The 561441-nt window shown below is 45.5% G+C and overlaps 9 protein-coding genes and 2 long non-coding RNA genes across 37 annotated transcripts; 8 read left to right on the forward strand and 3 right to left on the reverse strand.

Moving 5' to 3' along the window:
- Nucleotides 1-16095: 16095 nt before the first annotated feature.
- On the reverse strand, nt 16096-340682 carry ADPRM (ADP-ribose/CDP-alcohol diphosphatase, manganese dependent). Of its 20 annotated transcripts, XM_074342161.1 has the most exons (15): nt 340563-340682; nt 333867-334479; nt 332910-333022; nt 234265-234444; nt 145058-145223; nt 128276-128384; nt 126531-126591; nt 81000-81201; nt 69727-78016; nt 68446-68563; nt 62761-67617; nt 58520-58728; nt 24044-31640; nt 23270-23348; nt 16096-20613 (listed from the first exon to the last, which is right to left on the reverse strand). In XM_074342161.1, the coding sequence occupies exons 2-5, from the start codon at nt 334462-334464 to the stop codon at nt 145104-145106; spliced, it is 1011 nt and encodes a 336-aa protein (XP_074198262.1). In that variant the 5' UTR covers nt 334465-334479; nt 340563-340682; the 3' UTR covers nt 16096-20613; nt 23270-23348; nt 24044-31640; nt 58520-58728; nt 62761-67617; nt 68446-68563; nt 69727-78016; nt 81000-81201; nt 126531-126591; nt 128276-128384; nt 145058-145103. The 20 variants fall into 20 exon arrangements, with proteins under 20 accessions (XP_074198262.1, XP_074198269.1, XP_074198267.1 ...); XM_074342168.1 differs by lacking the exon at nt 69727-78016 and having other exon boundaries at nt 81092-81201; XM_074342166.1 differs by lacking the exon at nt 69727-78016 and having other exon boundaries at nt 62761-67579.
- On the forward strand, nt 231008-242331 carry PIRT (phosphoinositide interacting regulator of transient receptor potential channels). Its single transcript, XM_010966015.3, has 2 exons — nt 231008-231340; nt 241112-242331. Exon 2 carries the CDS (start codon nt 241251-241253, stop codon nt 241656-241658), a length of 408 nt encoding a protein of 135 aa, XP_010964317.2. The 5' UTR covers nt 231008-231340; nt 241112-241250; the 3' UTR covers nt 241659-242331.
- Nucleotides 255214-262900, forward strand: LOC123619920 (transmembrane protein 238-like). Of its 3 annotated transcripts, XM_074342177.1 has the most exons (3): nt 255214-255744; nt 255975-256914; nt 261899-262900. In XM_074342177.1, the coding sequence occupies exon 1, from the start codon at nt 255405-255407 to the stop codon at nt 255642-255644; it is 240 nt and encodes a 79-aa protein (XP_074198278.1). In that variant the 5' UTR covers nt 255214-255404; the 3' UTR covers nt 255645-255744; nt 255975-256914; nt 261899-262900. The 3 variants fall into 3 exon arrangements, with proteins under 3 accessions (XP_074198278.1, XP_074198279.1, XP_074198277.1); XM_074342178.1 differs by lacking the exon at nt 255975-256914 and having other exon boundaries at nt 261904-262900; XM_074342176.1 differs by lacking the exon at nt 255975-256914 and having other exon boundaries at nt 255216-255744.
- On the forward strand, nt 314075-326928 carry TMEM220 (transmembrane protein 220). 3 transcript variants are annotated; one of them, XM_045524838.2, is made up of 7 exons: nt 314075-314289; nt 314922-314951; nt 317363-317423; nt 319443-319566; nt 320870-320929; nt 322529-322578; nt 325669-325867. In XM_045524838.2, the coding sequence occupies exons 1-7, from the start codon at nt 314197-314199 to the stop codon at nt 325728-325730; spliced, it is 480 nt and encodes a 159-aa protein (XP_045380794.1). In that variant the 5' UTR covers nt 314075-314196; the 3' UTR covers nt 325731-325867. The 3 variants fall into 3 exon arrangements, with proteins under 3 accessions (XP_045380794.1, XP_045380795.1, XP_010964291.2); XM_010965989.3 differs by lacking the exon at nt 322529-322578 and having other exon boundaries at nt 314079-314289; nt 325669-326928; XM_045524839.2 differs by lacking the exons at nt 320870-320929; nt 322529-322578 and having other exon boundaries at nt 325669-326928.
- Nucleotides 340679-355394, forward strand: SCO1 (synthesis of cytochrome C oxidase 1). Of its 2 annotated transcripts, none has more exons than XM_010965988.3 (6): nt 340679-341007; nt 342638-342728; nt 344663-344860; nt 345732-345824; nt 349489-349604; nt 354484-355394. In XM_010965988.3, the coding sequence occupies exons 1-6, from the start codon at nt 340723-340725 to the stop codon at nt 354616-354618; spliced, it is 918 nt and encodes a 305-aa protein (XP_010964290.2). In that variant the 5' UTR covers nt 340679-340722; the 3' UTR covers nt 354619-355394. The 2 variants fall into 2 exon arrangements, with proteins under 2 accessions (XP_010964290.2, XP_074198275.1); XM_074342174.1 differs by having other exon boundaries at nt 340875-341007; nt 342635-342728.
- Nucleotides 355395-379840: 24446 nt separating this feature from the next.
- On the forward strand, nt 379841-400895 carry LOC105077559 (myosin-3). Of its 2 annotated transcripts, none has more exons than XM_074342150.1 (41): nt 379841-379992; nt 380860-380915; nt 381517-381728; nt 383416-383559; nt 383969-384125; nt 384584-384611; nt 384937-385045; nt 385599-385691; nt 386191-386254; nt 386337-386435; nt 387187-387290; nt 387368-387506; nt 387936-388054; nt 388140-388289; nt 388949-389119; nt 389244-389550; nt 389668-389738; nt 390353-390440; nt 390525-390642; nt 390991-391114; nt 391203-391339; nt 391423-391678; nt 391882-392124; nt 392210-392386; nt 392488-392633; nt 392711-392801; nt 393192-393581; nt 393668-393794; nt 394834-394952; nt 395111-395307; nt 395688-395871; nt 396549-396714; nt 396998-397122; nt 397730-398038; nt 398155-398358; nt 398444-398569; nt 399377-399547; nt 399642-399746; nt 399907-400002; nt 400106-400243; nt 400751-400895. In XM_074342150.1, exons 3-41 carry the CDS (start codon nt 381525-381527, stop codon nt 400775-400777), a joined length of 5823 nt encoding a protein of 1940 aa, XP_074198251.1. In that variant the 5' UTR covers nt 379841-379992; nt 380860-380915; nt 381517-381524; the 3' UTR covers nt 400778-400895. The 2 variants fall into 2 exon arrangements, with proteins under 2 accessions (XP_074198251.1, XP_074198252.1); XM_074342151.1 differs by lacking the exon at nt 379841-379992 and adding an exon at nt 380002-380055.
- LOC141573554 (uncharacterized) lies at nt 380067-458621 on the reverse strand. Its single transcript, XR_012499361.1, has 3 exons — nt 458072-458621; nt 452476-452571; nt 380067-381026 (listed from the first exon to the last, which is right to left on the reverse strand). It is a non-coding gene; the product is annotated as an uncharacterized LOC141573554 (long non-coding RNA).
- Nucleotides 385376-399382, reverse strand: LOC141573553 (uncharacterized). Its single transcript, XR_012499360.1, has 2 exons — nt 399233-399382; nt 385376-385759 (listed from the first exon to the last, which is right to left on the reverse strand). It is a non-coding gene; the product is annotated as an uncharacterized LOC141573553 (long non-coding RNA).
- A 3070-nt stretch (nt 458622-461691) lies between the features above and the next one.
- Nucleotides 461692-486063, forward strand: LOC105077560 (myosin-2). Of its 2 annotated transcripts, none has more exons than XM_074342181.1 (40): nt 461692-461767; nt 462000-462042; nt 463517-463740; nt 463832-463975; nt 465322-465478; nt 466221-466248; nt 466332-466440; nt 466648-466740; nt 467113-467176; nt 467300-467398; nt 467857-467960; nt 468490-468628; nt 468989-469107; nt 469196-469345; nt 470444-470614; nt 470741-471047; nt 471142-471209; nt 472309-472396; nt 472482-472599; nt 473249-473372; nt 473464-473600; nt 475014-475269; nt 476825-477067; nt 477182-477358; nt 477441-477586; nt 477689-477779; nt 477865-478254; nt 479346-479472; nt 480167-480285; nt 480427-480623; nt 481337-481520; nt 481600-481765; nt 481868-481992; nt 482147-482455; nt 482543-482746; nt 483276-483401; nt 483497-483667; nt 483747-483851; nt 483968-484063; nt 485779-486063. In XM_074342181.1, exons 3-40 carry the CDS (start codon nt 463537-463539, stop codon nt 485929-485931), a joined length of 5808 nt encoding a protein of 1935 aa, XP_074198282.1. In that variant the 5' UTR covers nt 461692-461767; nt 462000-462042; nt 463517-463536; the 3' UTR covers nt 485932-486063. The 2 variants fall into 2 exon arrangements, with proteins under 2 accessions (XP_074198282.1, XP_074198281.1); XM_074342180.1 differs by having other exon boundaries at nt 461733-461844.
- A 2399-nt stretch (nt 486064-488462) lies between these two features.
- Nucleotides 488463-512792, forward strand: LOC105077594 (myosin-1). Its single transcript, XM_074342179.1, has 40 exons — nt 488463-488573; nt 488825-488855; nt 490324-490567; nt 490659-490802; nt 490920-491076; nt 492137-492164; nt 492920-493034; nt 493129-493221; nt 493356-493419; nt 494104-494202; nt 494293-494396; nt 494550-494688; nt 494891-495009; nt 495098-495247; nt 496565-496735; nt 497483-497789; nt 497884-497951; nt 499051-499138; nt 499224-499341; nt 499991-500114; nt 500206-500342; nt 500440-500695; nt 502185-502427; nt 502520-502696; nt 502776-502921; nt 503170-503260; nt 503353-503742; nt 504350-504476; nt 506286-506404; nt 506566-506762; nt 507534-507717; nt 507997-508162; nt 508249-508373; nt 508767-509075; nt 509163-509366; nt 509696-509821; nt 509917-510087; nt 510369-510473; nt 510581-510676; nt 512531-512792. Exons 3-40 carry the CDS (start codon nt 490364-490366, stop codon nt 512681-512683), a joined length of 5814 nt encoding a protein of 1937 aa, XP_074198280.1. The 5' UTR covers nt 488463-488573; nt 488825-488855; nt 490324-490363; the 3' UTR covers nt 512684-512792.
- Nucleotides 512793-524943: 12151 nt separating this feature from the next.
- Nucleotides 524944-545338, forward strand: LOC105077561 (myosin-4). The gene is made up of 38 exons (XM_010965985.3): nt 524944-525162; nt 525263-525406; nt 525524-525680; nt 526740-526767; nt 527523-527637; nt 527732-527824; nt 527959-528022; nt 528707-528805; nt 528896-528999; nt 529153-529291; nt 529494-529612; nt 529701-529850; nt 531168-531338; nt 532039-532345; nt 533179-533249; nt 533822-533909; nt 533996-534113; nt 534439-534562; nt 534656-534792; nt 534921-535176; nt 535842-536084; nt 536386-536562; nt 536642-536787; nt 537036-537126; nt 537219-537608; nt 538103-538229; nt 538656-538774; nt 538902-539098; nt 540287-540470; nt 540551-540716; nt 540818-540942; nt 541211-541519; nt 542131-542334; nt 543591-543716; nt 543812-543982; nt 544072-544176; nt 544276-544371; nt 545171-545338. Exons 1-38 carry the CDS (start codon nt 524959-524961, stop codon nt 545321-545323), a joined length of 5817 nt encoding a protein of 1938 aa, XP_010964287.2. The 5' UTR covers nt 524944-524958; the 3' UTR covers nt 545324-545338.
- Nucleotides 545339-561441: the final 16103 nt, after the last annotated feature.

Here is a 561441-nt window from a genome sequence, read left to right on the forward strand (position 1 = left end):
GGAGCGGGAGTTGGGGTATCCGCGAGCCTTTGCCTCTCCCTAGTGGCGATGCTTGCAGCGGCGGAGAGCGGTCGGGCCCATTGCTACAGGTTCCTAAACTGAGACCAGGGGTCAAGTGGCTCCTCTGAGGTGACTGGGCTACGGGCGAGTGGGGCCTACGCTCTCCTCCCCTTCGACACTTTGCTCCCCACCCGGCCTCCCACGCGCACACAGGCACAAGACAGTCCCAGCGCTGGAGAGCGCCTCGTTTCCTCCGTCCTTTTCCCAGAGCGTTGGAGACTGAGTGAAAGAAACTGAGCCTCCGAGATTCAGCTTTGAAATCCCTCCGCAGTAGCTGAAGGGGTGCGGGGCGGGTAGGTGCGTGCAGGGAAGGGGGTTGCCTGCGTGGTTGCCAGTTGGGTCTGAGGAAAGGAGCCCTGGGTCTAACTTTCACAGCCATGAGGCCCCCCGAGGGGGAATTATAATCATGACTTTTGACACGTGTGTGTGTGTGTGTGTGTGTGTGTGTGTGTGTGTGTGTGTGTGTTGGGGGGGAAGAGGGGTGGGGTAGAGGGAGTGAGACGGGAAAATGAGAAAAAAAGCAAAGTCCAAAATTCTGCCTCCCATCTTGGCCTTGTGAGCAAGTGCCCAAGGGCTTAGGTTGAAGGCAGGGGATGGGTTGTCAGTGTGTGGGCAGGCTGTCCATTCAGTCCCACCTGTGACCCAAATCAGGGATCCCCTAGGCAGGAGAGTCAGAGCGCCTCTTAGAATTCAGGAATGGATAATTTGGAGCTGAAACCCAGATTCTTAAGGCACAAGAGGGAGATCTCTATCCTGGGATGGGAGCGTCACAGACTTCCCTGGCAGCTCCCCACTGGCTACTGTCTCTCCATCCCTGCCTCTCCATCCCTCCCTCCTCCTCTGCACTTCCGCCCACTCCCCAAACTCTCCCTACTCAGTTGCCACCCTCTTCTTAATGAGTCTGTTCGACAAACATTTATTTAGTTAGTGCCTACTCTCCACCAGGCACGGTGCTAAGTGCTAAGATAAAAGATGAATAAGATAGTCCTTTCCCTCAAGGAGGGGGAGTTTGTAGACCATGGGGGAGACACATAAAGGGTTACCTTAGCCATGGTGACGGCCCATGATAAAGCTGGGCACAGAGTGCCCCCAGAGGCACTCAGATGGACAAGCACCTGGCCTAAGCCTGGAGGGAAAAGGTGGGATCAAAGGCAGATCTCTCAGTGAGGTAAGGAGCGGATTCCTGAAGAATGATTGAGAGTTAATACAGCAAATAAGAGGGGAAGGACACTCTGGCAGAGGGAATATCATTCACAAAACCCGGAAGACAGGAAGGAAGTAGTGAGCAGGGGATACGGCAGCTGAGCATAAACTCGGGAGGGAGTCTTCCGAATAAAGCTGGCAGGAGGGTGTTGTATCCCAGGCCAAAGAACTTGAATTTATTCTGCAGTTGATGGGGAACTATTGGTGGGTTTTACAGAAAGGGAAGACCATCAGATTTATGTGTTCACTTGATCTCTAAGTCAACTGGAGCAAGCAAGGAACACTGAATGGGAGAAGAGCAGTGTGGAAGCTTTTCGGATAATCCAGGTAAAAGCTGATGAAGGGATGAAGTAGGTTACTGGCAGTTGGTGCCCAGGGTGGTCAAAGGGCAGGTCCAGGACAGCGTTAGTGATGGTCACGTTGAAGTGCCTTTAAGAGCTCTCAGGGGAGCTGTGCAGCACAAGGGTTTCAAGCTCAGGAGAGAAGATTTAAAAAGTATATACATTTGGGTATCATAAGAGTATATTCTTTACCTTCATACTATGCAGTTATAAAGCCAGTCCCTTCCTTTCCTCTTCCCTGAGCTTTCACCTCTCCTTCATTATTGCACACTTGCCTGTTCCATATCCAGGGGCCTCCTAGCCATGGACAGAAACCTGCCTTCCTCACATGGGACTCCAGGGTTCCATCAATAGCCCTGAATAAGGGACACTGCTTTGGTTCCTCAGAAATTTCTTTTTGAACGTGCTCAGAACCCCTCATACATGGCAGCACCAACCAACTCAGAAAATAATACATCTCAGCATTGAGTAAGGATCTTGCGGGTTCTCTACTGCACCCCCTACCGCGCTAGCTGTGAGACTGAGAGACCAGGGGTCTCTCTGACGCTTCTGCCCTCCCCGCCTGCCCTCCGCAGCCGATCAGGCTGGTTGCCTCCCACCTCCGTTTTCCCGCTTTCTCCTTCTAGTTTCCGCACAGGAACTGTTGACAGTATGGAAGTGTCTTTCCTTTGTGGATTTGACTTATTTAAAAGTACCATAGAAGAATCATCTTTTTCAACACCTATACCAACTTGAAACAGCTCAAAGGTTCTGGAGACAGTGATCCAATCCCTGGCTCTAGAAGACAGATCCTTACTGGGCCAACCGTAGTAGTCCCACTCCCCTCACCAGATCAGCTAAGCGTGGACATGTGATCCAGTTCTGGCCAGTACGAGGTGAGGGAACTGTTGGGGGATTCTGGGGAAAGTGCCCTGGCTCTTAAAAATAGTAGTAATTCCTCTACTTTTTTGAGTTTTATTTCTGTGGATATTATGACCATGTGGAGGTGAGGGAGTGGGGCAGGGGGGACAGAAATCAGTCATTAGTTGAAATTGTTTTTTTGTGGTTTTGTTTGTTTGTTTAGGGGGGAAGGCAATCAGATTTAATTAATTAATTTAATGGAAGTACTGGGGCGTGAACCCAGGACCCTGTGCATGCTAAGCACACACTCTACCAGTGAGCTACACCCCCCCCCCATTAGTTGAATTGATATTCAGTTTGATAGGCATCAGTGCTGCTTGCAGAGGTTAGAATTGCAACTCCTGGCCCATTAGTGAGGGGGAGGGGAAAGTAGTCAAAAATTGTGAGCAAAAATGATGCAAGTTATTTCTGAACCGGAGCATCCAGTCACCACTTCAAGACACTGTAGAGCTCTCGTTTTTCCTGGCATGGTGGTCAGCAACGCTCTAGGTGGGAGTGCGTTTGTCAGCCTGTAAGTGATGTCAGTGAGGAGAGCCCCACAGTTAGTCAAAACAGTGCCCCACCCTGGACATGTGGCGTGAGTGAAAATACACTCTTTCTTCTTAGAGCCACTAGAATTGGGTCTGTTATTGCAGCATATCTTATCCCATCCTGACTGATACACTGAGGAAGAGAGCTGGAAAGATGGAAGGAACATCTGAAGCACTGGGGGTGAGGATTTCAGCCTATGAACCTACGAGGTGGGGGAGGGGAGGCACAATTCAACCCATACACCTGCCAAAAGAACGGGTGATGAGCTCTGTACAAAACATGATGAAAACCTGTGTGCAGATGAAGAAGAAAGGAAAAGAGGTCACATTTGCCTCTGTCTTTGATTAGAGATGGTCGAGAATGGCAGTTTAGGTTGCGCTGGAAACGAGTGCTCCCTTTCTCACCATTTTCAAGACTGAAAGCAATTTCTCTGATGAAGGAAGAGAGATTCCAAATAGGAAGTCTTCCTCTGGCACTTCCTACCCAGAGAGGAAAGTCAGGAAGTTTGCATCACAAATAACTGGAACTCTGGAATTGTGGCATTTCAGAATTTGCGAGAATTGATATCCCCTACACACTTTGTTCTCAACCGGTATCTTGTTGGCCAGACATGTGAGGATAAGAATGACCTCAAATTATCCCCGTGACTAGCCTGGCCAAGGATTAACTCATCTCTTCATTTATTTATTCATTCTTTATCATTTATCTTACCCATGAGCTCTTCAACAAATATTTAACTAGCTCCTACTATGTGCTAGTCCATAATACAAATAAATACACTATGCTTTCTGACTTGACATCTGGAATCCTACATAGGGCCTCATAGAACTGCCTTTCCTCTATCACATATCAGATGTTATCAATTAAATGTTGGTGTCCCCCCAAAATTCATATGTTGAAGCTCTAACACCACCCTCCAAGTGCTGGTATGTGGAGGTGGGACCTTTGGGAGGTAATGAGGTTTAGATGAGGTCGTAAGCATGTCCCCATGATGGAATTAGTACACTTACAGGAAAAGGAAGAGGCCAGAATTCTCTCTGCTGTTCGAGGACACAGCAGGAGGGCAGCCGTCTGCAACCCAGGGGAGAGCCCTCACCAGCTGCCAGCTCTGCTGGCACCCAGATCTTGCATCTCGCTTCTCCAGTACTGTGAGAGATAAACCCCCATTGCTTAAGCCACCCTGTTTTTGGTATTTTGTCATAGCAGCTGGAGCTGACTAAGACACCAGAGATTGAGAGGAAAAAGTAAAAAGCTTCGAGAGGACTTCAGAAATGTTTTTCCCCTGAGCTGAGTGTCCTGCAACTCCCCAGGACAGAGATGCTTTCGGTTAGATCTTGAGCTATAATAGCAGGAGGATGTCCTAGCAGATTCAGAGCGGGAGACATTCTAGAAACACAAGTGAAGAGTCTAATGTGTGGGCCGCATGCGAGCTCAGTGTCTTAACAGCTTCCCAAGAAACGTCTCTCCTTAAGGGGTAGCTTTCCTACTGTGATCACCAAGGACTGTCACATGTGGTTTTCTCCATGTTTTTTGCAACATTATTAGCAATGATAGGTGAACGTGCATGCCTTTCATCCTTTCAAGTCCAAGGTGTAGATCCCTACTGTTCGAATTGGTCTGGCTATTGTGACTGTCTTAAGAATAAGGTCAGAGTACAGCACCAAATGACTGAAAGTCATCTGGGGTTTTTCCCTCCTTTTAATGTATGTAAAGCCAGTCTGTATCCCCAAACATGTATTGAGTCACAAGGTAGCCCGTTTTAGTAATATGTTTCTTGGGTAAAGTTGTTCTGAACTGTTTTCGAAGGATACATTTAGTTGGATCTGTGGCTTGTGACTTTTTTACCTAGCATTGCCTCCGGTCACTGCTCATGGTAGAACAGGCTACAACAATGTTGCTATGACGCCCTCCTCCTGGCCCACGGCAGACATCACTAATCAATTATGGAACCCTTTCCTGCTGAGACCAGGCATAGCCTCAGAAAGCCCTTCCACCCACAAAGTTCCAAATAGCTAGCAGGGATTAACTATAGTTGGAATTAGTACAAGAAATAAATCCTATTTGCCTAAGAGCTGTGAGAGGAGACAGTCCGAGTGGTTCAAGCACAGATCTATTACTTTATGTAGACGTGGTTTCAGAATTCTGTTTCAATGATACAGTTTTATTGCCCCAAACTGAAACACTTATGCAAGGACACCAGCATCATCAGTCATTATGCACTTTTTACCCAAAGACGTCACTCATTTACAGCCAGAAGAAACGCCCTCCGGGGTTAACACTTCCCCAAAAAAGTGATAATGAGGAATTTGCCAAATGAATAACACAGATAACCATCACACAGCCACTCCCAGACATGCCCATGTGGATTCTGTGCACCACTATTCCATTTTCTCTTTGGTTGCAATTTATTGATATTCTATTCAAAACCACCCTGAATTAACCCACAAAAATATATTTCCCTATTAAAACTAGGAGCCCTGTTACGAGCACATCATACACGGAGGTGGTACTTTCTTGGCATAGGGTTCATACCAGCCTGTGTTCTGTATCAGTATAAACTGCTTTTCATGCTTCTGTGTCCTACCTGTAGACCATGCCTTTTGTGTCTGTTGTCACGTGGGTCACCTTGAATCCTGTTTCTGACTTCCAGGAGGTTAAACATGCCATAGACAGTGGTATCTTCAGCAGAATAGGTACATGTGATTAAAAAAAAAAAAAACCCACTGAAAATGGTTGGTGTGGCTTTCCTTTTTCCTTTAAAGGAAAAAAAAAAATCGAATTAACTAATTGGATCTAACCCACTGATCTAATCCAATTGACTGGGCACAAATTGGTCATTAATACAGCCAAATGAATAAACAGCAATTCTGGACTCTGTGTCAGGATGTAGACGCTATCTGGACGGACCATCTGCTGGTGGAGTGCCAAGCTAAGGGTGAATCACTGAACAGACAAATGCTATCATTAAAATAACTGAGGTAACTGGGCTGAAAGGACCGATTTTGGTATTGTGACTCCCATCAATTTTCAGAATTACTAACAGGATCCTGGAATTACTTCAGTAAACAGAGACCCATTCTGACACCCTCAGTGTTGATCAGGACATCGCATAACCCCATCTGCAGACATAACCAGCGCGGAGGTAGGGTCTGCAGGAGCCAGGTAGCAACTAAAGGAGGCAGGGCTGGCCTGAAGATGCTTGGCAGGGGAGTTTCTGGAGATAGCTGGCCAGAGAACCCCTATTTTTCAACTTTTGCTTGAGGGTCTGGTTTTCTCATTTATTTTTCAAATCCTAGCTCCATACCTGGTAGCACCTGCTCCTTTTACCAGCCCCCAGCCCCAGCTCCATCTCGTAAGAAGCCCAAGCTTGGGGAGTAGAGATGAACTCCCTGCAAATCCTTCTATTGGAGGAGTCACCGGGGGCTGACGGACAAGGTCGCGGTGGAGCCGGTGTGGTGATGGAGGCCACTACTGGGTTGTAGACAGTACAGATCAGAGAGGAACTGGGGCCAGGGTAATCCTGAGACATAACACTGGAGGTGTTTTAGGGACAAACTCAGCGAAATCAAGCGTGGAGCGTGAAGTTGAGGATTCATTTAGAACCATGTAGTCGGCCCAGAGAAGTTACACTGGAGAAGGAGGCTGAGGCTGGGTGGATGAATTCAAGCAGGCAGACCTGGAAGACCTCAGAGCAGGAAAGGTGATGGGTCAGGGTCCATCTAGCAGCTGGGAATAAGGGCGTCTGTGAGAACCGACAGGCAAGGCAAGGCATTGTCACTGGGTCCAGTCACAGTGACGGGGACCCTGGCCAAGAAGTGGCTTACAAGCTGTCAGCACAAGCAGATATGGACTCCAATGACTGGGCTCTCCCAGGCTGGCAGGGGGGAATAGCGAGAGGTGCAGCCGATGTGTGGGATCGGCACCCCCAGGCCAAGTGTGCCGAGAGTCTGCGCCCACTTGGCCTCCATTAGCCCCGTAACGTTGACAGCACTCAGCTCCCTCCACATCACTGCAGACTTTATAAATATGCACAGCATGCTGCTGGCGCAATGATCGTGAATGAAAATGTCCAATTGGCCATTATTCTTACTCCCTTTCATTTTACCCTGCATATATCCCCCCAGAGTTTTGTTTTTGTTTTTGTTTTTGTTTTTGGCACATTTAATTTCAGGATCTGCCATTCCCTCTGAGAGATCATATATTCCAGGAGAAAAAAGAAAATTTGGCAAAAGAGCTTAGGAATTTGGTCTTGATTCTCACCTTCAAACTGCCTGTTGTCCAATCTCAGCATTTCCTGGTTTTCGGCTCTGCCTCCTTTACAGAGATTACACAGTGCTGGGTACTGGTTCTCAACTTGGGGATGGTGGGGAACCTCTAGAAATTATAGCAGAATTGTCTGTGTGTGTGTGTGCTATTTTTAGGAGACATTTCCCGAGACAATGAAATGAATTCAGACCCCAGAAGGAAAAATAAAAAATTAGTAAAGGGAGGGTATAGCTCAGCGATAGAGTGTGTGCTTAGCACGCACGAGGTCCTGGACTCAATCCCCAGCACCTCCACTAAAAGATTAATTAATTACTTAATTAACTACCCCCCCCCAAATTAGTAAAGAGTGAAAACCCTAAGAACTAAGTTCAAAAGACCTGAATTCCATACCTCAGGCTACTTCTTACTAGTTCATCGACTCGTATGTGACCTCCTGGGGCACAGTTTCTTCAGCTGTGAAATAGAGAAGGTAATTCTGGCCTTTCATACAACACAGGGTTGTGAGGATCAAATGAGATCATGGGTTAAGCATTGGAAGCTCAAAAGTTCAATGAAAGTGTTCATTTCTCTTACGCTGCCAAATCTCTCAGTTTTGCAAAAACCATAAGGGCTGGATCAAAAGTCAAACCAAACCAGTTCCAGCAGCAAGGGACGTGCTGTTTTTAAAGCGCTCATGTCCTCTAATGATACTGAAGTTTTTCCCGAATTTCTCACCAGCTTTGTGTACGGATGCACAGGGAACAGAAGCATCGTGGCAGTTTTCCAGTTTATTCCATCAATTATCTGGCTTTTGAAAGAGTGTGATTTATATTCTCGCTTTACTATTTCTTTATGGCCCCTACTCTCCCTTTTGGTGGCTAAAGGTTCCCGAGAGCAGAGCCCTGGCGTGGGCAGCTGCCCTTCAAGAACACCTGTCCTGAACTTAGCTCTGCGTGGCACTGCCGGTGTTACCGGCTCCGGCGACAGCCAGCGAGGGATAAAGGATGGAAGGGTTCGATATTTTCCCTCCAACAGAGAAGGGCTGCGACCTAAGTGGAGCCGTCGATGATTTTGGCGTCTGAGAGCAGTGTGGTCCCAGCTAACAAATTAAACAAGGAGCCAGATCAAAAGAGGCCAAAGTGAGGGCCCAGAGGGACCAGGTTGCACTTTATCACCGGGAGAGTAACACCTTTTCATTGCTTAACACAACAAATAAAGAGGCGGCAGAGCTAGCTTGCTTCTGATTTGCTCACGCGCCACATGGGTTTGAGAAAACAAAATCCTTTCCTCGCTTAATTTAGACGTTGTGATTTTGATTAGGAAACAAAAGGCCACGCAGGAGACAAAATGTGAAACAGAAGGAGGCTGCAACTGAGAAGGACCGAATTTGTGGGGAAGTCCCCTTAAACGCAGGCAGAGTAAAACGAAAATAACTTTATTCGTTCAACACGAAGAGAAGAAGAAAAAAAAATTTTGGTAGGACACGTGGACTGTTTACGAGGACTGTTTCGTTTTGAATAATACATTTGTCAACGTCATGGGTCCGTCCCCAAATTTGCTTCCTTCCTTCTATGGCTCGGTCATCCCGCTCTGTCAGCGAGCCTAGAACAAATAAACTGGAATGCTGAAAATACTGCTTTCACTTCCAAAGGAGACTACCTGAAATTACAAGCATTTAGAACAACATTAAATTTAAAAACCACAGCTCTCCAGCACCGTAATTTTTTACAATGTAAGCATGGCTGTGCAGGCGGCCGTGAGGCTCCGGGGCCCAGATGGCAATGGTAAAGGTTGTCTTTTCAGTCTGAACCCAGTTTCACATGGTAGTTGACTTTTATGGTTCCAGGGAATGATAATGATACATTATTATTAACTGAAGTCCAAACTTTATTCCGATTTCCTTAGTTTTTCTCCAGTGTCCTTTCTCTGTCCCAGGATACCCATCCAGGGCATCACGCGACATTTAGTTGGCTTGTCCCCTTAGGCTCATGGGAACTGTGACACTTTCTCAGATGTTCCTTGCTTCTGATGACCTTGGTGGGTTTGAGGAGTGTGGCTCAGGTGTTTTGCAGAATGCTCTTCCACTTGGGTGTGTCTGGTGACTTCCTAGCAGTTAGACTGGTGTTATGGGTTTGGGGGGAACAGCCACCCAGATGAAGCGTCACTCTTAGCATCTCAAAGATGTGTGTGATTAGCAGGATTTAACCATAAGGATATCGACCTTGGTCACCTCCACTGAGGGAGTGTTTGTCCGACTTCTCTGCTATGAAGTTATTCTTTTTTCTCTCTATTCAAACCATACCCTTTGGAAGGAAGTCACTACACGTGAGTCACCCATACTCTCTGCCTCCTTGAGTACGCCCCTTGGGGGCGTGTACATACATCATTTGGAATTCTTCTGCACAAGAGATGTCTTTTCTCCTCCACTAATTCATATATCCAATCATTTATTTACATCAGGATGGACTCACGGATATTTATACTTTGGGCTATAATCCAATACTCCGTTATTTATTGTCTTGCTCAAATTGTCCCAGCTTTGTCCACTGGGCGCTCTTTTAGTTGGCCTTTGTGTCCATGTGACACACCTCCATTGGGGTTTTGAGTTATTTTGTTTTTGAACACTTCCTTACTTTTCAGAAAGCATAGGACTGTCTTGTAAAGTTACATATTTCCTGCCTCAGCCCCCAACGCAGCCATTTCTCCATGAAGAAATGGTCCCTTTTCCTGAAGAATGGTCTTACTTCTCTTGATTTTTTTTTTAAAGTATTTATCTCCTTTCCCCACAACCCTCCAATGGTCACTCTAATTTTAGGAATCCGATTATTTCCCCGATTTTTTTTTTTAATGATTCTCTTTAGTGCCTTCAAACTCTACCTTACGGATGCCTGTCAGATGGAAGATTTCCATCACCTTCTGAGCCCCTCCTCTGAAATCTCTCATGGTTCTCCTGAACATCACGTCCCCCCTCCCCGGCACCTATGAGTGTCCGCCTGGAGGAGGACAAAGGGAAGGGGTGAGCTCAGCCTCCCTCCTGGGAGGCGTATTACTTTTAACTAATGCCACTGCCATCGCCTTGCTTTCCCAGCCAAATTAATGCAACAAGAATTGTGTTGGCATCTGCAGCAGCAAATGGAGAGGAACAGCAGTTTAAAAAGGAGGGGGTGACCGCCCCCCACCCCCAATCTGGATACACTCAGGAGCGAGGCGCAGCTCACGCGCAGTCTGCCAGAACTCGGCGAGTCTGTGGGTTGGAACCCGGTGGCTCCGGGAACACGTTTTCTCCGTGATGGCAACGATGCCTGCTCTCCATCAGCAGAGACTTCGAAGAAGACTTTCTCGATGTGTTCCTGGCCGCCGCACGTAGAGCCAGCTTAGGGGAGCCCCGGGGCGGGAAATGAGCACCCCAACACCTTGCCCTTCAGGTCCGCAAAGCAGAGGGATTCCAGAGAGAGCGCAGTCCTCTGTCTTCACTTCCACTCAGTTGTTCCTTCTTTGCTCGCCGCCTTTCAGGTCACCACCCCTGAGCAAGCTTATGAGTTCCTTTACGTGCGGCTCAGCAAACAGTTCTTGCGGGCCAAGAGCGCGTCCTCATCCGTGGTTCACACTAGAGATGCAAAGGCGTGCAGGGTGCGGTGCATGGGCCAGACAAGGTGGGTCTCCACCAGCATTCATCAGCCAGGTTATCTACGGAGATGCTGCGTCTTTGGTCAATCTTTTATTTTTCAAAAAATTATGAAACTTCTTGTTTATCATCTTTAAATTTCCCAAGTAACATGTGAATACGTTCTTCTTTTTAAAAAAACTAAAACATGACAGGTGAAGCTAAAAGTCTCTGGAACAAGTATACCATCCCCTCCCCAAACCCACCTAGACCGCTTTCTTCCCAAATCCTGAGGCAGCTGCCGTTTGGGGCTTGTTACCTATCTTTCCAAAGAAAAGTAGGTTTGTTTGGTTTTTTTTTTTAAAGATACTGAAATTCAGGACTGTCTTACTCGAAACAGGACAGCCGCAGATCCCCGCCCCATCTCTCCCCACTCTCTCCATTCTTTTCCGCCTGTCACTTGGCCTGGGTTGGTGATAAAATTCCAGGCAGCACTTGGAATGTGGATGATCCAAGCTGGCTCTTGTCAAAACGGAATAATCAGAATTGAAGGGTGAGGCTGGGCCTGGGGAAAGCACGCGGATGTCTTCGCTGATGAATCCAGGCTGGGCCAGGTTGAGGGGGCAGGACCAGGGAGATGAGCAAGGGACAGACAGCACCGAGAGCAGCAGGAGGGGAGGAGAGCGCCAAAGTGCGGGAAGGACCCAAGCTGGGGTGCAGGCCTGGAGAAGGGTGACCATGGTCCTCAGGCCCAGGACGGGCTGGAGAAGCAGGGCCCTGCAGGCGAAGCCACGGTCTCTGAGTGGACCATGGTGACAGGCGCCAGGCAACATGGTCCCCAAAGGAGAGGTCTGCCTTGTCCAAGTCCTCCTGCCGTGGATATCCTTTTATACTTTTTATTAACAGTACCCAGATCAGAAACACGATATCACCAGGAGCACAGACAACCCCTTCCCTTTCCCCATTGAAGGATGTGAGGCTTTCCTTGGCATCCCTGTCTGAGGGTTTTTTTTTTCTCCTGGTCTATAACAGCCCCAAAGGGGTCAGCAGGACAGAGAAAGGGGAGTTGTTTGTGTGTATGTATGTGTGTGTGTGTATGTGTTAGAGAGTCTCCTTTTCTTGTGTGATAGGGACAAGATTTTTAAAACATTAATGTGTTTTTCTCCTCTGTCTGTTTGTGTCCAAGTCCTGCTCCCTAATAGGCTCAAGGTGTGAACCCGCATCGGGGAGGACTGGTTTGATGGGCAGGGAACGCATAAGGATGGCTTGAGAAGGGAGGCAAAGAGGAAGATGTTCCCAGTAGTGAGCCGTGCAAGTCAACAGCAGGGTTGAGAGCGGGCATTTCTGGGACAGGGCGGATGTTCTAAACTCCCTAGCTCCCAGTTAACACCCTGAGCCAATCAGCTCCTAGAGCTTTCCGTGCAGGAAGTCTGAGCAGGTAGGAGAGAAGTCAAAGAAAAACTCACTCTCTCTGACCTGAATCATGGTGAGGAACTGAAGCAGAGAGAAAAGAGACGCAGGATGGGGACAGAGACTAGAGACTATTAAACAAGCAACCCTATTTCCCCTTCCAGACAGTCTCTGTCTATGTGGTTATAATTGACAGAATTAAGGCATCGTGGGGCATCACTGCCCAGCTGGGAAGGTGGAAGCATTGGTTGGGCTGCTGGCAGGTCTGGCTTGTTTCCCCGAGCTGCCCTTGCACCCCCTGGTGTATGGACTCGGCCCCAGGCGCCATGAGGCCCGCTGGGAGGAAGCTGAGGTACCCACATGGCAGAGGGTGAGAGGTGGACAGCCTCGGCCAGGGCCCAGATGGAGGAAACAACAAAGACGCAGGGAGGAATGCAGCATCGGCGAGAGAGGAGAGGAGGCCAAGGCAGCAGTGATGGGCCTGGGTCCCAGCTCAGCCAAGAAAGAAGACACCTGAGCTTCAGCCAGAGCATCAGCATCAAACACCTGCAGGGCATCTGGTGATGCGGTCACACCCAGGATGTGCTGGGGCTCCTTGGGGCAAATGACGTGCCTCCCCCTCGTGGACCCTTCCCTCCATCACGGAAGTGCAGAGGGATGATTGCTGATCTTCTTTTGTGTTTCCTGAGCCACAGATCATGGCAGCCTTGCGAGGTGAGCTGAGCACATCCTCCTCTGTCCCCTTGTGCTGCCGAGACCTCTGGCTCTTCCTCCGAGTGTTCTGTCCAAGTGCCTTCCCTGGGACAGGGGTTCTGGACCACTCAGTCTTCTCTGGCCTCTTCCCGGGCTGAGGGTTCTTGGTCTGGGCAACCCTGCTCAACAGGACAGCTCTGCCAGCAACCCAGGCCCTCAAAGTCTCACCATGGTATTGTAGGCCCAGGAAAGAGAAAGCATCTCTGCTTCTTAACAAGGCTCCTGCAGAGCTGTTCCTGACACTGGAGCGGAAACAAGCCTGAGATGGCTCACCAGGGAACGCTGCCGCCCTCCCAGCCTTCCTTTCAGGATTTTCCAAGTAGGCAGGATGTTTCTGCCTGAGCTAACTTGAAAATCACAGGGCATGACGAGGGAGAACTCTGCTCTGAGAGATGCCTTCCTCCAGGGCCTTCCAAGATACCGGGCACGGAGAAGGGGCAGCCAAGGCTCAGCTTCTACCCAAAGAAAGAACCGACGCAGGCCAGTCTAGAAATGAGTTGGGCACTGCTGGCTTGGATTGCAGGTGCCCACTTTTTCTGGAGAATAGCAGGCAGGCTCAGATCTCAGGCTGGGGGCGCTAGTCAGCTTGAGGGGTCCAAGACCACCTTGATTCCATATAATAATCTCTCTTCAATAAAAGCCCTTCTCTCAACATATAATCAAATCCCACTGCATGTTAATATCTCTGTAAGGCTTTGCATCTTTTCAAAATTCCATGTGCTCAATTTCTGGATCTTGAAACATGGTCCCTTTCTATAGCCAAGGCTGCGAGGCTGGGATAGGTCGGCTGGGCTGCCTTCAGGGTCCCTTCTTACTTATCACATCACATCATAAATACCTTCGATGGGAGAATGTTAAGTGTTTTTTTCTTTAAAAAGGCAGGTGGAAAGTGATGTGTGAGTTCAAAGGAAGGAAAGAGGCCACTGATTTGGGGAACTGGGAAGGTTCACATGGCTTCTAAATGGTAAAAACAACCAGCAGAATTATATTGTGACGGATTATACCATGCTGCCTAACTACACACAGAAATTTGTTCACTGTGGGGTCAGGAAGAGGTCCTTGAACTAAAAACGAAGGCAAAGTACAGAATCCTTAATCTGTAAAATGGGAAGACAATTTTAGTCTAGCATTTATAGTTCTCAATTTCTATTGACACTTTCCTACAGAATGTGTTAAAAGGGTACATTTTCCAAACATCCCATTGGAGTGGTATACATATTTCTTGATTTTTTGTTCTAAATTTTCTTAAAACTTATCATAAAAATTAACTCCTGCTCTGTGAAAGTCACTGTTAAGAGAATGAAATGACCAGCTAAAGACTGGAAGAAAATATATGCAAAGCACAGTCTGACAAAGAATACATTGAATATATAGAGAAACTCAAAACTCAACAGCAAAAAGCAAAAATCTCCAATTTGAAAATGGGCAAAATATGTGAACAGGCGCTTCACTGAACAGAACACACAGAAGGCAAATACATTAAAAGACGTCCAGCATCATTAGCCACTAGGGAAACACATGTTTGTCTGCAAGGGGGAAATATTTACTCAGCAAAATCAAAGACACGTGACAACCTGAAAAAACATTTGTGATTCAATCACAGGTGATTAGCTAATTTTCTCAACATGTAAAGAGTTCTTCCCATTCAATAAGAAAAAACCAATAACTTAGTAGAGAAATGAACAAAAGGCATGAACAGATTGTTTATAGAAATGGATAAGATGCTCTTCAAATACCTGGGAATTATGAACCTCAATTATAATAACATAAATGAGAATTAAAACCACACTGTCATGACTTGTTTTTTTAAACCACTCAGATTGGCAGTGACCAAAAAGTTTGATAACATCGTGCTACTGAATGTGTAGGGAGAGAGGCACTCTTGTCGACTACTGGTTGAAATGCAAGTGGTGTAACCTCTATGGAAGGCAATTAGAAATCTCTCAAAATTACAAATGTGCATTCCCTTTGACTCAGCAATTCCACTTCTGGGAATTTAGTCCTTTTCTAAACATATCCATGTACAAAATGATACACAGACAAGGTCATCTACTGCAGCACTTGTTTGAACATCAAAATAATGGAAACAACCTACATGCCCATCCACTGGGGATTCGTTAAAGAAATTATAGTACATTCATATCATGGAATACTATTCAGCCATGAAAAAGTATAAGGAAGTGCTTTAGATACTCACAGGAAATTATTTCCATGAATAGGAAGTGAAAAAACAATTCAGAAGAATGTGTATAATACATTACCATTTCTGTAACACTGGAACTATGTATATGCTTGTCACCAACTGTAAATGCTTAAAATTCCACAGCGAGAATATAGAAAAGATGAATAACTTCAGTTTGCCTCTGGAAGGGGAAGGTTTTTGCTGAGGATAAAGGGTGGAAGAGAGATTTTTTTTTTCTAGGTGCATCATTTCGTAACTTGGAGGTTAAACCATGGGCATTAAGTGTATATTCAAAAGTACACTAATTAAAATATTTTCTTAAAAAGGGAAGCTCCAAAAAAAAAATCTTTTCTAAATATAAATGATGACCAGAGTCTCTTAAGTCTCAAGGGGCCTCCACACCTCCTGCAGAGCTCTTCCTACCCCTGCATGGCTTCCTAAGAGACGGGCACTACAGCTGCCCTGTCTGCACTGGAAAAAGAGAAACGAGCCTTCGTGGGAGGCAGGGGCCAGTGGGGAGGGGAGGAGGGGTGAGTTGGTGACGGTGGCATCGGGGGAGCTGCATCTGAAAGAGCAGAAAAATCTCTTCACCTAAAGCAAAGCCGTTAGGACTCCTGGCATCCAGTGATGGGGGCTCCCTCATCAGACCTGCTCCATGTTGACAAGGAGAGAAAAGAATTAAGCGCCCCTGCCTGACTTTTTTCCTCCTGTTTCATTTTTCACACTGAAATTACTCCTACCCAAGATGACTGCAAGAAGTGCAATTGTTGGTTTGCAATCTCAGGAGATCCCTCTGTTGAAATCCCAAACTACTTCTGTATGCAGAGCGCGAGGAGAGACCCAGGAAAGAGACAGAGCACTCCAGATTGGTTAACGGCAGGTTTAGTAAACCGAGGAACTTACATACAAGGCTTATCTTGGACCTGTGGCCACGAGACGAGTAGACCTCTGCAGCTGCCCACCAGAATCTTAAAAGTTTATGTAGAGGCTTTAACTGGGCTCTGCCGTGTACGCAGTCCAGGCGGTTTTAGCCACACATCACCCTCTCAAGGCTGCATCCTTGAAAACAGCTCCCACTGTGGGAACAGTGGGCAGAATGTACATTCAAGGACGGGGCACGGTGAGGCGCCTCTGATTGCCCCCAGTCCAGCTTGCAGGTCCACCGGGGGTCATGTCCTCTCAACGGCTCCATCAACAATGTTTATGAGACATCTGTTCATTTCTCTTTTACCATTGAAGTGTCTAAACAACCAAGGGCAGCTCCAAGAGGAGCCCTCAAATTTCCAGGGCTGCTATGTCCTTCCTGCAGGGCTAGCTCACTTCCACGGGGGACTCTGGGGCTCTTAGGTGGCTGGATGCAAGAGGCATTAGAGTCCGAACCCTCGCCCAGCATCTAGGGTCTAGACCGTGACATCCAGACATGGCCAACTGCATTACTAAGGTGATCAAAGGCGATGCCATACCAGCAGTTTACTGTTGCAGACTCCATCCGTTCCTCTCCTGGATGCCTTCCTCTGAAGCTACTCATCCAGGAGAAGTCTGTCTTTAGTTACTCCCCCTTGAACTGTCTTCAGGGAGCTTGCTACATTTTCTTTTCTGATCTGCAAGGGGAATTCCTAAGGGTGTATTAGTGCAAAGGTGACTGCACTCACTTCTGGTGCTGCCTAGAAAGCTCGCTGGGTACTCTTCTCTGCAACCCCCTCACACGTGTAAATCTGTGATTCAATTTCATTATCCTGTTTTAGCCCTTGAGCAGCTCTGCTGTTACTGCGGCGGAAACAAGAAGCTACAATATTCACTGATGTATTTACAGAAGACGTAATAAAATCTGGCCCCAGAGGTCAGAGGGTTCCTATCCCATGGAAAGTAGTACGTGCTTAGGCATCGGGATTAAATACACACATCATACTAGGGTTTCAGCTCATTTGCCTAATATATTTGAAAATGACTCAATTTACTGCAAACTAAGATTTAGGAAGATCAGGTTTACAGGTTGACAAATTAGCATTTGTCTGCACATATTTCACTATTTTGCATAATTAATTCCTCCCCACAGTACACAGGCATTTTCCTCTACAACAAAACCAGCCTATTTCTCATTCCCTTCCTGTTAGCATCATGTAAATGGTATTGATTCAGAAGATGCATATTCTTTCCCAAAGCACCCCTTGGAACATGACTGAGAGTTTCATCCCAATCATTATCAGCTGTTTATTATCCAGCTTCCCAAATCTCATTCACAAAAGAAAATTAGAAAAGGAAAAGTTGAGTCATAAAAAACAAAGATGGTGCTGATGAAATGGGTTCTCCTGATTCAGATGAACTAAGTGTATCAGCTAGCGTTACAAGGACCAGAGAAGAAAGAAGCTAATTAAAACTGTCTCTAACGATAGAGAAGATACACCGATTCATTTGCCTGAAAAATGCATAGGTACAGCAGCTGAATAATGTCACCAGGGGCTTTGTTTTTTTATCTCTCACGACATTTTCTTCTCTGAGTTGTCTTCTCCTAAGGCTGGCTCTCCTCTTCATCCTAGGATAGCGTTCACAAGCCACACCGTTGCAGCAAGACAGAGGTGCCATAAAGATGGTATCAACAAAAGTCCCAAGTACTGCTCTGAGTGGATGGCTAAGGTCACGTGCCCACCACTGAGCCAATCACTGCAGCCAGGCAGAACAAATGCCCTGACTGGTTACATGCTTTTTCTCTGGAACTGGGGTGAAACCAGCTTCCCTAGGCCAACGTGCATCTCCAACCAAAACTGGGAGCCGTCAGAAAGAAAGCAGTGTTGCGGGGTGGGGAGACACACAAGGAAGCTACTAAAAATAAATTTTACTAAAGCAGAGAAAGGTAACCCTGAACTGCAGAAAAATCTGCATTTCTTTTATTCTGCAGTTTCTTCCCAGAGTAAGTCAAATTAGGCCAACCAAGTGTTGACAGGCACGCTCTTGAATGAATAGACATGGTTGATTGGCAATTAGCCTCTCAATTGTATATAAGCACACCAATCTTTTTTTTTTGTTTTTTAAGTAGGTACTTAAATAGCGTTTGCTCTTTGAAGGCAGGCACACCCAGTCATTTTATGAAGTACAGCTCATTTTTGTGTGTTTGAAATCTTGAGATCGCTGGGGCAGGAGTGGCAATGGTTGGCAATTGAGGCCTTGAGTGGAACAAGAAAGAGGCACCACCGCTTCCTGCCCTGCCTTCTCTCTTGTAAAACTGGGCAAAGCAAAGGGTGTGGAAGACTCAGCTAAGAAAGTGTGCAATGGGGGCTGCACAGGGACAACAGGTCTGAATTTCCACCGGATCAGGGAAGCACCTGAGATGTTCCAGCACGGCAGCCGTCTTGAGGAGTGTAAACATAATACCACAACGTGTTTAAATGATTGTTCACGTGGAAAACCTCTCCCTGATTGGAAATAGCAGGGAAGAGATGGTACCTGCCAGGAATGACTGAGTCTTTCTACTGCAGTGGAACATGGATAACTTCACAATCACTGACTAAGCAGCATCTGCAAGGATGCATCTGATTCTTTGTCCTTGCCCATGTCAGACATAACTAATCAATCAACACACACATTTCTGCTAAGCCTGGAAATGACTTCGCAATCTCTCTTGATAAAGTGCTCCGGGGAGCCACTACCAATTGATCAGGCTTGGAGGTAGAGATAAAACCTGCTTGATGTAACAAATTTTGCCTGATCCTTTCCCATTTTCATTTTCTGTGATGTTTCTCCTAAGGACAGAATCCCTCTGGGGGGCTCATTTATTCCCTGGGCTGATCTGAGGAACAGATGAATCCTCTTCTTCCTGAAGTTCACCATCTCTTTTCATGGTTCTCAGGTGCCTCCTACAGGAACATTTCTTCTAGGATTATTTTTAAGCATACCCAGTTATCCCCAAGTCTCTCCTTTTTTGTAATATGTAACTGCCAGCGATTGATTGATCGATTTGCCCTTTCTTTTTTGTTAACTACCATTCACGCCTCTCTTTGGGGTTTGTCCCTCTATACTCCATTGCAGGAAGGGATGTAGCCACACAATGCCCCTTTTTTAAAAATCCCCTCTTCATCTTCAGTAAACGCACCCAGCTTTCCAGGTCAAGTAAGATTCATTTTGTATCATCTGGACCTGTTATTTCTTAGTGCGAAATCAGTGCTCTCCCTGCATCAGAATTTGCTAGGGTGGGGTTCTTATCAGAAATAGAACTTCTGAGCCTCATTCCAAAGCCAACAAAGCAGAATTTCTAGGGATCTGATTTTCTTAGCCAACTCTCAAGGTGATTCTTAGGCCCACTAAAGTTTGAAAATAACTGTTACAGGAAGCAGGGAGTTGGGGGGAAATTGTGGTAAGCCTGCCCAGACAGAAAGAGTCTTAAAAGGTTTTAACATTGGTATATCCTGAGCACTATTGACTTTTAGGTGGAGCTCTGTCTGATCCTTCTTAAGCTTTCACCGACTCACTTCTGAAAGTCAGACTAGAACACAGCCAGATTAAGAGACAGGCCAATGGAACATTTATATGGGACACGTGTCTAAGAGTACCACCAAAATATCACCGAAAATAAAACAGAGTGGAGAATAATGGACTTACTAGAATGTTCTTAGGAAGAGCTGTGAGTTGGAAGGAACATTCTGATGAGTTCTTAGGGAGTAAACATCCAAGAAGCTTGCCCAGATAATAATAATACAAATAACACTGCTGGAGACAGTCCATGGCCTTCTAAGAAGATTGGGTGCAGTCAAGTGTAAGGCTGCATGGAAGGTTCGAGGTTCGGGCCAGAACTGAAAGGTCTGGATGAGAGAACAGGCTGGGGCTGCCTGCGGCCCTCCACCACTGCTTCACCGACTACACGATCCATCACGCTTAAAACTCAATGTACCAACGAACACTCTGAGAGGCACCCCCCTTTGTAACCCTCCTAAGAAACCTGTCTATTTCAGGGTGACCCACCAGAGCTGTCCAATTCTTTCATTTTCCGTGTTCATCCTTAAGAATCAACCCCCCGGGACCCTGCCCCCTTCTGTCCAAAGTCAGCCCCACAGACTTGAGAGACCACAGGATTCTTGCGTTAAACACAGAAATGGAAGCCAATGAAGACTCTAAAATCTCAATGAAGAGCTGTCTGCATCCCTGAAGAAGCTTCTGACAAGCATGACAGGCTTCCAGAGCTAGTGGAAGTCTTCCCTCGCCGCCCAGAAACCATCCCAGGCGCTGGTTCCCTGGCACATGTCCCACTCCTTGCGGAGGGCTTCGACCTGGACCACACGAGCCAGGTGGCCTTGCCTCATGGTGCTCTGCTTTGAAAGAGTTACTGCGTCCCCTCCACTGAGTCAAGCAAAAAGTTGGTATTTTCTGCTGCTCTGCTCTCCCCACCAAAGGGTCTGCAACATAAAAGACCGATACTTTAGATTCACAAAAATATTGAGGACTTAACGCCGTGGTTTTCATGCCGGCCATAAAATCTCGTGTCATTTTTTCTCTACCCTCTGATCCAGCCCTTTATGCTGCTCCAGTGTGTGTGTGAGAGAGGCGAGCCAGCCTGTGGCAACACAGGGAAACATACTCCTCTCCCTTGGGAGCATTCGTTTAAGTGGGCTTTTGCATAAATTTCCCCAGATAATTGCTTTTATGGGGCATTAGCAGGTGGTACACTCTTCACTTGCCCAGTACTGCTAAGCTCTCTAAAATACAAGATGAGCCCTCTTATCGCTGATTCCTTCTGTTTAGGAATTTACTAAGTTTCCAGTTCAAGATGGCGGTCTGAGCACCTGTTGCTACTTCCATAGTCTTCCAGGTTTACAATGAAATTGCACACACGCGTGCATGTGCGCACGCGCACACGCACCATGTAACAGAGCGGGGGAAAAGAAATAGATACCATCAGTAACTCTTAAATTTTGAAGTCTGGAGGATACAATATAGCCTTTATCTGATTGACAGAAAAACCAGAAGAAACCACAGTCCAAGGCTCTATTGTTAAACATCGGTCACCTCGGAGGAGACCAGAGAAGGTCCACATTAGAGTTCCCAAATGCAAGAATGGGCCACAGATCATCTTCAAGGTTTTTATTGAAGAGCTGCACTTCAAAGACTATTTCAGTGGGTCTTTTTCCCCTAAAACAGAGTGACTGGGAGCCACGGCTTTTATCTTCAGGCCAATGCTTGAAAACTGCTTTCTAGAGAAAGTAGTTGATCTGCTACTACGAGAAATGGGTGATCTATTACTATTATTGCTTGGCAACAAGCCACTCTGAAATTTAATGATTACAAACAATTATGTGTCATCATCTCTCATCTTTCTGCGGGTTGACTGGGCTCAGTTTTATGATCTGTCTCTTACGTAGGTGCAGGGATTTGGGGTACGGGGCTGGTGGAGTCACCTGAAGCTTTCCTCCTTCATGTGTCCAGTGCCTGGGCACAAGCCACCCAAATGGCTTGGATATCTGGGGCCAGGTCAGGCCTCTGTCTCTCCCTACAGCCTCTCCATGTGCCTAGCGTTGGCTTCCTCACAGCATGGTGGTCTCCAGGGAATTGGACTTCTTACACGCTGCATCTGACTTTCCCTGGAGCTAGCGTTCTAAGAGACAGGAGGTGAGAGCTGGTCCGGGCCCAGATCTGACTGTGCCACTTCCACTATATTCTATGGATCAGAATAATCAGAGACAGACTCAAGGAAAGTGGGGGTCAAGCTCCACCTTTCAGTAGGAGAAATAAACAAATGACTTACATCTATCCTGCCCTAGGAGAACTCCTGGCGAGGGTGTTGAGCACCGCAAGGAAAATAGCAAAACTGGAGCGGTCAAGGCCTCCATTCTCAGGAAGCGTTGCACTGACAGTTGAGGGGGCCCCAGCCTGCTTTCTTATTCTTGGTCCCCAAACATTAAAAGGGAGCCTGCCTATAATTGTGCTTGCTGACTGAAAGCTCACATTTGGTCCCTCTGTTTAAGGAAAAGGCCTGTTACGAAGGAGATGTACACAACTGCTGAGGGAATGCACACCAATTATCTACACACAGCAAAGTAGCTCATCATAGAAAAATATAAAGCACTTGTGAACAAGGACTGCAAGTGTTTTAAAAACTCAGAAGCATGAAAGAGGAAGAGAAGGATCAGTAAACACAAACTAAATAATCCCGGGGGGGGGGGGGAGAATAGAATTTGGGGAGAAGATGAGGATTGTTTAAAACCATTCTGATTTTTGTCTGTGGGTCTGGTAGATACTGTAACTACAAATTGAGAGCAGTTTCTTTTGAAAAGGTACCAGTCAGAGAATAAGAAAGGATTTTTCAAAATCAAGGTATTACTGCAAGAATAAAGATTTCACTAGAAAGGCTGAATAATCAATCGTACAGAGATGAAGATTAGGTTTTTAATCTGGGAAATAAAATCAAAGAAATCTCTCAGAACTTGGAGCAAAAAGATAAATAAAATGTAAGGGAAAAGTTAGGAAACACAAATGTCCAATCTAGGAAAACTGACAGCAATCTAAAAGACTTCTAGAAGGAGAAGGCAGACGCATAAGAAGATAAAGCATAATTACAGGCATTAAAGAAAAAAATAAAGCTCCCTGAGCTAAGAGTAGACCTGACTCTTAAGACCGAACATCTACTGAATATGGAGAAGGATAAATGAGGAAAAAAAGTCCCATATCCTGCTGAGACTTCCTCACTCAAAACATAAAGTGAATGTGCTTAAAGCTTCCAGAGAGAAAAGAGAGGTTGCTCACAGGGAAAGATGAGCATATTAATGTGTACTTCTGGTCAGCAACACTGAATTATGGCAGAGGAGCAAAATATTTAAACTTCTAAGGAGCAACTACTTTGGATCTGAAATTCTATACCCAGCTCAGCTATCAGTAGAATGAAGAGACAAAAAAAAAAAAAAAAAAAAAAAAGGAAGAAGAAGAAGTGTTTATGGGCAAACAAGTATCCAGCAAGTGTATCAGCTCTATTTCTAATATGTGAAGAGACTGCTTACTAAAGTCCGACCACAAAATGCAGAGGAACCGTTGGGGCGGGGAGGCTGGCATGAACCATACCTTGTAGATGCAGCTGAGCATCATTCAGAAGCAGGGGAAGCAAGAGAGACATTAACAGAGAATACACGGGACCGGAGTGCTTGGGAAAAAAAAAAAAAAAGATTGACAAATATGATTACCCAAACTTTCAGAAGTTTACAACAACAAAAATAAGTTTGAAATATAAGTAGCAAACCAGAAACGTATTTGTGCCATATATGACCATTAGCCGAGGGAGGGGAGACAAAGGAGGCCCCTTTTAGAGGAAGAAAACATACAATGGATATTAACCCAAAGGTGTGGTGGAGGTGGAGTCGAGAGATGCTGCTGCTCTGAGACCCTGGGGAGGAAGGACCTCTGTTCCTTAAGGCCCAGAATATTGGGGAGGAGGAGGGACTGCTCAACCCAGAGTCCTAAAGCTCCTTTTTTTAGAGGGGGGAAGGGTAATTAGGTTTGTTTATTTATTTGTATATTTATTTTAATGGAGGTACTGGGGACTGAACCAGGGACCTCTTCCATGCTAAGCATGTGCTCTACCACTGGGCTGTCCCCGCCCCTCAAATATCCTGGTGTAAATTCATAATCAGCTTTGGTTTCTCATCGTGGCGTAGTAGGAAGGGGGCTATTCTTTCACTCCGCCCTTGCAGTGCAGGATGGGGCCATGGTCTCCCTCTGGGTTCTCTCCTCCCACCACAGTTCCAGGCTTCCTTCCTCTAGGAGGCCAGAGAGGAATGAGGGGGTCATTGGAGATGACATGCACCCAACTGTAAAGCATCCTGGTCTCACTAGGCCCACCTTGTTCTATCCGGGGTTTGTTTTCGTCTTCGTTTTTTCGGTCGCCTGCATCGCTGCAGGTGCAGGCAAGGCTGTCCCGGGGTGAAGTGCGGCTTCGCTGTGGCCTCTTTCATTGCTGCCCTCTTCCTTGTTTCCTTTTGCATCTGCCAGTGGGCCACACCCTCGACCTTGCTCCTGTTCGGTATCACCGAGCTTGCCTGGCTGAGCCCTGGGCACGTCCTCAGCACTTGCCTCCTCTTCTAACTTTGGCAGCCCTCCGTGCGATGCCCTGGGATGACTGAGTGCCTCGTCCTGCTCCTGAAGGGCCCTGGGGTTCTGGGGGACGCGGCCCCTCCACCCTCTGTCAGGCACTCTGAACCACAGTCCCCACTGCCCCTCTGCTGAGGGCTTCTCCTGCAAGCTTCCTGCCTTTAGAAACCTCGGGAGAAGGGGGTGTCTGTCATCGAGCTCTTATCACTCCCAGGGACATGGTCACAGTCTCCCAGGGATCTTCTCACGGTGCCCTGCTCCGAGTGGACGCTTGCCCCTCCTCCCTGCTTGGACTGGCCTTCCCCCCAAGTGATGCTCTTGGAGCCCTCTTCCCCGCCTCCCACGGAGAAGGAGGAGTAACCACGCCCCACAGACACGACTTCAAGCCTCTAACTATTCTCCTGTCCATCCCTTTTTGCTAACCTCACTCTCATACCCTTCCAGAGTCCACCAGAGAGCTTCCCTCTTTGCCCAATGAATCTCCAAACCACAGAACATCACCCAGCTCCCAGGCCAGACCCCACCTGCCAGTCCCACCTCATAGCTACCCACTGGTTCTGCCAGGGATTCCTAAGGCCGGCTGTGGTGCTGTGGAAGGGAAAAGCCACACCCGCCTCTGAAATGTCGGAAGACTGTCTTGACTGCAGCCATTCAGATACTGAAAATGGTTTCATTCAGATTCCGTTTTCGCCTCTCTTTACATGTGAAAAGACAAGAGCATTAGTTAACATACGACTCGATGTGAAAAAAAACATAAATAGAAATCGTAACAAAAGTCTAACCTTTAAAGGGTTCAAATTTAAAATCTCTGAGAAAGCGAGTGATTATTTCATTGATGTGGTTTCTCTACCCACTCTCAAAACCTGCAGGTGTTAAATGAGCTGCACAAGGATTTCTCTCTGCTTCCGAGTCTGCAGTAGAAACATGCTAATGAGAATTAGAGGAAATTAATGGGAGAGGGTCCAGGAGGCCACAGGAGAAGTTCGGCACCCTTCCTGCGTGGTAAATTCACAGAAAAGCTGCTTTAATTTACCACGACCCAGGAGCTTATAAGTAAAAACAAAAAACAAAAAAATGTGCAAAGCTACACCCTTAACCATTCCTTTCTCCTAACACACAATTCTAAAAAATGCCAAAGGTAATGTCAGTTTCAAAAGAGCTGTTGGCCGAAACCTGTGTTCTCGCAACTGCTCAAAAGAAGAGCCCGCTCTATGTTCATGTTGATGGTGATGTGATTATTGTATAAGGCTGACTTCAGCAGGAAAGGCGGGGCTCTTTAGCAAGCAAAAGGTTTATTTGGTCCAAGTGGCTCACTTTACAGATTAAAAAACCTGAGGTCCAAGAGATTTAGATGGTACCTAAAGTCTGTGTCAGTGTTGGGACTTGAATTCATGCCTAGATGTCAAACCTACTCTGTTCCAGTGATGGTGACACAGGTTTTGACAGGGATGGTAATACTAGCTCTGATCCCAGGCCACTGATGCCAATGACCGAAAGGGTGGTGTAAAAAACGAATTATCACAAACTGCAATTACATAGAGCTGGGGGGCCGGAAGGGGGAGCTCTCAAGCCCTGAGATGATAGCAGAGCCCAATGGGAACAAGACAGACTCCCTGGCAACGACTCAGCCAACGAAAAGCCGTGGACTCTCTGCTTATTAGCACCCTCGCCACTCCCTTTTCCCTTCTAAAAACCATTCTCCTCCCCTTGCTGTCCAGGGACTTACACATAACTTGCCAGGGTTGCAGACCCCGGAATTGTGACTTTCTGCTGATTCTGAATAAACCCACCTTGGCTGGGGAGATACCCAGCAGTCTGTTCGTTTCGGGTCAACAGTGGTGACTGCTGAGCTTAACCTGAAGACCAGCACTCAGTTCATTACCAGCATTCCGCCAAATTCGGTCTGGCAAACGTTTACTGAATACCAGCTGTCCTGGGCACTGGCACTGAGCTCAGAGAATTCATGGTCTTAGCCAGAGAGGCGAGTGACCGGTGTCCACACGAGTACATTCAAGCCACGATGATACAGGCTAAGCGAAGTGCGAAGGGGAACAAAGACAAAGAAGCAATTCATTCCACGTCAGGCCAAGGAGGGTGGGGAGGCTTTCAAGAAAGAACGGAGGAAAGTAGGGAGTTTTTTTAGCAGAGATGAGGACCAAACTGGCTCCGAAAAGATAAGGTGTTCATCAAGAGAAAAGTGGGAAGACTGGGAAAGCATGAACAAAAATAGTCCTGAAAGGATGCAGCAAGTCTGGATAATGGGAGGTGAGTCCAATTTGCAGAAAGGCTGGAAACTCAGCCGGAGCTAAGCTGGGTTTGTATGACCTTCTGCCCCACGCTGGTGATTTTGTTCTTTATCTTGCAAATGATGGAGAGGCAATGGAGGATTTTTTTTTTTAAAGAATGAGAGATAGGATTTCTGTTTTAGAAAATGATTCTGTTGGCATGTCAAAGGATGGATGGGATGGTAGACAGTCTAAAAGCGGGAAGATCAAGAACCAGCAACTGAAATCATAGCAGAGAGAAGTAAATGCTCAACCAAAGCCATGTTGGTGGGGATGGAGAGGAGGACTGGGTTCTGAGCGACGTGTCCAAAGTAGAATCGGCAAGAGGATGTGGCATCCGATCACTCCTGGTGAGGGTACTGCTGATGCGATGTTTAAAGGAACGTTCGCAGAGATGGTGGAGCTGAGTCCGAGCCCGCCTTCCTCCCTGCATGGCGTGGACTGCCCGTCTGGCTCCTGAACATCGAACTTGGTTCTGCTCCTGTTTTGCCCTCTGCCTGGCACGCTCAGCTCCAGATTTTTGTATAACGGGATCCCCATCCTTCAGGTCCTGTTGAAGGTTTGGATTGTGTCCTCCCCAAATTCATACGTTGAAGTCCTAACACCTAGTGCCTTGGAATGTACCACGCTGGGAAGTAGGGCCATTGCAGATGCAGTTAATTAAATTAGCATGTGGGTCTCTAATGCAATGTGGGTGGTGTCCTTATAAAAAAGGGAAACTGCACCACCTTTTCTGCCCCAGCCCTGGAAGTCAGACAGTGTCTACTTCTCTCTACTCTCTTGGTCACAGCAGCCATAAGCCCATCCAACTGAAGGAGGGAGGGGGACCCGGACCCCACCTCTTGAAGGGACGGAGGTGAGATCATACCGCATAAGAGGATATGGGATGAGAGAGATTTTGCGGTAGTTATCTTTGGAAAATGAAGTTTGCCACAGATTCCTATTCAACATCTGATTTTTGGGTTTTGCTCCAAGACATTCTGATTTCTGGGTCTCAGTCCAAGATTGGAAGACCTTTGGGGGTTCCTGAGGATGCATATTTTAAACAAGCATTTCAGATGTTTTTGATGCTGAGGTCCACAGCCCCCTGTCCAACAACCCTCCTTCAGGCCTGGTTAACCTCTTGGCAGCTGCATTTAACTGCACAAGCCAGGTCACTGAATGGAAGATGGAGAGCTACAAGAAGCCAAAATGCCAGGGCTCCTAAATCTATAAAAATGAGCTTTTAATGTAACAATAAATATTGAGATTAACCATGACTATACTGACATACAAATTTCAAAATAGTATTGGAGAAATATTGCCGAAATGAAAAAACTGAAACCAAATTTGATACTCTTAATAATACAGCTGTTCTCAGTTTCTGCCTAATGACATCCTCCCAGGCCTAAATTGTCAATTTACTGTAAATCCCTTTCCAATATCGGAGAGTTTCTCAAGGTGCACTTGTGCTCTCTGTAATCACTGTGGCTGCTTTAAAAACCCCTCAGCTTGACATTTTTTTAGAGCAGCTACCCCAGTGCTCACCTGACCTTTCAGGTTAATACTAGTTTTTTTTTTTTTTTTTGCTCACATTCTCTGATTCACACACACCCCGGTCCTTCAGACAAGTCAAGACCCCACAAACCAATATAACCTCATCAACTTCAGTTCCTAGGATGACCTTACTCTGCATTTGATGTTTTTTGGCAACAGGTTACAAACCAATCCTAAGTCCCTCGCAGGCTTTTGTGAGAAATCACAATGGCTCACATCACTTAAAATTTTTTTAATGCTGTTAATTTCCTGAAAAAACTTGAACCTGATTTCTTTCCAGAAATTGTCCTTGAATTGATTACTTATTCCCCACCCCCACACACAACCATTCTTAATCTTGTAAAGATAATCTGAATATAGCCGTGAAGTCCTTAAGATTTAGAGTGGATTCCTCTCAGTTTGGTAAGAGCAGGGTGCTCTGGGCCGTGTATGAACAATTCCTGGAAACTGGCCGTTAGGAGACTGCGAGGCAGATCCGAGGAGCTCTGAAGATAAAGCTGAGGTGGGGAAGGGGCCAGGTCAGTTCCGAGGCAAGGGGATACAGGATCGGAGACCAGCACACATCCCGGGGTCTAGGAGAGGCAGCTGCTGAGCTGAGCATGGCTGTAAGGAGCGCGAAAGCAAAGCCAGGTAGACTGAGAACAGAACCAGGTAGCCAGGAAGGTCACAAGTGGCCCCTCTGTGGACAAGAAGCCTTTGGCATATGGCCCACCTGTCTCTGGGAAGTGGCTGGCAGTCCCTCAGTGGCACAGAGTGGCTAGCACCCTGATGCTGGTGGTGCCTGCTCGGAGCACGTGGGTGTCGGGACCCGATCTCTACAGGGCCACCTCAGCCTGGTGTCCAGGGGACTGCCGGGGGTGACTCAAGGCCAGGCGGCCAGACTCACAGCCCCAGTGCTTCCCTTGCCCTCCCCTTTGGCTTCCAGAACTATGACCTCAGGAGGGAAGGATGCTCATGGGTTCTGGAGACGGGGGCGTCGGGAGGGAGAGCATCCCTGAGTCAACTGCGGGATGCTGCCCTTTAGGAAGTTAATTAGGACTTGGGTTTTCTATGATAACGATTGTCATCATCATTCCTGCCGAGATTCCTTACTGCTCCGCGAGGAATTCTGCCAGCAAACCTGTGTTGTCTTCCTGTTTATTGTGCCAGCCTTCCTCATTTTCCCTCTCTTCCTTTCCTCACCCACCTGCTTTCCCCCTCCTCCTCCTTTTCTCCCATTTCCTCCTTTTCTCCACCCATCTCCGTTTACAATAACTGAGTCATAGAGCATAGAGACGAAGGGCAGTCAAACCAAGACTGCCTTGTCTAACCTCGACCCTTTACGCCTGATTACCCTGCATTCAGAGAGGGGGTGACAGCTGTGGCCACGCGGCTGGCTTGGGACAGATCCGAGCAGAATACCCAGCACTCCGGAGGCATCCGATGTTCTCTTTGTTGCTCCAAGCAGCTGCATCCTCCTGTCTTCCTTTTTTCTCACCGCCTGCCTGCCTTCCTCCTTCTGAGTCTAGGAAAGATGGGCAGGCTCCTGAGGACTCCCAGAACAAGAAAAGCTGTGTGTTTGTGGTGTGAACAGCTTGTAAGCGGCAAGAACCACAGGTCAGATACCACCTCTGGAAGCCCCCAAGGGCTCCATGCCCAAATGTGTCCCAACAAAGACCCACACCTCCCTTCCCTCAGGCACGGAGCACTGGAGGGGTCATTTCTGACTCACAAAGCGAAAATTGGTTGTTTGGTGATGGCTCCGGCCAGGAGCCACTGAATCCCAGCCATCAAGTTACTGACTTTATTGCAAATAGCAACTTTTCTGCTGCAAATGAAGCTGCTGATGAAACGCTGGTTTCCAGCTGGGTGCCTCCAACCGCGTGCGAATTGTTTGTAGGCAGGCACGCTGCAATGTGGGCCCCTTCTTGGTCATTTATTTTTCCTGTCTTTGCAGAGGTTGTGGGTGCTGGGAAGCACCCCAGAACTCACCCCTGCAGACCAAGGTCTCAGAAATCCCAGCATCTGCTGTTCCTTCTCTGCATGGTGCACAGTGATCGAATCCTAAAATGCCTGAATTGAAGGGGATCCCAGAAATCACCTCATGCCCTATTCTTTTATTTTATAGCTGATGAATTTGAGCCCTAGATAAATTAGAGTCTGGCATTTAGTAAAGTTCAGAAGCAACGCAACTTAGGAAGGAGGGGAAGGGTGGAAAGGTGGACTAATATTTGTTGACCTCCTACTATGTGTCAGGCGTAAAACTGTAATCTCCCTTCATTTTCTGCAGCCCAGCCGACTTGCCAGTACTTAGAAATGAAGGAGAAAGATCTTCCCCAGGTATGACATGACCTCTGTCCCCAGCCCTGCCCAGAAACTGCTTCTGCTCTCTTGGCCTGAATTCTCCTTCACATACACAGCCCACGAAGGTGTATTTACTGCAAGCATCATACAGACTGTTGGACACATATTAAAAATATCCTTAAGGAGAGAATGGACTACATGAAAAGACAGCAGGGTAAAATGAAAAAGGAGATGGTGAAATACAGCAACAAAACCAATAACTTTAACAGCAATTGAAGAAAAAAAGTAAACTGATTCTGTAGGAAAAAAATCGTGTAAGTGACATAGATCAATGGAGAAGTTCTCCAGGAATATAGAGGCAATGGGGAGAGAATTCCAATTAGCAAGATAATAGATAAACAGAACAGAGAATATAAAATCAGCATACAGGTAACTACTATTCTTGAATCAGAAAACAGTACAATTAAACTGGAAGCAATAATCAAAGATAGAGTAGAAGAAACTCTTTCCGAGATGAAGAGAGACCTGTGTGTACACAGAGCACAAGCGTCACTGCGCAGTAACAATGTATATGCCTTGTTTTAAACACTTAGAAAGAAGAGTTCAAAAATAATTGCATGTCGTTCATCTTCTTAGGCGGAACCACTGCTCACATTTTGGTGTACCTACTGGCCTTTGTCTTTTTCATAGCTTATTTGGCTATATTAGTATTTTGAAAGAATTTTTGAAAATTCTATTTTGTGGAAGGGATAAAAATAGGGACCAGCATGGGAGTGGAGGTGGCTGCCGGAATTAGAGCGACAGATACTTGAAAAATGAGGGGCCTCAGGGCTGGGACCCTTGGTCAACTACCCCTCCTCTCTTCAGGTGTTCCCTGCCAAAGGAAACTTAGACATTTTGAATTTTGTTCTGGAAAGTACCGACCCACAACCGTGGATCAGTTTTGTTTGTAAAAGGGAAGAAAAACACAGCGTAGTGGGTTAGTCTCCCCGTTGCAGGGTTGAACCACTTGTTCTTGTTTGTGGGCGTGTCAGTGTCCAGGTTGGGGGTCTCTTTGGCTATCTTTAGGAAAAGCACGGACAACTCTGTGTGGAGTGGGTCGGAAACCTACCTGCCTTAAGGTAGGGGGCGGGACGGAGTGAACCCTGAAGACCCCTTTCTGTTCTGTTGGCTTGTGTCTCCGTGGTGCCATTGGACCCACTTCCAGGCATTCACCGTAGTGTTACATCGCTGTGATTCACACGCTGTGTGGGAACAATGAGCAGGTAGGAAATCAGGGGGGAGGGAGCTCAGGTCCTAACGAGCACATCAGTTACAATAACGATAAACTCTCTGTCTTTCCCGCCACTGATCTTCACATTGCTCGGCTGTCGATTTTACAAACAAGCAGAAGGAAGGAAAAATCTGCTGTAATCCCCCCGCCCTTTTAATTACCAGTAACTTGCAGGTGTATGTCCTTTGAAGCTTTACCCTGTCCATATGTTCAACATGATTTTGATCATATGCTATAGTTTAAATTGTAGAGAACTCATTTGAAATTCCATCTATTTTTCAGATATGAAAAGTAGATGCTCACTGTAGACAATTTTCCAGAGTACAAAAATATAATGAAGAAAATTTTTAAAACCATCCGAATGTCCACCACTTAGACACAATATTGTTAGCATTGGGTGTATATCCTACAATAAAACCATTGTCTTTCCTGATTGTAGCAGGCTTATAAACCAATTGTAGCAATTCAGACAGCACAAAAATATGAAAAGTAGAGTGAAGTCCCTTGCCTTACACCCTTCCCAAAATGGGCACTGGTAAGTTTTCTGTCTATTCTTCCAGAATTTTTCCTAAGCATAGACATGTGTGTATATGTACGTGCATGCCTGTTTCTTTATTAATTTTTTACAAATTTGGATAACAGTGTATGTTCACTTTTCCCATCCTCTTTTTGTATTTAGCACCAAGATGTGGCAACACTATTATTTATTTTACAGACGTTCCCCCTGATTCATATTTAGGTTTATTCCTATATTTTTATTACAAACAAACTTGCAAGGAATATCCTTTTACATGTGGCTTCTCACACTTGCATAAATATCTTTGTAGGAACCATAGTGTCAAAACAATTTTAAAATGTTGATAAAATGTACATTCAAGGGGAGTGTTCCAGTCCCACCTCCACCGCCAATGTATGGTATTACCTGTTGGCACAATATAGGATCCTTAAAATATTTTTAATATTTGAAAATATGATCACTGAAGAATCGCAGGATTATTTTAATTTCTATTCATTTCATAACGGGTGGCACAGTGTATCTTATGTTTATAGCCATTTTCACTTGTTCTGTAAATTGCCATTCTTACTTTTTCCCACTTCCTTCTGGACTGTTTCCTGTTGTCTTACTTACATGGAGAAACACTCTATACATTATAGCTATCCACCTCCATTGAAGTTTTAAATAAACATAAAATTTCCACTCAAGTTCCTGGACAATGAAAATATCAGCATATTACTTTGTGGATAGTTTTTTTTTTGGTAGCAAAAAATGGAGATTTTTGATTTAGCAGTTCTGGTGTGCTGTGCAAATTGTGTACATAATTTAACTAACAAATGACATAACAAAACTATGCGAGATACCATTTTAAGTGCTCAACAAACTTAGCAAGAACTGTGAGGTGGTCAATATGGCACGAGAAAACATACTTTCTGGGAAAAATACATTTCTAAGCGTGAACATCCTTTCTGAAGGAAGCACGACAGAACCAAGTTCTCCCCAGTGGGATTCAGAATCCACCTGAACACAGAATGAACTGAATTCCTAGCTTAGGAACCAGGCTGAGTAAGGAAATTCTTTCAAGCCCCCTTTGTATTGTAATAAGATTAGCAAGGAGAGGAAAGGACAGACCCTCACCCCCTACATACACAGGCGCGCGCGCGCGCGCACACACACACACACACATCCCCACACTGAGGCAAGAACCAGAAGTCAGTGTTCCCTTAGATGCAGACTTTGAGTTTCTAATCCAGAGTGAAGTTATTGAAGAAGGCAGAAATGTGTTTCTACCTATTTTCAAGTAGACAGACTGACCCCTGGCATCACACAGGTGGTCTGCCAAGATTACTTTCAATCCTTTATGAGCCGCCTTGAGACACAGGGAAGATTTCCTCCCATGCTGGCAATAGGTTTGACTGCCAAGCTTGGAGGGCTTCTTTGCTAACTTCATAGGCATTTCAGCGAGGAAGTTAGAGTGATTGTTCAGGGCTGCCATCCAGAGCCATTTAATTTTGTGAGAGGCAGGAGGAATGAAGCAGGTGTATGAGTCCCTGTGTCTGTGCAGGGAGGTGTCCGTGTGAACTTGCAATTAAAGTGTAATATACATTCAGGAACGCCCACAGCTATACAACTCAATTCATTTTCACAAATGGCACCCAGCAATGTAACCAGCACCCGAATCAAGAAACAGAGTGCCCCCAGCACCCCAGAAGTCCCCCAAGGTCTCGCTTTCCTGACCTTTCACACCACGTGCTGGTTTTGCCTGTTTTTGACTTTTACAGAAATACTCGGCATTTCCATAACCTGTATTACCATTGGCCTCCTGGAGATGAATTAAGGCGGTAAACACACAAAGCATCGCACTACTTCGAGTCACCTTGTGAAAAGTTATAACCCTCTAGCTCCCCTCCAGCCTTCTCAGGACACCAGGAGAACATCTCAGGGGAAGGCCAGCCTATGTCTTTAATGCATCTCAAATGACTGCTACTCCCATTTTATTTTTTAACAAAGTGGCCACAGATCCAGCCTCAGAGCCTGCACCAGGAAACAATGTCTCAGTGTATCTAATACTATTACCTTGTATATGGGCAGTACCTTTGTTTTACATGTGCTACTAGTTTTCATTTAAAGTAGCAAAGATTTATTCCTTTATTTAAGCCAAATACGTGAGCTGATTTAAATAAACTTATCAAGCGTAGTGCAATTTGGCCAAAAATTATGCGAGTGTGGAACAGACTGCCTTAACCTGAAGAATTACGTCTTTAGTGGGGACGCATCAGCCTCCAAGGCCGACCGGTGGAGAATTTCTTCTCCTGAAGAAGCAGCTGTACCCCTTAGGAGAAACGAGAACTTGGGTTTAAGAATTAAATGGACTTGGGTTTGAGTGGTTTCTCCATTTGCTTGCTATTCAATCTTGAACAAACTACTAACCTATTTAACTTCAGATTTATCATCTGCTAATCGAGACTAACTCATCCTTTCTGATTAAATTAGATAAGGCATGTACAACGTGTAATTTAATGTCTTCCAGCATTCAGTAAATGCAGTCATTTTATTCGAACATCTCAGAGTGAGGGCGACCCCCTTCCCTGCTGACTGGTTCCCATTCTTCAAATCCTCATCTCAGTTTCCAGAGACCTTGTGCCTGGTTCCAGCACAGCCAAGAGCACATAGCACAGCACTCACCCAGCAGATACGAGGTGCTCAGGAAGGATGTCTTAACTGATCGGTGGGTTAACCCATTAGGGGACCTCAGGCAGAATGGTGGTTGAAATCCCAAATGGACTCATATTGGCACATCTCTTTGCTAGTCTACTCCGGAGAAGTCTTTAAAGTTGGTGTGATATTCCATCTGGTTAAACTCCTGTTTTGTTTTGTTTTGTTTTTCTCTCCATCACTTGGAATGGGGTGGTTTCAAGGTGGTGGTGGAACTTAAGCCTATGAGATGAAAATAGGAGATCTGGTCGACTTTGGGAGGGTCCCTCAGTTTTGCCCTTTTTGAACCTCCCAGGAAAAACTAACCACTCTTCCGTGTGGAACCGCAGACCCCATGGTGCTTCTAACATAATCACTGCACTCTGTTGCCGAACATGAGGGAGGGGTGGTACCTATTTCCACTGTTCATGTTTCCACAGAGGAGAGAATTTCTACTCCATTACACAATGATAAAAAGCACAGGACCGCTGGGGCCCAGGGAAAGCTATTCCAAAATATGCCAAAGTAACATTGATTATTTTGAGTTAAAGTTACTTAAGAACACAGCTGGTACAAAAGAGACTATTTGAAATAAGTCTCCCACGTGAAAGGTGCCCTCCCCGCCCCAGGAGGTGGAGAGACTCCCCTATCACCAGAGATGGGGAGTTCAGGACTGGGCAGGCTGTGTAGACCAACCTTGTTACTTCTGTATGATTTTACTACCTGAAGCCCAAACTCTGCTTAGATTCTTCCCTAACTAAGCACCCAAGCCTAAGTTTCTTTGTCATGTGAATTCCTATTGGAACAAACAAAAGAACCTAGAAGGGAAGGAGGAAGTTCTGACGGGATGGCTACGTACAGAATTTCTCCATCTTTCCAGTCTTTGTCATGAGAGGAGAAGGCATGACTGTCTGATTGGTGAGTTTGGAAGAAGAACCCCCGTGTGCTTAGCTCAGCCCCTTCTCTCTTCCTTTTTGAGAGTAGACTGTCTCGCCAGAAGCACACATTCTCCACATTTCCACGCTTTAGGCTTAAGAGAGAGTCCCCTGCGGGGGAGGTCTAAAATCGGTGCCCGTGACTGGGAGTGCTTGTATCTCACAAGGCGGGGGAATATTAAGACGATCACTGAGACAAACAGAAGCATTTCCCTCCAGCCCAGGCGACGAGACTTGGGGCACCCTTATCTTAAAAGGAGGGTTGTCAAAGCAGAAAGAGAACAACGGAACCGAATTTCCAACTTCTGGATTTGTAAAGCTAGGATTCAGGAATAAGACCAACAATTTTAAAAGAACATGCAACACTGCTTTTCCCACGCCCAGACTTGATGAACATACCATGCGCTGGGACCAAATGGGTAGGAGCTGAGCCACTCATGAGGGATGTCCATCTGATGCCCGAGTGGGCTCCATCTGTCCCCAGTACCAGAGTGGCGTGTGGGAGCTGAGTCACCACCTGAAGGTCTTCCCTTCCCATTCAAGTGAGAACTGAACGCCCCGTATGCCGCGGAGCTGCGAGAGTCTCCATCTCTCGGCCATCCTGTGAGTAATTTTCAGACGGCTGGCAGAACATTGCCTGCTGATTAGGAGTGATGTCCAGCTGCATTTTGACAGTCTGCACAGCCCTCCTCCACCTTGTCGTGTGGACAGTCCTGCTAGAGTGACCCAGGACTCTTGGAAGCCCTTTAAGATGGAGATAACGGTGGTTCGGACAAATAAGAAGGAATGATGGTGGTTTAGGAGTCAAACATGGTATTCTTAGTTAAAGCTCCAAATTGAGACGGATGTTGGACCAATCTAATATTCACCCCTTCTCATCCCAGGAATAAAACCCCATCACACATTGTTACACTTCTTCCTATCCCTTGAACCATCCAATGCAAAGGAATCGTGGATTTAAGAGACCCTCGATAGAACACATCTTTGTTGGGCTTAATAGCAGATGCTTGAAATTTAATGATGCTCTGCTTGTGGGCCGCACCTCTTTACTGATCGTTCTCCGATACTTAGTTCCTAAATCAACTCTGGCCAAGGCTGGACGCAAAGCTGTCTCCGTATCTTTGGTTTCACGTGCTGAGGTTTCCATGTTAGGAAACATAATTACTTTGTTAAAAGAAGAAACCAAGCTTTAGACATCCTCCCCGAACGCAGCAGGTATGTTGCTAGGTAGTGATATGTGCCTTCGACACCCAAATGAGGGCGTATTTGGAGAGGCTGGAAGTCATGAACATGTCAACACAGCCCATAGTTAAGGTATTAAGAACTCTGACTTTGTAATTTGACACTTGCTGTCTATAAGACCTTGAATAATTGATTAACTTCTCTGCCCCTCAGTTTGTCATTTGTGCAAGGGGAATAGTAAAATTTCTATAACAAAGAGTTGCTCTGAAGTTCAGTGAGGTGGTGTCTGTAAAGGGCTTAGGAAAGTCTCTGTCACAGAAGAAGTAACCAGTATGTGGTGGTTACAATTTTATAGAGTTAAGCCACACTGTCACTTTCTAAACACAAACCACCAACACTTAGTCCACTGAAGCGGTGACGGTTAGCTTGCTAGGAAGCTAGAACTGTAAACCACTAGACCACACGGCTTCCTTTCAGAGGCTAGGCAAAAAGAGGGTGTGGTGAGCAGCTGGAAGACCATCCTACGAATGAATCAGGACCTCAAAGTGCAAGTCCAGGCTCCCCGCATTAGGGGCACAGCAAGTCTGGGCCACGCCCGAGTGGCTCCGGACCAGAGCGGCGACCACTGGGCGGGGGCCACCGCCATCTTGGAAAGCCCACCCCAGCGGCCGACGTCGCCCACTGAGCAACCTGGCACTTTGCTGGGAAGAGATCAGTGACCTGCAACCAGCAGTGAGCGTCTGGCAGGCAGCAGACTGCAGAAATAGCTTGAGTCATTTCAGGCTCATTAATGCCATCTGCTCTGGCCATCTCGGCTTGGTCAGCTGGAGAGGACTCGTAGGTTACTGGCACCACGGGGACCTTTTAGAAAGTTATTTTCCTGCTGTTCAGCGATCACCACTTTATGGAAAGGACGTCCATGAAGCGACACCCATTGTCTGCCTAGGTTAGGAGTAGGCGGTCATTTACCGGCTGCAGTTCGGAGTGAACCACAAGGATCCACCCCACCAACACCCGCAGCTTCCCATGACTCCTCACCACCCGGCCACTGGACCTGCTCCTCCTCGTCCTGTATTTCCGACAACTCGGTCATGGCTTTGAGTGAAAGAATGAAAACAGGACATAGTTCTCAGAGGTCACAGTTAAACAAACATCCTGAGTATTTCTTTATCCAGGAGTAGTGCGCCTCTAGGCTTCTTTCTTTACACACTCCCTGCCAAGCTCATGGCCATTTAGTCGTTCAAAATACATTTTCTGAGTGTATCCTATATGCTAGATGCTGGTGATGCGGTCATGACCAAGACAGACGGGGCCCTGCTCTCATGGACCGTTTATTCTAGAGCGAGGCGTCTGAAACATGTAAATGCATGAATGAGATCAGCCTGGATGGTGAGAGAGGCAGTGCGGAGAGGCAGTATAAGCTGGGTCTCTAGGCTACGACGGCCCAGGTTCAAGTCCTGGCAACTTTACACGTTGGTCGGGGTGACCTTGGATAAGCTACTTGACTGCTACAGCATGTTCCTGGTCTGTGAACTGGGATTCTAGTAGGATCCCTCCCCTATGAAGCACTGTGGCTGAGACTTAAATGCCCACAAGGAGGTAGCCACGGGAAGAATGTGGGGAACCACTTAACCAGAGAGAACAGGAAGTGCAAATGTCCTGTGGTGGAAACAAGCTTCAGGGATTCTCGTTACTGAAGGAAGGCTCGTGTGTCTGGCATGTACCAACAAAGGGTAAACATGATCAAAGATGGGCCTGGATGAGGGCGCAGGCACCAGATCACGGTGATTTATAGGCATGCTGAGAACTCTGGATTTTATTCTAATTAATTAGGTTTCATCCTCTGCCTGGAGTGATTTCTCCTCACCTGGCCCCACATGTTAGAAAAAGAATGTACTCATCAAATACTCTGCTCTAATGTCATGTTTTCTATGAAGCCTTTGTTCCCATACCCACCAGAAAAATCAGTTTCTGCCTCCCTGGTGTTTTAGTCATTCCACTCTCTGTATATGTGTTTGCCTCCTGTATTCACTGTGGGTGCTCAAGGTCGGGGATTGAGTCCCATTTGCTTCAGAATCACCTATCAAAGTGTGTGGCACACATAAAGATTCTTTGGAAAACTGAGTGGATGAATAAATGCAGGAATGCATATGCGAGTGAGTGAATGATACCAGCTGGGGTCTTTTAGTCAGACCTGCTAATTGAAAATCTGGACCCAAAGTGAATGATCTACAGCCCAGGTAGATTTCACCTGGCAAAGAGAGAGAGAGAGAGACCCTGGAAGCAGCAGGAAGAATGAGCAGACACAGAAGGGAAGAGGGTTGGAATGGGACTCGGTGTCCTCCTCATTTCTAACCCCAGCTCTTAGGATGCGAGCTTGGGAAATGACTCAACAAAAATGACTCAACGAAAATCATAATGCTTCACTCATCCAGAAGCTAGACTTCTGACAACCCCAGTCTCTTTCGCTGGGACAAAACAAAACATGACAAAAACCCCAAATGAAAATGAAGCCAAAGAAACCCCAAACTCAAAAGAACCAGAAGGTAAAGGAAAACAATCTTAGCCCAGAGTAGTAATCACAAAGCCCATGACCTCAGAGCAATAGTGACTTCAGGGAATAGCTTATTTATTTCCTTCTCTTCCTTCTTTCTTCTCTTCCCTTCCTTCCTTCCTTCCTCTCACCTTCTTCACATACTTACAGAGCACGTACCACCTGTCAAATATGGAGCGGCTGCTGGGGCGAAAGCAACAAATGGGACAGATGTGTCCCTGTTCTCAGGGAATTTCTTTCTCTTTCCTTCCTGTCTCCCTGCCTCCCTGCCCTCCTCCTAACCTCCCTCCCTCCCTTGCATGCTTCCCTTATTTATTGCAGTAAGAAAAGGCAACGGATTCTGAACCTAAAGTTTCAGGGTTCAAATCCTGTCTGTGCTAATTAGTAACTCCTCCCTTCCCCAAGTTTTGAACGCTCTCGGTCAAACCCTGCCCCTGGTATGAGAAGTCATTAGGAAAGCATAAAAGAAGAGGACGTCGGAGGACTGGAGACCTGGGATGAAGTCTAGGCTCTGGCATCCAGACCTTGGGCAGGTCACGTGACTTCTCCGGCCCTCCGTCTCTCCACCTCTAAGGGGCCACCATTGTTCTTTTCAACACTCTCTGGCTCTGGGAGGTACCTTTCAAAGTGTTAAGTCGACTAATATCCCGGCCTCAGATGCTGTGGTATTTGATACAACTAACGGATGCCCCATCTGCCAGCCTGCTACAGCACCTCCAGGGAAGGGGCTTTAAAGATTTTAACAAAAAACAGGTCTTTTTCATTTCTCTGATGAAGAGACTGACTTTAAAGCCAGGAAGAGGGAACTATGTGCAATTTGATGGGATTCAGAACATCAAAGGCAGTTGAGTTGGTGTTTGGAACAATCTCTCAGGTCAAATCTAATTTTATCTGAGCTGATGTTTCCAAGCTGCGGTAATTGCTCGCAGCATAACCGCTAATTCCTTGTTCTAAGGCTGTAAGCACCGTGGCTGCAGGGCCTCCAGCAGAGGGTCCAGCTGATGGCTTTTGTCTTTGTGGCTCTTGGGGCTGGGGAAATGCGATAGATTTAAATCTTGGGAGCAATAGACGGACATAGCAGAAAGGACACTGGACTTGGAGTCAGGACCTCTGTCCTCAAATCCTGACTCTACCACAGAGCCTCGGAGATGCTTCTTTCTAAGGGCTTTTCCTGCTGCAGGGGACACTTTTATGCACTGGTTTCCAGAAGACTTGGTGATGGAAGAGGGATGGAGGGGAGTTTGGCGGTGTGGAGAGTGAGGCGCTACTTAGGGAGGGCAGAGCTGACAGATAGAGGCACCAATGGTACAGTGACTGCACACAGCCATTCCCCTGACTTAGACGGAAGGTGTAAGCCTAAATGTTAGGGGTCACTGAGAATCGTAGGAGGCTCCCGGTGTTGGGGAGAATGGACATGCGATGGTTACTTCAGTGTGTTAACTTGACCAGCTATTTGGTCAAACTTTATTCTGGGTGTCTCTGTGAGGGTGTTTTGGGATGAAATGAACATTGAAATAAGTAGACTGAATGAAGCAGACTGTCCTCCTTAATGTGGGTGGGCCTCACCCAATCAGTTGAAAGTCCACACAGAACAAAAGGCTGACCCTTCCCCGAGTGAGAGAGAATTCTCCCGCTCGACACTTCTAAACTGGGTCATCTGCTCTTCTTGGTCCTACAGCAGTCTGATGGCCTTTGGACTTGAACTGGGACATCGGCTCTGCAGATTTTGGACTTGTCCACCTCCATAAATGTGATTATTTTTGTAATTCCTTATCATAAATCTTAAAAAATAATTTCCTATGGATTTTGATTCTCTGGAGAACTCGACTAACACAGGGCACTGTATCTGCAGCAGATTCTCTTATGTTCAACAAGGGAAGTTGGAAGAGAAGTTTGCATTTGGAGTCCAAGGCCATCCCTCACTTGATAATCTGTTCTGAGCCTGGCAGACTCTATCCCCCAGCCTCTTGCCAGACATAGAAGGCAGCAGGCCTACTGTTAGCCAAGGCAGCAGAGACCCCCTAATCCTCATCCACTTCTTCCTGCCCTATCTGGGTAAGGAGGGCTTTTGTTTTCCCATCATCGGCATTCCCAGCCCATCGTCCAAGCTCCGAAGCAGCACGGCAGAAGCAGACAACTTCCCTAGCTCTCCCCGTCCCGTGCACGTCCCAGATTCCACCTGAGACACTCTGTGACTCTCACCTGGTCCCTGGCTTTCTGAGTGAAACATACACACAGTATGTGGGGCTGCCAAGGGGCCGTTTCCGGGCCATGCCCTCTACTGGCTCTGGGCTAAAGGCAGAAGGTGTGAGCAGAAGTAATTTTATTTGCAGGGGGTAATATTTTGATATTAACGTGTGTGATTTAGTCTGATTTCTCTTACCCTCTACCTTTCCCTTCATCACTGATGAATAAGCTTTCCACATCCAATGCGCGTAGGGTACCAATGGTGCGACATGAGCAAAGTAGTCAAATCCAGGGCTTTGGAACTTCGAATTAATCTACAGCAGGTATAGTAAGCTTGGGTATCATGTCTCCTTATTTCAAGACCGAGTGCTTCAGAAGAAAAACAGATGTTTTGAATTCTAGAAAGATTAGTTAAAAGGCAAGAGGTAAAACCTGGAGAAAAAGGGCAAATTTTATAAACAAGAGATAACAAAGAGGAATTTGGAGAAGAGCTAAATCCTGCCCAAAACTGAGCTGTAGGAGAGAAAGCAGACGTTTCAAAGCATCCTAGCTCCAGAAGAGTCTGCACAGCAGAACAAGCCTTGGGGAGGAGTGGTAACCACCCAGCAGATACTGCGGTGAGTCCTGGAGGGTCAGGGACAGACGTCCAGGACTTGGGAACGCCAGCCTCACCTCAGTCACCTCTACGGTGGGCCTCTGCTCACTCCAGGTGGGTACACACCCTGATCTCCATCCCCTCCATCCTCTCAAATGAAATCACCCTCGTGTCTGGAATGATGAGGAGGGATGAGCAATGACCCTAACATTAAGAGAGCATTTATATAAGTGAGATTAAATTTTAAACAGCAGTGAATGAATTGCCTTGAATCAGTAAGATTACGTTTTCTACTATCAGTGGGGATGGGAGTTTGAGATGAAAACCAATTCATTTTATAGATAAAGTTTTGTCTTTTGATCCCTCATTTTTTTTAACTACAATATTTATTCCTGTCTTGAATCTGTTGATGGGAAAAGTCAGATTCTGCTGGGCTGTGAGGTCTTGTAAATCACAGCTCTCCAAGGCTGGGATCATCTTCCAGAGGGAAGCTGGTTGAAGAGATCGGACAGACTCCAGGCTGTCCTTCGGAAGCCCACATTGTACGTCCACCATTTCCCCACCTATGATTGCTCTTGTTCATGATAACATTATTATTATCACTAGTTACTATTATTTATTGAGAATGCACCATTTCCCAGTCACTGTGCTAAGTGCTGTACTTAGATGCTTTGACACATTGGTTTGGGCTGCATCATACTTGGATGTTCCCATCTCTAGTCTATGAATGAATAAACTGACAAACATGCAGATTAAGTGGCAGTGTTTTGGATTCCACAACTAGGGGCTGGCAAATGTGGGATCGGAATTCAAGTATCTCTGACTCTAAATCCCTTGCTCAAAGATGACTCAGTTATATGGAATTGAATTGAACTGAATTGAATTGAATTGAATGACATGTATACTGGCCAGAACCATCTGAAGGATTCTCTCCCAAATCATTCTAATCTTTAGAAATGTAATGAATAATGTCATTAGTTTTGGCTGCCCATTGTCTACATCTCTTTCTATGCTTGAGAGATTTCCCACTGTTGGGTCTTGGTGGGAGAACTATTTGCAATAGCTTTTAGCCCACAGTGCAGGCTGAAATTCAAAGGCAAAAGCATCGGCAGCTCCGTAGGTCTCCCATTCTCCCATCATCCTAAGAGCAGCGCTGAATCAGGAAGGTCACATTTTCTACCATCTATGGGGATGGGTGTTTGAGATGAAAACCGAGTTATTTTATAGGCAAAGTTTTGTCTTCCCCTCCCTGATTTTGGGTGCACTGTGGGGTTATGCACCAGGAAAGGGACCTCACCTTCTGTTTGTCTTTTTACAGGGGAGGCATGAGGGTGCTTTTGCAGGCAACGAATAAACATGATGGACTTGGGAACCAAATCTGAGTTTAAATGGCAAACAGAGAGAATGCTCTTGTGTTCAGAGGAGGAGACACTCTCTGAGGCTTGGGGTATCCAGGTATGGCCTCCCCAAAATACGGAACTAGAGATGTAGCTTGAAGAATGACTCAATTTTGTTAAGGAGATGTTAAGTGGATTACAGAACATCAACTCCATGGGATATTATGTGGTCGTTAAAATCATAATTAGGAAAACTGTATAATAACTTGAAAGAAATGGTACACTATTAAGTGAAAATGGCAGAATAAAACTGTCTCCACTATGATTATGACTATATAAATGCCATGCTTTATGAAGGCAGGGTGGAAAGAAGGCTGGAAAATAAAAACAAAGGGACTGTGTCTCTGTGGTACAATTCTGGGTGAATTTTCTTTTCAATTTCTACTTTCTTTTGGATTTGTTGTTGTTGTTGTTGTTGTTGTCGTCACAATATCATTTTAAAAGCCATCGGGGCTGGGAAGGAGACGTGTTCCTAGCCAGAAAAACCACCTCGTCACAGAGTTAAGAACGTGAAGATAGTTTGTTTGTGTGCTCCCGTTTCTGCAGCTGAGTCTTTGCCTGTTAAATAGCTGTGCACAGACAGCACCGCTAAACCAGAAACCAGGACTGTTTTGTCGGCATGTGCCAGACAGGCACCAGCTTAGGCCAGCAGCCCGCTCCCTGACTTAGAGAAGGAGACACCAGAGTCTTGGCAAGTCCTGTCTACCTGGGCGGGGCAGGAGGAAGGGGGACTTTGGCCTCGAGGGGAAGGTGTTTGGCGGGTGAGGCTTAGCGTTAGGGGGCTGGTGGGGCTGAGGGGACGTGACCAGAGTCAACTGTCTTTGCTCTGTTGGTTTAGCAACAGTAATACCCTTTGTTCAGCAACACCTGCCCGACACCATTTTTCCAGAAAAATCGAGGGGTGAGGAGCTGTCTATCCAGCAGCCAACAAAGCTGTTTTCATTTTACATTAACTGGCCCCAAACTGGCCAAAATGGCCGTGGAGATGCCCCCTCTTCCCGCATCCCGTGCCACCCACCATCCACGCGGTCCAGGAGAGCATCCCACATTCCCGCAGCTCAAACGGGGCGCCCAGCTGCCATTCAGAGCCAAGAGAGAAGCCACTTGTGTGCAAATGAATTATGGGCCAGCGCGGGCTGTGAGGCACCTCATTTTTCTTATGGAGAGCAAACTTAGAAAGTGTCCTGGAGGGGGAAGGAGATGGAAATTCAAGGGTTCTCCAGCACTGGGGCTGCCTTTGCTCTCCTGGCTCACACGTCTGACAAGAACTTGAAAGGGAGAATTGCCAGGGGCAACCCAAGTCCTTGCTTCTGTCCCCATGCATCCCAACCTGGGCTTATAAATGTGGTTGCCTTCGTGTGAACTGGACACCCCGAGTCCCCGAGCAGCTGGCTCCTGCTCTCTCTCTGCTCCCTGAAACAACCCCGAACCCCACTGTCGGTGCCTGGGTCCCCTGGGTGATTGCACACAGGGCCACATGGGGAGGCACTAGGATTGATCAGGAGGCAGAAAGGGCAAAGATGCAGGGTCTTTGACGTCACATGGTTGAGTGAGACATACTAGATTACTTTCCAGCTCTACAACTCACTGCCTGAGTGCCTTTGGTATTGAGTAACCTCTCTGCACCTCTGTTTCTTAAGCTGTAAAATGGGAATAACATTGCTGTTGTAGGGTCGTTATGAGAAGTCACTAAGATAGAACACAAGTGCCTGGCACAGAGCCTAACGTGTGCAGAGGCCCAACAAAGTTGATTTCTTTTCCTTGACTTTGACAAGGCAGTGAAGGTGTTACAAACTTAATTAAACAGTGAAACGTATAGCACACAGGAAAATATGTGCAAAAAGAAAAGATGGACAGCTCAAAATTCCACCACAAATCACAAAGCACAGCGAAATAGATACACGATCTTGTGGTAACTCACAGCGAAAAAAAATCGTGACAATGACTATATATATGTTCATGTATAACTGAAAAATTGTGCTCTACACTGGAATTTGGCACAACATTGTAAAATGACTATAACTCAATAAAAAATGCTAAAAAAAATTCTATCACAAATCAATATCCAAACACCTCTGGACCCAACACGCAGGTCAGGACAAAACACATCATTAGCACCTGAGAAGCTCCACTCCTGCCTAAGCCCAAGCAGTGCCCAGCCCTCCCTCCGAAGGGAGCCATTCTGATTTCCACGGCTATCCTGTGCGTGTGTGTTACGTATACACATGAGATGTGTATTTAAGTATGCATGTGTGACGGGAGACAGACATATATCTCAGACACACGTGCATGTCTAAAGTCTACATTTTAGTTTTAGCCATTTCTTAAACTTTGTATAAATGAATTACACAGTATGCACTTTTGTTGTCACTGTGTCTGCCTTTTTTCACTCAACAGTATGTCGTCAGACAGCTTTAAACGTGTTTTCACTGTGAGATTCGTGTCGCTGGGGCTTCGTTTTCGTTTCGCTGCTGAGTGGCGTTTCAATCAATGGATATGCTGCAAGCGGTGCGCCCACTGTCGTGGCTGGTGCACGGGCGGTTGCACCAGATGGCGGAGCTGTGAACGTTCCCGTTACGTGACTGCTTATGCCTGTGTGTGCGCATTCCTGTTCAGTATAGAGTTAAACATGGAATTGCTGGGTTACAGGGAATGCAAATCCTCAGTTTTAGCAGAAACGCCAGTTTCCAGAAGTGGTTGCATCAATTTATACCTTATAAATTTATAAACCATTTGCTCCCTGTCCTCACCTATTTGGAAAAGTCAGCCTTTCAAATTTTAGCCACAGTTCTCATGGGTATGCAGCGGCTTTGCACTGTAGTTTTAATTCACATTTCTGTGATTTCTCACGAGGTTGAGCATTTTTTCATGTTTATTGGCTATTTGGAGACCTTTTGTACCTGTTTAAGAGCGTGTTCAAGAATCTCGCCCATTTTTCTGTTAGACTGTCCGCCTTTTCTTATGGACGTAAAACAGGTTTTTTGTATTTTTTTTTTAATATTCTGTGTGGAAGCCCTTTTTTGACCTTATGCAGCAAATATAGTCTTTCAGTCTTAGGGTTGCCTTTTTATTCGTTTTCTTAATGGTAACTTTTTATGAGCAGAAGTTCTTAATTTTTTAAGATGGTCAAGTTAACCTTTCCTTTGTGGTTAGCAGTGTGTGTGTGTGTGTGTGTGTGTGATATTTAAAAGTTACCCACCCTAAGATTATGAAGATATTATCCTTTAGATGTTTCATTGTTTTACTTTGAACACCTAAGATATTCACATATTCTAAATCCAACTGGAATTGGTTTGGAGCATGGTACTTGTGGTAACCACCAAAAGTTTCTTTTTCTGTCCTTTATTTTTGTATATGAATATTCAGTTGTTTCAGCACAGTTTGCTGAAAAGCCCGCCCTTGCTTCCTTCTCTGCGGTGCCACATCTGTCATCTGTCCAAACACACACGATTCTATTTCTAGGCTCTTTTTTATTCCATCGACCTATTTTGTCTATCCTTGTCTTAATTAATCACTTATAAGAATTCTTAATATCAAGAGTAGAGTCAGCCTTCCACCCTCCATCTCTGAAAATGTCTTAAGTTTCTTTGCAATTTGCTTTTCCAGATAAAGTTTAGGACCAGTTCCTAATTTTTCGCAAAAAAACAAAACAAACAAACAAAAAACCCTAATATTGTATTGAATCTATCAATTGATCTCGTAAGAATTGACATCTTAAAAATACTGAGTTTCAAACTTTCATGGAACATCGCTTCATTTATTTGGGTCTTTCTAAATGTCTCTTTGTACATTTCCTGCAGTGAAGTCCTACACAGCTTTTGTTACATTGATTCCTTGGTATTTGATATTTTTGGTGCTAATGTAAGGTGCATATTTAATTTTTTTTTCATTTTTATGGAAAGTATTATTTCTAATCTCAGAGGGGAAACACTCAATATTTTACCATTAAATAGAAATATATTTATATAATATAAATAAAAAAGATTATATACCTTTTATTAGCTTATATGTCTTTTATTAGCTTAAGGAATTTCCTTTCCATTCTTAGCTTGCTAAGGTTTTTGCTTTTTGTTGGTTTGTTTTTGTTTTTGTTTGGGGGGGGGTAATTTATTTGTTTTTTAATTGAGGTACCAGGGATTGAACCCGGGACCTTGTGCAGGCTAGGCATGCACTCTACCACTGAGCTAAACCTCCCCAGGTTTTTGCTTTTAAATTTAATGAACAGATGTTTAAATTTGCCAGATAACTATTCTGCATCTATTATGTTTCTCTTTATTTTGTTAATGTGGTATATTACATTGATTTCCAAATGTTTAATTAAACCATGCATTCCTGAAATAAACTCAAATACCTAATGATAAATATAACTCTTTAGATATATATATATATCTAGATATATAATGGATATATCTGGATAAAGAGTTATTACACATATATTATATATACAGTGCTGGCTTCAGCTTGCTAACATTTTCTTTTGGATTTCTGCCTCTTTGCTCACAAATGAGTATCTTCCTTTCTCGTACTGACCTTGTCGGGTATTTGGGTTAAGGTATTCAGACCTCTTGAAACAAACTGGGGAGCAGCCTCTCTTAACCTTTGTGTAAGACGGCCCTCTACCAGTGAAGCCATTTGCTTCTACAACTGCATTTGTGGAACGTTTCAAATTATGGTTTCACAATTTTTTATGGTTTCTTTAAGAGTTATTAGACTATTCGGATTTTCTATTTCTTCTTGTGTCATTTTTAACAAATTACACGTTTCTGCATTCATCTCCTCTAGAATTAAAATTTGTTGACATAAAGCTGTTCGTAATTCTCTCTGACTTCCTTTCGAGTGTCTGCATGTTCTTGGCGGTGTGCCCCGGTTTGTCCCTGATGTGTTTGTGTCCTCCTCCGTTTTCTCTTGGGTCAGTTTTATTAGGCTCCCCTTTCTGCCCCGAGTAGAGCTTTACTGATCTCGTCTGTAGGCTAGTTCTATTTCATCAATTTCTGCTTTTATGTTTTTTTCCCCCACTTTTCTTTAACATTTAATTTGTTAAGCTTATAACCTATTCTTTTCTTCAAGTTTCTTGAAGTGTATATGCATCCCACTAGACTTTTGTTTTCTGTGGTAAAATACATACATATAACCTAAAATTCACCTTTCATGACATTCACAATGCTACACAATCATCATCACTGTCCAGTTCCAGAATGTTTGCATCACCCCGGAAGGAAGCCCCGTACCTAGCAAGCAATCACTTCCTACCCCCTCTCCTCCCCGCCCCCAGGAGCCACTAACCTGCTCGCTGTCTGTATGGGTTTGCCTATTTTGGATATTTAATACAAATGGAGTCATGCAGTAAGAGGGGACTTAAACTTCAATAGCATAAAACGTAGGTTAATGGAAATCAGTGTTTTCCAGTCCATCTGTATTGCCACAACGCGTATTGTCATACACTGCACAGTACAATAGCCTCAAATGATTAAGGCTTTCGCCCATGACTGTATCCTTCCTCCAATAAAAAGTAAGAAAGTTAGTCACCCCTGCTTCCAAGTGGGGGCTGGCCGCAGGACAAGACCCCCAAACACCAATCACATGTTTTCCAAGTTCATGTCAGTGTCAAGTGTGTTATTTTAGGACACACACACACACACACGCACAGACAGAGCTTGAATTACAATCCAAGAATTACTGCATTTGTAGTTGCAGAACATACTGTCTTCTCTAGCTACTTTAAGCAGGGAGGAATTTATTAAAGGGTATTTAGTCACTTAGAAAAATCTTTGAAAAAGCTGATAGAACACGTTGCATATCCAGGAACAATTATGGGCGAGAAGCAGGGAGCAGAGCTAGTTACCACTGCCATGTAAAGGAAGCCGTTGCCCTTACCTTTCTCTGTAAAATGCATGGCACACACCTGCCTCTTAACTCCGTCTCAAATCCAAGTGTCACCTGGGCGCATCTGACTGGTGGAAACTCACTTAATTTGCTTGCTGTTATTGTGGTTGACTTTAAGTTATTGCCCCTTTAAACCCAGCACATTCTTGTCGGCTGCCTGGGGAAGGACACACAAGGCCATCACAGATGCCTGCACTTGCCTCTGGAGCTGCCCTGGGCCCAGGGATGACGCCAGGCTTCTAACTGACCGTACCTTTCTCCTGTTGGCCCCCGTCATGGCTGCTCTCAGTGATTTCGGATGCTGACTCTGCCCCTGAGACCAGCTCTGTTGGAATCGGTGACCTCATTTTAACCTGCCTAGTTGAGTCTTAGGACAGTTTCCAATGACTGCGGCTCAGTTCCCTGCACTGGAGCCCTGGGAAAGTCTCCTCCGTTACCTGGGACACCCCCAGGACTCGGAAGGACATCTCCAAACAGCCCCACACTATCATCAGCCCCTCTGGCAGGGGGAGGAGGGGGCCTGGCACTATTATTATTATCTCTAGTGAGAGAGAGTGTGCTAGCAAAGGAAAGCTCCCAAATAAACTGAATGGTGCCCCCCTGGATTTGTGCAACACGGCGGTGCTGGCGCAGTGGCCGCTGGTGGGAGAGAGAAAAGGAACTGGAAAGGAAGCCGATGGATGCGAAAGAAAGAAGCGGAATGAAGCTGCGATCAGACTCCGAGAGCAACACAGGAGCTTTAAGAGCTTTGAGGCCCCTGACACACTTGTTTGGCAGGCAGCAAGATAGAGTCCGTAATCCGTGCCCCTGCTCGCACGCCGCGGCCGTTTCAGCGAATGTCTGGGTGGGGTGGGAGGCGGGAGGGCGCTCGTCAGACCCCGCGTTCTCGCTGTTGTACCTGGAAGCGCCTTGCTTCTTTTGATCATTTTCTATTTCATGTCCTGTTTAGCACTGCCACATTTATGCTTATGCCTGTGATCTTTTGAAGATTTAAGCTCACGAATCTCTGTAAAGGTCAAAGAAACCTCATTTAAAGTTATCTCCAAAAGGTGAGTGAGTCTCTTTTCTTTTTCACTTGATAATAGTGTGTTTTTAAAAATAAGACAAGGTGTCTTTGATTTCCTAACTTTGAGAATCCACGTCAAATACATTTTCACGTGTGCACGTGTATTAATATATGTCAGACTGTGTGACTATGACGTGTTTCTTCTTTGTGGATCTGGAGGTGTGCCTTCATGCACGTGCGTGTGTGTGTATACATACGTGTATACTATGAACTCTTCTTATGAAGTAATGATATTGGCTTTTGTAACATGAACGATGGAATGACAAAAGGAGTGAACGGCTAGGGAGCGACCTTGCTGCCTGGGGGGCATTAGCGATGTCTGCAGACCTCCGTGGCTGCAGGTGGGGTGCTACTGGCATCTGGAACGCAGCAGCCAGGGCTGCTTCCAAATGCCCTGCAGGGCACAGGAGGCCCCCGCCGCAAGGAGGCGTTCGTCCCAAAGTGTCGACAGTGCCGAGGCTGAGAGACTCAGTTCTACAGGTAGAGACAGGAGTATTACTGGACAAATGCTTGCTGGGCACCTATGATAGGCAAGACTACTTTAACCGTGGGTCCAGAATGAGCACCGTTCAAACATCGTTAGTACGTGTTCCCTTTATTTAGTAAGGGCGTGTGTCAGGCAGGGTCCCAGCTGGAAGCACTGGGTGGGCAAACGGAAGAACTACGTAGAAAGGAATGGACGGGGGAGCACAGGGAGCTAAGGGAGAGCATTGGCTAGTAGCAGCCAAGGCGTCATACCTGCCTACAGAGCTCAGGCGTGCAGAGGACCCTGGGGCCTGGAAGGGGATGGAGTCTCCGAGTACAACCACCTTGAGGGGAGTGACCTTCAGTGACCTCTAACCACCTTGACTGAGGTGACCGCCAAGGGAAAGAACTCGGGGACCAAATATCCCGACTCCCTCCCACCTGCTGAAAGGGCCCCCCCGCGGGCCTAGGGAAGCTGGAGAGCACGCAGCTCAGCAGGATGGAGAGGGGTGGGAGGTGGAGGGGGCGCCAGCGGGGCGTGAAGGCAAACTGAAGGGGCCCGGGCAATGAGGAGTTACTTTACCAGCGACTCTCACTGAAAGCAGCCATTGGTAAAAGCCCGAAGGGAGGCCCAAGTCAGGGGCTCTTAGCTTTTGGAGGCGAGAGGGACTCTCAAGGAAGGCTCAGCGAAGGATGCGGCATTTGAAAGACAGCCTTGGGGAGTGAAGAGAGTAACCAACACGTCAGCCTTTTCCCACTTTGAAAGGTCACCTTCTTCTCATACACGCAGGGAGGGAGGAGGGCTCGGTCCGCAGGCCTCCCCGCCTCCCCATCCTGCCCCCCTTCCCGCAGTGCCCAGCTCCACTCCTGCTCTTGGACATTTTCCTGGAAGGCACTTCCCATCGGGGATGCTTCCCCCTGGGCTCAGCCACTCACCGAAGTGAACTGGGCAGGCCCTGTCCGCCTTCGTTAGTCTGTTCCTTTGTCCTTCCTAACACCGCTCTTTTACATACATAGAATGTATATGTGTGTGTGCGGTATACGTTCATATATATATAGTGCGTGTATATATATCTCAGCCGTTATGTAGGATTACAGCAACCAAAGGACATTTATGTAATAGAGGAGAACAGATATTTAAAACCTTAATATGATTTTCACACTAGTACAAGGGAAAAAAGCTCACAAAGTCAAACTCACACAGGGGACGCCCTTGTGGGCACCCCCAGCTCCCAGCGGTGCCCCCCGGTCTGGGGGTCTGGCCTCACTGTGAGCGCCCTTCTTCTCCTCTCCGTCCCGGGACTCTCTCCTGATGTTTCAGGAGGCCTGTCTGTCTCCCTGTGGAGACTGATCTCTACGGAGCAGCCACCTCCCTCTGTGCCGACAGGACACTCGCCCGGCGCTGAGTGGTTCCGTTTAAGACAACATCCCCGGAGAATCACGGCGGCCTCTGGCGCAAGTCCAGGCTGTGATGCCACCGCTCCCATCCCAGCCCCCAGGGGACTGAGTGCCTTAGTGAGCTGCAGACCAACCTCCTTGTTCTGTCCATAGCTCATTGGGAAGCCGTGGGGTTTCTTTCCAATTCTGCCTCCCCCATGCACACATACACACTTCCCAAGGATAAATATTAATTATCAGTGATATTACAGTCTAAACCCATTAGGTGGAAGAGAAGTATGTTCCTCCCATCCCCACAGCTTTCAAAGCCTCCTCTCTACGTGTAATTAACACCTTATATAATTTACTTTTGAGCAGTGTAGGTGCCCCCACCCTTTCACAATGTGACCCCCTAGGGCCTGTTGGAAATAAGAAACGGGCCCATTTTCCAGCTTTACGCCTCTTAAGAACGGCTCTCGTGACTACACAAGGACCTAACAGGGGGTCGTAATTACTTCCTGAGAGAGCTAGATTAAATTTCTAGCCAAGGGCGTTCTCTTCCCTAGACTCTGAAGGGAGAGAAAAAAGGGTAGTTTTTTGAGTAACAGAAGATTTTATGTTGAGAGACAGGAGTTGGAGCATGAGGACTGATATTCCAGGTGCAGAGAACAATGAGGGCTTAAGAACAGCGGCTGGAAATATGGGGCATAAACTACTGCATTAAATTAACATTGTTTAAAAATGTGAAAGTAATTAATTATGGGTGTGTGTGTGTGTATATATATATATATATATATATTATATATATATATATATAAAGCAGGTACGAAATTACAGGTGATGTTTAATTATTTCCTTTAAGGATCGATTTTGTGTTTTTAAAAATTGTATGTAGCTGATTTAGAGAAGGATATTAACTCACCGGAATAGAAACACAAAATCAATTTGTTTTTCCAGTTTCTGCTATTACTCAGGTTGCAGCCGACTCCTTTTCCCCCTTCACTCGATGGTGGCTTCCCTTCACGACATCCCAGGTGAATTCCATAACTTTTCGGCCCCTTTGGGTGATTCTATCAGTCTGGTTTCCTTTTTCAGACTCGATATTGTTTCTTTTAAAATCGGTAATTTCAGCAATCATTCCAAAGTCCTCCTCGCCCACCCCCAGCTCTTCCCCCCACTACCGCGGGGCCAGCCTCGAAGCTAGGGGCGTGGAACAGAGAGGGCGGTCCACACCAAGCTGATGCTGGGGCCCCGGGGAGGGAGAGGGCTGCCCAGCGGGAAAGCTGGCTGCTGTCTCCCCTCTAACACTGGGTAGCCAGTAGCCACTGAGTCTCCCTGTGTGTCACGTTTCCAGAAGAATGTTGGTGATTTCACGGAGATCTGTCAGTGTTTCAGAGACCCCTAGGTGGCCCTGCCCTTGCCCGTTACCCTGGATTCATCTCCCAGTTGCGATGTCTTCCTCCTCCTCTTCCCAGGACCCACTCCAGGCTGTCTACCGTCCCATCTCGTTTATGGGTCCCCCACACCACGCGAGCAGCCCCGTAGGCTGAAGTAGCTTCAAGCTGTCTAGAGTTTTCTACTTCCTGCCTGCTCGGGAAACATACATCTTCACCACATGGCTCCCCCACTGACACACCCTGTCTCAGTCATCTCCTCTGTCCTCCATCACCTCTGGCGCTAGGCTTCTTCTGGTCACCTTTGGGACAAGATGATCTCCAGTCCCCAACTGAGTGGAGGGAGAGAGGGTTCAGGCACTTTCCTTGATTCTCTTGGTTACGACGGATGCTCTTGGTTGCTCTCTCTCTCGGGTTTGAAAAGGCAAGAGCTACTTTTCACAAGCATGACACTCCTTGAAAATGCCACCTGCCCTCCCCCTCGCCTTCCTTTTATGTTACAGTTGTGTGTGAGGAGTGGGTGGGTGGTACTATCTTTACTGAAAGGCATCATTCCACATGCCCTGAAGGAAGGGGGCTGACTGCACAGTTGGCGATCCTCTCAGCTGAGAAGGTGGGCTACTCAGCAACACTTGTTTTCAGTCTGGAGCCAAGGAGCCAATTCCGATATTTGGCCACTGACAACATGGTGTTACTCTTATGACCATCCTTCAAAGATATGTGAACCCCCTTCCCAGGATGTCAAAACTGATGATGCTGACACAGGAGGGAAGGGGGCAGGGCACAACCATTAAAAGAATGACACAGAAATTGGGGATGGAACATAAACGTGTTAGAACCAACTTGGCCCAAGATGGCAGGAGACTTGACGTCCCGTAGACCTTGAGCCTCATTACATGCTCATTGTAATATATCAGCTGCTAAATGACACACCCACAGGCACACAGGTCCCATGCTGAACATAAAAGGCCAAAAAGTGGGTGGGGGCCCCATTCCTGGAAAACCCTGCCCTTTCCCCAAAATAGTTGGAATAACCCTCCCACTCATTAGCATATGAAATTGCCCAGCCCATAAAAACTAACAACCCTGCACCCTGGAGCTGCCTCTCCTGCCGCCTGAGACAGCCCACGCTCTGTCTGTGGAGTGTTGTCTCTCCCTGAATACATCCACTCTCACTCCACTATGGCCCGCTTTTGAAGTCTTCCCTTGGTGAGACAAGAACCTATTCTCCGGCAACAATGCTGCACATTCACCGGGAAGGTATGAAAAGGTTTATGACTTACAGAATTGAGGTCTCTGGGGAGAGAGCAGGGCAAGCCTCTCAAGTAGGTGGAAGATAACTTGAGAGGTGGAGGAAGGGAGCCCGGCCTGGGCTTCTAGGGCAGATAAGGAAAGGGGCCAGGGTGAGAGCTCCCAGGAAGATGCAGGCACTAGCAGGGTTTCACTCTCCTGCTGGTGCCAAGGAGCTTTCTTATCAGTCTCCACAGAGGTGCAATACAAGGGGTGGAGGGTGGGGTGAGGCTTAAAAGTAGTCAGTCAAACATGAAAAACAGGGGGCCAGATTCCTTATCAAAGTTACACAGACATCAGAGAAAACTCAGAGGATGCTGTTCTTTGAAGTGGTCACTGGAAAGCTGGGTCTGGTCCTCCAAGGAGCAGAAACCAAGACGGGATGAACTGGGCAAGGGTTTTTAGGAAAAATGCCTGTGTGTGGCAGGGGGAATAGGGAGCAGGCCAGACAAGCTGGGAGTGAGGTCATCAGATTGTGACACAAATCTGACAGTGAGTGAAGGACAGGGAAAGGCAGAGTTTGATGGAAATACCTTAAACTGCCACGTAGTCTATCAAAGGTTCAGTAAAATCCGGGGATGTTTTTGTGCTGAAGTTGGCCATCACAGGGGGCCCCGCCAGGCAGGCAGGGGTCTGCCTTGTGTTCCCGCTGCACACGGGTCTGGGCTGGGAGCAGCCTGTGGGCAGCCTGGCCTCCTTGTGCACAAGTGGTTTCCCCAGCTCTGCAGCTGGGCCCCTGTCTGCGTCCCTCCTACGGTGGGAGGGCTGTGACGCAGAGTCTCATGGTTACCCCACACCGAAACCTAGTCCAGTGACTGCTTCATTGCTAAAAACATCTTGGAGTTCCTTCTCAGGGAAACATCATTCCCGGAGAGTACAGAAGCGACAAAAGGGCAGAAGAGTTTGATCGCTTTTAAAAAGACCCTTTCCTCTTGACCAAAACCAACATCAGCCTGCTAGCGTATCCAGCTTAGTACTTGTCTGTGTGGACTTGGCTACTGCACATACACACACACACACATACACACGCTGCTAAGTGACAGAAGTCATTACTAATGATGTCCCAAGGAATGTGCCACAAGGCAATTAAAAGGAACAATTCCAGAAACATTTTAAACCATGGGAACATCAAAAGAATGATTATACAGCCTGCCAACGTGACGTCACTGAAGTGAACCATTCTCAGTCTAGATCGGATTTCAGGGATAATGGTGAAAATTAAAAATAGCCCTGCTTCATTCCTTCATTCCCTCTCTGCGTGTGCACAGGCAGAGGGGTATGTGCGTGTGAGAATTCTTCACCGTGAAGCTGAGGAAGGGGCCGCTTCCAAAGCTCTGTGCTTAACTTTGTATCTGTGCTTTTGCGTTCTTTTTTTTTCAAAGGGAGATCCCCGAATTTCATAACTTGTAGGACCCGCACTGCCCTCATCCCCCCTCCACGCCCAGCGGTGTGCACTTGAGGAGGCACATCCCGGTGTGTCTGTGTGTATCTCGAGGGCTTCCTTCCCCCCACCCCCGCACGTGTTGTGTACATGTGGCTCTCCGTGTGGGGTAACACTCTCCTTTACGCGTGTTTTTAAAAGTCTTTGGATTGCTTAACAAAAAGAAGTTAAAGGGTAAAAGAGGAAAAAACCTGGTTGGACAAATCTCTGAAACAAAGTGAGGGACGAGAGGAGGGACACTTTTCTTTCCCTCCCAGGGGCTCAAGCTTCAGGTTTCCAGGGCAGCCAGCTTTGGGAAAAGGATGTCTCTCTTCAGACCACTAGAGGGCATCAGCGTGCAGACAATTGTCAGACTGGGGCCGGGTGCCGAGCTCCGGGGAGTCAGAGGGAAGGGGACTCTCACATTCCTGTGACCACCAAGTCCCTTTTCCTTTTCAAAATGCCTCTTCCTCCTCTTGGGGCGTTTCTTTCTGGTTCTGAATCATTCTAGTATTTCCTCCCCATCTTCCCCTCTAATAAGGACACACACACCCCTCCTCCAGATCCTCTGTGGTCGTGACTGTCATCTCTGTAAACGAAGGTTAAAGGACCCTCAGAAGCATAGACCCGGGAGACATATGGGCCCTGGAAAGGACCCTGAACTTTTTATCAGGAGACCTGGACTCAAGCCCCAGATCTATTATTGGCTGTGTGATCATGAGAAAATCACTTTACCTCTCTGAACCTCCAGGTGCTTATCTGCAAAATGGAAGGGAGAGTCCTCTAAAGTTCACTGTGTCTGTAGGGAAGAGACTGGAACTAGCTAAGCAAATCCTCCTTTGAAGGCAAAGGCCTCATTCTTTCCTGACATCCCTAAAAGCTCTCCTTCTAAAATTCTAAAACCAGTTTCCTTAATATTGTTTGTCAACTTCTGATGAATACAATTCCAAATCAAGGACTTTGGGTTTCCAGGTCCAAATGTTAGGAACTTGGAAGTCATGCCTCCCATCCACACAACAGGAGCAAAGATGAACAGACTGAAAGTCAACAGCGCTTCTTAGATTCATCAGAATACTGACATCATAGGGCAAACCTTGGCCCCCAAAATGGAAGAGACAGACAGGTAGACAGAAGATCGCACTCCACTGGAGTTGAAGGTCAGGAGAAAACTCTGCAGGAACCAGTACCGGGTTCCTTTAATCTAATGTATCACATCAAACTTGCAACAACAACAACAAAATGACAAGGCATATTAAAAGGCAAAAAACAGAACAAAACAAAACAAAACAAAAATCCCACAGATTGAGGAGCCAGGGCAAACATCAGAACCAAATTCAAATACGGCAGAGATGCTGGAATTGGCAGACTGGGACTTTAAAACTACTATGATTAGCATTCTAAAGGCGCTAATGGAAAAAGTAGACAACATGCAAGAACAGATTGGCAGACTGGTCGTGTAAGCAGTGAGATGGAAACTCTAAGAATCAAAAGTGAAGGCTAGAGATCAAAACACCATAACGGAAATGAAGACTGCCTTTGACGGACTCCTCGGCAAACTGGACTCAGCCAAGGAAAGAATCAAGGAGCTTGAGGACATCGATAGAAACTTCAAAAACTGCAATTCAAAGAGGAAAAAGAAAGAAAAAGATAGAACAAAACACCCAAGGACCATAGGACAATAACGAGTATTGGGAATACCAAATTCAAGGCTTCCTCTCTCCTGTGCTCATGTGCTGCTCAGCTGCCGCGTCCATGACCACATCGCTCTACCCTGCAAAACCCGGCTGAGCTAGGAAGCCACGTTTCTGCTTGTAACTCCTAACACTGCCATACCTTATTAAACTGTCTCTGTTTAAAAGATGGAAGACTTCACAACGGGTGGGTGAGGATTTGAGGCAGGGAGAAGGGGGCTTACCTAGTTTCTCTGTAACCTCGTTGGCCTCAGGAAGTTGGGCTTGAAGTGACTTCTACCTTCTCCCAACTTCTTCTGCCTGAATCTCCTGCACCTCAAAAGACGGCTCATCCAAGCCATTGGGCTGTGACCAGTGAGACCTCAGAACTGGTATTTCTTCATGGTATAAACTGGAAAGTCTTATTTCACTTCCAATGGAGCTTTGCCTGGAGCTGGAGAGAAAAGTGGACCAGAGTTTGGAGCAGCACATGGAGCGGTAACCTCCCTGCTGTCCCTCCAAGGTCACGGTCTCGAGGTCTCCTGACTATACCCATTTGTCCTGTCCCATCACTTCCTCTTTATTTTAATCACCTTCATTATAAAGTATCCTCAAAGAAGGTCTGCCACCTTCTCTCCTCATTCCTCCCACCCCCACCCTGCATCCCATTTGCATCCTGCTTAGGATTCTTGGGTAGCATCCTTCTTGAGAGTGACATTCACGGCCATCTGTGACCAAGTGAGTGGATCTCTCACTGCACCATTCTGACCCTTTCCTTTCTCACTGGCCACCACGTTTATGCAACACTGAGCTGTTTAGTTACCACAACCCAAGGCATCTTCTTACTTCCTTTTCTCTATATGTATGCTGCTCCTTCTGCTGGAAAGATCTCTCCCCAGTCCTGGACTCAGTAATCAACATCATGCTCTAAGATTCAGCTCAAGTGTCGCCTCCTCCAGGAAGTCTTCCCTGAGAAGCCAGTCCAGGTTGCATGCCTCTCCTAGTTTCTCCTCCATGGCACTGGCATACATCTGCTACGCCACTTCCCTGGCCCACCACCGCTTCCTTAGTAGCTTTCAAGTGCCTAGAGGGCAAGAGCTGTGTCCCTTTCTCCAAACTTCTTGCCTAGTGCAGTATATGGAACAAGGTTTGTTATATGAATAAAAGTATGAATGAGTTGACAGAAGGTAACATCTCAAAAATAAGTTGTGAAAAACAGGTGACTGTGAATCATAAGAGAGAAGAGAAGAAGATAAAAAGCAGAAAAGTTCTATGTTCTATTTTAAACATAATAATTGGGATGGATTAATGTTTTGGTCCAGATTCAGACTACTAAGGAAATGCAGTTTAAGACATGCCCTTTGAAATGCACTTTTGAAAAACCTTAAAGATAAGAATCAGTTACGGCTTTAAACAGAATACGTCTCTCCAAATGCTAAATCCATTTATCACGCCAGAAAGCAAAGAAAGCATTAAACGGTGGAAAGCACAGAAAAAGATGACAGAAAAAAGATCAAACCTAGGAGTTGTATCAATAAAAGCAAATGGATCAAGCTTTCCTATTAAAAGACAAGACAGACGGGGTCAAAACCCCAAACCCGAGTATGTACTGTCTACAGTCTACACACCTAAAATAAAATGATCCAAACAGACTCAGGTAACAGCATGGGAGAAGACATGGCTGAAATATTAAAAAGGGGAAAATATGGAAAGTGGATGTTCCCATATTACTAGAAGACAAAAGACATTCTGTGAAACGGTTTTTGCTTTACTTTTTAATTAATTTAAAATTTTAATTAAAAAAAGTTAAACATGGGCACAGTGTACATTTTTTTTTTAATTCTAAAAGTATGTAACAAATATATCAGCTCGTTACCCCTCACTCCCATCCAATACTCTAAAGGCAACATTTTTCACCTTTTTTGGCTGTTTCTTGTATGTAGCTCCATTCTAAAATTAACGGATGTAAACCGACCTCACTTGGTCAATAATATTGACTTCTTATAATGCCAGCAAAGGGCTTTTTGACACCTATCTTACCCTGCTCTCATTCTTCTGATGGAGTCACAGCACAGTGTGGACGTCTGTCCACATCCAGGACTGTGTCCGTTAGGAACGTGCTTGGCTTGCCTGCAAGTAACAGAAAATACACCTAACTGGCTTTCAGGCAGTTGAGAGCTGATGTGATGGTTTTATGATGTTCTTAGGGGCCCAGGCTCTTTTTTTTTTTTTTTTTTCTTTCCTTCTGTTCTCCCATTTTTGGCTTGTGTTTTTTTTGTCCTCATGGTCACAAGGTAGCTGCTGCACCTCCAACGTTGTACCTATGCTTCAGGTAGGAGGAAAAAAGAAGGAAGAAGGGAAACCAGAGCGGAGAAGAAAAGGAAAAATTTCCTAGAAACCCTTAGCTCATGTCCCAGTAGCAGGCTCTGTGTCATACAACCAACTCCAGCTGCAAGGCGACCTAACATACAAGGATTTTTAGATAGGCACATTGCTGCCTGGACAAAATTGAGGTTTGGATATAAGGAAGAAAGGAGTGTAGACATCAGCAAGATAACCGACAGTGCCTGTCACAGGTGTTTTTATTACTGTCTCTGTGTAAACAGTGCTAACAGCTTAACCAGCAAATGAGCATTTTCTTTCTTGTGCATCTTTTTGTTTTGCCTGGAGTCAAAGCTTGTCTCATTACTTTTAATTGCTTATTTTTTTTTTCCTCTTGAACTTGTGGCTAACGTTTCCCATAAATATCAAAAGCTCTGTAAGATATTTTGAAATCCAGTGCCGTTCTGACTACTGATCTTTGTGCCCTGTTTCCCACCCCGCCTTCCATGTTTTTAGGCTATTCTCTTTATCCCAGTATTCTGCAATTTCACAATGGCATGAATTGACATATGTTATCACCTCTTGTGCTGAGCATCTGAGAGGAAGTGATCTGGGAGCCCCTATCCTTCAGTTCTGGAAAGGTTCATTGTGTTGTTCCTTTGGTAATATCTTCCCCTACACTTTCGTGACAAAATTAAGAATTGGATTCTTTGCTCTTATCTATTTCTTTATCATTTTGTTGCAATTTCTTGAAGACTCTTCAACTTTCCGAACTCTTTACTGAACTTTTCACTGTGGTTATCACATTTTCCATTTTCCAAAGACTGCTTCTAGTTCTCTGACTGCTGCCCTCTGTCCCCTTTATAAACAACATCCTATACTTGTTTCACAGATGCGCCGTATTTTATTATTTCTGAGGATGCTAATTACAATTTCTCTAAAATTTAAGAAATTAAACTTTAAAACTCCTTGTATTATTTTTAGTTCCTGCTGATTTTCTTTTTTTGTTTTTCTTTATTTTCTTCTTGTATCAGGAGTCTTCTTCAAGGTCTGGTGATTCTCTCCTGTTCATATTTAAGAGTGAAGCACTAAATAACTAATTAACATCGACATCAATGGAAACTATTGACTTCATTGTATGGTAAACAAGTGGCCACCTACCTTTTCCTTTGGGAACCAAATGTCCTAGGGAGTAGGTCTTTTCCCTGGCCATGCAGAAGGATTTAGTTTCTGCAGCCTAGATCCCAGAATTCTGAGGCTGGTAGAAGATGTTCTCATCATTCTATGAACAGACTTTTTACCTAATTCTCCTGTGTTCGGTTCTCCATCTCTCCTGGCCCTACTCTACCGTCAATGAGTCTGAGTTTAAAGGCTGTCAGTTTCAATTGTTAAAAAGTATTTGTCCCTTGCTTTATATTGGGGATAACTGCTGACTCTGTAGGATAGTGTGGATAGGGTAGAGGATGTTGGATCTAATTGCTTCTCATAAAACTTTCAAATAATCCTCCAGTTGTCAGCCCTACCTCAGCCCTGGCTTCTTAGGTATCTGCTTCCTCTAATTCCCAAGGCTTCCCGGCGCTCAGCCAGGCAGTGCCGCCTGCTTCTCATCGGCTTCCTGTCTGCTGTAAGTAGGATGGACCTTCTCTCATCACTAAGTTGTGCGTGGACCTTTCTCTCATTACTAACTTATTTAGCAGCCATCCATTCATGCTCCCTCTTCTCGTAAGCAGTATTGCTTAGGGTTGTAGAAGTCTTCTGGTTTCATCAAAGATGCAATTTAAGGTTTCAGTTTCTCTTGGTTGTTTGGAATGATTTTGAAAAGAAATGGAAACCAAACCACCTTGTGCCTATGATTTTAAAACTGGAAATCTCATTTTGTTTTGACAAAAGTTACAATTCACAGTGACTATGTCGCTAATACAAACTTTTGTCTGGGCAATAATGTTGCATCAGAATATATAAAAGCAAAATATTTGATATTCGTGCAGAAATGGACAGAATTAGAATGGCGGTGAGGAAGTTACCAAGTTTCTTTACATCGTTGACAGATCAACAGGCAAAATAGGGAGGATGAAGATCTGAATAATGTAACTGATTCGTTTGATTTAAAAGATACGTTTCAAACTCTGCACTTTCCAGAGAATCTAAGGAACAAAGTACAGACCTCAGCAGTGGATCCAAGACCATATGAGAATGTGTTTCATGATGAAGCTGGCATTTCAGATCAGTAAGTAAGGGGTAGATTATTCAACAAATGGTGTTGGGAAAACTGGCAAATGATCTGGAAATAAAGAGAAAGAGACTAATGATTTCTGTCTTTTAGTTATTGCTGCCAAGTCTTGGAAGGCAGTCTGAGTACAGGGGCTTTTCCCATTGAGTCCTCGTTCCCTGGTCTTTTTCATGCCACCACAGGGTACTTTCTAGGCACTCCAAAGAATGATCAGAATTAAGCCATTTGGCTTCATCTGGTGATTTAAATGGCTGCATTATTTTGAAAGCCAAAAGGCCTCTCCTACTTGGCCCCTCTCGGTTCACTGCCCTGCACGCACTTGATATCAAGGAACTGCACACTGCATTCTTCCACCAAGGGAGCTCGGAGGGGGGCAGCATACGGGCTGAGAAGGTCGGGAGCCCCCCGTGACTGAGCAAGGCCGCTTTCTATCGTCAAGCCCTCACAGCGCCGTCTAATGCAGTCCGAGGACTCTGGTGGGGCTCCTCCAGCAGTCCCACTGCCTTCTGAATGCTCCCAGCTCTGAAAGGGCCTGCCAGGGACTCTGCCTGCTTTCTGCACGCCCTCTCTTCCCATCCAGGAGGGATGTTCACAGTCTTTATCAACGGTTAGGACATTGTGTCATTGCCACCGACCAATCGGAATGATGCAGTACCAGTCAGTCTAGAAACCAGCTGGCCCCGTGCCTAGCAGGTGGACATCAGCTCCTCTGCTGGAGACAGTCCTACAGTTCTGCCAAAAGCGTCTCCCCAAACTTCTTTTTGTTGGAGGCGCTATATTCTTTTTTAACTTTTACCTCCTCCTTTATCCCTTTGAACATATCCTGTGGTCGTCCTTTCCTTCTCTGACATGTTGTCTTCCTGGCAATAATTTTCCTGGTTGGATTTACTATGAAAGTCCCTTGAGTAGCACATTTCTGGAGTGGGGGTGAGGGGCCACAGAGGCACCCACTGGCAGACTAGACCGAGGTGGGGCCAAGCACGCCTTCAATGGCTTTCCGCATTTGGGGAGCGGCTCTCCCTTGCTTTTCATAAGGCAGAGCTCTCTGTGAACAAACAGGGCTTTCTCTCTTCCCAGCTACTGTAAATCCTCTCTCCCTTTGATTATACCATCATCTCTTTAGGCTGAGGACGCATCCAGATGTTCTGTGTCATGATGGCCAAAGACCAAAGAGGGTGACAGTGGAGGACCCCACAGGAGATGTAGAGCCAAGCCCGGACGTGGCCAGTATTCTCTCTGCCCACACGTCACTGGCCAGAACAACATAGCACGTCCTCTTCCCACCTGTCAGGAAGGCTGGGAAATGTAATTCAACTTAGTGACAGAAGGAAGCAGTGGGTTTGTGACCATCTATCTCACCAGTCTCTGCCTCACTATTACCTCCATCCTGCAGGGGGTGGTGCACATTCTAAATTGGAGACCCATCTGTGATATTTCCTCTTTCTTTTTTATGCAAAAGAGCATTTTCACTGGGACAGCCATGTTTTTCTTTTAGGGTGGTTGTCCTTAAACCTTGATAAATCCTTGGAATTGCCGGGAGAGGCTTGTTAAAAATATAGATTCCTGGGGCCACCTCCAGGAATTCCCTTTGTACATAAAAGTCTGGAAATACGGCAGTCGGAAGGTTACAAACATTTTCCGAGGTTGCGCTGGCCGCAACGTGAATGACGGTGGTCTTTGGATTCTGTGTGATTTTCTTTCTCTTTGTGTGTACTTTCTAAGTTGTCTGACATGAGCACGTGTTACCTGTAGAAGCAGGAAGAGCATGGGCTGATCTGTTCAAGGTAACAGACGGAAGGTACAACCGTTCTCGCCAATCATGCCCGCTTCTCAGTCTCCTCATCAGGTCTCCCAGTCGCAGTTAGTACGCAGTACTCTCAAAAAAAAAATCTTTAAAAAAAGTAGCAGCTTTACTGAGGTATGATTTGCACACCACAGAATACACCCACTGTAAGTGAGAAAGTCAACTTTGGTAAATGTATAGAGTTGTGGGACCATCACATCCATAATTCAGATGTCCAACAGCTCCGTCACCCGAGGAACTTCCTGCCTGCCCACCTCGGCCCAGGCAGTCGTCCATCTTCAGGCTACACAGCTTTGCCTTCTCTGGGTTTCATATAAATGGAATCATGCAATAGTCTGACATCTTTCAGGTTCAACCATGTTGTAACCTGCATCCACAGTTTGTCCCTCTTAATTGCCAAATAGCATTCCAGTGTATGAATATATGATACTGCGTTTCTCCACGCACCAGCTGACGGACATTTGGATTGCTCCTACTTTGGGCTTTTAGGAATAATGCGCCTACAAACCCAGGCCTGTGATATCCTCTTTTTGGTGGCCCAGCTGCTCTTCCCCTGTCTTGTCCGCGAGGTCAGTTCTCCACGCACAGAAGCCAGAGCCATCCTCCGGGAACATCAGCCAACCACGTCCCTCCTTGCTCTCAGTCCTCCAGTGGCTTCCCTTGACCCAACAGCATCCGAAATCCTTACCACGGCCCTCCAGGCTGACGGGACCTCAGCTCCAGCTGTGTCTCTGGTCTTGTTTGTCACTGTTCCTGCTCGTGGCCTGTGGCCACGCTGGCCTCCTTGTCCTTCCCTGAACATCTCAAGGCCTTGGCCCCCGCTGTTCCTTTTCCCAGCACGCTACTTCCCTGAATATTTGTATGGCCTCCTCCATCAGTGCAGTCGGGTCTTTGAACCCACTTCATTTCCTGCAAGAGGCTCTTCCTGATTATTCCTTATAAACAGTCTCTCTGGCCCTCCTTACTTCGTACTTACTTACTTACCACTTACTTACCATCATTTCACTTCTGCTCTATTTTCCATCCCATCTCTCATCATTAACTGACCCAACATCGTATAATTATTTGTCTGTTTTCTCCCAGTCCTGCCCTATGACAGCACAGACTCATCTTTTTTTGTCTTTTGTAGTTCTTTTCAAAAAAGATTTCGTCTTGTTTACTTTTCTGCTCCCTGGCACGTAGAACAGTACGTGGCCCCTGAAGGTTTTATACTAACTTAAAAAAAAAAAAACACTAAATTTTTGAGGCTCCCAAATGATTTATTCTACGAATCAGTAGTCCTTATTATATATGAATACAAGAGTTCCCTCTTTACTTGCTGGTTACATAGTCAATAATAATCAAATAAAATGTCAGTCTGAACCCTGTGTCCTGTTCTAATCTCCTTTCTCTGTTGATATTTGAAAAGCTCTCTGAACGCATCTCTTCGCTCCGGCCTTCCCACTCGAAGGCATCGACAGGACAGCCCTGGTCTCCAAGCCTCTGCCGCGATCTGCTCTCAGGCAGTGCACCTGCGCCCTGCAGCGAGGGGGAGAAATCCCAGGAGTGCTGCTAAATCAGGAGATGAGCGTCATTACTCTGCATCCGCGCTGAAGCCTAGGCATGACTTACGAGACTCCTTTTAGGATGATTAAAAGAAAGAAAGAAGCTAATGAGAAGACCACACACTTCATTTGCAGCAAACATTTCAGGCAGCTTTCTTCCAAGATGTTTATACAAGAAACCCAGGGGAATGAAATGGGGTCTCTCCATCGTGATACCCAAGTCAGAAAGTTCAAGAGGCCGTATATTCTTTGGGAAGGAGGCGGGATGGCCAGTAGGGTTGAAACATAGAAATAAATGGTGTGTGGTGGTGGGTATGTGTGTGGTGAGGGGAGAGCTGACTCAGGAAATGCTGAGTGAGAATGAGGGTGGGTGGTGGCCCAGTGCTAGGGCAGCTGCTAGAATCTTCAATGGTCAACTATTGACAGGTTTTAAGCAAGGACGTGCTTTAATGAAACGTGCATTTTGGGAAGATCTCTCCAGTTGCAGCTTGGAGAAGGAGACAGAGGACCACACCAGAGACATCAAAACCAGCGACAAGGCCACGGTAGTAGTTCAGGAGGGACATAAAGGTAGCAATAAGGACAGAAAGAGACCTATTAAAGTGGCAGGAATGAGTTCATGTCCTGGGATTTGAACGACATTCTAAAGGATTCTAGCTTCCCAATAGGAGCACCTTGTCCTCCCTGGGAGAGATACACAGAAGATGGGGAATTGTGGCTTTAGATTTTTAGTTAGCCCTGCAAACCTGAAGAACTGTCTCAGGGCACTGAGGTCTACTCTCTGCAGATAAAATGAGTTTCTCCTTTTCCGCAGGTTCCAACGGTGTGGACATGCCTGGGTGGCCCCATCAGGACCATGACTTCTTAACATGACCTCTTACTCTGAGTTTTCCAAACCTACTCAGAGTAAACCCTGCTCTCACCACCTTCCTCAACCGTAGTGACGAGCCCCTTCAGCCAGGGACAGAGACACGCCAGGAGAATCCTCCATGACCCTGACAGGCAGGGCAGGGGACCCACCGGAAGTGACCAAAAGTTAGATGCAGACAGGTCACACGTGATACCAGAAGCCTGGCTGCAAACCTCGGGCAGCCTCTCCTCCGGAAGCACCACCCAGGCCCATCTTCTCCAGGGTCAGACCCGGGACCTTGCATGGATCTCCTTCTGGGCTGTGATTTCCTGCCTAGCACGTGCCTGCTGGAATAATCTGTCCTAAACCCACACAGTGACAGTTACTGAATTTTTTTCCTCTTTTGGAAGCAGAGCTTCATACCAGACAGCAGCTCCATGTGATGACTCTCCATCTGCCTGCTCCTCTCCACCGATTTCCAGCAGATTCCTTCTCCATCTTCCCCTGCCCTGCTCTGTGTCCCACGTCGCCCCAGGATCTCCTTCCATATGGTTTCTGTTGGGGTTCAATGGATGGGAAATAGGGGCAGGAGACTGAAAAATGGAGGAAAGAGAGGTCAGGATATGGCCTCCCGTCTTCCTCCCATCTTAGGCACTTAGTCTTTGACTTGCCCCCATGACCAGAGCTCCCTCCAGGGGGCCCCTCCTCTGCTGTTCCAACTCCCAGGGACTCTGCAAACATCATTCCTCCAAAAAGATATCTCTTGTTAATAGGGTGACTTTTAAAAAGTCTCTGGGTAACCTAAGGATGGAGGCTGGTTGTCAAGGTAACGAAACGTGTGATTAGAGGGTAGGAACTTTCAGTCCCACCCCTAGAGGGGCTGATGATTAAGTTCGATCAACAATAGTCGATGATTTAATCAATAATTCCTACGTAATGGAACCTTCATGAAAACCCCAAAAGGACAGGGTTCAGAGAGCTTCCAGGTCAGTGAAAACACGGAGACTTGGGGAGAATGGTGCACCCAGAGGGGGCGTGGAGGCCCTGAGCCCGTTCCCCACACCGTGTTCTATGTGTCTCTTCCACCTGGCTCTTCCTAAGTTACATCTTTTTGTAATAAACCATCAATCTAGTGAGTAAAATGTTTCTCAGTTCTGTGAGCTGCTCTTGGCCGGTTACACTAACCGGAGGAAGGGCCTTTGGAAGCTCCAGCCTAGAGCTGAGTAGTCATAAGCTGAAGTGACAACCTGGACTTGTGAATGGCATCTAAAACTGGGATTAGAGGGTGGGGGGCAGTCTTGTAGGACTGAACTGTGGGACCTGGTGCTTTCTCCAGGTAGACAGTGGCAAAATTGAGTTGAACGGTAGGACACACAACTGGTGGTGCTGGAAAATTGTTTGCGCTGTAGGCTCTCCCTCACCCCCAGCACACACGGGTGACCAGAATCTTCACCAGCCTTGAGGGCTGCCTCAGGTGTTGTTTCCAGGAATCTGATGATGCCACTTACAACTTGCAAGATCCACGGTTAACAGGAAGATCTGCTGAGACAAAGGAAGAAAAAGGTGGTCTTAATGATTTGTGAAGTTATGCAAAATGTGGATTAGCATCACTGCTTAACTCTACTAACCAAGTATGTTAAGTATGTTTTGAAGACAGACTTCTATATGGCAGCTTCCTGAATATGAGATGTGCAGGTGGTCTAATTTTGCAAAGGCACGCAGCATGAAAAACACATTTAAAAAATAAGGAGACAAGATTGTGTGGGATACTTACAGATACTTTAGCGTTTCTGTAAAGTTTTATTTTTAAAACATCCAAAGCAAATGGCAAAATGTTAACATTTGTCAAACAGCAGCAGCGAATACATGGATAGGTGTTATATTATTTTCTGCACTCCTCTCTGGGTTTGAAATATTCTATAATAAATGATTTTTAAAGATAAAAAAAAAATGTGCCCTATGGAGTTGGTCTTGGCAGCTGAAATCAGCAGGATCAGGTAATGACCACAGATGGAGACCACCTCCTCCCTCCTATTCAGAGTTTTAAATCTTTATTGTACCAGCTGTCAGAAAATGAACCATGGAACTTTCTTTGCAAAGAATTAGTATAAATTGGCAAGCCTTATCTTTGTCAGCCCTGGGGGGCGCTTGGTGGGTATGACACAGTTTGTCTTGTTTGGGTCTGCTCCAATTTAATTCTTTACAAGTAGGATCTGACTTATCTATGCGTATGTTTTCTTGCCTATGCAAATTTGGTATGGCTGGATATGTCATCTCATCTCATGACCATTTAAACTTTATGTGGTCTAGTTATTCTGTGGAAGGACTGATCATCTGTTTGGAATCGACTGTTACGTTATGCAGCACGCCTGAGGATTCTGCCTGTGGTATCACTAGAGTGACTGCTTCCCTCTACGGTAAGCACGATGCAGCTTATACAGGAAATGTCTTAACAAATGCATATATCAAACATAGAACTTCTGAAGGAAACTTCTTATTGAAAAAAGAAAACAAACAACAGTCTTAAGGAAGAACTGAGCCCAGCTTTTAGAACTGTTGAAGTCAAAATCTGCCTTGAAGTTCCCTGAGGCATGGATCCGGTAAGGTTAAGGGGATGCTCTAAGCTAGGTGTGGCTTTGGCTGCAAGTAACAGGATGCTTGGTTTGCAGAGGCTGATTCCTAAAGACACTTGGTTATCTCACAGAGTCTGCAGGTGAAAAGCCCAGGACTGGTGCAGCTGCTCGACCGTCTCGACACGGCCCAGGCTCTTTCCATCTTCCTACTCTGCCAACCCCAGCATGTGGCGTGTCATTTTTATGGCGGTAAGATGGTCAATGCAGCTGTGGGCAGCTTGACAGCTTTCAAAGGCAGGAGGCGGTGGCTGGGAGAAACGGAGAAATCTAGGGTGGAAGAAACAAACAAACAAACTCCTTTCCTCTGATGGCTCTTCTTTTACCAACAAAGGAATAACTTTTACAAAACCTTCCAATCAGACTTGATCCATGATGTGCCTGGGCTTGGTAAATTACTGAAAGAGCCCACATTTTCTTGGAGCTGTAATTTACCAAGCCCAGGATTCATAGCTTAAACTGATCTTTCTTAACCTTTGAGGCTACAGACAGGACCCAGTTTTGCATTCTTGGCGAGTCTCGACTACATTTCCCAGCATCCCTTTCCTGTGCATTTCTGGTTTCCCTTCCTAGGGCCCTGGTGACATTCACAGGGAACCTGAATTGCAACCTGCCAAGGGCATCAGAGCTGAACCACTCCTTTCAGGAATACTTATTAAATGCCTGTTATGTGCCCAGATCTGTGCTGGTTGTGAAAAGTCCTCTGAAGTACACTTGGAGACTTCCAAAGTGTAAATCAGGGATAAATTTGGTTCTTTTTTTAAAAATGTTTTTTCTGTTTGATCTGTGGGATGTATATATGGTGGAATACTATTCAGCCATAAAAAATGAATAAAATAATGCCATTTGCAGCAATGTGGATGGACCTGGAGATTGTCATACTAAGTGAAGTAAGCCAAACAGAGAAAGAAAAATACCACATGATACCATATCATTGCTCAAAGATAGATGTCCTGGTTATGTTTTGCTGAGGTTTCCTTTAGCAAAGAAGAATGTCTGATTTGTCCTTCCTTAAATATCCTTGATTCAACTCTTTCACTTTGTGCCTCTTTCTTTTTGTATTCGCTTTAGAATTTATTCTATGTTGTATTTTACGTGTCTTTTCAGGCTGCCTTAAATCCTCCTTAGTATCAGCTGGGCACACAGCACATAAATAGTCAGATATGTGTTCCCCAGGGATGGGCTCACGAGGCATTATCCTGGGTAGCACTGACACTCGATGTCGGTAAAATAATGAGAGAAAATTAAATTCTCGGCATTAAGAAGCCAGAGGGGTGGCCATTAAAAGTGATGATCTCAGAGGCTGTAAAACTGCAAAGATGCTGATAGTATAAGACGAGGAGGAAAGCTGGGAGCAAAGCTTCTTAGTCAGTACCGGTGAGAACATTCTAAACAGAAGCCTGGAAGGAAATATAAATGTACTCTATTTTGTGCAGATCTGAAGGATGCAGATTCGAAATAGTGTGATAGACAATTGTAATATCTCACTTTATGAAGTCAGACTTCATGACTACTCCGTTTTAAACTCTTTACTATGGAGAAGCTAAAACATACACAACACAGCAGAATAAGGTCATAAACCCCCATTCACCCATCACTCAGCTTCAACAACCCTGTCGGTCTGTTTCATCCCTACCCCGCTACTCTGCACTTTTCTTGAACATTTACTCGTTAAGTTTACATATATTGAAATGCATAATGCATGATTTTGACATCCATGGAAGCCATTCCTATGATTCCAGAAAGTTCTCTAGCATCCCCTTCCAGTTACTGCTACCACTGCTTCGAAGTTTGCCACAACAAATTCATTTTAATTGTTCTATAACGTCATCAAAATGAAATCATAAAACCACACTTTGTAGTGTCTCCCTTTTTTTGCTCCTTTGTTGCCTCCTTGTAGCTCATCCCTCCTTTCCGAAACAGGTTGTGTAAATTCAGTCTTATTTTTTCCTCAAATATTTGATGAAATTCCCCAGTGAAACCACTGGGGACTGAAGTTTTCTCTGTGCTGAGGTTTTTGATAATCAGTTTAGGTTGTTTGGTAGATAGAAAGCTATTTTGTGCCGGTTTGGGTGATTTGAGTTTTTCAAGAAACTGGCTCATTTCCTCGACATTGTCGCTTTCGTTGACATAGCCTCACGCATAGCATTTCCTTTCACTCATTTTGGTAATTACACAATCTGCAGCGATAAGCCCGCTTTCACTCTTGATATCGATCAATTGTGCTTGTTCCCTTTTTCTCCTTAATCAGTCTTGCTTGGGATTTATTAGTTTTATTAGTCTTTTGATCAAAAGAACTAACTTTCGCTTTCGTTAATTCTTTTCCAATTAAATTGTTTTCTGCTCTTATCTTAATTTTTTCTTTCTACTTATTTTCGGTCTATTTTCCAAGTCTTTAAAAATTTCTGAAAGTAGACATTTAGACAATTGATTTTAGACCTTTCTTTATGCCTAACATTAGCATTTAAAGCAATAAATTTCCCTCCAGAAAGACCAATAATGAGGGAGAGAGAAAGAAAAGCCAAAACAGCAAATTCCTCGGGTGAGCAAAAGGGAATGGCACTCAGAACAGCACTGGAAGCATTAGATCTGGGCTATTAGTGAAATGCTTTCCCTTCCCAAAAGGAAGGGAAAAGGAGAGATGGGTAAAAATGAAGACTTCCAGACTCGCTGCTGGGAAGGTGAGTGCATTTTCGGCTGATGGCTCACATGTTCCCAGTAAGCACGAGGGGAGATCAGCACCTGAGCGTGTGGGAGAGGAGAGAGTGGGGAAAGTGTGAGCAAAAAGGAAACTATGAAGCAGCCATCTCGCAGTGTGGAGAAGGGAATTTCACCAGGCAGAATGGAGGGCTCACGTGGGAATACTGGCTGTGATTTTTAAAGCGAAGAACTTATCCTGGATCTGTGACTTTCTACACGAAGTTCAGCTGCTCGTGAGATGGCATGGAGAAGGGCAGATATGTGGGTTCCGCCACGGCTGGAACTTACTAAGTGAGCAGGACAGTGAGATGGGGCAGGGGTTGGGGTGCCCGGCGGCGTTCAAGTTCTGAGAATATTTGCAGGGAAGTGATTATTAAACTCATGAACCATGGATTTGTAGCTGAGCAATTAAGAAAGTGAGGATAAGGTTTGGAAATCCCCATGAAATCAAAGGATTGTAGCACAGGGGGACACCAGAGTAAAAGACCTAGAAATGGTGATCATGAGGCCGAACTCAAAGTTAGGGCTTTGGGGGAGGTGTGGTTACTGAGGGGTGACAAGGAAGAGGAGTGACCATGAAGACAGCAGACGATGTAGAGCTGGCAAATATCCTTGCAGGTGAAAACCAAGGGACTGAGAGATCAGGGTGCTGTCTGGGTCACTGCTCTGGATGTTCCTGTCATCAAGAACGAGCTGGGAAGCCAAGAGCAGCGACGGTGGAGGTCACCGTGACCTTAGGGGCAGGGACCACAGAAGGAGACGCTGGCAGAGCTCAGAAACTGAGGCCACAGTGGGGGCCATGCAGTAGGAGCCGAGGGGGAAAGGGTGGGAGGGGCCTGGCCCATGCCCTTACCCAGAGATCTAAATTAGGGCTACAGAGAGCAAAAGAAAAACCCTTCCTGCAGAGCCCCGGGAACTGATCTGTTCCAGCTTAAGTGTGGCTTGGGCAATCCCCATTCATTCCCCTCTCTTGGAACCATCAACTCGGAAACATTTAGAGCAGACACCAAGGGAACATCTCCTCCCACGTACAGTCTGTGCTCAGTTCTGCACAGGAGACGTCCTTAGAGCCTGAACACACGCCGGAATCCTCCTGTGGCCCCGAGTGTGTGCTGGGGCTTCCCGGGGAGAGGCCCTTTCCGCGTGTGGAGGAGGCCGGCAGGTGGTCAGTGAGATGCAGCCCGTGGAACAAACCCGAGCAACGGGAAAGAGGCAGATCTTGAGGATGTGCGTGGGGAGCTCCGGTGACTGTCTCGCTGGTGTTCTTAAATGTGTTTCAGGAAGATCATTCCTCCCCGAAGAGCTTTGCTGTGTTTCATGAGAAAAGTGCCTCCTTGTGTCATTGTGATGAGTCACAATCAGAGGCTAAAAGAATTTACCAGAGACAAAGGGAAGCAGAAGGAAACATTTATTAGGTTACCCGGCCACAGAGAGCAGCGGGCCGCACAGACGGGAGGTGCCCGTGGGAGCCCCGAGGGTCGCTGGCTGAGGTCTTGTATGGGGAAGGGGTTGGAATACAGTGGGTTGGGGGCTGCGAGCAGGAACAATTCTCTGATTGGTTGTAGGTGAGGTAAGAAGTTTAGGGTCAGTGAAGGGGCAGTGGGGTTTATGACTCTGATGGGGTGGGCTGAAACACGCCAGCCTGAGCCGTTGTGAGATTAGGCATTCCCTAGGGCTGTCAGTTTGTTAGAGCGAACACACCCAGTAAAGAATGTACTTTATCTTTTGAGAGATGGCAGGTAGACATCTGACAGCCCAGGAATGGGGGTCGCCGGACTTTGAAGGACACCAGCTGGCCCCACATTGGCTACATGGTGTCTTTCGCAGAGGCGCATGTTGGTAAACAGGAATGGCGCTTGGAGAAATGAAGGCATTGGCGTTTGGAATGCTCGGTGAACCTCCAGGCATGATCCAGTCCAGACAGGTGCAGGAGATCAGAATAAGGGAAGAGGTGGGCCGCGTGGGTATTTGACACACACACGTGTGAGCAAACCCTGGGTGCAGCCTGGGGATACCCTTCCCACACGTGGCCTCCTCGGATGCTGTGTGACTGATAATGAGAAAGGGACATCTTAGTCGTCATCCAGAGTTCCCAGCACACAGCTCCGAACAATACCCTCAGAATTTCCTAAGTGATAAGAGCCATACAGGTGCCTTTTGTTATTTATAACAAGCCCCGTTTCAGCCAAACCAGAGTTTCTGTCAATGAGCTGACTTTTGGGAAGCCCCTAGGGATGGAGCTGGTTGCTAGGGGAACCAACCACGTGATCAGAGGGTGGGAACTTTCAGCTTCCTGTTCCTCCCCTCCCCTGACCTCCAGGGAGAGGAAAGAGGCTGGAGACTGAGTCACCAAAGAGCCGATGGTTTCATCCATCATCCCTGTGTAACGAAGCCTCCATAAAAATCCGAACTGAGGCTGTGAAGAGCTTCCAGGTTGGTGAACACGTGGAGATTCGGGGAGGGTGAGAGCCCGGACCTGGCGCTGAAGCTCCGGGCCCCTCCCACACACCTTGCTCTGTGTGTCTCTTCCATCTGGCTGTTCCTGACAGATCCTTTGAAACAAATCAGTAATCTGTTTTCCTGAGTCCCATGAGCCATTCTAGCAAAGAATTGTACTTGAGGAGGGGACTGAGGCTGAAGGCATCCAAAGCAGGAGCCGTCTTTTGGGACTGAGCCCTTAACCCGTGGGGTCTGTGCTAACTCCAGACAGACAGCTTCTGAACTGAGTTAAACTGGTGTCAGAGAATTGCTTAGTGTAGGAAAAACCTACACGCATTTGGTAACCAGAGGTTTTGAGAGTCTTCTGTGAGTAGACAGAATACACAGGCGTTTATTTTTTGTTTTCTGGGTGGTTTTCATTTTGTTTTGTTTTGGTTTGGTTTTGGTTTGTTTTTTCTGTACATCTCCCAAGATCAAACAGGAGGGAAGATTTAGTGATCAACCTTTGGCAGGAGACTGGGGCAGCGTCTTGAGATTAACAGGCAGATAATGGAACATTTGCTTTGGCCCGTGTTTTTAGAGCTCTACATTTCTGAACATAATCTCCTCTATACTATGACCTGTTATGAAAGTACTTTCTTCCACTCAAAAAATCCTGGAATTAACTTTGTCCTTAAGAGAACACAGAGGAATTCCTTGATCAGTATTTCATTTCTTTAAATCCCATCCACTTTGCTTCTTGGGTAGGCCCACCACGGGTCCTGCCTCTTCCCTGTGATGAGCATCTGGCTGTCAGTGCACTCTGAGGGTCTGAGTTTCTCGCACTTGGTGCTAGACGCACGCCACTCTTTGCTTCCTGCAGCCAGACCACCCCACAGCACCCTGGGCCTCCCCTGCCACACAGTAGAGACTGAAGGCTGAGCTCAGACTCCTGATGGACGGGACCTGTAGCTTTTCCGTATTCCCCATGCCCCACTCTTTGACATTGATCTCCCAGGCTGAGACCTACATTTTCCCTCATGTCACTGCAGTTGTATGCGTGGCGTCAATGAAAAAGCAATCAGTTCATCTGAGAAAGGAGTGGAAAATTCTATTCGAGCCAGGTTTGAGGATTACAATCCAGGAAAAGCACCGCAGAAGGCCCTGAAACTGTTCCACCTGTTAGACGTCAACAGTTACATAGACTAGAAGTCGCAGTTATAGCAGTTTTGAGACAGAGGGCTGTATAGCAAATGATGTATTATTGACAGCTTACGTAATCCAGATCTAAGTGTCAGCCCGGCCTCCTAGGAGATCAAGAGGAATGTTATCTCTAAGGAGTGGCCTTGTTGATGCTGGGAGAACGTTGCCCTTTCTGGCTGAGCAGGTGCTTCTGCCAATGCGGGAGGCTGGGTCAGTGATGCAGATACACGATGCACAGTGTGGGACAGGAGGCCAAAGGGCAGAGAATTTTTTTGTTTAAATTTTTCTTCTCTTGCCGTAAAATAATGCATTTTATTTCCCGCTGGCCTCTGGACTTGCCACCTCCATGTTTGTTAGGAAGACATAACAGATACATTAGAGCTGCAGTTTGGGAGGTAACAGTTACTGGGGTACCCAGTAACTTCAGGGTCCGCACGCGTGCTGGCGTGCCCGCGTCTCTGCCAGCTGAAAGGCATTGTGTCCTTTCCATGTGGGGATCCCTGCTGCCAGGGGGATGGCTGGGGTGGTCCCAGAAAGAACAGAAGTAGCTCAGTGACCAGGCAGCTGGTGAACTGCGCAGAAACTCGAGTCGGGAGCAGCACACATGCTTTTGGGTGGGTGAGTCCCCGTGTGCGGTTTTTCAGTAACGTTAAGTGAGGTGGCAGGTTGGCAGGCCGCACGTGGAAACTGGGGAGGAGAGGGAATCCCTACCAGCTGCACAAATAACATCGTGGTCCAAGAACTGGAGGACGTGGCATTGCCCCCGAACGGTTCTGTTGAAGATGTTGGCTGCATCCGCCGACCTCACAGAGCTGTGGTGAGAGAGCAGGCGCCTGGCACAGAGGGAATGCTCAGCAGAAGGACGGTAGTAATGATGTGGTGATCGTCATCAGCTCAGGGTCCTGCCCCCTGTTCCGGCCCTTTCAGAGGATGAAGGTGGAAACTGCAGCATAGTAACAATAATAATTATTATTATTTTGAGTGTCTCTGTAAGAACTTTCTGGTCTCTCTAGGTGATGCTAGCTTTTCCCAGGTTTGGGGGAACTGAGCCAAGTATGTTAGGTTTCAGATGAACCCTAGGCCCTCCTCTGGGAATATTGCTTGGATCCATCACTCTTGCATAATTACATTTGTTTAAAAATTGGAAACTAAGGTGGGAGCTGTGGGTTAGAGGGTTGGAGACCACCGGGTTCAGAGCCTGAATGAGACTTGGAATGTGCCGGGAGTGGGAGGGATTTGGGGCAGACGGAGGGGAGGTAACACATGGGGTTGATAACGTAAGGCAAGCTGTGCTGGGCGGGGCTGCAGGAGAAGGGGAACCTTTCACAGCCCGAGAGCTCAGAGACTTCAAGTCAGGGGTCGCTATTTAAGCACTGGCTAAGGGCAACACCTTCATGATGTTTTCTTGAAGCCCCTGCTGGAAGCAAGCACTCCTTCCTGAAAATGTTCAGAGCACTTTTTCCTTTTGTCAAGTGACCTTTTGCATTGCAGCCGTCTGCACGTCGCCCCTGTGGGAGGGAAAGTGCTAATGGCATCATTCTCAGTATCATTGATCTTCAAATCCCTGGAGAACCTAGCCTGGTGCTTGAACCAGTCACACAGCGGTTTCCTGTTTGGCCGGCATGGACTCCATCCCCAGTCCCCATTCTCGTTGGTTTTTGTTGTAAGCAGGGAGAAGTGACCAGGTGAGCTTCTCTTTTCGGTTGTGAGCACCTTACACTCAGATGTTCCAGTTTTCCTTCCTCTCTGTGTCCCCAGCTGTCACACCATCCTGGCCCAGACGCAGTGCTCTGGAACTGGTTCTTGAAACAATGTGTCTCCCTGGTGCACTGACCCGCCGATGTCTGGTACCCCCACAGTCCCCATCTGCCAGAGGAAAGCAGCTGTATCTCCCCGGAGCCAGAATCCCACCATTTCTCAAAATTTGGCTTTGCTTTGTGGGCCAGCCAGCACCAATTATTAAAAACCACTTTTCAGCAAAATCTAGAGCCATGATGTTCCCAGTCCACCGGCAGGGTTCCCTCACAACACAGCTTCCTTCCTATTGGCAGGGGAGAGAAAATGAGAAACATGGAAATTTAATATCTTCGCATTATGCTGATCTGATTTAATCAGAGATGAGGGTGAAGTGCAATAAAAAAAACTATAGTTTCATTAAGTTTATGACTTTCACACTGTTACGTCAATTACTCTGTTTCCATGGCCACCAGTGGAGCCTCCGCTTGAGATCATTTCCCCCACAGAGATGGGAACAGGAGGAAGTGGTAAGAGACAGGACTGAATTCCCCATTTACAACCTTTTCCTGTGTTGGAGGTTTCTGGAAAGGAGTAAATCAGGTTGCAAGAGCCTTGACTGTTCCTTCTCAGAGGAAAACCAGGCAGGGAATGGGAAGGCAGGAGAGAGGCCATGTCTGTCTTCTGGTTTTCCTTTGCCCCAAGAAAACTCTTACAGGCTCTTCCTGGAGCAATGCAGCCCGGGAGTATTGCCACGTGTCGAGCAGTCAAGCAGCAGAAGCGAGCAATAGCTTGGCGGCTGGCGTGCCGCGATGGGCCATCCTGTCTATACCCGTGTCCTTCTCAAGGATTCCAATTTGAAGTTAAATTTGGGGGAGGGGGTGGATGGCAGTTGCTTGAATGGTGGAGTAAAGGGCTGTCACTCCTTCCACACACTCCACGGGGCACCAGGGCGCAGGAATCACCGAAGCTGACAGGCTGCTAATGGGAAGTCTGGCTGGAGGCTCCCAGTGTTGCATGATGCGTGGCTGTTTGGGGGGAAGGGGGAGCTCTACGCAGGGGAGGGGGGACAGTGGCTACTTTGTCAGACGTGGCACCGAGCAGGCTTTTCTAGGCGCCTGCCCGGTACCCGCTCCCCTTCCTCCTTACAGGCTGCTCTCCTCCCAGACTCTCCTGCTAAGACTGCTCGCTCGGTGGCGCTCCAGTTGAAGCTTTTCTCTTGTCTGCTTCAGCCTGATTTTGAACTTCAGCTCTGGTATCTGCTGCCAGCCTTCTCTCAATCGCAGACTCCTGCGACCTTGGCTTCTTTCTTCCCCTCACACAACTGACCCCCATTCATACTCGCTCATTCATCTCACACAGGCTCCACGTTCGTAAAGACAGTTTTGATTTCCCTTCTGAGACTCTGGGCAAATCACAGAACTTCTCTCAGTACCATCATTATGTTTGATGGGGGAAATGATGCAGGTAATTTTGTATAATGCCTGAGACATAGTAGACACTCAATACGTTGTAGTTTTTCTTATTTTATCATTGCTTACTCTTTCATGACTATCCAGGTATCTTAAACACATCAGGGAGCATTTTTTTAGGAAGGCAATACTATAGAGTGGTCAAAAGTACAGCTTTGCAGAAAGCACATCCCAGGCTCAAATCCAAATTCCGCCAGTCTCCCAGAGGTCCCCCAGTGATTCTCTCCTCCTGTCATAGGAGTGTCCTCCCCCGGATCACGGCAGGCGTGTGTGTCTGACAGCAGATGGCAGAGGTGCCAGTGTGTGACTTCTGGGACTAGGTTATAAAGACACTGAACTTCCTACCTTGGCTCTCTCTTCAATTATTCACTCTGGAGACAGCCAGATGCATTGTTGCCAAAACAGTGGAGCAGCCCCTGGAGAAGACCCCAGAGTGAAAAACTAAGGCCTCTCTTCAAAAGTCAGCACTGGCTTGCCATTAATATGAGTGCGCTGTCTCAGACACAGGTCCGCCAGCCTCAGTCAAGCCTTCAGATGACTGTAGCCCCGACTGACATCCTGACTGTAACCTCATGAGAAGTCCTGAGCCTGAAGCACCCACCAAGCTACTCATGAACTCCTGACCTAGGAACTACGTCGGATGATAAATGTTTATTATTATTTTATGCCTCTAAGCTTTGGGATGGTTTGTTTTGGAACAATTGACAGTTGATATATTACTTATGTTGGTAGTGTGGGGGAGTTGCTTATAAGCCTTAATTTCCTTATTTGCAAAATGAGAATAACAGTGCCACTCACTCCAGTGGGTTTTGCATGTACCACACGCACAGCAGTTCTAAATGCGTTGCACAAGGGAGTGCTCAGTAAGCAGTCGTATCGACATAAATATTGTTATTTATGTTATTTCTTACTGTTGTTGATATAAATATACCCTGATCCTATTGTGCACGTAATACTGGCTCCTGAAGCACATTAAGAAGCTGACCTCCTGTTTATAGCAAATTCTGTCCACAACAGAAGGGACATTCATCACAAAAGACATGCTACTAGCTGATTCAGGAATAATCCGGGCTCCAAGGATCCTGGACCAAGGAACTCTGAGAAGCTGTAACATAAGAGGCAAAATGCTCAACTGCACTCTGACTTGTTAACACACCTGTATAATGGGTCACTATTTAGATAGCAGATGTGGTTGAAGCCCGGTGGTGGGAGATTAATCCCCTAAGCATTAAGGGTCTTTGGCAGCCCAGGAGTTAAATTTTCTTTAGGCTTTAAGAACTGTAGACAGCAGAAATATCCCACAGTCTTCACTCACTTTTAATAAAAAGGACAGCCTTTTGGTTTAATAATGGGCACAGCTAAAATTTAACCCTAGGTTTTTATACAGAGCAAACTGTAAAGCAGAAAAACATTTCACTCGCATTCATTTGGAACTCCTCTTTACAGGGTAATCTGTAATTTAGCTGATTAGGATGAAGTGTTTGAAGAGCCCCCTCTGTCAGCTTAGCTCCTGCAGATACCCAGCTGGCTCCTAGGTGCAGCTCGTCTGTGACTGCCCTTCAGAAGTGCAGTGCTAATTATTTCATTAGCTCCTACCCTTGGAATTTCTTGATACTTTAAGAGCTCTTCAGATGTCTTTGGCTGTTGGGAGCTCCCACCTCACCTACTCTGTGTGGGTGAGTGCTACAAAGTGGGGACCTGGCCTTTTCACCTTCGACTCTATTACAAACTGAGCAATTGAGGACCCCTTCCTTACTGCTCAAATGCACCCGTCATAAAATTTTAACTCATTAAGATACACACACAATTTGAACACACCTGGTTTTATGAAGATGTTGTTGTAATACATGTCATCATACACATTCATAAGTAGTTCCTCCCAGAACTGAAGATCAGAGACTTCTGCTCACCGTTGACTAGTTGTCGCTGAGGACAGGAGGGGTGGAAGAGATTAAGTGAAGTCCAAAGGTTCTTGGGTCGCAGAGGGGACAGCTCATTGCAGGCCAGGAGCTTGGCCTTCCTTCAAGAAGAATAACACAGTAAAATACTTAGGAATAAAATAAAATAGGCCAAGGAGGCAAAAGACTTATATGCTGAGAACTATAAAATGTGGATAAAGGAAATTAAAGATGATTTTTAAAAATGGAAAGATACCTATGCTCTTGAATTGGAAGAATTAATATTGTTACAATGGCCATATTACCCAAAGCAATCTATAGATTTAATGTGATTCCTATCAAATTACCCAGGACATGTTTTACAGAACTAGAACAAATAATCCTAAAATCTACACGGAATCACAAAAGATCCAGAATTGCCAAAGCAATACGTAGGAAAAAGAACAAACCTGGAGGCATATCCCTCCCAGACTTCAAACAGTACTACAGAGCCATAGTAATCAAAACGTTTGATATTGGCACAAAAACAGACATATGGATCAATGGAACAGAACAGAGAGCGCAGGAATAAACCCACACACCTGCAGCCAGTTAATCTTTGACAAAGGAGGCAAGAATATACAATAGAGAAAAGACAGTCTCTTCAGCAAGTGGTGTTGGGAAAACTGGACAGTCTCATGTAAACCAATGAAATTAGAATATTCCCTCACACCAGACACAAAAATAAACTCAAAATGGCTTAAAGACTTAAGCATAGCACAGGACACCATAAAACTCCTAGAAGACAAGATAGGCAAAACATTCTCTGACATAAATCATAGCAGTGCTTTCCTAGGTCTCACAAGGCAACAGAAACAAAAGCAGAAGTAAACCAATGGGACCTAATCAAACTTGTAAAGTTTTGCACAGCAAAGGGAACCATAAACAAAATGAAAAGATAACCTACGGACTGGGAGAAAACATTTGTAAATGATGTGACTGGCAAGGGCTTAATTTCCAGAATATAAAAAGCTCATACAACTCAATAACAAAAAAAATGAATAACCCAATCAAAAAATGGGCAGAAAGTAACCAATCAAAAACGGGCAGAAGACCTAAAACAGATAATTCTCCAATGAAGTCATACAAATGGCCAACAGGAACATGAAGAGATGCTCAATATTGCTAATTATCAGAGAAATGTAAATCAAAACTACAGTGAGTATCACCTCACACCAGTCAAGATGGCCACCATTAAAAAAATCTGTAAATGATAAATGCTGGAGAGGGTGTGGAGAAAAGGGATCCCTCCTACACTGTTGGTGGGAATGCAGTTTGGTGCAGCCACTGCGGAAAACAGTGTGAGTATTTCTTTTAAAACTAAAAATAGAGTTACCATATGATCCAGCAATCCCACTCCTGGGCATATATCTGGAAAAGATAAGAACTTTCCTTTGAAAAAGATACATGCACCCCAATATTCACAACAGCACTACATACAACAGCCAAGACATGGAAGCAACCTAAATGTCCACTGACAGATGATTGGATAAAGAAGATGAGGTGTACACACACACACACACACACACACACACACACACACACACACACACACACACACACACACGAATACTACTCAGCCATAAAAAAGAATGGAATAATGCCATTTGCAGCAACATGGATAGACCTAGAGATTATCACACTAAGTGAAGTAAGTCAGACAGAGAAAGAAAAATACCAGATGATATCACTTATATGTGGAATCTAAAACAAATGATACAAATGAACTTATTTACAAACCAGAAAGAGACTCACAGACATAGAGAACAAACTTATTATTACCAAAAAGAAAGGGGAGGGAGGGATAAATTAGGAGTTTGGGATTAGCAGATACAAACTATTATATATTAAATAGATAAATGACAAGATCTTTTTGCATAGCTCAGGGAACTACATTCAATATCTTGCAATAACCTATAATGAAAAAGAATATGAAAAAGAATATATATATATATAACTGAATCACTATGTTGTACACCAGAAACTAACACAACATTGTAAATCAACTATGCTTCAATAAAAAGGAAAAAAGGAAGCAGAAAACAGCCTGTGCTCTGGGGCTCTGTGAACCACCTGCTCTCTGTACCACCTCTTACTGCCCCGTCACAACACAGGGAAAACTGGAGATAATAAAATGTCTCTTTGCTTGTAGGAACTGCACAAGGAGCATCCACCATGTCATCTCCTGGCATCAATCATGTCATCCGGTGTCAGGGGATCTGTGCACTCATCTCGCCTCTGCCTCTAACCAGCCCATCATTTACCTCTGCAGTTTTGTTAGTGTTTTATGTAGAAAAGATGGAGACCTCTACCTGGTGCAGTTTCTCAGCTTCGGGCATGAGTCAGAGGAAGGAGAAAAGCACTCGTATTTAAATGCCACTACATGTCAGGCTTTTCATAGACAACAATTTCATGTCATCTGTATGCAATCTGTGAGATGAGTGGTTTGCCACTATTTCATAGATGAGAGTCAGGTTCAGAGTCCAGACCCCAGACTTGTGCCCTCTCTCCAGACAGCACTCTCCCAGCCTCTCCTCTGACCCTCTGGGACCAGATGCCTGCCACTCTGCAGGTGCCTAATCGGGGCTTTGCAGAGTCTGCTACTTTGATGCTTTCGTCACACCTATGCTTACTCTGTCATTACACCACAATATTTCATAATATTCTGGTTGAATACATGTGTCTCCCACTCCTTCGGGGCAGAAGCTCTTATTTACCTTTGCATGACCAGGGTTCATGGGACACGTTCAGTAAACATTTTAAAGTAATATTTGTTAGGTTATATGTGTTTCTTTAAACCTAGAAAATAGGAAGAAAATTTTAATGATTCTTAATCCCATCACTCAGATTCTACCACTGGTAACCTTAAAATAACAATAAAGGCATTACCTCTACATTAATTTTTAAAATCCAAATAGCACCAAAAATGAAAAATAAAAGTTTCTCTTCCTCCATCTACCCCAATTCCTTTGCCTAAAAGTATCAAACTAAAAAGTTTCTTTTCCTGGGTACCTTTCTAAAAAATGCATGGACATACACACATACATACACTTAGTAGTGTGTGTATGTGTATTGTTAGTATATGTATGGTCTAGAAAAAATCACATCTATAGACATACATTTTGCACATGAAATATATTGATCTGTACTTTGCTTTTTCACTTAATAGTACAATTTGGAATTCTCATATCTGGAAAGAGAGAGCTACATAAGATTTTTAACCCATGCAGAGCAAAGTATTTCATGAGATGGATATTCCATAATTCATTTAACCAGCTCTCAACTATTGAGTGATTAGGTTCTTTGCAGCTTTACCTCCCCCACCCACTGCTCCAGCTATTTCTACAATAACCATCCTTCTCCGAGCATCTTGATACCCTTTTGTAGCCTTATCCATGTCTTGACATTGGCAATGTTGATGACGTTTAAACTATGCCCTGAAAAAACACTGACAATCATTTGCCTAAAAGCTGATTCTGGAAACTGAAAAACAACCAAATGCACTTAACAGTATTATGATTGTGCAAGTCTTATTTACTGCAGAGCCAGACAGTGGTCTAGGATTACAATTCTTTCTTACACAGTACAATGGTCTGAGGTGTCAACTTGGTTAGGCTACAGTCCCAGTTAGTCAAGCAAACACAAATCTAGGTGTTGTTGTGAAGACATTTTGTAGATGTGATTAAAGTTCTTAATCAGTTGACTTTAAGTAGAGAGTGTCCTGGATAACTTGGGTGGGCCTGAATCAATCAGTTGAAGGGCTTTAAGAGCAGAGCTAAGGCTTTCCTGAAGAAGATGAACTTCCCCCAGGGACAGAAGCTTCATTTCACACCCAAGAGTTCCAGCTGCCTCTTCTGATGGCTTGCTCTTTGGATTTTGGACTCGCCTAGCCAGCCCCCCATATTTTCATAACCCCAACCATTGCAATAAATTTCTTAATATATCTCTCTTACTGGTTTTGTTTCCCTGGTTGAGCCCTGACAGATACACAGGTCCAAAGTCACAAATCTTGTAGCACTCAACATAGACTTATTTCAAGCATCCAGATCAAGTGGATTATCTTTTCTTATATTTCATCAATAGCTTAAAACTATGTTTCATTTTCTCTTACTTCCTATCTGGATTGTGATTTTTTTTTTTAATATGTTTGCTTTTCCTAAAGTCTCTAATTGACTTTTTTTTTCTTTTACTGAGAAAAGAAATATATACTTTCTTTACCATGTTGTTATAATCATCCAGCCACTAAATTATTCTATTGTTTGATTCATTTCCTTTTTTTTTTCATGAAGACATTCTTTTTGAAATTTTGGGGATATTTCTGTTTAATTTTGGCCTGCTGCACAGCTGTCATCCTGAAATTCCTGTTATTTAGGTTTCTCCATTTCTTGTTATTTACATCTTCTTTTTTGGCTTCTACTCATGTTTTTCTAGAGTAAATACCCAACCTCCTCAGAAAGGGACCATAAGAGGTAAATTTTAAGTTTAAGCAATTCAGAAAGCCATTTCCTCTCCATCTCCACTTGACTGATAGTGTAACTGACAGTAGAATTTCGGTTCAAAATAATTTCCCCCCCAAAATTTGCCTTCTAACATTGAGTGTTGCCAATAAAAAGTCTGTTATCTGGCTAACTTTGGTTTCTATCTATGACTCCTCTTTTTCTTTGAAATCTTTGAGGATTATCTCTTTACCCTTGGTATTCTGGAATTTCATGATATGCATTGATGTGGATCTTTCTGGAAACTTAACATGCTGTGTGTCAGTGTGGATCTTTCTGGAACTTTACATGATCTGTGTCAGCTTAGATCTTTCTTCATTTATGCTAGTCTGCACTAGCAAGTTCCCTTAGAATCCCCAAACTCATCTCATCAGCCTTGGAAATGCTGTTACTTCTGTGTATGACTGCCTTGTTTCTCTCCTCTCTCTTTTCTGTAGGCACTTTCTGGGACTTGACTTGGAAGGTGTGTCTTGTGAATCTTTTGTTCCCATGCTCCTTGTCCTTTCACTCAGATTTCCCACATCTTTGATTTCTTGCTCTGCAGCTTGGGAGGTATTAATGTTTCCTTCTAGCCTTTATTGTATTTTCAATTTCAGTGACCATGTGTTTACCTTCCAAGAGCTTTCATATTTTTAAAATCACTATTTTTATAACACACTTTTGTTGTTTTTTTCATTAAAGTATCTTCCCAAAATGATATAAGGTTACTAATTGGATCTTCTTTATCTTGGTTTTGACACTGATTACTCTGTTTGTTCATCCTTGATGTTTCTCTTTGGTGCCACAGTTTTTAATCATATGTTTAGTAAATGAGGGACTGGGTTGATTTTTCTCAAGAGCTGTCTATTGCTGTTATTTATAGTGATCAATTTTCCACTGGGTCTGTGCCATGAATGGGAAGGCTAACTGGGCATATATAATGGGAGAGGCTTGTAGGTGAGCAGGTTACTATATGGTGAGCAGGTGAGAAACCATATTTTTCCAGTCCATCCATTTTCTACCATCTCTTAGATGACGATTTCAAACATTTTCCTCTCTTCTCAAACCTCTAAGACCGCCTTTCCCATCCTGCTGTTGGCCACTGATCTCATTCCCTATTTCTTTGGGAAAAGAGCAGCCCTCAGTAGAACGTTCGTATGCGTTCACCACCACTACTTCTGTATACCCAAGGGTTCCCGTGCTCTTCGCTTAATTCTTTCCTCCAGTTATTATGGATGAGCTGTCTATTCATCAGCTAAGGCCAACCCTTCCACTTGTGAAAATCCTGTTGGTGCTAATGTCACTGAATATTAAGAGTCTGACTGTTTCTCACCACCCCCATGGCTACCGTCCTGGTCTAAGCCACCGTAATGGTTTATTTCAAGAGCCCCCTTTTTAGTTCGTGGTTTCTTCCTTATCACTGAGAGCCTATTCTCCATGCAGCAGACAACATGAGGCTGTCAAAAGTCAATTATAGCATGGCATTCGTCCATCAAAAAGCCCCCAGGGGCTTGCCATGTCACAGTAAAACCCCGAATCTTCTGTATGTATGTATGTATGATGTGTGACAATTTAACTCTCCATCACCTCTCCAAGATCATCATCTCCCACTGTCTCCCCCTCATTTACTCCAGTGCAGCAACAGTGGCCTCCAGGCTACTTCTGGAACACACCTGCCGATGTCCTGCCTCAGAGTCGCGACGCTTGATCTTTCTCCGCGTGTACAAATGGCTTTTGCTCCTTCACTTCTATTACAACTTCATTGAAAATTCACTTTTTAAAGATGAGTTTTTTGCACAGTGTTAGGGTTCTGGATCCCCACCATCTAAATTTTTTTTTTTTTAATTTTAATACGTAAATTTATACCATTAGCTTTATAAAAAATTAAAAAAAAGTTTTCTCTAAATTATCTTCATTTTACCAAATAGAGTCAAATTAAGACTGATTCGTTTGCAAAATAAGCCTGGTTTCAATACACTTGGCCTGATTATTTACATAAATATAATTAATCATATGGGCTCTTTTAAATTTGGCTTTGCTGGAACTTTTCATAAGGCATCTCAAATTGAATTTTTAAAAAGTTTGGGGGGAGGTAATTAGGTTTTAGTTATTTATTTATTTTCAGAGGAGGCACTGGGGATTGAACCCAGGACCTTGTGCATGCTAAGCATGTGCCCTACCACTGAGCTATACCCTCTTCCCATTAGCTTTTATTTATATAAAAGATTTATATGATCTTAACTCTATATTATCGTGTTATTTTTTCCCCTTAAAGTCTTCCCTTTATTTCTATTGTGCAATATAGGTCCTGTTTTCTTTGTTTTTTTTTTTTGTTGTTGTTGTTGTTTTTGCGGTGGGTAGGGGGAGACAGGTGTCATCCTTCTGGTTGTGGACGGTTTATAGTTGGCCCTTCTACGGTCTCTGCTTAAACCTTTCTTCCTTTACGTCTTCCAGTTTTCTCAGAGGATCTTGGCTTATGTATTTTCTCTTACGTATTCGCCTCCTGTTTTTACAAGTCCTTGTTCACTCCTGGGGATAATTAGCTCCCAGCGATTAGAATCATTCACTGTTCCCGTCTTCCTTCTGGTCTCTGGTGGGACGGAGGTGGTGGGGGGGAGTCTCGTCCCTCCAGCCTCGGGCACCTACATCCTGGAATGACTGCATAGCTCTCCATCTGCCTCTCCCCACACTGGGGGCAGTGAGTCGATTTTGTAGGATTGTCTCGTTTGTCCTTCGTTTTACCCCCTCCAACCTTGGGCAGTATTTCTGGGAAAAAGGACATGAGTGGAGGGGGTTCCAATCCTGTCATAATGCACCCAGCTGTGCAGAGTATTGGGAGCTTCCATTTTCTTTCCCTGACTGGCACTTTTCAAAGGTTATGGCTTGAAGTTTACTTTTATTGCTGATGGGAAGGTTTTTTAAATTTTTATCTGTTGTATTGTTTGGTGGAGGTAGAATTTATAATTTCCCCATAATGTTGCTCTTTTATCCTGGAAGAAAATCAATGTCCTTCGGCAGAAACAGTGGGGTGAAGTTGATGGGTGTGTCCTAGGTCTGTTTGCTCTGTTGGCATCAGATCTTTGACAATGGTGGGTGCCACCAGGGGCTCACAGTATCCATTTAGGTGACTTACGGTTGGTTTCTTTTGAGCAAGGAGAACTTTTTTTCCTATAAAGATAATTCTTTGTTAAGTCAATCTGTTTTAAACATGAAAATGCTTCCCATTGGTGCTTAAAACATACAAAACTAAGAAAAGTTAAGAGCAAAGCCAAAGAAATAGAAACAGAACTTGAGTGGATTCAAGATGGCAATTGTGTTTTGGCAACTCCCAGTATTTGAAAACTTTTACTTGATTGAAACCTGGCTGTCAAGTCCAGGGAGACAGCTGAGTTTTCCTGGCACCTTCTCCAGGTTTAGGTCCTGGCCTGCACATGGCATCTGAAACCCAAGGTCATTGTAGCTTTGCACGGATAGCGTCCATCCTGAGTTTTCCCAGAGTCTATGAGCGTTTAGTGTGGCGCAGCTTGCAGAGTGAAACTGTCACTCCCCAGGAGACAACTTCCTAGTCTGGGATAAAGTTTCAAATCTTCAGCTTTCACTTTTCAACTCACAGTTTTTCCTCTTCAATAAAATGATGTGGTTTTTTTTTTTCCCCTAAAATTCTTTACATCCCACATAATTTACCTGGATAAACAATTCAGGGGGACCTGATCCTTACCACAAATATTATTTCAGCAAAGGTTTGGTAAATGAGGGAGCCATTGAGTCCGATCATAATCTGACCCATAAAAGTTGAGGACCTACCTCTTCCTTTCTTTTTTTCTATACCATATTATTTGAATTTAACAAAAGCTTACATTTGGCCATTTAAAAATGGTATTCGATAATGCTAGCTGTATGCACTAAGAGTTTGTGTCTCCCCCAAATTCACATGTTGAAGCCTTAACCCCCAGCGTGATGGTATCAGGAGGTGGGGCCTTTGGGAGATGGTTAGGTTTAGATGAAGTCGTGGAGGTGGGACCCGCACGATGGGATTCATGCTCTCATAAAAAGAGAAAGATCTCCCTCTCTCCCTCCTTCTCTCCCCCCACCCCAGGTGCAGGCACCGAGGACAGGCCATGTGAGTGAGCACTGGCACAGTGAGAAGGCAGCCTCTGCAAACCAGGAAAGAGCTCTCCCCTCCCCCTGCTGGCACTGATCTCAACACTCCAGAAGTGTGAGAAGAAAATAAATGCCTGCTGTTCTACCGCCCAGCCTGTGGTATTTTGTTATAGCAGCCGGAGCAGGCTGAGACACTGACTCACATGGTCCTTATCACCAGAACTCCCAAATGTCCAGCCACAGAACTTCCTCTTCTTATGTCTGCACTGATTTTTTTAAAAACCAAAATGTGAGGATTTATATTAATCTCTTTATACGTTTCATAGTCTTATTTAATCTTTCTATTTATCTAAATCTTAAATCTTTTTATTATAAGTTTTTCATTGTTCCCAAGGGGAGCCTTGTCAGTTAGAGAGCTGAGGGAGGGGCCTGAGTTCCCAGGTCACCCCCATTGCCTGAACAAAGTGCAGTCTTAGATCGGGCTTGAAAACGAAAATCTGCCTAACCCGTCCCTACATGTAGAGTGAAATGCAGACTGGATAAGACAGAAATAGACGAAGCTAAGCCAAGTTCATTGAGAGATGGGTGTGCTTCTAAGTTCCTGGTTCTGCCTATCCTTCACCTGCTGAAATTCCATCACAAAGCATTCAAGTCGCATGCAGCCGAAACAGCTGACTTGCCCAACTGACTGTCTGGTCTCTGCTGTGGTAAAGGAGAGGGTAAAATGTGGTCCACGCTGCATGATGGGGTCAGAGAAAGGACACACCTAGCACACCCAGATTCTCACCTCAGCCCTGCTGTGTGACCTTATGCAAGTTAAACAACATCTCTGAGCATGGATTATTTGGAGCTGTACAGTGCAGGCTTTTGCTCTGAAGCCCCTTCCAGCCCTCAGCTTCTAGATTTCTGGTGTATAAATGTTCTTTAGAGAGATGGGATAGGAGATGCCAGCATGTCCCCTGGTGTCCTAGAGTTTGACCCAAAGGGAGCCAGGCAAAGGTGTACAGAGTAGCCTCCTCCCCTCCCCCTTTTCCATGCACAGATAAGAACTAGGAAAGGACTGGGTGATTCCGCCGCAAACAGCCCCACCTGCTCTCCACCCTGAGCCACCTGAGTCAGTTCCTGTCGCTGCCAACACATCCCAGCAGGTCCCCCGAATTTGTGGGGGGCGTAAAAGAGACGTGCACACATCCCAGCCCCTTTCTGCTGACTCTGGGCTTGCACAGCAAGCTGCAGCCATTATTTTTATTGCTGATGCCACTTCCTATCGAAACAATTTGGTGCTAATAAGCCCCTATAATAGTAAGCAATGGTTTGGCTAAATAATTGTCACTAAATACCATTCAAGGCTTTGTTGCTTCTTGAGCATATTGCTAATTATTCTGCATCTGAAATAACACCCAGAGGCCCACTGAATGCTAGTAAATAGGGTTTCTTCATGCTCCTGAAGCCCGAGGCTGGGTGTGATTAGGAATGCCAAGGCTCTAATCCAGTAAACAATGGCTGCCTCACAGTCTCAACTTCTACAAAATCACAGCCTTGTGCAATTTGTACCGGAGCTCAGACAAATCAAGGCATCTGTCTTGTGCCGGAACTGGTGGAGAAGAGTGGTGTGGGTGAGGGCCTCCTCGGGGCTACGAAGGAGGGCTTCTGGGGTGAGCAGAGAGGGGGTGTCTGTAGAGGGGTTGGAGTGAATTCACAGGGTGCGGCTGGCCCACCTCACAGCTGGACTGATGGTCTAGCCCTGGCTGGGGAAAGCGAGGCTGGTAATAGAATAGGGGTAATAAAGCTGGGGGGTGGGCAGGGTGGAGGTGGGGAGAGACTGTCCACACCCAGGGCAGTCTGTGCAGACTGTGTTTTCACCCGGTCAAGCAGGTGATTGTGCCTTCCGTCGCCTGATACGGTGCCACCCCGCACCCTCAGTCTCCCCGGGGCACAGGGAGTGTGGTGCCCACTCCTCTTCATTCTCAAGGTGCTTCCATTGGCCAGAACCCATGCCAGGACTCACAGGGATCTGATCGTGCCGGGAGTCCCAGGGTCCCATGGAGGAGCACGGGGTCACGGCACCCAGGTCCACTGCTACACGCACAGAACTCACAGCTCAGGAAAGGTCCAAAGGAAAGAAGTTAATGGTGGTTCCTTCTCAAGCCCCCAAAACTTAGGAGACTTGGAAACAGAGATGGAAGGCAGGCATACTGTTCTCTCTACATCCTTTCGTGCAGTTTAAAACTACAAAGCAATACAGGCATGGTAAAAGTGATGTTTGAAAATGTTACAGTGTGTGCAGGACCCTGGCTTAGTTGCACGACTGACACTTGAGGACCTGGCGGGGGAAGCACCCCCAGGGCACTGGAGCTTCTCATTTATCTGCAAAATTTCTACTCCATACATCCATGCATCCACCCAAAGTTTTTCAATCAAGTTTTTATTGAGTACCTGTTCTTCCAGGCCAATTCTAGGCCCCATGATTATAAATTATTCTTATAAGAAAGGCTTTTATCCTCAAGGAATTAAAAACTCAGTAAAAGAAAGAGAAGTTTGTGAATAATTATAATGAAATTTGATACATCCACCCATTCAGGTATGCACACAGGATCCTAGTGGTCCAGATAAGAGAGGACACAGAGGCAGACTTCCTGGAGGAGGTGAGGGATAATGGAGGGGGTCAGGATAGGCTGCTGAATGGTGGCACAACTTAGAACTTTGCTTCTCTGGAGCACTTAAAAGGCTCCTATGATTAGAAGAGACACCACTCAATTTCAAAATGTAACTGGAAGGAAACTGGTAAAAATTGAGGAAAATGACCATACGCCTTAATTGCTCTTATTTGCTGTTGGGATAGAGAAGAGAGCTGCTTCTCTGAGGTCTCACGTCAGGTATACAATCTGACTCCGGTGATGTGGAAGGCAAAGATCTCCTGGACACGGCAGAAAATGCTAGACAATCAGGGAATGGGGGGTCGAGGAGTCAGCTGCAGGAAGGGCCCCCTGGAGTAAACAGGGCCAGCTGCTTCCTCGCTTTGTAGGCAGCAAACACAGCAGGGGGCTGCTGGGGCATCAGGAAGAAGGTGCAGGAGGGAGTGAGGTGGAAAGTCAGCCAGAACAACCATAAGATGAGGGAGGTGACACTATCGGGCAGGGCCCTGCATGCCCTACATTTAAAAGGGAATTAGCACTCAGCTTCTCCAGTGAATATGCTGGATGCATCCTAAGAACCAGGGATAAAGCAAGAAGAGGTTTTTCAAACAGCGACAGCTGAGACACGTTCTTATTCAGATGGCTTTCTTGTTCTTCTGTGGCCATGAGAATTAGATTTCATGGCACACCAGTCAAACCTCATCCACCTATTCTGCTTGGGGGCGGAGGAGGGAGAGTGGAGAAGGGGAGTATGTGTGCATTTGGACTGAACTGGGGTCTGACATCCGGATTTAGGTTGGGTGCATTTTGCTTTTGAAGCAAAGGGTCTTTTTCTGGAGAGAAGTGCTGGAGCTGAAACCGTCCCCAAACCCTTCCCGTTGAGGTTCAAGTCACTGAGACACATCAGATGGTCTAGGGTACAAATGAGCACTCTACTCGGCCCTTGCAGTGTGAAAGCAGCCTCGGACAGCACGAGGCCCTCAGGGTCTAAGTTCTAGGGATTTGCTGTGCATCGTGCCTATAGTTAGCAACATGGTACTATGCACATGGAAAGTTCTTAAGAAGTTAGATCTCATGTTAAGTGTTCTTACCACACACACATACCTAAAAACAAAACAAAGGGACAAGGAAACTTTTGGAGGTGATGGAAATGTATATTGCCATGATTGTGGTGATGGTATCATGGCTGTAGGCATTTATCCAAATTAATCAAATTGTGTACATTAAATCTGTGCAGTTTTTTGTATATGAGTTACACCCTAATAAAGCTATGAAAAGAAGAACTAGAAAAATATGCACAGAAATGTGCAAAGATGTACTTAGAAGATTATTTTTTGCAGGATTTTCTACAAAGAGGAGAAATGGGAAACAGTCTACGTCATGCTGTAGAACCACATTTACTAAGATTCTCGTGCATCCTCTGCTTGGACAGAGTAATAGGTGGAAGGGGATGGACACACTGACGCAACAGCTCTGGTTCTTGAAAAGCACGGGCACAGTAGAAATTATAAGGGTTACAGAGATGAGTGTTGTTACTGCCATAGAAGCTCTACAGGAAGGAAATAACAGAATCAGGTCAACCAATTACCAACTGAGGGCAAGGCGAGAATGCCAGAAATTATCCATGCTAATATTTAAAGGGACTCTCATCTCCTGCAGGCAGAGGGCAGACTGTGCTGAAAATCAGGCCCAAGACTTCATTGTAAGAGTGGCAGAATTATAAAGAGGCTGAATGCACAACCCAGTATGTCTCCTATGCTGACTATTGAGAACTTTGAACCATTATATTCCTCTGAACTCTATGGGTCAACAGAAGTGGCTTTCTCCTCTTGCTAGAGGAGACCAACCTTGTTGCCTGGAGATCAGAGTAGAAAGTTTCTTGGTATAAGTATATTCTCCAATGACTGTGGACTTAACATTCTGGTGAGGATACTTAGAGCTGGGAGAAAGTATCTTGTTGGAATGGCTTCTTCTTGAAGCTTGGAAACAATGCAATGAGACAGAGATGTTAGAATTGCCTTGGCAGAGTTCTTGGGAAGATGTCAACAGACTTAGAGGCACACAGGCTAGAACAGATCTTAATGGAAGACCAGACAGCTCACCAGCCCACTGTGTTTCCTGGGAGGGTCCAAAGAAAAGTACTCCCAGTAAAGAAATAAGGAATGTGCTAGTGTAGAGGACCCCGGCCTTGCTAGCTTCCTCTATAGCCCAGGGTTGAGAGTTGGAGACACTGCAGCAGAACTAGGCTCCCTAAGTATCCATGAAAATGACAGAATGAATGCACCACCCAGTATGTCTCTCACGCTGAAGAGCAGGTGCAAGGTGGTGGCTTGTAACCACCAGAGGCGTGGTGGATTTAATGATCATAATGGACAGCAAAGCTGGAATAGCAACTAGGAGGATGCAAACTGCAGGGCCGCTCTGTGGCAAAGACCAACAGGCCATGGCATTATTGTTAGGGACCCAGCAAGGGCACTGCTTGGCTTATACAACCAAACTAGACCAAGGGCAGATGATCAGAATGCTGAAGTTGGCTGCCCAATGGATATAATGATCCTTCATCCAGTTTCCAGCTCCAAGCCAGTTCTCAGATCCAGAGTCCTGTAATTGAGGGAGAGATACTAGATTCTCTTGCAGACAGTTCTACAAAGACTCAGGAAAAATATCTAGTACTAATTGCCGCAATCCTTCTCCAAAGGGACCTACGTGGTGGGGAGAGAAATACCCACACAGTGTACACTGCGCCGTGCGCTGCAGAAAGGGAAGTAGCCACGTATTTCAAGAGCTGCTGGATCCAGGGTTTGAGCCGACACCATAGCAGAGAAACCAAAGCACCATCATGATGACCTTGTTAGACTGGGTGAATGAAAACTAGGTGATAAATGGAGTCTTGGCCCAAGTCCATTTCATAAATGCCCAACAAGTCTGCCACCCCACACTGCGACAATTTCCGTGGTTTCTGAGTGCTTAATTGGGTTGGATATACTTAGCAGCTGGAAGAACCCTCCCATTGGTTCCTGACCTGCAGGGTGAGAGCTATTATAGTGGAAAGAGCCAAGTGGAAGCCCCTGAAACTGCTCACCACTCCAGCCAAGATAGCAAATTAGAAACAATAACTCATTCCAGCTGCAATGGCAGAAACTAGGGCAACACTGGAAGACTGAAAGGTTGCAAAGGTGGTTGTCCCCCAATCTCCAATTAATTCACCGATATGGCTTTTGTAAAACATCAGACGGATGGTAAAGGATGTTGGTAAGCCAGTGTAAATATAGCCCATTAATCCAATTACAGCTGCTCTGTTAGGTGTCCCGGTATCTATGTCGGAACAGACCTACACAAGGGTAGGCTCTTGGTATGTAGCTATTATATTGTATTTCACCAATGGAATGGCTCAACATGTCGGTTTGGATAGAAATTAGAGTTGACACACTGAACCCAAGATAGGGGAGGTTCTAAAGCAGTGGTAGGGGAGTCTTCTCAGGGCATAGAGCAGTACCCCAGGCCATCAGAGAGAAGCGGCCTGAGATAAGGAGAGACACAGATTCCCTGGTGGTGGCAAATGTCCAGCTGGATATAAAAAGAATAGCTTTAGAACACAAGAAACAAATGCTTAGGAATTAATTTTTAAAAACACCATTGACTATGAAATACTTTGGAACAAATTTAAGAAGACACTTACATTTTAAAATGTAAGAAATCTTAACAAAAAACCATAAAACAAGATCTAAGCATAAGGAAATAACCAGAAAAAAAAAATAATGACAACAGCAAGCACTAATACAGCACTTACACGGCAGGTGTTAGAGTAAATGCCTTGCTCATCGCGGTTTGGGTGGGAATACTTAATGTCACCCGATGTCCATTGTCTCTAAATTAATGTTTGAACTGACTGTAATCAAATTAGGACCCCCATGGCATTTTTAAATTGTATAGACTACTTTAAATTTTCATTTGGCTGAATAAATTCCCGAGAACTGACAAGAAACAAGCAAAAGAAGCCTGATGCGGAGAGTTGTCTCAACAGCCAATGTAATCAGGGCAATATTGATTTTTATAGAAACATACAAGTAAAATGAAACAGAATTGAGAAGAATTAGTTAGACAGAGAGAGAGAGAGATAAGGTAGATAGGTAGACAGGTAGGTAGGTAGGTAGATTAGATAGATAGATTAGATAGATGATAGATAGATAGATAGATAGATAGATAGATAGATAGATAGATAGATAGATAGATAGATAGATAGATAGATAAGGTAGATAGGTAGGTAGGTAGATAGGTAGGTAGGTAGGTAGATAGATAGATTAGATAGATGATAGATAGATAGATAGATAGATAGATAGATAGATAGATAGATAGATAGATAGATAAGGTAGATAGGTAGGTAGGTAGATAGGTAGGTAGGTAGGTAGGTAGATAGATAGATAGATAGATAGATAGATAAGGTAGATAGATAAGGTAGATAGGTAGGTAGGTAGATAGATACATAGATAGATAGATAGATAGATAGATAGATAGATAGATAGATAGATTAGATGGATAGATAGATAGATAGATAGATAGATAGGGTAGATAGGTAGGTAGGTAGACAGATTAAATAGATAGATTAGATAGGTAGATAGATAGATAAGATAGATAAGATAGATTGGTAGGTAGGTAGATAGATAGATAGATTAGATAGATGATAGATAGATAGATAAGGTAGATAGGTAGGTAGGTAGATAGGTAGGTAGGTAGGTAGGTAGATAGATAGATAGATAGATAGATAGATAGATAAGGTAGATAGATAAGGTAGATAGGTAGGTAGGTAGATAGATACATAGATAGATAGATAGGTAGATAGGTAGATAAGGTAGATAGGTAGATAGGTAGATAGGTAGATAGGTAGGCAGGTAGGTAGATAGATAGATAGACAGACAGATAGATAGATAGATAGATAGATAGATAGATAGATAGATAGATAGATAGATAGATAGATGTAGTATTTAATTTACTGGGGGAGGGGAATCATGGTTTACTTAATAAGGATGCTTTATGAAGTCTACCTAGACACGTCTACCTAGACACGTCTGCCCCAGGAAGGCAGGTCCCACAGCAGTTTGTTATCCAACAGAGAGAGGGAGTAGGGAGAGCATGACCATGAGGGCATGAAGAGTTTTCACCCAGTGACCATCCCCACGAATATCTGTGGACCCAAAGGTGTCTCCCGATACTTTTCAACTAGCTTAGGGACTCTACCTTTTCTGTGCGAGGAAAGGTCTGGGGGAGGTAGAGGAGAAAAGCAAGAAGGGGGTTATCAGGAGGGTAAGCACGAAGGGAATGGTAAAGTCCTGCCTTCTCCAGGGGAAGAGGAGGAAGGCTCAGCAGAGGGTCAACACCATCACCTCAAACAGCCGAGTGATGGGGGAGGGACAGACAGTCAGAAAGAGACAGAGAACTGGAATCTCTGGAGCCATTCCAGCCTGAAGCGAGATCCACCTCCAGATGCCCCCAGTTACGTGGACCCGTTACCTTCCTTTTATTGCTTAAACTGGTTGAGTGGGTTTCTGACTCTTTTAACTCAGAGTTTTGAATAGTCCAGTCAATGAGACATGCATGGCTTGTACAGTGGAAGACAACCCCTTTCCATCACTCACACGGTGTAGACCAGGTCTAACTGCTGCAAGAAGAGCATCTCCTAGGTACAAGTGGTGGTGCCCTGCAGCTAGCATGGAGGGAGCCTGCGTTATCTGGGATGGGGAGGGGTGGGGTGGTGAGCAGAGAAGGCAGGAAAGAAAGGATGGAGGAAGCTTGGTTTCTACTTTGCCAGGAGTCAGTCTGTGAACTTAAACCTGGCTGGCAGTATTCTGCTAAGAAGTTAAACCTGGCTGGCAGTATTCTGCTAAGAAGTTAAATGTGCTGCCGTGAGCTTCTCCTGAAACTTTGAGAAACCCCAAACTTCCCCAGCCTGATATGCTACTTTTCTAGCTTCCTAAACCCGAGCCTTTAGAGACACAGGGACTTCTGCAGGCTCTTCCCTGACATTTGTCTTTCTTAAGGTTGCTGATCCTTCCAGCCTTAGTGAATTCACTAGTCCAGTAACAGGACCCATGTCCCTTTCTTTCATCCTTTTTCTTGACTTCTTGATCTCCCCTTAGAAACACAGAGCCCCTCATCTATGATGGAGAGAATTACAGGCCAGTGAGTCCTGAGCATACAATCTGTGCCACTAAAACGTGTAGTTTGAAAAGACCCTTCCCTGCGCTTCTGGTCAAGTGAGAACGTAGTCTCTGCCAAATGCTCTCTGATGTGGAGGAGCAATGCCACCCCTCTCTTCACCCCAGGAAGCATCTCTGTCCTGGGCCCAAACCAGGAGCCTGCTATTTCAGTGTGAGGTCCAGATACGCCTCCGCTGGCCCCAGTCATCCCTCTCTCTTGATTAATCCCACCACTGGTGCCGCTGCCACAGCCAAAGCCTAGCCAGAGCTGGCTCCCAGAACTGGGCCCAGAGCCTGATCTCCTCAAGTTGTGTTTTGGCACCAAATACTCATATTTATGCATTTACCAACTTGGCTCCAGATCAGGCACTAATGTGTTATCAAGTCAGTGCAGGTTTTTGTTAGTGTGATATTATTATATCCAAGGCCCATAAATGCCCAGATATTACCGAGGGACCTGTATATTAGGAACCACGGAAGAATTACAATTAATCATTACTTAGTAGATGGCAAGCACCTGATATGCCCACTGGCATTTTCTGGATTTTCTGGCAAAACTGAATAGGAAATGTGGCCTCCTCCCTCTACTGGATTTAATATGATCAAGCTTTCAAAGCTGGTCTCAAACTATTCACCCAACTGCAGGTATGGAGGAAGTAGATAAGAGAGATTTTTATCAGCTTGCCTTGCCCTGTCTGCTTGCCGCATACCAGAAGAGACAGCTCATGAATGCTCAGCCTCCACTCATACTAATTCTTCCTGATAATAACCCTGGCCTAATATTTTTATTTGTTTATCAATTATTTACTAAGCACTTAATATATGTCAGGCACTGCTCTGGGCAATGAGGACACAACAGGACAGAAAAAATTACTATCCTCATCAAGCTTACATTACCAGGGGAGAAACAGACCACAGTCAAATAAATAAAGCCAATAAAAATAATTAAAACGTGGAAGCTGATTTAAGAGTAATTAACATGGCACTATGCTGCTGAGTAATTGACAAGGGTGCTGGAGTAGCTTGGGTTGTTTGTGAAGGCATTTCAGAGGAGATATTTGATGTGAATCTGATGAGTGAGAAGGCATCTGTTGTGCAAGGAGCCAGGAGAGGTTCATTAGAGTAGAAGTATCATGTGCAAAGGTCCAGAGGTCAGGAAGACTTTAGCACATTCTCAGAATAGCCAGTAGGGCTGCAGCACAGAGGTTGAGAAGAAGGGGTCTATGAGTGAGGTTGGAGGAGGGGTTAGAGCCAGACCATGTGGGGCTGGCAAGGCCATTATGCATGTGGTTAAGACATCGGTGTTTATTCTAAGAGCATTGGGAAACCAGTGGGGAGTAATAAGCAAGAAAGAGAGAAAATCTGATGTATCTTTTAGGAGGATTTCTCTTGCTGCCATGTGGATATTAGACTACAGGAAAGCAATGAGGACACATGTTAGAAAACTAGCAGAAGTCCAGTTAGTTCCGGACTCTGAGCAACTGAATCAGCAATTTTTCCTCCCTTGAAGGTGAAGAGGATGGAAAAATTGGTTGCCAAAGAGGAAAGCATGGAGAAAACCCTAAAGGCTACACACACACACACACACACCCTGTTATAACTAATAAACGAATAAAGTTGCAGGATAGAAACTCAACATATAAAAATCAGTTGATAATTCCAATGAGTTATCCAGAAAGAAAATTAAGAAAACAATCTCATTTGCAATAACATCAAAAAGAATAAAATAAATAAGGAATAAACTTAGCAATAAACTTAACCAAAGAGGCATAAACTTTACTAAGGAGGCAATAGACACGTACCCTGAAAACTACATAACATGGATGCGAGAAATTACAGACAACACAGACAAGTGGAGAGACATTGTGTGTTCATGGAGTGGAAGGCTTACCATTGGTAAAATGTTTAGCCTGAGCTAATATATCACCGGGGTGGATACTATCAGAGGACAGAGTATGATCTTACCAAATTTGTGTTGATCAGCTTTCGTTTCACTTCCAGGTCAATTCATGCTGATTTCCCTGTAGGAGTGTCTTTCCCTTGCTCTCTCTCCTCCTTTCCTATTCTCTCTGGGGCTTTAGGGCTCCCATTTCCCTGTGGCTACTTGACATAAGGAATTCCCGAGCAGCCGTGACTCATTTTCGCTTATTGACCTATTTTCTTATTGAAGTGTAGTCGGTTTGCAATGTTGTGTTAGTTTCTGGTGTACAGCATAGTGATTCAGTTACACGTATATAGATATATATTCTTTTCATATTTTTTCATTATAGGCTATTATAAGATACTGAACATAGTTCCCTGTGCTCTACAGTAGGGCCTTGTTGTTTATTTGTTTTCTATATAATAGTTTGTATCTGCTAATCCTGAGCTCCCAACTTATCCCTTCTCACTCCCTTTTCCCCCCCGGTAACCATAAGTTTGTTTTCTATGTCTGGGAGGCTGTTTCTGTTTTATAAGTATTTGTGTCATTTTTTTCTTAGATTCCACATATAAGTGATATCATGTGATACCTGTCTTTCTCTGTCTGACTTCACTTAGTGTGATAATCTCAAGGTCCATCCATGTTGCTGCAAATGGCATTATTTCATTCTTTTTTATGGCTAAGTACTATTCCATTGTATAAATACACCACACCTTCTTTACCCAGTCCTCTGTCAATGGACACTTGGGTGGCTTCCATGTCTTGGCTACTGTCAGTAGTGCTGAGCAGCAGTAACTTCTAGATGTCCTCAGAGGAGCAGAAGCTCAGGGAAGTCAGCAAGAGCAAAGCCCCACCTCGGGCCCCTCATGGCATCTCCCAAAGAACTCACTCCCCACCCCCTCCTCTCCCTGGCCCAGGGGAGAACCACCAGGAGCCATCAAGACAGCTGAGGGACAGCTGGGCAGCAGCAACTACTTGACAAAGTGTGCTTCCGCCCCCTCCCTCCCTGCACGCACATCTCAACGTGCCAGGGGAGGAGGAGGAGGAGGAGAGAAGAGAATAGTTTTACTCTCCCCACACCAAGACCTCAGCCAAGCCCCGACCAGCTCCAGGGGAGAGAGGAGGTGAACATAGACTGGGGTGAGACTGGAGCCCTGCTGTTGAGAACACTGCAGGGACCCGCTGAGACTCACTATTCAGAGGCTGTGTTCTTCCCTACAAGTGCCACCCCCCAGCAGATGTGTGTGGTGGCAGGAGGGAGGGCTCAGGGGGTGGCAGGTATATGGTGAAGCTCAAGTCCAGGGCCATTGGAAGCTCTGGCTTGAAGAGCCTCACCATTTTATCCCTGGTGCTACCATAGCATTATTTCTCTGGCACCCACAGGTGAAAAAGGGACAGCAAGCATCGCGACAGAGAAAAGTCAGGAGCTGAACTAACCAATGACTATGCATCTTCTCCAGAACAGGGTTTCCACGTGCGGGCACAGCGCCGGGAGGATCATGTGCGTCATCTCTTTTGACCCTCCCAACAACCCGAGGAGGAAGAGACTAGAGCAATAAAAATTTGGTTCAGAGAGGTTAAGTAGTTTGCCCATGGCACGTGTGTTTTGTGTCCAAGTCTTAATTTATAAAGGTGACTGGGTGATGAGACAGAGATCAATGTCATTGGAAGTAAAATGGAATGCGACTCACTGTCCCTCTAGACACAGGAGGCAAGGCTCACCACGCAGGGCCACAGAAGGAACGGGTGGTTTTGATCAGGAAGCAGAAGCAGGAGAGAGGGGAAGGTTTAGGCCACTGTCCTTACTGGTTGTCTATGGGAAAAGCAAGTAGGGCGAGTGAACAACTTAGAATCGGCTGGTTTGAATCATTTTAGTGTGCTTTGGGCTACGGGGGCGGTCCCTAGCTGCCTGGCACTGGCCGCTGCATGATTAAGACAGAGCAATGTTGCTTCCTGGGTACACAGGCCAGACAGAGGAGGTACGGCTCCAGGCTGGTCACCCGGTGCATCCAGGCCACCTGCGGCACGAGTCCTTCCGCACGCCTAAAAGCTGCTAGCCCAGGCTTCTCCTCAGCCAGAAAGGCATTTTTTAAGATGTCAAAACCTCATAATATACAGGACATAAAACATGATTAAGACACCGTGAAGCTAGAGAGAGCGGAGCTGGGATTCAAACCCAGGTCTTCGCACGCTAACTTCCCTACGTCGTGAGGTTGTCCGCGTCGGCATCAGGACTGAGGTTCGCGGCCCGCTGTCCGGAGCTGACTTCTGCTGAGGCTCGGGGGAGCCCGGGTGGGCCTGAGGGGCAGGAGGTCGAGCTGGCCAGGACCCGGCACCACCACTGCTGGCACACCAACAACTAGGGCAGCAAGAAGCTCCATTCACGCTTGTCAGTCCGAGCAAATCCCCCAAGGGGCCGACGGGGCGCAAGTATCCAGGACTCGCTGAAGCTCCCTTTACCTGGTGTCTGGGCGTTTCTGTGGGTTACATGGAACTCATGAGAGTCCCCGGGGAGGGCTTGTGAATCTGCAGCAGATTCGGGGGGAGCCAAAAGTGACATCGTCCAGGAGGCGAAGGCGGGAAAGGCAAATTAAGCCGCTTGTGAAGACCTCCACAGGCTCGGGTGCTGGGATCGTCCTCTTCTATGTTCTGACTCTAATGAGGATGGAAGCGGGCAGTCACACAGCAGAGGAGAGTCAGTCAGAACCCACGGGCATCTCCTCCACAGGCAGAGGACCTGAGAGTAGTCCTCGTTAGAGAAAGACTAAACTGAGTTTCAAGGGAGCCATTAGCACATGCTGTCCGGCATGAGTGGCAGATAATGAAGGGCCTTTAAGTTTTCTTTTGTGATTTTAGACTCGAGTGGAAGAGGTCTGGACAGCCCGAAAACATTAATTTAAAGGTGCACACACTCACATGCACACACACACACAGCTTACACACGGTGACACCACCATCTTACCACCCAGATCTGCCAGTTACCAGGCAGGGCCAGTCAAGGTGAGACCCACACTGTTTGGACCAATTTAACTTCACAGGCAGCTGGAGAATAATATGGATTTCCATCACTCTTCTTTCTTTTTATCTTCTTTTAAGTATTTCTCTTTGACACTCACTCTTGCCTTGCACAGACGGCTCCTGTTGGCTCTTTCCTCTATTCGTTGCTCATTCATTTATTCATTCACTTATTCTAGACTCCAAATGAGTTTCTTTCTCTGTTCCAGGACTCATGCTGGAGCTGAAAAGACAAACAGGAGGCAGCTTCCCTCTGTGGTTGGGACATGGTGTTTAGCTCCAGGAGTGCTCTGCTCTCTGCCATGCAAGCATGGCTCTAATTGGTAGATGCTGTGTTGTTTGCCACCCAAATGTGATTTTACTTTGAACAGGATTTAAAATTGATGACTGAACTAATTTTTTAAATCATAAAAGCATTACACACACACACACACAACTATGTTTTCTTCAATCCCAAACACAGGCATTCTGCCAAGCACTGATGGGGATGGCCATTCTCCTTTGAAATTAATTATAACACTCATAATTAAATAAACTTGATTTAGAGCCATGCTTTTTATAATGCCAGTATTAACTGTCATGGTTTGGCTTCTCCTCCATTCCTTTCATTTCAGCATTTATGCTTGGAGGTTCTGAAGTGACAGAAAACCCAGAATATCGATGGCCAATATTTAAGAAGCTCCTCATTTTCGGCCAGGCCCTGCCCTAAACGCTTTTCATGCATTGCTTCATCTAATCCTTACTTTATACCTAGCAGCTATACACTGTCTTACTCTGTTTAACGGATGAGGAAACTGAGGCACAGAGAGGTTAAGCAGTCATGCAGCTAGTAATTTGGCAGAGCTGAGATTCAAACCCATGCTGCCTGGCCCCAAGAGCCCACTTCTTGGCCACTATGCTACACCAAATCACAAAGCAAAAGTAAACACTGCCAGTGCAAAGACTGTAGGGTAAATTAGCCCCCAGACAGGCAGGATTGAAAAATCTCTCCATAGCTCAAGCAGAAAACTGAAATTATAATAATTTGACAGATAGATCTGAAGCTTAGTGGGAAGTTATTTTTTCTTGTCAAAAGAAAGTGCTTCCCCTCCCCCGCTCCCCTGCCCACACGAATGCTTACTGCCATCACTACACAAACCTACCTATAAACTCTCCGTGTTTATGGGCCTTCTACAACCATAGCATTTAGAAATCAAATAAGAACAAAATATAGAATTAATCTCAAATTACTAACATAAATGTCGTGGGTTAGGTGACGCTTTGCTGAAACTAAATTGCTATATCCAGTGCGACCACGGTCCCAACTGCCACAGGAAGGGCCTTTTGAACACACGCATCTAGGCTGCCTGGTGCTATATGACCAGTCTGTCCTCCAAGCCATTCTCTCCACTAGGGCTTTGGCCCTTTTTTCACATAGAGAGCCAGGGCACCACGTGGCCTCGCTGGCTGGGAAGGCCTCCATGCTGCACGGAAGCACACTGTCCTTCTTGTAACCTACACAATGAAAGAAACACTGCTTATGGGGGCGTGGAAATTGCATTGTTCCTGAGAAAGGGAAAACCAATGCAACAAAACGAACTTTGCTCAGGTTCTCATCAGGGCTCATTTGATCCTGTTTGGCAGAGTTTTAATAAACTTAGTTATCTGGTTTCTCAATAGAGCAAAATGGAGGCAGCAAACTAAAAGAAGGGAGAGAGACCGCTGTAGGCAAGAGGACTGAAAATAGTAAGAAATGCCAGCTGAAAGCAAGAAAGAATAGAGTGGAGCCCGACAGGGCGGAGCCAAGAGGGGGCGGAGTCGGAAAAAGAAAGAAAGGAAAAACAATACCCATCACGGGCCGCTCAGGGACAGCCCAAATTGCTCCAAATACACCTGGTCCCATTATAGAAAAATACAATAACTACGCTCCCCGTGATGACTGAGTCATAAAGGAAAGTTTAGATGGTTCCCTTCACTCTATGTAAGATGTCAGAAAACGTAAAATGCACTTGTCAAAGATGTGCAATGAAAATGATGAAAGAAAGAAAGGGTTTCTGCACTTAAAGGGCAAGCTGCCTAAATTTGCCCCTTCGGAACAGACGAGCTCCTGAGACATCGTAATTGTGGAGAATTGTTACAATTATAATGTCTCATCTGCATGTATTCTCTCATGTTAGAACGTAAGGAACTTTAGAACAGCGTCTGCGAATTTATTCCTGGCTCCTGTAGTACCTAAAATAGACTGTCGTTCAGAGTGGGAACCACATGTTGTCATCATTGTGATCACTGCACACTGTCCCAGGCTCCGCACTCATGACTCCTCCTAACATGCCTGCAGAGTGGTCCTGTCCTTAGCCCCACGTGGTGGCTCTGTGAGCGCCCACCGGGCTAGGATGGACTACATTTCCCAGAATCCCCTTTGCTGGGCACTTCCGGTGGGGATGGGCCACCGGGGATCTTTTTCGCGCCAGAGTTTTGAGGGCGGAAGTGAGGAGGTGGCTGCCGTCTTGTTTTTACTCTCTTGCATCACTGATGAGCGGACTCACCACGTTGCCCTGGGGCAGCCTTTAGACTTGCAACTGCTCCACCTATCCCTGGGCCCGCCTTCAGCTTTGCCATTTCCTGGGGTCAGATGTGCATTTAGCTGTGTGATAAAAGAGGTACAGCTTCTCTTGCAGGACGTCCACTTCACTGAAGTTGGAGGCAGTGTGAACTTACGTGGATTCGGGTTGGTTCTTGTGGGTTCCTGTTAGTGTCTGTGGCTTCCAACTTGTCCTTGTTCTTCTCTGCTTACAGCTGCCTGCCTGCTCTGCAGATCTCAAGTACCAGCATCAGAGAGGAAGGCAAGAGCTTTGCAGAAACTGTTTAACTGGCTCCCACAGTTGAATAACACCGAATCCTTAATAGACAGATCTCCTGGTGTGGTTCTGCTTCTCTGAATCCTGACTGATAGGCCCCATTTCACAGATGAGGAAAGTGAGGCTCAGGGAGCATGAGTAACTTGTGTGAGGCCACAGAGCAAGTGAAGGGGTAGAGCCAGACTTAGAATTCAGTCTGTCCAGCACTTGTGTTCTTACTTATTAGGCTGTGTGGCCTTACTGATAAAAATTCACTAAATGAGTAGATTCAGATAAATAAAACATTGGAAATGGTAGGAGTTTCAAAGTCAGGAAGACATTTCATTTTCTTGAATACCTACTCGGTTCCCAGAGAGGCTGGTCCTGGAACTAGGCATACCAGTGGCTCTAGAATCTAGTTTATGAACTATCACCATGGGCCCTTTCAATCCTGTTTATGATTAAACAACCACCAGTCAAATCTGGCTAGAGCTGTAAGCATAGCTTTCTCCTCCTTTGAAAACACTTTTAGAAGCATCCTCACAGACACAACTGTCTAGTAGAATGTGAAGGCAAAGATAAACATGCATACATTAGTGTCAGAAAGGGCTCTAGGGCAGTGATTTTATTTTCCATTCAGCGTGCTTCAGTTAGTGAAATACATGACTAGTCACTTCTACTTAAAGTGACAATAGAGAAGATTAATCCAGACACACCGTATCTTCTGAATATAGGCATGCAATTTGCATACACCAATGTTGCTAAACTCTAAAAAGCAACTTGACATTTACTTTTATTTAGGATTTTTAGGGGGAGATGTACCTCACTTATCCTACTATGGAAATTTCTAATGTCAGGGAAGAGCTCTGACCTGGAAATCATAAGATCTCAGGTCTAATCCTGGATGTACCATTCAAAGCTGTGCAACTCTGGGCAAAGCACTTCCCGTCTCTTCCGTGGGTTGGCACATCTATGAAAGGAGAGTCCCTAAATCACATCCACGGGCCTTTGTGATGCTTTGTAACATCTTCCCAACTTGACTGATCATTAGTATTTGCCATCCAGTTATAGGATAATCAAATGAGAACTTAAAGTTTTATAACATATGTTCCTTCCAGAAAGCATATTAAAAATCAAATGAAAACAATTTCGTTGTATGCAAATCTAATTCCACAGTGATAAGAGCACTCACGTCACATGAACCTCAGTCTTCTAAGGACTGCTCCTCCACTAGGAGATCCTGCGAGATCTTTTTTTCTAGGAAACTGAGTAAAACCCTATCTGATTAATTCTTGAACTTGAAGGAAAGCCCAGGAAGGGCAAGAAATAAAAGAGATGTCTGTCTGTGTAATTTGAAGATGGGATTTCAAGTCTTTTGAGATGGTCCAACACCTGGAATTACATCAACATGTGGTTTCTTCTTGCTCATCTAATATGTGCCAGAACAGTAGTTCCTGTAATTAACTAAAACAAATATGAGGCGTGGTTTCTATCTGCAAGGAGCTTGTGGAATTTGTATTGATGAAACAGGATCTTAGAATTAGAACGGGCCTTAGAGAAATGGTCTAATTCAGTGGTCCTCGAACTTCAGCCTGCATCAGAATCACCGGGACGTCCTGCTAAAACAGATTTCTGTGCCCTACCCTTGAGTTTCTGGTTAAGTAGATTTGCAGAAGCACAAGAATTTTCATTTCTAACAAATTCACACATGATTGTTGATACTGTTGGTTCGGGGGTCATACTTTAAGAACCAGCAGGCTTGGAGGCTCCCCATCTGTACTCAAGGGCTTCTAATGAGGATTGTGAACAGTCCACCTGCTACTCCAGCTTTCACAATCTGGCCTTAAACTCTTAGAAAGTTTATAAGAAACCACCCATTGGGACACCAATAATAAAGAATAATTTTTACTAGCAAATTTCCTACAAAGGGTTTATTTTCCATGGTTTGGTTCCTAAAATTTCCTATTGAGTTGAGTCAAAATTGACAAGGTTTCTAGATTGCTTTAAACACTGTCTTGTTCATTTTAAGGGTCAGCTTCAGTTAGGATTGAACCACTGTCTTTTCTACCCTTAAATATTTTGAATCTGATTCAGACCAAGTCATTTTCTGCCATGCTTAAGCAGTGAGGGAGAGTCCACAGTCCATTCTGTGGTTGAATAGCTTTTTCCAAAGTGAACCCTAAACCCACCTCCCCATTGGTGCTTGTTCTCCCCTTTGGAGCATCACAGACCAAGTCTTTACCTTCTGCTACTTAGAAATTGTTTCAATATCCAAAGGGAGCTGTCAGCACCCCACTGTCCCCCAGACACATCAATCTATCTCTCTCCTGTCTAGAAGTATCACCTCTGGTTATGTCTTTATCTCAGTTGTGACTGTATGACTTCACCTCAGCTGTTCCTGAGCTCATAGGGGCTTGGGGTAAACTCAAACTAAGGCTAGGTTTATTTTTATCAATCCAAAAATACTTACCGAGGACTTCCTACATGCCAAGCACCATGGAAGATTCAGTTAGAGATGAGGAAAAAACATTCTCTGCCTCAGTCTTCATGGGGTTCACATTCTCGTGGGGAAAAAATGAGTCTGTTGTATACTGACCTTCTTGACCTTCTATTCTCTCTTGCAGAACGTGTTGAATTTTTCTATACCTTTACCATCTTAAAATTAAATTTCTCCCCACATTTGAGACTTATTTTACCTGGATGTTGAAGGCTGTGTAACGTGAGCTCCCTCATTTACCTATTCAACATTGCGTATTGAGCTACACTGAGATTCACTCAGGAGTATAGTGAAATAGAAGATCGCTGGAGGAATCCTTCAGGAACTTCAGAGCATGGTAGTCGAGGTGAACTACAAAACTGTGATGGTTTTAAAACATGACCCCAAAATTCTTTGACATTCCCACCAGCAAGAGTTGGGCTGGGGGGTCTGTGTCCCCTCCCCTTGACCCTTGATAGGCATGTGATGCTTCGACCAAAAGAGTACAGCGGGAGACAAAACTGTGTCATAAAAAGCAATGCAGTTTTCACCTTGTTCACTGGAGCATTCATGCTGGAAACTACAAGTCCCATATGAGAAGCCTGACTACCCTGCGGCTGCCATATTGTGAGCAAGTCCAGGCTACGTGTTAAATACCTGTGAGGGCATATCAGCTGAGGTTGTCCCAGCTGAGATCCTAGTTTGTGGTCAGCATCAGCTGCCAGTCATGTAAGTGAAGACGGCTCCAGATTATTCCAGCCCCCAGGGAACAGAGCCTTCCCAGCTGAGTCCCCAGACAACTTGGAACAAAGACAGATCATTCCCACAGAATCTAAGTTGTTTCATTGCACTAAGTTTTGGATAGTCTATTATGCAACAATAGTAACCAAAACAGAGACACATAACCGGGTCTGTACTCGCTGGTTCTCGTCCTTGTAAATTAGGATCAGAGCTTTTCCACATCTTTTCTGAATCTCTGTCCCCACTCCTTTTCTGTTTCTGTATCTGCTACCCTGTAATCAACCTACCCCTCTCTCTTACTCTCTCCCCACCAGCCATCTTCATCTTCAAATACACGTAGTTCTCCCCGAAATTTGTCAGACCCCATTGCCTCTTTCAGCCTTTGCCAGAGGAGGTGGTGAATGTCACAGGAACAGAACACAGAGTAAAACATGTTATAATTACGCACCTATAAGAGCCTACCCACTGCAAAAAGATGTCCAAGTCCCAATGGATGACCTGCTTGTCTCAAACAGCATTTGTAAAGCCATTTTTACAGTTCCATGGAGAAATGACTCGGTCCTATTCATCAAACAAATGATCATGAGGTAATTTAGAGACCCTATGATTCTTACTTAACTTCCAATATTCTGTCTGGGAAAACTGAAATGAATAGCCCCTTGTGAGGCCGGGAATCTGAGTGACAACTCTGTGTTCTGAGTCAGGACACTTTCAATCCTGTACTCAGATTAAATCTCTGCAGTAACCATAATGTCATCCAAACCACCATTTTTTTCCTTTTGCTTTCTGAGCATACAACACTAATGACCTTAGTACTCAACAGAAGATGAGAAAGCTTATATTAAAACAAGATCCCCTCTGGAAACTTGCTGGCATGCTAGCTGAAACCTGGGCACCCTACAGTTACCACTGGCCAGTCAGTGAAGAAATTGTGATTCAGAAGAAGGCAGAATTCATTGTCAGGAAGCCGTGGGAGTGATTCAGCAAGAGAGAAGCAGTGCTAGAGATACTTGCATTCACACGGTTGGAGTCCTGGTCAGAACATGAGAGAAGGGACCCCAGCGAAGCCTCTGGAAGGCTTTGCTGCCCAGAGAACTGTAATTCCACGAGAAGGGCAGGACCACAGTGGATGAGCTCCCCCTCCCCCAACATACAACACGAGTGGCTGCCGACTAACCTGCATCGGTTTCAAGAGGAAACAAAAATCATGCCAATATTGGTAGTTTTAGTAACAAAGGAAAGCCTGAGAAGAGCTTAAAGACCAGGTGGCAAACAAAGAAGCAAACAAACAAACAAAAAACCAATGTCTGCAACAGGCAGAAAAGGACCAAATTTATCAGCTCTCATGGATGTAGAAGCCTGACCCCTGGTGGTGTGCAAACCCGCAAGGTTCGTGCAGATCTATGCGCGTTGTCTTGATCATGGTTGTGGTTTCACCAGTGTATGCGTAACTCAAAATTGGTCGAATTGTACACTATAAATATGTGCAGCTTTTCATGTAACAAACATACCTCAATAAAGTCACGAAAAAGAAAAAAACACAGATCTGAACAACAACAAAAAAGAACTTGTTTATTGAAGTGCCTTTCTGCATCTCAAGATCTAAATGCACACAGTCCCTATCTCTTGATGGCTCCTGAGGGTACCACTCAGTCCTAGGGAAAGGTGGAATAAAATTAGCACCCGGCCCATCTCAATCTTTCCTCCAAAGCCATTAGACAGGATTTTTCTTAAAGGAAAGAGATTCTTTGTCTCTTTGACATTTGGTTGAAATATTGAAAATAAAGTATACGTAGCAGAGAGTGCCTGGCATATTCAATTCTCCATGTCTGTCAGGAAAGAAAGACAGGTACCTCACTGTAGAGTGTGATTTATGGCAACAAGAACATGAGAAAGTGTGTTTCTTTGTTGAAGTCAAAGGCGTCTTCCAATTATCGGAAAACAGGGCTTGTTTTTGAAGAGTTGGGAACAGGATGTGATGGTAGCAAACACCATGTACCTGTGAGGAGCGGAAGACAGTGTTTTGGGAGCGGTGGCCGCTCTGTAGTTTCACAAACCAGAAGGACTGTCACAGACAAGTCGCAGCACAGAAAAGAGAGCATGAGAGCATTGCAGTTCCCACCTTCGGTCCAGACTAAGCGTCCAAGCAGACCACCATGCTTTTCCTTAAACCAAAGCTAAAGCACCTTAGGGTTGAACAAAGCTATTTTTTCATGTGCAAATCTCCTCACTCAGTTAGTTCATTTATAAGCACTTGCTGAACTGTCTGGCAGGTGTCAAGGACACAGGCGAGATAATGGAGATAAACAGAACACATCCTTGACAACTCAGAACTCAGGTCTCACTGGGGAGACAGGAGAATCAGCAGTTACAAGACGACTTACCAGTGGTGAAGCAGAGATATGTGCAAGGCTCACTAGGAGAAATGACTCTCGCTGGAGAAATCCAAAAGTGCTTGGCACGAAAGAGGACCATTGACCATTGACTCAAGGATGAGTCAGAACTGGAAGAACAAAGCAGACATACTGATATGTTCTTGGCAGAGGATAGAGCACTGGGTGAACATATGTATTATGTTAGAAGCTTATGTGTGGGTTATGTGTTTGTGGATTAACACAAAACAAGGGAAAATGTGACGAACACCAGGGAGTTCTGTCCATCGAGGATAACCCAGGTGGGAGCAGCTTTGGTGAGTGAGAAGTTCCCTTTTGATGGGGAGGGGAGCAGTAACTAAAAGGGCAATGGAGAGTTGCAAGAGCAACCACACAGGGAGGCCAGGGCGTGGGCAGCTGCACCGGTTGATGGGCTGCAGACGGCAGCCCACACTCCGTTGTCCTGTGGACCAATATGGCTCACACAGATGTGGTGAGCCCTGGCATGGGACCACTTACCAACAAATGCCCAGCTCAGTGGCTTTATCCAGAAAAGACACTTCCCATTCATGAAATTGCTCTTCTGCTGTTGTCCATAGTTGGAGGTCTCAAGTCCTCAGGCTACCCTCCAGCTTAAGACCTCAATGAGATGATTGCAGAAGAATCTACTTATCCAGTTTGGGCGAACAAATTCTAGACACAGATAGAAGCTTTATTGTTCAAAGATGAAAAAATAGAAACAAAATAATATGGGACCTCTGAAAAGATCCTAAACACAGATGGATAGTATAATACTTACAAAGCAATAGAAGAACATTTTTTTGGGAAGATTTACTGCAGGAAACAGACATAAATTTTAGACACTTGTCTTGTATTGTCAACAATATTAAAACAAAAGACAACACAGTGAGATCAAAAGGCAGCTGCTAAGAGAGAGTTATAAAAAGGGAACTCAATGAGATAAGCAGAGAACATTACTTTCAAATATGTGAAAAGAGATTTTTTTAAGGCATAAAAAAAAAGAATCAACAGTGCAAAAAAAATCACATTAGTAAGGTGGAGGACAGTTCTGAAGAACTCACTCAGAATCAAGAGGAAAAGGAAAAATAAAAATATAAAAAGGGACAATGCCACAAATAGGTAGCCAAAAAGAGATCCAAAATACGGATTCATGGTATATTTGATGGAAGAAATAAGACAAATAGAGTGGAAGCAAGTACCAATGATTAAATAAAAGAAAGAATCTTAAACTGAAGACCTGAGCTGCAGGTCAAAAAATCAACGGATATTAGAGGTCCCACCAGATACAGATATGTCGTAAACTTAAGGGTGAAATAAGACAGATTTAACAGGTGACCTACCCTCCTATTTTCTAAAATCAGACCAACTTCTAAATTTTCCACTGAAACATTAATGCCAGCAGTTATCAGCAAGGTTATGGTGGAGAAGAGGGAAACCAAAATATTCTTGATGTACTTGTTTTAGTTAAGATGCTTCTTATTAAGAGACAAAAGCCCTGAGGAGGAGGAGCGAAGTGCTACGATTGGCAGTCTCAGCACCATCTCACAGAACAGGAGGGAAGCTCCCCGAAGGACTAGGGACGAAGGAGATGGGAAGTCAGGCCAGAAAGCCCACCCCCATACACACTGCGTTCCACTGTGTTCTACCCTGTGACCTCACACTCAAGTGCCCTTCTCCTTTGTGCGCACCTCCCCCAGATGCTCCTAACATGATGCTACAATCCCAGATAAAATCAATTCACCCACACGCCTTTTCTCCACAGGAAGACAACTCAGCATCTCCCCTGGCTACTGCATCCGTCTGCAAGTCCAGCATCTCTGGAAGATGTGCATTTCTCTCTATGAAGGCCATATGTGCATCCTCCAAAATCCTGCAGCCTCAGGCTAAAACGACAGATTTTGTCACTCCTAACAAGCTTAATGTTACAGTGATGGAGAGAAGGTAGGATTTACGCAGTAGTAACTAACGTAGAAAAGGGAAGAAGGGAAATTGACCTCAGTGGTCACTGGGCCGTGACAGCACCGGCTGGTGAGAAACGCAGAGGTCTCGAGCCCAGTAGTGGCACGAACAGGCTTCTCCGTCAGTAAATTGGATGGCCTGCTTTCTGCCCGCTTCGGCATCATCTTCACACCACAGCTGAGATGGGTACAAAGGAGGATTGGCGACAACACCCACTGAGCAGACCTCTGCCCCTCGGGCAGATAACACAGGCTGGGAGTTTTATAGGGGCTGAACAAACACAGGTCCCACTTAGCCAGGCTTGGCGTTTCTCTCATTATCATTCCCTTGAAACCTAGTTAAAAGAATTATATGATAAATGTCATTTCTGAAACTCTGTATAACTAACACTCATCTTAGTGAATGCTGTGGTCTCTGAATGCAGACCCTACCCATGGTGTTTCTGGCACTTAGGAACAGACCCATGTCATCATCCCACAAAGACTTGGAGCCGGACCTTGCAGACTCATGGCTGCTGCCTCTGACCATCACCCAACTGCCAAGCAAGAGCTAATGTGCTTTTGTTCCACGTGTAAAGAGAAAGTTTTAACTCTGACAAAGAATACACAGCAGAAGGCATTTGGGAGGGACTTGGTGGACCTTCAAGTGTTGTGATCTTACATCTCGATGAGTTTCCGTGCAGGCAGCTTCTCATATGGGCCCTGACGGTCACAATTTCCTGGTATTCACGCCCGTCCACTGAGCCTGGCCTGAACTTCCTGAGTGGCATCTAAGAGATCAGGTGATAAAGGACTGTGTCGTCTGTTTTGGGCACTTCCTCTCTTGCTCTCACCCTGGGGGAAGCCGGCTGCCATGTTTTGAGGCAACCCAGTAGAGAGGTCTATGTTGCTTGCCAGTCACATGAGACGGCTTGGAAGCAAATGGCCCCTCGACCCCAAGTCAAGCCTTCAGATGAGACCACGGCCCCAGCCAACACCTTCACTGTAGCCTTGTGAAAGCCTCTTAAGTCAGAGGCACCGAGCTATGCTGCCCTGGAATTATTACCTCACAGGAAAGGAGAGAGAATAAATGTGCGTTGTTTTAAGCTGCTAACTTTTGGGGTGATTCATTATGCAATAATAGGTAATTAAAACAATCTCTCACCCTCCTGCCCTGCCCTGCATTAACTTGAGTTGGGTGCAAAGAATTTGTCAGGGAGTCTGAAGATGTAAATGGCCACTGTCTTAAATAGCTGAACACCACAGACGGGGCCTTTCCTGCTTACGGGTAGGTACTTGGTACTAAAACTTGATCCTTTGTTAAGAAAATGTACTAGTCTACCGAAAACAAACCCAAAACCCAAAGCCAGCCTATTCCAACATTCTGACATCCTTCTAAAGCTCCAATCACAATAGGCACTTGGACCAAATCCTCAAACAGAAAGAGCTTTGGCTCCACAGGTAACAGTTTAACCAGTTGTTACACTGCTGCATAAGAAATACTGCCAAATTCCCAGCCAGGACTGGGGGTATCTTCACCATCTTAGAAACCACATCAGCGTAGCCAGTTCCCCATCGGGGTTCTGTACCACACTTAGACCAGCCTGAAAAAAAAGAAAGAGAGAGAATGTGTCCACTGAGATAAGTGGGAAATGCTGTGCATAAATCTCTGAGCACAGTTAAATTCAGAGGCTTCAGGGATCACATCGGACATCAGAATTCTCTATCCATCTCTCACCTTGACTCCACTTGCTTTTAACAGAGTCTCACCACATAGCAGTCACAGCGTCTCCTGGCTGCCCCAACTAACACGCTTCTCAGTATAACAATCTCGGGGGAAACAGAATTTCACTCCTTCAGTAACCCCCTAGCAGTCCCTGTGGTCAAGGATGGGATTCTCATAAAGACATAACAAGAGATATTCCCTTGACAGAGGGAGTTGTAAAGCCTGGCAGGCAGGCAGAAATGGCACACTCCACTTCTCTCTTACTGCCCGAGTGTGCTTCCCAGACCAGCAGCGTTGGAAATGGAAATGCAGCTCCGCAGCCTCCCCCCAGACCTTCTCGAGCAGCCTCTGCATTTAACAGGTTCCCCAGGTGATTTGCATGCACCCCACAGTCCAGAAGCGCTGCATTAGTAACACCCAAGTGGCCCCCCAGGCGAGAATGCAGTGGAAAACGTTTAAATGTCAGGACTTAGAAAGTATAATACCATCTATCTGCCCTGAAAGGTGGCGTTCAAAGACGTCCAGCCCTCTGAGAGAGACACAGTGAACCCAAGGATGGAGATGCTGAGATTTAAAAGGGCAAACCACGAGCATTCAAACTATTTTAAACAGAATTATGAGTAACAGGGTATCTGGGTTGAGCTGCAGGTCTGCTCTCTGAGCCTCAATTTCCTCATTTCTAAAAGAAGATGTTTCTTCAGAGGTGCTCAGCCCCAGCTGCACATTAGAATCAGCTGGGAAGGCTGACAAATACCACTGCCAGGCTCCATCCAAACCAGCTGAACCAGGATCTCCAGTGAGGAGGCCCGGACTGCCTTCGTTTAGGACTTTCAGGTGGTTCTAATAAGGATTCAGGTTTTCATCAAAGTCACATCCAGGGCGAAGTCCCAGAAAAGGCTAACATCTAGCTCATGCATGGCCTTTGCGAAAGCATGCTGGGTTTCATCCCTATGTTACAGCTGGTGTTTACGACTGCGTGGAAGGGTGGGATCTTTTCCCCTTTCGAATCCTTCATGTTCTTCAAGGAGCTGATGTCACACCGAAGGTCCGAGCTTTTCCCCTCAGGCTCTCAGTGGGCTTCTGCACGCACATTTCGGGGTGGAAGCTGAGCCCTTCCTCTAGTCTGAGAGTTCAGTGGCATCAAGGTGGCAAAGGAAAGAGGAAGGTGCTCCAGATAAAAAGGAAGAATTGGCAGTTCTCTGGAGGTGAGGATGGAGAGACAATCCAGAGAGGAGTAGAGGTAAGAACAGAAATGAGGGAAAGCAAAGATAGTAAAGCAATCCATGAGGTGACTGCTCTACAGAAGCCCACATTTTATTACAATATACAACGTGGCTGGTGTGAGTGGATATTCTGTGGAGACCAAAAAGGGGCTGACATTTATGAAGATGAGGATTTCAATCCAGCAGAGGTAGCATCTACAGATAACATTATTGAACTTTGAGGAGCCTAAGCCAGGACCTGCAGAAGCACTTTGGGAGGAGAGCAAAACTAATGGATGTCCATGGTAATTGCATCCAGATCTCCAAGGGCAGTGGCTCTCCAAGTGACAACTGCTTGTATCTTGCTTCCTCTCTGAATAAACTCATCTTGGCTCTACATAGCTCCCTTTATACTGTCATTCCTTCTTTCATGTGGGAGCCACTGATATGAGCTGGGGACACAGTGGAAAGAAAATAGACAGGTCACGGGGATTAATGTCCAGTGTGGAGGATAGTTATTAATTAAGTTTATAATTGTAAATTGAGGTCAGAGCTATGAAGGGAAGAAATGTGGCTCTATGAGAACAGATAAGAAAGGAATTCATGATGGAAAAGGTGGTCGGAGAAGGTCTTCATGAAAGAAAGATGTTTGAGTTGAGATCAGAGTAAGGGGGGGAGGGTGCATCCACGCCACAGAGTTCGGTCTTCAGCACAAGATCAACAGGAAGCTATTGAACATTTCCAGGCAGAGGGTGAAAAAAATCACTGTGCGGTGTGGAGAAAAGGGTGAGAGGCTCCGAGCAGATGTGGCAAGACTAATCACAAGGCTCTTCCCATAGTCCAGCCAGAGTGATGACTTGAATCCCAGCAACAGCAGTAGGGATGGAAAGATGTTACCTGCAGATTTAGCAGGTCAAATTGGCAGGACTTGGTGCTGGATTCAGAGTGAGGAGTGAAAGAGAACGAGGTTTCCTGAGTGTCTGGCTAGTGCCCCAGGGTGGATGGCACTGCAACTCAGAGGCAGAGTAGGAACCTAACATCAGATTATTCCCCTCTCCTGTTGTGCTGTTTCCATTTAGAGGTTCCAAATAAGCAAGCCAGCTAGTAAGAAGGCCAGCAGGTCCGATGGAGGGAGGAAACTCTTATGAGCTACATTTTGCCCCGTGGCTGCACATCCCACCTCTCAGGTAGCTCCTGACCTACACCCCCCAACTCCTGTCGTCTGAGATAAGGATGATGATACTCTTCCTGAGGGATTCCCTCGGAAACTCTTCAGAATTTCTAGGTGACCAAAGAGAGGCCCTCATTCTGTTCAGCCACAGCTTAGGCTGTGATGGTTTGAAGGCCAGGTCCATACCCTCTGGGAGGTACAAGTACTTGTTTATGGGATAAACCTTCTAGCCTGTTAACTACATAATTGTTCTCTTGCCTTCTGAAATATGGTCCAGCAGAGAAGGAGAAACCAGTATGCCAGCCTCTCCATCTCACTTTTAAGGGCATTAAAGTCCCACTCGGGCCACCATGTGAAAGCAGAATCTTACTCGCTGTCTTCCCTAATATTCCTACCACGGACCCTCCCAGGACCCTCCCAGGACCCTCCTCCACTTGGTGATGCAGATGAGAAGATCTGTGGTATTCTAAGGTGCAGAAGGCTTGGCCCCATTAGTCATGTCCTCCTTCCTGAAATATTTCTCTCACTTGGCTTCTGGGAGCCATTTCTTTGCTGATTTTCCTCCCATATCACAGGCTACCTCTAAATCTTCTCTGCTGGTTACCACTTTTCTTCTTAACCTTTAAAATTTGCAGTTCCCTAAGGCTAAGTCCTTGGACTGCCTTTTTTTCCCTCCTCATTTATTCCCACTCTCTGGTGTTCCCTTCCGGTCCTGTGGCTTTAAACATTATTTATAACCCGATGATCCCCTGGTCCTGATGATCCCCTGGCCTCAATATCCCTTAGTTATCCGGTTGCTTTCTTCCCATATCTCCATTTTTATATGAAGCCTAACATATTTAAACCTGAATTTTGATTTCCTGCCACCCCTAAGCATTTTCCCTTCACTGGTCTCCCCACCTCGGTTCATGATAACGCCGTTCATCCAGTTTTACTGACACCAGAAACACCCTCATCATCTAAGTGTAGTCTGTGCACAATTGCTGTCAGCTCTGCCTTCAAGGTTAATCCTGGATCCAATCACTTCTCTCGAGACCTCCACCAGGACCATCCTGTCCAGGGGACCATTATCTTTCTTGGACTCCTGCCCTGACCTCCCAAATGAACTCTCTGTTTCCATTTCTGCATATCCTCAAATCTTCACCTGGAAGTCAGAGCCATCCATCTACAATGTGAATCAGACTGTTGCTCCCTGCCCTTCACTGTCCAGTGAGTCTCGACCCACTTCCGTCAACTCGAATCTGACTGTGACCTAAGAGGCCCTCAGCCCACCTGTCCGGCCTCACCTCCCGCCCCTCTCCCCACCGCTCCTCAGGCTCAGCCACACAGGCCTCTTCGGTGTTCCTTGAACATCCCAAACACCTCCCACCTTCTGGCTTTCTTCTTCCTCCTGTAGGGAGGGCCCAGCTGCGTCTGCTGCCCCTTCAGGTCTCTGCTCCAACCTCACTGCCTCAAAGAGGCCTCTTTAAGCATTAAAAAAGAAACACTGAGCCCCCATTACTCTTTATAACCTTACTCTGCTTTATTTTCCTTCAGAGCACGTGCCACTTTCTGACATGATGATTTTCAGTTATTTACGTCTTTGTGAGTCTCTCCTACAAAAGCATGAAGCCGTGAGGACAGAGAATGTGCCTGCTTCACCCACCGCTGTGTCCCCAGTGCCTGGCACAGGGTCTAGCGCATCGCAGGTGCTCCAGAAACACTTCTGAGCAGATGAAGGAATGAATGAATGCCTAGTTCTATTTAAAGAAGGCTGAGGAAAGAAAAACCTATGGGACTCAAAGAGAGTACACAGGAAGATGCTCGCTCTTTGACGATGGTCCATGGGTTTTGGAACAAGTTGAGAAATATTAGGGGGCGGGCAGGCTGAGGAGAAAAAAGCAAGCTGTAATTTAAAAAAAAAAAAAAGATAGGGTTTACCTTGTCTTGTTGAAAGGAAAAGAAGGTAAAACCAGAGCAAAGAATGAGGATATCAGGCCAGAATACTTCCTGAGAGCGCGAACCCTCAGGTCGGAATGCAGACAATAAAACCAGGAGAAGGACTTTCTAAGAGAGTAAAACACATTATGAAAAAGCAGAGAGAGAAAGAGGAGACGGAAGAGAAGAAAACTACGACTCCATTGTATTTACAAAAAGCTGGGATGTCCTTAACTGAATGTTTGTGTGAATGGCTTTGGTTTTCCTGGCGGTGGGAGACGAGTTCCAATACTGTGTGAACACTATGGAAATTCATTTTGCAATTTTTTAAATGCCTGTGAGAAGCGAATGCAATAATAGATGTGCAAGTAGAAAGCATTCTGCAGATGAAAGGTATTGTCCTGAAAAGAATAAAAAGCAACACTGCTAGGACGTGAGAGTTAACTTTGGGGAGCTTGCTCAGAAGCCCAAGCAGCCCAGGACCCAGGGCCGTGAGCAAGGCCAGCTCTCCTGTAGCTGGTGAGCGAGGCAGCCAGTGACGACCTGCCGATGCAGCTGCTGCTCGTGGGAGGTGGACAAGGAAGAGAAGACGCACACCTCCTGGGGACCCTTGGCCCTTCAGAATGCTCAGAGCTAATCTTGCCTAAAGTATCAATATATTTTCCATGCCATCTCACCTATCCAGAAGGCCCCCCTTTGGCCATAACGGTTGTGAACCAGGCAGGTGAACAGATGCAGACAGGTGGAGTCAGGGAGCTGACTCAGAAAGCGCCTAAACAGGGACACTGTTCCTGAACAACCAGCAGATGACAATGACACCTCCTGCCTGAAGGACGGCTTCTGTCCTAGATGACAGGAGAACACTGTCCTCCCTGCCTTCTCTGTCAAATTTTGGCATTGAACTCTGAAAGGCACAGCCTGCAGCCCTGCTGGAAATGTAGCCGGAGAGTTTTACAGCAGCGGTGAAGGCACTTTGCAAAAGGGCTCTTTGAGGCCAGCTCTGACATCCCACAATGCCAAAGTCAAAGCTCCATCCCCTCGTCCATCCTGTGCATCTTTAGAGTGATCTGGAGGCAGAGCTGAGCTAGCAGCACCAGTCCTGATGCTCTCCATCCTGGAGGGAAGGAGCCATATTTTACCCAACAAAGGACAGTCCCCACCAAGGACCAGGGTCGGAACAACCAGAGAAGGCCCAGCCTCTGCCATTTGTTGGCACTTTCCTTTGCCTTGTGTCTTGGAGGCAGTGTCTTGGGCAGCCTCTCTTGCTCAGACATGGGGTGATGCCTGCCTCCTCAGTGTCCCCTCCCAAATCCCAGATGCCCACGCCTGCCTCCCTCCTGCAGCTCGAGCAGGTTCAGCCTCCCAACTGTCAGCAGAGGCTAGGACTTGGAGACTGAAGCTGCTTGCTGGAGTAACACTGGGTGACCTTATGTCCTCAATCAAACTCTCTGGGCCAATGCTACAGGCACAGCCCTGCTACCAAGTCACTTTCCCAAGCCTGACACCTTTTCTGGACACATTTCCAGGATGAGCAAATAAAATAGCATTCACCCTGCTACTTGGGTCCTGAGACAACACTGACAACTTCCACCCCAAGAGCAGAAGCTTTCCCCAGCACTCTCTGCTTGGGAATGAAAACTGATGAACCTAGTATGATAATCTCTAGGTCCATCCATGTTGCTGCAAATGGCAGTATTTCATTCTTTTTTGTGGCTGAGTAGTATTCCATTGTATAAATACACCACATCTTCTTCATCCATTCATCTGTGGATGGACATTTAGATTGCTTCCATGTCTTGGCTATTGTAAATAGTGCTGCTGTGAACATTGGGGTGCATGTATCTTTCTGAATTAGAGTTTTATCTGGATATACGCCCAGGAGTGGGATTGCTGGATCACATGGTAACTCTGTTCTTAGTTCCACTATGCTGTACACCAGAAACTAACACAACATTGTAAATCAACTATACCTCAATAAAGATAAAATAAATAGTACACTGAGAAAAAAAAAACCCTGATGGACCCAGGAAGATGCTTTCTTTCTCTGTGTGCTAGGACTCTTCTGGAGACAAACCAGGTATCTCTCCAGTGCGACAAAACAGCCATTCTTAGACTAAAAGGGAAGTTTTTGTTCCTGCTGCAAAGTTTATACAGTTCTTTTAGATGCCTGGGGCAGATGAGAAGAAGGATCAGGTTGGTATCTGCTTCTTTCTCTCAAATATCTTAGCAATGTGGAGCCTATATCAGTCAGAATAGGTTAGGTTATGCTGCTGTAACAAAAAGCACCTCAAATTTCATTAGGTTCAAGCAAGAAAAATGCATTTCTTGTTCATGTTGCACATCGCCTGAAGAGGGCTCAGCTCATTGGAGTCACTGAGGAACCCAGCCTAATGGAGGAGTCACTATATTAAACATTCTAGGTTATCATATCAGAAGGAAAAGAGATCTGGAGAGGCTCTTGTGAGAGCAATTAAATGCTCCAGTCTACAAGTGACACATGGCACTTCTGTTCACAGAGTATTGGTCAGAACTGTTAAATTAGATGCATCCAATCACAAGGGGTCAGGTGGTAAAATCATATCCTGCTCTAGAAATAAAGAGAACCAGAAACGTTTGGCAAACAGCACTAATGGTGACCACAAAGAACATGGGGTTAGGAAGCCAGCTCCTGGGTGCCAGTGCTCTAGGAAAAAGTTCACCCTTTGCTCCAAGCAGGCCCTCATCTTTTGCTATTCAGTTTCAAGCCAGGAGAGGCCCTGTGATGACCCTAATGGGAGGGTTGAGAGAGGAAGTGGTGGCCAGAGGGTCTTCCGTGGGAGAGATTTTGTTACCCTCCGGTGACATTTATTGAATGGCATTTACTATGATGGATGACTCGTGGAAGCATTGCATTTAAATGTTTATCGATCCCATAGTACACTGGACAGGACCCAGGAGATGCTCAGAACTGGGCACAGAGCCAGGCCAGCCAGCTGCACTGTATCACCTGGGGCTGACAGATGCCAGCATCCAGCCCACTAAGGGCACAGCATCTTCCTCAGCCCCGCAGGACACATGTGAAACCTTAAAGTTCAGTTCTCCCCGTGTAAAGGCGGGGCTGCATCGGCCCAGAAGGATGAGGCCTGTGACGAGATCTTGTTTGTCTTCAGATTCACACCAAGGGTTTCTTTTCTTTTCACTTTTCAGTTGTGCAATGAATGTCAGCGGTAACAGGTACAATGCCTTCTAGCCAATCCCTCCTCGGACACGTTCCCACAGCCTGGGAGCACATGCCACCTCCAGTCTCCCTCCAGGCTCCTCCGGAGCCTTCCAGGAACCAGAACGTCATGCCTAGTGAAAGCTCTCTATGGACCCTCTCTTCTAAGTGACGCCAAGGACCAAAGGACGCCAAAACGTAGAGTGGTGCCCTTTGTGCTGCTGCCAAGTGGGAGCAGTGATGCTGGAGACTCCAGGCAGCCCAGATGCAGCCACGCCATCCCTGGACTCAGAGAAATGCCTGAGAGGCAAGCAGCTCGGAGGTCACTGCTCAAGTTCTCGAGGATTCTGAAGGAAAAGGCTGCAGGTGCCTCGGCAGGGGAGGGGCAAAAATAAAATGCAAGTTACTCCTTCCACAAGATTAATCCTACCTTGCTTTATCGTTCAGACTCTCGAGGGAGCTTCAATTGAAAGGGGGTTTTACTGCTTGTCTGTGGTTGACAATAAATAGTTAAGTCCCAGTTTTTGACCTTGAAAACCTTTTCCTGTGATAATATTTGTAAGGACTCTTTGAGTTGTGACACACAGAACTTGAATGGGATTAAGAGGGAGAGAAGTGAATTAGTGGCCAAATAACTGAAAAGTCAACATATAGCTAGATCAGGGTGTCAACTCAACTGCTCATCAGGAATCTCTCTTCTTTCTGTCTGTCTCTCTCTCTGTCTCCACCTCCGTCTGTCATCTCCATCTGTCATCTCCATCTCATCTCCATCTCTATCTCTCTCAATCTCTCCCTCTCTCTCCTCTGCTTTCCTTTGTTTTTCCTTCATTCTCATGAAGCTAACTCTTCTCATGAACCAGCAACACAACAGGACAGGATACTCATTCTTAGAACCGAGCACCACCAGCAGAAAGAGAGCTGCCCTTATCCCCCTAGTCCGAGAAAACGTCCCATGAGTGCCTCCTCTCAGCCCAGCCCCAGTCCTTTGTCCATCCCAAGCCAGCAACGGGAGTCAGACAAGGCAGTACAGCTGACCAGCCACCTGAATCCAGAGCTGGGTGTTGAGGGCTTAGCCCCCTGGCGTGGCAGGGACTGATTCCTGCATGCTCCCGGGGGGAGAACAGATGGGTAAGCAGGGAGAAACACCTGCTAACCGCCACGGAAGTGCTGAGCCGCATCTCGCTCCCTCTCCGAGCAGCCATTAGTCACCGTTAAATGGCTCTTCTGTTTAATTCAGTAAGTTTACTGTTGGGCCTGAAGATGTTGAGCCCAAACAAAACACTGGCTGCCCCTCCCTAGCTCCTCTTCTGGGCTTCACGGTGGTCAAAAGACAAAAAAGTGAGTTTCTCTCTACGGGGATCCAAGTGTCTGCTCCCTGAGAGTGGGACTCTAGAAACTTTAGAAGGATATGCAGGACCGATGCTAACTACCAACCACAGGACTGGGCTGAGGTTTTTAAAAGCTTCCAGTTGTTTGTAAAATACAGTTGCTTTGTCCAAATTTGCTACATTCAAATTAAAATCTCTGCTTACCTAACTGTTTACAGAAACCCTCACAAATTAGATTAATAATTAAAAAAAAAAGACAAGACAACAAGATAATTAAGTCTGATTTGCTCCAGAGCAGGTTGGTGACAGCCCTGGAAACGTGCCAACACTAATTGACTGGCGATATTTCCCATACAGTTAATTGCAAAGGGTCATTGAAAGCCCTGAAACCCTCCCAGGCGCCCTCAGCCGAAGTGTGGAGAAGGGATTTAGAAGTGTGAAGGGGACCGTGGCGGGGAAGGGGGCCCCCGGGGACATCTGGTCCTTCCTCTCCTGGAGCGCTGTTGCCATCGGTGCTGTCAGATCCCGTCACCTCTCTGGCCTTTGGTCTTCTGGACGGTAACATGGTCATGGGCACTGAGGGAGGAGAGGCCAGGCCAGAGAGGGGCGACCAGCCCTTCTCTGTTCTCCCCCAGCTTTGATTAACCTGTGACCATGTGCAAGTCCTGTGCTGGAAATAGCAAGGACACAAAGATGTGCCTGCAGGTCACTTGAGCAGCAATGGGTAACTTTTAAAATGGCAAGAAAATGATACAAATGAACTTATTTATAAAACAGAAACAGACTCACAGACATAGAAAACAAATTTATGGTTACCAAAGGTAGGCGGGGGCGGATAAATTAGGAGTTTGGGACTAGCAGATACAAACTACTATACACAGAATAGATGAACAACAAGATCCTATTGTACAGCACAGGGAACTAAATTCAATAGCTTGTAATAACGTATAATGAAAAAGAATATGAAAAGATATGTATATATACATATAACTGAATCACTGTGCTGTACATCAGAAACTAACACATTGTATATCAATTATATGTCAATAAAAAAATAAAAATAAAAATGTATGTTTGGGAAAAAAATGGCAGAACAAATTCAGTGGGCTACCAGTAACAGGACACTGGCGCTGAGGAAGAGATGAATTAACCAGCAGGGAGAAAAGAGCAGGAGAATCAAGGAAGACTTAGTTGGGAAGATTCCCTTTCAGTGAGGCCTTGAAGAATCAGACTTAGGTGCTTGGAGGAAGGGAGGGGAGGGGAGACCTGCCTGAACAGGGAAACAGTAGGGTGTTAAGGAAAGACTGAACACGTGAGTGAGGCTGGAGTGTTCTGGCCACTGAAAGGGTGTCCTACTCTTTGGGGGCCAAGACCCTCCAACCCTGTCTATCGGCAGAACTCACATGGGACCAGGAATCTCACAGGAACCTGGGACGCCCTAGCCCGGGAGGCAGACATGTTTCAGGGTACGAAGCTGTTAGTGGCCAGGTTTCCTTGCTGCCCCCTCAGTGGGGATGTTCTTGGATCTCCGCCTTAGTGCTTGGTGTTAATTAACTCAGCTCTCCTCTGCCTCTGGATCCCCTCCCTGTGGCGATGAGCCTCGCTGACTGCCTGTCACCCTCACAATTTCAGCGCATCCATGGCTTCTGCCTCGTGAAAGCTGTGTATTGTCCTCTCTGCATTTTTTTTTCACTTTGGCTCCTTGCAGCAATGAATGATTTCCTACCTACACGTCCAGCTGAAATCCTCACAAAGGGGAACCTCATTAGTCTTGATGACAGATGACAGATACCCGATTTTGATCATGTCTGGTATTAGTTAAATCAGACACGTGGGACGGAATGTGGACGCCTGCCAGTAATTTGCTGGGGCCCTTTGTCTCAGCCTGGTGCTGTGGGAAAGGACTTCTCAGGAGGGGTTTAGTGTTAGGGTGATTGGCTTGTCTGTTGCAAAAAGATATAGGAAAGCTGTCTTAGAATGGGTGCCTGGATGAACCTGAATTCTAGACCAAAGATTCTCAAGCTGGAACGTGTACCAGCACCACCTGGAGGCGGCCCCCAGTTTCTGACACCGTAGGTCTGGGCTGGCCCGAGAAACCGCGTTTCCGACAGGTTCCCAGGCAGTGCTGATGCTGCCTGTCCCAGGACCATGCTTGCAAAACACTGACCTGGACTGATTCAGACTCCTTTCCTTGGGCCAGTCTGGTCTGCTGCCTGTGTGTGCATTGCCTGTGAATGAAGAACGGTTTTCACATTTGTAAATTGTTGGAGAAAAGCAAACAAAAAATACTTTGTGACATGACTGTTATATGAAATTCACACTTCAGGATCCATAGATAAAGTTTTATTGGAATACAGCCATGCTCATTCGCTTACACAATGTCTACGGCTGCTTTTATGACACGATGGCAGAATTGAGACGTGGCAACGGAGACCGCAGGACCCAGAAAATATTTGCTATGTGGATTTTTATTGATGATGTTAGCCAATTCCTGTTTTAGACTAAGGGGTCTGATATTATTCTAAATGTGTTGAGATTTATCTGAAGGAGAGATACACCTAGTCCTAGACATTCCCTTGAGGAAGTCTTTGACTCACTAAATGATCCGGTCCTCAAGTTTCTGCTTCCTGGGCTCAAGATCGAGTGACCACCTCCCCCAGGACTGTCTCTGGGCAAACCATCTGAGCCCCCAGGTGAGGATCTACCTCTTGGAAGCTGGGTCAGGGAACTGAATTTCTGACTTGTCAGCAGAGCTGATTCCTCCCCCAGAGCACAGCTGCCCTTCATACTGGCTGGTTCAATAGATCATCATCTATTTCCTGCTTAAAATAATTAGTGGGACTGTGGCCTGCTCCCCGGGCCAACCCCAAGGGAGGGGATAGATGTGAGCTCCGTGCTTCCTGGCCATCTGGGAGTTGTTACCCGGCATTCCCAGAGCAAACTTCTTGGAACCTTCTGGCTTTTACATGCCGACAATCTATGATCCGTGAACTAACTTAAGAGATGTACAGGGATTCGTGGCTTTCTATTCCTTCCTCTCCATCCTCTCCCATATTTGCAATGCTGATTCCCCACCTCCTCCTCCCCATCCTCTTCACTCTTTCCCCCCTTAGCTTGTTAAATTAAGACCAATAATAATAATAACTAACCCTTAGTGAATGCTTATTTTGTGGGGCTGTTCTCAGCCTTGAGTGTAGATACCATTATTAGTCCTCAAGAAAACCACGAGATTTGCAGCATGGATGGAGCTAGAGATTATCCTACTAAGTGAAGTAAGTCAGTCAGAGAAAGGCAAATACCATATGATATCACTTCTATGTGACATCTAAAAAAAAAATGACACAAATGAACCTATTTACAAAACAGAGAGACTCACAGATGGAGAAAACAAATTTATGGTTACTAAAGGGGAAAGGTAGGGAGGGACAAATTAGGAGTTTGGGATTAGCAGATACACACTACGTTATATAAAACAGATAAACAATAAGGCCCTACTATATACCACAGGGAACTATATTCAATAACTTGTAATGACCTATAATGAAAAAGAATGCACGTATGTATAACTGAATCACTATGCTGTACTGTGTATATGTATTACGTATATATACATATGTATATATGTACACGTTTCTGTACACCAGAAACTGACACAACATTGTAAATCAACTATACTTCAATTAAACAAACAAACAAAAAAGAAAACCATGAGAAAGGTGGAATTATTACCCCTAAAAAAATGAGGCACAGAGAGGTTAAGCAACTGTCTAACGTCAAACAGCTGCAATTGGGAGACCCAGGCAGGCTGATTTCCAGTCCCTGCTCCTACCCTTATGGGTCTCGCCCCTCGGCCATGCTATAGATTCACTGGTCCTGAGAAGAATTCTGTCTGGAGGATGAAAAGACGCTTACCTCAGTCTCTGTTTGAAATGTGAAAGATGAAAAATTCATCAAGCTTTTCAAGGCAAACATCTTTGTGACCTTGAGTAGACGAAGATTTCTTAAACAGAACATGAAAGAGCTAACCATAAAGGAAAAAAAAAAAGATAAATTAGTGAACGTTTAAGTTAAGAACTTCTATTTATCAAAAGGCACCATTAAGAGATTGAAAAGATAACCCTTTTCTTCCCTCCCTACAGGCAAAATATCTGTTAGACTCTTCATAGAAAAGGATATCCAAATGGCCATTTAATATACCAGAAAGTGCTCTACTCTATTAGATATCGGGAAAATGCAAATTAAAACAGCAATGTGATACACTCCACCTCCCCCAATTGAAAAACAAAACTACGCGTTTGTCTTTCAACAACCAAGTGTCGGCAAGGCTGTGGAGCAGCCGGCTGGTGGGAATGTAAACTGATACAATCCCTGTGGACAACCAGAGGCATTTACTGGTGCTTAACACAGCCACACCCGGTGACCTAGCCCTTCTAGTCTAGGTGTGTATCCCGGAGAAATGTGTGCATAGGGTCATCAAAAGAAATGTACCAAACATCTCATAGCAGCACCATTTGTAATAACTCCCAAGTGGGAAATACCCAAATGTACACCAATAGTAGAATGGATAAGTAGGGTTATACACACACAGTGGAATACTATACAGCCATGACACACCAGCAGCACAAGTACAGTATGGATTAATTACTCTTACAGGGTTGAGCAAAGGAAGCCAGACACAGTCTGCATACAAAGAAAGACAGTCTATGCTGTTGGGGGCGGATGGTGGTCACCCTGGTGGGATTGGGGTGGGGGAGGTGGCAGTAACTGGAAAAGGGGGCTTAAGGAGCCCCTGGAGTGACGGTCTTGTTCTTTCTTGACTTGGGGACTGGTTATACAGGTATCCTCAGTTTGTGTTCACTTTCCTGTATGTATGTTGATAAAACACTGATAAAATATTGCTGTTGGACACACAGGTATATTTCAGCTTGCACCTGATCCAACTGTCTTACGGTCATGACACGTTCAGATTTCCTAGCCTAGAGTGTATGTAGATATGAGAACCCGTTTATGGGTTTTTCATTAAGTGAGCAGTTATGCTCAGAAAAATCCCCAGTCACCTGCCTTGGAGTCACAAAGATACCCAGCCTGAAGGCAACTTCCAAGCATATTCCAAGCTGAGTCAAATCTCTCAGACATCTTACCCTATTCTGGTGATGCAGAGAGAGACTTCTGGAGTCTGATCCATTGCCCACATCCTAACTGTCAGCAATCTTCCCTTCTTTATTCCAGGAAGACACTCTCTTTCTGACTCAGCTAACAGGGAGACTATTTCCTGAGCCTTGGCTCTGCGTTGTGACATCCAAACAGACATGTGAACCAGAACCACCATTCAGTCCCTGAGTCTCGTGAAGGTGAGAGGCTGGAAACGAGCAGGTGTATCTGCCTTAGCAGCTTGGCTTGTTGGCCCCCACGGCTACCCTATTTTAAATGGGAATTAGTTGCCAATACTTAAAAATCAGATTTCGCCTAACATTCTAGGTTTTTGGCTTTTCTGGAAAAATCAAGTGCCATCCATCTCCCTGAGGCCCGTAATCAGCCCTCTCCCCTTGGCCACCTTCCGGCCTGGGCCCTGCAGATGAGGGGCTGCCACGAGCAACGTAGAAAGTTGAAAAACAGCAGCCAAACAAAACAGCATCCCTGTTCAGACGGCCTTTGTAAGAAATGACCTGGACGTTTCGCCAGTTGGGTCAAACAGTATTGATGATCCAGGCCCTGTGTTAGGTGTTAAGCCAGTTATTTAAGCATTTTGGCCTTAGTTTCATCATCTTTAAAGCAGGAGATGGAACTAGAGATTTTCTGCAGTCCCCTCCAACTTTAGATTTTTATCCATCTGTGACTTCAGTTAACCCCGGAGAAGCGGGACGTATAGGCCGGTCATTCCGAAACAGCACGCGGGAGTGTGTGCGTGCGCAACCAGCCCCTGTCACAGTCAGTGGGGTCCAGCGCTGAAGATTTGGGTCTAGGAGTCTCTTAGCAGCCCTAGGAGAAGGGATCGTGTAAGAAAACCTTCAACCTCCAGACTTCTATTTAAAGATGGTACTGGATGCTCTTATTCTAGAAGCCTCACCAAGTCTCCCCAGTTTTCACACCAGTCTCTGGAAATCCCCAACCACCTCCACTCCAGACCTACTGAATCCAAGTCTGAATTTTAACAAGATCCTTGGGTGACTTAGATGACATTCATGTCCCAGACATGCTGTTTCAGAAGATCTCCTTGGTTCTAGCTGTGGGTTCCTTAAGAATCCAGGACATCCCACCTTCATCGTCATCCCAGCCAACAATCAGGAGGCAAGGAGGACAGTCCGCGGTCCTGGTCTCAGTCTTCCTTCACCGATAACAGACGTCCCAAATGACGTTCACACTCACATCCCCAGGGTGGGTTAGCCCAGCTCCCCGGGGCTCCATCCTTTTCTCTCCTACTCAGGACAGCATCTTAGAATTTCAGCGAGAAGAAATGACTGCCTCAACTTACTGTAAATTTTCAAAAAGGCCATCAGGCGCATGCGTTCCTTCCACCACGACCATCAAATGACAAATGACTGTGACCCTCTTCACAACTGCTCATGACACACCAGTGGAGAGAGACACACAGCAGAGAAGGACTGGAGTGTGGCCTGGGGAGGAGAGACAGCTCGGGGAGGGCAGGGCAGGGCTGCCTGGTCCCCTTCCAGGCAGATGCTAATGAGCCTCCCCAGCCCTAACCTCCCTGCCAGAGAAGCCAGCCAGTAATGTGATGAGCTGTCGCTGTTCATTATGGGGACAGCCGAAAGGGTCAGAGGTATCCATAGGCATAAGAAGAGGGCTGTGCTGGGTGCAGAGGGCCTGGAGAAGGGGGGCAGGGGACAAAGAGAGCCCACGCCCAGGTCAGCTTCTGCCCTGCGTGTCTGCTGGGCAGCTCTTCCTCACATAGGCTCTGAGGAAAGGATGCTCGGTAAGAGGGGTTGCTTCCTGCACGCTGCTGGCTGGCATGGCCAGGGCCTGCACACTGGCCAACCAGGAGAATCACTCTGGGAGTCACTCCCACTACCCCAGCAGATCCAGGACAGGGACTGCTGGAGAGAAGAGAAAACAGAATGAGAGTGTGGATGGGGAGAGGGAACCAAGCTTTCCTGCTAGTCCTCAGAGGATTCCTCTTTCCTCCAGGTAAGTCAGAGCCCCCACCCCAGTGAGTCACTGGGTCCTGGATCTGAGGGCAAGACGCAGCCACAAGATGTGATCTGTTCCAGATCCCCGTCATCAGAAATAGAGTCAGTATCCTTTGTCACAGACGAGGCCCCTGAGGCCCCAGATGGAATGTATACGTATGCGTCGGAGAGGAGAGCCTGATGGGAACAGGTTTTGTTTGTGAAGAAACAGAATACAACGTTCAGGATGGAAAGTCCTCAACCATCCAGAGGCTGAGAGCGCTTCGTCAGAAATGAAGTCAGAAAAACTTCTTTCTCTGCCCTGATTTCCTTACATAGCTTTGGAATGGACTTACCTGGACAGAGTACACAGGAATGCTGGCTAAAGACTAATTTTCCCAAAGCACTCTGGTTGACAGAGTAGAAGGAAAAGAGTTTGGCTAGATTAGAGCAAAGATAAATGAGCAGAAATTATGTGTTGGTAGTTTATCAGTTGGAGCGGGAGAATTAATCCACGGCGATACGTGTGTCTCTGGATGTGCGTGGATGTATAATTCAGAAATGGCAGTGAGGCAGCATTAAGGTTGAGAAATGGTGCAATTAAAAGAGTCAAGAACCACCTCTGTGAAGGCTCCTGCATCATCATTAATTCAGCCACATTACCTTCCACAAACATCGCACGATGTCCTGTTTGCGGCTTCCAATGACTCACAGAGGAGGACCAGCTGCCGCTGGCGTCTCCAAGGCTCCTTGGGGAAATTAGTGATTTTCCTACTTGACCAGCCTCGAAGTTAACCAAGTCCTGCCCAGCACAGCTGCAACTGTTTATATAGTATAACTCTGAGCGAGCTGGCAGGAGGGAAAGATGAGAGGGCGTAGCTACCCAGTGGTGGCCGAGGTTTCTAGGTCTGGGGTACGGTCTGAGATTCTGCAGTTTTAACCAGGTCCCAGGTGGTGCTGACACTGCTGGTCCCGGGACCGCCTCTGAGGGGCGAGGGTCTGGAAGGCTCTGGATCTCAAGCCCCACCCCAGGCCTCCTGAGGCAGGGTCTGCATTCGCCTGAGATTCCCATGCTCATTCGTGCTCGGGAAGTGCTGTTTTAGAGGATCTCCTTGGTCTCCTTAGAAAATCTGCGCATCCCCGAGATGAGGCGCAAAGCTGCACGTGTGCACGTGTGAGCGTTCAGGACACAGACGGCATTCCCATCCTGAACCCTGCCGCTCATTTCCCCTTGCTGCTGGGTTCTCAACTGAAGGAGACCTCGTCGAGGGAAAACAGCGAAATGGGGAACTCAGTACAGGAAAGGAAAGACTAAACCAGGACCTGTGAGCCAGCATGCGACGCCCGCCCCGGGGCAGAGCTCTTCTGATAACACAGGCTGGTGCACAAGCCCCGAGAGCCCAGAAGGATTTCCTCGTCTTATAGAAATGCCAGGGTCTGTGGGGCACATCAAGCTCTCGGGCCCCTTCAGCCACTTGAGCAAGGACTGCCAGCCGCCTCACACTCCCAGGTCCAGCTGGGGATGCTGGAACCAACATGCAGGGTCTGGCCAGCCAGCCCAGAAAGGCAGGGAGCCCTTCTGCCTGACTCACAGGGACAAGGGGTTGGGGAGGGGAATCCGCCTTGCTGGGCACCAGAAGTAAAAGAAGAAAATGATCTCGGCTCCTGTCAGTACGGCCACTAAGGACCCCTGGAGCACAGGGGACAGCCAGGTTGCACCTCCTCTTGCCTTTGTGAGAAGTCTGCAGGTGGGGCTGGCAGGCAGATGCCGTGCCCTCACCCAGCGCTAGCCCAGGTGGAAGAGGGAGCAGAAGTCTCCGTTCCCACTGGGCTGGAGAAGAAACACTGGGAGGGAAGTTACCGCTGTAAAAATGCGGAAAGAGTCTATATTCTCACAGGGATCCACACAGGAGAAAAGCTTAAGATAATCTGATCCAGAGCCTTCCTTGGCTACCTACCACGTGGAGCCTACCATGACGGGGCAGCAGCCTTGAAAGACGCCCTCCACCAGCTGAGGCTGCCGGCAGGCCCCCAGACGCCTGAGCAGAGATGCCCTATTTGATATGTGATCAGCTGTGGGCTGGCAGCTCTACCACAGCCTCCTCCCTGCAGCCCAAGGATGTTCCCAAGGTGAGGGGACAGGTCATTAGCCCTCATGACATGCCCTCTTCCCCGCACCCCACTGTCAGTCACCCCTGCTGGCGCCTGTCCCCTCCTCCTCCCCGCAGTGGATATCCCATGAAGTTAACGAAGCTTGAGTTCCAGGGTCCCCTCTCCGGCAGAGGCCCCATAATGCTGGGAGACTCTGAGGGGCGCAGGGTGTTCCAGAGAGTGGGGACACCAGCTTGTAATCAGGAAGCATTTTGTTTAAGCTGGTTGGGCTTTTGTTTTGTATTTGTAAACTGCTTAAAGAGGTTTTAAAAGAAAGGTAGCTAAGTTCCCAAGGCTCTAGAAATTTGTTTTGACTGTCTTCTCCTTCTAAATGAATATTGGTTCTTCTACCATTTTTTTTCTTTTTCTTAAAGAGCGCCCCCCACCCCCAGTTATATAAACTGCAGGTCCTCGCTCCTGTACCTGTACCCTCCCATGCTGCAGTCAAGAAAAATAAAGAGTGGCCTCTCTCCACCAAAAGCTGAGAAGGTCAGCTCCAGATCCTCCTCCCCTCCTTTAAAAAAGAAGGAGTTTTTTCAGAAGCATCTTCACTTCTTAGCCATGACAAGAAGGATGGAAGGCAACAGTGTCCCTAAAGGGCTCCTGGCAGGTGGGCTGATACTCAGATTCTTCAAGAAGAATGCAGGTTCCCTCCACCCCCTTGAAAAATGTCTAATTAAAATAAATTAGAAGAAAAAACGGGCACCGTTCCCTTCATGGTGCTTGTGCTTTGAACGCCTTGTGTTTGTTTTCTGCTCTTTAAAACTCAAGCATGCAGCCTGCTCCCACCCGCATCAAAGTCACCTTAAGTATGCTCTCCCCCGCCACTTTCTAAAGACCCATCTTCCAGTCTTCAAATCACACTGTTCTGTCCAGGAAGTGGTAGAAAACAGGCCAGGACTCCCTCGGGGCAGTGAGTAGGGGCAGTAAGCCTGTGACCCCATGATGAGCTGCCCAGATCTGGGAGGGAGGGAGAAACTGCCTTGGGTGGCTGTTTAGGGGCCCTTGGATGCCCCAGACTAGAGTCTATTAGTCATCAGTGCCACCTGGGATCGGGTAACGCACAAAACTTAAGCATAAAACCTGCATTAAGCCCTAGCTGTTTACAATTTTTTCATTGTCTTTTTTTTGAGGGGGGTAATTAGGTTTATCCATTTATTCATTTTTAGAGGAGGTGCTGGGGATTGAACCCAGGACCTCGTGTATGCTAAGCATGTGCTCTGCCACTTGAGCTGTATCCTTCCCGTTTACTACTTATCTATCTGTCTGTCTGTCTGTCTATCTATCATCTATCTATACTAACTGTAACTAATTCACAGCACTGATGTGAATATTAAGGAAGATTACGCAAACAGAGGCTTTATAAACTCCAATGGTCTTATATTTTTAGGTGTAGCATTCCTCACAATTTTAGACCTTCCTCAATGACAAAGCAATGGTAGAAAGACTCCAATGTGTGATTTTGATCTGTTTTTTTTTTTTTTCTCATACTTAATTTCAGCATTCGGTCAGCTAGACATTCTACATAGTTGTCTCAGGAGACTAACCAAGTGGTTGTCCTGGTTTTGAGATGTGGAATGTGAGGTCTCAGGAGGAAGCAGGGAACGGTGGGATTCCAGGGACATTCTGCTGAGAAGACGCATAAGATGAGGGTTGTTCCTCCGTCTTCTGCTGAACTGCAGGCTCACGGAGGGCCAAGCTTTTGCTGCTGCATCATGCTGTGCCCAAAGCAGTGCCATCCCTGCCCCTGTTGTGATAAGGAGCACCAGGGAGGCAGAGGACAAAGTACAAATCGCCCTACCTGGGAAACGTGAGACACGGGTCCCAGCCCCTGCTGACGACACTGGCTGCCTTTGATGGAGAATCCACTCCATGCTTGGCACTGTGCTAGGAACATACCAAAGTGTACCCCGTGCAGTACTCACACCAACTCTACGTGGAACTTGATTATGTGCATTCTGCAGATTTCCCCAAGTCAGGGAGCTGGTCAACGCTAGAGACTGGGGTGGCCAGTGTGCCTTACAGTGTGGCGGTTAAGAAGGTAGGCTTTGGACTTAGAGAGACCTGCCTTTGATTCCTGGTGCTGCTGTTGGCTGACAACATAGCCTCATCTTTCTGGATCTCAGTTTCCTTACTTGCAAAATGACCAAATTGGATTAGGAAAGTCCCCGTCATCCTTTGACTGTAGGTTTGTTCTTTGAGGGCGCAGTGCAGGAGAGGTGAGTTTCTGGGGACTCCAGCCCATGCCCAGCAATTAGCCAGGACCCAGAGGTGTATCTTGTCTGTCTCGAAACTGTCACCAAATTGTCTTGTCAAAGTGTGCTCAAGGACAAGTGGCCCGTTGTTGCTGACACCACTCCTGGGACCAAGGGACTGAGTGCAGCCTCACGGTTGTCGCCCACCCAGTGGATGCCAGACAGCGTGTAAGCTGACGGTGTGGTGAGGGGTGGACTCCACCCTGCTGACCTAATGCAGAACTGGAGGGAGTGGCCGGAGGGGCAGCTATCAAGAGTTGTCTCCCCTTTTCTGGAAAGACTCAGAGATAAATTTCTTGGGAATAATGGGCAAGAACTCTTACTCTATATTTTAAGGGAACGCAGCGATGTTTATTCTGGAGTCAAAGGAGAAAAGGAGGGGGATGCACAGTGCTGCCTTCTGCAGATAACCATCTCTCACAATTGCCCGTGGGGCCTCGTGGTGCCTCCGGTTCACTGAAGGACATCATGCACGTTCTCTCTGAGGGAAAGGGCTGCGAAACAGAAGGGAATTCATTCCCTATGGCCCCAGAGACTGAATGAGGACCAATGAGTAGAAGTCACAGGGGAGGTTAGTTTCAGCTTTGCATAAGAGACGGAACAGCAGAGTAGCTATGTGCACAAGCTTTGGGGTCAACCAGCTGTAGGACATCAGGCCTGTAATGAGATTCACTGTACCCCAAATTTCTCTCCTATAAAATGGGGATAAAGTATTTAGCATTGTGTTAGAATGTATCACCTTTCGTTTCATTAGGATTAGAAAGAGCAATTTAACAGCGTGCTCTGACAGCTGGCAAGGTGGCCAGGTCAGGGGTTGACCTCTGAGTCTGGAAAGGTTTGGGTAAGTGATCATCAGGCAAGGAAGAAAGAACTCAGAACAGAGATGGGCCCTGTCTAAGCTCAGACCGGGCAATGCTTCTCTGTACAGGTCACCAACCGCGGGTCCCCTCTGGCTTTTGTTTCCAAAACAGAGGTCTTGTTTTCTTCTGCTTTGCTTTGTTTCCCAAAAAAGGGCAAGAGGGCAGGAAAATGAACCAGAAGTATAGAAATTCTTTCACAAGGATCCTCAGGGTAGCAGTTTCTGAGGTGTGTAAATGGGGAAAGAAAAGAGAAGAGCACCTGTCTCCAGCAGCATGTCTGCCTTCGGCTGGGCCAGGCGGGGCAGCCTGGTACAGCTGCCCACAGTGCTGAGTATCTAACGACTGTCTCTATGGCAACCCTGGCCAAGAGGTCCTGGCTGCAGACCGCAGCCGGGCACAGCGAACCTCGCCCTCACGGATGCCAGAAGACCCAGGCACCCCAACAGACATAAACCCTTGGTCTCCACTCCTTCTGAACTGAAGTCTCTGATGAGATGCTACAGCCTGTCAAAATAATTTTTTGAGGCAAAAATTGGTGTATCAGTTTCAGGTGTACGACATAATAATTGGATATTTATATATGCTACAAAGTGATCACCACAATCCGTCTAGTTACCTTCATCACCATAAATTGACCTCCTTCATCCATTTCTACCCCCGACCCTCTTCCCCTCTGTCGGCCCATCAAACAGCCCACTCTGCTGGGCACAAGACAGAGCAACAGAGCAAGAGCAACTGTTTGTTAAAAATTGCACTTCCATCTTTATAAAAAGTAATCTTACTATTCAACAAATTGTTTATAATATCTAAAAATTATAATACACAATAATTATATAATATATAAATAATATATGTATATATTTTGATAATTTGTATATTAAATGTATATTAAAAAAACCCCACCCAAATCTCAATGGCTTAACCCAACAGAAGCCTATTTATTGTTCATGCTCAAGCCTCCCTAGTTTGGCCAGGGCTCTGCTGCGCGTAACCACTCCACACCATCTCGTATGCCTCTATCTTAGTATAATGTTTCAGATTTTCTCTGCTAGAAGAAGAAAGGGATGGAAGGTTGACCCCTGGCAATTAAATTCTTTCACTTTTGTGGAAGGCACACTGGCTGACATTTCATAGGCTGAAGGCAGTCACATGATCAGCCCTAACATCAAGAGGGCAGGGAAACAAAAGGCCTCCTTGCACCTAGCAGGGAAGGGGCACCAGTCACTGGTGAATAACCAGCCATGCAGCGTCCCAACATGTGAATGTGCCATATTCGTTCTAGGAACTCCCCTGCCCTTGAAAAAGCTGACCACAGAGTTGACAATCTGGGCCAAACCTTAGGACAGATACTATGCTAGATGCCAACTTCAGTCAGAAATGCCAGAGTTGCGACCAGGGTCCATAACTGAGGATGTTACCGGAGTACCAGAGTTCTGAGCTACACCCACAATGATCAGAAAGCTGTGCAGGGACAGCGTATTCCCAGGAAGGAACTCTTTGCACCATCAGGTGACCATGAACTCACACAGAGTCTAGAGATGGTTCAGAACATACTTTTCTATTGAGCCTTGTATCAGTCCCTAGTGTCTTCATTGGAAGGACATCAGGTGTCCCTTCCCCCTCTGATCTCACCCAGCCCCGTTTTCTTTCCTCCCCCCATGATCCCTTTATTTTTTCTGCACCTCTGCCTTACCCCTCCTTCCCCACCAGTGTGCCAGCTCCATCCTGGAGAAACACTACGAGCTTCTCAAGCCCTAGCATTTCCCCTGGTGCAGCCCTGAACTGTCAGGGGCTGTTCTTATGGCATGCAACCCACCATAGACGGGTTTTGATATTTTTGATTCTTTAAAGTGGAGCATCTGCACCCTTTCTCTTCCTGATTTTGCCCACCTGTGAAGATGCATACAGGGCATATTAAGTGGTGCCTGACAATGGAAACTGCCAGCCTCCTGGGATCCAAATCAGAACATGGATGTTGAGTGTGGAAGAGTCAATTTAAAAACCGGATTCCTTGGATGTGTGATCAGTGGTTAAAGAATTAAAGTCACATTTGAAAGGAAGGTGGCCGCCCTACCCTTTGCTAATATGATTGGCCAGAGCGCAAGCCATTAACCAAGCCATATTTATACATGGTCATCCATGTATACATGACCATATACATGACCATATACACCAGCCAACCAATTTGAAAAGGATAAGCAATGATCCATTGGTAACCAATCTTTCCCCCTTCCCGCCTCCCATGTGGTAGGATTGATGAGTGAACGCAGAGCCTGCCTGAGACTGACAACGTCTCTCCTCCCTCCCACACTCCTCAATGCACTCATCCTTGCCATGTCGAGAGGGGACAAGACCCCAGGAGTTGGATGTTGGCTCTAGGAGTAGATGAAAGCACGATGTGAGTTTCTGCTCTTTTGGAGAGCTCTGCTTGGAGTGTTGGGTACACAGGGGTTCTCTGTTCCCCACGTAGCTTCCCTTTGTGTGTACCCCTTGTGGGGAAAAGGTGATGGATCAGATCAGAATTTAGGCAGAGCAGAGACTCTTGCCCAGAACAACAGCAGAAGCTACTCTGGACTTGACAATATGCTGTTCAGAGGTGGGTGAAGGCATCACGGAAGAGGTGGCATTGGAGCTGAGTCTTGAAGGATGGGTAGAAATTTGGCAGACAGATGAGGGTATTTATTCCTCAGGCTCCCTGAGAGGCAGGGAGGGGAGCACATGGGGCAAGGTTGCCCAGGAGCTTTCCTACAGCTACAAACACGAGCTCTGCTTCTTTGATGTTCTCACCATCTAATTTGAGTTGTCTAAGTGATGGATGGGATGGGAGGGCTGATTCTCAGTGGGTAAGGGATTCTGAGTCTGCTGGGTCGGCATGTTTTTGGCAGGCTGTCTGTCTTGATTTGTTGCTTTGAAGGGCCATTGCTCAGAAAGCCTTTGTTATCAGCAGAGCAGGGGGCTGCCGGGTCATGCCCGTTTCTGTGCTCTTTGCAGGCACGCCACGCCAGGCTCACAGCGTCGTTATCTTTATTATTCAGCCTATAGGAACTCCATGCCTGGAGGAAGGATAGATCCAGCCGATCACCGGGCAACTCTGTCCATTCAGTGTTTGGCAGGCTGGGAATTCTGAGATGGGTTGGACTCTTTGGGTTCAGTGCTGGGGACTTGTTGAGTAGCCTGTGCACTCAGGTGGAAAGTCAGACACGTGACAGAGATAACAGTAACAGCACGCGGGATTGCCGTGCAGTGTACTACATCCACGCATCCAATCGCTCACGCAGCAAGCATCTACCCAACTTCTATTCCGTTTCAGATCCTGGGCACAGGTAAGACATGGTGTCTGTTTTCCCCAGGAACAAACCAGTGAACATAGCGTGTGAACATGTCATGCTGGAGGGAAGCTCAGGGGCCCTCTCGAGCATGGAGGAGGGTTTCTGCCTTAGCCTAAGGTGGGGCGTGGTGACGGGGTCAAGGAAGACTCAGCCTCCAGCACCCAGCACACCCGACAGGACTGTCATGAGGACCCAGTGACTGTTTCAAGGATGCATAAACATTGTGTGGAGGTAAAGCAAAAGGGAAGAACAGATTTACTTTTACTGCTGCTCTGGCTAGGCAGCACGACAGAATCCTCAGACAAGTGTGATGGCTGCACACGTGGTTCAGTTGCCTGTGCCTCCTAACCCCAGTCGTGGGCACTTTCCCACGTGGTTTCACCTTTCCCAGATGCTTTTCTCTCACCCTTCTTCCTTACCAACCCTCAAATCACATTTTTCTCAACAGTAGCCTTGATCAAACTTCATATGGAAGTCTTTTCTGAGCATCCTGAGAGCAAGGTCTCCTTCCCTCCTCCCACATCGGACTCCAAGTGACCCCACCTTCCTGCTGGGAGGGGTGGCAGGATCTGCTCTCATTTTTTCTGGCCTCAAGTTCACATGCCTGCCACAGCTAACATGACTTTCCAACGTTCTTAATGTTGCCCTCAGTTTGTTTTTGTTCTTGTTTTAAGCACACCTAGTTTTTTTTTTTTGAAGTGTAGTTGGTTTATATAGCTAGTTTCATGTGTACATGAAAAAAATTTGAGGAGGGGAGGTCATTAGGTTCACTCATCTCTTATGGAGGTGCTGGGGATTGAACCCAGGACCTCCACCATGCTAGGCGTGTGCTCTACCACTGAGCTATACCCTCCATAACCTGTTTTATGAATGGAAATCTTACCTTCCCCACTCTATCACTGTCTACCTATTCAAGGGCAGGACCAATGCCCTTGGTTGCTTTTCTTTGCTCTGCACTGGCTGGCATTGTGAGAAGCTCTCAGTGTTTGTCGTCACTTTATCAGCACGGCTGATAAAAATGAGGCTGTTAATTCCATCTTTGGGACTTCATTTGCAATTAAATGGATGGTGATGCCTTGGTTATGGCTTAATTAATAAATTCAATAAACATGAATTAAGGATCTCCGATGAGTCAGACTCTGTGCTAAGCACTGGCTCCACAGAGATGAATGGCAGGTCTCTGCTCTCAAGAAGTTCAGTCTAGTAAGAGACGAACACATGCAAACAGATATTTATAATGCCGAGGGTAATTGCTAGAGAATAGGTTTGTTTAAAGGACTGTGAAAACCCAGAGGAGGGAACAAAAAACTGCGCTTGCTGACATGATGGATTATCTCGGTTTTGACGGATGCAAACAAAACTTCCAAAAAGGCAGAGGAAAGCATCCAGGCAAAATAACAGGGGGTGCACAGACACAGAAGCCCGGTGAGGCAGGAAGCCTTCTATGAACAATCTGAGCATCTCAGCGTGTCTAGAACATGGGCTATGTGATGGGGAATGAGGCCAGACTGTGAAAGCCCTTTTATACCAGCTCAGGAACTGAGACTTTCTGCGATACTGACAGAGAGCCAAAGGGGGTTTTTAACACAGGGGAGTGCCACGATCCTGTTTGCCTTTTAAGAAGATACCCTTTGGTCTCCTTCTGCCTAGCGGGCCAGGAAGGGCTGCCCAGAGGCCAAGAGAGGCTTGAGGATCGAATGGAGTGAGGAAGAGAAGCTGATGGCAGAGACCAGTTTAAGAAGAAGTTCTAGTTATACTGGGACTGCTCTGGCAGTGGAGAGAACCCAGCAACTGAAAGAGGAGGAGGCATGGACGAAACGGGGAACCATTAACAAAGAAAGAGGGAAGCTTACACCGGCTTTTTAAAAAGGCCTTTCCTATAAAAACTATATACATTAGCTAAACACAAATATCAGTCAGCTTGGTTACAGACACAAGCAAAACAAATTGAGAGAGTAAATGGCTGAGGACAACTTAGTCCCTTTTTCATTCACGTGTGACTATAATGGGTCACTGCATCGTTCGCCCTGGTTTCCTCCTAGTCACGTGTAGAATTAACCCATATCAAAACTTCCTTTACCAGAACCTGAAGGCTTGTCCACAGCTGTCCAGTTGCGTCCCAAGTTTTACTAGGCAGCTTCCCGGCCACCTTGGATATTCTTTCACAGCCTTCCTGACAAAAAGCCCTCTGGTTCTCCACTGTTGGTGGAGATGAGACAGATGGTAGAAAGCGTGCCAACAGGCTTCACAGGGTGGCGGTACCTCATCTGGGTCACCAGAATCCAAATTCCCATCCTCAGTTTTGCACCCCCCAACCCAATCTCCTCAGTGTTCCAAAGTTAATTGAGTTCAGAATGGCCGAGCTAACAATTTTGCCAGTTCATTAATTTACCAAGAGAAAACTAACGCCAGACTTACTCTGTTCTGACATTGCCACAAGAAGCCAAATTACAACTCAAAAGTTGAGTGGTGAGCAAGGAATCCCAGTAACAGGAGATGGATGTGTGCTCAAACAATTGATGCCACTGGGGAGAGTTGTCCGATGCCACCACGTCCCTCAAAGGAATGTCCCTACCTAGACACCCAAGCAGCACCCGTCTCCTGGTGGCAGTGTACCTGAGTTGTAGACAAAGCTTTGGGGAACGATATTCTCTGAGATGCTCATATTACTGACTGTGGAAGCTGAAAAGTAGTGGCCAATACCAAGCCTCAGAATTAAATCTGATTAATTCGATCTGTAGTCGCCACAGAAAGAGCCAGCCTGTGTCTGGCGTGTTCTAAGTGCCAGCCATCATGCTACAGCAATAAACAAGACAGGAAATCTGCTATCAGGAGTCTTAGAATCCAGTAGGAAGCAGACATGTTGGAGTAAGTTGTGACTCAGGGTCACGTTGGCTGGAATGAAAGCTTGTTCTAGAGGTGGTGGGCGCCAGGATGAAGGGCCCTAACCCTCCTAGGGGTCAAGGAAGGCTGCACAGAGGCCAGGAAGCTTAAGCCAATCCTACTTCAGTATCTGATTTCCACAATTAAAGAAAATGCATTTTTTATGACCATGTGTCATCAATAATACAATCGTATAGGAAACTGCTGTTATCCTTGTGCTGTGTTTCTTTTTAATTTTATACATTAAGATTTGTTCGTATAAATTCGGAATCATTCAGTGTCACATTGCTTTCGCTTAGCATGATAACATGAGTCGCTCCCACGCAAGGTAATAAAAACGCACTTAAAAAATTACTGCTTAATATTCCATCATCTTGTTGAACACTTAGGTTATTTTCAATTATTTGATATTATAAATAAAACTGTAACTGAGAGGCCCCTGGAGATTATGTAGCAGAATCCTCTCTCTTTGCAAAGGAGGGAATTGGGTTGCAGAGCATTTAAGTGATTTGCCCCAAATCACATAGCAAGCTAATTTAGGAGCTGGTTTAGACTCCTGAGGTAACACATCTGGGGAAGGAGGGAGGGAGGTGGGTTATCTGAGGGTTGATAAAAATGAAAGTTCCTGGAAAAAATGCCATGGGCAGGGAGACCGAGGACCCCAAAGTGGAGAGGAGCAGGGGATGTCGGGGTTTTGCAGATGCCAGTGAAGTCACGTGAAACACTGCCCATTCAGGATGCTGACACCAGCCTCTCAGCACACAGGACTGTGAGCAGGGTGGCCCTTCTCAAGAACCTTGAGAACACCCTGAACAGCATGGCCCAGCAGGTCTGCTGCCAGGAGTCCGTCCAAGGGAGTCGGCACACACATGGGTAGTCATTGAAACACTGTTTATAATACACACACACACACACACACACACACACACAGATAAACCACGTCAACAGAGCAGATGGATAGGGCCTGAATATAGGCCCTCAACAGACTGGGTGTTGCCCACCCTCACTGGGGAGGGTAACCTGCTTTACTCAGTGCGTTAGACAAATGACCCAGTTCCTGAGTTAGAGGAATCTCAGTCTTCCTCCTGTGTCCTCTCTACTGCTCACACAGAACACTCACAACACTTCTGGTCACCAACTATATATGTTTTTTTCCCCTACACCAACCGATTCTCCACAACACCAGCTGGGTGTCCTGCAATTTAACCCAATTCTGACGCTATCCACCTGGAGATAGTGTCAGATCCCTCAGGGTAAGGACTCTGTCCTGCAAGACTGCTCCCACCCTACATCAGGTGCCAAGTGACCGCACCTTAGACGCCAGTCACACATCCAGGTTGTCCTCTGTGCTCCTGACTGACTGGCTATAAACTGGACGTTCCCAAAACCGCCTCTCTGGGTTCAATTAATATACCAGAGCAGCTCACAGAACTCAGGGAAACTCTTACTTACGTTTACTAGTTTATTAAAGGGCATGAAAAGGACACAGATGAGCAGCAAGATGAAGGGCTACTAGGGTGAGGTCTGGGAGAGTCCCGAGCACAGGCGCGTCTGTCCCCACAGGGCTGGGGTGCCTGCCCCTCCTGGAGTGAATGCTGTTCACCAGCCTGGAGTGTCCCAAACCCCCTACAATTGGGATTTCATGGGGGCTTCCTCCGTGGGCATGATCAATCATTAACCCCATTTCCGGGCCCTCTTTCCTCTCTGGAGCCAGTGAGGGACTGAAAATTCCAAGTTTCTAATCATGGATGCGTCTTCCTTGTGACCAGACATCCAGAGCGCCACCTCGAGCCACCTCAGTGGAACAAGAGATGCCCAGTGCTCTTACCACTGAGGAATTCACAAGGGGTTTAGGAGCTCTATGCCAGAAGCCAGGTCCAGAGACCACTATGTATCTATGTTCTACTCTTTTCTACTCCCTCACCCAGGCCACTGAGTCGCACACTAATCTCCCCTGGAAACGCCCTCACAGACACACCCAGAATTAAAGCGTAGCCAAGTATCTGGGCTCCCTGTGACCCAGTCAAGTAGATGCATAAAGTCCACCACCACAGCGCCGAACGTCGGGGGAAGGTTAGGCAGACTGCGGTACCTTCACAGGACGCTGTCGTGTTCTGAGATCGCCTCTTTTTTCGGGCTCAGCTGGGCCTCCCCACGCGTCTCTCCATCCGGCTGCGGCTGACCTCGCCCAGTTCAGCCTCTCCCTCGGGCCTCCCCAGCATGCACCTGCTCTTTGCCCTCCGCCAGTGTAGCGGGATCTGAGGAGTAAGAAGAGAGACACACACGTGGGCAACCTGCACTGTTTAACTGGAAGAGCACTGCTCTTACGCAAAGAAATGAGTAAAGAGTGATAGAAACACTCACACTCTTTAATCCAGGAATCCCACTTAATGTAAGTAAATGCTTTTAAAAAACGAAACAAAACCAGATAGAGTTAAAACTAGGACTACTACCACACTGCATAATGGATAGCAATTTAAAGTCCAACAGTATGTCATCAGTAATTTAAAACACAGTGAGTGCCGGCCATAAAAAAGAATAAAATAATGCCGTTTGCAGCAACACAATGGACCTAGAGGTTATCATATTAAGCAAAGGAAGTCAGACAAAGACAAACATCATTATATCACTCATATGTGGACTCTGAAAAAAAAATGATACAAATGAACTTACTTACAAACCAGAAACAGACTCACAGACATAGAAAACAAACTATGGTTACCAAAGGGGAAAAGGGTTGGGGGCAGGAATAAAGTAGGAGCTTGGATTAGCAGATACACACTACTATGTATAAAATAGATAAGCAACAAGGTCCTACTGTACAGCACAGGGAACTGAATTCAACATCTTGTAATAACCTATAATGGAAAAGAATGTGAAAAAGAATAGATACGCATGTATGTATAAATCACTTGGCAGTACAGCTGAAACTAACACAACATTGTAGATCAACTGTATCACAATTAAAAAAATTAAATTCCCCTCCAAAAAATATAGTGGGTTCATATAAGATAGTACTGGGTAGCTTTAAAAAAAATACGTGATAAGATGAAATCTGGGGAAATTCTTCTGTTATAATGTGAAGTGAAAAGACTGGTTACATCTGTGTAAAAATTCACTAGCACAGGAGAAAAAACAAGACTGAGAAGAGAGACAAATTCTAGGAATTGTGTAAGACCCCTGCCGTTTCATAGGATGTTTTCTTCGGGACTGAAAACTTTCCCTAATGTTGTCACATTGGTTTTGCAATTAATAATTAAGAATGCTACCATCAGCAGCCATTACAACACGGTTAGTTTTGTGGCTTGAGACACTGAATGAAATGCATTTGAACACGGCCACTGCACGGCTGCCAGGCTTTGGACTGGAGGCCAGTGAGCCTGGCGCCCGCGGCTGGCCTGTCCTCTGCGGGGAGAACGTTTTCCCGCCGGCAGGCACAGCTGGAGCACAGAGAGACCGAGCCCGGCAGACAGTGTGTGTTTGTGCCTGTGAGTCGGTTGTGTCAAAGTACATTGTACTTCACGCCTCTATGCCTCCTGGCACCGAGAGACACACAGTTCCTTCCTTGCAACTTGCTCAAAGCTTTTGTTTTTGTTGTTGTCTAAATGCGGATGCCATCCCGAAATGTGGAGTTTTTCAATACCCAGAGGACACCAGCCGGCTCTGCTCCGAGCGTGCACTGAAGGAAAAGCGTCATTCTTGTTGCTTTCCATGCCGGAGTCTGCACCCCATGTTGTAGCTGAACGAAGCATCCAAGGACTGGATCCCACTACGGGCACTCATGTGAGGAACAGCTCCAGGTGACGTCCTGATAAGCTGCCCTGAGCGCAAGATGGACCAAAAGCTGGCACTTGGAGCCCAGCTCACCAGCTCCAGCCCACGTGGCTCAGACTGGAGCAGAAGGGGAGGTGGAGAGGGCTATCAAAATTCTCTAATCCTGCCTCCTGCACTTTGCACAAACCCTTTTATCTTCCCAACCCCATGAAGCTGTCAGCACCCTGACCCCTGCAAGGATAACAGACTTTTCAGAGGGCAGCAGACGCCAGAATCATCTTCCACGCGTTGTCCTGCTTGCTGCCTGTCAGTGAGCGCCGCTTCCCAGTCCCACCACACAGGAACAGTGCCTGCTATGCGCCCTAATTTCCTGAGATAGGTGCTAATATTACCCCAGTGGACAGATGAGGACGCTGGAGCCCAGAGAATTTAAGTAACTGGGCCAACGTCAAAGTCAACAGCTGGTAAGCAGAGATGCGGGGACTCCATCCTGGGCCGTCTGACTCCGGAGGCCACTCTGTGGGCCCCGCTCTGCTGCCCACTGAGCCGATGTCCACCTGTAAGATCCGCATCTGCCTTCCAGAGTCAGACCCAAAAGGGGGGCTGACTCCACCTCCACATGCTAACAATTCAAATACCGGGACATCATCAGTTCCTCCACCGTATCGCCCTTCCTCTGCACAGCCCCACACCTGCCTGCCTTCCTCAGTCGCTAAGCGGCTTCCCCTGGCCACAGAGCCCTCAGCACACCAAGCCCTACATCTGCTCGGTCTCACCGCTTCACAGCTCAGCTGAGACTGATCAAGCAGAATCCCATTTGTTCTCAGGTGTAGAATTATTTCACACGGGGACCTCTGATGGCCAAGTCTCCCGAGGATAAACCAGGTGTAGAATTCTCCGTCGCCTCCATCCCAAACCCTCCATTAGGGGATCGGAGGGTCTGAGATCATTCAGAAAGGGAGGAGAGAGCCGTTGATGTGTTAGAATCAAATTTCTCAATCTGATTTTCAAAGAAGACTGGCTTTTTATTTCCCTGGAGACCTAATATAACCACCAAGCGAGGAGAAGCAAAAAAGGGAGTAATAATTTGCAAAGTTCCCAAGCAGGAAAGAAGCCACTGCTATCTCGATTTTCCGTAGCATCCCTGTGAACACTGGCACTTGGCAAAAGTAGGAAGGGTGGTTGTTTTGACTGGATAAACTACCAGATGCTGCTGATAAGCTCTGACTTACCAGTGGGAGCCTCTCTACTAGAAGGCAATGTTAATGTACAGTTTATTTTGCCTTTAATCTTACAGATTCCACTAATTTCCATTTAAGTCGGCACCTCTTCCCTTCATCCCATTCATTAAGGTTGTTTCATACATTTGCAATAAAAATTCTTTTGTTATAGTCTGCATTCCACCCTGGGAGCCCCGGAAGGCTCAATGCTAAATGAATGTTTTAAATTTGCATATATTCAGATTACTCTTTGTATGTACTGTGAAGCTCTTTGAGTTTAGACAGATGTATGGTGCCACGGAGCCATCAGTACAACAGCATACAGAATATTCTCACCGTCCCAAAAATATCCTTGTGCTTCACCTCTTCCATCTCCCCTCCCCGAATCCTTCACAACCACGATCTGTTTGCAGCCTCATGGTTTTGCCTCTTCCAGAATGTCATCTATAACGATATGGTATACAGCCTTTCCAGATTAGCTTCTTTCACAGCAATACACATTTAAGATTCATCCATGCCTTTGTGAGCCTTAAGGGCTCACAGGGCTTTTTTCCCCCAGTTTTACTGAGGTATAATTGACAAATAAAAACTAGATCTATTTAAGATATACAACTTGAGGGAGGGTATAGCTCAAGTGGTAGAGCACGTGCTTAGCATGCACGAGGTCCTGGGTTCAATCCCCAGCACCTCCATGAAAGAAAGAAATAAGTAAACCTAATCACCTCCCCCTGCAAAAAAAAAAAAAAAAATTGGGGATATGATATACAACTTCATGTTTTGATGTATGTACCCATCGTGAAATTATCACCATAATCAAGCTAATTAAAATATCCATCACCTCACATGGTTATCATTTTCTTTCTTTCTACTTTTGTGTGTATGTGAGGTGAAAACACTTAGGGTCTATTCTTTTAGCAAAATTTAAGTACGCAGTATAGTTTTAGCTATGGTCCTGTCGCTGCACATGAGATCTCCAGGACTTACTCATCTTGCATAACTGAAACTTTGTGTCTCTTGACCATCAGGTCCCTGATTCCCCCCTCATCCTAGCCGCTGGCAACCACATTCCATTCTCTGCTTCTATGAGTTTGATTATTTTAGATCACACACATAAGTGAGGACATTTGAGCAGTACTTGTCTTTCTGTGTCTGGCTTGTTTCACTTAACATAATGTCCTCCGGGCTCATCCATGTTTTTGCAAATGGCAAGATTTCCTTCTTCTTTAAGGATGAATACTATTCCATTGCCCATGCATACCACATTTTCATCCATCCATTGACATTTGTTTCCATACCCTGGCTATCGTGAATAATACCGCAATGAACATGGCAGTGCAGGTATCTCTTTGAGATACCAATTTTATTTCCTTTGGATGTATACTCAGGAGTGGGACTGTTGGCTCATCAGGTACTTTTATGTTTAATTTTTTGAGGAATCGTATACACCAACAAATTGGATAACCTGGAGGCAATGAATAAATTTCTAGAAACATACAACCTACCAAAACTGAATCAAAAAGAAATAGAAAACCTGAACAGACCAATAAACAGTAAGGAGATTAAATCACTGATCAAAAACCTCCCAGCTAAGAGTAGTCCAAGATGAAACAGCTTCACGGATGAATTCTATCAGACATTCAAAGAAGAAGTACTACCAATCCTTAAACTTTTCCAAAAAGGAGAACATTCTCTTTCCCAAGAGCCCAACCCACGCTGACTTTTTATTTCCCTTGGGGGGCTGGAGTGATGAGAACATCTTTTCCCCCAATTTTCAGAACTGTGTTTAGACAGAGCCCTTTCCCTGGAGAGCCGACCTTTGTTACCGAGAAGCCTCTCAGTGTGGTTTACAACCGCTCATCTCTCCCTCCTTCTGTGAGGGTCATGAGGGGGTCTTTGTTGGATACCCCCCTCCCCCCGCCATGAGAAATCTAGCAAAACCCCTAGGACGGCCCATGAAAGTAGGAGGGTCCCTAATACACTCAACCCCCAACAGCTCGTCAACTCTGTCGTTTAAATATTCCTCCCGGTCGATGGCTCATGACTTCTGTCCCAGCTGAGCAGATCTTAATTACTGTGTCTCCCTGGACATACCCGAGTCTCCAGGTTTGAGGATGGGACTTTGCCCTCAGACCTCAGCTCTCTGATGGATCCAAATCTATAATGAAGTCAGGTTTTTTTTTTTTTTTTGGTCTATCTTTTTCTTATTTTGAGGATGACAGTGACACTTTGCAGGCTCTTTACATATTAGAGCTAAAAGTGGAAGTCTCTACACTATTTTTATACATCAACGAATCACTGTGAGTCACTAATCCACTTCTGTGCTTTTGGGATAAACACAATATGACCACAGAAGGCAAACGTAATGAATGTAAGTACAGTTGCCCCTCGGTATCTGTAGGGGACTAGTTCCAGGACTCCCCCGGACACCAAAATCTTCAGATGTTCAAGTCCCTTATATGAAATGGCATAGTATTTGATATAACCTACACACATCCTGCTGTATACTTTAAATCACCTCTAGATTCTTATAATACCTCGTACAATGTAAATATTATGCAAATAGTTGCTGGCATTCGGCAAATTCAAGTTTTGCGTTTTGGAACTTTCTGGAATTTTTTTCAAATATCTTCGGCCCACGGTTGGTTGGATCCACAGATGTGGAACCCATGCATACAGAAGGCTGACTGTAGTCACAAACACCAGGGAGCTACAGCGGTGGGATCACTTTACTCCACACGCAGCGATTTAGCGGATTTGGGCTGGGGCACACCCCTTTGCGGTGCTCACGCTGCCTTCAAGCTTTTAGTAACGTACAAAGGAACAGGATTTCTAAGAAAATCATAAATCACACACTTCCTTTTTGTGAAATACATGTTTTTCACAAATAAAAAAGGGTTGTTTTTTTTTCCCTTATTAAGTTTTCCTCTGAAACTGCCAAAACGTCTGTGGATGCTTGATAAAATCCTGGAAATTACACTGCGAGAGTCCTCACTGCATAGTCTCTGCTATTCTCCCTCGCAGCGCGGTGTCTTGTAAGTGAAGACTGCATTAAGGGGTTATTGCAAGAAGGCAAGGTGGTGGAGAATCAGGTGTTCGTTTACATATTCATTCACTTACTGTGTTATTATGAGGTTAGGCTGTATTCCAGATCCCCCAAGGCCCACATATACACCCCTTTGGAGGGGCACTGCACCTTATTATAAGTGTGACACCCTCTCTGTGTGTGTAGGGCTTACTGCAGAGGGAATTCATGTGTTCAAAGGTCTAACGAGCATTCCCTTTGCCTTCAAAGAGGATCACTTCTCTCTCTGGTTAAGCGTCAAAAAGTCATGATAATTGTGCCAACTGTGGCAAACTAACCAATCATTATTGGCCCAGCAGCCACTCATCACCAGCTCTCTTTACCACCATTTGTAGGAATCCCATGTCTTTTGAGAAAAATCAGCGCATATCACCAGCCTTCATTCCCCACCTGACTTCACGGGAAGAAGGGTTATTTCCTTTGCTAAAACTGGGCTCGGTGTTCTGTGAGCAAAACAGAGTGCACGGTCACTGGTTAGCATGGGGTTGGCTACCCTTTGCTCGGTGTGAGACGGGTATTTTCAAAGCCACTCACTTTCGAAGCTCCGCACTGGCCGTTGCCATCCTCACCCCTCATTCAAGTCTTCTTTTCACCTAGCTCTGCCCCACCCTTCACTTTTAGGGCAAAACGATATTGCTGGTATAAATCTATCTTTTTCTCTGGCTCTCAGCTTTCTTGAGGGAAGTGATGTAACTGCTTCTTATAACTCCAGTCTTTTTTGGATCAAGGAGAGAATGCGTTTTTAAGCTTGCCTATTAGTATAATGGGAATCTTTTGGTCCTGATTCATTTACTGAGAAGTTTAATTATGTTTGTCTCTATACATACATATATAAATGCATACATACACATGTGCATATATACACACATACACACGTACATACATACATACACACATACATACCCCCCCACCCATTATGGTTGCCACTGTCTTAAATGCATGATCTGAGTCTTCATTCTTAGGTCGTGCCCTCTGCAAAGTCATTCGGCAGAGTGAATGAGTCTAGTCTTTCTGTTCATCAAGCTGTGGGCCAGGGGATATATCAGGCAGAGGGAAGCAGATCCTTTTTATAATTTACCTTCCCAGAAAGCAACTGACAGAGCTGACTACATGTGGCCCTTAACGGATGGGTGACATCATGGAAACAAGCTGTGTAAATGGACCTCCCCCACTAGGACTAGGAGGAATGGGTTCTGGAAAAGCCAGGTAGTGATTTCAAATAATGAAGACATGGATGCGTCTCTCTTTCTCATTTTTATCTGTACAAATAGACAAGCTGGATGCATGTCTGCCCACCAACGACAGCATAAATTTAAGGGTACGTCTCTGCGCATTGATCTTGTTACAACGTCAACTACTGAAAGTGGTCTCGGTGGACAATTTGATAATCATCACCAAATCAAAAAAGAAAGCTTGACGTCCATTGCTTTAAAATCAAAATCATTATCTTTGGTAGCTTTGTTACCACTTACTTGATTATCTCCAACGCTTTTATTCAAAATTCCAATAATGATTTACCTGTGTGTAATTTACAACGAATTTACCCTAGAGGCTCACCCTAAAGCTACATTGCTAAATATTTGACTGCTTTGGAGAAAATATATACTAGTAGTGAGGAAAAAAATCAGTTTTATACAGACTTATTATAAAGCTATGATAATTAAGACAGATGGATATTTCCATAGGATACTCAAATAGAACAATGGAACAGAAAGACTAGAAACAAATCTACACTTGTAAGGAAACTTTATATGTAATAGTCATAGATTTGTGAATTAACAAAGGAAGATTATGAATTAAAAAATGGGGCTGGGCCTATTGATTTTTCATAGTTAAAAAATGAAATTGGAACTTCCCTCACATCACTCACGTAGATTGGCAGAAATCTGATGATGCCAAGTCTGCTGATGCCAAGGGTTGGTGAGGACAACAAATAGGACCGCTAAAACACTGCTGGTGGCATATTTTTTAATTGCTAAAAAAAAAGGTTTTTTCCTAGTGGATTTGAAGATGGGTGTGCCCTACAATCAGAAATTCCACTCCCTACCATCTGTCCTAGTGCAGTGGCTTGCCATCCTATCAGGCCAAATGTGTTCTTTTGACAATAAATCGTTTATAACACCCCTTTACTGGTCCTTATGAAATTCATAAATAATATAACTTATCTACACACATAATTTCAAAAAGTCATCATAAACTAGAGAGCCAAGGATCTGTTGTGAAGCAGACTAAACTGTGGCATGGTTTTTGAGCAGCTGATGGAGAATAAGAAGGAAGTTTTATTTTCCCCTCAGGGTGGGAACATTCTCCTTTGAGGGGCATTAAATCCCATGAAGAAGGAAAGATAATAATTCTAGAAGACGACTTGATTCTTCAATTAAAGAAACTTACAAAGTTATTAAAAAATCAACATGACGCCCCACTGTAATTTTAAAAGGAAATGGAGTATAATAAAATAATACGATTTCAGTATGGAGGTACTTTGTCTTTTTTAAAAGAAAATGTAATTTTTTTATGGTGGTAAAATATACATGGCATAGAATGTATCATTTTAACCATTTTCCGTGGCTCAGTTAAGTACATTCGCACGGTGGTGCAGCCATCACCACTGTCCATCTCCAGAACTTTTTCTTCTCTGTGATCTCAAACTCGGTACCCATTCAGCAGTAATTCTCTATTCCTCCCTCCTCCGGCCCCTGGCAACCACCCTTCTACTCTCTGGTCTCTATGAATCCGACTACTGTAGGTACCACAGGTAAGTGGACACACACAGGATGTATCCATTTAAGACTGGTTTATTGCATTTAGCAAATTTCATACTGCAGCATGTCAGAATTCCCTTCCTTTTTAAGTTGGAATACTATTCCATTGTGTATCTATTCATCTATCGATGGGCACCTGAGTTGCTTTTATTTTTTCACTTTGTGAAAAACGCTGCTGTGAACATGGGTGTACAAATGTCTGTTTGAGTTCCTGCTTTCAGTTCTTTTAGGTATATACCCAGGAATGGAACTGCTGGATTATATGGTAATTCTATTTAATTTTTTTTTGAGGAACCAACACACCATTTTCTATCGTGGATGTATCATCTGACATCCCCACTGGCAATACACAAGGGTTCCGATTTCTCCATATTATCACCAACACTAATTTCCTGCTTCTTCGAATACAGCTGTCCTAATGGGCATGATGTGATGTCTCACCGTGGTTTGGATTTGCACTTCCCTAACGGTTAATGATGTCGAGCATCTTTTCATGTGCTTGTTGGTCTCTTCTTTGGAGAAATGTCTGTGCAGATGTCCTTTGCCCATTTTTAACAGGGTTGTTTGGTTACTGTTCTTGAGTTGTTGTTCTTTATATATTCTTATGATTATGATTTGCCGTCATATATGACTGCAAATATTTTCTCCCATTCCATGGGAAATGCTTAATCTTGACTAAGCAAATGCAGCAGTTACTCAGGCAGAGACTGACACAGGCATGTTGAATGGGCAGCTCAAATGCCACCAGGGGAATTGCTGCTGGTGACATGATTTTCCAAAATGGTGAATACCTGGTAATGTTCTGATGTTCTGAATCAAAGTGCTTCAAAACAAAACAAAACAAAAAAACTCCATGGAAGTTACATTCTTGGAAAACTCATTTAACTACGTAAAATACTTCGTGTTTTTATGTAAAATAGCATTATTTTCTAGATAATTATAAACCAATTTCTCACCTGAAGTTCAGGTTGGACACACCAAAGTCACATAAGATGTCAGGGCAAGTCTTTGCTTATAAGGGAGAGAGAGAAGTAATTATAAAGCCATGCGTGGGAATGACACCAATTTCCAGAATAGCGGCTCTCTTTGGGAGTAGGGGGTGGGCAGAAGGAGAATCAGATCAGGGGAGAGTGTACAGGGGTGTAAACTTTATTCCTAATATTTTATATCGTCAGCTGGGCAATAGCAACATGGAAATTTAATATGTAACTTACATCTTTTGTGTCTAAAATGTTTTTAAACAAAAAACAAGAACAAAGATTCACGTAGTCTCTGCTTTCAGAGAGACCTGGTTTTGAATCTTGCCTCTATTACTTACAAGCTGTGTAATGCTAAGTGAATCACTGCACTCCCCTAAACGTTAGTTTGCTTCTCTGTAAAATGGGTCAGAAAGTGTATAAAAATAGAAGTTACGGCCTAGAAATGCTATCAGGATACATTTAAAGCTCTTAGCCTACTGCCTTGTTCTAGAATAATTGCACCATTGTGCCAAAGAGGAATAACCTCTGTTTAACACATCTTATATAGTCTCTGTGATTTTTAATCAACAATCTTATTCTTCCGTCTGTCTGATCAGTGTCAAAAATACATATATCAGCCCTTAATGGAGGCACTGAATGGATGTACTCCAGTTACTTGTCCGATAACTCTCTGTTGTCCAAATCCTATCAAAATCCTGTTTATGAGAATAGATATTTGTGGGGGACTGCCTGAAGGACATGCTATTTGTCTGTTCTCTAGAAATGATCGGCTTCACCCTTGGATCATATCACACCATCTGAGAGCTGCGTATCTGGAGGGCATCATTCTGACTGTTGTCAGATTTACTTGAGGGGACTGAACTTGGCTTGCTGTTCCGATGTTGCCCTGCACTGAGGGATGCTGTACCCAGCACACTCTGCTCGTCTATTCATTGCCGGGATGAAGTCCAGGATGTTATTCTCACAATCAAAAAGTGTTTTCTTTACAAAGACCCAAGGGAGGAAATTTTTCTCAGGTCAGCAAGATGAAACCCTTAAAGAACTGGTTTGTCTTTATCTTGTGGACAATATGGATCTTTTAACTGAGTCTATTTCTCTATTTACTTGAGTCTCCAGGAAATGTACCACCCAATCTGCAGCCCATCTCTGGTTTCTCTATAAAACCATTTGGCATACATCCCTGAGAAGTAGGTAAATTTACCCCTGGACTGTTTCTGACCCATATTATCTCTCTGTCCCAACATTTTCAATGATTTATTTTCCATGCATTTTCAGAAGCTGCCTTTTGTTTATGAAACAAGATAGGAAGAGAGAAAATGGAAAAATGAGGCTAGAATAAAGCTAAGTGGGGGCATAAATAAGTAATAAATCAAGTAGATAAAACTATGCGTTGTTTTTTTTTCTATTTCCCAGGGCACCTCGCATTGAACTTTACAGCGAGTATATAGTTAGTAAATATTAGAGTTAAAAAAAAGATAAAATCTCTCAGCCTCCAGACCATTCTTTTCCCTGCTTGTGCATAGCTGTAAGATTGGGCTAGATACAAGAAAGGCTGGATTAACTCCTGAGAAGCAAAAGAGAACCCTCTGCCAACTTCTGAGTGATGTCTGAATGATGTCATTTCCCGAAGGAACGTCCTAGCCACTCCTCAAGGCTGACTGCAGTGCCATCTGATTTATGAAAACACCCCCAATTGTAAACAAATAGCTCTCTCTCCTCCAAACCCCTTCAGAACCTACTGTCTTTAAGCATTCATATAACCTACCTTGAGATACAGATTAAAAAAATAAATGACTGATAGATAGATGGCAGGTAGACAGATGCTTGGAAAGGGAAAAGACCACGTTTACTGATATTTCTTTGTGTTCATAAGCATATTAATAATCATATATTTGTTCAACATTTTTAAATAGGTAAATGAAAATATATTTCAATGATAGTTTTTTTGACAAATTTGCATTAAAACTCTGTTCACATGCAACAATACGAATGGTGTTCAAAGGCATTATGCTAAGTGAAAAAAACCAGACTCCAAAGGCCACATACTTTTGATTCCATTTGTATAAGATTCTTGCAAAAGTAGAACTATAAGGATAGAAAAAGATCAACGGTTACCAGGGGCTGGGAGTGAGAGGGGGAGCTGACTACAGACGGGCGCAGGGGAATCTGAGGGATAATGGAACTCTTGTGTATTATGATTTTGTGGTAGAGGCTACATGACTAGATACACTTGTCAAAATACTCAGAACTCTACTCACCAAAGTGCGGATTTTACTGTTGTAAATTACACATAAATTTAAAATAATGAGGAAAAAATTTTGTTGAGCATCTGCTGAAAGTACTAAGTAGATTTTTCATTTTCATTTATCTAGCAAGTTAATTCAGTTCACAGGCCATCTATACACATGCGGCCTCTTCCCTCTGTGCCCACAGGAGATACTGCTAATCAATTATGACACTTCTATCACTCTGAAGCAATACAAAGCCCCATGCAGAATCTTCAACAGAACACGCAGGCGGCCACCAACAATCTTTTAGAACTGACATGAGATGAAACCTGTTTGCTGCCTGGGACCCATGTCATCCCAAACAGGTACTACCATTTGCTTAGTTATGCCTACTCTAAGCGCAGGTGTAATGCTTTCAAAGAGTTAACTTATGACTAGCTTTGCCTTCTTTATCTTAATTTGATGAGTATTAAAAAAGAAAAAAAAAACGGGACAAATATAAATGTCATCACAGAATCACATTTTGTAAGCTACATCGAAACATAATTTTCAGATAATGTGTCTCCAGCCATAAAAGTAGAGGATCAAATAACTTCAGGGTGTGATTGTGACACAAGGAAGGAGATTTAGGGAACCCAGGAAAGTTCTTCATTAAGAAGTGACTATTAATCTGAAGGCCACAGGAAGTAGAGGGGTTGGACATTCCAGACCCAGATCTTAAAATGGGAGAGAAGACATTTCTGGAAGAGGAGATCAAGATGGCAGAATCACCTCCTCCCACCAACACATCAAAAACACATCTACTTGCAGACTGACGTGGGAGAAAGTACAGAGACTTGGCCTACTAACGGAAGACCATCAGTGTTTAAGAAAAACTGTCCTAGAAACAGGGCAGCTCAAGCTCAGGCAGGGGAGGTAGGCGGGGACCATGACCCCATAATCCACTGAGGATTTTAAATATATCCTAAAAGCTCAGAAAAGCCATGAAATCAAGTCGCATTATCATTAATACTCTGGGCCAACAGCCATGATAGCATTTTACACCTATCATTTGCCTATCACTTGGCATGCTGTGTTAACAGGGTATCTACATGGGTCTTCCCTGCTGGACCAAGAGATTCTGGCAGTCAGCAACTACATCTTATAAATTATTATGTCCCCAGGGTTTGAAGCATAGTAGGGACTCAATAAATATTTGTTGAATTGAAATAAACAAATACATAGCACTCCAAAGCCAAGTTCATGTATGAATTCGCTGCTATGTCCCAAAGTACCGAGACAGTCAAAGTTACAGCCGCATCTGCCTAAAGATAAACAGCCTTTGTGGAACTGTCAGAAATGCGTGCTGATCAGAACTACTGTGAGACTCTTCTGCCATGGCTCCAGCAACGTGGAGCAAAACAAAAGACAACGTTGAGATGAAATTGCAGGTTCCAAAGAATTATTTTTGGAATTCATTCAAAAGCCAAGACAGCCACAGCAAGAACACAACAACAGCCAACGAGCTATAAAATTTCCCCTCGATGGATCAGGAAGGAGTCAAAAAAGGCAATGGCAGCCCAAGAGCAGAGAATAAATCAAGGCAAACTTCTCAGAGAGGAAAAGGGACGGGGAGCAAGCGACTGAGTTTTCCAGAGAATGTGGCGATCTCTCACACTAAGCATTGGCAGACGGCAAAAAAGGGACGGAAGCTGCAGCAGACAGAAGTTACTGGAAGGTAATTGTAACAGGTTGACTCGTGTTCCCCACCCTTCTCCAAATTCTATTTCTTATAAAAAGGGGACGTTTAGACACAGTGGTTTTTGTGGACGGAAGACACCATGTGAACAGACATTAAGAGGAGACATCCAGCTACAGGCCAAGGAGAGAGGCCTGGAACAGATCCTTCCCTCTGCCTTCACAAGCAACCAACAGGGCTGATGCCCTGGTCTTGGACTTCCAGCCTCCAGAACTATGAGAAAACACATTTCTATGGTTTAAGCAGCTCAGTTTGTGGTACTTTGTTCTACTAGCCCTAGAAGACGAACACAGTAATCAACCAGAAAAATCCTTACTTACTGGAGGATTAAAAAAGTAAAGAAAAAAAAAAGTAGCTGCATTAGTAGATCAAGGGGCTAAGAGAGGTCTCCTCGGCTCCTATGTGCGTGAAGTACGCTTTTCTGGTAGAAATTCATTCACCAGAAACCACACGAGAGAACACTAAGGGAGATAAACACCAAAAAATCCTCCATCTAGGCATATTGTATTCAAAGTTCAGAAAGCCAAAGGCAGAGAGAAAATCTTGAAAGCATCCAGATCTATATTAAACAAGGAAGGGCATTGGTGAAGGAATAATTGAAGGCAAAACAAAATGTTGTATTTTTCTTATTCTTAATTTGATAACAAGATAGCTGCTCAAAGTAATGGGTGATTACAGAATATGGATAAGTGAGCTAAATGATAGTAATACCACAACGGGTGGAAGGGAGGAACTGGGAATGTTCTGTTCTAAGGCAGCTGCACTACATGTTAAGTGGTATGATGTTATTTGAAGGTGGTCTTCGGTTACTTAAAAATGTACATTGCAAACGCTAAGGCAACCACTAATTTTTTAAAAAGAAGCATAATTAATACGAGATAAGATAAGGTAAACTGGAATCATATAAAATGCTCAATAAAAACCAGACAGGCGAAAAAACAAAATAAAACAAAAATGAAGAGGAGAAAAAAGAAATGAAGAACAAAGGTAAGAAACAGAAAACAGTCGCAATCATGCCAGTCACTGAACTATATCAATAGTTATTTTAAATGTTAATGATCTAAAAACATCAATTAAAAGACAGACACTGTTGGAGTGAATAAAAAATAAGGGACACATTTTAAATATAAAGACACACGTAGGTTAAAAGTATAAAAATAATTATACACCACGACCTAGTGGGATTTCTTGTAGGTAAACAATGCTGGTGTAACATTTGAAAAGTAATCAGTGTAACTCAGCACATCAACAGAGTGAAAAAAAAAAAGAAAATCACATAAAATTTCAATTGACTCAGAAAAGCTTTTGACAGCACCTAAGTCTCATTCACGATAAAACAAACAAACCTCTCAGAAACCTAGGAATACAGGGAAGCCTCCTCAACTTGACAAAGAGCATCTACAAGGAATGCACAGCAAACACGGTAATGGTGAGAAAGCAAACACGGTAATGGTGAGAAAGCGAACACTTCTCCCTTCAGACGGAACACAAAGCAAGCGTGTCCTCTCTCACCGCTTCTGTTCAACACATACTGAAAGTACTGGCTAGTGAAAAATAAAGAAAAATAACAGAAGTAAATAACAGTATACAACTTTGGAAAGAAGAAATCGAACTGCCTTTGTTCACAGTTGATATGACTGTGCGAAAAATTCCAAAGAATTAACAACAACAAAAAAACTCCTGGAACTAACAAGCCAGCATAGCAAGGTCACAGGATAAAATGCCAACATGCAAAAGTCAATTGCTTTCCTATATAACAGCAATGAATGAGCAGAATTTGAAATTAAAATCACAATACTATTTACAATAGCACTGAAAAAAAGGAAATAATTGGATATGAATCTAAGAAAATGTGTATAAGACCTACATGTGGAAACTACAAAACTCTGATTGAAGGAAATCAAATAGCTAAATGAATGGAGGAATATTCCATGTTCATGGCTTGGAGGACTCAGTGCTGTTAAGAAGTCAAATTCTTCCCAACTTGATTTATAGATTCAACACAATCCCAGTCAAAATCCCTGGACTCACGTCTCTTACTTTGAGGCAATACTGCCAGTTGGGAATGAAGACATGGTAAGATGTTTCAAGGTCAGATTTATTCCTAAATCCTACCCATGATAATCATTGATTTACACAAATTAAAGCTATTATATAATCCCTACAGCAATAGGAAATGGAAACTTATCCTCTCTCCAACAAATCTTGAGTCTGTCAATCCTCCAGAGCTTCCTTGGTCAAGGTCAACACTTTACTCCGCTGCAGTTCTCTGCCCTCGTCTTATTTCTCTTTGCTGGTTCTTCCTCTTCTCTCCGATCTCTCCGTATTGGAGAGCTCCAGGGTTCACACCTGGGTTTTCCGGTCTTCTCTGTATGTACCTACTCCCTTGTGGGCTCTTAGGATTCCAGAGCATTCAAAACTCATCCACGCATCCATCCAATCTGTATCTCTAGCAAGATCTCTCTTTTGAACTCCGATTTGCATCCTCAGCATCTCCTCTTGGAGATCCAATGCACGTCTCGCATTTACCATGTCCTGAACTGAAATGCTACCTTCTCCTCAAAAAACTGCTTCATCCACAAAGCAGTTCCCTGACTCAATACATGACAACTGCATCCTTTCGATTTTCTCGGGTCAAAAATCTGGCGCCATCCCTGACTGGACACTCTGAAACCCAGTATCTCGTCCTGCTGCTTGTAATGTTATAGCCCAAGAGTGACTCAGCTAATCCCCTCTTCCTTCAAGTCCTTGCTCAGATCGCCTTCCCCGTGAGGCCGTCCTGACCAGCCCTGTGCAGTGTTACGTCTACTCAAGCCACAGCCCCCAGCACTCTTGATCTCCTCTATGCCTCTGTTCTCTTCCTTCTTCTCAGGGCACTTACTAACTTCCAATATACACATAACTTTCTCATTTAATTATTTGCACAGTCTGTTTCTGCTGGGCAGAAGAATTTTCATCTGTTTTGTTCACGGATACACCCTGAGCACATATACAGCAACTGGCGCCTGGGAAACAGCCCAGCAACAATTATAAACGTTAAAGGAATGTAATTATTTCTGTTTCTCAAATGAGATAATAAACTGCCGTGTGGCTAATAAGGAACTGGAGTCCCGGACATGCTGGCTTTCCAAATCTTGGTGCTTCCGACCTCTGTATTTGCCCCACCCTTGAGAGTCAGGGCGCTCCAAAACCGACCACACGTCAGAATCACCTGAGGAAATGGGGTGAGACACGAGGCCCCACTCTCAGTTTCATTCGGTCAGAGGTGGGGGTCCATGCGTCTGTATTTTCACTCTCCTAATGGTGAGTGTCAGGTTTGGGGACCACTGCTGCAGATCCTGCCCTCTTCTGCGGGCACGTTTTCCTTCCAGAATTCTTACACAGTTACGTGAGTGGGTCCGGGAACAGCTAATGCGTCAAGGCGGCTGCAGTTACGCGGTATGGTACGTGAACAAGCCATTCCATGTTCACCAGAAACTGAAGTCTCCCTTTGTGAACACAAAAGTTTTTTTTTTTAAGTAAATCATTTCAGATCTAAATCTTTCTGAAATGCAATGCCACTTTAAAAAAAAAAAAAGTGTGTTCAATGGACTTTAGCTTTTTTAAAAAATATATGTAATCTATGTTCTTCATTCTTCCTGGAACTTGCCATGTTCCTGGACAATTCCCACTCATCCTTTATGATTAAACCCCAAGGAGCCCCTCTCTTGGGAATCTTTCCCCAAATCCTGCAGATTGGGTGGGGCTCTCTCTCCCTCTGCTCCCACGACATTTCTGTGCCTTTGTGTCATCACAACGATAAATAATATAATAAATGATCAACACATCTTGTTGCCCTACTTTTCCATAGTATCGTTAATAAGGACTATTTTTGTTTCAAAAGACAGAACCCCATCTCTAGTTGGCTAAAGGAAAAAAGAGGATAGATTAGCTGTGGAATTGCAACGCTCCTGGGCAGATCTGTCACCTGGGGTCCAGGCGCTGCATTCTGCAGGCAGACTCGTCTCAACGCTCAATCCCTTCTCCCTTGGGCCAGCTTTGCTCTCAAGCAGGCTCTCCGCAAATGGAAGCAAGGATGGCTCTTGGAAGCTCCAGGCTTCCATCCTGCCTCTTAGCACTACTGACAGAAGGGAAACTCCTCAATGCCAAGAGTTCTAGAAAAAGTTCGAGGACTGACTCACTCTGGGACTGACTTGGGTCACGTTCCCTCCCTGAACCAATTACTGAAGCTTAGAAGAAGCGAAAAGTTACTCTGAAAAAACACCTGCCCAGCCCTGGAGCCAGGGAGTGGAAACAGTCCCTTCCTCCAAGTCCCTGGGGGCAGCGGGAGAGCCCCTCAGGAAGAAATGAGAGTGTGATCATCAAAATAGAGAGAAACAGACACGGTGCCAGCCACAAACAACAGCGGCCCAGTCCAACTGGGCACCTTGAGAGCAGCGGCCTTGCCTTCTTGCTCATCCACAAACCTTCACCTCCTAGCGTGGTACCAAGCAACACCCGAGGCAGCTCGTGTTTAATGGATCAGTCAGTGGAAGGAATGAACGCAGTCAGGGTGATCCTGAAATCCACCCCCCACGACCCTGTGCCATAAGACACGGGATGTGGGCTACCTGACTACATGGAACAGACACAAAGATGCTGTAATTTTGTGTCGCAGAGACATCATACTCAGCTCCAAACAGGACTACTGGTAAAAGCACTGTCAGCCCTTTAATTAGGTATCCCTGGAGACCAGGCCCGCGATGTTGCAGGATGACAGAGCCAACAGGAGGGGAAGTGGAAATGTCAGCCTCGTTAGTGGGGTTATTCACAGGAGGAGGGGCCCACCCAGGGCCCTGGTGAGTGTCAGAGGGCAGGTTCCTGCCAAGAAACTGAACAAAGTGTCAGAGACGGCAGCTGCAGGGCCTCGGGGGAGGCTGAGGGAGTTAAACTGAGGAGTCAGGCAGAGGCAGGGAGCAACACCTCCAGGGCAGACCCAGCCCCACCTCCCTCCACAACCCGCTGTGGGATCCTAAGCACTTTTTTCCAAGGTGATCCTGGATTGTGCATGTTGTGGTTATTGCTTATTTATTTCCCATTTATATTAATGTTCTCTTGTTATGTGCAACTTCTAACGATTACAGATTGGAGCCCTCTGACCAAGCAGAAGGACAGATGAAGGTGCTTTGTGAAATGCCATCCCCACCCGTCCCCGAAATCCTGCCAGCGCTCTCCCTCCTCTCTCTGTGCAGACGCCCCAACTGGGCCTCGCTGCCGGGGCCAGACTGCTGACCTGAGGCCCCCTCACTGCTCCCCATCACAAAGCAGAGGGCATGCCTGGTCACAGAGTCGCCAGAATGTTCAAGCTGAGGAGTATGTGGGCTCGCAGCAGGAAGAACAGGGTCTTAACCCAAGTCCTGAGTTCCCGTCCCTGCTCTGTCGCTAACCGGCCACAGGACCTTGGGCCAGTCAGCCCAAAGCCTCACTTCTCAGTTACATTTCTGTTAAAAAATCAAACAAAAACAAAAACATGAAGGATTCTGTATCTATCAAGTCCCTGCCGTGGCACTGATAGAAGCCATGGTAAGTGAATTAAGGCCCTTGCTGACAGGACCAGACCCGGATCTTCTGGGTAAGAAAGTTTTCGAGTTGTAGGAAACAGAATCCACCTCTGGCTAAATTAGGCTCAAGGGATATTGAGATTATGTGGTATTAAAGGGAGCTTGGAGCCAGGCTTGAGAATGGCAGAAACCGAAGCCGACCCAGAGCAGGGGTCCGGCACCACACCTGCCCCATAACCAGGGTGTCTGGCCAGGCCCCCGCCACTGGGATGCAGGGGGACACCAGCCATTTTCAGGATTACTGTCTCTTTGCCAAGGAGGAATCACCTACTTGGCGTAGCCTGGGTCATGGGATGGCTGGACCCATTAAATTGTATAAACAACGAAGAAACAATCCCTCAAAAGCAATCAGAAGACCCTTGGGAATGGAAACAGATGCCAAGCATCAAGAAGACGTTAGTGAAGATGAGAGACAGAGGCTGCCTTTACAGGAGGAACTCCTCTCTCTCCACGAGTCTAGAATCCCAAAAGGTCTGGACCACATGTGCACCCACGGAGAGCTTTCAAGCCAACTCAGCCCCCAACCAATAGCTCTCCCGTTACCTGGTTCTCTACTGCCCTTGGCAGTTTTTCCATGAAGACCAAGAGTCCCTTGGTCATTACCTCCCCTCCAAGTAACCAAAGGAGAAATCTGCACCGTTAATGAGCTTAGCTGAGCAGACCTCACAGATGCCAAGTGGTCTACCAAGTTGCATCGACAAGTAATACATTAAAACGGTGGGACAGCCTCTCTGGAATTTGCAGATAGGGTGTCGGGTATAAGATCCAGGACTCAAATCAGTCCTCACAGGGGTCTTCTGCTTCTTAGTCCCCAAGCTAGTATCACTAGCCCCTGTCCCTGTGGCTGCCCCACATTCTCCATCTCCCCCACCCTCTCACTCCAAACTGTCCCCACTGCCCCCTGACACACACACCTTCACCTGCTTTCACAGTATTTTTCAGCCTCTCTGTTTGAACCCAGCATCAGTCCCTGAGGCTGAGCCAAGGACCTGCATCTCTGGGTTGATGAGAACAGACAGTCTCCTCCTCCCTCTCTCCACCCCCTGGTCTCCCAGGCTGCCCATGGCCCCTGCAGGTTAAGCAGAGAGGAGATTAGAAATTATCTAAATCATAACAATTCCCCGGCAGCTTTTGTATGATTGCAGGCTCTGGTGAACGAAACTGTCCAGCTGGGTAATTGAAGGCAATATATTCATTGAAATTCACATGCTTACAGTTATACTTAGCCCCTGGGTATCAGCAAAGCTGACCTGAAAGAGAATAAAAAGCCCCTTGCAGCATTCCAAGTAATCATTCCATACAGGCCCTTTGGGGCTTAACTCTCTGGTGGCTTTGACCTTCCACATTCCTGGTGCCTCTCAGCCGCTGCCAGCTGCCAGCTGGGCTGGCAGGGCTCACGCAGGATATGAAAATGAGACGCACCAACGCTGACATTCCCCTCCTCACAAAAGGCTTTGCCCAAAAGGTGTCAGCAACATGGCCTTAGTTTTCAGATTTCATTTTCTGTTCAGGAAGAGGAGGACTTTGATCAGCTGGTGAGTTCACTCTGAGTGACAGCTGCCGTTAGTAGCAGATGGGGCTCCAGCATAAGCACCTAGCACAGAAGAGCCGACCTGGGCAATGTCACCCTGAGCTCTGCACCACTCCACTGAGACAAGCTGGGAAAATATGAGGCTCAGGGAGAGCGTGGGACACAGCACATACAGACAGACATGCCTTCTTTTCATGTAAAGCGGGATTCACACTGACCTTGCTCCTACTGAGTTACAGAATCACACAACCACTCGAGGTCATCAGAACCTATCTTCTACTAGACATTGGAATCCTCTTCCCGAGCCCCCATGATCTAAATCAGGGTTGAATTAGGTTTTAATTTATAGACATGTCCATTTTGGGTGCTTCCTGCAGTTGAAGTCTGGGAAGCCACACCTGGGTTCATCAGGAAAGGATGTCCTGTGGTGTCAGGCAAGGGATCTGGCAGGAGCAGTCGCAATATTTCTGCAAGGTATTTGCTCCATCTGAGTTCAGCTGTCAGCAGTGTTGCATGATGACACCTCTTCCTGCTAAAGGGGCCTGGCCCCTGAAGCCACTAGAATGACACATGACAGGCAGAAACCAGCCTGAACAGAGAACTGTTAAGCTTTGTCGGCCCCTTGGCCGGCAACTTAGAAGTAAGTGATAGGACATCTCCAGTCCAAGGATCAGAAATATATTTTGACAAAGCTTTATGTAGGCACTATATCCCAAGTTTGGAGATATTTTCCTTTGAATCCCATCTAATAATCTCATCTTTCTATTATGGGGTTTTTAAAGTACCTTGCAGGAGATTATAGCACTGGAAAAGTCTGAATGGGTCCAGAATCTTGGCACTGAGACTAGTTTTTAGATCCATGCATAATCCTCCAAAACAAACAACAAAAGACAAGACAAACGCCAAGTGGCAAAAATCCTACTTACTAGGGGACCGTGAAAGTAAATATTGTGACATCAAAAGGAATGCAGACTAGAATCACTAGACAGCCCATCTGTACATAAGGAAATGCAGGCGTTTCTTGGGCAGCAACAGGATCTGACCTGAAGCAAAAAGACGAATGAAATGCTAGCCAGGGGAGACTTGACTTCCGACCCGTGCCCCTTAATGGGAGCCCAGGGTGGCTTGCCCCATCTCAGACCTAGTGGTCCCCAGGAAGGAGCACAGGCCCTGTGACTCGAGAGGTAAGAGGGTTCATGGGCTGCTATTTGAAACCACACCTTAATCTTGTTAATTGGACCTCTCAATTGGTAGTAAAGTCCATGCTTGCATTCCCTGCAATAAACTGGTTTGCAAAGTCAAACAGATTGTATAAATCCTATTTAAGGGAATTACAAGAACAAACTGATTTCAAGGACTTTAGACCATTAATCGTTGGAATAAAGATGGATACAACCAATTACCAGCGGGTTTCAGAGAGTTTCCACAGTGGCCCTCCAGGGTCTCCGCTTAGAAATTTGTTGTCAGTAATGAGAGTTGTGTGTACCTGAAACTTGGTATAAGAAGTTAAGGACTTTCAGATTAGTCTACCCCCCCACAACAGGGGGTTTATTCTGCTTTAAACAAGTCCAGTCTATAAACAAAACCTAGATCTATAAAGCAAATAACATACTCTAAGACAATTTGCTGTGGTAGTCCCGTGGACAGTAAAGTATCCTACTAAATCTAAAATTTGATTCTTTCCAAAAAATAGGCTTAAGGACACCTCCTTAGAAAGATGTCACAGAAAGTGACCTGTGTGTATGGGGCCGATTTATGTCAGCAAGTCTGGGACGTTCTACATGCGCTCTTGTGGGACCAGCCCAGGGAAGACGGAATCTGTGGGTTTTCGTGGTCAGTGGCTGCCCCTCGTTTCTATGGGAATGACAGCTCATCCCGCTGGCTGCTGACTGGAGTGTGCGTGTCTCTGTAGGAGGACTGATCCATTTATATATGTAACACGTTTGCAATGAGCACTTACTATGCACATAACACGTTTGTGTAAATGTGCATGACTATATACGCGTGGCGCATGGAGGGTCCGGGAAGTGAGCGCTGGTCTTTAGGGACTGATGGTGGAATCTTATGAATGTTTTTGGCCGACTGGCATCAATTTCTACTTCCTGACAACATACTAATTTCCTCTAGAGGAGGCACCTCTTTCCTCTTGGATTCATCCTGGAGGGCTGTACCCAGCACTGGTCAGGAACTGGGCCAGGCCAGTCAGGTGTTCCCTCCCCGAACTTAACTGAAAGTGATGGCAGCTCCGTGCCATTCGTGGACCCCTGTTGTGACCAGGTTCTCCCTCCCACAAAATGGTAGCTGTACTTGTGCCCTCTGCCTGCCGGTGTTGAGGGACCAGCTCCTCAGCCTTTCCTCCTTCTATGAATCCCCAATAGTCTTTCGATGTATTTCCTCCTGCTAACGTCAGCTACAGCCATGCTCTGCTGCTTGTGACCACATTGGGCTAGGTCTTGCCCCGCTGCCCCATGCTTCAAAAGCTTCCTCCAGCAGAGAGGTTAAGCCTCCCTCTCCCTGCATTTTCTAGCTGCCTAAAGTCACCTGATTTGAGCCTCCGTTCTTAGAGGAAACAATGTCCCTCCTCCTGGAAATTGATCCCTTCATGCAGTAAGGTGATCAACTCATCCAGGTGTGCTTGGCACACACCCAGTTTTAGCATTGGAAGTCCAGGGGTTCTGGGAACTCCCTCAGGCCCAGCTAACCTGGAGCTTTTCTCCCATCTCCTTCCATGTAATGGTGGCCGATTTCTCCTCTCCAACAAATCATTCGACCTTTTGCTCTGACGACCCCCATTCTTCCCACTCTCTCAGACACATGACGGAGGTGCTGCTGAAACTCTGCATCTCCGGCCTTAAAGCTTCACCCCGTCTTCTCTCCAACACCTACAAGGGATTCAAGCAGAGATGCTCTGAGCTGACACCTCACACCCAGCACATTCCAGACTGAATCCATCCTCTGCTCACAAACACCGCTTCCCCGTGTGGGTGGGCACTGCCACCCTGGAAGCAATGTGACAGTAAATACTGAAGCTTTTAACATGCATGCCCCATTCAGAGACACACCTGAACATGTATACAGGAAGCAGGTCCAAGGGTGTTCATTACTTACGACGGCAAACATGGAAACTACCCAAAGGCATTTTGGTAGGAAGCAATGTAAAGGTAAACTGTGGTGGATGCCCACTATGGAATCCCAGGCCGCAATTAAAAAGAACAATCACTGTGAGCTCATAGAGCCTTACTAAATTAGGCCACTCTCCTAAACTCTTAAGTGTAAAGAGAAAGGCCTAGAAAACCTCTTATCCAAGTAACAGCAGCATGTGCACCGAAGAAGGGACTTGGGAGTGGTCAAGAATGACTCTAAAGCTTCCCTGTATGACACAGGGTATTTGCACTTATGATCTGAGCAATAAAACCCTATTTTAAAAAGGTGATTCTCCCATTCAGTTCCCCATAGCAGCTAATCTACCGTTCTTCCTTGATAGCTCAGACTCCGATCCACAGTGCTCATCTCCGACACTTCCCTTCCCTTTAGCGCTCCTCTGTAATCAGAGTTCTCAAGCCTCATCAAACCCTTCTTGAGATGGAGGTGGGGATCAATGTGCTGGAAATCGCTCTTAATAGGCAAATGTCACCTGAAAGGAAGAGCTGATTAAATGTGTAAACATGCAAATCAATAACCGATACCTTGGGTGGAACGAGTGTGTCCCATAGGCGCCTGCAGACTCCGCCTGAAAGAAGGGTGGCGGGTGGGAGACACTCAGAGCGGCAGCGCCTGCCCCTGCGCATCTGATGGGGTGGGGACGGGCTTCGGAAGGATAAAGGAGGAGGCGCTGGGGCTAAGTAAGCACGTGGAGGGAGAGGGTGCCTGAGTAAGAATCAGGAGGGTTTTTAAATCTCAGAGCAGAGCAAATAGTATCTGACTGGTGCGGTCCTAGATGCTGCCTCGTCTGACCCGCCACTGCGGACGCAGCCTGAAGGGAAGAGTTGTGACTTATTTCTCAGTGTCCCTAACACTTGGAAGGCCTTGCAAAGACAGTCTGTAATCATGGGGCGAGTGGCTAAAGTACACAGATAAGGAAACCCAGGTACAGGAGGTGCAGTCATTGGACTCGGCTCCCAGAGCAACAGAAGGTAGAGCCAGGAGTCACCCCAGGGGTCCCCACTCCGTGATCCAAGCCCCCACCCCACGCTGCTCCTCGCAGCCACTTCCTCTGGAGCTGCTGGCCTGTCTTCTACAGACAAATCCTTGGCAGGCACGAGGCACACCTGTGCAATATTTTTCCCTGCCCACTGCCCTAAGATTCACTGGTAAAGCATCAGTGTTCTCCACCCATCCAGGAGCCAAATACCAGGACTGCAGCCGCCCCCCACTCCCACTCCCAGCGGAGGGAAAGGACTGTGTGCTCTGTTTTGCTTTATCAGCATAGCATGAGAGACTTCCAGACTCCACAGGGCTCCCTCTGACTGCCTGCAAACTTTCCCAAGGGTCTCGGGGTGACAGGAAATTAGAAAGCATATTCATTCAATGAAATAAAATCGTCCCTCCCACCCTTTCTTCAGCTCTGATCTCCAGGCAGCGAGCAGAATAGAAGCTTTGTTTTGGGACCAGAGGCTTTGGCTCGGGGGGCAAGACTTACACAGATGCCCAAACGAAACACGGTGTGCTCAGCTGTTCCCCCTGCTTCTGAGCCCCACAAAGTCTCTCGGAGCCCACGGAGAGATTCTCACTAGCCTTTAGGACCTTTCTTGTCCTAAGACGCCCTCCCTGCCTCCTCTCAAAGCCAAGTGCAATTTGGTCTGTCTGAGCACTGCCGAAGAAAACCCGTTTCTTCTGGAGGTGGGACCTATGTCCCTCACCGCTCGGCCCATCATGCAACTCACTCACATTTTTTGCGAGGTAGAAGCAGACACAATTTTTAAAAATCCTCCCATGATGTAAGAGCAGGAATCGCTGTGTTCTGCTGAATTCTGAAGAATGTAAGTCACCATGTAAAAGGCCCATTTCCTGCTTGGGAGTGGTGGCTTTGACACAGAGAGTCTACGCCTTTGCCTGCAGAGGGCAGATTCCCCTCCCAGGGACAGTGGAGACTCCAGACTGTCCCCAAGGACAAGAGGCTTCAGATCCTGCCCATCCCCCGCTTTGCTTCAGGGCAGGGCTTGGGGTGAACAGTGGTGAGGGAGAGAAGGACCTGCTCTGGGCAGAACTCGGCACTGGGCCAGGACATCCCAGCAGCGCCTGCTCCCGCTGCTGGTACCAGGTCTTAAAATTCAGTCCTCTGGGCTGCTGCCCACTGACACGCTCCCCACGCTGGCTCTCCTCCGAGGACACCCCTAGAAGTCCACCGGCACCCTCCTGCTTCCTGAACCCCCTCAATCTCCAGGGAGAAGCTCAGCTAAGGGCCCGGCAGAGAGCAGTCTGAAGGCACTAATGAAGGCTTCTCTGTAGGGCAACGGCAGCTTGGATACTGATTTAACACATACAGTCAGTATTTCAAGAAATCCAGGCTTCAGTATGAAGAAAGAAAGAAAGAAAGAAAGAAAGAAAGAAAGAAAGAAAGAAAGAAAGAAAGAAAGAAAGAAAGAAAGAAAGAAAGAAAGAAAGAAAGAAAGAAAGAAAGAAAGAAAGAAAGAAAGAAAGAAAGGAAGAAAGGAAGAAAGGAAGAAAGGAAGAAAGAAAGAAAGGAAGGAAGGAAGGAAGGAAGGAAGAAAGGAAGAAAGGAAAGAAAGAAAGAAAGAAAGAAAGAAAGAAAGAAAGAAAGAAAGAAAAGAAAAGAAAGAAAGGAAAGAAAGAAAGAAAGAAAGAAAGAAAGAAAGAAAGAAAGGAAGGAAGAAAAGAAAGAAAGAAAGAAAGAAAGAAAGAAAGAAAGAAAGAAAGAAAGAAAGAAGGAAAGAAAGAAGGAAAGAAGGAAAGAAAGAAAGAAAAGGAAAGGAAAGGAAAGGAAGGAAAAGGAAGAGGGAAGGAAAGAAAGAGGGAAGGAAGAAAGGAAGGGAAGAAATAGAAAGAAAAAAAAGGTAGCTTTCTTAATTTCTAGGCTGACTTTAATTCCTGACACTGAGCCCCCAGTCTTCCCTGGTGCAGGCATATAATATATTTCCTTTAGTGGGCAGGGCATAGCTCAGCAGTAGAGGGTGTGCTTAGCATGCACGAGGGCCTGGGTTCAGTCCCCAGAGCCTCTGAGACAGGATGGAAGGGGGCAGGGCACAGTCACTCAAGGAATGACAGCAATTTAACACCAAAATGGTGGAAGATTCACCTCCTAGTTGGCCCTGAGGATCAAGAGATTTGACTTCTAGTAGACCTTGAGCTTCACTATGTGCTCACCGTAACAGCGGGATCAAATAACATGCCCGCAGGCGCCACGACAGCCCCAAGGCTAAAACCAAAAGGCCAAACAATGGACAGTGGTCCAATTCCTGGTAACCTCAGCCCCTTCCCCAGGGCTGTTGGAATGCTCCCACCCATAGGCCTGTGAAGCTACAGAGACCATAAAACCTGACAGCACCGCGCCTAGCGGCCTTTCCGCTCCCTCCCCTTTGGAGACGGCCCGCACTCTATGGAGCGTGTATCTACGTCTACTTTAGCCCGAGCACCCAGTTCCCACACCTCTTTCCTTGCCTTTCTCTTGCCTTCCACTCTATGCAGTATGTGACTCTCTAAATAAATCTACCTTTGCTCAACGGTGGCTCGCACTTGAAATCTTTCCTGCGTGAAGCCAAGGACCCACACTTGGTGGAGCGCGTCCCAGCGGCTCAGCTGAGACCTGGGACTCGGCCCTCCTCACGCCCCAGACCCGTTTTCCTGCATCACCTCCGTTAAAATAAATAAATAAACCTAATTCCCTCCCCGACAAAATAAAAAATAAAATGAATTGTACAAAAAATAACATAAATGTTATTTTAAAAAAAAGAAGTCCCTTCAGCGGTTTTATTCCAATGTGGTTTTTTAAATTACATTTAAGGTCATTAACTCGTTCCCAGTCTGATTTAAAACCACACCAAAGCCACTCCCCTCTGTATTTTCTTTCTTCTAACTAACCGCAGCACCATCCGGCCACGCCAGCCACACCCGAGGCAACCAGTGGAGAGGTCATCTTTGCGACCGGCTGACTTTGCTGGGGATGAGAGGAAGCGGCTGACTTTGCTGGGGATGAGAGGAAGCGGCGAGTTGTGGTCTCCTGCCAGCTGACCGCTCCCTGGTCCTCTGTGCTCTCAGCACTGGCCAGAGGGCTGGCTCTGGCCACTGGAAGCCAGCGGGTTCTCCTAGGGAAGATTACTTCCCATGGTCCTGATCAGGCCGGACCCTGTATGGCCCAGAGTTCCCTTTCTATACTCACCACACTTCTGACACTAACCACCCAGCGCTAGCACAGACCCCCAAAAATTTATCACAAAGCCTCAAAAATGAAAGCCGTATGGTATTGGTCCTTGAATAGACAGGAAGACCAAAGTGATCAAAGTGGAAATCCAGCAACAGAAGAGTAAGCCTGTCCTACCTAACAGGAGGTTATGGCCACCAGGCACTTTGCGAATCGGTCCCCTGTTCCCTGGAGCTGCGCTCCTGCCCTCCTGGGGCAGGGCTCCAAGTGGGAAGTGAGGCATTGAATGCTGCGCGGACCTTCAGACCCGACTGATCCTAACCCTTTCATTTTAGAAATGAAGCAACTGAGATCCGAACATGGGAAGAGACTTGCTCCTCGTTCCATTACTGTTGGTGGCGAGGTGACGTTTCCAAGTACTAGTAAATATTCCACTTACACAAATACACCAGACACGTGGTAGAGCCCCTCCATGGTCATGCTTTTCTTTCTCAGAGTTGTCCCGGCTACTCTTTTGTCTTTTCTTTTTCCACATGAACTTTGCAATCAAAGGAGTTAATAAGTCGATTGACTTAGTTTGAATTCTGATCTTGAGCATGAAATCTGATCTCTCTTAACATTGACTCATCACCTGTAAGTGGAGATCGTGAGCTCATCTTGCGAGGTAACTGTGAGAATGATGTGAACTAATGCAGTGACAGGTCGTGCACAGAGCTGAGTGTGTGTTCGATGCTCAGTAAACAAGAGCTACTATGATTATTTCTTTGCTGTCCAAATAAACAAAGTCGAAATCACCCGGCATGCAGTTACAACTTCACCTAAAACCAAGTCACTTCCAAGACACAGTTTCCACATCTGCGTTGTATCCAAAAGCAGGACTTCTTGTTTCATCAAATGTGGATAAACGTGATGGCCGGGTAGAAACACTGAACTCTGGGGGAGAAACACTGAAACACTTTCGGCGGATGTGGTTGAAATTCCAGGCACAGGAGGAAGAGGCAGAAAATGGTCCCTGCATTTCCTCTTATTCAGAAAAACAAGAGCTAAAGCGGGAAGCTCAGCTCCTATTGTTGGGAGCAGCAGGGAATGTCAGGGGCTGTGTGTGCTGAATATATTTCTTGCGTATTATCTTGTAAAGAGTGGCAAATTTGGCTTCATAACAGGGAGATCAAGCATAGCAAATGTACTTAAATTCTTGGAGTGCATTAAGGAATCACACAGCCTTTCTATGTATTTCACCCCTGGAAAAGGATTTAATAACCTCTCTGCTGCGTTTTTTGAGTAAAAAGCAATGGAAAGAGAGTATGAGTGGATTTGATGAAATACAGCTTGTCTTGAGCACAGGACAGAGCTCATCTGGTTACTGTAAAAGCAGAAAATTGGCCACTCCTGTGAGTGAAGAGGCTGGTGTAGCTTAGGAACAAAGGTGGGTTGACCTATTGCCCTGTGGGGTCTTAACAGCGCCGCCTGTGGGCTCCAGCGCTCACTTGGACAGGGGCCACGGGACTGGTCCCTGAGGGACATCCTATTTCAACAGCAGGAATAAAGACAAATGTCTGATCTTGACTCGGAGCTGACTGCAGGGCACAGGTTGGGGGCCAGCCCACTGGCAGAGCTTAATGATTCTTTGATCACTGGGGCTTAGAATTTTTTAGGCTGTATAGGACTGTGCTGAACCCTGAAATCGTCTCCCAGTGAAAACCCACCATGACTGAAGCAGATTCACAATATCCGGCATGTCACTTTTGACCTCTCTCCAGATGAAGATGGGGTCTAAGGGTGTGAGAGCCAGAAGGCAGGAAGACATGGGATACTGGCCCAGATGAATCTTCACAGTGGCAAGCAAACGGCAGAACCTGATCCCCTGGGACCTCCTGCCAAACGTTTGCTGGAGCCTCCACCCTGACTCTCCAGTAGCAATACTGCCCCATTTAGGGAGGACACACTGCCCAAGCAGCCAGAGGTCAGGCGGCCCAGCAGACAAGCCCCGCATCACTGCCCCGGTCCCCCCTGAGTCTGTCCATTCTGACAGAGGGTCAGCTCCTCTACAGCTGGAAGACTCCAGGGTTAAAAAAAAAAAAAAAGAAATCAGTTTCTATAACACTTTTGACAACATCTCCAGATTTGCTGGAATTTTCCACTTATGGGAGACTGGTTATTTAACTTGATGAAGGTTAATGGCTCAGGGGGCTTGAATCCGCCTAGATCAGTAGTTCACAGTCAAGACTATCCATTAGAAAATCCCAGGGAGCTTTTTAAAAATGTCAGTGTCTGCGGCACTCCCTCCGCCACTGGAGAGTCTGATTTCGAAGGCCTGGGGTGGGGCCCAAAGCATCCAGAGCTTTTGAAAGCTCGGCAGGTATTTTGTTTCCCATGTGCAACGGCCGGCTACAGACAGGGCGCCTGTGGAGGGAGGAAAGCATTTCTTGCCACATGTGTAAACACCAGCCCGTCAGTCCCTGAACTGCAGGGCCATGGAAATTTGTTTATTTTGCAGCTAATGAAGGAAAACAGACATTTCCTGAAATTTTACTTAGAAGCCCTGAGTGTCCTCATTTATTTAGAACCAACTAGTGATATTCAAGGGTCTAGCCTAAAAGTAAAGGCTGAGCACGGAGGAGGGAACATCCAAAAGGAGTTCTGCAGACGGCTAGGGAGGAGAGTTCAGTAGTTAACACGCTGTACCAGCCTCGTTACATCACTGGACTCAAAGCACAAACGGGGCCTCAGGACCGACCAGGAACCCTTCCGCGTTCCCAGGGCAGCATGCTCTCCTGCTGTCCAGGCAGACTAGCTCAAGCAGCTTCTCCTGGCTTTCCTCCTAATCTCTTGTCCATACCTTCTCTGACTGTCGCTTCCCTCCTCTCTTTCTGAACCTGAAATGCTGTGTTCTGCCCTCCTCCAAAGTCCAAATCGACTTAGACCACAATCAGCCGGGAACCGCGACATTAACTTTAGCAGCAGTAAGTCACAATGGGGACAGAAGCTTTGTTCTAACTCCATGAGAGTTACCGCTCCCCGACAGAAAATGCCTTCCAGTTCAACTGCAGCTCCCCTTCCCCCGGCTCTCCCCGGCTGTCCCCGTCACACACGAGGGAGGGAGGCAGGGCAGGGCTTCCGTGGCATGGAGGAAAAAGGATGCGCACAAACCAGGATCCAAGAGAGAAGCAAGGAGACCAGAGCACATAGGCAAATTCTCTCCACTTTTAGCATTTGGATAAGCTGCTCCTCCTTCCTGGAGAAGGTACAGCAGTGGTGCTGGAGAGAAGGATGGAGGTTTCCTTCCAATGAGAAGAGGGAGGAAGTGGTTCCCCCCTCCACCAGCCATTATGTTCACTGTGGTACGCCTGCAGGACTGCCTTGGGGGCGTGCAGAGGACAACCCCGAAGTGTTCCCTGGAGGAAGAGGAGCAAATTGCTGAGGGATTGGCCTGAGAAGAAAAGAACTTACTACTCTCCTTCCCAGGGCAAAATGGTGGTCCCATCTCCAGGTGGAGAGGATACACGAGACTCGCTAATAAGCAGTCAATTAATGCTTCTGGAGATGTTGTACCCATTAGCGAGATCAAGTGGAGAGAACTCCATCTATGCTTTGAGTTCAGTAGCCAAGGAAATGCACGCCCTCTATTCATGCAGCTCCAGAAACGACAACACTGGGGAGCTGAGGCAACTCCCAGGGACCCGAGTCCACCGCCACGAAGAGAAAGCCACCTTCACAGCATCTTCTGGCTGGCTATTCAGCAAGACTGCAGGACGAGTGGTTCTGCCTTTTTCTCCCCGCTTCAAAGCAGGCATAGTATTAACTAAACCCTTAATATGACCATTTGGGGCTTTAAATGGTTTAGTCATTCTTAAAGGAATGTTTCATTTTTCTGTTCCTAAATGACTCCTCTGGCTCAAAATTGAAACTGCCATGTAACTAAAACTACTCCTTTCCAGATGGGAGGGGAACTCTGGATTTTGACAGAAAGGAAACTGCCTAATTGTTCAGCAGAAAAAAAAAAAAAAACATAATTCTGTTCAGGCTTTCCCTTCCCCCTTTCTCTGCATCGTCAAGTAAGAGGCCTGAGCGGGTATTCAGCATGCTCCCTGTCAAAATGAAAGGGTCTTTGTCAGACTTTCCTCAAGGCTTCACATCCAGGGTCACCCCCTCCTCGATTCTGCTTCCTTCCCTGGCTCCGTCCCTCTGTTTCTTTCTTTCTTCCTTCCTTCCTTCCTTCCTTCCTTCCTTCCTTCCTTCCTTCCTTCCTTCCTTCCTTCCTTCCTTTCTTTCTTTCTTTCTTTCTTTCTTTCTTTCTTTCTTTCTTTCTTTCTTTCTTTCTTTCTTTCTTTCTTTCTTTCTTTCTTTCTTTCTTTCTTTCTTTCTCCCTTTCAACAGTAATTTCTGAACCCCCGTGACGTGCCAGCCGCTGTGCTGAACCTGGTGATCCTACAGAGAATTTTCCCTGACCTCACGGAGGTTCAGTCTACAGACCAGAGATTCAGTTTCTCAGCAAATTCATCAAGGCCTCACTGCTGTCTCTTTCCTTAAGATGATGTGCATCCCGGCCCCGCAAACAACAGCAAACAAAACCAGGCAAACACGCAGTCTCCTCCCACAGATGAGAGCAAACCCTGGTGCACGTTGAGTCGCGAGTCCCCATCACGCGGTGGCGGCAGGAGGGGTGGCGGTGCGGAGGGAAGGCAGGCCGCCGTCTCCAGAGCCCCTCTAAACCCCATTCTCTGCCCTGTGACTCCAGGCAAAGCGCAGCTGGCCTTGTGGGTGTGTCCTGAGACCCTGGCTGCAGTTGGCGGGCAGCTGCCCCACCTCCTTTGTCACCTTTCCCCCCCCCAGAGCCTTCCCGCCTACCTGCCTGCAGGACAAATGACTCTCCCACAGCCTCGAACCCCAGGCCACCCACTCACAGGCTGGTGTCCCAGAGCCGTTGTGCTGACACAGCTGCCACTGTCGGCTCACGTGCGCCCTGATCACAAGAAATCTTGGCGCTCACAGGACTAGCTGAGCCAGCTCTCCGTGAGTCGGTTTCTCAGTGCTCCGGAAATGTCACTGCAAATCTTCTGCCACGCTCCTCATTAGGCAAGGGACCCATTAGGGTGTTAATTGGGAAAAGCACCCGCTTTGCTCTCTCCTCACGCCTCTCTACCCCGGGCGACGAGAGAGCCCCTCCTCTCCCAGGCATCTCTGACAGCAGGGCTGAAACTACACTGACACACGGACCCCGAAGAGCAGGTGAGCAAGGCCTCAGACACACACACAGCTGGAAAGACCGTCCTGGGATGGACTAGACCCAGACTCATGAGAGCAAGATGGCAGGACATCTGACCATGGACCAAACTCATCAAAAGTGTTTCTGAAGGTCTTGAGTTATATTTCAGTATTTCAAAAATCAGAGGGTTCCCCTTCAAATTTGAATTTCCAGTTTCCTTTGAAAACTCATGCCTGGGCAGGTGACAATGGCAATGGATTGGAGGAGAGCGGTCTTCTGCTCCCTGCTGACAGACACATGCTCTCGAGTCTGCCGCAGTCCCCACCCAGCCCTTTCACCCACTCCAGTGATCTGTCCGGCCCCTGCTTGCACTTAGCTTGCAGGTGCTAACTGCAGTTTTCAATTGCAGGGCTTGTCCTGACCCCTTGCAAGGCAGGATGCGAATAATAAGTTACTAATGGTGGTTAGAGCATCCGTATTTGCAAGTAATTTACTTTTAAACCAAATCACAGCAGCACCAAAGTTATCCTCGGAATAACTGTGTGTTATTCTCAGTCACTTGTTTTCTGATATGTTTTCTGGAGGGAGAGAGGAGAGGGGAGAGTTGAAGCCAAGATGCAGGCTGAGTACAGGTGTGTGAACATCATTTGTCTGTGTTACAACAGGAGCAGGGCTGAGACCTACAGGTACAGAGAACGGGTCCCATTCCTTGGGTGGAGAAGAACATTCCTAGCAGCCCTGGGGGGCAGGTGGGGCTGGCGGGTGGCCTCCCACGAGACAGCGCCAGGAGACGAGCGCAGCCAGTCCCACCGCGTGAACCCAAGGCTGGAGTCCTGAGGGCTGGAGCACGGAGACTGCGCCATCTCACACGGGGCTGGGTCTGACCTTGTGCAGGCCCACTCCTGGTCTGTCTGAGATGTTGTCAAGCTCAGGTGAAGTTAAAAAGGAAAGACGGTGGGGGTTGAGAAAGCCATGTTGTGACTGTCTGCAAATTGAGGTCCTCGGGCAGGTGGAGATGGAGCAAAGACCCCTGTCTGGTTGTTGGCAGCCATCGAGTTCCCCTCCTGCCCAGCCCATTCTGTTCACCTCTCTCTGTCTCTCCTTCTCGGCCAGAGCTCTTTGAGAGAAGGGACAGACTTCTGTGTCTCTTTACAACCATCTGCCTCCCAGTCCTGTGAATAATTCTGGCTTCTTGTGAGCATCAGATCAATACAAACGCACTTTCCCAGCCTCATTTCCTGTAACTTTAACTCAGTAAATTTCAGCTAACTCTTACTGCTGGTATGAGAGAGGCCTGCTGCTCCCCTTTGCAGCAGACTCCTTGGAAGAACAGTCTAGACTCACTGGCTCCAATTCCTCTTCTCCTTTTCTCTCTGAAACCCACTCCACTTAGGCTTCGCCCGCGTCAGAACATCAAAAATGTTCCAGTCAAGGTTATTGCTAAATCCAAAAGGCAGCAGAGAAAGTAGGCGGCAGCTGGTGGGGAACATGGAGCCAATAGATTTTTCTCATTAAGACAGAACTAGTTACAGTAGGTTTGTATACTATTGAAACAGTCCAGCAGAAAGGGGGAGAACATGACGCTGAAAAGAGGGGCGAGGACTGCTGGTGTGATGTCACAGACCAGAGGGGAGGGGACAGAAGTAATGTGCAAGGGCGTGAAGGCATAGAAGACGGTTCATCTATACACGTGGGCAGCGAGGCAGAGCATGCGGTGCGGGCGCCGGTGAGTGGGGGCCTTTGGTGCAGGGAGCCTGAGGAAACCCTCTTCATGTTGCTCACCTTCCCAGTGAGACAGGAAGCGAGTTCCTATCTGAGGGTGTGGATAGGTGAGGAAGTCTGGGAGATTTGGAGGGAAGGGGAGATGGTGTAAAATAGAATCTTGGAGAGAAGGAGAGTGAGTGAACTAGGGAAGTACGATATGACTGCTGGCAGCATTGAGTGTGTAGCTAAGCTTAAAAATGAAAGATTCAGCTCAGCTGTGACTGTGGTTTTTATTCAGCCGCCATGTTCAGCTGCACGGGTGCATGCACGGAGCAGGGACAGTAAAACAAAGCGAAGTGGCAAGGCTGTCAAGGGCACATTCGAGGGAGACAACGTTCAGCCACGGAATTTAAACCAGACAGGAGGGAAGTGGTAACATCAAGAGGGTATGGGCAGGGGGAAGTGGTTGGATCAACGGATTGAGTGTCCCCGCGAGACTGAAGGACGGCTAGCATCCAAAATTAGATGGAGCGGGTTGAAAGATAGGAGGCGGTGGTCATAGAGAGCTGCATGAAGTAGAGGTTACAGAAAGTTACGATCCCTGGTGATGACAAGGCCGTGAGAGGGAATGGCCAGAGGAGAGAGGGACATAAGCTCAGGAGAGAGGAATTTCAGGACTGAGAAAATCATCCAACAATACGTGAAAAGCACCAAGAATAAGAAGGCAGTAGGGTGTTGCAGAGAGTGAAACAGTCAACCAGGACACAAAACTGTCGAGAAAAGAGAGGTGAGGCCTGAGTTGTTGGCAGAGGTGAGCACTGCGGTGGGGCCTGACAGCAGAAGAGTAAAGCGGGGTCTTCATGAACGTGGAAGGAAGGCTGGTCTGCACGCAGACATGAGGATCCAGGAGGCCCAGAGGTATGACGGAGGGGACGGACGAGAAGACAGGCATCAGTGAGGCAGCTGCAGTGGAAACGGTCCTCAGCGAGAGCCAGGTTCCCAGAAGAGCAAGAGAGAGGCCCCCTCCCCTTGAGGAGACGCTCAGGAAACAGAGGGGTTTGCAGATTATGAACCAGGAATTCTGGAAGTCACGGCAGACAGCTTCCACAAGTTGGGGAGGAGTGGGAGATACAATAAAGATGGCGAGCATCTTTGGGGCTTTAAGGAGCAAATTTAACAGGATCTGGGGCTTTGTATATGGTGGACATGAACAGAGAAAGGAAAACACGAGATAAGTGTGAAGGACTCAAGGCAGTTGTAGTGAGGCCAAAAGTGTTGAAACCCAGAGAAGGATGGGTGTCTGGGGCTAACTCTGGATTCTGTCATCGGACACGAGGAGGTTTGGGGAAGCTAAGTCTCCCTCCAGAATCCGAAGTCTCCTTCCCAGTCCCTGTCGTTGGCTGACAGGTTTCCTGGGACGGTCAGGTCCTAGACGCAGTGCATGGCTCACTCTGGACTCCTGTTGAGGGAGAGGGGAAGGTCAGGTCCTAGACGCGGTGCATGGGCTCGCTCTGGACTCCTGTTGAGGGAGAGGGGAAGGTCAGGTCCTAGACGCGGTGCATGGGCTCGCTCTGGACTCCTGTTGAGGGAGAGGGGAAGGTCAGGTCCTAGACGCGGTGCATGGGCTCGCTCTGGACTCCTGTTGAGGGAGAGGGGAAGGTCAGGTCCTAGACGCGGTGCATGGGCTCGCTCTGGACTCCTGTTGAGGGAGAGGGGAAGGTCAGGTCCTAGACGCGGTGCATGGGCTCGCTCTGGACTCCTGTTGAGGGAGAGGGGAAGGTCAGGTCCTAGACGCGGTGCATGGGCTCGCTCTGGACTCCTGTTGAGGGAGAGGGGAAGGTCAGGTCCTAGACGCGGTGCATGGGCTCGCTCTGGACTCCTGTTGAGGGAGAGGGTTGCCTTGTCTCATTTTCCATGTTTGAAGAATGAGGCATAATCATAACTACTTCATAATGTTGTTATAAGAATAAATGCAAAAATAATGGATGTAAAAAGCTTGGCACATTTTAAAGTCTCTGATGGTTCTCCTTCCTCCCAATCATGACTGCATCAAGAAAAAATGTGCTATTTATTGACGTAAGAGTAATGTTTAGTGAGGACAATGCACAGATAAGTGGGGCCTGTGCTCAATGCCTACTTTTTCTAGGTATGCATTTGGAAAGCCTAACAGCTGGCCTCCATCCACAGGCTACTGTTCTCCAAATGGAAGCTAATCAAAGTGCCTGGGAGGAATTAATCAGTCTCTGTAGGACGGGTTAGGAACCCACACTTTCTAAGTGACATAAATCCCAACTGGTGGCTTTCTAAATCTTGTTGATTGATTGGGAAGCCAGTGAGGGGCCAGAGCCTGGCTGATGGCTCTGTATTGATCGTGGCTCTTAGCCAAGTTATTAAGTGTTTGGAGATAGGGGTTGTGTGGCAGAATCCCACATTCCCCCTCCCTCCTCTCCTTCCCCGGCATTTCAGCTGAAATCACAGCATTTCCCAAAAGGGTATTCGCTCTTGCAGACAAAGGGGCCGACTGCATTAAGCAAGACAGTCTTTAGTGCCAGATCAAATTTTCATGTGCTGCATGGGGTGCCTGGTCTCGTACTCAGAGCAGCTCCCCCCTCACTTAGAAATTCGAGAGCCGTGCAGGAGCCTGTGTGTCTTGGGCATTTTGAGGAAGAGCAAAGAAGTCACCTTCAGAAAGGACTCAGTGACTCTCTAGCCTCCGGGAGTGGAGAAATTAGGATGTACAAAATGCTGCACCCAAAAGTCCCTCTTTCTGGGTCAGGAGGAAATAAATGTATCTATGGGATTTCCCCCTGAACAGAGCCAGCTTCTGTCTACTTAGCATTGATAAAATCAGTATGTCTATCGGGAAATAAACGAAGGGACCAATATGCTTGAGTGGGAACAACGGCTCTGGATTGGCTTGGACATTTTCACACACAGTCTATCGGGTCTGGCCTCTGCACCCGTCTGTACAGCTAGCAGAGTCTCACATTTCTCCTCCTGATAAACCCCGCGAGCTTGTCATCTCGTCTCGTCAGATCTTTCTGGTTTATCTGGACAGAGGAGGCCAGACCCAGAGCCTCTTCCATAATTGCAGTGGGCCTGATGCCGAGACTAGCAGCGCTGTAGATGTGTCTTGCCCACGGGGTCTCCTCTTGGAGAGTGAGAACTACCCTGCAAGAAGACTCCTCTTTTCCTGAGTGTCAGTATGTGGGGGAAAGGTGAATGTGGGGCACACAGAGGGCTATGGATGGGACGCTGCCTCTTTGTTCCAGCTGGAAGACTCTTGACCTTCACATGAAGAGTGGTCACTTCTAGGTAAATCCCAACTCCTCTCTTCTCATGCTATGAGTCCAGCCCTTGGAGACACTTCACAGGCCCAGAGGACAGAGTGAGAGGGAGGCGAAATATACTCAGGAAAATTCAGACTGAATAAGATGCAGGAGTTGAGACTTACAGAGGGTGGGATGTGGTGATAAAGCCTTAGCTATTTCAACTGTGCAGTCTGCCCTCTTGCTTCCTTTCTGGAGAATTCCCAGGTATTTATAGCCTCACAAGGCACAGGAATTAAGGGTCCTGGGGACAAAAATTCAGAAGGATTAAGTAACTGAGCCCAGAAGGGAAGAGAAGGCAACAAAAGCTTTCAGGACAGACAGCATTGAGCAGTGGATGCTCACTGTTGAGCGAATGCCCACCCAACTTTCTCTCATGGTGGGTGGCCTAATTTCTGTTCTTATAAGAGAGTAAGGATTAAAAGAACAAAGATCTCCAGAGTGTCCACCTGCTGACAGGAGAGAGCCTTTCAGCAGGCAGAGGAGGGATACAGGAAGGTGTGGCAGAGCTGTGCCCTGTCAGGAGGGGTTGTCGGAGGGCGTGGCACAGCTGTGCCCTATCAGGAGGGGTTGTCGGAGGGCGTGGCAGAGCTATGCCCTATCAGGAAGGGTTGATACCAAAGCCCTGAACAGCCTGAGTCTCCATGGGCCTGGTGCCTGCCAAGCCAGAACAACACCAAGGCAACCAGCCTGAGCACCTTGTCACCCAGGAAGGCATGGATGATGGTGCAGCTTAGAGGTTGCAGAGTGCTCCCTGCACCTGCCGGCCCAGCCCAAGCAGAGAGGAAAATGAGTAGAGCCCAGGCAAGAAGGCTCAGTGGAGGATGCAAAGGGAAAGAACCATGTCCTTCATTTGTATTTTCTATATCCTCAGTGCTTATTAGCACACAACAGGCCTAATCCAATAGATGTAGTTAATCCCTAGCTCTGATGCTCTTTCTCTGTGTGTGTGTGAATGTGGGTAAGTCTTTAAACATCTGAGACCCAGTTTTTCCACCTATGCAATGGGGTTGGTATTTTCCGTATGTGGTTAAAGGCACATGACATAATATTCGCCATTTTAACCATTTCAGTGTACAATTCAATGGCATGTAGCACATTTACAGTACTGTACAATTGCCACCACCGTTTAGTTCCAGAACATTTCGTGGAAACCCCACACTTATTAAAAAGTCCTTCCCCATCCCTGCCCCCGCCAAGTCCCTGCAACGTCTAATGTGCCTTCTCTCTGGGGACTTGCCTATTCCTGATATTTCATGCAGATTAAGTCATACGATATGTGGCCATTGGAGTCTGGCTTCTTTTCACTTGGAGATGGTCTCTGTTCATCGGTACCCTTTGTCACACCCTCACAATAAACTGGTAAACGGAAGTAGGTGTCTCGCTGAGTTCTGTGACCCATTCCAGCAAATTATCGAACCTGACGAGAAGGTCTTGGGAAGCCCTGATTTATAGCAGGTTGAGCAGAAGTATGAGAGACGAGCTGGGACTTGCAGTTGGTGTCCGACGCAGGGACAGTCTTGAGGGACTGAGCCCTGTGGAGTCTGCACTAACTCTGGGTGGTCGGTGTCAAGATTGTTTAACGTGAGGGAAGAACCAACCTAGTTGGTGTCAGAAATCTTTTGTGGGAAGGCACAGGGTTTTCCTTTTAAGCAGTATCTCACAATAAAAAAAAAATAGTGTGGGCTAGGACCCAGCAATATAGAGAACAAACTACTAATGTGCATGATGACATGGGTGCGCCAAAGAAGCCGGGCACAAAGGGATGGGCGGGGTCTGCTTACACGGACGGTTGCATTTATGTGACATTCTAGTGCCAATGATGTGGATCTCTGGTGACAGAAATCAGAGCGGCGATAGCTTGTGAGGCAAGGATTGACCGGATGGGGCACCAAGAATGCTCTGGCATGAAGGAAATGTTCTCTGTCTTGCTGGGGTGTTGGTTAAATGAGTAGATACTGTCATCCAAACTCATCAAAGTAGGAGGCTAAGATCTACCTGTGCATTCACTCTGCAGATTTCATCTGAGGAAAAGATAAAATGCAAAGAAAAAGAAAGAATTGGGGAGAAGCACATGATGGGGAGACATTTGACGTTTCCTTGAAGAAATGTCAGATTGCTAGTTGGTTACAAAGGATGAAGCCGCAGAGACACCGTCAAAAGTTTTCCTGCCTGTCTGCATAGTTTGTTTCCTTCCATTCTGTGTACGTGTCTAAGGCCATTCGACCTCTGTCGGTTTAATAACTGCTCCCTGCCATCGCAGGCCCTGGTGACCCGCTTCCACTCATTAGCAGAGGCCACAGAGGCTTATGCAAATCTGGTTCACAGCACATCAACCAGTTCCTGAAACACATCCGCCAGCACCACTCCGCAGTGATGGCAGATGGCATTCTGCTGATAAAAGCGCAAGACGTCAAGAAAGAAGCCGCCGAATTTTACATCACCCATCTAGGGATGTGTTAAATAAATAAGTGAATAACAATAACATCAACGGAAGGGAAACTTAAGTAGACAGGCCTTGATTTCCTATAAATTCCCCAGCAGTGGGAAAGGGAGATCAGGAAGAACGTCGTTTAAAAGCCAGTGCAAATGCACCTCCGACCCCGCACATCACGCCGAGGCCATGTGGGGAATGGCGATGCCTCCCTCCTGTCCTCTGAAGCAGCCCAGGGAAAGGCTGGAACAAACACCAGCTGCTTAGGCTCTGCTCCCCATCCTGTCCTCATCCTTGTGCTTTGCTCAAAAGCTGGAATCAAGATAATACCATGACCCTGTCTGTGAGAAAGGCTCAAATGGAAGTTGTTCTTATTAAAAAAAAAAAAAAAAAAGACCATTTAAAATGAAAATGCAAACGTGAACTTTTTCACATGAAACCTACTAAACTGGCAGGCTTGCCTGGCTAAAAGGGCCAGAGCAGAGCGCCTGAGGACAGAAGACAACACGGGTGGAGGCTGGTCCTGAGTGAGAATCCCAGCCTCTTGGAGGTGAATTCCCACCCAGCGCCCTGTCTCCCGAGCCCACCTGCATGTCCTGGAGGCGTCTCCATGACACTCCAAGATGGAGCCATCATTGGCTTATTCCTGAACTAGCTAACCAGTTACATCAGTAGCTGATGCTTATAAAATATGACCTCTACTTCCAGGGATGACTGAAAATATATATATATATATATTAGAGGAATTTCCAAGAATCAAGGCAACTTGAGCCCAGATATGTAACTGTACAGCTCTCTCCCACTCCATCCCATCCCTGGCCTCCCAAATTGCAATGACAGTTCTCAAAGAAATACCAAAGTATGGGGAGGTTACACCAGGAAGCTGAGAGAGAATGTCACCCACAGGCCATTCACTCAGTAAGTCGCAGGCACTGAACGGGGTGCCGTGCTGTATATCGTGAATGTTCAGATATTTCTGCCAAATGTAGAGCGAGCCTGGGCCTCATGGATGTGCCTTTGAATGGAGAGATGCTCTTCCTGAGATCATCTAATGAACAGTGATCCTGACACCCTGTCGTCTGCCATGAGCCTCCTGACAAGGAGCACGCAAACTTACACACGGAGTCTCTAACGGTTTTTGACTGTTTCACTTTAAAAAAATACATGAAAATAATTGAAAGCCCGGACTCAAACATGTATGTGTATACCCATGTTCACAGCAGTGTTATTCCAAAAAAAGTTTGTAAGGAATATCGGTTTGGAGGAGGGCCAATTAGCTCTGGGGTGCCCCCACAGCACCATCTGGTCCTGCTGCCAGACACGTGAACAGGAACACGCAAATATGTGTGTTATATGTTTGTTTTCGCTAATCTTGTCCAAACATGCATTTTACATTTTACATAGGAAGAATCTGAAGCCCAGATGTACTGAGCCATTTATCTACAAATATACAACTCGTTAATGGTGGAACTAGGGTAAGAATCCATTCCTCCTCCATTCCTCCCGCTTGCTGGCTTAGCTCTGTTCACCCCAAAGTGCTTTGTCCCACATGTAAATGACTCCCTGGGCCATTTCCCTCATCACCTGGTCACCGCACATAAGCATAAGCGTAAGTGGCACAGAATTAAAAAGGCACAACCTTGGGCAGCATAGGGATGCTCACAGTGGATGGGAGGCTGCTCGTGCAAACCAAGGACTGCAGAGGGCTGCCCACCTTCCTGAGGAATGCATCCGGAGAGCTCTGAAAATCCTCAAACTTGCCTGTACCATCCCTTTTTTTTTTTTTTTTTAAGTACAGTTGATTTACAATCTTGTGTTAGTTTCAGGTGTACAGCAAAGTGATTCAGTTATAAATATATATTTGTATATATATTCTTTTTCAGATTCTTTTCCATTATAGGTTATTACAAGATATTGAATATAGTTCCCTGTGCTGCACAGTGGGTCCTTGTCGTTTACCTCTCACACATAGTAGTGTATCTGCTAATCCCAAATGCCCAATTTATCCCTCCCCGACTCTTCTTCCTCCTCTGGCAACATAAGTTTGTTTTCTATATCTGTGCATCTGTTTCTGTTTTGTAAATTAGTTCATTTGTATCATTTTTTTTAGATTCCACATATAAGTGATATCTCACTTTCCATCACATCACCCTGTTTTATTTTCTTCAGAGAATATACCACCACATGAAACTGTTTGTTTTCTTTATTTTTCCCCTCCCCTCATCCCCTTCCCAAAAGTACAATCCACGGAAACAGAACTTTTCCACTCACCACTTTATCTCCAACCTAGCATCGGGGCTATCATGTAGTAGATGCTCAAAAAATATTTGCTGAATGAATGAATTAAAAAGCAATCCTGAAATGCAGAGGCTGGGCAGGTGACCAGACTCACTAACTTGCTAACTCATTCCTGCCCTCCCGGCACAGAGCACGTCATACAGTCTCACACTTCAGCAGCCCCATCGATCGCTGCATGCCATGGCTCTTTGGGATAGGATGCATAAAGGAGGAGTCACTAGTGTTAACTCCTCAATGCCAAATATCTACTACATTATATGGTTGAACGTCGCTCTAACGGCAATGTGGGCAAAAAAAATCCAAGACACAGAAATGCCAGCGAGTGAAAAGAAGTGGGGAGAAAGAAGGAAAGAAGCTCTGTGCAGCCTTGTGCCCTGAAGAAAGGACTGCCAACGTCCCTCTCACACAAGGAGAGAATCTCACTTAGCATAATTAACCGGGGAGGCCCATGGGAAACTGGTCCAGCCTGGGAGGCTCTGGCACCATCCTTTGCTCCGGCAGCTCCCAAAGCTGTCATCTGACTGAACAGGTTGAGGCCCACACACCCTCCCCGCTTCCCACTGCTCTTTTCCCCAGGAGGTGAGGGAGAACTTCAGTTTGTGCACGTTGATCCCATTACCACTCACTACACAGCTATTTCCTGGGGCAGGGAGATAATCCAATTCTGCTCCGTCTCAGCACACAAGCATAAAACCGTAATATATAACATATTGTGTCAGACACAGGCTCTCTCCAGCTCAGCATTCTGTCCCTGACACCAGGAGCAAGGAATATTTTGTGAGCATCTCTAAGACCTGCTTCATGTGACACAGACACCAAGTCCTGCTCTCTCTCTCCAAAGTCCCTTCGCTGTGAGCGACCATAAGATCATGTATATATTTTTCCGTGTGCTATACAGTATAACCTTATTTATCTAGCAAAAAACAAGTGACAATGAATATATATATATGTTCATGTATAAATGAAAAATTGTGTTCTACACAGGAATTTGACACAACATTGTAAGATGACTATAACTCAATAAATAAATAAACAAACAAATAAATAAATAAATAAACTTTAAAAAAAAAAAAAAGTCCCATCGTGTCCTGCTTCCTGCTCGTCCTCTCTCTCTGGACCACCTGTGTATCACCCTTCCTGGTTCCACTCAGCAGATGCCCACTGGCCTCTCACAGTGTTCCAGGATGTATGTTGGGAGCCTGAGATAAAAAGATGAATGAGTCATAGCCCCCGTACGATTCCACTGGACGGCAGAGGCAAGGACCACTTGACGAGAATAAGTGGGAAGTACTTAGGCGGTGGGGAGACAGGGACCCAGGGGACAGACCTTGAAAGAGGAGCAAAGCAGAGAGAAAAGGGAAAAGGATGAGGAAGAGGAGATATGGACACACTTGAGTATCAGGGAGGGAAGCCTGGGGGAGGCGAGGGAGAGAGAGAGAGCATATATGAGAGGGAATTACATTTTTCCTAGAGGAAAAAAACAGGGAGCGAAGGAGTCAGCGGTACTGCTAGAGAGGTTGACTTTGGCAATGAGAAATAACTCCTTCAAATAGAACCATGAAGGAAGCAAATATAGGTAAAAATATAGACAAATTTAGAAGAACAAGGGGCACCCATGAGCTAGATTGTCTCTGCTGGGCTCCACTTTCTCTGCAGAGCTCCAGCCGCCCCACGAGCTGGGAACAGGGAGGGTGACGGCAGGTTGGGCGGAGTGAGTGGAGGTCAGGGGCAGCCACTGAAGGGAAAGTTGGAGAAGGTCAACTAGAGATCATTAGAAGAGGACGGAGCAGTAGTGGCTGGCCAGCAAAGGCTGAGAAGCTCATGAATGTGTAATGGAACCAGTTCAGCATGGTTCTGTGATTCTTCCCTAGGACTGTCCAGCAGCCCTGGGCCAGGGAGAGGGAAAACAAGCAATCGGATTGACACAGCACTGGGGACAGAGAAGCAGCTGTGGAAGGAGGATGAGGAGGTGGGGGTGAGGAAGGCTTGGACGACAGTGCCCTCGAAGGGATGGGTGATTAAATCTAGCCAAAGAGGCAGAGACGGGCAAGGCCACGAGAGGTCTGATACCCTGCAAAGCCAGGTGTCAAATCTATACAGCACATATGTAGGCATAAGGCTTTGCATTAGCCAAGGTTTTCTAGAGAAACAGAACCAATTCCTTATAATAAGTCTCAATAGAAGGGATTGACTCATGCAATTATGGAACCCATGACCTTTCATCTTCAAGCTGGAGACCCAGGAAAACTGGTGCTGTGGTTCCATTCCAGGCCCCAAAGCCTGAGAACCAGGAGAGCCAGTGTGGTAAGTCCCAGCCCATCGCCAGGAGAAGACCAATGTCTCAGTTTAAGCAGCCATGCAGAGAGAAAAAAGGCAACCTTCCTCCACCTCTTTGTTCTTTTCAGGCCCATGACTCAATGGCCACCCACACTGGGGAGGGCCATCTGCTTTCCTGGGCCCACAGAATCAAATGCTAATCCCTTCTGGAAACACCCTCACAGGTAGAAATGATGTTTAACCAGACAGCCGGGCATCCCCATGGCCCGGTCAAGCTGGCACATGAGATTAAGCACCGCAGCTTGACAATACTGGCTCTTCTTGTAATCTCCGGCATGCGCGCACCAGGCATTAGCTACGGGCCTTACGTGCATGGTTTTATCTGCTCCTCTCTCACTTTACAGGGGAGTAACTACAGTTCTAAGAAGTTAGGTCACCCTGGACTTCATTAACCCCAAAGCTCATGCTCTTAACCATCTGGCCCAAGGCGGGTTGCAGTGCTGGATTTCTGAGCATGTGATTTTGCAGGCCGAGCCTTCCCAAGTGATGGACGAGGTCTAAGAGGCAGCAGTGGGTGTGGACTGCTGAAGTGGATGAAGTTGAGTCACTGAGGAAGGAAGAGCAATCTGTGACGGGACAGCTGAGTGGTTCTACAACAAGGATGCTGAAGTCATGCTGGGGACCAGAGTCAGGGACCACAGAGTCACAGGGAGGTTTAACTGCCCAGAAGGGCTCACATGAGGAAGAGCCAGCCTGAAGTCAATTGGAAAAAATTTTGCAAGGGCTGTGGAAACTCAGGAACTTGGCAAGAAGTGGCTCTCTCCCTCTGAAGTGTTCTCAGTGGGATCGGGGCCCCCAAGACCACCCTTAGGTTCAGTGATTCACCAGATGGACTCATGGAATTCAGGAAAGCTCTCATACTTACGGTGATGGTTGATGACAGTGAAAGGAGACAGAATTAAATCTGCAAAGGAAAGAGGTGCATAGGGCAGAGTCCAGGAGAAATCACACGTGACCTTCCAGCTGTCCCCTCTCAGTAGAGAAGCGCAGACAGGATGCAATTCTCCCCCATAATGATGTATGATAGCACATATGAAGTATTGCCAGCCAGGGAAGCTTTCCTGGACCTTCGTGTCCAGGGTTTCCCCTAGGGGTCACACAGGCATAAAATACCTGCGTGACTGACCTTAGCTACTCTGTCTCCAATGCTTCCGGAAGTCAAGCTGATCCAGCATGGCTCAGGACCCCAGGCAAACAAAGGCAGACATTCACTATAAATCACATTGTGGCCATAAACTATTTGGGGTGGCCCAAGGCCCCAGGTATACAAAAACACTTATCAAGCAGAATACTCCAAGAACTAAGATCAGCTCTCTGGTCAAGAGCCAGTCCTTTCTTTGGAATGTTCCAGACTGAAGCCCGCTGAGTTAACCCTTTACAGCACACCAGAACCAGAGATCGACAAATCAGATTTGTACTGCAAGAGACCCATTCAGGCCCAGAACACTTCAGAGACCTCCAGGAATCAAGGATGGCCCAGTCACTGGACAGAGAGCCTTTCATTTAAGCTAGAATGGAACCCTTTGAGTTTGGGGTTCTTGATGAGCTCAGTCTCTGAGGCTGATCCAAGGACTTTCCAACTCTAGATCCTTCTACGCTCTTTCTGAGCAAGGCTCAACTCTCTCAGTTAACATTAAAAGAAGTAAGCAAACAAGTAAACAGATCTCTCTAATTCCCAACCTTGGAAAACAAGTGAAAAAGAAGTCCCTGAGATCCATGAGGCCTCTGCAAACACACTGCAATGAGGACCAGGAGATATCCTCCCTACACTGCGTGCTGGGGTCGTGTTCCTGGGAGCTCTGTGGATGGGACTCTCCCAGATCCAAACGCCAGGCCGAGGAAGCAACCAGGAAGCAGCCGTTGTGCTTTGGGCTAACTTTTCAGTGGGTTCACCAGACACAGCTGGGAAGGCCCTCCCTGTGGTCCTCGAGGGCACAGGAAGCAGCGACTATCACATTCTCCTGAGTGCACAGGCTTGTAAAGACATGAAATAGAGATGGAGACAGAGATACGGACAGAGAAAGAAACAGAGATAGAGATTAGAGTTGCTGTTTTTGTTAGCATAGCATTTCTACCATTTACTCGCATTCTGAAATGCCAGTTTTTTCACTTATGTGAAATTTTATTCTTTTTTTAATTGTAGTTGATTCACAATATTGTGTTAGTTTCAGGTGTACAACATGGTGATTCCGGTTTTTTTGGCAGATTATATTCCAATATAGGTTATTAAAAGATACTGGGTGTGCTTCTCTGTGCTGTCCAGCACATCCTTGTTGCGTACCTGTTTTATGCGTGGTGGTTTGAGTGGGGAAGCAAGCAAACGGATCCTTTATTGCTGGCTTTCTAGACCATGGACAGCACTCAGCTCATCCTCTTCCTGCTGTGGTCCCCCGACCCCCTTCAGATCTTAAATCAGATCAGTGCTCCCTGTTTATTACAATGGGTGGCCCTTTTGTGGAAAGACACCCCGTTATGGAGGAGGTCCATGAGAGTTCTCTGGTTACTCCGTTATTTCTACCTTCTGGGTGACAGACAGGCCAACAGTGAGGCTGTTCTATCCCAAATATCCTTGAGGAAGGTTGTTACAACAGTTAAGGACAAAATAAATAAATCCCCGCTCAGCATTCATGTTTCAAAGTAAACATTTGAACCCAAGGCAGAGGCGAATGCTTGAGAGAGAGGGATAGGGGAGTTCCAAAGCAGAGCCCATGAAGACCCAGGGCAGAAAGCTGATTTCCAAAGAAACAGGCGAAAAGGATTCATGATCAGTTACAGCCAGTTCTTACGATCATTCTTATTATATTAAAATCCCCTAGGGTAGAAAAAGGGGGAAATTATGAGTGGCCCTGAGTGGGGCTCCTGTCCTGCCCCTTTGAGGTCAAGTCTATGGATGGAGAAAAAACTTAAGGAACCACAGCTCACCTGCTGAGTGGGGTTTAGGAAGTGAACAGGGTCTAGGGATCCTCCACCCCCATCCTTCCACAGAGCCACAGTGATAAAGAAATTGACCCCAGGGTCTAGGGAAATGGGCCTGACCTCTCAGGCCCCACATAGTAAGGTAAGAGGCTGAATGCTTGTCATTCAGTCTTTGGGGCTGGTGGGCCCGAGTTGCTCCTGCTCAGCCTGTGGACATACAGAGTGACCTTTATGGACCAACCCCCAGGGAAAAGATGAGGGCTCAGACATCCCAAAGGAGGCCTACAAGGATGGGCAGTGACAAGCAGGGCCAATGAGAGTGAGGCCATATTGGCAGATGCGGAAGAGAAGCTGTGATGGCCCAGAACCAGACGCCACTCCCAATGCCTGGCCAACCCTCAGGTCTCCTGGAAAGGAGGTGCAATCATGGAGGAAAGAGGAAAGCAGGGAACTGTGAACTAACCAAGAAAACCTTGAATTGGTTACGTTTGTCCTGGAATGACTACAGTTGAATTTCTACAGATAGTGGCGTGAAGCTGGAGATAGAAACCAAATTTGATTATAGAAAAACAAAGAGCCTTATGCTTTATTTTGCAAACCTGAGTTGGAAGTCTACAGAATGAACACTTAACAATATTTTAAACTCCTGAGAGCTCAGAGATGTGAGGACAGGTACAGCGGTGGTAACAGCAGGAACAGCGGGCCATGTATAAATTTTTGTATATAAACATACAAATTTTTAATGCTGTGGACATAAATTCTAGTTTTTCCAAACCAAAACTGGGGGGGGGGGTGCATTGTTCTGACCATGGAACATGTGTGAAAGGGGCTTCCCCCGAAAGTGTGTGAAATGTGTGTGTGTCTAGATCATCCTCTGTCTGTATCAGGAGTGCAGCCACTCCTGGCAGGTGACAGACAGAGCAACTGTACGTTTCACAAGAGGAGCTATGTGTGCCACTTCTGGGTATGTGAAGTAGACTGGGCCCCAAAATGTTGTGATGGCTGGAACAATTCAAGGATCAAGTTCAAAGTGCTTAGTACGACAAAGATTTTTGCACGGGGCCGTGCCTCCCTGACCAGCCCCTTGGGACTTCCGAGCTGCACTAGGGTCATGAGGACCACCAGCAGGCCTCGAAACCTGCCATGTTGTCTTGCCCCTGGGCCTTTGTACAAGCTACTCCCTTTGACTGAATGGACCTGGGTATCCCTATGCATCCTTCATGTCTCAGCTTGAACTTACCTCTTCCAGAAAGGCTTTCTGAATTTCCCCAAATCAGTTTCATTGCCCATGCCATGAAGTCCCAACGGCATCAGGAGCTTAGCCCAGGGGTAACACTTCACACGCTGTATTTAATTGCCTATTTACTTATCCATCTCCTCCACTAGACTGTCAGCTATTTAAGGACAAAGGCATGTCTTGGTCATTACCGTATCCCCAGAACCTAAAGCAGTGCCCAGCAATTACAAGGTGCTCTGTAAATACTCGCTGTTTGGACAGGGTTGATGACTAACGGGAAAGGGGTGATCTGGGCTATTTCAGACAATCTAAGCTGATTGGCCCACCTCCATTGGGGAAATGGCCCTAAGCAAATAAACATCAGAGTCGGAGAGTCGTGGCCAAAGAATTTTTCTTCACTTGTTCCCCAGGAGAAATGACTGCTTTGAGCAGCAGTGTTATAAACCTGGTTCTTAAAGGAAGAGAAACCTCTTGAGGCTGATAACTCAAATCAGCAGCTGAACAGCCACCCTCTCTCCAGTCTGTCTGTGCTTCTCCGATGAGGCAGAACCTCGGCCTCCCATCCCCAAGACAACTGTCCTCTCTGAGACTGGGTTTTTCGGGGTTCACTGTGTCAACACCCTCTGGGGTTCCCACTCTGCTCAGGGTCTTTTCTAGCGAGTGCCCTGAACAGAAAGGCTCATTTAGAATCTTCTCAGTGGGAGGCTCCATGCCAGGCCCTTCCACATAGGATTTAATCCTCACAAAACCGTTGTGAAATAAAACCGTTACCCTCAGATTTATGGAGGTGAAAACTCAGGTTCAGGGAGGCTGAATAACTTGCTCAAGACTTGCTTCCAGCTAGTCAGGGGCTGAGTTGTTCTTGGAGGGGGAAAAATAGCCTCTGCTACAAGACTTCAATTTTTACACTGCTGTCGCAAAAAATGCAAAACTCCACCCCCTGTTTCCGAAAGCTCTGGGTGACAATACACACACACACACACACACACACACACACACACACACACAGCATGCAGAGTCCAGCAGGTGATAATTGGTGTTGTTACAGCACAGAAGAATGACAGGAGCTGTGAAATTCTCCACTATCCTGGGAAAGAACCAGGCATCTTTCTACTTTGATAACCACGGTATTCTCAAGCCAGTACCTCAAATAAGGTAAGAATTTAAGCAATAGTTTCCCATGCTTCTGATTTGAGTTTAAATTTTCCAGGAAGAGCAGAATATGTCAATTAGTTAGTTCTTTGGGTTTTTTTTTTTTTTCAGAGATTATGTAAGTTGTTTACTCTCACAAATAGCCAGAAAGAGTCCAAGTGCTGCTCACTGGCCCGCACATCAATATTCCATGCACTCATTAATCATTCACAGATTACTTTATACTCTGCACATGCCCTCAAATGTCCCTTTACCCAGGTTGGGTAGATCAAGTTATAAACGCCAGAGCCCGAGTGAGAAGCAGACCCACACACATGGCCGAGCCCCAAGGAGCACGCCTGGAGGGGTGTCTGGTGACTCGGAGAGCATGTGCTCTGTCTGCAGGGGGCGCCATGACTCAACTCCAGCCAACGGCTGCCATGTGGGATCCTGGAGTCCTTGTGGCTGGGTCTTCTGATTTTCCAAAACAAACAAACCCATAAGTCTGGAATTCTACATGAAATTTCCTGATCTGTAAAACACTATGAGAGCCAAACAGCATATGCCTGTGGGTAATTTTCCATCCAGTCTGTGACCCCTGGATTCAGTCTACCCAGGACTGGACGAGCTCATCACAGTGGGACAGCACAGCCCATACACTCAAAGCAGACGCCGCGGCAGGTAAGGACAGGCAGCGTCGGGGACGACCCCAGGCGGGCTTTGTGTCTGATAAAGTCTTGAGCCTTGAGCCAAGGAGAAAAGGAACTATCTGTCCCTGAAGAAAATGACAACGCTTAACAAGTCCTCATGGTCTCAATTTTAACGTCTTTGGTAATTCTGCCGCAGTAGCATCCTTCCTGCTCGGGCAGTAAGAGACCTGGCTTTGGGAGCACTGGATGACACCTTTGTCCCCACTTGGGTGAGCTGAGCTACAAGCACAACTATTTACAAGCAGACAGTCACAGGGACAGAGCTGTGCCATGATGCCTGGTGCGATTCCGAGGAAATCTGACCGAGGGATTAAACAGGCTTCCAAAACGGAGTGTGAGGTGTTAGAAGAGGCTGGGCTGATGGGAAACTCACGTGTTGATCTCCGGAAGCACCTCTCGCTTCCTCAACAAGGATGCAGTGGGGCTGTCCGTGCACCAAGCACTACGCCAGACAGCAAGGGCACAGCCGTGCGCCACGCCAAGTGTCCACTGGCAGAAGCGAAGAGAGAGCCCCTGAGCTCGGTGCTGTTAAGGCAACACTGCCCTTAGCCCAGCCTCGCCCTTCCAGCAGCAGACCTGCAGGGAACCCCAGGGCTCCCTGCCCCTGACAACACCGCCCCTCCCGCCCTTCCGACCTGAGACACCAACAAGACGGATTCCATCCTCCTTTTTGTCTCTGCTGACATCTGCATAGGAAGTCCTAAGGCTTCGTAAACTCATCCCTCATCACCCTGCCGCTCATCCCTTAGACCTCTGTCCACCCCTAACCTGACTACCCCTGGCTCCCAAGTCCTCTCACTGGGTCCTCTGGAACTTGGGGTCCTTTATCAACAAAATCTTCAGTTGCATCTCTAAACATTTTCTCCACCTTTGTGTCCTAACAGAACCAGGAGCCTGTTCCTGAACAAGAAACGGAGTAGAGAATTAGTTTTCAAGATCGTAATATTGTTAGCAAAAACCAGCATGCACATTTACCATGTTCTAGGCACTGTTCCAAGCACCGTACGTGTATCGATTCCATTAATCTTCACCACAACCCCATAATTAAGCCCATTAGTGCCCCCATTTTCTGATGAGGAAACGTAGGCACAGAAAGGTTACTCAATTAGCCTGAGTTCACAGAGTTAACAAGCAGTGGAGCAGGAACACAGGATTTGAATCAAGGCAGTGGGACTCCAAAGCCCGCGCGTGGATCTGCTGCGACACACTGCATCACAGAATGGTCTTTGGTCAAAGAGGAGACAACTCCTAAAAGGGGTGGACAGGCCGCATGGGAGGCAGCGCTAGGAGGGGTCCAGGTCAGCTTGGGTCTAGAACTTGCCCCTGAGAAAATCTCAAAACTCCTGCTAAGGACACAGCTTCCTCTGCTGTCCTCTCAAGACGTGGCTTTTTTTTTTTTTTTTTTTCATTCCCATACGCCTTGTTCCCCTGGGCCCGAAGGCAGGGCAGGGACCCTCCTCGCTCTTCACTGGCCAGTCTTCTGTACCACTGCCCCCAGCAGTCCTGGTTCATGAAGGTCATGCTGCCGGACCCAGCGGTCCACTGCCCCTCCTGGCTGCAGTCGCCCACAGACCCCGGGGTGTTCCCTTCACTCGACGAGATCTGAGCGCCTGGTCCATCGTCGCTGACCTCTCCAACTACTTCAGCTCAGTAATGTCACTTTCCGTAGAGAGAACCCTTGCAACGCCCTGGACTTTCCGTTCCACGACCTCCTTCCTCTCTTTCCTTCTAACTCGTCCTAACTCAGTCACCCCCTCCGTTGGCCAGACCCGAGACCCTTCCATGCAGGTAACTCACTCCCCCACTGTCTTGATTCTAAGGAGCCTACTTTCCAACCACTATCACTTATCTTTAGTTCGCCAGTTCCAGGCATGACTGACCCCTCTACGCTGATCATTACCTAAACATCACAACCGAAATACGTTGACCATTACCACCTTTTTACTACCTCGCAGTTCCTTCATAGCCTCACATTTTTTCTTATGCTGCTCATGTTCAAATATGCATCATTGTCACTGCCCTCTAGCACATACACGAAATCCTTTCTTCCTCTCTCCCTAATACTTACCTGAAAAAAAAAACAACCCTTATAAAATTTCATTGTAACTAATCTTCATCTAAGCAACTGAACGTGCTCTGAAGAGACTTTCCCAGCCTCCCAGCCGCGGGGCATCTGGCCCATACACCCTGCCCTCCCTTGAGTTCCCATGAATGAATGGGAAAGCTCCTCTCTCTAAGGCCAGCCTCTCTGAATCCTGTAGCTTCACTCTCTTTTCAACACCAAAGTCACTCATCAGTCATTCGCTTCCCTGGGTGGCTGGATTTTCCCTCTCCCCTTGCTCATTCCCACCAGCTGTATTTATACATGTGTAAACCCTCCCTTCCAGCCCCAACCCCATTTCTCTGATCTCCTTAGTAAGGCTGTTTCCGCTCTGAGATCCTCCCCTTTTCTCTCGAACCTGACCTTGCCCGACTTACTTCCCCATCACTCCACCAAAACAGTTCCGACCCAGGTCATCAATAACTTCTAGGTTACCAGATCTGACGATCAATTCTCAGTCCTCACCTAAGGTAACCTCAGAAACACTTGACAAAGGTCGCCCCTCCCTCCTCTCTGAAACCCTTTCATGACTTGCTTCCAGGATGCTCCTCTCTCTGGGTTTTCCTTTGGCATCACTGACTACGCCCTCTTGCTCTTCTCTCCTGTTGTCTGCTCATACCAGACCTCTGAACTTCCGAGGCCCTGGCCCGGCCCTCAGCTTTCTTTTATCCATCTACCTTCCTGTCTAGGGACCTCATCCAGGCTCATGGCATTTACACTGATGGCTTCCAGGTTTCTATCTCCTGCTGGACCTCTCCCCTGAATTCCAGATAGCTCAACTCAACTGTGTCTCAGTTGGATTTCTAACAGGCTCCTCAAGCTTTACATGAACAGAACCCAACTCCTGAGTCACCCTCAACACACACACACACACACACACGCACCCACCCGCACCCGCACACACACAAGCGTCCTGCACAATCTCCAGTAACCAGTACCTCAAGCCTTCCATCCGAAACCTTGAAGTCATTCTTTCTATTTCTCTTTTCCTTACTCCCAACAGTCAAACAGCAAATCCCATAGACTGTGTTGGAAAAGGAAGTCTCATACACATAGTCTTTTAACCTCCATGTGGTCACGTAAGAATGAGCCTTGAGCCTGGAATACTTCCTTACCGAGAGATGGAGCCACACAGCCTGTGGCAGGCTTATCACCTTGAGTGGGAACATCTCTTCCTGTTTATGAACAATGACTGTTCTTTTGTTCCACTTAAGCGTATAAGTCAGTGGCCCTCAGGCACACCCTCTGCTGTCAGTATTTCCAACCACATGGGGGAGAGGTTAGGGTCCTTCCACTGTGGCACTCGATGGGTGTGTGACACAACTGCCCTGTGTCAGCTGCTTGGGAGGGAACCTGATCGCCGTGAGGGACTGACATACACAACTGGAGCTGATCTTGCTCTGTCTCTTCTCTATGTAAGTGAAGCTTTATTCCATCCAGTGCTTGACTGTGCTGTGTTTTCCTTGGTGACTCCAATACCAAGGTACACTGGGAAGAAGTGTTTGGAGTCCTCCCCTGGGAATGATAACTGGTGCCTGGGACTCTGCCCAACACTCTTACCTTCACCATATGCAGAGCATCTGCTTCTTATCACCTTAGTCTAAGCCACTCTTACCTGCATTGTGCCATAGCAGGTCCCTGCCTCCACCTCTGCCCCCATGCCCCTCTGTTCACAAGGCAACCCGGAGAACCCTTGAGATGATCAGATCATCCCACCATTCTGCTCAAGAGTAGCTTCCTGCTGCACTCAGAATAATAGCCCGGGCCACCTGCTACCTCTCTGATTTCATTTTCCATCACTTTAGAGCTGGATCATTCTGAATCAGCAACAGTGGTCTCCTTACTGTTTCTTGGATCTACCAAGCATGTTCCAGCCTCACGTCCTTTCCATCCCCTCTTCCCAAAATGCTCTTCCTCCAGATCTTCATGAAGGATTCCTCATTTTTTTTTTTCAGGCCTCTGCTTGAATGCCAGCCAACCACCCTATTAAATAGTAGTAGTACCCTTTATCCCCATCCCTGGAACAAGAATGGAAGTTCTAGGAGACAGACCGTGTGTGCAGGACTCAGAATAGTGCCCGCAATGCGTACAGGCGAGTTATAACTGCATGTGGTACGAATGATTCCTGTCCTCAAGGAGCTTACACCCTAGTAACGCAGACAAATTTTGAACAATGGATGACATATAATTAATCACACTGCTGATAAGTGTTGCAAAGGGTAAGTACAGAATGAATTAAGGGTATATAACTAGCATGTTCAAAGTCCTGAGGTAAAAAGGAGACCCAAGTTATGTTAACTCCTTAAGGACCAGATTTGTGCCTTACTTACTTCTGTTTAAAAAAAAAAACAGTATGGCATAGACATGCCCACAATAATTCGTCCTAGGAGTTTCCGTATTCTCAATCATTCACTTAACCAGATGGCTCAGCCTCGGGGAAGGTGGTAAAGGAAAGAGGAGACCCATGTGTCCAGCCCTGTGGTAGCACCGCATTTTCAGTGCTCCCAGATGTAACCATGTCCCCGTGGTATGCTCAGGCCCAGGAAATGTTAGACAAGAAGGCCTCCAGCCTCCTGCGTCTGGAATAAGCCTCCTCTATGTCAGCTCGAACATACAAGCAGACACAAGGGAGAAGAGGAATGGTCCCATTCCATCTGCAATATCAAAACCTCAAAGAGTAGGAAGTATGGACCTTGTACAATAAAGCACCTAGTGAGAGCTTGATCAAGGATGGATGGATGGAAAAATGGACAGGTAGATGGGAGGAAGGATAGCAAATGGGAAAGTGTCGGATGGTCTGCTTTTTCCCCCACTCTGGTTCCCTGCCATGCCCTGTGGAACAAGAAGGAGGATTCAAGAAGAATGTACGTCAGCCTAGTGATCAGAGTCTCAGTTCCCACGTCTTGGAGTAGGAAAACTAAGGAAAAGGACCTTATCTGCTCGCTCCAACCAGCATCATTTCTGCCTCTCCTTGAACCTCAGCTGGGGCATCATCTTGGGTTGACCTCCCAGAGGTTCCGGAGCTCAAAACTAGCTCATTATGCCACTGGTTGTCACATCCCTTGGACGAAATAAGGGAGCATGTGGGGAGCACTTACTCTGTGCCCCACAGGCTGGTGTGTGTGATGCAGATCATCTCCTTTCATCTCACCCTCCTCACACCGTATAAAATAAAAATGTATCATGTCTAATTACAGATTAGGAAACAGAGAGTCACCAAAGATAAGCAACTTGCCCAAGGTCACAGCTACAATTTGACAAGACCAAGATTCAAACCCAGACCTGACCCTGGCTCGTTCCAGGTCAACACACCATGGCCCCAACAAGCAGCATCTCTGTGCCTGACAGTGTGTTACACACTGAATACATTATCCCAGGTGACCTAGTCCTCACGTCAACTCTCAGCCACTTTTCCAGATTAAAAAAAGCGGAGTCTCAGAGAAGTACCTCGGAGTCACCTGCTCAAGGTCATGCTGTAAGTGAGTGGCACAGGTGGGTCTCACCGAGGGCTGTCTGCCATGTCAGACTTCCTCATTTTATAAAAGAAGAAGAAAAGAAAACCCCCTTCAAAGGTAAAGTGAATTGCTGATGGTCCACATCATTCATGAGTGAGAAACGTGGGGCCTGAATCCATGTTGCCACCCTCACAAGCGCATCGCGATGCCCTCCGAGAAGTGTGTCCCATGTCCCGCTCCCAACCCCCGCACCCTGAGGGCAGAGCAGTTCAGGGACGCTTCCCTTGTTGATGCTGCCTGAGGCTGAGCCAGGCTCCCCCTGGGCAACCACCCTGGGCCAGTCCTCCCCCAGGACTGGGCCCAAGTCAGGCAGACATGGAGCCAGGAGAAGGTGGGGATTCCACTCTGCTTCTGGGTCACGCTCGTTTCCGATGAGACTGTGCAAAGGCACCACCCAAGGCAGCACCATCGGCCGAGCACTCGACCCGGCAGGCGTGCTGGCCGGGGAGGGCCGAGTGTAAAATATCTGCTGGACGTGCCCCGCATTTATCTTGTTCTCTGCGCCCCAGAGGGTGCTATTTACTTTCTCACTGGAAGTGCAATTATTTAACGAGGTGCCGAAGCCTGGGGAAGATTGCACATTTTAATCAAAGCACCAAAGGAGCGAGTCTAGATGACTTTACAAAATGTTTCTGAGGCGAGTTTTGCACAGCAATGTCTGGGTATCAGGTAATTAAGTGAAAAGGGAAATAACTTCCCAAGGGGTGTAAACAAACACACCAAGTCAGTCTCATTTCAGTGTTATGCTGAGTGGGGAAAATGGATTTCTGAGTGGACTGCAACCCATGGCTCCTTTCTTCAATGTCAAGTCCGGCTTTGGGGTGTGGTGAGGTGGGAGGAGAGCCCGCGGGCTGGGCTGTGGGGCCACAGCACCTCCTGCAGGTTGAGGGAGGAAAAACAACCCTTGGAGAGAACTTTGTCACACGCCCTCCAGTTAAAGGAGACTGGGAAGCTTGCAGCCCTGAGAGGCAAAGTAACTTTCTCAAGGTCACATGGCACCCAGGGGCAGAGGGCTTTCTGATCCCCAGTCCTGTGTTACTTCTGGTCCACTGGGCCAGGGCTACCGAGATGTCAGCTATCAATAACAAAAAGAGTAATAATAACCACAGCTAACAGTGATAGCTGATGTGTATGCATGTGTGTGCCCTGTGCTATGCTTCGTGACTTGACTGTTAACTCACTAAACTCTCCCAAGGGCCTCATGGAGACACCACTGGTATCCCCAGCTTAGAGGTGAGAAAGCAGAGGCAGAAAGAATTTAAGAAACAAGGCCAAAGTTACACGAGTAGAGAGTGTCGTAGGCACAGATCCCTCGACACACCATCTAGCTGAGCCTGGGCCAGGCCTGGGGTCCACCTCTCTGGGCGTCCAAATCCTTCCCCAGGTTCCTAAGCTGAGCCTAGGCCCCTCTGCGTCCAGGGCCCTGCTTCCAAATCTGCTGTCTCTGTTTGGGACCACACAGATCCTGGTGAGAAATTCGTCTTTTTCTCAGTCCCCACAAAGACAAACAACAAAATCAGAACAAACAAGATGCAGGAGGCATCTGCGTGCACGCTGCAGACACCAGGGTCACAGCGTGGAACACCTCCCTGCAACCCACCGAAACCACTCATCAGACAGTCTCTGCAAAGGCCCAGGGGTTTTGGTTTTTTTTACACCGGTTTCTGACAGGGATTTCTTGCTCTTTTCTCCAACGTGTGTCTCAGCTGTGGTTTGCTGCCCCAGGTCTTACATCCTCCTCTTATTCCCCTCTCTTCTCTCCTTTTTCTCTCTCCTTCCACATGGAACAAAAACAAACAATTCCTTTCCTGGGACATCCACACCCTCGGGGTCTCACCTTCTGCCCTGAGCAGCTTATCAAGATATTTTCTTGGACAGAAGCAATTTCCTTCTCCGAGAGGGATTCTGGAACTAGCTGCTAAGAAAATTCATTATTCACTTTGTGACACCAATAAACATGAGGTTCTCCACTTGCATTTTTTAAGCTCACATATATATTTATTTGCACAGCATATGATTTCTATGTGATAACCCACCCTGGGAACCAGAGGAGTCAAGCTTACTCATCTATTGTGTCTTCCCTGAAGCTTATCCTTCGTTGACTTTCACCCCCAAGATCTCATCATGATGGAAATTTTATTTTGGCTGAGGCTGAAGGCTGTCCCCTCACCTACTGACCCCAACCTCTGAGGGTCACCTCTCTCGGACAGCACACACAGCAGCAGCCCCTCGAGGGTAGACACCTCTTCTGTTCAATTCTGCATCCTCAGAATCTAGAAGAGACTGCATCCAGAAGGCACTCATTCATTCATTCACTCATTCATCAAACATTTGTTCAGTATCTGCTATGCACCAAGGTCCTAATCTAGACTTTATAAATAGAGAATAAAGAATATGTAGTCCCTGAACTCAAGGGTGAGTATATATTGGAGGTTCTTAAAATTGGGGGTTAATGGGTTGCAGTGAGAAATTGGCCTGAGATCACCTTTCTAGAAAGTATGTGCATTTTTGCATACAGTCTTTGGTAGGTAGCTGCACTGGCCCCGACTCTTCACTTTTTTCTATATTATGCCTTTGGCCGTGTAACTTGGCAGGACCTTCCACCATGGATGGGGTGGGGTGACTTGCCCCACTACTTGGCTTTGAGCTCATCCTGAGACCCTGCTTTGACCCATGGGATGTTAGTGAGACTGACACAGCAGAAGCTTGAGGTGGGCTTACACTCTGGGGCATGTTACTCTGCACACCCACCACCACCACAAGAAGGACAAGCCTGGACCAGCTTTCTGGTCCAGAAGGGAGATGAGAAACACGTGAGCAGAGCCGCCCAGCTGCCCCAGCAAAGGCAACAGCTAGGTATCCCCCAGAGATTTAAACAAGCTCACTCAAGATGTGCTTTTCCCCCTGGGAGGTTTGCTAAACCCCTGGGAGAACCCTAGTTGACTCCAGACACTTCAGTAAGAGTCACTTATTGGAGGAAACCACTGAGATGTTGTGGTTGTTTGTATCCTGTATTGTTGTGGCAGTTGATGGATAATTCAAGATTCTAAGGATTTTATGAACAGCCTAAAGGTTGGTAGATCCAAACAACCCAAGTTGAGAACCCTGGGTCTTCTAAGGGACAAGGTGAAGGACATGGGAATTACAGCACAGTGCATGAAACACCACAAAAGGGTACATCTAGGTGCTTGACGAGCCCCTGCCAAGGACCTGCTTTCACTAAGAGCTGATGTCCAATCTCAGATCTGAAGAGCAGGCAGCAGTTAGTCACTGAAGGGGACAGAAAGGGTCCCAGGGTCCCAGGAGTGGGAATTAGCACAAAAACCATGAGATGAGACAAAGCACGACCAGTTACTCATCTTGGTGGGACTGCAAACATTTAGTTGAGGTTCTTCAAAAATTGAGAGAGAAACCCTGAACACTTTCAATTTTTGAGGATGCTGATATATTAAAAGACAAAGATATGCTAAAGAAGAGTACAAAAATAGTGATATAATTTAAGTATTCTTCATGGAGCAAAGGAACAGTTTTAACATTGGGAGGAGCAAAGCACCGCTGTGTGAGCCTTATCTGGATGTACCACTAAATGCCTAAACACGCCTTCCATGAATGTGAGAGCTGGGCCTCACGGCCTTCCTGCCGCACCCCCACCCGACCCCAACCTCATCTAAAATAGAGGGTGTGAAGACAAAGGGGGGAGTTAGTGAGAGTTGAGATTCAATATTTAAAGTGAATTAAAATGAAGTGAATAGTTTTCAGATGTCAACAAGAAGAAAATTCATCCTGGCTTAGTGAGGGTCCTCTCAAAAGGCCCCCTCATGGCTATAAACTGGAAAGCCCTCAACCCCAGCTACAGGGCGTGGTGCATGGGCCCCATCTTGGCCATCTTGGTCACCAAGAGGCCCCAACCATCCTGCCGAGCCCTTCAGAATTGGTCCAAGCTGCTCACTTACCCCACCGCAAAGTAGAGTGACGGCGGTGTCGCACTGCCACCTAGTGGCCATGCCTGACAAGCCATGTTCTCCACCCCTGGGATGGATTGATAAGACCAGCCCAGAGGAGTCTTCTCCTTGGGCTTCGACTGACAGCGCTTAGAGTTTATATATATAAGAGTCAATATAAGTACCTGGCCCAGAGCCAGCTTATCACATAGTAACAGCAATTATTAATATCCTCATTATTATTGCCATGATGAGGCAGAAATATCTGAGTCTCTTTGAAATTAACTGGGCTGTGGGACCATGAAATTTCTGAAGACAGTTAAGAATCTAACTAGAGGTTACCAGTGGGCAGAGGGAGGGGTAGGGGATTATGAGGCAAAAGCTACTATGTATAAAATAAATAAGCTACAAGGCCATCTTGTACAACACAGGGAATATAGCCAATATTTTATAACTATACATGGAGTATGACCTCTAAAATTGTGAGTCACTATGTTGTACACTTGAAACTTATATAATATTGTACATCAACCATAACTCAAAAAAAAAAGATCCATTCCCCCTTTAATCATTCTGTAAACATGTACTAGACTTTTAATATATGCCAGTTCTGTGCCGTGTAACTGGGACAGCATGAAGAAGATATGAAATGATGACAATATGGTCCCTACTGCAACACGTTTGCAGTCCTGGAGGAGAGGTAGGCGCGTAAACAGCCAGCTCTGCCATGCTGAGTAGAGATGCAGCCGAGAGCTGGCTATGGCAGCCAGAAGGGGCTGTGATTCATTGAGACGCCTGTGGTTTCCCCTGACTCTCACAATAAAACAGCGGTCCTTATCACAATCCTGGCCGCGGCTGCCTGTCGGTGCTGCGTCTGAGCCTCTCTCCAGCACCTTGGAGAGCTCCCAGCCTCGCATGGTTAATGGGAAACCTCTTGTCCTTGTGCAGCAGATGGAAGGCAGAGAGGTCTGAGGGCATCGTTTCTGGAGTCAAGGTTCAAGCCGGATGTCCTGGGCCAAGTTACTTAACCCCTCATCAGTGAAAAAGAGGCTGTTAATAGTAGCACCTGCCTCTCGGGATCGTTGTGAGAGCTGAATGAGTTGATAAAAGGCACTTAGTTTTTACATGCTTTTATTACCAACTGAGGTCTGCACAAATCCTCTTGACTCTTCATGAGATCTGGGTCCAATTTTGTAGTCTTTTGGGCATCTTCCATATTAAAGCTGGGTCCGACCCCATTTAACACTTAACTCTCATAGATGATCCAGCTCCCCGCATCCAACCATTTAGGGCCGTAGGAATGAGGGGTGTAAAGAGAGGCGCCTGGTCCCCTCCCTTCTTTCTCCTCTCCTTGAATTTTCTCCTCCATCATTCTGTGTGACCTGAATCCTAAATGGGCCTCTCACCAGCCTGTGCCCTGGAAGAAAGGAGAGGAGGAAGGAAGATTCCACTCACGTTACTCACACTTGACCCCAGGTGTGATGTGACAGGAGGAGAGGAACTGTGTCTGATTCATTTGATGCTGGTGGCCTCTGTGAGGGGAGGATCTTGGCAGAGCTGGTGTCCGTGGCTACTGTGGAAAGCTGTTCGGCCTCAGGCTGCCCATCGTAACTCCTTCTCAGAGGAAGTCTCTGAAGGCAAACCACGCAGCCCTCCGGCCCCAGTTCCTGCCTCCCCTCCCCCCACCTGCTCTACTGGGCATGAGCTCCCTTCAGGCAGGGGTCGTCCTGGTCACCGCCGTTCTGGCTATATGAGCCTCAGAGTCCTTGTCCTATTTTACGCTTCTCAGGAACAGGAAACAGGTGGCGTTAATGTCTCTGGGACAAAGTAACAAAAGGGACCTGCACATCTTCCGAAAGGAGCACGTGTGGCTTCTGGGAGGAGCGCACACCACCTGCAAGATCTTGCTTAAGGCTTCGGTGCTCAGAGAGGCTGCTTGCCTGCTCTTCCAATAAATATGCCTCTAAAAATGTGTTGGGGAGAAATTGATTTCTTTGTACCCCAATGAAGCAAAGTGAAGGGGAACAATTTATTAAAATGAGACTTTCTCTGTCTCAGGGTTGTGGCCAAGGCCCCCAAAGCTGAGAGCACTGGGTGCAGGGTAGGCCCACAGGTGCTGGGTCATCTCTTCAGGCCTGGCAAAGGGCATCACTGCCAAAAGCTACTTCTTCTGTCATCAGGCCACCATCCATCTTCAGGCCACGTGAGAGGAAGCCAGAAAAGGAGAGGAAGGCGATGAGGGCTTTGCAGAGAGTGCTGGTGAGCTGTGTGGGCTGCTCTCCACACATGGGTGAGGCAAAGGAGAAAGGTGCTTCGTGGCTTCCTCGAGACAGACAAAGGTTTTGGAAGAACTACTCGGGGTGCTGGATACATGCTTCCTTAAGCAGGGACACGAGGCAGTCTCAGGCTGTAAGTGTCTATAGTTAAGAGGTTAAGACTGACCAAAGGGGGCTGCCATGGGAACAAAGTGCACTTCCATGGAGGGTGGGACAAAAAGCCCATGCTTAATGGTCCAGATGGAGGCCTGAAGGAAGGAGCCAGCCATGAATCTTCTAGAAAGAGACCTTGTCTGAAGATGGCAAGAATTTTTTAACAGGCAAAGTCTTTCTACGTCTAGTCTCATCACCAAATGTTCTATGGAAGCTCGAGACTGTTCAAGCCATGGAGAAAGGATGCAGATCAAGCCTAAACCAGGACAAAACGGTGGACGAAGAGCCTGGAGTTTTTATTTTAGACTGGGTTGGATTTTGCACATGACAGGCTCTCAATATATGATGGAACAAAAGGTCCACACTTTATCACTGTTCCCGATCTGATGGTCCCTCTCAATGCACATGCCGATCACGGCTACTTTCCTCCTGGCAAGTCCTATGAAGTCTTCCATTTTACAGATGGAGAAACTGTTGTTCAGGAAGGTTCAATTACATGCCCAAGTTCATACAGATAAAAAGTAGCAGAGATGGAATCAAACCCAAGTCTGTTTGACTCCAAATCCCAGAATCTTTCCACCATGTAAACATTGCCACTGTGGGCTGCTACGGAGATGGGGAGTACAGTCAGTGTCTGAAATTTGAAATGCTCTCTCTTCTGAAATGCCAGATGGCTGCACCAAGAAGAAAGGCCAGCAGACTGTCTACTAAGATGCCTCATAAACTGCTATTCCTTACCTTTGGGAATTTTCCATGATCCTAGGTGTGATACAGACACCTGGACACTACAAATCTAAAGAGGGATCCATCTCTCAGTAGAGACACCTTAACCAAGCACAGAGCACTCATGTATAAAACCCAAATGCTTATTTCTTCACTCACCGTGAGAAATTACTGAACCTAAGACCTAAAAACTAAAATTCTGTAGGATTAGCCCATTCTTTCCCCAAAACCTGATGCCAAGAGAAGCCAAATCACAATCTGAGACTTGCTGGAATACCTGGAGCAGAATGAGGGGAATCTGATCGTCCAGCAGTGATCACTAGCTTTCTCCATCTCACAAGAGGGATGGTCTTGCCAATGGGACCTGAGACACTGCAAGTGTGTGCGCTCCACTCCACCCCCACTGCATGAGGACTTCCAGTCGCTGGTGAAGGCTCCCTCTTCCCTGGAGTGTGCTGGGATGAAAACTGGATATTTGCCTCCTGTACTCCCACATCTTTTTGCTTTCAGAGTTGGCCAGCACTTCCTTTGATGGACACAACCTTTCTGATGGTAATGCATTCAGTCTGGTGACTGTGGAGCCTGCCTATCTGGGAGCTGTGCCTTCTTCAGCTGACTTTGCATATCTTTACTGTGCTCCATTGTGTTATCCAAAGCTTAACTCCCAAAGGGCAGTCTTACTCCCTTCATTTCCAAATCCGGAAAGACAGACGTCTACTGCACCCCAGGATGACTGAGGGAAAGGTGGGTACAGTCTTTGTCTGAGGACCTTCTGTACCTGAATATTAGATTTTTTAAAGAAGGAAATAGCTTTAATTAAGGGACATACAAGCACTGGGTGCAGAGGACCCAAAAGGAAAGGATGAGTATTAACTCCCAAAAGCTTCATAAGGGCCTGCCTGGTTCTATGCTCAGGGCTTTGAATCAGCACAACAAGCTCAGGAAATAACTAGCAGTGCACCCATTTTACAGCTGAGAAAACAGAAAGTGAAGTGACTGCTAGTTTCGGGAGAGCTGGGATTTCTCCCCTGGCCTGTCTGACTCTGAGATTCCACTGGAAACACAAGAGTCAAAAAAAAAATAAACAAACTGCTAATGTATGTGAAGATGTTTTGGGAGCTGCCGATGAGGTTACACAGGGAAAGGAAAAGAAAACGAACCACACTTCCCTATCAGCAGGCTGCTTTTCCAGCGGAAACAGGAGTAATTTTCTAGAACGTTTTGCAAAGAGTCTCTGATATCTGAACTGGCTGCATGTCCACAGGGGCGTCACTGAAACCTAGCCAGATGGGGTCTTCCTGCTACAAACAAGCTTAGCAGCTCCTTCACTTAATCCCACCCTGAATCACTAGCGAGATGAGGTGAAGGGTTCCAAGCTCTTCAAACAGAAAAGAAAAAATGAATGTTTCCATCAGAGGCCCTGGGCTGTGGTCACCACCAGGCAGAGAGCTCAGCCACCCCTGTAGACAGAGAGTCTTTTAAAGGAGTCACGAGCCACTCAGGGGGCAGAGACAAAGCCTGTGGCAGGTCATGGCCAAGACGAAACCCACTGGGCATTCTCCCATTGCTCCCATCACTCAGGCCCTGGAAGCCACTGTCCCGGCAGCTCCTCTTGGCAGCCCCCAACACATCCTGTATTTGGCTCCCTGACCCTGACCATTGTGAGAAAAGACAAACAAAAAGAAACCCTGGGGCGGCTCCCGCTTTAAGAGACAAAAAGACCCAAAACATGGGGGAAAAGAAGCAAGGAGAGATTATACACTGTCATCATGACATAATGCTCATTTCTGATTCCTGGCAGGAAGTCACTTCTGCCATCAAGACAGAGTAAACCCTCCCTCACTTGGAAGCGTTTCTGGTGTATTCGCTTTGTGGTTCCAGCCTATCAAGATCTAGAAGGAGTGGGGAGGGTAAAAGCTCAGTGGTAGAGCACATGCTTAGCATGCACAAGGTCCTGGGTTCCATCCCCAGTACCTCCATTAAAAAAGAAATGAATTTAAAAAAAAAAAAGAAAGATCTGGAAGGAAAGGAAAAGAAAAAGAGGAGAAGTAAGGAGGCAAAGTAGGCATTTATCAAGTTTAAAAAAAATCTACATATTTGATTTCACTTAATCCTCTAAAGAATACTATGATTATCTGTATTTATGGAGAAGGAAACTGAAGCACAGAGAAATTAAACATGCACCCCCGGTCACAGACCTGGTAGGACTGGAACACAAGCCTGGAGGGGTGGGAAGTCCATACTCTTTTCACTGAAGCATAGATTTGGAAGATCTTTCTATGTCCATCAGAGGAAGAAAAATTTACAAGGTTCTCATTTAGCACCAAAGTTTTCTAAGCCAAAATGAGCATTTTTAAAGAATGTCAGTATTTTGTTTCTATTTCATCAAGTTACATCTGGAAGGTGGAACGATGGCCACTCTGATATGTCCATGCCCTGCTCCCTGGAACCTGTGAGTCTTTAGGTTCCGTGGAAAAGAGGAATCAAGGTTGCAGAAGGAATTAAGGTTGCTAGTCGGTTGGCCTTGGGATGGGGAGAGTAGCCTGACTTATCCAGGTGGGCCCAATGTAATCACAAGAGACCTTAAAAGTGGCAGAGGGAGCAGACGAGAGAGTCGGGGGCAGAGAGGTGAGAACAGAAGCCTTGCTGCCTTTGAAAAGGGGGAAAGAAGCCGGGAGACAAGGAATGTGGGCAGCGGCCTCTGGAAGTTAGACAAGGAGGTGGATTCTTTCCTGGGGCCACCAGGAGGAACGCAGCCCAGCCCATCCCTTGATTCTAGCTCAGCGACGCCAATGTCGACTTGAATTTCTAACCTTTAGAACCACAGGTAACAAAATCATACTGTTTTATGCCCCCACTTGCGGTGATTTGCTTCAGCAGCAATAGACAACTAACACAGCACGAGGAAACCAAATCATCATGCAAGAGGGTGCCGGCCCTCGTGGTGCAGGCCGGGAATCTTAGAAGCCGCCCTGGGCTCGAATCCCCGCCTGACCGCGGCTGCCCGGGACAGCCTGATACCTCCCTATCACTCATAGCAGGATGTTCTTGCCAAGGAAAACTGAAATAGTCAAGTCTGTTGGCTAAAATTCCATCTTAGTTAGGGATGGTTTGGTTGCATGGAACATATCCCTACTCACTGAAGCTTAAGTTAAAAAGGAATGTTATTTAGAAGCAGAGTGAGACTTACAGAACCAGAAAAATCAGTGGGTCTCACTCTCCCCTCCCTCATTTCCCCCCCCCCCCACCCAGCCTTTCTATGCATATCTTATTTATTCTTCTTCTCTTCTCGCGGACACATTTGCTTACTTCCCTGTTGGTACCAGGCTTCGGCGTGGCCATTCCAAGTCAGTGGTCTCTGTCCCAGGGAACCTTCCAACTTTCCAGCTTGGTCCCCCCCACAGCCAACTGATTCAGTCTCCCCCAGCCCTTGCCCGAATGCTCAGAACACAGAGAAAGTGATAAGCCCAGCTCTAATCTGATATTGGACTGTATTCAGTCCAGTTGGTATTCAATTGGAAGATCAATCTGGTATTTACTCCTGACTCAGCCGTGGTCAGCAGGGACGGGCTGGGAGCAAAGGCACTTGCTACAAAGGCCTGTCACCTAAGAAGGCATCGGGGAGTAGGGAGGAAATGATTGGCATCTTCCGTATGTGTGTCTGCTAATTCTGGGGACAGCCTTATCTCTGGAAACAGAAATGCATCATTTCTGCAGCCTGAGCTGCCCTCCTCCCTGCCCAGGCCAAGCTGGGCCCCCATTTGAAATCGTGACAACTTTTCCTGTCCCTCTGTTCTCTGATTGACATACTGTCTTTTAATATATTAATCTATTCGACAGAGTTACATTCAAATGTTGCTGGTCTGGGAACAATTCTGTATCTTTCCAGTGACTTTGCATATTTCATAATTTAACTCTCAAAGGAAAAGAATGATTGCCCGGTTCTTGAAAGAAGGGGGACCTCACGGTGGGCCCTAAGTTCTGATGATTATAATCATTAATAATAATGATATGAATAATAACAAATACGTTTGAGGTTTCAGAGTTCAGAAAATGCAGCCCTTACAATAATACAATACAGTAGAGAAGACACGCGGTAAGACAGATTGTGAAAATGAGGCTCAGAGTGCTGAGACGTTCCAGCAGGGCCCCAGAGCTTTGTGGGATGATTTGAGCTCAAGAAAATAAGAATGAAGTAGCACCAGTTGCTCTACATTTGCTATTTCTCATCCTCACACGGGCCCTTCCAGGTAAGACTTTACTAAAAGTCCCACAATTATGGGAGCCTCTGACTTGAAAGCCCAGCGTGGTAGTCAAGGACCCCATCTGTGTCCATACATGACAGCCGAGCATACAACTTGGAATAAACCATACACGATTCCTGCCCTCAGGAAGCTGCGGTGTGGTAGGAGAGAGAAACGTAGGGAGTTTAAGTACAGGGCGCCAAGGGGGTGATCCTAGGAGCAGAAGCCCGGCCTGGGCCGCCAAGACAGCTGGCCTCCCCAGGAACTGGCGTTCACGTTGAGACCTGGAGGGAGGGCACAGCACGTGTAGGCGGAGAGAGGGTTAAGGGGCATCCTAGCCAGGGGCAGGGCCCAAAGACAGGATGGCATGTCCGGGAACTGGAAGTTTCCCAGGGTGACTGGAACACAGAAAGCAAAGGCGTGAGAAGCCAAAAGTAGGCTAGAAAATTAGTCAGGGCCTTCGGGCTGGCTTAGGAATTTGGGGTTGTATCCTAAAGTCAAGGGGAACCAGGGGGTGGGGGTTAACATGATACAAGACTGGAAGATTTGTGGGACATGAGGTCTAAGGGAGAAGAATGTCAGGTGACCATCAGGTTTATGGTTTGACCAACTGGGTGGACAGTAAAGCCACTAATAAAACATGGAGGGCACTGGAAGAGAAGCAGTTTGGGGAGGGTGCAGTGCGGGGAACAATGAATTCTGTCTGGGACACGTGGAGTCCGAGGTGGCCTGTGAGATGTCCAAGTGGAGGTGGCTAGTGGGCTGTTGGATACCTGGGTCTGGAAGAGAGGGTGGTAATTAAAGCAACGGAAGTGAAAGAAATGGCCTGGGGAAACCATGGGGCGTGAGGAGGGAAACGGGCTCAGGACAGCGGAGGGTTCCCTGAAGGGGATTCCAACGTCTCATGGTCGGGGGAGAGAGAAAGAAGCCCCCGTGAGACTGAGAAGGACCAGCCTGAGAGACGGGAGGGAAGCCAGGAGAGTCACGGCAAGGGGGTGGCTCAGAAAGAACAGAAATACTGTCTTTGACAAGCACCACCAAGGGGCCAGGGGAAATGGCTGACCAGAGTCCATTCAGACAATTTTTTTTATTGTGTTATATTTTTCATTAGTGTGTCTATCTCTCTATGACTGGAAGCTCCTTTGGTAAAGGTGTTTTCAAGCCTTTATTCCCAGCAATTAGCCCAGGAGCCTGGCATAAATTCTCAGCGACTGTTCGTTGAGTGAATCAATCAATATGTCAGGGGCATTCAAAAATACTAAAAACTGCATCTGGATGAGAGAGACAACGAATCATGAGTCTTTAGTGATTTACAATAAATGGACAGGGAAGCAGACAGGATCTTTGGAAAGAAGAGCCATCTCACCGTTGTCCTTCCTGTGAGTGACTCAAGGATGGCTGACAGGGACTGCCCCACTTTAATTGCCATCACTTCTGTGACCACCATCTAAAGAGCGACTTGGTTGCTTGAAAACAATTTTATTTATGTGCTCTTAGTATTCAAATTGTATTTGCATAATTAAATCAAATTATCTCCAAAGTCAAGGTCATCTTCAGTCTAATCCTTGCCTGAATTATCCGAAGACTCAGCCATTAATGGGATTTTTTCCTGTTTATGAAACCCAAGTGCCACTGTGTGTATTAGTAGACACAGCCGGGGATCAATGCTGGATCCCAGCTGGCTAACCACTAAGATAGAGGTGGAAAACTCTAAATATCATTTTGCTTTTTGTTTGTTGGAAATGTAAACAGACAGCAATTCATAGCAAACGGGATGGGGATGGTCTTCTCTAAGTGCATGGTACCATCAGGGTTAGTACTTATACTGTGTAGCCATGGGCAAGTCAGAGGTACGGATGACTCAAAATGAAGGCCCTGGCAGTGATCCTATGACAGAGGCCCCTGCTGGACCAGACGTCAAGCCTTGGTTGATGAATGATGGGGGGTCCCGGTGAGGGAAACTGCAGCCAGAGCAACAGAGCAGCACTGGGCAAAGGGTGTGGGGGTGGCGGCGCAGGTGTGTTTTGCCAGTCGGTATGGGAGTATTTCAGCATCTCAATAGCTGCAGTGGGTGTACCTCCTTGTACTTGCCGGCTACGAGCTGTAGGCAGCAGCCGAGGGTAAACCAGCTCGGGGTTTCACAGTCCTACCTATTTCACCGAAAAAGAAACTGAGGTTTAATGAGACAAAGTTTGGATCAAAGCCCATAAGCCAGCGTCAGGAGAACGGGCACTAAGAACTCAAATCTCTTAATGCAAATTAAAACCACAGTGAGGTATCACCTCACACCAGTCAGAATGGCCATCATTAAAAAGTCCACAGATGATAAATGCTGGAGAGGGTGTGGAGAAAAGGGAACCCTCCTACACTGCTGGTAGAAATGTAATTTGGTGCAACCATTATGGAAAACAGTATGAAGATTCCTCAAAATACTAAAAATAGGCTTACCACATAATCCAGCAATCCCACTCCTGGGCATATCCAGAGGAAACTCTAATTCAAAAAAAAAAAAATATGCACCCCAATGTTCATAGCAGCACTATTTACAATAGCCAAGACATGGAAACAACCTAAATATCCATTGACAGATGGCTGGATAAAGAAGTTGTGGTAAATTTATACAATGGAATACTACTTAGCCATAAAAAAGAATAAAATAATGCCATTCGCAGCAACATGGATGACCCTGGAGATCGTCATTCTAAGTGAAGTAAGCCAGAAAGAGAAAGAAAAATACCATATGATATCACTTATATGTGGAATCTAAAAAAAAGAGAAACTTATTTACAAAACAGAAACAGACTCACAGACACAGAAAACAATCTTATGGTTACCAGAGGGGAAGGGGGCGGGAAGGGATAAATTGGGAATTCAAGATTTGCAGATACTAAATACTGTATATAAAATAGATAAACAACAAGTTTATATTGTTCAGCACAGGGAACTATATTCAATACCTTGTAGTAACCTATAATGAAAAAGAATATAAAAACGAATATATGTATGTATCTGCATGACTAAAACATGATGCTGTACACCAGAAACTGACACAACATCATAAACTGATTACACTTCAATTTAAAAAAAAGAACTCAAATCTCTTTTTTCCCAAACCTGATTTCGATTCTATGTTATCACCCCTAAATTTTCCCTAGAATTGTTATGAGACACAAATACTCGTTACGAATGAGTATACACAACCTGGATTTGTTCAGCAACAGTACTGGTACAGCGACAGCCGTAAGGTTAGGAAGAGGTGCCTGCCTCCGTGGAAAAGCCGTAATATTTTATTACGGAATTATGCATTCTCATGAAGGCTGTTTCAAGGTTCTCCCCGCAGACAAACTCTGAAATGTTCTCCCAGACAAACCCCACTGTGAGTGATCTGTTTCAATGCAAGGAGGACAGGAGGACCCATCTCCATGACTTTTTCACACACTTAATATTCTAGGCATGAGACACGATCACTAATCGCATGTTCTCACAAACTGGGTGGCAATTACTGCAGAGGTTGTCAGGCAGTCCTGAGGACGCTCACCTTATAAGATGTAGTTTTCATATTCTGTGGCAGCGGCTAGGAAAAGCAGCACATAATGACACCTTGTGGATGAGGCCCCTGCTAGTTATGTTTTAATTATTAACCCAACTCTACAGGCGAAGCAATAGGTGGTAATTTCGGTTCTTCACCGCCACTTAATTCTTGTTCCCTCAGCCACCAGGCTGGGGGACGCTTCAGAATATTTAAGGAGTTTGTTCTAGAATACATCCAGCTCCAATAGGCTCCCCTCTCCTGTGTGAGGCCTCCTTTCCCTGACACTCTGAGGCAGGGATGGGTTGGAGGGTGGTCAGGAAAAGGAGCGATGCGTCCTGGGAAAATGTCGTGATTAAGATGCACATGAGAGACAGCAGTGGGCAGAAGTGGCCCAGGTGGGTCCGGCTCCGCAGGTGAGGCTGGTAGTGTGCCAAGCACCGTCTTCACACGATGTGGTTACCTCATTCTCAGTCTTCTCAATTCCAGAAACTTGGGGGGAGGATGGAAAGGGTGGATCATCTGCTTGGATTGGGGGGATCTTCCTGGACGCCCCACTTAAGAAACAGGGATGTGGGTTCAAGGCTTCTGTGCTGAATATTTCTTCCCCTATTGCCTTTCCAGAGCTTTACTGGCCCTACAGATCCACCCCATTCCCCTTAGAAAGCAAGTGGGATCTATTTAACTCTGATATGTCTCTGCCTCACCAGCCGTAGACCTAGTGGGGAGGATAAAACACGGTGGCGGAAGGAAAGAAGGGAGAGGTTGGGGAGATAGGGGCCCTACACTCCAAGACTTTTCCCAGAACCGCATGGTTGGGAAGGCTATCAACTTCAAAGGTGATTCAGGAAGCTGTGTAGAAGCCCAGTCTTCAAGGCTAGACGCCCCAGCCAGGATGGGGAGGTAAGGCTTAATTCTAAACCCAAATCAGTGGAGGTGCTGAGCTGCTGACGCTACAGTTAGTATTCAGTCAAAGTTGTTCTAAAAAGTGGGACAGGAGAGACATTTGCATTTGTGACCTTTGTGTATGTAAATATACACAAATGTGTATGTATTTAGCAAATGTGGTTCATTCTATACTTCTTACCATTTTGTAAACTACAGAGATTTTTTTTTCATTTAATGATACATCATGAACCTCTCTATATATCTATATTTATTTTGTTATTTTGTCATTTTGCAATTTAGTGTATGCATAGTCTTAAAATGTATTTCAATATATGCCTATTGTGGGACATTTATTTCAACTTTTCACTATAATACACCGGGGGGTTGAACATCCATCTCCTCCAACTGCCCTGATACACTGTTGCAGTAACAGGACAGTCCCATATATACAGGGGTTTGTTCTAGACTCTTCTGGGCCATTCATCCCTCAGCCTGCTAACACAGCATATTGTTTTCACTATGAGAACTTTGTGACGTATTTCTCCACCCCTCCAAACCCGTGACTCTAATTTTAAAATTTCCAGGCTGTTTTTGTAACTTTTCTATTCCAGATGCATCTTTTTTTCTTTAGTTTGAAAAATTCCATGAAAAGTCCTGAGGATTCTTATTGGAATTTCTTTGTATGTATTGATTAAGTTGTGTAGGATCAACTTATAAACAGTATTGGGACGTCCCACCAGGAACACCGCATATTGCTGTTTATTCATGGCTCCCTTTGTGCCCTGAACTATTTTACATATTTTTCTTCATATCCACAGCCTGACATTTTCTAACTGGTTAGCTCTGATATATTAGAATGCTTTTGAATTTTTGAATTTTTGCTATTTTTATCCTCCTGGTTTCTTCTATTGGAGTGTTTATCTCTTTCATATTGGTTCATGTGTGAATTAGGCTTCCCCAGGTTCCAAAGAAGCAATGACTTCGGGTGATGGGGGTGAGAACATAAGAAACATAGAAACAGCCAAAGAGTTGGATCTTGTGGAGGAAAAGGAATGGACAGAGATTTCAAAATTCAAGGTCACTCAAATGACCCGATTAAATGCCCTTCCCGCAACTGTAGGTTCCAGTAATCACAGCCCACACACCACCAGTGTGGTGACTCAGACCCTCCTGACACCACCAGCCTTCCTTCCTCCTGGCTTTTTCCAACTTCCACCCGCCCACTATCAACTACCAAGTCTCTCTGTGTTTTACATCCATATTCTCCAAGAGAGAGGGCTAAGTGCTTTGTTTAATCATGAGCGTCCCTGCTGAGGACATGAGACCCAGCTCCAAGTTGGTTCTCAGCCTACGGATGGGCTGCCCCAAAGCCAGCACTGGGACAGCAGCACAGGCTCCTGGTGCAGACCAGGGCTTCTCAGAGAGAAAGCACCACACGGGTCATCAGGGTCGCTTCTTTAAATGCACAGTCTGATTCAGTAGGTGTGGGATGGGGCCTGAGACCCTGTAATTCTGACCAGTTCCCAGGCGGTGCTGTGATGCTGGCCCACGGCCCAGGGCTTAGAGCAGTTTCCCAGCCTGAGCAGCACTGACACTTGGGGCCAGACAATTCTTTGTTGTGGGGGCCGCCCTGTGCGTTGTAGGACGTTTAGCAGCACCCTGGGCTCTGCCCACTAGATGCGTGAAGTGCCTCCACCCCAAATGAAATAGCTCCTGAAACTGACAAATATTCACTGGGGAGCAAAACTGCCCACTCTGAGAGCACAGCGGACCAGGAGCAAGACACACCACAGGAAGGTGGCGTGTGCGACAGCGTCCTCAAGGGACGGCACAACATCCAGCTCGCAACTTGCTTGGCCGGTCCAAAGCATTTAACGAGAGCTTTTCACATGTGAGGTGTTTTAACTCTGCTTGGCATATGCATTTCAAATATTTGCCCCTTTTTAATGGTCTGCCTTCTGCTTAAATGATACATTAGTCAAAAGGTTGGTATTTCCTTCTATTTAATCCTGTGACGTCTTAGCCATGAACTCTCAGCTATTTGGGAATATAGACTAGACCAGTATCCTCTAATAGGAAAAACAAAACAAACCCCTGCCAGTGTCTCCATTCAAGTCGCTTGAAAGTTACACCCCTTGCAGTAGCCCAACTGCAGAACTATTTTAAGGAAGCGTAGGAAGGGCCTTCTGCAGCACGCATCTTAGAGCGCACACTGTGATGACCGCCTGCTCCACCTGCACAGGTGAGCCCGGGTATACCACTTCACTGTCCATTAAATGCTACCTTTTCCCATCCCTCGCTCAGAAGAGCTGCAGAGATCAGATAAGCAGGGACCTTCTTAACCTACGTTGTCCAGTGCGGTGGACATTCGTGTTAGGCCGCTATTTAAAGTTAAATTAACTAAAATCAAACAAAATCAAAATTTTAGTTCATCAGTCAGATTAGCCACCTTCTGTATACTCATAACCACACATGCTTAGTGGGTATGTGGTGGACAGCACACATAGAGGGCTTTCCCATTATTGTAAGTTCCACGCCATCCCTGTTCTCAGTGATACAGCTTCGTGCAAATAAGCAACAAGTTATATCATGATGGCCGCCATCCACACGTGGGTGGTTGGGCTCGTCACGCCACCATCCACACGTGGCCACACACCAGCGAGCACCAGCGTCCGGGACTGCCTAAGCACTCGCATTTCACCTGTGCACTGGAAGCAGTCACAAAAGCAATGAAAACATAATTAAAATCTTGAAAAATAGCAGCAAGGGTCAAATAATTACGGGCTCACTGCTTTCAATAAATGACACCGCCTGGACCACAAACAGACAGCTTCGTGAACCTTTTAATTACAACGGCAGAAAAAGATGCATATTATTTTCCTATAAAACTACTAGTTCAGATTAGCCATTTATAAAAAGTCATATCATCTTCTGGATTCTGACATCCTTTACTCATGTTCTGCAAGACTGGGACACAAGGCTGTGAGCTTCAGGAGAGCTGCCGCAGTTGGAACCCGGCTCAAGGTGCCGGTGCTCTGCGGTGATGTAAGGGAAGGACGGTCATGAATAACATGTCGTCCCCAGGGAGTTAGGAAAACAGTAACTGATGACAACAACAAGAATAATAATATCCAACATTTATTATGCATCAAGGCTTATGCTAAATGCTTAATATGCATTATTGCATTTACTCTTGCCAAAAAAGCAATAAGGTAGGTATTTGGCATCATTTGTAGATCTTATAGATTCAGAGACTAGGCTCAGAGAGGTTAAGTAACTTGCCTGAGGTCACTCAGCAAATAAATATCAGAGTCGAGGAGCCAACCCAAGTATGACTGAACTCCAGAGCCCAGGCTTCAAACTGGTCATGCCTCTTGTCCCCGATCAGCATGGTCGCAGATGGAGGAAGCCATTCCACCTGCTCCTGTGGGGAAGGACTGTTTGGGCCAGGGGTCTCACCCTCCCATTCTTCCCATCCTTGGCTATGTCCTGAGCCATGAGGGCCTCACACAGTGTGTCAGTTCCCCAGCCTATACCTCCAACTCCATCCACTCGCTTTTCCATTCCATGTGAAAATATCCCATGCAGGCCCTGGAAGCTGGCTCAAGGCTGCTTCAGCCCAAAATTCTGGGATCTCAAGTACCCAGAGTTTGATCTAGGAACAGAGAGGATGGGCCCTTGGCCCCACAGACATCCTCCCTTTCGGGGAGGGGCACAGCTAGAACAGGGCCATGGAAGGATCCTCCTAACAGTTGTTTCTCAGAGCGGGGTCCAGCAGCGACACCGTCCCCGGGGAGCTTTTGAGAAATGCAAATTACCAGAACCCATCCCAGACCAACTGAATCACAACTCTGGGCATGACCTGTGTTTTAACAAGCCCTCCAGTGATTCCAATGCTCCAATCAGAATTCTCGGAGCTTCTCCGAGGCCTGAGGACCCCGACCTAGGACGACTCTCGCTCTTGCGTGGCCCAGGGACCAGAAGCATCAGGACCACCTGGCAGCTTGTTGGCAATGCGAAGTCTGACCCCACCTGCTGCAGACCTGCTGAACCGGAGTGGACGGCGCCCAGCGATATTTGTTTCAACATCGTCTGCAGGTGACTCTTATCACAGGAAAGTTTGAGAAGCAAGGTTCTAAGGCAGGGCCTCTTCGTTTTCCCCCTCTTCACTGTTGTACTGTTAACATTTGCTTCTAGTCCGAAAGATAGAAACTCATCTCACATGGGCTTAAGGGAGAAAAGGGAATGTATTAGCTTCTGCAGCTGAAAAAACTTGTGAGAATGTAGACCTGGCACCACTGGATCTAGCAGCAAACTACAGCCCGTGGGCCAAGCAGCCCACCGCCGGTTTGGGTAAATAACAGCTTTGTGGGGACACAGGCACACCATCCACGTGCACGTTGTCCAGGTCCGCTTTGCGCTACAACAGCACACCTGAGTAGCTGTGACAAATACTACATATTATTAAATGTACATAGAAAGCATCCCTTTATGTTCAATTAGTGAATTTCCTAGGGCAGATTTTTATAGCAATATTTGAAGCACTTTGCCCACCACCCTGGAGTATAGATTCCTAATTAGGGAGTATGGCATAAGAAGACATATACATTTTGTCTCTGTCCACAGTTCCTGACTCACAGCTCCTAAAAGCCTTGGGACTGGTAAGAGTGTCTTTTGCATGCTAATAAGATGACCAGTGGCTGGGGCCCCCGGGGTCTCCAGAAAGATCGCCATGATTAGAAGGTTGGAAGTCTAGTGCCGCTCCCTGACCTCCACGGAGGGGACAAGGGCTGGAGACTGAGTTTAACCACCAAGGGCCGGTGGCGATCTAAGCAATCATACCTACGAAATGGAACCTCCATAAAAACCCGGAAGTGCAGAGGTTCAGAGAGCTTCTGGGCTGGGGAACACACTGAGGTGCTGGGAAGGTGGGCGCCTGAGAGGGCAGGCAGACTCCGCCTGCCCCCCAGCAAGTCCCTGTTCCTCGCCCACGCGTCTCTGCCCCCGGCTGTGCCTGAATTGTATCCTTTGCAGTGAGCCACTAAACAGACGTACAGGCCTTCTGGGAGCTCTGGGAGCCATTCTAGCCAATTATTGAGCCTAAGGACGGAGTCATGGGTGACTAGTATCAGAATTACCTTGCACTGTCAGGACACCCAGGTGGGTACCCAGGGATCTGGAAAACATCTCAGAGAGCGCCCCAAACATTAATCTACGTTATTCCAGGAGTAATTACTTTGTAACTTATCTACATCTCACTGTTAATTCAGAAGTACTTGTTACAGACACTACAACAGCAGCCAAAGAACTTGTAATAATGATCCAAAGGTGCTGACACTGTTGAAGTCCATGTGAAGTCACGGGCACTGTTCTTATGTTAAACTTCTCCTCTGCATCTCCAAACCTACACTTTGGCAGGGGGTGATTTGTGGACATCGAGGGGAGAGCCAGATTTCACAGCAGAGTTGTGCAGGGAGGATCAGAGAGACCCCCCCCCCCACCAGACAACCACTAGATTCAGCATTATTTCAGGTACAGAAGTTTCTGGAGCCGGGGGGCCCCACGGGATTACAAGCCATGCCCACAGCAGAAACTCGGCAAGAGCAGAAATCATAGGAAGGACTTCGAATTTCTTCAGGATTCTAGAAAACTCTAACCCAGATTTCAAGAAGCCGGGAGATCCAAGGTCATTTTAGGACTCTCAAAGGCAGTACCTACCTTTACATTTGGAGACTCCCAAGCTTACATCATATTAAACGAATTAAACTATACCCACATTGAACAGAATTTATACGTAATGATGTAAGTGTTGGATTGTGTTTTAGTAAACTCGGTGACATCATGTCACCTTGGCAAAGATTTAATTCATATTTTCTTTCTGTGTTTTGAAGATTTTTTTTTTAAACCTCAGTTCTTTCTGCAGGCAGGCCCCAGCAAATCCCGCAGAGCCCTGCCACAGGGGAAGGCCTGGCATGCGTCCATCCCACAAGGCAGCCCCCATCTGTCTGGACTGGATGGAAAGAGACGGTGTGTGAAAGTCACCAGCTTGGTGAAGGCAGGGGTCAGACTCCAAAGTTATGTCCCCTGTAACATTAGGGGGCACAAAGCGGGACATTGTAGCTACTTAATGTCATCATTATCCTTAGGCCAGGGGTTCAGGAGGCTACAAACACTGGCTGAAATTGTGTAGTTCATTTTGAGAACCTCACCAGGGACACTGGCTTGAGTCAAACAGGTCCACAGAGAAAATCAGTGGAAAGGACAAGAGAATGTCAATTAAAACCAGCCACTGGCTTTGCCGCACTGGATGGGGACTTTATGGGCTAAAGAGAAAATGTCCATCCTTTGGGGTTATAGTCCATTGCACAGTCCTCCTCAAAGTCCTTGGTGACATTACCAGCAAAACAAGTGACCTTGTTAATTAAATGGGTTAATACTCTCTCCACGCTTCCCTTAATGGCTATTCTGAGTTCCGGGAGAGGCATTCTCAAGCCAAACTGGGCACCCAGAGCCCCCAGTAATCCATGCCACCGTGAGCCCTGTATGCACAGGACGTGCTGCCCAGGCTTGCTTCCACCTCCAGAGGCCCCCACGTGAGCCCAGCCCCTAAGGACCCGGTCCCATTGCCTCTGTCCTCCAGCCCAGCCACAAATCCAGGAACGCCTTTACCATCATCTCCCTAGAGAAGATATTTAATTTTAATTTGAGCACATGCTCCACTTCCATTTTATTCACTGAGTACATATTATTTGAATACCTTTGATTCTGTTCCAAGAGCAAGAAACAAGCAGTAAACACGACAGACCAAAATCACGGCTCTGGGGGCCTTACGTTCACCATTTGGTGACTTTCTTCTACAACTTTGTTTGGCTGTGGTTTGTTTGTAAGAGAAAGTGTCCCCTTTTCTGTCATGTGCTACCCAGCATTTACCCCTGTTGAACTTAAAAATAGGGACCTTTCATCATTCAAATCTTTCTCCAGTGCCTAGGACAGTGGCTGACACAGAGAAGTTGCATCAATTAGGGACTGTATTCAGCTGTAACAGGGACCCGTCTCTCCAAAACACCCCGGTTTAAATCAGATGATTCTTTTTTGTTGTTGCTGTTCAGTTATTTAGCACAGCGGTGGGACGTGCAGGGTTGTCTCAGTGCCTCCACCGTCAAGGTCTGAGCCACCCTGCAGAACAGCCCAGCACTCATACGGTCAGTTACACATCTACCAGGGGACTCAGGAGTCCCGCTTCCAGGAAACAGAAACCTCTGGTTAACGCGAAAGCCCAGAAACCACTGCTTCTAGCAGTGCTACTCCTATTTGCCGAACACTGGGAACAGCGCAGACGCTCTTGCGCAGGTGAACGGTAACAACGTGGGGCATCCACACGACGGACGAAGACTCAGCAATGAAAACGACAACATGACTGACACGTGGGACAAGCCTGAGGAGCCCTGGGGACATCACGCTGAGTGGAGGAAGCCAGTTTACACTGTGTGATTCTGTTCGTATGACAGCCTGGAAAAGGCAAAGTTACAGGGATGGAAAACCAGTCAGGGCCTGCCAGAGGAAAGGAAGGGTGGAGGAGGAAATGTTCTCCACCCTGATTATGCTGGTGGTTACACAAATCTACACAAGTGCTCTACGTTCTAAAACTGGGCATCAAGAGGAAAGACAAAAGCCCTTCTATCATGGAATCCCTTTTAAAACGCAGATATCCCTGGGAAGGGTTTCTGTGTCACCCAGATTGCATTCTGTAAGTGTTTTGAATTAGAAGAAAAAAAAAGTTAAGTGGTTCCCGACCTGGAAATCCTGTGTTCCCTCAAACGGGGAGTATTTACCTATAACACACACACGCCCTGTGTTGGTGGAGTTTTGAGGGGTGACCGGCAGCAGACTGGAGGCCTGGGGCGGACCCGGGCCGGACACAGGGAGGGGGAGGCAGCCAGCAGCAAAGGGGGAAGGAACCAGGGACTAGCCAAGCCGGGAGCCCCTCTCTCCAAGTAGGTCAGAGGGAAATGACTCCTGACAGAGGAGAGTAAAGGACTAGATCCTTCTGTTACCTGGGTCCGGGAGGAAGGGGCTGCCTTTTGACAGTTGTTTCTACCCATTTACCTGTCTCTCTCTCTCCCCCCTATGAGACTGTCAGCCCCAGAGGGCAGGGACAGATCTCATTCATCTTTGAATCACCCACATGCCCAGCCTGGCACATAGCAGGTAGTCACCAGTTTGTTGTATTAAAAAAGAAGAAGGAAGGAAGGAAGGGAGGTAGAGAGGGAGGAAAGGAAGAAGGAAGAAAGGAAGGGAAGGAAGAAATACACCTGATTCTTCCTGTGATGATGAAACCACACATTACAGAAAGAAGCAAGATTTTCAGGGAACAGGGGGAAAGCCTGGGTCAGAGCCAACCCACATTCTGAAAACCGGGAGCCAGGGGAAAGAGGTGCTGGTTTCTGCTGGCAAGCCTGGGGGTGGCTGAAACGCAGTGCCCAACACTGAGAGCTCTCTAGCGCTGACTCCGTTCCTGCGATGGGGAAGGGTCTCTGGAGAACCTGCTCCTGGGGCCTGGCAGGATCTGTGCCGTCCAGAGGAAGGGGCTCTTACCCCCAGATGAGGGAACTGACCAAGGCAGGGAGGCCCTTGGGCAGGCTATTACACAAGTCCACGCTAGACTTCACAAGACCCCATCCTAATTGCTGAATGCACGGGAAGAGCCTGCCATTTTAGCAGGAGAAACCAGGACACAGTCTACATATTAAGAGAAGAGCTGTTAAACACACTAGATATGATTTCTTTGGGATCCTTTCCAGTTCCAAAAATTCTATAATACTAGTATAAGAAATAAAACACTTGGTTAGAACACATTCTACACATTTTAGACTGATTTCCTTATATACGTAACTGAATGCTCGGGGAATTCACAAAAGGAGAAACAGAAAACTTTATGCCTTCCTATGGTCTGTTCCCTCTGTCTCCTGCCCATCACCACCTCCGGCTCCACCCCCTCCATCATTCCTCCTTCTGGCTCCTAAATGCCCTTCAAGGCTCATCTTAGCCAGCACCTCCTTCAAGAAGCCTCTCCCTTCCTTCCAGCTGCCACTCCAGCCCAGTCTGTTTAAGATGGTCCTCCTCCGTATTCTCAAAGCGTAGCCCCGACACGCCTGTACTGAGGAGCTTTTCCTTCTGGATTGGAATTGTTGGTGTAGTTGCCCTTCTTCTGTCACATAAGTTGTACAGTTCATCGAGGCCACCTCTTAATTTCCGGGCCTAGCCTAGAACACACCTGGCATATCATAATATCCAGACCCACAATAAATATTTGATGAAGCAATGGATACATGAATGTTTCAAATGATTCAAAAGCTAGAAAGTCATCACTCTTTCAAATTTTGAAACTGCGGTGGCCATTTTTGAGAGACTGTATTTATCGGCACACGTTGTGATGTTGACTTTTCCAGCATCAAGTCCAGTGTTAATTACCCAACCAGAGACAGAGACTCACTGAACTTCGGGTAGCAACACTACCTAAGTCTCACCGCTAGATGGCAGCCGCACCCAAGGAGCAGGCGGCTCCTGCCCTCTGACCACACCTCGCCCGGGCCCTCCAACCCAGTCCTGCTCCTTCCAGGGACGCAAACCACCTGAGGAGGAGGGCAGGTCCTGGCAGATATTGATGGCCCTGGGAACCACATCCCAGAAAGATGCTCCTTCCTACTCTGCTCCATTCACTTGTTCTTGTAAAGGCCACTGCTCACTTCCTCCTTCATGTCCCCGGCTCGCCAACCCCCCAACCCCCCAAACCACACATCACATAAGTCTCATTGTTTACATGGGATTCCCCACGCAGGAATGGACCCACACCATCGGCTCAATTAATATGTTCTGACAAAGAAAAGGGCAGTTATCTCCTTGAGTTTCCTCCAAGGAAATAGGACGTGTTGAGGACTGTCATGCATGAGAAATAGAAGCAGACAAGGAGGAAGACTGACAAATGGACAAGGAAAAAGAGCATCTCAAGAGTCAAGAAGAGAAAAGCAGAGATGGAGGTGCCGGAGGAAACAGCTTTAAGAACACAGCTCTGGGCCCCATGTGGCTTAGAGAAGAGGGTGTTTGACCAGAGAGACAGGTGAGGGAGATGCTGGACTTCACCGAATTTCTCAAGAGGACCAAGGGGCCAGACTAGAAGAAAGACAGGGCTAGAGTCCTGTTTCCTTGGCCATGGCACCCAGGTGAGAAAGGAAGGGAGGCCAAGATTAACATGGGAGGGGTGGGGGCGGAAGGTGAGGGCCCTGTAAAACTAAAGGGCTTCTCCTGTCTTGGCGACCTGCCCCAAGATTAACATGGGAGGGGTGGGGGCGGAAGGTGAGGGCCCTGTAAAACTAAAGGGTTTCTCCTGTCTTGGCGACCTGCCCCAGCAGGACGGCTAAGAGGCGCACACAAAGTGAGGCCCCGCCTGTGTCACGGGGCCACTGCGAGAGCCCGATGGCACACAGGCAAAAGGCTTCTATAAGTTGCAAGGTGCCTTGTAACGTTCACTCGGCCATTTGTTCCACTTTGACCAGCGCCTCTGCCAAGGTCCTGTCCTGGGATTCCAGGCTACAGCAGAAGTCAAGACCCAGCCCTCACAGAAAAGAGGAAAATGTTAAATGACACCATTTACGATCGGCACTTGAGTCTAGGTCCCAATTCCCATTTCTCTAACAGGAAGCAGCCAGCCAGGTGCAGAACGTGGGTTCCCCAGGTCAGACGACCTGCCGTCTTCAGTAACTGAACCGCGTGAGCAGAGTCAGGGCGAGTGGCCGCTACACGGGAGATGAAGCTTGGGACACTTAGTGACTAAGGAAGAGTAGGGCTGGCACCTGTTAGGACCCTGCTTTGTGGAGACCTGACTGTCCAGCGATGTTTCCGAGGGATCAGGGATCTGTGAGTGTGGAGTGGGTGTTAACGTTCAGGACCATTTACATTTCAAGTAAGATTATGATGCCACTGTGGTTATTCTTTTAAAAAAGAGGAAGAGAAGAAGGAATTGCTTATCTGTTACAGAGATACACATCTCCACTTGCAAGGATTCCATAAAGAGACAGGATTTGCTCTAAAATACTTTAAAAATGTAGAAGGGTGACAAATGAAAAAGAATGAGCTTGGTCACCCTGTACACCGCCGGTGCGTGGACCAGCCGGGTACGGGGCGCAGAGCTGAGCCGGCGCAGCTGCGAGCCACAGGACGGGGAATTAGGGCGCTCTGATGGGGCGGGCCGGGAGCCATCCCCCAGCCGGGCCCAGGCCTGCCTTCTGCCCCCTCAATACAGCTGCAGCAGCAGCCCTGCCTCCTGGGACATTTGGAGCCTACTGTCCAGGGACCAAGCGGACTTCTCATGCCTCCTTCTCTGCCCTGCTGAGGAGGAGCCTGCAGACAGCGCAGCTTCTGCCCTGGACACTTTCTCCTGGACCCAGATCACCCCCACCCCCCAATTTGTATATATGTTTATATATGTTCATATATACACATATGTGTACATATATACGTGGATATTATATACATACATACACCATACATTATATATACGTTCTATTTAATGTAATCTATTAATTATATAATTATTATGCATTGTGATTCTGTAACATGTGAATTATATATTCGTATACAATATACGAATACATTATATGAATACGTGCGCATACTCACTAAGCACTTGCTATGTGCATTTTCTTATTCCAGCCTCACAAAAACTCTAAGGTAGCAGTTATCACATCCCCTTAGCAAATGAAGAAACTAAGGCTCAGAGAAGTTAAGTAATTTGTGCAAAGCCAGATGTGAGGATGGCAATACAGCTCACATCCCTGCCCGGTAGGGTTACGTCAGGGAATGAATGAAACTGTTATAAAGTACTTAGACTTGGGCCTGACTTGGAGGAAACGCTAAACACGGCTTTGTCTTACTGATGGCTGCAGCTACACCACGTGCCGCGCCCTGCAGAGGAAGCACGGGAATCTGAATGATGATCTGATAATTCGCGTCGCAAAATAACTCTCCCCAGGGCTTCTTCCCAGGCCAGGCCATTTGGTTTAACAAACCGATTTGATATGAAGGCAGAGGCGTCTACACCAGAGCAAGGAACGTCCTCAGAAGCCTCCAGTCAAGTTCCCTCAGACACTGACCCCTGAGCAGAGGGCAGAGGAAGAGCCCCTCGGCTCCACCTGCTCTCGGCAGCTCCGAGGACGGGCTGGCCCCTGGCTCTCCGTTCCTCTACCTTTTATCACCCGTCAACCTCTGCAGAGGCTTCCCAGCCGGGAAACCTCATGTTCATCTCACAAGATGCCAGAGCTGGACGAGCCCCTCTCCTGCCTTGGCCTTCCGCTGCCTGGGATCACTCCTGGGGGAGCCTCCTCGGTGGGCCACAGAGGAAGCCCCTCATGTACTGTTACCATGGCAAGGACCCTTCCTCACCCCGGGGCCACAGCCAGTGAGAAGGTGTGAGGAGGGCAGGGTCCGCCTGGCTTTCAGGATCTTAGGCAGTCTTGTTGGCTTCAGGGTACACACACCCCCAGCATCCTGAGAATGGGCAACTCACCACCTGACACCGAGTCCACAAGCACAATGCCGTCACTGTTCACAGAGGTGGAAACCCTGCCCCACCACTGCACGGACGTTCCACATTCTCTTCTTATCCCCATAAGTGACGTGAAAATGCACAGGGGCACAGTCAGGAGGCGGGAGAAGCAAGGGTGGACATGCTGCTTTGCCCCCAGTTCAGAGATGTCTGGGCCAGGGCTGGGAGGACCCAATGTGCTCGGCTGACTTTCGGCTGTGGGTTCCTGGCATGCAGTCGCATGGGGTGCCCACCCGGAGGCATTGGAGTTCCCAGAGGTACTCCTGCCATGTTGGAGCCCAGGATGTTAAATAAGTCTACGCCCGCCCTCTCCAATGTCCAGAGCAGACGGGGCTCCCAGACCTCCTCGCCAAGGCCTGCACTGGACACAGCCAGCACGGTCTCTGAGTAATCCAGTTTTTGGCAACCCATCACCAACGCCATCACGAACACACACTCCACCAACCCAGGACCTCCAGGTCTCCTGATTTCTGAGGCTGGATCAGGAAAAGCAGCCCCGCCCGACACCAGCTTCATGCACATCTCACCAAAACTTGAAGACAGACCACAGAGAAGCTTTATTAATTTTTCACAAGATTCATCTAATAGAGGCTGAGCGGAGCTGAGCAAAAGCCACATGACATGAGATGAAGCTGCCTGTGCCAGAGGCCGGCAAAGGGTTAACCCATTAGCCCACATCCTGGTGAGCTCATCCCTCCGGAGCCTGCTCAGTGGCTGGGACTCGTTGCACACCGGCTCCTGGATGGGGCCAGGGAGGCCTCCTCCAGCCGGGATGAGGAACTGGAAAGGAAACTCATTGCCGGCTTCCTCCCGCTGCAAGCTGTGTGCGATTCCCAGGTCCCCCAACTTCCCTGGGGACGTCGAGGACAGTAAGTAAGGAGGGAATCATCCCTTGGTCCTTCCTCCCATTTTCTTGTAGGAACGAGCTGGTTTTAACTTCGCTTTAGAGTGTGTTGAGTCTTTGAACTCGAGTTGGGAGACAAATGTGCACGGCCACAGGCAAAGGGGAGGGGGCTGTGCCTGGGGAGGGGAAGGGGTGAGCCAGCTGCCAGCGGGCCAGAGGGGACAGCCCAGTGAGAGTCGTGGCAGAGAGCGGCGGCGGGGAGGAGGGGGCTGCCCCGGCTCTGCACCTGCACGAGGGAAGCTGTGTGCAGGCGGCTGCCTCGGTAGAGCATCGAGGCTTCATCCTGCCCAGCCACTGATGGAAGGGGCTGGGCAGGGACCACCCTCCCAAACGTTGACAGAGGCAGGAATGAAATGCAAGGCCACCTTCAGATGCCAGAGTGCGTGGGCGGGACCTCAGTCCCAGACTGTCCTCCCGAGCATCCCAGACCAGACCTCAGCGTCTGCAGAGCCATCCCTCCCAGCGGCAGGTGTGGCAGGCGCCCGGGGCAGGTGCCAGGAAAACAAGTCGCAGCAGGCGGGCTGCGGCAGGCTCCATCTCGGAAAGGGGGAACAAGGCAGGCGCGTGTGAACCTGGACAAAACACGGAGGGCACACGTGTGCCACGGGGACCCCACATCCGGTAAAAGCAGACATTATCACCTGAGCTGTGTTTCCACCCTGTGACTGGGCAGGGCCTGGACGCCGGCTGCGCGGCGTGAAGGGGGAGGTGAGGGGCACTGTCTCGGTGGAGTATGACCTTTGGAGAACTTCCTTTCCTAGAAGCACTGTGAGCAGGTGACAGACGGTGGCCGTGCCCCGGTGACAGCGGCAGCAGATTCAGAAACGCTCTGGCCTCTGCTTTATCAGCTCAGGCACCAGGCACTCAGCTTATCAGAGGGACGGGGTCACCAACGGAGTGTCTTGTTGTGGGGAGGGTCACGACAAGCAGTGACACTGAGTGGGGCACTGTGGGGACTCCAGTGGGGTGAGAGCAAGACCCTCCATGTCTCAGGAGTTCCACATACAAACCCACGCTGGGGTCTTTTGCAGGAGTCATCAATCCTATTTCCATCATTTGCATTTTGCACCTGCCCTTTCCTTTTCTCCCACCAGATGACCCTTCACCCGGGTCCACCCCCCCAGCCGTGGGACAATGGGTTTCACTGCTTGCAATTCCCAGAATAGTCCAGCTCCTATCAGGGGGGAAGCCTGAGAAGGGACAGATAACTCCAGGCCCAAGCACAGCAGGCCTCTTATAGTATCAGGGTTGCCAGATAGATTATAAGGATGCTAGTTAGATTGGAATTTCTCATAAACAACAAAGACATTTTTAGTATAAGGATGTCCTGGGCAATATTTGTAACATTCTTGTAAGACAAAAGCATTTGTTGTTTATTTGAAGCAAATTTAACTGGGCATCTTGTCATTTTATTGGCTAAATCTGGTGGTCTATTAATATTGATGGTGTTAAGTGAAGGGGAAAAGGCGGGCTCCATCCTCGAGCAAGCACAGTGCAGTAGAAAGACCAGGATTCGGGTCAGGCCGCTCTGAGCCTCGGGTTCCTCATCTGTAAAATGGGGATGATAAAGAGGGTCCCACCCAGGATTAAGAGATGCTCCACATGAGGAAGGTGGCAGGTGCCTGGCACTTGTGCTCCATTTGGATAACAGTGGTAGTGGCTCTGTGGCCACCCTGTCACAGGCCTCTTGCTGCTCTGCTGGCTGCTCAGGGCCCCCAGCTTCAGCCCCCATGTCCTCAGCAGCCCTGCCCAGCAGTACTAGGCCTCCCCCCTCACTCAAAGCAGCCACCACTGCAATTCTGTTCATGGCCAGTGTCCCCACTTCAAATGCTCTCTCTGCTTACTGTGCCTTCAGTTGAAAAAAACTCAAAACCTCAAAACCATCCCAAAGGGGAGCAGGACTGACTCAAACTCAGGCTCTGGAGCCAGACAGGCCCCAAAACTCCCCCTTGCTACCTTGGTTCTCTACTTGCCTGCTGAATAACTCTGGGCAAGTCACTTAACTCCTCTGATCCTCAGTTTCCTCACCTTCGAAATGGGGTAATAATCGTCTCCTCCTCAGCAACTTGTCGGGAGGATTAAATGAGGTGACGCAGGTAAAGTGCTCAGCACGGTTCCCAGCCCATAACAAGAGTCCGAGAAATGCAGTTATTATTATTGTACAGAAAATGTCACCCCTCCCCAAATGCACTCTCTGCCTCTTCCACTTTGAGTACCTTGGAGACTTCGGAAATGCCAGCCAGCAGGAGGCAACTAGTCTGGGTGAGGTGTCCGTCCATCAGAGACCAAGGAGTGGAGGGGAAGGGGAGAGGGTCAGAGGGTCCCCCGGCCCCTCACAGCTGCCTCCCGTGCCCCTGGGTAGCTACTCTCATCCCACTGCCCTTGCTCTAGGAGCAACGGGCCCGGTTGACAGTTGGATGGGAAGGAACGGCGGTGACGACATTACAACACTGAGCCTTCCTGCCCCAGCTCCCGTTTATTGAATCACTTAACACGTTTGGCGGCTCCTGAGCCCCAGCAAGGGGCTGAGCTACCGGCTGGAAAGCATGGGAAGAAGCCCCAGGCCCAGCCCTGCGAGGACTTGGAGGGAACAAAGAGCTTCCAGCTCTATTAAGACAGATGTGCATCTGGTCACCTCCAGGGCGATGGCTCATTTATTTCACTTTCAACCACCATCCCGTTAAGTGGTGCATTTCAGACATTCAAAAATCTACTGGCGGGAAAAGTCTGGTCCTTATTATCAAGTACACTCGCTGCTCGCCAGCTTGCACGATCCACACACCCCACCCAACCATTGTTGTGGGGTGAATCTGTGAGTGTGTGAGAAAAAGCCAAAATGTTCCTGCCCGTCTGCACATCCTCTCCCTCTCATTCGAGACACCGGTTTACCTCATTTGTCAGAGATGCCACTGAGTGGGGAAATGCAGGCACCTGGAGCTCCTCCTTGGAGAGGGTTGTGGTCTTAGTCACGTCTGTAACTCTGCGTCTGGCAGAGGCTGCACGTAGGGGCCGCTCGGAGACTTCGCCGTGGTGTTGGTGAGCGCTGGCAGCTGAGCTCTGTTTAGCAATCTGGGGAGCACAAAGCCACAGCCAAACACTGAAAAATCTGCAGGCAGGGTCTCCAGTACCAATTACAAATACATGACAGATACGGAGGCCAGCTCCAACATGATTAAGAGACAGTCTCTTCTGGATAGAGTTGTTTGGCCAAGCAAACCCAGTCTTTGCTCTGTCCAGGGCCTCCTGGCTCCCGGAAAGTCTGTTTTCCTTCAAGGGAGGGTATCTTTCCAGAGACAAGACGAAAGTCTTGTTCTCTCTTTCCACTCTCTCTCCCGCCATCCCTCACTCCATCTCTCATCTCCACCTCCATCTCCACCTCTATCTGCACCTCCAACTCCATCTCCACCTCTATCTGCACCTCCAACTCCATCTCCACATCCATCTCCACCTCCACCTCCTGTCCCTAAATCCCAGTTTCTCCAAGAAGCACCTCCTCTTTCTTTCAGGATCTCTTCTTACTCAGGATCAGTACTCAGTGTTTGCAGGCGACTTAGTGAGCCAGGGGACTCATCCCTCAGATTTCCCTTTAACACCTCTGCCCTGCCCTGGGGTCACCGTACCTCTGTCCACACCGCTACTTTCCTTTTCTGGGGTAAAGCGTTTCCTGCTTACAGCCCCACCCTGGACCCCCATGTTCCACCACACGGCTTCAACCGTTATCAACGCTCTCTTATTCTCAGTTTCACTCTACTTCCACCTGCTCCTCAGCCTGACCTACTTGATTATTATTATTATTATTATTATTATTAAGATTTTTATAGTTCTTTTTTTGCAGGGTATAATTCAAGCACATTGCAATGAACAAATCTTAGTTTACCACATTAACAAATCCATCTCCCATATAATCCACACTGATATCAAGAACAGAACATGTCCATCTGCCCCAGAAAATCCCAGTTAGTTCCTTCCCACCCAACAACCACTGTTTTGAGATTTGCACCTCAGATTAGTTCTCAGAAGGTTCTAGAATGTCAAATACATGGAACCATACACTATAGGTACTCACATCTGACTTCTTTTCACCCACCACATCTGTGAGACATCCATGCTGTGTATGTGTCAGAAATTTGCTCCCTTCTATTGCTTAGTGGTATCTCATTGTGTGAATGTACAGAATTTGTCTTTCCTTCTGGTCGGGGACATTTGGGCTGTTTTCTGGCTTGGGCTTCGGCTGCTATGAACAAAGCTGCTACGAATATTCTTAAACAAGTGTTTTGCGGATGGAGGTTGTCGCTTCTCTTGGACAAATAAATGTCTAGGAGCAGAACTGCCTTCAAAGGGTAGGTGTGTGCTTAACTACACAAGAAACTACCCAACCTTCTTCCAAAGCGGCGGTACCATTTCACGTCAGTGCACATCAGTGCACGAGAGCCCCGGTGTTTCCCCCTTCTCACCAACATTTGTGAGATGTTTAAATTTCAGCTGTTCTAGTGAGTGTGTGGCTGTATCTCCATGTGGCTTTAATTTGCATTTCCTATTGAATAAGCCCTTTTTCATGGGTTTCTTGCTCTTCCTTTGTAACAAGTCTGTCTAAATCTTGCTATTTTTTAAAATTGTGCTATTTGTATTGTTATTAATCACATGTAATAGTTCTCCATATATTTCAGATGCAAATCTTTTGATAAATATGTATTTTGTTAAAAATTTTCTCCCAGTCCACAGGTTGCCTATTCATTTTCTTCCGAGTAGCTTTTAATGATCAGGCAGTTTAATTTATGATGAAATCTAATTTATTGATTTTATTTTCTTCCTTGGTTATTGCCTTTCCTGTCCTGTCTAAGAAATTTTGCCAACCTCCAAATCACAAAAATATTCTCCCATGTTTTCTCCTAAAAGCTTTAAGATTTTAGCTTTTATGTTCAGGTTATGTCCATGATCCACCTTGAATTAATTTTCTGTTGTGGTTTTAATTTGCATTTCCTATTAAATACTGATCTCAAGCCCCTTTTCATGGGTTTCTTGTTAATTTATTTGTCTTCCTTTGTAATGGGGATGAGTTTTAATTTTTTCCATATGAATACTCAGTTGTTCCAGCACCATTGATTGAAATGACTCTCTCTCCTTTCCCGGTGGGATTGTTTTGGTGTGTCTGTCAAAAATCAGCTGTCCTTGATTACTGTTTGGCTTGCTGGACTGGTTGCTTGGGACAGTGATCTGACTTCCAAAAAGTCTGACTTACAGACAGCAGAGCAGGCTGGCTTCCTGGGCTGGCTGCTGCCAGTTGTGGGTCGAAGTTCTGTTTTTATACATGTCTGGCCATTGTCTATTTGTGTATTCAGTTTCTCATTTATTACAAACATTTGCAAACATATGCAAAAGTAGAGACCATAATATAATGAACTTCCACACATCCATCACCTGGATTTAGTGATTTTTAACATTTTGCCATATTTTATCTGGAGTTTGATGTTTTTGTGTGAATCATGGCATCAGGACATTTCATCCCTAAACGTTGTTTCAAGATGTATCTCTGCCTATAAAGACATTTTCTTCTGTGTCCACAATATTATAATCATACCAAACACAAATTTTAAATCCTTAGTGTCATCTAACTTTCAATCCAAATTCAAACTTCCCTGAAAGTATCCCAAAATGCCTTTCTACAATTGGTTCCTCCTAGTCAGAATCCAAAACAGGGACACACTGCGTTTAGTTATATTTTCAAATTAGCTTTATTTAGACTTTGTTTGCTCTTTTACATAGGCACAGAAACGTGGTCGTATCATAGTTTTACAGCTCGAATAGTACATACCCACGAGCCGGCTGGAGCCAGACGGAGAGTCAGAACACGACAGCACCCCAAAAGTCTCCACCACGCCCCCTTTCCAGCCACTGCCCCCGCTGAAGGCATCCACTGTCCGAACCCCTAATAGCTTAGGTTGTCTTGCATGTTCTCGAATCTTACGGACGTGGAAGATGTATCTGGTTTCTTGGTCAGTGTGGGTTTGGGGTTCTCTCCTCGTTGCTGCGTGGCCCCAGACCAGGGCTCCCTCACGGTACCAGCCTGCGGCCTGCCCGTCCCGGGTCTGTGCTGCAGACACGTCTCCCCCGGCTACGTCTGCCTCCTGACACTCCAAACATGGCCTCCGGGGGAGAAGGACCCAGTCTCCCCTCTCATGTGGCTGCCCTGGGGCTGGGCCAACACTCAAATCCGTGGTCAGCCCGGGAAGCCAGGCGCCACAGGCCATCCGCTGTCTCCTCCGGCCCAACCGCCCGGGGCCTCAGCCCTCGTCCTCCTCTGCATGTTGAGGGCAATAAAGGAAGGTGAATGTGTTCACCTTTTAGGGCCACTACCACAAATTTAGTCACGTAAAATAGTAGCAGTTTGTCCTCTCACAAGTTAAACAAATCAGGAGTCCGTCAGAGTCGGCTCCTTACGGGGTCAGTGTTCTGAGAAGAAGCCGTTCGGGGCCTCCCTCTCTCCTTGCTTCCTTGCCTTGTAGAGGTGTCACCCCCACATCTGCCTCCGTCTTCCCGTGGCCTTCCCCTCTGTGTGTCAAGCTTCCTTCTCCTTTCTCTTACAAGGACACTTGTCCCTGGACTCTTCTATCTGAGGATGAGCTTGGCTGGAGAGCCTCACCTTAATTACATCTGCAGAAACCCTTATTCCAAAGAAGGTCACATTCTCAGGTTCTGAGTGGACGATTCAGGGGCCCGCAGGCAGTGGGATCCTCTGAGGCATTCAAACCAAACCCCCGGGAACTGAGGGCCTGGAGGTATGTGCTTCTCTCTGGGCCAGCTCCCCAGGCATCATCCGGTCCCTCTCAGAACTGCAGCATCAGGGCCAAGTCCTTTGAGCACCTGCTGAGTGCTGGGGGTGTGCCGGGTGGAGGGTGAGCAAACCCAGCCTGGGCCAGGAAGGGGGAGAGTCGCAGAGGGCAGAGGTCCTCCACTGGGTCAAGTCTGCCCCCAGGAGACACTAGGCAAGGTCTGGAGACATTTCTGATTATCGTGACTGGAGGGGGTTTGCTGCTGGCACACCGTGGGCAGGGGCAGGGATATCACTAAATGCCTGGCAGTGCTCTGGATGGCTCCCTGTAACGGAGAATTATTGGGCCCAGAATGTCCATAGTGCTGCTGTTGAGAAACCCTGGTATCAGAAGAAGAAAACAGGATCTTTTAGAATTTTAATAAAATGTGATAAAACTCATACTGCCCTCAACTGGTGATTTTCAGGAAACCTGGATTCTCAGAATTCAAGTTTGATTCACCACCTGTGGATTTATCTAAAATAGTTTTAGAAGCCCCTCAGCCCGACTCCCTCATGATACAAATGAGAAAACAGGGACCGAGAAAAAATAATTATAACAGCATCCGGGGCCATTTCTTAAACGCCCACAACGTGTCACACAACAAGGGAGGGTCTTGCGAAATTCAATAGTCGCCACAGCCCTGGGAGGCGGGCGTGCTGTCACCCTCATTTCATAGGTGTGACTAGGAGGTCTCAGGGCTTGAACAACCTGCCAAGGGCCCACAGCTTACAGGAGGCAAACTGGGTTCTCCTGGATCTTTCCGTCACACCAGACGCTGCAAGCAAGCTCAGTGACTTGCTGGAGCTGCGAAGCTTCGGTCATGGTGCCCATAGTGCTCCTGCCTCCTGCCGGGTGGGGCGGGGGCGGGGGAAGCACAGTGTTCAGCCTTGTTCAAGGGAGGAGAGGTGCTTCTCCTTCGGTTACTGCCTAGAAAATGAACCCCCGCCCCAACCATCCACCAGCCCAAGGGCTCACCGCTTCCTAAGTAAGTCAACTAAATGGAAGGCTCCCACTCTTCGGGATTTTGTGAGCTATTACAATTTACATAGATCGACAGATGATAGACAGAGAGTTAGATATAAAGATAGATAAATAGAGAGAAAGAGAAAGGGGGGGAGAATAAATAGACAGGCGTCTACATAGGATCACCAACTCTTTATCTCCACACGTACAGTTACAAACAAAACCAATGATCATCTTCCCTCATGATCATTTCATAAAATGAATATCCCAATGCCCCCCAAAGAGAAGGAAGGATATAATCTTGGAGTAAAAACAGTTTTTTTTAAAAAAATAAATGTAATGTTATGAAAAGCTGAAGTGTTCTTATTTCCCTATTGTAGACCAAATCACTATATAACTCCTTATCTACGCCATTCCAGACTCAGTGAGAGGTTACTGTGCTGCAGGATGAAGCCCCAAAGTGAAAAACTCAGGCGTTCTCAGAGTTGAAGGGCCTTCAGGTCATCCTGACAAGCGTGGTCCAGTGCAATGAGCTTTGAGTCCAAAGACCTCAGCCTGGATCCCAACACAGCCACCTATGACATTGGGGGTGGCTTTGGCCACAATCCTTAACCTCACTGGGTCTCAGTCTCTACCCTTGTAAAGGGGAATGAACGAGTGACCTCCTTGCGGGGCCAAAGAGCTTGTGTTAGGTGCGTCCAGCAAGGCGCAGCTGGTCCCATTTCTCTCCCGCAGTCCAGGAAGCCATCACTCCTGCCTCCGTCGTGGCCGCCCCACACCTAGATGGCAGCTCTCCCAGGAGCTGGTCCTTCCCCACACGCCCAGTTCTCCTGGGGCACAGCTGAGAATGTGCCTTCCTACTTCTCCATCACAACATCTCCAACATCTGAAGGCAGCAGGCACTTCTGCCCTCGGCCTCGCTGCCAAGTGGTGGCAACGGCCACTCAGAGAGACCACCCTGCTGAAGATGTCAAACCCCACACACGAGAAACCAGGTTGCAATAACCAATACAAGCTGCCCGGCTAGGATTTCACAGCACATGTTAGGATGCCTTCCCTACCCGCAGCCGGCCAGGGAAAAGGAAACATCACTTTAAAAATGACGACTTATGCAAATGCACCACGGGATCCACAGGCAAGCAGGGAGCACCTGTGAGCCTGTATTTACAAAAGCGTGTCCTCATATTTTCCAAAGTCTTTGGAAACAGGAATCCAAATGTCCTCTGTCTGGATGAGTGTAGGTGAATGGAAATACCCACAGCCTGAAGGTGTGGTGATTTTACAATTCCTATTTCCTCCCTGGGAAACAGGGGAGGGGTCTGTAACTGCTGGTTCTGGAAAGTGGCATAGGGAGGGTGCAAGCGCTGGTCCAGTGGTCCAGGCCTGAGCTGCCGTGATACGGTGCTTCACTTCACAGAGCCTCAGCCTTCTCATCTGTGAGATGGGACTAGTGCACTACTGTGAGGTTCAATATGATGGAGGAAGTGTTAAGTGCAGAGCCTGGCACACTCACTCACACACACATATGCACACAGGCATGCTTGTGGACAACGTATCACCACTCTAACAGGCAAATGATACCACTTAAGGGGAGCTTGCAGTATGCTAGACATGGTTACAGCATTTTATATGTCTTAACTCATTTAACCCTTTTGAAACTCCTATAAGATAAGGAGTATTATTATCCCCATTTTATAGATAATAAAACTGCAGCACAGAGACGTCAAGTAACTCATTCAAGATCACACAGCTAGAAAGTGGTTGAGTCAGAAAATCTGATGCCATTTAATAAACTGTAGCTTTTATTTGTTTTTTTTTAAGGGCATGACTGTTCTTTGTTTTAAATATTAAAAGCAGTTAATTAGAATGATATAATATTTCTCTCTCACAAGGAAAAAAAATACCAGCTTGAGTGGTTTCTTTTTTGTGTGGATCTCATCTGATTTTCCTTTTGGCTTCAGCACAAAAACCCTGTATTGCCTGCCACTGAGAGCCAGGACGGATGGATGCTGAGAACAGGAAGGGCGTGTGAGGATTCCTCCGGCTTCGCCCTTGCTTCTGTTGCTGGTACCAGGTGCCCAGTCCCAAGGAGCCGTGACGATGGAGGTGCTCCCCAAGGCCCTGGAGGTCGATGAGAAGTCTCCAGAATCCAAGGACCTGCTGCCCAGCCAGACTGCCAGCTCCCTGTGCATCAGCTCCAGGAGTGAGTCTGTCTGGACCGCTGGCCCCCGGAGTAACTGGGAAATCTACCGCAAGCCCATCGTCATCATGTCCGTGGGTGGCGCCATCCTCCTCTTCGGTGTGGTCATCACCTGCCTGGCCTACACCCTGAAACTGGGTGAAAAGAGCCTTAACGTCCTAAAGATGATCGGGCCTGCCTTCCTGTCTCTGGGCCTCATGATGATGGTGTGCGGGCTGGTGTGGGTGCCCATCATCAAAAAGAAACAGAAGCAGAGACAGAAGTCAGTTTTCTTCCAGAACCTCAAGTCCTTCTTCCTGAACCGCTGATGGCAGCCTCACCCTCTGTCCTCCCCATCAACCTGCCACCTTGACCAGGAGGAGACCTGATGACCAACGTCGAACATCCCCAGCTCCTGAGGTGGTGAGGTTTGCCATTAAACTGACGCAGACAAACCCTTTTCTTCACTCCATGGGAAAGAGCGAGGTCAAGGCTGCGTCCGCTGCGCGGCTGGGGGCACTGCTGGATGAGCTCATTCAGTCTCTGTTATCACCGATGCTTCTCTTAGATCCTGACTGCAGTCATCGACTTTCACAGCTCTCATCCTGGCATGCTCGCTGGTGCATCCTGGTGTCACTCATCCAACTCTCTCTGCCAAGCGCTGTGCATGTTGGGAAATTCCTTGGGGTGGGCTATGCCCCAAGGACCTCCTGTTTACATATCTGAGTGCCTGAACTGGATTTGCTTCCTTCTGTAACCCAAACTGACCAATGGAGGTCCTTCAAGGAGGGGAGGGAAGTTCTGACCATTGGGTTTGCCTGCCCCGGCTCTCCCTGTGGGCAAGATACTGACCTGCATTTCAAAAGACCAGATGAGTCACAAGTATCAAACATTCCAAAGAGTGGGCAGTGAAGGGCGGCCGGGGGAAAACACTTTCCAAGAAGGCACATTTTCCCCTGGAAATGGCTCTGGGAGTCAGCCAGTGAGGTACAGTATTTACACCAGAGGCAGTGGGGTGCACTATGGTGCCCAGTCCCCCCTTGACCTTCCAAGTCCTTCTGCATGGCTACTGTCCCGTCTGAACTTGACACTTCGCCAAACACAGGTGCACATTGCCCTGACTTCTTTCCTCCACCCCTTCTTCTACCCCACGATTCTAGAACAGCTTAGATGGAGCAGCTATGGAGGGATACTGTAAGATTTTTCTCTCCTTCACCTCCACCGAGGATCAAAACCAAGATGAAATTCCACATTTGAGTGCAACAAGTCTCTGTAGATTTCCAGAGATGGAATTTACTTTAGAAAACCCCAGCTTCTGCTCTCTCTGCCCCCTCCCACCAACACTCAGACATGTACTGAGGGCCCTGCTCGGGCCAGGCCCTGGGACGAGAGCAGGACAGACACGGCCCCTGCTCACCAGGTCACGGTCTCACCGTCCTTCTGCAGTGAGAGGCACAGCCAGGCCGACACGCAGTGGAACACCCCGTGCTGAGTACTTGCTGGGGAAATGAGGGTGGGGGTGGGAACGCGGAGGGGCATCTGCCCCAGACCTGGGAGAGGACAGAGGGAGTGCTGGAGGCTGGGCTGTCCAAACAGAACCAAAGGGGAAAGGAGAGCCAGCAAAGAGGGAAGGGCACGCCCCGCCTGTGCAGAGCTGGGAGGGAGGGGAGTGTGATAGTCAGGACACTGCGGAGCACCCTCCCTCCCTCCCGTGTTCCCTTGAGCCCCTCCCTAGGCCTGCCTTCCCCCTGCTTCCCCAAGTGCCTTAGTGCAGTTTCTTGGGGCTCGTCAAGGGCCTACTGGGGCCTGTGGCAGAGACTGTTAAGGGGTTTCCCAAGGGCCCACCACGCAGAGAGCACCTGTGAGGTACGTGCTCCCCAAGCCTGGGCTTCCTTCCTGCAGCCGCCAGAAGCCTTTAGGTGACAGACCAGAGGGTCCCCACCTGTCTGATAACAAGGGGAAAGGAAGTGTCCGCATCACGCTGGCTTGAGCTGACCCCCATCACTCCTCAGCCTTCTGCCCCGGCTCCCCCTCACCACAGCAAGCCCTCTCTCTCTAACAGGCCTCCAGGCATCTCCATCCTTCATGGTGGTTCCATGTGCAGAGTCAGAGCCCCACCTTGTTCCCTCTGCATCAGGGGAAATTCTCATGGGACACCCCCTTCCCCATCCACCTAAGGAGCCAGCGCTTGGGGACCCTGAGGCTTTTGAGCTTCACCCGGAATGACCATATCTCTCACTCGGACAGCATGGCTGGGTCCTCTAGCCCACCTGTCCCCTGCACACAGGTGGCCAGGACCAATCATGGGGACGCTGCAAATACTACATCGCTAACGGTGGCTCGAGGGCCTCAAGTCACTGGGCCTGCCGATCGTTTTCTCTCCTCTGACATGAATGCAGATTCCATATCGGCCCTACAGTGTCACTCACATTCCTCGAGGCTTTCTTACCCAGGAGCAAATGGAGAGGACTCCCAGCTGGCTCACTGGGAATCCACAGTTTCCACGTCTCATTTCCTCTGCCCCGAAGCTTGCCGTCTGGGCACAGCTATGGGAGGAGGGCCCAGGTGGACGCTGCTCCTGTGTGTGTCGTGGAGCAGGGAAGTTTGGGGACGACATGACTGCAGGTGTGGAGGTCTGGAGTCACCTTGGAGTCTCCGGCAATCTCGCCCACAATCCCCACTCCTTAAGCTAGTTTCTCAGCAAGAAAAAAAAGGAAAGCTCCCCAAGCCTCCTTCAGCCCCACTGGGATCTCCCAAATGAATGTGGACCAAGGAACACGCCAGCGTTACGCTGAGGGGCTTTTGCCAAAGACCATCGCCACAGGGAAGCCTGAGAAATGGATGCAGCCCAGATCAGATTCCAGGTAAAACCATGTTTCTGGATAAAAGCTTCCCCACCATGCCCCCTCTCATGCCTGTGGATGGGAGGTCAGGACCAGCATTCATGTGTCCAGCCAGCTGCATTGTATTATCCCACCCATCGCTGTTCTGTTTAGGAGAGCTCAATTTAATCTGAATGCTGAAAGAATTGATGGGATGTTGAATTATATTCTATTTAACAGTGTCTGCTGTGTTTTCATTCTGTTCCATCAGGAATTCCAGGCGGTACCACTAACTCATTCCTCTAAGAGGATGCCTCGGCACACCCCGTTCCATCACCACATGCCCTTCCCCTCAACGTGCTGTCTGGGAGGAAGACGACAGTGCGGGTGCCTCACAGGAGCTATGGCTCTAATCTGAGATGCTGACGGGGCAGACCGAGCAGAAGCTCCTGACTCTTTCCCTCCCCACAATTCTAGTATTGAGAGATGGAAAAAGAGCCTTCCTGAATGAATCAGTGGTCCAGGGTGAGGCAGGCAGGTACTCCGGGGTCAGCCAATATCCTTAGGAACTCCGGAGAACAGGCCCAAGATGGGGTGTCAGTCCAGCCCCCAGGACCTCTGTGGTCTCCTCTTTCCTTCTAAACCCTTCTTCTTGTCTCCTGGTCCAGCCTCTCTGCACCTCTAAGTCTTTAATCCTGACCCTCTCCCACCTGGCTCCCACCAGACTCACTGTGTCCTTGACTTTGCTCTAGCTTGCTCTGTTCTCAAAGGAAAAAGGGAGGATGGTTCTGGGTCTGGACAAGTGAGCAGTATTTTACTCAATCCCGGATTTCTGCAGCATTGCAGAGTCATGACACCCCATTCCCTCCTGTCCCCTAGACTCAGCCCGCCTTCATTGCTATCTCCAACCCTTAGAGACCAGAAATCCCTGGAAACTAAAACTCAGAGCCCCAGGTATGTCTGATATTAAGTGGTGCCAGGGAACTGCCTGATCACGCACCTGGCGAAGCTTCTGGGTAGCACCAACCGAGGCCATGGGGGCTTTGGGGTGGGGGGGGTGTGGGAGGGCTGTGAGAAGGGGTCGGGAGGAGAGGGGACAAGTGGCAGTTGGCAAGGACATGCTGGAGTGGTGTCTGAAGAGCAGAGGAAGCACCCGGGCTGAAAATAATGACGCTTTCTTGGGTGCTTACCGCACGTCAGGAACTGATCCAGGCACCTGAGGCACTAACTCACTTAATCCTTTGCAGAACCCAGTCTGAGGTACTATTATTACCATTTCACAGATGAGATAAGTGAGACATGGGGACACTGAGCTGGGACATCAGCCACAGTGAAAATCTAGGCGATCTGACCCCGGAGGCCACACCCATGACCCCCGCCCAATTCACTCTCCGAAGTCTCTGAGGGGCAGCGGAAGCCACCAGGGTCACCGTGCTGGGCTCCAGGCTGCAGGGCAGGGAAAGCAGGAGTGGAGCTAGGGTCAGTGGACAGGTAGGGAGAACAAAACAAGCAGGAACCTAGAATGCCAACCGGGAAAGCAGCCAGGAAAGAAGTCAGGTTCTGAGCGCCTCCTCAGTGCCAGGCACCATGCTCGGGGCCATCTGCATAGTCAGTGGTCAGAGGCCGGAACTCCCCCAGCACAAGGTGGCTCTGTCAGAGCAGGGTGGCCTTGGTACCCAGCACTGGGTGGCTCTGTCAGAGTAGGGTGGCCTCAGTAGAGTGAGCCTTCATCCCACATCTCACATCCCAGGCTCCTCTGCTGACCAGTGGGAGGATCTGGAACCAGCTGCCACTGGACTTGGACTGATCTTAAGAATAGAAGCCACAGCCAAGGACAGCAGAGCAGAAAGCTAGACGATTCCAACAGCACCGATGCCACCCAGGGAGCCACTGGGCTACCTAACCCCACCTCTTCCAGGAGACAAAAATAAAATCCTATCTTATTTAAGTCACCATTTGGGGGGTCTCTTGCCTGCAGCCAGATAGATTTCCTGTTTACCCAAGTGACAAGTCTGGGGAGAGAAAGAGTTCTCTTTGTCCTATAAGCCCAAACACTGTTTGATGAGATCCAGAAGTGACAGACTTAGAGCAAGGATGATCATCAGTAAGCTCCAAACCAAAGCAGTGTATTTGTCTTCAACCTCAAAGCATTCTCTACATCTCTAAGAAGAAGGGAGAAGGAGGGTAACATAGTAGCAGAATGACCACGATGGTCCCAGACTTCCTGCCCTCCTGTCCCAGAGGCAGCAGGGACCTTCCTCGGACTGGGCATCCGGTGGTGGGTGGGGGAAAGAGTGGGGTTCACACAGGGCACCTGTCAGGCTCTGTGACCTATCAGGCCATCCCACCTATTCTAAGAGCTGAGGCTGGGATTGGTGGGAGAGGGTGATAAGAAAAGACTGAGTCTGGTGGAGGGCAGGGGGCGCGTCTAGCTCAGTCGTAGAGCGCGTGCCTAGCATGCACAAGGCCCTGGGTTCAATCCCAGTACCTTCTAAAACTAAAACCATTAAGGAGAGGAGACACCTGGATACTCGGTTCTCTTTCTCCCAGGTTTCAATCTCTACATTTGTCAAAATTAAAGTAACCTAAATTCACAAACACATAGGATTCTGTATTGGTTGGGGGCACAGACTCTGGAGACGGCCCACCTGGGCTCCCATCCCATCCGGGTCTTGCCAGGACTTTGACCCTGCTCAACTTACTTCACTACTGCATGTCTCCATCTGTGTTTGGGTCGGGGTGGGGGGGGGGAGGCCTAATTTATTTATTAAAATTTTTATTGACATAACACTGATTTATAATATTATATAAGTTCCATGTGTACAATCTTATATTTCTACCTCTGTACACCCTACAGCGTGCTTACCACCAAAAATTTAGTTCCCATTCATCACCCTACAGTTAATCCCCTGTACCCATTTCACCCTCCCCCCTGCCCCTTCCCCTCTGGTAACCATTACTCTGTTCTCTGTATCTACATGTTTGTTTTTGTTTATTCATTTATTTTGTTTTTGTTTGCTTATTTGTGTATGAGTTTTTTATGTTTCACATATGGATGAAATCATATAGTATTTCTCTTTCTCCAGCTGACTAATTTCACTTAGCACAAAACCCTTAAGGTCCATCTGTGTTGTTGCAAATGGCAGGACTTCATTTTTTATGTCTGGGTAGTATTCCATGGCACACATACCACATTTTCTTTACCCATCCATCTGCTGATGGGCACTCAGGGTGCTCCTGTATCTTGGCTGTTGTAAATAGTGCCATGATGAGCATGGGGTGTAGATACCTTTTGGATTAGTGTTTTCATCCATACCCCCGTCCTCACAACTGCCAAAGGGGTTAATGAAAGTGCCTACTTTCCCCTGAGCACGAACTGGGATAATCCACACAAGGCTTTCCTGTACTGTCCTGAGCATTAGTTATTACGAATGTTAATGGACTGCACAAGGCAGTATATTCTCCCAAGCGGTTTGACACAAGGCAAGAAGGCAAGCCTGCACAACTAAGTGCGAGCTGGTTGGAAAAGGAGACTTTGGGGGCTGGGGGACTCGCTATGTATTGTGGCATCTGGCGAATGAGGCCCTGATGCCAGCCAACAGTATCATTCCCACATTTTTGACTCCTCCCTCCCCCTCTGCCTCACGATCAGTCTCAATCAATCATCAAAGCTTATAATTTCTACTTCCTTAATATCTGTCAGGGATGGCCACTCCTTCTGGGCCAGGGCAGCTCACTGTCCGGGAAAATTCATGTTTTCCTCCCATAGTGAGGAGTGAAGTGGCTGTCCCACCAGCTCCACATGTCCCAGGACCCCTGGTGTCCAGGTGTCAGCATGTGACAGGCTCACAGGAGCAGAAGCGGCACGTGACTCTGCTGGGCTGGGCCTGCCCTCCTCCTAGCTCTGTGCGGAGCCACCGTGTGCCAGGAGCCTGGGTCGGAGCCATCCAGGTAAGCGTCAGGGACTGAACGTTTGTGTCTCTCCAAAATTCATGTGTTGAAGCTATAACCCCCACTGTGACGGTCTGAGGGTCTTTGGCAGGTAACTAGGTTCAGATGAGGTCATGAGGGTGGAGCCCTGGTGATTGGATTAGCACGTTATAAAAGGAGGAAGAAACAGGAGACCCCTCCCTCCCCACGCCCACGTACCCAGGCAAGGCCATATGAGCACACGGCGAGAACCGAACCTGCCGGCACCTAGGCCTTGGACCTCTCTGCCTCCAGAACCGTGAGAGACGAATGTCCGTCGCTCAGGCCACCCTGTCTGTGGAGTCTTGCTCCAGCCGCTCTAACTACTGCGACAGCAAGGAAAGCCCCAGGAAGACCACGGGCACCGCATTGGACTGGTCGACAAGCTCGAAATAAACTTCTGTTTGGTTTCACTAATGAAATGGTGGGGTTTGCCTGTCACAGCAGCGAGCACTGCCCCACTCACATGCCCTCTACTGTCACTGTCACTGGCTCCAGCGGTAAGCTGTCGTTCTGAGCACTTGACCAGCGAGCCAGTCTCCCCCTCTTCTCATTCTCCTCTAATCCATTCAGCACCCTTCACCAGGATGACCTTCTCCCCAAATGCAAAATCTCTGCAAGCCTTTTCCTTCCATATCATCATCTTTGCAAAGTCTGAGCTCCCCACCTGCCCTGTGAGGCCTCATCTCCCGCCACCCCCTCCCCAAGCCGAGCTCGAGGCCTGCGGAACGTCTGTCAGACCCTCATCCCCACCTTGCTCCCTGCAGCTCTGCTCTCCACCCAGCATGTTCTCCCCGCTGGGAACATCCTCCCTCTCCGCCCTGGTCTCAGCCTGTCTGACGCCCTGTCACTCCCTCTTCTCTTGTTTCCCATCACACTCTCTCCTTCCTCCAAACCGCTTAGGAGCCTGAATCACAACTGCCCAAGTTATCCAGCTCAAAAACTAACCACCTATTAACACGAAGCACTTACAGTCAGGAAAATCAGAGGCTTTGGCACTAAACAGACCTGAGTTTGAAATCTGACTCCACAAGCTAATTTCTAAACCATGTAACTTACTGCATTTCCATTTCAGACTTCCAGTTATGTGTGAGGATGATAATTACCCTCTTAGGTCCTTGTCTGGATTAAATAAGGAAACTGGAAGTGCTAATGGGGTGCAGTCACGTAGCAGGTGTTCAGTAAGAGGCAGGTAGTTATTATCTTTGTCACAGGAAGAGAGAATTTCAGGCTACAGCACAATGGAGGAATTCCCAAATCCTTGGCTAGACTAGACTTCTGCCTGAGTTTGTAAAACCGTATAGAGTCTTCCAGGTGGGGTCGAGGTATCTGACCTCAAACAAACAAACACAGCATTTTTGCAACTGAGGGCAGGGCTCTCCCTGTAGCATTACTGTAGTTCATAGAGAACTTCTTTCCAGAATAACTCACATGTGCACATTTTCACTTTGAATCCAGGTAAGAACCTCATAAAATCCAGGTAAGAACCCCAAGTGAATAACTGAGAAGAGCTGCCAAACACTCCACTGGTGCCCGTTCACTGGGAGAGGGAAGAAAATCTCCACGTCATTGCCCTTCCTGAGGGAGAGAGTGTGTTCCCTTCCAGGGACTGTTCAGAGGAACCAGACTGAGTGGCGCCCTGTGTGCGTGTGACCTGCAGTCAAGGCCAGGGCAACAGCTTTCAGGTCCAGCCCAACAAAAGGATGAAAGGGAGTGAGGCAGGTCCTGGGTAAGAAGAGACAGGCTGTGGTGCGTGTGGCCAGACGGGCTGTGGGAGCCCGAGCTGGGAGGAGGAAGGGGAGGCTGGACCAGGGAAGGGCATGGGATGGCTCACAAAGCCTTTTCCCATTTGGCCCGTGAAAGACAACATTGTCCCAGTCATCCATCCAACAAACAGCTAGTGAGCACCTCGGGAGTGCTGCCTGGGCGCTGGGGAGAAGGAAGGGAAGAAAACAGACACACACTCCTGTTTTCTGGCGCTTTCCCCTAGAGAGGCAGACAGGCCATAACAAGGACATCATCCAATGCAGAAGATGGTGCTGGAGGGTGAGGGCTACGAAAGCAAGACACAGGGGAGGGGACGGTGTGGTCACAGAAGGCCCCTCGCAGTGGGGGTGGGTCAGGGTTGTGTTGAGATCTGAAGGAAGAGGAGGAAGTTCACAGCCCCAGTGCAGGTCTGGGGCTGAACATTCCCGCAGAGGGAGGAGGTGCAGGTGGTGGAGATGCCTTCACTCGTCCTCCCTATCTCCCCCCTCTCCCCACGGTGGTGGGGCTTCCACACCAACCCCGTCCTGAAGAGGACCTGGTGGGGACACCATGCCGCCTGACCCATAGCCTTGTTGGGCAGTGGCTTCCATTCTGCTTGTCCCCTGCTACTCTGGCTGCCCCTTCATCACATGGCCTCTCTGGCATCCTCTGCCTCCACCTGCCCATTCAGGCCCCCAACCCTCTGTGCTAGTCACCCCCTCCCCCAACCACCCCACGGCCCTTTCAAGAGACGGATGGTGTCATCCAATATGATAGCCACATCTGGCTACTTACACCTAAATTAAATAAAATTAAATATAACTAAACATTCAGTTCTTCAGCCACACTAGCCACATTTCAGATGCCCAATAATCACACGGGCCTAATTGCTACCATACCAGACAACACAGATTACACAGCATTTCCATCACTGCGGAAATTTCCACTGGACAGTGCTCCTCCATACTGACACAGCTGAGAATCCACTAAAGAACAGAATTCTTTAGACTGACTTACTCCCATATTATACATACAGGACACTATCTACCATAACACTACATACTATATACTAGGCATTCTATTATATACATAGTTCCTATACTATATTCTTCTCATTGTCTTCCTGAACTTGGAAAAAAATTCTCCATTCTATTTTTTTTTCACTTTCAGTGTTTATCTTTACTTAGCTTTTCCTTTGTCCTACTTTCTTTGGTTCATATTGATTTTTTTGGTAATTTCTTATGATAGTAGCTTTTAAATAAAGCCTGTAAATTAAAATATTATAAAGTCTCAGTTATGCAAGATGAAAATGTTCCAGAGATCGTCTGTACAACCCTGTGCCTACAGTTAACAAGACTGTGTTGTACACGTAAACATCTGCTAAGAGTGGAGATCTCATGTTGTGTTCTTACCACAATAAAAAATGTCATTAATTTTTAGAATTAATAATTTATCATTTTAATTAATTAAACTATTATTTTGTCCTTCTAAGTCCTTAAATAACTATGCTTTGGCTATCACATCTGAAGTTCTGACATTTCAGTGGGATTTTAAATATCTCACTGTAAGGGCATTTTTTTTTCAAATCCTCCAAGCAAAGGCATTGCCCACCTGTTAGGTTTGCCCCCAGCTCTTCAGGGACCTGCCCTCAAGGCCGGCATCTCAGATCTGTGAGTCAGGCTCATCTCGAGGTCCCTGGAGTTCTGATTCTTGCTCCAGACTCCCTTATCTTTTTCTCCCTGCTCTCATTCATCCTACAGGTAAGAAATTCCCACACCATTTTCCTCTGGCCAGGCTCGGCCCCTCTGGGCCCACCTGCCCACAGCCCCAGCAGCCACAGGCTCAGGAAGACAAACAGCAGGTGCCCTGCAGAAGGTTGTGGGAAGACAAGGACATTCTCTCAGAGACACCCCCTCCACACCACCCAACTACACTTCAACTAAAAAAAAAAAAAGAAAAGAAAGAGAAGAAAAAGATAAGTGGTGACAGAAGATTCTAGCATCTAACCCAGCAGATCACGTGGTGGTGATGCCTTAGGATTTACAGCTCTGACGTGTCTTACTATGTGCCCAGCACTTAACTCAGAGCTGAATGCCAGCGGAAATAGATGGTGAAACTAAAAGGTGTGGGAAGCAAAAACTAGAAGCCCAGCAGACCACTTCCCCTGTGAGGTCAGACTTCAAGGTATTATCGTGGAGGCATTTTGCTTTGGAGGGAGTCGCGGGAGCACTACTTCCGCAGAAACGGGGGGGAAGTAGGAGATGAAAGCTACGAAGGGACACTGAATGGGTCTGGGCAGAGCTGGAGGAGCTCTGGTGAAACACTCGCAGCTTTCCCAGTAGCTGGGAGTGGCTGGGAGTTGTAAAATGAATCGAGTCAACAAACAGTGGGTGCTGGGCTACAGAAGACGGCAGAGCTGCTGCCCGACTGAAATGGGTGCCCAGCCTAGTGAGGGAGATGCAAAACTCAACAAGTTACCTCCACAAATGTATCAGGTACTTTTAGAAAAGTCACTGTCCACTTCTTACCCACTTCTTACCCATTAGGATGGCTAAAGTTTTACTGGAACACAGCCACACCTCCTATATATATATATATGAAATATATGTATATATTTCCTATGGCCCCTTTGTTACAATGACAGAATGGAATGGTTGGAACAGAGACCTTAAGGCCCACAAAGGCTAAAATGTTTCATATCTGGCCCATTACAGAAAAGGTCTGAGAACCTCTGGGCTAGTTTAATTATACTGTTTCTTTTCAGTGTATATATTCTTAAATACTCGTGGTCTATTATAAAACCGTGGTCAGTTTTCCACTCACAGTGGCAATGATTAATTGAGGTAAAAAGTTCATTTAAAGAAAAAATTAACAGAATAGTATAATATTAACAAACTAGTATAATAACACATTAACAAATTCATATAATATTCTGTAACAAATAATAGAAGTAGACCGCAGTGGTGGCAAAATCCAGGGGGTAGCACAAATGTAAGGTTTGATAAACACTGGATTCTGAGAGTAGGGGAAGTGGAGAGATTTGAGAATGACGAAGATAAAGAGCAGCTTCAGGAGAGATGAGAGACTGAGGACTGGACAAGCATTTCATGAGACTAAGGGTGGCACTGTAGCCATCAGGGTGGGCTCAGTACATCCTAATTGGACCTGGTGGGGTTCGGCAGGGCAGGGAGACAGGGAGCTGCAACCAGGTGAAGGCAAGACTGATAAAGAGGAGAGAATGATGGTGCAGGAGAGTCAGTGATGGGTCTCTTTCAATCTGGGGTTTTCCCTACAGAAGCATCATGGCAGAAAGAATGTAACAGGAGATGTTTGGTGACAACCACTCGGTGACTCCTATGTCACAGTGTTCAAGTTCTAAGCACTTTACACCTATGAACTCACTTAACCCTCACAGTAACCCTGTGAAATAAGGGATTGTTTTACCATGAGGCAATTGAGGCACAGAGAGGGCAAGTGACTTTCCCAAGGTCACACAGCTAATGAGAGGCACAGGCTGGTGTGGTTAGACCCGCTCAACATCTGACCCCTGCCACTCAGGCGGTGACTGAGCCTTGGTCATTCAAATAGTCAGGCCTGGAACTGTGACTCTGGGTCAGCTGAGCACTGGCTGGCCTGTTCCTGTCTCGGTCTTGCCTGGTCTTTAGGATTCAGGTCATGGAGAGGCTGTCATACTTGTGACATCACAGGGAGGTGACAGAGCGTGATGACTCTGCCAAGGGAGTGACAAGGTCTCACTTGCCAAGAGGAGGCTGAGCTGTAAGGGAGCAGCAGAAGCACAGACCTCTGAGCCACAGGGGTGGCGGCAGCCTGAGGAGCCTCAGAAGTGTTGGGGTCACTCAGGGCTCCCCACTTGTGGAGGAGGATGAGCACCTTGGGGGGCAGCCAGAGCCCCGGCAGCAAGAAGGCCCTGCACCTCAGCTTCTCCCCCTGTGACACAGGGAACGACCAAGGGCACTCGGTGTCCCTGGGGCTGAAGCCCCCTTCCAGGTGCCGGGTGGAATGGGGGGAGGTGGCGTTTAATAAGGTGCGGAGTTCATAATTATGTTTCGGAAAGCTTGGTTTGACAGTCTAAATTTTCTTTCTACCCACACTACAGCTAAAGCCAAAGGTGCTCCTGAAGCAAACAACTCCTTTAGCTACAGTTACAGGCTGAGTTGTGTTCCCCAAAACTCATATGTCGAAACCCTAACCCCTGCTTCCTCAGAATGAGACCTCGTTTGGAAATAGGGTCACTACAGATGCAAACAGTTATGATGAGATCTTACTGGAGTAGCGGGGGCCCTATTCCAATATAATTGGTGCCCTTGGAAAGAGGGGACGTGCCCACGGGGAGAATGACACTTGAACATGAAGCGATGCATCTACAAGCCAGGGAATGACACAGACGGCCAGGAAACCGCCAGAAGCAGAAAGACGCACGGAACAGATCCTCCCCCGCGGCCCTCAGAGGGAACCCACCCTGCTGACACCCGGGTCTCCGACCTGTGGCCTCCAGAACTGGGGGGCAATCAATTTCTGTTGCTCAGGGCACCCAGTGTGGGGTTTTTCCTGCATTTTTCTCAGCTGATGGTCACCCTGTACACCCTAGAAGTGGCCTGTTGATATGACCACCCTGTTTCATACATAACGAGTCAGGACTGGATACAGTGTGCTGGAGACAGAAGGCAAACTGGAGCTAGTCAGTCTGGAAAACACACAGCCGGAGAAGCAGGTAAACATTTCCTGACTTTTCCCTGGAGTTGCCTTTTGGTCCACGCCCAGCCTACCGCAGACAGAGGCCACAAGTCCCCTCCCTCCCTGCTGTCCCCTCTCTGTCCTCTCAGTCTTTTTCATCTCTGCCCCTTTCCAGAGTCTGCCTTTATCCCGAAGGGCTGTGCTGAGCCTCACTGTAGGAAGCTCGGGTCCTGAGGTCTTCAGAGTGGAGAACCTACAAGACACACAAACCTTTACCTGCTGACACTGACCACAGCACCACTCCACAATCTACGTCAACAAATTCTCTTCCATATCTTTTACATAAAACCCCCTGTCCCCACCAGCAAGAGTCGGGCAGAAGCAGGTAGGGGAGGAAACCCCCACCACACCACACGTCTCAGGAGCCTGGTAGGACTTGCCCAGGCCTCGAGAGGCAGAACAAGGGCAGGACAGCCCCTCTGTGGGACCCACAGGCTCCTAGTCCTCTGACACGGCAAGTCCATCCAAGGGCGTCCTGACTCCTCCCCCCCGCGTCATCTGGTTGGCCCTAGCGACGACCTGTCCCGCTAGCAGTGATGTCACTATTTTGGTCAGGATCATTCCTGAGCCATGAAACAGTTAAGAAATATCCTGCCCCACTGGCTGCCGTGCTCATAAAGGGAGATCCACGTGTACTTCCGTGTGGCTCCAAACAGACGGGCAGCTCACTCATTTGTTCACACCCAGCTGGGAGAGAAGGAGGCAGCCAGCAGGACTGCCACCTTCCTGTGCACATCAGCCCCGGGAGAGCGGCTGGGCCCTCCTGCTCCTGCCTCCTGGGCAATGCTCCTGGGGAGGCCCTGGGGAAGATGCCACCCCGGGCGCTGCGCACTCTTCCTCGGCCTGGCCCTCCTGCTGGACACACTGGGCCTGGCCCTGCTGCTCGTGGGCATCTTCGCCCCCCTCGATTACTGGGACTTCCTGGTCTACACAGGGTCCGTGATCCTGGCTTTCAGCCTGCTGTTGTGGGTCATCTGGTATTCCCTCAACATCGAGGTGTCTCTTGAGAAACTGGACTTGTAGCCTGGTCATGGGCAGAGGAGGAGGGACGCAGGCTTCCTGGGCAGTTGGAGGAGAAGGAGCATGCGGCCGCTCCCACCCAAAATGCCCCACCAGGGACCAGGTGAGTGCACGTGAAACCTGCCTGGAGGCACGGCCCGGGAGGCTGGAACTCAGTGACGCTAAATGGGCCAGCAGCCTAAAGACTGCGCCCCAGCTGGGGGTCCTGAGAACCTGGGCTCCAGCTGGCCAGGAGAACGTGGGGCACATGTTTCTCCCCTGGGGACCCTTTTCCTTAAGGCAACTGGAAAGAGGGTCTCCACAGATCCTCTCACTTTTCTATCCACTACCAAGGGTCCTGCCGTGCAGAACAGGAAGTTATTCCCTTCAGGTTAAAACCTGGAGAAAAGAGCCCATCTGATTTTCTGCTGGGGAGAATCCTTGCTGAGGAGGAAAGACTTTAGCACTAGGAGAGGATGGAAAGTTCCCCAATGACTGCTTACACCCTTGCCTGCGAGCTGGCTGCTGCAGGAGGAAACAGAGCAGAACCACCCAGGATGGCCTTTCTCATTTGCTTCCTCCCTGCACCTGCCCAGGTGGGACATACTGGGGGGAGGTGGGGGGTGGTTCAGGACCTGCCTCCACCTCCACTCTCGGCGCCCCTGCCCCACCCTCCTCACGCACCCTCCCATGCAGCAGCAGCGCCCCAGGCTGGCCTGGGGGACCCAGAAGTCAAGAGACCACAGCTGACCATTTCATCCCGGCTGGGCCAATACGCAGCTGACTGCATGTAGCCAAGAAGGCAGATAATTGGAAGATATTCACATGGACATGGAACACAAAAGACAGAGTGGGTCTGGCCCTCACAGCCCTGAATGAGAGACGGGCAGCTCTCCCCAGGGGACTGAAACCAGAGTCCTGGTTGGTTTGGTCGTCACCCCCCTACCCGGTGGGCAGGGACCTGCTCTTTGGCACAGCCAGGCACTCCGTTTTGAGGGTGAAAAGCAAAGGTCAATGCTGAGTTGAAAGGAGGAAATAATAATCGTGTATTTTCTCCGGGATTCCACCTGATCCTTGGAAGTGAGAGACAAGAGCAGCAATTTGAAGAGGGTTCAGTAGGGGAGGCAAAACCTGTCCCTGGCAGGTGACTAGGGCACCTGGGTCCGGCTCAAAGCAGCACCACTTGTTTGCCAGTGACACTGCACAGGTTGTATCATGCTCTGGGCCTCGGTTTTCCCATCTGTAAAATGAGGATAGTATTACCTGCTCCTTCTGTTGCAATGGTCAAAAAGAGGTAAGGCATAAAAAGGCTCTTTGCCCATAACGTGCTTCTTACACATGCCAGGTGTTGTTACAAACATACCAAGGAGGGGGATAAACTGACCCAGAGTCCCAATTAGCTTGGTGTGCCTCAGATTGGTAGTGGTGGGGGTCAGTTTACACGTTGCAACATGAAACTTCAAAGCAAGAAGGGACCCCGTATTTGTTTGCTTATTCACGAAGACATGTCAGGCACTGTGCGAGGCACTGGGGACGCCTCAAAGAATAAGACACATGCAGTCTCTGTGCTCAGGGAGTTCCCATCAGGTGAGGGACAGACATTGGCCAAATAGTTTGACTAAGAATGTAGGACAGCACTCAGGTAATGACTAGGAAGAAAAGGAACCTCGCTCCATGAGAAATGAATTCAGAAGGTGGAGTCTTAGAGACAGAGAGAGGCAATGGCTTGAGCAAAGGTCCTGGGGTAGCAGGAAATAAAATACAGCAGGGCAACTGAAAGGCAGAGGGCAAGTGCAGGAGAGGGTTAGGGCCCTGCAGCTGGGGGAGGCCAGACCAGGCAGGCCCTAAAAAACCCTCTTAAGGATTTTAGTCATTATTTTAAGAATAGTAAGAATCATTAAAGAGATGTAAGCAGGAGTGGGGACTTGACATAGTTTCATCTCTGTTTCCAAAAGACCACCTTGGCCAAGGCATGGGTGATGATGGGCATGGTCATGAGTTCAAGCCCATTTTGGGAGCTAAGGTACAAGGGGTTCCCAGGTCAGCCTCCCTGTCCTGCGCACCCTCCCTCATCAAACAGAAAGTAGGTCAACAGCCCAGAGCTGAAGAGCATAGGCCAAGACCCCGGCTGTCTGGTTTGAATCCAGTTTTGTCCTCCAGTGGCTATGGCCCCGGGGCAAGCGATGGCCTAGCCATGTCTCATGCCCTGGTTTCGAAATCTATAAAATGGAGAGGGGACCGATTACAGCCTCGGTTTTAAAGCTGAGGCTAAAATAGCCCCTACCTCATAAGGGTGTTGCAGAGACTAAGTTAATATGCTTACAGCACCCTTTGAGTGATGACCAGCAAAACACTGCATCAGCCCCGCCCAGCCGGTGGCTGGTCCACGACAGAGGGATGAGACCTTCCCCACACAGACTCCCTGAAGCATTACAAGCAGTGAGACTTCAAGCAAGTACAGCGTCGGGGCTTCTCAGTGAGTATGAGGGGCGGAGCCGGCCCAGAACACCAGACTTCCGTCTGGCTTGTGAGGACTTCAAAAGCGGTGGGTCCTTTGTAGTCTCCACTGAAAACAGTCATGCAATTATCACCTTCACCTTTTCAGTCCCCAGACTCCAAGTTCTACAGGACCCTACAGCCAGCAGGCCCTTTCATCCAGCTTTCACTCAGTCCCCGCATCCCCCACAATGTCTGGGGCTGGCCCGAGTGACACGTTACGGTGGGCTGGGACCTCCTCTTACAGGGGCTGCCTGTCACCCCCTGGGTGGCCCGAGGCAAGCCGTTTGAATTCTCCTTAGAGGAGGAGGTCTGGTCTCCAGGAGAGGTTTCAAACTGCTCTGAGAAGGCCGCTGGGGGCTGGGGCTGAGGGAGGGAGTGAGCAGGCAGGAGGCCAGCAGCCCCACCCGCCCCACCACACACACACACACACACACACACACACACACACACCCACCCACCCACCCAGAGCCACTGGGTTTTCAGTATTAAAGTTTATACTGAATTTACACGTACGGCTTCATGTGAACACAAATGCTGATGCCAAAAGATATTTCTGAAACGACTAGACTCGACCCCCTTCCTTTCTATGACCTGGATCATATCTGTGATTTATGGGCAGTTTGTAACTGGCTCTGCCAGTTCCCTAAGTCTCGGAGTGGAGGGAAAGGAAGAGCCCCGCTCCCTGACCTCCGAGCCTCATGCTGCCGTTCCCAGCTAGCCCTCCAGAGTTCCGGGGGATGGGTTCGCTAGGAGCCCCCACCCCGCCCACCCCACCCACACCGGGGATCAGCACGTCACATCCCTGGCAAGAGTCAGGACGGGGCAGAGCCACCCGGTCACTAACCCTCCAAGGTCCCCCAGGAGTTTCAGGTCGAGTGGCTTGTTTTTACCGCTCAACCATGTACCAAGCGATTTTATCGCTCAGTCACTGTTTTCTGAAGCTCTGTTTGCTCCAGGTTCTACTTGCCGGGCACGTCTTGCCGATGGAGGTAAGTCCTTGCAAAGGGAGGTGAGGACTCCTGTCCTTTTACAGGAGGGTGTGAGGCTCCCCTCCCCCAGCAGACACACACTTGCACACACATCCCTCCACGTACACACACCAGACTCCCTCGTCTGCACCTCATCAGCACTCCCAAAGCACGCACACCCTACCTGCACGCCCACCTCTCCCGCTGCCCCCCCACAGCCCACACACCCAACACGTCCACAATCCATCACAGATACCCTCTCCCCACACCCCTCACATACCCAGATTCCCCTCACCTACACCCCCACACATGCACATAAAAACCTCACACTCTTGTGGCTCCCCACCCCATCCACACTACTGACACACACACACACCCTCACAACCTGCCATGCACCTACCAGAAACACACACCCCTGGAGGCAAATACACACAAACATTCCCACGCCACCACAGTGAACGCCAAGGGGCACGGAAGGCCCCCAGCCCCCAGCCCTGGAGAGTTAACTTTCTCCAACACACGGGCTCTCCTCTCTGCCTCGGAGGGGCCAATCAGAGCAGAGCCAGGCAGATCGGCCCTGGGTCTGCGTGGATGGCCAAATGTTCTTCTAATCCCAGGAGGAGTTTTTAATCTAGAGGGAGCGATACAGCAAGTACACAATGCCTCCCAAAGTACACAGAACATGCATTCCACGAGGGAGGCACAGCCTCACACGGGGCTCTGAAAGCCCAGATAAGGAAGAGGTCCTCTGGCTTGGTGCCGGGGGCAGGGGGCCGGGGGGAGGGGCGTCAGATGTCTGGCCTGGGTCCTGAGCGACAGGTGAGACAGGCAGAGCTGGCCCCTGGCAAGAGCCGGCGGGAAGGACTGCGGAAAGGGAAGACAGAGAGTGGCCTGGAAAGGGTGGGCAGACAGACACGTGGGACCAGGTTGGCCGTGCTCATTGCTGAACTTGGAGGATGTTGAAAGCCAGATGAGGATTCTGACACTTGGAAAGCAAGGAGGAACTTTCAATGACTTTTTGGACCAGAGAGCAACAGAGCACGGCCCTGCTTGAGGAAGAGGAACCGGGGCTCACATGCAGAATGGGTTGGGAGGAGAGGCCCGGAGACAGGGAGCCCATTTGAAAGTAGATGGCACGTGATAAGAGATCGAGCCAAAAGGAGGGCCACAGGGAGGAGGGAGAGGGACAGAGACAGCGTGAATGGAGGACAGACGGGCCGGCAGACATCCTGGTCCCTGGCGGGGGATGGCAGAGCCAAAGGCTTCAGAAAGCACTGCCTCCCATGGAACAAGGGCGGTCCGGAGAAGGCACGGGTTTGCTTAAAATGAGGTGTTTTCCTTTGCACACACAGAGCTGGAGGTGCAAAAGGTATCTATGAGCAGAACTACCCAGCTGGTGTTGCATGGGCAGACTTTAAACTCAGAAGGGAGATCAGACGTGGAGGTGGAGGTAGAGCCTGGAGACTTGATGGGGGACGAGATTGTAGAGGGTGGGACGGTGAAGGGAAAACAGAAGAAAATGGGGCGTGGGGATGGGGAATGGCAGGAAGGCAAAAATTTACTGAAGGAGGCACTGCCCGTTATCCCACTGTACACCGTCAGCAATGCCGTGAGGAGAGCGTGATTATCACCACTACCATCATCATCATCATCATTATTATTATTATCGTTAGCACAATTCCCTTTCCACAGATAAGGAGATTACGTAACTTGCCCAGCATGGTGGAACTAGTGAGTAATGGAGCCGGGTTGTGAAACTAGGTGTATCCGCCCTGATTGCTCATCCCCCCTCCACCAGACCAGGGGCCGCCATGGCCCTTCCTGTCTTTCTGTAAGTCAGGCCTTGCTGGCTTGCTCCCTGGCGTCTACCTGCGCTGCCCTGAGCTGGGACGACAGGCTTGAGCGACTGCGGTGGAGGCTAGGTGGCCGGCAGGGCCCACAATATCTACTGTCAGGCCTCGTACAGAAGCAGTGCGCTGACCCCTGGCCTCGCCATGCTGGCCCCCCCGCAGGGGCCCAAGCTGGAACCTCGAGCCATGCCAGCTTTGGGGGCACCAGGAGGAGGAAAGCGGGCTGGGAGCCCACAGAGCATTTTGGCAGGAGGTGAAGAGGACAAGGAGGACGCCGTCCCAATAGTGGGGGGGACCAACCTTCAAACGCTTCGGAGTCGTACGGAAGGTTGCAGCCCAGGAAAGGTGATGGGACTTGGCAATGAGCCTGTCAGGGAGCAGGGGGAACAAAAACAGGACTCGGGCGACTTGTGGAGTGGCTGCTGAGATGCGTAAAAGGGTGCAGGTTAGTTCTCAGAATCAGTAGCCCGATGGCATGGCTGGTCTCAAGTGTGATTTCTCCAGAGGAGCAGATGCAGAAAACTAGGCAGAACGGCAAGTGGAGGGAAGGAAGCTGACAAGAAAAGAGGATGTTGAAATTACAGGTGGAGAAGTATATCTGGATCCACCCAGGGTGCAGGTTGGGGGCGGAGTCCAGAGCCCAGAGAGCAATAAGCTCTGCCTGCAAGGAAGGGTGGGGAACGGGAACGAAGATGTGCCGAGTGCCTCAGTATCTACTGGGCCAACCACTTATTTTCCTGACCTCATTCGATGCTTACAACTCCGTGGGGTAAGGGTTTGGATCCCCATTTACAGGTGAGGAAACTGAGTCTCACAGAGGTTTCATGGCTAGCCGACCGTCCCATGCTGTTGAAGGGCAGTAACAGAATTCAAACTTGAGTCCAGCGGACTCCAAGAACCAAGCAGGCCTGGGTTAACGCATTCGAATCCTGGCTGATTCATTCTGTCTTCCTGTATTCAGCACAGGTCCTGACTGATAGAGAAGCATCAGAGCAAGCAGGTGCCCTCTCTTGGCAGCACAGCCTGTAGCAGAACCCAGGAGGAATCAGCGGCTGTGAGGGAGGCTTTCAAAGCACCCACTGGGATGCCCAGGAACGGTCATGAGGGCCAGGCTTCTGGCGGATTCCAAGCTCCATCCAGACACCAGCATCCCTGCCCTGGGCCACGGACACCACTGCTGGCACCCAGCTGTTTGTGAGGGCCTGTTTATGAACAGCCCCTAATGTTCTCGCAGTGGGGCTCTGATGGCCATCACCCTGCTGTGGACTTGGGTGCCCAGCAAGAAGTCCCGTCTATCGCTGCTCCTCTTGTCAATGTCCCTGTAAAAATCTATTAGAACCAAGCACAAGAGTCCAAATGGGACCTCCCGCGAGCACATAGCAGCTGAACGGCTGCTCCTTCCGCTCTTCCGCTCTTTGGAGAGACTGTGTGAGCCCCTAGAGGCTCCGCCTCATCCATGCGGTATCATCCACGCGGCACGTGGTAGCGTTATTTGTACAGGCCGGCTGCAAACGCCAACGCTGAGCCAACGCGGGGCGCCGGAGGGCCCCCTCCCCGGGCCGCATGCACGGACCACCAATGCCGCCCACTGCTTGCTCAGCCGGGCCACGCTGAGGGACAGCTCAAAGGAGCTTTTAGTCAAATGAAACCCTCCAGGAATTTTCCTGACGAGCAAGCGAGGCTCCGCTGCGCAGTCCTCATGTCTTTCATTCCTTGATCATAAGAGCAGGACTCTATTTTTATCTTAACTGCATGTGGTCAAGTGCAGCCTGAACCCTTCCGGGCTCATCATATGCGCCGGCGACCGTCACCTGTGCGTGGGCTGCTCTGCTCCTTTCTGTTTCCCCTGGCCTAATTTTGTACTTTTTATTTATATTTCACCCTGTTCGTATGTGTTTCTTATAAGCTGACTCAGATCTTTCACAGTGTGAGGTAGTTGCCTAAATTAAAAAAAAAAAGTTGATTGGCCTTTTGTCTTAAGATGACATAACCGATTTCTGAGTCTGCGTGGTTTCACAACTCCTTAACTCCCTGTTTCAGGGCATCTTCTCATCCGTTTAACCTGCCTCTGTGCAAGCCCTGGAATTCTGAATTCAGTACAGCACCTCCTGGGAAGAAAGGCACAGAGCCTGGTGGACTGGAGACAGTACATGGGTTAGCCTGACACTATGGAATCTTCTAGAAGGAAGCTCTGTGCTCAGCCACTGGCCTGGCTTCTCAGAATTAGGCTGGACTCAGAAACCTGATGAGATATCACGAAAGAACATTCTAGAGAAGGCATTAGGAAGATGAACAATTCCTTAGGAAAACACCTGTTGGAGGCCACAGAACTTCTCTTCATGAGATCAACAGAGCTGGTGTTTTCATTCTAGAAATAGAACAGGTTTCTGTTTCCTAGGCTGGAGACTAAACAGAATTATTGGCTTTCCCCCGCAAAGCAGCCATGTAATTCAGAATATGCAAATCTTGAAAAACTAGGATCACGCTCAGCCCAGAGCGGATGCTCACATCTGCGAGAGGCTGGAGGAGCTGAGGCTGGCAGAACAGCAGATTCCGACCTCCAACCTCACACTCACTCCAGGCAATCTTCCTCGTCACGTACGTCCCCCTCCTTTACTCTTTCTTCTGGTGGTTCTCGTGCAATGTAAATGCGTGTATGAGATGGTTCTCCATGCAGAGCACTTGCTCCAGTCCTGAAGTGTCTTCTGAATTAGAGGGCATGCTCCTGCAGGGTGGGCATCTAACCACTGCTCTGGAGAGTGTGTGCAGGGTAATTCTGTGATAGAGTAGGGGTGAAGTGAATGCAGTTTCAGCTGACTACCTGCTGGCCTTTGCATTAACCCTCTGGAATAAAAAGGAGGTCCACATGGGAGGGCCTCTCAGAATTTACCTTCCACCATCTGGGGACCCTGGTTAGGAGTCAGAGCTGAGAAGGCATACCCAGGCAATGCATGTGCTAAGTAGGGATGTTCCCTCGGGGCAAGGCTTGGTTTGCAACTGAGTGTCTGCTAGCGCGGTGCTCAGGGAGCCTGGATTGCACAGACTTAGAGGCTACAAGCTCAGACTCAACCTCAGAGATGGTGAGAGCAGCACGCTTCAAACTGTATGCAGACCACCTGGGGATCTTGTTACATGCAGATTATGGTTCAGTCATCCTGGGAGGGGTGAGACTCTGCACTTTCAACAAGCACCCAGGTGCTACCACTGCTGCTTAAAAAAACCCCCAAACTGTCCCTAAGACACTTTGAAGAATGGGATCTCAAACAACCCTGACATTTTAGAGATGAGGACCTGGAGCCTGCTGGGGAAGTGAGCTTCCCAAGTTCAAGCAGCTGAAGCAGATCCAGGACGGGTGCCCGGGCTCCAGGCTGCTGGTCAAGCCCTTGTTCCCTTCCAGCAGCTGCTGACTGGCTTGCCCTGAGCCCTGCTGAGCCTCAGGCAGAGCAAGCAAGCAGGGCAGCACCCGGGCAGATGAGGCACGCTCACACCGCAGGTGAGTCACGGACCAGCACGCCTCAGGCTTCAACCCGGCTGTGAGTGGTGCCTAGGAATGTGGTCCTGACCTGGCTTCCACGCTGCTCTGTGTTGCTGCAGACACCAGAGCCATGAGCCCACAAGCACCCATCACGTGAGGCAAGCGGGTTGAGGAGGGAGGAGGAAACAGGAGGGGCTGTGTTTCCACAGGCAGGGCTGCACAGGGCTGGGCTAGGTCTGATCCGGGCTGTCCTCCCAGAAAGTCCTCTCAACCGACCGGAGATGGGGAGCCTCCCACCGCTCTGCAGGACCATCTCCATGGCCCACCCCCGTATCTGTTCCCTTGAGAGACAGCTGGTCTTTTTCAGTGACCTGACTCAGATGACTCTGCCACATACAAGCTAAGTGACCTTGCAGCTGATCCCCGCCTATTAGGGGATAATAATAATGACACCACAATATTGAGGACAAAATGAGACTCAGCACTGGCCTTCTGAGACTCACTCTCTACTGCCTGGCCAGTACCTTCCAGTGTGCTGTTTCTCCTTTGTAGAAGTCAAAACATAGAGCTGTAAAGTTTAGGTCATCTCCTCAGATGTCTAACGATTCCAAACAGGACCTGTCATTTACAAGGCTCTTTACAGTCCAGTCTGTCACTATAATCAAGTCTACACTTCACACAACCTCGTCCCCAAGGTTTACTGCAGAGGGACCCACAGGGGCCCACACAGCCCAGGGAGACAGGCATTCCAGTGGGAAGGGTAGGGCCATGTACCTGCAGCCCATCCCCCATCCATAGCCTTAAAGCCCCTCAGATTCAACTCATCTCTCCGTGAAATTACAGTGGAGTGGAGGAGGTAGGTCAGAAGCCAAGCCCACCAAGGTTGAGGCCAGCTCAGAAATGGATCTGCATGAGGGACTAAAGACCAGCCCTAAGGGGAAGAGAGGCAGACAGACAAGTGTGGCCCGGGAACAAACACTTAACACAGCCACACTCGCTTACTCCATCTCACAACTACTCCTATTTGTTCTCAGGGGAGAAGGGCTGTAGGAAGGATGAGGCAAGTTTGGGGGGAACACTGCATGAGACATTGGGTCCATACGTGATCACTTGCAAGCACCGAGCACAGGGTTGGGTTGTGTTAGTTCCCAGGAGACACAGTGGGATCTGGCAGAAAAGTGACACAGGAGGTGCGAATAGCTGATGGGACTTGTTTACCAGCTGAACTGGCCCTTCCAAGACTCCCAGATATTTCTTGGCAGGGCAGGCACAGAAGGGGGAGAGGGGCCAGCCAGGAAAACTCGGACAACGGTAAATCACTCCTTGTCAGGGACATTTGGGTGAAAGGTTCAGACAGCTAGAAACTGACGACCAGCCTGGGAATGGCAGGGTTTCACTGGGTGAGAGGTGCGTGTACGAGTCCCAGTCTAAACGTGGAAGGCCTTCACCACAGCCACACGCCTCATCCCTTCCTTCCTTCCTTTAATCAACCGATACTCACCTCTGGCCCCACTCGTCCTGGATCCCAAAGGCTGCCCCTCCTGAGAGATGACTCTTAGGAAAGGGGGCTGGAGGGGAGGTAGAGATCCCACACCCTCCCCACCCCCCATCACTGCACTGACCACACCGTGCTGGGCTGCATGCCCCAAACTCCCTGAGAGAATCTACATACGGACTCTATGTTACAGGGCAACAACCTGGATGCTGAATTTGGCCAGAATCTGCTTCCATACCGAGGCAAGAAGCTCCTCGTCTTTCCTTCCTGCCTCTCCTTCGTCAAGCCCACCAATTCTGCATTAGCCCAGCCACTAAGCAGCCATTTCCTCCTCCCCGGCTTCACCTCCAAGCCACAGGCCTCACCCAAGCGAGGAGGGCAAGGCCCTCTGGATTCTGTTCCCGGGAATGGGTGGCCAGCACACACAGCCTCAGCTGGGATGTCCTCTCACCCTGACCCCATCCTTTTGACCGGCCCTCCTCGCTATCAGTCTGGGACCCTGGGGCCAAAGTTTCCGGAGTCCACATCCACCTCCCAACGGCAGCTCTCCAGCCCCTGCCCAGGGCCTTTCCTCCTGAAGAGTCCCAGCTCTGGCACTCAGCAGCCCCAGGCTTCTGCAGTCACCAGGGACAATGAAGCAGGAATTCTCAACATGCAGCCCTGGGACCAGCAGGTCAGCCTCATCTGGGACTTCTTAGAAAGACAGATCCCAAGCCCTGGCTGGGTGACCAGCTCCTCCCAGCTTGCCTGCCTCCGTCCCGGGGATTTCTATCCCAGACCTGAAATGAGAGGCTCTGCAGGCGGGGCCCAGCAATCCTGCTCGCCAGGCCCTTGGCGGGGGGTGGGGTGGGGGCGTTCTGATAGACTCTCAAGTCTGAGAACTTCTACGGGAAAGGAGCTTTGAAGCCGAACTTGTGCTTAGAGGCTGCCCTCCGGGTGCCCCATCTCCTCCACTGTCGCCCTGGGCACAGGACTGCAAACCCTGTCCACTGTCACATGGAGTCCTGGCCCGGCTGTGCCAGCCCCGGCGGCTCTGTCAGCTGTGAGGAACTCCTCATCCTGGCCAGCCCATGCTGTCCTGAATCACCTGCCATCCCTGTCCCTGGCCGGCAAGGGACTAGTTTTCCTCCTGTTTCTTCTGCATTTCGACGAAAGTTAAGAGGGGGAGGCTACTGCAGCTGATGGACGAAAAAGGAGGGAAGAGGCAGGGGAAAAGTCCGGGGGAAAAAGAGTGGGAGGCATTGGGGGAGCGAGATGGTGGAGGAAGATTAAAGGAAGGCTGGGATGGGGCAGGGTGATGGAAAGTCACGGGAGAGAGAAACTCAGATGGGAGCAAATGCGAAAAAAGACTGTGGTTCTTGGACCAGCAGTAGCGGCCTCACCCGGAACCATGTTCTGCATGCAAATTCTTGATCTCACCCTATTCCTTCCCAACCAGAAACTCTGGGAGCTGAACCCATTTGCCTGCATTCTTGAATGTCTTCCCAGTAACTGGTGCGCTCTACAGCTTGAGAACCCCTGGGCTGAATTTCTCTGTAATTTAAGCAGGCACACTGCTCCTTGATCCCAGGTTCCGAGGTTTTCTGAATCTCTGCCTGGGGCATAGTGACTCAGAGGAGAGACTGGGATCCCCCAAGTGTAACTCACATCTACCACCTCTTGCTCTTGGCTTAATGACTCCCTGACTCTGCAGAGATGGGAAAACAGGGCTGTGACATCCCTTTCTCCTCTGTCACTCCCCCCTCTACCATGGGTACCACCAGCCTCTTGCAGCCTTTTCCTGGAAAGAGCCCTAAGGAGCCTCCGAACCTGTGTTACTGCTTCCCAGCCTATTCAATACCAAGACCCTCCTGTATCATTTTTCTCCCATTTCTCCCATACTGTTTTAAAATATGTTGTCTGCCAAAGAGACTAATCATTAAGGAATAATTAATTCATTTCCCCATGATTTATTTATCAAACACGTCCATAACTGGATATGCGGAATGCAGAAAACAGACGTATTATGGTTTCCATTAGAGTTTTTGAAACATTTACAGCACTCCATTACAACCACCATGAACCCCTGGGGATCTTCTGGGGAAGAACAGATGAAACCAGAGATTCCAGATCTCAACTGCCAGGGTGAACAAAGGCAGAACCAGGAAACAGTAAAACAATAAACTGAGTGCTTGCAGGCTCTTAGCCCACTCAGGACTTTGCCCTTCTGTGGACGCCACCCTCCCTCCGTTTCTGGGTTTCCCCAAAGGGGATCTCATAGACTCCCAAACAAGCTGGGACTAACCCAGTGAGGACTGCGGGCCCGCGGCGGCTGCTGCTGCTCCCTCCTGCCCCCACTTCCCCAGTGTGACCCCATCTCCTGCAAATACCAGAGCCGGTCTTCAGTCTGCACTATTAAATACACCAGAGCCCCGACAAGATGCCAGGCTAACAGGGTCTGTGGCCGAGTAGGAGAGTCAGCCCCATACCCCTCGGTCAGAGCAGCCTCAAAGCCAAGCTGCTTGGGCCACAGTGCAATTCTAGCTGCTAGAGAATTGATTTCTCCCATTTTGGCCCATGGAGCACCTGCTCAGACAGAGATTCACGGCAGAGTGGAGCTGGGGGCAGGTCAAGTGATGGGTCCCTCTTCCCTTCCAATGACTAAGGCTTGGCTGCTGCTCCAGGCTGATGGGCGTGCCTCTTGTTTTCAGGACACTTGTCAACCAAGGCATCTCAAGGCCGAGGAGAGAAGGGACAGGACCGGGGATGGAGCCGGGATTTTCCTACTGAAATGAGAAATTTCTGGAAAACTTTTTATCTTTCAAATCAGTAGGAACGTTGCCATTTTATTCCACAGTAACTCTGTGCTTGTTCACTACTTTAAAACACGTTCCCAGATCTCCAAATAAAATGGGCAATGTTTGACCCGTGGGTTTGCTTTCCCCAGCACGATGACACAGCCCCTGGGGAGCCACGTAGCACGGGTGGGAAGGATCTCACTGTCCCGGGAGGCTCCTCCTCCAATCCCAGGTGCACGTCTGCCAGACAGCCAGGCCAGGCCAGCCGCGTCCAAAGGTCTCCACTGCAGATCAGGAAGCACCACGCTTGTCCAGGCCCGTGTTTCCATGGGAGAAAGATGAGGCCCCAGGTTGCTAAATGACTCAGCCAAGGCCACACCATCTGTAACTGACAGAGCCTGGACCGGAGCCCACGTCTTCTGACTCCCAACCCACGGCTCTTTCTGCCGTCCCATCTCCCTCCCTGGGTGAGGGCAAAGGACGGGCAGTGAAACAGGACCATCTCAAGGACTGAGCACCTGGTCAGCAAGCCAGGTAGCTCAGACTGTGTTCTGTGCCTCTTCTGGAAAATGGGAACATGACTGCAGCACTCTACACTCCAGAGGACTGTTTGAGATGGATTTTGGGGAACACTCAGAGGGGCTCTGGAAAGGTATGAACAAACTGGGGGGTGGCTCTTCCTGTGCTGGGAAAGCTTGGGTGAGGCTCCACTCACCTGTTTCCACACCCCAGTACACACGTGGGGTGAAGTGTGGGGCACACTGACCTGGCACAGGAACCACGTCCCCTCAGGCCGTGCCTCCAAAGCAAACAGAAGGCATCACGCAAGGCTCATGTGACCGCGCGGCTGGGCACGCCGTGGTCTTCGCCCGGGACTGCAGGAGCCACCACCCACCATGGAAACTGGTTCCTGAGATGATACCCTCTTATCATCCTTATCATCTACAGTCAATCTAAGCCAACTGCCAGGGGTCAGTTATTCAGGTGACCTTAAAGCAGCTGCCACAAGGGGTGGACGCTGACAACTCACCCGCCCGTGCCCTGTGCCACCAGTGATTCAAACAGGAAAGAGCCCTGATGAATGACAAACTTACTAATCAATGTTGTCCTGCATTAAATCTGTAATATTTTTATTTCCACTGTCCCTCGTCCCAAATTCCGCTTGGCCTGCTTGACGCGGTGGAGGTCTTGATGTTTTTTATGTATAACTTTTTTAATGAGTTTGGTAGAGCTGGTAGTGAACAGAAAAACAAAAAACAAAAACCTGTTTCCCCATAAACCGAGGAAGCTGACAGAACTCAGAGAAGGTCCGGAGATGGAATTAAAGTGTGAAAGCAAGAAAGGGTAACTGAAGAGGTGGATTGCTTGGAAGGGGTAGTGAAATGCTTCAGACCTGAGCCAAACAAGCCAGCTGAGTGGCCTGAGGCTGTGTGCTTGTCACTTACCTTATCCACACACAGATCCAACCCTGCCTTATAAATAGCTTTACACTTGAAGAGGTTTTGAATGTGTAGGAGGCGAGCAGATGGGAGGGGGTGGAGCTGAGGGAGGTAGAAAAGGAACCAAGTCATAAATCCAGAGTCCTCCCCCCGCCACTTCCAATTCCCTGGATCTTGGAGGCAGGGTGAGACTCACACAAGAGACATCCACAAACGGAACTTCAGCGATGGGGCTTTAATCTGGAGTGTAGTCCAGGAGTAAGCAAAATATAAAACACCACGGTATGGTGGCAACCCCTCCAAAGTAGAAAGTTAATAACTGATTTCACCCTCATGCAAAGTATAGTGCAGTTTCCCCTCTTCGCTGCAGACACACACACACTCACTTGTGGTCCCTCTCCTCTTGCTGGGGACCCTCCACCTGTCTCTACTTTCAACTGAGGTAGAGAGAGCTTTGTACTAGAAATCAGACCTGGGTTCTAGTTTTAACTCTGCAACTTGCTGGCCAAATGACTTTGTCATTACAGCTCCCCTGGAGATTCCAATTTCATCCGTGAAATGGGCTCTTGTAACCATCAAGTGAGATAATATAGACCGTAATAGCTAACATGGCGTGTTTGCCAGGTGCTAGCACTTTACATGGTTTCTCTCTGTAATAGTTATTATAACCCTGCAAGTTTGTTGTGATAGGTGATCCAGAGTGGTTGAGTCACGTATCCAAGATTATAGTTAGTAACAAGTAGTTGTCAGGCTGGAACCAAGCAATCTGACCTCAGAGCACTTTGAGGTCTACAGAGAACCCTGCAGCTGCAGGCGGGAGGTGGAAGGAGGTCTAAAGTCAGTGCTTCTGAAACTGTGGTCAGGGTCCTGCACTAGAAGGCAGGTTCTGTGATCCCTCCCCAGATCCCAGTATTACTGGCAGGAGCATCTGCATTTTAATAAGGTCCACTAGGTGGTTCTTACATACCCCGAAGTTTGAGACCCTCTGAGTTAAGAGTAAATCATCAAGTTGCACTTCTGGCCAAGATGGAATCGCAGAGACTAGATGTACCCTACTATGTGAGACAACCAAAAACAAACAGAACAAGTGAAGTGACAGTTTTCAAGATGGTAGGCATCAGGCAATGAAAGGCAGTGATATACAAAAGATGGGAAACAGATGAGGTTAATCCAACAACTGTCCCATCTTGCTGTCTTAAGAGAGTTTACAGGCCCTGGTGCAGCAAGGAGAAATTCAAGTGAAGGCTGGCAGACTCCCAAAGTTAAGGAGAGGAAGGTGACAGTCCAAGGAGAACAAGACAACTAGACTTCAAAGAAAAGATCAGAGAGCTGCCCAGAGAGAGATTCGCAGAGGGTTCCAGCTGAGATCTCGGCAGAGTACTGATTGGCGTGTGTGTGTGTGTGTGTGTGTGTGTGTGTGTGTGTAGAAACTACCCAAGGCTGGGGGAGGAATCATCTAAGGAGATGAGAGGATACAATGCAAGGTATTCAACAGGGCTGAAGGGGGCCAGTCCCAACATGCCACTTTGAAAACTCAAAAAATTCATGCGCGAAGTAAAGTACTCAGAAGGGTTTTGCCTCAGTAGTGGAGGACAATAGTTCTAGACTAAGTGCTACTTTGATCTTGCATAATAAATTTACAAGCAAAACCCAGTAGGATCAAGTTATTTCCAAGTAATTAAACTGTGTCCCACAGCTCCAAAATATTTATAGGAATGCAAAAATATTCAGCACCAAACAAGTTAAAATTCATAATGCCTGGCATCCAGTAACAGATTACCAGGTATGCAAAGAAACAGGAAAATATGACCCATGAGGAGGAGAAATACCATCCACAAGGAAAAAAAAAACTATATTAAGGTACATCATAATGAACTTACTTAATACCAAGTGACAAAGAGAAAAACTTAAAACACCAGAGTAAAAAGATATGTAACAGAGAAACAAAGATACAGATGACAACAGATTTCTCATCAAAAACGATACAAATGAGAAGACAGTGTAGCAACATCTTTAAAGGACTGAAGAAAAGAACCTGGAAGCCAAGACTTCTATACCCAGCAAAAATATCTTCTAAAACCAAAGACAAAGTAAAGATGTTTTCAGATACTCAAAAGCTGAAACACTCATCACAGGCAGCCCCATAATACAGGATATGATAAAAGTCCCTCAGGCAGAAGGAAAATTACACCAGATGGAAATACAGAGCCACACAAGGAACAAAGAAAATCAAAAAGGGGTAACTCTGTAGGGTTTTTTGGGTAAGATTTTTAACTTATTATTTAAATCTCCTTAAAAGATAATTAAGTGTTCATACAAAAATAATAATGTAAATAATACACATGAAAAATATGACAAAAATTGCACCAAGGCCAGAAGGAGACAAATCAAAGTACAATTATACTATACATGAAGTGGTATGACACAACTCCAAAGTAGATCTTTATAATGGACTTACAGTTAATAAGCCAGAGAAGAGATCAATGGAGTAATAAAATTATTCAATATTCCAAATATAAAGCAGAACAAAATAAAGCCAAAGAGAACAAAGAACAGATGGATCAAATAGAAAACAAATCATAAGGTGAAAAACTGAACCACATCAATAATTAAATTAATTGTAAATGGTTGAAACATTCCCAAGGCAGAAATTGTCAGATTTGATAAAAAACAAAACAAAACAAGATCCAAACATGCTGCCTACAAGAAATGTATTTTAAACATAAGGACACAAATATGTTAAAAGTAAAAGGAGGGGAAGATATTCCATGCTAATCCTATTCAAAGAGCAAACAATATGACCAGAGATAAAGAAGGTCATTTCATAGTGATAAAAGGATGAATTTATCAAGAAAATATAACAGTCCTAAACATTTATCACCTGATAACAAAGCTTCAAAAACTAATAGAACTGCAATGTTAAACAGACAAATGCACAGTGACAGTTCCAAGTTTCGACACAGTAACTGATAAAACAGGCAGCCAGGAAAATCCGCGAGGATATCCAACACCTGAGCAACATCACCTTTCTATTGGACCTTATCGGCGTTTACAGAACACTCCGCCTAACAACAATACACATTCTTCCCAAGTAAACGTGGAACATTTACTAAGACAAGCCATGTTCTGGGCCATGAAACAAGTATCAGTAAATTTTAGATGGTTCCAGTTATACAAAGCATATTCTCTCTCCACAGTGGAATTAAATTAGAAACCAATTACACAAAGATGTCTAGAAAAATCTCCCAAAATTTGGAAACTAAATAATATACCTGTAAATAGTCCATGATTCAAAGGAAAAAATTAGAAACTGTTTTGAATTGAATAAAAATGACAGACACCATAGCAAAATTCGTGAGATGCAGCTAACGCAGAGCTTAGAGGGAACTTAGTTCTCAGTTCTTATATTAGAAAAGAAGTTTTCAAATTAATATCCCAAACTCCCATCTTTTAAAAACCCAGCAAAATAAACCCAAATCAAGAAGAAGAGAAAAACTAAAGATCAGAGTAAAAGGATCACTGAAATATCAATTTTTTTAAAACGAAGAGATCAATGAAATCAAAAGCTGGTCCTTTGATAAATAAAATTCATAAACCTCTAACCACAGGGTTCAGGGGAAAATGAAATAGACAAATTATCAATATTGTAAGCTATAAAGGTGACATACTTAAATTTTACAGATGTCAAAAGAATATGAAAGGAGTAATATGAACAATTTTATGCCAATAGATTTGACAAATTAAATGAAATGGACAAATTCCCTGAAAGACACTACAGCTACAAATGCTTCCTCAGGAAACAACAGATACCAGAATAGCCTTCTATCTACTAAAGAAATTGTATTTGTAGTTAAAAACCTTCCAAGAAAGAAAATTCCTTTGCACTGAAAACCACAAAACATTGCTGAGAGAAATTACAGGAAGCCCAAGTAAATGGAAACATATGCCATATTTAAGGATCAGAAGATTTAATATTGTTAACATGTCAGTTTTCCCCAAACTAATCTATAGATTCAAACAATCCTAATCAAAATCCCAACAGGTATGTTTTTAATTGACAAATACACTCTAAAATTCACATGGAAATGGAAAAGACTTAGCATTACCTGATTTCCTGACTTGTTATAAAGCTATAATAATCAAGACCATGTGGTGTGGGCATCAAAAAAGATAATTAGATCAATACAACAGAACAGGGTCCAGAAATAGATCCACAAACATATTAAAACCTATTTTTTGTAAAGATACAAAGGCAATTCAGCCAGGAAAGGGTAGTCATTTCAATAAACGCTATTGGAATAACCAGATACCCACATCCAAAAAAAACGAACTTTGATCCATATCCCACACCTTATATAAAAATTAACTCAAATGGATCACAGATCTAAATATTATACCAAAAATTCTAAAATTTCTAAAAAAATGGAGAAAATCTTTGTGAACTTGGATTAGGCAAAAAGTTATTGAACACAGCAAAAGCACAACCCAAAGAGAAAAAACTTAATGAAAATTGGGTTTCTTCAAAATTTAAAACTTCTGCTCTGCCAAAGACATTGTTAAGAGAATTAAAAGATAAGACAAGGAGAAAATTTTGCAAATTATTTATCACATAAAGGACTTGCATCTAAAATATATAAAATACTCTCAAAACTTAACAAGAAGCAAGTAAACAACCCAAAATAGGCAAAAGACAGATACTTCACCACAGAGGAAGGAAAATAAGTGCATGAAAAATGTTCAACATCATTATCCATTAATAGGTAAATTAAACGAAATATTCCTAAAAAACACTAAGATAACTAAAATTAAAAAGACTGGCTTTGCCAAATGTTACCAAGGATGTGAAGTAACTGTAACTCTCACGCATTGTTGATGGGAATGTAAAATGGTACAACCACTTCGGAAAACAGTTTGGCTGCTTCTTAAGTTAAACACACACCTATAATATGATCCGGCCATTCTAGTCCTAGGTTTTACCCAAGGGAGAAGAATGTATACATCCATACAAAGACTGGTACACAGATATTTATGGCATCTTTATTTGTAATAGCCAAAAACTGGGAACAGCTGAGATACCCATCATCCTTCAACAGGTGAATAGATACTGCTGCATATCCATACAATGGAATAGTACTCTTCAGCAATAACGGATCACTGACACCGCCAGCAAGGATGCATCCCCAAATGATGATGCTGAGTGAAAGAAGCCTGATGTAAAAAAGTGCACATCATATGATTCCCTCCATAGAAAACTCAAGAAAATTGAAACTAAGTTAAAGGGAGCAGAAAACAGATCCCTGGAGGCAGGGCAGGAGGGAAGGGAGTTGGACAGGGAGAGAGAGATTTCAGAATTTAGCACAGGGATAAAGAGGTGAACTGCTAATACTTTACTCCCCAGTCCCGATTCCGTGGCAGCTGCTGCCAACTGATCATGATGCCTTCCTACACATACAGGCGTGGACAGCCCCGACCAACGCTCGTCTTGAGTCTTTCTCCTCGGGTCTTCCATCAGATAACTGAGCACTTGGGGTCGTCTGCGCTTCTGGCCCTCATTTCTTCATCCTCTCTGCCAAAACGTCAGACATGTCTGCCCAAGGGCCCAGCTCATCCCAGGTCTAGCTTGAGGTGGTCTGGGAAATGTCTGGGAAGTAGATCACTTCCCCCATCTTGCCCACCTCCCCTTGCTGTAGTTCCCAGCCTCCTAGAACAAGGGGGTTGCAGGAGGGACATGCTGGTAACAGCTGACTACTGGGATACACAACTGACGGGTGGGCGAAGTGAACTGTGGGGGCTCTCTGGGGAGATGCAATACGACTGCTTCAGTAAGCCCCACGACGGCAGGGATCATTGTCTGCTCGGTTCTTTGATCTATTCCACATACCTAGAACAATATTTGGCACATAGTAGATACTCAATAAATACTCACTGAAGGAATGAATGACAAACACTCTAAATTCTCCTTGTCTTTGTCCCTTCAAAACACCACTTGTTTTTTCCATTATTTTGTAGCTCTGTTTTTCCACTGAGAGCAGAGCTCAATCTAATATTTGTCCACAGCCTACTGTTGCATTCTAAGTGATTTCAAATCAGAGAAAATCTGGGGCCACTAGAGGCATCCTACTTGAAACATGAGGTCATGGCAGTGTGGAGTCTGGGGGAGACTGGGACAGCCTGAACAGCAAGTGCCAGTCATCTGAGTCCCAGGCTGGTCCAGGATGCTGCACATTGGATTTTGGGGAGTAGGACCCACAGATCTTTGAGTTTTGTTAGCGTATCAGTGACGTGTTTTTGTGATTATGGTTAAACTACATTAATGTTGTTTATAGATTTTAGAGAACTAAGGCAGAATGTTTTATGAAAATGCATCTTAGCTGCATAATGCTAATCACCTATTTATATGAGCTTCTTTACCTTTAACGTGGAATTACTATATACACAAAGAAACAGCACATACATTACATCTGTGTCAGGTGGATTCCAGGACTTTATTTGATTAGGAAACACTGTGAAGGATTTGGTCTCCTAAATGGCTTAAGCACTTGTCCATGACTTTAAGAGGCTTTGCCTAGAGCATTTCAAATCCCAGCCGACATTAGAATCACTTGGGGAGGTTTAAAAAATAGCCAGTGAAAAATGACATGATATCTGGGATTTGCTTAAAATGATCCAACACAAAAGAGTGGGGCAGGAAAGATGAAAGAGGGTCAATGAAACGCTGATAATCATTGGACCTGAGTGATGGAGGTTCATTTATACGATCATCTCTACTTATGTATGTTGGAAAATTACCTCCATAGAAAGATGTGTGGGAAGTTTCTTGGCATGGCTGTGAGAGTACTGGCTCCACTCAAGCAGACCTGGGGATGTGGACGTTTCAGTTACTGGACAATTTTATCTCTGCTTGCACACCTGCATTCCCTGCCGCCAAAACAGTTCTCAGTTGTTCTGTCTGTCTGTCTATCTATCTCTCCTTAGACCAACTGAATCAGAACCTCTGATGGAGGGGGGCCAGACAATCTAAGGTATCCAGGTGACTCTAAGGTGTAGCCTCTGTTGAGACCCACCAAGAAGGGAAAGTTTCTGAGGATGAACCTCAGGTCTATTTTTTTTTAGAATAAAACACGCTGCTTTGACATGTCTGTTGGGCACAGACTACATACAGGGAGGCCCGGGTGGCAATACTAATCACCACCACGTATGAGGGTTCTCATACGTGCCGCTGGGTGAGTTCCGTTATATACATAAACTCACGTACTCTTCACAGCTATCTTATGAAGAACTGAGGCTGGAAAAGGAGAAGTAGTTCTCCCAGGGTCAAAGGCTCCCAAGTGGCTGAGCTGGGATTCAATCCCTATGATCCAAAAGTCTCTCCACTCCAGCTTCTCTGAGTGTTGAGACAGAGGAATTCGGAGGTCCGTGGCTCTGAGACCATCGGCCATCTGTCCAGCCATTCTCTGTTTACTCAGCTCCTCAGTCGCCCTGGGATAACTCACGTCCTCACTCTTCTCCACTTTAGCCAGCGTGATTCCTTTCCCTCTGCTTCTCCAGGTTTCCCCATTCCTGCTTACAAATGTCCAAGACCAGTTACAAAAGGGTAGCATTCTGTTGCCCACACCCGCTTCAGGCACAGCTGTAAGAATCTGTCCTAGAAATGTTTTTCCTTTATTTAAACAACTTGTTCACCACATTCCACATGTCATGTTTATAGCCACGTATTTGGTCAGGTCTCAGAGCAATGTGATAACAATCAAACAGAGGTGAGTAACCGAAATTAATTCCGAAATAAGTCCTTGATGTCTAACATCCGCAGGTGTAAGATGTAAGATGACTACGGGGGAGGGTATAGCTCAGTGGCAGAGCACGTGCTCAGCATGCACAAGGTCCTGGGTTCAATCCCCAGCGCCTCCATTAAAAAAAAAGTAAGATGACTACAACATAAGGGCGAAGGGCAAAGGCATCTGATTGTGAGAAGGTGCCTGCGTTCCAGTGGACGTGGTGCCACACTTATTCCAAGTAAACTGAGAAAAGGTAAGCATGGTATATATATATTATTATCCCTAGAAGCAACCACTAAGAACTATTTTAAAAGATGTAGTCAGAAACACAAAAGAAAAATTAAAATGGAGTATTAAAAAAATACAAAAAGGCAGAAAAATGGAAAATGAGGAACAAAAAATAAAAGAGAACAAATAGACAATAAAATGGTAGACCTAAATCTAGTACACAAATCAAAAGAGATGGTGCCAATGGATTTTTAAAAATTATCCAACTGTATGCCACCTACAAGAAAGTCACTTCAAAGTTGACCCCGGCACATTAAAAGTGAATAAATGGAAAAAGACGTACCATGCAGACATCACCAAATGAAAGCTGGAGAGGTACAGCGATGACAGACAAGGCAGCCTTCAGAGCAAAGACAAGCACCAGAGATGAGGAGGGACGGCACATCCTTGTAAGAGCGTCAGTTCACCAGAAGGCAGAGCAATCATAAGCGTATACACGCCTAATAACAGAGCTTCAGAAATAGGATTTGGGACTTCAGCAAAATTAAATACCCCCTCACTCCCAGTCTTCAGCTGCGCCCGCCTGGAGGCCCGCCACTCCCCTTACTTGTTTCCAGGTGAAAGAATGCCTTCCAGACCCACGGCAACCATAAGGAGGCCCTCCCTCCGGGACAGGGAGCACTGGGGGCAGCTGGGACCAGGTAGGAAAAGGGAGTAGAGGTGAGGTGAGGTGGGGGAAGAGCCAGGAGACCCGGGCATCATGGGGTCCCAGCATTAAGATGTATTAAAAGCTCTCCAGGGTGATCTTCACGTGCAGTCAGGGTTAAGAAGCTTCCCTAGGTCAGAGGTCAGCGAACTTTTCCCACAAAAGGCCAGATATTAAACATACTAGGCTTTGCAGGCCACGTATAGTCTCTTTCATTTCCCCCTTCCCCTCCCCTCTCCTCCTCTTCTCTCCTTCTCCTCTTTCAACCTCTACAATCCTTTAAAAATGTGAAAACTCTCCTGGCCCGTGGGCAGTACAAAAGCGGGCTGTGGCTGGCTGACCCCATCCTAGGTCAACAATTGTCAAACATCAGTCCTTGGACCAGAGAAAAGCAGGGTCAGTGCCGTGCTGGAAAACTGGCTCTCGTAAACCCAAACCCTCATCTGCAGCGTTTGCCAATGTCCACGGTGTAAATGCTCCCACCGCGCCGTTTCAAGCCACCAATGCGATGTCCCTGAACCAGAGTCGTGAAGAGACGTGGGGAGTCGGTCCTCGCCAGCCGGGACCAGGCAGCTCCAGCACATCACCTAATGGGAGCCATCTCGGAAGCTGCTTAGCCAAGCGCCCCGGGAATTCTGGTGCTGCCAAGTCTGGGAGACACCGCTCTCGTTCTATGAGAAAACAACTTGCTGATTCATCCATTCAACAAACGTTTCTACAAGGCACTGTGCTAAACTCTGGGACCTGCAGGTGAGTAACACAGGTCCCCACCCTCAAGGAGGCCATAGTCTAGAGGGGACTTTCCAAGCGGGCACTTATAATATGCAGACAGACCAGGTGGTAAGTGTGTCCAGGTGCCACGACGGCACAAAGGAGGGGCACCTAACCTGGACTCCCGGGTCAGGGAAATGTCTGTTTGGGAAAATTATCCAAGACTTGGAAATAAGACAAAAAGATGACTGTGTGACCATTTAGAATGTTTTCTAAAAAGCCCACTGGAGGGTCACCATCACCTCTATGGGAATGTACCTTTGACAAATTCTTGATTAGTGCTCAGGCAGAAAATGAGAAGTTGACTTGCATAAAACTGATGAAAAGAGATGATTCTTTTTTCTGTACAGTAAATTAGAGATAAAAATTGACACTGAGACTTCCTAATTCCAGTATGATTAAGTCCTTTATACACCGCAGCTAGGAAGAACAACAGAGTGAAAGGAGCTGATCACCTTCTCTCCCTCTCACCCCTGACAGCATAAGACCTTGGCCATTTCCCGTGAACCTGCACCCCCAACAACACCCACATACCCTTGACTTTTGTTCTGCTGACATCTGAAGGTATGTGTGACCTTTGGGTTATGATAATGGTCTGAGAAAGCTGATGGTTTTCACCATGGAAAGGCTAACATAAACCTGGTAACCTTGGTGATCTTGCAATTTTTTCTTCAATTGTTCACAGTATTCTATATTTGGCAAGCCAGCCCTTCTGAAGTCTAACTCCCTGACACCTTTGAAGGTAAACTTTTTCTTTCAAGTCCTAAACACTATCCTCTCTGAGTCTTTGACAGAAGATAACTCAAGGGATTACTTTTTAATTGCCCTGTTGGATATTAACCAGTTTTTTGCTGAATGGGCCCTTTGATGTCAGCATTCTTTTTTCCAATTGAGTGCATAAATCCCAATTTCTCATATTGCTAGTGAACCAGCTATTTTTCTTTCTGCTGATTCCTTCAAGTATTATGTAGCTTCAGCTGTGTAACAAAACCCCAAACTGAGTGACTTCAAACAAGGGCCATTTATTTCACTCATGATTCTGAGTGTTGGTGGGGCAGTTCTTCTGGTCTGGGATGGCGTGAGTGATCTCTACTAGACATGATTATGCACCTGGGGTTAGCTGGCAGAACACCTGGCACCTGAGGGATTCAGTGGCCTCAATGACGTGTCAGGCAGGTCAGGGGATTAGCCAGCTACTGACCAGAGCAAGAGAGACACCTGGAACTGTGTCTCCCGTCACCCAGCAGGCCAGCCCAAGCTTTTTATATAGTAGCTGCTAGATTCCAAGAAAAGCAAGTGAGGGCCAGCACCAATATGCAAGTGCTTTTTGAGTCTCTACTTATATCACATTTGTTATCGTGTCATCGGTCAAAGCACATCACAGAGCGGGAAGGCACAGGTCCAGGGAGGTGTGGGTAAACTAGAGACCTTACTGTAACAGCCTATTGCACCTCACTCGTGAGCTGTATGCAAGTTAGGCGCATGCTAACAAACAACTCTGCTAGAGAATGGCACTTTACAGGGTGGAGAGATGGCCCAGGAGAACCCTGCAAAAAACCGGGGTCAGAGAAGTGAAGAGGCAGTGAAAGGAAGTGTGCTCCAGGCAGATGGAAGGGTACATGCAAAGTTGTAGAGGTGAGACAGCAAAGCCTGCTCCAGCCAGCAAGCTGCTCGCTGTGGCTGGGACAAAAAGCAAAGCTAGTGCATTGTGATCTGAAACATCTGTTTCATTCAGACGTACTTTTATTTAAACACAAAGAGGTAGGCTATCAGTGGCCAGACCACTGTAAGATGAAACTTTAACTTTTTGTTTTTGCTACTCCTCTCTGCCTTCTGAAAAGACCCGCGTGCCCTGGAGGAAGGGAGATCTGGTCTTTGGTGGGTTGAAGATCAGGTCTAAAGGGCCATCGTGGTCTACAATGAAAGAACTAGTACAGAGAAGGTCTTGCTTCTAGGGAAAGGAAGGATTGCTCAGAGACTTAAAAGGAGGGTTGAGGAAGAAGCGAAGAGAGGAAGGTGTTATAAGAGGGGACTGGCAGGAAGCTGGCTGTGATCCTGGAGAATCTGCCCAGGAAGGGGGAGAGCGTGCACCTGGGAAGAGGTAGGGATGGGGGAACCTGGCAAAGGACCACTGTGAAGGGCCTTGTTGTAGAGTCCAGAGCTGCACAGGCTCCCTGCCTCCACCCAGTCTCCACTCAAGCCATTGGGGCCAAGCAATTTCCCAGTGACCCTCGCCTTAGTCCCTGTCTGAGTGCCTCATCTGGAAAATCCACTCTCTACGCCCACCCCACCCCACCCCACCAAGTTCCCATAAGCCTAAGAAAAGGACCACTGGGGACCTGGACTGCTAGAGAGACAGTGGATTAAGGGGCATCCCTTTCCTTCTGTATTTATTGTTTAGGGTCCAATGGAGTGAAGTAAGACTGCACAGAATGAGCCAAAGAATCCCCAGGCCTTTCCTATCATGGGAGATTTTACAGAGCATGGACCAGCTCAAACCCCTAGTCCCCTCCCTAGAGGCAATCATTGTAAACTGTTTCATGTGTGTTGTTCCAAAAGCTTTGTGTGTATTTACACCCACGGAGCCATAACATCCACAAACTTTGTATTTCAGACATGTTTTCAAACAGTTAAAGAAACAGCAGAGGGAAAGACCAAACAGCCTAGGTTCTTATAAGAAAACCTATGAAAGCTGATGGCTGGGCTCTCTGAAAGGACTGAGTGGTTTTATGCAAAGTGACTGGTACCCAGGGGTTAGGTTCAAAGACAGCGGGGATGAGTGATGTAGCTTCATCTCCAAAGTCGCTCTGCCTTAACTGAAGACGTGTCAGCCAGCTCCTACAATTACCGCCTTGACACCTCCATCTCGCTCTCCTGATCACAGAGAGGAAAGGAAGCTAAAGTAACTTGCCAGGAATGGGCCCCTGGGAGAAGAAAATGAGATTCTCCCCCTTACATGCCAGGAATGGGGGGTGGGGGGAGGGTGCTGCAGAGAAGCCCAGATTGACAGAAGAGGCATTCAAGAGCTAATTAAGTCTGCACAGGAGCCAAGCGGGCCTCTTCCTGGTTCACTGCCAGCAAGCAAAGCCTTTTGATGTTGCTCTGAAATCTGAGAGGGCAGAGCCAATCTGAGGCCCAGGCACGCAGGTTGATGTTACCAATGCCGGGACGGCCGGGAGAGGAGGAAGTTAAGGGACCTCTGGGCAGAATGAAAACCACCGTCCAGTTGTGCAAAGGCAGTGTGAGGGCATTTAAACTCTTATCTTGATACGGAAATGATAATGTCAGCAAATAATTTCACTGTAATCAAAGGGGGCCAAACGTCCCCAAATGAGACCCTGGAGGTCCACGCCATGGATCAGACACCACCTAGTGTCCGCTCCCGGAATTACAAGCACAGGTGTTACTGGATTTGGCTACTTCAGCAAATCTTAATCACAGAGAAGCAACGGTCCATGCCCGCAGCTTTTTTTCACTACAGCCTTGCTGTAATCATACATTCACCTCTGGCCTCACTCTTTTGGTCTCTACAAATGGAAAATACAAATAATGCTAATAATATTTCCTTGCATTGGATAACCTTTCAGAATCTACAAAGCCCTTTCACATAACTGGCCTCAAGCCACCGGCAGGAGGTGGGCAGGAAGGTGTGTAATGATCCTCATCTTACCAGGGAAGGAAATGAAGGACCAGAAAGATACAGTAACCTGCTCAAGGTCAAAGATGATTTAACGAACCAGTGCGGCCACCCCTAAGTTCGGAGTGGTTTCCTCTGGTCGTCACTGAAGCCTCACGATGCACAGCTCACAGGAGAGTACGGGGGATAACACCTGGGCATCGGTACTCCATAAAGCTCCCCAGGGGAGGTGACGTGCAGCCAGGACTGAAAACCACTGTGTCCGCAGGAGATAAAGCCAATCTGCTTCAGTCTCAAGAGAGCTGTCCGGCCACCAGGACACCGGACACATCAGATCTCAACTATCACAGAGGCAGAACCCAGAACTGCCTTTCTGATGCCTGTCTCCTCAACACGCAGACAGATCTGGACACACACACACAACACACATGGACACACAGGCACACACACACACGTATGACAACCTGACAATATGTAAGGGACACATTACGCTTTTCTGGATTAGGACTCGTCCTCTTTTCTAAATAATTCACACCTAAACCTAAACGGGGATGCCAGGTTTCTACAGCCCCTCCAGGATTGTGGCCCCCTTTTGCATTTACTGGACACTGTTCATCACAGAAATGAGAAATCAGAAAACCTCCCAAGCTCCAGCCCAACCCTGCTTTCTCTGCTCAGAGGACCACAACATCCAGAAAGGTCTCAGGTCAGCCTGTTCACCCCACCAGGAAGAGGCCACCCCCTAGAGCTGCCAACACAGAAAACTGGAACAACGGGATTTCCTGAACTGTGAGTGTCCCTTTGAGTAAGTCACGCAATGTTTTCCTTGCCTGGTGAAGACTGGGTTAAAGTCAAGTCTACAGTCAGATACCTGCCACCCTCCTCACCTGTCGGGCCACCCTGCACACCTGAATAGAAGCCAGTGATGCTGGCGTTGGGGTAGCTGTGTGTTCAAGTCTGGTCTCAACTCCATACCTGGGGCTAGGAGACAGCACCCCCACTGAGGCTTCAGGTCCCCTGGGCATAACTGCAGAGCATTCGTTCACTCATTCATTCAACAAATATTTACCAAGCCCTTGCTCTTTGCCAGGCTCTGGTATATATAACAGTGAACCAAACAGACAAAAATCCCTGTCCTGGTGGAGGCTGCATTCTAGTTGGATGGACAGACCGAAGACAAGATAAGAAAGAATATATGCACATATTAGCTAAGCATTGATGCTAACGGGAAAATAAGGTAAGAAAGGGGCAGGATGAAGTGTTGGAATTTAAGATGGATGGGAGAGACGGTGACATCCCAGGAAGGCATGAAGGCAGTGAGAGGGCAGCATGTGGGTACCTGGGAGAAGACGGGAACGGGCGACGCAAAGGTCCCGACGTGGCAGCAGGCTCGGGGAGCTCAACAAACAGCAAGGAGCTGAGTTCAGAAGGAGGAGAGAAAGTAGATTAGGGCCATGTCTACCTCGCAAGAGCTTTGGCTTTTACTCTGAGTGAGATGGGAGCCCTACCGAGGAGAAAGGGGACATGGAAAGGAAAGAAAAACAAATGGAAGATGAGAAATATAAAAGAGGTCTGTCTCTGAGCGCAAAGCAAAGGCGACAGGACATTAACACCCCCGATGGGCTTGCTCTTCCCTCCACAGCCTCCGTCTCCTCTGCTTGTCCTTCCTGGTTGACCAGGTGCCTCAGAAGGGCTGCGCAGGCGCTGCCTGTCACTCACTGTTGCAGTGTTCCTAACTCCCCAGGAGGCAGCTGGTTCCTTCTGAAGCTGGGCGTGTCCCACGGGCTCAACCTTTCTCCTGGGGGCTGATTGCTGCTGGATGTTGGAAAGAAAAAGTCCCAGAAAGTAAGGGGGCTAAAGTATCTTTGCTGACGCAGCTGGAGTTCCAGGGTTTCACTATGCCTTGGAAGTTGGGTGTGGGAGACCAGGGAGGACCTCGCCCACACCAGCCTCTCATCAGGGCCTCGCCCAAGCCCCACAGCTGAGTGCCAATGTACCCGCTGGCCCCATCTCAGGGCCAAGAGAGAATCTGAGATCAGAAGGATAGCTCTGGGGCCTGACCCTCCTGACAGTGTCCCAGGTCCACTGACCCTTAATGTCCAGACCTAAACAGTTCTGAGGTCACCGGGCAGAAGGCAGGCAGGTGGGACCAACCACTGACCGAGGCCAGTACATCCGAATGGACCAGGGGGAGAGATAGATGCTTCCTCTCAAACTGCCCCACAAACTCTGGGTACCCCAGCTTGCCCCCACTCTTCCCATAGCCTGGCTCTGCGGGGGGCCAGAGCCCTGCTAAATTACTCAATACTATGAGACTCTTCTGTCCTATGGGGAGCAGGGCTTCAAGTCTCCAGCAACCCCCTGACACTCACTGTAAGTTCTAACTCGGAAGAATGGACACTTTGCAAGGACTTGTTAATCAATGCACCTTGATACCTCTGCAACTATTCCAAAAGTATGGGCTTTGGAGTTAGTCTCAAATGGGACCAAATTCAGTACTGCTGCTGTGTGTCTTTGGGAAAGCTGCCTAACTACTCTGAGCTCAGTTTCCCTAGCCTGCAAAGTATGGAAGGTACAGAACTATTGAGGATGAAATGATATGTTCTGTATGTACAGTGCCTAGCGACAGAGCCCGGATGTGGCCGAGCCATGCGTGACGCTGAGACTAGTGCAGGCGGTGGGACTCCGCAGACAGGGAGGCTGGGACCACCTGGGCATGCAGCTCTCTCACTGGCCTTCCCTAGATTCAGCCACGACAACTTCTGAGCCACCCAGTCCTGCCATGGCCAGGCCACACCTGCACCATGCCCAAGGTGCAGCTCGCCCAGGTGTGGCATCCCTGGACGAGGAGCCCTCTGTTCCAGAAGGTCACCATTCCATAGCATCCTGCAGCTGAGCTAGGGGAGCGGAGGAGTCTAACGGGATTAGGTTAATGAGGTCGTGGCCAGGGTGGCCGCCTGTCTCTTAGGTGGCTGCATTTTCCAGCTGGTGATTAAGAGGCAGGCTCTGCAGGACTCAGGCTCATTACCATGTAATTGAATCGCCTCCCAGGCGCCAGCTGAGGCATGGAGAGGTTAAGTACATCTCCCCAGATCAGGGAGCCAGTCAGGCTGCCATCAGAGCTCCTTGGGGACAGTTCCGGGATGCTGGGAAGTGTCAGGCCCACTGGGGACAGTGCCTGAGCAAAAACCTCTTTCTGTCAACTGGTGGCAGCCCCAGCAGCTGCTCTGACAAGGACTACAGATGAAACGCCAGCCCCTTCTCTCAGCATCCACCCCACACTCAGCGCTGCCCCTGGGCCTCAGGCTCAAAGTGCAGGGCCCTGGAGGAGCCACGGGAAGAACCCTGGAGGTGGGGCAGCTGGACTGGGGTCCTTCAGCTGAGTTGCCGGGGACCAGGGCTGAGAGGAGTGAGAGGCAGCGTGACTAACTGGTTAGGGGCCAGGCTCTAAAACCCAACTCTAGCATTTACTAGCTGAGTGACCATGGGCAGGGTATTAACCTCTCTGTGCCTCAGTTTCCTCATCTGCAAAATGGCAATAATAGAATTACATATCTTACAGGTTTGCAGCAAACACTTGAAAAGTAACTGGCATAAAACTCTGTGCAGGTGCTTGTGGCTGGTCTCTCCCGGCTTCCGGGCTCCCGGGGGCTATGCCAGAGCAACAGCTCACAAGAATCCAGGTGGCTTTCCATGCCTTTCTCAGAACTGAGCAGGCAGAGATCAGCAGCTTTAGCTGAACACACCCGGGACTCCATGCGGATGTGTAACAGGCACTTACTGTGTTCTAGACCCTGAGCTAGGTGTTTACTCATGAAGTCCAGCACACACTTCACGGCGTCCCAGGGGACGTGTTACATGGGAACAGGCTCAGAGACTCCAGGAGGAAAGGACCTTGCCCGGGTTCTCACACCCACAGCCAGCAAGGGAAGGGCCAGGGTTAGGACCCAGGGCTTCATGACTCCACCGCTCCTGCTCTTGCAGAGCACATCTCGTGACGCTTTAACTGACGAAGGTCTTGAGTTCCAGGAGAGAATCAATAGGCGGGCAGTGGAGGAGGCTCTTGTTCCTCCTGGTCGGGGGAGCACAGAGGTCTCGGGACAGGCACAGGGGCACTAGACACTGCTCATGTGCCATCTGTGGCTGCGCTGCTTTTCTTCCTTTCTTCTCTATTCAATTCTGACCCAGGCGGCTATGTCCTTTATCACACTGTCTGCATCGCTCTGTCTCTGGGTCGAGACTAAATCTGAAAAGGCATTCCAGAGGGATCATGACAGAGACATTAAGGCAAGCTGTCTTTAACGAGTGAAACCCTGGTTTGCAATGTGGTAAGTACGAAAAGCAAAAGGGATTTTTAAATTCCACAATTATTTAACACAAAGTTAAACCTTGCGCACTAACCTCCACACTACTGACATCTTGGGCCAGGAATTCTTTGTTCTGAGAAAGCCCTGTGCACTGCAGAATGTTTAGCAGCATCCCTGGTCTCTAGCTGCCAGGTGCCAGTAGCACACACCTCCCTTCCCACCACAAGCTGTAACAACCAAAAATGTTTTCACACACTGTCTAGTGTCCCCTGGGGGGCAACACCACCCAAGGCTGAGAACCACCATGCTAAACTGTAACTCTGCCATTTACAGTTTATATGAGATAATGCAATTTACATAGTAGAACCCTGTAGGTTGTAAATTGTAACCCACTGCAACAAGATAAGAAAATTAAAGTGAGTTAGTTACATAAGGAAGTTAGTTCACTTCCTTGTGTAATATGACAAATTAGGTTTCAGATGGATTAAAGAACTCAAGTTTAAATAAACCAAAAAATTAAAAGATACGGATATTTATATCTGACCATGTGGTCTAAAAATTAACACCTTTAAATCAAAAACAGCATAAGTAGAAGATAAAATTCAATGTGGCATATTCTTAATGACCCATAATGTATATGAATATATAACAGTCTATATTCTATATGACTCAAGGGATTAATAATCCTACAATAAAAGTAAATGTTACAAATGGGTAATAAAAGATACTGCCTTGGGAGAGGCAAAATAAAACGCAAAGAGCATGATGAACTGGATATGCACAAAAGAAGGAAGGCGAGTAGTTGACAAACTTTAAGATGTCTGCTATTTTTTGTATCCAAAAAATGTAAATTAAAGCAATTGCAATGTACCTTTGTCTATACAATTGACAAAAACTGGTTTTAAATAGCAACATCCGGTTATGAGGAGAGTATGCAGAACCTGGCTCTGCAGATGGGAATACACATGGTTTTATCTTCCCAAAGTGGAGTTTGGTTTTAAACTTGGCACATTTTTGACCCAAACATTTCACTTCCAGAAATTATCCAGAAAAAAAAAATCATGATTGTGCACAAGATGTTTCATCAAGATTGCTTTTCACAGCAGAGGCAGTTGGGTGCATCAGTGACGCTATATCCATAAAGATGAATGCTGTAAGTCTGTTAAGAGGATGTGCAGACAGTGTTTTCCAAACTGGCCTTTGCCAGTTCCAAGGGGTTGCCTGAGCTGCTTCAGCAGCTGCCTCTGGTTTGGGGGCGGGGTGGGGTGGAGTGCAGGGAGGGAGACTATAAGAGGGGAAGGGGGCCAGGGGACTGGGAAAGTCCCACTCTTATTCCAACCACTCCAGCTCCACTTCTATCTGCTTCACGTATTAGGTTTATAGAAAAAGTCCCTTAAAGAACGCACCCCAGAGCTAAAAGGGTTTGCCTGGCGTTGTTGGAGAAGAGTGTGTGGGTTTGGGGGTCAGATAGATCTTACAGTCCTTGTTCTGCCCCTAAACCAGCTGTGTGACCCTGGGCAAGATACTTTATCCCTCTGTGCTTCGGTTTCCTTATCTGTAAAGTGAGAATAATAATGGTACCTCTCTCACTGTTGCTGTTGTGAGAACTGAGATAATAAATGTGAAGTGCACAGACCTAGCCCATGAAAAACAACGATGAAAGGGAGCTATTGTTTTTGTCTAATGAGATGTGGAAATGTTTACAGACACGCTGAACAAGGATCACACATACAAAGAAGAAATAATCACAGGCATGCCAATGTATAATGGATTGTACGTGAGAAAATACGCACACTAGTGCTAAGGTTTGCTGGGCGTAGAATTACGGGTGGTTTAGAGTTACATGTTTTTGCTTCCTCTCCTAGAAAGTGCTTTTTTGGACTCCCAAGACCCCGCGTCGCTTTACGTGTAGGAGGGTCATCTGACGTGGACTCATATTTCTTCTCACAATGTTCCGACTGTCTAGACAGAGCTCGACTTCATCTTTAGCCTATTTGATAGGTAGGATTTATACCATCATCAGGACTCCTCTCATCTGCTAATTCTGGGCATTTGGGAGCTGATATATTGGTGTCAGGATGTGGGGATCATTAAATCCAGCTGAGAACTGGCTCATGGGAGCTGGTGGAGGATGCTGCGTATCGCAGGCAGCCAGCATCTCATAAGCCCCGAGGACAAATATCTCTGAAGTGGGGCACAGATGAGACAACCATCTCTCCTGCCTCTTTTGATATAAATGCTGCTGCTTATTATGGGATGTCCTGGATAATGCAACAGGAGAGGGCAGAACAGGAAGGAAATTTTAGCATGTGAGAAAGGGCACAGCCTACATAAAACTATCTCAGATTTATCTCTTTTGAGCTGTGCTGAGGCCAGGTTATCTGGCAGTCATCGAGAGGGCAGCGAAATGTCCAAAGACTCTCCAAATGGGTCTGACCCCTGTCATCGCCACCCCAGAAACACCACAGCTACTGATGGGAGTGCCTTTGTGTGTTTTGCAAGGAATTAGGGGGCTGAAAGGGCCTAGGTCACAGTGTCCGGGGGTTTGGCTGAGCTCTCCCGCAGAACTCTGATAGGATGGACACGTTCTGTATCTGTGCTGTCCAGAATGGTAGCAACTGGTGGTACGTGGGTAATGAGCATTTAAAGTGTGGCTCGTGGGACTTTGTGAATTTTTAATGTTATTTAAGTTCGATTAATTTATATTTAAATAGCCGTGTACATCTGTGTGGCTTACTGTACAGGAACCATACCACAATAAAGGTGTTAAAATAAATAAATAAAAAAAATAGCCAGGTGAACCTCGGGGCTACTTCACTGGAAGGCTCAGCATAACGGCGAACAACACAAAGCCTGGACTCAGACCGCCTGGGTCTCAACTGCAGCTGCTCTCGCACCGACTTTGGACAAGCTGTCTAACCTCACTTTACTCATTCGTAAAATGGCGTGATGCTAGTGCCTAAGCTGCTTCTGAGAATCCCAGGAGTTGCTGTACGTGCTGAGTGCTCGCAGTAGCTCACAGGAAGTGTTACGGAAGTTCCTGGGCTGCATTTCCTCCACCTGCCCCTCCTGACCCGCTCTCTGCTCTTTACGTCCACCTCGGTCCTCCGGGAGGTTGGCCTTCATGGACCATGTCAGTGGCTCCCTTGCCCTCTGTGTTCCAGCTGGGTTCAGCCAGTGAGAAGGGCTGAGAGGAAGCCAGAGGGCGGGAGGAGAGAGAGGTCATGTTGTTGATCCCCTGCCCCTCCCTGCGCGGTCACCATGCTGCGTCCCTCCGCTGAAGGCTGCGGCCGCTGTAGGGCCTCTCCCACAACGACCCTCTCCCGTTTCCAGTTTCAGCTCCATCTCCTGCCCCTCGGGCTCAGAGGCGGTAGGGATTTGCTCCTGGCTGCTTCACCAACTCTCTTAACTGGTTTTTCTTCATGCTGCCCCTGCCTTGGGAAACAGTCCCTGTAGTAAGCGCCTCTCAGTGCCTTCCACTTCCACCGGCGGTGCCTTCCACTTCCGGCCAGGCCTGCGGGTACCATTCTTGTTCCTACTGCTAGCATCTCGCTACCCCCACCACTACCTCGGGTGGTCTGCAGGTGCCCCTAGGCTGCCCCTGCTGATGGGCTTTCTCTCTCTGATGGACGCCTAAACCTTACTTGCTGGTTCCAGCTGGTTGGATGGTGGTCTCTAGAAGTGGGAAGACGATCGTCAGGGAAGGGGCGATGTGCTTTCTCCACAAGAATCCCCTCCCCCAGAGGACAAACAGATGCACTCTGCTAGCAAGCAAAGCCAGAGAACACTCTAATTGCTGCTGTTCAGTTCTGTGCATGGCAGTCGTGAAAGCCTGAATCCATTACCGTGTTCCAGTGGGAGCAGTATTCTCTCCACCCCACCAGCCTGCCTACTTGTCACACCCTTAACCACAGCCCTCACTGAGGACAGGCTGAGATTAACTCTGTCTCCCTAAGGAAGAAACACAAAATATGTCTCTGACGACCTCAGGACTCATTGGCTGGAAAGATGGCCAAGGTTGAGGGTTGGCCACTGGATGCTCAGGGTGAAGACCAAGGATGGACTTGAAAGAGGTGAGGATGAAGGCTGGAGTTGATCCACCGTATCAGCAAACATTTGATATTTGAGAGGCGCTGGTGTGTCTATGAGGGTTTGTACATGTAAGTCACAAAATAAATCAACTCTGGTTGATTTAAAGAGAAAAGTAATTAACTGAGAGGACATTGAGTGGGTGCCAGGATGGCCACAAACCAAGGAGAGCCAGATTCTGGAAGTGGGCAGCTAAGAGGGAGGCTGGGCCAAAATCACACCAAAGATCAGGTCATGTGGCTTCTGCACCCGCATCCCGGCTTCCCCAGCTTGCTCTGCTGTGCTGCTGCCCCTGGGAACTGGATCTTGCAGGTGCCACCACCCAAACACATTCTCCCCTGTCCCTGCTTCTTTGGGTCACCAGCTCCTGGGTGAGGCTGCTTGGCTGAGTCTAAGCCACATGCCTGTGTCCCCCATGCCAGGCAGCTGGAAGGGCAGTACCGAGACCTTTTGGCTTCTGTGGGCAAGTAGGTTTTGTCTCCTATCAGGACAAGATGGCTGGGAATCCCCCAAACACAGGAAGGAGGTGGGATGCTGGGCAACCCTTCCCACTGGCAGTCCGTGAATGAATGGCACAGCCTGCAGCTTGGAGGAGCCAACGATGTCCAGACCAGAAAGTGTCAAACATTAACGCCAATGTGCATAACACAATGTGCTGGTGTGGATGCTAAGCAGATGCCGGAGATGTGACCAAGGTGCTCTGAGGGCACAGGGAGGCTCTGACCTAACACATCCAACACACGGGATGAGCTGAGTCTTGAAGAATGAGGGGAGGGGAGGCGGAGACGGGGGGGCTGGAGGGGAGGACAATTTGGGCAGAGGGAATGAGGTGAGAAAAAGCCCCAAAGTGGGAAGAAGGGATGCCGGGGAGGCAGGCAGGGCCCGGGTTGAAGGAGCCTTCCGTGCTGTTCCCAGGGAGTTCCGCCTGTTCCTTTCACCTGGTACTTTTCAAACAAATCATGACTCAGTGGAGAACAGTGAAGTCAGTTCCCTGGGTCCTGGCCAGAAGTTTTAAAAGTGATATAGAATAGAAACTCAGGTAAGCATCAACTCTTGAAATTTTTGTTTCGGTTTTATAATAAGCACATTATAAAAGCAGTCACAGTATAAGGTAACTTTCTTCCTGTGAGTCAAGGTCACAGAAGTCTGAAAGCCGTGCTTACAGGCAGAAAGGTGCTGTTTGAAGCTTTTTAAGGAGAGGAATGGTACGATCAGATCTGCAGTATACAGAGATCCCTCTGCTGCTGTTTGGGTGTGGGCAAGACAGAGGACAGAGCCTTCAGGAAAAGGAAAGATGCTAAGGGCCTGAACCTCAGCAGTGCTCCTAGGAACGGGGGGAACAGCTACAGGCAAAGCAGAAGTTGGCACCGATTAGCTGGGGGCGTGGAGAAGGGGAGGGCTCCCCCGTGCCCAGTGTGGGTGACCAGGAGAAAGATCATGACATTACATTACCTGAACTGGGGAAGGGGCGGGGGTGGGCTCTCCCTGTGGGGTTGTTACCACACCGAACTTGGGTCCTCTCCCCCTGAAGCACAGCAAAACCAATCTACTGATACCAGGTTGTAGTGAAGGAAACAAAGCATTTATTGCAAGGTGCCAAGCAAGGAGTATGGGCAGCTACTGCTCAAAAGACCCCACCTCCCTGATGGCTCTCAGGGAAGGATTTTTAAAGGCAAGGTGACCCTTGATCAGCTCGTGGACAGTGTTCTGATTGGTTGGTGGTGAGGTAACTGGGTGGTAATTCGGGAGTCAACATCATTCTGCCGACCTCCCGGGCCCCCACCCTCGCTCCACCTTTTCCACTCTTCTCCCATCAGCCTTCTGGTTCCAGCCAGTCTGGGGTCTGTGTACTGGTGGTCAGCACGCAGTTAACTTTTTTCACCAGGTGGGGTTTTAGTTTCTGCAAAACAACTCAAGGACATGGCTCGGGATAGTATCTACAGCCCTTGAGGATGAACTAAAAGTCCTTGACTTTGTGTTGTGGCTAAACTACTACTGTTTTGTCTTATTTGACTGCTTTCCTTTGTTTCTGCATTTTATCACTTCTCTAATTATATTTGCTCTTTGGAACTCAGGGAAGGCCTAGGAGGCTAAAGCTTTTCTACAAACAAGAGGCAGAGCAGACAGTGGGCTTGTAGAGGGCTGGACTTGGTGAGGGGCCATTCAGGACTGCTCTTCCCAAGAGGCACAAAACTGGGCTCTGTACCCGCTCCCTCCCGGAGCCCTGGCATCTCTCTGCAACTGGACCTGGGCTCACTTCTGTCCTCTGGTGAGGCCATTTCAGTTTTGCCATGACAAATGCTGCCCTGGGTGATGAAGCCAAAGGGGTGACCAGAAGCCCTTCCCGGTTTGCAAAGCAATCTCATTCTGCCTCCAGAAGGCCTCCAACACGCCATGTTCTGTGCTCAGACAGGGGTTGTTTGGGGATCCGCCTTCCAGTGTGAGAGATGGGAATGTAAAGAGAGAAAACCACACTGCGAACAAAGGTTGGACCAAGGTGTAATCGAAGGGCACAGATCGTCAGGGAGAGGTGCCATCCAGAGTGCACCCTGTCTCAGGGGGCTGCTGGGAGGGAAAGCAGAGCCTCAGATGGAAGAAGAGGACGAAGGGGAAGAAGGGCATCTTGGACAGTCTTATTTACTCCTCACGGCAACCCTGAAAGGTAGTGTTGACGATCATCTCTGTTTACTAGATGAGGAAACTGAGGCTCAGAGAAGTTTCAGTAACTTACCCAAGGTCACACAGCAAAGACATGGCAAAGCGGAGGCTCAAAGTCCTCAGGAAGGAACCCATGCCCTGGCTGGGAGCATGGAAGTGACTAGACATCAGAGGGGGACTTTCACTACTGGGGTCTGCAGCAGAAGAGCTGACAGCCCTCTATTTACAGCAGCAACCATAATATCTTCACCCCTTCCCCATCTTAATTCCTATAATTTCTCCTTTACAGTAGGATCAGCCAACTGAGACAAACAATCATTCTGAGTTTCAAATAAGCACAACCCTGGTAGGTGAGAATTCTTTCCTAAGGCTTTTCTCAGTGCAAGACTTAGCCAGGGACACAAAGATAACCGCTCCTGTCCTCGTCCCCACCCCATCGCCCCCAAGATGTTCGAAACTACAAAGTGCTTCTTCCTTGGTAAATTTTCCTCTCTGCCATACTTTCTGCTGGATTGCAAGAGTGACCCAGAAATTTTTATCTTTGTGATTTAATTAAAAGGTGTTTGCTTGATGGTTAAGAAAGACAAGCTTCACCACTGTTCACACTTCTTCAGGTGTTCTTTTCCAGCCCTTTGAGGGATCCCCCTGCTGCCCAGGGCTGCCCAGCCCCAATGTGTGGGGACTGTGGGCTCTTCCAGAAAGGCAGCTGCAGAGCCCCCGACTGCCTGAATCAGGTCAGTACAACTTCCCGCTCCTGCGTTAAAAGAGCAAATGAGATGCAAATACCACTTGCTCTCTGGGGGGAAGGAAACTGCCTAAGCAGCAATGGTTTCCTTAATGGGTGGCTTTGAGCTCATGGGAGATGAAATAAGTGGAAAGAGTAAGCAGCAACTGTCTCCAGGGCGGTCCTTCCCTGCTAAGCCTTCAGTAGACAACCACAAACTCCTGGAAGTCGCCAAAGATCAGGGCTGTGGGCAGCTGCCCGAAACAGAGTCAGAAAGGAGGTTACCAGGCAGCGTCCTAAACAGACCGCTCCTGGATTATTCTTTGTCCGGGGTGATTCACACACCCTCACCCAGGTGCACACAGCCCCACCCAGCTGCAAATCAGCAGGTGCTGGAGGTGGGGAGATACAGCACGTCAGCTGGCCTGAACGGTCAAGGTCGAGCAAGTCCCAATTCCCAAGTCCCTGCTTCAGGCCTGGCGCTCAGGAGAGCACGTTGTTTAGAGAAGTGAAGGAGGGGTTTTGAGGACGTGCTGAGGCCAGCCACTTGGACCCGGTCAGAGAGCGCCTGGAGCCAGCCACTTGGGCTGTGACAGAAAGGGAGACAAAGCCTCGCCCCATCCAAGCCCTCTTTGCCTTTAGCAGTGGAAATGTGCTTGGGCATGTTCTTTGATTTCCTGAGCTCCACCTGAGACAGTCGCAGCTCTTCACGGGACTGAACTGTGCTAAGCGTCCCCCACACCTGAGGTCCCCCATGCCCCACCCGCACCATCACAGACCGCCCACTCATTTCTCCTGCGTGTTTATATTGTTCTATAGCTTTCCTGGGAGTGAGTGGTTTTCCCAGCCAAATAAAAAACGTCCTGGAGGTCAAGATCCATGTTTTAAACTCCACCCTCACACAGCATCTTAGACCAATGTCTCAGCAAATTTCATATTTCCAGAGATGTACACATATTAGTGTCCTGTTTAATATACATGGTAGAGGCACAACATATACGTGTTGAATGAATGAATGAATTTAGCCTCCGTGTGGCTCTTCCTGAGAAGGCAGATCCAGAACACCTCCTCCCCAAGGTCTTTTCTCAGGGCCTTTGCAGCTCAGAGCTCTGACAGACCCACTGAAGAGGGCAGAGGCCAGTCTGCTGGCCCCCAGCAAAGACAGCCCACAGGGTGGCCAGGAGCTCCCGGGGCAAACACTCACACAATGTCCCACAATGAGCACGCAAGACCCTTTGTATCCTGTGCGCTTTGTCCACACCCAGTGCTGCCCCGGAGCTGCCGCAGGCCTGTGCCGTTGCCAGGGAAACGTCTCACTGAGCTTCCAGGGGACAGAGGACCTGTGGCCACCAGGGCTGAGAAGCCCGTGCCTGCTCCTCACCTGGACCATCACCTCTACTGAGGGCTTTCACCTGGTCCCACCAAGCTCTGGGTCGGGGAAGGTCAGGTGCCCACGTCCTCCCGGAAGGAAATGACGGCTGCCGTTCCCTTCCCCACGAGGAGAGAGCGGCGGGCACTCCGTCCTGTCCAGAGGGGAAAGGTGGCGGTGGAGGTGGTGGAGGTGAGATCACAGCCTCGGAGAGTCTGGGAGATGGTGGGTGGTGTTTGTCCCTTGGTGTGAAATCTCCAAGGGAAGCAGAGAAGTTCTTTTATTTTCCCTCTCTCCTTTCAGAGTCACCGAAGTCAGAGGTTCCCAACCAGGAGTAATCTCTGCCTCTCCGCCCCCTTGCAGACATTTGGTTGTGTCTAGAGACATTTTTGATTGTCATGACTGGGGGCTGCTACTGACGTCCAGTGAGTAAATACCTGGAATGGTGCTTAAATATCCCACAGCGCACAGGACAGCCCCACAACAAAGAATCAACCAATCCAAAATGTCAGCAGTGCCGAGAATGAGAAACTCTGAACTGAATGAATGAATGGACGCATGCAACTAACATCTGATTGCCATACAAGTTGTAGGCATCTGTCCCTGGAGGTATCCTCTGTACTGTCTTGTGTGTGTCTCTCTCTGGGCCTACACAGACACACACATATCACCACAGTGAGGTGGGGCAGAGGTGAGGATGAGGTGGAGAAAGGGAGGAGAAGAGAACATTTACTGAGCGCCTACTCTGTGCCGGGAGCCACACCAGAGGGTAGGAATTCCTTAGAAAGCATAAAAATTCAAGAATGTGGGACTGCATTCCTACTCCTCAGGGTGAGAAAAGTTCAACCTCAGCCGTGTGAGAAGACCCTTTTCCCCTAAGTGACTTCATACAAGGATCCAAGGAGGCAGAGGGGTTCCACGGTGCTGCGTCTGCGTCTGCCGTTTGACACACCGTCTGTCAGCAAACCCCACACCTTCGTCTGGCTGGCAAGCCCCGATTCTCCAGGATGGCTCAGAGGTGGCCTTCCGGGGAAAGGAGCCCCAACCATGGAGGTGCCCCTGCTGCCCCCCAACCTCCATGGGCACAGGTAGACAACACCCCCATCTGGGGGTTGCATGGCAGAGGTTCCTCCGCTTGCCCAAAGAGAAAACCTCAAGCCTCTCCCAGACATGGAGAAGAAAATAGTCTTTCCAACCGTCCTCCCCCTGCCAACGAGTCTCCACCTCTCAGACAAAACCTGGGAAACGTCTGCTTTCCTCCCTGAAGCACAAAACGTATTGCAGCCCGCTGAGGGGAAGCAGCCTCCGCTCAGAGCAGACGACCCACCATCCCTCTCACACGGGCGCCAGACACTGCAGCCCTCAGGAAAGGACAGAACACAGAAAAAGATCTTCGCAGATCATCCCACCGCCGGGAATTTGGTAACTATTAGTTCCTTCAATCCTCATGACAACCTACGGTGTGGGTATTATTATTCCCATTTACAGATGAGGAAACTGAGGCTGAAAGCATTGAGTGGACTTGCCTCTGGGTACTGTTGCAGGTTGGGTTCCCAGGAAGCAGACTCAGAGACCAGTTCTGTGTGCAGGATGTATACTAGGGACGGGAGCAGGACTGGGCAGCGGGAAAAGCTGAGCTGGCCCTCTGATGATGTTCCAAGGTTCACAGATGGAGCCAGGCCCAGGTGCACGTCGCAGCATCCTCCCCACCCTGGTCACCTGGCTCATGAAGGGGAGAGCTGGAACCGGGTGCCACATCCTTTCCCCTGCCATCACATCTACCTGCATGCCCTGATTACATGGGGGCTGAGGGGCTCCAGGAAAAGGACTCACATCCCCTCCCTGATTGGATTCTGCATTCTGTCTAATGCATTCTGGTGCAACGGGAACTGAAGGGTGAGAGAGGAGCTCAGCTGTGGGGGTGGGTGACAGGGCTGCAGGCCTGAGGAGGAGGCACAGCAGGGCCACTCTTCACACCCTCGGCCCCCCTCGGCCCCACTGGCCTCACTGCACTGTCACCCCACCATCCTTGCAGACCCCCGCCAGCCCCATCTCACCCCTGCAGGGCCCAGAACCTAGAACTTACAGAATCACAGGATTTCAGCACTGGGCAGAACCTCAGCAACCTACAGGGTTTTCTGCTGAGGAATTGAGACCCAGCGAGACCCCAGTGCACACAGCGGGTGCCAACGAAGTGTGAGTAACTCATCTGGGGACGCACAGCGAGTAGAAGCAGAGGTGTGACTGGAACCCAGGTCTCCCCACCCCCCGGTCCTCCATCGGGCCCCGCACTACACCCACCACCTGCGGCGCGAGACAGCCCGAGTGGGCACCACGCCTGTGCCGTCCTGTGTTTAGACTCCCATGCTCTCCAGACAGTCCCGATTCTTTCCCCGCCTGCAAGTCTCTTCCTCCTCTTTGCTCTGAGAGTTCCCGTTCGTTTTTCAGACTTCCTCCTCCCCAGGAAGCTTTCCTGGACCCCCCAGGCCAGGGCAGTTCCCACCTCAGCCGCTTTTACTCTCTCCTGGCACTCTGGACTCCTCCGTCACACAAATCACTGCCGTTGTTAAGTCAGTCGATGGGCGATTGCTGATTCAATGTCTGTCTCATTAGAATATAAGCTCGATGACAGCAGGGGCCGGAGCGGTCTTGTTCGCAGTGCACCCCTAGCACCAGAATGAATAAATCAACAAGTATGTTCAGTGCTTCTCTGTGCTCTTCTCCAAGTCCTCCACTTCTTAGCACAGCTGTCCTAATGCCTTCGACAAATGCCTGATGCCTCAAAGGTACACAGTGAGACTTAATAAGCATCACCCTCCCCACCTGGTACCCACTACCACTCCCAACCCCACCCCGGGCACCTAGTCCAAAGTCAAGCACAGGCGTGGACAAGCAACAGCAGTCTGCTGACTGATGGGGGCCTGCCGACCACCTGGCCTCCAGCACACCCCTGCTAGGAAAAGCCGTGGAGGATTCCCCTGCTTCCACAGAGACAGAGGGCAGGAGCCTGCGGCGGCTCTGGACCAGGGCCCCACACAGCAAGGAGGGGATGAGCTCAAATCACATTAACATGGCTCTCAGGAAACGCAGCTGAATTAAGGGTACAGTCACAGCGGCTGCCTCCCTTTAATAGGACACTAATGCTCATTCTGAGCAATTACTCTGTGTGCAATGGTTTCTTAATGTTCAGCTTCCGGAGCCCTGGGAGGAAAGGGCCCTGTGTTTCCAGTAACCAGTTCTCCACTGGCAAGGCAGCATGAGCTGGGGAAATGCCCTTCCTGGCCGGACCTGGGGACCCGTCCCAGAGAGCCTGGGGAAGGGGCTAGCGGCTGGCTTCCCTGACAAGGGGCCCTGCAAAGGGTGGGCCTATCCAGGCCAAGGGCTGAGGCAGGAAGGTCTCTGTGCCCCAGAGCCCCCTGAGGCTTCTCTACTGCTCCCTGACGGCTACCCAGCGCCCCAGAGCAGGGCCCTGTAAGTGCTCCTAACAGCATCCCGTGCTTCGCCTGGCATAGCACTCATCGTGCTTATTGTTTTGATTTTAATAGCATTTCCCCTTGTGATTATTAGAGCAATGTCTGTTCATTGCCAAAATAGGGCAAAGCATAAAAGAAGAAAACAGATCACACTGCGCGGCACCCAGAGATCAGAGCGCTCTACCACATGTTGTTCTATGCACAGGCAAATATAAAGATCCATCAACACCATTTTTGAAAAACAGGGCCGATCATACCATCCACCTGCTTTCTAACAATAGGATGAACATATTTCATTGTCATCACTTACGTAGTTGTCTGCCTTTCCCGATGAGTTTTAGCCTCAGTGTGGGCAGGCCTTCCCATTTAGTTATCCTTAATAATAAAGGCGACTCTGCATCAAGCAGGTCAGTCTCCAGGCCTACCCCGCCCTTGGCCTGTCTAAGGACAAGTGCCCCAGCCACAGTCCTGAGGACGGGGTAGCTCTACTCCAGCATGTTGGGTTCAGCTGACCTCCCACCTCCAGGGAAAGGTGCACACCCATCTCAACTTTGCCAAGGCTGATTGGACAAGGGTGGTCAGGTGACCCGTGAGCAGCCAATCCCAGGCTGGCAAGCGACCCGCGGCATGGCCTGGTACAGTAAGGGGAGCTGGACCAATCAAATGTTTTCTCTCAGGACTTTGATCAGATGATGATGCTCCTAGTGATGGGAGAAGAGCGGAATAGGTGGAGAGAGGCGGGGGGCCGGGAGGTAGGCAGAATGATATAGAAGAGAAGAAACAGAGCAGTGGGGCGAGGAAGCCAGACAGGGGTATGGGAGGAGTGGACGGTGAAGTAGCTGAGTCACTGTTAATGATGGACAGTTGCTGCGAAGCCCCAGCAATTCCTGCTTCTGCTGGAATCCCAGACCCACACTCCGCCCCCAAGCTCTGGGAATCACACCACACTGGGTCCTGGGATCAAGGACCCACCCCAGCCCTGTTCTGGGATTCTTGTCTTCTGCTTCTGCCTGTGGCATTCTTACAACAACCACTCCCCTCTCATCTCGTCTTACTCGTTTCTTGAGCTGTCCAGAGTGCTCTTTCTCCCAACCAAGCTCAGCGAACTGAATAAAATGTCTCACGTGGACTGAGCATCAGTACTAAAAACAAAGTTATGGGGCTGACAGAACTGCTTATTGAAGGGAATTCTGATCCTTCACTAGATTAGCTGTTTGCAACAGCTGCTTCATCTAACCTGGGTTTCCCACTCAGAGTTAAGGGCAGACACATGTATTGAGTGCCCACCATGGAATGTTCCTTTTCTACATGTTTTACAGATATCTATTCCTTTAACACTCTCAACCCTATGAGCTAGTACTGTTTTCATATGGCTGCTTGCAGATGAAAAAATAAAAATGGTAGGAGGCATAGCTGGGATTTGAACCCATGCAGTCCAGTTCCAGAATCTGTGTTCTTAGGTGCTACATTTTACAGCATCTCAGTAAGGACTACCCTTTCTAATGTACCCTAAATCTGTAGTCGTTTCAAATCTTTTTCTGGTTAATATACGACACAGATCCATAATATAAAAATGAACCACAGAGGAAAGGTATAGCTTAAGTGGTAGAGCGCATGCTTAGCACGCAGGAGGTCCTGGGTTCAATCCCCAGTACCTCCTCCAAATGTAAATAAATAAATAAACCTAATTACCTCCCCCTCATAAGAAAAAGAGAGAGAGAGAGAGAGAAAATGAACCATGGTGGAGCTGCTTCAGTTGAAAATGGGGTGGTTCCCTCTGTTGTAAGCATCAGATCCCCTTCTGTACCTCCGCAGTGGCCCTTGGAGAATCACCACCTCCCTCCTCCACGACAGGGAGTGTGGTCTGGAAATCTCCAGTGTGTGTGTTCGGGGTAGGGGAGGTGGGGGGAGAGAGGCTGAGCATCTGGACTGAGGGCTTGCAGGGGAGCTCTGCCCCCAACTCATTCTGTGATCCAGCAAGTCACGTCACCTCTCAGAGTTCAAGGTAACCACCACCAAGGGACCAAACTGTCTCTGCCCATCCCAGGATGCTACCAAACCTCTCTGGCAAATCATCTTCTGCTCAGGTAGTTCAGAATCTAATAAAGGAAAATGAAAGGAAGGAAGAAGCAAGCCTCACTCGGCCCCTAGCTCCCAGCTCACCAACTAAATGCAGAAGCAAAATAAAGTGACACCCACATCAGCTTGAACATCAGTCATCAGCTTGAACCCCTGGGATTATGTTCCTCAGATAGGAAGGGTTTCTTTCTCTCTCTCTCTCTCTCTCCCTCCCTTCCTCTCTCCTTCCCTCCCCCCATCTCTCTTCGTGCAGGTGTGTTTTCCTCAGTCTCCTCTGTCTTGCTGCTCTCTTTCAGGCATTTAAATTTTATCAGTCACAGTGATGACATTATCAACCAAGTCGGCGCTCAATATTTGTTGTATGATTGTACAACTTAAAACCCCCTTCCTAAATGAATCCTGATTCTTTCCAGAGACTATGATGTCTTAAAACACACTTAGAATGTAATTTGATTTTTAAAAGAGCAACAAGGCTGGTCTCCTCACAGAGATCAAAGGCCTTACTTCCTGCAGGTGGTACAAAAGGCTGAATCTGTCTGCAGAGATAAGAAGGGCCGATATCCAAGCTGAACTAATTTCAGAGCGTGCCCAGTGGACTTCTGGTAAGTCTTTTAGCTGACTGTTGAAATGTATAATTGCCACCACTGGAAAGCTCTGTGCTCTGGGTGATGGTATGTGACGGTCATTTCAAAGAAATGCTCCCCAGACAGAAACAGGGAATCAGGAGCCAGTGAGGAAGGGGCATTAGGCAGGAGGACAGACTACTGACCGGGAAGTGGGGGCAGGCATTTCCGGGTCATGTGACACACCAGCTTCCAGGTTGGCAAAGCAACCTCTGACCCACACCCACAGGGAACCTGCCCAAGGAATTAAGGCTTTTTCCCCACTCTGACTCTCCAGTCTTTGGGACCAGAGTCGGGTCCTCCTTCACTAGTTCTGTCCTTTTTCTCCATCAGGGACCATCATCATGACCATGGAAATCATTCTGTGGGTGCACTTCCCAGGCCAGCCCTTGGCTAGATGTCACTCCACTTGTTCTTTGATCCTTGAAATCTTTATTGGCAAACTCTTGTTCCAGACTCTGTTTTAGGTGTTGGGGATACAGTGATGGGTAAAATATATAAAGTCTGTGTCCTCGTGGGGCTCACATTCAAGTAGGAAGAGAGATAATTTTAAAATGAGGAGATAAATACACAAGATCAAGTAATGAGAAGTGCTTAGAAGAAAAATAAAGCAGAGTAAAGGGACAGAAAGTGAAGATGGACAGAGGAGTGCAGTCTTTAGGAGAGGGTGCGATTTGAGAGACACCCAAAGGAAGTGAGAGATCAAACCACTGGAGGGGGAAGAACAGTCCAAGTAGAGGAAATAGCACGGGGAAAGGTGAGCGCTGCTCGGTTTGTTGGAGGAAGAGCTAGGAAGCCAGCAGGGATAGTGTGAAACAAGCAGGGGGCGAGAGGCAGGACACACAACCAGAGAGGCCATGGGCTGTGTAGGAAGGTCACAGACATGGGGCTTTATTCTGGCACTACTGGAGAGTTCAGAGATGGGGAGAATCTTGATCTGTTTTCTTTTCAAAGAATGGCTCTGGCTACTGTGGGGAGAACAGTTTAGGACAAGAGTGGCAGCTGAGGTACCAGGTGGGAAACGTTAGTGCCAGCCATGAGGGTGCAGAGGAGGGGCCCCACTGTGGATAGATCTCAAGAGTGGAAGCAACAGGATTTGTTGCCAAAGTAAGTATCAAAGAGAAAAATAAGTTGAGGATGATTCCAAGGATTTTAGCTCGAACAATGGAGAGGATCAGCACTATTTACAAACTGAAGACTCAGAGGAGGAGCCAGTGGGGAGGGATCAAGGGTTTGGCTTTGGACGGGTTTTCACACATGGGAGCTGGGTGTAGGGAGAGCAGAGAAGGCTGAAGACGGAGCCCAGGGGGTAGTTAAAAGTGCGACTGGGAAGAGGAGGAGGACTGGGCGAAGGAGGCTGAGGACTGGCCGGGGAGGCTGGGAGTGACTTAAAGGAGACTGGTGTTCCGTGCCTGAGGAAAGTAAGTGTTTCCAGGAGGTTCTGATCAGCTGTGTCAAAAGCCGCTGGTAAATGGGACAACAGAAAACGGGGATCGACCTTGGAATTGACAAGACAGGCCAGGAGAGGCATGCAGGGCTACATAACCAGGGAGTGGTGGGGACAGGACTGGAACGTGTATCTATTCAACCGTCAAAGTCATCACACCCCAGTCTTCCAGCCTCCTCACTCCTGAGGCTCCTGAGAAGGCAGCCTTGAATTTACTGCAGACGGGGTAGTGTCAGCATGCCGTCCTTCTAGAAAGTGGCTTGATCCAGTTCAAAATATGAGCCTGGCATTTCATTTCCAGTGTTCTTACTCCTAAAACTTACTAGGCTTTTTCTTGGCTTAGCTTTAAGATGACATCTTGAAAATGTCATCGTTTCTAACTGGACTGTAGGTGAGCAAGTTTTGAAGGCTAAGTCTGCCACCCTTGATGCCTGGTAGGGGAGTGGCTGCTGTCTATTGTTCAGTCTCACATTCTTTTTTTGGGGGGAGGGGAAGTAATTAGGTTTACTTTTAATGGAGGTACTGGGGATTGAACCTAGGACCTTGGACATGCTAAGCATGTGCTCTACCGCTGAGCTATACACTCCCCACTCTATTGTTCAGTCTCAAATTCTATAACCACTCTAGGAGAGGAGCCAGCCATCTCCTCTCCGAGGTTCTGCCAAGATTTAGTTCCAACCTTCCCCGCCCCTTCTCTGTGCCTATCATCCCCTTGAAATTAATGCAAAACAACGAGTAATTTTCTATTCCTGCATCTTTGGATTTTCTTATCTATTACATCAAACATTAGCTACTTTTGAAATAACTTTTTCAGCTTGTAATATTTTATTTAACATCTTGTTATGAACATTTTCAAACATAGAGCAAAGTTGAAAGTACTGTGCAGTCAACACCCATATACCACCACCTAGAGTCTCCATTTACCTTTTTCTGCTTGCTTGATCCCACATCTCTCCACCCCTCTGTCCTTTATCAATTCGTCTTCTTTTTGATGCATTTTGAAGTCAGAGGCAGACGTTAGTACACTTCACCTCCAAACACTTTGATGTGTATATCATTAACTAGAGTTCAACATTGGCTTTTGAGTTTCTTTTTTGAGATAAAGTTTGCAAACAGAGCAATGAACACATCTCAGGCATACATATGCCAAATTTGGACAAATACATACAAACCTGGGTAAGTGAAACCACTATCATAATACGGAACATCGTCCTCACCCCCAGAAAGTTCCCTCCCCAGTTGGTTCCCGCCCCCACCCCAGAGGCAATCGCTGATCTGATGTTTTTCACCATAGACGACTTTGCGTATTCTAGAATTTCACATAAATAGAATCCGGGAGCATGTACTCTCTGGGTCTGGCTTGTTAGGCTCAGCATGAGGGTTCTGCAATTCACCGATGGAACAGCGTGTTATTGGTAGCCTGCTTCCCTTTCTAGCTACTCGTATCCCACTGACTGTATCACAGACTGTTTCTCCATCCTCCTGCTTACTGCAGTGGTTATTTTAATAAAGGAAATTATTCTTCAATGAATTTCTAGTTAGGATGCTTCCCCCTTTCTGTTAAGCATTCACTCGTCATCTGGAGCAAACTGGAGCTGAGTCATGGCTGTTAAGAGCCTCGCCTGTGAAATCAGAACGTTCTGGGTTCCTAGTTCTGTTCCAGCTGTTCTGGAAGCCCTCGGGCCGATTACCTGGCCACACTGCACCTTACTTCTCACACCTGAACACTGGGAATGAAATTAAAGGGTGTGAGATGCTTATTGGTTTTAGAGCCCTGAGTTCATTCCTTTGCTCGCTCATGTCCGGCAGTTAACAGGTGCTTGCTATTCTGACTTTGCAAAGTGCTGGGAAAGCAGCGGGGAACAAAAACAGGTCCAGATCTCATGGGGCTTTCCATCCTGTGGGCTACAGACACCAAGCAATAATGGCACAGTTAACTTTAATTGCCATCACTATCAGTGCTGCAAGCGGAGCTCTGACGGCTGCTAGGGGCACGTAACAGAGTCGCTGGAGGAGCTGAGAGCGGTAGTGTGAGCAGAGTGAGGTCGGCAGAGGGGAGCCTTCCAGGCAGGAGTCCCCCGCGGAAGGGCCAGAAGGTGCTGTGCGCAGCAGGGGTTGGGGAAGGAAGGGGGCAGGGCATAAGTGGAGGTGGACAGGCTTTGCTTCACGGACAGTGTTCAAAATGTGGGGCTTTAACCTCAGAGCTGTTGGCAGCCAGGGTGGCTGCGCTAAGTTTCACGCCAGACTGTCAGGCCTGAGTCGTCTGTTTTGTTCACTGTTCATCCCTAAGTGCTCAGAATCCCCCGTGGCTGGATCAGTTTGAGGATGGCGGGGGAGGGAGTAAGAGGGGGACAGAGAAAGGGGGAGGGGGAGGGCGGAGTGCCTACAGCAGAGGGTTGAGGTGTGTGTCCTGCACAGGTCACAGGCTGTGATGCGGAGGTGGGAGGGAGGAAGCTCAGAGTCTGTTCGTGCCACCGTGACCAAATACCACAGGCCTGGTGTCTGGAGCAGCAGGAACACACTTTCTCACAGCCCTGGCCACGGCGAGTCCAAGAGGGAGGTGCCGCCAGGGTTGGTCTCTGGTGAAACCTCCCTTACTGGATTGTCAACGGCCAGCCTTCCGCCGGGTCCTCACATGGCCTTCCCACTGTGCGTGCACGGAGAGAGACCTGACACCTCTTCCTCTTCTTAAAGAACCCCAGCCCCATCACTCTTATGACTTCATTTGACTGTATTGACCTCCTTAAAGGCCCGTCTCCCAGGATAGTCACACTAGGGGTTAGAGCCACACTACAAGAGTGGGGTGGGGGTTGGGGGGACGTAGGGAAACCAGCGGGAGGTTAGGGCAGAAATGCCGATGGCCCGGACTCAGTGTCGGCAATGACGGTGAAAGGACACTGGGCAGCGGAGTCTACCAGCCTCAGCCGTGGATGTAACGAGGAGTGAGGAGGGAGAAAGGTGTCAGGGTAAGTCCTGGGTTCCTGCAATGAGTGCAGTGAGTTGAATGGTGGCCCCTGAAAAGATGTGTCCATGTCCCAAGCCCTGGAACCTGTGAACGTGGCCTTGTTCAGACAGAGGGTCCTGCAGATATAATTAAGTTGAGGCTCTCGTGGTGAGATGACCCTGCATTTCCCGGGGGGCTCTAAGTCCAATGACAAGTCTCCTTATAAGAGCCAGAGAGGAGAAGACACAGACACCGAGAAGGCCATGTGGTGGGACAGAGACTGCAGTGATGTGGCCACAAGGAGCCCCCAGAGCTGGGCGAGGCAAGAGAGGGTCCTCCCCAGAACCCTCAGCAGGGACACGCTGATTTTGAACTTCTGGTCTCAGAATGGTGCGAGAATAAATTTCTGTTGGTTTAAGTCACCCGTTCGGTGATCCTTTGCTAAGGCAGCCCAAAGCAACTAACACAAAGAGTCAATGAATAGGTGTCACTGCCGCTCTCGGAGGGAGGGGAGCTTGCAGGGGAGGTCCTGTGGGATTTAGAAATGCAGACTCTGAGATGACTTTAAGATGCCAAGGAGTGAAAGGGGCAGCAGCCGGGCTGCTCGGTAACTGAGAGCTATTATCGCCACACTTGTGGAGCGCTCCCACAGAAGTCATTGCTCCTCTTAAGCACGGCTGATTTTCCTGGAATCTCAGGACGGACACAGCAAAGCTCAGCTCTACCTCTGCAGCACCCCTGCTTGGACACAAATATTTCCTGGTACAAAGTTCTGTTTGTGCCACTTCACCTCAGGCTGATGGCAACTTCATACCCACCCAGAAAGTCCACATCACAACCACCCCGGGCGCCCAGGGCCGCAGGGCCCCTCTCGCCCTCCCTCCTCACAGGGCCTTTGGTAGTGAAAGTCCGCCATCTCATGGACACCCTCGGTTCTCAGACTGGTCCTAAATCAGAGTCAGGATTGGAGAGACAGAGACGGCAAAGTCATTTACCTTTTCCTACCTCTGACTACAGCTTCATCTAATCAAAAGTCAAGGTTTGGGTGGAAGAATCTTTCTGGTCTTAAAAATAGTAAGAAATAAGCATGATGGCATCAAAGCAGGCCCTGAAGGACTGCCTCTTCAGCCTCTGGTCTACGGATGACCCCTGAGGTCCTCCCTCTCCAGGCTATGGGGCAGGAGCAGCTGTTGAGTGAAATACTTCACTTTCACGGGTGGGACAGCTTTGGGCCTACCTCGCTCACTGCTGTCATAAACCCACAGGAAGCCTCTCTCCATGGGCTTGGAGAAGTTCAATTCAGACTCACGGGTCAGAGAGCTGGGGGTCTTTCTCAACCAATGTATGTAAAAAGCTAGTCTATGCTTCAGTTTCTTCATCCATTAAATGGGGGTAGCATCTAAAAACTGATCCGTTGTGGCCATGAAATGAGTTAATCTATACAAAGTGCTTAGAATACTGACTGACCCAGCAGGCTCAATACATGTCAACTATTACAGCCCCACCCAACAGCCAACCCAACTTCCAGCAATATGCTTACAACACTTCAGTGCCTCCCCACTCACTGTTGGATACCAGTGGTATTCAGGTGTGCCAGGTACTGTGGGAGAGGAATAAAAATAGGTAAGTCATAGTCCTGTCCCCCTGCAATCTGCACGATAGCCCTGGAGCATGAACAGCAGGGACACACGAAACAATCAGTGCAAGGTGGACACTGAAAAGCACTATTAACACAACAAAAGCCAAGCGTGAGGAGAAGCAGGAGAAGAGGGCTCCCATCCCCACCTGAGGAGATAAGGGAGCCAGGCCACGTGAATGACTAAGCCCTGACCCTCCCTCGAGGGAAACCGCGTAGAGCAAAGGCAGCGTGGAGGAGGGTCCCCACACGGGCAGATTTCCTCGATGAGTTCACCTGCCTCCTGCGGCCAGTTCTCAGCCACAAGGCCCAAACACTTAACTGTGTCATCATGTGGAGGGTACACTCGGTTTTTATTCCCCAAGCACAGCCTTGTTGGTTTTATCCCCTCAACGTGGCTCACTGGTGCTGCATCTTCCTGGTCTCCTGCAAGGACCTCAGAGCCAATCCTCGCTTCTTCTCTGGGCTCTCCCAGCCACGGCCCAAACACACCTTCCATCCTGTGAGCCCCCTGCTCTTCATCACACTCCGGAGAAAACCAGCCTCATCTGTCTCCACTCACTCCGGCCCTGGAGAGCTCAGGGCCTTCGCACACGCTCCTCTCTCCACCGTAAGCACAGTCCAGCCTGCTTCACCGCCCTTAGCCTGCACCCTTCAGGCCACACCTGAAAGTCACCTCCTCAGGAACTTTCTCAAAGCCCCTGGAAGAGGTCCAATTCCTCTCGTTTCATCCCCCTAGCAGTCCTGGCATTTCCTTCACAGCTGGAACCACAGTTACCTGTGGGGACCACGTGCCTGTCTGAGTGACTCCTGCGTGATCTCTGTCATAGGGCAAAGGCTGTGTTTCTGCTGCACACATGTCCTCAGGTACTGGCTCAGTGTCCAACACCCAGTGAGGCCTGGATGAGTGTTCAGTGAACGAATGAAATAAATGCTCGATGAGCATTTCTCCCTGACAAGGAGCACAGTGATGGAGAGACACACATGGAGGGTGCCTTGAACCCGTGAGTATTTCCCTACTGGGGCTGGAAGGGACAGCCAGGATTTTGAGGAACACTGCACCAGGTACCTTTCAGTGTCAGTTGTCAGAATGAGCTTTAGGGCTTTCATGATATGGTCTAAGTTTTGCTAACAGAAGAAACCTGAGTCCTTCATGGAGACCAGATGAGTTTGGCGGAAATCAATCCCGTGGCGGTGAGGTGTGTATCTGATTCCAGAGGCCTCAGCCACAGGCTGTGCAGCCCAGGGAGAGTCCCTCTACTGTCTAGTCCAAACTCCTCCCCACCCCAGTGCTTCCTGGACACAGACCATCAGACGGAGAGGCGGGAACCTCTGCTGACCCGAGGAGTGGACAGAGGAAGGTGGATGGGGCAACGTCCAGCACAGGGCAGGATTCTGATAAAAGAAAGTTTCATAAATTGAGATGTAGGGAAGTCATTACACATATACTAGAGTTAACTTGAATTTTATGCTAACTAAAGTAGCCTATTTGTGGCCTATCAAACGTACATTGTACATCTGCTTTAATTATTAAAGAAAAGGGCACATTGAATGCCCACGTTAAAAATAAAGATTAAAAGCCCCTCTTCCTGGGGCACCAGTGCTGGTCCTCCTTTGATAAGACTCCCTTCCCAGGTGCCAAGGCCGTGCTGACTTACCGTGTTTGTGCTGATGTGGGTGTTTTTCAAAACCTTGAAGAAATATAACCTTGACTTGTTTAATGTTCTTTGTTCTGACAAGATATAAAACTGTGCTGAACACCCTGCTTCTCCAGAGCAGTTTCTCCGAGTCGTCTGGGAAGCAGGCTTCCAGGCTAGTCCTCAGTTCAGCTCAAATAAAATTCTTTTCTGTTCTGATTATTGATTGTTTAGTGATTATTTTCATCCACAATTCTTATGCTGTCATCCCTGTCCCCAAACACTTCATCAGGTGGCCATCACCAACACCCAGGCTGGGGACACTGCCCAGAGAAGGTCCACTCACTGGTGACGACCCTCTGCAGACTGTCCACCGCTGCTCCCCGCCCAGGGCAGAGAGCACACCTGGCAGGCCAGCGTGGAGAGGGCTCCAAGCTAAGAGTCCACTGCAGAGAATGGCATTCTATCCATGTGTTCTCAGAAATATGCCCGGCTCCCTGACCAGGCTGCCGGTGCCAGCAGGTCAGCACGTGCTCCGCTCTGTCGGCAAGCCGGGTATGAGTTCCCGGGTCACAGCAAAGAAGGGGACTGAGCTGAAGCGCCTCCCAGCCATATCAGCCCCAGTGAGGATGGCCTGACCAGGGAAAGTGAGGGTCCTCATCCAGCGGGGCAGAGCACCCCTGGGGCCTGGGCTGGGCTAGGCGGCCCTGCCCTTGCCTCCTGGGTGGACGTGACTGTGTGGGCTTTCCCGTCCCATCAATCCCCCTCTGCCAATGCTCTTCTTTTTGATAAGTTCACATCTTCATCAGCTCTCTCAGCCCTGTGGCCATGAGAGGCCACCTGAATCTTCATGTGAGCTGTGTTGGTCTCCGTTCCATCTCTCAGCACTGGATGTATGACCCCACTCACAGGGAACAAGCAGGCACCTCTACTTCCAAGCTCTCGGAGGACACACGTCTGCACGCCGCCAGGCACTGTCAGGCTCTGGCAGAGACGTGAGTCCCCCTCGCCTGGCACCGGTGGCTCCAACTGCTTACACAACACTGTCACCGACCTGACCGCCTGGGGGTAGCCCAGCATGAGGAAGGCCCTTCGTGCCGCCCTTTCAGCAGCTGCAGCTTACGTCCCACAATCTCAACACATTCAGCCGAAAGGAAGCTTCTCTTCAATGGTCCGGCTAGTGTTAGCAGATCTAGCAATGATTTGGTACACACGTATCCTAAAATACTAATCCTTGTCGATCTGAAATTCCAGTGTAACTAGCATCCTGTATTTTGTCTGGTAACCTCACTCCAGCACAGGGCCTAGGACTGACTCTGGGAAATGGGGGTCACATACTATCCCAGACCCATTGCTGTGGTCAGGAGGATGGGTGAGGCCAACGGGCAGGCCAGGGTCACCAGCCTGTCTCTGGAAAGGGGGCAACATGTCAGCCCTCCTAGTATGCAGGCCCTGATGGGGAATTAATAAAATGGCCACATTTAGGCTAACAGATTGCTTATTCTTATGCTTGTCCTTAAAACGGTCAACTGACCTGACTGGCCAGTTGCTACTCACAGCTCCAGGCCTGTTGTTAAAATAAAACTATTAATTTTACTGTTTCTGCTTTATTCCAGTAATCAAAAGTAATAATCATACTTGGTTTCTGAGTTGTTCTCCAGGGAGAAGGTCACAGAACTGTAACCTTACAAGATAGGCTAAGTACCAAGAAGACCACGCCTTGGGCGCTTACGAGATAAAGAGACCAAAAAGGGGACAACCGCTAGCCTCTACAGAATTGGTCACCTGAGGCATCATGACGCCACTCTAAGTCTTATGATGAGAAAATGATTCTGTTGAATGTTTATTATTTGAGCTATGGCTATATAATCACCCTGCCCTATCCCCAGGAGGGTTCACAGTTGTGAAGGCACTAGTGTGCTGTGAGTCCCCTCTGCACGGCAAAGTAATAAAGCTGCCTCTTTTCATCTAAGCTCAAAGACCCTGTCTGTGAGTTTCAATTTGGCTCTTCTGGGAGGGAGGCCGATCTTTCAGCAACACTGACAGTGGGAGATGGGATCCTTCCCCAATAGCTAGGATGCTGACTCTACAAGAGAAATGAACTGTGCACCAGCAAAAACAGCACCTGTCCACACAGTGACCAGGAATGTCCCAGACAATGCTGAAAAATCTAATACTCCAGGGCGGTTGGATGGCACACAAGTTTCCAGAGCACTTTCACACCACCCCTTCCCTGCCGGCCATACCAGGGCTGGGTTGGCAGAGCAGGCATTATGAGCACTTCCTGTTCTACTTTGCTAGGGAGGCCATGATGAAGTTCCACAGACCGGGGGCCTTAAGTAACACATGCCCATTTTCTGACTGTAGTTCTGGAGGCTGGAAGGGCAAGATCAGGGTGTCAGCAGGGTTGGTCCCTCCTGAGGCCTCTCTCCTTGGCTAGCAGGTGGCCTTCCTCTCGCTGTCCTCACATGGTCTTTCCTCTGTGTCTAAATCTCCTTTGGGACACCAGTCTAACTGGCCAACAGCCCACCTACAGCACCTCATTTTAACCTAATTGCCTCTTTAAAGAACCTATCTCCAAAGCAAATACAGCTCCATTCTGAGGTCCTGGGTTTAAGGCACCAACATATGAATTTGGGGAGAAACAACTCAGACCAACACACCCTTCCCTCTCCCCCACGTCCCCAGATAAGACACAGGACAGTGAGGGTGGTGACGGCATGTCCCCAGGCTCAGGGTGGATCTGGTGGTGGAACTCAGTGTGGAGCCTTATCCAACTCCACACAGTGGCAGCCCCGGCTGAGCCTGCTGAACCCCGGTGGCCTTCACCCCCAGTGTGGCCGTGTTCACATGTGTGCCCGCTGGCCCGCTGCCAGCCAGCAAGCCCACCTTCATGGTCCCTGCACTGAGCACTGGGCCAGGCAATCAGGCAGAGGATGTTCTTGAAGTAAGCATTCTTTGAAAGGCATGAAACAGAGACAGAAAAAAAAAATTCCTGAAGAGTTTTAGGAGATTTAGCTAAAAGGAGAGGAGCTCAGGAGGAGCACAGGCTCCTGATCTGAAGTGATAAAGACTCTTTAGAACAGCAAAAGTGATGAGGCCTGTGGATGTGTAAATGAGCCTGGGGAAGAACTAATCAGGAGGGTAAATTACAAAACGGAAAAAGACTGTGAAACAAGTGGGGAGAATGGTGAGTATTTCAACCGCCTTTAGTTCATAAGAAATTCATGAGCAACGCGTGTGATTTTGTTGGTTTTGGTGGTGGGAAAGAATTATAAATATGTATAATATGTAAATACCTTTGATAATAAAAGCCCATGAAAATAAACGAGCCTGTCTACAGAAAAGCTGTGAGCTGTATGAGATGCTAATATAACTGCCGTCACTCTAAGAAATTACCATAATGCTTACAGGGCTTCCAAAGTTCCAGCGCTTTGTAAAGAAATGCATAAACACCAACCAGAAAGCTAGCGAGCGCGCGCACACGCACAGGCACGGCTTTATTTTCCTCTTATTTCCTTCCTCCTTCCCTCCCTCCCTTTAATTTTCTCTAATTTGTTTAAAATGTGAGGTCAGTTGTCTTAGTGAAAACAGGTATTGGAGTTGCGCCTCTGCGGGTTCAAACACGGCTTCCCGCCCCCACGGACGAGCTGTGCGATGCTGGGCGCGCCATCCCCGCGCTCCGGGACTCGCTCTCCCCGTCGTGCAGTGGGGATACGGACGCTTTCACCTCGCCACGTTTGGGGAGGGGGAGGGGGGTCCCACAGTCAGGACCCGTGTTTCCCTCCCGGCGTGAGCTGGCCAGCGGCCGCCGGATGGGCGAGGGCCTTCCGGGGGGCGGGGCGGGGCGGGGCGGGGCGGGGCGGCGGCGGCGGGAGGAGGGACCGCGGCGTGAATCGGAGCCACCGGCGGACCCGCGCCCCGCCCGTCCCTTCCTGTCCCGTCCCGTCCGGTCCGCGCCGACCAAGCCATGGCGCCTGCGGCGGGGAGCTGGGCGCCGGGCCTGTGGCGCGCCTGCAACTGGCTCATGGGTGCCTTCTTCGCGCTGGCGGCCTACGTGCAGGTCAGCGCCCGGGCCGGGCGGCGGGAGTGGGGCCCCAGGCTCCCTCGGGCGTCGGGCTCCGAGCTCTGCCCCCAGGCGGAGGAGCGGTGTAGGCTAACCCGCCGGCGGGGTCGTAGGGCGGGCCACATAGGGCGAGGGCGGGAATTAGAGTTGATGCTTCCGGAACCCCCGCTCCGTCCCCAGCTGGGACACACGTGTGTTCACATGACCCCTTTTGCTCATATGCTGGAAGGAGCTTGTTCAGCGAGAGACGCTTCGCAGGGACCTGGACAGAAAGAGCCCTGGCACCTTCCTAAACAGGCAGCCTGGGGACGAGGCTGAGCATGGCTCTCCTTATTCCTTGAGACAGGAGGGCCCTTATAAAAGCACCCATTCCAGGTTTGGCTCACCCTTTTCGGAGTCCCCGTGCAGTTCTTTACGAATAAATGTGGCTGTGTGTTCGAACCATATGCTGGGCTCAGCCAGACGCCCCTTCTCCCATCACCGTCACTAAACTATGTCTTACTCCTGCTGGTACCCTCTGTGCCTGTTGCAGCGTCTGGCAGTAACAAGTGACCGAAATGAGTAAAGAGCAGACTGGATACTGGAAGGGAACAGAACAGCCTGTCTACTAATTCTGTTTTGCATTCCAGGTGAATGATCCAGATGCAGAACTGTGGATGGTGAGTATGAGCTGCCTGCTGACATCTGAAAGAACTGTGGAACTGCACGAAACAGTTTTATCTATCTGCTTACCTCCCTACTTTGTGTACTTAAAAACTTAGAAATCAAATCCTTTGTAAGCTCTCTTTCCTCCAATATTAGGAGAGGAAGGATCATACTGATAATGTAGTGTGTGTGAGAGAGAGAATTCAGAATTTTCCATAGACATGGGGGCCTTTCAGCAGTATTCCCTCGGAATAAATGAGTCAACCAAGGACACTTTTCTCAAGACAGACTAGACCTTTGAGGTCAAGTGAACCAATCCTCTTGAATTTCTACCCAGAAACTCCAACATTTGACCAGAAAATGGCAGGCTTAATGTCTGTGGTTCTGCTAATTCAGTAAGCTATATTCATAAAAAGTAACTGAAGTCCATAAGACCTACAGCATACATTGAACCAATGATGACTGAACCATTTAGAGGAGGGGGAGATTGTTTCACACATTTTCTAAAATACCTGGATTTTGTTTCTGTCAATACAGATACATGAGACTGTAACAATATCACCAATTAGATGATTTAGGCTTTGGAATAATGTTGACTGTGTACAGAGTAGCAACAAGTGAAAGCATTTGGAATTATATTGTGAAATTCTAGTCATTTTTTTTAGTGCAGTAGAACCACATTCTGATAGTCTTATTGTCCATATTCACAAGCCCCTACATCAAATCAAACTGCCTCTTCCTCAGCACTCTGGTCCATACCCGACGCTCTAAATGTTATTTCCCTGAAGACAGGTCTCAAATATCCACCTTAATGTTGAATTTTCAAATGACTGCTAGATCTCTTGGCCTGTACATCACACTGGCTCCTCAAATACGCACCAGGTCTTATCCAGCATCTTCCCCTCGGAAACCCCCTCCTGCTCTTGACTCACCATTTCCATTATCAGTAGATTCATTCTAACTAGCATCAGGTTATAAAAATACAGAGCACCTCACAAGAAGTCCAGAGGCAGCTGCTTCATGGTCAGCAGTGTCATCAAGGACCTGGGCTTTCTGACTTCCTTCTCTGCCAGTCCTCAATGTGTAGGTGATATAGCTTCTCATGTTTACAGAATAGCTGCTGCAGCTCCAAACATCTCATTCCCAGACAAGAGCACATCAAGTAGGAAGAAATAGTTTAAAGGTTTGCTTTGTTCATGTGTTTAAAATACACTGAAATAAGATTTTAGACTCCTTAATCTATTGTTCACAGATATCTGATATATTTAAATGCACATTTAAAAATCTCTGCCAAACATTTCTGATGGAAAGCACAATTAAATATTGTATGGTGTGTAAGTGTTTAACTTCTCTCTTTCTCTCTTTCTTTCTCTCCGTAAGTAGCTAAGTCATGTAGTTTTTTGCTAGGGGAAAACCACCCCTTACTGTTCTAAGTGTGGTCCTTGGACCAACAGCAGCAGTGTCCCCTGGGTGCTTGTTAAAAAAGCAGAATCTTGGGCCCTACCCCAGACCTCCGGAATCAGATCTGCATTTTAATAAGAACTCCAGGTAATTCACATACACGTTAAAGTACCAGGACAGTCCTTGCAAATGTTGATATGATACTGGCTGATATTCCCATCATCATTAGGGACAGGGTGGGAAAGAGGAACAGAGTCTGTAATCCAGATGCTTTCTCCCCCCAAGGTCAAGACAGCCATGTTTTCATAGTGACAGCAAATCACTTAAAATGTTCAGCTCTGACAACTTCCAAATAAACTAAAGGTTTCTAATTAAGCATCACAGCTGGTGTGGTTAAGCAGCTAAATTTCTGGGGAAGCCCTAAGGCTTCTTAACACCTCCTACTTGCCCCCTGCCCACGACACATAAGCAATCTTCCCAATTCCAAACCAACTTAGCAACAGTTTCCAAGATGAAGAGCCTGATCTTATTGGGCACACCTGAGCCACACATTTTTAGTAAACTTCCTGTGGTCCCACTCGTAGAGACGGAATGTTGGGCTGGATGGTCCATGGGGATGGACCCAGCAGGGCCATCTAGCTAATGAAGGCTGCTCCTGCCCTACTCTTCAAAGAGCATTTTTTGAAAAGTAGGGAAAGGCCATTTAGGCATGGATGTTGCTTGGGAGAGATTAGGAGGTAGTGTCTTGAGATCAAAACTCTGCTCAATGCCAGAGCTGAAGATGAGTTAAGTCTTTCCTGGAAGAGCCTATAGTCTAGGAGGAAGGCAGATAAAATTACAACCAGACACGCTAAGTACCAAAAAAAGCAAAGGTTACCACTTCCTCCACTGTTACTGAAACATAATAGGTAAATCAGGGAGTGTGGCAGCCACTGATGTCATTTCTCTTTACTTCCTAAATACCTCTGAACATCTTCTGCATTGGGCATGCTCATAACCCACGTAATCTCCTTTCTGCTAACAGGTTGTGTATACGATTCCTGCAGTGCTCACCCTGCTTGTTGGACTTAACCCTCTTGTCACAGGTATGAACCTTGGATTCTGAGTGGAGATACAGCAAATCAGATTTCCTTAGAATAATGAGAGTCTATCTGCCCAACTCCCAGGAGAAAAATGGAACACCCCATGCCTTTCTTCTCATTTCTGATAAAAGGCAGTGAATTCTAATCCAGATCATCCTCATCCATCTTCAGGAACACGTGATAAGGACTTGCCATACTGAGACAGTCTTCATAAACTTGGACCCCAGGGTCTCTCATGCTGACGTGGAACAGCAGTTATGCACTTTAGCCCATGAGAGAGAAGGGCTTCAGTCACCGCACTGATTTTTTAACCCACCAAGCTAATGAAGAATCAGCAATCAAACTGTTAACCTTGCGTCTCCATACTCAGTGGTGATCAACGTCTATGTATTTTCTCTATACAAATCCTCTCAATACCACTCCCATCAGTCATTTCCTGATTTTGAATTCATTCAGCACCTATGTATATGAACTGCTGCTTCTGTATAATAACTGTCCATAATGTCTGTAACAAACCTCTAGATTTTTCATTGATACATGTTGCTCTCTTTAATCTCCCTGTGTACTGTCACAGAAACTCCAACAATCTCTTGCATGTTTTTATTTATTTTTTTTAAATTATTTTTTTTCTTGCTTTTTTTGGGGGGGGGTAATTAGGTTTCTTTCTTTCTTTTAGGGAGGTACTGGGGATTGAACTCATGACCTTGTGCATGCTAAGCATGCACTCTACCACTTGAGCTATACCTACCACCCCCCTTGCATGCTTTTATATGTTTCCTCCTCCTAGGTTGTAAGCCCCTGAAAAAGCAGGGTCATGTGTAACCCACCTTTGCCCAAGCCTAGCTTAAACATGGCCAGGAATATGGTGGGTACCCAGTGCTTGCTGAGTGACTGAATGGCTGTAAAACAGAGGCTTTATCATATATTTGTTTTGTAACCTGCTCCACAGACTCCTTACATATAAATCCCAGGTGAGTATACATATAAAAAATTCATTTAAAATAGCTTGTTTGTATTGTCCACAAGCCACCTACCTCAATTAGGGGCAAAATGTAGCTGCTTCACCTTTTATGGCCCTAAAAACTCAATAAACCTTGGTTGGACAGTTTTATTCCATGAAATAATGTCTTATAACTGAAAAAAAAACCCCAAACATTTTACATTGTTTACTAATATTCTCTTACTAATGGGGGCTCTTAGTCCTATAGGTTATTTTTCACTTTCTTTAAAACTGCTCCTCCTAGTGGGGCTTGAAAGCTCTCAGGGCTTTAAAACAAAGATAATGATTCCCACTTGGGTGAGGGAAACTCATGCCCTAGATGCATGGGCTCCTTGTACAGGCGCCTAGAACTCTGTTTACATGTTCAAGGTGTATCACTTAGGGCCCTGTTAGTTGCAAGCAAGGAAGAAACTCAATCAAGGGGCCTATAAGCTAAAAGGAGATATACTGGGATCCCTCACTTTTAAGGCTCGGGGTGGTGCTGGCTTCAGGCACTGGTGGCAGCTCAGAACTTAAACCATCTACTGCACTTCAGTCCTGGGCTCCACGCGGAACTCTGCTGCTCAGAGGTCACATCTTCACCACGCTAGTTCCAACAGAATCTAGAATCAGCTTCCCCAATAGCTCCACAAAAGCTCACAATGCAGCTGTTGGCCCTGATTCATCATCTGTTCATCCTGAGACAAATCACTGTCACCGAGGAGATAGAATACATTGATTGACGTCACTAAGGCCCACTTGTCTGGGATACATGGACTGGGAGTGTGGGATTGGTGGATTTCCAGAGAAAATAAGGGTAGTTGTCATAGGGATGGGAGATGCTGACAAATGAAATAACGGATGTCCTCTTAAGTTTAAAAATACTGTTTTAACCTCTATGATGTCCCTCAAAACAAAACCCCCACCCCAGCCTTTTCTGAATGCTTTATCTGAAGGCAGATTACGGCAAAGCAAATGCAAAGAGATCATTTTTCTCTGGGATGTGATTCCACGGTTAACAGCACCAGGATATCTATTTTTAGGTAACTTCATTTGGAAGAGTGTCTCTGCAATACACATATTCTTTTGTATCGTGTGGACTGTCGGCTTGGCATACAACCTCTCACTTCATACAAAACAGAGCATCTTACACGAGGAAGAAGGCAGGTGAGCAGTGACTTCTGCTCTTTGGAAGGGGTGGGGAAGGAGTGAGAAAATTTGTTCCTTTACAATAGCTCATCTGTGCATGATGATGATTTTATTCCCCCAATGACGCCATGAGGAGGAAGATATTATCTTCTTTATAAGCTGAAGAAGCTGAGGAAGCGATGGAGCCAGGATTCAAACCCTGCACTGCCTACCACACTCCATGATCACTACTGCACATCACATATAAACGTCAGGCAGTTGGACCTTGGCCCCCTTGTAATGAGCAAGGATAGCATACAGTAACACTCAGTCCAGTCTAATGAGGTAAAAACTCCATCAGCATTTGGATTCAGTCCCATTCAAGCCAAAATCTTATCTACAAGAGTGATCAGCCACCTCAGAGGTCAACCTCTGCCAGCCTTGCCCTTGTGTGTCTCATGTCCTCTCCTCCCTTTGTCACGACCACTGGCTCTTGTTTTATCACCTCTTCCCTTGCTTCTTCCTACCCATGACTCCCTGGCCTCATGAACAGCCCTGTTCCTTTCCTTTCTGTCCCACTGCTAACATCTGTCAACACTGAGATTCAGAGACCTGTAGGTTAAGCACCACTGGTGAGGTGCTCCTATGTTACAGGCTCTAATCCTTGGAAAACTAGATCAGGTTAGCTCAGATGATGGGAGTGGAGACTAAAGGGTCTGAATCCCCTCCACCAACCTGAAGCCCATCAGGTGTGGTGAAATCAAAGTGGGGTTCCCAGTGGTACTTGGCCAAGTATGATTGTTTTCTACTCTACGGAAAAGATATGTCTTTTTAAGACACATTTCTAGCAGCATATACCTACCCCAAGATCATTAGACTGACTCATATTCCAAGTCACTCCTCTCCATCAAGACCCAGCCTCCTGCAGTATCTACTTAAATTACTGACTTGAGCTCAACCTGCCTAACACTGAGCCCTCTAAAACAATGTAGGGTGCCTGGTCAAATCTGGGGTTCTCTTCTCAGTCATAGTATTCCTCCCCGTGACGTGAAGTAGGTGATTTATCGATGTTTTTGTTGCTTTTCTGTTCACCTGTAAGTTGAGGAGCAGCCATGAAGTTCATATCAGCCTCATAAGATATAATTTATGTTCATATAGGGCTTTATTAAAGTGTCTGAAAAAGTAATTTATGAGGCATGGCCAGATTGAAAATATTCTGTAGATGCCGTGTATCTTGGAGGAAGTCATCTGAAAATCAGCAGAAGCAAGTGTCAGGCAGAGAATGGAATGATGTGCAGTCCCTTGCAGCCAGTTCAAATATGAAATTTACGCTATTTCACAGGGAGCTGTTGGGGCTGGTGATTATCACAGCATGGATGAGCCTCTGCCAGACTGCATCAAAGTAAGTTTCCAACTTATCAGTTAAAATCAGATTGTGTTCAGGGTCGGTCAGATCAAGCAGGTGAGAATACTGACACACAAGTGTAAACAGAACTCTTTTCAAAGAAATCTTTCCTGTTACTAAGGCTTACAATAGGTGATTCAGTGTTTCATGATCACGCATACTTTTATGAATACCATAGTTTTCTGTGTGGCCCAGGGTAATCATAGGGAGTTGCCAGTCTAAAGGGTGTTCTTTAGGGAGCAGGAAAGTGATCTCAAAAGGAAGCTTGACGATTTAGGAAAGAGTGAACAGCCAACAAAATATAAAACTGTGGGGACATGTAAGTGACTGTTAACTTTATAAAACAATAATAGGTTTAAACATATAAAAATAAAAATACATGACAACTGTAGCATATACGTTGGAAGGGGATAAATGAAGCTCAAGTGTTCTAAGGTCCTTGAGTTATCTGGGAAGGGTAAAAGTACCAGTTTATATTAGACTTTGGTAAGTCAAGGATTCATGTGTGATCCTTACAGAGTAACCATTAAAAGGAAAGAAAATGAGTACAAGAAAGGAGAAGGGAAAAGGACATAGAACAGATGGGGAAAATAGGAAGATGTTAAGAAAAAGAATTAAATGCAAATAGATGAGAAATTACATTAAATGTAAATGTTCCAAATATTCCAATAAAGATTCAAAGATTTTTCAAAATGAATAAAAAGATTAAAAACCCAAGTAAATACCTGCTTACAAAAGGGAACCCTTAAATATACAGAAACAAAGACTGAAAGCCAAAAGACGGAGAAACCATACTATACAAACACCAACCAAACAAAAGCTGGTATAGATAAAGTAGACTTCAAGGTCAGCATTAGAGAAAAGGAGGACTTTTTTAGGTAATTAAAAAAATTATTGTTTTAATATTTTATTTTGAAATATTCAAACATATACAAAAGCAGAGAGACTAATATAATGAATCAGATGTACTCATCACCCAGCTTCAAGTTACCATTATATATCCAATCTCCCTTCATCTATCACTGTCCTCTCCACACTTAGATTACTTTGAAATAAACCCCAGAAGTATTGTTTTATATGTAAATATTTCAGTATGTATCTCTAAAAGATAAGCACTTAAAAAATAACCATCCTACCATCATCACACACAAAAAAATAAAACAACAGTAATTCTTCAGTATTAAGAGTTTTTCAGCCAGTGTTTACATTTCCACTGTTGTCTTATAAATGCTTGTTCCTCTGTGCTCTATATTTCATATAAATTGGTGGTAAGATCTAGAGGCTTGGCCAGATTCTGGTATTACCATCATCATCACTAAGCAAGACTACTTCATTGGTGGTGCTATGTACTTCCATCACAATGTACATAACACCTAGTAGCTACTTCTCTGTAATGTTAATATAAAATCTTTGATGATCATTGCCTAAATCCACTAAGTCATTTGAGTTGCAAAGTGGTGATACTCTAATTATATGATTCCTTGATTATTATCTAGAAAACTTCAATAAAGAGAAACTTCTACTTATTTGTTCTTCGACTATTCAGATAAAGATCGTAAGAGGAAAAGGAGTTGATTCTCTCCCTTCATTTGTCAGTTTTCAGAATAATGAGTTCTTCTTGCCGAGGCATCTTCCAAAAGTGACCAGTGAGTTTTGCTTATCTGCTGTTTTAATAGTACCATTATAAAGTCATAGGTTTCAACAAATTTGATGTTTTTCAGTTCATGGCAGCTATTGTCTTTACTGATGCTTAAACTGTCCCATCTTTGACCAGTAGCACTTATTCAGGCTGGCTCCAGAATTCTGTCTGATATGACCCTAGTAAACTTTGATTGATTCCTTGCTTTCTGGGATAACAAAATGTTCCAAGCTAAGGCTGTACATTTTATGGCCCAGACCTTGAATCAACCATTTTTCCTAAAGCCTTCATTACTTTTGGTAGGTAATGGTATTTAGAGGTCACATTCGGGGCACAAATGGTGCTCACTGCTATTGGGTTGGGTTCTTTTTAGTGAACAGAACTAAGAAATTCACATGTATGTGCATATGTATGTATATATGTGTGTATCATAAGTATATATGCACATAGGTATATATATTTGTATATGCCTATGTATTACATATACACTTAAAGATAAATATATATATTTAAAAAACATGTATATATATATTTAAGGATAAAATACCTTATGAGTTCATGTTAATCCTAGCAATTCAAATTTAGAAACACAAGTTTCAACCTTACCAGCAATCTTAAATCTGTATTTCCTTTTAATCATGTCAAAAAACTCTAGTCTCAGTGACCTCAGCATAACAACTCATTTGACCTATTCTACAATACAAACACAGTATCAGAATAACAAAAATATTACTGAAAACAGGTATTTTGTTTGTGTTGTTGTTAAGGAACATCTAAGAGATGTACATTAAAATTATTTGGAATTTGTTTACTCTGCTAATTCCACCAAGTGAATACACAGTTAAGTTCATTTATTTCATTTTACTTTCAATTTCTCAGGATATCTTTATTAATAATATAGTAATTTTGTTTTATAATTATGTAAAATGTCTACACAGTTCTAAAGTCAAATCTACAAAACAAAGTACATTCAAAGAACTCTAGCTTCTCTATCCTCCAGCCCTACGTCCTCCCTTTCTATGTAGGTGAAACTTTTTTTGAATTTCATGGTTTATCCTTCCATGGTTTCTTAACGGAGTGAATATATGCACTTACTATTATTCCTGCTTGTCTTAGATAAGCGGCAGCACATTAGTCACAACTGTATCCCTGATTTTCCCCTTACTACATCCTAGAGATCGTTCTGTGGTATATAAAGACTTTCCTTATTTCCTTATTTCACTGGTAGGTCCACAGCATATTCATCCAGTCCTCTACCATTCAGACTGTATCCAATCTTTTGCTATTAAAAATAGTGCCAACAGAGTGTATTGTCAAAATTTAAAATTTTTACTAATCAGATAGTTGAGAAATGGTAGTTTTCATTTGCATTTCTCTTATTAGGAGTAAAGGTGAGCATATTTTTCTATGATTGAGCCATTTTCATTTCTTTTTCTATAAATGTGGTTCACCTCTGAGAAAGCTTTAACCAATTTCTAAGATTGTTGGTCTTCTGTGTTTTTAGAAGCTCTTTACATGCTATGGCTATTAACCCTTTGTCTGTGATATTAGCTGAAAAATTTTTTTGCAGTTTCTTACTGTCCTTTTACTTTGCTTATGCAAAGTATACTTTGCCATGAAAAAAAAATTTCTTTAATGTAACCGAACTTATCAATCTTTTCCCTAGCTTTTGGATCTGGAGTCATAGTTAGAGGGGAAAAAAGAAATTACACAGCAGTCTCACTCATGACCACAGATGGAAAAACTCTAAACAAAACATTAGCAAACCAATTCCTGCAACATATGACCTAACTACCAAGACGGGTTTATTCTAGGAATAGTTAGTTTAACATTCAAAAACCAACCAATGTTTTATACCACATTAACAGAATAAGAGAAAATAAACTATTTTCTCAAGCTATACAGAAAGAGCACTTGATAAAATTCAACATCCATTCATGATAAAAGCTTGTAGAAAACAGATATACAAAGGAATTTACCCTGATAAACGATATCTACACCAAAGCATACTTAATGGTGAGCAGCTGAAAACCTTCCCTCTGAGATCAGGAATGAGATGAGGTTAGCCACTGTTGCCACTTCTACTCAATGCTGTTCTGGCTCTTGTCAGTATAGTAACGCAAGAAAAAGAAATACAAGGCCCAAGGATTGGAAAGGAATAAGTAAGTTTTCCTTATTCACGATGACATGATTGCATATGTAAAAATCAAAAAGAATCTAAAAAGTTATTCACATAAGCATGATTGTTGGATACCAGGTCAGTATACTAAAATCAACTACATTTTTATTAGCAAGTAACAGAAAACGAAAAAACAAAAAGTTAACCATTTACCATAACATCAAAAAATCAATTCCCTAGGAATAAATCTAGCAGAGATATGCAAAATCTCTACACACAAAACTAGAAGACATTCTGGGAAAAATTGAAGACCTAAATATTAAAGAACACCTAAATAATTATCCTATAGCAGTACAGGATAAACCCATACTGACAAAAGGATTCATAAACTAATGAAACATAAAGTCTAGAAACAGATCCTTACATACGTAGACCCTTGCTTTACGACAATGGTGGCACTTCAGGATAGCAAAGAAAGGCAATCTTTTCAATAAATAGTGCTGGGTCAACTCAGTATCCACAGGGGAAAAAGTGAGACCACCCCTACACCTTACAACTTTCATAAAAATCAATTCTAGGTGGATTATAGCTCTAATGTGAAAGCAAAACAAGAAAACTTTTTAGAGAAAATTTAGTATCTTTAAGACCGTGGGAAGGAAAAGTTTTCTTAAATAGGACACAAAAAGCATTGGGAAAAGATCCATTTTAACATTGCTTAATCAACGACTTCAGTTCCTCCAAAGACATTGTTAATAAGTGAGTGGGAAAAGTGCAACACACATAAAAAACAAGGATTTGCAGTAAGAACATACAAAGACCTACAAGTAAGAGTTAGATTTCAGTTTTTAAAAATTCAGGAAAAAGGGCTATACAAAAATGTAATGATGTGTTTTACCAAATGCAATCTTTATATTTGTTTCCAAAGTAATTAATAATTTTATTGGGTTTTTATGTATAATACTTTTTGTATCTTTGTAGGAACCCAGTTGGTGGAAGGATTCAGTTGGCTATTGCTGTGGCAGTTGCTCTCTTCCCACTGATCTCGTGGGTCTACATATACTTAAACAAGGAGATGCGGTCCTCCTGGCCAACTCACTGCAAGACAGTAATTTAAACACAGTGAAGAATCCTGTTCTTAAAATGAGTTTTCAATTTTTTATAAACATGGTTGTAACAAGCCAGTTTCCCTGGACTTTATTTCAGGTAATCTGAGTTAATACTAGAGATGATTTAAAAAAAAAATCCTAAGAACTTTTTAAGGCTGCCTACAACCCAGGACTGGATGGGACCAGTAAGAGAGACAGGCTATGACATCCTGCTGTGTCACAGTGCAGTGGGAAGGGCAGTAGAGCAAAAGTTAAGAAGTATGAATTGTAACTCAGCTTCATCACGATCCATGTGACTCTGGCAAATATATAAACCTCATGTAGATAATTCTTTATCTATAAAACATGATGGATATGAGACAGCTTACTTACACAGCTGCAAGGATTAAACTAGATGATATGAGACGCCTCTGAAGATATGAAGTGCTTACAAAGGGCTGCATGCAATAACATAGAGGGAAGCAGGGTTTGAGTAACACGACAGAAACAGCAGTGTTAAGAGAGGGCTGTACCCCGAAAGTAGGCTCATCATACTGAACTGGTACCCAGCCGTGAATTAAACGAGGACTCCAGGTGAACCAAATGAACAAGCATGTCTTGGAAAGAAAGAAAAGTTAGCTAGAATATAGGAATTTGGGGACAAAAAGAAGGAAATAGAAAATATTAATTACTTTGTAAATGAAAAAGACCAAAAGCTAGACACATATTTTGTAATGAATGTCAGAAGTAACCCTGGAGAGATTGTTCAGAGCTGTACAATCTGGTAGCCATCAGCCACTGCTGCATTAAGCACGTGAACCGTGCTTACTGAAGAAGTAGTTTTTACTTTCTTCCTTTTAATTTAAAAACATCAATTATTAGAAAACTTATGTGTGTCTGGAACACTTGTTTTAAGTCTGTTTGTAACATCTTGGATATGTGAATCTGCTTCTTCAAATGCAAATTTTATATCTAAATACAGACCAAGTATTTCCAATGAAAATTTAATGTCCAAATGGATGGATTATAAATATAAAATACATACTAGATTTTAAAGACTTAGTATAAAAAGAATGTAAAATATTTTTATATTGATTACACTTTGAAATAACATTTTAGATGTACTGGGGTAAATAAAATGTATTAAAATTAACTTTATCTGTTTCTATTTAGTTTTTAACATGTAACTGCAAAAATATTTCAAATTACTTATGAGGCTAACGTATTTCTGTTGGTCAGTGCTGTTTTAGAGTATCTGGATGGCAACTCTTTTACATATGCCAGCATCAAACTCCATAGTGAAGATAGTTTTGTGAGATTTAGGAAATATTCCACTCAAGAAGTATTAGTACCAACCATACATGAGAAGAGTGAAAATGAGTCTGGTAGTCTGTCTCTTTCTTTCTGTAGCCTTTAACATGATAGAGTATTCTCTCAGTAGTTGTTAAAGGAGGTATGTGTGTTTTTTGTTTTATACAGTGGCCACTGGACAGTCAGAAATTCTCAAGATTTGGATGAGGGTAAAGCGGAAAAAATCTAGTTGATATTTAAGCAATGAAAGTGAGATTTATTTTAAGGGTCAGTGAAATGCATATAAAGGATTTCAGTGTCCTGGTGTACGTTTAGCTTGCGTATTTGTGGTCTTTACACCTCCTTCAGCATAACTGTGAGTCAGACATGAAGACACAGACTCATCTGCAAAGTCAACACGGGAGCTAGACATCTTCCAAGCAATGATTGATTCTGTGCTTAAAAGACTGTACTGCAATTAAAAAAAAAAAAAGTAATGTTCAAGATATTCTCGCAGCCTATCTGCACCTCCCGTATCACACTGAATTCTGTAAATATACACAGTTCCTTTTTTATCGCCATCAGCACATCAAATGCACTAATTTGGTAATGTACCACCTTTCGTAAAGAATATTACTGAAATTGCTTTCAAACTCTATTTTCCCATTGAATTTAAGTATTCACAGTAAGTTTAATAGTTCTATTGTGAAAACCTCTATCTTCCCAGGCCAGGAATCTTTTTCCTCCCCATTGTCACTCTTCCTCATCTGCCACTCATTATGCACTACCTGGACTGAAGCTCAAATTTCACCTTATATTTCCCAGCCCAGAAACCTGAGGGTTCCTCACTGTCTGACAAATTAAGTTCTGAGTTTGGACTTGTCATTCAAGGCTCTTCCTTTTTCTGCTTTATTTCTTACTGTTCCACCAGCACCGTTTGGTGAATCCTCATAGTTGTTACTTACAACTTCTAAACTCGCATATCCTATGATAGTGTGCTATTCTGTCTACTTGAAATGCACCTGCACACCTATTTAAACCATTTTCCTTCCTCTTCAAGACATCCCTAGTCCCTTCAAACAAAATTAAAGTCCTCCACCATGTACCTACAATTCTTTCCTCACACATTTTTATCTAGGGTTGATTCTCTCTCACTCATGTAAAGTCAGTGAATGCAGGGAGTGCATTATAGTCGCCTCTGTGGTGGGCTGAATAATGGTCCCCAAAGATATCCAAGTCCTAATCCTCAGAACCTATGAAGATATAGGGTGACCTTCATATATCATGAAATGGACCTTCCAGGTGTGATTAAGGATCCTGAGATGGGGAGATTATCCCGTCTTATCTGGGTGGGCCCTCATGTAATCACAAGTTAAGGAAGGCAAAGGGGGATGTGACTACAAAGACAGAAGAGGAGAAAGGGATGTGACAACAAAGAAGAGATTTGAAAATGCTATATCGTTGGCTTTGCGGATGGAGGAAGGGGGCCATGAGCCAAAGAATGGAAGACGCAGCTCCAGAAGCTGGAAAAGGCAAGGAAACAGGTTCTCCCCTCCAGCCCCCTGAGAGAGCATAGCACTGACAGCACCTTGATCTCAGCCCAGTGAGAACGAACTGTGAGAGAACAAATATATGCTGTGTCAAGCTACCAAGTTTGTGGTAATTTGTTACAGCAGCCAGAGGAAGCTAATACACCTCTATACTCCACAGTGCCCTGCTACTCAGCAGGCACGCTCATGTTGACCAGTACTGGTTTTTTATGTCTTCCTGTTTTTTAGGCCCTGAATCAAACTCTTCCTACATTTGAACAGTCTCCACTCACCACTGAGTGTTTCTGCAAATAAGCCTTAGGACATATGACAGCTGAGTTAAACATGTCCCATTTGTCTTTAAAGGAAGTCATAAATTCATTTATCTACTAGTGTCATATAGCACCAACTGGGAGCCCAGAGGGAAAGCTAGCAGGCACCCAACTGTACTGGCACTTGGTCCTGTGTTGGTTGGAATCACAAGAGGTCTGCATGGGAGACCACACGTTCACATTTGTGAAGGGGCGGGGGGGGATTTGTTCACCTGTGAAGTAATTGGCGATATTTTTCATTTACAAAATAGGACTATAAACCTATAAAAGTAAAAATATGATGGGTACTCTGAGCAAAAAACATCCAAAGCTCATTCACACAGCTGGGTAAATGGAAAAGTTTACCTGAGCTTATTTTTTTATTATGTATATTAAGTTACATAACTAATACATTGAATGAATAAACTATTTGTAAAAAGTAAAAAAATCTCAGGTAAAGCTAAATACTGTCTATTTTGAGGACTATATCCCCCCCACCTCAGTCTCCCTGGTTTATTCATGCTACTTTCATTCATTTTCTTTCCAATTTTCAGCACAGGATATCCTATCTAAAAATGACATTTCAGAATATCTTATCAGCTAACACACACTGAAGCCAGTTATGGTTGTTTCTTATGCAAACAGAATACTAAACAATGAGACTGAGGATTCGGGGAGGGGAGTGGAACAAAACCACAAAGCTTAGTCATTCTCTTTCTATAAAAGTCAACAAAATAAAATCTGACTAAAAATGGAAAGCTTTCTCCTTCTTGTAATTCATAATTCTGTCTGGAACTCTGCCCTTCCCTTTCAACACCATTCTATCAGGATAGACATGAACTGTGCCAAAAGCCTGGCTGTCCGGAGCTGTTTCAATAACCCCTTCTATGTTGACGTGGTGCACACCAAAGGGATCCTCAGAGTAGCCACCATCATGCGTGTGACCGGCGAAGAAACACACCACACACTCGTGAGACCAAATGACTGCCAGGACGTCTCTGTAATTCCAGGCCAGGCACACACTGTCAGAGGCCGCGGGGTAAATGGGAAGATGGCCTGTTAGTTAAAGAGAAGAAGAGTTATGAGCCAATTAAGAAATAACTCTTTCACCAAAAAAAAAAAAAGAAAGAAAGAAAGAAAAAGGGTAAAAAATAGTACTCAGGAAAAAGAAAATGTGTATTGCTACTCATTATGGACCGAGATCAGAAAGAATCCACACATACATGAAAAACTAGATAATCTACAGCCACGTGTCTGGAGCATAAAGAAGGATGAGACAGTTCACGTCCAAGGGGAGAGAGGACACTGTACAGGAAGAAACCCTGAGATCCACAGCCTACAGAGTCTCACGATGCACAAATGCCACGGGAGACTAAGAGCATCCTGCGCAGGGCGGTCTGCAGAGGCAGCCCGAGACCAGGCAGATGCTGCACTGGAATCTGGTCTTGCTGACTTCCCTCAGGGTAACAGTGTTACACACAAGGAAAGAGCCACTCCTAAGTAAAAGGACAGTTTAGGGATGGGCCAGCGAACTATATATCATTTATGTAGACAGTGTTTTATAAAGAACTGACTTATGCCACTTTAAACACCTCCATGAGATCAAGGCGGCCATAGCAATGTTGCAGACGTGAGAACTACGTTAAGGCCGGGAGCATTCACACTAGGTTCCACAGGGGATACGTGCAAGTGGAGCCGGGAGAATTTCAAATTCCTGATGACAAGACGCAGGTGACAAGACATCAGGCCACAGTTCCACTGTGAAGTACAGGTACGACAGCTCACTGGTCTTTCCTTCTTCCCATTAAATCACTGTCCTTTTTTCTGTCACTGTTTGTTTTTATTCTGAATATTTTTGCTCTGTTTAATATCTATTACTATATAATACAAGTAAAAAAAGGGGGATAACAGAGCACACGTATGCACACTCACACTCACATACACACTGACAACCACTCTTCAAGCTTTAAAAAGGGCTTGAATCATGAATCAAGTCCCTGTAGCATCCGACACAATTAGTCACTCCCTTCTTCTTGGAACACTTGGCTTCCAAGAACGTCACAACCCCCTTGTCTTCCCACAACCTCATTGCTTCTGATCCTCACTCTCCTTTGCGGCTTCCTCACTCCCCCAGTCCTAGCAGGAGGGCCAAATGCCTGGCACCTGGGCTTCAGTACTACTTCAGTATCGACAGCTTATGGCTTGGTGAGCTCTTAGTAATTTCCGTAGTTTTAAGTATCATCTGTATTCTTTTGACTTCCACATTTATATACCCAGCCCAGACTTCCGAATTTCAGACTCATATGTACGTACTGCTAACTCGACGTCTCTGCTGATGCAAATAAGCATCTGATATTTAACAGGCACCTGAAACTTCGTATTTTCAAAACTGAACTCCTGAACTCTTCACCCAAAATGCTAACTACTGCACTGCCCCGCGTCTCAGCGAACAGCAACTCTATGCTTCTAACTGCATGGCCAAAACTGGAGTAGGCCGAATACCTGAATTGCCAGAATGAAGGTGAAGAAGCAAACGGAAACAAAAGAACATATCTACTGGCCATCTTAAACTCTGCTAAGGAAAACCCGAGGCACTCAGTTGTTACAGGTGTATTCACCCGGTGTCTCAGCAAACAGCAAAAGGGAAGAGGTAAGAGGCTGCTAGTGCAGACAGGTGCAGGGACAGAGTGAAGGGAGACGGGAAGAACGCGGGGAAGGTGGAGGGGGGCCTGGGATACAGAACACGGACTCCAGTCCCAGTAGCTGTATGATTTGAGCTATGCAGTTTAATCTCTTTGAATTAAAATTAAAATGTCTGACTCTATGATCTATAGGTCCCTTTTAACTCCAGTATCCTTTAAAGTAACAGGTACATCCTGGCAGTGGGAACTAAAATGCCGAGATGAGAGAAGTATCCCATTTTTGAGACCACTTATTCTAGAGCCAAATAGTGTCACAAGATGCCTGTAACCCCTGAGGGCACCTTAAATTTTCCAACTTTGAATGACAGACATTTGATATTCCAATGGTAGTAGCAACATCCCCATTCCATCTCATGTCCTCACCACATCAGTGAAAGATTAATAAGGAAAAACTACATTTATAGAAATAAAATTTTACATACTCAACTATCTGACTAGCCTGTCATTTTCAAAGGGTTTTCATGTTCATAACTTGGTGCAACATGGAGAAAACTGCAGTCTGTATGTTCAACATTTGTCCAGTCTCGGAGCTCATAGAAACAGGAGCCGGAATGGAATCCAGTCCCTGTGACCCTCAGTCCCAGCCCGTCCATCATGCCACACCCATTTTAAACAAGAGAACTAATCTCAGCCCCTAAACCAAGCACAACAGCCATACTGCAAATCCAAACTCAGTTCTTCATGTGTGCATGTGTGAGTGTGTTTGTCAGCACACGCACACATCTGCACGTAAGTATATTCTGAGCAACTCCAGATTCCTGTAATATCTGAAGGCAGTATGTTTGTGAAAAATGATTCTAAACAAAAATAATAAATTTTATTTCGTTACAATCACATGGTGGACACAGTTGTAGACCTGCTGGATGGCTCACACACACTCACCTCCTGTAACATCAGTTTTTTTCCACCTGGGCAGCAGAGGCCTCTGCTTGGTGGCCACTGCACTCATAGGTAGGTCTCCTGAGGCTAGGATTTTGTCTGGGGCCTGGACGGCATTTTTCACTTAAATATTAGTACATAAATTGATCCCATTTGGGGAAATTCTACTTTGAAACGTAAAAGGCCAACTTACAGGCTCTAATATACGGCAAGATGTTTTTGTTACTTTATAATTCTTTCCTGAATCAAGCTTAAATGTTAATTTTATATTCAGATTGTTTTTCAATAAGAAATTTTAAACTAAGCATTCATTTTATAGAAAGGGGACACCACAGTATTAAATATTGGTAGTATGCTTTAAAACCTAACTAAACCTATTCTCTAAAATGCTAGTGTAACCAAATAATGTAAATACTTACTCACAATCACCACCTTTTCTTGGTTTCTGTCAGAGAATGTAAGAACTTCATTTAACCAGTTCAGCTGTTCTTGGCTGAATCCGCCATTAAACTGGACAAACTGGGGCTCAGAAAGTCCTGAAATGAATTCAGTATTTTAGACCCATCAAATGTCAGTTTTTCCCTCATTTGGGCATTCAAACTTAGCTACTCTGGGGACACATATATTTCTTTAGCAATATTTGGCAGCAATTGACTTAAAATAGGAGACCACAAGAATTTAGAGCAACATCAAGCACACTTTATCTTACTCCTAATCCTGACGCTCCTCTGCTACTTCCCTAGCCTTCCATTACGTTGAAAATAAAACAGACTGTTTACTATGTCCCCTGACTCACTACAAAATCACCTTTTACCCCATGGGCTCTTCTGTGTCCTTCAACAATGTCTCACTCTGCTTTGTGCCTCTGTATTTCCGTCTTGAATACTCTGCCCCACCCGCTCTTCTCAAGGATGACTGTCACTTAGGTTTCAGCTTCAATGCTTTTCTCCTTACAGCTCTTTCTGGCCACCTAACTAAAATGGTACCCTTAGTCCTCTTCTATAATATTATTATTATTACTTTATTTTCTTGGTGGCATTAATCACTTATTTGTTTCATTTATCATCTGTCCTGCCCACTTTCTTCTCATTTCCCCGACTCCATCCATAAAAAAAGTGGTAGTCAGTACTGCCTACAGCTCTGAAGAAGCTGCCCTAGAAAAAGCGCCCGGCCCAGAACAGGCACTCAGGTATCTGTTAGATAAAGGAATCTTGAACCAACTGCCACCAATCCATGTGCCATGAGGCTTGTGAGAAATTCTGACCCTGAACAACACGACAATATACTTTTACCTTAATTGTCCATCTTCCTGCTGAATAAAAGGTAGCTGAAGAATTTAAAGACAATGTATTAGATTCTCAGCTCAAAGGAATAATTCACCTTGAGGACTATTCAATTCCGTATTTGGATTGTGCTCCCTCAGTATCTTCAGACACTGCTGGAATTTTGGAGAAGACTGGTCCACACCCAACACACTCATGTCATAAGCATCAAGTAAAATGAACCGGAATTTAGGGAACGGCACAAAATGATAAGCGTAATAACTCTCTGAAGGCATAGTCTCAGGATGACGGGCAATCTGGTCTTCTAGAAACCTTGTGTTAAGTTTGGAGTTTGTTAAGTAGTCTCTGCTGAAGTTATAGAATTCATGATTTCCCCACGTGTGATGAACTGGGACTTTCAGCGTTTGGAATGTGTTCAGAACAAGTTCCAGTGACTTTTCTGATGCTTTATACTGTGCATTATATCCATCGATGATGTCTCCAAGCTGAAGTACACAACAGGGTGGGCTGCTTTCTTTATTCCAGTGTTCGATAGCACACTGTAAGTGAAGAAGACTGTGACTGTAGTACCTCCGTCTGCTCCCCTGGAAATTATAGCCGTCTTCTAAATCAGCATACTGAATGTCTGCTATAACGCCAAAGGAGAAGAGTTCTGAACTCTCACTTAGCGGTCCAGGATCAGGCTTATCATCCATAACCTCCAAAGTTTTCTAAATAAAGTAAAAAAGATAACTAAGTTATAAACATCTTAATTTTCTAACTGGACTGGAGAAAATGGCTAAATGAATATTAAACTCAACAGTCAATCCACTAGGTAGCTTGGTATAGAGAAAAGTGTATGGACTTTAGAGTCTGATGGTCTTAGGTCCAAATTGCCAAGTCCTAAAAATGCTTCAATTTTCTCATCTGTGAAATAGACGATAACCTCTGTTCTCAGAAGAGCAACAATTTACAAAAGGGTAATTTATTGATGAACAGCCCTTCTAATTTTAGTAAAGTCAAATACAAGTCTGATGTAATTTATAATTTTTAATAAATATACACCAGTTTTAAACACACACACACACATATGCACATCTTCCACAAACACCAAAATAATTCTATCAAAAGTTCAACATTTTGCAGGGGGTGGGCTGGAACTGAATATTACATGCATCTACTCTACTTTATACATCAGTTCCTGCTATGGGTATATTGTGTCGGGCTGGATCTTTTCTCTTTGCTGATGGGTAGGTCACCTGAAATAATTTTCTCATATTTTATATCTGAAATGACAGTGAGAGGCAAAAAATATACCATTTTACAATTTTAAACAAACAAAAAGTCCAACACAAAAACTATGATGTTGAGGTGACTATTTTCATTTCTGTGAGTAGTGGTTCCTGGTTCTTTAACAGGTGGATTCAAATTTGAATCAGCTCTTTAAATACCAAATATACACTCCCCTTCTCTGTAACCCAAACAGGAAATATGTAGTCTTTTTCCCTTATACAGGATCTCTGCCCTGCCTCAGTGGCCGACAAGTAAGTACACACAATTTAGACTTGAAAAAGCTATTATTTTATTAGATTGTTAACAATCTAAATTTATAATCATTTGTAATCTCTTAAAAGAGCCAAGAACATTAAAGACTAAAGTCAAAATCAAAGGCCAAGATCCTAATTTATCAACCATTCATGTTAGAAAGGCTACAGTAATAAACTGTGCAGTGGTGTCTAGGTTTATTAAAACCTAGTTGTTTTTAAAAATTCATTTGGAATTTCTGAAATTACTTTCGACTCCTGTTCTCCAGTCGTGTGCCCAGTATTCCTACTGAGTTCATGTTAACCCTCTACGGACACGTGAAATCCCGCCACGGTGTGCGTATCAGAGGTGGAGGGGACAATTCTACGACTGGCCCTTAGGGCCAGACTTTGACATTTTTTGTGAATTAGGGGCCTCTTTTCACTCTAAAACTGTTGTCATTAATGACACACTTTCTATCTGATCTACCCAGTTATAAACTTAATTTCTCCCTTAATCTGGTTGGGTATAATTAGCCCTAAATAAACAGGTAAAAAAGCACCAGAAAAAGATGGAAATGCTGAAAAATGGCTTAGTATTCTTATACTGTTTTCCCCCCCAATTTGTTCATTTCTTCCTGCAGTCCCCACCTGAAAACCCCACTAAATACCAAGTCAGTTATTATGTATGAGGGTTAGCATAGATGAGATTATCTGATTTGAATGGTGAACTGAGATACAACTACATAAATACAAAACTCATCTAAGCTGAAAATCTCTCGTCTTACTAGGTTTCAATATTTGGAATTTCAAGTTTAAGTAAGGAGAATCAAACCAGAAGATAATTTCGCAAGTGTCTCACTGGAACACTATTACCAATGCTTAAGAGAAAACAGCTTCTGGGAACGGCTTTTATCCCCTGCCAGATAAGCTTGTTTTTCTCTCTAAACTCGGAGACTTTATACTGAAAGTATGTACTGTGGATCCCCTAGAGGGCATTTAGTCCCAATTAATTTGATCTTGTCCAGGAGACAGCTGTCATTCACTTCCTGTTCTGGTAACAGCACTCCAAGTCTCCCAATTCCTCACTCTCAGTTTGTGTGGTTTGACCTCAACCCCCAGCGCTGGCCTATAAAAGCCCAGTTTCCCTCGGGTCAGTTCGAGGTCAATAAGCGTCAGCTCTGGGACTTTTGTGGGAACTACTAGCAAAACTACAGGAACAACTCCTGCTAAACAGATAACTGTGTAGAGGTGCCGGGGGAAAAGTTAACTGAAAGAAACCCAACCCAGAAGAAACGAATGTGCATGATGGAAGGAAACCAAGTCCTGGAAACATTAGGTGAAAACCTGGAATCGCCTGTCCCTGCCAGAACTTGTTCACTTAGTTCTGTAAGACAATAAAATCTCCTTTGAGTAAAGCCAAACTGAATCGGCTTTAAGATTTCTGTCACATGATTCCCAAAGCCCTGTCAGATAAACCTTCTGCTGAAACAGTTTAATTTAGGAAAACTCCAGGACATATGAAGATTTGCCAACTTTTTTTTAAAGTTAGGCAATGTGCAGGGGCCACATGCTTCAAAGCAGTAACGTGTTCCAGAGTAGGAAAGAGATCCAAAATGCTCAATACATATAGCTTTTAAAGATAAGGTCAAGAATACAAAGTATGCAATTTTATTAAACAAAGAAATTATTTTGAAAAAACAGGGACATATTTATACTGTGATCTGTTAAAGGAAAGATAAAAGGCATGGGAGGAGAACAAGGCCATGTTCAAGGAAAGATAATTGGGATCAGGAATGAGTGAGTCAGGGCAAAAAGAACCAAGTGGGCAGGGAACCGACTCTCCTGACTAGTTCAGAGTCCTTTATGATACAGGGAAATGCCAGAGAGACTGACTGTGGTGGACAGAGAGATCAAAAACTCAAAGACACCTCCAATGGCAAGATTAGAACAAGCATTCCAATGCCACAGAACTTTTTCAAAATACTCCCCATCCTTCACCAAGTACACACAAGAAAGGAGATGAGTACAGGATAACTGTTGAAGCTCCTAATGGGTACATGAGGTCTATTATCTCTACTTCAAAGCATGTTTTTAAATGTCTATAATATAAAGTTTTTAAAAAGCATTCTGAAGTTTAGGGAAAATAAAGTCTAGAAGAATTAGAAGACCTAACGAAACAATCTGCTTTTGAAAAGAAAGCAAAATAGCAATTTTGAGAGAGTTTCGCCTGCACTACTTACAGATGCTAAGTTAGCCTAAGTCTCAGTGCAGAGGTATTATGATGAACTGCTGAAAGCTGTGAAACTAAAGGCCTGGAACTGATTGGAGTCCCAGTTTTTTCTAGAGCAAAACAACCCCCATCGCTTGTGAGATTTGACTGAGTTATAACACAGTGATCTACTTTGCATATCATAAAGCACTATATGCATGTTAAGAAAATTATTTTTAATTATATATCTGAAAATATATCTGCCTGTTGAACCTCAAGATGAACAAAACTACCATAATTTTTATAGACCAGGAAAATGTGGAAAACTTTACAAGACTTCCTCAAAAAATTCCTACAAAAGGTCATGGTGCAGGATAAACCGACAGCATTCTGTGAAAACCACATTAGGCATTAATGATTTTCAAGAAGGGAAAGAAGTACCCAGAGATGCTTACTTGCAGAAAACTTGCTACAAGATGATACAATAACACTTCTATAATAATTAAGACTGGCAGAAGGCTGAAGGTTCTTGTAGTAAGCCCTTAAGAATCTATGACGAACTTGTGAAGACAGACAGTCCTTCACACTACTGTCAAAGGAAAAAACTGTGACAGTCTAGACATTAGTAAGGAGAGACTTTGTTAAGAGGAACTATTGTAATAAATGCTCAAAACCTGAGACAAAAGTATCTCAGGGAAGGGATTGGTGAGCCAAGTTTTTATACACTGACCCCAAGGGACAGGTGGCTGTGGAAAGAGGAAGGGGCAGCCTTGAAACTCACTTGTACTAAATACTGTAGTAACAGGAAGGGTGAGGCAGGAAATATTTGGGGATAGGCACACTGTTGGGGGAAAGGGCCGGGAAGGTCCCACAAAGTCAGACCGAGCTGTCCTAGTCAAAACAGCCTAAAGTTATGTCAAGAACAAAATCTGATCAGCCTTGTCACTACTGATAGAACATCAGATATTATCTAAATTGGAAAATCAAAACAAAACTCGGGTGACCTTAGCGGTTTAAGAGTAGTAATAAAAGTGTGCCAACCCCAAAACAATGCAGGAGACTACAAATAAAGAGTTTATTTGGGATCTTAAGAACTGCATTCGGGAGAGACAGACTCAGGTAAAACTGAGTGTTCTGGGGAAGAGAAAGAGTCAGGGGCTCTTAAATACAAAAAGCCAGAGTTGCCTAGTGGGAACTGACTCTGATGTGAGTCAGGAAGTATCTCTCCTTAAAGAATCACGAATTATTCTAAGATAGGGGTCCAAGAAGTATCGAGTTTCTGGCACATTTCTGGAGAACTTCATTAGGACAGTAAGTGGTCAAAAGCTCAGATTCCATCCAGGCTGAGACGTGCATCCTGCGTAAGTCACACGTCTTCAAGGGCCTCCCAGCCCCATTTCAGAGCTCTCTTAGCAATGCCAACACCATTCTGATTTTCCTTTCATAAGTGATAGGTTTACACCAGTGTTTTAGGTATCCTTTAACACTAAAGTTTTATGGGTCTATGATGTCAGGCTCAGATGTGCTGTTAGCAATTCATCCAATGTCTAGTTATAAAATACCTACTTTCAGTAAGGAACTGTTTTAGATGATAGTATTTTATTTAATATTATAAATTTAATATGAAAGAGCTGTATAAAAGTGCTCTGGTAAATAAAGGGTCAACCTATTTAAAGAAAAAAATCACTCTGGGAAATAAAACTTAACAGACCTGAAAACAACACTGAATTCAGTTTTAATTTTGTATGATGTGTGTCTGATCTGTTAACCTACAACTGAGCAATGATGAGTGATAATTTTATATGTTCACTGCCTGACTAAGCAACTTACTTTTGTGTCTTTTTTGTCCATTTAAGGAATAACTTCCCCCTGGGGAAACAAATGCACAGAAATAAGAGGGTACAAAAAAATCTTAACCATAGAAACTTCGTTTGATTAAAAACGATTCCAAATGCCGAGCGAGCATTTACTTTGAGCAGATATTCCAGAGAATTCCAACTCAATCAGGGCATCAAGAAACATGGGTAGTGACAGACTACAACCTTACTGCGTTAGAAAGCAGAGCAGCACACTGGCTAATTCTGCCAGTTCACAGAAAATACCATGTTCCAGCGCCACCATCACGGGGCACCAGTTGCTTCTGCCTGTCGGAGCACGCAGGAGTGGGATCCGAAGTTAAGGAAGAGCATCAGAAGGCGATTTTTTTTTCCTTTTTCTGTATTTTGCAACTCCACCAAGGAGGCAGGGAGGGAAAAGGCTAAGACTGCAGATGTTGAGACAGAAACAAGGCAAGACAGTATGAACACGAGTTAAACTTTCACAAGGAATGAAAAATAAACCGACGAATGTTCTCTGCCTCGTTAATAGAGAGGGCTTCTATAAATACAGGCATATATAGCTCATGCAGTTTACCCAAACAAGATAAGCAGCCCCGGACAGAGAACCCATCAGCAAACTTTCAACCACCAAACTGAAGGGGTCAGGGGCGTTGGGGGGCGGGGGGCATTTTAAGGAACTGGGGCCCAGGGACAGCAAGTGAAGGCTTGGGACATGACGGAGCAGAGACACTACTTCGTACAGCGTTGTTTATAATTATGTTCCTTATAACCTGGGAATTAACTGGAAGTTCAGGCAGTTCAGTCATACAAGCCCTTGTCACCCTAACACTCAGATCCTGGTCAGAAATGTTTTTATAAGTCAAACATTTCAAGCGCGAGGGGTCTGCTTCTTCGTTAGGGGTGAAGAGCGGTCAACGACCCAGCAACGCCCCTTGGCCGACCTCCAGCCTGGCCTGGCCGAGGGCGCCTGAGAAGGTGGGAACGCGGGCTGCCGCGTCCCGCCCGTCTCCAGGCGCTCTCTTCTGAGGCGGGGGGAGCCCTGTGGGGAAGGAGCGGCTGCAGTCGCCGAAGCCCTGGGCCCCCCGAGCGGCGCTCAGGCCCGCCGGGCCCAGGCCCCGCCACTCAGCCCGGCCCCGGAGGCTACCTCCTCCTGCGAGCCCTGCTGCCCACTCTGCCGCCCGCCCGCGCAGCTCCCGCCCAGCCCGGGCCGGGCCCGCCTCCCGCCGCGAGGACCCACCTACCGCGCGCCAGCTCCTCGGCGAACGGCTCTTGACTACCGGCTAGGGTACCGCGTCACCAAGGAGCGGAGCGGAAAGAACGGCTCTCCCTCACTTCCGGAGGAAGCGGAAACGGCGCCGGAAGCCGAGGGGCGGGTCAGAGGAGGCGCGGTCTCACAAGCTGATGGCGGGGCTGTTGCAGGCTCCCGGCCGGGTCATGCAGCTTCCGAGTCGCCAACTTTGGCGTCTCTTGCCTCGGGGACTCGGGGTTTGGGACCCGGGGGAGGGGACCGCGAGGGTTTTCCTGAGGCGACTCTGCGCGCGGCCACAGGAGCCGTGGCGGGCCTCGGGGCTCGCTGGCCGCTACCTGAGGAGCCGGCCCCTCAGCACGGCGATGCCGCCACCGCCGGGGTCGTCGGGACCTGAGGCGAAGGGCAGCAGAGACCCCACACGCCCCTCGCAGCCCGGGGTGAGTGCACACCTGGAGCCCTGCCTTTGCTTGTCGGGTCTGTCAGTCAGCCCTGTGGCCTTCCCATCTCTTCCGGTAGTAACCTCAGAAACCGCTCGACCTGGCCTGAAGTTGTCCTCAATTCCTGTGTCCTCCTGGGTCACAGAATCTCATCCCACGTCTCCCTGGGTTTTAGTTAGCATTGCGCCGAGAAAATAAGTTTCAGGTGTTCTTAAGGACCTCCACCGTGAGTTTTCCGTGACTGAGTCAGAGCTTTTTTTTTTTTTTTTTTGGTGTCAATTGACTCTCCCTTCAGAGGCTTAGTAAATATGTTGCAACTGAGCACAATGTGGGTTGTAGTTCGTGCTGGGCATGCTTTTCCTCTTTAGTTCTAGTTCTGACCTCAAAAGAACTTAGAGCCACTACCCTCTAGTACTAGGTAAGAGAGTTGGTTTTTGGAGCTGGAGGAAAGTTAATGAGGTAAGCCTAGGTAGCGGGCATTTTACTTACCGTGGGATTTGGAAGAGTACAAAGAAGTTGTTGACTGGGGAGGGGGAAGGCCCAGCCTAAAAGTTGAGAGTTATGCTTTATTTGGCAGACTTTCTGAGGACTTCAAGCCGGGGAGGCAGCCTCAGATAACTCTGAGGGACTGCTCCGAAGAGGTAAGGGAGGAGCCACGACATATAGGGAGTTTTGCAACAAAGACCAGGTAGTCAGAACATCAAAAGATTACTGTTAATTAAAACCACTGGCAGGGAGGGTATAGCTCAGTGGTAGAGTGCATGCTCATGTGTGAGGTCCTGGGTTCAATCCCCAGTACCTCTGTTTGAAGAAGAAAAAAAAAAAAAAACAATTACCTCCCCCACCAAAAACACAAAGTAGTTAAAGGAAATCAGAGAGCCCTAGTTAATGAACTTAGCACTTTTCTAAGTATGGGAAGATACAAAAGTATGGGCTCATTGAAAGCATTCCATTGATATGCACTTTAGCTATCTATGGCCAGTATCCTGTTCTTTCCCATTCTGAGTCCCCTCAGGGTGCACCATTGCGGGTGGCAGCAGTGGTTGAGGGCTTGGCAGTGGGCAGCCCACTGTCTCCATCTTGAGGTCCCCTGGGCTCACTGTCTCGGGAGGCTGGAGTGGCTGATGTCTTTGCTGATACGGCAAGCAGCATTTTTCATTCACAAAGTAATGATGCAATTTGCAAAAGGTTCCACTTTTAGATCGCTTCTACTTTGGCTTTGTTACTTCCTGAAGCCTAGTTGGGTTAACCTCTCAAATTTATTTGGTTTATTTCTACGTAGTCTCAATATCAGCACAAGCAAGTAATTAACTGGTTTTAAATCAGCCATTCGGATCAGGGTCACACATACTAACAGTCACCGTACTTGAGCTTTGGGTCATTTTTCACTTGAAAAGAAATTGACTTAGGGAACATTTCCTTGGAAATAAGTGCCTTCATGATTGTGTTAGGAGCCCAGATGCCACTGCAGCCACAGAAACTCTCAGTGTTTTCTCATCTCAAACATGAAACATTCTGCCCATTTAACGAGATCAGGGCCTGTGTATGGCTATATTTTAAACTAATGTAATAAATTTAGTATGACTAAATGTTTGCATCATTTTTATTTTTGAAATCTCTGCCCCAGTAGCCTGTTTCCTGGAAGTCTTTAGCCGTCACATTTGCTATTGGAGGAGCTTTACTGGCTGGAATGAAGTACTTCAAGAAAGAAAAGACAGAGAGTAAGTACATATCATCTGGTCAGCTCTGAATCAAATCCTTCCTGCCTATGGACTAGCATCTTTCTGTTGTTGTTCTTAAGCTTTTTAATCTTGAAATAATTTTAGATTTACAGGAGAGTTGTTAAAATGACAGAATTCTCATATATCTTTCTCTTACGTTCCCCTGATGTTAACATCTTATGTAACCACGGCTCATTTATCAAACTTCGAAATTAAAACTCATACAATACTATTCACTAAACTACTAACTTGACTTGGATGTCACCTGTTTTTCCATTGTCTTTTATTTGTTCAGGACAATACTGTCTAACATGAAAAGACGTAGCGTGGACAGATTTGACTGTGGGTAGTGAGAAGTCCAGGGAGTACAAAGATGACTAAGGTGCAGTCCAGCCATTGACGTGCACATGACAGTGAAACAGACACCGAAGTAAAGGATTTCACTCGATGAAGTTCTGCCAGGCCAGAGGGAAATTCACAGTCCTCAGAGGGCCAAAGGAAGGCTCAACGTACTGCAAACCACTGAGTATTAGCGAGGGACAGGCCAGAGGCTGTCCACGGATGATAGAGAGAGATGGGAGAACCTGGCTGGGATGCCAGGAACTGCTCTGGATTACCACTTGAAGTGTTTAGAAATTGTTTACAAGAACTTTATATTTTAGAGACTATTTCAGGACTTCTAAGATTTGTTTTAGAAGTTTCTAGTAAGTCTTTACAAAGTAGAACTTAATGTTTTGAGTCTTTAGAGAGTCTCTTTTGATGCCATTATACAAAAGACAATGTTTAAGTCTAGGGGTGAGAATTCATAGGCTTTAGAACCTTAGGAATATAAGATCCGTATTGATATATAGACGTATTTCTTTTGCGTAACAAGCAGTTTCACAATGAAACAAAACTGACAAACTAGGAAAGTAGTGGTACGGTTCTAGAAAACGCAAGCTTCTTTTGACTTTAGTTTGGGATTTCATCTTCAATTAATAACATTTTGTTGTGTAAGAAATTGTATTATGAAGTAGTATTTAAAAAGTGTACCCAAAGTGCTTCATCATCTCCAAATACTTTATTGTGTGTTTCAGTCATTTCCCTAAAAAGTCTTAGATCCTTTTAGTGGAGGATGGTATTTAGAAGTTAGGATATGAGCTCATTGCTATTGGAGTGTGTCTGCTCCTGGGTCCTTTCAGTGGACAGAGGTAGGAGTCTTCTCCTCGGTCCTCTCAGTGGACAGAGGTAGGAAAGAGATGTCCATTTACAGCTACACTTATTTCTGTTTCTATATATATTGAAGCTGTAAGTTCATACTGTACCTCCCATTTTCCCCAATACCTCATGGTTCATCCTAGTTTTCTCTCTTTCCATTTTTCTAACTCCTTTTCCACTTGTAACTCTCTTATCTCAGTGTATTTATTTATTTGATCAGTCCCCTGTATGTAACTAAGTTTCCATCGCTGCTGTCCTCCCCGGTGCAGCTGCCCTCAGCACACTCAGGCTCAGGCACCCACTGCCAGGCCGCCCGCCTCGCCCACTTGGGCTCAGACATTCTGCTCTGCCGTTCGTTCCCCCTCCCTCCCTCATCGTGGCCACGCCTAATGGCTAAGGACTGAATTGTTCTGGAAGAGGAAGAAATATTTTTACCACTTTCTTTTCTTATAGTCCTTAATATATACAATAGAATTTTATTTTATTTTATTTTATTTTATTTATTTTATTTTATTTTATTTATTTTATTTTATTATTTTATTTTATTTTAATTTTATTTTATTTTATTGTTGTATACTTATTTTTTTTAAAGGTTTTTTAAGCTTCTTGAAAACTGAAGCTATTTCTTTCACATTTTGTGCCCTCAGTCATTAGTATAGTATGAACCATAGATCAGTCATTTGCATATTGGTGGTTAGATTCACTTTTTTTTTTTTTTTGGTGTTTGTCTGTTTAAGAGCTGGAGAAGGAACGGCGGCGAAGCATTGGAAAGCCTTTACTTGGGGGCCCATTTTCCCTCACAACTCATACTGGAGAGCCCAAAACCAATAAGGACTACCTGGGTCAATGGGTATTGATTTATTTTGGTTTCACTCATTGCCCTGATATCTGTCCAGAAGAACTAGAAAAAATGATTCAAGTCGTGGATGAAATAGGTAAGAAAGCCATCTCTTACTATAAAAAGTACATGTTGACTTGATGTCCTTAATGTTACTATGCTTTTCATATTCTTACACTACTGTTAGTTGGAGGGTTGTAATTATTTTGTTTGTGAAAACGTAAGATCTCAGTATTAGATTTGTTAGCTGCTATGATTCCCTGGACTTTATTCTTCGCCAAAGGAAGCTTGGTTTTTGTGTGTGTGGTTTGTTTTTGTTTTTTGTTTTTAGTTATTTATTTATTTATTTATTGGAGGTACTGGGGATTGAACCCAGGACCTCATGCATGTTAAGCATGTGCTCTACCACTGAGTTATATCCCTCCCCACAAAGGAAGGTTGCTTTGATGCTAAATGTTTAAAAACGTCAGTGTGGTCTGGGTCTCCCTTAACTCTGCTTTGTGTCCCTTCCTTTTTGTAGCCTTCCATCACAGACACTGCCATTGCCTTTTCCCCGGTGACTGATGGTTAGACTAGGAAATCTGTGGTATGGTCTATGATGTACATCCTTCCTAAAATGAATTGCTCCAGGAAATTCAGTCCTTAATAGTTTACCTCTCCTTTGAGAAATGGTGGGAGGGAATCCTGCAAACATTGGATTGGATTAGGAGACAAGATATGCGCCTGATATGATTTGAGTAATGCATGTATGCACCGGTGCAGGGATTTGGTAGAATATTTGTCTAATCGCACCACAGATGTGTATGGATCTGCTTTTCCCAGAGGCTGTCCCCTCCCCTGTCATCTGACATCAGTGTTAGATGTCCCTCTGTGTTGCTGTAGGGCACTCCCTCCCTACATGCTACCATAATTGCTATTTGTCTTTTCCCTTGGAATGTGAATGCTGACTAATGAGAGTTTTCTTTCAGATAGTATTCCAACTTTGCCAAACTTAACTCCTCTTTTCATCACAATCGACCCAGAGAGGGACACAAAAGAAGCCATCGCAAATTATGTGAAAGGTGTGTTCGATTAATAATGCTTCACATCTGTTTAGCTCTTAGAGTTTTTGAAAGATCAGCTCATTTGAACCTTGCAATGCCTTGTGAGATAGAGAGGACATGGTACGGTCACCAGTTTTACAGGTGGAGGGTAAGATAAGGCTCAGAATTGTGACTACGGCTGGTAAGTAAATAAATAAGAGGTCTCTCAATTCCTGGTGCAGGGCTCTTTTTAATTTTGTCACAGAGAAAGGGTTGAACTTGGCCTTCATGTATAACAAAGTAAAAGAGCCTTGACTTGAGAAGATGCATTTCTTCTGCCTCCAGCTTAGTACCTCATTCTCTCCTTTGTAAAATTAGGACAGACAGACATATGCCATGAGGGTATGTTCATTGGGAGATTAAAGAAAAATTATTAAATATAAACATATTTTGAACTCAGCACATATATTGCAAATCAGAAATAATAATGATAAACATAATTATTAATGGAAGAATTTCATTTCCTCTCAATGTGCAGTTTAAAACCTTTTAGAAGTTACTTTTAAAAACTAAGTTATGGTCGAATTAAAGGGTGAATATGTAAGTTCTTATGAGCTTGGGCAAGTTGCTTAAATTTCTGTGGATTCAGGTTTCTTCAGCTGAAAAACGTGACAAGAATACAATCTGATCAGACAGGTTTTATACTAGTGTGGGGAGCATGGGTGCTTAAAATTCGGGAGTTTGAATTTTAGTTGTGGCGAAATTGATTTGAGCTACTGGTCAGAAGGACTAATGAATAGTTTTCTATTTATTTTTATTATATGACACCTTCTGATTGCATATCCTCCAAAATTTTGAGTTATTTTAAAATGTGTTTTGAGTAGGACCTGCTGTATCTTTTAATTATTTAACACATGTTGAGAAAGAGTTGACATACAGTAGAGGACATATTTAAAGCGCAGTTTGTTACCTTTTAACACGTGTGTGCACTTGTGAGATGGTCACCACGGTCAGAGAGTGAACATATCCATCACCCCCAGCCAGCTCCTTGTGCCCTTGCTAATCCCTCCCTCATGTCCCTGTCCCGCACCCACCTCCTGTCTCCAGACAGCCACTGGTCTGCTTTCTTTCTATGTAGATTAGTTTGCATTCTCTAGAAGTTTATGTAAATGGAATTATATGATATGTTCCCTTTTTTTTAACGTCTTCCTTCAGCATAATTATGTTGAGATTCACCCATGTTACAGTGTGTCAATAATTCATTCATTTTTACTGCTGAGTAGTATCCCATTGGTGGACGTTGGAGTTATTCCCAGTCTTTGACTATTACCAATAAAGCTACTAAGAGCATATGTACAAGTCTTTGTGTGGACACAGGCTTTCCTTTCTCTTGAGTAAATACGTAGGGGTGGAGTGGCTGAGTCATGTGATAGGTGAATGTTTAACTTTTTAGGAAGCTGACAGACTTTCCCAAAGTGGTCATACATTTTTACGTTCCCACTGGCAGTGTATGAGAGCTCCCACTCCTCCACATTCTTGCCACATTTGATAGGGTCAGCCTTTAATTTCAGCCACTTCAGCAGGTGTTTGGTGGGATCTCATTGTGGTTTTGATACGCATTTCCCTAACGACTTTTAATGTTAAGCATCCTTTCATGCCATTATTTGCCATCTGTTTGTCTTCTTTGGTAAATTGTCTTTTCACATCTTTTGCCCATTTTTATGGGGCTGTTTATTTCATTTTCACTTAACTTATTTGCTTCTTATTTATATTCTTTTTAACATTTTTTATTGATTTATAATAATTTTACAATGTTGTGTCAAATTCCAGTGTAAAATATTTTTATTTATTATTGTATTATTTAATTATCTTGCTTTGGCAGTGAGGGGGGAGGTAATTAGGTTTATTTAGTTTTAGAGGAGATACTGGGGATCTAACACTCATGCATGCTAAACATGCGCTCTACCACTTGAGCTATAACCCCCCCCCCGCTTCTTATTTATATTCTTGATACAGTCTTTTATCAGGTGTCTGATTTGCAATATTTCCTCCCAGTCTTTGGCTGGTCATGTCAACCACGTCTCTTGAAGAGCAGTTTCCCGTTGTGATGAAGTTCAGTTTATGAGCTTGTTCTTTTGCGGAAAATTCTTTTGTTTTGTATGTAAAAAATCTTCAACAGGAAAACAGTACCTCACCTGAGGTTACAACAGTTGGTTTTCTCATTGAAGTTGTAGTTTTTAGTATATATGAGCAGAATTTATATCCATGGTTTGCAGGCTTGTCAGAAATTTGGGCAGTAGCATAGTTACTTTTGAAAGCACTAAAAAACAGGTATAACCCATTGGGTGATAAGTGAATTGCAATTTAAATGCATGTCACTGGCAGTTACTTATTATCACACATTAACCGAACCGTAAACACCCGCAAATCCGTACCTGACAGAAATACCACAGCCTTACTGTAGTAATGTTATTTAACAGTGCATACCTGCATGGCTTGATGATGCGATCATTTCTAGTTGTATTTGGAGGGGAGGGAGATTTTAAAATACTCAGTTTTAGAAGAATCACTGCAGTTTCAACAGTGTTTTTAAAAGGTTTGGATGTGCAACTAATGCAGGCTTCATTCGCCTACCCTTCATTTACTCACAGTGGAAAAGAAAGACAAGCTATCTTGCTTTTCCAGTATCTGAGCAGTTTTTCAATTTAGAATGAATTAGTCCAAGGGAATGAAAATAGTCTTTATCTACCCTTGGAAGAAGGTTCTGCTGTTAAATACTGGACTCTCAGCTCGCTAGTCTGATGAACCCAGGTATTCTAAGAGGCTTTCCCCGGCTTACTTACATAAATTCAAAAACTTAGCAGTAAATGCACACTGTGAGATTATTTGCTGGAAAACGAGATACAGGTATTTTGACCTGGTATGAACTAATTGTGAGCAGACTTTTTTCTCCTATGATACAATGGAAAGCTGTACTGCTTAATTCATAATAATATTTTTAAACTTAAGCATATCTCAGAACTACATCTAAGTATTTAAAAACAACTAAATTAACAAAAAATGTGATTTAAATAATTGGAATATATTCCCTCCAGCTCTTCACTAAATAGTCATGAGAGAATTTGATTTACACGTTACAAAGAACTAGCTTTTGGTTTCATTTCCCTTCTCTATTGATGTCGTTTTCAGTTTCATTGATTTCTGCTGTAATTCTTTCCTTCTGTGTACTTCAGATGTTAATTTGCTCTTTTTCTAGATTCACTGATTTTAGATCTTATCTACTATATGCATTCAGTGCTATAAATTTCCCTCTTAAGCACTGTTTTTGCTGCAGTCCACAAATTTTGATAAGGTGTATTTACACTTTTGTTTTATTCAAAATATTTTTAAATTTCTCCTGAGATTCCTTTGACCTGTGTTTACTTAGAAATGTGTTTGATCTCTGTGTGTTTGGGGATCTTCCAGCTATCTTCCTGCTGTTGGTTTCTAACTTACTTCCAGTGTGATCTGTCTTGGTGGATGTGACATGTATTACATGGGAGAATTTTCATTTGTTGTATGTGAATTTCTTCCTTTGAAATGAAGAAATGTTTAGGAAGAAAGTGGAAATAGGGCTGCTTTATAACTGATACTGTTCTTTGAAGTAGGGATGGTTGTTTTGCTTGCTTCTTCTTTTTCACTGTGTTTCTCGTTTTTTATTTAGAGTTTTCTCCCAAACTGATTGGCTTGACTGGCACAAAAGAAGAGATCGATCAAGTGGCCAGAGCATTCAGGGTGTATTACAGCCCTGGCCCCAAGGACGAAGATGAGGACTACATAGTGAGTAAATGCTCAGCTTTCAGCCCCTGGTCCCAGACATTCATGTCTCTTTAAGTGATGACTGGCTTTAAAAATGAAATGAAAATGAAGGATAACCTGAGATTATGGCAAATTCTGTAGGAATTAGGAATGTTTAAAAGAATAGTAGAAGTATATATTTTTTAAAGGGTGATTGTTTAATTTCTATTCACTCTTCCCATGATTTAATTGCCTGTTTTTCTTTTCTGGTGACATGTAAAATTACAGGGCAATATGAAATCAGTGATACATTAGATTTAATAGAATATAGTAAAATCATTTGGGGGCAAAGCTTATTTTAGTTTATAAACATTGTATTGGTTCTGTCTGTCCCAGTGAAGAGGCATAAAAAATATGCTCCCTTTGAGAAGCAGTGTTAGGCCATGAGGAGCTGCATTTTTGTGTTGAATGAGTAAGAATTCTGAAAAGCAAGGGGAAAGAAAGCTATAGGCACATAGACTTTCTATAAGGTTTGTTTTCACATCAGCTGCATGCATTTGCATGATTTTTGTATTCAGTTGCATTTGTAACTGTTATGCTCCGCATAATTCATCATTTAATACATGCTTTTTAATGATGAGGAACAAATTCTGTGAGGTTGAACTTCTGCAGCTCTCATATTAAAGAACCATCTTTACATTCATCAGCACTGCTCTGGAGCCCTGAGCTCCTGCCCAAGCCATCTTGTTCCTCCTCTGGTCAGCAGTTTCACAGTGAAGCACCAACAAAGTGCGTAAGCACCGCCCCTGCCCGCCCCATTTCCTTCTCAGTATGGACGTTTTCTCCTGTCACATGAAGAGGTGACAGTGTGTTTTAGTGTTATTTCAGGTCTTTTCCTCACTGGTGCTCTAGTTTCTGTATAATATTGGTTGGACACAGTGATTAACCATCAGAGCCTTTTCAGCCCCAGAGCTGGTTTTGCAGAAAGAAAGATAGTCAGGACCCTGAGTCGTTGATCCACCGGCTGCTCCCAACCAAGAGTGATGTGCAGAGGGGCGTCTCACAGTGGTGCTTTGTCTCTATGGCCCAGTGTGGTTTCACCATCACCTTTGAACCTGGAGTACACTGTGTGTCCCTATAGCCTTTGGCCTAAATTAAAAGCTAGTTTCTGGTCCCTTTGCCTTAAGCCCATATGGTAATCTTAGTTTCTAGTTCTGGTGCCTCATAGACCTAGGGAAACTTGAATTCATGGGAGAAAAAGATGAGAAAAGTTGGCATTTTTCCTTATGCCCTAAGTTTAAGTAAGTCACTTAAACCCGACTGTCAAAGCAGCAGCTTGAGGAGGAGGGGGACAGAGCAGGGGGGAGCGGTGGCCGAGGGGACAACGTGGGCAAAAAGAGCTTTGCAGACTTTACTCTCTGTATGAAAGAGCGCTGCATTGACTGGTTTTGAGTTTAACTTAGGATACTAGTTACAGCGGTTGGGTTAGTCAGTCTGACCTCCAGTGTTGAATTGTTTACATCCGTGCAGTGGTAAACTAGTAACAGTCCTTAGTCTTATGCTTGTATAGCTCATAATTCTTAATTCAAATTTTACAGATTAGACCAAACAGCCTACAGAACTCAAAGCATTCAGTTAATGTTACAAGAGATACTTTGCTGAAACCAAAGCACTGCTCACCACAGGAATGTGATTTGGGTCAGACTGCTGTCAGATACCCAGCTCTTCAACTGCCCCTCATGGTTTTTTATTTGAAATACTTGGAAACCTTTGATTGTGTAGCCTGCCTGGACTGGTTGGTCCTGACTTAGTAAGAGTATATCATTTTCTCGTCTGACCATAACCAGTAAAGTATAGATAGGTGCCAGTGAGCTCATTAACATAAATCACAGGTTTGGGTGCTGGGATTTGTACTGAAAGGTAGTCATGCAGATAATCCAGAATATGGATATTAATTTTTTTAATCTTAAAAATTAAAATGCAAATACTTAAGTCTTATGGAGACTTCTTAGACCCTCTAGAACACATCCCAGGCCCCATTTTGAGAAATTACTGGTCTACTGCTATGACAATGTGTTGTTTCGATAAGAATCAGTGAGTTCATTCCTATACATTTCCTAAATCAACCAATAGAGGGAGACACTCTCCAGCTTCTTGGGTTTTTCAGTAGTATGACTTATGTCCCTCTAGGTCACAGATTCTCATCCATAAGATGGTATGGAAACTTAAGATTTAAGGACACGTAGGGAATGAAGGAGTGCCTTAAAGACTGAGATGTAAAGGAATGAGGTTTTCTCAATCTCAAACAAAAGCAACGAAGATGAGCATCTAGCCTTGAATGCTAGTGGAATCCACAGACCAGCGTGTGGGTAACCCGGGCGTGCCAGACTGTTAGGATTCTGCTGAAAGTTAACTGTGCACATCATTGCATTATATGTATAATATTACAGTTTTGTGTTAATAAGGAAATACTTTTGCAAAAGAGTACAAATAGTTCTGAAACCTACAAAAAGATGTTCAGTTTTAGTCATAAAAGAAATGTGAATTGTATAATGTGATGGCCAATTTTTTCACCTGTTAGATCAGAAAGGCCAAAAGTTAGAAATACATTGTCAAAATCAAATTTGGGAAAAGAGAAAACTCTACAGCATTGGAGTGAATTTGGGACAGCTGGCACTTTCACGCACTGTGGTGGGAGTTAAACTGATAGGCCTTCTTCAGAGGGCGGCTTGTCAGCATCATCGATATTTAGAGTGGAATGCTTTTTAGGTTGGAGACCCCGCTTTTTAGAATTTATCCTACAGATATAACCTGCAGCATTGTTTGTAAAAAGACTGAAAACCAAGCAACCATTTTTTTAAAGGCCGCTGTATATGTACTGATAGAGAACAATGCCTAGTGTGTTGCTAAGTGAGAAAACAAGTATGGTGTGTTGTTCCTTCTGTGTAAAAAGAAGTAGGTGCAGGGTGCAGGGTGCAGACATGCTGATATATGTGGGAGCGGGGTTCTTTGGAGGAATACAGAAGGGACTGGTAGCAGTGGTTCCCTTTGAGAACTGGGGGACTCGGAGTCCGGAAGGAGTGGAAGACTCATCGTCTGTGTACCCTGGATGTTCCTCTGTTCTTAGTTATGTGCATACATTACCTTCCCCAAAGGCAAAAATTACATCTGGATGTATGTGTACAAACTTGCACGGTAGAAACAGTGTCTCATGGCTCTCCAGCGTTCCTGACAGAGATGGTGGCAATGCGGTGATGTGAAAAGTTTGTGGACTTTGCAGTGGGGCAGGTCTAGGGTCGGAGCTTGCTCTGGCACTGACTAATTACATAACTTGCCCTTGAGCCTGTTTTGTCATTTGAAGGGGAGTACAGTACCCGTGTCCTGGGTTAAGGTAACACGTGAAAGAGCTTGTCAGCCCACGCTAGTTTCCCTTTCCTGTTCCGGGGATTGCTAGAACTTTGCATTAGAAACAGGTGGTGGTCTGCTCTGCCCACAACCCAAGTGGACACTGAGACATGACCACTGACTAGGCTGACAGATACAGGTAGAACAGTATTATGTATTAGAAAGTAATTTATACGAAGAACACTCATAAGTCCAGCACACACTGAAATTCTGGGTTTTGAAGGGGAGAGAGAACAGATAATAGAAAGAATAGAAAAAGGAAGAAATTGGGAGAGAGGAAGGTGTAAGCTACGAAGTAAGTCTTGATGAGACATCTGGAGACCTGATTCCAACTCTGTGTCAGACGACTGCAGAAATGCAGGTCCCCGTCCTCCTCCCTCAGTGAATTATTCTAAGACATGCGAAATCCCCAGCTGTCTGAGCCCTTTGGGTACACATTCTTTCCTTATGTGAGGAGGCAAGTGGCTCTTTGCATTTGCTGCCTCTTCGTGAATGGGTGTATAAAAGCACGATAACCTCACAGACATATCAAGTGTATTCGAGTATGCTTGGGGATGTCTCCAGTTTGGTATGTGTGATCACATTCCTGTCTCTCTGTCTTGCCAAGTAGCAATCAAGCCTGGAATGAATTCCAAGGATTCCAAGTGCCAAGTCTTCTGCTCATTTAAAATTGGATTTGTAGAAGCTTGTAACTAAAAAAAGTCAATGTCTGATCTAAACTTTAGGTAGAGCTAGCAACATTTTAAGAACTTTGCCAGGAAAATGGTTAATGGATTTAAGGTGACTCCTAGGAGGTGGAGCGTTTATGACTTCTGAGGAACTTCCGTGTGATTTGCTTCAGGTTCGACTTTTCAAAGTAGTTTAAATATTCCCCAGGGAGAACACTCATTTCCGTGTTTCCATTTGATATCAGGACTAAGTACTGTATTAGAAGATATATATATAGTGGTTAGTTTTCTGGCTTCCTTCTCATAAAACATGGTAAGCAGAATTTAGTCAGTAATGATTGATAACCAGTTCTTCTTAAAACATTAAAGAATATACCCAAGAACTTAATTAAAGTAATTTCTCACCAGCACTTTTAGTTCCATGTGATATCGCTATCTCTCTGTAACACGGTTAAGGGGTCAGATGAAATGTTCCACTCCTTCCCAAGCAGGCATTGCTGTTCCACGGGCACTGGCGGTTCTGTGAAGACCAGCCCCAGCCGTTTCTTAGACGTGTGTTCTTTTCTCAGAAATTGTGTGAATGAGTATGTTAAGGGTCGAACCAAAAGAATTCCAGGTTCTAGCTAACGTGTCAAGCAAGAGTTAGGGGCAGATTTTGGTAACACCGAAGGTAACGTGTCACTGTGAATTTACTGTAAAAGGCTTAGGCCCATTCGGTAAATTGATGCTACAGAGGTTACTTCCCCATTCACATGAAGCCTCTTATCCTGCAGCGTTTCTTCAGTAAAATAAGCAACTTGTTCTGGTGATCTTTTTATCATCCCCCCTCCCCCACCTTTTCTCTGCAGGTGGATCATACAATCATCATGTACTTGATTGGACCAGACGGTGAGTTTCTAGATTATTTCGGCCAGAACAAGAAGAATGCAGAGATCGCTGGTTCAATTGCTGCGCGCATGAGGGAACACAGGAGAAAGAGCTAGTGGCCAGGGCGGTGCGGCTGCGCAGGGTTCTCCTGCTAACGAGGAAGGAAGCTCTGTCTCCATCCCGGAGCCGGTATATACACACTTACACATGCAGCCTATTGAGTGGCCTTCGTACCACGAGAACAGCTGAGTTTTGGACAGGGTGTGTTACCCTTGGGTTCAGCCAGGATGGATTCTTAGAACTGTAAAGATTAGAACCAAAAGTCTCCCAAAAAGTCACCTTGAGACCAGAGGACCAAGTTACCATGAAGCCAGTGGAATGGACCTCGGGGAAGGACCCAGCCAGAAAAGGCACAGCCAGCACGTTTCCCCATGAGAACAGAGCCCTCTGATCGGCGTAGCTTCCTCTCCCGTGTCTTGGACCCTTGCTCAGAAAGGCTGTACTGCGTTCCCAGGAAGAGCATCACTTCCACAGCGCCCTTGCTTTCCTTTTTGAGTTCCTGGTGGTTGATAACAATCAGTTTAGGCTTTCTGACATTCGTAACCAATCTTTGCACTTGAAAGCACAAGTATGGTCTTCCCTGTTAATGAATCATTGTGTTCCCCTGTCAGCAGGTGCTGATTTTACTAGTGGAGAGGATGTTGTTGGGCTGAACCATTAAATAAGTTTCCTTAGGGATCTTTCATTTGATTTTTATCTAAATCCTGTGCCAGGCTTTCGGGGACCTGCCAGTGGACATGAGAGGATGTTGATCATGTGATACAGGGTACTTTCCTGCCTATGCAGGATTGCGTTGGGTCTGAAATAAAAATGTGCTCAGTTTTGCAGCTTGGACGAGTGTGACCTTTCTCTTGGGTGCAAAAATGGCAGTACACGGCTTTCAGGGGCTGAGACCCCCAGACTTGAGGGGACAGGTAGGTGGGTGCTTGTTAAAGTGCAGGTTCCCAGGCCCTGAGATGGAGAAGGACACAGAGACCTGACTCACACCTGACGCCCCAGGGGCCTCTGTTGCAGCGGCCTGGGGACCGGGGTCAGGAAGTTGTTTTGTGGGGGACAGGTTTCAGTTAGGGTGAGTGGGGACCCAGCTCATTTTCCAGCACATGGATCCGTAAAGTGCTGGGCACACAGCCATTCAGGAAGACGCTGGCTTTTGTTTCTGAACTTAACTTCCCTGGTGTCTGGGCTTGATGCGGATCACCGTTCTCCTTAAAGCTGCTGCAGAGCCCTCTGGAAGTGTCGGCACATCCTGACAGGTGTGGCCCCCCCCAGCAGACAACAGGCGTGTCAGCTGTGTTCTCCAGACTCATGACACAGGGCTGTCTTTTGGGTTTTAAATTCTCTTTTCAATATTTATGTTAAACCGACTATAGATATTTATGTCGAAGTATGTGAAAAAGAACCATCTTAAACTAGTGTTTATGGGCTGAGTTATATCCCCTGAGTGTCTAAGTCCTAGCTCCCAGCGCCTCAGAAAGTGACTGCGTTTGGGGATAGGGTCTCTAAAAAGGTGAGGAAGTTAAAATGAGGCCTTTAGCGTGGGCCCTGATCTTAGGAGGAAAGATTGGGACACAGGCAGAGGGAAGAGCATGTGAAGACAAGGGCCTGCAGAAGAAACAAGCCCTGCCCACACCTCGATCTCGGACTGGGAGACAATAAACATCTGTCACTGAAGCCCCGGGGCTGTGGTGCTTGGTTCCAGCGCCCCAGCAAGCTCATCCAGTGCTGTTCTCCTTTTGGATTCCTTAATAAAAAACTCCAAGATTTAGTTTATATTAACTTCAACTCAGAAGTAGTTGGCTTGGAATGACTTTTCTAGGAACCTTGTCAAGAAGGTGAGGGACTTAGTGGTAAGACTAGTCTCATATAACAAAGAAGATCCTCAGTATCTAAAATGCCAGACATTTAAAAAGATGGTCTGTTTTAAGCCACAGGACGTTTGTGTGGATCACTGCTGCAGCTTGCTCCAGAGCAGATTCTGTCTTCATTCTCAGCTGTCGCAGGTTGGAGCTTGTGTAATGGTCCAGAAAAGGAACAGAAGCTTTTGAAGGATCCTTTTGTTCTTCATTCCAGTGTCAAGTTTAAAGGCGTAGAAGTATGGAAAATGACCTCAGAGATGATGTCCAAATATGTTTACTCAAGAGGGGACAATCCCAGAGATTAAGATGTTGGCCTTACTTCTGAACCTACATTAGAACTCAGGCCCCCATTCTAGTCATGTCCCTGCTTGTCCCACTGCTGCGGGGGCGTTCATCATGACCTCGTAAGTCCAGACAAAATGGGGGGCACCATGTGGGGCATGGGGCAACCTTTCAGCTGTGAATCTTGGGAAATTAAAATCAAGGCTGCCTCTCCACAATGTATCACTTGCAGACCTTGACCTGGGTGGGTTACAGTGTTTTCACTGGACTCTTCACTGGAACTAATATGTTAAGAAATGGCATTTATTTGAAAATTAGCTGTCTGTGCAATATGCCCAGAAGTACTTCCTGCCTCTGGCTGTCTGTGAGTTGTAGGAGTCGAGAGTCACTGAGCACCAGTAAAGTGCCCGTGTGGACTGGATGGCTACTGTGAACCTATTCAGTGATTTGAAATTGTGAATGCAACCTGCATAAGGTATTTTAAAATATCTTTTACTGTTTTTAAGTACAAAGTTAAAAAATTAAATTTTTCCAATTACCCACTATAAGTAATTGTTTTCTCGATTTTTGCATATAGCCCAGTTTAAGTTTGTGTGTGTGTGAGCTACCCTTTCAAAGAACAGTCACACACAAGCATTTTTTCATTCTTTCAGCTTATACATTCTACTCATAGGTGTGAGTTACATGACTCTGTAAAGATATGAGTAGTTATTCCTATTTATTAACAAGGTGCTATTAATAACCTCCTTGGCTATGTATTCCTTAATAACCCCTTTAGAACTTAGGAGGTAATTTTTTTTGGCTTTTGTGTGTGTGTGTGTATATATGTATATATATATATTTTTTTTTTCTATTTTATTGAGTTATAGTTTACAGTGTGTCAGTTTCTGGTGTACAACCTAATGCTTCAGTCATCCATGAACATACATACATTCATTTTCATATTTTTCACCATAAATTACTATAAGATACTGAATATAGTTCCCTGTGCTATACAGTATGAACTTGTTTATTTTATATATGTTAGTATCTGCAAATCTCCAACTCTTAATTTATCCCTTCACCCCCTTTCCCCCCTGCCCCACCTTGGTAACCATAAGTTTGTTTTCTATGTCTGTGAATCTATTTCTGTTTTATAAACAAGTTTGTCTTTTTTTTTTTTTTAGATTCCACGTATAAGTGATATGTGGTATTTTTCTTTCTCTTTCTGGCTTGCTTCACTTAGAATGACAGTCTCCAGGTCCATCCATGTTGCTGCAGATGGCATTATTTTATTCTTTTTTATGGCTGAGTAGTATTCCACTGTATAAATATACCACAACTTCTTTATCCAGTCCTCTGTCAATGGATATTTAGTTTGTTTCCATGTTTTGGCCGTTGTATATAGTGCTGCTATGAACACTGGGGTACATGTGTCTTTTTGAATTCAGATTCCCTCTGGATATATGCCCAGGAGTGGGATTGCTGGATCATATGGTAAGTCTGTTTTTCGTCTTTTGAGGAATCTCCATACTGTTAGATTGTCGAGGTTTATCTCATTGTTCGTTCTTTCAGGGGACTTCTCTTGTTCTTTTAATTGGGAGTGGTTCCTCTGTATCATTTTACTTATATTTCTCTGGCTCTGGATTTAGGAGTATCAGTTATTACTGTGGTCTTGAAGGGCTGTTCTCTTTGTTTTTATTTAAAGTGGGGCTGTTCCTTTGTAGACTGTGTGTCTAATAGTTTTGTTGCGAGGGCTGTTCTTAGTGTGGATGGTTGCCACGGCTGTCTTCGTGAGTGTTGGCTGTCATCTCTTTGACTGGGGATGTGGCTGGTGGTGTGATCAGAGCCCGCCCTGATTGCTGCTGTTGAGTGGGGCCTCCTGTTTTGTTCTGTGCTTGTCACAGCCTTGACAGAGGCTGGGTCTGCCCCCCTGTTGCTGGAATAGAGGGTTCTAGACTCATTTCTGAGCTGTGGAGTGTGGTAGGCGGGGTTAGAGCGCTTCAGCTGGGAGGAAGAGTTGCTGAGTGTACGTCCGCAGGAGATGTCCACTGGGAAGTGCCCTCTGTGGTGTTGTCTGTCACTTGTTATACGGGCTTACAAAGTACTCTGTTGACACTGCATTCGTCCCTGCCTTAACTGCTGGAATGTCAGCCACCCTCTGGTGTCCCCCAGGTTCTGGGCCCCCAGAACCACCAGAACAGATCCGCCAGTGTCAGGTTCTAGGATCTACCGTAGCATGAAGTCACACACCTGAATCTGTGGTGTGCCACAGGGTCAGCACAGACCCCAGGCCTGCCTCCGCGCACAGGATGGTAGGCCGGCCTGCTGTAAATCCCGCCATGCGCCGAAACCCTGCTCACTACCTTTCCCAGAGACATAGGTTCACAAAGGCACCAGCAGAGCAAATCCACCTGCTCTGCCAGAGGTTGTAAACAAATCTCAGTGCCACCTGTGAAGCTGCCTGGCCCCTGCATTTGGATTCAGCTTTCAACCCCGCCTCCAGGCAGCATGGCCCAGCCCCACCTCTCTTCTCGAAAGAACAGAGCAACAGTGGAGCCACATGCAGACAGCAGCTATGGTGAGGAGGTAATTATTTTATATTCATTTTTAGAATGTTATTTTAAAGTTAATTCGTCCTTCCATGATGATAACAAAAAAATTTGGAATATATGGAAAACTTGAATTCTCGAATCACCATTGTTCCACCACCAGGGAACCGTTTGGATACATGTCTTTTGAATCTTCAACTTTAATCTTTTCTTATACCAGAAATCCACCAATGTGTTCCTTTAAAAAATCAGCCATGACAGCTCAAGCTCAAGTCTCTTTAACCACCACTCCCCTCCTTCCTCACAGTCACCTGCTGTTTAGTGTTGGGTGGGCATCATCCCAACGTATAAGGGGTCTGCTTGGGCTGTGTCCAGGCTTAGGGTATGAACACTCAATTAAACGTGTCACCACGTGACTAGCACAGTTACTGCTCAGTCTTTATGTGACTTATTTTTGTTACATTTCTGTATAGTTAATATTCTTGAATTTGGTAAATATTGAAGACAGCCCAAAATAGCTCCCTCTTGCCAATGTTAGGTAGTGGATTAACTTGAGAAAAAATTAGTTTTCAGGGCAAACTTCTGCTGTCCCCTCACTGCTCAGCACAGACACAGCCACACCCATTACTGAGTGGCGTCGTGGACCACAAGGCCAGCAGCCCTCAGAACCGCAGGAGAACCGCAGGCCTCGGGCTTCCCTGCAGTGCTGGCGGGTGTGCGGCGTGTGCACACGGCCTGGCTCCACTGTGGTGCGTTGCTCCTCAGGAGTTCATCGCATAGAAACTAGCCTGGTTTCCATCCTGACCGTGCTGGCTCAGCCAGCCTCTCGAAGCCTCACTTTTCTTACCTGTAACCTAGACATAACAGCACAGGTGTCACAGGGTGGGTGTGAGGGTTAAATAACAGCACATGCTCATTGACGGCTGCCGTTAATTTTGGTCCTGATGAGGGCGGTGATTGGGGCTTGCTTGAGAGGTGTCAACAGGGCGTTTGTTACGAGTGTTCTCCACCCTCCCTGTGTCCCCCCCCCCACTTCAGCCTGCCTCGCGGATCCTGATTCCTGAAACTCCCGCATCTTCCGTTCCCTAGTCCCCCCAGGTCCTCCACCCTGATACACTTATCTCATAAGCCTGCAGCTGTTTCGTCACCTTGTCTTCATGAACTGTTCATACCTGCTTTCTTAAAGGGTATTCAGATTCAGAGAAAAGCTTCTTGGAAAAACCATGAGGTTCAAAGCAGAAAGTTTGGGGCGCTTGGTCCTGACACAGGAACAGCGGGGCGTGAGTGTATCTGTGGTGAGAGCAGGCTGCTCGGCGGGGTCCTTCCTCTGGGGCCTGGTGATCCATCCTCCCGGCACCAGCTGTGACTGTGGCTTTGATTCACTTAGGAGTCTGAGGGGGTCATAAAAGTCACTCACCCTGTGTCCTATTTCAGGAGAACATCTCTGAGGATATTTAACTGAAAGAAACCTTGAGTTTTCTTTTTTCTTTTTATTGTGGGAAAATTTAAAATACTCAAAGAGTGGAATAGTTCAGTGGACCCAATGTGCCCGTCACCAGACTTCGGTAGTTACCACCGTGGCTAGTCCTGCTTCACCTCCGCCTGGTCCCGCACGTGTGCCCATCAAAGAAGACCACCTGTTTTTTGAAGACAATTTCACTGTCACACCAAAAGAGGTTTATTTATTTGGGCTTGATATCAACTGTCCTGTTAGTGAAAAGTTTATAATTGGGTCCTTTGCTTTCAGGGAGCCAGGACACCTCATTGTGGAGAGATGTCCTGTCCACACTGCACGTGTGGCTCTGGGTTTGTACCCAATCAAAGAGGACACGAGGGGCTTCCCACCACTCCCACTCACGGGGGGGCGGCATTCGAGCCGGATGGTTACTGAACCAAACTGGGGTCCCGGCAAGTTCCCGTAGGGTCTTGCTCGGTTACAGGACCAGGTTAGAAAGCCCAAACCAGTAGTCTTGGTTTTTTAATTTGTGGAACAGGGATAACTGATGAGCTGCGATGCTGTGAAAACAGGGAAAGCTAATCTACAGTCGTAGTCAGAACAGTGCTCACCTGTGGCAGGAGGTGGGCGGTTACTAGTTGAAAAGCACAGGGAGACCTTCCGGAGCCATAGAAATGCGCCGTAGCTTGATCTGGGCAATGACTCATGCAGCTAAAAATGTTTTAAGTATAAACTTAAAAAGATGAATGCGTCTGATTGTATGTGATCTGTAACTCAAAAAAAAAAAAAAAAAAAACGGAGGAAGGGGAGAAGAGTTCCTGTGAAGGGTACCCTGCGAGGTGGAGAAGGCATCGGCCGTCACTCAGCAACTCGCTGCAGCTCCGGCGGGGACACAAGCTCAAAGCTCCGCCAGGTTGCAGGTAAGAGGGGACTGAACGGAGACTCTGCGGGCTTTGACAGAGCAGTGGCGGGATGCTGGCCAGAGCGGTCGGGCTGGGTGTGATGTGGGCGCTCTGGAGAGGGTGACCCCTCATCCCCGCTCAGCCGGAGGACGCGGCTAAAGCTGGCACAGCCCTGAGAGGCGGGGTTTGGTCAGAGTTTTGTTGGGGGGTGGGCTTGCGGGGACCACAGTGAGGAGGGGGAGCAGGCATGGTCTCGTGGGCTGTGAGAGATGCATGTACAGGGCTGAGGCCAAGTCCCTTTATATGGAAAGGCCAGAATGCCGCCCCATAACTGAGCCCCGGGAAGCATTCTCGGGCGAGTCCGCGGCTGGTGGCCCCCTGTCCACGCTCCACTCAGGCCGACACAAAGGTACAGGGCAAAGCCCGACTCTAGACGTGTGGAGAGCCTCCCAGTCTCGAGGTTGTGCTAAGTGGCTCGGCCTCTACATCTGCTGGGCACCCAGGTTTCTGCCGTGACCTTGAGGGTGTGGCGGTGTCAGACGTGGCCCTGACCACCTAGGACGTCCTCACCATGTAGGAGAGGGCGGGCCCGAGCAGGACTGCCTGCAAGTTTGGAGCAGAGCTAGTCTCGTCCTAGAACTCCCTCTGCAGCCTTGCTGCCCACGCGTGGTCCCTGCACGGCCAGGATCATGTCACCAGGAGCTTAACAGGGACGCCGAGTCAGGCTCCATCCAGGCCTCCTGAATCAGAATCTGGTCTAACGAGACCTCACGTGATGCTCATGCACATTAAGGTTCGACAGCCACTGCTCTACAGCACATCAACTCCCCACCGCACTTCCGCAGCGCCCACTAATCCTCCCCTCATAGAGAGGAGAAGAGAAAAAGAATACAGTAATTCATCGTCCCCCGACCAGGAAGCTCTTTAATTAATTCTGCTTCCATGAAACATAATTTGAAAGCCTCTCAAGTAAGCAAATTCCATTTTCTGGTAATTATTTGATCACACTCCATTTAAAACTTTTAATCAAAGACACGTTCCCCAGCAGAACTTCTGCTCAGCCTAGGTTACCAAGGGTTTCTCTACTGAGTTACTATAATTCCAGCAGAAAGCAGAGAGAGGCTGTTGGGCTAGCCTGCGAGGCCTTCTCAGGGCTAACTGCAGTCTTTCCATTTGAGCGTTTTCACATTTTGAATTGAAACCAGCTGGAGGGCCATTTGACCCGCAGTCCTCCCTCCAGCAGTCAGGCTGATGAGAATGGCTGACAATGAAAAGAAGCTGGGAGAGGCTCAGCCTGCCCGCCCCCTGGTCAGCTCAGGCTCGGGGAAGACTCTTAGTTACAGAAGAGAGTGGGGCCATGGAGCCCTGCAAGAATCAACTTCCACGCTTAACACGGACAGCACACAGTGCCTAATTTAGTACGCACAACGTATACCTCAATCAACTTTAAAAAATTTGCAGTGGCCTTTTTTGGAGGCTCCACAAAAGGATTCTGAAATTAATCTGGAAAAATGAACGTGAAAAATAGTTCAAGGAAAGATACAGGAAAGGAAAGGCAGGAAAAATCAGAGCAAGGAGAAAAGACTTGCCTCACCAATATTAAAATGTTACTAAGCTATAATGATGTTTTGAAGTGCAGTGCTCACTCAGCATTTAACAGACAGATCAAGTCACAAACAGAAGTGTAGACAGACGGGTGTTTCATAAAATTTTACTGTGTAACCGACATAGTGTGTTTTACTGGTGGAGATGACTAACAATAAGTATTGGACCTTAGTGAACTTCAGAGAATGAAAACAAGGGGTTCTAATGCTCTATTCTCCTTTAAAATGACCATGCCCCCCCCCACGTGGGATGCTGAGGGGCCGCATGGTCGGCCAGCTCACAGCCGGGCTGGCCAGAGCTGTGCTCTAGAACGGGAGCAGAGGAAGGTTTGCTGATCAGCAACGGGAGCTGAAGCAAGAAGGGCATGATGAACAGGGGCCAGAGGTGGCCCCTATGAGCCACGTGCCAACTGCAAGGATGAGTACAGACCAGTCAGCAGAGGAGGCCTGCGGGGAGAGCAGGGAGCAGGTGCACGGAGATTAGTGAGGGCGTCAAAGTCAAAGGTCTCACGTGCAGCATCCAGTATACGTGCATCTGGTTACTGGGAAGTTGTACCCGTGCCCCTGCACAAACATGTTTGGCAGGGGGTGCCAGGGACTGCATATGGGGGGGGAGCCAAAATTTGAAAGGATGAGATAGCAAATAAATGGTATTATTAGCACAGGTGATAGATGCAGGTATTTGTCTTACTGTTCTATAAACTGAATGTATATTTTTTATATCTTACGTATGTTTGTTCTATTTTCCTATAAAGACTTAAAACATATATGAACATAAGTAGAAAGGCAAATACTTTCTGCCCACACTCCAACGCTGTGTGTGCTCCTGGGTCTGGAGGCCAGTGCTTTAGAGTTCCTGGGCATCTGGGTTTAGATCTAGCCTACATCTCCTCTGACAATATCTCCCCACACCACTTCCTTTCCCCGGAGGTTCAGAATGAGCTTTGTTGTTTGTTTTGGGGTTTTTTTTGTGACAGTAAGAGGGCAACTAAAATGGTAGCGAAAGCTTCCGTAACCATGATGTAAGGCAGGAAGCACAGAATAAATAAGTCATTGCTAGGCTTGATCACAATCAGACATAACAGAGTTACCATCACTGACGTGTAAAGAATATTCACGAATCCATAAGGAAACCGAAGAGGAACACACCAAGATAGAGCTAGGCACGGGACATAAAAAGTTCAGAAAAGAATATCAAATAGATCACAGCTGTACATACGTCTCCCCTCCCTGAAGAAAAGCATTACTAGTGATGAAATAATGCAAATTAAAACAGTGGGATCTTTCTCTCTTGGGTTGACAAAATGCTAAAAAGAACGTTGCCCATTAAGGATGAGGGTTTGGAGAAACAGCCTCATGTAGAACTGGTGGAATTTAAAGTGTGGCAGCCTCTCCGGGTGGCAGTTTGTCAACGTACAGCAAGTCCACTGTTCCATCTCTATTCCTGTTTTCCACAAAAAGAACCATAGGTTTGCCCAAAGATCTGTTAACTGCAACATTTTTGTAATAGTAGAAAGTGGGAAGCAGCCTACTTGCCCAGCTATCGGGGAGCTTTCAGATAACCCAGCTACAGGGGATAAATAAACCTTGGTACATTCATCAGTGAAGTGCCACAGAATCATGAAATGGAGCTGTTGTTTCATGTTTAACGGTAAGGAAAGTTATCCACCATATGCTTCAGTAAGTAAGCTGCAAAAGTTTCATCTTTTTTTTTTTTTGTATAAACACAAAAAATAAATACCAAAATGTTTTCAGTAATGATGGTATGTTTATGAATGACTCTTATTTTCTAATTTTTTTATCCACTTTATTTTTAAATGTTTTTCATTTTTCAGTTTTATTAGGTAGAATTGTTATAATTTGACTGCACATGTACAACATATTGCATGTAAATACATATATACAATATACTGCACATTTTTTTAGTTTACATATATGTACTGTTCATTGTTTCTAAGAACAGTTTAGAACTTTAGCTTTTTAAATTTACATAGTTATCAAAGGAATAAAGCCAACCACAAAATAAAAATCAGCAGAATGCAGTAATCCAATCATAAAGGACAGTTAAATGTGCTTACACACATTCAGTAAATCAGTCATCTAAGTTATAAATAGCAAGTAGTTCGTGTCCTTTTTTTTTTAAGAGTCCACATATAAGTGATATCATGTGGCATTTTTCTTTCTCTTTCTGGCTGCCTTCACTTAGAATGACAACGTCTAGGGTGTCATCCATGTTGCTGCAAATGGCATTATTTTATTCTTTTTCATGGCTGAGTAGTATTCCATTTTATATATTTATATATATATACACACAGACATATATACCACATCTTCATTATCCAGTCATCTGTTGATGGACATTTGAGTTGTTTCCTTGTCTCGGCTATTGTAAATAGTGCTGCTGTGAACATTGGGGTGCATGTGTCTTTTTGAAGTATATTTTTCTCTGGATGTGTGAGTGGGATTGCTGGATTACATGTTAAGTCTATTTTTAGTTTTTAAGGAACCTCCATATTGTCCTCTATAGTGGCTGCACCAGTTTACATTCCCAGCAACAGTGTAGGAGGGCTCCCTTTTCTCCCCCTCATCTCCAGCATTTATCGTCTGTGGACTTTTTAATGATGGCCATTCTGGCCGGTCTGAAGTGATACCTCATTTCGTTTTGATCTGCATTTCTCTGACAATTAGTGATGCTGAACATTTTTTCATGTGCCTATTGGCCATTTGTATGTCTTCATTGGAGAATTGCTTGTTTAGGTCTTCTGCCCATTTTTGGATTAGGTTGCTTTTTTTTTTTTTTTTTTTTTTGATATTAAGTTGTATGAGCTGTTTGTTTGTATATTTTGGAAATTAGTCCCTTGTTGTTTCTCCCAGTCTGTAGGCTTTCTTTTCATTTTGTTGATGGTGTCCTTAGCTGTGCAAAAGCTTTTAAGTTTAATTAGATCCCATTTGTTTATTTTTGCTTTTATTTCCATTACTCCACGAGCTGGTTCAAAAAATATATTGTTGTGATTTATGTCCGAGAGTGTTTTGCCTATGTTTTCCTCTAGGAGTTTTATAGTATCTGGTCTTACATTTAAGTCCTTTATCCATTTTGAATTTATTTTTGTATATGGTGTTTATTTTCTAATTTTTGAGGATCTCTTTTCTAAACCTGCCTAAATGAACATATGTTAACTCTGTAATAAGAAAGAGGCGTTATTAGAAAAAATAACCTCATAGCAGGAAGACAGATACTTCCCCCCATGTCGGTTTTGCTCCCACAGTAGTTGCTCCCTGTGGTCCAGTGTTCAGGAGGAGGTTGAAGCTGTGACCAGTCTCTGACAGTGTGTGCCCTGATCCACTGACGACTTCTGCAGGGATCGTGGGATGAGGCAGTAGCTGCCGTGGTCTAGTGCCCTCCAGCCATGACGTGGAGATGCTGGGGTTCATCACTGTTGCCCTGTGTGTTTAGTGATCTGACAGGGAGAGACACGGCCAGACGCAAGCTACCGGGTCCAGCCTGGGGAAGTCTGGTGAGGAGAGGCTCTTGGTGACGTGCTGTCGTGGACGCTCACCCTGCACTTCTCACGTGGAGAAGGGCAGCCCAGCCACCTCCCCCGGCCCACGTACATGCTTGGAGGATGAAGACAGTGCTTTCATGCAGGTGGACCTCTCTTCGGCCTTAAATCATAGAATCAGAAGACAGTCGAGCTGAAGACGCAAAGGATCATTTGGTTCAACTCTTTTTTTTTTTTTTAACAGAAGAGGAAACTGAGGCCCAAATACTTGAGACATTTTAATTTGTAGAGGGGAAACATTTCCCCATAATCCTGAAGGATGCCATCGGGGCCCTGGTGGAGCAGTAGGACAGCGGGGCGCACCAGACCCGGAGCTGGGAAACCAGTCTTCCACGGCCCTCTCGCCATCGGCCAGAATTCCTCACTGAGTCACAGTTTCCACGTCGATTAAGTGGGGATAATTCCACCTGCTCCGCCAACCCCTGGGGTTGTTAGGAGGCCACACGAGATGGGGAACAAATGGGGAGAACGTTTGCAATAGACAGGAGAGATTTCCAAAATCTCCAGTATATGAAAGCTCTTAAAATAGACTTAACATCTCAAGAGAAAAAGGACAAAGGACACGAAGACCAGTCACAGAACCGCAAGTGACCGGCAGCAACAAGATGAGGTTCAGCCTCACCTCACTCATAATAGAAGCAAAGTAAAGCATCAGTGAGTGACCTTGTTCACCTATAAAACTGGCACAAGTGAGCGATACCCAGAGACGGCAAAGACGTGGGGAAACTAACCCTTACACGGTAGGAGGTGGGGCTGTAAATGGATAATCCTTCAGGAGATTAATGTGATTGTAGCAAAAGCATTAGATTCTGTAATCCTATTTCTGGATATTTATCCTAAGGAAATAATTGGATAAATGTTCAAAGAGACGAGGATGTTCCTCACTAGGATATTTTTAAAGGTGGGATTTATTCAATTATGGCACTGCTGCATAATGGAATCATGTGGCCCTTTTAAAAATAAGGATGTAAATCTAAAGTCCCTGATGTGGACGTCCACAGTCCATCAAGTAAATTGCATTTCTGCATAATAGGATTTTGCTTTTATAGTGAGCATGTGCTGCTTTAATAAAAGTATGTAAAAATCACCCCTTTTATTTTGAAAAGACAAATATGAATAAGCATATAAAAATATTTGGAAGTAATGTATGGTAGTGATTGTTAGCTCTGAGTGGGAGATTATGATCTGCCTTTATCTTAAATTGTTACATGAATGTAATTGTATCATCAGAAGAAAACCTTGGGAACGGGACCATTTCCCCACAAGGTCTGGTGGCTAAATAATTTCTAAATTAACTTGTCACTGATTGTTATTCTGTTTCCTGAAGAACCCTCAATTTGCTTTTCTAGAACTGACTGTCCTGCTAGAGGCATGGATGGGTCCCGTCCTGGACTCGTGCTTTCGGCAGAGCCCCTGGCCCAAGCCCAGCGACGGGAAAGCGATGGTGCCTCGCACTTGGGGAAGAGGAGTGTGGTGGGGGAGAGGGCCATCTTACTCCATGTGGAACGTGCCCAGCACAGACGACCCCTGAAACGGAGCATGTGAAGTCACGTGGTGGGAGACGGGGAGGTTACTGACCAGCTGACAAGTGCTGTGGTGACAGGAGGGTCGTGGCAGGAAGAGCTGGCATCTGAGGCCCCCCGGTGCCATTGGCTCTGGAGGGCAGGGCGGTGGCCCTTACGGTGCTACCTGGAGAATGAAGGGCAGATTGGGCGTGGGGGTTGGAGGGCCATGAGATGGAGAGGGTGCTATCTGGGGAGGCAGCTGGGGTGAGACATCTAAAGAATTGTCTTGTAAGGAAATGTGTACTAACCCTGCCTAGGGGACAGCTAGGCACCCCCAGGTCTGAGATGGTGAGAAAGCTCCTCAGCATGGCCAAGAGGAGAGGAATTTAGGCTCCCTGAGTGGAGGGCAGTCAGTGGACTCTGGAAGGAGGGCGAGTAAAGTGGAGAAAGGGTGTCCCGGCCTTCCCCTCACATCTCTGTAAGGTTCACGCAACTGTGGAGCGCTCACAGTGGCTGGATTTCTTGTGGCAAGCAGGCAAGGAGGGCGGTTTTGCATTTAAGCTGACGGGGGTAACTAAGGGGACACTGATGTGCCGGGACGAGGAGGCCTCCTGCCTCCCTGCTCCTTCCTGAGCTCCCTGCTTGTCCCCTTTGTAATACAAGAGTCAAAGATCTGGAATTCATCAGTCAGTTGCACAATCTATGTTTCACATCCGTCTTGTTCGCCACTTGGCTTCGTGGCCTGACACAGGCCTGAGCACATGTGTAGGGGCTTCTGTTTCAGGGTGGAGGGGTGAAGAGGGGTGACCTGGGGTCTGGAGGCCATGGTGACGGGACAGGTGGGGACAGGGCCACCTCTCTGCAGAGACCGCTGCAGGCAGAAGGCAATTGTCCACCAGCGTTTCCTCTCCCAACCCCCAAGATGAAACATAGGGCATCTCCTCCCTGAATCTAGAGCACGTTGTGGAGACAGAAAGGAGAAAGGGCAACAGGCAGCATCCTGAGCTGACTATTTACCAAACTAAGCAAATTCTGTAAGCCACTCAGTTTTAAGAGTATAGACACAACACTGGGAACTCCAGAGGAGGACCGCCTTGCCACCTGCTTGTCCCCAAGGCCTCTGGGCTCCAGCTGGGGGAGGGGGTCTCATCTCCTAGGGAAGGGGCTGCTCAGCTAGCGGCGAGGCTGCCCAGCCCTAGACTGGGGAACAGGCCTGTAAGTGTGGGGTCACGTAGTGCCAGGGTGGGAAGGACCAGAAGAGGTCACCTGGCCGTTGTTCCTAATCTGGGGTCTCCGCCAGCTACCTGGGGGGCCTTGGAAAGCCCCACACTCCTGATCTAGCCCCCGGAGAGTCTGACTGAATGGGGTTTGGGTTAAGAAGCCTCCTCTAGTTCCACTACAGTTTACAAGAGGATGTGAGCATCCCTGGGCCCGTCGCTTTGGTTCCAGTCCCTGCTGTTTGAGACGCTCCTTGACGCTCCCTCCCACCCCCCCACACCTGCTGACTCGGGGTCTTCTTGCCTTTTCCAGTCACTATTTGGGGAAGTATCTGTGCTCTCAAGTCCACCTCCTCACTTCAGAATCCTATTTGTTTTCCGCCTCTGCCCCCCGGAACTCTGAATGGTGAGTTCTCAGCCGCGGGTGTACATCAGAACCTGGGGTGCCCGAGACGGGGGAGCTTCACCCATCACACCCAAGCCTAGAGATTGCGGGGGCGGGGGCGGGGCTAGGGCTTTTTTAAAAGATTTGTTTTTACATTCTCCCCTCAACTTTGAATGTTTTCAAACCTTTAGGACACAGATTTACCCTTTCCCTAGCGTCACCTACTGTTAATTTTGTCATATTTGCTTTGTGTGTGCACATTTTTCTTTTTTTTTTTTTTTTGGCTGAACCTTTGAAGTTCGTTGTATAAGATGCTATCTCCCTAAATACCACAGTATGAAACTTCTAGAAATAAGGTCATTTTCCTACACAGCTGCGATCCCATTTTCACAGGTAAGAAAAGTAACAGTAATTCCATGAGTATCATCTAACATTCCATTTACATTCGAATGGCCTCAGCTTGTCCCCTTTTCAGATTATTCTTTCTTCTTTTCCTCCTTTCCTTTCTTTTTTCCAATCTAGAATCCAACCGAGGTTCATATGTTACATTTGGTTCTGTCGTCTCTTTTAACCAAAATAGATTTTCTGAAAAAAAAAAATAACATTGATTCACCCTGAACTGTCCCAGCCAGTCTTCTTACATGATGCCCTACCTTTTGGATTTGACTGATAGTCTCTTCATGGCATCACTTACTTGTTTGTCTATGTGCTTCAGGAAGTTGTGAGCCAGAGGCCTGAACAGACACAGGTTGAACATCTGGCAGGACCCCCACAGGGTCGCTGTGATTGCATCCTGTATCACCTTGTTAGGATGGGCAGGTGTTGCTGTTGGGGTGCTGTGTCCTCCCCTGGTTAGTGGATATCCTTCTCCCCAGAACCCTTTCACCCAGTGCTTTTAGCGTCATTGATGATCCTTGCCTAGATCAGTTGCTGTCATCAGGGGTGGCGAAATAATCTTCATTTTCTCATTCTGTCTGCATTTATTAGCAGCATTCTTCCATAAAGAGGAAGAGCTTTCCTTCCCGCTGCCCCCACCCCCTTCCTGTCTCACCACAGAACTCACAGATTTTTTTCCTGCTCATTGTGTTGATATTTAAATACAATCATTCTTTCAGGGGCTCAAGTTGATTCAGATGAACAGGTCCAGTTCATTTTTACGGGGTTGTTCTTACCTTCTTTTATTTTATATTTGTGTATTTTTTTCTCTTAGAATAAAAATCTTGGTCCCTGTAAGATGAATGTATTTATTTAGTTTAGTGCGTTATCTAAAAACATATAAGTTGTTTCCACTTTTAATCTAGGTTTCAACCAATAATAACCTACTGAGAAAAGTTCCCAGTTTCTTTGCAGTTCTTTTTATGCTTTGAATACATCTCACGAAGAATATTCAGAGCACTTTTCAAAACTGACAGAAATTAAGTCTTTTCTGTGTGGTGATGTTATTAATTTGATATACATTGTTTATTTGTGCTTTCTGTATTCAATTTTAGGAATTGATTTTTTCCCTTTTTTAAAATTTATTTTTGAATAAGCCATTTACATGGTTCAGAAGTCAAAACCATGTAAGAAGGCATAGCTCCCATGGTTCCCTCTGCGGGGAACCGTTTTCATCAGTTTCTGGTTTACCTTACATTTCTTTTTGCAAAAATGAGCAAACATGTATAGATATTTTTATACCTTCTTTCTTACACAAGTTATCATTCTGTATACACTGTTCTGGTCCTTTCTTTTTTCACTAACAGTATATCCTGGAAATTCCTCCATCTCTGTTTATAGAGAGCATTCTATCGAATTCTTTTTCACAGCTGCCTGGCCATAGAGCCACATACTCCGTCATGTGGGTACAGCACAGTGTATTCAGTAAGCTACCTATGGATAAATCCCTGGGCTACTTTGAATCTTTTGCTGTTATGATAGTGCAGCGTCTTAGTACTTGTGGACATAAATATCTTAGGGGCTGATTGCTAGAAGTAGCTTTGCTGGGTCAAAGGGAAATTGCATACTTAGTTAATTTTTTCTGAACTCCCCTCCAGAGCAGTTCTGCAATTTTTCACCCAGTAGAAAAGTATGAGTGGTTGTGTTTCATCACAGCTTGCCAGCAGAATGTCTTGCTCAGCGTTTGGATTTGTTCCATTCTAATTAGTGAGAGAGCGTGGTTTTAATATGCATTTCTCTTAACATAAGGATGAGCATTTTTTCACATGTTTGAAGACCAACTGTATATCTTTTGGTGTGAGTTTTCTGCTCGTTTGCCATTTGTCTCCATCTGAGGTTTTTCTTAAATCCTTTTCTTCTCAACTTTTAAGAATTATTTCTATAGTAAAGCTCTTTGTGATGCAAATTGCAAATATTTTCTCCCAATTTGTAATTTGTCTTTTACTCTAATTTTTTTGCCATAAATTTTTTTAATGATTTTTTTTTTTTTTTTTTTTTTTTACTGCTTGAATTTTGAGTCAAAGTTGGCCTCTCCCACTCCCAAACTGGAAAGGAATTCACTCATGCTTTCTTTTAGTACTTGTTTCATCTCTTTACATTTGGATCTGATACATTTGTTATTTAATCTAGGGTGTGGTATGAAGTACGGATCCAAATTTATCCTTTTCCAAGTGCCCATCCACTTGTCCCTCCACCGCTTATTAAAGAGTCTATCTTCGCTCCAGTGGCTTGAGATGCCCCCTTCATCCTGAATCAAATTTTTCCTGGCCTTTCTAGGATGTTCCTTTGGTCAGTCTGTCTCTTCAGGGTGACATTCTTCCATTATGTAGACTTTATTGTGTATGTTTTAATAGCTGTTAGAATGTCCTGCCTGTGACTTTTCTTTTTTCAGGGTTTTCTTTACTGTGCATGCATGAAATTTAGAATTAACTATTTAGCTCTAGAAAAAAAAGCTGGTATTTTTATTGAGATTGCACTAAATTCGTATATTAATTTGGGTATAATTGGCATCTTTAGGATTTTGAATCATCCTATCGAACAGCAAGGAAAACCTACGTTTTTGTCTTTCAGTACTTCCTTAAGGTTTTGCACGTATCTCTTTAAGTTTCTTCTGTGGTGCTTTATCTTATTTGTTGCTGGTGGTCTTTTCTTCCATAGGAAGTCATAGCTTCTAATTGGTTATGTAAAGTTGTTTTTTTTTTTAAGCAGTTCTTCAGGTGATTCTAAGATAGAGCCAGATTTGAAAAACACAATTTTTAAAATTTTTTTAAATTGAAGTATAGTTGATTTACAATGTTGTGTTAGTTTCAGGTATACAATAAAGTGATTCAATTTATGTACATATTCTTTTTCAGATTCCTTTCCATTATAGGTTATTATAAGATATTGAATATAGTTCCCTGTGAGTTACAGTAAATCTTTATTTATCTATTTTATATATAGTGGCTTATACCTTTCTAATCCCAAACTCCTAATTTATCCCTCCCCCACCCTTTCCCCTTTGGTAACTGTAAGTTTGTCTTCTAAATAAGTTCATTTGTATCATTTTTTAGATTCCACATATAAGTGATAACCTATGATATTTGTCTTTCTCTGTTTGACTTACTTCACTTAGAATGACAGTCTCTAGTTCCATCCATGTTGCTGCAAATGGCATTATTTCATTCTTTTTTATGGCTGAGTAATATTCCATTGTATAAATACACCACATCTTCTTTTTCCAGTCATCTGTCAGTGGACATTTAGGTTGCTTCCATGTCTTGGCTGTGGTAAATAGTGCTCCTATGAACATTGGGGTGCATGTATCTTTTCTAATTAGAGGTTTCATGTTTTCCAGATATATGCCCAGGAGTGGGATTACTGGATCATATGGCAGCTCTATTTTTAGTTTTTTAAGGAACCTCTGTACTGTTTTCCATAGTGGCTGCACCAGTTTACATTCCCACCAAGAGTATAGCAGGGTTCCCTTTTCTCCACATGCTCTCCAGCATTTATTATCTGTAGACTTTTTGATGATGTCCATTCTGACTGGTGTGAGGTGATACCTCATTGTAGTTCTGATTTAGATTTCTCTAATAATTAACGATGTTGAGTATCTTTTCATGTGCCTATTAGCCATCTGCATGTCTTCTTCAGAGAAATGTCTACTTAGGTCCATTTTTTTATTGAGTTGTTTGTTTTTGATATTGAGTTGTATGAGCTGTTTGTATATTTTGGAAATTAAGCCCTTGTCAGTTGCATCAGTTGCAGATATTTTCTCCCAGTCTGTAGGTTGCTTTTCGTTTTGTTTATGATTTTCTTTGCCATACAAAAGCTTTTAAGTTTTATTAGGTCCCATTTGTTTATTTTTGCCTTTATTTCTATTGTTTTGGGAGACCTAGGAAAACACTGCTATGATTTATGTCAGAGAATGTTTTGCCTATAGTCTCTTTTAGAAGTTTAATGGTGTCATATCTTATATTTAAGTCTATAAACTATTTTGAGTTTATTTGTGTGTGTGGTATGAGAGAGTGTCCTGACTTCACTGATTTATATATGGCTGTCCAGCTTTCCCAACACCACTTGCTGAAGAGTCCGTCTTCTCCATTGTATATTCTTGCTTCCTTTGTCAAAGATTAAGTGGCCATAGGTCTATGGGTTTATTCCTGGACTCTTTATTCTGTTCCATTGATCGATATGTCTGTTTTTGTGCCAATACCATGCTGTTTTGATGACTGTAGCTCTGCAGTATTGTCTGAAGTCTGGGAGAGTTATTCCTCCAGCTTTGTTCTTTTTCTTCAGTATTGCTTTGGCAATTCTGGATCTTTTGTGATTCCATATAAATTTTAGGACTATTTTTTCATGTCTGTGAAAAATGTCCTGGGTAATTTGATAGGAATCACAAAAAAAAAATCTGTAGATTGCTTTGGTTAGTATGGCCATTTTAACAATATTCTTCCAGTCCGAGAACATGGGATATCTTTCCATTTCTTTAAACCATCTTGAGTTCCCTTTATCAGTGTTCTGTAGTTCTCAGCATATAAGCCTTCCACCCCCTTGGTCAGGTTTGACTGTAGGCTTTTTTTGGACACAATTTTAAAAGGGATTTTTTTTTTTTTTTTTTTACTTTCTCTTTCCGATGCTTCAATGTTAAATGTGAAGAAGTGCAACAGCTTTCTGTTTGCTAATCTTGATTCCTGCTACCTTGCCTGAGTTCACTTACCAGCTCTAATAGTTTTTGTGTGGTCTTTACAGTTTTCTATATGGAGTATCATGTCATCTGCATGTAGTAGCAGTTTTGCCTCTTTCTTTCCAGTTTGGGTAACTTTTATTTCTTTTTCTTGCCTGATTGCTGTGGCTAGGACTTCCAATACTGTGTTAAATAGAAGTGGTCAGAATGGCCATCCTTCTCTTTTTCCAGAGTTTAGCAGGAAAAGCTTTCAGCTTTTCACTGTTGAGTATTACGTTGGCTGTGGGTTTGTTGTAAGTAGCTTTTATTACATTGACACACGTTTCCTCTGTACACACTTCGGTGAGTGTTTTTATCATGAATGGATGTTGAACTTTGTCACATGCTTTTTCTGCCTCTGTTGAGATGATCACATGGTTTTTGTCTTTTCTTTTGTTGGTGTGGTGTGCAACATTGATCTGCATATGTTGAACCACCCTTGTGACCCTGGAGTGAATCCAACTTGATCACAGTGTATGATTCTTTTTATGCATTGTTGGATTTGGTTTGCTAATATTTTGTTGAGAATTTTTGCATCTATGGTCATCAAAGATATTTGCCTGTAATTTAATCTTTTGGTAGTGTCTTTGCCTGGTTTTGGTATCAGTGTGATGGTGGCTTCATAGAATGACTTTGGGAGTGTTCCCTCCTCTTCAGTCTTTTGGAAGAGTTTGAGAAGGATTGGTATAAATTTTTCTTTGTGTGTTTGGTAGAATTCCCCAGCGAAGCCATCTGGTCCTGGACTTTTGTTTGAAGGGAGCTTTGGTTTTGTTTTGTTTTATTATGGATTTTCCTTTATTTCGAGTGATGTATTTGTTCTAATTGTCTATTTCTTCTTGATTCAGTTTTGGGCTTATGTTTCTAGAAACTTGTCCGTTTCTTCTGGGCTGTGCAGTTTGTTGGCCTGTAACTTCACAGTGTTCTCTAATGATTCTTTGTATATCTGTGGTATCGGCAGTTATTTCTCCTGTTTCATTTCCTATTTTGTTTATTTGGGTCCTCTCTCTTGAAGAGCACAACCTTAATGAAAATTCAGTGTTATCCTTCAATTTAAAGATTATGCCTTACATCTTAATCGACCATCAGGCCTCAAATTGGTCACCTTTCTTCCAAGTTCTCTACTATCACAGAGCCATTTATTCTCCGTTTCCTCCCAGTGGTGACCTCCCGGTGATCTCTGATCTTTACCTTCCAAGCCACATACACCTAGCGGGCCAGTCTGTGCGACGCCATCTCTGTGCCGTTGTTCAGACACAAGCATTACTCTTCATTCCCATCCCCAAATCCCCTGGCAGGGCCCCGGGCCACGCCTGCTCTTTATAACCTCCTTTCCCTCGGAATGCCTGTCTCCCCCTGTCCCTCTCACAGCATTCTTCCCCGGCTCAGTCATGTCACCCCAGGCTCCCAAGCACAGGGCGTCTTCTCAGTCACGTGCTGACTTGTGACAGCAGAGCACCTGTCCCACCTCAGGTATGGGACTCATCTCCCCACTGCCGGCGACTGTCTCTGAGACCTCCTGTCACCCTCATCCTTGGTCCTCTCCTTCCGTCTTTCAGTGTGTGTGTGGAATCCTCGCTTTACCTGGTCACCTTTCAGCACCAGCTGTCCCTTCCACGTAGAGGCTGAGGTCTGACGTTTTTCCAGAACCATCCATTCCCCGAACTCCTCTCGTACAGTCAGTGAGGTGGTTCGTGACATGGCTCTGACATCAAGTCCAACTACACTGTACCCCTGGATGTTCGGTGCCATGCTTTGTGCTTATGTGCACGTTTGACGTTGCTCATAATAGAAAGCTGGGGAAAGTGGATGTTTGTTGAACTGAATTAAAGGAGATTTACAGGCCATCTCTGCTTGAATTTCCACCTGGGGCTCTGGGCACTGGCTTAAGACCCCCATCCGCACCTCAGTGGCAGGGAATGGTCCTGGCTCAGAATAACTGAATTCCCTGCTCCCAGTGACACCTAATCCCCCTCACGTGGCCATGAAGAAGGCACCTGATCCTGGAGGCATCTGCTCCTGAGGTGACTTCATGCTCTGGCAGAAAGCAGTCCTGAGCAGCCCCGTGTCCACATGGGAGCAGACATCAAACAGAAGTGGAGGAAAATAGCTCAGGGGAAGCCGCCGGCTCCAGGAAGGGGGCTCAGCTGCTCTCCAATTAGCGCCTCCCGAGCTGCCCACATTCCCGAGACATAATACATGTTTTTCCAGCGCATCCAGAAATAAATGCAGTTCTGTGTCCTGGCGGTGAGGATTAGCTCTAGCCGAGTGATGGCTGAAGGAACGAGGACTCCTCCTGTTCCCATAAAGCTGGCTAATAATATACAAAGTCATCTGTCCCCCGCTGACGGGGGAGGGGTTCCACAGCAGCCCAGGACCCGGTTGCCCCCAAAAGCTGCCTATTTGAGCACCAAGAGTTCCTCTCCTTTAAGATTTCTCCCTCTCTGGATGGAAACCTCTTTAAAAAACACACGTATGTGTCCCTCTCTCCCTCCTCATCTCAATAAAACAAATCCCTTATGATGTCCTCAGGGTCATCAAGACAACCAGTCCCACCATACTGTAACACGTGGAAACCTCCAGATGCAGAGGAAAACTTAACATCTACAGCGTGCAGCCCACAGCCCCAGGCATGCGCGCCTGGCATTTTAATATCCTACGGACGCGTGTAACTCGTCTGCGAGGCAGCTGCATCACCCCCATGTTGCAGAGGAGAACACGGAGGCCCAGGGAAGTCGGGCGCGGGGCTCGCCATCACACAGGTGAATGGTGAGCGGTGGGATTCAGGCCTAGGCCGTCTGGACGTGCAGTGCTTCCCTTCCCTACGGAGAACTGCCCAAACGGCAGTCCTTGTTCATTCCTGATCTCTGGTTTTAAAATGGCTCTGGAGAGCGGTGTCTCCACCCTCCTCACCAACTCTGACCCTCTTCCTGTAGCCTCGGGCAGGCTTCCCACCCTCCCACCCTCCATTTCCTCATGTGCAGGAGCAGGTTGCCCAGCAAAGGACCCGAAGATTCCCCGCTGGATGCTCCACGACTGCCCAAGGAGGGAGCTGACGGCAGCAGGATGGGGTGGTGATTCGGGGAAAGCCGGCGTGGGAGGCGCCAGCCTTTCAGAGCTCGAACTGGGCTCAGTAGCGGGACCTGTGATGTTTTACGAGGAACTCAAAGGAATCCCGTATGGGAAACGTCCTCGCAGTTTCCTGGAGGTGGGTATGAATATGGTTGTACAGGAGGCGGGTAAACTGGTGATGACAAAAGCTAAAAGCTAACTGGGCCTTATTTTGTGGCCCACAAAACCCCACCCAGCAACAACTCTGGGTGTTTAAGAAGGAACTGCCAGCACCCCTCCCCCTGCCATGGCAGCCCTGCATGTGTCACCACCTGAGATGCAGCCCGGGCCCCTCACACTGCCCCTCGGCCCCACGGGGCCTGCCACAGGCCCTGCTCCCACAGGTGACACGAACCTGTCCTGACGGGCCTCCCAGGGAGATGGCCGGCCGGTGGCACAAAGACTTGGACTGACGGGTCACTGGGCAGGTGGGGCAGGACCTCAAGGAGACCAGTCCCTCTCAGAACACGGTGGACCCTTTCGGAGGAACGGGCTCTCTTCTTGGAGGAGGAGGGGCTGCAGGGAAGGGGCTGTCGGTCCCAGCTGGAGGAGGGGTGGTGAGGTGCAGCAAGCCCACAGCGGGCAGGTTTCGGGCTTTCTGACTCTCCCCCTGGTGGCCACTCGCCTGCCTGGCCTTCACAGAGCAGGCACTTCATAAATGTGTGCTTTGAGCTAAAATCACCTAACTCTCAAAAATGATTCACCCACCCTGTGTCCTAGAACGTGTTAAGGAGAAAGGCTACATTTCCCATTTCTTTATGTTCTCAACGTGCTCTGCATTAGGGCCAGCATACAGCGGGTGTTTAATTAATGTCCCTGCATCTCGGGGACAAAAGCCCTGCTCCGCCTGCCCACCCACGCCTCTTCCAGTGGCCTCTGTGTCCGCGCTTGGTGTGGGTCCGTCGGGAGGGGCAGTTTTCATTCTCAAGTGGGGACTGCTGACATGACTCAGAATGAAGCACGGGATGCCCACCTAAAGATCTGTCAGCAAGAAGGGGAAAAACTAACAAACATAAAGGAGAACTGGGGCCGGCAGAGCCTCAGTCGCACCCTCACTCCTCTCCTGAGGCTTTGTGTCTCCCGCCCTGACTTAGAAACAACCACGCTTGCTAGACACCCCTCGCCCCCCTTTCTCTGCGGGGCACCCCCTCCCCTGCCCCCCCTCAGGCAGCAGCTGGTCCTTCCTAAGCGGTGATGTAGCTTAATAGCAGCAGGTCCTTAAGCAGCTGCTCTTGTGGATTCTGGCTGGTGGGATAGCTCCCTGTCATTAATTTGCTTGTTGGTCCTGCTGGCGCTTAGGGAAGGATCAAGTTAACAATGACACTAATGAGACAGCGTCACACAGTGAGAGGAGGAGATTATTATTGTTGTTGTAGTTATTGTTGTTCTTGTTCCTGGCACAAGTTTTACAGGCACAGTCCTGTCACAACCCTGTGCTGTGACAAGAAGTCTTGCTCAAAACTCCAAGAGGATTTTTAACTTTTGTGTCCTCAGTTTCATCCCTTTTCCCACAGATAAAGATTTTTAAGCCCCCGCTGTCCCCAGGGCGCACACTGATTTCCGAGCGCGGCACGCACAGGATGGAGTCAGGCGGGACCCCCCAGAGCCTGTCCCATCGCACTGCGCGAAGACACACCAGCCCCAAGTCCAGAGAAAGGCATCTCAGACCTCCAGCCTTCTACAGCTGGGCGGCTGCCGACCCTGCCTATTTCTATATATACCTCTCCCTTGGCAGTGACCAAAAGTGAGGAAGGCGCTGCGGCTCAGCTTGTGGCGTCGGTCACCCTCTTTCCAAATATAGAGAAGGGCTGAGCGGCGGGGCTTCGGGGGGGCTATAAAAGCCCCGGGAGCTGCCCCTCTGTAGCTGCGCCGTGGGCAGAGGTAAGTCCCTGCGCCCCTCACGCGACTCCCAGACTCCACCGCGTGCGGCCCTGCCCGGCTTCGGTGAGGATGAGTTAGATGTGGAGCTAGTGCTCCGGCCCAAACGCCCCCTCTAGCCCCTGCTTTCTCCTCCCACCCTCCCCCGACCCCGTCTTCGAGTGCCTGCTGGGCAGGGCCGCTTCGATGCTCCCTGACCACGGCCCGTCCACCACGGCCCGTCCACCACGGCCCAGCGATCCCCTTGGCCTCTCTGGTCTGTGCGAGGCCAGGGGGACTCACCTTCCCGACCTGGGCTGTGTGCCCTGCAGGTGTCTGTCCTCGAGGCCATGCTGGCTGTGTGTCAGTTGGTCAGTTTGAGATTTCTCCCCATTCACGGAGACGGGGCCTGACCATGGCTTGGTCCAAAAGCTTTTTAAACAGTGTTCTGTCCTTGCTGCCCTGAATGGGAGGCTCTGCAGAGTGAGGACAGAGCCGTAGTGGGCTGGGAGGAGCCAGGTGTGGGGCGGATGGGGGCTTTTACTGCCTTAATGGCTCCGCGGTGGGTCGAGTCCCACCTGCTCCTGCAGCCTGCCTCTGAGGTCAGGCTCTTTTCAAGTTATCAGTCCTTACCCTTTTTTAAAAAAACGTCTTTTTTGGGGGGAGGTCATTAGGTCTGTTTATTTATTATTAGTGTTTTGTTTGTTGTTTTAATGGAGGCACTGGGGATTGAACCCAGGACTTCGTGCGTGCTAAGCACACACTCTGCCGCTGAGCTATACCCTCCCCTCCAGTCCTTGTCCTTATTTAGTGAATCCATCAAGACCCAATTCAGAACCGAACCAGACACTCCCACGTGTCCTGAGCTTGCTTTTTGCGTTTTTATTGCAGATCCGATTTCCCACGGCTGCTGTTGTCCGCTGTCCTGCTGTGGCTGTGACTTTCAGGTGAGAAAGCAGGTCAGGTCCCTTGGCTTGGAAGTCTCCTGGGGACCAGTCCCTCCCACGTCCAGTGCCTGGAGCACAAGTCCTGTAGAGCGTTGAGCAGGACAACCTAGGCTGGAGAGGAGGAGAGGAGGGAGCACTTGGGGAGACTTTCCAAACAGACGCTGAGGTCAGATGCTACTGCTGTTCTTAGGACAGAACCGAAGGAAGCAGAGCCACTTTCCTTGTGCAGAGAGGTAGCTGCCTTGAATCAAAATGGTTCCAAAGTTCCTTAGCTGGTTACCATCGAGCACACTGTCTGAAAAATGGCGTTTATTTGTGATGGTGTTTATTTTTAAATCTGCCCTCGGCAGCACCTGGGTTTACAGAAGAGGAAAGTGAGGTCCCAAGAGCTGCGCCCAGCTCTAGGGTCCCCGCGCCGCGCCGAGCCCCAGCGAGTGCGAGAGCTGGGGCTGCGAGTGCGAGAGCTGGGGCTGCGCGTGCTCCGTGCCCCCTGCGCAGGAACTGCGCCTGTTTGATTCCCCGTGGGTGGGGCTCCACTAGGGAGGCTCCTGGGGGGCAGGGCTGGCGCCTCCGGGGCTCACCGGGAGGGCTCACCTTCCAGCTGACGCCATGAGCAGCGACACTGAAATGGAAGTGTTCGGCATAGCCGCTCCCTTCCTCCGGAAGTCGGAAAAGGAGAGGATTGAGGCTCAGAACCAGCCCTTTGATGCCAAAACCTACTGCTTCGTGGTCGACTCAAAGGAAGAATACGCCAAGGGGAAAATTAAGAGTACCCAGGATGGGAAGGTCACGGTGGAAACGGAAGACAACAGGGTAAGCCTCGTCCGCGCCCCCTGCAGGCTGGCCGCCCCGTCTGTTCCTCCCAGTTGCCCAGTCTGCATGTCGGCCCCACACCCAGCCATTCCCGGATGTGGCTCTGGCTCCGGAATGCCTCACCTGCCGTCACTGCCTTAGCTTCCCAGGTGTCCTTGGAGAGAGCAGAGCGAACACTGGCCTCAGGTTACAGGGTGGGAGAAGAACCTGGCTGTGGCTGCTCAAAGCAATTCACATTCAGGTGCCTTTGTCAATGTTCATGTCACTCTAGGTCAGAGGAGGCCAGCTCTGTGCATCCCAAGGGTGTGGGGTTGGGAGGCCCCAGGAGGAGGACCTCTTTTAGAACACCCTACTTTGGTGGCCTGTGTTTTTCCTAACTGATCTAGCAATAGCTATCTGACTGAGGAGGTTAAGGAAAGCGGGTGAGGGACCCTAGCGCCCACAAGCGCAGTGTGAAATAGCGGCCCTCCCATCTCACAAAGGCGATAAGCAGTGTAGCCCACGACATTCTGGCCCAGGCTACTGTGGGAGTGCTCAGAGGATTTCTGGACTTCACTACTTTCTGGAATCTAGACCAGGAGAATCTGGAAATGCTCTAAGAAAAGTTTAAAAAAAAAAAGGGGGGGGGTGGAATCCACAAGAGAGAAATAAAGGAAGTAGTGTCATTGGGTTGGGCATGAAGGGAAATTGCCCTGCGGCACTGCAGGCACTGAGCTCCGGAGGGTGGCAGGTGGCACATTTCAGATGACGGAGCTGAGAGCAGGCTCACAAAGCCTGGGGGAGACAGAACAGACGTAATGAAGATGATCTAAGATACTCTGGACCCTCACGGGGAGGGCTGGTGGGCATGGTAGCTTAAGTGAACCCCTGCTTGAAGGCACATTTCACGCCACCTTGCCCAGAGGCAGGACCAGGAAACCAACCATCTTCCAAGTGGTCTCAGAGAGGAGGTGGTGAGGGCCAGACAGGGACAGAAGCCCGGCTCCCAGGCCTCCAGTGCGGGGAGCCTGAGGGCGCTGGGGTGGGGGCTTCTCCTCTAGAGGGGAGCACGAAGGTGCCCACCAGTGCCCAGGACCCCTGCTCTGCCCCGTGGTTCCCTCTCCTGGCTTGTGACGCTCCAGCCCCAGAAGGGGAGGGGGCTGGGTTCTCTCTCTCAAGCATTGAGGGGGGTGGTTCTGAACAGGACAAGATGTGGGCTTAGGGGCTGGGAGCTCAGAGCTGCTTTCAGGGAGCCAGACCAGAGATCCAAGCCACCTGCCTCCTTCTCTGTCCCTGCCCCAGGGACACCAGTGGACCCGCCGTGCTCGCTGAGTAGACAGCAAAGACCCATCAGCTGCCAGAGCTGGGTTTCGGCCCGGCTGGCACTGCTGGGCTGAGGGTCCCGCTGGCTCCCATGCCTGCGTCATCCCCGCATCTGCCCAGAGACCCCCCCGTCTCATTTCTGTCATCCTCCCCTCGCTTCAGGCTCGCTGGAGACAGGGAAAAACAAAAGCCCTGAGTGATGGAAACAATATCACACCCTGCCACCACCACGCAAGCCGCCCCCCAGCCCTGTCTCCCGGGCTGTCAAACAGGCATTTCCTCCCACGCGTTCTCCCTCTCATCTGGGCACAGGACACAGATACCCACGGCTGCAGGCAAGACGCACAGAGAACCCTAGATGCGCACTGCACCCCTTCCCTTTCAGACCCTGGTGGTGAAGCCAGAGGACGTGTACGCAATGAACCCCCCCAAGTTCGACCGGATCGAGGACATGGCCATGCTGACGCACCTGAACGAGCCGGCCGTGCTGTACAACCTCAAGGACCGGTACACCTCCTGGATGATCTACGTGAGTGCTCACGTCTGCGGGGTTCCTGGGACGTCCGGGGTGGGGGTGGACACGCTTGTGGGGGGCATGGGCTTTTGAAGGATGAGTGTCTGGCTAAGCTGCTCCACAAAAGAGGGGGATGGAAAAAGAAGAGGAAGAAAGGGGGGCGGGTGATGGAAGAGGAGACAGCAGAGATGAATGGGGCAGGGGCAGAGGGCTGGAAGGAGGAGGCTGGAGTTGGGGGACGAGCCGGGCCAAGGTGGGGTCCCGGCCTCGTCACTTACCAGCTGTGCAAGGTCGGCTGCACCCTCGTCTGTAACGAGAAATTGTATCCTGCCTCCTTTACAAGTTTCTTGTAAAGAAGAGTGAGATGACAAAAGGCGTGGGCTTTGTGCACACGTGCACACATGTGTCTTTCACTCTCCCACAGACCTACTCGGGCCTGTTCTGCGTCACCGTCAACCCCTACAAGTGGCTGCCAGTGTACAACCCCGAGGTGGTGGCGGCCTACCGAGGCAAAAAGCGCCAGGAGGCCCCGCCCCACATCTTCTCCATCTCTGACAACGCCTATCAGTTCATGCTCACAGGTAGGTTTCCAAGGAGGAAGCCTGGGAGGGCAGGGCTCCGGGAGGGGCCCGCCCCCTCCCCCTCCCGCTCCCATGTGCAGCTGCCACACAAAGGACAGAGGGTAAAAGTGCTTAAAGAAGGAAAAAGAGGCCAGACGTTTTAGGGCCTTTTAGGCCCTGGTGAGGAGTTTGGATTTAATACAATGTGGGTTATACCATATGAAACTGACATCTTTGTGAACCAAAAACAGAGGTCAACTGTTTCCCACTTCTAATAGCTGGGAAGCTGCTGGCGGGTTGTAAGCGGGGCCTTAACCTCTGAGCCTGTCTCAGTCTCTCCGTGCTCCCACGTGGGACTAAACAGAATGGCAGTGGGAAAGGGGCTTGCGCGGCAAACTCTGACTGCTCGAGACGTGGAGGAGGACTGGGGGCTCTTTCTACGCTGCCAGCAATGCTGTTTTCTTGTTTTCCTTTGGCAGATCGTGAAAACCAGTCCATTCTGATCACGTAAGTGTCCAAGGCGCAGAGCGGTTCTATAGCTGTGGCTCTGTCCCCAGCGCAGGAGGGAGGGCTACCCCTCGCTGTGTTCTGATAACGACGCAGACTGTGATGAGGAGGTGGACGGGGCGGGCAGGAGGCGTGCGAGGCCTCGGAAAGGGAGCTCCCCGTCCGGGCCAGCTCCGCTTGCCGGTCTCCCCTGGGCCCCTGCCTCTCCGCGGGGTCTCACGTTGGTCTGGTAGGTGTGTGTGTGATGTGGCTCAGGTGACATCTCAGGGGGCCCGTTTACACTAACAGGACTTGTTTCTTTTTCTCTTTCATTGAACCCGAACAGCGGAGAATCCGGGGCAGGGAAGACGGTGAACACAAAGCGTGTCATCCAGTACTTTGCAACAATTGCAGCTACTGGAGACCTTGCCAAGAAGAAGGACTCCAAAATGAAGGTGTGGAGAGAGGAAGGCTTTGCTTCCGCTGCTAAGCTCTGTCTTAACTTCAGAATGAGGGGGCGTGGGGAGGCGGCATCCCACCTCTTCAAGGAAGGGAGCGCAGGCCAGGATTTAAAATCTTGAAGGACGGCCGGTATGTGGCTGACCTTACTAAAGGACCAGATCCTGTGACTGCCTGGAACGTAAGCCTGCAGGCTCCACTCAGAAAGGCCAGTTTGGGAGCAGCTCACACACACCAATTTGAGAGAGCTGTAGCGTCTACTTGCCTTTGAAACGAATATATAACAACAGTATGAAATGAACACAGATGACTGGAGAATCAAGGAATGGAAGAGTTAAAGGGGTTTTAATCAAGACACCCCACTAGAGGCAAACACAGTAGTGGTCAGAGTGGTCTGAGTGAGATGAGCTGGTGACCTGGTTGAGCCTCAGGTTGGAAAGTCAGGGAGGGAGGGACTGGCGTCACCCGGGGCTGGAGCCGCCAGGGTGCGAGGAGGACGGAGCCCACAGTCACGGTGTGGCTTCTTCCTGCCTTGACTCCTTGCGCCAGGGGACTCTGGAGGACCAGATCATCAGCGCCAACCCGCTGCTGGAGGCCTTCGGGAACGCCAAGACCGTGAGGAACGACAACTCGTCCCGCTTTGTGAGTCTGCGTTCAGTCAGGCTGGGATTTCCTCTGAGGCCTGCAAGTAGGCGAGAGAGCCTGCGGGCCTGGGGGTGGACAGCAGAAAGGAAACAAGTCAACAGGACAGCTGGGACAACGATACCTTCGTAGACAGCTCAGGAACGAGGGCGTGTGCTAGGGTTACTGGGAAGGGGCCTGGAGCATGCGAGCGTGGAGGCCAGGAGAAGGGCTGTGGGTTTCATTCAGGAAGCTACTGAAGGACCCTGTAAGAGGGATGGTTTGATTTGCATCTTGGTCAGACTCACTGTTAACTTTGTTGACTGGACGGGGAGGGGTGGGGGGGAGGCAGTGCAGAACAAGGGGGTGGACGGAGGAGGCCCAGCAAACTGGGAAGAGCAAGGAGAGAGGACGACATACTTAACCGCAAATTCCCGGAGAACAAGGCCCCCAGTCATGCTACCCAGGAGGCTGGTAAGACGACGCGGAGTCCGGGCACACCCCCTCCCTTCCCCCACAGGGCAAGTTCATCCGGATCCATTTTGGTACCACCGGGAAGCTGGCCTCTGCAGACATTGAAACGTGTAAGTAGGTTCCTGGGATCGGACGATGTCTCAGGACATCAGGGGAGCAACTGGGAAAACAGTCCCGTGTTTGTGTCCCTAGATCTGCTGGAAAAATCGAGAGTGACCTTCCAGCTGAAGGCTGAGAGAAGCTACCACATCTTCTACCAGATTCTTTCCAACAAGAAGCCTGAGCTCATAGGTGAGGACCTCCCCAGAGGGGCAGGTCTTGGGCACTGCAGCCCTTCGATGACCAGAGAGTAGTTGTGTCTATGCAGAGGTGACCCGACGGCCAGCAGAGGAAGTTTGTTTTAGGGACGGGATGTGGCTGCTTTAACGGTGACGTGCCAATGTGAAAAACAGATGCCAATGGCCAGTAAAAGACTAAGCCACCGCTGCCTGCGCGCTGGTTTATGGAGCCGGTCTGAACAGCTGTTTAGTTGTCCTCTAGCGCCCCCTTGTGTTCTGGCACAGAAACCACCTTTCACCAAACACTGAGGCCAACGCAAAACCGGCTGAGCTTGTGGATGTCCACCCTGCCCGCTGCTCCACACCTAACGGGCCATGTACACGGTCTTCTGGGCCCACCCAGAAACGGGCCTGCAGCCTTCCAAGAGGTTTTAGAAAAGACTGTGGTTTACCAAACGACCAGCACTTCCCTCAACGTGGGCTCTGTCCTGGCTCACACTCGGCCAGCTTTCCCTAGTAGTCTTTGCCAGCCTACATTGCTACGTGCTGTCTGCATTTAAATATTCTCCCAGGGGTTCTTAGCCTGTGTTGCATGGACAGGCTTTATATTCAGCCACAGCCACAGCCTGAGTACGAGGGCTGTTTAAAGGAGATTCTAATTCTGCACTTAGCAAAGTCTCAGCCCAGAATACAGGAGCTCAGAGCCTCCAGGGAGATGTTTTCTTTGCGTCCTTGTGACCTCCTCTAACTGTTCATCATTGCAGAGCTGCTGCTGATCACAACCAACCCTTATGACTACCCATTCATCAGCCAGGGTGAGATCCTGGTGGCCAGCATCGACGATGCCGAGGAGCTGTTGGCCACGGATGTGAGTAGGACCTGGAGGGAGGTGGGGGGACTCCCCCACTGCTGGCAGCCAGCTGACGTGCCGTCCTCCAATGCCAGAGCGCCATCGACATCCTGGGCTTCACCCCTGAGGAGAAGTCTGGGCTCTACAAGCTGACGGGGGCCGTGATGCACTACGGGACCATGAAGTTCAAGCAGAAGCAGCGGGAGGAGCAGGCAGAGCCGGACGGCACCGAAGGTACAAACCCACCGCGGCGGGGCCGGGTGCCAGAGCTGGGGGGGGGCCGTTCAGCCGAGATCACTCGGTGCCTCTTCTGACAGTGATTAATCCTGCTTCTGCCTGGAGAGGCGACCTCTCCAGGGCTAAGGTGCCTACAGGCTCAGTTCCCGCCCCGTTTGCTGAGTCACTAGAATGATCCTGTTTCAGATACAAAGACAAGTGACCAGGATTTTCTGGAACCCAATGCTGCCTTTTTATAAAATCTATCCTATCCTGAGTGACTTAGCTCCCACCGGCCACCGATAAGTAGTTTAGAGACACAGAATGGAGATTGCACGGAGACGAGCTGGCCAAGCGCTGAAACACCTGGATGACTTTCAGAGTGGGTCTTCCACTTGGCCAGCCATCAGAGGTTTTCTCTTGTATTCAACCTTCTTTTCCTGCCAGTGGCTGACAAGACAGCCTATCTGATGGGCCTAAACTCGTCGGACCTCCTGAAAGCTTTGTGCTTCCCCAGAGTGAAAGTCGGGAATGAGTATGTTACCAAAGGCCAGACAGTGGATCAGGTAAGTGACTCCCACGAGGCTGGAAAGGGACAGGGGCACCCGATGGCCACTGCCTGGGACTCGCTGGCTGACCCATCCCTAATAGGTTCACCATGCTGTGAACGCGCTCTCCAAATCCGTCTACGAGAAGCTGTTCCTGTGGATGGTCACACGCATCAACCAGCAGCTGGACACCAAGCTACCAAGGCAGCACTTCATTGGCGTCCTGGACATCGCAGGCTTTGAGATCTTTGAGGTTTGAGTTACTTATATCCATGTTTTCATGTGGCTTTGTACAGGCGGTTGGTTTTCATTTCAAGATGTCAAGGCAGTCCACATGTCACAGCATCACATCTTGGAGAAAAACTGGATGGAGGGTGGATCATGTAGAAGAGGATGTGGGAGGGTTTGTATTAAGGGGGAAGGCTTGTGTCAAGCGGAATTTTAAAGACATCATCAAACAGATAAAAGGAAAAAAAAACCGCAGTTACTGATGTAGGGAGACCAGAAACACAGAGAAGAAGTTGATAATAAGCCAGTCCTGCAATATTTCATAAATACTCTACTGGCTCTGGGTTAGAAGCATATAGCCATTCATCAAAGTATACATTTGACGTCTAGCAGGTATAAGACGTGCAGGTGAATATAAAGATGCGCTTGCAAGTTTGTAGAGGAAAGGAGACGTAAGGCACACAGAGGACGAGCTACACACAGAGCAGCGGCGGTCAGTGCCCGGGAGGGGCTCGGGCCTTGGGACTCAGAGGAGGGAGAGACACCTTCCAGCAGGAAGTTCGGAGAACACTCCACGGAGGAGATGGGATCCGAACGCATAAATATGTTAGCTCGAGAAGGCTGATGGGTCTTTGACTTGAAAAGAAGCCTAACTTTCATGTGAACATTGTGTTTTGGCGTCAGTATAACAGCCTGGAGCAGCTATGCATCAACTTCACCAACGAGAAACTGCAACAGTTTTTCAACCACCACATGTTCGTGCTGGAGCAGGAGGAGTACAAGAAGGAGGGCATCGAGTGGACGTTCATCGACTTCGGGATGGACCTGGCTGCCTGCATCGAGCTCATCGAGAAGGTCTGTCTCGTTGCAGAAATCAAGCTCTGTGACAGCTCGATTATTCACTGCATCTTGTTTAATTACACAGACAGAGAAAAATGCTTAAATAGAATTGTAACTCTGTGTTGTGGTCTGCTTTCAGCCAATGGGCATCTTCTCCATCCTGGAAGAGGAATGCATGTTCCCCAAGGCCACGGACACCTCCTTCAAGAACAAGCTGTATGACCAGCACCTGGGCAAGTCCAGCAACTTCCAGAAGCCCAAGGTGGTCAAGGGCCGGGCCGAGGCCCACTTCTCCCTGATCCACTACGCGGGCACCGTGGACTACAGCGTCTTGGGCTGGCTGGAGAAGAACAAGGACCCCCTGAACGAGACGGTGGTCGGGCTGTACCAGAAGTCATCCAACAGGCTCCTGGCGCACCTCTACGCCACCTTCGCTACGGCGGACGGTAACAGACTCCGCAGAGGGAGGGCCTCGTATCCATATTCTCCCTTCAGTCCGTCCGCAGGACTGAAACATCTCAGTAGGTCTGCTAACAGCAGACACCATCTTTTCTTTCTTTCAGCTGACAGTGGAAAGAAGAAAGTTGCCAAGAAAAAGGGTTCTTCCTTCCAAACTGTCTCTGCCCTTTTCAGGGTAAGAAAAATACAAATTTATTTGCTTGTAATTGGCTTGCAATTATCAGTCGTCTCAAAATGAGTAGTGCAGAGATGTAAACTTGGCTTGGCCAAGAATAGTGATGTGGTCTTCATCTGGTTTCTGTCACTTAGAGGGGGCGGGCGGCAGTGACAGCACACGGATGAAGTCTAACAAATGGAGCGCCAGAATTCAGCTTAATGATCACTTTACACTGCACCTGGCTGGCTGGCCAGCCTGGGAGGCCTCCGTGCAAACCTTCTGACTTGCCCGAAGGTCACAGGCAGCAGCATCTCACGCTCCTGGTGCAGCCTGATCCTTCTCTCCAGTTACTTCTGGAGGAGGGCTGTTTCGTGTTGCAGAAACCATGCTCTGTACTTGGTTAGTTTGTGCTTGGTTCGTTTCTGGCTCACTGTGAAGCAAAAGACGGCTGTAGCGGTTATTTGTCTACACCTCAAGCCACAGGACTATTAACAGAAAGAGTTAAATGATATCATTATTCCTTAGAATTCATGATGCATTTAAAATATATTTCTTATTTTTCACCACAGTGTGTCTCTGTGTTTGTAAAAGCCTACAGTATAGGCTTACTGTCAAATTTAATCTTCTCTTAGGAAAACCTGAACAAGCTGATGTCAAATTTAAGAACGACTCACCCTCACTTTGTGCGCTGTATAATTCCCAACGAAACCAAAACCCCGGGTAAGGCATGGGCTGGCTCTGTAGCCAGCGCACAGGTTTTAAGAAATTCCGTGTGAGGCTGACGTTTCTTGCTTCTCTTCTCAGGGGCCATGGAACACAGCCTCGTCCTGCACCAGCTGCGCTGCAACGGAGTGCTGGAGGGCATCCGCATCTGCAGGAAGGGCTTCCCAAACAGGATCCTCTACGGGGACTTTAAACAAAGGTGTGTCGTAAGAAGTGTTCCACATGTTTCTTAATGAGATGTGCAAATGCTGGAATTTGAGAGGGAGAAATACACCTGTTTCAACAGAACAGTTACAGACCTCCATGTAAAATGATTGACTTACCACTTGGCCAAGGGAGACATGCTTCCTTCCCCCCATTTTCTCAGGGGCTTAGCTGATAGGCCAGGTCTTTCTCTGCCATGTTGTCTAAGAGTAGGCCTAGATTCCAGGCCACTATCCAGCCGTATGGCCAAGGGCAACGTTCCTTCCCTCTCTGGACTGTGGCCTTCTTGCCTGAACCAGTTGGTCTCCAAAGTTTGTCTTTGTCTCTGTGTCGACAACGGCAGATACCGAGTGCTGAATGCCAGTGCCATCCCTGAGGGGCAGTTCATCGACAGCAAGAAGGCGTGTGAAAAGCTGCTGGCCTCCATTGACATTGACCACACTCAGTACAAATTTGGACACACCAAGGTACTGCATCAGCTCCGACAGATGCTGGCCTACAGTCCCTGACTGCCTTCTGCAGAACACCGACCCGAATCCTCCTCCTCTCCTCCAGGTGTTCTTCAAGGCCGGCTTGCTGGGAACCCTGGAGGAGATGCGGGATGACCGCCTGGCCAAGCTGATCACGCGGACACAAGCTGTGTGCAGAGGGTTCCTCATGCGTGTGGAGTTCCAGAAGATGGTGCAGAGAAGGTGGCGTGGGGTCTGTGCTCAAACCCGAGCTCTTCGGGAGAAGTGGGGAGTCTCTCCAGAAATCACTGATGCTTTGTTTTCAGGGAGTCCATCTTCTGCATCCAGTACAACATTCGCTCATTCATGAACGTCAAGCACTGGCCCTGGATGAAACTGTTCTTCAAGATCAAGCCCCTCCTCAAGAGTGCGGAGACCGAGAAGGAGATGGCCACCATGAAGGAAGAGTTCCAGAAAACCAAGGATGAACTTGCCAAGTCAGAGGCAAAAAGGAAGGAACTGGAGGAAAAATTGGTGACCCTAGTGCAAGAGAAGAATGACCTACAGCTCCAAGTACAAGCTGTATGTGTTTAGGAACCTTTTTTATTTTTTTTAACTTTCCTTATAGATTTGATTGTTTAAGAAAACTGGATTTTTGGTAGGATTTTTGCTTTTTAGTTGGGGTGCTTCATAAAGGACTTCATATATGATAAAGTATTGAAATGTTACAAACCTTATCTTTAAACCATTCAAGGAAATCTTGGTTCTTTTTTTTTTTTTTAAAGGAAAGTGAAAACTTGTTGGATGCAGAGGAAAGATGTGATCAGTTGATCAAAGCCAAGTTCCAGCTGGAGGCCAAGATCAAGGAGGTGACTGAGAGAGCTGAGGATGAGGAAGAGATCAACGCTGAGCTGACGGCCAAGAAGAGGAAGCTGGAGGACGAATGTTCAGAGCTGAAGAAAGACATAGATGACCTTGAGCTGACACTGGCCAAGGTTGAAAAGGAGAAACACGCCACAGAGAACAAGGTACGCTCTCCGAGGGTCAGCTTGACGTGGTCATTGCAAGTGCAACTTGATCTCTTCTTAATCATGGCCTGTGGCTGCTTCTTAGGTTAAAAACCTTACTGAGGAACTTGCTGGGCTGGATGAAACCATTGCAAAGTTAACCAGGGAGAAGAAGGCCCTCCAGGAGGCCCACCAGCAGACCCTGGATGACCTCCAAGCTGAAGAAGACAAAGTCAGTTCTCTGAGCAAAATCAAGAGCAAGCTGGAGCAGCAGGTCGACGATGTAAGTAAATAATGCTCATCAGGAATCCTGGACCTGGGGCTGGAAGAGGAATCCTCTGGTTCAAAGCATTTGTTCTCAAAAGGAAATGGTGCCTCTTGCAGCTGGAAAGCTCCCTGGAACAAGAAAAGAAGCTCCGCGTGGACCTGGAAAGGAACAAGAGGAAGCTGGAGGGAGACCTGAAGCTTGCCCAGGAGTCCATACTGGATCTGGAGAACGACAAGCAGCAGCTGGATGAGAGGCTCAAGAAGTAGGCCCCGCAGCCCCCGAGCTCAGTGCGAGGTCCCGGCCGTTTCACCCTCACGTGTTCTGCGTTTCCCTCCACAGGAAGGATTTTGAGTACGGTCAACTGCAAAGCAAAGTGGAAGATGAGCAGACTCTGGGCCTCCAGTTTCAGAAGAAAATCAAAGAGCTTCAGGTAGGAGGCGCTTGGGGTTCTTCTTTTACACGAGGTCACGCACAGTGGGCGGCTGTGTCTGTCGTACAGGAGTTAGAGCTGGCGGGCGGGACCACAGGTCGGCCTGCATCACTGGTCTCCTTTCTGCTAGGCTGATGCAGTAGTGGTGACCAATGTTTCCATAAATTTAAACAAAATATATAATTGAAGTATTTCCAACATGTACTTGGAATGGATGATATCTTAGGTGCTGACCAGGTTGAGGGAGGAAAAATTTGTATCAAAGGAAATTAGCAACATCTGCATTTCTTCAGGAGAAGCCCAAGAGTGGGTTTGTCTAATGGGAATGGAAACTAGCCCGTCCTGGACATTCAAAGTCAAGAGTCCCCTGGGGCCCGTCTGCCCTCACAGGCTCGCATCGAGGAGCTGGAAGAAGAGATTGAGGCAGAGAGGGCGACCCGCGCCAAGACGGAGAAACAGCGCAGCGACTACGCCCGGGAGCTGGAGGAGCTGAGCGAGCGACTGGAGGAGGCGGGCGGCGTCACCTCCACCCAGATCGAGCTCAACAAGAAGCGGGAGGCCGAGTTCCTGAAGCTGCGCCGGGACCTGGAGGAGGCCACCCTGCAGCACGAGGCCACGGCGGCCGCGCTGAGGAAGAAGCACGCGGACAGCGTGGCCGAGCTGGGGGAGCAGATCGACAACCTGCAGAGGGTCAAGCAGAAGCTGGAGAAGGAGAAGAGCGAGTTCAAGCTGGAGCTCGACGACCTCACCAGCAACGTGGAGACCGTCTCCAAATCCAAGGTGCCGGGGCTGCAGGGCGCCGGATCCCCTGGGGTCCTTCCCATCTAAGTACTGACTTAATCCCCTCCCCCTTCTCAACCCTTCAGGCAAATCTGGAAAAAATATGCCGCACTCTGGAGGATCAGTTAAGCGAGGCCAGGGGCAAGAACGAGGAAACTCAGAGGAGCATGAGCGAGCTGACGACGCAGAAGTCTCGTCTGCAGACGGAGGCTGGTGAGCGCCAGGCCGCGGGCAGGGCCGCACCTCCCAGACAGCGGACAGGGCAGCCGGTCAGCAGGGAAGGCGGTGTTTGGGGGAGGATTTCTAGGGAAGCATGTTTTCAAGAGAGGCAGCTGGAGTAACCCACGGCAGGGCCATTCAGAAGCACTGCGAGACCAGGAGAACGAGAGAGGAGGAGGGACGGCTCACACTACCGTCTGGTTTGTGCTCTTTCAAAGTGCATACAGCCTTGCCTCAGAAAGACTGGAAGGGGCAGAAACAGGGCTAGAAACCCAGTCCCACGGCTTTTCTACGTCTTGCTGTACCCAACTCAGACTTGTCTGCAGGGGAGCATTTTAGACAAGGAAGAAGCATGGGCGCTTTGCACAGGCCCTCGGCGCGTGATAAAAACACACGGGACGACCCCGGGGCTTTGGCTCCCCAGCACCGGTCCTCCAGCCCGTCAGCACGGCCGCACCGCTGCGCTGCCAGCGGCCCAGCCAAGACAAGGACGGAAAGACATTTAGTTGCCACTTGCACCGTGATCTTGGGATCCACCTCTGGAGTTCTAAGGCCTCTCCCCCACCCTTCTTCCCCACTCTTACCTCTACATAAGCATATAGGCCAGAACTTACATACCGTATATACTTAATACCATAGCCACCCAGGAGTCCAACCTCAAGGCGCTAAAGATAGAACGTCCTAAGGAACGCGGCCGAGGGATGCAGGACTCCCCCAATGACAAATCGACAAACAGCTGGAAACACCAGGCACTGAAAGGGCTGACGGGACTTTTCGGGGGTTAATGTTTAAATTTACAATTATTCTCAACAAGGTTTACTGACAGAGTCACTCCACACTTCTAGAAGTTTCTAACACTGTCTTCTCAGGGTGTGTTTCAGTTTCTTTTTCATGAACATGTCCCTTCACCCCCAGGAAAGGACCACACCTTACAGTTTACTCTCCCTAGATCTCAGCACAGTGCCTCACACACAATAGAAACTTGGTGACTTGACGAATGAGTAAAATTAAATCATTTTCCTCCTGGACACAGGTGAGCTGAGTCGACAACTGGAAGAAAAGGAGAGCATAGTGTCGCAGCTTTCCAGAAGCAAGCAAGTGTTTACGCAGCAGATAGAAGAGCTCAAGAGGCAGTTGGAGGAAGAGAGCAAGGTAGATCACCTGTCAGCCTGGTCCTCTGACCCAGTTTTCAAGTGACACATGCAGAAACAAAGCGCAGCTTTGTTCAGTAGGTGCCACTGGATTGTGTCACGCACATGACACTAAAATACAAGTCCACTGGGTGCTGTCCTCTTTCTTGGCTTCTGCAGGCCAAGAACGCCCTGGCCCACGCCCTGCAGTCCTCCCGCCACGACTGCGACCTGCTGCGGGAACAGTACGAGGAGGAGCAGGAAGCCAAGGCCGAGCTGCAGAGGGCGATGTCCAAGGCCAACAGCGAGGTGGCCCAGTGGAGGACCAAATACGAGACGGACGCCATCCAGCGCACGGAGGAGCTGGAGGAGGCCAAGTACGCAACTCGATTTGTCTTTAGGAGAACTGGAACCCCTAACTGATAAAATGACACAGGGCACACTGCCTTTAGAACTGCTTGGGAACAAATCTGTTCTGTTACCAGATGTTTCCCCATCTCTTCTGTGTTTTAATGCAGCGCGGTGCCATTAGAGGGACCGGGTGTCCGCACATTTCATCAGGACAAACCACTGTGATCTTGGTTAGAAATAAGGCGGTTATCGATCACTGATTTTTAGCAGATGGGAAGTTCTCCTGGGCTTGGAAAAGCAAATGGGTGTTTGAATCACATAGATTGCTGTTCATCAAGCAGGAATCACCAGTGTTCAAGAGGACTGAAACGTAAACAGCATTTGCTTTTCTTTCACGTTCTTTAAGGAAAAAACTTGCTCAGCGCCTTCAAGATTCTGAGGAGCAGGTTGAGGCGGTGAATGCTAAATGTGCTTCCTTGGAGAAGACCAAGCAGAGGCTGCAGGCAGAGGTGGAGGATCTGATGGTTGATGTAGAAAGAGCCAACTCCCTGGCCGCCGCCCTGGACAAGAAGCAGAGGAACTTTGACAAGGTGGGGGGTCAGCCCCCTGCAGGTGGGATGCGGTGATGTGGGAGTTCCCGGTAGGTAGTCATGCAAGCAGGAAGAGGGGTACCAGCCCTGACGCTGCCCCGGGAGCAGTGTGACCTAGGGCAAGTCCCTGAACTCCACTGGGCTGTAGTTTCCTCATCTGTAAATGAAATGGGAGCGGGACAGGGGGAGGGCCCTTCCCAGCACTGTCCGTGGAGATAGACCACTTTCTGCCATGTTGTCCAGCCCCCAGCATTTTTGCTCCCCATATGGCTGGTCTGTCTGGGTGGCCAATGTGGGACTCTGACTCGGGTCCCACTGAGAGGCCTTCTGGGAGCCTCCTCTTTAGTATGACAGGTAGGGTTGATTTGAACCGAAGTTTTAATGAAGTGTTCAGAAGCACAGGGCCATTCTCACATTAGGAAAAGGGCAATTATGCCCGGCTAATTCCCTCTCAGAGGACCCACTGCTTTGGGGTGATGGCAGTTGTTACTGACCAATTACCAATCTGGAGTAAATCTGTGGGACAAAATCTTGGTTAGTCAACAGTGAGGAACAAGGAGCCAGACAAGAGACACAGCCGAGGGTGGCCCCAGTTCTGTGTTTACCTTCACGGTTATACTTAGAAGCCTGGAGGACAAGAGCTAATTAACAGAGGTGCCGTCCACCCCACGCCCCAGGTGCTGGCAGAATGGAAGACGAAGTGCGAGGAGAGCCAGGCGGAGCTGGAGGCATCGCTGAAGGAGTCCCGCTCCTTGAGCACCGAGCTCTTCAAACTGAAAAATGCCTACGAAGAAGCCTTAGATCAACTTGAAACTGTGAAACGAGAAAATAAGAATTTAGAGCGTAAGCAGTTTGTCTGAAACCTCTTTTCACACAGCTGCCAGAGCGTGGGACGGTGGTGGGCGCGACGTGGGGCTTGCAGCCCTGCGCTGGTGGCTGGTGCACACGCACAGGAGTGTCGCCAGCTGAGGGGCTATTTCTGAGTCTCTGTGTGCTGTACCTTATCTCTGAGAAACCGCATCCTTAGAACTGTGATGAACTCATTACAAGCACTTAGCTGGTGCTCACTCCACCTGGAAACCTGAGCAGAGGCACTCAAATGCTATCGGAACGTCTTTCTTTGCAGAGGAGATAGCGGATCTCACAGAACAAATTGCTGAGAATGGTAAAACCATCCATGAACTGGAGAAATCAAGAAAGCAGATCGAGCTGGAAAAGGCTGATATCCAGCTGGCTCTCGAGGAAGCGGAGGTGAGCGGATGTGGGGAGGCAGCGGTGGGAACAGACACGGGGATGGCGGAGCTCCCACCTGGGAGGCCAGCGGGCCCCTCTCTGTGTCTTAATTCTTGCCTCCGTAAAGTCACAGCCCTAATGCCGGCTCCTTTCCTATCAAATCGCATGAAATAATACCTGTGAATTATTTTGAACCTACTGGAGAAAATCATTACATTAAGATAGGTCTGAAAAATGAGATTTCACAAAAATTTCAGATGAATTTAAAAAAATCTTTAAAGTACCTTAAGTATGATGATATAAATATTGTTGTTAGTATAATAAAAATGGTAATAAAACAGGTATTATTTCTGCACTAAAGGTGAGTGAGTTTGGTGGGGGAGGGTACAGCTCTGTAGCAGAGCATATGCTGTGCACGAGGTCCCAGGTTCAACCCCCAGGACCTCCATTAAAAACAAATACTCCTAATTACCTCCCACACAAACAATCGTTTTAGAAGATAGTTTTGAATATTGTAGAGTTAGAGTCATGAATGTTCCACTGAAGCCTTACAACCCTGGAGGGTGCTACAGGGGGCTCTGTCCCATCACTGGCACCATTTCTCTTCTCTTTTTGATCTTCAAAGGCTGCCCTTGAGCATGAAGAGGCCAAGATCCTCCGAATCCAGCTTGAACTGACCCAAGTGAAATCAGAAATCGACAGGAAGATGGCGGAGAAAGACGAGGAGGTGGAGCAGCTGAAGAGGAACTACCAGAGAGCAGTGGAGACGATGCAGAGTGCCCTGGACGCCGAGGTGCGGAGCCGGAACGAGGCCGTCAGGATCAAGAAGAAGATGGAGGGGGACCTGAATGAAATTGAGATCCAGCTGAGCCACACCAACCGCCAGGCCGCAGAGACCCTCAGACACCTCAGGAGCGTCCAGGGACAGCTGAAGGTGTGAGCGCTCCCTGCTAGGAAGCCTCTCCTGCCCTCAGAGATGCAGAGCTGTGGGCTGGGCTCATGGTCCTGATGCTCCACTTCAACCAGACGTTGCCTTTACTCTCTGGCCAGGACACCCAGCTACACCTGGACGACGCTCTCCGGGGCCAGGAGGACCTGAAGGAGCAGCTGGCGATCGTGGAGCGCAGAGCCAACCTGCTGCAGGCGGAGGTGGAGGAGCTGCGGGCCTCCCTGGAGCAGACGGAGAGGAGCAGGAAAATCGCAGAACAGGAGCTCCTGGACGCCAGTGAGCGCGTCCAGCTGCTGCACACCCAGGTGAGGGGAGGGGGATGGATGGGGCAGGGGAGGGGAGAGTCCAGCCTCAGACACGCCTGCATAACCCCCCCTTCTCTTGCCCTAGAACACCAGCCTCATCCACACCAAGAAGAAGCTGGAGACAGACATCACGCAGCTCCAGAGCGAGGTTGAGGATGCCAGCAGGGACGCAAGGAACACTGAAGAGAAAGCGAAGAAGGCCATCACAGACGTGAGGCTCCCTGCTGCTCTGTATGGCTGCCACCAACTGTTATCTCACCAAAGCCCCCCCCCCCACCGCCTCGAGAAAGTTCCCATTAGACAGGTGGGGCCTCCCTGGGGCACAAGGGGTGTGAAGTCTGTCCCCACTCCCCCTCAGCGTGTCCCCTCCCACACACTTAAACAGTGGACATGAGACAGATGGAGTACGGATAAAAAAGACCGGAAGGGATTAGATTAGATTCTTACGCCCGCAGAGAGGAATGCTCTTCTTTCCTTCCATGGATGACTGATTCCAGATAAGACCCGGAGATGTCAGGATCTCACCAAGTGTCACCTCCCACCAGCCCCTGACCTCCCTGCTCTGAGGCCTTGGCCCTGTGCCCTGGCTCCCACAGCGCCGCCTGCTGCCTGATGGAGAACACGACCCCGTGACTAATTTGCTCTGTTTACCCACAGCCCGGTTCTAACCTCACTACCCCAGGCCCATGACGTTAGGCAGCAACCCAGTCTCCTCCAGGTCCCGGGTTCCTCTGGAAACACATATTGGTGATAATGAAAGGAGGAATTTCCTTGGGGTGGGGGACAGTCCCTAGGAGGCCTAAACTTTTTTTTAAACTAAAAAGGGAAGAAATCATTTCCATCAGCCCTTGGTTTCATTTCTTATTTTACATACCGGGTGTAGCTCTTCACAGATTCCAATCATCACACTGCCTACTGTCCTTTGTCTTTAGCGTGGCTCCGGTCCTCTGGGTACCCAGACTTGGGCAGCTCCAGGCACTTGACCTCTGTCCACAGCTTGGTGTGATTTGTTTTTCAGGCGGCCATGATGGCCGAGGAGCTGAAGAAGGAGCAGGACACCAGCGCCCACCTGGAGCGGATGAAGAAGAACCTGGAGCAGACGGTGAAGGACCTGCAGCACCGCCTGGACGAGGCTGAGCAGCTGGCCCTGAAGGGCGGGAAGAAGCAGATCCAGAAGCTGGAGACGCGGGTACTTGCGGGATGGACTCCAGCAAAGAGGACAGCCCTCCCGCCTCTCCCGCCCATGCTCCAGCCCCAGGCTAACTTCCTAACCCTTTCCCCAGATCCGAGAGCTGGAGTTCGAGCTTGAGGCAGAGCAGAAGAAGAACACAGAGTCTGTCAAGGGCCTGAGGAAATATGAGCGGCGGGTCAAGGAGTTAACTTACCAGGTAAGTGGAAACCCCACGGCACTTTCTCTGTCAAATGCAAACACCACCCTGGGTCCTCGCTCCAAGAAACAGGAAGAAACTCTTTAGCCCCAGAAGACTGGCGGGACCTCGTGCCCGTCTGCCCCCTCCTGTCTCAGTACCTTCCCATGGCCTCTTTCAGAGCGAAGAGGACAGGAAGAATGTGCTGAGGTTACAGGACCTGGTAGACAAACTCCAAGTGAAGGTCAAGTCCTACAAGAGGCAGGCTGAGGAGGCCGTAAGTCAGACAGAACGATCCTAGCATGGCGCCTGGTCTGTTCCTCTCCACTAGCTCTAGGAGAGGCCACGCTGCTCTTACCCGCCCGGCTCTTTGCTTTTAGGATGAACAAGCCAATGCCCATCTCACCAAGTTCCGAAAAGCTCAGCATGAGCTGGAGGAGGCCGAAGAACGGGCCGATATTGCAGAATCTCAAGTCAATAAGCTTCGCGCCAAGACCCGCGACCTCACCTCCAGCCGGGTAGGTGTTCCGAAGCCCTGGGTAGGGAGCCGCGGATGCGGCTCCAGGGGCGGAACCCGTGGTGATGGAAACACTTTTGAGCTGGAAAGGACCTTAGAGAACCCTCGACTTTAGAGCTGGTCAGTCTCCGGCTCAGGAAAGGAAAGCATTTGCATAAAGCCACTGAGCTAAGAGCCGGGCTAAACCCAGGTCTGTAAGTTGCCATAAAACAAGCACCACTAGCATCGTCCTCAAGAGGAACCGGCGGGGTGCTTTCGCGCGCCCTCTGCGGGCCAGTCCCCGTCACTGCACGTGTAGGTTCCTAGACACCTGGGCTCCTTCTCTGAGGGCCCGTCTCAGGTGGGGTGACTGCTCCACGTGAGCAGTTGTGCGTTCTGAAATCCAGAGAACATCCCCTGTCCCACTGAGATACGCAAGCAAGCCCGCCCCAGATGCTCACTGGGGGAGGGAGCAGGCAGAAATGCCTCTCTGCCACCTGACAGAACTAAGAATGCCCACTTCCCCCAGATGGTGGTCCACGAGAGTGAAGAGTGAGCCATCCGCTTCCGGAACAGGACAGGAAATATGCAGAATGTATGTTTTCATTGTTCCTGGCCCTTATTAATTTCCATGTGACTGCTTTTCACATGCAATAAACGTTGCTTTGTTTCCATTTTCTTTTGGTGGTATTTATACCCAATGTGGAAATCTCAGTGAGCAGCTGCCTTGATAAATTCAACTGGTGTGTGTATGTGGGGAAAAGGAGAGGTTGCTTTTGGTTTAAATTTGAGATTAGGTCAGAAATAAGATGTATTCCTAGGTTAACCAAGGCTTTAGCGGGGGAAGAGGGAGGAAGGCGAGTCTGTCCAAGAGTCGTCTCCCAACTTGTCACGAAGGTTTGGTTCAGGAAAAGCCCGTCTCAAGGAGATACGGCTGTAAGTCGAGGCCAGGGTCCCCCCCACATCCTGTCAGGGAACTACGCTGGAATCTAGTAAAAGTTGGTCAGGCACTGCTCCACACAAGCGTTAAAACTAACTGCTAGCAATACACGAACGAATGAAATAGCGTCTGGTCCCTCCAGGGGCTCGGTCTGAATCCCCCACTGACTTCTTGGCTCAGTCTGCACTATTTCAAAGCCACACAACAGAAAATCTCACCCCTTATCCAGGGTAACCCTGTCTTTGCTGAAAGAGAGAAACAGGTCAGGAAGGCAGACTAACTATCTGGCCGAGCTGCTACTGGAAACAGCGTCTTCAGAGCTGGAGGCACTTGTTCATTGTCGTAGGTGTCAAGCTCCCTCCTTCTTCCGACCGCAGACCGGCAGGAGATGGCCCAGCTCCATTCGTGGGAGTTAAAGACCCAGGGGAGTTCAGTGCCTCCTGGGGTTTGTCATTCTGTAGGAAGAAGACCACTGCGGGTGGCAGAGCTGGCCTACCAGTGATTTCAGATAATCTTACCTCAAACACATCTCTTGACTTGCTTTCAAGACTTTATGGCAACACTGCGACACAAGGCGGCCCGTCCGCCTGGCGGTGGCTGTGGCTGAGGGGCAGTCACAGCCGTGAGGACGCGTCGGCCCAGGCCCCGGCCCCAGGCTGGGCCGGGAGGGCTGCCACTGCTCAGGGCCCCTCAGTACTTACAAGGACGGCCCGACACTGCCTTCTGTCCAAGTGGGGGACAGACAAGCAAACGCAGCTTCTCCTCATGGATGTGTTCGAACTGGCAGGTGAGGAATGGAAGGCCGGGAACGTCGCCGTCTTTATATGAGTGATGAACCCCCGATGAATTACAGCTGCTCGTATCACAGAATAAGACAACCGGACACGAGACGCCTCCTGACAGAAGCTTGCACGTCGCTGCCTGTGAGGAATGCCCGCCCCACAGTCCAGCTCGGGTCTGATCAAGACTCCAACTGTGCCACCGACTTACAGGAAAAGCAGAACCAGAGACCCCTGGGACCACTGACAAACTCCAGGATTTGTGCTCAAGTGAACAAAACACTTCATTTCTTCAATAAATAAATTGCAAGGAAAAATACATTTATGGATCAACAGAACAGAATAGAGAGCCCAGAAATAAACCTACAGACCTATGGTCAATTCATCTTCGACAAAGGAGGCAAGAATATACAATTGAGAAAAGACAGTCTCTTCAGGAAGTGGTTTTGGGATAACTGGACAGCAGCGTGTAAATCAATGAAGCTAGAACACTCCCTCACACCATACACAAAAATAAACTCAAAGTGGCTTAAAGACTTAAACGTAAGATAAGATACTATAAATCTCTTAGAAGAAAACATAGGCAAAACATTCCTTGACATAAATCTCAGCAATGTTCTCCTAGGGCAGTCTACCCAGGCAATAAAAATAAGAGCAAAAATAAATAAATGAGACCTAATTAAATTTATAAGCTTTTGCACAGAAAAGGAAACCATAAGCAAAACAAAACAACCACCTATGGAATGGGAGAAAATATTTGCAAATGATGTGACTGATAAAGGCTTAATTTCTGGAATATATAAACAGCTCATATCATTTAATAACAAAGAAACAAACAACCCAATCCTAAAATGGGCAGAAGACCTAAACAAGCAATTCTCCAATGAAGACATACAAATGGCCAATAGGCACATGAAAAAATGCTCAGTATCACTAATTAGCAGAGAAATGAAAATCAAAACTACAATGAGGTATCACCTCACACTAGTCAGAATGGCCATCATTCAAAAGTCCATGAACAATAAATGCTGGAGAGGCTGTGGAGAAAAGGGAACCCTTCTACACTGCTGGTGGGAATGTAGTTTGGTGCAGCCATTATGGAAAACAGTATGGAGGTTCCTCAAAAGACGAAAAATAGATTTACCATATGATCCAGCAATCCCATGTCTAGGTATATATCCGGAGGGAACTCTAATTTGAAAAGATGCACGCACCCTAATGTTCATAGCAGCACTATAGACATAGCCAAGACATGGAAACCTAAATGTCCATCAACAGATGACTGGATAAAGAAGTTGTGGTACATTTATACAATGGACTACTACTCAGCCATAAAAAAGAATAAAATAATGCCATTTGCAGCAACATGGGTGGACCTGAAGGTCGTCATTCTAAGTGAAGTAAGCCAGAAAGAGAAAGAAAAATACCATATGATATTACTTATGTGTGGAATCTAAAAAAGAAAAAAAGGACACTATGAACTCATCTACAAAACAAAAACAGACTTGCAGACATAGTAAACAATCTTACGGTTACTGGGGAAAGGGGGTGGGAAGGGATAAATTTGGGAGTTTGAGATTTACAAACGTTAGCCACTATATATAAAAACAGATTTTTGAAAAGTTTCTGCTGTATAGCACAGAGAACTATGTTCAATATCTTGTCATATCCTTTAATGGAAAAAATATGAAAATGAATATATGTACATATACACATGACCGGGACTTTGTGCTGTACACCAGAAACCGACACGTTGGAACTGACATGTAATTTACATACTTTCACACACTGTGACATTCCGTGTTCCGAACACGCTACATGCATCATGGATTGGACACACATTCAGGTCTGAGATGTGAGCGTGTGGATTGCCGTACTTTCATCCAAAGCAAAGGGCAAATTTTCACATAGTAACAATTAATCTGATTTCTCAGCTGATTCCTTGAGCCAGTTTTGAAATACACGCAGTTTGTGCAGAAAAATTCTCATGGAGCGAGTTTTTGAAAATAGACATGTAATTTACATGGTTTCACTCACCTTGATATTCTGTGTCTCGAACACGCTATATTAAAAGAAAGAAAATACATTCAAAAAGTGGAAGGGGGAGCTAGAGATGAAAAGAGACAGACCTACCTACCCAGTGCAGAGCCTGGACGTGTTAGGGCACACACACACGTGTGCTCCATTTGGTAAAATTTGAATATTGACTGGATATTTGATGATGTTATAGGATTACTGTTCATTTTCAAGGTATAATGTAATGTTGTGATTATGTTTTCTAAAATAGTCCATATCTTTCAAAAATATGCAGAAGAATACTTAGAGATAAGAAAGGAAGAGAGAATGAAAAAAGAAAGTAGGCAGGCAGGGCCATCTTTAAAGTTATTTTATAGAATTTCAGAAAAAGAACTGACAAGAGGTTCCTGATGCATTTTATGCAGAACTGAGCCACAAACTGGAAAACCTCTGAAGTGTGGGACCTGACGTGTCCTCATATTGGCAAAGTGCAATATTTCACACAAAAGGAGGCAGTGAGGAGATGGGTCTGGAAGCGATCCATAGCTATCTCTATTAGGCTCTGATTTAGTGAAGGATAAAATGGAAAAATTATTCTTGTGAGTTAATATTACGGGCAACTTTGCCATAAAGCAAAGTTGTTCCATTTATTCCATGAAGCAAAGGATGCCCACGACTATAGGAAACATAGGCCCTGTTACTGCAGAGAGAAAAATGCAATCACAGATCTCATTCCCCACAAGGCCCCGCCGTGCCCCGCGGGCGGGAGCAGAGAAGGACGAGGGCATGAGGCACTGCTCGCTGAGCCTCTCCCTGGGCGCTCGGCGCGCACCGCCTCATGTCACCTGCTGACAGGACGGGCCTCTTGCCCTTGCACTGCAGATGAAGAAGCCTCATGTCACCTGCTGAGTAGCTCAGCCGCGACAGGACGGGCCTCTTGCCCTTGCACTGCAGATGAAGAAGAAACCGAAACAGAGTCACCTGCTCAAGGTCAAGATGGCAGAACCGGGATTCTCTCCAGATCCCAGACTCCTCTGCACTACAACGCGCTGCCTACCCCAGCAGCTGGGAAGCAGGCACGAGACACACCCGAGGTCTGTCAGAACAGGGTGGACAAGCCCAAAGCGTCCGTGTTTCCTCTTCCTGTCACCTTCGTCCAAGCATTCCTGTATAACCTTTCTCTTGCCCACCCACTCAGGCCACCCTGTCTGCAGAGAGTCTCCCCTCACACAGGCCATTTGACCATTTGGTAGCAACTGAGGTCACCTTTAGCTCATTTTCACTATCTCCTGGTTCTTTTGCACATGAGCCCCAAAACAGGATGGCAAAAAAAGGGTGAAGGTCCCCCCTTTTGGCTAACTTCATTGGGTGGAACCCCACTACCTCCAGATTAAGGGCCATTTCAAGTTACTTTTTCTCTTTCTAAATAGCCTCACTTTTCTCTTTTATTATTTTTTCCTGGTTTTGGGCAAAGAATTTAATTTTCCCCCTGTAATTTTCATACGATCTAGAAAACTCTACTAAGCCTCAAATTTCCTAGCAGTAGACATCTTTTTTTTTTTATTACCTTTTATAATGTTTTAATTACAGAAGAAATGCATTCTCAACACAGGATTTTAAAAAGTATGCCATCTCTAAAGGAACCATCAGCCGGGATGGCCGATTCCTTCTTTATTTGGAACAGATGAGATCTTGATTTATGATTAGCAGATGGCTCCCTTCTTAAGCGCACCGTGTCCTCACAGGGGGCGAGGGGGCACTGTGCAGTGCGCAGCCTCCTGCGGGGGAGGGCAGCTCTCCTGTCCCCGCACCGGGTCCCCGTGACAGCTGAGGCTTTAATAAAGCAAAGTGTGCCTAGGAATGTCGGCTGAGAAACCGCCCAGAGCACAGAGGTCTTTTCCACCCCTCCTACTAGTCTCAACCAAAGCTGAAAACAGCTGCGGTGAGAGGTCCTGGGGCTGCCTGCTGAGGCGGAGCGGCGATCCGGTTACCCTGAGACATGCGAGATATTCCCGAGGCTCTCCTGCCCCTGGGCGGCAGCTGGGGCCCGGGATAGTACTGATTATTTTTAGCCAAGATGTTTCAGGCTTTCCAGCAGTGATGAGCAAGAACCCCGAAGCCTGGGCATTTGGGGGCCTTCTCCACGCTTTATCAACAGAGAGGTGGCCCTGAAGAACCCAAGGAGGTCCAGGGCAGCAGGTTACAGGCACCCTTAGGCCACCTTCATCAAGAACCCTGACACCAGCTTGAGGAGAGAAGGGGCATCTTAGACAAAGAAAATGGACCATTGTTATCGACAGAGGGTTACCCAGCGACCCAAACATACAAAAATAAATGAGACAGAACCTTGAACCTCAAGGACAGTCAAGGAAATATAAGTACTCAAATAATGATGATGGCAAACAAAACACAGAGGTAATGGGAAACTGAGGAAGGTGGCAGGGTGACTTGCTTCTATAGTTAGAGACCAAGAGAAAGTCAATCCCTTTCGCAGTGATCAGAGTGCTCTGTACACAGCAGGTGCTCAATGCATGTGCTGAACTGAATTCCCAGCAGGAAGGGAAGGAGGGGTGGAATCTGTGTGTCCTTGGGGAAGACAGGTTCTTCTGACTTTCTGCCTCTGCGGATCACTACTAAAGACCCGATAATGGCCCAGAAGCTGTTCTTTACAAATCTGTGAGCGATCCTAGCCATGAACTTGAATTTCTTGGCTTCAAGTGGGGGCACGGCTGTTTGCAAATCACACTGGCTCATGAGCCCAAAGAGCCAGGCAGGCTCCCCTGCCGTGGGAAGACCTGCGCCCGGTGCCGGAGCCTTCACCTCCCCGACGCTTTGCTGCTACAAGTCTCGGGTTTGTGTTTCTTTACATTGATTCATTCGCCTATCATCTACCGACTGCCTACTACGTGCCCAGATACAGGAAACAGCGAACAGAAGTCCCCAAGGAAGCCAGACCAGGAAAAGGGAGTGAGAACTCCTGCCTTGAGGTCCCCAGGCAGAGTGGGGAGGGCGGACAGGCGGGCAGAGGGACACACATTTCCAAATACGGCTCAGCCTCAGCGGAGGGCAGGCTGGCGTCTGAGGCAGCTGCGCCTGTTTTGGGCCTGGGGTCTTGGTCCCCTTGGCAACAGGTGTTGTGAGGTGAAGAACAAGGCATTTACGTGAGTGTTTATTTTGGGGTCATCCTGGCCTCATGCCCAGGGACCAAAGCCAGCCTTTCACAGAACGGTCCTCAGCCATAAACCTACCATCTCCTCCTCCATCTCCTAGGGGCCCGCCAGCCTGGGGCCATCTGGGCCTGCTTTACCTCCACCCTCGGGCCTGCTCGGGGGACCTGCAGGTTCCTGCGAAGCGGGGTTGGGGCGCGCACCCCGCTCTGGGTCTTCTCCCCATAACCTGCACCCGCTCCATGAGAAGTGCCGCTGAGCGGAGTCAGGACAGGGCAGCAGGGCGGCCAGCCCCTTCTCACGCCCATCCCAGGGCCCACGCCAGGCCGTGGTGATGCGGGGACGAGGCCCGCCTGTCAGGACAAACTGCCTGTGGCTGCTGGACACCATCCAGGCGCTGTTCTAAACTACGCTCTCCAGACCATTCCCCACATCCCACGAGGCAGCGAAGACGTGATGGTCCCTTTTGGAAAGTGGATTAAAAGGACACGAGCTTTTTCCTGTGTAAGTTTTGCCTTCAGTCCCACAGTAACTCCAGACCACAGGAGGGTCTTAGGTGCGGTGCAGTGAGTGACCAATAGAGACAGAAGCCGGGGTTTGAATTCCTGACACAGTTAACCCCCTCGACCTGCGTTCCTGCCCATCCCCCGTCCACCCTCCCTCCTCTACGTCCTATCCTGCCTTGTCATCCTGAGCAACCTGCTGCCTCTGTTTCATTGTCTGAAATACAGGATGGAAGAGGAACACGGGCTTTTCTGTGGTTGAACCCTCTCCATAAGGAAATATTAACAGCAGTTCCATGTCTTAAATTACCCTGAGTTCCTGAGATAGAAAGACAGTTTGAATATTAATCATTATAGCAAAAGGAAGAGGCAACTTTGACAGGTCTCTTCCTGCCTTTCATGTTTTCACTGGAACCCCTCTTTGATTTTAAAGGCTGAAAGTGTGAAGACGTGGGACCTGAGGTCACAAGCCATCCGGGCAAGAGTATAGGGTTCAAGGCAACCAAAGTCACAGCCAAGTCCATTCAAATGACTTCATACGGCTTCGCCCTCCTGAGTCCTCCTACGTGAAACACAACTCGAATCTGTCACTGCTCCTCCCAGACTCCATCAACAGTCCAGCTGCCTATCAGCTGAGTGCACTCGCCAGAGACTGACACCCACATACACCCCGCTCGCCCACAAACGCGGCCATCCTCTGCTCCTCCTGCCCGCCACCTCCATGTGTCGAAGTCCGAGCACATCTCGGGCCCACCTGTCCTCTGCACCCACCGGCGGTCAGGGCCCGAGATCTGCACACACTTCCAGGGGCGGGTTTTCATTCCCTCTAGTCTCCTGAAGTCGGAGTTGTTGTGACTTACTGCTGTCTTCCTTATCTTTGCATCACAGTTCTTACCCCCATACCTGGTATTTCAAACACAAACACAGAATTTAGTCACTGGCAGAACTAGCATGAGAACTAAGAATAGGAAAATTCGAGTTCCGGGGGGAGGGTGTACATAGCTCAGTGGCAGAGCATATGCTTAGCACGCACAAGGTCCTGGGTTCCGTCCCCAGCACCTCCATTAAATTAAATAAATAAATACAAACCAATTACTCCCCACCAACACCCCCCGCCAAACTTAAAATTGCTTCCAGTTTCTTTCCTAATCTTGGACAGCTCACTCTGGGAAACGAGAGATTTGAACTATTCCAAGGTTCCTAACCAAGCTAGACATCAGGCAGCGTGGCATACTTCTAAAACACAGAAGAGAGCTCTGCCCCGGAGTCCGATTTAGCAGGTTGGGCTGGAGCCTGGGGAAGCTCCTCTGGTGATTCTAATGATGTCCCTACAGGTAAACTCTTAGAGCAGCTATTCTAAAACTGGGACTCCTGGTTACCATTCCTGTCGCTGTGAGATGGGAATCCCCGCCCTGGGCACCCAGCCCGGAGAGCCAGCAGCGTCTCAGCATCACCGCTCACACTTCCCCACCTCCGTGTCCCTCTGTTCACCTGTCCCTGGCTGCCCCACCTCCACTGCCGCCTGTGCGAATCCCCAAGTCGTGTCTCCCACGCACGTGACAACCCCTGTCCTGGACAGCATCTGGGCATTTCTGCCCTCTGCCTGGCATCACCTTCCACTCCTCGGCGCCAGAGTCCCCCGCAAGGTGGCTCCACTGCTCCGCCAGCTGCCACAGTCCCCGGCAGGGACTAAAGCACTCAGGTTCTCCAGGTGCCAGTGCGAGGGGTGGCTCTGGCAGAGGGCAGGTGGGAAGTGGGAGAAGGGCTGTGCTGTGGGGCAGAAGTGCAGAGCAGCGCAGAGCCGCGCCACACTGGAGCCGAGACGAGGGAAACCCACCAACCCTGTCCCGTCTCAGTTTGAAATGCTGATATTTTGTTCATCGTGCATTCTTTTACATATACTTTTGGTTTTTAAATTATTGCACTAAAATACTATTACTCTTATTAACGACCGAGTTTTTTGTTGCCTCCTTAAATCCTGCACTGACTCACCTCTCCCTAGTCCCAACCTGGCCAGAGCAGCGTGTTTTACTTAGGCCCCGTGTCCTGAGGCATTACAGCGCCGCTGCTGGTGTGAATGGGCCCCCCGCCGTGCACTCCTGGCACCGGGCTGGGGTGGACAGAGGGCAGCCGCCACGCCGAGGTCAGTGCACTGCTATGGCTAGGGCCCAGCTCCCCTCAGGCGGCCCCTCATCCTCCCTGTGTGCACCCATATCCGCCAGGTCCCCAGAAAGGCCTGAATCCCAGAACTGCCACCGCCTGGCCACAAGCCAAAGTCCCTGCTGTTGGAGGAGACCAGCGCATCACCCTGCCTTCTCGAGACCCGCCGCCCTCTGCACGGCTTGACTGCATTCATTTCCTGAGGGAGTCGAATGCCGTGTGGGCCCGGTTCCCCTCCGCCTTGTTCTGGCAGAGGCCCTTTTTTATTTTCTCTCCCTTAACGGGCTAGTATTCTTTACAGCTTTTGGTGACATCTCTTCTGATGCTCCTAGTTCCCTTCTGTGGGCACAGGCACCCCCTGAAGAGGACAGTGAAAGCGAAGGGAGTGAAACAAGCTGCCACTGAACAAACAGCCGTGGCAGGGTCAAACACGCCCAGGAGTTCTAAACACCCCAAGGCCCAGGCCGCACCCACGACCAGTTAAAACACCCTGGGGCTGCAGTCCTCCTCCCCTCTCCTGCCTCTCACCCTCCAGCGTCAGGAGTTTGTAAACCCTCTCAGGTGAAAAGCTACCTGGCCAAAGGCGAGAACCAGCACGGGGCGGGCTGAGCTCCTGCTGAGCCAAGGCTGCCACCTACAGGCGAAAGCGTGCACTGCTGCCCACTGGGCAGAGTGCAGCTGGGAGGGACCGACAGACATTAGAGGCTTTAGGACCTAGAGCCCATCTTCTAATGAGTCTCCCCCTGCCCCACCAATGAGTCTCCTGTATAAACTTCACGGTGACCTCCAGTCAAAGCCCTTCCAGAGATGTCTCACCTACACAAGCCACAGTTTTCACCGGTGGGGCAGCCCCTAAAGGCTAGCAAAGTGCTTTGACGTGCGGCTGAGGTCTGCCTTGAGAACCCTGCTCCCCAGGCCCCGGGTCTGCACTCTGGAGACACACACAGAATAAACCTACCCTCCTGGCTCGTCAGGGGTCGTAAAACAGCCTCCATATTCCTCTGGATCCCTGCCTCTCAAGGTGAAGGAGCCCCCTTCCTTGCCCTGCCCCTCCTTCCTGGCCGTCCTTGTCCGGATGTGCTAGGCTGGCAACATCCCTTCATCATGGGGGACACCCAGAATTTAGCCTAAATTTAAAAACATATAGAGAGAAGTAACACATACTCTTTGCATAAAATTTTAGCTAAACATAAAATAAAGTAGAAGTTTCCTCACTCATCCCATTCCCCTCTCATTCGCAGTGTCAGGGACACGGGGGTGGAGGGGTACCACTGTTACAGGCTGGGGGCACCCAGAACTGAAGGTCATATTCCTGCAGCAAGAGTAAGACCTCCTCTTTGGCCTCAGTTTACTCATCTGTAACACGTGAGTAATTAGAGCACCTTTCCTCGCAGTTACTGGTATGACACAAGTACAGGGCCTAGCACAACACCTGTCACAACGAAGTGTTGACTACGTGGGAGTTCTTAAGGGCTAACTGAATCGTCTCAGACCAGAGGTACAAGGTACATTATTTTTCCTCATGATTATACTCACATCACAGTGGAATTTGGTTCCTGTAGGCTAGTAAAATTAGTCCCAAAGCCCAAATGCTGACAGCATCTGCTAAGAAGTTGTAAATAAAAAAGGCTCTCAGGAATCTTAAGCCAATGTGTAGTTGACAGGGTTTACCAGGAGAGGGCAGTGCTGGGTCAGTTATGGAAGGATTGCCTCCTGGTCCAATGCGGACCCATCAAGCAGCGCAGCTGTGGGTGGGGCTCAATTCTGGTTCTCTCGGGTTGAGCTGGGGGATCCTCTCTGCAATCTGCGCAGGTCTGAGTTCAGCAGAGCCCCAGCTATCAGATACTCCACAGCTGGATGTGCCCAGACTCTTCTCTGGGCCAAGCCACAATTCAGGGCCATGTCAGGGTTTTCAAGCTCGGATTCTGCTCTCACTTCCTACACCAGGACTTACAGGAACATTTACTTCCCTCTGCTTGCTCACCTGCACCCCCGCAGGTCAGCCCTAAATTACAGCGTTTCCCACCGAAACTGGCCCGAGCATCCTTCTGGGCATCTCATGTCAGAAAGTTGCTACCCACTGCTCAGCCTTGACACCAGAGACCCAGTCACTCAGCAGACAGCTCCTGGGTCTGCTCTGCGCCAGGCACCCCTCCACTTGCCACCCTTGCCCTGCCCAAGTCAGACCTCATGAAGATTTGGTTTCCCTCCCACAGACTGAATCTTCTTGGGTGACTCTCCAGAGTCACTGTGACTCAGAGCTGCTCTCAGCAAGGGTGCCCCCAAACTCCTGGGCTTATCCTGACAATGAGCTCACAACAAGAAGCCACAAAGCCTCAAATACCCATGACATACTCCTGGTCAGACTGCCCTGCTCCTCTGGCCCAATTCAGATGGGTGACAGTGCCCTCCCTGCCATCCTGACTCAAACCTCAACCAACCCGGTAAAGAGTCTGACCCAGACCCCAAACCATGCCCCACGTTAAATTCTTCTTCTTTACCCCATTTCTGCCAAGAGTTAAATAAAACACAGAGATTCCACTTCCCAGGACAGGTCAGATGTCAAATATCACCTCTCCCTGTCAAATATGCAGATGCTCTTGGACGTGGCAGACCTGTGTCCTGCTGACTGAGGGGCGGCTCTGCTCCACCCTGCCTGCAGGCTTGCATTCAGGAATGTTTTGACTATGCACACTCTTCAAAGGAAACAAGGGAAACGTGTTCTTTCACAATTGCAGTTTTAGAGAGAGGCAAGTGGATAAAGTCCTTGACCTGAGGGCTGCAGACTATTTTAAGAAAGGGGAGAGGAAGGATCCAAAGTATCAAAGGGTTTAGCACAGCTTAAACCAGAGAGATCATAAAATACTTGTGGAGGATTTGCCACTAAGATGGAATTTAGCTAACTGAATGATACAAGATGCTCAAGATAGTAATGAAAGAAGGGAAGACGGCAGCCTGTCTATGTCTAATCACTCCAGGAGAAAGAGACACACTACAGAGGTTTGCGCCTGAGTTGTGTTAGGAGCCTGGGTCAAGAGAAGGCATGAGGCTTTGGGCCTGATCTAGTTTAGGTACTAACGGTCCCACTCTGAAAAAAAAAAATGGGAGGACCAGAAAGGAAATGATGGTTAAAGCAAGAGTTAAAAGTCATAAGACAAGATATTCAAGAAGTCACCTGATGGCCTGGGCAGCAGAGAAAGTCATGTACATCTTACCGAGCCATGGAGTGTAGAGGCAAGCAGCCTCCCTGCCTCCGGGAGGTCATCATGAGCTGTCAATCATAATAAGCCTAAATTACCAAGAAAAGGTAAAGTACTGTTAACTCTGCTCTGTTTAAGAAGATAGAAACAAAAAAACTACATATTGAATGATTCCATTCATGTGCAATGTCCAGAATAGGCAAATCCATGGAGACAGAAATAGATTAGCAGGAGTGACTGCTTAATGGGTTTGGAGTTTCTTTTGGAGTGTGGACATGTCCTAGACTTAGACTGTGGTGATGTTTCAGGACTCTGTGAACTTTTCATGGGTGAATGTTACGGTACGTGAAATATACCTCAATAACGTTTTTAAAAAGAGGATAGGAAGGTATATAATACAACTTACAAATATTCTGTTAGTCTTCACTGCAAACTTCAACAACAGAAAGGAATTAGAGTCACTCACCTGGAGAATTTACAGTGTGGGAAATTTCACCCTCAGGCAGTGCTGTGTTTCTACATAACCAACAGAGCTGAATTCAGTAAAGAGATTGGGGAAAGAAAGTAAAAAATGGGCCTCGTGTAAGAGAACTATGGACACTAAGAGAAGGGACTCAGATCACATGGTCGTTCAGATACAATCTCTCACTTAACGGATGAAGAAGCAGTCTAACACAGCCCAGAAGGGTAAAAGTAATGTCTCTCCCTACCCAGCTCAGCAGAGCTCTTCCCTGAGCTAATCACCGTTTCCAGTTTCCTGTGTATCCTGCTGTAAATGTTCTATCCATGTACAAGTACACACACACACAGAGGCACACACATGCACAACCCCTATGGTGCAATCACACTACGAGTGCAGGAAGAAAACTGTAAATTAATTTTAAGGAAGAATTTTGTTAACATAATAGCAAGTCCTCAAAGTTCCTCTACCATTTTTATATGATGGAAGCACTTGCTTTTACTTCAGCTCACTTAAAAACAGGGGGCCACAAGCGGTGGAGCCTGAAATCCAGGGCTGGCAGCCTCCCGGCACGTGACTCTGAGTGACACTCACACAGCTCATCAAACTGAAACCAAGCAGGACCCTGCAGGGCCTTCCCGGGGGCAGACTCTACTGGCCCACCACCCCCTCCTTGTTTGTGGAAAAGCATTAGCCCCCTAGGCCTTCCCTGAGTTCCAAAGAGCAAATTTAATCAAAGTGAGAAAATGCAGAAACAAAGGAAAGCAGTCAAGCAAGACAAAATAGTTTAGCCGCAAAACAGACTCAAGGACCTTTAGCTCCTCCTTAAGAGCTGTAGATACTATCCTGAGCCACACCCCTGAGCTGTTCTGCAGATTCTAAAACCCCCACCAGGCAGAAGAAGTTGACTGCGAGCTGACAACCAGCACACAGACCCCAGCTGGGCCGGAACCAGAAGGTTGATGACTGAGGTGCCTGACACATCCTGTTACCTCATTACCAATCAGTCAGAGAAGCGCGCACCCTGTAACCCCCACCCTGATGTCACTTTCAAACCCCTCCCTGAAAGCCGGCGGGGAGCTCGGGTCTTCAGAGCACGAGCTGCCCGGCCTCCTTGCTCGGCAGCCTGCACTCAGCCTCACCACAACCCAGTGTCAGTAGGTCGACTTGGCTGTGCGTCCAGGCGGGTGGACCCAGGTTCGCCCAAGGTCAGTAACAGAATCAGTGGCAAACAAAGATGTGGACACATTCTCATAGTTCAGTTTGGACCCACACAGCATGGTCCACACTTTTCTCTAGACAAACGCCAGCACCTGTGCGACACAAAGACATCTCCATTCTTCTGGTCTTAGGTTTATCTGGAAGCTCCCAAGTGACACTACTGGGTGTGGGAGAGGGCGGTGGCCTGTAGGGGAACTGTGGCTGGCACACATGGATGGAAGTTCACGTTTGTGTGAGAAAAATGACGGTTTGGCATGACTCACAGGAAAGGTGGCTGACCCTGTGCACTGAGGCGCAGCGGGGCTGTGTGATCAGGAAAACCACAGCAACATGGTGACTGGCAAGGTTTGCAGGGAAAGGGTAACATGAGCACAGAGCCTGGCGTAAGGAATGGCCTACGGTCACGTGGCCTGGCTCTGCCAGAGCAAGAGTCCATCTGTGGCCCACCTCAACTTGGGTCCTGGTAACCATACCAGTAGCAGAGAAGGCTCACAGAGAAGACAGACAGACAGACAGACAAAGAGAACACTGTGTAACCAGGGTTCAGGTAGTGTGGCCCTTCCACCCCGCTTACATCTCATTCTAAGTATGTTAACCTAACTCATCTAGCCCCCCGTACATCTCGCCATGCATTGAAATGAGTGAATTTAATAAATCACGCAATATGAGCATGTTGGAAAGAGAACAGATTGGCCTACGATCAACTATAACCTGAAATGTTGCTCTAGCAGGTAATATGCAGCTTAGCACAGTAACAAGGCTATTGCCTTGAAATATGGTACCAAAGAATGAGGAACACAGTCCAGTCCGCGAAGTCCCCTTGAAGACGCTTCACCCTCCAAAGTATTTTTAGTCACGGTAACTGTAGAAGGCGGACAGAGCGCTGTGGTCCTCAAAATAAGATGGCTCTCGAAACGTAAGGTCAGCAGATGCCATCTCCAAAAGTCAAGTCTGCGAGAAGGATGGGATTAGCTGTCTCCAGGACAGCCTTCCAGAAGTAACCCATCTTGCAGAGTGACTTGGAGTGACCTTACTGAGGAGATTAAAGTGCCTGTCCCAGGTATGTCGTGAGCAAACAGCCTAACTCAATGCAAAACAATCCAACACTTAGGAGACCGTGTGTTGTGGTAACGAGTGTAAACGGTGGGGTGGTGGTCTGCACGGATATTTGAAAAGGGAAACTGGAAAATGAAAATCCATCAGCCTGTCACCAGGAGGTCCAACAGGCACTCTGGCTGCATGACTGATCCTGACCCTTCACATAAGAATAGCCTTAAAGAAACGGAGGCCAGATCACCGGGCCATCAGAACCTGATAGAAATAGCACATAATAAGGTCCAACTTCTGTTCCATGCTCACCAAGTAACCTTCTGACCCCATTCACCAGGAAGAGACCACATGGGACAAAGACTGGCTCTACTCGAATCCAGAGGAAATCCCTTGAGAAATTAATAACCTGGAATTCTGGTACAGAAGTCAGTCTCTTGCGAGTTTGGTTACTCATCTCTGACCACTTGATTAATCCTAGCTGCCCTGGTAAAGTCATGTTCCCAAACTTCAATTTATTATTCTTCCATCCAACATTTATTGACCGCCTTCTCCACACCAAGCACTGTCGCAGCAACTGGTGAAACCCAGATAAAGGACAAGGTCCCTGCCCTCAGGGACTGCTAGATGAGTGCTGGCCCAGCCTGGACAGTGGCGAAAAGTGACACTTGTTATGGCTGAGCCTGAGGGGACAATGCACTTCCCCTGCTGTTACTGAATCAGTACTTACTTTGCATTTATTTTCTATCCATGAGATCAGAAAATCAATTCATCTTAGATCTTGGTGGAACCTCAGATGTCATCGTATCTAGTGGTTCTCCACGTTGTCTGCACACAATCACCTGGAGAAATTTTTAACAACCCTGATGCTAGAAATGTTAATTGAGTTGGTCTGGAGATATCAGGTATTAGTGTTTTAAAAATTTGTCCTCCTCCCCCTAAAATTTGCCCAGATGATTCAAAGGTAAAGTCAGGGCTACCAATCACTGGTCTAGTCCAACCCCCATATTTTCCAGGTGGGTAAACTGAGAGTCAAGGAACTGAAGGGACAGGCCCAAATCAACACTCCCATAACTGTGATGCTCATGGAAGTTCAGTGACTTACAGAACTTACGCCAGACTATACTTTGGCTCAACTAACATCCCTTCAATCTAGTTTCCTGCTCATGGTCTTCACAATATTTGCCACAGACACACACACCTTTATATACTTAGTATTTTTCTTTAAAACAAATATTTTTTTAAAACCTTAAATGCTTATTTTAGCCTGGTCCTCAGCAATAAAATCTGTGAAGTCTACCTGGAAATTAATAACTATTAAAATGCAACCAATTCAGCCATAGGCCACCTTAGTCCACGTGCACGTCACATCTAGCGCCTGTGGCACACTTTGGGCCACACAGGGCTGAGGTCTGGCAGCGCTGGGAAGCCTTGGGAAGGGTCTGGAACAGCTGCTGTACACCCCCACAGCAGGTGCCTGTGGGGCTGGAGAAACTTCAGCTGAGCACAGGTACAGGCAGCAGCTGATCCTCACGGGATCCTCGTGGGATCAGACTGGGAGGACGGATTCACGACGGGGCGGGAGTGAGGCAGGAAGTGGGCAATGGCAGGGCCTTTATCCTACCTCTTGTGGAGGGGGGCACACTAATAAAAGGACGCTGCCTATTCACCCCCTGGAATCTGTTGCTGTAAACACAGTGAAACCGATGGAGAAGGAGGGAAATACCACCACGGGGTGCTCATCCAGCGACAGCACAGGGCCCCCCTCAGTCTGGCTCATAGAGACTCAGCACTGCTAGTGCGCCATTCTACTCACCAAACTTACGTTCTCTCCTGAATAAACTCATTGATCTCGATGTTCATCATCAGGGCTCTGATTCCCAGTTTTCAAACTTGGGAGAAACGTGGTGAATGGAAGTGGAGAACCCAGCCTCCGCTAAAATGAGGTGACCCAGGATCACTACTGAAACCAAGCTTCCTGAAGAAGACCTAAAACTGTGCACGTTTCTCTCTCTCCTGAACTTTGAAAGGTGTGTCAGTGACCCAGTGGGTCCACGGCTAAGACAGTCCTGATTCAAGTGCCCAGGAAGACAAGGGTGAGGATGTTCAGTGCAGCAATGGGAAAAATCAGAAATGCCTTGAATCCACGAGGGAATGGATAAATAAACTGCAGCAGAGCCATACACTGCGATGGCTACACAGCAACGAAAGTGAATGACCCAGAGCTACACGTATCAACTTGGATAAATCTAAAAAAAAAAAAAATATTGATGAAAGAATAGCAAAAAGTAACTATGTATACAGCACCAAAATATTTCAGTTTAGTTTTAAAATATAAAATAATCGTGCATATTGTTTATGGATACACACACAAAATAAAGGTATAGAACACTGGACAGGAAGATACACTCCAACTTCAGGGAGATAGCTGCTGCTGAGATGAAGGCAGGGGATAAATAACTTTAGTATTTATTATCATTATTGTTATTACTATTATTTTTTAAGGATCTGAAGCAAATATGGAAAAATAATATTTGTTCAATCTAAATGGTGGGTCATGGATAGCTGTCAGATTATTTTCCAGACTTTTCTGTCACCTTGAAATTTCATAGTTGAAAAAAAATAACTTAAGCTATTGAAGCTCTGAATTAAATGCACATATATGAATTCATGTGGTGGAAACATCTGCTTGTGATAGAAAAGCCTACATGGTCCACACTGAGGGACGAATGTGAAACTCAGCTTTTGTCAGGTGGGCTGACCCCCAAAACTGGCAGAAAGGGTTTGCTAAAGAGTTAAGAAAATGTCATTTAATTAACAAAATTTTATACAGTTAAAAATAGTGAATTAAAAGTTCTGCACTTAATGAACGTCTTTTTAAAAAAAAAAAAACTTGGCAAAAGTAAAAAGAAATTTCTTGAGTTTACATTAAAGAAAGACAAAAGCAGTGTACTATACACTTGTTTTAACAAGTCAAACAATATTGGGACAGTTTAAAAAGTTAAGGCCCATCTCTGGTTCCACTTCCACCTCCGTCTTACAAGTTAACCAAGTTTAAAAATTTGATTTATTACCCCTTTCCCTATTAAATTTTAAAAAACTATTTTGTGAAGGTTTTCAAACCAATTCAATTTTTATGATTGAAAGTAATTTATTTTTATCATTGCCAACGCAATCCATTATTCATTGTAGGAAGATACAGAAAATGCAAAAGAGTGAAAACAAGATAAAATAAAAACATTTAAATGGGTGTGCATTAAATCATTGTTTGGAAAAACTCACACATATTTAAATCTTGAATCACAGGTTCAGGACAAACTCCACTTGCCAGCTCAAAGATGGCTGGCTCTGTTTACAACAGTCGTTTGCCAGGAGAGGACCTGAACGACCCTGGGGCACATGGTCAGAACCATCCCCACTTCAGGGGTAATTTGGGTTGGTAAGTCTTCGATCCCACCTGAGGTTCAAGGTAGGGTGCCACCCTTGTCCCCAAGAGTCCTCAGGGGGTGTGGTCAGAGACTGGACGCTTAGCTCTCTCCCTCCAGGCTGCTCAGCCCTTCCTGCTTCTCTCGTTCCTCGCTGCCCCTGCCCTCTCATCACTGCCCTTCTTTCTCCTCTGTCCTCTCCACCAGCTCCCTTGCCTCACTCCTTCCCTTCCTCCAACTGGCCAAGTGTCCATGCCACTCACCTCAGGGGTAACTAGAGCCCTTCAGCTGTTTGGGTCCCTGTTTGGAAGGATACCTCAGCGTTGCCTGGGGCTCCGGGGGCAGCCAACTTCTCACAAGGTTTCATCTGTTGGAGCAAAAGGCTGACAGATTTCCTTACAAGAACTTGGCAAGAGCCATTAAAATGGCTATCTTAGGTGCTGGGAAAAAAAGTCTCTGCACAATTGCCCCAGTCTGTTTCTGAGCCTTCTATTGTGAAATAAAACTTACCCCTCTCACAGTTCGGGGTCTCAGCATGGAGCCCTGGAGGATGTGCAGGAAAAAAACTTCACGGAAAAGATTCCAAGGCAGAATTTTCTCTCTAGGAAGAGGAAGGCCCAGAGACAGAGTGGGGTGGTGGAAACAGATTTAGAAAACAGAAGAAGAATGTGGGCAAGAACTATTCCCTCCGCTTGTGAAGAGCTTCAGAGATGGGCGGTGGGACTTCCTAGGGGAGTGATGGTCCTTTCTCTTCTCTCTCTTTCCTTCCTTCCATCATGTCTTTCTTTCTTTCTTTTCTACCTCTACTCCATCTGAAATGCTCTTCTCCAAAACAGGTTATTTAGAAACAGGTTAGCATCACCAGCCTGGACCCAAATTATTTGAATAGGCTTTCCTGGGACAATTTCCAGTGTAAAAAGTCAACAGCTCCTGCAGAAGCCATAGCACCAAGAGTGAATCCTAAAGTAAACTATGGAATCTGGGGGACAATGACGTGTCAGTGTAGGTTCAGTGACTGTCACAAATGTACCCTGAGGTGGGGGCTGTTGATAGTGCGGGTGGCTGTGTGTATGAAGCATATGAGTATCTCTATACTTTCTGCTCAATTTGCTGTGAACGTAAAACTGCTCAAAAAAAAGAATACAGCCTATTAAAAATTTTTTTAAGGTTAACAATCACTCCCAGGAGGCAGAAATGCTCCCCATACCTACCTGTAAAATATAGCTGCTCAACAAAGACAAAAAGGAAAAGAAACAAGGACTTTCAAGACAGTCCCCAGAGTCTAACATCAGCAGACACCAAGTCACCGTGTGGGGGGCCAAGGAGCCTTGGAGGGAGGACACGTTCCCTTGCTTGGTGCCAGGAACCTTTGGCATTATCATTTTACACGGGGAGAGGCAAGAATGTCTCATAATCCCAGGCTCGGGCTCCCCTCCTTGGTCCCCACGGGGAGAGAAATCCGAGGACAGGATGAGCCTTCTGGGTGTCCTCCCGACACTGCAAATCTGGCCGAGAGGCGGGGCCGAAGCTGTAAGTCCCACCGGGGCTGTTCTCAGAAGCCAAGTGGTGGGGTCATCTGACTTCGGTCAATCTACCCGGCCTGGGATTTCTGTACTGACCCACCAAGGAAACGTTATTATCAATCATACGTTGCTCATCAGATACTCGTGTTAACCTTGTATTATTATGAACGCGACAAGCTGTGCGAGCCAACACCTGCTGGCCGCATCGTGCACATGCTCTTGTTCCTTACGTCCCGAGTTAAGAAGCTGCTACTCTTACCCCTACTTTACAAACAATGGAACTGAGGTTTAGGGAGAGGGAATAATTTTTTGAAAGCACAGTTACAGTGCTTTTTTACAGCCCAAAACACAGTGAGTTTTGGAGCCAAGGAAAAAAAGAAGCTCAAGTCTGTCATACACCAAAGCCCATAATCTCACCTCCTAAATCCTTCTCTCAGGGTCTCAGTAATGTTATGGGTAAGAATGAGTGGGAGAGTCGTTCGGGTTTTGTTAGTGACTGTATCTGTTTCACAGTGTCCAGAACTTAGACTAACCGAAGACCCTCTGTCTTTCGCCTGTGCGTCTCTCTCCAGGTTCTTGGTGCTCTCTCTCCCCGCTGCGCCCCACCCAGACTGAAACTTTCCACATCTCCCTGTGGGAGATGCTGCTCAGGCAGGGCCATCCCATCCTGGCCCCTCTTCCCACCATCGGTTATGCATTAATATACACATAATACAAAACTCCAACCACAACACCAGGTCAGTGTTGGACCTGGAATTTCAAGTTGAATGGTGGAAACAACTTGGGCGTGTGTGGAGAAATCCTCAGCCCAGGTTATCTGTTGTGGGGCAAAAATAAAACTTAGCCGTGAGTTTAGCTTGGCTCACGCATCGCAGGCCAGGCTGCCTGCATCTGGCTGTCCGCTTGTGCTGGGGTCCGGGCCGCCGCTGGCAGCGGTAACAACTGCAGAACGTCTGCAAATGGGAGCGGGCTAAGATTCTTCCTGGGAAATAGCACTTCGAAAGCACCCACATTTTGCTGTTTAGAAAACATCTGACCCCTCCATAGGGTGAACTGGTGTCACTGGAGGAAGAGCCTCCAAGTGTGTCACCCACTTCCCTGTTTGAACAAGTGGCCACTGTTTCTCCTATGTGACAGCCCTACGGAGCAGTGCTGAAAAGCTCAGCACTGAGAGAAGAAATTACATCTAGCCGTTTCAGAGGTGTGTACAGCAGTTTATGCTCCTTACACGCACACTGAAAGCCGACACAGGCCTACAGTTTCAACTGCTGTTGTTCACGGCGGGGAGGCATTTCAGAGGCTCATTATTTTAACAGAACTTTTGATTACATTCTTTATTAGCCTCATGCTCTTGAAAACTGGTCTCACTACATTATTGCTTCTATGAATGGACAGTCTCCTCAATATGCTAAAAACGCCACTCCACTCTGGATTACCCTGAATGACTGGCGCACAGGCTTCTCCATGAGAGAATGCAAGGGAAGGGCCAGGCAGGAGCCCTGCAATTACTACAACAATAAACTCAGCAGCACGGAAGGTGAAAGAGAGTCCTGCTAACATGATGGAATGCTTTATCCACATTCCAAAAGCTTAAAAGAGGTGCCAGCTTCGGAATCCTACAGTGGCGTGTGCAGGGACCAGTCACAGTGCTTTCCCACTGCTGCTGGGGAAAAACTTAATATACAGTGACTCCTGGCTGCACACCTGCTGAGCTGCTCTGTAGGAATTGCCTGAATTCACTGAGCAGCTTCCCAAAGTTCCAAACATCTGGTATACGAGATCTCACTCGCGTGTACCGTGTTCCTCCAAAGAGGAAGCAAATGCCCTGTTCTTAGATCACTGAACGCACAGCAACACTAAACCACAGAGACAGAGGTCCGAAGGGACCGGCTCAGCACGGACTAACATTTTAGGAAGTGAAGGAGTTCTTGTGTCCATTCTGGCTTTGATGCAAAAGTGCCATCAGACCAGAGATAAGTCATCCAGTTACTCAGTGAGGGTCCACCCATTCTTCATCAGTTTGAGGGTCTGCCAATGGCAGGACTAGGCATGGGGAGCTAGACAGGCGTGGGATCTACCTTCATGGAGTCTAGCAGCTGATGTGCTGGGTGCTGCAGGGGCACAGTCTTCTTACAAAAATCCTTTTCTACAAGGAAACCTATGATCACCACACACTAAGCTCCTTCCTGTCTCAAGGCCTCTGCACCCGCTGCTCCTGCTCCCCAGTGCTTTTTCTCTGATCTCTGCATGGCTGGTGCCTCCAATCATGCAGATTTCAACTCAAATGCTTTCTCCTCACAGAAACCCTCCCTGAGCATCTTGCCTAACATCACCCCTCTCTCCTCCTCGGTCACTTTAGCACATTACCTTGCTTCATTTTCTTCACTCTTTGAAAGAACTGCATTTATCTGTGTACTTGTTAATTCTGTTTTACACAAATGACTATAAACTCTCTGGGAAGAGAATCTTGTCTGTATCCCACAACCAAAACAGCATCTGTGGGCAGTAAGGGCTCAATTCACATTTACCAAACGGCAGCTACAATACAACATTCCGGAGAGAAGTCCCTTGTGAGTGGAGGAAGTTTTGTAAAGACTCAAAGAAGAATGAGAATGGTCATCTGGGTTCATCTGCAAATGCTGTCTGAAAAACTCAGATTGGGATCTGGATCATGGTGAGGAAAGAAAAGACAGATGTGTCTGGGGCCATATGAGGGAGAGTCAGAAGGGCACAAGCAAAGACTGAGGCAGGAAGGGATTTTTTTAAGGAGTCACTGAACCCAAGAGTTCGTGGAAGCAAGCAGTGAGCAAAAAAAGACAGGTCAGACCAGCAAGAGGAGAAGCTTCAATGCCAGCTGCAGACAATATTCTCCAAAAGGGGAAAGGACTCAAGAATATTCAGCTGTACCCCTACTGAATAAAGCATGTAGTTTGCTAGCATTGTTGCTGTTTTCAAGAAATGAGCGCCCACATTTCTTAGAAAATTGTATACAGTCTTTAGACCTCTCATTTCCTACATAAATGCAAGTGAATCCATGGGAACCTAGAGAAAGGATGAATAAACGCACCCACAGCCACTTCTCCAGGCTCTCCCGGACCTCCAAGTGCGCCGGGCACTGGGGCACAGGGTGGGCACAGGCAGAGGGTTCCAAGTGCTTCCCCAGAGGACCTGGGTGGACAGCACTCGTGGCAAAGGCATGCACAGCACTCTTAGGACCACCACAGAGACCATAAATTTATCGGCAGCTCCTGAACTTAACAAGAAGTAGGTTACCAAGGAGCTTACTCTTATGAGAATGGACTGCCATTTAACACAGTTTAAAGGACGCTAAAAAAGGGGGGCCTATAAAAACCCTCATTCTGCAACCATTTTGGAATAGTGGAAGGAAAACTGATTAAAGTTTTAAGAGTGAGAAAATACCCTTTTCTTGACCCTTTCTTCTTTAAAAACATAAAAGCAAAAAAAAAAATCTATTTTTATCGCCAAGTGGAAACACTGTAAAAGGGTCTCTGTGCATGTGCAGGGAGAATGACACTGCAGAACTTAAAAAAGAATCTGATGGAATCTCAGAGCCAACGCACAGCCCTGGAAGCTTCCTTGACACAGACCAGCTTCTGTTTGCAGCTCAGCAAACCATATGCTATATTCGCTCACTCCTCAAGGATCATCCGCTCCTTTCTGAGTATTAAGATGTCAGCGAAAATCTACCTTCTGGGGAAATTTAATCTGCCGAAGGAGAGCTGCTGACTCTTATAAAAATAGCTGTCAGGCAGTATGACTCCTCCAGGACACCCAGGACACGTACGACCAAGAGGGGTCATGAAGCCCAGAGCAGAAAAGCAAAGTAGGATCCTCAAAGATCGTGCAGTCGAGACACTCAGCCTGAGATCCAGAAGGCCTGTGGGTGGGCTTCAGGGCATCTAGAAAGTCCCTGAAATTACACAAAAACCTGTGCACCTTTGTGGAATTTAGGGGGGTGAGGGGGAACTTTCATCAAATTCTCATAAGTCACAATCCAGAAATGATTAAGAACCATTGAGTTAGTATATTATTCCCATAGACATTTTTTCACTCTCAAAAATTATTTTTCATTGGTCAAGAAATACGTGCATACATAAATCTCATAAGAAATTTAAAAATTATAGCTCAGTTCGAAGTCTCTTTCACACTTCTCTTCCAGAGCTGTTCCCCTTACTTTTGGCCCCCCCAGAGGTAATAACTGTTCTACTTTACTATACATTTTCATAATTAGGCACTCACAGAGAAAATTTAAAGCATTTAGGTGTGTTCTTCCTAACTTAAATGGTACCGTATTTTACATATATTTCTCCCACATGCCTTTGCGTTCCACAATGTTCTGGGGTGAGTTCAGCTCTACATGTGTACATGTAGAGAGGCTTCATCCTTTTCACCTGCTGCGTAGTATTCCACAGTAGCTGTGCTCAGGGGAACTTAGACATTCCTCTAGCAGTGAACATTTAGGTTGTTTCCAGTTTTTCCCATTGCCGACAACAGCACTATGAATGTGTCTGTCTATGCCCTGATTCAAGTGTTTCTCTAGCAGAGAGGCTGAGAAGAGGGACTTGTCCATCCACACAAGAAGCCTGGGAAGGAGTGGGAGTGGGATCTCAAAGGGAGAGCAGCTGGACCAGTTTGGGCAGATGGCAGGCCAGGGGCAAAAGCAGCAGGCAGGTAAATGAACCTGGAAGAACTGGACAGGCGTGGGGTGGAGCAAGGGGACGAGAAGGCTGATCTTCGTGATCTAACTAACGTCCAGGAGGAAAGCCTGCGCTGCTGGAAAATGACAGAGGAGTCAGCGCTTGAGTGAACTCGAGGGGCCATGGCAGCTCTGTTTTAGGAAGGACAAAGTCCCCAGAGACTGATTTTGGGGCTATTATCAGCCATCCCTGAAGCTCTGTCAGAGAGGGGATGTTTGGATTGGATGTAGAATCTTAGAGGACTGTAGAGTAATGACTGGATTGAATTCTAATCCAAAACTGTGCTCATTCTGCAACATTCCCTGATGGGAGGGCTTTGCTTAAAAACAGCTGGGAAAGAGTTAGCTTTCTGACTCTGTCTCCCTGTAAAGACTGAATGTTTGTGCCGCCTCCAAAATTCTTATGTTGAAACATAATCCGCAACGTGATGGTATTTGGAGGAAGAGCCTTTGGGAGGTGAGTAGGTCATGAGGGTGAAACCCTCATGAATGGGATTAGTGCCCGAATAGAAGAGACCCCAGGGAGCTTTCTCACCCCTCCTGCCATGTGAGGCCACAGTGAGAGGTCTGCTGTCTATGAACCAGGAAGCCAGTTCACACCATACGCTGAATCTGCTGATGCTCTGATCTTGGACTTCCCAGCCTCCAGAACTCTGAAAAATAAATTTCTGCTGTTTATAAGCTACCTGTCTGGTATTTTGTTACCTGAACTGACGAAGAAGTTCTAAGGGTACTGGGAGCCCAGGGCTGTGATCAAGGAGGGTGAGACCAAGGGTTACCATGCTTGTAAAGCTCCGAAAGAGTCACCATCTGCTCTTGAGAAATGGACGCTCTGTGCATCCAAAAATGCCCTGACCTGCTTCACAGCTGTCTCCCAGGATCTCCCAGTTTCAAAGGCTGTAGAGGCTCCCACAGATATTCTGCAAGAAACTACTAAACAAATTACAACAGCATGTCCACGGTAGAACAGAAGATCCATGAGCACTAATGTTACCAGACTGCAAGCCTATTAGCTAAGTGACCTCATCTTCAAAATCCAACCTTCCAGATATTTCCAGGTGTTCTGCAAAAGCCTCGTTGTCTGATACATTGTGGCTGTGATCTCAGCAGAATGCTCAAGGAACAGACATTACCTTTTTTATGAATATTTACCTTGGCATAGGGCCATGGTTCCTAACTGGGGGCAACTTTGTCCCCCAGGAAGGCATTTAGCAATGTCTGTGGACATTTTTGGTTGTCACATCTCAGGAGAAAGGAGATGCTACTGGCATGTGGTCGGGAAAGGCCAGGGATGCTGCTAAACATACTACAGTGCACAGACAGATCTGTCCCCACAACAAAGATTAACCATGTCAACAGTGCAGAGGTTGAGAGACTCTGGAATAGGGAGATCAAAACTGCTTTCTCTATCCTGCTGTGGTATCTTGTTCAAAATATATTTAATATATATTGAAGTGTATTTCAAGTGTGACTTCAAGTCAACCTGCTAACAATCCATCAAACTCATGGTTTACGGCCTAGGGTTTGACATATGATTGACAATCAAAAATCCAGACATAAGAATTAATTTTAGAGATATACTTTCTGTTACACTGTATAGCATTTCATTTTTGAGGCTTGCACTTCTGTCTCAATAGATTTCCATATTTTATCACAGTGTCTTCAAAATTGTCATTTAACCCTAACACTAAATGAAGTTGACTCCTGCTCATTTGATAGAATTTGCAGTTTCATAGGCTATTAATCCCTCATGGTCCCCACCCTGCTGAGCCCTGCAGAGGCAAGACTCCAGACTGGCTTCTGCTCCTAAGTGTTTATCTCAGGACAGCTTCAGGTGACCTAAGGAGAAGAGTGATAAAGACACGGAGACTGACCCTTCAAGCTAAGGGATATATTAATGTGCATATATAAGAAACAGAATGTTAGGAGATAAACTCATTCCAGAAAACCCCATTCTTATGTCTTTATGAGATTCTAGAATTCGGAGAATGGTTTTCTGTGCTCTAAATGTGAGTTGGGTGAACATCTTACTACGCATCCTAGACATCAGACCAAGAAGCATGCTTTGCTGTGCATATGGATCACCTGGGGATCTTGTTAAATGCAGATCCTGATTCAGCAGCCTGAGGCAGAGCCGAAGAGTCTGCATGTCTAACAAGCTTCCAGGTGACGCGGATGCTGCTGGCCTGTGGACCACCTTTGAGTAGCGCCAGGATGTAGAGGATTTACATAGCATTTGTTAGAGTCTGTCACTATTTAAAAGCCACAGGGTCATAACTTTTAGTATTTAGAAATTATTTCTATTCTGTCACTACCTTCATTATGCAATGATGTAAAAATCCTTGGGTCTTTGCTCCTTCGAGGGTCTAGAAAAAGGGAACTTTTGTATCAACTGAAAAGTAACAGAATGGCTGTAGATAATAATCAGTAGGCATCTACTCTGACTTGAAAGATGGTCCATGTTCAAAATTTATGTCAAATATTTGCTCTTTTAAGTGTACTATTTATAGAAAAAGAGATCAGCTCTGTGGTTATACCAGAGGCAGGGGGAGGCGAAATTGGGTGACAGTGGTCAAAAGGCAGAAACCTCTAGTTTTATAAGATAAGTACTAGGGGTGAAGCGTACAGCATGATAAATATAACTAACGCTGTTGTATGTTATATATGAAAGTTAAGAGAGTAAACCCTGAGAGCTCCCATCACAAGGAAAAGAAAAACTTTTTAATTTTTCTATTATATTGTGTCTGTATGAGATGATGGATGGTCACTAAACTTGTTGTGGTCATCACTTCTTGATGTTAAGTCAAGTCATTCTGCTGTACACCTTAAACTTACAGTCCTGTATGTCAATTACTCCTCAACAAAACTGAAGGGAGAAAAGATATAATAGTATCTCATAGCTGAACAATCAAAGCCCGCTGGATCAGGAAGCAGCAGAACCAGCTACCAATCCTGCTGCTGCAGTGTCAGGAAGCCTCTGTAGACCCCAACGTGACATTTCTACACCCCAAAAGACCAGGACTTCCAGGTGGGGAAGATGTATTATTATTACTTAAACTATGCATCTACCTTGTATATGCTCTTTTGTATGTATATTTTGTATCACTAACAATTACTTAAAAAGTTAAATGGTGTCATTTTTGGTAAGTTAGAGACTTATGTTCTGTTTTAGGTTAATATTTTATTTACTCTGTATGTAGGGCCAGGTCAGACTATCCTACAGAACAAGGATGCTGATGCCTGCCAAAAAGATACTGTGTGGTACGAACTCCTAAAGAGGCTTTTAAATACTTCTATAAGTATATATATTCAAAATTAGGCAAGTTAGTAAATGATGTGCTTATAAATGAAGACTGTAAATCATAATCTGATAGAGATTTGGAATGAAGTATTTCATAGTAGAGCTGAAAGGAATTCCAGCCTTTCCTTAGGAGCTGTGCCTTTTATGGGGTCTCAAAGTTCAGCCAGACACACAGAATTTTTGCAAACTTTTCTTACAATATAACATCTGCTGACCTCCTGGGAATAGGTGATGGACGTCCCAAGTACACACTGAAGGAGAGAACTTTGACAGAGGTTTATACAGGTTATGACGGGGCTCATTATTGCACAAGCCATTCCCAATTACATCTTCTCCCACCACCAAAACAAACCACTAGCCACAACAAACAGTAGGGAGTACCAGAAAACAAAGAGACAGTGATCTTGCAAATGTGGCCCCTCCTCCCCGGTTTGGAACTGACTCTCTTCTTGAATTCTTGGTTTCTGGATGCTTGTGGCTCCTACCTTTGAGCATGGGGAGGTCTCCCCTCTCCAGTTTCCAGCATTCTCTCTCCCCAGTCACAACAGGAGCCTATCGTCAGAGGAAACCCTGGGTGTCAGTATGATGAAACACTACCCAGGAGACTACAGGGAAAGGGAATACCGACAAAGGTGAGCTTGAAATGTTGGCAGAACAAAGAACTCCACTCCTTTAACTGGAACCCAGAATAGGTCATTACATTTCCATGGGAGAATTCCTCATTTGATGCTTCTTGCAACAGGCAGATTTGCTTAGGGGACAGCTAGGGTTTGTCCATCATTTTGTCAGTCATACTATGAGGTACTTATATCAATCTAATCTAATGGGTAATATTGAGAACTACCCAGCCCTAACCATATGTGGAGTGTCTTAGTACAGCTGCTTTTAGTTAAAGCTAAGGGTGATGGTGGGAAGAAGAATAAGATAAATGTTGATCACATGACCATTTTAAGACATTAAATAGAAACTAAGAGTCATAAACCACTGGAAAGTGACTTCTCCTTCCCCATCACTGTTAAATTAAAAACATTCACATTTCTCTTTGAGTTTCATGTCCAAAAGAAATGGATTTATCCAACTGATTTGAAAACTTATGTCTACAAAAAACCCTGCACATAAATAACAGTGGTATGAAGTCACCAAAAACTAGAAGTGGCTTCTTTCAACAAGCGAACGGACAAATAAACGGTGTGGTGCATCCATAAAATGGAATAATACTGAGTGATAAAAACAAACAAGCTACCAGACCACAAAGACATGGAGGGACCTTAAGTGCGTACTGCTACGTGAAAAAAAAAGAAAGTTGGAAAAGGCTACACACTGTATGACTCCAATTACTCCCTATCTGGCATTCTGTAACAGGCAAAGCTATAGGAACAACAAAAAGCTCGGTGCTTGCCAGGGGCTCAGGGGAAGGGCGTATCATGGAGAGGTGAGTCACAGGGGATGTTCTGACAGTGAAACCGTTCTTCTTCTTTCCCCCTACAATACCTGTAATAGACTTTTTTTTTTTTAGTTTCACCTTAAGAGTGTTTAAAATTTTTAAAAATTCAGTTACTATAAAGTGTTGGCTGCATTCCCTATGCTGCACGATAGATACATCCTTGCAGCCTACCTTATACCCAAAAGTTTGTACCTCCCACTCCCTCTCCCCGTATGACACGCCCCCCACACACCCACTGGTAGCCACTAGTTTGTTCCCTGTAAGTCTGCTTCTTTTTTGTTATATCCACTAGTTTGCTGTATTTTTGAGGTTCCACATGTAAGTGATACCATACAGTGCTCGTCTCCCTCTGTCTGACTTACTAGGCGAAACTATTCTTTGTGATCCTCCCCTGGCTTGACATGGTGCATTTGTCAGAACCCACAGAACTAAGAGCCCAAAGACTACCTTGATGTGTGCAGCCTGAAAAACCATTTAGCGTCAGGCGATTCCAGTAAGGAATGCAGACTGTAAAAGCCTGCATTACGAGTGTATGACGCAATCTCGCGGAAGGGGGCGAGGGTACAGGGTGCTGACCCAAGCGGTCTGAAAGCGAAGGGAGTCTGCAGGACCAGGCGCAAAAGGGCCCGGACGTAAGCACGGCACGCCAGCTAACGAAGCCGTGCCACAGGGCTACAGGGTGGCGATTCTGGTACTGCTCTACACGCATCCTGAAGTTGACCAGCTAAGTAAATGGCCAATGTTGAGAGTCAGGCCTCTCCTCTTGGACTGAGAGTCTATAGACAAGCACAGGAAGGAGGCTAGAATGAGCCACGTGGTAACAGATGAGCTCATGTTTAGCTTGACAGATAGACGGTTACACATAGATAAGTGCACACACACAGGTTAGTAAATGCACATACATTTGTTTGCTCTGTCAGCTGGAAAGGCCTAAAAGAAATGACACCCTAGTAGCAAGAAGCCCACTGTAAGCCCAGATATTTGCTTCTAATACCGTTCTCCAGTAAAAGGAACCAGGGTTTACCGGAGAAACAGTTGAATGAAGGATTGGAAGAGAAATATAGATGATGAGCCTGGAGCATCTCATGGTGCTAGAAAGTAAGGAAGTGATAAACGAAACACATGCAGTAATGGGAATAAGTCAAAGGGACACAGAAGCCAACTAAAAGAGCTCTAACTGGCCAAATTTGGGACAATATGAACAACAACAACAAAAGGTAGAATTGGACTATAACTCAAAGTGTAAAATAAATATCTACACATCTATATTGATGTAAATAACTGCTCAATTAAATTAATAAAGGGTGAGAAGAGGCAAATTTCCCAAGCAAAAGAATTCAAGTAATTTATGTGGATACTCTGCCCTCAAGACCCTTCTTGCACAACTCCCCGCTCCTTAAGTGTGGGCTGCCTGTGGTGACCTCCTTCCAAAGAGTACAGTACAGAAAGGGGCCAAAGGGTAAGTTTAGAGTGGAGGACCTGGCAAATACTCCTCAGCCAGGTGTTCAAAGTCAATGTTAACAGAAAAGGGCATTTTACCTGTGATCTAAATCACCAAACCAATAACCCATCTAATCATGAGAAAACATCAGACAACAGAGGAGCACCCTATAAGGTACCAGAGCAGTGCACCTCCAAACTGTCCAGGTCATCAACAGCCAGGGAAGTCTGAGACACTGTCACAGCCAAGGGAAGCCTAAAGAGTCATGGACAAGCCAAAGAAATGTGCTGTGCTGGACGGGACCCTGGACAGAAAATGAAGACCAGGTTAAAAAAAAAGTGTTAGATTTAAAAGACATAAAAAATTTAAAAAAGAAAGAGAAAAAAAGGAACTGTCGCCACAGAATAAACCGACAAAGGGGCCTTCCACTCCATTTAGAGGCAGAGTTCAAATTTCCAATACATTTCTTCACACTCCTCCTTCAGTCCACTAAAAAGGTGTAGAGATGGAAGCAGGATCAAGCTAATGGTAAACAATGAAGTGACTAATCTCCCTCAGTCCCATCTCCCCAAATAAGAAGGCTGTAGCGGGCAAACCCACGGTCCTGAAAGCTCTAATAGCTGTCAATCCAAAGCTGTACTCCTCCGCCTTTCTACATCGGACTATATGAGAGTCGTGCGAATTTCCGTGGCCATGACAGGCTGCCAAGACTTGGCTTAGCCACAGCAGCGCGGGTGCTGAGGGAGCGTACTTGTAAATCCGGCACCCAGCGTTTCAGCAAGTTTCAGGATGATGTCAAGTTTCCACATTTTCAGCAGTTCTTTTGAAACAAGCCTTTAAATATTCTCACGAACACGCAGACGAAAATGAGCGGTGGTTTTAATTTTCTGTAACGCGTATCTTTAACCAACAGGTGCAGCTCTATTTACTAGGCTTTATGATTTCTCCTATAAAGGGCTTGGAAGTGCGTCACTATAAATTTCAAATTCCTGTATAAGAGTATATCCCCAGGCGTTTCACTGAAATGGACAGAATGGAAAATAAAAATAAATATGAGGCAAAGAAATACAACAGCAAAGGGGAAGGAAACCATGCTTTCCAATCTTTCAAAATACAGGTAATAATCAGGTTCGTGGTAGGATTTTTGTTTCTCACATTATTAATTCAGGAAAAGAACATTTTTTACTTTCTTTTCACTAAGTATGTATCTTTGTTAAAAAACAAAATTCAATCGAGTAAATGTAAAGATCTAATTGGTTTTATTCAAGAGACATGAATAGGGTAATATCCTATCTAAGGAGAAGGGTGCTCTACTACAAAACCAAGGCTTTTATAGGCAGAAGGAGGGAGGGACAAAGAGGGTAAAAGAGTGGATTATTTCAGGCAAGGTCACCTTCCCTCAGGGGAGAGCAGGGTCTTCTCTAGTGGATTACCTCACTAGTGTTGGTCAGGAAATTTCAGATTGATTGGTTTAAAATTCCACTCCTGGCTGAAACTGCAATTAAGTTAGGTACTAAGTCTTGGTGGGGCTTAGCATAAATGACTCCATCTGGGGCCAAAGGTTTCTTTTTAACACTTGGAACTCCTTGATATGAAACTTCATCATGCTCATTGCAAAAATATATTCTTTTGAAATACTTTGTCTCATTTAAGTAGTAAACTTTGCTGAGTTTGTGTTAAAACTAACAAGGAATCAAGTAAAATGTTTCTAAATGGAACAGCTGGCAATTTCTTTGCTATTCAGTTTTCAAGCATAGTTAAAGCCACCTGTGGCCGTGAGCGTCGTTCGTGGAATGCTCTGAATGGTGAACAGTGTTTGTGGGGCTCTTTCCCCGCCTCCACCTCTACAACCCCAGGGGACATCATTGGGATTTGGGATGAAGCCTTATCACTCACCACTAAGCAAAACCATCTCCTCCTCAAGGGCAAAGTGGTGTAAAATATTCATACCCCTTGCAATTACAACTGGAAAAGACCAAGGATCCAATTATGAAATGCCTTGGGGAGTACAGAGTGCTCTTTGGGCATTCAGAATAGGCATCTTTAAACTCTTTTTTAAAATGCATTCTTCATTCCTTTACTCAAAAAATGATTAGCACCTATTATGTTCTGGGTACTGTTTTAAGTGCGGTGGGGGGGGGGAGACAAAAATATATGCCTTCACAGAGGTAAGAACACACATAGATGAACACATATAAATTTATCCCATACTTTTTAATATTGATTAGTATTTCCGTGAATGGGTATTCATGACATATTCATTCAGTCTCCCACTGATGGGTACATAGGTTTTTTTCCACTTTTTTTTCTATTACAAACATTGCTGTCTTGTGTATATGGTGGTGCACCTATATGGCTAAGTGTACAAGTTAAATTTCTGGAAGTAGAACTGCCTGGCCAATGGATTTGTGCATTCTAAGTGTTGATAGATACTCCCAAGTTGCCCTCTTAAAGATGCTGCCTCAGTTTATCCCACCACCAATACGAGTTGAGAATCCCTCAACCGCAGATGTATTTAAAGGGTAGAAGAATGGGCCACAAAGGACTAGAGCTGTACCAGGACCTGAAGGATCATCTAACCCAACCCCCTAAGCAAATGAAAATGCTTTTTCTGGGTAAGCAGCCACCCTGTTTATTTCAAGGTCGCTATGTGACAAGTGTGTCCCCAGCTCAAATTCACAAGTTCAACAGATGAAGGTGGTTTGTCTTTCAACACAAATCATCTCTCATCAAGTTGATCGTGAGCCTCCCTGGGGGCAACACTCTACTTAGCACTCTGGGCTCCGGACATGCCTGGGCACCGTAAGCCCCAGAAGAAACAGGGACAGGATTCTTTCATTACAAGCAGGCACATTTCATTTCTTAATTTGAGGCATTTCTCCCACATACAAACCTATTTCATTCTTTCAGGGAGGCAACAGTGGGAACATTTCTGCTGGGATAGTTCAAGTCTTTGGCTAAACCCTTCATTCTGATGAACTGATTCATAAGGAAAGCATCTCTGCATAAAACATGTTTATTTCTACTAAGGTAGTTTCCTAATATAATTATTATTAGTTGTTAGCAAAATATACAATACCAGTATTCTTAAGTAGTACTTATGGAGCACTTGACAAGTGAAAATATTTCTTTAAGCTGAAAAAAAAAAAAAAAAAAAGGACTCACTTTGCTTTGGATGAGATAGAGTCCCTTAATTTTTCTTAGTAGAGTAAATGTTTATTCACAAGTCAGGAAATCAAGTTCTTGCCTTTCTCGAAGCTCAGTAAACTGACAGATGCTCTGTATCCAATTACCTTTCCAGACATTCTAGCTTTCCATGGGAGCTATTTCAAGGCCATAATTCTACAGGCAGTTAGAACGCTGGTGGGGTTGCTGGGAACTAATTTCACTGCCCCTTCCCCCTTTTCTATCTACTCTGCCATCTTTGGCCTCAGTTCCCCTTCCATCCCTGCATTCTACAGTATCATAAGGTCCTCTTCTCTCGTACCTGAGACCACATCTCATCTTATTTCACTCCAACTTCGTCCTGTCCACCTCCTCCTCTTTCCCTTCTGACTCTCCAAGCCCTACACTCCCACCACCAGTGTCCTCACTCCTAAAACCTACACTGGTCCTCAACTCCTACAGCCTCCTCCCTCTACCTTCTCAGCCTGCTGCCTTAACTCCTCCCTCTACATTTTACTGGGCCTCCAATCACCAGTCACCCTCACACTTTTCCATTAACAAGAGCACATTTGTAACTTCCTTGACCTTGACATGTCAATAGCCTACAATTCTGAGCTTCCAAATCACTGTTTCTACTTCACAGAATGCTGATACAACCCCACTGTTACCATGGGCGCAAACTTTCCCCCTAGAAACGCTGCATTTTCAACAGCCCGTTTTGACAGAAAGTGGCAGCGTGTCAAGGGCCATCTGTTACATTTCAATTACTTCAAGTGGGAATTTAAATGCAGGCAAAAAAGTAATAAACCTAAAATGCTGAATTTAAACCACACTGAGAAGGAAAAAGGAAAGGCTAGAGGGAACTACCTTTGATAGAAAAAAATCAATTTTTTGAGATTCAGCAAGGTCTTCCCAATTTCCAAGTTCCTTTCTTATATTCAAGCTCCTTTCTTATCAAAATTAAAAGTTTAGCAAGTCACAACTACTGGCACAGGTATTTCTTGAGAAGTAGAAATCCTACCGTGACCATACTGCAATGAGATAGTTACTTAAATAACTAAAGTAAAGATATCACATATTCACAAATGCTGCAGCTGCTATGGAAAACAGCATAGAGGTTCCTCCAAAAAATTAAAAATAGAACTACCAGATGATCCAGCAATCCCACTTCTGGGTATCTATTCAAAAGCACCGAAATCAGGACCTCAAAGAGGTATTTACACTTGCATGTTCATTGCAGTGTTATTCACAAGAGCCAAGATGTAGAAACAAATGTACATCAATGGAAAAATGGATAAAGAAAATGTGTTTTACTTTATGTTGCACACAAGAAATTGAAACACTGTATCTGACTATACTTCAATTTAAAAAGAGAAAAAAATAAAAATGCTTAAAAAAAAAAAAAAGAAACTGTTTTATACATACAATGGAATATTATTTGGCCCTTAAAAAGAAGGAAATCCTGCCATTTGCCACAACATAGATGAACCTTGATGACATCATAGTAAGTGAAATAAGTCACAAAAGGCTAAATACTGCATGATTCCACTTATATGAGGAAACTAAAATAGTCAAACTCAGAAGCAGAGCAAAATGGTGGTGCCAGGGACTGCAAGGAGGGGAAAATGAGGAGTTGCTATTCAAAAGATACAACGTTTCAGTCACAGAAAATGAGTAAGTTCTACAGATCTGCTGTACAATGCCGTGTCTACAGTTAACAGTACCATATTGTACACTTTAAAAATTATTAAGAGGCTACCCTTATGTTCAATGTTCTTACTATTAAAAAAGTTGACACCAGAGTTCTTTGGCTAATGTTTATAATCAAACAAACAAATGTCAGTGTTTGCTATTTCCCAGATAACTGGTATGTGCTAGGATGAGGGTGTGCACTTAACGAATGAATGTACATTGATGAACACACAGCACAGCCCCAGGAGCCAGTGCATGGTTAGAGGACAGGGAACAGGAAAGCACTGAGTCACCTGGAGCAGGCCAGCCAATGGCAACCACCGCCTAGTCCTCAGTCCCAGCAGAGGCCGGGCAGGGCTAAGGGAGCCAAGAACACTGGAGGAGAGTCCGCTCTACCTCAGCTTGGCCCTCTGGTCCCCTAGTGTGACAAACAACTTCAGCAGAAGCACCTCCCATGACCTTTCAGCCTCCTGTCTCTTCCCTCTGAATCCCGCTCTTTCCCATTCCAACCCTCAACTGCTCCTTCTACCCCACCTACCCCAGGAGAAACAAAACGTAACAGAACAACAAAACTGTAGCTATCCACTGATGTTTCAAAACACAGGCCCTGGGGGGAGGTTACAGCTCAGTGGCAGAGCACATGCTTAGCATGCACAAAGTCCTGGGTACCCCAGTACCTCCATTAAAAAAAAAACCCACAGATACCATATCCCCCATCCTCCACTCACATAAGCATACATATGTTGATTAGAATGAAGGAAGATACATAGATGTCTGGTCTGCACAGATATAAAATTAAAAAGGAAAGAATCAGAATAATGAAAATGAATACATCAACGCTCTGTAAAAATATAAAACCAGATACTGTGAACTAGAAACTATCGACATTATTACTAGCATAAAATGAGGTGAAAAGAAAACCAGTTTCTCCAATAATAATCACCTTTACAAAGTAAAACACCTTAAAAAGTAATTAACAGGCAGAGCACTCACAGAGCATGTTTATAAAAGTATCCTAAATCAGATCGCTAAGGCAGAGTCTCCACTTTTCTGCTAAAATCTTGCTTCTGTGCTCATTCATCGTTGCTTAGTAAAGACCCACATCCACTACTTCTCACCAATTTGCCAGTTCATCTGACAGATTCTGCTGATGTACCAAAAGAAGAAAATTATTTCTACAAGCAATTCAGAGTTTTGCTTAAAGATGTGGTTTTTAGGAGCAAAATGTTTCTGAAATCAGAGTTTTCCAGCAGTGAAATACACACATAACCAAGTTACGGTTTGATCTAAAGTTGCCATCATATTATTTCAAAGGCAGACTACATTTTTTGTTGTTGTTGTTTTGTTTTGGTAGCCTCAGGCCTAAATTGGGTTAAGTTTAAACACTATTAGATTAACACGTAGAAGGGACTGTGGGTGCTGGTAATGTTGTTTTTGCCTGGATGCTGACCCCCTGGTGCATTCAGTTTGTAAAAATCCACCAAGCTATAATCATAGGGATGTTTACTTTTTTGTATTTATATTATACTTCAATAGAGTTTTAAAAATAAACATGCTATCTTCATTGAAAGATACAGAAGACCTAGACATCTCTATGGATATGGTTTACCAACAGCCTACCTGGTTAAACTACTGCAATAGTTGCTACTTGAAACCAAGCAAGGATAAATTCAGGCACCAAATCTTATGCCCTGGAAGTGCATTTTGACTTTTGGGGGCATGTCCAAGCATGCTGAACAACAATATCCTTTCTCCCCTCCCCCAGCCTCACTGACGTCATATAACATTGTGTGAGTTTAAGGTCTACAAAGGGTTGACCTGATACCCATGTATTGCAAAATGATTACCTCCATAAACCTCTCCATCATGCCACATAATTACCATTTTTTTGTGTGTGGTGAAAACATACAAGATCTATCTACTGTCTTAGCAACTTACAAGTATGTGTGACACAGAATTATTAGCTATAATCACTAGATTGTCGATTAGATCCCCATAACTCATTCATCTTACAACTAGAAGTTTGGACCCTTTAAACAATAATGATTAAACAGATGGGTTTTGCTCTCATGTTGCTTGGGGTAGGGCTGTGGCTAGACATTGCAGGAAAAAAAACTGCTCTGTAACCACAGCAATCCCCAAGAGATTCTGCTCGGCCACGACCAGCTGTGCCTGTCTGTCTATCAGGCAGTTCAAGTTCAGGGATGTCAGAGCCAGTTGCTACCTATTTACAAAGCCACACACCTACTGTCTCTCTCTGTCTAAAACCCTTCCCTTCCCTTCCTCCCCCAGGACATCTCCACTGGACGTCTAGACCCCATTTCACCACTGGTTCTTCCCTTCTGCCTTCAAACAAGCACATACACTCCTATTAAAGGGTGTTGTTGGGGAGAAGCTTATCTTGACTCTATCGGCCTTTCAATTGTTTCTCTCCTTATACTTGTGGATTGCTTGCCTCTGGATCAGCCAATCTCTTTCGCACCTTCCCAGTATCCTCTGGTTTCTGTTTGGGTATCTAGACAGTTCCAGGGAAGACAATTCCGCTCCTGCTACCTCCAGAGATGGATGGGGCACGCGGCCTGAGCCAAAACTGAAGTCGTGCTCAATTTTCTCTCGTTGTTCATGAACACCTAAAAGAATTTTGAAAAACTATGCCCTTTCACACATTTTTAGGGTGACATCTAAAATCTTTCCTTATCAGTTTTAGATGGTTCCAAAAGAAATAATCTTGTGTAACTTTTGACATTTTAAAATAGAACTGTTAATTCACTCTTTTACTTGTATACAACAGAATCCAAATACCGTGGTAACTGGTTTCCAACATCTAAAATACATGAACGAGCTCTTCTACAACAGGCCAGATTTTCCATTGTTCTTTATTACGTAAAAGTTGTATTTCTATTCTATTTCTTCCCCAGAATTTGATCACATTGTAATGTTCTTTTTGCTATTCAGTAAGCTGTTATTCATCTGTGCAATAAAATATGTCTATTATTTGAGATTAATTTTTTGTGACCATAAGTTTCATGACATTTTTCTGCAGTGTGATTATTATAACTATTCCTAGTAAAAATTTAATCAGTAATCTAAATAACTGACAGGTTTTGATAAATAATGACCAAACATAAAGAGTAAAGTTGTATTGGAAAGGTATTTTTTAATGAGATGGATAAGGCAGTGTTTATATTTTAATTAGTTCATAAACACATAGATAAATATTACTAATTTTGAGAAATAGTTTCCAGAATTAATTCTATTGTTATTTCTTTTCTTTAGATATAAATGCCAAGACTTCATTCATATAAATATACAGAAGAGAAGAAATTTTATCAAAGGAATTAGTATTTTATTCTTATGTGCACATTTTATATGCCTAAAACCACACAGTGGTTTGTAAAAACCTATTTTTAATGATCAGTTGGTAGCTCAGAGTTTTTCTTTAACTTTGTTGGAAACAAAAATTTGGAAATCACATATATTGCTAATAAAATTGTTTCCCAGTTAGAGTCAGTCACCTTCTCAACTTTGAGGAATTATACCCAAAAAGGCTTTACCTAGATAGCAAATGACTATGAATTTTAGTTGTTCTTTCACTACAAGATACTGTATTTAATCTGATTTACCCAGAAAGGGTATGGAAAATAGAAATATTGCTAATTTCTATAAATTATTACTAATACATTTTAAAAGTAAAATGTTTATCAGATGCCTTTAATGTACTTCATAGAAACCTTGGAACAGCAGATTTTACTCACCAAATTTATAGGAAATGTCTGTCATATAATAATGCTGACAAATTCCCATCTTATTATTTAACCTGCAGCCAAATAGACTTACTTTCTGTCAGAAAAGACTCTCTTCACTTCTCAATTCAAACACAAATGTCACTCATGACATCATGTCACGTCTGAATTCATGATTATAGAGGAGGCAAGGGGAAATCAGCCACCCCAACTTTTCAGTCCTTTTCATTTATTCCCCTTAGCTTTGTTTTCACAAAATTCTCCCCCTGGAATGACACTTTCTGTAAGCACAGTGGCGGGCAAGGAGATGTGAGGGCCTTTTTCACATCTAATGGCTTTAAATGGAAATTGTCCCACCACTCCTCTCTGAATCCAAAACATACCAAGGTGATCTAATACTTGCTTTCTAAGTCATGCTTCACAGGTATTTGCATAAGACAGGAAAAATCCTTAAGCCTTGATTAAAGAAGACTGTTTTAACAACAACAATTCATAACTGTCCCTTCTGAGTGTGTCCCAGCAGCTTCTAGGCCAAAGGGGAATGCACCATAGTAACTACCAGGATGGATGAGAGATGCCCCCTTCCTTGCAGAGCAGGAGAAGGCTAATCATGAAAGGAGGAATGAAAAGAACTGGCCCAATGCCTCACCTGCAGACAGAGTCTCAGGTAGGTCAATTTTAGGCAAGAATGCATACGGAAAGTGAATATAAGAAAATTGATTGTCTTTTAACTATCCAAGCCTGTGAATGTTTTTGAAAGTCTCATTTACCTTCAAGGATATGCATAGCTGGTTTGAAGACTGCTAACCTAGGCCAAATCAATCACTGAATTCTCATCCCTTGGCTATAGAGATGACCCTGTAACTGAAGTTTGTCCAAGAGAGAAATGTTTTCTCTCTCCTCTGGGCTTCAGTGAGGAGGCATGTAGATCTGCAAGCTGCTGGCAGCCATCTTGGAACTATGAGGACAGCTTAACAACTTAGGTATCGCAAACAACTCATGGGGAAAGCAGAGAGACCAAAAGAATCCAAGTCCTTGAAAGTATCACTGAGCTTCTGGATCAAGCTTTGCCTTATACTAGTCCTCTCTCTGGCTTTTCCAAGTATATTAGCTGACACATTTACTGTTTCAACTTCTTTAAGGTGGAATTTCCATTACTTGTAACATAAACATACCAACTGATACACTTACACAAATTTTCTACATGAAGAGTCAGTACCTGTCAGTTCCATTCCCTTTTCACTAGCCCCCTGAAATCAGCTTCAGCGACGGGGCATGCACGTGAATCAACTGCCCCCCGTGTGCCCACAGCCTGTTCTGTGATGGCATTCATTCTACTTGGGCATGTATTGTTGAGGCCCACCTTTGCTCACCTGCAGTTCTGAAATCCACAATGCTTTGAAAAAACAAGCCAGGAGGTGAGAATGCAGTGATAGGCTATACTAGCCTACACACACACGCGCGCGTGCACACACACACGCACACATACGCATACACATACACACACTGTACGTACTTTGGCAATAAAACCTGTCTTCAGCTGATGCGGAGGTATTTATTTCTATTCTTCCCACTTAGTGTGAACATTTATGTGCAGAGATTATTACACTGCTGAAGTATTAAGGTGTTTGATTCTTAGGTGCTGTCACAGACCCTGCTGGGGAACGTTAGGTAATACAAGGCCACAATTCCAAATCCAAAACCTCTGGGGCCAAGTGTGTTTGGGGCTCAGTGTTTCCTATGATTTTAGAGAAGTTACAGAGTGACATATGATACATTACCCTACTGAGAGTATTACACAATACTATTAGCTCTTCAGGAAGGCCAGGAGAAACCACCTCCAAAGCAGGAAGGACATTCAAAGCTCCTCAGAATAACAGTGGGAACCCGCTGACTTCAATACAGGAGCAGATGCCTTAGTGATCAAGGAAAATTCCTTCACCAATATGATATTAATCTACCCCATGTCTGAGAGATAAATTAATGTCTTAGGATACCATAACGGTGAATGCATGAAATTATTCGTTTGTCAAAATCCACAGAACTGCACAAAAAGTGAACCCTAATGTAAACCATGGACTTCAGTTAGTATTCACATCTGTATTAATATTGGCCCGTCACTTGTAACAAATGTGCCACATCACCAATGCCAACAGGGAAGGCCATGGGGGCTGGAGGAAGACGGCATAAGGGACTCCGCACCTTCTGCTGAAATGTTCTGCAAACATGAAAATGCTAAAAATAAAACCTATTAATAATTTTTAATTGAAAAAAGAAATTAATATCAATCTGTGGGAGATACGTATACTTTTACTAAATCACTTAGTAAAGGAACTGGTGGGCCCACAGTGACAGGGAGCTTGGGGGGGCAGGTAGAGAGGTAGAGATCTGTGCCCACCTTTATCTCTGAAGCCAGAGCCCCCTTCCCAAAGCCTGCGCGTGGGTGAGCGTCACTTCCCATTCGCCTGAGCTCCAGTGCTATCCAAGCTCGGGGCAGTGTATGGGGAACAGGCACAGACATACGGGGCTCGTCTGGTGGGACGGGGGGGTACCCAAGGGAAACAAGTGGAAGCTTTGCACAGAGAGAGCTGAAGGTGAGGAGCGTGGGAACAGGAGGCCCAAGCCCCAGGGTAGGAAAGCCAGCTCAGGAGACGGGGGAAGGGAGGGCCTCCTTGGGAGGGTCTGCATCTCAGGTGTTCCCTTGAGAGTCCACGGATGGCGCAGCGGTCCAGATGCAGGCTCTGAAGCCCCACTCCCTGGGTTTACATTTCAGCTCTACCATTCAGCAGACGTATGACTTGGGAAGCTCCTGAATCTCTCTGGGTCTTGGTTTCCTCTTCTGTAAAACTGCGATCATAACAATATCCCCCCCTACAGGTTGCTGTAAAGGTTAAACTCCCCCAGGCAGGGCGTGCAGAGCTCTCGGTGCTGTGGCGCGCGGAGCCGCCACTTCACAACGGTTAGGGCTTACGAGCTTTTTACCCTCTTACGCTGTAATTCTCTTTTCTAACTCTTCAATAAAGAAATTTTATAGATCACAGTTAGTGGCCTGGTTTTGAGGATTTTAGGGGAACAGGGTGGCAACGAGCTGAGCGAAGGAGAAGCTGCTCCAGCTCACCTCCTCCAGCAGAGGGGCGCTGGCCTTGCCCCAGGTGCTTAGCTCCCGTCTGAGGTGGGGACGGTGGCCTGCAGCAGAGCCAGCAGACAGGCTCCTGATGCTACAGGAACATTCTGGAGAGGACACATGCAGAGAGGCAATAAAGTAGATCCTACAGTGTAGAGAACGCTGCTTTTCTGAAAGGGTAGCTAGAGAACCCAGTGAACCCCCGGCTAAGCCGGTACAAGGAACCGTTTCAAAATGTGCTTGTGAAACTGAGACAGATTGTACTGGGCAGCAGACAGCCTCAAAGACAGCAGCCAGCCTGTCTATAATTCCTATCTGAGAGCTCTCCACTCTTTCAAACTGTTTCAGACTTGTCCCAGCTCCTCTGCCCTGGCAATGCACTTCATAAGAAATCCCATTAGCCTCCATCCCCACCTTCCACCCTGCATCCCTCTGCGCTCCAGCACACTGCCCTCCTCACCTTCCTGTTTCCTTCAACACACCGTGGCTTCGGTGGCTTCCTGAGCCGAGCTCATGAGTTCCTCCAGGCACTTAAGGTCGTAGTGAATTCAAAAGGTTCCCCTTCACCCACGCCAGCTCCAGGCTGCTCTTCCTCCACAAGGTCCCTCCATTAAAGAAAATATTTGTAAAGGGCCCCAACCCCTTTTCCTTCCATACCTTCCCCACCATTTACCATTGAACGATTTGAAATATATCCTTTAAAAATTCTTTTCGCCAGTGGTGCAGTCACTCCACTCCCACACGTTAATCTGTCCTTAGACCTTCTCAATTGTTCTGCCTTCTTAAAACGTCTTTGCTTTAATCTAACACTTCTCCTGTGACCACTGTACTTACCTAATTAGAGCTGTCTGACCTTCTAAGGATTTTTCTTCCAAAGGGGAAATCCTTAATGAATTACACTTCCTTTGAATATTTGATCTTTACAAGAAGCTCTAAATTTGGATTTCACACATTTAAGAGTTTGTATTATCAGATTAATTGGTAGGATGAATCAATTATCCCATTGTTTTCAAGAGAACATCAGGGAGAGAAGGAATGATCTTCTTCACATACAAAAGGACCATTCAGTCATGAATAATTTAACTAAAAGGAAAACATCAACTTGGATTTGAAATGTCATTTTCTCTCATTCCTGAAACACAGACAAGGAACTAGTTCCCTGAGATCAAAACCCGGAATGTCATTTTTCTTGATGTTGGTCTATTTTACTTTCCATCTTTGTCACCTACAAGAGGTTTTGTTGTTGGTGGTGGTGTTTATTTTTTGTCAAAGCACCTGCCCACAGATTAATATGAAGTTCCAAATTCCTATGCTTTCTCTAACCTCAACTTAAACCTAGGATTTCAGAGAATGAGTCAGTGCTTCCCTAGCTCTTGATTTTATTAGTTTTGATTGCCAAACATAGACCAGAGGAAAATTATTCTGAAATTTCCTTTAAAGGTCAATCCACTTCTAGGGTGACTTGCTCAAAAGAAGACACAGGAATCATTCAAATCCCATAGCTTCCAGAGGAAAGAACTCTTCCATAAAACAGCCTGGTCCTTCAGCAGCTACCACACAAACTGCTCCAAGTGAGTAAACCCAGCTGACCAAGAATTCCAACAATACTGAAGGGAGAGTTGCCAGTAATATAAACTGATGTAATCGGACATACAATAATGTCTTCTGCAAGTTCCCAGGTACGCATACACAGGGCTGAGGTACACAGGTGAGAAGATGACAAAGTGGGATAAAACTGCTGTAACAGCAATTCTGACAACTAGGAAAACTTCTTGAATTCAGTTCCCTACCCCAGCTAAGGGGTAAGCCAAATTTTGCTCTTATGATAGGATACATTATTTCAGAAAATAATAATTTTTAACTTTTTAAATAAAAAGTTGAATGATCTCTCAAATCAACAGACGTGCTGCATCTGAATCATACTGCCTGCCAGGGGCACTGCTCCGAGCCACCTCCACCTAGACTGCCTGAGTTGGATACTGCAATGTAAGACTTCGTCTGGCGAGACAGGGATAAGAAGTTGCTAGGCTTTCCAGCTACGGACTTAGGTACTAAACGTGAGTCAAGAATGAAGAACCTCAAACTTTAAAGTTCTGTAACCAGGAACCAGAGGAATGGTGACACCTGTTGTTAGTAACTGGCAGTTTTACCAAAAAGAAAAGAAAAAAAAAGTGGAAGTGAAGGTGATGATCTCAGTTTTTACATGAGATGAATGTCCTGGCAAAGTCCACCCACGACCAGGCGTGCGGGAAGGAAGAGGAGGTAGAGTGGACCCGAGTTGTTTGTCTGCCCAGAATCTCTCTAGGCAATTAGCCCTCCCCCATTCCTGATCTCCATGTTTTAGTAACTAACTCGACTCCCAGGACCCAGGAGTCCATCATCCCCTTGGTCCCAAGTGATTGGGGTAGGGATAGGGTTGCCAAGTTTAGCAAATAAAAATATAAAATGCTCACTGAAGTGTGAATTTCAGATAAATAAAAGATTGTTTTTATAAGCATGTCTCAAATATTGCATGGGACATGATTATACGTTAAAAATTATTCTTTGTTTGAAATTAAGATTTAACTGAGAGTCCTGTATTTTATTTGGCAACCCTGTTTCAGGAAGAAAAGGTGACACGAGCCAGCCAGTCAGAATCGGTACTGGGACTCCTGGGGAAAGGCTTTCTTCTTCCTCTGAGCTCTCTAGCCAGAAGGACAATGAAAAGCTAGAGCCGCCCCCGGCTACATTTCCCACCACAGAGGGGGAGACTGTGTAGGTATGAAGCCAATACAGAGAAAAGCACAGCCAAGACATGGAGAAAAAGAGACATTACTGGAGGCATCATTTGAATCCCAAAGCTGAACCACGCCTGAAGCCAGATTCACTCCCTTAAACTTCTGAGTAGTACAGACCAATACATATTTTTGTTTGTTTGCATTAGTTTGATTTGCTTTTCTGTAACTTGACAACCAAGAGTCCCAACTAAACAAGGCTGGAGGTTTTCACAGACATCCGTGTTGATGGGACCTGCCAGGTATGGCATTCTTGATCTGAAGGGGCCCCTGAGCTTCTAGACCTAGGACAGTCACATATGGGGAAGCTTATGGTTAGTCCTGAAGCTGGAAAACTGTATGTTTTAGGCAGGCTTCTAATGAATTTCATGGTCCTTTCACCCCTGAGCATCTGTCCCCTCCCTGACTTTACAGCCCTGCTCTGTCTTGACCTCCAGCTTTTGGAGACTTGCTGGCTTCCAGCTTCTGACCTGGCTTTGACCTATTCTTTCATCTTGAACTTCTGCCTCAGTGTTCTTTGCATATAAGCTGTATTTTCAAATTGCTTCAGATTCCTCCGTCTATTTCTGCCCCCTCGGTCCTCCGTAACCTGGATCATTGCTATTTTTAATAAATCTACCATAATCTGGTAATCTGATCCAGTGAAGAACACTAGTCCTAATTCAGGGACAGGAAAAGATTCTAGAGGTCCAAGCACTGAAAAAACTAAACGTCCCTTCTATATAATTCAAGAGAAAAGGGGAAACAGAGGCCAGCCAATATATGTGTACTCCTTTTAAGGGGAAGGATTTACACAGAATTCTTTGAATTCCAGCTCCACCCTTACAAGCTGGGCAACACTGAACAAGTTACGGAAAACTGGATTTCAGGATCACAAGGCAAAACTCAAGAAGACAATTCTCTGACTGCATGATGAGGGTTAGGGGAAATACTGGCCAGGAGGGCTGTAGTATCTGACGATCATTCAGTAAATGTTACTTTGACTTCAGTTTCACGATTAGCTCTAATAGTTTTCCTTCATTTAAGTGACTGTTTCTTGCAAAATGTGTATCTGAAAAAGAGCTCAGAACCCAGAATATATTGAGAATTCCTACAATTCAGTAAGAGAAATAAACACTTTTTTAAAAAGCAGACAAAAGATTTGAATGAGAACTTCCCAAGAGAAGTAATCCAAGTGGCCAGTTGAGCACATGAAAAGATGCTCAGCATCATCAGTCATCAGAGAAATGAAAAATAAAACCACAATGAGATACTTCTTCACATTTACTATTTAGCTCAAATTTAAAAGACTGAACAATTCCTAGTGTTTGGGGGATATGGAGAAAATTGCAGTTCTGAGACCTTACAGGTAAGAATATAAAATGGTAAGACCACTCTGAAAAGCTGCTTAGCATTTTATTATTTATTATGAAGTTAAACATATACCACCCTATGATCTAGTAATTCCACTCTAGGTATTTACCCGAAAGAAAGAAAAATACAAGTCTGTATAGAGACTTTTACACATATACTCATAGAAGCCAGCTTTTACTACAATTGTTAAGATAATAGAGACAACCCAAATGTCCAATCACAGGAGAATGGATAAACAACTGTTATATTTTTACATAGATGGACACAACTCAAAAACTTCATGCTGAATTAAGAAGCCAGACACAAAAGATTACAAAGTGAAGGGTTCCATTTCTATGAAGTCCCAGAGCAAACGAAACTAATTTGTGGTGAAAAAAATCAGAAAGCACTCATCTTTGTGGTTGGGATTAACTGGGAAGGCACAAAAGGAAACTTTCTAAGATGGTGAAAAAGCGTTATATCTTAACTTCGGTGATTGTTACATAGATGCAGACATAAGTGAGATTCACTGATCTGATTACACCTCAATTTTTTTAAAGTTTAAATATTGTGACATAAAACTCAAAATTTACTTGTGTATCATAATTGAAATACCATATTTCATCAATACTAAGACACATTTCCACATTTTAACATTTCTGAAGTTAGGATGTGCCTTAGAATCAATGGCATGTTATCGTTTACTGGCAGCACAACTTCTTTCCTAGAAGTACATAGAAGTGCATATTAGATTCATTGAAAATTGGTAGCTTCTAATTTTTTTTTTTTTGCAAAATTCTTGCTAAAGTCATCAAAATTAAACTTTTCTCACAGACTCCCTACTTTGGCAGTGCACATACTTAACCTATTCAGTAATCTAGAAATGCCCTAATTTTACAGCCTATGAAATGACATTCTTTAACACCTACTTCTTCAAGTAGTTGGAAGACAAATGAAAACGGTTGCCTGACTCCAGCCCCACGTGGCTCCAGCATCCACAGCTGGGGCTCCAGCCTCTACTAATAGGCTCAGCCATGTCCCAGCCTGAAGGCCCCATCAAGCCAAGAACAGGGGACACATGATCATGGCCATGGCTCAGCAGCTCAGCAGCTCAGCTATTCTTGCTGCCAATTCCACCCTGTCCTCGGCCAGTCCTAATGACTAATTTCACAGAATAGAGAGAGGTGCCAAGTGAAATTTTTCTCTTCTCAAAATTAGTGTGAAAGATACTATATGTTGGCTTACTTAACAACTACCCTCAACCTTATTATTCCACGTCATCCTCCATTACAGAGACTGGAAAGCCAAACACCAGCTTTTCCAACTTCCCCTGTTACTTGTGATAGGCACACGGCACAGCACTGGCCAGTGAAACACATTCTGAAGTCTGCTGGTGTGGGTGAAGGAGGGAGGGACCTGGGAAAGCTGATTTCTTGCTACTCTGCCTCCCAGGGTCTTGCCTTCAACTTTGATGTGACGGCTGAAGCTGGAGAACCTCTCCTTCAGCTGTGAAACAGCAAGGATGAAGAGGGCAGAGTGGGAACACAGAAATAGCTTTGAAATTATAGTTTTTAATGAATGTTAGTGATATTGTGGCTATTTTTCTAGAAGTCCTTATCTTTTAGTGATCCATACTGAAATACAGATTAATACAGCGATGTCTATAACTTGCTTTATTATAGCTCAGTGGGGGCTGTTAGAAAAGTGGGTGTAAGTATAGATGAAACAAGATCAATCATAAATAGGCAACTGTTGAAGCTGGACATACATGCATATTCTCGCTACATCTGTGTCTGTTTCAAAGTCTCCATAAATAAAAAAGTAGATATTACCTCTGTGATGAAGTTCAACATTATCAGTTGACTTTCACAAGGTTAACAGCACCAGGGATTAATCATGTTGGTATCACGTCCCCCCCCTCCAATCTGATGCAACGACAGGGCGCTCCACCTCTGTGGCATTCTTCCCCCAAGTCCACAATCGCAGGCCAAGTATGAGCAAACATGAGACAAAACCATATTGAGGGACAGTCTACAAAAATACCTGACTAGCACTCTTCCAAAAGTGTCAAGGTTAAGAAAAACAAATGAAGATTTAGAAACTGTCACAGACAAGAGGCTCCTAAAGAGATATGAAGCCTAAATGCAATGTGGTACCCAGGCCGGGATTCTGGAACAGGACAAACACATTAGTGGGAAAGCTGATGAAATTCCAATAAAGTCTGTAGTTTAGTGAATAATAATATACCAATTTCTTACTTTTGACAAATGTTCTTTAGTTACGTGAGACGTTAATGCTAGGAGAAACTGGGTAAAGGGTATATGAGAACTCTGTACTTTCTTTGTGATTTTCCTGTGAATCTAAAATTATACCAAAGTAAAAAGCATATTTTGAAAAAAGTCTAAAAGAAAGGAGTTTGGATTCCCAATGGCATTACTGAAGCACTGAACCCACACCAGCAATGGCGTACCTCCAGATTTTTTGTTTTGTGAGGAAAAATCAAACACATTTAAAAAAATAAATGTCACTCGACTATTACTTGAGCTGGATAAATATGAACTGATAAAATGTGTTTGTCGTTTGTCTGATGCAATTAGCTCTTAACTCCCACAGCTGAGAACAATGGCATTAAGTCCCTCACAGCACCCAGGGCCGGTTCCTGAGCCTCAGGGCTGGCCAGCTTCTGTCATTTCAGCAGAATTCACAGGACCAACACCCTACCCGACTCCAGGAAGGACAGGAAGTGAAAGGGGAGGAATTGTCTCTTTGGGAACCTGCCTAAAGCAAACAATTAGTAAGACCCTTTAGTAAGTAGTTGTGACACAAGAACAACACACAAAACAAATATACACAAAATGTTATGGTAGCTCACAGAGAAAAAAAATGTGACAATGAGTGTGTATATGTCCTTGTATGACTGAAAAATTGTGCTGAACACTGGAATTTGACACAACATTGTAAAATGATTATAAATCAATAAAAAATGTTAAAAAAAAGGTTAAAAAAAAGCTTTCTTTTCAACTATATTCATCAACTATAAATGAATTAGTAAATATAAAGGAAAAAAAATCTCATTCAAGTAGTAACAAAAAACTCCAAAAGATTTAGGAATAAGCTACTAAAAATGACCAAAATATACATGAATAAAACTATAAAACTTTACAGGACATAAAAGAAGATCTGAATAATTTAAAAAACATTATCACATTCCTGGATAGAAAGATGCTACATTGTAAAGATGTCAGTGCCTTCTAAATTAATCTGTAGAGTAAATATATTGCCAATCAAAGTTTCAATGTAAAATCTAAATCGCATATACTATACAAAATTAACTGAAAGTGGATCACATATCTTCATGCAAAATATAAAACTATAATGCATTTACAAGGTAACAGAAGAGAAAATTTTTGTGATCAAAGGGATCTTGGTCATGATACCAAAAGCAAAATCTATCCAAAACCAAAAAGATAAACTGGACTTTATCAAAATGTAAAACCTGCTTTGAGAAAGACACTGTTAAGAAAAAGAAAAGACAAGACACTGACTGGGAAAAAATATTTGCAAATTGCATATCCAACAAACAGGGCCTGCTACATGATTTATGGAACCCAGTACAGACTGAGAATGTGGGATCCCTTGTTGAAAACTTGTTAACAATTTTAAGACTGCAACAGCAGAACAGTAAGTGAAGCATGGGGCCCTTAGAGCATGGGCCTTGTGCGACTACGCAGGTCACACTCCCATGAAGCCATCTTTGCCAACAAAGGATTTATATCCAAACTATACAAAGACCTCTCAAGACTCAATAGTAAGGAAACAGATTAACCCGTTTTTAAAATGAGCAAAAGATCCGAACAGACATTTTCACCACAGAGGATACGAGGACAGCAAATACAGACATGAGATGTTCAACATCATGAATCAGTAGGGACATGCAAACTAAAACCACCATGAGATACCACTGCACACTGATCAGAATGACTGAAATAAAAAGTACTGACAATACCAACGGCTGACGAGGATGCGGAGGAGCTGGAATGCTCACACGTTGCTGATGGGGACGCAAAATAGAACTGCTGCTCTAGAAAACAGCTCGGCAGTTTTTACAATTAAACATACACTCACCATGGAACCTAGCAACCCCACTTCTTGGTATTTAGCCAGGAAAAATGAAACTTTATGTTCACACAAAGATCTCTGCAGGAGTGTTTAAGACAGCCCTATTCATAGTAAGTGACCCCAAATTGCAAAGAACCTAAACGTCCTTCAGCAGAGGAGAATGAGTAAGCTGTGGTGCATCCATGCCACGGAATGTCACTTAACAATAAAAGGAACAAGCTCAAGAGCTTGGGTGAGTCTCAGTGGCACTATGCTGAGTGAGAGATCAGTCTCAGAAAGTTATGTACTAATCCATCGATGTAACAGCCTCAAAAAGACAAACTCATAGTGATGGAGAATAGACAGTGGTTGCTCAGGTCATACTCACTGTAGTCAGAAAGATCAGAAGACCCCGAAGAGCTTGAAACCAAGCAGGATAATGTGGGGTCTTCCCAGGTACAGACCCCCTGCCACCCTGTGTCCCTCATTTCTGGTTTGTAGAAAAGCTTTAGCCTCTTAGGCCTCCCCCAAGTTCCAAAGAGCAAATTGAATCAGAGAAGTAAGAAAATGCAAAAACAAAGGAAAACAGTCAGGCAAGACAAAACAGTAATAGTTTAGCCATAAAACAAAGTCAAGGAACCCTAGTCCCTCCTCAAGGCCTACAGGTAATATCCTGAGCCATATCCTTGACTTGTTTCTACAGAAACCAGGCTCCTACCAGATGAAACTGCTGACCACTAGCAGGAAGGCCCAAGAAAGATTGGAACCAGAAGGTCGATGACTGCGATTCCCCAAACGTCATCCTATCACCTCACCATGTACCTGTCAGAGAACTGTGCACGAGCTGATCACACACCCATGACCCTCTCCCTCACACAGTCCCTAAAAACCCCTTCCTGAAAGGCATCAGGGAGTTCGGGTCTTTCGAGCGTGAGCTTCCCACTCTCCTTGTTTGGTGCCCTGCAATAAATGCTGTCCTTACCTTCATCACAGCCCGGTGTCAGCAGATTGGCTTTGCTCCATGTCGGGCGAGTGGACCCAGTTAAGTTCGGTAACAAGCTCAACATGGTGAGTTCTCCTGAAGAAGAAAATAAAGCAAGATTTAATTAACTAGGTGAAGACTTTTAGGTTTTAAAAGTCTGATCTTTTGGCTTGTTTTCCAAAATTCTCCCATAACCTAAATCACTAGCTGGAGCTATCAGAAAAGCCTCCAGTGCATCATTTATTAAATTGATGCTCTGCAATAAATGGCACCTTTGAAGGGAGTGTTCACCTTCCAAAGGGCTTGTTATACCTAATTCCTATAAAAGTCTCCAGACACTGAGATATACAGTTGCTCATTACCCAGACAGTGGGCTTCAACAATCACATTCTTTCTCTTATTTGACAACTAATTTTGAGTCCTGACTGTATGGCAGGCACTGGAGAAAGAATGGTGAGCAAACCTTAACCATACCCTTCACCTCATGGAGTTTACTGAATAGTGATACTTTTCCCATACAGTTTCCTGAATTCTATCCCATACTTTCTGAATCAGAATCCCCAGGGCAGTGATTCTCAAACTTTAGTGCATCTCAAAATCAGATCGCTGTCCCCTCCACCTCCAGAGTTTCTGATTCAACAATCTGCATTTCTAACAAATTCCCAGGTGATGCTGACGCTGCTGGTCTGGGGACTCCATGCTGACAACCACTGGCCTGGCGCACAGAACCCAAGCATCTGCAGGTAGCTCTGATGTGTGTCCAGGGTTGAGAATCACTGGGGTACCATTTGCCCAGCACTGTGTTGGTTGCTGTTGGTCAGGGAATTTCAAAATAAGCACAAGTCTAGTCCCTGCTTCTAAGAAACCCACACTGAGATGGAAGAGATAAGACACAAAGCTGAATTCTACAAACAACTGAAGTGCCTTGCTGGGTATTATCCTACACACACAAAAGCTCCAGAAATGTGGGTTCTCCATGGAGACTGGAACAGGTGAAGAAATTCGCTGGTCTTGAAAACTGAGTGCTGTTTGGATAGGCAGTAGGAAGCGACAAGCTACTCATGGGAAATTAACTTAGAGTCTACTTTCTTCCAATATGGTGACAAACCCCACTGCTAGCAGCAGTCCCTGCAACTCTGCCACCAAAAGAAGTTACAGGTATTTTCATGCAGTTCAGTAGCTGTAGGCATTTCAAAATATTGTTTACAGACATCACCACTCTGAAATTATAACGGTGACAGATCTGCCTCTAGATCTTATATGAAATGCAAATACATTCGCTTCTTTTATCAACACAGCTTTTAAAATATTTTGACAACTGTATTTCAGTATAACTTGGTTTCTTTGAAATATTATGTTTCGTTGTGAGCATTTAAAACCATTATTCTGCGGAGGGGTCCATGGCACAAAAACAGGTGAAGACAGCATTAGCAGTACCAGTAGCTGTGAGAAGCAGAGTAAGGAGGCAGTGAGCAGGGCATGGAGTTGGAATTAAAAGTAAATTAAGTTTGGGTTGCTTGGATGGGGCCTTAAAAACCAAGGAGCGAATCCATAAGGTTTGGTGGATTGGCTGTCATCTAAGTGTGTGACTATTGGCTTCAGCTCTGACTGAACAGCTGCATCTGGACTTCTCAAACTTTAGCACAGATGAGAATCCCATGGAGAGCTTATGAACATAGATTCCGGGGCCCCACCTGCAGAGATTCTGATTCGTAGGTCTCAGGTGGGGGGGGGGGGCAAAATCCGCATTCCTCATGAGCTCCCAGGTGACTGACCACACACAGTGGTCTGTCCACACAGACTCCACTTTGATTACCTCTCACATACTTAATGGCATACAGACAGAAATGTCGAGTTTAAGAACAGCTGTATCTCGTGTTAATGCTTTCCTGTATTGCGCAGTATAGCGCAAGTGACAAGTGGGAAAGAAAAAATGTCCCATGGCTAAATAAATAAATGAAAAACGTAGAACAATAAAGCAAGACTTATGCTAAGAACCTTTGGGAACGGTCCCTCTTCAGGAGAAGGACGTGGTGGGCTGTCGTGCTGGACTAATAGTGCAAAAGACACATTTGGAGTAAAGATGGTCTATGGTACGTCTGGAAGAACTCCCCCAGGAGAATACCAAAGCAGTCTACAGATAAGGAAGTTGTTCATAAGCCTTTGCCCATGGGTCTTGAGCAGCTCAACGAAAATTACAAGATTCAGCTGAAGACAGTTTCAGTTTCCTTATTTCACCGAAATCATTGATTTTCCTGAATGTGAACTTAGAATCACTTGTTCTAGTGAGACCGTAGGGGAGCAGGCCTGTCTGAACAGCCAGCCACCCCGTGCAAGGTGGGCGGCGCTGCCCGTCCCGCCTTCCCCTCACCGCACAGGGCACTTTTCATCAAGCACACGCACGCGTGCTGGGCTCACGTACACACACAGTGCACCCACGGGAGCATACACCCACTGGCATCTAATCTTCAATCCTTCGCTTCTTCATGTAATTTTTACCTTGAGGACTGTTCAAAGGTGGCCGGCTAACACTTTCCCATGAGGATATGACCTCCCTTGGGGGTTTCAACAGTTACTTTTATTCTTATTGCTCAAGGGGGAAAGAATACAGAATGTGAGGCTTGAGCCTCCTGTGGGGCGATGGAAACAGAGCAAATGCCTGTGTTCATTGACAGTTTTATAAAAGGGACAGAGAATGAGAAAAGCCACTCAAACGTCTGCCATTAAGTTTTTCAGAGAGGCCAGATGAACAGCTGGGTCACCACAGGGGTCAGCTTCCTGAAGCTTGGCCTGTGGCTCTGTTCCCTCCAAAGCACGCCTCCCGCGTCCGCCAAGGGCCAGCCTGTACACAAGGCTAGTGCTTTGGATGACATTACCACCCTTTCCTTCAAATAAAAAAACCTTGTTCCTCGAGACCTAAAAATACTCCTTGGCCTTGGAGCTCAGCCTTGTTTTCATCAACGCCTGTCCACTGGACCAGCTGCTCAACTGGGACAAGCCAAAGGCAAGAAAAAAGAAGCAGTTCTGAGGAAGCTGAATCACATTTGGTTCTCTTTGAAATGTCCAGTTCACAGAAAGAGCAAAAATCTGTCCTTTGAACAGGAGAATTCCGTTCCCACCCCACACTCACCTCTTTTTAAAAATTTTTTTTGTGGGATTTTTTTTTTTTTTCTGAGGGGGATGATCTTGGGCAGGGCAGAACAAATATTATTTTGATTGAGTTTTTTTCCCCTTACAATTAGTACAAAGGAAAACAAGACTGGGTTAATTGACTACTTTTTTCATTCATAAAAATTGACTATAAAAATATCACAGTCAAATGAAATAAAATTTTCTCAGAGAAACACTGGGTAGATTTTATTTTACACCGTGTGTGAGATGATTTTAGTGCTCAATGGTACAGCATTCTAAATTCATGGCGGTGTTGTTTTGGTTAATAGCCCCATATTTGGGGGGCTAACCATCTAGTTTATTCAAGTCAAACTTGGGTGTCTAGCATTCGAGCAAGCACTCACCTTGCTGTCACATGCCGTGAGAGGGTCTGAGAGGGCAGCGTAGGAGCTGGGCAGAAGTCACAGCTGTTCCCAGCTTCGAGTGGGAGGAAGGATCGCGGTCAAGGGAGAGGGTGGGAGTTAGGTGTCCTGACAGTGCGATCAGGCATGGTCCGGAGAGGAAGAGATCAAGGGCAAATCAGGGGCAGAAGAGGAGCCGAACAGTGAAAGGCTGTTGTGGTGAGTGTGGATAGAGGGGATGGAAAACCAACTACAGTGCAGAATCGAGTGAAAAATAAAGAAACTGGAGGGCAGAGGGGTCAGTGGTTCAAGGACAAAGGCAAAAAAGCTCCTGCATCAGGTGCTCTGGTCAGCCTCATTTGCAACTTGGAGACAAGACATTCCGTTCAGAATGGGTTAGTCACAGGAACAGCTTCTGACATATCTGCTCTCGGTCTGTCTCCCTGACACATCCATTCAACTCAGGTCAGACAAGACAGCTCCCTCTTCCTCAGACGTCAGACTTCCCCTCTTCCCACCTTGGTTCTTTCTGTTTCTGTTCTTGCACCAGAGTTTCTTTCTCCCTGGATCCCTACGTATCACATCCTACCCACCCCTTCACGGACCATCTCAGGTGTCACTTCTACAAAGCCTTCCCTGGTCCCTCCACCAGATCCCATCTCTGCATTAAAGAAATACGCACGTACTGCTACATTCAGTGCACGAACTCTGAGGTGATGGAGAAAACAGGGCAGCAAAGGGTTGGGGGGAAGGCCTTTCCAGCCCATCTCCTCTGGAGGTGCACACTTAATACTGTCTGCATTCCAGAAAAACTCCTGGTAGATTTCTATTAGTATGTCATTTTACCTTCCTCACAATGCTGTAAGATGTCTGGTTAAGGCTGGTAGTTTATTAACTTATATCCTAATTGTCTACCTAAAGGAGTTAAAGAAATTCTGAAATGAACAGTAATCAGAGTTACACGTATTAGGCACTAAAAGCAACAGAGCGGGAGCAGGAAATCTGAGTCCCTCTCTGCTCACGCAAGCCATTTCACACACCTTTTGAATCACGGTTTCTTCAAATGCAAAATGAGGAGAGTTCATCTGCCCCATCCGCATCCCAGAGCTTTGAAAGTCAACAGTGAGATAAGGCCCATAAGATGTTTACAGGCTACAAATGCTATGTACATAGGAGCATTATCAAAATAATGTTCATTTATTTTTTCAGTTACTCAGCTAACATGCATTGATACCTACTATTTGACGAGCAGGAGACTAGAGACCATATACATACTTACATACCCGTTAACTGAATAATTAGCCTGATACAAGTTGGTAGGTGAATGTTGAGATATGCAGAAGTGAATGCATTTTTCTCTGCATCCACCATTAAGATATAAATTATCTCGACTTTCGTTTTTTTTGTTGTTCTTTCCCCAAATTTCTAGACTATCCATATACCTTTATCACTTTTCCAATTTGGAAACCAAACAAACGTTGGTTTAATCTTAAAGGAATTACGTTATTCTTCTCCTAAATTTCTCCATGAAGGGTCACCAAACTCCGTCATCTACATACAAATTACATGCTTTGTGCTGGCGGTGAGGCACCACGTATGGCCCACCTTCTTCTCTTCTAAGTGCTTAATAGGATGCTTCGCACACAACAAGCCTTCGTACTCCTGTACTTTAGCACAGCGCAGTTCCAGCAACTCCCTGCACAGCTCTACCCACGAATGCTCGCAGATACAAACTGGCCCTCTCCCACCTCTATTTCAAATTAGGACCAAATAACGTAGTATGTGAAAGCTCCTATCTGCAACAACCAAAAGGAACCATGTAATGTATGACAAAACCAAGTTAGAAATGGCTTTTGAATGATCCTCACCGTCTCTGCCAATAACTTTAAATTACAAGCACTCCCATAGGCCTCTTGCTAGCCATTTTCTTTTTTCTTTATAAAGCAAAGTTTCAGGAAATTCTATGACTAGGCATTTGGAAGTGTAAATTTCTACCGATGGGACTTTATACACAAGGGTTGCAAAGGGACCACGTTTGAACCGGAGAGCCAACACACCCCAGGAAAAAAGAAATCAACACTCACAGTTTTCAACATGTGGGCTGATGGAGCTGGAATCTAGTTGACGGAAAAGAGAAAGAAGGGGCCGCCGAGAACTCACGTCTTGGGTCTTGACTCCTCTGGGGCTTAGTCTCTCCTCTCTTTAGTTCTCTGGTCACGTTTCTTTCAATCCTATCCGTTATTTGTTGCATTTTTTTAGAGGGATCCTCTTTTGATGAATCATCACTTTGTATTTTTAAAGCAGGTATACACGCACCCAGCAGGAAATTCAAAAGGTACGAAAGGTCACAGTGTGAAACCTCAGTCTCCCTCCGACCTTGCTACCATCATTGGCTGCTTCTTCCCCTAAGAAAGCACTAGGTAACTGGTTTCTTGAGCATCCGTTCTTTTCATTTCTACCACCAACTCCCTAGACCAGACTCTCATTTCTTCACAACTATCTTAGTGTACGCTTGTCTCTTACACCTGCCTGTCTCTTTCCAGGCCAACATTTCCTTCCTCTAGCAGGTAGAATAACTGCAAAAATAAGTCTGAGTAGGACCTGAGCTGGATTTTGATACACGAGACAGATGAATGATATGAAAGAGGACATCCCTTTCTGGTGGCAGTGGGGCACTTACCTGAGAGCCTGGCATATAGCAATGCTCTACACATGTTTACTGGGTAGTTGAACTAACCAATTACACAAGCATGTCTTCTCACAGGAATCAAGAAGGAAACTACTTCACCACAACAGAGTTCACAGTGAGAACTAACAAAGGTTGGGGCCACAGAAGTCACAGCTGTTACTATCTGCAGAATTACTACTGTGCTCCAGACACTTCTAAGGTTCTACGTGTTGTACTATTTATTCTTCGAACACCCTTATGAGGTATCACTTCATTATCCATTTTATAGGTCAGGAAATGGAGTCTACTGGGGGAGGTGTAGTAAATCTCCAAGGATGCCCAGCTGGTGTGTACTCAGGGGTCAAATCGAGACTCCAACTGTTGGGAACAAGAATGATTAGGATAAAGAAACCTGGAACATCTGGGAATTTGTAGACTGAAATTTGGGGGACTCTTTCTACACGTTGGCATCATTCTAGGTGCTGATGAAGATCAAACAGATGCCTAAAACATGGGTCCTTCCCTGCAAATCACTTGTACATTTTATTTTTTAAGCCTGTTATCACATTGTTTAGAAGGTGACTCAAGCCACTTCATTCTGCTTTTCTGCTCTTCCCAGCTAGACTACAACCTTCTGAAGGCAGAGTCGGTGGCTGCCATTCCCTTTGAAACTTCTGTCACCGCACAGACCAGGATTCACTCCTGAGCTCCTTCCATTCCTGCACCGTCACTAGACCTAAATGTGACAGATACCCCAAAGGCTCAGCACTGGAAAGTCAAGAGCTCCTGACTTATTACAGCAGCAGTCAAAATAGTGGTGACATCAAGAACAATTCCAGAGGCGGATGTGTATCTCTGACTTGCCTGCAGAATGGAAAAGCAAATTATCCTGGCTGACGTGTTCTTTAAGCCCTAGTTCTCAGTGAACATCTACCAGCGACAAGTCATGAGCCACAAGGCATAGGGAACAATTCAGAGTGTTTCTCAACCACTGGCCATGAGAAAACACTGGCTTTGTATTTCCTTCTTTACACTAAAATATACATTAGAGACCTGTACCAGTAAATACAGTACCCACCGAACGAGTTTACAAACTGAGGGAGCAGAATATATAACAATGACATGATTAAAAGTGAAGGACATTTTGTAAAGAACGTAAAACAAGAACTGTTTAATGAAGCATAGAAGAAATGCTTCAGGAATAGAACAAGACACATCAAAATACTGGTTTGGGCACTAGAAATGGCTGCTGCGTATGGGGAAAGAGAACCTCAGCTCACCGTAAAAGAGAGCTGCCAACCACTGAGTCTTAGCGTCAAAAAGGTTACAGATGTGTCACGAACTGTTGATCCCTCAGTCACGGGGTGGCTGGATGGGCAGAGAGGCCAGAGCCCTGGGAGGTGGTCTGTAGCCGTGAGAAGCCTAACCCGGGGCTCCCCAGGGGGCAGCCCGCGCCAAGTAGGAGTTGGACGGCGTACACTGCCATCCTCAGAGCAGGCGAGCACATTTACCACGTGCTGAGTGGAACCGAGGAGGGCATGGACTTCAGAGGCCAGCAGAGAGTGTGATGCTGCCAGCTGCAAGCAAGAGACCCCTGGAGTCTCTGGGAGGGCTGGTGTTCAAGGATGCCTGGAGCAGGGCATGCAGCCAGAGTGCAGCCAGCCAGCCCAGGGTGCTGGAAGGCCAAGTGGATCGTCCCGGCAGAGACAGCTCTGAGAGGGAGCTCCGAATCTCCCACTTTGACTGTGTCAGGCACTTCTGCGTATCTGTGGCTGATGTGCCCTTTCAGTTGGGACCAGCCTAGCATCAGGATGACTCCTTACTTAATTAAACATGTGGACTTTCTGAAGGTTAGATCTTCATCATCTTTTGAAATATTTGATATGCAAAAGAGTTCAAGTAGATTCAAAATTTATTCTCATTATCCTAGAAATTTCAACATTATATTTGTGAGTGAAGGAAAAAGAAGAGCTATAAATTTTTTAAATATAATTTCAACAGTGGTAAAAAAAAATACATGGTTTTACATTTTTACAGCCTTCTTCTGCAGTTTCTCTATGATGCTAATTATCAAGTATGCAAATACTGTATGCCCTTATTTTAAAAATTTTGATCAGGAAATGTGTGTCATTACTTGAAGTATAAAGCCAGATAAAAACAAGTTTTGTCCACGGCATCAAGCTGAAATTTCTCCTTAAAAGATTAAACAAAGATATTATTTGGAAGTTTTAGACACATTCAGTATTTTTAAATTTTCCTTAATGCTGTGTATATTATATTTATTATATTTCTATCACATAAAGAAACATAATGACATGGTCTTACCACAGCCTGTATATAGTAACCAAACCACACCCACGTTATTCTGGCGCACTGCACAAATGTTACCATTTTTCCTTGGTGTGCTGATATGAAAAAAATGTTGGGAAGTATTCCCTAAAAGCACCTTTAAATATTCAGCCTTCCTTTTTGCAGGCAAGTCCAATGAGTGGGTGGACAGGAAACAGTGTGCTATGTAAGAGACCAGCCTGGGCAAAAGCAAAACAGGCAGAGAGTAAGCATATTCCCGAAACCATGAGAGTATTGGGACGAAGGGAAGACTTTCTTTTTAAATCATTACAGGATGGCACATAGCTTAATTCCGCAGGGCTGGAAGGAAAGGATCAACAGGTGAAAATCAGCCCTGACAAAATTCAAATAAATCTTTGTATTTAATTTCTCTCATTTAATCTGTTAAATATGAAAAGTGATGCAAGACAAGCCCGAAAGGCATGCCCAGCAAGGCCAGGAGGAATTCATGAGAGAGGCCAGGTATTCTGGCTGCCCAGCCACTGCCTTTATCCACCAGCCTGAACCTTCCTTTCAGATCATCTTCTCAAATTATCCATAGGAGATTTATCCACATACTCAATAAGAAAAATATTTCTAATTATATCCAACCATTCTTAACATGAATGAGAATTATGCGGGGACACAAGATTGCCAAGACTTTTTTTGCCAAACAATTCCTTTTGACTTAAGAAAGAAGAGGCAGCTGCATTGTTTCCATAGCTATCCATATAAAAAGGCCCTTGGAATGAGGCTGACTCGTCCTGCTTTAAAAAGCTCCAAGGTAAAAGGGAACAGGGCTAGACCTTGAGGAGGGACACTGGCCACGCCGCCCAGCGTCGGCTGCAGCTGCTGGCGCTGGTACTGCTGCTTCTGATGCTGCTTGCTTCACACCCATGACTTTTGTCCCTTTCCGTTTACAATAGCAAGGAATGCCGCAAATGGGAGTTTGGGTTTGGTTTGGTTTGGTTTGGTTTCGGTTAACTAATCAAGTGCTTACCCCTTTTCTTTTATAGAACCGCCTCACTTCCAGGCTGCATCTTCTCACTTGCTAACAAGGTAAGACTTGGACTAACCAGTCCCTGGAGGATGCTGTGAGAGTCTCTGGGATGGATGTGTGTCACTTAGCAACCTTTGAGAAACGGCTTGTCTCAGTAAATACTTTAGCAACTGTGCTTCAGGAAAGGAGAGGGAGAGGGAGGAACTGCCTTTTAGGACAATGCACACAGTCTTACTTAAAACTCGGGCATTGGTGGCATCATATTTCAGCAAGGGAATAGTTCTTAACAGAATATCATTTTGTTTCTGTAGGAAAAAAGATCTGCACAAAGATTCCTTTGCTTAAAATCTCAAATGTGATCAAAATCTATCCTGCTATAGAATTTATTTAGTAAACATGGTAATGAACAAGCAAGAAAAGAAGTACCTATGAAAACACTTCCTTTCTTTCTTTAAAGCCTTTTAAACAGTTACCTTACCCAAGGCAGAGTGTCGTGTGAAACCAAAACACTGACATTTTGTCAACAGAAAATAAAGGTATTAATCTGCCCTACTGCTGCATTGCATTTCTAAAGAGAGAGGCTGGTGGATAGCTGATTAAAATGACTTTCAAGTAACTTGATCATGTAATGACCGCAGTAACATCCTTTGCCAAACCTTTCATTCTACTGATGCCACCGGCAACCTGCAGATAACACAGAACAGAGCAGCCCAAGCCTGCGTCTTTTAGAAGGAAAGGTGGGACAGTGAAGGGAGCCTTCGATGTGGAAGAACAAGGATAATGTTTGCCGTGGCTTTTATGCCTCAATTAGTTTAACTGGGTTAAACCGATTAACTGGATTTAATATGCAAAGAAATTATGCTACAGAAACTCTACTAAGCCCCCCCCCAAAAAAAAGGTAAATGAGATGATAATCCCCCCAAATCCACTGAACGTGAACACCTGTGGCTGAACGTCTAAAGGAGGAAATAAAGTTCTCTTACATTATACAGCAAGAAATGGAATTCCCAATAACAAATGACATTTTATAGCTCAGTGGTAGCCTGAACTATTTCAAATTGCTTTCTCAGCTATTATGTTAACTTTCCCCCCAAAATGTCTTCACTGTATCTCACGGTTGCAAATTAAGAAAGGCAGATACTGTGATTCCTGTTCTACAGATGGAGACGCTGAGGCTCAGAAGGCTCAAGGGCCTTACCCAAGGGCACACGCTCCTTAGCAGCCTGCAAGGTTACAACCCAGCTCCGTGATTAGAACGTCAGTCTTGAAGGGTGAAAGAAGATAATGGATGTAAAACCCTGAGCACAGTGTTGGTGTGACCCCCAACACACAGTGTTAAAATACAGAGTGCACTGAGACCCTCGAGGCCTTTGAGTCCTTGTGGTTATGTCTGTTTCAGTAACTAGAGCACAGTGTACAGTGCACCTGCCTGGGGGAATTTCCAACTGGGCCCATGAAATATCATTAATGTAGAGATTTACTGATAGAGCTGACAATCCAGATCTCTAATATGAACTGTGTCATCTCCTCTAGGACCTCTGAGTTCTGCAGCCATGAGTTCAGACCAGGAAATGGCTGTCTTTGGGGAGGCTGCTCCTTACCTCCGAAAGTCTGAAAAGGAGCGCATCGAGGCCCAGAACAGGCCCTTTGATGCCAAGACATCAGTCTTTGTGGCTGAGCCCAAGGAATCCTTTGTCAAAGGGACGATCCAGAGCAGAGAAGGAGGGAAAGTGACGGTGAAGACCGAAGGAGGAGCGGTGAGTAGGGTCCCAGGAGCTGACTACATTCCACTGATGATTTCGTTTGGTCACTCAATTGACATAAACAGTCATCTCTCCTGTTTCTCAGACTCTGACAGTGAAAGATGACCAAGTCTACCCCATGAACCCTCCCAAATTTGACAAGATCGAGGACATGGCCATGATGACCCACCTGCACGAGCCAGGAGTGCTGTACAACCTCAAAGAGCGTTACGCAGCCTGGATGATCTACGTGAGCGCCCCTCCCCTTCAAAGTGGTCTTTATCACTGGACCCTGTCAGCCCACTATAGCATAAGTGGGTCACAAGTAGGGACCCGTCACTTTCTCTAGTAGTGTAACTAGTTAAAAGGTTCACAATTGCTACTATAAGCCACAACCCAGCAGCTGGCCCTTCATCCTTTGTCTTCTCATCCAAAGCCAGGAAAGGCCACTGTCTCTGGCCTAAGTTTGCTACAGATCCTTTGAACAAACATTAGGGCAGCTACTGCTCATACCTCAACCACAGGCCATCTTTCCCCTTCCCCATTCTTGCTGCAGAATCATCCAGAGGGAAAATTAAAACTTACATTTTTAACATTTAAAAATAATGTTTTTAAAGACCAAATTTCACCCATTTTTCACTCCTCCAAAATCACAGCAATTCTTCTCTCTGTGTTCTGGTCCCTTCTATGTGGAATGCCTCTCTGATGAAACCTCTCCAGCTTCTCTTGGCAGAGCTGGATGTTCTGCCCCGTTATTTCTGTTCCTGGGTTAATACCGATGGTGTTTTCCCACCATCAATCATTTCCATGTCTGTCTCCTGCATAGACTGGGAGTTTCTCATCTCATGATGTGCTAGAGACAGTACAAACTCAGTGATATTTTCTAAGTGAACTTATTATGCTATGTTGACGTTTTTGCATGGTTTAGCCACTGGTGATATTCAGCTGGACAACACTACACAAGTGTACCTGGTGTTGAGAGTCAGTGTCCATTCTGATTCGCTGGTGCTTATCCTAGACCAGCTGTCAAAGATTTTGGAAATCCCTCTACTGTAATCATAATGTAGTGACATCACGTTGCGTTCTGCTTCTTTATAACTCAGGGGTATTTTACAAGTATTTCCGCAGGATTGCTGCATACCTTCATGTTTACTTTTGTAAATGTCTGCATCACACTATCTTCAGAAGATTTTCCATAGTTCACCTAACTATTCCATACTGTTGAGTACTTAGCAACCAAATTTATGCTTTCATGAATCTGAACTCTCTTAATGCTACAAAAGAAATACATGCCCATTTTCTAAAATACAATAAAAACATCTCACACTACATTAAAAGGAACACTCCTTTGGAGCTCCTGCTAAGTGAAAATCACTGTGACAAATCCCAAGAGGGGTAACAAGAGGTCTAAGCTGTAGGCCCTTCCCTCAAGGACTTTGCTCTCTTGTTGAACATTTGAACTAGTTTTCATGCTGATGCCCTGTAGAAATGTAGAGTACTTACTTAAAAGGGCTCCTTTTAGTTAAAATTCATTTAATAAGTGAATTGCACAAATAACAGTGTTTGGGTGGTTATTCTTTCTTATTCCTTGCATAGACCTACTCGGGCCTGTTCTGCGTCACCGTCAACCCCTACAAGTGGCTGCCGGTGTACAACCCCGAGGTGGTGACGGCCTACAGAGGCAAAAAGCGCCAGGAGGCCCCGCCCCACATCTTCTCCATCTCTGACAATGCCTATCAGTTCATGCTGACTGGTGAGTTGAATGTTTAGAGCAGAACCATAGGAGAAAGAGACTCTAACCATCTCAACACACCCTCTGGGATGGTCCCCTAAATGCTATTGCCCTTTGCCCAGAACCAGCCTAAACACACTCCAGATTTTAAGGTGTATCTGGTATTAAAACAGTTACACCACGAATCTTCTTCCTAGAATACTGTCCCAGCTAGGCCAGTCTAAGGTACAATGGCACCAGGGGAAATGGCTTAGAAATTTCCTCTTCAGAGAGAGTAAAACATCAAAATGAAGTTTGATCTTTCCTTAAATACATGACTAAGGCCATGATTACTTCCAAAGCTACTGCCTTTGCTATATTTATTCTTTCTCACACATGAAAATAACTCTAATGCATATTTTTCATTATTTCTTGTACCTACAATAAACATGTCACTAACTTGTCATCTAAACCCATCGGAAAAACCCAGGTCCGCTTTTGAAATTTATTTAGTGGTAGTGTATAAAAAGGGAAAGTCTGGTGCTTCCTTGCAGGGTTCTGTTTAAATGGCTGCGTGTGTGTGGAAGTGCAGTGGGGGGAGCTGCAGGCAGCAGACAGATGGGTACTGGAAAGGGTGGAGGGCTAGGGCCCACCAAGCCTTAGGGATTGCTGAAAATAGTAAGTCTGAAAAATACCAAGTCTTTCATGTCATTATATTTTATAACTTACTATTTACAAATATATTAGAACACAGTCTTAAATATCTACGACTTCTCTTTTGTAGACCGAGAGAATCAGTCAATCCTGATCACGTAAGTAGATGTTACACTTTCCTTCTGTGACTGCACTGGCTGCCAGCTCTGGGACCTCATCTGACTTCATTTTTATTTGACAGCGGAGAATCCGGGGCTGGGAAGACGGTGAACACGAAGCGTGTCATCCAGTACTTTGCAACAATTGCAGTTACTGGGGAGAAGAAGAAGGAGGAATCTGGCAAAATGCAGGTGGGTGGGTTGCCAGGGTCAGAGTCCAGGCTCTGACTGGCCTGTCCCGTAAGAAGTTTCCTTGGCGGGGGAGGGGAGGGCTCAGTGGTGGAGCACATGCTTAGCATACACAAGGTCCTGGGTTCAATCCCCAGAACCTCCATTAAAAAAAAAAAGTTTCCTTGAGCCCCACACATGAGGACCGCTCTTGCCTTCTTGCCTTTGCAGGGGACTCTGGAAGATCAGATCATCAGTGCCAACCCCCTACTGGAGGCCTTTGGCAACGCCAAGACCGTGAGGAATGACAACTCCTCTCGCTTTGTAAGTTTCTTGGATACTATTATGGACAATGTTCCCTGGTCAAAGTTCCCTGAATCTTTTTCGATCACATTATAATAACCATGGTTTTTCCTTTTTCTCTGAGAATGTAGTGACATGGATCCAAGTCCTGTCTAAAAAGATACGTGACTTTATATCTGAGTTCTTATCTTTCATTACCTACAATTACTCACAATTTTAAAATTAAAGAGAAAATTATTTTACCTACAAAATAGGAGATACACCTTTTCTCCCTGGTACAAATAGTCTTTGAATTGATTTAATGTTAAAACATCAGCATTTCAAGTGTTTCAAGTTTCTCAAAGATTTGATATGATTCAAAAACAAAGTAGTAATACTAGTTTTCCTTTCAAGGGTAAATTCATCAGAATCCACTTTGGCACTACAGGAAAACTGGCTTCTGCTGATATTGAAACATGTAAGTGCTCAGATATCCTTTACAATCATTCCTGTTTCTTATGACCTATAATGCTGACCAAAGTAACATTTACATCTCACACAAATTTTAAATTTTCCCTGTTTGTTATATATTTGCTTCCAGATCTGCTGGAGAAGTCTAGAGTTACTTTCCAGCTTAAAGCTGAAAGGAGCTATCATATTTTTTACCAGATCACATCAAACAGGAAGCCAGAACTAATTGGTAAGAAATGTCATAATTCCTTTTCAGAATTACTGCATCTGCACCTATCAATGCATGGTCCATCTCAATATTCCATGATGGAATTCTGTCAATTGCATTTATTGTCTTGATTTTGAAAACAGCTTTGTAAGTCTGGTAAAAATTTATTTGTGCTGACTATAGACGTTCAAAAGGAAAACTGAAATAACATCTCCAAATCCTATCACTATGAAACAACCACTATGAACACCTGGATGAGTATCATTCTAGTCATTTTCTGTACATATATCTTTACAAATAGATACAGACGTACAATAGCTGGCATTACAGCTACGTGGCTCTTCTGTAATCTGCTTTTTTCCTTAGCAATAATATTTCATGGCTTTTTCCACTCCAGCGCCTTATAATTTGCCTAGAAATCTCTTGTTTTAATGAAGAAGATACTTCTGCTTACTTTTTGCTCTGTTCCATGTACTCAGAAATGCTTCTGATTACCACCAACCCATATGATTACCCATTCGTCAGTCAAGGGGAGATCAGTGTGCCCAGCATTGATGATCAGGAAGAACTGATAGCGACAGATGTAAGTAGAACACAAGAAAATTAGAACGCTTATGTTGGTGGGAGCAACGCTCCCTCCAGATACATGTTCAGTTTCTAGTAAAACTGCAAAAGAGTCAAGGATGAGCACGGATGTGCCTCCTGGAGCCAACTGGAAAGATGAGGATGTGCCCCTACAGCATCTCACTTTCCCTTAGCAGTCTTTCAACGCTCTATCCTTTCTGAATTTACCTGAACCATTTTTTATAATCTACATGCTTTAATTCCAAACCACCTCTAAAAATAACAAGATGCTTGACTTTCCTATCCTTGTTCTCCACCTCAAGTTCATTTTTTGAATCTCCAGAGCGTATGCACCTGTAACTCTAATGCTCTGCGCTGGCCTTTGGTTGACCAACTCCCTATACATCCAATCTAAGGAGCTCCTTGCTTTCCACCAGTACTGGCAGTTTCCTCAGTTTGACCAACAGGTCAGGAATCTGACTGTGAACCACCAATAGTAAACACGTGGATAACAACCTAAACAGTTCTCCAACTGGTTGTATTGGCAGAGTGCCATTGATATTTTGGGCTTTACTAATGAAGAGAAGGTCTCCATCTACAAGCTCACGGGGGCTGTGATGCACTATGGAAACTTGAAATTCAAGCAAAAGCAACGTGAGGAGCAAGCAGAGCCAGATGGCACTGAAGGTATCAACTGAATCAGCCACCTGATCTCATGTTTGTTTGAAAACCATATTCGTAACTTGTTACCCTGGATTTCTCCTAGGAAGACAAGTTCATTTTTAAGAATGGTGTTTTAAAGTATACATAAATAAGATATATGCAGTGTGGGTATTAGACAGATTTTGCTTCAATTTCTGAAGTTCTTTAGGGCACACTACACATAATCAAGTTCTCGAACTTGGTGGAAAAAATGGGCAAGAATACTCAAAAAGATATTCTGAAAACACTGCACAAAATGCCTGGAGCTTAAAAAAAAATTTTTTTTTCCAGAAAATGGGTTGCTTTGGGCCACAATAACATCATTCTACCCTTTCTTGCTTTCAGTTGCTGACAAGGCAGCCTACCTCCAGAGTCTGAACTCTGCTGACCTGCTCAAAGCCCTCTGCTTTCCCAGGGTCAAGGTCGGCAACGAATTCGTCACCAAAGGCCAGACTGTAGAGCAGGTAGGTGCATAATTCAAATTCACCACCAAGGGTGCCAGCATTTTAAGTGCTCTGTTAACCACAAGAGATACACCTTTGGTCTTTCAAGGTGACCAATGCGGTGGGTGCTCTGGCCAGAGCTGTCTACGAGAAGATGTTCCTGTGGATGGTCACCCGCATCAACCAGCAGCTGGACACCAACCAGCCCCGGCAGTACTTCATCGGGGTCTTGGACATCGCTGGCTTTGAGATCTTTGATGTGAGTTGGTGGTCACTTGGTAAGGGGTTTTTACAATAAGGCAATGGAAATATCAATAAGAAGTATGTGAACATTATGACCTTTTCTCATCACAGTCAAAAAGTTATGCTAAAATCTAGAAGAGAATGATTGGGCAGCTACTAATCGTTCACTGAAGTGGCAAGTCTACTTCTGTGAGAAATAATGAACTTCATGAGGACTAACGTGATACATGATCCAACGGGAGTTAGGAATTCAGTCGGTGTAATGAGGGGTCTAAAAACCCCACAATGCCAAATCTAGGTAACATAAAAATATCAAAAGAAACCTGGGTAATACATAATACGCTCTGAATATATGGTGGGAAACCGCCCAGAAATACTGAGGCAGATAGTAAGGTTAGTAATTGAGGGTCAGCATTAATAAACTCAATGCAATTAACTCTTAATCCTCATTAATGTGATTATCATGGGATTAAAAAGTCATATTTGATTACAAAATACATTTTTTCTGCTTTCAGTTTTAAGAAGCTTATCTTTTTCTTTCTAATTATAAAAGCAAAACTTAGGCATTGCAGAAAATATGGAAAATCAAGGGAAAATATTTCACATTAATTACACTATTTATATAGCTACCTAATGTTAACTTTTTGGTTTTTTACAAAAATATGTTTGTGTTAACACACTGTACATAATGGCATCTTGATTTCTTTCTCACTTCACATTAGAGAAGAACAAAGGTGGCAATAATTGCTCCCTTGCAATGCTGACCACTGTGACTTCGGTTCAGTTTCCTCCCAGTCAGCTTCTAATGGGTTGCAAATTAGATGTTAAGTGAGTCAACAGAAAATGTAGAAGATAATGGGAATAAACAAGAAATGATTAAGCAGGAACTTAGAAAAACACCTGACTCAATTTAGGCAAGTGCAAGAAAAGAGTATTAATGATTTAGGATTTTGTATAAAATGGCAGCAGAGAACACATTAGATTTTACAGGCCCCCAGAGATTCTGATATCTAGCATCTAAAGGCTGTTCGACACACATTTTTAAATTAAAGAGCCCTATATTTTAAAAGGCTCAATTTGTTAAAGAGAAAAGTAAACGTATCTATTTATTCAGTTCAACAGCCTGGAGCAGCTGTGCATCAACTTCACCAACGAGAAACTGCAACAGTTTTTCAACCACCACATGTTCGTGCTGGAGCAGGAGGAGTACAAGAAGGAGGGCATTGAGTGGACGTTCATCGACTTCGGGATGGACTTGGCTGCCTGCATCGAGCTCATCGAGAAGGTCTGTTTCGTGTTGCAGAAACCAAGCTCTGTGACAGCTCACTTATTCGCTGCGTCTTGTTTAATTACACAGACAGAGAAAAATGCTTAAATAGAATTGTAACTCTGTGTTGTGGTCTGCTTTCAGCCTATGGGCATCTTCTCCATCCTGGAAGAGGAGTGCATGTTCCCCAAGGCCACAGACATCTCCTTCAAGAACAAGCTCTATGAGCAGCATCTTGGAAAGTCTGCCAACTTCCAGAAGCCCAAGGTTACCAAAGGCAAGCCCGAGGCCCACTTCTCCCTGATTCACTACGCGGGCGTGGTGAACTACAACATTATTGGCTGGCTGGACAAGAACAAGGACCCCCTGAACGACACCGTGGTCGGGCTGTACCAGAAGTCCGCATTGAAGACTCTGGCTCTCCTCTTCTCTGGAAGAGAAACTGAAGCAGGTAACTTTCAATAGAATTAACCTTTTACTCAATATAGAAAACCCAGGCAGAGAACGCCTGCACTATGATTGCTTGTGATTTCTCTTCCTCTTAGAGTCTGTTGGAAAGAAAGGTGGTAAGAAGAAGGGTTCGTCCTTTCAGACCGTGTCTGCTCTCTTCAGGGTACAAACTTCATTTTTCTCTCTCTAATTAGATTCAGGAAGTTCAATTTTACTTTATTGTGTGTGGAAGGGGAAGTAATCTTGCAAGGATTCTAGAACTAGATGTGGCTCAAAGAGACAGGTCAGCAGGCAGTGGCAGAACTGAGTCTCAGGAAGGCCTGAGGTAGCTTGGAAGAGAGAGCTCAGTATACAGGAAACACAGGTGTCCGGAGGTTGGAGTCAGTGTGAGATGTATAATTCAGTACTGGGGACAGGAAATGAAGTTATTTGACAATAAATGTTCCTTTGGGAGAAGATTAAGCAAAATCTAAGATTTTCTTGAGCCTATGGGAGTGCCCAAATGAGGCAGGTGCTCAGGCGTATATTGGCATAGAAGCAAAATGAGTAGCTTTTGAAAGTTGAGGATAGAAAAGTAGTGGTAGGATTTGGAGACTGATCTAAAAGAAGAAAATAAGAAACCAGATGTGATAAGAAATAGCTTTTTAAGGAAAACTGACTCATCTTTTGACAATCCTATCTGTAACAACTGAAGTTCTAGTTATTCTGAAAAAAAAAAAATCACGATTTCCATTGAGTGGAAAACTTCTCACGTTTGGTAATATGGCTGTCGGTTTTCTGACAATTCCCAGAACATGGCACTGAAGAGCCCCTTTCTATGAAACCAGCAGGAGGACCCAGCTCTGTAATTATAAGGAGTAAGCATGTAATAGAAAAGCAGGTGCAACTGAAAGTTGGAGAAAGAAAGAAATGGGAGATTTGGAGAAACACTTTGAATTACTTGTAAATCAGACCGCATATCTAGGCAAAAGATCGTAAGTGACGTGTTTCCATGTGTTAAAATGTCACATATTTGTAACATATGCTAGGAAATTCCATAGCAGCGAACGACCACTTTAACAGCTAGTTTATAAGGCACAGAGAGAGGAAACAGAAGGACAAGTTGGGAGTGTGGAGATTCCAGAGAAAATCCTTTGCCAATTCAACCTGGATGCTATTCATTACAATCGAACCAATGTCATGGCTCAGGATGATTTATGTCTACAAATGTGAATGTAAGAAAACAGTGCGTTTTTTAAGCAAATATTCATATGGTTCCACAGGAGAATTTGAACAAGCTGATGACCAACCTGAGGAGCACTCACCCTCACTTTGTACGGTGCATCATCCCCAATGAAACCAAAACTCCCGGTAAGGCACGTCTGACATCCAGACGAGTTCCGGTGTGTCTGCTTTAGATCATGAAATAAGGCGTGGGTGGTATTTCTCCTTCTAGGGGCCATGGAGCATGAACTGGTCCTGCACCAGCTGCGCTGTAACGGAGTGCTGGAGGGCATCCGCATCTGCAGGAAGGGCTTCCCCAGCAGGATCCTCTATGCAGACTTCAAACAGAGGTCAGACTTTCCTAATTGTGGTGCATCCTAAAATTCAGTATAAATATATTTAGTGTAAGCAAAACAACTTAGTGAAAAATATGCCTCTATTTGTTATTTTTTAATTTCCAAAAAAAGAATAAAAAATTATGTCTCAAAACACCTTTAAAATATAGATATACCACTCCACAGATATATTAAGCACTCTGCAGACGTTTCACTGGACTTACTATGCCCCTGGCTTAGCTCATAGATGTCTACATTAACTTCAAAAATTATAAGAACAGCCATTATTGAGTGCTCAATATGTTTGGATTATTTCATTTAATCCTTACAAAAACTCAGTAGAGATAAGTGCTATCCATAGCAAATGCATCTAGAAAGAATAATATGTTACATTTTGTTGGTTGTCTACATAAATGTGAACAAGATTGAAGGATCCTTTCCTGAGAACAGGGTCCGACGAGGCAGAAAGTAAAGTGGCAACTGTGCAGGGAGGTAAAATGGAATAAAAATAGACAGTAGATACTAGATTTACTATCTGTGTAGACAGCGTAGAAAGAATACTAATTACTTTAAAGCTGAGTTTTTAAAATGGATCATTTAATGCTTAGCGACTAGCAGTGCCATCAATAAACCAAGTTTTAAAAAACTATATTTACTTTACCAGATACAAGGTATTAAATGCAAGTGCCATCCCTGAAGGACAGTTCATTGACAGCAAGAAGGCTTCTGAGAAGCTCCTTGGGTCCATCGACATTGACCACACCCAGTACAAATTCGGTCACACCAAGGTAACACCCGTCTCTAACGCCCTCTTGACACTGTGCCTGTCTCTCTGGAGTCTACGCAAAGTTTCTGATCTGCAACTCTGCCCCCACACAGGTCTTTTTCAAAGCTGGTCTTCTGGGGCTCCTAGAGGAGATGCGAGATGAGAAGCTGGCCCAGCTGATGACCCGAACCCAGGCCAGGTGCAGAGGGTTCTTGGCAAGAGTGGAGTACCAGAAGATGGTGGAGAGGAGGTACAGAAACATACTGTTCAGTTATTCACATCTTCCTTCTTCAGAGGCACATTTGAGGTGGCTTGCAGTTAAGACTCAGATATGGTAAGGCCGCTGTGGTAAGAAGGAATAAGAGTCTGATACTGAAGTGGAGACATACATGTACCAGGAAACTTGAGGTAGGAATCATCACCATATAATACACTGAATGTTCAGGTAAAAGAAAAAAAAAAGAAAGAAGCATAATTTGTGTGTGGGTCTTATCTAAGAAGAGAAAACATCCCAATGAGTAAGAAAAGATAAAATGCTGCCCTAGCACTTGATTTTAATATGATTTTACTGGGTAGATCATTGAATAACATGCATTGAACTATGGCAGACAGTATTCTCAACAGTGTTTTCACATAGGATGCAGAAACAACTTCTTCACCTGATCCTTTCTGTTACTGAATTATTATGATTTAAAGTATTAAGGACAAAAATCTGTGAAACTTTTTTTGGGTAAGTCAATACAACTTCCCTGAGGCACCTAGCTTTTCAATGATCTAATCTGACGCAGGGATAGAGCTCTAAGACTAAAGAGTCAGGCATCTCAAACCACAGGATGTACATGAACAGGACCCATAGTGAGAGGTGCATTTTTAACTGCCACCTGTACATCCATGCATACACGTATGTGTGTAAGTAGATAAATAATTTACATGAAACGGATTTTATTTCTATCACCTGTAGTTATGCTACTAGTTTCTATTGTATTCTATTTCATTAAACATAGTAAGTTTGGTCATGACCCATTGTTTATAATGTATTTGGGCAGTTTTAATTGCCATTTTGCAGGGTAATTATTTTCTAAAAATAATTTAGATTAGAACAAATGTGATGATATTACAGAGTTGAATGCAAAAATCACACATTAAGATATTAAGCCAGAGATTTTTCAGAGAAATTCTGAAGGTCTGTTTATCCCATGCCCTACATCGCTCAGGCGTCTAGTTCCCCCTCTCTGCTCTCAGTGGTGTTCACATAGGGAAGTCTGAGAAGCATTGAAGTAGAGCAGTACTTCTCAGAGGATGGTCCTTGGACCCGCATCACCAGCATCTCTTGCAAACTGTTTAAAAATGCAAATTTTAGGTCCCACCTCATATCTTCTGAATCTGAATCTCCGGGGGTAGGGGTCCAGGAACCAGTATTTTAACAAGCCCTTCAGATGATTCTTATTCACATCAAAGTTTGAGAAGCACTGATGTAGAGAAATGAATGATTAATGAGTCCATGTCCATCATCCCCAAATAAAATTTATTTCATCTGTGCTTTTGAAAGTAAGAGAGGAACTCAGTGGTGGGGACGGGGGACAGAACCTCCAGATCTCACTGCCAAGATTGAATCTCATTTCATCACCCATACAATATGTAATTTGTAGCAATTAAATTTCAGGGAGTCCATCTTCTGCATTCAGTACAACATCCGAGCCTTCATGAACGTCAAGCACTGGCCCTGGATGAAACTGTTCTTCAGGATCAAGCCCCTCCTCAAGAGTGCGGAGACCGAGAAGGAGATGGCCACCATGAAGGAAGAGTTCCAGAAAACTAAAGACGAACTTGCCAAGTCAGAAGCAAAAAGGAAGGAACTGGAAGAAAAAATGGTGTCACTGTTGAAAGAAAAAAATGACTTGCAGCTCCAGGTTCAGTCTGTAAGTAGTGGTATCATCCTGGGCACGACTAAGCAGAAGGCAAGCACTACAGCTCTGGCCGCTAGCAGCAGCGGGCTGGACAGTCTGTGTGGGAGACACGCACTGGAGGGAGGTTAAAGCTCTCTGATGGTGCAAATAAGGTCCATATTCCTTCAGCGCCCAATAAACCCCCCAAGCCTGGGCCAGGGCAGTGAGGTAGAACTGACCATTGTCTTCCATTCTATTCAACTTCAACAAACTACAGGGTTTACAACTGCCTTTCCCTTTGAAGACAGACCTTGAAAGTGATCTGAACGTGAAACTATCCCAAATAAAATATTAAGGAGAGTACAGCATGAAGGGAGTGATTTTTCTTCTCTGAAACTTCCTTGAACTTCTAGATGTCCATGGGTCTTAAATCACACTATGTAGAGCTGACAAATGACAGCATTCTACATCAAATTTTATTGATTTATTGCTTGTTACTGATCTCCCAAACTGAGATCTGCTCTTTCTAAACCATCTCCATAGTCAGTGCTGCATCACATCACACCTGGATTGCTGCATCCGCACCTAACCTGCTCTGTCTCCCCCGAACTCTCTCTACCTCCAACCATCCTGCTCCATGCTACTCCTGAACTAACCATTTCAAAACTGTTTCCAAAACTCTGAAATGTAACTTTTAAGACCGTCTTTCATTTGGACTGAAGTGAATTGGTCTGGTATAGTTTACTCATCACAAAATCATATATTTTTCCTTCTATTTAAGATTGGTCTCTTCCGTCAAGTTTGGGTGGTGTAATAACTCCTTCTTTTAGATTACAGAAGGGGAAAAAAAACTGTTTCTGTCCCCACCCCCTTCAAGTCTATCCTGAATTCTCTTCTGTTGTCCCTAGAGAATCACTCAGAATCTGCCCTACAGCACTGCATCCACCACACGGCCGTGCTGCACATTCCCATTCTTCTGTGTATTAAAGGCTGCTATGGAGGCTCACTGATGAATGTCCATATCAGTTTCTCTCTCACTTCCTGTCCACTGCCAACCCTCTTATGTACAAACAGGTTGCTAGGAATTTCTCGATCACTTTATGACTCAACTTGAATTTAGAGCATCACAACCAGGATCATCCTCCAGGACTACAAAGGGAAATAATTTCGTAGCAGCTGCACCCAGAATTTCTCTACTGGAATGCCCTCTCTCCTCTGGTTCCTTCCCCCAATAAATTCATTTCTACAAAACCAAATCCTACCCATTTCTGAAGGCCCAACTCAAATGCTGCTTCACTCATGAAACCATTTATGATACAACTTCTCTTATCTCTCACGTCACTAACTGCTTTCTGCAGTAATGGTAGCTTGTCGGGGGAAGCTTTCTAGTCTGCTGTAGAAGACACTCTTCTAAAGAAACAGGACAATATCTGATACACTTTGTTTTTCCCACAGTGTAGAGTGTCCTGTATCACACACAGCAGCTGGTCCATAGAAGTTTAATCCAAAGAACCAACAGTGGAGATTTACACCATTGTGAAATTCTTCATTCTTAAGTTCCCAATTTTAATTCTGTTTCCAACTAAAGGAAGCTGAAGGCTTGGCTGATGCAGAGGAAAGATGTGACCAGTTGATCAAAACCAAAATCCACCTGGAGGCCAAGATCAAGGAGGTGACTGAGAGAGCTGAGGATGAGGAAGAGATCAACGCTGAGCTGACGGCCAAGAAGAGGAAGCTGGAGGACGAATGTTCAGAGCTGAAGAAAGACATAGATGACCTTGAGCTGACACTGGCCAAGGTTGAAAAGGAAAAGCATGCTACAGAGAACAAGGTATGAAATATATACCCAAAAAAGTTTATTTTTTCACTATTATTAGGGAATACAATCATAAAACTGAATCCACCAAAATGTAACATGCAATGCAAACTGTTTTTACTTTCTAAGGTGAAAAACCTCACAGAAGAGATGGCAGGACTGGATGAAACCATCGCAAAGCTGACCAAGGAGAAGAAGGCCCTCCAGGAGGCCCACCAGCAGACCCTGGATGACCTACAGGCAGAAGAGGACAAAGTCAACACCCTGACCAAAGCTAAAACCAAGCTAGAGCAGCAAGTGGATGATGTAAGTCTAGGATTATCAAGGAAATTATTTTCTTGAAAAGGAAGTTAAACAATCCTTTTGACTCAGCATTATTCCTATTTAGCTTGAAGGATCCTTGGAGCAAGAAAAGAAACTTCGCATGGATCTAGAGAGGGCCAAGAGGAAACTTGAAGGTGACCTCAAGTTGGCCCAAGAGTCCATAATGGACATTGAAAATGAAAAACAACAACTTGATGAAAAGCTCAAAAAGTGAGTATTGAAGAATTGCTTATGAACTTCCGAAAGAATTGCTTATGAACTTTCAATGTTGCATATGGACTCAATGGTTATCCTTTGCTACTTTTTAAAAAGGAAAGAGTTTGAAATTGGAAATTTGCAAAGCAAGATTGAAGATGAACAAGCACTTGGCATTCAACTGCAGAAGAAGATCAAAGAGCTGCAAGTAAGTTCATATTTCCATCAGTCTGGCTCAAAGAGGCACGATTATGACATGAAGAAGCTAACTTTGAGCCTTTCCTCATGGCCAGGCCCGCATCGAGGAGCTGGAGGAGGAAATCGAGGCAGAGCGGGCCTCCCGGGCCAAAGCAGAGAAGCAGCGCTCTGACCTCACCCGGGAACTGGAGGAGATCAGCGAGCGGCTGGAAGAAGCCGGTGGGGCGACTTCAGCCCAGATCGAGATGAACAAGAAGCGGGAGGCCGAGTTCCAGAAAATGCGCCGGGACCTGGAGGAGGCCACCCTGCAGCACGAGGCCACGGCGGCCACGCTGAGGAAGAAGCACGCGGACAGCGTGGCCGAGCTGGGGGAGCAGATCGACAACCTGCAGAGGGTCAAGCAGAAGCTGGAGAAGGAGAAGAGTGAGATGAAGATGGAGATCGATGACCTGGCCAGCAATGTAGAAACAATCTCTAAAGCCAAGGTACCACAGAGTCTGGGGAATTGTTACTAACAATGACCCTTTATGTGCACATCAGGTTACACAGGGCCCTTTATACACATCACGTAATTCGTTCTTTGCAGTAATCCAGGAGGTAAGCAAGAAAGATACTAGCGTCTGTATTATTTCCACTTAAGCATATGAAGAAACTAAAATTCAGAGAAGTTAAGCATGGCAGCCCCATCACACATTAACTAATGACAGCAGAAGCACTGAACACAGGTCATCAGTGCTCTCTTATTCTTGAATGAGAGAACACGCATCTCCAATATTCTCAATTATCCAGTAAGAAAAGTTTCATTGTACATAAAGGCAATAAAGTATTTATGAACATGTTTTTAAAAACATGCTATTCAGTTCTGACAAAAATCTTAAATTTAGAACATAATCTTTAAATTTTTTACTATGGGCATTAACTCAGAGATATTGTGGGTTCAGTTCCAGACCACTGCAATGAAGCAAATATCAAAATAAAGCAAGTCACACAAACTTCCTGGTTTCATAATGCATATAAATTATATGTTTATACTATACTGTAGTCAACTATGTGTGCAAAAGCATTATGTCTAAAAAAGAGTATATCCCTTAATTTACAAATACTTTATTGCTAAAAATGTTAATCATCATCTGAGCCTCCAATGAGTTGTAGTAGATACATCAAAGACCACTGATCACAGATCACCACAGTTTGAATATGGTGAGAATTACCAGAATGTGATGCAGAGACATGAAGTGAGCAAATGCCTTTGGAAAAATGGTGCTGACAGATGTGCTCGATGCAAGTTTGCCATAAACTTTCATTTATGAACAATGCAGATTCTGAGAAGAGCAATAAAACAAGGTATGCCTGGAATATGGAACATGGCTTCACAATTAGCTTTGAGAAAATCCCAATGTATATTTTCGACTTAGGACAGCAATCATACAATGTAAAGAAAAAATTATTGTGTATCATATTACATATAAGAGAATTTCTATGTCAAAATAAATATTTTTATGTTTTAGAAGAAACTATAGCTGTAACAAACTATTATTAAAATGTCTTTGTTTACTTTTCCCTTGTTCTCATGTAGGGAAACCTAGAGAAGATGTGCCGCACTCTGGAGGACCAAGTGAGTGAACTGAAATCGAAGGAGGAAGAGCAGCAGCGGCTGATCAATGACCTGACAGCTCAGAGGGCACGTTTGCAGACCGAATCTGGTAACTCTCTCCTCTCCCATGGGGCCTAAAAGTGGAGATGATGTGGTGAAAACCAACTGATTTGGTGATGTGAGAGCCTAATAAAAGCAACTGAGAATATGTGTGATTCACCAAACAGCTCAGACTCTCCTCCTACTTGCAAGGTCACTTGGGGACGGCAGTGGAGACAGAGACTTCCTCAGGACGGGGTCAAGCTCTGCTCCACAAAGCCCTTGAACAGAATCCGGCCACAATGAGGGCCTACTTGGGGTCAGGGGTCATTCCAGCATGGGTCCAGGGCTTCTGTTTTAGACCAAGCTTTTATCTAGATCACAAGTGAACCAAATTCCTGAATATGGCAATGGATAACCCAATCTCTCAAAAGTCTCATGAAATAGGGACAATGAGAATTAGACATCTGAGCTCCCATCTCTGACAGTCATCAACAGGTTTTGCACAATATCATCTAACCCTGAAAGACTCAGTGAGGGCAAGAACAAAGAGAATTTAAGCTGTATTTATTCATTCAGGTTAATATGTAAGTTTCACCATAAAAATAAAAAATTTGACATTAAGTATGAAGATGTCAATAGAGAACCCCATCATCTGAGCACTTAGCCGCAAGGATGGCTGAGAATTTGAATTTATTTCTAATATGGGCTTGCAAAATTCTTTCTTCACTTTAAAAAGTGGTGCCATTTCTTTTGCCTATCAGGTGAATTTTCACGTCAGCTAGATGAAAAGGAAACTCTGGTGTCTCAGTTATCAAGGGGCAAACAAGCATTTACTCAACAGATTGAGGAATTAAAGAGGCAGCTTGAAGAGGAGATAAAGGTAATGACTATTTTAAGACTCGTCTTTTTCCCCACTACCTGACCCTAATTGGAGTCCATTACAACAACTTTTAAAGGGTTTTGAAATTTAAGAATTAAACATTAAATATCCAGTAGAATGAAGGTGTAAGTATCTCTGCAGGCCAAGAACGCCCTGGCCCACGCCCTGCAGTCCTCCCGCCACGACTGCGACCTGCTGCGGGAACAGTACGAGGAGGAGCAGGAATCCAAGGCCGAGCTGCAGAGGGCGATGTCCAAGGCCAACACGGAGGTGGCCCAGTGGAGGACCAAATACGAGACGGACGCCATCCAGCGCACGGAGGAGCTGGAGGAGGCCAAGTATGTGCGCAGATATGACAGAATGTGCAGAAAGCTTTGCCTATTGAATCAGAAAGACACAACCTTTGAAGGAACAGTGAATTAGCGCACAAACGTTCATTAGTCACTTCAGGCACTACCAGGCCCTGGGAATAAGACACGAATAAAGCAAATACCATCACTGTCTTCCAAGCCTAAACTCCAGTTAAGGGAACAAAGAATAACAATTATACTGATAGCTAGCTTTACTGCTGTTTGTTAAGCACACTCAGCTCGTTGCTGCTTCGGGGTTTTGCACTTGGTGGTCCCTCTGTGTCTGTAACACCCTCCCAGCAGATCTCACCCAAGCTCACTCTGACAGTTTTAGACCTTGACTCAAATGTCGTCTCCTCAGAGAGGACTTCCCTGAGTATCTAGAAGAGTTGCCCGTCCCTTACTCTGTTGTAGTTTCCTTCATTGCACTTGTATCTGCAATATGCTAGTATGCATCTTCTCATTCACTTGCTGTTTATCTCCCTTATGAGTTTGGGAGCTTCATGAGGCAGGGCCCATTTTTGCCCCATTCTCTGCTGTGTACTCAGCCTCTGGTTCAGAAAAGGAGCTCACCAATATCTGCTGAATGAATGACTGAGTGGATGTTTCTCATGTGAAGCTTCCAGTACTTTTCAGTGTGGTAATAGTTCATGACTCTTGGTGTGGTCCACTTCTCTCTACAAACATACATAACCTTCCAGGAAGAAGCTGGCCCAGCGTCTGCAGGCTGCTGAGGAGCACGTGGAAGCTGTGAATGCCAAGTGCGCCTCCCTTGAGAAGACCAAGCAGCGGCTCCAGAATGAGGTTGAGGACCTCATGCTGGATGTGGAGAGGACAAACGCAGCCTGCGCGGCCCTGGACAAAAAGCAAAGGAACTTCGACAAGGTAAGTTCCACAGCGGCCCCTGCTCTTCACCACTGTCCTCCATCCTTCATGGCAAGTAACCACTCTCGGTTTTTTTCAGGTCCTGGCAGAATGGAAACAGAAGTATGAGGAAACCCATGCCGAGCTGGAGGCCTCCCAGAAGGAGGCTCGCTCGCTTGGCACTGAGCTGTTCAAGATGAAGAATGCCTACGAGGAGTCCCTGGATCAGCTAGAAACTTTGAAACGAGAGAACAAAAACTTGCAGCGTGAGTCCCCTTCACTTTCAATAATTTTCATGCCTTGGAGGACCATTTCTCTTACGTCCTCTGTCTGACCAACTCTCTACCTGCCTTTTACCCAAACAACAGAGGAGATTTCTGACCTCACGGAGCAGATTGCAGAAGGAGGGAAACGTATCCACGAACTGGAGAAAATAAAGAAGCAAGTGGAACAAGAGAAGTCTGAACTTCAGGCTGCTTTAGAGGAAGCAGAGGTACAGGTCAAAATGTGCATTGTAAACAAAGTCATAAAAGAATGAGGACTATACATTGAATAGAAAGAAAAACAGCACAAAATTAGTGGAAGGGAAGGTGTGTGAAAAAGGTTCTGAATGCTTCCTGCTAATGTCACCCCTTGCTGTCATTAAGGCATCTCTTGAACATGAAGAGGGTAAGATCTTGCGCATCCAGCTGGAGTTGAACCAAGTCAAGTCTGAGATTGACAGAAAAATTGCTGAAAAGGATGAGGAAATTGACCAGCTGAAGAGGAACCACGTTAGAGTCGTCGAGTCAATGCAGAGTATGCTGGATGCTGAGATCAGGAGCAGAAATGATGCCATCAGACTCAAGAAGAAGATGGAGGGAGACCTCAATGAAATGGAAATCCAGCTGAACCATGCCAACCGCATGGCTGCTGAAGCCCTGAGGAACTACAGGAACACCCAAAGCATCCTCAAGGTAAATGGGTTCAATAGATGGTCCCAGAGCAGTTGGAGTGAGGGCAGCCCTGAGAACAAGGTGGCTCAATGATCATTCATTCCACAGGACACCCAGCTACACCTGGACGATGCTCTCCGGGGCCAGGAGGACCTGAAGGAGCAGCTGGCCATGGTGGAGCGCAGAGCCAACCTGCTGCAGGCCGAGATTGAGGAGCTGCGGGCCTCCCTGGAGCAGACGGAGAGGAGCAGGAAAATCGCAGAACAGGAGCTCCTGGACGCCAGTGAGCGCGTCCAGCTGCTGCACACCCAGGTGGGATTCAGCACAAAGAACTTACCTTCAGTAAATGCCTATGTCCCAGAAAACATAAGCTTGAACTTTTTATATGACAGGTTTTATACTTTTATCAAATTTTCACTTCATTATGAGAAATCTTTCACTGTTTTATTTTGCACATATTATTATTGATTGATTTCCTAAATTATTCTAAGGCTGCCCATATTCTTTCGTGTTAATATCTTTACTGACCCTTGTTATCAACATTAGCTTTTTTATTGTGGAGAAATGAAGTGTTTGAACATCTGTTACAATTTTATCCCTATTAGTGATCTTACTGGTAAATGGCAGTTAGAAAATTATAGAGCTATTTGATCTAATTCTGAACTATGTACCTTAAAAGGCTGAATATTCTGTAATATCTATTTTAATTAATTGTACTATATAACAAAAACATTAAAGGGCATTTGATTTGCAAATTTTTATCTGAAATTTTTTTCAAAAAATGGCTACAACTAAGTACTTTGGTAACATGATAAAAAATGTATAACTTATTTTTAACCAGAACACCAGCCTAATCAACACCAAGAAGAAGCTGGAGACAGACATCTCCCAACTCCAGGGAGAGATGGAGGACATTCTCCAGGAAGCTCGCAACGCAGAAGAGAAGGCCAAGAAGGCCATCACTGACGTGAGCAGAGGGCCACGCAGGGGTGGTCAAGCTAGAATCTTGACGGGCTATCTTATCTTAGCTCTCTCAACCTGTTTCATTTTACTGCTCATTAGGCGGCCATGATGGCCGAGGAGCTGAAGAAGGAGCAGGACACCAGCGCCCACCTGGAGCGGATGAAGAAGAACATGGAACAGACGGTGAAGGACCTGCAGAACCGCCTGGACGAGGCTGAGCAGCTGGCCCTGAAGGGCGGGAAGAAGCAGATCCAGAAGCTGGAGGCCAGGGTGGGTCTCTCAATATCTATTTCCATTTGTTCTCAATGCCTTATTGGATTAATGTTCTTAAGAGCCTATTCATTTGCAGGTACGTGAGCTGGAAGGAGAGGTTGAGAGTGAGCAAAAGCGTAACGTGGAAGCCGTCAAGGGCCTGCGCAAACATGAGAGGAGAGTGAAGGAACTCACCTACCAGGTGCAGCAACAGTTTTTATCAGCTAAGCACTCCTTGCGTATGTGGGAAACGCTCACATGCATAGATACTAAAGTCATGTGATTTTTAAGTAAGGCCCTGTTTTTATAATCTTTCAGACGGAAGAAGATCGGAAAAATATTCTCAGGCTTCAAGACCTGGTAGATAAACTTCAGGCAAAAGTGAAATCTTACAAGAGACAAGCTGAGGAGGCTGTAAGTATCCTTAAGATAGAGGGAAGAGAGAACTCTTCCATTAAGAAAGCTAAAAAATAATTATATAAGCTTACTCCTTGTGGTAAATAACCTGTTTGCTTTATAGAAGACTGTGAATGTCTTAAAAATATTTGTATATTTTTTACTTAATTCTCATTACTTATAATATTAATGGCTTGATTTTGAAAGCCACAAAGAAAACTTAAAAAATGTCAAAGCAGAAATAATACAGGCAACATTATCTAGCCATAGTGTGATAAAGCTATAAAGTGATGAGAAACATAAACAGAAATGTTAAATGTTAAAAAAAAGTTAAATGTTAAAAAAAAACTTCCCTAAAAATTTTAGGGTTAAATTAAAATAAAAAACGTAACCATGGAGTAATTATTAATAATTCTGAGTAATTATTAATAATTATTAGTAATTGTTGATTAATTTATTAGCAACTTATAAATAAAAATCCAAGTAAGGTGTGACTTTTACAAACCTAGAGTGTAGTCAAAGTTGCTCTTGGAGGACAAATCATTGCTTTATATGCTTTCATAAATGAAGAAACTGACAGTCTAATAAAGAAATTATAAATAGTAAATTATTGAAAATAAGAGGTGCTGTTAAAGATAAACGTAGAAATTGATGAATTAGAGTATATGATTTTCTAATTTGATCATTTCAGTAACATCTGATAATTTCTGGGAAATTAATAAAATAAATACACTTATAACTAACATAATCAGGGGGAAAGTGAGAGAAAATGCAAACTCACAACATTACAAATGAGAAAGGGAACAAACTATACAAATAGAAGATTTTTTTTTAATGTAAAATATAAATCAGTCAAGACAGTTGAAATTGTAAAGAAACAAGAGCATATAAATGACTCAGTTGGCTAAATAAATTATTTCAGAGTTACTTCTGAAAATGGACTCAGGTCCAGATAGGTCTTTCAAAATTTCAAAGAACAGATAATCCCCAAGCTATGTAAGCCATTCCAGAGCACTGGAAAAGATGGAAAGCTTTCCAAATCACTTTAAGAAGCTCACGTAACTCTCATACCAAAACCTGTCCAAGAGAGGACAGGGAAAGAAACTAAAGACAGTTTTATTTGTGAGTATAGCCGTAGCAAAGATAAATTACTAAGTAACTGAAACCCTTACTTTATTAAGGAAATTGCCCATCAGTGATTAAATAGGCTTAATTCCTACAATGTAAAGATTACTTAACATCAGAGAATCTGTCAGTAGAATCACTACATGAGAGAGAAGGAGAAAAAAAGTGACTGTTTTGAAATGTGCCAAAATTTTATGATAAAATTCAACATTTATTTCAATTTAAAGATGCTATTAAAAAATTCATCCTTAATGATAAAGAATATCTAACTTGAGCAAACAGTCATCTTCCAGCAAGCACTAACAAGCATGATGCTTGCTTCTTCTCCGCTCTTGTGTTTTCTCTTGATCTATTTGTGGCACATATTTTTTTTTAACATGTTTTGGTTGCAAAAATAGAACTGCGATTATTTATGAGACACGAAGCCCCAAATAAATCAAAAAGTTAATTTCAATGATAACCAAAATCCAGGAGGTGGTTAAGACAATAGTGTTTCCTGCTGGGTATTTTAACTTTTCTGCACTTGCCAAGTCCTTTCTTCCCCTAGGTCTACAGAGTCTAGAAAGATGCACATTATGGGTTGCTTACAATTATATTTTTATCCTCAGGAGGAACAATCCAATACAAATCTATCTAAATTCCGCAAACTCCAGCATGAACTGGAGGAAGCCGAGGAGAGGGCTGACATTGCTGAATCCCAGGTCAACAAGCTGCGGGTGAAGAGCCGGGAGGTTCACACGAAAGTCATAAGTGAAGAGTGATCATGACCTGATGCTATGGGATGACTGAAGAGAGGCACAAAATGTGAAGTCTTCGGTCATTTCTCTCTGTAATTGTTGTCTATCCTACCCTATTGCAAAGGAAATAAAAAGCATAGGGCATTTTGCAAGCAATATCCTTAGACTGGTCTTCTCTTTTCTCTTTCTCCTGAAACGATGTCAAAGCCTGAATAATCATAAGGGTATCAAACAATCACATTTGACCTGCCACTAAGAAATAACTATATTTGCTTTTATTTTAGGTTTATAGTAATACTTTAAGAGTATAAAGTTGTCGCTGATCAGGGAAGTCTGATCTGATGAGCAGAAATATGGAAGTTATTTTTATTTTTCTAACCTTTCCCTAGTATTGGGGAATATAGTAGGATCTTAAAAAGCTCCAGCTTCCCGTAACATGAACCTTATTTTCCAGGTCTACACAAAGACTGGCACTGGTTATACTCTCACACAGGGGATTCCCACTGAATTATATCGTTAATTCTCCTTGCTTAATAACTGTTATCAAGAATACAAGTATAACTATTAGCACAGGGAAATTTTCATCATTAATACCAATATATTCACAGCATATGCATCGGGTAATGGGTACAACATTAAAAAAGTAAGATGTGACCTTTCTCCTTATGAAAGCTACAAAGTGGCTATGAAGTCTGGAGACAAAATATTACTCTATATGCTATATAATATCAATAAATGGTTTATTAGCCAATGTTTCCAGATTTTATGGCCTTCTATAATCACGTAAAGATTATAAATGATTATTTATATCGATCAATAAATGACTAAAAGTATCAATATGAATCCTCCAAATAAATTATTCAAATGTATACTGGACACAGATAATGATAAGTATGAATTTGGTGCAAAAACTAGACATGGTAGTAATCTGAATTACTCAGAGAAGTTTCCTGAGAGAATCAAGATGTCTTAAACCGGATTCAGCTGTGATGCACAGCCAAAAAGGTAACCTTCCCAGAGAGTGTAATTTAAATGCCCCTGTGAGAGAACGCCTTAAATCAGATGTGTGGAAGCAGCTTCACAGGGAATCTGGATTCACACTGGCCTCAGGAAGGGTGTGGAATCACTTTTCACTGAACTTCTACTGTGTTCCCACATCACCTGTAAATACTTAAGTGCCTCAGAACTTGGCTGTAATGACCAAAAACAACATCTTATTTTCTACTTACTGGAAAATCTACCCAAAGCAGTCAAAAAGCCATTTAAAAATTCCCATGGAATCCTATTGAGAGCATTATTAAAGTGTTCTCTCCCTGAGAACACTGACATTTTCCAGATGCCTGATAAAGAAAGGGTGTAAGAAAGTAAAATGATGTGCCTGTGGCTACAAAGCAGGTTAAGAGTTGGCTAGGCATGCCCACTCAGACGCATGTCTCCTGTAAGACCCTTCCTGATGCCTTTAAAAAGCATGCTGGGCTGCAAACCAAGTGACCAAGGTCTGGACTGCTGTGTGATTTGTGAACTCTCTTCTATTCTTTGAATTTCAGTTTCTTTCTCAGTGACAAGAGGAATATGGATTTAATAGTCCCTTACAGCAATAAAATCATGTGACCATTATGAACAGTATCTCCAGATACCTGCTTTCATAAGGCAGCTTATTTCCATTAAATTGACTGAAATATAATTACAGTAATGCAGGAATGGCTTCAAAACAGGGTATATTAAGCAAATTCTGTCTCAATCTCAGACAGACAATGATGACACAGAGACAGGCAAGGCCATGGAGACAATAAAACAAACTTTTTTTGATAAAAAATCAGAATGGAAAATAATGTGCCTGTATCATTCACAAGCAAAATGTGAACTATATACCATTGATAACTGATGGAGGAGAAGTCACAGATGCTGCATATGTAGACAGAGAAATGCTCTGTTTTCTAGTATTTTCTTACATTGAGTTTCACAGAGGATTTCACAAAAAAACTTGTGTTAAAAAAAAGAGAGCGAGCGAGCGAGAGGCAGAACATCCGAGCTCGGCGAGGCAATACAATCTTGGAGCAAGCCTGAAGTGGGAGTGGAGTGATCTGACAGTGAACAGACTGACTGAAGGAAACAAAAGAAGCCGTCTGTCTTTGGCTGCTCTTCATGAAGCAAGTTTTAAAATTAAATTTCGAAGCATCCTCCAAAAAGTACAGCAAATTGGGGGAAAAAATTACGGCTTCTCGGGAGAAACTCGCCATCTTTTCCTAACCCTCTGGTAAAGAGCAGAAACTTTCCTCCCGGGTATAGTATCTGCAATCGTGCGGCAGCTGAAGAGCCCTGACACGGCGAGGCAGGAAAACCAGGTGGAGGGCACGCAGATCCCGGCTGCTTCTGAAACAACGCCTCACGTTATTCTGCAGGCGGTCACTTCCACGTTGCCAACAACTCAAATTATTTATAGGAGACTGATTTATACACTGAACCCAGTGTGAGACGAAATATTTCTAATTATATCCAAACATCTTTAATATGAGGGGAATTATGCTTGGAGACCTTCATTGCCAAAAACACGTTTTGCCAAATATGATTTAAGAAAGGGGAGGAGGCTACGTGTTTTCCATATTTGACCCTATAAAAGTGCCCTTGGAATGAGTATGACTTGTCTTTCCTCATAAAGCTTCAAGGTAAGTGTGTGTGAGGACAGGCCCTGTCGGAGGACCGGCAGGGATGTCTGGCTGCCCGCACGCATGCCACACATCCTGGCTCCCACTGCCGCTGGCAGCCCTTCCAGTCAAGCACCAACTTACGCTGTAGCAATTTTAATTAGATGCTTCAGTATTCCCAGTCATTTCCTGCTTCTCAGTTAAGAATCATTCATGCTACAGCTGGGAATTGCCAGAATTTAACCAAAGGAAATTTGCTTTTTTTCTTACAGTTCTGACCCACTTCAAGGTTGCATCTCTAAGGTAAGATACTGATTTTTTATTTCTGATTCTTGGCAGGGTGCAAGAAATCTTTTGCAGTGGTTTGGAGAGTGGCCGGGGGGATTATAAAATAAAAGCATTTCAATTTCATGGCTGTTCATTCTTCCCTTGAAAAACTCCGAGGGGGACTTTACAGACTGGTTCTCATTAATTTATATCTTTTGCAATATATGAAATATCTGCTTTCTCAGAATCTTTAGGAGTTTTAGATACATTTTTTTCTATTTGTAGTATTACAGGTTGTCTTTCAAATAACTGAATTGCAACATGCAATATAACATTTCAGAGCATTATAATTCATTCATAGAGAAAATGTAAATTTCATACTACAGCTTTTACTCAGCACAATATATAATATAAAATACCTTAAGAAGCTGTCTAAATGGATAAGCAGAATGGATAGAATCCTTGCCTTGGAAAATGGCTGAAATCTGCATGGTGTTTCACATGCTATAAAATGGACATTTTAAAAAATATGATGTGAAAGTTGATTGTGAGCATTTTTTAGCAAGACAAAAGATTTTAGTTGTACTTTCCAAATCACTGTAGTTTGAATGGAAAAATGTTAAGAAGTGCTTTGAGTTTTCCTGGAAGATGTCTTCTATTATTACAAAACAGGTTACATATGATCATTATTGACAGGATTAACAGATGCTAAAAGTGACAAGAAAAAAATTTTCTGAAATTTTATAAAGATATTAGTAATAAAGTAAGAAAATATAGGTAATAACACTTATAATAAGTTTCTGAGAATACTAAAGGTGGGTAAAGAAACGAAGCTTGTCAGAAGTACGACACAGGAACAGGAGAAACTGACGTGTAATAGAATATTTTTGACAAAACAAAGTTGCTCTCATTTCTACTTTCCTCTATTAGGTAGTATTTGAAAACCAGAAATCTATAAAAAAAAGCTTTTCACCATTTACAAAACAGTTCCTATAATTTTACAATGTGTTTCTGTTGAACTTTTAATTGATAAAGCCAGCTTTGATCCTTCCCTGTACCTAGCATGTGTCCTAAGAGGCGTGAGGGATGCTGTAAAAGGAAAGCACTCCCTGCCTGCAAGATGCTTATAATCTAGCTGGACGATCAGAACTAAGAGTTAAAGAGCTGGAGAAGCCCTGCTGTCACGTTAGCATTGTGTTCTGGATACCCTGACATGGGTTCCTTCTAAAGGTTAATATGCAAATGAAACAGGAAAAGGAGGTACAACATCATACAATGGATGAGCCAGAAACAAAAGTTTCTTTCCAAATAGAGTAATTATCTGTTAGCACTAGCACAGAATGCAGAGAATGACATTTCACCTCCAGCCAAGCCAGGGAGGTGCTCACACGAAACATTATGCTCGCTCTAAACTGGTCAGGAAATGAAAACTGTTTTGGTTTTTTAACATAAATCTAATGGTCAAGTTTCTGAATTTTTATAGTATCTTTTCTTCCTCTACCAGGCAGGGTCTTTGACAGGGCTGCCATCAATAACCTGCAGCCATGAGTTCAGACCAGGAAATGGCTGTCTTTGGGGAGGCTGCTCCTTACCTCCGAAAGTCTGAAAAGGAGCGCATCGAGGCCCAGAATAGGCCCTTTGATGCCAAGACATCAGTCTTTGTGGCTGAGCCCAAGGAATCCTTTGTCAAAGGGACGATCCAGAGCAGAGAAGGAGGGAAAGTGACGGTGAAGACCGAAGGAGGAGCGGTGAGTAGGGTCCCAGGAGCTGACTACATTCCACTGATGATTTCGTTTGGTCACTCAATTGACATAAACAGTCATCTCTCCTGTTTCCCAGACTCTGACAGTGAAAGATGACCAGGTCTACCCCATGAACCCTCCCAAATTTGACAAGATCGAGGACATGGCCATGATGACCCACCTGCACGAGCCAGGAGTGCTGTACAACCTCAAAGAGCGTTACGCAGCCTGGATGATCTACGTGAGTTCATTCTCATGGACTTCTTCTGCTCATGCACGTCGCTCATATTTTGAAAAACAGCACATTCCTAAGGTCCCCATGAAATAATTAATTTCTTTTCTATTTCTTTTGGTGCAGACCTACTCAGGCCTGTTCTGCGTCACTGTCAACCCCTACAAGTGGCTGCCAGTGTACAACGCAGAGGTGGTGGCTGCCTACCGAGGCAAAAAGCGCCAGGAGGCCCCGCCCCACATCTTCTCCATCTCTGACAACGCCTATCAGTTCATGCTGACTGGTGAGTGGTTCAAATATTTTCCATATGAATTATTTTACCACCTATAATCACAAAATGGTAAAGCAAAAAAGGGCTTTGGAAATAATTGAATCCAACCTCCCAGTAGCACAGAAGAGGGGACAAAACAACAGTGAGGTCCACACTGTCAAGCGGGAACTAACATTCAGTTCTTCTGATTCCACCCCCATGACTCCACCAGACCACGTACTGCTCCATCCTACTAAGTGTGACTCGCTGATAGTCTCTTTGCTTGGAAATTCATGATTTTAAACATTTAATTAACAAAAACAAGCTGAAGTGTATTGTCTGAATAGAAATGAAAAATACATGTTCAACATTTTAGTACCTAAGTATCCTGTTGATTGCAACCTGGATACTTTTAAGAGTACTGTTACATCTTTAAAGTCGTCAGAAACCACCTCAGAGACAATATCCCCTCTCTGATGAAAGTGATATTTTGGGGCTACATGCATACAAACGGAAATTGTTACTGTTCCCCTATTAAAGAACTTAATTCTGATAGAGGCACTATCTCTCACCTGATCTTTATTTGACCCAATGGCATTTTTGGGGAAGGCTGATCAGAGTTAGGGTTGCAGTCAATGGCCCTGAGATACAAGTGAGTACATGTGTATATGCGTGCGCATGTGTGTATCTGCGATATGAATTGAACTTTGGTCTGATTAACACTACTTTAAACTATAAAATAGAGTCTAAGTCTTAGCATATTATGTATTTTTCAGTTATATGCATCCGTCAGCAGACAGCCTGAAATCTACAGATGACAAGTAGGGAATGTGGCTCTGTAAAGTTGCTTTTTTTTTTTTTTTTTTTTAATCAAAAGGACACACTTCCAGTGGTGCCTAAGTTTAAAATATGACAATATTTTAATGTCTCTCTTTCCCAACTTGAGACTTAAAAATAATATCACATATAGCTTTATAATAATATATTGAAAAACTCCATTGAACTAGACACACACGATGCTCTCAGTGTCTACCTAAAGAAAGGTTCTTTGTGTAATGATATAAATGTTGACTGTCCACTATTTTTCTTCCAGATCGGGAGAATCAGTCTATCTTAATCACGTATGTATTAATATTATGAGACTTATTCCTATTTTACTCACACTGGGAAAATGACAAACCAAAACAAGAAATTGCTTCATGCCCCCATACTAAACCAACAGCATGATCAGCCTGCAATTAGATATTATAAAGTTTAGGTTACATCTGAATGCAAAAGAACAATGTCCCAATTTAAATCATTTGCTAGTCCAGTACTGAAAGTTCCAGAATGTTCCGGCAAGTTGGAGATGTAAACCACCACATCCTCACACGGCCAGAACCCGTTACCGGGAAGCGAGCACACACAGCTTCCGACGGTTGGGAGTTTGACAACGTTGCCAGTGTTTCATTTGCAAGGTCTACTGGGGAATGCTTATTCCTTCAAAGACCTCACTTGGGAATGTCTTTAGCCTAAGGAAGCTGACAGACACATCATTATTTCAGAGAGTTTTGCACTAATTGCTTCATTTATTACATAGTGATTGAGTGGGTACTTCTTGGACACTCAAGTCCCGGGCTAAGCCCCTAGAAGAGAGTCTCGCATATTTTAAGCGCTCAAGAAATAAGCGTTACATGATTACTGAATGAATGTCTCAGCTTCTGTTGAGTGCAAAGCACCAGAAACACCATGAGCTACATGTTAGATGAAGAGAAAGACCTAGGAGACTCTGACAAGAAATATAAAGCAGGCAAATAAGGCAGTGAATGCAGATGAAAGTCGTTTCATTTGTCACAAGAGCTTAATCTCTCACACATATTGGATCACTGTCTGACAGCGGGGAGTCCGGGGCTGGGAAGACTGTGAACACGAAGCGCGTCATCCAGTACTTTGCAACAATTGCGGTGACTGGGGAGAAGAGGAAGGAGGAACCTACTAGTGGCAAAATGCAGGTGGGTCTGGCCGCCGTGTCAGAATCTGGGCTGGCAGGTGAGAAACTCCTGAGCCCCACAAGTGAGGACCGCTCTTGCCTTCTTGCCTTTGCAGGGGACCCTGGAAGATCAAATCATCAGTGCCAACCCCCTACTGGAGGCCTTTGGCAACGCCAAGACCGTGAGGAATGACAACTCCTCTCGCTTTGTAAGTCTCTAGGTCACAGAAAGGCTTTCTCAGCCCTTCAGTGCCAAACGAGGCATGTCTCAGTTATCATTTCAGTCTCTTCTTACTTCTGTGCCTCCAGTTTTGTATATAACATCACCCTTTTCACTTGCAAGGGTAAATTCATCAGGATCCACTTCGGTACCACAGGGAAACTGGCTTCTGCTGATATTGAAACATGTGAGTAACAGGACCCCCTAAGTAGAATCCAAGAACGGCAAATGATGGTTTGGAGGAACATTCTACAGCTCCTGCTGAGCCTGGAGCCTGTGAGACACCAGTCTGCTGCCAAGCACACCCGTGGTTAATGCCAGTCTCAACCACAGCCCGCAGCGGGCTTTATCCCCCCCCACCCCCCCGCCCCAGTCATGAGCTAACGGTTCTGGAGAAACCGCCAGGGCTCGTGGGGCTTGTCTGAAGTAGTCCAGCCTCAGAACAAATTTCAAATTTTTCTCGGGAAAAGCTAAGACTAGAAGTATATCTGTTTCCTATGGGTTCAGTGTATGTGATTTCTTCCTAGTACGAGCCTTCATAAACATGCTCTTAGTAACCCCTCTGGTATAAAGTGAGAAGAGACCCAGGAGAGGACCGAGTTATCAAGGATCAGGTATATTCCAAATGTCAAGGACCTTCTGTGTGAGAATGAATACGTCCTGGGCCAGGCAACTTTAGTTCCCTTCTAGAGGTAGTAAGAGCAACCGCGCGGCGTTTGCAGAGACGTAATGTGGACTATCTACCTCGTGGGGACGTTCAGCTAGAATCTCAAGCATGCCAAGGAGATTTAGCTAGAGACCCACGGTTCCAAAATCACTCCAGGAACTTTATACTTTTTTCACCTACGCCAACGCCTGCTTTCCACCGCAGATCTCCTGGAAAAGTCTAGAGTCACTTTCCAGCTAAAGGCAGAAAGAAGCTACCATATTTTTTACCAGATCATGTCTAACAAGAAGCCAGATCTAATTGGTAAGAGCTTAAATTTGTAAGTTAGAAGCTAATTGTTCTATTAGCATCTTCTAAGGTGAAACATATACACCGAATTTTCCACGTACACAGAAATGCTCCTGATCACCACCAACCCGTACGACTACGCCTACGTCAGTCAAGGGGAGATCTCAGTCCCCAGCATTGATGACCAAGAAGAGCTGATGGCCACAGACGTAAGTTACACGTGCAGTTTTTAAAAAACAATTCCTTACATTTGGGCATGACGATGACAACCTGCTGTAGGTGTGATTAAGGACATAATACAAATGCTCCTAAATAAGTTGGTGCCTTCTGCCCAACTTCTGTCCTCTCATCTCTCCTGGCAGAGCGCCATCGACATCCTGGGCTTCACTGCGGATGAAAGGGTCGCCATCTACAAGCTCACAGGGGCAGTAATGCACTACGGGAACTTGAAATTCAAGCAAAAGCAGCGAGAGGAGCAGGCTGAGCCAGATGGCACTGAAGGTACCTGGTGAACCTCTATCTGGGCTAAATTAGAGAATACAGGCAAATAAGCCCATTCGAAACTCATGTCTCCTCTACAGCTGAGCTTCGGATGCATATACACAAATCTACCCCCACACAGTATGATTCACTCCTTACTCTGTCCCTATCAACTGTGAGGCCACAGTATGTCATGCTGGATACTCGAATTGTGTCTCTGCAGTTGCTGACAAGGCTGCCTATCTCCAGGGTCTGAACTCTGCTGACCTGCTTAAAGCCCTCTGCTTTCCCAGGGTCAAGGTTGGCAACGAGTACGTCACCAAAGGCCAGACTGTGCAGCAGGCAAGTGCATGACACTATGAATCACACACCCCCGACGTCCTCATGACATGTCTTCAATAACGCAGTGATCATTACTCTCTCTATGAAGGTGTACAACGCCGTGGGTGCTCTGGCCAAAGCTGTTTATGATAAGATGTTCCTGTGGATGGTCACCCGCATCAACCAGCAGCTGGACACCAAGCAGCCCCGGCAGTACTTCATCGGGGTCTTGGACATCGCTGGCTTTGAGATCTTTGATGTGAGTTAGCACAGATTTCGCAGGAGAAAAACTTAACAAATCTTACTTCCACGGTCTGTGTTACAAAAGGTCTATGAAAGACAGCTACACTACAAAGTAAACTGACACATGAAAGAAGATCAAAAGTCCACGAAAGGACGTGAATTTTAGGGCGAGACAGATCTGGGCTCAGATTCTACCTGTCAGTTCTGACCTGTGTGAACTTGGTTAATGGAAATGGTGTCCGACCCAAAGCTGGGCAAGTTCAACTACCATGTAAGACACCTAACACTCCAGGTAACACTCACTCCTGAGATCTTTCTACCACTGGGTTTCTTAATTTCAAGACATGAGCACAGTCCCCAAGCACAGTCAGCATCTAGTAAATGATGAAGAAGGTGAAGAGGCAACAACGGCAGCAAACTGGCAGTGGGGAAACGATGACAAATGCAAAGAACAGTTCTGAGATTCCTACCTGCCCTGCCGTGTGCAGGTACGGAGGATGGAAACAGCATCATAAAGACACTCAAATTCCACTGCCCAGGACAGACTAAAGCCATATAGTTTAGGAAGAAGGTTACCAAAGTCCCCTTCCTGACAGTAGTGTCTCGGATGTGTCTGATCCAGAGGTCCCACGTCTTCCCCTTTCTCTATAAGTAGACTGATGGACACTGAATGAGATTGTCTGAGTTTTACGGACAAGAGCATTTCCAGAAATTTTCAAGCCGACACGGGAAAGAGAGAGAATCTGGTACCAAGACGGAACAGGAAGAGCAATCCACACGTTTTCAAATAAGAGAACTAACAACAGTGCAAGCTTGTAGACTCTGAGAGTTTTAAAATAACAGTTTTGCTGAGATAATCATTCACATACCGTACAGTTCACTTATTTAAATTTCTGAATTCAGAGGTTTTTGATATACTTACAGACCTGTGCAACCGTCACGACAACTGATTTTAGAACATTGTCATCCCTTCAATGAGAAATCCCTCCCCATTAAGCAGTCATTCTCCACTTCCCTCTCCCCCAGCCCCTAGAAACCACTAATTTCTTTTGTGTCTTTGCATTTGCCTATTCTGGACATTTCATATAAACGGAATCATATAATGCATGGCCTTTGAAGCTGCCTTCTTTCACTTAGCCTAATGTTTGCAAGGTTCATCCGTCCTGTACAACCTCTTTGACTTCTGTGTACGGTGATACCGCTTTCAGTCAAGAGCATTCCCAATCGTGTTTCTCCGCAGGTGGGCAGGTAGACTAGCCAAGCAAGAAAAGCCACGTTCAGAGAGAGGCTGTATCACAAGATGAACGGCAATTTGTGTTTTCTGCTTATTTAGTTCAACAGCCTGGAGCAGCTGTGCATCAACTTCACCAACGAGAAACTGCAACAGTTTTTCAACCACCACATGTTCGTGCTGGAGCAGGAGGAGTACAAGAAGGAGGGCATCGAGTGGGAGTTCATCGACTTCGGGATGGACCTGGCTGCCTGCATCGAGCTCATCGAGAAGGTTCGCTTCCCTTTTTCAGATTGCAGATCATACTGCTGACCACTATTTTTTTTTTAATCATAAAACTTGGTATATTCTATGGTACAAGACTTCTACATATAAACAAAATCATGGAAAGTCCTTTTGCCAACCCTGAGGCAGCTATTCAGTGAAAGGAGACTGGATCTCTTCTATCGAGTCCAGAACTCTGCATTTCCCTACAGTTTGCAATTCAACTTTACACTTAAACCATCTTTCCTTATGAAAGAGCTCAGAGAATAGTATGTCTTCTTATTTCTTTGTCAGCCTTGGATTCATTACTCCTGGCATTTGAAATTTGAGTTTCTAGCACCTTAAAGCAGAGCCTCTGAATTAAGCCCAAGCCTCACCACACGTACTTAAAATTGCCCACTTCCCTAATCTCAATCATAGAAATACTTGTTTTCCAAGTTCTCTGACATAACCTGCATTGCTTGCAAGTTACCCCTGGAGAAATACTGCTTTAAAGCCTTTGGGAGAAAGTCACAAACTCTAGTAGAGCTCATCTCCATTAACTTGCTCTCCATCATACCCTAGAGCCTGCAGTACATCTGGATCTTCAGAAGTACCAGATAAATATTGGTAATTTAACAACTTCCAATCAAAGAAATGAGGTTTACCAACCATAAAAAATTAAACAGCGAATTTTCTCAAACAGGATAATAATGTTACATATTACATCTACTGGCAGACGAAATTCAAATCTCATCTTCCTTTTCATTCTCTCAGCCTATGGGCATCTTCTCCATCCTGGAAGAGGAGTGCATGTTCCCCAAGGCCACAGACATCTCCTTCAAGAACAAGCTCTATGAGCAGCATCTTGGAAAGTCTGCCAACTTCCAGAAGCCCAAGCCTGCCAAAGGCAAGCCCGAGGCCCACTTCTCCCTGATTCACTACGCAGGCACCGTGGACTACAACATTATCGGCTGGCTGGACAAGAACAAGGACCCCCTGAACGACACCGTGGTCGGGCTGTACCAGAAGTCCGCATTGAAGACTCTGGCTCTCCTCTTCGCTGGAAGAGAAACTGATGCAGGTAACTTTCAACAGAATTAACCTTTTACTCAATATAGAAAACCCAGGCAGAGAACGCCTGCACTATGATTGCTTGTGATTTCTCTTCCTCTTAGAGTCTGTTGGAAAGAAAGGTGGTAAGAAGAAGGGTTCTTCCTTCCAGACCGTGTCTGCTCTCTTCAGGGTACAAACTTCATTTTTCTCTCTCTAATTAGATTCAGGAAGTTCAATTTTACTTTATTGTGTGTGGAAGGGGAAGTAATCTTGCAAGGATTCTAGAACTAGATGTGGCTCAAAGAGACGGGTCAGCAGGCAGTGGCAGAACTGAGTCTCAGGAAGGCCTGAGGTAGCTTGGAAGAGAGAGCTCAGTATACAGGAAACACAGGTGTCCGGAAGTTGGAGTCAGTGTGAGATGTATAATTCAGTACTGGGGACAGGAAATGAAGTTATTTGACAATAAATGTTCCTTTGGGAGAAGATTAAGCAAAACCTAAGATTTTCTTGAGCCTATGGGAGTGCCCAAATGAGGCAGGTGCTCAGGCGTATATTGGCATAGAAGCAAAATGAGTAGCTTTTGAAAGTTGAGGATAGAAAAGTAGTGGTAGGATTTGGAGACTGATCTAAAAGAAGAAAATAAGAAACCAGATGTGATAAGAAATAGCTTTTTAAGGAAAACTGACTCATCCTTTGACAATCCTATCTGTAACAACTGAAGTTCTAGTTATTCTGAAAAAAAAAAAATCACGATTTCCATTGAGTGGAAAACTTCTCACGTTTGGTAATATGGCTGTCGGTTTTCTGACAATTCCCAGAACATGGCACTGAAGAGCCCCTTTCTATGAAACCAGCAGGAGGACCCAGCTCTGTAATTATAAGGAGTAAGCATGTAATAGAAAAGCAGGTGCAACTGAAAGTTGGAGAAAGAAAGAAATGGGAGATTTGGAGAAACACTTTGAATTACTTGTAAATCAGACCGCATATCTAGGCAAAAGATCGTAAGTGACGTGTTTCCATGTGTTAAAATGTCACATATTTGTAACATATGCTAGGAAATTCCATAGCAGCGAACGACCACTTTAACAGCTAGTTTATAAGGCACAGAGAGAGGAAACAGAAGGACAAGTTGGGAGTGTGGAGATTCCAGAGAAAATCCTTTGCCAATTCAACCTGGATGCTATTCATTACAATCGAACCAATGTCATGGCTCAGGATGATTTATGTCTACAAATGTGAATGTAAGAAAACAGTGCGTTTTTTAAGCAAATATTCATATGGTTCCACAGGAGAATTTGAACAAGCTGATGACCAACCTGAGGAGCACTCACCCTCACTTTGTACGGTGCATCATCCCCAATGAAACCAAAACTCCCGGTAAGGCACGTCTGACATCCAGACGAGTTCCGGTGTGTCTGCTTTAGATCATGAAATAAGGCGTGGGTGGTATTTCTCCTTCTAGGGGCCATGGAGCATGAACTGGTCCTGCACCAGCTGCGCTGTAACGGAGTGCTGGAGGGCATCCGCATCTGCAGGAAGGGCTTCCCCAGCAGGATCCTCTATGCAGACTTCAAACAGAGGTCAGACTTTCCTAATTGTGGTGCATCCTAAAATTCAGTATAAATATATTTAGTGTAAGCAAAACAACTTAGTGAAAAATATGCCTCTATTTGTTATTTTTTAATTTCCAAAAAAAGAATAAAAAATTATGTCTCAAAACACCTTTAAAATATAGATATACCACTCCACAGATATATTAAGCACTCTGCAGACGTTTCACTGGACTTACTATGCCCCTGGCTTAGCTCATAGATGTCTACATTAACTTCAAAAATTATAAGAACAGCCATTATTGAGTGCTCAATATGTTTGGATTATTTCATTTAATCCTTACAAAAACTCAGTAGAGATAAGTGCTATCCATAGCAAATGCATCTAGAAAGAATAATATGTTACATTTTGTTGGTTGTCTACATAAATGTGAACAAGATTGAAGGATCCTTTCCTGAGAACAGGGTCCGACGAGGCAGAAAGTAAAGTGGCAACTGTGCAGGGAGGTAAAATGGAATAAAAATAGACAGTAGATACTAGATTTACTATCTGTGTAGACAGCGTAGAAAGAATACTAATTACTTTAAAGCTGAGTTTTTAAAATGGATCATTTAATGCTTAGCGACTAGCAGTGCCATCAATAAACCAAGTTTTAAAAAACTATATTTACTTTACCAGATACAAGGTATTAAATGCAAGTGCCATCCCTGAAGGACAGTTCATTGACAGCAAGAAGGCTTCTGAGAAGCTCCTTGGGTCCATCGACATTGACCACACCCAGTACAAATTCGGTCACACCAAGGTAACACCCGTCTCTAACGCCCTCTTGACACTGTGCCTGTCTCTCTGGAGTCTACGCAAAGTTTCTGATCTGCAACTCTGCCCCCACACAGGTCTTTTTCAAAGCTGGTCTTCTGGGGCTCCTAGAGGAGATGCGAGATGAGAAGCTGGCCCAGCTGATGACCCGAACCCAGGCCAGGTGCAGAGGGTTCTTGGCAAGAGTAGAGTACCAGAAGATGGTGGAGAGAAGGTACTAAATGGGATACTTTACTAAACCCCATCAGCCTAGGCCTTTTAATTTTGCTTCCTGTTATATCTGACTTTAAGGATTTATGTCCCCATTACAGAGAGTCCATCTTCTGCATCCAGTACAATATCCGTGCCTTCATGAATGTGAAGCACTGGCCCTGGATGAAGCTGTATTTCAAGATCAAGCCCCTCCTCAAGAGCGCAGAAACAGAGAAGGAGATGGCCAACATGAAGGAAGAATTTGAGAAGACCAAAGAAAGCCTTGCAAAGTCTGAAGCCAAAAGGAAAGAGCTGGAAGAAAAAATGGTTACTCTGATGCAAGAGAAAAATGACCTGCAGCTCCAGGTTCAATCTGTGAGTATCAGAGCCCACTGCCTGCAATCTGATGCTAAAATTTCGATTCAGCAATTACTAGAGGAGAGGCCAGATTCCACCTTATTAAGGGACTGATTATCAATCGTTCCTAATTCACAACTGCTCAGAATGGTCCATAAAATTTTATATATAATATTACTAAAAAGCACTGTGATAGGATTCCTTGCTGTTGAGAAGGGAAAAATAAAAAACATTCTTCCTTTCCCCCTGTTGTTTTTCCTAACAGAATATGGGCAGGAAATAAAGTGATCTTTGATCCCTAAGATTATCCCTACTGAAAAATGCAAATAAGAGCAGTGAAAAAAGAGAAATATTGACAGGGAAAAGGAGGAGACTTTGTGATGAAAATGTATCAACTTGAAACCAATATTCTGAATTTCTGTATCTCTGGTCCCCCGGGCAATTTCCCTCTCAACTGTATCATTAGAAACTCTCTAGTCCCCGAAAGAACAGGACCATTGCAAAGACAATGGCAATACTTTTCATAAATAGTGTCAATGAGACGATGCATGAGAGATAGTGTTGATGTTCTTGGTCCAATGTCCCAGTAAATATCCAGAGAATATTTGGAAGAAATATTTGATCAACACCATCACCTAACCCATTTTTGTGACCTAAATGACAAGAGAATTTCAGCTACCGCCACTGAAATCAACAACAGAAATGTTTAAGGCTACTCTCTAGTTCTCTGAATTCAGAACAAACTCTACATTGGTTCCACTGGGTGCACAGGTTTTAGACACAAGACTAGAAAATTTAAAGAAAGATGAATTGTAAATACCTAGGTCAGCACTGTGATTTTCCTTGTAGTTTTCGTAGACCAAGGTTTTCTAAATTGAGGAGGGGTTCATCACACTTTCAAGAATCAAAGGATAATTGCATAGGGTACCTGAGTCTGATCCAAGTATAATTCTCTCCTCTCAACATAATATGACCTCTTTTCAACATTATTCTATCAACAACCTATTTAATAAATGTTTCATGAAGTAGCAAGCATTAGGGATACAACTTTGAGCAAGGGACATGGACCCTGCCCTCAGAGAGTTTATATTCCAACTCCCATTTCTTCTCCTAAGAAACACTCTTGCTACTTCTCAAAGCACCACCTTTTAAAAATGCTCTGTTGCCCTGAGTCGTTCCAGCTGCTCCCTTTAACTCCCAGCTACTCTTGTTACTGTAGGACATGTCTTCCTTTGAAGTCACTTTTCTGATATTACCCCTCCCTCCAAGCACCTGCTAGATACCCAACCATTTTCTTTGTTTTCTTTTAATAAACTTTTTTGGAAAATAATGTTAAATGTATCTTCAGTGCCATAAGTGCCCAATAAATATTTCCTAAACAATGGAAAACTAATAAAAATTAACCTAAGACTTTAAAGCACAATTTACTTGTTTGGTTTCAAAATCTTAATAAAATCTGAGAATGTTCACAAAACAAAATCCAGAAGTGTCTACTGTTCCTTCTCAGGAAGCAGATAGCTTGGCTGATGCAGAGGAAAGATGTGACCAGTTGATCAAAACCAAAATCCACCTGGAGGCCAAGATCAAGGAGGTGACTGAGAGAGCTGAGGATGAGGAAGAGATCAACGCTGAGCTGACGGCCAAGAAGAGGAAGCTGGAGGACGAATGTTCAGAGCTGAAGAAAGACATAGATGACCTTGAGCTGACACTGGCCAAGGTTGAAAAGGAGAAACACGCCACAGAGAACAAGGTATGAAACACACTTCTATGTAGCATTTAGAGACTCCGCCATCCAATTACGCTGCTTTGGAGCAAAGATAATGTCTTCCTTAACTTTCCTAGGTAAAAAACCTCACAGAAGAGATGGCAGGACTGGATGAAGTCATAGCTAAGCTGACCAAGGAGAAGAAGGCCCTCCAGGAGGCCCACCAGCAGACCCTGGATGACCTACAGGCAGAAGAGGACAAAGTCAACACCCTGACCAAAGCTAAAACCAAGCTAGAGCAGCAAGTGGATGACGTAAGTCTAGGATTATCAAGGAAATTATTTTCTTGAAAAGGAAGCTAAGCAATCCTTTTGACTTGACATTTATATTAAGCTTGAAGGGTCCTTGGAGCAAGAAAAGAAACTGCGCATGGACCTAGAGAGAGCCAAGAGGAAACTGGAGGGTGACCTAAAATTGGCCCAAGAATCCACAATGGATATAGAAAATGACAAACAGCAACTTGATGAGAAACTCAAAAAGTGAGTATGATAGAATTCAACTGTAACCTGCTTCTTGTCTGGGTCTCTAAAATATTACTTCATGGCACACAGAAGAAAAACAATGTCATCTTTGACTTTTGTCTGTAATGAAAATGGTACACTACTGACTTGTAAAGCATGTCCTACTCACGTCGTCAACACCAGCAGTATAAAGATAATCAATTACACAGAGGAAAGAAGACTGGTAGGAGGACGGACGGAGAGCTAACGTGTTGCTCTTCTAACAGGAAAGAATTTGAGATGAGCAATCTGCAAAGCAAGATTGAAGATGAACAGGCCCTTGCGATGCAGCTGCAGAAGAAGATCAAGGAGTTGCAGGTAAGTATGTGATTTCCATCAGTCTCATCCAAAATGACAAAAAAATTCCTACCACCAAGGAGCTCTTAACTTTGAGCCTTTCCCCATGCCAGGCCCGCATCGAGGAGCTGGAGGAGGAAATCGAGGCAGAGCGGGCCTCCCGGGCCAAAGCAGAGAAGCAGCGCTCTGACCTCACCCGGGAACTGGAGGAGATCAGCGAGCGGCTGGAAGAAGCCGGTGGGGCGACTTCAGCCCAGATCGAGATGAACAAGAAGCGGGAGGCCGAGTTCCAGAAAATGCGCCGGGACCTGGAGGAGGCCACCCTGCAGCACGAGGCCACGGCGGCCGCGCTGAGGAAGAAGCACGCGGACAGCGTGGCCGAGCTGGGGGAGCAGATCGACAACCTGCAGAGGGTCAAGCAGAAGCTGGAGAAGGAGAAGAGTGAGATGAAGATGGAGATCGATGACCTGGCCAGCAACATGGAGACCGTCTCCAAAGCCAAGGTACAATTATGATTTAAGTTTTAAAGAGATTTCTGTAGGACAGGTGTGAGTGAGTCTTTCAAGAATCAGTAGTAACTGGCAGGAGGAGACTATGGCAGTGCCAGGCAGGAGGCTGGGCAGAGGGAGGGGCAACTACAGTGTGTTGGGGCAAAGTGCTCCATCTTTACATGAGAATAGCTGTACGCAAAGAACATGCACCCTAACAACTCAAGTTCTTTCAAATAAAAAATACAATTCAATGATCCATTCTGAAGTCTTTAAAGCACTTCACCTTGATTAGGCTTTCTGCTTTTCCCTTAAACACAAATACATAACTTGTGTCTCAAAAAAAAAAATCTCATAAGCTGCATCATCAAGTACCATTATTCTCGTATCACAGACAAGCCAACTGAGTAAAGGCTGCAATTCACAAAGCAATTTGGTGGCACTATGTTTAGACTACCGGTCTTGTTACTACTTCCATCACAATCTAAGGCCTGGGTTGTCTTCATTTGTTTCTAAAGAAAGTTTATTCTCAAAATAAATGAGCTCCAATGGAATGTCTGGATTACTGAAAATGTCTATGGACCAAACGCTTGCAATGCCATCTGCCACTTTTTGAATGCAGGGAAACCTAGAGAAGATGTGCCGCGCTCTAGAAGACCAACTCAGTGAACTTAAGACAAAGGAGGAAGAACAGCAGCGGCTGATCAATGACCTGACAGCTCAGAGAGCACGCCTGCAGACGGAATCAGGTGGGACATTTACCAGTGTTGACATTGAATGATAAATTTACAATGCACGCTCAATTCACTGAAAAACTCTGCAGTGAGGTACCTGAGCTCACATATGTCCCCTCTGGGAGGTGCCCGCCCATTTGAACACATTATTGATCACTGGCATGGACTAGTTTTTTTCTTTCTGTCTTTTCGGTTTGGGGTTTGTTTTCTTTTAAATAAAGAGATCCAGGCTCTTTTGCTTTAACATTTTAAAGCAGATTTGACTCTAATCTATAAGTTACCAAAAAGCATATCCTCAGAGTATTTTATTTTCACTTTTCAAAATGCTGCCACGAGTTTTTTGTTATTTTATTACCCTCATTAGTCAGTGTAATGTTATCCTCATTTTAAAGATGACAGATTATGACAGTGATGAAATGACCTGTCCAAGGATGCTCACTCCAGTCTTTCCTCAAGTCTTTCCAACTGCTGGTAGCACCAGCAGCAGGTGTAGGGAAATATTCAGGACCCCAACCCAGCCAAGAGCATTCAAGTGAGGGTTACATAGTTTTGATCATCCAAATTGGACAGTCTTTGCATTTACTCCTCCTCCTATCAACTTATCCAACTTTCTACCAGAGTTTGACTTCCCCAAGCAAGAGGTAACAAGATGGAAATTGTTCAATGGGTCATTTGGACTATTAAAGTAGTAGGCAGATCAGCGTCTTGGAGAAATATTTTACTCTTTCATATTCATTCAAATATTATTCTTTCTAGACCACAGCTCAAGTAAGGCTTTTGTTACTGTTATGCAGGTTTGGTAAGCACACTTTATGAAAATGAAAAATGGCATTCTTGAAGAGTCGAAATGCTCCTTGTAGTTTCTTTTCCTCAGCATATGCTTACTCTTAGTAATTTAGTGGTATGGGAAAAAAAATGAAAGTTGTGATTCTTATTAAGTGTTAAAAAGATAAGGCTTCCAGGTAACCAGTTCAAAAAGTGGTGCTAAAAGGATCTTCTCTCTTTTTAACATAATACAGTTGACCCTTGAACAACATGGGTTTGAACTGTGTGGGTTCACTTATAAGCGGATTTTTTTTTTTTTCAGTAAATACATACTATGGTACTCCGTGATCTACGGGTGGCTGAATCTGTAGATGTGGATACAGAGGGCTGGCTGTAAAGTTACACATGGATTTTCGACTGTGCAGAGGGTCGGAACCCCTAATCCTCCAGTTTGTTCAAGGGTCAACTGTATAGTGTATTTTCAGAATTATATTGCTTAAAGAATGGGAGACAAATTTAAATGCTACTTAGTTTAGAAATTGATTAGTTATCCATAATCCAACTCATTCTTGGGGTGGAAGGACACTTGATTATTTAATATAAAAATGCTTTCAGGATTTTCTTTTGAACATCACTTCTACTTACAGAGGGAACTGCTCAAAGTCTCCTATTTTTCACAGAATAAATTTTGTTTCAGTCAATGGAAGGTAAACTAGTACAACACTGTTGCCTTAGACAAAAAGCACTGGAATGTTGTTTTGGTTAGATTTGCATTTCTTTTCACATGTTTCTTCATCAATTTTTATTGGGATCAAATAATTTTAAACATCTCCCAAAATCTCTTATGCTGTTCATAAGCATGTATTCTACCTCAAAGTCTTCCTTCCTTCTCATTTCACATAGATGTGCTCATCAGGGTTGAAGTGGATGCTGGTGGTTTGCTATAATCCACATTCTACATCATGTTTCAGACCCACCTCCCTTTCCCTGCTCCAGTCTGTAATTTAGAGCTTTAATTTCCAAAGTAGAGTTGAGTTTTCCGGTTCTTGGTCTTTATAGGTGAATATTCACGCCAGCTAGATGAAAAGGACACATTAGTTTCTCAGCTCTCGAGGGGCAAACAAGCATTCACACAACAGATCGAGGAACTGAAAAGGCAGCTTGAAGAGGAGATAAAGGTTAGCCCTGCTTTTTGCTGCTGTTGTTCTTGTCATTGTCCTTGCTTTTGAGGTTGTTTTCTGCTTACTTCTAACATTTTCTTCTGGTGGCCTACAGGAGTTTAGGGACTAAACATAACTTTAAAGATATAAAATTAAGTCACCAATCTCTATGTTCTCAGGCCAAGAGTGCTCTGGCTCATGCCCTGCAGTCGGCCCGCCATGACTGCGACCTGCTGCGGGAACAGTACGAGGAGGAGCAGGAAGCCAAGGCCGAGCTGCAGAGGGCGATGTCCAAGGCCAACAGCGAGGTGGCCCAGTGGAGGACCAAATATGAGACAGACGCCATCCAGCGCACGGAGGAGCTGGAGGAGGCTAAGTATGTTCTAGACTTAGTTAAAATGGAAATATCTCCATTAACAAAGTGCACCTGCTATATGTACTACAAGGGCAAATGTCCACTGCTCCCCAAACAAATAAAAACCTAGGGGAAAATCATGCATGACATAAACCTAAATAAGAAAAACCAATACTCCAGGTTGCTGATAGGGAAAAATTAAATTAAATTAGAGGATAGAAGGAAAAAGGCAAGAGGATAGAAGGATATAAGGCCAGACAAAGCTGAATGATTATTTTTAAAAAGGGGAACTATGGACATCATCCTATCTACACAAGTGTGGAGACAGAGTCAGCTGTACTCTCCTGTGCTTCTCTCTCCTCTTAACCACTAATGGAAGAATCAGTCCAAGGTGATAGGTAGGTAAGAGAAAAACAGTCAGACTCTGAAGCATAGCTCCTCCTTTTGAGATGTAAAAATATGGCTTTTTGTAGAGGGAAAAAAGAGATACATTGTTAAAGACTAAAAAGTAGACATTAAATTCTGTAATAAGAAAGAACACATATTGTTATATAAAGGGCTAAATATTCAATGCAATCCAAAGTTCAAGACTGAACTGTAAGAGGGAGAATCTTATTCAACAGAGTTTAAGGAAGGGACCTGCTTATTCAACAGGAAGTTTAAGGAGAGATCAAGTCATTTATTCTGGGAATAATGTACAGCCATATAGTGGGAATTATAATGTTGTGGTAGATGCCTTAGAAGAGATTCTGAGTGACCAGTCACTTCTATTGTCCTCATTTCACTTTTCAGGAAGAAGCTGGCCCAGCGTCTGCAGGATGCCGAGGAACATGTGGAAGCCGTGAATGCCAAATGTGCTTCCCTTGAGAAGACCAAGCAGAGGCTCCAGAATGAAGTGGAGGACCTCATGATAGACGTGGAGAGGTCTAACGCTGCCTGCGCGGCCCTGGACAAAAAGCAAAGGAACTTCGATAAGGTAAGTTCCACCCCAGTTTCTGCCTCAGCATTCAACATGTGATTAAAGTCTGCTACCTTCAGTGTATCTGATTCAAACCATCCAAGGGCTGTTCTCAGCAGCTGCTGCTCCATGAGTAAGTAGGGAGAAGGAGGGACTCCAGTGATTTCTACTTTTCTCTTTCGTAATTATTTTTCAGTCCCAGATCATCTCAACTCTGTCTGAAAGTTGCCAGAATAGATGGTTTTCATACCATCAAACTTTCTCCACCAAATTTCTTGACCATTCCTTGCCCCTCAGGTCCTAGCAGAATGGAAACAGAAGTGTGAAGAAACTCATGCTGAACTTGAAGCTTCCCAGAAAGAGGCCCGCTCCCTTAGCACAGAGCTGTTTAAGGTCAAGAATGCTTATGAGGAATCGTTAGACCAACTTGAAACCTTGAAGCGGGAAAATAAGAATTTGCAACGTGAGTACATTTTACCCTTTCTTCAACAAAAGATCTGAAAGAATGTTTTCCCTCACTGAACAAATTTAATTTTTTTTCACCAACAGAGGAGATTTCTGATCTTACTGAGCAGATTGCAGAAGGAGGGAAACATATCCATGAACTGGAAAAAATAAAGAAGCAAATTGAGCAAGAAAAGTCTGAAATTCAAGCTGCTCTAGAGGAGGCAGAGGTAGATATTTTACTGTATACTCTAAAACAATTTTGAGAGGAGTTAAGATCTACTGAATTGGTGAATCAAAAGAAAAGAAAAATAATTTTGATGCTGTGTACTAAGTATGAGTATGGAAAACTCACCACGCATTAAACTAACATAACTGTACATCAGGAACTGTGTGCTAGACACTGAGAAAACAAAGATGAATAAGTTAAGGGCCCTGCCCTCAAGGGCATGAAATAGTTGGAGAGACAGAATTATACAAAACCAACAGTAACACACTGTAGAAATTTCTATAACAACAGAATAAAGATGTGTCATGGTGGCACAAAGGCAGGAACTAATTCGTATTTCTAGAATACTACACACTTCCAGTCCCTGCTAATGTCACCCCTTGCTGTCATTAAGGCATCTCTTGAACACGAAGAGGGTAAGATTCTGCGCATCCAGCTGGAGTTGAACCAAGTCAAGTCTGAGATTGACAGGAAAATTGCTGAAAAGGATGAGGAAATTGACCAGCTGAAGAGGAACCATGTTAGAGTCGTCGAGTCAATGCAGAGCACTCTGGATGCTGAGATCAGGAGCAGAAATGATGCCATCAGACTCAAGAAGAAGATGGAGGGAGACCTCAATGAAATGGAAATCCAGCTGAACCATGCCAACCGCATGGCTGCTGAAGCCCTGAGGAACTACAGGAACACCCAAAGCATCCTCAAGGTAAATGGGTTCAATAGATGGTCCCAGAGCAGTTGGAGTGAGGGCAGCCCTGAGAACAAGGTGGCTCAATGATCATTCATTCCACAGGACACCCAGCTACACCTGGATGATGCTCTCCGGAGCCAGGAGGACCTGAAGGAGCAGCTGGCCATGGTGGAGCGCAGAGCCAACTTGCTGCAGGCCGAGATTGAGGAGCTGCGGGCCTCCCTGGAGCAGACGGAGAGGAGCAGGAAAATTGCAGAACAGGAGCTCCTGGACGCCAGTGAGCGCGTCCAGCTCCTGCACACCCAGGTGAATATTAACAGAACAGTAAAACATACAGTGGACTGAAAAGGAAATTCTTGCTCAAATCATAGTACTACCTAAAAATTTATTCATAATGCTTTATGGAGGTTGAAGTGTAAAACATTTAACATTTTGGGGTTAACAATATTTGTTTATCTAAATTGTGACATTCAGAGTTGACTGTCTTGTAAAAATATATTATCAACTCAGATATTTTATGGAACAAGAAGGTATACTAATTATTAACTTAATTAGTTTGTAAGTTCATTAGCACATTGGACATCTTAATTTTGCTTTTATGTATTTAATATTTCTAAATTTTATATTTTAACCAGAACACCAGCCTAATCAACACCAAGAAGAAGCTGGAGACAGACATCTCCCAACTCCAGGGAGAGATGGAGGACATTATCCAGGAAGCTCGCAACGCAGAAGAGAAGGCCAAGAAGGCCATCACTGACGTGAGCAGAGGGCCACGCAGGGGTGGTCAAGCTAGAATCTTGACGGGCTATCTTATCTTAGCTCTCTCAACCTGTTTCATTTTACTGCTCATTAGGCGGCCATGATGGCCGAGGAGCTGAAGAAGGAGCAGGACACCAGCGCCCACCTGGAGCGGATGAAGAAGAACCTGGAGCAGACGGTGAAGGACCTGCAGCACCGCCTGGACGAGGCTGAGCAGCTGGCCCTGAAGGGCGGGAAGAAGCAGATCCAGAAGCTGGAGGCCAGGGTGGGTTTTCTGATCAGCATATTCCCATCTCATTCCAATCCAATGCACAATTTTGAATATCTAGCATTTCTAGGTGATGTGGGGCACACAAGATGAACAAGACATATTCCTTGCTGCCCAAGAGCTCATGGGGGGGGGGGGAGGTGCAGTGATTAGCCTAAGGCATCAAGTACTACATATATAGCCGAGTAAAAGAAGTACTATGGATCTTCTGAAGAAGTAGAAATCCACTGAGTGAATGGATCATAGTAAACACCTCTAAAATGCCCATCTTCTTGCAGGTACGTGAACTCGAAGGAGAAGTTGAAAGCGAACAGAAGCGCAACGTTGAAACCGTCAAGGGTCTACGCAAACATGAAAGAAAAGTGAAGGAACTCACTTACCAAGTAAGGAAAATGTCCTGTCTTGGTTTTTCCCCTAGTCTGCAAGAAATCAAAAACCAAATATGATGGTATCTGTACTTTCAAGAAACTTACTCTTTAAAATATTTCAGACTGAGGAAGACCGCAAGAACATTCTCAGGCTCCAGGATTTGGTGGATAAACTGCAAGCCAAGGTGAAAGCTTACAAGAGACAAGCTGAGGAAGCGGTGAGTTCAGAACCCCTTGGGGTGATGGGGCAGCCTCCTGTTCTCAGCTATGTCCAAATCAATTTAGTTAAAGGAATGAAAGAAAGAAGGGTAAAATAAGGAAGGATCAAAGGAAAATGGTTCAACAAAGATCTGAAGAATGAAAAGAAACCAACCACTTGACGAGCCAGGGGAGAATGTCTAGGGAGGAGGAAGAGCAGATGCAAGGCTTCTGAGCAGGAAAGAGGAGAGAGGGGCACAGGGAGGAGGACAGGGAGAGAGGAGGACATGTTCTGGTCCAAGAGGCAGAAAGAATGAGGGAGACAACAGCAGACATGGAGCTTGAGATCTGGGCAGGGGGCGGGTCATGGAGTCTTCCGGGCCATGATAAGAAGTCTGGCTTTTATTTGAGATACAGTGGAACACTGGGAAGCCACAGGAGGGGTTTAATCTGGGTTGGTCGTGCCCTGATTTATTTATATATATATATATATATATATATATATATATATATATATATATATATATATATATATATATATATATATATATATTTTTAAAAAAAGAGTATTCTGGCTACTAGGTGGAGAACGGATTGTGAGAAAACACAGGTGCAGGGAGACATTTTAGGAGGGTTTTCAGGTGGCCCAGTGGCTTTTGGAGCACAAAGAGAGAAGTGGAGAGATTCAAGGTCTGTTTTGGAGGTAGAAACTACAAGATATGCTAATAGGTTGTGCTTGGGAGGTGAGAGAAAGGAAAGTAAGGCTAATTCATCAGATGTATGGTTTGAGTAACCAGGTGGATGGCACAATACTACAATGGAGAGCTAAGGAAAGAACATATTTGCAGCTCAAGAAGGAAACACAAATTCTGTTTTGGAAACACTGTTTGAAATACCATTATACACACAAGTGAAGGTGTCAAGTAAGCAGTTAAATATGAAGTCTCAGAAGGTCTGGACTATGCTCAAACCATTAGATCCTCAACACTCCACCACATCTCATTCCCTAGCCTGGGATTTACCTGAAATAATAATCAAATAATATCAATTTCCTAAGTATGGAAGTATGGATATACACACCTACATATCACAAATTAGTTCCTCTGATTATTTATGATTTTTCCTTTTCCCCTGACCTCTACGGTCTGAGAGAGAGAGAGAGAGAGAGGGAGAGGGAGAGGGAGAGGGAGAGGGAGAGACTTAACCCTATTCTCCTCATCTGTAAGAGGAAGATTTGGGGTTTTTTCCAAGCTCTGTTATTTAGTGACGCAGAATTTTCTAAATGTTCTAAATTTGAGTGCCATATTTTGGATGGTTCTTAATGAGCCTTTAAAAAAAAAAAAGAGTGACTACTAGAGACTAAACTAGAACTGGCCTTCACAAACTTACTGCTATATATTCAGACATAATCAGGGACCTCTTGGACTATTTTTACAAACAATCAACTTCTTGTTTAATTTCTAAACAACATTAAATGACAATAGTTTATATTTAAGGCTGTTAGTCTGGTACAATATAGATTGTATACCTGCATTTTTAAGAAATCTGGTTCCATTCTCAGGATTCAGGGGTGGGGTGGGGGGGCTGGAAAGCCGACATATTTAGTAGTAGCTCTAAGACGTTAAGATATTATAAATTGAGAACTTTTAGAACATCTTGGAGACAAATGTCACCTGTTCCTCCTACACATGACTTCAAGAAGTATAAGAGGAATTAATTTTAAAAAAAGAATCAAGAGTATTTCTCTAGGTTTTTAAAAAGGTTTATTAGAATGAACCATTTTTAAGTAAAAAGGGATTCAAAACCCACTGACCCAAGATAGGAGAAATTCTGAACTTTCCCCCTCTCATAACTGTCTTTCCATTTATTCTCAGGAGGAACAATCCAATGTCAACCTCTCCAAGTTCCGCAAGCTCCAGCACGAGCTGGAGGAAGCCGAGGAGCGGGCGGACATCGCTGAGTCCCAAGTCAACAAGCTGCGGGTGAAGAGCCGGGAGGTTCACACGAAAATCATAAGTGAAGAGTGATTCACCCAAATGCTAAAAAGTGACCAAAGAAATGCACAAAATGTGAAAATCTTTGTCACTCTGTTTTATACTTATGAGTTTTGCAGATAAAAAATTTATCTGTAAGGAACTTGTGAGTCTCTTTTTTTCCCACTGTGTCAATTTATATTTTTATCCAACAAGAAAGAATTAAACAAATGTTTTACTTATATCTTAAGGAGAAAGATTTAGTCACCAAGAATAAAACATGGCAGGAGTATCCAGGTCAATCCCCGTCAGTAAGAGCCCTCAACATCATAAATGCCCCTTGGGAAGCAAGGGAAGCAAGAGGCAGACCTTCAGCATACAAAATACAGGGCATACAGAATACAGAGTAAAACTCGCCTGGCAAAGCCTTAGCTAGTTACCAGAAAAAAATGGATTTCTGTTAATGAAGTCATTGATTTTTTTTTCATAAAATGGTAGGAAATCCTTGATCCTAAGACTGAATAAAAACAAATCAAAACACCAATTACCTACATAAAATAAAAGTTTAAAAAAATGGAACAGACACTCAAAAATGCAAACTCTCCACTGAGTTTGGATTAGGACCCTTTGAGAGGGAAACACGTTCTAAAGAATTTTCGGAACTTTTATTTTTTGTTACCTACAGATGTCTAGTTGTTTGTTTTACTAAGCCTCCTCGCTTGTTATTACATTAGAATGGTAAACAGGAATGAAGAATGAATATACTTTCAGTATCTGTTCTTTATCTTTGCAAATTTCTGTACATTTTACAAGGCTTTCTCCTAGTACTCCTGCTGGCAATAGAAGGTCAAGTAATATTTTTAAAAAGGCAGTTCCCTACTTTCATTATTTTATCTTTTGGTTACTACACTGTGCCTTTCTATAGCGCATGGTAGTTTTTATCATCATTACTCTAACTGGTATTACCACTACAGAGTTAGGTGCACTGAGGCTAGCATGGACCTTCTATTTATCTCATTTTTAATAGGCAAGGAGCAGGTCAAACAGCCAGTATCTTGTCCATTATGAATACATACAACAAAGGTCTTACAAGAACATCACACACCTATTTAAAAGAAGCAATACACAATTAAATGTTTTTAATTTTATTATTGAGGAGGTTAAACTTTCCAGCTGCACCCTCTGGATCTCAGTTTCTGGGGAAGATTCCCTCTGGGGGGTTACACACCTCCACCTATTTTTTATTGATCATTAAATGAGCCAATTGTTTGATGCTATAACTTGAGCTGCACGTTAAAAAAATTTATAAAGCAGTTTTTAATAGTCCTTAATATATTATCCAATTTTCTGCCAGTGATTACAACCTGATACTCTAATTCCACATTGCCATTTCACTGGTCGACTTAATGAGAAAAATGAAGAGAGAAATGGACAAACGTTAAGCAGAGAAGCAGGAAAGGAAGGTAGGGTCTGACAGTGGTAGCCAATCTTAGTGGTACCCCACTTAATACTGACTTTCCTGAAAAACATGAGATTCCTTATGCCACTGGGACATTCTCCCACCTTTTTTTTTTTTAAACACCCACTTTCCCGTGTTCCTTTATTTTTTTTAAATAGACTTAACTTTTTTAGAGCAGTTTCAGATTTCAGCAGAATTGAGCAGAAAATACAAAGAGTTCCCACAGAGCCCTCCCCACCACACACATACACTCCCCTACTCTCAGCCTCCCTCATCAGTGCAGCATGTTTGGTGCAATGGTGCAATCGATGAACCAACACCATTCCCCCACCTTCTGGCTTGAATTGAACTCTCCCCCCCCGCCCCCCCCCGCCGAGAACAGTGCCTTCCTGGAAGCCTCTGAAAGAGGGACATTATCCTCTCACACTTTAAGAATGCCTTTGTCCTGACCTAGAAGTGAAAAACCCCGTCAATCCCGACTGCTATTTATCCTCTACAGAAAGCGCCTCCTTAAGATGCATGCTGTTCTGCTATGCCACATGCCTACTGCTGTCATCAATTGACTTTTCATTCATTGAAGAGTTTGGCATCTCCTCCCTCTCCACCCAGTTCTTACTACATTCCTGGGAGACTTCAACGTCCACCTGGGTGATTCATCCAGTACACTGACTCGCCCTCCACTGCTTTCTCTTCCACTCCATCTCTTCCACAGCCTCACTCTAGAAAATGCCCAACCTTCTAATTCACCAAATCAGGCATCTCTGCCCTGGTTTTCTAGCTTCCTTGTTGCACTATCTCCAACACAATTCCTCAACCCCACTGGCACCTCCAGTATTCTAACTTCTCACTTCTTCCATACCCAACAGACCCTATTTTATCTTTTTTTTCTCTCACAACTAAGCAAAAATTCATAATCTAGCTTTTTGTCTAGTTTACTGACAATATTCTAAATGTCCTGGCCATCTTCTATCTCTTGTCACACTTGAGTGCAAAGACACTAAACCTGAATGAATCAAATAGTTCATTACTCCATACTTTAGAGAAAATGATGCCATCATAAAGTCCCAATCACTAACCCCACTGAGCCTTCAGTGCTGGAGTCATGCAGTCAATTTCTGACTATTTCCCTCTATTTCAAATCTTCCCACTCTCCTCAAATCTCCATTTCCCTCTTTGGGCCCAGAAAATGATCTTACATCTTGCTTAAAAGAAAAAATAGATGCCATCACATGGAAATGGCCACACATTTTTACTGCAAAGCCAGCTTCATCCTTCCAGTGTGGAGGTCTCTCCTCCAATTAGGGCCACCACCTCCACCTGGCTTTGAATATCATCCCCTCCCTCCACAGAATATTGATATAATGGACTATCCTTTCAGTTTTATTCCCAATCCCTCCCACTCTATCTTTTCTTACATTCTCTTGACCCTATTTTTATCGCCAGCTATTGTCTCATTTCTCTGCTTTCCTTTAAAACACAAATTCTCAAAAGTGTTGTATATACAGACTGTCTCCATTTCCTCACCTCTTCCCTACTCCTCTTCTCACTCCAGTCTGGCTTTTGCTCCCTCCATTCTACCTAAATGCATCTCACTATGATCCTCAGTGAATTCTTCATTGCTAAGTCGAATGGACAGTTCTCAAAGCTCAATTAACTTGACCTTCCAACTGTATATTACACATCTGGCTGTTCTCTCATATAGGAAATGTTCTCTTCCCTTGATTTCTAGAACTCTTCCCTACCCTGGTGTTCTTCATAGTTCTAGCTCTCCATCCTCTCCTTCTCTCTCCTCACCAGCTCATCTTTCTCTGCCTAACCTTCAAAAGATTTTGTGAACTCAGTGGAACGTGTCTCAGGTTCCATCGTAGGTCCCCTCTCTTCTCACTTCACACTTTCTCCCTGGATAATCTCATCTGCCCCTTAGTGTCTATTACCATCCAAAATCTATAAATTTCAAACTTATAATCCATCTCTAGTTCTCTACTCTGAGCTCCAGACTTGGCATCTCTGCTAATAGGCACTTTAGACTCAACACAGTCAAAATGAATTCATTGCCTTCCCTTCCTCTCCTGAAACCTTCCTGTATTACTATATTGTCCCCTGCCATAGTGGATGGCAACAAAAATCACTCAGTTGCTCAAGCTAAATATTTATGAATCATTCTTGAAGCCTATCTGTCCTTTACTCACCCATATCTAATCAAATCATCATGCTTTTTACTTAAATATCTTTCAAGACCATCAACTTTTCTCTGTATGTTCTGCTATATTCCTCATCTGAACTACCACCATCTACTGCCTGGTCTCTTACACATTTATTCCTCCTTTCCAAGTCCAAACCATTCTGGCAAAATTTAAACTTCAGCCAGAGAAATCTATTTTTAAAAGCAATCATCTGATCACGTTACTCTCTATCTTAGAGCCATTCGTTTGCTCCTGGCAGAAAGACTAAATCCGGAAGATGGTCCTGGCCCACCCTGCAAGCTTCACCTTGTGATACTCTCCTCCCTCTTCATGTTTCAGCTGCACCTAACCTCCTCTCAGTTCCATGAACATAACTGAGCCTCTTCACGTCAGGGACTTGTACATGCTGTTCCCTCAGCTTCAAGGACTTTTTTACCTCCCATCTCCGTATTTTGACCAAGAGGCCTACTCATCCTCTAAATGTCACAGTCAACTTAACTTCTTTAAGAAAATCTCCCTAGACCCTCCAGAAATGGTCATATTTCTCTGTTAAATGTTCTCTTCACTTATCACTTACTAAACTGTGAATAATGTCTTCCTCCCTCGTTAAAATGTAAGCTACATGAGCACAGGTTTGGGGTCTACTGTGTTCATCCTTGTAACCCTCTACATGGCACTGTGATTTGCTTACAGCACATATTCAGTAATTACATTCTGAAAGCGTGAATGAATCAACGTTTCCATACCTTTGAATCTGCTACCTGCATGCCCTCCAACTCTCATCCACTGGCAAATGTTACCCATTCCTTAAGCCTCAGCTTAAATGTTACTCCATTTAATGCCTTCTTTAGCAGACAAAGCACCTACTCTATGGCACCCAGGTAGATGTCAATGTTTCTTTCCCATATTTTATTATCTTTGTCACATTCTTCTCATTCCCATTGCTTCTGGCCATAATGCTCCTGTCTCCTCTTTGTAAGTCCACCCTAGTCATCCTTCAAGGGCACTGGTTCCAAGAAGCCTTCTCTTATTAGAAGGAGAACTCTCTAGAGCAATTACCTAATACTTTCTCCTGTTCAGTCATCACTTCCTGTCTCATCTCTCCCATTCAATTATTCCATCCTGTCTTATCTCTTATGTTCAGTTATTGTATTTTGTCTCATGCCTAGTTACTCTTAACTCTCCTGTCCAGTTATTGCATCTTTCTTGTCTTCTGCACATTTATTGTATCCTATGTTCTGTTGCATTTATTGCATCCTGTCCTATCTCTGTTCAGTTATTTCAGCCTTCCTCATCTTTCCCATTCAGCTATTTCATCCTGCCTTGTCTCTCCTGCTCATTTGCTACATCCCGTCTTGTCCCTTTCTCATTTATTGCATCCTGTCTCATCTCTCTGTTATTCTACCCCATTTTGTCTCTCCTACTCTTTTTTGAACCTTGTATTATCTGGCCTGCTCACTTACTGTACCCCGTCTTATCTCGGCAATTCAGTTATTCCTTCCTGTCGTCTCTCTCATATTCATTTATTGCATCCTGTCCTCTCTCTCTTCCTCCTTCCCTCCCTCACTGTCACCTCTCATTTACTGCATCTTGTCTCGCCTCTCCCACATCCTTTCTTATCTCTCTGTTTCAGTTCCTCCTGTCTTATCTCTTCCATTCAGTTATTCTATCCTATCTTCTCTCTCCTGTTATTATATCCTGTCTTCTCTCTCTCCTTCTCATTTATTGCATCCTTAAGAAAGAGATAAGGATATGTCCTCTTCAACTACAGCATCCTGTCTTATTTCTTCTTTTTACTCCACCCTGTCTTATCCTTCATGGTCAGTTGTTGTATCCTGTCTTATGTCTCCTGCTCAGCTGATGCACTCTGCCTTCTCTCCTCTTACATTACTGCATCCTGTCTTATTTCTTTTGTTATTCAAAGCAAGGCCATATTTTAGATTGTTCATTTTTTTAAAGAAAAATAGTTGCATTTATCCACTTTTTACTTCTGAATTTCCCCTAACTGCAACAGATATTTAAGAAAAATAAAAAACTTATGCTAAGTGAAACAAGCCAGACACAGAGGGCCATATGTTATATAATTTCATTTATATGAAATACCCAGAATAGGCAAATGTATGGAGACATGAAGATTATTCATTGCCTGGGAGTGAGAGTGAGGAATAGGGAATGGGGACTGACTGCTAAGGCATGTGAAATTTCTTTTTACAGGGGACAAAAATGTTCTAAAATTAGATATGGCAATGCTTTCACAACCCCATGAATATACTAAAAACACACTGAACTGTACACTAGAAAGAGTAAATTGTATAGTATGTGAATTACATCTCAGTAAAGATGTTTTTTCCTTAAAAAGTAAGAGAAGAAAAACAATAGTTTTTTTTACAGCTTTCTCTTGGTTTCAACATCTTTAAGACCAATAGGCAGCTGTATGCACGGTACAATTTATAGAAATCCAAAATATTCACAAACAATAAGTATATGAAAACTAAAACATTTACTACATTTTCCCAACACAACTTCCTCTTATTTCTTCACAATTCTCTCTCATTGATATCAATGTCTTGGCACTTCCTTTCTGGACTAAAAGTATTTTAGTACACACCTAAAACTTGAACAGAAAAATAAAAATCCTAACATAAAAGGCCTCCTTTTGAAGCAAGATGCCCAAGTGTATTTTGCTATCTAACTGGAACTAAGAAAGAAGAGAGAATTCAAGGTAAAATTAAAATTAAATTTGCTGATTTGCAGCTACAATAACTTGAACATGGTCCAAGTCATCATTCTATTCCACCTACATTGTTGCAATGGCCTGCTGCCTCCCCTTGGCTTCCCCTTGCTGCCTACAATCTATGTTCAGCACAGGAATCAGAGTGGTTCTTCTAAATCTTCAGTCAGATTACATTGCTTCACTTCCTAAAATTCTCCTATGGCTTTCTACCTCATTCAGATTAAAAACCAAAATCCCTAATACTGTCCCACAAGATCTTACATTATCTGACACTCCCTACCTCATTTCCTCCCACTCTCCCCCTGTAACAGGCTTCCTTGCTTCTCCTTGAATACTTTAGGTTTACTACTGCCTCAGGGCCTTTGCAGTTTCTGTTCCCTCTGTCCAAAACACTTCCCTTCTAACTATCCATATTGCTTACGCCTTCACTTCCCTCAAACTTCTACTCAAATGTCACCTTAATACAGAAGCTTTGCTAGATCACCCACCATGTGTAATACTCCCTTTCCCCCATACTCTGCTTTATTATTCTTTTTAGCACTTAATACCATTTGGCGTATTATAAGTTGCCTTGTTTATTTGCTTGTGTACGTCCACTCCTCGTTGAATGAAACCGCCACGAGAGCATGGGCTTTGCCAGTTTTTGTAGTAACCCTGTGCTGGAACAGTGGCTGACACAGTGGACATGCAATAAACATGCGGAACCTACAAGTGAGCAAACGACTGCACCCACACATTGGAACAGAGAATTCCACAGAGTGTAATGAACAGCTGACTTAAAAATGAACACAACTTATTTTCAATAATGATGACCCATTGGATTCCTAAAGAAATTTAAAAGAAGACAACCAACCACCTGACTTGCTGAATCTCAAGGGGTTTTACTGAGATCATGCTGCCATGCTGGACCCCACAGAAGCTAAGACATAAACATCTCCAACCTAGCTCCTAACTGTAGGATTACAAATTTTATGTAAGAAAAACATAACAACAAACATGACAACATAAAAAGCTTAACAAAAATAATCTCGTTCACTGACATTTCATAACCACCAACTATCTTCAGCCCTTTTCTACCACTTCAGTTCCCTGGGGACATTCGGGAGATCCAAATGTCACTGTGACCTTCACCTCTGAGAAATGTCTGCTTCAGCAGCCCCTGGTGACACTGTTCTAAGCATTTTATGTATTTACGTATGACATCTGTATGTATGTAAGCGTATGTATCCGTACATGTTAAGTGAGATTATATATGATAGACTCTCCATTTATGATACAGTAATATAATCATCTATAATACATGTATTACTTATGCAAGTATATGTACAGATTACTTATATAATCTAATTAATTCATACAGGTCTGTAAGGTGAAGGAAATACTAGGTTTTCACCAGATTTATGTTTTAATAGATAAAGAAGTGCAAAATCAGTCTGTAATATTTCCAATTCTTCGAGGACAGTGTGGGGAAATGCTAGAGAGAAGTTTTTATCTAGACTGCTTAAATATAGCATTCTAAACCACTCTCCTAATTTAGACCGAAGCCATCCTGCCCACCCACAGTCATGAAGAACCACACAAATAACAAGAAAGCTTAGTATTAATTTACTGTATTTCTTATTTAGTCGATCCTTTGAGAAGCAAGAGTAGGGAAACACCTGACTCTCATTCAGCACTGCTGCTCCTCTCTCCTTACCCAAGGTCTGCAAGGTTCCCTGACCCACTCCTGGTGGTCCTTGCCAGTCTCCACTAGAATATCACTGTCTTGTTTTAGACCTTTTAAGAACTGATGATCAGTCTACCTGCAACTAGTCAAAGCTCTGACTTTTAGGTAGAGAACCCCCATTAGCTATATCTGTATAACAACCTATGTGTCTTAGTCTCACCCGTACTTTCTTCTTTTATCTTTCAGTTCCAAAACTAGTACATGTGTTTGATAATATTTATGTCTATAATTTAGATATTAAGTTCCAAAAGAAATAAAAATAATTGAGTTGTGAAAATCTTAAATTAGAGAAAAATCAGAAGACATCTCTTTCTGGCTTAGAGCCTAATGTTCTGGGTAAGTCATCAGAATGTGTGGATCATTTCCATGGGGTGAGGAGCCTGACCGCCTACTCCACAGCACTGTATCAAAAGAAATAAAAAGTATAAAAGATTCAATCTGTCAATTTATGAAAGAGAAATTCTAAGTTAATAAGATGTCTAAACACAGTGATCACATTAACCAGTAATCTAAGCTAGCATTTGATAGCCAAAAATATCACACTGGATTCTTAGTGACACACTTAGAGTAGATAGATTTCCTGTCACATTCAGCAATAGCTGTGTGTGTTGCAAAACTGCCGAAACCCACTTTACAAGAATCATAGGCATATGGGAGAGCCCACTCATGTTCTCAATCCACAAAGAGAGTCTGTGGATACCATGTCTCTCCCCCCACCTTAAATAAAAATATGTATTACCCACCTCATTACAGCTACAGCTAGTCATGAGGATTTGCTCGTGAACTAGGAAGATGTGTTTATGTCTCCTTCCATTATGCAGTGGAAATATGCAGGGAACATCACACAGCATCCTGTTGTCCCCTCAGTGCAAACATGCGAGCTGAAGACAGCCATGCCAAGTCCTCCAGAAAAGGAACAGAAGTGCTCACAACTGTTCTAACCCCTTTACGACTCCCCCACTGGACTATCACTGCTGCCTAATCTGAGAATTCACTTTCTCCTTCATGTCATGCTCTCAGACTTTAAAAGATTCTGTCGCCAGTGTTTCTAAAATCCGGACCTGTGCCAGGAATTTTCTGCTTTAATATCCATCACTCAGTGCTTCCAATCACAGCGTCAGATCTAAAGTTCATCCCAGCTCCTTAATGGCTTTAAGCGCTAAAAAATCAATTAGTTTCTGTCGGACCAATTTTATAGGCAAGAGAATAAGCAGGAACCTGGCTGTGAATTCCATGATGAATGATGCAACAGCAAAGCTGGAGAAACAGCCTTAGAAGCCCTGAATCCCCATCCCTATCACACGCCAACAAAGAACCCTAGATCATCCTCTGTCAAATTATTTATAGGTGTCAAGAAATATTTCTAATTATATCCATTCACAGCCACAGTCAGTGAATATTGTGCAAAGAGATTGCCAAAAAAGGTTTTGCCAAGTAGGTTCCCAGCTGGGACAGCTGAGATGGCTGCTGTGTTTGCAAAATGGTCTCTATAAAAGTGGAGCTGAGATGCCTCAGTCCTGTCCTTCCTCAAAATTCTTTAAGGTATGTATACGTGGAAGAACACATGGCTAGTCTTACATTCCTGATGAAAAACGGTTATTCACTTAAGGGAAATGGCTACTGTTTCCCAAATTTTAATTTTTTCTTGCCAACATTCCTAAGGATGATATCGTACACAATATAGTTACTAGTATTTTGGGATTAAATGGGGAAAAAAATTATAAGAATCCACATTCTCTTGTTTGTTTTTTCTTTCAACAGTAGTTGTCTGCTTTGAGCCTGCCACCTTCCGCACCTGGGAGCACAGGAGGTAAGAGTAATTTATTATTACACTATGAAGAGCAGAGCCTTCTATACAGCTACGTCTCAGAGAGCTGCACTCTGATATCCTAGTTTAGCGTTGGGAATAGGATAGAAGGAGCAGATCATCTTTTAAAATGGCTTCTCACAAAATTTTGACTTTACAGACCATTTCACCACAGAAAACCTAATGACTCTTCTCTTGCACATTATTAGAATTTCAGAAAGAATGCAATGATCATGTGTAATATTTAATATGAACTATTACTGCAACTTACCCAATGCGGATATACCAGAGAAATGGAATGATAAAATCAACAATGTGTTGATCTGGAAATCAAAATTTCTAGGTGCCAATCCAGGCTTTTCGTTGACCCTAGCTGCCTGGGTCAAGCCAACTGGCTCTTATGTACGTTGAAATACAGTGCGTTGCAGTGGAATTGGCACTGAACTTGGACTTAAGAGAATAGGGCTCATGTCCCATACTACTATTTACATTTTTCTAACACTGAATGGCCCTTCACCTTTCTAACCCTCATGTTGCTCATAAGCAAAACAAGGAAGCTGAACTTCACTACTAAGGTTCTTTGAGCTCTTGCAATCTACGGCCTAAGTCAGTGGTTTCCAAGGACTACTCCATAGAATCAAAAAATTTAATGGACCTCCCCCAACTCCATGTGCTGCAACCTGTACTTTTAGTATCATATAAGGAATATACGTGATGATGAACACCTACTATACACTTAATAATTCTTTGCAATGAGTATATATTTAATATGACAGCTATACTCATTAAAAGAGAAAACATAGTTTGGGAATGTTGCTTGTCCCACCTTGAGGCCACTATTACTGTGCAGCTGGATTCAAGGACCCCGAGGATCCCTGGGGATTTGTGACCCACAAGTTGGGAAATGACAGATCTCAGACCTGAGACGGGAAGGGTGGCACCGTTTCCATGTTTTGTGGATAGACTGTATCACAGAAATCTCTACAAGGCAGTATGTTGTTAATTCAAAATTGCCAAGAATAAAAACACAGAAACAAACAAAAATTTCATTTATCCTTCCAAGAAAAAGCCCTAACAGTAAATGTTCCAATATCTAAAGTTCAATACCATCAAAAGACTTTTACAGGTACAAGCTAGATCGATTTCAGAGATACAGTATGTGGCAAACTCTCTAACACTCTAAACAGAGAGGAAGCGTGATGCTGATGATTAAAGAGCAAGACATCTTCTGGAAAACCTGCAAGAGGCCAGGGCTGCTGTTCTCGTTGCTGTTGGCAACCAGGACCCAGCTTTCCACCTTCGTTAACTCTGGTCACTCATCAGGGCAAGAGGATTTATTTTCTCAAAATTAATTTGTCAGTGGAAAAAAATTTTAAGTCCATTTTGGCGTGACGCTCTATACTGGCTGTCCATTTCAAAACAGACATTTAAAGGACTGGTATTTTTTTGAAAAAAGAGGATGGGGTAAGATATATATCTATATCTATATTTATATCTATAAAATAGCTAAAAGAAGAATTAGATAAAAACAACTAGCAGGCCGATATCTAGCTTTAAAAAAAGAAAATTATACACCAAAAATATATAATCACTATGAAATTTAATTAAGAATTCAGATTCTTAATTAAATGTTAAGATGTTAGAAGTTATCTTTCGTTTAGATAATCTACTGACTTTCAGAAATTTTGAGAACTGATAAAAAAGACTTACTTTTGTTGAGGACAAAACCGTCTGTTGCATTTTTGGCTTTCACTGTACTGACTTCTCCCTTTACTTACTGGGTACTTGTTACTTAACTAGGAGTTTCTTTGTGCTCATCAGGTGTTTTCAACCTGGACTTTTGGTCCTACAAAAAACAGATTTAACTTTTCATACATCCCATTTTAATAATTTTTACACCCAATTAACAACTCCTATTTAAGTAATTTGAGGAGGAGGAAAATTTCCCTAAATATCTGAGTTTTTAAAACAGGTTCATTTAGATTAAAACACCATTGGAAACAATTATGTTCATTTCTTTTAACATCATAATGTCAAAAAAAAAAAAAAAAGGCAGGGGGTTGGAAAAACGAAAGGGAAAAAAGAGAAGAAGAAAAGATTATGAACACATTTGGGATGTTGCTGATTGAAACATTAGTTTCTCCACAATTCTCAACTAAGGCTGAAAGTATCAGGGATGGATTGGAGGCTTAGATATCGCACATATTAAGTTAACAACGTAAGACCTTCAAATCAACGATGTGCTCTATCAGCACCTGGCAGAGTACACACGCGTGATCCCTAAAGGCAGGGTGAGGAACGGCGTGGCCACTAAAGCACTGACTGAAGAGCAAAAGGACAACCCACGCCCTGGCTCACCATCCAGCGCTCTTTCTCCCTCAGGTACATCGGTGCCCTGCTGCCATCAGTAATCTGCAGCCATGAGTTCAGATCAGGAAATGGCTGTCTTTGGGGAGGCTGCTCCTTACCTCCGAAAGTCTGAAAAGGAGCGCATCGAGGCCCAGAATAAGCCTTTTGATGCCAAGACATCAGTCTTTGTGGTGGACCCCAAGGAGTCCTTTGTGAAAGCGACCGTGCAGAGCAGGGAAGGGGGGAAGGTGACAGCCAAGACTGAAGCTGGAGCGGTAAGTAAACCATCTGCAGGCGATGAGACAGGGCCTCATCTTCAGGTAAGGGAGCTGACACATAGTTTTTTGACCTGGCTTCTCTTTCTTGACTTGACAGACAGTAACTGTGAAAGAAGACCAAGTCTTCCCCATGAACCCTCCGAAATATGACAAGATCGAGGACATGGCCATGATGACCCACCTGCACGAGCCCGCGGTGCTGTACAACCTCAAAGAGCGTTACGCAGCCTGGATGATCTACGTGAGTTCATTCTCATGGACTTCTTCTGCTCATGCACGTCGCTCATATTTTGAAAAACAGCACATTCCTAAGGTCCCCATGAAATAATTAATTTCTTTTCTATTTCTTTTGGTGCAGACCTACTCAGGCCTGTTCTGCGTCACTGTCAACCCCTACAAGTGGCTGCCAGTGTACAACGCAGAGGTGGTGGCTGCCTACCGAGGCAAAAAGCGCCAGGAGGCCCCGCCCCACATCTTCTCCATCTCTGACAACGCCTATCAGTTCATGCTGACTGGTGAGTGGTTCAAATATTTTCCATATGAATTATTTTACCACCTATAATCACAAAATGGTAAAGCAAAAAAGGGCTTTGGAAATAATTGAATCCAACCTCCCAGTAGCACAGAAGAGGGGACAAAACAACAGTGAGGTCCACACTGTCAAGCGGGAACTAACATTCAGTTCTTCTGATTCCACCCCCATGACTCCACCAGACCACGTACTGCTCCATCCTACTAAGTGTGACTCGCTGATAGTCTCTTTGCTTGGAAATTCATGATTTTAAACATTTAATTAACAAAAACAAGCTGAAGTGTATTGTCTGAATAGAAATGAAAAATACATGTTCAACATTTTAGTACCTAAGTGTCCTGTTGATTGCAACCTGGATACTTTTAAGAGTACTGTTACATCTTTAAAGTCGTCAGAAACCATCTCAGAGACAATATCCTCTCTCTGATGAAAGTGATATTTTGGGGCTACATGCATACAAACGGAAATTGTTACTGTTCCCCTATTAAAGAACTTAATTCTGATACAGGCACTATCTCTCACCTGATCTTTATTTGACCCAATGGCATTTTTGGGGAAGGCTGATCAGAGTTAGGGTTGCAGTCAATGGCCCTGAGATACAAGTGAGTACATGTGTATATGCGTGCGCATGTGTGTATCTGCGATATGAATTGAACTTTGGTCTGATTAACACTACTTTAAACTATAAAATAGAGTCTAAGTCTTAGCATATTATGTATTTTTCAGTTATATGCATCCGTCAGCAGACAGCCTGAAATCTACAGATGACAAGTAGGGAATGTGGCTCTGTAAAGTTGCTTTTTTTTTTTTTTTTTTTTATCAAAAGGACACACTTCCAGTGGTGCCTAAGTTTAAAATATGACAATATTTTAATGTCTCTCTTTCCCAACTTGAGACTTAAAAATAATATCACATATAGCTTTATAATAATATATTGAAAAACTCCATTGAACTAGACACACACGATGCTCTCAGTGTCTACCTAAAGAAAGGTTCTTTGTGTAATGATATAAATGTTGACTGTCCACTATTTTTCTTCCAGATCGGGAGAATCAGTCTATCTTAATCACGTATGTATTAATATTATGAGACTTATTCCTATTTTACTCACACTGGGAAAATGACAAACCAAAACAAGAAATTGCTTCATGCCCCCATACTAAACCAACAGCATGATCAGCCTGCAATTAGATATTATAAAGTTTAGGTTACATCTGAATGCAAAAGAACAATGTCCCAATTTAAATCATTTGCTAGTCCAGTACTGAAAGTTCCAGAATGTTCCGGCAAGTTGGAGATGTAAACCACCACATCCTCACACGGCCAGAACCCGTTACCGGGAAGCGAGCACACACAGCTTCCGACGGTTGGGAGTTTGACAACGTTGCCAGTGTTTCATTTGCAAGGTCTACTGGGGAATGCTTATTCCTTCAAAGACCTCACTTGGGAATGTCTTTAGCCTAAGGAAGCTGACAGACACATCATTATTTCAGAGAGTTTTGCACTAATTGCTTCATTTATTACATAGTGATTGAGTGGGTACTTCTTGGACACTCAAGTCCCGGGCTAAGCCCCTAGAAGAGAGTCTCGCATATTTTAAGCGCTCAAGAAATAAGCGTTACATGATTACTGAATGAATGTCTCAGCTTCTGTTGAGTGCAAAGCACCAGAAACACCATGAGCTACATGTTAGATGAAGAGAAAGACCTAGGAGACTCTGACAAGAAATATAAAGCAGGCAAATAAGGCAGTGAATGCAGATGAAAGTCGTTTCATTTGTCACAAGAGCTTAATCTCTCACACATATTGGATCACTGTCTGACAGCGGGGAGTCCGGGGCTGGGAAGACTGTGAACACGAAGCGCGTCATCCAGTACTTTGCAACAATTGCGGTGACTGGGGAGAAGAGGAAGGAGGAACCTACTAGTGGCAAAATGCAGGTGGGTCTGGCCGCCGTGTCAGAATCTGGGCTGGCAGGTGAGAAACTCCTGAGCCCCACAAGTGAGGACCGCTCTTGCCTTCTTGCCTTTGCAGGGGACCCTGGAAGATCAAATCATCAGTGCCAACCCCCTACTGGAGGCCTTTGGCAACGCCAAGACCGTGAGGAATGACAACTCCTCTCGCTTTGTAAGTCTCTAGGTCACAGAAAGGCTTTCTCAGCCCTTCAGTGCCAAACGAGGCATGTCTCAGTTATCATTTCAGTCTCTTCTTACTTCTGTGCCTCCAGTTTTGTATATAACATCACCCTTTTCACTTGCAAGGGTAAATTCATCAGGATCCACTTCGGTACCACAGGGAAACTGGCTTCTGCTGATATTGAAACATGTGAGTAACAGGACCCCCTAAGTAGAATCCAAGAACGGCAAATGATGGTTTGGAGGAACATTCTACAGCTCCTGCTGAGCCTGGAGCCTGTGAGACATCAGTCTGCTGCCAAGCACACCCGTGGTTAATGCCAGTCTCAACCACAGCCCGCAGCGGGCTTTATCCCCCCCCACCCCCCCGCCCCAGTCATGAGCTAACGGTTCTGGAGAAACCGCCAGGGCTCGTGGGGCTTGTCTGAAGTAGTCCAGCCTCAGAACAAATTTCAAATTTTTCTCGGGAAAAGCTAAGACTAGAAGTATATCTGTTTCCTATGGGTTCAGTGTATGTGATTTCTTCCTAGTACGAGCCTTCATAAACATGCTCTTAGTAACCCCTCTGGTATAAAGTGAGAAGAGACCCAGGAGAGGACCGAGTTATCAAGGATCAGGTATATTCCAAATGTCAAGGACCTTCTGTGTGAGAATGAATACGTCCTGGGCCAGGCAACTTTAGTTCCCTTCTAGAGGTAGTAAGAGCAACCGCGCGGCGTTTGCAGAGTCGTAACGTGGACTATCTACCTCGTGGGGACGTTCAGCTGGAATCTCAAGCATGCCAAGGAGATTTAGCTAGAGACCCACGGTTCCAAAATCACTCCAGGAACTTTATACTTTTTTCACCTACGCCAACGCCTGCTTTCCACCGCAGATCTCCTGGAAAAGTCTAGAGTCACTTTCCAGCTAAAGGCAGAAAGAAGCTACCATATTTTTTACCAGATCATGTCTAACAAGAAGCCAGATCTAATTGGTAAGAGCTTAAATTTGTAAGTTAGAAGCTAATTGTTCTATTAGCATCTTCTAAGGTGAAACATATACACCGAATTTTCCACGTACACAGAAATGCTCCTGATCACCACCAACCCGTACGACTACGCCTACGTCAGTCAAGGGGAGATCTCAGTCCCCAGCATTGATGACCAAGAAGAGCTGATGGCCACAGACGTAAGTTACACGTGCAGTTTTTAAAAAACAATTCCTTACATTTGGGCATGACGATGACAACCTGCTGTAGGTGTGATTAAGGACATAATACAAATGCTCCTAAATAAGTTGGTGCCTTCTGCCCAACTTCTGTCCTCTCATCTCTCCTGGCAGAGCGCCATCGACATCCTGGGCTTCACTGCGGATGAAAGGGTCGCCATCTACAAGCTCACAGGGGCAGTAATGCACTACGGGAACTTGAAATTCAAGCAAAAGCAGCGAGAGGAGCAGGCTGAGCCAGATGGCACTGAAGGTACCTGGTGAACCTCTATCTGGGCTAAATTAGAGAATACAGGCAAATAAGCCCATTCGAAACTCATGTCTCCTCTACAGCTGAGCTTCGGATGCATATACACAAATCTACCCCCACACAGTATGATTCACTCCTTACTCTGTCCCTATCAACTGTGAGGCCACAGTATGTCATGCTGGATACTCGAATTGTGTCTCTGCAGTTGCTGACAAGGCTGCCTATCTCCAGGGTCTGAACTCTGCTGACCTGCTTAAAGCCCTCTGCTTTCCCAGGGTCAAGGTTGGCAACGAGTACGTCACCAAAGGCCAGACTGTGCAGCAGGCAAGTGCATGACACTATGAATCACACACCCCCGACGTCCTCATGACATGTCTTCAATAACGCAGTGATCATTACTCTCTCTATGAAGGTGTACAACGCCGTGGGTGCTCTGGCCAAAGCTGTTTATGATAAGATGTTCCTGTGGATGGTCACCCGCATCAACCAGCAGCTGGACACCAAGCAGCCCCGGCAGTACTTCATCGGGGTCTTGGACATCGCTGGCTTTGAGATCTTTGATGTGAGTTAGCACAGATTTCGCAGGAGAAAAACTTAACAAATCTTACTTCCACGGTCTGTGTTACAAAAGGTCTATGAAAGACAGCTACACTACAAAGTAAACTGACACATGAAAGAAGATCAAAAGTCCACGAAAGGACGTGAATTTTAGGGCGAGACAGATCTGGGCTCAGATTCTACCTGTCAGTTCTGACCTGTGTGAACTTGGTTAATGGAAATGGTGTCCGACCCAAAGCTGGGCAAGTTCAACTACCATGTAAGACACCTAACACTCCAGGTAACACTCACTCCTGAGATCTTTCTACCGCTGGGTTTCTTAATTTCAAGACATGAGCACAGTCCCCAAGCACAGTCAGCATCTAGTAAATGATGAAGAAGGTGAAGAGGCAACAACGGCAGCAAACTGGCAGTGGGGAAACGATGACAAATGCAAAGAACAGTTCTGAGATTCCTACCTGCCCTGCCGTGTGCAGGTACGGAGGATGGAAACAGCATCATAAAGACACTCAAATTCCACTGCCCAGGACAGACTAAAGCCATATAGTTTAGGAAGAAGGTTACCAAAGTCCCCTTCCTGACAGTAGTGTCTCGGATGTGTCTGATCCAGAGGTCCCACGTCTTCCCCTTTCTCTATAAGTAGACTGATGGACACTGAATGAGATTGTCTGAGTTTTACGGACAAGAGCATTTCCAGAAATTTTCAAGCCGACACGGGAAAGAGAGAGAATCTGGTACCAAGACGGAACAGGAAGAGCAATCCACACGTTTTCAAATAAGAGAACTAACAACAGTGCAAGCTTGTAGACTCTGAGAGTTTTAAAATAACAGTTTTGCTGAGATAATCATTCACATACCGTACAGTTCACTTATTTAAATTTCTGAATTCAGAGGTTTTTGATATACTTACAGACCTGTGCAACCGTCACGACAACTGATTTTAGAACATTGTCATCCCTTCAATGAGAAATCCCTCCCCATTAAGCAGTCATTCTCCACTTCCCTCTCCCCCAGCCCCTAGAAACCACTAATTTCTTTTGTGTCTTTGCATTTGCCTATTCTGGACATTTCATATAAACGGAATCATATAATGCATGGCCTTTGAAGCTGCCTTCTTTCACTTAGCCTAATGTTTGCAAGGTTCATCCGTCCTGTACAACCTCTTTGACTTCTGTGTACGGTGATACCGCTTTCAGTCAAGAGCATTCCCAATCGTGTTTCTCCGCAGGTGGGCAGGTAGACTAGCCAAGCAAGAAAAGCCACGTTCAGAGAGAGGCTGTATCACAAGATGAACGGCAATTTGTGTTTTCTGCTTATTTAGTTCAACAGCCTGGAGCAGCTGTGCATCAACTTCACCAACGAGAAACTGCAACAGTTTTTCAACCACCACATGTTCGTGCTGGAGCAGGAGGAGTACAAGAAGGAGGGCATCGAGTGGGAGTTCATCGACTTTGGGATGGACCTGGCTGCCTGCATCGAGCTCATCGAGAAGGTTCGCTTCCCTTTTTCAGATTGCAGATCATACTGCTGACCACTATTTTTTTTTTTAATCATAAAACTTGGTATATTCTATGGTACAAGACTTCTACATATAAACAAAATCATGGAAAGTCCTTTTGCCAACCCTGAGGCAGCTATTCAGTGAAACGAGACTGGATCTCTTCTATCGAGTCCAGAACTCTGCATTTCCCTACAGTTTGCAATTCAACTTTACACTTAAACCATCTTTCCTTATGAAAGAGCTCAGAGGAGAGTACATTTTACTCCTTATTTCTTTGTCAGCCTTGGATTCATTACTCCTGGCATTTGCAATTTGAGTTTCTAGCACCTTAAAGCAGAGCCTCTGAATTAAGCCCAAGCCTCACCACAAGTACTTAAAATTGTATATATTTCACTAATCTCACCTACAGAGATATTTTTTTCCAAGTGCTTCTGACAAAACCAGTTAGTAACTCATACTTGTGGAAATACTGCTCTAAGGCCTTTGGGGCAAATATGCAAAGTATGCAGGAGCACACTCTTCGATTACCTTGATAGGAACAACATTAATATTTGTTAAATTAACAAAAGACTAAGTTTTCATTAACTGCTAGGAATTAAAGGACGAATTTACTCAAACAGGATCATAATGTTACATATTATTTCTATTGGCAGACAAAATTCAAATATCATCTTCTTTTTCATTCTCTCAGCCTATGGGCATCTTCTCCATCCTGGAAGAGGAGTGCATGTTCCCCAAGGCCACAGACATCTCCTTCAAGAACAAGCTCTATGAACAGCATCTTGGGAAGTCCAACAACTTCCAGAAGCCAAAGCCTGCCAAAGGCAAGCCCGAGGCCCACTTCTCCCTGATCCACTACGCGGGCACCGTGGACTACAACATTGTCGGCTGGCTGGACAAGAACAAGGACCCCCTGAATGAGACTGTGGTCGGGCTGTACCAGAAGTCCGCATTGAAGACTCTGGCTCTCCTCTTCGCTGCAGCTTCAGGCTCTGAAGGTCATTTTTAATATCATTAGCATGTTCCTAGAGTTTCTTCAGAGACAGGTATAGTTATAGCACAACCTAACATGAAAATACTGGCTAATATGGAGCTAATGAAAAGGTGTATATGTAGTAAGTGTGGCACAATCTTAAGATCACAGAGTTTTAAAGCTAAAATTGACACTGTGGATCTTTCTGTCCATGACTTAATTTCACCAATGAGGAAACAGAGGTTCAGAGAGGTGAGCACTCACTTGGGGTCACACAGCTCTTTTCTCCTGTTTTAACAGTATTAGGTCTCTCAAGGATCCAGCTAAGTTGGAAATGAGGAAATCCTTTGTCAGGGCACTAGTGCTTGAGAAACTGGAAGTTCTGTCCTCTTAAGACCCCTCAGAACAGGTGTGTAAGTAACAGAATAAAAGTACAGGCAATTAGGCAATGGGACTTCCCTGCAGGTAATCAGAGGCTCACCTACCTGGGACCAAGCACAGTCTTGCCTGTTCTTCAGGAAATGTTGCACTACGGAGGCATGACGACTCTGTCTCCTGGCACTTCCTTCAGGGGACAGACTGTTCACCTTGGAGTAGACGTGTCCCATCCCTTTCCCACATCTTCACTTTTTCACCCAGAGCTGTTTTGTTGTTGTTGTCCTGAATGCCTACTGTGTGAGCCAATGCTTATATTTTCTTAATCTATAGTTGAAGAGAAGATATGCAAAAATTAGGAAATGACACAAGTGGATGAGTGCAAATTTAAATTCCAAAGGGAATTCTGGCAGTTGTGATGTCTATGGATAGTACTTAAAAGCCTGTTAAAAATAATTTAAATTTTTCTATTTTATTTTTCAGAGGGTGGCGGTGGAAAGAAAGGTGGCAAGAAGAAGGGTTCTTCTTTCCAGACTGTGTCAGCTCTTTTCAGGGTACAGTATATTCTTGAATTCCAGAGGATTATTTTTGTAAAAATATGAAATGATTGTAACTTAAAATTTTTTTTAAGAAATCTTTGGTGAAACTGAAGAAAGTAGTGATGTACTAAAAAAAAAATCTGAAAAATTCCTTAGGAAAAATTAAACAGAAAGAAGACTCACAGTGTGTCTTTTCACATCAACCTCTCTGATAAATGAACCAATTGCTCTTTAAGCCCCAAATCTAAAAGATCCAGCATTAAGCAAATTTCACATGAAGTCAAACTCTCTCTGAAAAAGCAACCACTGTAGTCAGTTACATCTCCTTCATAGGTCCCAAGTCTCAGTATAAATTTTCTCTGATTGGCAGTGCTTGAGAAAAATAAACTAAAGTTGGTTGGTTTTGAGTAATCCATAATTTCCTATCCACTCTCCATGTGCATGATTTCTCTTGGCCAACATGCTTTGTTCCTCACTGAGATGGCTCATTAAAATGTGAAATGGGGGCACATTAATTACAGATCGACAGGGACTCTCGTGTAGATATAACTAGAAATTATTTTAAAACTTTTCACACGGTTTTATAGGAGAATTTAAATAAGCTGATGACCAACTTGAGGAGCACTCACCCCCACTTTGTACGCTGCATCATCCCCAATGAAACTAAAACTCCTGGTAAGACATTCCTGATATCCAAATAAGACTCCAGTGTGACTTCTCATTAGACTATTATTATATGGAAAACGTACCTCTTTTTTTAGGGGCCATGGAGCATGAACTGGTCCTGCACCAGCTGCGCTGTAATGGAGTGCTGGAGGGCATCCGCATCTGCAGGAAGGGCTTCCCCAGCAGGATCCTCTATGCAGACTTCAAACAGAGGTTTGTATCTCATTATTTTTCCTTTTCAATGTGTTTGTCTGTATGAAAACTGCCACATAGTTCAAATACTTTTTAAACTTTTCCTTGAAAAGTGAACTTCGATCACTTGAAAGGTTATCATAAAAGAAAGAAGGCTAGGTTTATATTATCCTAAGTTTTACATCATATCTTCTCAAGTTTTACAAAAGGCATTGTTTGATTGTTTTAATGGAATTATTTTTCTCCAAAACTCAATCCATTATTTTTTAAATGATAGCTACAAAGAGTTTCACCTTTATCTTCAGTGAAGAAAAACCACATTTTAGTATTTTTTTCATTCTGACAGATACAAGGTTCTAAATGCAAGTGCCATCCCAGACGGTCAGTTCATTGACAGCAAGAAGGCTTCCGAGAAGCTTCTGGGGTCTATCGACATTGACCACACCCAGTACAAATTTGGTCACACCAAGGTACTATCAACCCTAATTTCTATGTATCGCAATTCATCACCTTAGGGCTTTCTTATGAGTGGAAATCACACATTTAACTTGTTCTTTGGCAAGGTTTTCTTTAAAGCTGGCCTGTTGGGAGCTCTAGAGGAGATGCGAGATGAAAAGCTGGCTCAGCTCATCACACGCACTCAAGCCATGTGCAGAGGGTTCCTGATGAGGGTGGAGTTCAGGAAGATGATGGAGAGGAGGTGAGGAACCAAGGACAAGGCCTGCTTCTTCACATTTTCACAGCTGAATCCAATGCAGTTATTACTTTTGTTGAGGGATGGTCACTTTCCACACGTTTCTTCATTTGCATCTTTTTTCTTTCCTACAGAGAGTCCATCTTCTGTATCCAGTACAATATCCGTGCCTTCATGAATGTGAAGCACTGGCCCTGGATGAAGCTGTATTTCAAGATCAAGCCCCTCCTCAAGAGTGCAGAGGCAGAGAAGGAGATGGCCAACATGAAGGAAGAATTTGAGAAGACCAAAGAAGATCTCGCAAAGTCAGAGGCAAAGAGGAAAGAACTTGAAGAGAAAATGGTTACTCTGATGCAAGAGAAAAATGACTTACAACTCCAAGTTCAATCTGTGAGTATTATACATTGCACAGTTCAACCACATATCATCCAGCCACGAACTGGATATGAGAATTTTTTTAACTTAAGGTTTATAAATAAATGGTTTCCACTGAAACATGTGTTGTAATTGTTTAACTCAGACTGAAGAAGAACAGAAGCAGGATCACAAATCATACTCTGCTTATGTTCGACGCACATTCATACGTAGTTCAGTCATCAGTGAGCAAAGTCATAAAAATATCCATAAACATTTTCTTCCCTTAGACCCTTCTCTGAGATTTTATATTGTTTTCTTCTCAGTACATATTTTTTGTGTATAAAATAGTAGTTACGTTGTTTGTACCACTGCAGAAAAAAGGCTAAATTCATCTCCCCTCAACTGTGAGAATTAAAAGTGACTTTTCCCAAGTAGTAAAGGTACAGATTTTGCCAAAAGGCTAATTTTACTGACTTGATCTTCCACACATGAATATTTGGAGGAAATCTATTATTATACTTAATCAGCAAATTGCAATTACTAACATTTTGTCCACATAATTTTTAAAACTTGGTAAGTTAGCTGGCATATGTGCTGACCAAACTGGTTGAGTCACTGAAGTTTCTCCCTTTTAATAAGTTGTTGTGCATTTGCAGATATAGCTTAAAGAAATGAATACGTTTAATTTCTCGCTTTAGGAAGCAGATAGCTTGGCTGATGCAGAGGAAAGATGTGATCAGCTAATTAAAACCAAAATCCACCTGGAGGCCAAGATCAAGGAGGTGACTGAGAGAGCCGAGGATGAGGAAGAGATCAACGCTGAGCTGACGGCCAAGAAGAGGAAGCTGGAGGACGAATGCTCAGAGCTGAAGAAAGACATAGATGACCTTGAGCTGACACTGGCCAAGGTTGAGAAGGAGAAGCATGCCACAGAGAACAAGGTAAAAATCATGATTCACTTTAGTGTATTTACAAGTGCTAACTTGTTACTGATGTCTCTTAACTGAAAGTTTAATCTTAAAATTATTATATATGAAAGGACAATATTGTCATAATTATGGCATCTCTCTTTTCTTCACCATTCCTATCTATTTACTTTGCCCATTAGCGCCTATATTTTTCAGCTACATAGGCCTGGGTTACCTTTCAGTTTCCATTTTTCATATCAGGTTGAAGTTATCCTAATATTCATCAAGACAACAGGACATCATTAACATTCTTGTAATTTGTTTAAATCTAAAGGTGAAAAACCTCACAGAAGAGATGGCAGGACTGGATGAAACCATCGCAAAGCTGACCAAGGAGAAGAAGGCCCTCCAGGAGGCCCACCAGCAGACCCTGGATGACCTACAGGCAGAAGAGGACAAAGTCAACACCCTGACCAAAGCTAAAACCAAGCTAGAGCAGCAAGTGGATGACGTAAGTCTAGGATTATCAAGGAAATTATTTTCTTGAAAAGGAAGCTAAGCAATCCTTTTGACTTGACATTTATATTAAGCTTGAAGGGTCCTTGGAGCAAGAAAAGAAACTGCGCATGGACCTAGAGAGAGCCAAGAGGAAACTGGAGGGTGACCTAAAATTGGCCCAAGAATCCACAATGGATATAGAAAATGACAAACAGCAACTTGATGAGAAACTCAAAAAGTGAGTATGATAGAATTCAACTGTAACCTGCTTCTTGTCTGGGTCTCTAAAATATTACTTCATGGCACACAGAAGAAAAACAATGTCATCTTTGACTTTTGTCTGTAATGAAAATGGTACACTACTGACTTGTAAAGCATGTCCTACTCACGTCGTCAACACCAGCAGTATAAAGATAATCAATTACACAGAGGAAAGAAGACTGGTAGGAGGACGGACGGAGAGCTAACGTGTTGCTCTTCTAACAGGAAAGAATTTGAGATGAGCAATCTGCAAAGCAAGATTGAAGATGAACAGGCCCTTGCGATGCAGCTGCAGAAGAAGATCAAGGAGTTGCAGGTAAGTATGTGATTTCCATCAGTCTCATCCAAAATGACAAAAAAATTCCTACCACCAAGGAGCTCTTAACTTTGAGCCTTTCCCCATGCCAGGCCCGCATCGAGGAGCTGGAGGAGGAAATCGAGGCAGAGCGGGCCTCCCGGGCCAAAGCAGAGAAGCAGCGCTCTGACCTCACCCGGGAACTGGAGGAGATCAGCGAGCGGCTGGAAGAAGCCGGTGGGGCGACTTCAGCCCAGATCGAGATGAACAAGAAGCGGGAGGCCGAGTTCCAGAAAATGCGCCGGGACCTGGAGGAGGCCACCCTGCAGCACGAGGCCACGGCGGCCGCGCTGAGGAAGAAGCACGCGGACAGCGTGGCCGAGCTGGGGGAGCAGATCGACAACCTGCAGAGGGTCAAGCAGAAGCTGGAGAAGGAGAAGAGTGAGCTGAAGATGGAGATTGACGACTTGGCCAGCAACATGGAGACCGTCTCCAAAGCCAAGGTCTGTACTAACTTGTCCCCTTTCATCTTTATTTTCAACAACTCAAAATGATTGAGTTTTACATGATTATACCTAATCTAAGTGTTCAAACTTAAAGTGCTAATTCAAACTTTGAAATTATTCTTAACTATCACTATGTTGAACTGAATCATTTCAGTCTGCATACCTTCTTTGTAGAAATCCCTTTAAACTTTGTCACTATTACCGTGAAAGGCAATTACAGAAAAGAAGTATCTAAAACACATACTCTGTATAATGCAGAATTTAAACAATGTTCTGGTTTTCCAAAAGAAAAATCTGATTTTCACAATAACGTATTTATTCATTTGGCCTAAATTATGTGCCTCTACAGCCAAGGCACCTTACAGGGCTCTGAAGCAGACAGCAAACTAAACAAAGTCTAGCCCCTTTCCACCAGTTGTCATAGATCTCCAAATCTCAGACTTAGAAAGAGAAGCAGATCATCTTTTCCTGTTTTCTACTTCCCACCACAGGGAAACCTGGAGAAGATGTGCCACACACTAGAGGACCAGCTTAGTGAAGTGAAAACCAAAGAAGAGGAGCACCAGCGATTAATCAACGAACTGTCAGCCCAGAAGGCACGTTTACACACAGAATCCGGTCAGTAAACGTGGAGCTGTGAGGAACGAGATGCGAGCCTCCACCCGTGTAGACCTATCAAACACAAATCCCTTCTTTGGCCTTATACAGCCATCTATCATTGATCTGTTATTTCTCCATCCTTTTATTGTGAGATGGTACAATGAGTATAAGCTATAATTGGGGGAAAAAAAAATTAAGCTCCTTGAGGTGTAGAGATTTTTGTTGTATCAGCATTACTCAACACCCCCCTCCCCCACCCAAATCTCTGACTACAAAGACAGCTCCCACATTTTTGAAAAAACAAGAAATAAATTTCTCAACAGCATCAGACCTCTTGTTATTCTCCTTCTCGTATGAAATTGAAGTAAGAGAGTTATGATATTATTTCACTCTTTAAACTACTCTTCATCTAGACCACATAACTAAATCACTATATGTTTTAAGGTGAATTTGCACGACAGCTAGATGAGAAGGAAACTCTGGTGTCTCAGCTATCCAGAGGCAAACAAGCATTTACGCAACAGATTGAGGAATTAAAGAGGCAGCTAGAAGAGGAGATTAAGGTGAGGATTCTCCAGCTGGTATTTTCAATCACTTGAACTTGGCAGCATGACACACTATTGAACTTCACATAGAGAATACCAATGATCAGAACATAAACTTACGTTGTGCACTTTTTGGTTGGTCCAGGCCAAGAGTGCTCTGGCCCACGCCCTACAGTCGGCCCGGCACGACTGTGACCTGCTGCGGGAACAGTACGAGGAGGAGCAGGAAGCCAAGGCCGAGCTGCAGAGGTCAATGTCCAAGGCCAACAGTGAGGTTGCCCAGTGGAGGACCAAATATGAGACGGACGCCATCCAGCGCACGGAGGAGCTGGAGGAGGCCAAGTAAGGGCTCTTAGTTAGGGGGACAGAAAGAAGTAAAAGTTTAAAAACAATGAAGGAAAAATTACAGAGACTATTCCATGGAGACAGACGAAGGATTTCAGCCTGTTTGATTATAGAGTGGTGAATTCCACCACATTTTCCTTCTGACAGCCTAATTTATGTCCACTAAAGAATGGGCCAGGACCAGAGCCCTCTCTCCATTCTGGCCTATTCCAAAAGCATCTTAAGTTTTTTTCCACCAAAATGAATTAATAATTACCAGCATATTCATCATGAATTAAGTAAATTAATTTCCTTTAATATAAAGAGAAACAGACATCAACACTTATCTGGTACATTGTTATGAGTATGATAAATAATAATAATCAGTTTTTCCTAACCTGGAGTATTAGAAGTTCAGAACGGGGCTATCATACTCTGTCATCACTTACCTGACAGCTAATCACACACACTGTTTGTGGAATTAAACTCATGGGAGTTCCACATGGAAGGAAAATAATCATTTTATTCTCAGCAAAGGAAGTTTCCCTAAATCTGATTTACCGCAGTGGTTGTTGGAATCAGACAGAATGACGGGCTTGACAAGCATTCGCAGAAGGAGCACCCCGGACACAAGCATGTGGGCTGGTGAAGGGGGCAGTAAGACTTCGGAGGGTATCTGAGAAGGGTAATAATGGAATAATATTTATTATCAGGGGTGACCAAGCCCAGAAAGTTATTAATTGTATGACACTGAACACATCTCTCTGGGCCACAGTTTCCTCACTGGTAAAGAGGACCGTGCTAGAAAATGTTTAAGGATCCTATTCAATGTTAAGCTTCTTCAGTGATACGCCTCCTGTTCACGGGTGTCACTTCTTCCACCTTCACGTCCGCACATTGCTCACTCTGCTAAGATGTTTCTTCATAACCTCCATGCCTCATATCACCACCACCACCAAACACAAACAAAAACGGTCTCATAAATTTGTTTGACAACCCCCAAGATAAAGGCGAATTCACCAGGAAAAATAGAATTCCAGAAGAGAGAAAATGGGTGCTGAGGATATTTTAAAAAATCATAACAACTTGTAGACAAAGGAGCAAGAAATCTTGGGGAAGATACACTTTCCTCATCAGCAGCTTTAGAAAGTTCACTGTGGTAACTTTGACTCTGCTCTTGGTCACTCACACTGACCAACTTTTCAGGAAGAAGCTGGCCCAGCGTCTGCAGGATGCTGAAGAACATGTGGAAGCCGTCAATGCCAAGTGCGCCTCCCTTGAGAAGACCAAGCAGCGGCTCCAGAACGAAGTGGAGGACCTCATGCTGGATGTGGAGAGGTCTAACGCGGCCTGCGCGGCCCTCGATAAGAAGCAAAGGAACTTTGACAAGGTAGCTCCCAGTGAGCAGATTCCCATGGGGACACTGACATGATTCTCGATTACAGAGGCTTAGTCCCGGTGTACTTCCAGGTCCTATCAGAATGGAAACAGAAGTATGAGGAAACTCAGGCTGAACTTGAGGCCTCCCAGAAGGAGTCCCGTTCTCTCAGTAATGAGCTGTTCAAGGTCAAGAATGCCTACGAGGAGTCCCTAGATCAACTTGAGACGCTAAAGAGAGAAAATAAGAACTTGCAGCGTGAGTCTTTGTAATCACTGTATTTCAAAAATGGTGGGTAGGGATCTTAACAATTTTTCATTTTTCTTAACTGAATTTGGTATTTTATTATTAAACTACAGAGGAGATTTCTGACATGACCGAGCAAATAGCAGAGGGAGGAAAGCATATCCATGAACTGGAGAAAGTAAAGAAACAAATAGATCAAGAGAAAGGTGAACTACAGGCTGCTCTAGAGGAAGCAGAGGTATGTGTTTCATTGGCTCACCTATGCATTATAATATAAATTGAAAAATGAATAGCAACTGACATTTATTATGTTGCAAACTTTCAGGAGATAACTCATGTTATTTAGTAAAAAATACTGAATTATACCTTGGGAATGTAGAACTAACAGGCTAAACTAAGATATATGGAAGTCTGAGTTTTTCTAATGCCTTCTTGAGAAAATCATCATAATGTGCAAAAAAAAAAAAAAAGCCCTTTAGGTAATTTAAATGTTGCTTTTTTAAAAGGCATCTCTTGAGCATGAAGAAGGCAAAATCCTTCGCATCCAACTTGAGTTAAATCAGGTGAAATCTGAGATTGACCGGAAAATTGCTGAAAAAGATGAAGAAATTGACCAGCTAAAGAGGAACCATCTCAGAGTCGTGGAGTCAATGCAGAGCACCCTTGATGCTGAGATCAGGAGCAGGAATGATGCCCTGAGAATCAAGAAGAAGATGGAGGGAGACCTCAATGAAATGGAAATTCAGCTGAATCACGCCAACCGCCAGGCTACTGAGGCAATAAAGAATCTTAGAAACACACAAGGAATACTGAAGGTAAACCGGGATAAACAAATGTGGTAATACACAATCTGGGAGTAATTGTGTAGCTCTAATTTTAATATTTTAGAAGGACTATATGCCATAAATCACTTAAATAATATAGTAATCAGTTGGAAATTTTATGTACACTGCTGAAAAATAGTTAAATTCTTGAAAGTCCAAACAGAAATTACTTTGTCAACTGAAAAGAAGACAAAGTGGTGAGGGATTGGGAGGCACAGGAAGTGATGAGTTTATCTAAATGCCACCACATAAATCACTTCATTTATGTGGTCTGTATGTGTTTAATGTAGATAAATATATGTATATTTAATATGTATATCTGTATTTGATTAACACGATTAGGTTATCTCATCTCTAAGGATACTTTCCTAATCCAAAATTTTGTAGCTTTAGTCATGGTATTTTTTTCATGATTCAGGATGTAAGATAATGTAACATTATGTTCTTTTGAATAGAATTGCTACTGAAGGCTACAAAGACTTGGAGATTTTTTCCTACCTAAACATACTCTAGGTTGTTAAGATCAGCGTGTGTACATGACCCTAAATTTGTATTTGCTTTAATTGGAGCATGAGTAAGAGTCATTTTCTCTTTCCATGTAGGACACTCAGCTCCATCTGGATGATGCCATCAGAGGTCAGGATGACCTTAAGGAACAGCTGGCCATGGTTGAGCGTAGAGCCAACCTGATGCAGGCTGAGACTGAAGAGCTGAGGGCGTCACTGGAACAAACAGAGAGGAGCAGGCGAGTGGCAGAGCAAGAGCTTCTGGATGCCAGTGAGCGTGTGCAGCTCCTGCACACACAGGTAAGGTTTACGACTATGGTTGAGCAAATGCACTCCCTGAAGCTGAGGACAACTGAAGAGGATAAGTCTATTATACAGTAAGGAGTAACCTTGGCAAGTGTCCCTCCCAGGAGTTCTGGAAAATGTCCATCAGTAAATGTGCACTGGGACCCAGCTGGTTCACAAGTGTATATATGGACTGGCATAATCATGTTAATTTGAAATTAGAGTTCTAAAAACTTTTGTAATAAAAAACACAGAAGACCTCCTAATAGTCATATTTACAACACTGGTAACCATCTTGTCTTGTAACTCTAAGCTGCAAAGGGGATAAACAAATCAAATGCATGAAGGCCACCATTACTGTTAGTCACCATTTGTTGTTTATAATGGATTGTTACATTAAGGGCGGTATATCCTCACAATGGCTAATCAGCAGCCATTGTAGTATTCATGAATTTATTGCCATGGAAAGATGTTCACAATACAGTAAGCAAAAACAGCAACTTAATAATAATATACAAAGCATGCTTCTTTTTGTTAAAAATATTCAGGAAACATCCAGAAGTATAAACAAAAGTGTTAATCAATAGTTATCACTAGGTAGTGAAGGTACAATAATTATTCTTTGTTTCTTTTTTGCTAATTTATATGTCCTACTATTTTTTTTATAATAAGTATATATCATTGCATACTTTGAGTTGCAATATATGAAAATAGCAATCATGGAAAAGTTAAAATCACATACTACAAAATAATTTTAGAAAGAAGTTAAAATGCCACATTTTCCTTACTCATTAATACCTTTGACTTGATTGACTATTTTAAATACTGCCAACTTTCCAAAAACATAAGCGATTCTTGGTTCATTTTTGTACCAATAATGATGCTATTTATCCATTTAACATACAGAGCCAACAAATGTGAACAAACAACTAAAAATTAATGATTCATTTGTCAAGAGCTGTGTGGTGCTACCTGCAGCACTTCAAATTTTTTCTTGGGGCAGTGATTGTGCTTTGTAATTATAAGCAGCCACTGATAGTAGTCAAATACATTGATATCAAAAATTAATTTTCATCTGGAAGAATTTAAGAGAATTTTTATTCACAGATATAGGCAGATAGAAAATAAGCCATAAACTTAAAATCTACTTTTGATTTCACTTTTATACTGAATATTTCTTATCAATAATTTATGCCTGTGTACACTAGTAAAAATGACAATGTAGATAGCTACAATTAAATGAGCTTTTCTTTTTGATTAATTTGAACCAGAACACCAGCCTGATCAACACCAAGAAGAAGCTGGAGACAGACATCTCCCAACTCCAGGGAGAGATGGAGGACATCGTCCAGGAAGCTCGCAACGCAGAAGAGAAGGCCAAGAAGGCCATCACTGACGTGAGCAGAGGGCCACGCAGGGGTGGTCAAGCTAGAATCTTGACGGGCTATCTTATCTTAGCTCTCTCAACCTGTTTCATTTTACTGCTCATTAGGCGGCCATGATGGCCGAGGAGCTGAAGAAGGAGCAGGACACCAGCGCCCACCTGGAGCGGATGAAGAAGAACCTGGAGCAGACGGTGAAGGACCTGCAGCACCGCCTGGACGAGGCTGAGCAGCTGGCCCTGAAGGGCGGGAAGAAGCAGATCCAGAAGCTGGAGGCCAGGGTGGGTCTCCACTTCATTTGATTCCCAGACGCCCAGCCTGTTCACACTGGGTTACAGCCAAGGGGCTAAACATCTTTGTTCTCTCCCAGGTGAGGGAGCTTGAAAATGAGGTTGAAAGTGAACAGAAGCGCAATGTCGAGGCTGTCAAGGGTCTTCGGAAACATGAGAGAAGAGTGAAGGAACTCACTTACCAGGTGACCAGTATTTTTCAGGCCTACCTCTTTCAAGACAATAAAAATAATGAGCTGTTTTGGAATAATGACACTATCTACTTGCTACTTCTTTCACTTCAGACTGAGGAGGACCGCAAGAATGTTCTCAGGCTGCAGGACTTGGTGGACAAATTACAAACCAAAGTCAAAGCTTATAAGAGACAAGCTGAAGAGGCTGTGAGTACCTCCACAGTGAGAGAAAGGTTCAGGAGTGGGGCCAGGTTTTGTGGAGACTAAAGTTCACACAATTTAAGCAGCTTTCATCAAGGCAAAGAACACAAAATTGGGAATACAAAGTTAGACTTGAAAATGAATAGTTATTTAGAAAGAAAAAATCTTACCACTAATTACTAGAGCCTTAGAGATTGAGATTCATTTCTTCTGAGACCTCTTCAAGCAGTTTTCCAGACATGGCAGTACAGAAATGCTACACTTGGTTACAACCACTTCCCTCCCAATCTGTAGCACGACGCAACTCCCAGCAATGCCCAGCACTCATAGAGGCCGTGCGAATGAGGGCTCTGAAGTCTAAGACTTATTTAACTTCATGATAAAGCCACCTCATAACATTTCTTTTTCATTTGGCTGCAGTTATCTTTCTCATCCTGTTAATTCTAAAACCTTCCTTAAGGTTCTCTACACCCAGTGCTACCATGGTGCCTACTTTCTAAAGGTTGTTTCACAGAAATAAGGCTGATTCAGATTCCTGCTACTTTGAGCTCCCTGTTGTCACTGCAGCATCTTAAGTTTGCCAGGAAGAGAGTCAAGTGAGAGAGACTGAACAGGGGGTTGGAAGCCCACTGACACAGAGGCGAATATGTGGCATGCCCTGCCCCAGAGAAGCACATCAGCAACTAACAGGACCTCTGCCTTCTCATTCATGAAGCAAATCCTGTAGCTGCTTCTGGTAACAAAGGCAATAAGAATCAGAAAATGTCAAATTTTCTTGTTCTCTCAAATGCATTTCTTTTCTCAGGAGGAACAATCCAATGTCAACCTCTCTAAGTTCCGCAAGCTCCAGCACGAGCTGGAGGAGGCTGAGGAGCGGGCAGACATCGCCGAGTCCCAGGTCAATAAGCTGCGGGTGAAGAGCCGGGAGGTTCACACAAAAATCGTCAGTGAAGAGTGATTCACTTTAACGCTGAAAAGTGACCAAAGAAATGCGCAAAATGTGAAGTTCTTTGTCACTGTCACATGTCACTGTAATGTCAAGAAAATAAATCTGCAGAGAATTTTGCGATCTAAAATTACATGTCTCTTACTTACAAGGTCTACAATGCTATTAGAACCAATGTATTTATTCAGCATTTGTTATGCTCCTACTGTGTGCAGTCAGAGATGATGACAAAAAATGAATGTAGTCAGTGAACCAACTTTAATAGAAGGCAAGTGCAATGAAGTGCTTCAAGAGGATGCAAAGGTAGTTAATGTATCCTCAATTCCATTCAACCAATTTTACTGAGTACCAAGAATATGTCTGTAGAGAAATGGGCACCAAGGATATGACAATCTTCCCTGCTCTGAGGTCAAGCCAGCATGAGAGGCAGCAATTCAAACAGATTTTAGTACAACATGCAGACTCACAGAAGTATGAAAGTAAGTGTGGCCATAACAGTGAGGTGCTAACCTGGGGAATCCAGGAAGGCTTCTCAAAGGAGATTGACTTAGCTCCTAAAAGATGAGGAGATAGTTATGATACAGAAGAGAAGAGGAGAGGGTCATTCTAAGAAGAGAAAATAGGCATGAGATTTCAGAGTAGTTTAAGCACAGCTCCATGAGCAAAGGGCATCAGGTAAGGCCAGAGACGGAAGTTAAGACCTGACCGTGAAGGGTCAGTCATATGCAGCACTAAGGAATTAGGACATGCATCAAACTGGTCAGATTTCACGAGGAGGAGAGTTGACACAGTTTGGGCAGTACTGTGGAGGATGGAGTAGGATAGGAAAGATCGGAGCCTGGGAAGACTCTGAAGGCCTTAAGAATGATCCAAGTCAGAGATGACAGTGATAGAAATGAACGAGAGTGCAGAGTGAAAGCAGGGTTCCATTATTGGCATAAAGAAAGGCCTGGGAGAGCACTGAGAGAGTTAGAGAGTTTCACAGCATTCAAACCTCCCAATTACTCTGTGGTTACAGATTTTATTTCCTTCTCAAGGAAATTCTTTTCCTCTGAACTACCTACCTTTCTAAGAAAAAGGACAGAACTTTTTAGATTAATCTTCCCATTGACCTAATATCTACATACAATTCTGCTTACCAAGGAACCTTATTTTTCTCAGTTCCATACATATTTTAATGAAGAACAAGAAAAATAATTTATACCTTATCTTCTTAATATCAAAAGAATGTGACTGAAATTTTATCATAGCCATTGCCAGAGTGGGTTTTTTTTTTATAATACTTTTTGGCTTCATTGTGCAGACATTTAAAAACTAAGTTGGCAGAATACTAACTTATTCTTTTACAGTGCTATCCCTTTCTAATGAGGAGGCTGCTTCGGGGAATCTCCTTCTCCAGCGTGGGAATCCTAATTAGTAATAAGAAGCCTGCTTCATGAGAAGAGAATTTAAAAGGGGTAGAAAATAATTATAAAGAATATTTCACCTATGCCATGAAGAAGACTAATGAAATGTCCTGCCTAAAGCAGGCATTTATTATCAAATTTTAATTAAACTCTGTAGAGTTAACCTACTGACCTCAAAAGCACTGGGCAATTGCCTTATTATTCTGTCTGCTAACTATTTAAATAACTGCTTACGTAGAGAACTGAGAGTAGATTTCATTATCTAGAGGTCAATTACTCTGGGGTCCCTGATTAAAGCAGTAAGGATTTAGAGTCACAGATATACTGGTTAATATTCTTCTTCATCTTCCTCACAGATTAAGAGATTTATAGACTTATTTCCTTATCTCTTATAGCAAAACCTCACATGATGATCTACACTAATAATACTCTTGGTATTTTCTTGAATTGATATGAGGGATCATTGAGATTTGGGGACTGTTTCTAATCTACTGATGCTGGATAAAAGAACCCAAACAGGATGTGTGCAGGCAGAAAGCAGGAGGCTGGCTTCAGGAACAACTTTAAACCAGGAAAAACAGAGGTAGTGTAAGTCTGACTCCTTCCTGATACGTAGCACTTAGACTTACTGTGATGGAAAGAAATTGAGACTAGAAGAAGACTGTGAAATGTTACAAAGGGCAAGGCACTTTTTCTCTAACATATAGATAAACCTATTTAAAATGTATACATAGGGAACTAGGCAGAGATGACCATGCCCTAGTGCTCTTGGTATCCAGCCAGGCTCCATGACACTAATAAAATCTCCTAGGAATTTGTACCAAGGCCAGTTTCTTTACGTTCTGAGGACTTAAATACCACGGTTACTGAAAGCAAAATCTGGGACCACTGACAAACTGATACTTTGAAATACCATGAATCTTTTCCCCTCAACTCAATTCATAAGTGTTCAGATAACCAACAGACATCAAGAACAGAAGAAATCTCAGGATCCTTCCATTCCAAAACATTTCCTCCCCTTCTATCAATCTTATATATAAATATCCTATTAGAGATTGAACACTTGGAATATTGGAGGATGCTCACTTTAATCTCTTATTAAACTGAAAATATACTAATTTCAACTAATACCCTCCCTAGAATTATTGGCTAACCAACTAAGAAAGTATCTAAAGAAAGAGGTCTCTTGAGATGTGTCTGAAGAAAGACACATGTATATGAATACATGTATCAAAGCATTCCATTGTACACCCAAAACTAATACATTATGTGTCATACCTCAATTAAAAAAATGTATGAACTTTGCACTCTAACTCAGATCCCTGAATTAAAGACCCACCTTTAACCATACCACAAAACACCATAAATATCCACCCATAGGTGGTTTCCTCCCATATTACAATAAGTAATAAATTCAACTCCATGAAGGAAGGAAGGGAGGGAGAGAGGAAGGTAATATACCTGCACTGTAATGGTCAAGACAGCACAAAGGAGCTGTATGGGAGCAAAGCTATATTGGGCTAAGGAAATGACTACAGATAGTACAGTAATAATTATAACAACGTGTTATTGGATTTGTAACATTAAAAGATGTAAATATATAATAATATACAATAGACAACAGGAAAAAATAAATAAAACTAAGATCTGGCTCTTGTAAAGATAAATAAAATTGACAAATTTTAGCTAGACTCAGTAAGAAAAAAAGAGAGAACACTCTCTGATAAATAAAACCAGAAATGAAAGAAGAGGAATAACAATGGATACCACAGAAATACAAAGGATTAGAAGAGAATATTATGAACAGCTAACAAATTGGACAACCTAGAAGAAATGGATAAACTCTTAAGACTCACACAACCTTCCAAGACTGAATCATGAAAAAAACAGAAAATCTGAATAGACCAATCACTAGTAAGTAGATTTAAAGAGTAATTAACAACCTCCCAAAAAACAAAAGTCAAGGACCAGATGACTTTGTGAATTATACCAAAAATTCAAAGATTTAATATCCATGTCTCCTCAAGCAAGGGAAACAAAAGTAAAAATAAACAAATGGAACTACACCAAGCTGTAAAGCCTCTTCACTGCAAAGGAAACCACTCATAAAACAAAAAGACAACCTACCAAATGGGAGATGATATTTACAAATCATGTACACATCAATAGGTTAATATCAAAAATACATAATGAATTCATACAAGAATGAAAAATAAACTGATTAAAAAATAGGCAGAGGAGTCAACTAGACATTTTTCCAGAGAAGACATACAGACGGCCAACAGGCACATGAGATGTTCAACATCACTAACTATTAGGGAAATGCAAATCAAAACCACAATGAGACATCACCTCAAGCCTGTTAGAATGGCTATTATCAAAAAGGCAGGATATAACAAAGGTTGGTGAAGATGTGGAGAAAAGGGAACCCTCAAGCACTGTTGATGGGAATGTAAATTGGTGTAGCCACTAAGGAAAACAGTATGGAGATTCCTCAAAAAGTTAAGAATAGAACCACCATACGATCCAGCTATCTCACTTCTGGGTATTTATCTAGAGAACATAAAAACACCAATTCAAAAAGACATGTAAAAACCTTTTGTGAAAAAGAATATGAAAACGAATATATGTATGTATATACATGACTAGGACATTGTGCTGTACACCAGCAACTGACACATTGTAACTGATGGTATTTCAATAAAAAATAAATATTTTTAAAAAGATATATGCACTTCTACATTCATCACAGCTTTGTTGACAACAGCCAAGACATGAAAAGAAATTAAGCGCCCACTGATGGATGAATGGATAAAGAAGATGTGGTATATAAAGAAAGGAATACTACTCAGCCATAAAAAGGTGAAATTTTGCCATATACAATAAAATGGATGGACCTTGAGGGTATTATGCTATGTGAAATAAGTCAGGTGAACAAAGACAAACACTGTATGAGTTCACTCATATGTGGAATAAAAACAAAACAAATAAAAGCAAACACACAGATACAGAGAAGAGAGCAGCATAATGATTACCAGAGGTGAAGGGGGTAGGGAAAGGGCAAGATGGGTAAAGGGAGTCAAATGTGTGGTGACCAGACAGAAACTAAACCTTTGATGGTAAGCACACTGTAATGCATACAGAAGTTGAAATGTAATATTGTACACATAAAACTTATATATTGTTATCATCCAATAAAAAAGCAAACAATCCAATAAAAACAGGCAAAAGACCTTCACAGACACTTTCAAAAAGAAGAGAATGTGAAGGTCCAATAACCAAATTAAAAGATGCTCAGTACCATTGGTCTAGAGGATACAGATTAAAACCATAAGAAGTTTCCACTACACATCCATAAGAATGGCTAAAAATAAAAGGATTGACCATGACAAATGTTGGCAAAGATGTTGGGCAACTACATCTCTCATATATTACTAGCGAGGATGTAAAATGGTTTGATCACTTTTTAATTATATGGCCATTTCTTATATATTAAATATGTACCTATACACCTTTTGATATAGCTATTCTACTCCATGAGATTTAATCAAAGGAAATAAAATATACATCCACATAAGATAAGAATATCCACAGGCAAGAGAATAGATGAACAAAATACAGTATATCCTCACAACGGAATACCAATAAAAAGAAACGAACTACACGGAACACAGACGAATCTAAACAACATTCCTCTTTGGCATGAGTCTTATGAAAGGAGAGCTGTTGTTTCCTTTGGTTGAAGATGAGATGATTACAGAGTTTCATATTAGAAAAGGGAGAGATGCCTTAAGTGACTGTAGTGCCTCTGCTTTTCCTCACTGGAGAGAGAAAATAGATAAATTCTTAGAGCAAAGAGAATCTTGAGACTTGTAAGCTAATTTTTGGCAAGGACTCTCAGAGCAGAAGGATCATTAGATACGGTAACTTAATGCTGGTTCTGGGCTTAATTGTAAGCAGATACCAATGAGAAGAGCAAGAGCAAGGGATATAAGCAAGACCTTGGAAGAGCTTTTACTCCAAAAGAAATGAGTTGTCACAAAAGAATTGTGTAAGAGCTATCTGCATTGGAGAAGGGTTGTAATATATCAATAAATAAGCTTCAACAAAATATATCTCACAGTTTAGTTTTCTTATATATTGCCCATTAAAACTCTTTACTGTTTATTATTATTTTAAATAAAGGTTTCCATTTCCATGGTTACATCTCAGAGAAAACAAGTGGAAAATATACTATGTTGATCCAAGCTCAGATTAAAGTGAGGGTTAGGTTTCAACCACTTACCCCATAACCAGAGCACCACCATAACAGGTGGCCAGTTAATTAACCACAGATGAAGTAACTGAAAGGACATTTGTTTCGAAAGTTTTGCTATTAGAGGAAATGCTAAATGCACAGCCTTGGCATTCCTGTCCTGCTGTGCTTAGGAAAGAGAATAGGAAGGGACAGTATTGCCATTTTAAATTTCAAAAAATGTAACAAATGGCCCTGAAATTTTACACCCTTATCCACAGCATATAAGAGCATCCACTCCTCACCACCAGCATTCGCTACTATCGATTTTGATGACATATTTAAGCGCATTTAAAAATCAAAATGGAGTAACTATGGTTCAGGCATCCACAATGGAGCTAGGTGGGCACTGAGGATGTAGTTTCAGACACATTCCTGCATCACTGAGAACCTGAGTTTTCTCTGAGCTGTATCAGACTCAAGCACACCACCAGCTGTTTTCACAACAATATCTGCTAGCAGCTGCTAGCTACAATCTTATTACAGTTTCAAAATACACCCCCCATGTAACAATCAGACCCCAACCAATCCTAGCTTAACAAGCACCCTTACTTCTTACCAGTTCCAATTCTAATTCTTAACAATTTATGCAACCTTGCAGGGTTTTAGCCTATACAAACCTCGCCCATGTTGTAGTCCAGCATTACACAATTCAAGTGCTTCTTGAATCTGTGTCTCCCGGGGTATGGTCCTAACAAATCCCAAATAAATACTTCTTTATTTCAGTCAGATCTCCATTTCTGAAATTTTGGCTAACAGTTTTCAGTTGGGGTTTTGTCCACCCTGATGGGTGAAATGTACTGGCTATTATTTGATCTTGCACCTCCTGAAGTTGAGTTTATTTTCAAGTTTATGGCCATTTGTATTACCTCTTCCATGAATTGTCTATTTATATCTATTGGCTATTTTTTCTATTTGCTTGTATCTCCCTTTCTTCTTGATTTTTAAAGTTTTGCTTTGTTTCAATGCTTAAGACTTCAATTAATAAATAACTTATTTTTTAAAATGCTGTCCAGTAAGAACCTAATTTAACTTTTTTTAAGTAAGTCTCAACTCCATTCAACAAATAGCCCTTTCTTTCCTCTCAGTGATTTGAAATGTCACCTTTTCATATACTAAATTTCCACACATGCAAAAGCCTGTTTCTGGAGTATATTATGTTCTATTGACCTACTTGTCTTCACTTACACTAATTTCACATTGTTTTAATCACCATATTTCTAAAACATGTTTGATGTCATATAGGGTGGCTTATTACTTCATTGTCTGCTAAAAGTTTATTATTCCTGGAAACTTGAGCTCTTTTACTATGAACTCTAATATTGCAATTCTCTATCCTTTGTCTATTACTTCCAAGTCTCTTCTCTTTCCACTGAGAAACATTACCCTAATCTCAGGAAATTCAGTTTATTTTTAGTTGTCTTGGGGTAGAATAAATTTAAATGATTCCTAAACATCTAAAATTATTTCTATTTCACCAGCAGCAAGCACAGTCAAGTCTACGATCTAAATGCCTCTTGATTTTAATCCCCTCTTTTTTTTTTTCCAAGAGCTACTGGCTTAGTTTAGGTTCTCAACTCTTTCCTAAAATAGCACCACAACTGCTTAAGTGAGTTCTTTAATCTCTGTTGCACTCCTCCAACCCATCTTCCACGCTGCTACCATAACTGTGTTTAAAATGCAAATCTTACGTCAGTACCTTGTTTAAAAGACTCCAGTGACATCCCATGACTCACAGTGACAGAGCCCTATCTCTTACAAGATTTTAAATGAAGTGGTAATAGGTATTTATTTATTAAATACCTTCTACATTGCCAGATAATATGCTAGACGCTTTACATATATTACTCACTGAATAGACAGATTAATCCTGTGAGGTTGGGGGAATTTTTACTATTTTCCTTTAACAGATTAACGAACTGAGGCTAACAGAGGTTAGGGGACTTGCCTAAAATCATACAAAATAACCTCTACTAGTTAGATTGATATTTAAAGCATTGTGCACACCATAAGATACATGCCAGCCAGTATGTTGCCTCTAAAACTTTACCTATTAGAAGTTCTCACAATGGATTTTTGAAGTAGCTATTTGTTTTTCAAAAGTTAAATATAACATAACTCAGAAAGGTTGAAAATAAAAGTATGGGAAAGGTAACCCATATATATGCTACCAAAAAGTAAAAGCAAATACAATATAGCAAAATACTAGCAAAAAAAGAAATTTAAGCAAAACAGTACTAAAAGAAGCAGGGATAGCTCATATTTTATTTTTAAAAGATACAATCTACCAGGAAGATTAAAAAAAATGTGACAGACACTGTACTAAGGGGTATGGAAATGATCATAAATTTCTACAAAGATAGTTAGCAGCTATCTTTGAATTACAGAAACAAAAAATCTGAAAATCTGAGAATAAGAGTTTAGGATTTTTAACTTATACTTACTAGAAAAATTGCAGATCAAGTAGACAAAACTAAAAACACAGATGATTTGAAAACCACAAATAATAAGCTGAATTGTAAAGATAAACAAAACTTTGTAACTAACAATGAGAGAACATAAATCTTTTTCAAACATCTAATATATGCATTGTCAATGGAGGTGATATCACTTCTTAGAAAGTGAAAATTAGTTCTCAGGGAAGCAAAAAAAATCTAAGGTATTATAATCTTTGTGCTTCCTGCCCCAGCAAAAAAAAGCTCACCCCTATCTAAAAAAAAAAATCTTACTGTTTACTTTCTTTTGTTATGAAGAAATTAACTTAAATTTAAATGTATTTAAGTAAGATATTGCTTAATATTCATATCTTAAAGAGAAATTAATTTCATTTAATTAATTTTTCTCTTCAGTGGTCTTTTAAAAAAGGTTAAAAACACTATGTAAAACATTCACAAAAATTGAGTCATGTAGGGGGAGAGAGATATATATCTATACTTGCTTATACATGCATAAAATACCTCTTAAGGGCACACAAGAATCTGATAACTGTTGTTGACTCTGGGGAGGAAAACCAAATAGCTTTCTCACACTAAATAGTTTCAATTTTAAAATAAGAAAAATCATTAAAGATCTTCAGCAAACGCTAGAACACTCTCTTACACCATACACAAAAATAAACTCAAAATAGATCAAAGACTTAAACATAGGACAAGATACAATAAAACTCCTAGAAGAAAACATAGGCAAAACATTATCTCACATACATCTCAGCAATGTTCTCCTAGGGCAGTCTACCCAAGCAACAGAAATAAAAGCAAGAATAAACAAACGGGACCTAACTAAACTGACAAGCTTTTGCACAGCAAAGGAAACCATAAGCAAAACAAAACAACAACCTACAGAATGGGGGAAAATTTTTGCAAAAGATGAAACTGACAAAGGCTTGATCTCCAGAATATGTAAGTGACTTAGTAAGGAAAAAATAAACAACCCAATCCAAAAATGGGCAGAAGACCTAAACAAGAAATTCTCCAATGAAGGCATATGAATGATCAATAGGCACATGAAAAAATGCTCAAATCACTAATTATCAGAGAAATGTAAATCAAAACTACAATGAGGTATCACCTCACACCAGTCAGAATGGCCATCATTCAAAAGTCCAAAAGTGATAAATGCTGGAGAGGATGTGGAGAAAAGGGAACCGTCCTACACTGCTGGTGGGAATGCAGCTTAGTGCAGCCACTGTGGAAAACAGTATGGAGATTCCTCAGAAGACTAGGAATAGACTTACCATATGATGCAGTAATCCTCCTCCTGGGCATATATCCAGAAGGAACCCATCTTCAAAAAGACACCTGAACCCCAATGTTCATAGCAGCACTATTTACAATAGCCAAGACATGGAAACAACTTAAATGTCCACCAACAGATGACTGGATAAAGAAGATGTGGTACATTTATACAATGGAATACTATTCAGCCATAAAAAACAAAATAACGCCATTTGCAGCAACATGGATATCCCTGGAGAATGTCATTCTAAGTGAAGTAAGCCAGAAAGAGAAAGAAAAATACCATGAGATCGCTCATATGCGGAACCAAACAGAACAGAACAGAACAGAACAGAACAAACGAACATAACTACAAAACAGAAACAGACTCATAGATATAGATCACAAACTTGTGGTTGCCAGGGGGGCAGGGGGTGAGAACGGACAGACTGGGAGTTCGAAATCTGTAGATACTGACAGGTATCTATAGAATATATAAACAAGATTATACTGTATAGCACAGGAAATATATACAAGATTTTATGGTAGCTCACAGTGAAAAAGAAAGTGACAATGAATATATGTATATTAAGGTATAACTGAAAAATTGTGCTGTACACTAGAAATTGACACAACATTGTAAACCGACTATAACTCAATAAAATAAAATTTTAAAAAAAGATTTTCAGCAAAGGTACTAAGGTAATTTAGTAGGGAAAGGATAGTCTTTCTACAAATGGGATTGAAACATAATGGATAGCCATATGTAAAAGTAAATAAACCTAAACCCTTACTTCACACCAGACAAAAATTAACTTGAAATGGTATATAAACCAAATGTAAGAGCTATAAATATAAAATACATAGAAGAAAAATGTTTGTGACCTTGTATTAGGAAGTATGTGTGAAATATGACACCAAAAGCATGATCTATAATATTGGTAAACTGGACTTCATCACAATTTAAAACTTTTGCTCTTCAAATGGCACAATTAAGAAAATGAAAAGACAAGCCACAGGCTGAAAGAAAGTATCTGTTAATCATATATCTGATAAAAGACTTATATCAAAACATATCTACATCTATATCTATCTATCTATGTATAAATACCTCTAACAAATAAAGAAGAAAATGATTCAATTTTTTAAAAAGGTCTAAAGATTTGGACAGACTTTTCACCTAAAGAAAACATATGAATGGCAATAAGCACACAAAAAAGTAATCAAAATCATTCATTAAGGAAATACAAATTGAAACCACGGTAAGATACCACTCTATACTCACTAGGATGGTTATAATCAAAAAGGACAATATAAGTGTAGGTGAGAATGTAAAAAAACTGGAACCCTCGTATTATTGGTTGAAATGAAAAATGTTACAGCCACTGCAGGAAAGAATGGCAGTTTCTTAAGAAGTTGGACATCTGCAATTTAGAATTTAACTCCCAGTTACCTACCCAAGAGAAATGAAAACAAATGTCCAAACAATAATGTGTATGAAATATTATTAACAGCATTATGCATAATAGCCAAACTAAAAATAATTCAAATGTCCATCAACTTGAAGGGATAAACAAAATGGGGCACCTCTATACAATGGACTCAGTGACAAAAATGAATGAATTACTGATACATGCAACAGCATAGATGAACTCAAAAACATGCTGAGGGAAAGAAGCCAGACACAAAAGACTGCACATCGTAGGATTCTATTTATGTGAAATTTCTAGAAAAGGCAAAACTATAGAGACAGAACTAGATCAGAGGTTGCCTGAAGTCTAGGTTGGAAAGTGAACTCACTGCAAACGGGCACAAGGAACTTTTTGAGCTGGTGATAGTGCTATAAAACCACAGCTGCATTAATTTACTAAAACTCACTGAACTGTATACTTAAAATGGATGACTTTTTAAGGTATATAAAACTCTACCCGAATAAAGCTGCTAAAAGAGGAGGGGAAGGAGGAGGAAGAGGAGGAACAACTGACCCATGTACACAGTCACAAAAGAAATATCCACTATTTCTAGAACAAGATATCAGAAATGACAGTCACCACTAATCTTGCAAAATATAAAAATCAAAACCTACAGGAAAAAACTGCAAATGACCCCAAATTTTGTACATAGTAGAATTAGCAAATAAATTATATTATCATACAATGTAATAGTGTACAATAATGAAAATAAAATAGTTACCTTCATGGAAAGAAAATCTTACAATAATGTTGGGCAAAAGAAGAGAGATATTAAAGAATAAATAAAGGTGTATTCATATGGAGCTTAAAAAACAGGTAAAATGTATATATATTATTTATAGATGCATATGAAGATAATAAACTATAAAGAAAAGCAGAGAAATTATTATTATAAAAATAAAAACCATAGTAAAATGATTATAAATCAATAAAAAATGTTAAAAAAAAAAAATAAAATAAAAAAATAAAAACCATAGTTACCTTTAGGAGAGGGAAATCAGAGTATAATGAGAAGGATCATGAGAGATTTACCAGGCAGATAATATTCTGATCTGGATGCGATCTGAATTGTTTTATTACTTACATGCACAAACACAAACATAGGCACATAAGGTTTCTTATTCCTACTGGACCTACTAGGAAACAAACTGCACACACGCATGCGCGTGGGCGCGCGCACACACACACATACACACAAGATAAAAAGAATAAGCAGCTAAAAGGAATGCTCCCCCCAAAGCCCAAATTTATACATCTGGAAATTCAAAAACAAACATACTTTAGATAATTTGGGAGTTGAAACGGAAATAGAAACTTTAAAATAATTGTAATTAAAGGATAATCAGAGTACTACATACCAACCTGTGGGATTTAGCCAAAGTAGTAACCAAAGTAAAAAAATGTATACCATAAATAAACTTATAAGACCATAAGAAAGAATAAAAATAAATGAGGTAGGCTTTCAATTCAAGGTGATACAGACCAACAAAATAAACCTAGAGAAATAAAAGAAAGGAATGAATAAGATTTAAAGCAGAATAAAATGGAAAAACAGTTATTTGGTAAATCGAAATTAAAAAGATGAACACAAAAGGCAAAACTTTGGCAAACATGATTTAAAATAAAAAGAGTAAAATGAAATACACAAAGAATAAAAAAGAAATAGATGACTACATAGGACTTTTTAAAATGATAAAGATATGCACAAAAAAATTTCCCCCCCAAAATCCCTAAAAACTCACAAAAAATGGGCAATTTGCTAGGAAGATAAATTCTGCAAATGTGCCCCCCCAAAAAACAAGTAGAAACTCTGAACAGGCTAATCAATAGTCATAAAAATCTTAAATATGAGCAAAAGATTTCTCCTCCAAAGAGGCTACAGGCAAAAAGAGTTCCATGTAGGAACTCTACCAAACCTTCATGGAACAAATTATTTACATCCTAAACACACTGCCAAAGAAAACAGAAACAAATGGGAAGCGCTCATTTTTACAAGACTAGCATGATCCTATATCAAACCCAGAAAATGACAGCACAAGAAGACTACGGCCTGGTCCCATATGAACTCAGATGCAGAAATCCCATATTAAAAATTAACAAATTTAAAGCAGCAGAAAATTTAACCATATTGTATCAATAGGTTTTATTTTATGAATTCTAGGGTGGTAAAACTGAGGAAACATACCACATAATTCACTACATTAACAAGTTAGAGGAGAAAAATATAATTTCAATAGATGCAGAAGAAACACTGATAAAATCCAATGCATTTTTTAGATATAATTTAGATTCTATAAAATTCACCATTTGAGTGAACAATTTAAGCAGCTTTAGTAGACTCACAAACCATAATCACTAATTCCAGAGTATTTTCATCACCTCAAAAAGAAACCCCATTAGCATTTACTCCCTAATCTCTCCTCTCCAGACTATCCTCTGGCAATCACCAATCTACTTTTTGTCTCTATAGACTCGCCTGTTCATGACAGAATGTGAGCACATTGCAACTGGCTTCTTTCACTTAGCATAGTGTTTTCAAGGTTCATCTATGTTATATCATGTATCAATACTTCATTTCTGTTTATGGCTGAATAATATAGCTGTATAGATAGAACATGGCTGTATAGATATACTACATTTTGTTTATCTATTTGTCTGTTGATGGACATTTGGAATTCCACTTTTTAGCTATTATGGATAATGTCATTACAAACATTTGTATGCAAGTTTTTGTATAAGCATATGTTTTCAAGTCTCTTGGTCCTACACCTAGGAATGGAACAGCTGAATTCATTTTTATGATTAAAATTATTAGGAAATTATATATAAAGTATACAGCAAACATCATACTTGACAAAACATTAATGTAATTCAATTAAAATCAGGAACAAGAAAAGGATCACTTATCGTATATAGGTTATATAAACAAGTATCCTAGTTTGAATGCTATTCAAATGTCTCTAAGACAATGCAATAGGAGGGGGAAAAAACCCATATAAATTACCCTAAATGTCTCAAGACAATTCAATAGGAGGGAAAAAAAACCCATATAAATTACAAAAGACAGACACAAAATTGTGATTATTTGTGTATAATACATCAAAACCCCAAGAGAATCAAATAAATTATTAGAAGTTATAAGGAATTTCAGCAAGGGGGCCAGATAAAAGATAACATAGAAAAATCAATAACTTTCTGAAATGCCACACCTGTTAGGGATTGCTGTTTGTATATAACAGAAAATCTGAGTGAACAGTGCCTTGTTAATACGAGCAGTTGATATTTTTCTCCACACAATAAAATTTCAGCTCATAGACGTCAAGGCTGTCTCTGAAACGCTCTTGATCTTTATTTCAAGGCTATAGCTCCAGTCATTTTACATCTGTATTTTGTACAGGAAAAAGGAGAAGAGGGGAAAGGGAAAAGGCAGCACCAGAGGAGTCGGCTCTATTTCACAGAAGAGCTTTTCTGGAAGCCCACCCAGCAACTCCTGTTTGCATTTCATTAGCCCAGTGTAATGTGCTTAACCTATGCTGCAAAAGCATCTGAGAAATGAAGTTTATTTGGCATACAGCTGCCAAATAAGAAAACTAAAGTTCAAGTAGGCAAATTCATCTGCCACATGCTCGTAATAACACAGCAGAAAGTACATATAATAGGAAAAGAAATCCTATTCACTATAGCAACAAAAAACTATAAAACCTCTAGGAATAAACCTAACAAGAAATATATAAAACCTTTATGAAGGGGAAAAAAACCTAGGAAAAAAATGACTGAAGAACATTTTTTAAAAGACTTGGAATGAACAGGAAAATACAGCATACCTGTCAACTGAAAGGCTCATTATTGTAAAGATACCAACTTTCTTCAAATTAACCTATTAATTTAATAGGTCTCATGTAAAAGGAGAAACCTTCTATAACTTGTACAAAAAGAAAATAATTCTAACCCAGAAACAGAGAAGTCTATGCAGAAAATTTTTAATGAGTAATATCAAAATAATCTGAGAATGGAGGGAAAGGGTAGGGGTATATATGAAATAATACTGACCATAAACTGATAATTATTAATTCTGGATGACGAGTACAATGGGCTCATTACAGCATTTTTTTCTACTTCTATATACATCTGAAATTTTTCCATATTTTTATTTATGGACTAACATGAAGAATGATCCGAGAGTATAGTGTGAAAAAAGGAAGTTGGTAAATATGTCAACTTTGACTATAATATATTTTAAACATCTAATTACAAATTTCCTATGGGCCAATTTTCTCAGGCCCACTTATACTAGTAAATATAAACTATTTACTAATATTTATATACATATAAACATAATATTTATATTTAGGAAAATATAAATTAGTAAATGCACAGAAAAGGTCTGTAATATTACACACAAAACTAGTACTGGTGGTTACCTCTAGAGAGAAGGAAGCTACCCCCATTGTGAGTGTTCATCAAAGAAGAATTTTTAGTCTAATCTACAAGGCTTTAATTTTTAATATAAATAGAATGTAAGAGGCTACACAATGGCACGTATCATCAAAACTCATAGAAATGAAGTTGTTCTGCATCCTGTCTATGGCAGTGGTTACAAGAATCAGTGCACATGCGAAAACTCATAGCACTATAAAACAAAAGAAGTGAACTTTACTGTAGTTTAAAATTTTTGTAAATAGCAGCAAAAACTCTCATACAACTGTCACCTAAAAAGAGTAAATTTTGCCGAATATAAATTATACCTCAATATACCTAATCACTAAACAAGAAAAGACTTTAATTTAAAAAGAATGATCATAATACAGTTTGTTTAAAAATTAAGGGTGTAAATTATCCCTATGGTATAATTTTTAAAGTAGATTATAAAATATATATGTACTATATATGTGTAAATAGCATCATCTGCACTTTGGGATTACAGATTTTTTTTTCTCTTTGCTTAACTGTATTTTTCCTACAATGAATACATATTTTCTAATGGAACAATAATTTTTTTCAGTGTTGGGCGGATGGGCACTAACGGTGGAGACTCAGTGTAGAACCTCCTCTCACCTTGGCTTCGCAGCCCAAGGCCAGACTCCAAGGGTGAGCCTTGGCAGTGACCCAAGGGAATGAAGGAGGTGGAGGTTCCTATGGTAACAAAGAAGGAAAAGTGATTAGGGCCCTGAAAGCAATGTGTCGCTGAGTATGTGATCATTGGGTTACCACAGGCATGCGTCAAAGAGTCTGCCAAATCGAATAT

This window comes from Camelus bactrianus, chromosome 16, assembly GCF_048773025.1.
Source record: "Camelus bactrianus isolate YW-2024 breed Bactrian camel chromosome 16, ASM4877302v1, whole genome shotgun sequence".
NCBI lineage: Eukaryota > Metazoa > Chordata > Mammalia > Artiodactyla > Camelidae > Camelus > Camelus bactrianus.

Excerpts from the sequence above, each read along its gene's own strand:
- PIRT (XM_010966015.3), top strand. The coding sequence starts at position 241,251 with ATGGAGGTGCTCCCCAAGGCCCTGGAGGTCGATGAGAAGTCTCCAGAA.
- LOC123619920 (XM_074342177.1), top strand. The coding sequence starts at position 255,405 with ATGCTCCTGGGGAGGCCCTGGGGAAGATGCCACCCCGGGCGCTGCGCA.
- TMEM220 (XM_010965989.3), top strand. The coding sequence starts at position 314,197 with ATGGCGCCTGCGGCGGGGAGCTGGGCGCCGGGCCTGTGGCGCGCCTGC. Across the intron at positions 317,424-319,442 it reads ACTTAACCCTCTTGTCACAG|GTAACTTCATTTGGAAGAGT; the intron begins GTATGAACCTTG and ends ATCTATTTTTAG. Across the intron at positions 319,567-320,869 it reads TTACACGAGGAAGAAGGCAG|GGAGCTGTTGGGGCTGGTGA; the intron begins GTGAGCAGTGAC and ends GCTATTTCACAG.
- ADPRM (XM_074342152.1), bottom strand. The coding sequence starts at position 334,464 with ATGGATGATAAGCCTGATCCTGGACCGCTAAGTGAGAGTTCAGAACTC. Across the intron at positions 333,023-333,866 it reads GGAATTGAATAGTCCTCAAG|GACTTTCTGAGCCCCAGTTT; the intron begins GTGAATTATTCC and ends AATTCATTTCAG. Across the intron at positions 329,962-332,905 it reads AGAAAAGGTGGTGATTGTGA|GCCATCTTCCCATTTACCCC; the intron begins GTAAGTATTTAC and ends TTTAACTAACAG.
- SCO1 (XM_010965988.3), top strand. The coding sequence starts at position 340,723 with ATGGCGGGGCTGTTGCAGGCTCCCGGCCGGGTCATGCAGCTTCCGAGT. Across the intron at positions 341,008-342,637 it reads CACGCCCCTCGCAGCCCGGG|CCTGTTTCCTGGAAGTCTTT; the intron begins GTGAGTGCACAC and ends CTGCCCCAGTAG. Across the intron at positions 349,605-354,483 it reads ACGAAGATGAGGACTACATA|GTGGATCATACAATCATCAT; the intron begins GTGAGTAAATGC and ends TTTTCTCTGCAG.
- LOC105077559 (XM_074342150.1), top strand. The coding sequence starts at position 381,525 with ATGAGCAGCGACACTGAAATGGAAGTGTTCGGCATAGCCGCTCCCTTC. Across the intron at positions 389,739-390,352 it reads CTGTCTCTGCCCTTTTCAGG|GAAAACCTGAACAAGCTGAT; the intron begins GTAAGAAAAATA and ends ATCTTCTCTTAG. Across the intron at positions 393,582-393,667 it reads AGACCGTCTCCAAATCCAAG|GCAAATCTGGAAAAAATATG; the intron begins GTGCCGGGGCTG and ends TCAACCCTTCAG.
- LOC105077560 (XM_074342181.1), top strand. The coding sequence starts at position 463,537 with ATGAGTTCAGACCAGGAAATGGCTGTCTTTGGGGAGGCTGCTCCTTAC. Across the intron at positions 480,624-481,336 it reads GAGGAGCTGGAGGAGGCCAA|GAAGAAGCTGGCCCAGCGTC; the intron begins GTATGTGCGCAG and ends ATAACCTTCCAG. Across the intron at positions 483,402-483,496 it reads CCAAGAAGGCCATCACTGAC|GCGGCCATGATGGCCGAGGA; the intron begins GTGAGCAGAGGG and ends ACTGCTCATTAG.
- LOC105077594 (XM_074342179.1), top strand. The coding sequence starts at position 490,364 with ATGAGTTCAGACCAGGAAATGGCTGTCTTTGGGGAGGCTGCTCCTTAC. Across the intron at positions 502,697-502,775 it reads TAGAGCAGCAAGTGGATGAC|CTTGAAGGGTCCTTGGAGCA; the intron begins GTAAGTCTAGGA and ends ATTTATATTAAG. Across the intron at positions 509,822-509,916 it reads CCAAGAAGGCCATCACTGAC|GCGGCCATGATGGCCGAGGA; the intron begins GTGAGCAGAGGG and ends ACTGCTCATTAG.
- LOC105077561 (XM_010965985.3), top strand. The coding sequence starts at position 524,959 with ATGAGTTCAGATCAGGAAATGGCTGTCTTTGGGGAGGCTGCTCCTTAC. Across the intron at positions 535,177-535,841 it reads TACAACTCCAAGTTCAATCT|GAAGCAGATAGCTTGGCTGA; the intron begins GTGAGTATTATA and ends TTCTCGCTTTAG. Across the intron at positions 543,983-544,071 it reads TCCAGAAGCTGGAGGCCAGG|GTGAGGGAGCTTGAAAATGA; the intron begins GTGGGTCTCCAC and ends GTTCTCTCCCAG.